The 521,634-nt window shown below is 42.1% G+C and overlaps 2 protein-coding genes, 4 long non-coding RNA genes and 2 pseudogenes across 25 annotated transcripts, besides 27 other annotated features; 4 read left to right on the top strand and 4 right to left on the bottom strand.

Moving 5' to 3' along the window:
- Positions 47,608-48,807: an enhancer, noted in NCBI's record as "BRD4-independent group 4 enhancer chr21:40055463-40056662 (GRCh37/hg19 assembly coordinates)". NCBI's record gives its function as "activates an origin of replication core promoter dependent on BRD2, P300/CBP, MED14 and CDK7 cofactors, and independent of BRD4, by STARR-seq in HCT116 cells {active_cell/tissue: HCT116}" and the evidence as "EXISTENCE:reporter gene assay evidence [ECO:0000049][PMID:35650434]".
- Positions 51,729-52,928: an enhancer, noted in NCBI's record as "P300/CBP strongly-dependent group 1 enhancer chr21:40051342-40052541 (GRCh37/hg19 assembly coordinates)". NCBI's record gives its function as "activates an origin of replication core promoter dependent on BRD2, BRD4, P300/CBP, MED14 and CDK7 cofactors, with strong dependence on P300/CBP, by STARR-seq in HCT116 cells {active_cell/tissue: HCT116}" and the evidence as "EXISTENCE:reporter gene assay evidence [ECO:0000049][PMID:35650434]".
- Positions 70,563-365,085, top strand: ERG (ETS transcription factor ERG). Of its 10 annotated transcripts, none has more exons than NM_001243432.2 (12): positions 70,566-70,688; positions 147,401-147,502; positions 156,599-156,684; positions 286,725-286,942; positions 308,785-308,936; positions 328,637-328,840; positions 329,709-329,789; positions 331,701-331,772; positions 339,902-339,970; positions 340,631-340,687; positions 341,304-341,351; positions 364,698-365,085. In NM_001243432.2, exons 3-12 carry the CDS (start codon positions 156,646-156,648, stop codon positions 364,709-364,711), a joined length of 954 nt encoding a protein of 317 aa, NP_001230361.1. In that variant the 5' UTR covers positions 70,566-70,688; positions 147,401-147,502; positions 156,599-156,645; the 3' UTR covers positions 364,712-365,085. The 10 variants fall into 10 exon arrangements, 9 of the variants coding, with proteins under 9 accessions (NP_001230361.1, NP_001129626.1, NP_004440.1 ...); NM_001136154.1 differs by lacking the exon at positions 364,698-365,085 and adding an exon at positions 348,423-352,319; NM_001243428.1 differs by lacking the exons at positions 70,566-70,688; positions 364,698-365,085 and adding exons at positions 71,679-71,824; positions 348,423-352,319.
- Positions 188,747-228,528, bottom strand: LOC105372802 (uncharacterized). Of its 3 annotated transcripts, XR_937712.3 has the most exons (4): positions 228,357-228,528; positions 193,075-193,184; positions 190,992-191,102; positions 188,747-189,421 (listed from the first exon to the last, which is right to left on the bottom strand). It is a non-coding gene; the product is annotated as an uncharacterized LOC105372802 (long non-coding RNA). The 3 variants fall into 3 exon arrangements; XR_937711.3 differs by lacking the exon at positions 190,992-191,102; XR_007067864.1 differs by lacking the exons at positions 188,747-189,421; positions 190,992-191,102; positions 193,075-193,184 and adding an exon at positions 223,172-223,565.
- Positions 209,390-277,555: a mitotic recombination region, noted in NCBI's record as "ERG recombination sub-region recombines with the TMPRSS2 recombination region. This represents the genomic range from 26 different ERG genomic breakpoints.". NCBI's record gives the evidence for it as "EXISTENCE:nucleotide sequencing assay evidence [ECO:0000219][PMID:23447416]".
- Positions 221,648-221,649: a mitotic recombination region, noted in NCBI's record as "case 24 ERG recombination sub-region, recombines with the case 24 TMPRSS2 recombination sub-region". NCBI's record gives the evidence for it as "EXISTENCE:nucleotide sequencing assay evidence [ECO:0000219][PMID:20601956]".
- Positions 221,716-221,878: a protein binding site, noted in NCBI's record as "region showing enrichment for dihydrotestosterone-dependent DNA topoisomerase II beta binding, near the case 24 TMPRSS2 recombination sub-region". NCBI's record gives the evidence for it as "EXISTENCE:chromatin immunoprecipitation evidence [ECO:0000226][PMID:20601956]".
- Positions 223,626-223,627: a mitotic recombination region, noted in NCBI's record as "case 16 ERG recombination sub-region, recombines with the case 16 TMPRSS2 recombination sub-region". NCBI's record gives the evidence for it as "EXISTENCE:nucleotide sequencing assay evidence [ECO:0000219][PMID:20601956, PMID:19363497]".
- Positions 223,826-223,827: a mitotic recombination region, noted in NCBI's record as "LuCap93 ERG recombination sub-region, recombines with the LuCap93 TMPRSS2 recombination sub-region". NCBI's record gives the evidence for it as "EXISTENCE:nucleotide sequencing assay evidence [ECO:0000219][PMID:20601956, PMID:19156837]".
- Positions 224,769-225,269: an enhancer, noted in NCBI's record as "NANOG-H3K4me1 hESC enhancer chr21:39879001-39879501 (GRCh37/hg19 assembly coordinates)". NCBI's record gives its function as "activates a minimal SCP1, AML or CMV promoter by ChIP-STARR-seq in naive H9 embryonic stem cells {active_cell/tissue: H9 hESC(naive)}" and the evidence as "EXISTENCE:reporter gene assay evidence [ECO:0000049][PMID:30033119]".
- Positions 224,874-224,875: a mitotic recombination region, noted in NCBI's record as "case 3 ERG recombination sub-region, recombines with the case 3 TMPRSS2 recombination sub-region". NCBI's record gives the evidence for it as "EXISTENCE:nucleotide sequencing assay evidence [ECO:0000219][PMID:20601956, PMID:19363497]".
- Positions 229,610-229,988, bottom strand: SNRPGP13 (small nuclear ribonucleoprotein polypeptide G pseudogene 13; annotated as a pseudogene).
- Positions 230,236-230,237: a mitotic recombination region, noted in NCBI's record as "case 31 ERG recombination sub-region, recombines with the case 31 TMPRSS2 recombination sub-region". NCBI's record gives the evidence for it as "EXISTENCE:nucleotide sequencing assay evidence [ECO:0000219][PMID:20601956, PMID:19363497]".
- Positions 236,021-236,022: a mitotic recombination region, noted in NCBI's record as "case 30 ERG recombination sub-region, recombines with the case 30 TMPRSS2 recombination sub-region". NCBI's record gives the evidence for it as "EXISTENCE:nucleotide sequencing assay evidence [ECO:0000219][PMID:20601956]".
- Positions 236,232-236,400: a protein binding site, noted in NCBI's record as "region showing enrichment for dihydrotestosterone-dependent DNA topoisomerase II beta binding, near the case 30 TMPRSS2 recombination sub-region". NCBI's record gives the evidence for it as "EXISTENCE:chromatin immunoprecipitation evidence [ECO:0000226][PMID:20601956]".
- Positions 237,216-237,217: a mitotic recombination region, noted in NCBI's record as "case 28 ERG recombination sub-region, recombines with the case 28 TMPRSS2 recombination sub-region". NCBI's record gives the evidence for it as "EXISTENCE:nucleotide sequencing assay evidence [ECO:0000219][PMID:20601956]".
- Positions 253,594-253,595: a mitotic recombination region, noted in NCBI's record as "case 17 ERG recombination sub-region, recombines with the case 17 TMPRSS2 recombination sub-region". NCBI's record gives the evidence for it as "EXISTENCE:nucleotide sequencing assay evidence [ECO:0000219][PMID:20601956, PMID:19363497]".
- Positions 255,606-255,900: an enhancer, noted in NCBI's record as "tiled region #14119; K562 Activating DNase unmatched - State 8:EnhW". NCBI's record gives its function as "activates a minimal TATA promoter and a strong SV40 promoter by Sharpr-MPRA in K562 cells {active_cell/tissue: K562}" and the evidence as "EXISTENCE:reporter gene assay evidence [ECO:0000049][PMID:27701403]".
- Positions 255,606-255,900: a silencer, noted in NCBI's record as "tiled region #14119; HepG2 Repressive non-DNase unmatched - State 21:Repr". NCBI's record gives its function as "weakly represses a minimal TATA promoter and a strong SV40 promoter by Sharpr-MPRA in HepG2 cells {active_cell/tissue: HepG2}" and the evidence as "EXISTENCE:reporter gene assay evidence [ECO:0000049][PMID:27701403]".
- Positions 283,259-283,935: an enhancer, noted in NCBI's record as "OCT4-NANOG hESC enhancer chr21:39820334-39821010 (GRCh37/hg19 assembly coordinates)". NCBI's record gives its function as "activates a minimal SCP1, AML or CMV promoter by ChIP-STARR-seq in naive H9 embryonic stem cells {active_cell/tissue: H9 hESC(naive)}" and the evidence as "EXISTENCE:reporter gene assay evidence [ECO:0000049][PMID:30033119]".
- Positions 292,831-293,330: an enhancer, noted in NCBI's record as "H3K4me1 hESC enhancer chr21:39810939-39811438 (GRCh37/hg19 assembly coordinates)". NCBI's record gives its function as "activates a minimal SCP1, AML or CMV promoter by ChIP-STARR-seq in naive H9 embryonic stem cells {active_cell/tissue: H9 hESC(naive)}" and the evidence as "EXISTENCE:reporter gene assay evidence [ECO:0000049][PMID:30033119]".
- Positions 376,412-380,239, bottom strand: LOC107985513 (uncharacterized). The gene is made up of 2 exons (XR_001755040.2): positions 379,477-380,239; positions 376,412-378,288 (listed from the first exon to the last, which is right to left on the bottom strand). It is a non-coding gene; the product is annotated as an uncharacterized LOC107985513 (long non-coding RNA).
- Positions 380,240-386,269: 6,030 nt separating this feature from the next.
- Positions 386,270-405,987, top strand: LINC01423 (long intergenic non-protein coding RNA 1423). Its single transcript, NR_110545.1, has 6 exons — positions 386,270-386,451; positions 398,970-399,030; positions 399,314-399,384; positions 399,869-399,920; positions 400,558-400,625; positions 405,801-405,987. It is a non-coding gene; the product is annotated as a long intergenic non-protein coding RNA 1423 (long non-coding RNA).
- Positions 397,171-397,340: an enhancer, noted in NCBI's record as "experimental_62068 CRE fragment used in MPRA reporter constructs". NCBI's record gives its function as "activates a minimal promoter by MPRAs in K562 erythroleukemia cells, with activity observed for both the introgressed and non-introgressed 21:39707013 variant alleles {active_cell/tissue: K562}" and the evidence as "EXISTENCE:reporter gene assay evidence [ECO:0000049][PMID:34662402]".
- Positions 398,443-399,642: an enhancer, noted in NCBI's record as "CDK7 strongly-dependent group 2 enhancer chr21:39704626-39705825 (GRCh37/hg19 assembly coordinates)". NCBI's record gives its function as "activates an origin of replication core promoter dependent on BRD2, BRD4, P300/CBP, MED14 and CDK7 cofactors, with strong dependence on CDK7, by STARR-seq in HCT116 cells {active_cell/tissue: HCT116}" and the evidence as "EXISTENCE:reporter gene assay evidence [ECO:0000049][PMID:35650434]".
- Positions 405,988-424,988: 19,001 nt separating the features above from the next.
- On the bottom strand, positions 424,989-502,420 carry KCNJ15 (potassium inwardly rectifying channel subfamily J member 15). Of its 8 annotated transcripts, none has more exons than NM_001276436.2 (5): positions 475,559-475,605; positions 475,161-475,300; positions 440,599-440,740; positions 435,323-435,420; positions 424,989-433,102 (listed from the first exon to the last, which is right to left on the bottom strand). In NM_001276436.2, exon 5 carries the CDS (start codon positions 433,082-433,084, stop codon positions 431,957-431,959), a length of 1,128 nt encoding a protein of 375 aa, NP_001263365.1. In that variant the 5' UTR covers positions 433,085-433,102; positions 435,323-435,420; positions 440,599-440,740; positions 475,161-475,300; positions 475,559-475,605; the 3' UTR covers positions 424,989-431,956. The 8 variants fall into 8 exon arrangements, with proteins under 8 accessions (NP_001263365.1, NP_001263364.1, NP_001263368.1 ...); NM_001276435.2 differs by lacking the exon at positions 440,599-440,740 and adding an exon at positions 434,064-434,202; NM_001276439.2 differs by lacking the exons at positions 440,599-440,740; positions 475,559-475,605 and adding an exon at positions 502,323-502,420.
- Positions 453,785-454,984: an enhancer, noted in NCBI's record as "MED14-independent group 3 enhancer chr21:39649284-39650483 (GRCh37/hg19 assembly coordinates)". NCBI's record gives its function as "activates an origin of replication core promoter dependent on BRD2, BRD4, P300/CBP and CDK7 cofactors, and independent of MED14, by STARR-seq in HCT116 cells {active_cell/tissue: HCT116}" and the evidence as "EXISTENCE:reporter gene assay evidence [ECO:0000049][PMID:35650434]".
- Positions 462,425-462,474: a silencer, noted in NCBI's record as "silent region_13311". NCBI's record gives its function as "represses an Ori minimal core promoter by ATAC-STARR-seq in GM12878 lymphoblastoid cells {active_cell/tissue: GM12878}" and the evidence as "EXISTENCE:reporter gene assay evidence [ECO:0000049][PMID:35858748]".
- Positions 463,905-463,974: a silencer, noted in NCBI's record as "silent region_13310". NCBI's record gives its function as "represses an Ori minimal core promoter by ATAC-STARR-seq in GM12878 lymphoblastoid cells {active_cell/tissue: GM12878}" and the evidence as "EXISTENCE:reporter gene assay evidence [ECO:0000049][PMID:35858748]".
- On the top strand, positions 476,692-480,155 carry LOC105372801 (uncharacterized). Of its 2 annotated transcripts, XR_937708.3 has the most exons (3): positions 476,692-476,975; positions 478,012-478,085; positions 478,484-480,155. It is a non-coding gene; the product is annotated as an uncharacterized LOC105372801 (long non-coding RNA). The 2 variants fall into 2 exon arrangements; XR_007067863.1 differs by having other exon boundaries at positions 478,012-480,155.
- Positions 487,012-487,061: an enhancer, noted in NCBI's record as "active region_18457". NCBI's record gives its function as "activates an Ori minimal core promoter by ATAC-STARR-seq in GM12878 lymphoblastoid cells {active_cell/tissue: GM12878}" and the evidence as "EXISTENCE:reporter gene assay evidence [ECO:0000049][PMID:35858748]".
- Positions 487,142-487,221: an enhancer, noted in NCBI's record as "active region_18456". NCBI's record gives its function as "activates an Ori minimal core promoter by ATAC-STARR-seq in GM12878 lymphoblastoid cells {active_cell/tissue: GM12878}" and the evidence as "EXISTENCE:reporter gene assay evidence [ECO:0000049][PMID:35858748]".
- On the top strand, positions 493,680-494,301 carry SPATA20P1 (spermatogenesis associated 20 pseudogene 1; annotated as a pseudogene).
- Positions 502,585-502,879: an enhancer, noted in NCBI's record as "tiled region #13169; HepG2 Activating non-DNase unmatched - State 24:Quies, and K562 Activating DNase matched - State 9:DNaseU". NCBI's record gives its function as "activates a minimal TATA promoter and a strong SV40 promoter by Sharpr-MPRA in HepG2 and K562 cells {active_cell/tissue: HepG2 | K562}" and the evidence as "EXISTENCE:reporter gene assay evidence [ECO:0000049][PMID:27701403]".
- Positions 507,885-508,179: an enhancer, noted in NCBI's record as "tiled region #5297; HepG2 Activating non-DNase unmatched - State 24:Quies, and K562 Activating DNase matched - State 9:DNaseU". NCBI's record gives its function as "activates a minimal TATA promoter and a strong SV40 promoter by Sharpr-MPRA in HepG2 and K562 cells {active_cell/tissue: HepG2 | K562}" and the evidence as "EXISTENCE:reporter gene assay evidence [ECO:0000049][PMID:27701403]".

The following is a 521,634-nucleotide window of genomic DNA, read 5'->3' as shown; positions in this document are numbered from 1 at the left end:
AGAGGACTGGAATTAGGACATGGGTTGGGTTTTGAAGCATTAACTATGATTTTTAAACAAAGTTGAAAATGTTTTTTGCAAGTTCTCCCAAAGCTTGAACAAATAATTTTCTAGTAGAAAAAATATTTTCTAGACAACAACCCACCAGTCTAAAGTTGTACCGAACTAAGGATGTTCTTAACATGGCCCCCAGTGCATTGCAAGGCAAAAAAAAAAAAAAAAAAAAAAAAGAATTGCATGCAGCTGGAATAGGGCCTGGCCTGCAGGTAATTTAGCAATTTAGCTAGGCTTTCTCTCTGGGTAGGGAGGTTGGGACGGGATTTGATTCAGAAGAAGGTTCTGGCCCTGCCTCTGTCAGTCTTATGATGCAGCCTAGGTAAGTCACTTCACATCTGTGAGGCTTTCTTCTTTGCTAAACAGATGACAAATGTGTACCGAGAATTGGCTGGGCATCAGATGCCGGTGGGGAATGGGGTTCTGAAGACAATATGTGAGCAGGAAACTGAGCTCATCTTAAAGTGTTTGCAGTTAAGTCTAACTTTCATTTCAACTAAAAAATTAAATGAAAGTTCGAAATAAGAGTATAAAGATTAAAAGGAAAAAAAATCTAAATATCTAAAAGATAACAAATTGTAGAGACCTCTCAAGCTCCGTAAAACCCTGCATTTAGTTACAGAAGTTTGCTGCTCTTTATGTAGTTGATCCTAACCAATTAAAAAAGAATTGGAGCCAGGCGCGGTGGCTCACGCCTGTAATCCCAGCACTTTGGGAGGCCAAGGCAGGTAGATCACCTGAGGTTGGGAGTTTGAGACCACCCTGACCAAAATGGAGAAACCCCGTCTGTACTAAAAATACATAAAAAATTAGCCTAGTGTGGTGGCACATGCCTGTAATCCCAGCTGCTCAGGAGGCTGAGGCAGGAGAATTGCTTGAACCCAGGAGGCAGAGGTTGCGGTGAGCCGTAGTTCACACCATTGCACTCCAGCCTGGGCAACAAGAGTGAAACTCCGTCTCAAAAAAAGAAAAAAAAAAGGGAATTGGAAACTTATGCATTATATCTATCTTTGAATATATCTGTTTCCAAAGTGGATGATGAAAACAGAATTAATGCATTATATCTGCAATGGACTGAATATTTATGTTCCCCTCAAAATGTATATGTTGAAACTCTAATCCCAAGATGATGGTACTTGGTACTGGGAGCTTTGGGAGGTCATGAGGGTGGAGCCCTCATAAATGGGATTAGCATCTTAATAAGAAGAGGCCAGAGAACTTGGTAGTTCTCTTTCTACCGTGCGAGGATGCAATGAGAAGTTGGCAGCCATCTGCAACCTGGAAGGGAGCCCTCACCAGAACCCAACCAACCATACCAGCAGCCTGATCTCCAACTTCCAGCCTCCGAGGCTGTGAGAAATAAAGTTCTGTTGTGTATGAGCCACCCAGTCTATGATACTTCATTATAGCAGCCTGAACGGACTAAGACAATCTCTACATTTAAATATATATATATATTTAAAGTAGATTGAAAAAAATAAAATTAATGATTCAAGGGCTAAGTTGCTATTCTTTTAAAAAAAGATTATTTTTGATAGACATTTGGAAAAAGAAATGAGAAACTCCAAGTTACAAAAGGAGAAGTGGGAATATTTTAATATGCAGCCCAGCTTTGGCATAGCAATACAAATTGTTCTTCCAGTGATAGCTTTGACTGCAATCCTAAAACAAGCTGTGGTCCCTCTGCTGTGGCTCAAATCACAATAGAGGACAGAAACCCCATCTTGTTTTAAGAAAAAGGCAAAAGACAATGACCTGAGTTTCTAGTTCACGTACGTCTTGCTGACAGCTGTCAACTTTATGTATTTATTTTTAATACGAGGTTTAAAAACAGAGGCTTTCCTTTGAACAGCCCGGGGCCAGGACATTTTATTGGTGTTGGATCTTGTCTGCCATGGATAGCAAATTCCTCATCACATGGGTCATTTGGTGACTGTGTGGGTGAGAGAAATTATAATTTGGCCATGATTTGGAAATGTTCCGGCAGGTTCCAAGAGGCGAAGTTTCTGGAATCGCTGAAGACATAGTATGCTGTGTTTGCTTTGCAAGAGAGTCTGTGGGTGGCCAGGGGCTGGGGTGGAGTTGGTGGGCGGAGAGGTGACATTTCAAGCTGTGGTATCTCTGCCAGTTGGGTGTCACTTGGTTCGTGTCTCTTTCTTCTGGTTTGGAGGAAACACAATTTGTTGTCCCTGCTTGGTTTTGTCACTAATCTCACATAAGTCACCCAGTTGGTCTAAGCCTTATTTTCTCGTCTGTAAGATCCATTTTGTGTATGCTGGGGAGGCAGCATGACTCAGCCAAACAACCTCTAGCAAGGGAGCACCGGGGTCTTCTCTACCACTGGGGGAATGCATATTGGTCAAATACTTTGGAAGCACCATTTGCAAGTATAAATCAAGCCCCATATCAGCCACAGGCATGCCCTCCGAATCAGCTGTTCTGTTACTAGGAATTGTCCTAATGAGTAATCCAGCAACAGACACAGAAATTTATGTACATGTTCATTTACTCCAAACCAAAACCTAAGACAAGCTAAATACTTAAGGGTAAGAACATTTCTAAATAAATTAAAAGACATGTTCACTGCACTATTGTGTAGGCATTTTAAATTCTATTTTCTAAGAATATTAACACAGCAAGTGTTTCCTGACACAATATTAAAATTGTAAAAAGTAAGACAAAATGTAAAAGTATATTGCGTGATACTAATTTTGCATCAAATATTTGACATACATACTTAGATGAAAAAAATTTGGAATAAAATCAACCACATATGAACAGCATTCCTAAGAGATTAATATTCTTCATTTTTTTTTCTTATTCACATTTCCTACAATGAACATGTATTGCTTTCACAATTGGAAAAAAAATTACCAAAAAGTAAAAATTCAAGCCCCCAAAAAAGAATGGAGTTTGTGGTCTGATCAGCTGTCTAGTGTAATTGTGGACACTTCTGGGACTCAGAAAGAAAATGGCAAAGACTGTGGACTCTAGAACCAAACTGCCTGGGTTCAAATTCTATCTCTCCTCTATCTTGGTTGTGTGGCTGGGGTAATCCACTTACCCCAGCTGAAACTGAGGCATCTCTGTGCCTCAGTTTCTTCAGCTGTGAAGTGAGGATAGCAGTAGTACTTGTCAAGAGAGTTAAAGGAGTCAAAACATAAATCCCTCAATAAGTGCCATTGTCATTAATATCTTTAAAAATATAAATCTGTGAAATAAAATCTGTAAAAAAATAAAATTTGTAAAAATATCTGAAGCAGGTAGTAGGGATGAGACACATTTTTTGATTCTGCATATATTTTCAAGGAAGCACCAAGTGAATTTGCTGATGAATGGGATGTGAGAAGTGAGAGAAAGAGAGAAATTAAGAAATATATTAATTCAACAAATGTTTATTGAGCACCTACTATGTGCCAGGCACTGTCCTAGGTGCTGGGAATGAAATGTACAGCAGTGATCAATGCAAGCAAATTCTCTGCTCTCACACAGGGACGTTTTAGTGGGGAAGACCACCAACAACAAATGAACAGGGTGAAAGTGTTAAGAAGAATAATGAGGCCAGGCGCGGTGGCTCATGCCTGTAATCCAGCAGAGGTGGGCGAATCACGAGGTCAAGATATTGAGACCATCCTGGCCAACATGCTGAAACCCTGTCTCTACTAAAAATACAAAATTAGTCGAGGGTGGTGGCACGTGCCTGTAATCCCAGCTACTCGGGAGGCTGAGGCAGGAGAATTGCTTGAACCTGTGAGGCAGAGGTGGTGGTGAGTGGTGATCGCACCATTGCACTCCAGCCTGGGCAACAAAAGCGAAACTGTGTCTCACAAAAAACAAAACAAAACAAAACAAAAGAATGAGAATAAGAATGAGGGAAAGTGTGCTTGCTGGGGAAGGCCTTGGATAAAGTAACATTTGAGTGGAGACCTGAGTGAGCATGGGAGTGAGCCATTCAGCTATATGGAAGAAAAGCATTAGGGGTAGAGTTAAAAGTCAGTGCATAGGCCCTGCAGTATACTTGGCATGTTTAGGAAACAGCAAGAAAGCTATATTGGATTGGGTTTTTCTCAAAGCAGACTCTGAGACAAGGATTTGAGTATAAGTAGAATACTTGGGAGGTGATCCCAGAAAGCCTGGTAGAGAAGGAAAGTGAGACAGGGAAGGGGAGAAGAAAATACTAGGTGCATTAATGAGCAAGCTGTCACCACGGGCACAAGTGGCTCAGTCCTGCTGAGGACCCAGGCCAGTGTGTCAAATAAGCTCTCAGTATTTTCCCACCCAAGGGATGAGGAAGCAGAGATATTGATTCTCCAAATCCAGTCTGACATCAGCTGAGGGCTGCTTTGCAGCACTGTGCCTTTCGTGAGCGCGGGTGCAGTATGCCAGAGAAAGTACTCAGGTCAAGAGCCACAGGTACTTATAGCAGGAAGGCACAAATGAGTTGAGAACCTGTGAGTATTGTGGGGATGTGGCCTTAGTCCTGACAGGGTCTACCACAAAAACTCGTGCAACTGCAGTAGAGCCAGCAAGGGTGACTGTGGTAAGAGCTGACGTCAAAGAGGTAAGGGGCGGAATCTAGATCTCTTAGGTCTCCGTGGGCCGTTGTAAGAAATCTTATTCTAAGTGATGGGGGGGAGGGGGTCGGTCATCGTAAGGTTGTGAGAAAAATAATGGCATGATCTGACTTCTTCTGGAAGAATACTGGCTCTCCTCTGGAAAATGAAGTGTAGGGGGGCACATGAGAAGCAGGAAGGTGTCAGGGGTGGCCAAAGGATGGCCAAAGTCAAGACCAAGGATGATTATGGCTTGAAGCAGGTAGTAGGGATGAGACACATTTTTTGATTCTGGATCTATTTTAAAGGAAGCACCAAGTGAATTTGCTGATGAATTGGATGTGAGAAGTGAGAGAAAGAGAGAAATCAAGGATGACTTTAAGGTTTCGACGTGAGCAACTGGTAGAATGAAGTTGCCATTTTTCAAGTTGGTGAAGACAGTGGGAAGCGGTGATGGTGGAAGGGTGGGAGTGGGAACAGGAAATTAGCTTTCATTACATTAAATACGAGGCATCTGTCAATACTCTATCTCATCTTATTTTTTACTAAGAATTAAAAAAAGTACAATGTTATAAGCCATCATTAAATATTATTTTCCCTCCCCTATTAATTCTCCTAAAGCTTTTTCCAGCTTACTTCTTGTATAGATGTCCTATGCTCACAAGAATGTTGTATCACAAGCAATCAGAAAGTGATATAGTTTGAATATTTGTCCCCTCCAAATCTCACGTTGAAATTTGATTCGTGGCCGGGTATGGTGGCATGAGTCTGTAGTCCCAGCTACTCGGGAGGCTGAGGTGGGAGGATGGCTTGAGCCTAGGAGGCAGAGGTCATGCCACCACACTCCACTCCAGCCTGGGTGACCAAGCCAGAACCTGTCGAAAGAAAGAAAGAGAGAGAGAGAGAGAAGGAAGGAAAGAGGGAAGGAAGGAAGGAAAGAAAAGAAAAAGAAAGAAAGAAGGAAGGAAAGAAGCAAGGAAGGAAGGAAAGAAAAGAAAAAGAAAGAAGGAAGGAAAGAAGCAAGGAAGGAAGGAAAGAAAAAGAAAGAAAGAAGGCAGGAAAGAAGGAAGGAAGGAGGGAAGGAAGAAAGGAAAGAAAGAAAGAAAAGAAAGAAAAAAGAAATTTGACTCCCAATGTTGGAGGTGGGGCTTGGTGAGTGGTGTTTGTGTCAGGGAAGGAAGGAAGGAAGGAAGGAAAGAAGGAGGAGGGAGGGAGATATTTGACCCTCAGTGTTGGAGATGGGGCCTGCTTAGTGACTTTTTTGTCTTGGGTGCATATTTCCCATAAAAGCCTTGGTCCCTTCCTTGCGGCAATAAGGGAATTCTTACTCTATTAGTGCACATGAGATTTGGTTGTTTAAAAGAGCCTGGCACCTTCTCTCCTTTCTCTTGCTCCCTCTCTTGCCATGTGATATGCTGGCTCTTCTCTCCCTTTCACTATGATTGGAAAGCTCCCTGAAGCCCTCACCAGAAGCAGATGCTAGCGCCATGCTTCTTGCACAGCCTGCAGAACTGTGAGCCAAATAAGCCTCTTTTCTTTATAAATTACCCAGCCTAAGGTTTCCTTTATAGCAACACAAATGGACTAACCCAGAAAAAACTCAACTTTATACAACAAAAAGCTTATTTATTTTGCATCATGTGTCTGGGGATAGATGATCTAATCTAGGCTCAACTTATTTGGCTTGGCTTTTCCAATCTTGCCTGGACTTGCTCATGCATCTATGAATTGGCGGGTCAGCTGATCTACACTGGGCTGATCTCCACTGCCTTGTGACTATTGCTTTCCTTATGTGACCAGCAAGCTCACCTGGACATGTTTTCCCATGAAGAAAGCAAGTGGAAACACATGAGACCTCAAAAGGGCTAGGCTCAGGCCTGATACACCAACAATTCCACATTGCTCTGTTGACCAAAGCAAGTCATATGGCATTCCTAAAGTCTAGAGGCAGTAATACATGCTCTGCTTTTGTGTGTGTGTGTGTGTGTGTATTGGGGGAGGAGAAAATGAATGTCTGAATAATAAGTTGATACAATCACCCTCTTATTAATAATATTAATCAAAATACGTTAACCTCAATAGGAAGATTCCAAAAGTTTCATCCAATCACGGTGTTAGACTCAAAGTTCAAGATCTCATGGTCTACATCAGGGCAAGATGTAACTCCTCTTCACTCCTTTCGAAGTAAAAGAACACATTGATTTCTCTCCTGTACACACACATTCAGAATAATATAGTAAAATGAGGACAGGATACTTATAGTAAGCACACCTAGGTAAAAGGGAGAAGAATGGGAGGCACATATTAGTCACTGGTCCATAGCAATTTTGAAATCTCACTTGGCAAATGTTGCCAGGCTCCCCTGCATTGATGACGTTGAGTGTTCTCTGATTAGCCCCAGGTTCAGGTCACTGAGTCTAGTTCCTCATTCTGTTGTTTGGCATAAGTCTTGGCTCTGTTCTCTGAGTTCCTCTCCCTTTTGTATCATCTCCTGGGGCACTTCTGAAAAAGATTTCAGAAAATGTGCTCTATTGGTGGCCCAGAAACTTTCCCAGTTGGCTTTCATTTTGAAGAACGTTGGGACTGTGATGGTTACTTTTGTGTGTTAAGTTAGCTAGACCATGGAATCCAGATATTTGGTCAATTTTTGGACGGGAATGATATTTAAACCAGTAGATTTTGAGTAATGCAGATGACCCTCTATAATGTGGGTGGGCCTCATCCAATCAGCTGAAGGCTGATAAAAGACTATTTCCTCTGGAGAAGAGAAAATTCTGTCTGTAAATTGCCTTTGGACTAGAGCTGCAACACTGACTCTTCCCTGGGTCACAAGCCTGCTGACCTTCCCTACAGATTTTGGACTTGCCAGCTTCCACAATTATATGATCCAATTCCTTAAAATTCCTTAAAATCAATCCTTCTCCATCCCTCCATATCTATCATCTCTCTCTCTCTCTATCATCTATCTATCTATCTGTCTATCTATCTATCTATCTATCTATCTATCTATCTGAACTCTTCAGAGTTCTGGAGAACTCAGATTTTGGACTTGCCAACTTCTACAATTATATGATCCAATTCCTTAAAATCAATCCTTCTCCATCCCCCATAGCTAGCTAGCTGTCTGTCTGTCTGTCTGTCTGTCTGTCTATCTATCTATCTATCTATCTATCTATCTATCTATCTATCTATCCATCTATCGAACTATTCAGAGTTCTGGAGAACTCAAATACAGGGGCCCAGGGATCCTTTTATATTTGGAACAGTTTCTGGCTCTCTCAGAAAAATTTGTGTATTTTATATATATTTGGTTTCCGTCTAGTCTATGTACCAAAAACCATATCCGTAATTCATTTAAAAATATTCCTTTCTCGATGTGCTTACTGGTATTATAGGTGGTGTATCAGACTGCTCTCACATCCCACCCTTAAGTTTTCTAAAAATCTTTTTGAACAATTGAAAGGATTACTAGACTCCACCTTAATTCTTATGAAGTTCTTAACAATGTATCTTGCAACTGTGTGTTTGATTTGGTCTTTACTCTGAGGTCAGGCCTTGCTGGAAGCACCCTGGGGTTGATTATTGCTCCCAGGCTGTATCCTAATTTGAAAATATTTTGCTGACTGGAAAGGCTGGAAATGAGAAACAGTTTTATTTTCTAACTCAGCACGTTCCAAATTCTTCATATTCCCTCCAAATTCTGCTTACAAACTGGCCAGTTCTTTTCTGAGCTCATCTCCTTTTTGAAGTCAAAAGCAACCAACCCACACTTTCAGTATTCTGCCTGGAGATGTCCATGCCTAGATTCATAAGTTAATTGGGTACATTTTCTATTTCAGACTCCTTAACATGAATCATTACTGTTCAGCATCCTCAAGTTATTTTCTCTCATCATCTTCTCAGCCTCTTTAGGTTTCTCTACTTCCTTCCACTGGTCCCCAAACCAATTCAACATATCTTGGGTTTTTGTTAGAGTAGCACTCCACTTCTGGTACCAATTTCTGTTCTGGTTTCTTATGGCCATAGTAATGCTGTGTAAGACACAACCGCACAAGCTCAGTGGCATACAACAGTAGGCATTTATGTAATTCATGCATCTGGGAGTCAGCAGGGGGTCAGCTAATCTAGGTTGGGTTGATTAATCCGGGTCTGCTGATTTTGGTAGGTTTGCTCACACATCTGGAGGTCAGCCAGCATTTGGCTGATGTATAGTGGGTTCAGCTGGACTGGTTCAACTCTGCCTATGTCTCTTATCCTCCTGTTAGAAGCAAGAGTCCAACCTGGTAGTCTAGTCTCATGTCCATGGCAGAGCAAAATAATTTGAGTGGAAACCCATGAAGCCTCTTAATCCTAGGCTTAGAATTGGCACATCCTCAATCGCCTCATTCCACTGGCTGAGGCAAGGCACATGGACAAACTTAAAGTCAAGGAATAGGAAAATACACTCTATCCTTCATGGGAGGATGGGAGGGTGAAGAATGAATATTTCCAATCAATAATCTAACCTATCCACTCCCCGATTATTCTAATGAGGCCATGTTTCCATAACAAACTTCTTCAGAATCTACAGCTGAAAGGTCCCCGTGTGGTTTTGAGTTAGAGCTAGCCCAAAGGGAAATTTGAGTGAGATTTTAAAAGCAGACGTGAAGCCGTGGCCGTTGCTGTCTGGAGGCCTTTTGATCAGCCAGATGTGGTGGTGGGTAGATGTAGCGGTCGCTCGGGGTTTTCAGCGGGCGTCCTCTGTCCTCTCTTCTGCCGAGCCCGTGATGCTGACTGCTGGTCTTCCTAGGTGTTTGGCTGTAGACCCTAAGAGGTGACACAGTGTCAGCGGCAACCCCCTTCCTGCCCTCTACCTCTGTGGCCTCATTTGGCAGCAAGGTGTGTTTGGCTTCTCAAAGTGACTGGCTGGTATCGCCACCAAGGATCCTCTCCTCGCACCCCCTGCCCCTGAGACTTTGGCTTCTTCAGCTCCCTCCACAACTATACAAGGTCTAATTTCTACAATAAAAGTTTTTTTCTCATAACACTCACAGTGACTCTGCTCCCCTGCTCAAGGGGCACCTGGCTGACACAGGCCCTGAGGCTGCCACAGCCCCATGTTCCCACCACCTCCAGGGCTCAGCCAGGAGCCCTGTGTCTGCAGCTACCTCCTGAGCTCAGCAGCTCAATGCCAAACTCTTTCATGCTTCTGGTGTTTCTGCAGACAACTCACGCATCAAAGCTTGTCTACCCAAGCCCCTTTCCCCAGGCTACTGCTCTCTGCTTCCCACAGTTTATCTAATCAAGATGATAAAAGATGGTGGACTAATTTTGTATTTTTAGTAGACGGGGTTTCTTCATGTTGGTCAGGCTCCCGACCTCAGGTGATCCACTCGTCTCGGCCTCCCAAAGTGCTGGGATTATAGGCGTGAAGCAAAATTAGCCAGGTGTGGTGGTGCATGCCTGTAATCCCAGCTACTCAGAAGGCTGAGGCAGGAGAATTGCTTGAACCTGGGAGGCAGAGGCTGTGGTAAGCCGAGATTGCGCCATTGCATTCCACCCTGGGCAGCAACAGTAAAACCCCGTCTGAAAAAAAAAAAACAAAACAGACGGTGGACTCCATAGGGTGATGGGTCATTTCCTCATCTCATGACATGTCCATATATTGGGGCAGGCCCTCTGATAACACCAGACCTAAGCAGTGAATCTAATGGTGTGTGATTCGGCTCTGTGACAGTTAGTAGGAAGCCATTTGGGATCAGTTGGGACCTTGTAGAATCCTCTGTGGTACAAGTGGCTTTGGTTCCTCTGAAGCTGAGCTGGAGCAGAACTTCATTCATTTTCACACTTCTTTGCCTAAATGAATTTTGTGCTTCCTGTGAAAAACAGTGGTTTTGTCATAAACAGGTGGAATTATAAAATCAAGGTACTTTAAAAATAAATGAATGTAACAGGGCTTAAATTTCTAAATAAAAATTGGCCTCTTCTGAGTAGCTGGCTTGTGAGCTTACACTCTTGCTCCTACGACAGCTTAAAGCATGTGGCAAACACCTTTTTTTCAGGCCTTGTTTAGAATATTAAAGAGTGGTGACAACACATTCCATCTAAGGGAGAGCTCACCCTTTTGTAACAACGAGAAGTCAGTTTGCGATTAATCCGACGAATAAAGTGAGTTGTCAAAGTCAGTGAAATTATCCTAGGACTAAAAAGGTGGGTCTGAAAAGCTGTGTCAGGGAGGTTCTTGAGAGAAGTTTTGATGTTAATCCTGGAAAAAGGTCAGAGCCTTTCAAACAGACAACTTGAAAGAAGGATACATTAACTTAGATGTCAGATCGTGGTTTTAAAATAAAAGAATGGTGGTTGAGGTTCCCACAAGCCTAAGACCTCCACTGCATTTTTATTAGTAGGTGTTATTGAGACAGCCAAGTAAAAAGGGCTCCCTGGAGAATCTGCAACCGACTTGCTCACTGGGAAGATGGGGCGGGGTCTTGGGAAGTTCCAGTTGTTTGCAGCGGGGAGGATCCTGGCCTCTCCTGTTCCTGGGTGGTAACCTGGGGTTTGGTCTGTGAGATGTGGGCCTGTTTACAGAAACCTCTCTCGCTTTGCTGTGTTTTTTTTTTTTTTCCTTTTCAAACAATAAAATTCCATTTTTCTCACCCTTCTGTGTGTCTGCGAGCCTAATCTTTCCTGGTCATGTGACAAGACCCTGGTTTTAGCTGAACTAAGGAGAAAATTCTACAACATTATGATTTAAAACCATTAATGCAAATTATTATAAATCAAACCAATATTTCCTTCACTTCTTAAATAACATGCTGCTCCTGACAACGTCTGCTTCATTTCCTAGCAGTTTTAACAAGGCCGATTTGTCCTGGAGGGAATTAAAGAGTATGATCAATAAATTAGCCCACGCTGAACTAAAAATGGGTAGTTTTTACTTCTTACTGGGGAATGACTTTCAGCTTTGCTGGCCAATCTTTCTAGCAGGGCCAATCTTTACAGCTAAGCTCAATTCCTTATCAATTGAAGTCCAACCAGCAAAACAAAAACTACTTACAATTATATGAAATTGCCTTTTCAGGTTAAAAAAAGTTCAGATATTGGTGATTTAATATGACTAACCTAATATTTCAACCACTTCCCTGCCAGTGCCTTCCACCAGCCAAACTCAGCCAGAAGGCAGTTGACAAGAGAGTTCGGGCACCCGGCTTGTAGCACTGAACTGGGAAGGGAAGGAAAGGCTCTCGGGACCCAGGGAACGAGGCTCCACTCAGAGGCAGGGAACTTAGAAGAAATGCCCAGGGTATGACAGCTAGATGAAGACTGGCTGAGCATTGACAAAGAGCTTCTCTTTTTGGACATAGGGTCATTACAGACATAATTACATTATGATGAGGTTGTACTGGGTTAGAGTAGGCCCTAAATCCAATGACCAGTGTTCTTATGAGAAGACAGAAATTTGGACATGGAGAGACATGCACACACAAGGAGAAGACCACGTGACAACACGGGCAGAGACCGGCGCGATATGTCTATACAGCAAGGGATATTCAAGGGTTGCTGGCAGCCACCAGAAGCTAAGGGTGAGGGAAAGACCTTAGCAGAGGCTTCAGAGAGACCAGGGCCCTGACAACGCCTTGATTTCAGACTTCAAGATTCCAGAACTGGGAGAGAATACATTTTGTTGTTATTATTGTTTTTTTGTGTGAGATGGAGTCTCGCTCTGTTAACCAGGCTGGAGTGCAGTGGTGCGATCTTGGCTCCTAGGTTCAAGTGATTCTCCTGCCTCAGCCTCCCGAGTAGCTGGGACTATAGGCACATGCCACCACATCCAGCTAATTTTTGTATTTTTAGTAGAGATGAGATATCACCCTGTTGACCAGTCAAGTGATCCACCCGCCTCGGCTTCCCAAAGTGCTGGGATTACAGGTGTAAGCCACCGGGCCCAGCCACATTTTGGTGTTTTTTTTGTTTGTTTGTTTGTTTTTCTTTTTCTGAGACGGAGTCTCATTCTGTTGCCCAGGGTGGAGTGCAATGGTGTGATATTGGCTCACTGCAACCTCCACCTCCCGAGTTCAAGCGATTCTCCTGCCTTAGCCTCCCGAGTAGCTGGGATTACAGGCGCGTGCCACTGTGCTCAGCTAATTTTTGTATTTTTAGTAGAAACGGGGTTTCACCCTGTTGGCCAGGCTGGTCTTGAACTCCTGACCTTGTGATCCGTCCACCTCAGCCTCCCAAAATCCTAGGATTACAGGCATAAGCCACCGAGCCCAGCCACATTTTGGTGTTTGAAGCCACTCAGCTTGTGGTCATTTGTCATGGCAGCCCCAGGAGGCTAATACAGGAAGTATCTTAAGAAATTCGCTAAGGTGGGCGCCTGAGAGAAGTGATGTATGGGTCACCCTGGGCCTGTCCCATCAGCTTCCCAGATTCTCCCCTCTGCATCCCTCCTTCAGGGTCACCTGCTTCTGAAACGCATGTTGATAATACGGCTTCTTCCACTCCAGAGTTCAAGTGGAAGGCTGATTAAAGGTTACAGGTGCTGAAAAATTCCACAGAGTATTTTAAAGCAAGAAAATAAAGTATTTTCTTCCCCCCATCCTTTCCATTTAAAAATCTCAACGTCTTTCTCCCTCACTGTCCTTCATTTGCTGACATGGGCATTAGCAGGACAGGCTTTAGGTAGCAGGTTGCTTGGCTCTTGTTTTGATCTTTGAACATTTACCGGCTTATGGTGTATGTGCTTTGGGGAGTAAAAAAGCACGTTGCAATCCCCTTTTCCTTCTTTTTGGAATGCGTCTCTGTTACTTCATGACAGAATGTTCTGACTGGGCTGAGCTGATTTTACGTTGCTTTCAACACTGTGCAAAAAAGTGTGAAGAATGGATGGGAATCTAGTCCAAGCTGTTGTGGATTGCTGGCTTTCTCTTTTCTTCTGAAAGCAATTGTTGGACATTTTTACAGAAAGGAATACCTAGATCTCCATATATCTCTGTCTCTCTGTCATCTACGAGTAGCACTTGAAGTTCTTTGGGCTAAGTGAAGAGGAATTCATTCCAACCCAGCTCACGGAGGAAGGAAATACATTGGTTAGTCTGATGCAATGGCCTAGGAGGAGAGCGGCTTGGTCTCAGCCAGTGTTTCTTAAGGAGGTGCTTCTGGCATGTTGGGTGAGATAAATCTTGGTACAGAATTATCCCAAATATTGTGGGTTGTTCAACATACCCAGCTCCAGCCAATAAATACTAGTAGAAGCCCCCAATTATAATGATAATTAAAATCCATGTCCCGTATCCCACCACTTCTGGCCCAGCTATTTATCTCTAAGAGGTGCTTGTGGCAGATGCTGTTGTCCTTGGACTTTCCTTCTATACACCAAAGGCTTTTTTTTTTTTTTGAGATGGAGTCTTGCTCAGTCGCCCAGGCTGGGGTGCAGTGGTGCGATCTTGGCTCACTGCAAGCTCCGCCTCCTGGGTCCACGCCATTCTCCTGCCTCAGCCTCCCATGTAGCTGGGACTACAGGCGTTTGCCACCACGCCCGGCTAATTTTTTTTGTATTTTTAGTGGAGATGGGGTTTCACCGTGTTAGCCAGGATGGTCTCAATCTCCTGACCTCGTGATCCACCCACCTCGGCCTCCCAAAGTGCTGGGATTACAGGCGTGAGCCACCGCGCCCGGCCACCAAAGGCTTCTTACTGCAAACACCTGAGACTTTCTGCCTGTGGGCTTGCTGTCTATCTATGAATACCACTCTGACAATATGGAAGTGCTAGATAGCGTGCCTGGAAACAACCCTCAACCACAGATGACTGTGGGCTGGGAGACGAATGCCCCAGCTTTCTCACCTGGGATTGAAGCCACTTTGAAGCATGCCCTGCACTGTCTGTCAGAGCTTCCCAGCGGGATGGAGCTCCAGCTGCCCATACAGTCACTGACTTGACAACACACTCATGTTAGTTTCCTATGGCTGCTGTGAAAGATTACCACAACCTAAGTGGATTAAAATATTCTTACTTTATGGTTATGAAGCTCAGAGGTCAGAAATGGGCTAAGATCAAGGTTTCAGCGAGGTGCATTCCTTTCTGGAGTCTGCAGGGAAGATTTTGTTTCCCTGTCTTTTCCATCTTTTGCTGGCCGCCTGCGTTCGTTGGCTTGTGACTCCGTCTTCCATCCTCAAAGCCAGTATTACAGCATCTTCAAATCTCTCTCTGACTCTGACCTCCCTCTTCCACCTTTAAGGAACTTGTGATTGCATTAGGCCCACCTCAATATTCCAGGAAATTCTCCCTATCAGAAGGTCAGATGATTAGCAAACTTAATTCCATCTGCAACATTAATTCACCTTTGACTTGTAACCTAACATAGTCACAGATTCCGGGGATTGGGATGCAGACATTTTTAGGGGCCAAAATTCTGCCTACCGCATCATCCCTTATTGGCTTCATTCCCTTCTCTGTCTCACAGCCCCACTTCCCTATTAGTTTTCTTGGGATCATCTCCCAAATCAGTTACTTGTACTAGAAATCTTGTCTCATTATCCGCTTGTGCAGAAGCCCAAACCAAAACACTGCCTGAAAGAGAATTCCTGCTTAGAATCATTGGTCTTGGGACGCCGGTGAGTCATCAGGATTTAGTTTCTCTCTGTCTCTTGGCTCTTCTTTCACTGACTTTACCACTGGTGGCAAAATGACTATGGCAACTCTAACTAAAGCCAACAACCTTCCAGATTCAATCTCACTGGGAAAGTGTAGCTCCTGCCGATGTCCTGAGATTTATTTTAACAGGACTCCTTTAGGTCATGCATCCATCCCTGACCTAATCATCAAGGTGGAGAATGCCAGTGCTTTCATTGGCCAAGCCTGAGTTACATTCTCCACTCCTAGAGCTGAGTTGAGACTCACCCAGGGTCACGGACTAAGAGTAGAAGAGGAAGAGGGGCGGCTTTGCAATAAAAACAAATCAGGCCTTATGACCCAAAGAGGCAGCAATGAATACTGAGCAGGCAAATAACAAATAGCTACATTATCTTTTCTTTCTTTTTCTCCCTCTCTCCCTCTCCAAGTCCCTGCCTTGTGTGCGCATCTGTGCATATGCATGTATAACATAGGATGCCTGAGTGGATCTTAGGGAACATCCAGTGAGTACATTACCATCATTTCACATATGGCAAAACTGAGGCCAAAACAAATGCAGGGAATTGCTGTTGGTCACAAACTGCCATTGCCAAAATCTGCCTAGCAGTACCCTTCTTCTGATTCTCGGCTCTGGGACCTGCCTACCACAGTCTCATATCTTCCAGACTGGGTAGGCTTTGTGTCTCAGATCTACTTTGTATTAACTGGTGCATCTAAGATGGTGGTGGGAGCAATATCTTCACTATTAGCAATTTTTCTTTTGCCTTATTCTTGCCAAATGCACTTTTGTTTCAGAACACACAGGAAGACGTGGTGCAGAAACAAACTGAAATGTGCATTCAGCAAACCACATTGAGGCTGATGTGCCTTGTGTTGTGGATACAATGGCCCATTTTGTATGGCATAAAACACTATTTCTGATGATAGACGTGTAAACTTTTTCTGGAATGAATAGAGTGATAAATGATGAGTATTTCAGATTTCATTGATCTTGGGAGAAGCTTTTATCTTTATACAGGGATAGAGCATGGGAATTTGAAAGCAGACAGAATTGTGTTTGAATCTGAGCTTTGCCATTCACTACTTCTGTGGATTCTTGGACTATTACTTAGCTGCCGTAAACCCAATTTCCTTATTTAGTTTTTGTGCTTGTCAGAAGTAGACTAGACCAAACAAGGGCATAAGTGAAATTCACATGAAACATCAGTTCCATTCTTCCCCTAGGCCTGTTTTGTCTTTTTGTGTAATGGAACTCAAATTTTCTGCCTCTGTACTGTTGTTTTTAACTACGACGTTAGTTATCATTGCTCATGAGTTACAAGGTTACCCATTGATGCCTTTAAAAATCCCAAATTTCAACAGTAAACATTTACTATATGAAAGTTTTTGTGGATCAGGAATTCAGAAGTGGCTTAGCTGAGTAGTTCTGGCTCAGGGCATCTCCTGGGATTTCAGTCACAATGGCCAGGGCTGCAGTCTTCTGAAAGTTTGACTGAGGTTGGAGGCTCAGCTTCTAAGATGGCTCATTCATATGGCCCTCTCGTCTGGTGGCAGGATACCACTAGTCCTGTCTTTGTGAACCTCTCTAAAGGGCTGTCTTTGCTTGAGTGTCCTGACAACATGGTGGCTTCGTTTCCCCAGAGTTAGTAATCCAGGAGAGAACAAAATGGAACCTGCAATATATTTTGTGAGCTAGACTTGGAAGTCATACACAGTTATTTCTACAATATCCTCTTGGCAATACCAGTCAGCCCTGTTCAGGTTGCATGTGAATACCAGGAGATAGAGATCACTAGGGTAGCTACTGAACACAGGTAAATCATCTCTGCAATTGACCTGTGGCATATAAAGTATGATGTCAATTACTATAGCTACTGTTACTTACAAGTTATGAACCGTGATGAAATCAATAACTCTGGTGTGTGACTGGTGCAATCAGTGTATTCCTTAGTTCATCTTGAATGAACTTGCTTATTTCTCTGTTGTGCAAATGCCAAACCACGTGATGTACACTGACAGGAGAGCCTGGGGAATGACTGTTCTCGTACTCAATGAATCTACAGTGGCCGGTTCAACAGATGTTGAAGAAAATACGTTCCCAAACACACCCTAAAAGCCAAAAATCCTACACAATTTAGGCTCTTGTTTGATGAAGGTAGAACATTTGTAGCAGCTGAGTGATCTGCTTAGGACCTCAGCCAGGAGAGTGTTCACAGCATCAAGCCCAACAATCCTGACCCGGAGAGACTTTGCTCCAGTAAGATCTAATTTGCCTTTAAGTAGAGCAGGCAATCAAGAAATGTTACTTTTATTATGACAATGATGATGATGAATAAGAAATGGCTTGAACAAGATAAATGCCTTCCAACCTCAGAAACACCAGTAACTTAGATATTAATGCACAGATAAAGAATCTCCTTTGCAACCCTTAGATGATCACATTCTTTTCCAAGAGTTAACACCAGGAAATATGGATCCCGTCTCTCATTGCATCATTTATAATATGCATTGCAAACTCATGAGATATAGTCATGGGAGGAGAGTTGTTCCTCCCTCTGAAATGCATTAGTTAGATCAGCTGTAAATCAACTCAGTATTTCTTGGGCTTAATTTCTGTATAGACTTTCCACCCCCTTTGAGAATAATGCTATGCTTGGTTATTTGGCATTTTCTGGTTTCCTTACTACTTGATTGGCCTCTTTAGGTCACCCATTGTGTTTTTTAATCTTAATTTTTGGTGAGAAGTTTAGCCAATTGCTTCCAAGAACTACCTTCTTTAAAATAAAGAATAAAAATAGAAACAAAAACAAAAACCAGAAACAGCTTTCTGTTCTAGTCTCTTCTACATAACCCTGAGGATGCCGGGGAGGGCAGTGGGAGAGTGTGAACTTGTCGGAACATATGCTTTTGGTTGACTGTGTGAATGTGCATGGAACACTTACAAGTGATGACTGGAAGTCAAAGTTTCTATAAACTTTTTCCCACTGCCCCTGCCTACACATGGCAAACACCACCATGGGTGGAAAGAATTTTGCATTGACAGCTGGCAGACAGAGATCTTGGGCTCTGGGCTATAACTCGGGCAGCAGTGGGAGGGGAGCACAATTGGCAAAGGGGGAGGATATTTTAGTTCAATCTTATTTTCTTTCTGTTTTATTATCTTTGTGTTAGTAGAATATTGAACACGTGAATGCACCATAGTATCGTTTTGTATTTACTCATTTCAAGGCCAATTCTAGTCCAATGCAGGGAGACAGAACACAGCCAAATTACATTGTTTAATGTAACATACCAATTAAAACTTGGGGGAGAGGCTCGGGGATCTCAGCCTCTTTGGGTTTGGGGGTTTTAGTCTCTAAAATTAGAAAGTTGCTCAGGGAATCACTAAAGTCATTTTCAGCTTTAGCCCTTTAGAATTCTGGAATGGGTCCCTGTTTGTATGATTCTCAGTATCTTCTGCCTTGGATGATGGCAGTGAGTGAATCAGCAAGAGCATGTCCAACAAATAGTCTCAAGGTGGCTCCTGGAGAGACAATGGAAACGGAACAACACCGTGCATAACTAGCACAGTGGCAGAGGGTGGACACTCCCACCTGTGTTCAATTGTTGCACATCAATCTGCATCTTTTTTGGTCACCCCTGAGAAGTAAATCACTGGTGGGTTTGAAATATAGATACTTTATCATGATAAATCCTCTTCCACATCTATAATTCATAAATATTGAAGAAGTGGGTGAAGGAATAAAGAATTTGGAAAGTGTAATGCTTTTATGAAGCAGACTTTGTTGAGTTTATTTAAAGATTATGCATATTTTGTTGGGTTTTTGTGCTGTTAAACTCTTCAGGGAAGAAAGTTTGAACGGTTAATTAAGAAATACCTGTCAGAATTCTATGGTACAATGGAGGAACCATTCAGAAATCAAGAGTGGTTCTTCTAGATGAGTTAAAATTGCAGGGACCAGGGAGTCGGTCATGTGTCTGGATTTTGGAACTTCTTTAAGGAGCCATGAGATATGAATGCGCCCCCCCCCCGCCCCCCCCTCCCCCCACCAAATAACTCAGAGTATGGATTACCGAAGACAAGGCCAAGGGCAGTCTCTACAGATACAAATTATTTGTCCTTGGAGGAGATGGGGGAAAGTAAACTGACCCACTAAAACTAGGGGCTTCTATAGCAAGGAGAAGGTACTTCATATCCCTGAACAGATGTGCTGCTGAGGGCGGGTGGCTGTGCCCTCCCAGCCCCAGGAGCTTTATCTCCGCCTTTAGAGCTTTTGTCTGGGAGAGATATGAAGGGAGTTCAAAGGACCCTAGAAAGGACAGCCTCATATTAGGAAACAGGGCTGACAACTAGGCAGGACAGGGGACAAGCTTAGTCAGTACCTAGGGGTTTGCATTCATTTTACTGCTTGCAGTAAAACAATTTGAAAGCAGATGATACATTCAATGTATCAATACATAGGCTTCTTGGTGGTGATGCTGTATATATTTGCAGCAGACACCATCAGCTGCCCATCCAATGTACATGTCGTCCCCTTTCTATCTAACAAAACCCTCATATGGTTTGTGGCCTCAACATGCCTAGTTAAAGAAAAATAACTCACCCAGGCAACTCTGCTGTTTCCAAAAGCCATACGACATAACAGGGCATTCAAAAGAAGCTGTAAATCGCAGGAAAGGGAGGCCCTCCAGAATAAAAAGGAATTGCTTTTCTGCCTTTGTTCTAGTTATCTTTTTCTTTCTCTTTCCTGCTGGATGGTGAGCCTGAGGACTGTGGTGCAGCAGCACCTTGTGACCTTAAGGCAAAAGCACAGACAAGCACCTCTTGCTAAGGATGAAAAGCTGGAAACAGCCAGATGGCACCAGAGAGTCTGTCCTGCCTGAGCTGAGTTCACCCTGTGTCTATAAGCCACTGTTGGCTTTCCTGTTCCTTGCAGCCAGAGGCAATCCAAATTGATTCAATGTGCTTCTGTCAAGAAAGCTTAAGGTTGAATTTCTAAAAGCAGCATTATTGAAAGAAACTTATCTATCTTCTCTAAGACAGATTTTGCAAACTCAAGTGTTTTTAATGTCATGACATGTAACGCCAGGGTTTAGTAAACCTTTTCTGCAAAGGGCCAGATAATAAATGTTTTTGGCTTTGTAAGCCAAACACAGTCTGTAGCAACTGCACAACTCTGGTGTTGTAGTATGAAACGGCCACAGACAATACATTCATTAATATATTCTTCTTTGTGTTTTGGGAGATATGCCACACCTTTTCTCACTCTCCAAAGCATTGCAGGACGGTTGAATGCTAACTCAAAGCTGAAACACTTTTGACATTTTATTTGAGAAAAAAATAGAAATATTTCCCCTTTTGATCTTTACTTTTAAAGCCCCTTCAATTATTTTCTAACAATATTCTTTTAAAAATGTGGTCCCATCTTTCCGATTAGAGTAATATACAGGCATTGCAGGAAAAAATGGAAAAATCTATTTATTCTACTACACAGAAATTCACTTACTGACACACAAGACATACACATTAAAACAACAGAAGCTCAAATCCATTGAAATGAATATCTCACTAGACTCCACCAGCTTTGGGGCTGGTTTAGTGGTTGTTATAGGAGTTTCGCAGGAGCAGCTGATATAAAAACAGACAGAAATACAGGGATACTGGAGGACACTTTTGTGATGCCCTTCTTCACCTTCCTCTGAGATTGGACTGCTTATCAGAGCTGTTTTCTGGAGGAAGTACTCAGAATACAATGCAGGTTGATTACTTCTGCCACAGCATAATGTCTAGCAGGCATAGCAAAGTCAACCCATTTTCTTACCAAAGAAGGGATCTCTTGATATAATTATTACTACATCTTTTAATTTACTTTTATTCTGATGTTTTCAAAGAAATGCATGCTCATTATACAGAATTTAGAAACATACAAATACCAAGTAGTAAAAAAATAATAATGATATTTTCTCTCTATTCCTGAGCCAACTCATTATACATTGGCATATTTCCTTCCACTTTTATTTCTGGACATTTTCCCCCCTATACATTGTTGATTTTTTTTATTTTTTTTCCTGAAAAATCGTATTTCAAACATTTTCCTGCTATTTAGATCTCTCGATAATCATGTTTGAAGAAGGATATAGAACCCCATCAGAGTGACCCCTTCCCTCATGTTGGACATTTAGGCCTTTGATATTTTATTGCTATAAATAGCTGGCCAGGCACGGTGTCGCATGCCTGTAATCCCAGCACTATAGGAGGCCGAGGCGGGTGGATCACCTGAGGTCAGGAGTTCAAGACCAGCCTGGCCAACATGGTGAAACCCTGTCTCTACTAAAAAATACAAAAATTAACCAGGCATGGTGGCGGGTGCCTGCAATCCCAGCTACTCGGGAGGCTGAGGCAGGAAATTACCTGAACCCGGGAGGGAGAGGTTCCAGTGAGCTGAGATCACACCATTGCACTCCAGCCTGGGCTACAAGAGTGCAACTCCGTCTCAAAAACAAAACAAAACAAAATAAAACAAAACAGCGTTGCCCACAGATTATTTTCTCAGGACAGATGACGAGAATGAAATTACCAAATCAGAATATACGAAAAATGGTAAAGTCAAATTTTTTTCCATAAAAGTTGCTTATTTAAAAAGTTGTGCTGCTACATCCCCCCACAGGAAATCTTGCTGCACTTTCCCCCACACTAAATCACATGGTTGTCACTGTGGCTCTGTTGTTTTCTGATTCCAAGTGTGATTAAATGTGACTTTTTTTTACATCTCTTGATTTCTTTTTCTCCTTCTATTTTTCCTCCTCTCCTCTTTTCTTCCTCTGTCTTCTCCTTTCTTTTTCTTTTAAAAATACTTAGACCTTCTGCTGCGGTCTGAATATTTCTGTCCTTTCCCGAAAATTTATATGTAGAAATCCTAAACTCCAAGTGGTGTGTGTGGAAGTGGGGCCTTTGGAGGGTGATTAGGTCATGAAGGTGGAGCCGTCATGGATGAGATTAATGCCCCTATAGAAGAGGCCCCAGAGAGCTTCCTCAGCTTCCTCTATGTGAGGATGTTACTGTAACACCAGGGGGTCTAGGCCCTGCAGCTTCAGGCACAGAAAGCAAATCACTGAGACAATGAGTATTTCCAAGGAAGAAGGCTTTAGTCGAGTTCTTCAGCCAAGGAGATGGGAGCTCACTCTCAAATCCATCTCCTCCCTGATCCACTAGAACTAGGTTTTTTTTTTTTTTTTTTTTTTTTTTTAGAGGGAGTCTTGCTTTGTCGCCCAGGCTGGAGTGCAGTGGCGCGATCTTGGCTCACTGCAAGCTCCGCCTCCTGGGTTCACGCCATTCTCCTGCCTCAGCCTCCCGAGTAGCTGGGACTACAGGTGCCTGCCACCACGCCCAGCTCATTTTTTTTTTTTTATTTTTAAATTTTTAAGTAGAGACGGGGCTTCACCGTGTTGGCCAGGATGGTCTCGATCTCCTGACATTGTGATCCACACGCCTCAGCCTCCCAAAGTGCTGGGATTACAGGCGTGAGCCACCGCACCTAGCCAAAACTAGAGGTTTCTATAGCAGGGAAGCAATGTAACAATATGTAAGAAAATAGGAACTAGGGAGGGGCAAGGAAACAATCATGATAAATGAGGGGTCCAGCATCTCATAGCCAGGATATGGTGATCTGGTGAGTTTCAGATCTGTGATACTTTTTTTTGAGAGGCATGAAGGTCATTCCCTGAGGAAGGAACTCAGATAAAACAATTGTAAGTTTCAAGATTTAAGATTAGAAGTGTCAATTTCTATGTTTATCAAACAAAATGAAACAAACAAACAAACCCCAAAAAACCTGTCTATGGGACAGTTGGGTCATTTTCAAGGACAGATGCAGAAGACATCTGTCTATAACCAGGAAGTGGGTCCTCATCAGACACTGAATCTACAGGCAACTTAATCTTGGACTTCCCAGCCTCCACAACTATGAAAAATAAATTTCTGCTGTTTATAAGCCACCTTGTCCATAGTATTTTGTCATAGCAGACTGAGCAGACAAAGACACCTTCCTTATTTCTCAAAAAATTTTAAAGTGCTTTTTCTCTTGAAAATTGTTTAATTAGCATTATTTTAAATCATGTCCGCTCTAAGCCTAGACCAGTCATTACTCATGCCCTGGGACAATTCAGGCTGTGTGGATAATATTGGGGTTTAGTTAGCAAGAAAGAGGAAGTAATGCTTGACGTTTTGCACCTAATAGTATTTGTCCTGAAACTGAATCCCATTTTATTACAGAAAACTTAGAATAAACTTAGAAAATAAGTAAATTAGTAACTTTTTTATATATACAAAATTATGTGTATATAGTACATTTTATTTTACAAATAGGATCATACCATATAATTCTGTATCTGTTGCTTACTATATTCAAATATAAATTGTGAACATCTTACCACAGTTTCCACAATGCCATTTTTAGTCAATGCATTATTTTCTATTTTGTGACTATATTGACGATTTCCACACTGTCAGGTATTTCTTCATATCACTAAATATTCTTCTAAAGCATCAGTTTCCCCTCTGTATAAATATATCATATTTTATTTACTTCATTGCAATCCTATATTGTTGGACATTAGGGTGGTTTTAATATTTAATGATTATAAATAAAGCAAAGAGAAATCACCATGCATACCCATAGTTTTTTCCTTTAACTTTAAACTTTTTCCTTAAACATCCTATTATTGCTGGGAAAAATGTATGCAAATTCTTGTGGTCATTGACACACATGGCCAACTTGCCCTCCAAAAAGGTTATATCAATTTATATTCTTGTAAGGAATGTCTACATGAGAATGTTTCATTCTCTATATTTTTATCAACATTAGGAGTTATGTGTTTATTGTCTTTGCCAATTGGATAAACCAAAACAAATTCCATTATTATCCTTGTTTGCATTTCTTTGATTATAAGTGAGTGAAATTTAACTTTTTTTTGTATGTCAATTGTCAATTTGTATTTCTCTTTCTGTGAAAAAATTTTACACATTTCTGTTCATATTCACATTGAATTGCTTGTCTTTTGTTTTGACAAAATTTATTAAGAATTATTTAAAAAGGATACTGAGTGTGTATTATCTTTGTTGGAGTACATTTTAATCAGGTTAGTTAACTGTTTTTTGTTTGTTTGTTTGTTTTGAGACTGAGTCTCGCTCTGTTACCCAGGCCGGAGTGCAACAGTGCAATCTCTGTTCACTGCAACCTCCACCTCCTGGATTCAAGTGATTCTCCTGCCTCAGTCTCCCAGATAGCTGGGATTACAGGCGTGTGCTGCCACACCTGGCTAATTTTGTAATTTTAGGAGAGATGGGGTTTCACCATGTTGGCCAGGCTGGTCTCGAACTCCTGACCTCAGGTGATCCACCCGCCTTGGCCTCCCAAAGTGCTGGAATTACAGGTGTGAGCCACTGCACCCAGCCAGGTTACTTAACTTTTGCTAACAATTTTGTGTATGGTATTTCTTGATAAGAAAAAGCTTAAATGACTATCAAGCCACGTCTGTTAATCATTTCTTTTATGGTTTCTGCCCTTGACGTCATTAGTGTTTTTTCATCAGTTTCCACGATAAATTTCTAAGTTTTTTTCTTATTGTAACAGATATTTCCCTACATTGTCATTTGCTTTTACACTTGCTTGTAGCCAAAAGGCCAATGTTATTTACTTCTAAGACACACACATATATATATATTTCAACAATACCAATGACAGTTTTTCTGCCAATCTCATAGCCTCTCACGCATGTGGGCAAAATGGCATATATATATATATATATATATATATATTTGTTATTTAGTCCAATCTGCTGACATATTTCTCTGTTATTCTTTTCCATGTTGTTTATGCTTAGAGACTCTTCGTATACGCAGAGATCAGTGAAGGGATCACCTAGCAGAGCCCTTCAGAGTCTGGGCTGCTAGGACTGAGTCCCGGCTCTGCTGTGACTGTGTGATGAGCTTCTCTTACCTCAGTCTCTTTGACTCAGTCAATTATATACTTGAAACTGAGTTTCCACTTCTTCAACTGTACAGTGGGCATAACTGCACATGGGTAATGGGTGGACTATTAGTTCTGTGCCTAGTACATACTAAGCTCTCAATGCTTTTCCTCCTAGATTAAAAACAAATAATTCACTTATTGTATTTGACTTCTGAATTTCTCTGGATTGTTTTTTGTTATAATTTAAAGTAACAATCCAAATTGATTTGGTTCTACAAATTTTTAAGCAGTCTTCGGCATACTATGAATGATTCTACCAGCAACTAAAATGACAGGTTACTGTTGTAACATTCTATAGTATCAGGTAAGATGTGTTCAAATAGATTCTAGTGTATATAAAAACAGAACTATACACAAGAAAGAAAATGCCACAAACCGATGGGGAAGGAATGAATTACTCAACAAGTAGTGATAGAAAAATTAACTGTACTTGGAAAAAAGATTTAACTAGATTCTCCCATATACATTGAAATAAATCCAGAAGAATAATGAGCTACATAAAAATATTAATGTATATCATCCTCATGTTACATATATATCACACACATATCAATAATCTAATAATGCTAACAAAAATTCAATATTAAGTATTGATCAGGTACCAGGCACTGAGCTAGGGCTTTATGCAAGTTATCTTATTTAATCTTCTCATAAATTATATGTTTTTGGTATTATTGATATTACCATATTTAACAAATGAGGATACTAAGACATAACTGAGGTTATATAACTGCCGTGGTTCCCCATGGGAAACAGCAAATCCGGGATTGGAACCCAGATAGTAGTTCTTCCCCAAACGCTGTGCTGCCTCACCATGAAAATAATGATAAATTTTACCTTAATTTTTTTAAAATAAAAAGATGCCTGTATTTCAAAGAACAGCCTTAATAAAATTAAGTAATATATAATCAGGAAAATATGAAAGTATTTCTATCCATTTATATAGTTGAAATTGAGTTTCCACTTCTTCAACAGTTGTACCATCAGGTATAATTGTAGATGAATTCAGATAAAATTTGGAGAGTGAGCTTGGGAGGGTCCAATAGAATATATAGGCTGTGTGGTATGTATGGTATTCACTCTTCAGGGCCCCAGAGGACAGAGTGCAACCAAAATAAAGATGTGATTTTCCCCCATCTGTATGACATGCAGAAATATAAGAAATTTTTCATGATGGCTTTCGTGAAGAAACATGCCAAATGCATTTAGGTGTCATGAACTGAGGAAGAAACTGGTTTCCCATCAGTATATGGGTCACATGGAGACTGCTGCTTTGAAAATGCAGACTTAGGCAAGTGATCCAGCTGCCTCTCATGTGGTCAACCTATGTAGTATGGACTAAGATAATCACCAGTAGTTTTATTTATTCAATAATAGCTAATGCTTCTCCAGGGACTGCCAGGGAGGCTGGCTGGTATTTTAAATATCACCACGAAAAAAACTTATGGTGAAGATGTGCAAATGACTAGACCATGACTGCTGAGTAACCCAACATCCATTTTCAAGCCCCCTTCACTCTTGCCCATCTCCATTATAGAGGCTGGAAAAACTAATAATCTTTTCCAGGCTCTTTTGTGGCTAGGGTAGACATGTTGCATAATTCTGGTCAATGGAACATAAGCAGAAATCTTTGTGAGGAGTGTGTGGGGGCAGATATGGCTGCCTTGTTCTTCCTCCCTTCTTTCTGGCTTGAATAAGGATGAGATGCTGGGTCTTCAGCAGCCATTTTGCCCACATGTGTGAGAGGCTATAAGATTGGCAGAAAAACTGTCATTGGCATTGCTGAGCTGCTGGACCAACCCTTAAAGCCAAATTCTTCAGACTTCTTAAAAAATTCTTTGTTTCTATCATTGGAAGTCATATTTTCTCTTACTTGCGGCTCAAAGTTTTCCTGACAAATACAATGTGCAAAATAAGAAACACAAATGGCTAATCAGATATTTAAAAAATAATTCCGCATCAATAATAATCAAATAAATGAAATTTGGCAAAGATTTTGAATAGATAATGACATTTAGTGCTTGGGAGGCTGCTGCAAGATAAGTATTCTCATTCCCTACTTATGGCATTTTAAATTGGTACAGATTTTCTCAAAAGATGCCGACGAATTTATGAAGAGCCTTCAAAGAGTTATTACTCTTTGATGGAGTTATTTCACTCTTGGGAACCATCCAAAGGAAATAGTTAATAACGGGAACAAAGATTCACATGTGTTGTGGTCCAAATTTTATAAGAAAGAAAAGCATGTATCTTCATAGATGTAGACTGGTAGAAAACAAAATAAAAACGTTAAGAATTGTTACCTCTTGTTTTGAGTGATATTTTTCTTTTTCTTTTTCAATTTTGCCTTTAGGAAAAATGTGTATTTATTTGTAAATTAGAAAAAAAACAAATGTTATTTAAAAGAGTAGTAACACTGAAGGCTCAAGACTCTATTCTTGGAATCTACTGCTTTTCTGCAAGTAACAGTAGGGCACCTTTATAGGTCTTTGCTTATAAGCCCTTCTTTTTATTTATTTTGAAATATGTTACTGTGAGACAGAATTTACTGGACAGAGTCATCATATAAAAGCCTGGGAATGATTGAATGCACACATACATTCACTTGAACTTCACAATGGTCCTGGGAGTCATGTGAGGTTGTTATTATGCCCATTTTTACTTCTAGGAAAGGGAAAGAAAGGAAAATTTAGCAAAAGAAAGGAACACTATCTTCCTGAAGTTCACTCACTGGTGTCAGGCAGAGTGAGAGCTGGACCCAGGTCAGCGAATTCTAAGCCCTGAGCTCTTGTTTCAACGCTGGGATTTCTACCATGCATGGGTGAAACACACATTCAATCAGAGCCCCAGTTAAAGTTCCCTGTAATTGCAAAAGAGACCAAAGAGAGAAGCTTGTGTTATGTCCAGACCGGAAAAGGGTGAGGAACAACTGCAAGCAGTAGAAATTATACACATTCTGAATGCTTATTTATACAAATCCCTCCACCCACATCTGTAACATAAGCAATGTGCAAAAAAGAAAATCTATTTTTGAGCTAAGTACCAAAGCAATTATTGTTAACAAAGAATAAACTACTAGTACAAAGTTGTGTAGATCTTCATCGGAGAATGAGAAGAGGGTGGGAGATGAAATTGTGTGTGATACAGAAGAGACATAGAATTGCATTTGTGTAAACTGATAGAACTGATTCAAGCTGCTGTGTTCCCACGAATTTCCATCTTTCCTTTTACATATGACGCCCTGGCCGAACTTTTAATTCTAGAAATTAACTTTTCTTCTTGAGACGGGTGTGATGAATGTTGTGAGTTAGAATATTCTCAAATAACAGCATGTATATGAAAGAGATGGTTCAGCTAAATGGGCAACACGGTGTTATCTAATTTTTTTTTTTTTTTTTTCCTGAGACAGTCTCACCCTGTAGCCCAGACTGGAGAGCAGTGGTGCTATCTCAGCTCACTGCAGCCTCCACTTCCTGGGTTCAAGTGATTCTCCTGCCTCAGCCTCCCAAGTAGCTGAGATTACAGGCGCCCTCCACCACGCCCAGCTAATTTTTGTATTTTTAGTAGAGACGGGGTTTCACCATGTTGGCTACGCTAGTCTCAAACTCCTGACCTCAGCTGATCCAACTGTCTCAGCCTCCAAAAGTGCTTGGATTACAGACATGAGCCACCACGTCCAGCCTCTAATTTTTAATAGGGATGAAAACAAATGGCAAAATGTAAAGCTGCAAAGATACAGTCATTGCTAATTATGACCTATCATTAAGAGAGAAGGTTCTGGCCGGGCGCGGTGGCTCATGCCTGTAGTCCCAGCACTTTGGGAGGCCAAGGCGGGCGGATCACGAGGTCAGGAGATCGAGACCACCCTGGCTAACACGGTGAAACACCATCTCTACTAAAAATACAAAATATATATATATATTAGCCACGCGTGGTGGTGGGCGCCTGTAGTCCCAGCTACTCGAGAGGCTGAGGCAGGAGAATGATGTGAACCCGGGGAGTGGAGCTTGCAGTGAGTGGAGATCGCGCCCCTGCTCTCCAGCCTGGGTGACAGAGCAAGACTCTGTCTCAAAAAAAAAAAAAAAAAAAAAAAAAAGAGAGAGAGAGAGAGAGAAGTTTCTTTAAAAATGTAGTATACATGCCAGAAAATCGACAAACCCTTTTTAAAAGTGACCAGACCCAATAAAAGAATCCTCTGTGTGTACAGTTTTCAATGTCCCTCAGCCACTTCCTGAAAAGCTCAGCCTGGCCAAGTCACACATGGTGGAGGAGCTTTGGCTTCAGGACATTGCTCCTCTCCTCCTGGCTGAGGGACCCTCTCATCCCTGAAAGTCCATGTAAAACAAACTCAGACCCATTAGAAGCAAGAGGGCAAAGATATTGCATTTCTTTATGGACTACTGCCTGATTTTCATTAAGCTTATTCAGATTTATTTTATACCCTGGACGCTTGAGTTAGTGCTTACTTTTAAGTTGTCAAGGGATCATTTCAGAAACGAAAATATATGGCTTCTCTCTTTATATAGACCTTTTAGTTCTCTGCTCACTTTCTCTATTTAAGTTCTATTCCCCCTGTTTTTAATTTATTACTTTTTAAGTGTTGTTTAAGTAGCAGATGTTTAGACACTTTTTAATCGGGGAAACTGCGAAGTGTAACTGCTGGGTTTGGCAGGCGGCAGGTCCCGGAGCGCCTGGCCAGCTGATAAACGTGTTCTGCTCACGACATCATTGTGCTGCAAAAGCGCAGAAGCAATGTGACCATAATATCACACTGCCAGACATCTTTCTGTGAGGATCAAGAAGAGTTCTTCAATTAATCAGTCAAATTGGCCAAAGCGGAAGGGCTGCCTAAGGAACATGTCAGTTCTCACTGTCAGATAGGTAAAATGTCTAAGGGCTGAGGCATGCACCTCAAATTAAAATAAGGTCAATTTGCAACCTGGGTGGAAGGAATTTAGTGAAAAAGTGTGTTTGTCTTTTGGCTTGATTGCAAAAGCAAAGTTGGAAACATTTAAGCTGCACCCAGTGATGTCTCTCAGCTGTGAAGCACCCTGGGTGTAGGTGAGCCTGCTCAGGCAGTGAAGGGAGAGTGTTGAGAAAATAAATGCCAACTCTCTCCTCTTCTGCCATTTGTCTATTCCCTCCAGAGTCTTAGTGAAGAGTGAATATTTCAAAATCAACACAGAAACCTACAAGCTTTCTTCTTTCAAAACAATTTTCCAAGGAGCAAAACGTCATGAGCCTGCAACACAGGAATGGACTGAGATGCATGCTGAAATTCTGATACTAGTTTGTGAAATCCTCTGGCTCACTCATTTTTGATGTTTTCTGTTACCCGCCTCTGCCCCAGATGGATACACAGCAACACGCCTGGATGTGGTCCTGCAGGAAAGCATTCACTCATTTATTCATTCATTTATACTATTGCCAGGTTACAGGTGACTGTGATATGGTTCCCACCAGCAAGAGGCGTGCGAGAGGGAGAAAAGGCTGGGGCCAGGGTAGGAGGACCTCTCTGTGCAGCTCTATTGCTGTGGAGCCTGGGACAAACCATTTAAGCCAGCTGGGTCCCCTTTCCTTGTCCATGTGATGGAAATAATGATGCTTCCCCTGGAATGATGCTTTCTACCTAAGAGTCTCGTAAGGGTGTTTGCTAAAAGTGCAAAGTCTAAAGCCAACCCTAACCTGTTGGATCACGTGCTCCAAGCATCTGCATTTTGAGTTTCCTCTGTAAGTGAATGTGATGAGAACCTCAGATGCCACGTTGGGATCCCTTCTGTATTTAAGGCCTCCAATTCTCGGCATGATTTATTATCTATGAGATTAGGGTGGAAGTAGATGAAACCATCTCTCACCTTCTGGGCTGGCCTTGCTCTACTGATTTCAGCCTGGGATGCTGCTATGGTTTGAATGTTTGCGTTCCCTCCAAAATTCTTGCTGAAACTTAATCCCCAGTGCAACAAGAAGAAGAGGTTCAGCCTTTAGGAGGTGATCGGGCGTTGAGAGCTCTGCTCTCATGAATGAGTTTGTACCTTATGAAAGGGCTAGAGGGGGTGATTTGTCCTTCCCACCACATGAGGACGCAACGTTTGTCCCCTCTGGAGGATGCAGCAACAGGAGTCATCTTGGAAGCAGAGAGCAGCCCTCACCAGACACTGAGCCTGCCAGCACGTTGATCTTGGACTTCCCAGCCTCCAGAGTTGTGAGGAATACATTTCTATGATTTATAAATTACCTGGTGTCAGGTATTTTGTTATAGCAGCAGGAATGGACTGAGATGCCTGCTGAAATTCTGATACTAGTTTGTGAAATCCTCTGGCTCCTTACAACCTGAATCCATTCATCGACCCATCTTGCTGGTGGCACAGAGACTGGGGAGTGTGTGGCATGAGGTTGGATTCAGAGGGAGGGGTTCAGGGGTGTCAGGGATGCCTTACAGAAGAGAAGGCACCTCACTGAGGCCTGTCTTATTTATTGTCTGATGAGCAGGGGAGTTTGGAGTGGAGTGGCTGAAGTTGTCCCTGGCACCTGTCAGCCTGGTCTTTGCCTCTTGCCGTCCTGGGAGTCAGGACACTGAGGCCCAGCTGAGCAGCACCTGCCTCTGTTTCTTTATCTATAAACAGGGGATAATAAGGCCTGGCCGTTTTGCCCAGTGGGGTGATTTGAGGCTCCAGGGAAACATGGCAGGCACATGAAAGGCTTTTGACAACCATCAGGTTTATCAGAAGCTCTTTCTCCACTTCCTGACCTGAATTATCTTTGCCCTCAACTCATTCCTCTTGACCCTACTTAGTGACGGATGATGAGTTTTTGTTAATAATGGATTATTGGTTTGGAAATGATGGATGAGAATGTAAATGCTTTTCCCCATCAACCTTCACTTCCAGGAAGAATTTTGGGGCCAGTGGCCTTCTGGGGGATCTACAGAAACCACCTCAAGCACCCCTAGCATGGAGCTCTCTTTACCTATTCCTGCAGGCAAATTAGCCGATGGCATCACTATTTTTCTTTCTAGTTTTGTATGGAGGTGATTTAGGAGATCATTTTTAGCTCTTCCAATCTGACTGCCTACCCTGCAGACTTCAAGCATAAGCACTAGACACAAAGAAAACAGGTTCACGGAGACTCTCTAACCAGCTCCCACAATTGCATAAAGTTAAGTCCCTAAAATAAATCTCTCATATCGTCTATCACTTCCTAGTGCTTCTGTTTCTCTGAACTAACCCCAGCTGATACAAGCAGGATTCTATTTGCAACACTGGACTGGGACTGGCTGAGCATTTTAAAAAATGGGGAGCCTCAGGTCCCACGCTTCAGCTGCCCCTTGGGTTTAATAGTTTTTACCATTACCTAACTATTCCGTCTGATTTGTGTAGCTTGAAGGCATCCTATTAAGGTTTCAGCAAGTTTCCTTCTCTCAATTATTTTCTGCCTGATGGAACTCTGGGTTCTTTCCTTACTTTTCTGTCTTTAGAGAGATCTAAGTGACACTGGAGTGGTGGCTACTGTCTGTCTCAGGCATTGGCCTTGTCTTACAGCTGTGCTGCCCCACGTGTGACCAAGCCCTGGGAAGAGCAGCACTCAGCCAAGTGACAGCAATGGCCTTGTGCTTGCAGCTGAGTTCCTTGTGGGATCGCTGTGGATCCTGCTGCATAGGCTCACCTGCCCTCCCCAAGGTGGTGATGCAGGCTTCCCTGCTGCTGCTCAGCTCCAGCCCATGGTTGTGCAAATTCTACTCTCCCAGACTTTCCTGGTGGTGGTCCCAGCACCTTTCCAGGAGGTCCCCTGAGCAGGCTTTAAGATCCACTGTCTCTCTCCTACGTGCCCACACCTGGTCCCTGGACAGCACCACCTCTTGGTGGAAGTGGACATCACACCCACTGTGTCCAGTGCTCCTCTCTTTGTTCTGCTGCCGCAAGCCCACAGCCCACAGCTCCTCATCAATGGGTTCTTTGCTCAGGTGGCAAACATAGTCCACCAGGCCTCCCAAAATCCAGGGCACATGGAGCAAGGTCACAATCAACCCTATAGAAGTCAGTCTCTTGGCTTGAGATGAAGGGGGGCACACACTTCCACCCACCCACTTCCCTCACCCACCCCCAGAAGGTGTCTCATAGTTTTCTCTAAAGAAATCCTTTTCACTAACCCTCTGCTTCTCAAGCCTGACCTCTTTATGCCCTTGATGTGGGTGAATTATCTAACTAGTTCTTTCTCTAAAGAAATCCTTTTCACTAACCCTCTGCTTCTCAAGCCTGACCTCTGTATGCCCTTGATGTGGGCGAATTATCTAACTAGTTCTTTATCACCTACTTTAAATGTTTGCATTACGGTCTGTTTTACAATTCACTTGTAGTCTAAAATCTATCACTTTCTTGATGCCCCAGAGAAAGCTTCTCATGTAATATCTTGTTCCATAGGATGGCAAAACTTTGACAACGCACCCCAGGGAGATGGTGTCACGTGCAGAATCGGGCACAGGAAAGTGTCAGGGATATCATGGTCCTAGGTGGATGACCACGCCATAAGATTCCCTTGGCTCACTCCAGTGGCTCTGGTTTCAAGATGGCTAACCTGCCTTTTCATGATAATTTGTCTTTTGGTGTATTTGTGCCTTCAGAGAGGGGGCAGTGGTAATCAGCTACCACATGGTTATATTTCTTGTTGTAAGTTAATTCATCAATATCATGCTAGGTTTGTAGGCTGACAAACCACTGGAAAGAGCTGGAAACGGAAGTTCCATGCCTTCGGAGGGGCTGCCTCCCAGCAGGAGGCTCCCTCCCTCTCCACCTGCAGCCATCCAGCCTCTAGTTTTACAACCTTGCCTCATCCTTTTCTGTTCATTTCTTGGGGTGTATTTCCTTCTCCTTTCCCTCAAAGCAGTCCTCGTTCACTAACAGTTTTATCATGTCTATGACTAAATTATAAGTGACTCAGTGACATACTGGGAGTTTTGTCAGATTCCATGAAGTTCTAGAACTGCCCAGAACTTGTACTGTGACTTTATCAACACCTGGTGAAAAGAATCAAATTGAATGTTTCCTACAGCTCTGAGAACAGGAATTACAGTACTCAGAGATATTCTTGGATGGTCAGGAAAACTAGAATGCAGTAGAGGACTTGGTTTAACAGATCTTTACAGCTGATATCTTCTCAACATCCTCTTTACCATAGAGGATCCGCCATCTTGGAGCCTATCTGAAGACTAGTCAGTGAGGTGCCAAAGAAGGGGGTGTCTTCACAGTGAGGCTCTGGAGTAGCTGGAGGGGCAGAGTGGAGTGCTGAAAAGAAAACAACCACTGAAAACATGTATTGAGCACGTATATTGCACCTGGCATGGTCTAAGCACCAACCATGAACTCTCTCACTCAAATGCTCATTAAGAACCTACCACAGATGGTGGGCTGGCAACCATCTTTCCCTGAGTCATACAGCTCTTAGTGGTGGGGCTGGATATGAACCAGGCGGTCCTACTCCTGAATGCACATTCAGAATCACTCTGTTTTTCCCCAGGGGCTTTTCAGCCTGGGAGGCAGCACTAGATGTCCTGGTCCTGCTACCTACTGTCTCTAGGGGTTTGGAGCAAGTTCTTTGATACAGCTGAATCTCAGTGATATGGTTTGGCTGTGTCCTCACCCAAATCTCATCTTGAACTGTAGCTCCCATAATCCTCATGTGTTGTGGGAGGGACACAGTGGGAGATAATTGAATCATGGGGGTGGAGCTTTCCCGTGCTGTTCTCCTGATAGTGAATAAGTCTCACAAGATCTGTTGATTTTATAAAGGGGAATTTCCCTGCACAAGCTCTCTTCTTTTGTCTGCCGCCATGTGAGATGTGTCTTTTACCTTCTACCATGATTGTGAGGCCTCCCCAGTCATGTGGAACTGCGAGTCCATTAAACCTCTTTCTTTTGTAAATTGCTCAGTCTTGGGTATGTCTTTATCAGCAGCATAAAAATGGACTAATACACTCAGTTTCTAAATTGAAGTCAGCATCTTAATACTTAGTGGGCTGTGAAGGTGAAGAGAGAGGATAGGATGTGGAGGACTGGCTTGTGCAGGGTGCCACTCTCCTTCCTCTCTGGAACACCTCTCCTCCCCTCTGCCCCACCACAGGCACAGATACTGTCTGGTATATTTTGGTAAAAGATAAAAGCCATACATGAATGAAGGTGGTGGTGGTAGGGTGTGTTTTCAGGAGGTGAGCATGATGTGGGGCTGAACCTTCCAGAAAAGGAGCAGCCATATGAAGAAGCCCTTTGTTGTGATGCCGGGGAAAGCCAGAAGGGGAGCTGTGTGTCCTTGGCTGGATGGCCCAGGTCTTGCTGCAGGGCTCGCTGCACTTCCCCCCACCCTTCACACCTACTACATCACGTTCATCTTTCATTTGCTGCCTCCCTGTTCACTGATGTCTACATGCTTTCCCCTTAAAAATAGCTTTCTATTGATTGTTCTTTTCTAGAAAATAATTTATGTTCACTGGGGAAATTTTAGAAAGCATAGGCAAGCAAAAGCAAAAAATTTAGAAGTCACCTACACATTAACCTTTTGTTTACCCATTATTTCTCATTCCTCCGATTGGAAGATGATTTTTTATTCTTTTATTGGTTACTATTTTGCTAAACATAGATCTAATTTCCTAGCCCCTTTCACGCTGGCAATGCAGGTGATTCATACTGGTCTTCACCCAGATCCTCCCAGCGAGGGCACAGCTGGATGCCCAGATGCATTCAACTGCACCTTGGGTGAAATGAAATTGGTTGCTTTGTTTATTCTGAAGCCATCTTCTGGAGTCCCCATGTGGCTCTACGACAGTCAGACCTGGGGAGACCACTGCTCTTCACTCTTCACACTTCTGTAATGATCAATGCACAGTCCCATCGATGCCACCTCCCGTGCATCTCTTCCTTCCTCCTCAGCTCTGCCATGTCCTAAGCAGGCACCATCACATCTATCAAGACAGTTGCAGAAGTTCCCCCAACTGCTCCCCTTGCTTCTTTCTCTTTCTCTCTCTACGCTTGAGCCTCTGATCCTTCCAGAATGCAAATCTGATCAGGTCACCCCTCATGTCAAAAAGAAAAAAAAAAAGCCACCTACAGTGCCCCTTTGCTTATAGAATGAAGTTCAGTGTCATGGTCTTGCCTCCCCAGACTTCACAACCTTGAGTCCCTCCTCTTGGGCCTACTTGTCAGCTGAAGCCACAGCTGCACTGAATAGCTTTCTCTGACCTTGGTGTGTCTGGTCTGCTCCCTTTGCTGAGAAAATCACCACTCCACCCACTCCATTCTTTATCAACACCCCAGGAAGAAGCCTCCTATTAAGCCAGAGCTTTGCCAAGAGGTTCTGAGCATTGACTGACAGCAGCTCCAGCTTCAGAGGTGGACCGAGCTTCCCAAATGACACTTTCCATGTGATCGAGACAGGTGGGCTAGACTGACAAGTGGTGGCAGAGGTAGCCCCAAGGGAGGGTGAACAGCTGTGCTCTCATTAGGGTGATGGCATGGGGGAATACAGCACTCTCTACCTTTGGTTACCAGTGAACAAAAATCTCCCCTGTCATACTCAATTCTCGTAAATAAGTGGCTTGCCAGAGGCGCACTGTAGTTAAACCAAGAGCCATCCTTTATAAAGATGCTAACTGGCATTTTGCAAGGCACCAGGGGTCTCTGAGGCTCATCTATGATCCTCTGTGGGGTACTCCAGGCTGTTTTAATTGCATTTGCCAAGAGGTCCAGCATCTACGATGGTCTGCCTTGTAAACCACACACACAAGTGCATGCACACGTGCACACACACACACACGAAAGGAGAACAATTTTGTAAATGCATTTCTGTGGAATTTTCACAAAACTACAGTGTCAGTGTTTTGTCTAATTTGGATTGTTCACTGTACTTCCTGGTTTAAAATTATGGGGAGTACATGGAAACGCAGTCTGTCTGTTTTTCCCAAAACTTGACTTTCCAAATGTTTAATGCTTAACTTTGCCAAATCCCTTGCACACCCAGAATTTATTTCCAGAACTGTGGAAGGATTTCTCTATTTTTCCCCTATTTGTCTGGGCATGGAAACCTAGCAAGTGGACCAGTGGATCTTGTTCATCCCAAGGAGAAAACTTTCTGTGTGAGCCACCACTGAGTGCCTGTCCAGAGACGCGTTTGAATAAATCAGGCCATTAACTTGTTGTTCATCGTCATTGACTCCCGAGAAACACCCATGATAGACATTGTGTGCTCCAAACAGAAGCAGGCAATAGCATGTTTGATCAAGAGATGTCAAAACTTTTTTTTATTTAGATGCTCCTTTACCAGCAGAATGTTGAATTAGATATATATTTTTTAAATTATGCTGAGCACAGAAAGAGGCATCTTTTCATGCTCATTTGTGATGGATTAGTTTGAGCAAATTCTGAGCTACCTGTGATTCTAGAAACTTTCCTCTTCTCCAAAGGAGTTTGGGAAATGCCTGAAGTTGTGCAGCCCACTCCACTGTGCCCATTCTAGATCATTAATACTTTCATTCACTCAACATTTATTTGACACAGTCTGTGCATAGGGCCTAGGCTTGTTGCTAAGGAAAAGAAGATGAACAGGGCAAAATCAAATGGAAACCCAGAGGAAACAGGATGGGTGCTTTTGAAGGCTGGACGATTTCGTAGAGAAGGTGACTTTTAAGTTGGATCTTGAAGGAGAAAGAGAGGCACAGCAGTGCCTGGAGTAGAGGCAGGTTGTTTGTTGGTTGCAGAGATATTTCACCCAGCTCTTTAAAGAGAAGAGCCATAATGGAGAACATTTCTCAAGTGGATAAAAGAGAATGACACAAGAGAAATACTTCGTACACTTCCCATATCATTTTTTAGAGAGTCAGTAAATATTAAAAACACATATTGAGTTTAACAGTACTGTGAGTCTTCACTTCTTAAGTCACATCCATTGCCCATTGTTACTGTTTTTCTTTAAAGATAACATATATGGTATTTGTTAATTAATATTATTTAGACAGGATATGTTCTATTTTATTTTTATTTTTCTCTCCAAACATTTTTTACCTATGAATTTTTAAGGGAATGGATATTTAACAGTGATGAATGAAAAAGTAAAAATGTGTCTTTATAGTGACCATGAAACCAATACGTATAGTTAGTTGTACTTTGGGTAGGGATTGCAAAACATTCTGGGGATGTCATTTGCCCTCTTGTGTTGGAGTAGCCCTAAGACATGTAGTTGGAGCAAGCTGCTGAGACTTGGGGAATGCTTGTTACCTGCCATGTCTTAGCTTTAGCTGATTAATACAATGAGGTGGAAGACTTAGCTGAAGAGATCACAAGAGGCCAAGTGATTCTATTCTAGGCATAATAGGTAGCCACTACAGGATTCTGAGCAGAGGAGGCACTTTTTTCTACTTACATTTTGAGAGGCTCACTCTGGCAGCTCTGTGGAGAACTGATTAAAGAGGAACAAGAACAGGGAATCAGACACGAGTAAGGAGGCTCTTTCAGTGGTCCAGATGGGAGGTGAGGTGCTGAGCCGGAGTCAGATTCAGGATGTGCCAGGCAAAGGTAGCAGGATTTGCTGACAGATTGCATCTGGAGCATGAGAGAAAGATAAGAACCAAGGACAATTCCTAGGTTTTGGCACCAAGCAGTGGAGCAAGTGATGTCATTTATGGAGATGAAGAGGATGGATGGATCATAGGCCAATTTAGGGGACAAGTCCATCAAGAGCATTGTTTTGGTTGTTAAGTGAGAAATGCCTCTCTTACATTGGGTTTCCTAGAAGAAGAGCCTGATATGGGGATTTTTGTGCAAGTAATTTATTGAGGGCAGTCTCTGAGGAGTGATGAGAGATGTGAAATAGGGCTGAGAATAAGCTGGGCAAAGACGTGGTTCCAGCTGAGGTCTCACTTCAGCCTACTCACACATGGACACTCGGGGCACTGTGGAGTTGTCCCTCCTTAGTGCATGGAAGCTGGGCTTTTGGGTTCCTGTATCAGTCAGTCATTGGGTAGGACACCTGCTCACCCCTTCGAGGGAATAATCTCCTAAACATTTCTGGTGAGTGGTCTTTTATCAGTAAAGGCATCTTTACTTTGATGTTGCTGGAAAAACCATGCAAGAGGGAAGAGATGAAATGCAGGTGGTTATAGGATAGAGTCAGAGAGAGAGGGAAAGGCTAGCTCATAAATGGCTTTGAATGCAATGTCAAAAAGCTGGGATTTTAGGCAATGGGACCAAATACCTGAAGAGTTTTTTTTTTTTTTTTCCTTTCTTTTTTTTGATATGGAGTCTTGCTCTGTCTCCCAGGCTGGAGTTCATGATCTCGGCTCACTGCAAGCTCTGCCTCCCAGGCTCATGCCATTCTCCTGCCTCAGCCTCCTGAGTAGCTGGGACTACAGGCGCCCGCCACCACACCCAGCTAATTTTTTGTATTTTTAGTAGAGATGGGGTTTCACCATGTTAGTCAGGATGGTCTTGATCTCCTGACCTCGTGATCCACCCACCTCGGCCTCCCAAAGTGCTGGGACCACAGGCATGAGCCACCACGCCCGGCCGAAGAGTTTTAAGAAGAGAACAAGTGTGGTAAGATCTGTATCTCTTTCTGGAAATATTTTATACCCTTGTATGTAGACTTGTGTGCCTATACTGTATGCTCTCTCTCTTTCTTTTTTTTTTTTATTTAATAGAGACAGGGTTTCACCATGTTGACCAGGCTGGTCTTGAACTCCTGACCTCAGGTGATCCGCCCACCTTGGCCTCCTGAAGTGCTGGGATAACGGACATGAGCCACCGCACCTGGCCTGCTCTTTTTGAATCTATGGGAAATCATTACAAGGATGTGTCTTTATCACTGAAGTTCCATTGCATTTTCCTGCAGCTTAGAAAAGATTTCACCTTTCCAAGTCTCCAGCCAGTTTGGATGTTCACTTTCAATTTCTTTCAACATTTTTAAAGCTAATGATGCTGGAAAATAATGCAGAAATCATTAAATTATTAACTTAGAAAGTTCTTAAAAAACGTATCCCCTGAGTTTAAAAAATCTTATCAGCATTTTCTTCCTGATGTATCTCAGGAAATTTTTCTTTGCAAAGTGGGATAAACATTGTTGTCAGATAGTCCTGTGAGTTAAACATGTACAATTTTACCCAGCTTTTGGCCAGCTGAGTTCAAAACAAGGACCATAATTTCCTGGAAACATCTGGTTCTCTAACCACCCTCTGGCATGATCTTGGTAATTCTTAACTGTTATTTTGTGCCATTTCATCAGCCTTTATTTAGTTTACATTATTCATTCATCTTGGAAAGGAGTCCTTAATGCTTATCAGAACCCACTTCTTCCTAGCCTCCTTCCTTTTAAAAACAGTGTAGCTAACTCTTATTTTTGTCCTAAGAAAGCAACAAAAATGTTTAATACTTAAGCTCTCAGGCCATGCTGACTTGGTATAGAAGGGGTTTCTTCAATATATGTTTATTGTCTGAGGAAGCATTACAGTTTCAATCATATTGGCTTTCTGATTGCTGGTGGGAATGTAAATCTTCACAACTGCCTTGAAAAGCTACTTGGCAGAACCGACTAAACCTGACAATCCACAAACCCTATGACTACCTGGCAATTCCATTTGTAGGTGCCAAACACAAATACATACATATGTTCACAAACAGACAAGTACAAGAATGTTTATAGTAGAACTATTTCTTTTTTTTTAATTTTATTATTATTATACTTTAAGTTTTAGGGTACATGTGCACAACGTGCAGGTTAGTTACATATGTATACATGTGCCATGTTGGTGTGCTGCACCCATTAACTCGTCATTTAGAATTAGGTATATCTCCTAATGCTATCCCTCCCCCCTCCCCCCACCCCACAACAGTCCCCGGTGTGTGATGTTCCCCTTCCTGTGTCCATGTGTTCTCATTGTTCAATTCCCACCTATGAGTGAGAACATGTGGTGTTTGTTTTTTTGTCCTTGCGATAGTTTGCTGAGAATGAGGAAACTATCCAAATGCATAACAACAGTGGAATGGGTAAATTGATTGTGGTATAACCACACAATGGAATACTATTCAGCAATAAGAATGAATAAACTACAACTGCATGCAACTATATGATTAAATGTCTTAAACATGATATTGAGCAAAAGAAGCTAGACATGAAAATGTATATACTACATGATTCCATGTATATAAAGTTCAAAAATAGGCAAAAATGGAATTAGAAATCAGGCTGGTGGTTACCCCAGGGGAATGTTAGTGACTGGAAGGATCTCAATGGTTTGTAGATGACAGTCATATTCCATTTTTTTTAAAATTATTTTATTTATTTTATTTTTACTTTTACTTTAGATTCAGTGGGTACATGTACTTGTTTGTTGCTTGGGTATTACATGTCTAATGATGGAGATTGAGATTCTATTCTACCCATTATCCAAATATTGAACATTGTACTCAATAGGTAATTTCTCAACCCTCACTCCCCTCCTACGCTCCCCCATTTTGCAATTCTCAGTGTCTATTATCCCCATCTTTATGTCCATGTATACTCATGTTTAGCTCCCATTTATAAGTGAGAAGTCATGTTTCATTTCTTGATCTGGGTGGTGGTTCCTCAGATGCTTCAACTCTATAAAAGTTTTTCAAGTTATACAGTTTTGATTTGTTTATTTTTCTATATATATGTTATACTTCAATTTAAAGGTTAAAAAAATCCAGAAAGCATAAAAAGAAATAAAACATCAGAAATAATTCTAAACATGTCAATAAAAGTAAATGAGATAAATTTATCCATAAAAGGAAAACACTCTTTAGAAAAACACAACAGATAATCATGTTTGTAGTCAGATAAAGTTGTACTTTCCTAGTGTCTTCATATCAACCCAAAGGGTATGAGATTTCACAGACCCAATTAAATTTACCTCACTCATTTAGGAGGGGAGAGAGAAGGATAAACAAAGAGAAAGAGAGACAGAGAGAGAAAGGGAGAAAGAAAGAAGGAAAGAAAGAAGGGAGGGAGGAAGAGAGGGAAGAAGGAAGGAAGGAAGGAAGGCAGGAAGGAAGGAGGAAGGAAGGAAGGAAGGGAGGGAGGGAGGGAAGGAAGGAGGGAAAGAAAGAGGAGACAGAGAGAGAAATAATTATTTCTTGAAGGACTTGAATTTCAGAGTTTACTATCGTTTGGTTTAGGAACAAAGCATAAACTATCCCATTCCCTTTTCCTCTTTGAAGTTGCTTTTTAAAAGCATAACAGAGAAGTGGTTCCATAACCTTTGAACATTGATCAGCTTTTGTCTCTTGCATGATGTCTTACAGACCTTCCCAGTTTCCATCAGTTGCCATCCTTTCCTTGACTTGCAGCATGCCAGGTTCACTCCTCACACCTGGCAGTTAACCAAGAATGCCCCCTCATATCCTTGCTTTGTGTCTGTACATCCCATTTGGCATCAGGAACTTCTGTCAGCTCAGCTCCCACACAAGAGGCAAAATCCTGGAGGCCAGAGTTACGGCTTCTTCATCTGTGTTTCTCTGGACCCCAGAGCCAAGTTCTTAATGAATGCATGATAAATGGCTATTGTGGATTTTCCTGGTTTATTTTTGAATGATATTCCCTGGGCATCTCCTGCATTGTGGATGATATTCTGTTGAATAGATCCCACCTCTTGGAAGCATCTTTCTGAAACAGAGTCTGTGCAGCCCGAATGCACAACACTTAAGAATTCCATCCACTGCACAAACATGGCAGTCACAGTTTTGGGGTTGGTTTTCTATTTGCATTTTCCAGAATTGTTCATTTTATTAACTTGAGACCTTAACACCAGGGAGAACTGTAGTTGTTGCTTAGACACCCTCAGCCCTCCTTATGCAAGACAGCTTTTCCTCAATCCCAGTTAGAGGGGTTGGATTTGATAAGGATTTATGCCCTTAATGGTCTTCCTTACAGAGGAGGAGAAGAGTACCGGGTCGGTTTTCTTTTTAACCATCAAACTCTCAATTACTCATGGCAAGAACGGCATGTTCTCAACTTCCACCCAAATTAGACCATCTCACTTTTTCTTGTTTCTTATTTTGGGCTTCATTTTCCTCCTACAACCCAGTTTTTCTGAATAATAGTACTTATAAGCCTACAGTGTGATACACAATTTGGCATTTTAATCTCATGGTTATTTAGTTCTCTGAAAGCTGAATAAAATTGAATTATTTTCTGATTTAGAAAAAGTATTTTTCTTTTTTTTTTCAATAGTGATACCTGATTTGACAGTCTTCCTTGCGACTGTCAGAGAGTACAGAGTTCACATTTGGCATGAGCATGCTTCATCCAGAGGAAAGAACTTTCCAGATGGTTTGCAAGGCTGAAGGGCAATATTTGGGAGACCAGGAAAAATTCTGAGCATATAATTGATTGGAAATGCCTGTTCAGTTCTTTTCACAAAATCCTCTTTTCCTTCTACCTTTGTCCTCTCCTGTGTTATCTGAAGCTTCTCTTCATGGGGCCTAGACCCCTACATCTTTTGGAGGTAATTTCAAGCAGTCTTTTGTGCTGGGGCACAGTATTCCTAAGACAGTTAGTTCATTAGATAGAATCATGAAACTGCCATGTTTGTAGGTTAAAAATGGTTAAATAGCAGCCATTTCATATGGCTCAACCTAAACATTGGTTCCTGTAATTGTATTCATCCATTCATCAAGTATTTGTTCAACACATATCATATGCTGAATACTGTGCGGGGCTGTGAGGACACAACAGGGAACACAAAACAGCCGTTGCCCTCCAGGAGTCTAACAGGGAGCAGCTGTACAAACGCAATTACATTGGAGTGTGCAAAAATAGCGCTGCGATATGGCATGACAGCTCATGGTGGGGCCACTTAAGCCAACAGTGGGGGATGGTTAGGGGAAACCCTGGCAGAGTGAGTGGGAGTTGGCCAACTGAAATGGGGGACAAGAGTTGTAAGAATAACACTCCAACCTGGAATGTTCCAACACCTGGGAAGGTAGAAAGAATCAGAACCTACTTGGCTATGGTAGAAACAGAGAGCAAAGATGGGGGCATTGGGGGACTCTAGAACTGGGAAGATGAGCGGGGCTTCCACACCAAGCTATGTTTTTGGAAATTACTCTCAGGGCAACAGGGAGGAGGGTTTTAAACCTAAGAGTGGTTAATGGTTAATGCCACTCCATGTATAATTTGAGGGATGAAAAAAGGGGCAAGGGGGAGGACCACCATGATGAAGCCTTGGGTTTACTCTTCCTTTGTTCTGCAGATGGTTTGTTTGTTCTACAGGAAGGGGGTTGCTGATATGGTGTGGCTGTGTCCCCACCCAAATCTCATCTTGGATTGTAGCTCCCATAATCCCCATGTGTCATGGGAGGGACCCGGTGGGAGGTAATTGAATCATGGAGGCAGGTTTTCCTGTGCTGTTCTCATGATAGTGAAGAAGTCTCATGAGATCTGATGGTTTTATAAAGAGCAGTTCCCCAGCACACACTCTCTTGCCTGCTGCCATGTAAGACATGACTTTGCTCCTACTTCACCTTCCACCATGATTGTGAGGCCTCCCCAGCCATGTGGAATTGTGAGTCCATTAAACCTCTTTCCTTTATAAATTACCCAGTCCTGGATACGTCCTTATAGCAGTGTGAGAACGGACTAACACAGTTGCTTTCTTCATTTTTGGTATGAAAACAGAAACAAAATTGGAGAAAATCTGATTATGTTCACCAGACAATTCAAGAAGAGAGTCGTTTTAGGGCCATGGCAGGTGAAAAAGGCAGAATGGACCCAGCACTTCAAGTGGACTAGCCCATTGCCTGTGCAGAGGCTGAAACTCTAGACCAGCCAGGGTGGCAGGAGGAAGGACCTCAGATGAGCAGTGCTGCCTCTTAGAGAAGTCATTGTCTTGGGCTTGGAAGGCACACAAAAGTACTGAGACACAGGCCAGCACCCACAGGGCAGAGTCCTTTTTAACTACTTAAAGGAGCCATAGGAGCACATACTTTTACGAGAAATGCAAATGGGAAACAACTATATATAGATGCAGCACACACCTTATTTTGGAAAGTTATTCCAATCTTTTGGAGGCAAAAGAGACCAGAACATAGGCAGAGAGCCCTGTTTAAACACAGCCTCAGCATTGCTTTCATTTATAATTTAATATTTAAATCCAAATCTCTAAAGCACATAAATTTATCTAATCTTGCACAGTGTTTTGGCTATGACCCCAGCCCCCTGTTATTTTTCCAAGCTGGTCTAAATTTTCCAGGTTGTTGGAAATGCTGGTGATTCTGTGGCCTTCAAGAACATCTTACATTAAAGCCAGTCACACTGAGTTACGGTTTTTCCATCAACTAAACCTTTTACCAAATTGCCCATGGCTGAAACTATTTTCTGATAGATAAATATTTTCAAAGTTCCACTGTCAAGCCCAGTTTAGAAATGTCAAATTTGTCATGACTCTACCCACCAGTGTCTTTTCCTCTACTTTTGCCACTTTTCATTTTCAGAGCAAGAAATCTGGGGAGGAAAAGTGGAGATCCACCGATTAAAATGATATTAAAGGAGAAAGAAACAATGACCTCTTTGATAATTTACAATTATCCAAAAAATAAATACCCTTTTTTTTTCAAGGGACAGGGTCTCTCCCCTTGTTGCCTAGGCTGGACTGCAGTGGTGCAATCATAGTTCACTGCAGCCTCAAACTCCTGGGCTCAAATGATCCTCCCGCCTCAGCCTCCCAAGTAGTAAGGACTACAGACACACACCACAATGCCTGGCTAATTTTAAAATATTCTGTAGAGATGAGGTCTTGCTATGTTGGTCTCACACTCCTGGCCTCAAGCGATCCTCCTGCCTCAGCCTCTGAAAGTTCTGGGATTACAAGTGTGAGTCGTAGTACCTGGCCTCGGAGAATAAATATCTTGATACTTTTTCATTTTACAATCATCCTCACTTTTCTGTTCAAATCCAGCTCAGGTACTTGTGGCTGTTATGACATGCCATGAACAACACACAGAAGCAAGAGGTATTGTTTAAATTCTGCAGATAAGGGAGGAGTACTCTGAAGAGTTTGAGGATATTACTTTTCTGAAAATTGAAAGATATTCATCTGTTTGGAAAAGCTTAAAGAAGGAACGGGAAAAGGGAGCTGCTACAGGCCAGATTATGTCAAAACCAAGGTAGCTGGGGACAGTGGCAAACGTGTGTAATCCTAACTACTCAGGAGGCTGAGGTGGGAGGATCACTTGAAGCCAGGAATTTGAGACCAACCTGGGCAATGTAGTGAGACCCCATCTCTAAAAAGAATGTGAAGTTGTGCACAAATGAAAACCAACTTGTTCTTATGGTGGGAAGTGCCACATTCTATTTTCTTCTGTCTTTCCATTTTATTTGTCTGACTTCTCCCTGAGCATGGTGGCTCCTTGCTCACCACTGTTATCCCTGCCTCTGGGAGCACACCTGGCCTTCGGTCACTCCAGTGGATAAGTATTAAGTCAAGGAACAATCGCGTGAATGAATGAATAGTGAAAGTGATCCAGGAGGGTGCTTTTGTCACATATCTGTTATGGACTTGGGGAGCCACACCCCAAGTTCTCATCCTAGGCAGTTTAGTACTCTGGTAGCAATAATGTTGAATACTATTAAGTTTTTTGGTTAGTCTAAGGAAGTCAGGAGTGAGCATGGGGGCTGCATTCAACAGCCAAAGTTCACGTTTCTCCAAAATTCTTATGCTGAAGCCCTAACCCTTAGCGTGGTGGTACTTGGAGATGGGGCCTCTAAGGAAGTTATTAAGGTTATTTATTTATTTATTTATTTATTTATTTATTTTGAGATGGAGTCTCATTCTGTCCCCCAGGCTGGAGTGCAGTGGCACGATCTTGGCTCACTGAAACCTCTGCCTCTCAGGTTCAAGTGATTCTTGTTCCTTAGCCTCCTGAGTAGCTGGGGTTACAGGCACGCGCCTCCATGCCCAGCTAATTTTTGTATTTTTAGTAGAGATGGGGTTTCAGCATGTTGGCCAGGCTGGTCTCAAACTCCTGACCTCAAGTGATTCTCCCGCCTCAGCCTCCCAAAGTGCTGGGATTACAGGCATGAGCCACCGCGCCCAGCCAAAAGTCATTAAGGTTAGATGAGGTGATAAGGGTAGAGTTCTGATCTGATAAAGGATATGTGGCCTTTAAAAAAGAGATACTAGGGCTCACTGTCCCCCCTCCCCACCATCTTTCTGCCAAGTGAGAACACAGCCAGAGAGCCCTGGCTGGGAACCCAACCCTGCCGGAAACTTAATCTTGGACTTCCAGCCTTCAGAACTGTGAGAAGATAAATGTCTGTTGTTTAAGCTGCCTAGTCTGTGGTGCTTTCAATGGCCACCCATGTGGACTAAGACATAACTTGGTGTTCAGCTGGAACGTGGGATCCAGAGTCAGTTACCGTGGCCCCGTCAGCTGCCTAGGCAGCCATGGTGAGAACTCTTCAGTTCATTTTATCCCTAAACCATGAGAAACTCCTCTTCACTGCAGCACTGCTGCTCCAGGTGGGAGGGTGGTGTTGCCAGGGACGTAGCTCCAACCTCTACCCCTAATGAGGTCAGATTCAGGACCAGGGAACTCAGGATGTTTTCTTGGCAAAACAACAACAACAAAAACAACAGCAAACAAAAAAAATCCCTATGATGTAATTCATGAAAACCAAAATTCCCTTCTCGTCCTTTGAATTAGAGCAATACCATTCCGCACAGCCCTTCTGGGGTGGCTGCACCCCAAGTTCACATCCTGATAGCGACAACAAGGAACGTTACTTAATCTTTTTAAATTAGTCTACAGAAGTCAGGGATGAGGGTGTGGGCTTTATTCTAGAGCCAAGGTGACAGGAACGATGACTACGGTCTTCGGATAAGAAGATCTTACCCCATGGCCAGCTCTGATTTATTTTGCCAGTCCATATGTTCCCTTTTTACAAAAGCCCCCCTTGATCTTTTTCTCCTTCTTTGGTAGAGAGGCTCTGTGACCCATGGTGACCTGTCTCATTCTCATTTGAGGAGTGCTGCTGGCTGAGATGACCCACACCGCCTGGAAGACTGGGGCATTGTTGGATTCCCACATGTCAATCAGCTTCCTGCCATCCCTTGCTTTTGTTCCTGTCTCTGCAGCCTAGCTTTTTGTGGTCCAGGGTTTTTGTGGTCCTTGCCTCATGGAGGTCAGAGCTTTAAAACCAGCTCTGCTTCAGCTCAGCTCCCAGCTTGTGTAAGGGGCAGAAGAGAGGACAGGCAGGCCCCAGGAGTAGCTTGATGCTGTGCAGGCTGGGAGAGGGAGGACAAAGCAACATCTGAAGGGTCTGGGCTGCTCTTGAACCTGTGACCTAGTGAAGAAAGTTGCTATCCAATTACAGCATCATCTAGAGGAGCTGGCATGAGCACACCGCTGAGCTGCGAGGCTGCCCACAAGCAATGCCAAGGTTTGCTGAGGACTCTGCTGTGCAGGGTCCCCCTGCAGCTGGAAGAGCTTGCTCCCTTCGAAGCATACCTGCCCCAGAGAGTCACCAAACTTCTTTCAGGTGCAAGGATAGCTGCCACCCTGTCTCACCACTCACCTCCATCCACAATCTGCACCAAGAGTTGCAGATCCTGGTACCATGGAGCAAGTTATTCAGCCAACAGCCCTGGTCCTGAAAGATTTTGCAATCCAAGGTGGAGATGAAGCAATGGTCTTGTGCTTGCCGGGTCTAAACTCAATCAGGCAGTGAATCTTTGTTTAGTCTTGGTACTTGATCCTTGGGAAAAACATCCCATGTAGACGTCTTCATTTTTCAAATACGGGTAAGCATAGGAGAATGATGAAAACATTAATTAGTACCTTGATTTGCAGTGACTGGGACAATGCCAATTTTGGCATCCACATTACATTTTTTAATGCTATTAGAGTTAAAATTCTCTGAAAAATGAGTTTCACAAAACTTCCTACCTCCTCTGAAAGGTGAACACCCTCTGATGTATACTCACTCAGGGTGCATATACCCCATTGTATTGGTCCGTTTCACACTGTTATAAAGAAATACCACAGACTGGATAATTTATAAAAGAAAGAGGTTTCATTGACTCACAGTTCTGCATGGCTGGGGAGGCCTCAGAAAAGCTACAATCATGGCGGAAGGCAAAGGGGAAGCAGGCACTTTCTTCATAAGCCGGCAGGGAAGAGAAGTGCAAGCACAGGAAAAACTGCTGCTTTTAAACTATCAGAGCTCAGGAGACTCTCTCACTCTCGCAAGAACAGCATGGGGGAAATCACCCCCATAGTCCCATCAGCTCCCCCTGGGTCCCTCCCGTGACACATGGGGATTACAATTTGAGATGAGATTTGGGTGGGGACACAGAGCCAAACCATATCACCAATTGTTGATTAATTAATTACTCGGATGAAAAATATGTCACCAGTAACAGAGTTCCTGGCATCCAAACCTGTACCATGATTTCATGCCTAAAATATTTTCGTAGTTGTTTTCCTTCATTTGGAGGATTGGATTTACCTGAAACACATAGTAGAGGGGAACTTCATGTTCAAGAAATGTTTTTGCAGTACAGAAATCCCATCATCCCAGGGGTTTTCAGCACTTGGCCAATGTTTAGGGAGGATTTACTGAGTACTGCCCAGTGCTCTACTAAGATGGCAAATAAGCAAGGTGATATTGAGCATGAAATGGCCAAAGAGGAATGCAAGGGTTGCTGCTTAAGGGAGGGAGGAGGAGGGAGAGAGGGGATGGAGAATGTTTAGTAGGAAGCATCATGGTGTTGATGTTTTTGCTCAATAGGAAAGCTGTTCTTAGCTCCTCTCAATGTAAAAAATTACCCTGACCACCACCAGAAGTTTTGGTTCTCACCACCACCCCACTGGCTAGAGGAAGCAAAGCAATCTTGATCCTAAAAAAGGCACTGATAAAGGGAAGCAAAGACTTGGAAAGCTCCTGTTGGAAAGATTGTGGTGGAGCCTCCCTATCTGGCATGCAGTTATTATCTGGTACAGTGGATTAGGATCAAGGCCTCTTGTGGAAATCAGTAGAGAAGGATTCAAGGCTGTGTTGGGAGAGCTGAGTAGTATGGATGGAAAGGGATAAATTAGGGCCTTCAAGGAAGAAACAGGCATAGTGTGCAGATGATGGCTCACCAGGAACAAACAGGGACAAAGCTCAGCAAACCTAAGGCATTGGCAAAATCCAACCACCATGTTTTTCAGTGGCCTATGAACTAAGAATGGTTTTACACATTTAAATGGTTGGAAAAGAATCATATTAGGAATATTTCAGTTTTACACTTTTAAATGGTTGGAAAATAATCAGATGCAGAATATTTTGTGACATATGAAAAATACATAGAAGTCAAATTTCAGTGTCCACAAATAAAGTTTACTGGAACACAGCCACGATCATTCATGCATGTGTTGCCTAAGGCTGCTTTCATGTTACAACGGCAGAGTTCAGAAGTTTCGGAGAGGCTGAATGTACTGCAAACCCTCAAATATCTACTGTCTGGCCCTTTCCTAGAGGTTTATTAGTCCGTTCTTGCACTGCTATAAAGAAATACCTGAGACCTGGGAATTTATAAAGAAAAGAGGTTTAATTGGCTCATGGTTCGGCAGGCTGTACAGAAAGCATGGTTCCAGCATCTGCTTGGCTTCTGGGGAGGCCTCAGGAAACTAACAATCATGGCAGAAGGTGAAGGGGAAACAGGCTTGTCTTACACGGCAGGAGCAGGATCGAGAGAAGGGGGGAGGTGCTACACACTTTTAAGCAATCAGATCCTATGAGAATGCAATCATGAGAATAGCACCAAAGGGGAAAATCTGCCCCCATGATCCAATGACCTCTCACCAGGTCTCACCTCCAACATTGAGAATTGCAATTCAACAAGATTTCGGCAGAGACACAGATTCAAACCATATCAAGAGGTTGGCAGACTCCTGCTTTAAACCATTGATGAGAAGAGCTGCAGACATCTCAACATATTATAAAATGGTGAAACAATTCATTTTATCATATGTTGTGTATATTAAATTATAAATAGCCCTCTGAGTGTTGTCTGTGATCTGTCTGAACTCTAGTGTTAGAAGCATCTGAGATGTTGTTAGGAAGAGCACCTAGACCAGAAGTTCTCTCAAAAATGGTGCCTCCAGCGGGCAGGTCCAGGGAGCAGCATCCTGTTCAGAATTTATGTTGGGTTTTCTCTCTCTGGGTGGGCTACATCTACACGGGGGATATGAGTGGAAGGCAGACTAGAGGTGTTAGGTAGATATTTAATACTATGAAAGCCTGATATGTGATAAAGTCACGATGCAATAAAAGAAACTCTTTTGTTGTTATGGGCCAATTGTGTCTCCCCCAGCAATCCCCACTTCAAATTCACATGTTGAAGTCCTAATCTCCATTGCCTCAGAATGTGACCCAATTTGGAGATAGGGTCTTTACAGAGGCAGTTAAGCTAAAATGAGGTCATCAGAGTGGGCACTAGTCCAATATGACTGGTGTCCTTAAAGGAAGAGAAAATTTGGACACAGAGACAGTCATAGGAGGAAGATGCCACGTGGAGACACAGAGAGAAAATGAACATCTACAGCCAAGGAGAGAGGTCTGGAGCAGCATCTATCTTCACAGTTCTTAGAAGAAACCAAGTCTGCCCACAACTTGATCTCGGACTTCCAGCCTCCAGAACTGTGAGAACATAAATTTCTGTTGTTTTAAGCTGCCCAGTCTGTGGTCCTTTGAAATGGATGCCCAAGCTGTTACTCTCCTTCATTCAATGCTGGAGTGAGATTGTACTTAATCTCCAAGCATTTCTTAGTAAATCATTTCACATTCCTTGTCTAATTATTCACAGATTTTGTATAAATGATACCACCATATTCGAATGGAAAGAAATAGCAGTGATAAAGAAGAGAAAGATTTTTGAAAAATCACCCTGGCTGGTTGCTGGAATATTTTGAGTAATTTACTACAGACACTGTGAAAGTTGGGCAGCTCTTTTGCTTTATAAATTAGTTTCTTCCATATGGAATGGGAACTTCCATAGAAGTGACCCTAAAAACATTATTCTTGTTCTTTGTGACAAGTTTTCCAAAAGAAGCTACAGAGATTATCATTATCTGGGGGAATTTATTTAATGGTTTCCTCCTCACTGGCTCAAGTCTTCCCATTTTTGTCTCCACCTCCACCTAACTTATTAGGCACTTGTTAAATAAAACACACGCCCAGGGTTGGATTTATGATTTTTATATGGACTGTTAAAAATAGCTCAACTGTGGGCAGAAGAATGACCACAGGAAGTGATTCACTTCCTCTGGTTAGCTTCTCTTACACCCACTGACCGCTGAGAAACAGCAATAATAGAAAAAGTTATACTTGGGAGTCCTGGTAGGACATCACTAGAGCAGACCTTGTCAATCAGGTCATCTAACAACCATACCGGGCAAGCAAAGACTTAGCAAAGTCATGGCTCAAGGTCATCCACTGAGGGTCTAGCCCGTCTCTTGGTTTCTATTTCTGCCAGTGTTTAACCCAAATGAAGATGTGTCTCTGCTGGTCACAAAGGGTATGCATTTTTGAATTCTGGGGTCATACCTAAGGTTCATTTTATAAGCACAATTCTTTAGTCTGACATTTATATGGACAGTTAATAAAAATGGACTCTAACTACAAGAGAGACACTTTCCTCAATTCTTCTTTTGGGGAGATATTAGGGGTTGTTGTTGGTGGCATAGATTCCCACTGGTGGTTCTTTGTATGCTCGGTCCAATTTCAGTAGCCCCTTCACAGTTGTTTAACTGTTTTACCTGGTCTTGGTCATAGACTATGCTTCCTTCCGTTAGATGGTAGTATGCCCAGACAAGAACAACTATGATGATCTTGAGCTTTGCCTCATGTTTTCTCCAATGTGATCTCATTAATGTGTACCAGCTCTGGAAGGTCTTTGGTGCCCTTCACTCAATATGATATCTGGGAGATGGAACAGCATTCAAAGTCCCACAGGCTGGCTGTGACCCTTCCCTGGGTACCTCCACACCCCAGCCTGGGAAATGGGGGAATACAATTTTACCCAGAATTTTAAAAGTAGAAATTCCTGCATGGTTGATGTGGGCCCTTGGAAGCCCTCCACTTCTCCCCTCCCCTCCCCTCCCCCTCCCCCTCCCCTCCCCTCCCCCTCCCCATCCCCTCCCCCTCCCCTCTCCTCCCCATTCCCCTCCCTTCCCCCTCCCCTGCCCTCCCCCTCCCCTCCCCCTCCCCTCCCCCTCCCCTTCCCCTCCCCTTCCCTTTCCTTTGTAAATGTTCTAGTGAATCTTCAAACCTTGAGTAAGAACCTGTTTGTGGGAAAGGCTTGGAATGTCAACCCAAGGGCTGGTACTTGGGGTGTCAAATTTTCCCCATTGTCACAAAGGCTACTCCACGCCAGGCATCTTACCTGCTATCACCTCTGATCTTCGGAAACCCTATGAGGAAGATATTGCTAGCTCCATTTTACAAATGAGGAGAGTAAAGTCCAGAGAGCTTAGGGAATTTGTGTAAAGTTGCACAGCTTCATGGTGGAAGCAAGGTTTTCTTTGGGGTCTTCCTGTGCCTGATAGAGGGGGCAATGGGCCTCTGAAATGACACCGTGTAGTCCTAAGACAGTTACCTCCCCAGAACCAAACCTGCCAGCTCTTACTTCCAGAGAGGGCTCTGTGCTGGGATATGAGGCTGGGAGGACTTGAGCACTCCCGGAGGCTTCAAGGGTCAATAAGCTCTGATAATCACTGTGGGTCGTAACCTCAATATCACTGCCACAGACCCACCTCCCCACACCACCAGACCTCCAGCCAGTAACAAAAACAGTTCCTCACTGGTGACTTAAACACCTGGGACCTAAGTTTGGGACAGAAGCCAGGGTTTTAGTAACTCATGTATAACTCCCAGATATCAAAATCTTCTGTAAACCTGACCCGTCTATTGCAAGGTCTTCCTGCAAACGTCTTTCTTGTCAACGATTTCAAACTTTCTTTGTAGGTCAATAGTGTCCACAAATTTTTAGAGAGGTGTAAGAAAATTGGAGAGAATTCAGAAAAGAGCAAAAGTAATGATTACGAGGATGGAAAACAGGGCTCTGGAAAGGGTAATTAAAGTAATTATTTGTTTCCTGGAGGGAAACTGGTGTGGTCACTAGAATCTTCCCCAGATTCCTACCACAGACAAGCTATTCCTTATCTCCGTGGAGAAACTGGAAGCATTTTGGTCAGATATGGATCCTTGCACTTTTTTTTGTTTTGTTTTGTTTTGCTTTTTTGTTTGTTTTTGAGACGGAGTCTGCCTCTGTCGCCCATGCTGGAGTGCAGTGGCGCGATCTCGGCTCACTGCAAGCTCTGCCTCCCGGGTTCAAGCAATTCTTCTGCCTCAGCCTCCCGAGTAGCTGGGATACAGGCGCCTGCCACCAGGACTGGCTAATTTTTTGTGTTTTTTTTTAGTAGAGATGGGTTTCACCGTGTTAGCCAGAATGATCTCGATCTCTTGACCTCGTGATCTGCCCGCCTCGGCCTCCCAAAGTGCTGGGATTACAGGCGTGCGCCACCGCGCCAGGCCGATCCTTGCACTTTTCAGAGCCCTTTGGTGCCTGCCTCTCCTTGGTTCTTAGAGTTGCCCTGTGAGGGAAGGAGGCTGCAGATAACCTCAGGCTCCCACTGATGAGACATTTCGGCCAAAGCTCGCGAACTTTCTGTGACTCCGTTTCTTCCCAAGCGAAATGGAGATAATAATAGTATCTATCTGATAGCATTGCTGGAACTGTTAACTGAATTAATCTATGCAAAATGCTTAGAAGAATTCTGGTCACATTGGCAACATGAGGAAAATATTAGCTATTGCTATTGTGGTTTCAATCAGAAGTACAGCCCCAGGGACATTCAGAGGCACGTACGAGGCTTATCCTAGCCTTACGTTGGTTAAATAATTAATTTACTATTTATTATTAAAGCATGTTCTGTATAGAATAAACTGGCCAGAGATTAAGTGTATGCACAATTTGAGGTATTTTGACTGAAGTGTACACCTGCTGCAGTTACCACCCCAAGATATCATTTTTAGTGGCTGCTTAGTGGTCTTTGGTGTGGTTCTTTGGTGGTCTTTGGTGGGATTGCCCCGCTGCGCTTAATAATCCTCACTGAAGGGCACATAGATGTTTCATGTCAGAAGGAGGCCCTTGTCTTTGATGTTTGCTGTACCTACTGCAATTCCCCCTGGGCCCCTGGCAGGATGATAGAGTCAGCCTTCAATCAGCCTTAGGGAAGTATTTCTAGATTCTTCCTCTTTCTGGTCCAAACCATCACCATCTATTGCTAGCAGAACAACAGTCTCTCCCTAAGTCTCCCCTTAGAGCCCCCACAGTCTCTGCTCTCCTGGCCAGGGAGCCTCCCCCAAGTTGAGCCAGGCCATGTCACCCACTCTGCCCACAGCTCCTGGCTCCTTCCCAGTGTTTACCCAGAGCCCATAGGAGCTGATCCCATTGACTTCACCACTCATGGCATCCAGCCTTCCTGGTATCCTGATGTTCCCAAACCTTCCATAGATGACCCCTTTTCAGGGCCCCAAATAGCTCCCTGGCCTCCTCTTTTACTTGCTTTGAGCTTCTGTTGGACAGTTTCTCTATCCCAGGCTTTCCCTGACCTCTACCTACCTCTCCAAGTCTGTCTGTCAGTCTCTCTGTCACCCACACAGCTAGCTGTGCTCTCTAACATCCATTAAGGTTGGGTTCTAAATTTCTCTCCTACCATTTTTTCTTCAGGAGAATCTCTCCAGCATCAAAGCCTGCACACACACCTCCTCTGCAGTCAGCTCCTGGCTACGGCCTCGTCCCTCCTTAGATTCCAGGAATGTTATGTGACTGAATGCTAATATCTGTGAAAAATGCTTTGAACTCCTGGAAAAAGACACTATATTAAAGGATTCTTAAAAAATCATTATCCTGCATAAAATGTAGACCTATGCTTGGCACGAAGTCTGTGATTGCATGAGCAGGCCATGCTAATGATTTAGAAGTTATCCTTGTAACTGCAAATCACCTCAAGCCATCAGTGAGATCCTAAAATATGTTGAGGACTTCATAGTCTTGATCTTACTCTTAGGCAAACTCTTTACCATAGAAATGTGTCTAACTTGATCTCATACGGAACCTACTTTAATATCTAAATATTCTTCACAGAATGTGACCATTTGCCAAATTGAGAATACATTTAAAACATCTTGGGGGGAGGATGAAAGGAATACCTATGCCCCTGAAAAAGGAAATCACATTGCAAAATGCGTGGAGTAAGAGATCCCGCATCCAGAATATACAACTGGTTCGGTTGCCACCGTCCAAAAGCGCCATCCTAGCATCTATTTTTCCAAGCAGTTGAGAGACGCGGTGTGTACATTTTTCATGTGTAATTAGGCAGCGTAAGGCGATCCCTGCTGCCGACGGGCTGCTGCTGCCCTTGCCGGGGTGAATGGCTTCCAGATTTCACCCCCATCTTTTCTGTCTAGACTCTACTTTGCTATTTTTTTCCTCCTTGCTTAAAACAGACTCCAACATAAAATGCCAAAAACAGAAGTTTTGTCCCTCTTTCTCATAAAGATGTGGGACAGAGCTCGCTCTGCCAGACGAGCAGGGCCCCAGACTTTCATAAGACACGTGTCGTCTGAAGCTGACATTAAAGATTGTCCAGGCGTTTCGGCGGGTCATGCAAACTTTTTTTTTTTTTTTTTTTTTTTAAATATGGTTTTCATTAAGAACGCGAGTATTTCTAGAGAGGTGTGGTTCAGTTCAGAGGAGGGGGAGGGCTGGGTAGGAAAGAAGGCAGAGAAAGAGTAAAGCTGCCTCCTGAGTTTTCAAACAAGGCTGTTATTTACGCTGATGTTGAAATGTGCATTGTCTTATAAAATGGCTTTTGAGGAGTGAAAAAAAATGTCACTCTACTACCAGGGGCATATCTTATTGACCTGTTAAAATATTCAGGTTAAAGAAGTCACCTTTACAAAAGAAAATGGAGAATTCTTACAGCACAAATGGCCTTTATTAATTTTAAGAATTACATATAGTATCCCATTATTAGGGGGTAAAGTCTCTATTGCTTCTCTCATTTAGAGTTTTAAAAAACATCATTTACAACGGAATTTATTTAACTTTCATCATAAGATGAGACTCTGGAAAGACGAGACAGCTGAAGGCCCACGTGGTTTGACCAACAAGGGCTGGGGTGGATTCATGTTTTGGTCTTTTGAAGCTGTCTTGTTTAATCTTCTCCAAAACGTCTGCAGTTTCTACAGAGCTGATGCTTGTTTTCTTCTGTTTAAAAGCTGATTCCATACGTGATTAACAAATACAAATTGTAATACAGGAAAGTAATTTTTAAAGAAAAGGATGAATAAGAAAGCTCTGTTTATTGAATATCAAAAACAGTACTTTGTCAGAGAAGATGGGTTTTAGTTTCTATCAAAGCAAAGCAAACAAAAGTAGTAAACATGAAATACAAAAATAAGTTTTAAATAAGTAAATGATAATAGAATTCAAATAATACTTGTGTACATTCCCCCCCACCCCACTCTATTTTAAAATATGTCCCGCAAAGTAGTACCCATGAGCCTGTTAACCAGAGATTTAAAACCTGAGAACCTAGTTGTCGTTTGCGTTATAAGCTCTTTAGGGGCTATTACATGCTTTCAACTAAAAATATACACAATCATTCTTATATAACTCAGGGACAAATTCTCAATTCTTCAGAATCAGTTAATTTACCCATACCTTTTCCTGAGTATCTACTTTGTACACTGGTACTATATAAACTGCAGAAAAATTGATGGTGTCTTAATTGTTTCAAAGGTGGCTTAGCAACAATAGAGCTGAAACAACTGATTCAACAGCCATTTTTAAATTCCTATATTTAATAGAGTTTCAGAGAATTTGAGGAATGAAAAGAGAAGAGGGAGAACTGACTCATGATTTTGAAAAGTCTTCAGTCTAAGCAAAACCAAGGCCGGGCATGGTGGCTCACGCTTGTAATCCCAGCACTTTGGGAGGCCGAGGCAAGAGTATCATGAGGTCAGGAGATCGAGACCATACTGGCTAAAATGGTGAAACCCCATCTCTACTAAAAATACAAAAAATTAGCCAGGCGTGGTAGCATGTGCCTGTAGTCCCAGTGACTCAGGAGGTGAGGCAGGAGAATCACTTGAACCCAGGAGGCAGATGTTGCAGTGAGCCGAGATTGTGCCACTGCACTCCAGCCTGGGCTATAGAGTGAGACTCTGTCTCAGAAACAAAACAAAACAAAACAAAACAAAACAAAACAAAACAAAACAAAAAACAACGGCAAGAGATTCTTTACAGGCGAGAAATGATTCATGCAAAGAGAGAATGAAATGTTGGCTTATGGGGCAGGGTAGGTAACGTGAGAAGGAGATTTCTGATGCCTTGAAATAATCTCAAGGAAATAAGAGACCTCTATGGGCTAAGATGGTCTGGGAGGGACCCACACACAATTTCTTTCGAATTTATACCCAATTTTCTTAATAGTCTTAGTCAACCCCTGGCACTTTATTCCTAAAAACATTATGAACTCTTTGGGAGGTGTTGCTGGCCTTTTACTAAAGATACGTGAAGTCAGTTTTACATTTTAAAACTTGGGTTGAATTCTTAGTTCTTGAATTGATATACACAACAACAAAAATCCAAATCTGTGCTAAATAAAGTGAGTCAACTACATTTTATTCTTTTGTTCCAACTTAAATTTGTATGTCTTGATTTTGTCTGATAAGAATCATAGTATTTCTAGGTGGTAGGGTTCAACTGTAATCTGGGAGATTCAATCCTGCAAATTCACACAGAGACCTTGTTTATAATGTTTGCATCCATGGAAGTCATGTGCTTCATTCAATTTTTGCTTGGACAGATAAATACTGCCTCGCTTCCTAGAAAGATGCAGTTTGAGTCTACTTAAAATGCAGTGGCTCTGCAGAAAGTCCTAAATCTTACCTCCATCTGTATTGCATCCAGGTATGAAGGAGTGAGTCTTGTGAACGGACAGTTTCTCTCTCTCATTGCACTTCTGACAGTTCTCTTAAAGGATACATTTGCATACTCGTCTCCCCCAGCAGATCATGAGTTTCTGGAGGACAGAAGTCCTCATCATCTTCTCTTCCTCAGTTCCTGGCATGATGCATACACTAGGTGCACCATACGTGTGTGCTGAATGCATAAATGAATGTGTGCTTGTGTCGGTGGTGCCTGATCCACTTATAGTAGAATGATGAGAACACAATGACAATAAATCCAAGTTTGAACCACTTACAAGAAGGTCACCTCGGTGCCCAACGTCAGAAAAAAATTGTTCTTGCAGCTAAACTTGTTAATAGTAATTCGCTCTATTTCTGTACCTACTTTCCCTTAGCTTACAAAATCTTTTTGTAGCTTCTTGTGTAGGTGCTCGTAAGAGTAGAAGAAGAATAGAAGCTCCTGGAAATCACAGTTTATCCCAGGCACAGCGCATCATACGTCATGGGTGCTTAGTAAAGGTCTCTGGACTCTCTCCTTTCTGTCTGTCTAAGGTGTCCCAAATGGACGGGAAAGCAGTTTGTCTATTTATGTGATTCTCTATACAGTGCTATTGGTCATGGCCCCAGAAGAAAGGAGATGTCTCTACAGTGGCTTGATTAAGCTTTATTTTTCTTTAGGAACTATCTAAATGCTTTACTCTTTCTTTTCATTTCAAACAACATTCACAGATTATTCTGAAAGTGAGGGAACATTTTGGTCTAACAGAGGAGGTTGGCTGCTTGCTAGCCTAAGCTCCTTGCTCCGTCTCTGATGTATCTGTTTAAAATGAAGAGAAATAAAATCCCAGGAAAATATGATGATAGATTCAACTATAAAGTAACTTAGAGATCAATCCACAAACAAAACTCAGCATCCCATAGGAACGCGTTGGCCAAAACAGTAACAGCAGTCTACGGTGCAAAACATGCCATCTGCATAGGCTCAAATTCTGCACATTGGTGCATAATTTTTTTTTTTCCTGTTCACATCAGAGAACACAGGGTTGGGGTTGTTTTCAAAAGACTTAGTAGCTCTCATTTAAATTATTCAACAGTTGTATTTGGCTGACTGTTGAGAGTTTCGTTCTTTTTTAAGCTGGGATCATTTCCAAGGATTGTTAAAAAAAAAAAAAGGCCCAGTAACTTTGGTAGTGAAAGAATGTAACTTACTTTGGTGATAGACTCACATAGAAACAGACAGCTAGCTCAACAGACGTGGTCTGGTCTGGGACGATGTGGCCTGTGGTGGGATTTGGGGGTTGATGGGGACCCGCTGGAACTCATGAAAAGGGGCTCAGTCCCAGGAATAGCCACAGAGCGGGTGAAAAATGAAGGGGATATTTCAGGGGGAAAGGTGTGGCTGTCATGGCTTATTCTGGGGGCTGGGGAGGATATCATAAAAAGTATGTAACTTTAATCGTAATTGCCAAGGGTAAATGGACAACACGGTCTACCTATTCATTAGCAATTTGGCACTCAATTGTGGGCCCAGAAGTAACACACAGGGGAAACCACTCCTTACAGTTTAACACTTTGGAGAAAAAGTTCACATTTTCTTTTCTTTGGAATTGGGCTGCAAGGCCCTGAGTTCTGGGGTTGTCTTTCTATGATGATGATTTAGAATCCTTTATTGAATATAGTTATAAATGAACAGAACACTGGACCTGACTGATTAATGGAATGAACACACATTGGTTTGCCTCAACTCAGACCAATTCAGAAGGAAGTGTGTGTGTACATATAAATTTATATTTATATTTCTTACAACTAAATATAAATATATATACATATAGAGAGAGAGAGACAGAACAACTCATACAAACTGCACTACGCTTTGTTTTTATCTCCAGTGTATTTTCATCTGAGCCAAAGTAGACCCAATTTAATTTATTGCAACCTAATTTGAAAAACATTTATTCAATATCTCCCATGTGCCAGGCTCTGAGAGTACTAAGATAAATAAGACAAACCTGCCATCAAGAAACACACGGGCTGGCAGGAGACAGAGACCAACATCATCAAGATTGTGTGCTGAGTTCCATAATGGAAGAGCGTGTGAAATAGCTCAGGAACAGAGTGCACCCTGCTTGTGCGAGAGGCTGCATGAGAAATACTGAACACTCCTATTTGCAGTGCTTTCTTTCCCTTTCTCTCCGACCTTCGCAGACAGACGGATGTGCACCTACAGGCTCAGTACTCGGTGGGGCCGCGTGCCTTGGGAGTTGTGCTCAGTCCTGGGTGGGGACTCGCTTTCCCCAACACCCTCAGTCTTCTGGCAGTTATAGTCACCAATGGGTGAGGCAGAGTTACATCATCTGTATTGTATCCTGACTTTTCTGTATTTCTTTGTACCATCTTTTCCTCTGCCTCCTTGGTTAAAGTGATTACTAAGGAGCTACAAAGGAGTGAAAAAAATCAGGTGGTGTGTAAGGGGTTAGGGCTGTCTCCTGTTTGTGCTGGTGGTGACAGCTGGAAAGATGAGGGCCTCTTGGATCACAGGGAGCTTTGGGTATTTTTAGGCAAAAGTGACAGAGTTGCCATCTTCTTTGACACTAGCTGCTTCATCAGTCAGGTTGCAAGAGGATGAGGCCTCTGAATCACTCAAGGCTCATTTCTCCACAGAGATGTGCTTCTAGCTCTTCTTGGCCATATCACCTGGCTGTTGGTCTCCTCCTGGATCAGGTCCACGGGCGCCTTCCACCTGGAAGCCAGTTTGGTTCTGCACCAATGCTGGAAGAATAAGAGTCTGGGCAAACATAGACAACAAAAAGCCCATTGGGATGGTGCCTTTTTTTGGTTTCCATTTAAAGAAGACTTGAGACAAGACTCTGGGTTCAGGTAGTTCACCTAGAAAGTGACCCCAGGAAGCAAAAGTGAGGGAGTGGAGAACAGGAACAAGGGAGGCTGGCCAATTAAGAGAAGCTCATTACTGCTTCAGTGGACAGTCGAGGCCTGATTGCATGGGAAGCCTCCGAGGAATCCTGTGGAATGAACTTCAGAGTTGTGCCTCTGGGGAGTGAGGAGCTGGGGCATTGATTCACCAACTGCTCTCCCTTATGGGTCGAGAGTTGGGTAGCCCATCCTCAGCCCTTCTGGGATGCTTTGCACAAAGGCTGAACAAGCTTCAGTGGCCCCAGCGAAAGCCTGTTTCAGAGAAGCCAGAGATGCTCATGCCAAGAACCTGTCAGTATGTGAGTGAATGGTCCACTGCAACTGTGGGTGAACTCAGAGAGGTGGACCAGTGGGATCTAGGGTGAGAGTCAATTATGTTGGTCATAGGTAGGTACTAGGAAGTGAGATGGGTCACAAACACTGTTGCCTGAGGCTCAGAATGTGATACCAAAGGCCAAGAAATCAATAGAGATTTGTTAAGATGGAGTATCTTTCTGATGCTGTGCCAGATGGGGCAAACATAAGAATGGTAGGTTGTGCATGGTCAGAAAGGATTCGGGAGAGAATTCTGGGCCTATGGAGATTCATGTAAGAAAGTGATGGGCGTTTAATTAGAAAGAAAACCTGGACCCAGATTGTGGCAGACCCAGATACCCACATATAGGAGTTACAAATCTTAATTCACACCACAACTTGTGTGTGCAGAGAAAGAGTCATTGTTTTAGTCAATCTGAGCTTCCTCCTGTGCCCCACCTGCTGGTTAGCAGGAAAAATGTTAGCTTTATTACCAGACCTGGTAAGCGCTTTAAGTCTGATCCAGTAAACAGTCTCTAGGCAGGGCCAGGTCTCCCTTGGATAAAATGCTCTGTAACTCTTTGCTTGAGTCTCTTTCTAAGATGGTGTTGGGGCCTGTGGGCTTGCTGTGGTTTACCGCAGCGCTTCTCAAACGTTCCACGATAAAAAACCAATTTGTTTGTTTGTTTGTTTGTTTTAAAATGTTCAGTATGGTGCTAATGGATATTTTGTGAAGTATGAGAAAAATAAGTTACTAGAAAAAACAAAATAAAAAAGACACACAAAATCCAAGCTCAAGTTTTATTAGGTTGAACAGACATGAAAATACTCGGTCAGATAGCTATAGACGTTTCTACATGCTTACCCTCAGTTTCTGGACTTATCTTGTTGAGACCGGTAACAAATTTCACAGACCGTTCCTGATCCACACTTGGAGTAGCACGGGTCTTCTGGAAGAATGGAGGTACTCAGACACAATGTCTTTGGGTTTCTGGGGAAAGTCCCTTATCCTCTGGGTTCCTCTTGCTGGGCTGGTCTACATGGCTGAAGCCCGTGGCTGGGGGAACTCATTGTCCAGGGCCTTCCTTGGCATCTCTTGGCCACTTGGCCTTCCCTCAGGGCCTGCCAGCTGTTTAACACCAGGCTCAGCCACACCCTTTACCCAGCCCACAAGACCAAAGGTTGATTTCCAAGGTTCACTGTGACCTTACCTCACTGCAGCAGATGCCTCGAATCTCCACTCAGAATCTACACCGCAGAGGAAGACCCAGGACCCCTCCGCCACCATAGGTTCTGGAGTGCAAGAGCTTCCATGGTCCTCATTAGGGACTGGGTGCAAAAACTCCCTCTGCCCTGAGCTTTGGCCTGACCTGGTCCCCGGCTCTGGGCAGAAGCCAGAGAAGGCAGTAGGGACCTAGACATTTTTATAACTCCTTCCTTTATCTCTCCCCACAATTCATGGGCTTCAGAAAGAGCAGGCTTTCCCCTGTGTTATTCTTTCCCCTTCCTGAATTCAAACTCTCCAGCTACATCTTAATGGCACACAGGATTCTCTTTTTGTGTACACTGTCAGCACACTCCCTGAGTGGATGCTCCAGGCCAGTGCAGTGCTGAGTGCACAGCCTTAAAGAAATACAGCTCCTGTTCTGCTCCATAATCCTACTTTGCACCTTGAATTTCTTCTGTAACAAATCCTAATCTCCCCTTCTCTCCCAGGCAGGTAGGCGGACATCAAAGCTTGTCCCTGGTGAAGAGCTTGCCTTCTGCAAGGCAAAAACAAAGAAGTATGCTCTAGTTTTCTAATTCTCATCCTGTGACACCCAGCAAGTACATCTGCAATCTACTCAGCAGGCAGGAGGCATTCCTGAAGGTTTCTAAGACTGTATGATGGTGTTTGCTGTAGCGCAGGTGCAGGGGGACTTGGTGCAGGCAGATACCAGTGACCAGGTGGGCAGTTAGGAGACAGCCTCAGTGGCCAGGTGTGAGGTTATAAAACCTTGAACGAGGCAAACTGGCCCTGGAAATAGACAAAACGGGGTGTTCACGGGAGCTGTGGGGAGTCAACATGGCCTGTGGTAACTATTTAGCAATGGGGCAAGTGAGGGTCAGGGTTCAAAGATCTGATTCTTTTTGAGTCACTGTTGTAAACAAAGTCAAGGGGAACTAAGGTTGCCTGAAGGAGCTGATGTGTAAAAGGGAAGCAAAAGATGCAGACAGTTCCCGTTCGTGGATAATGAAGTTAGGAGAAGTAAGTGCCGTCACAGAGGTGGGAAGGGGTGCCGGAGGGCAGGAATTAAATTAGGCACAGGGCTGGCAGGGAGGTACCCAGAAAAAGACCTTGAATAAGGGAGGGTGGTAAGCTGGCCATGCAGGGAAAGCCCCAAGGCCTGGGTTTGAGTCTTGACTCGCTTTCTAGTTGTGCAAACTTGGAGTTTCTACCTTGTCACCGCTGCGCAAGGTGACTGGTGGGCGTTTACAAAGCACTTACATGCATGTTTATCCCCAGGGGAAATACACATGTAAGTGCTTTTTAAATGGTAGATCCAAATGAATGACATCTGCTACGGTAAGGATGGGAAGGACATTCCAGGACAAGGGGACAAAATGAGGAAGGGATTCCCAGTATCCAGGACCTTGTAACTGCGTGAAGAATGACACTAGCAATGGAAGGAGTAGACTCCAGCTGTTTTGGGAGTAGGAAGTTTTTTTTAAAAATAGAGACAGGGTCTTGCTCTATTGCCTAGGCTGAGTGTAGTGGCACGATCACAGTTGCTCACTGCATCCTTGAGCTCATGGACTCAAGCTATCCTCCTGCCTCAGCCTTCTGAGTAGCTAGGACCACAGCTGTGCATCACTGTGCCTAATTTTTTTTTTTTTTTTTTTTTTTGAGACGGAGTCTCACTCTGTCGCCCAGGCTGGAGTGCAGTGGCGCGATCTCGGCTCACTGCAAGCTCCGCCTCCCGGGTTCACGCCATTCTCCTGCCTCAGCCTCCCGAGTAGCTGGGACTACAGGCGCCCGCTACCACGCCGGCTAATTTTTTGTATTTTTAGTAGAGACGGGGTTTCACCGTGTTAGCCAGGATGGTCTCGATCTCCTGACCTCGTGATCCGCCCGCCTCGGCCTCCCAAAGTGCTGGGATTACAGGCGTGAGCCACCGCGCCCGGCCCACTGTGCCTAATTTTGAAATTTTTTTGTATAGATGGGGTTTTGCCATGTTTCTCATATTGCTCTCGAACTCCTTCCACCTTGGCCTCCCAAAGCACTGGGATTACATGTTTGAGCCACTGTGCCTGGCCAGAGGTTCATTTTAAAAATGTGCTTTCCCAGAGATGTCTGATAAGATGAAGATTTCGGAATGCCTTCATCATTCACTTGATGGCCATAATGTCAAGCCCGCTATCCTGGAAGTCCATTGCAACTACCTGGGGAGTTTCAAATATACCTGCCAGTGCCATGGTGGTCTCCCTGTCCCCTGAGATTCTGATTCACTGGGTCTGAGATGGCACCCAGATGATGGCAATAGTTTTGAAGCTCCATCATCAAAGTGTATTTGATGTGGAGGCAGGCCCCAGAACGCTGCTGTGTAGACTATAGTTCTCCACCCATACAAGGTAGATATAGGATGCAAAGGTAACAGAACCCATCCCAGAAAGGCACACCTCTTGCTGCAGTGCTGCTGAAGAGAAGCAAGAAGTGTGTGCATAAGAGTTTATCAAAGAGAAGTAAATTCCCAAGAGGTTTCCCCTTAATCAATCAATTAGTCGCTACCCCAAAGAATAGAGATGAAGATGAATAACCCAAGTTCTTCACTGGAAGATCCTGTGTTTAGTATATTTGAGGTCATCCACCTCAACAGCTTCAGTTATTAAATAAGAAAATTGAAGCCTTAATCAAGTGGTTATGACTTGCCCAAGGTCATGTGGGTGCTAAGTGCTGGATACCTGGTCACATGCATTCCTAATAATTGCTGGTGCATTATATCTGCAGTGGAATTTTCACCCGTTTAAATTGCATCAGGTCATCCATAATCCTAACATAATGATTTACTATTTTAGGATACAAAAGAGAACTTAAGATATTGCTTTTATTTGCACTGATGTACTGTTATGCTAGTGTATCAGTCTGTTTTCACGCTGCTGATAAAGACATACCCCAGACTGGGAAGAAAAAGAGGTTGGATTGGACTTACAGTTCCACATGGCTGGAGAGGCCTCAGAATCATGGCGAGAGGCGAAAGGCATTTCTTACACGAAAGCAGCAAGAGAAAAATGAGGAAAAAGCAAAAGCGGAAACCCCTGATAAACCCATCAGATCTTGTGAGACTTATTCACTATCACGAGAATAGCACGGGAAAGACCGGCCCCCATGATTCAATTACCTCCCCTTGCGCCCCTCCCACAACATCTGGGAATTCTGGGAGATTTGGGTGGGGACACAGCCAAACCATATCAGCTAGTGACTTTATCGATACAAAAAAATCACTGAGAAGAAATTGTCTCAATTTTCTAAAATTGCAACTAGTTTTACACTCATGAGTAATCATGTTATGATAATGTACACAACAAAATTGTTCATGATAGATTTAGTGTCATAGTATACGAAGTTCAAAACTGAACCGTCTAATTGTCAGAAAAGCTGGAGCAAATCTCCTGTTGTACTCTATGTAATTCCACTTTAAAAATACAAATAGACTCTCCTGACTTATTTTGTATAACCTTTGTCACCAAAGCTCATTGACAGATGTACAATGTGTTTCATATCAACTTATTTTGTGTGTTATGCAAGTTGATAGGAATTAAGCATTATGCAATTTTACGGAGCAGTTTGTGGTCACCACGTGTTATTGAGAACTGCTGTGTGTACTAAAGACTTAAACTGCATCTGACGTAGATTAAAAAAGTGCTTCAGAGGGTGAGAGTGTTGCATGAAATTAGTTTGTCTGGAAGGATAAAGAACACCTAAAACTGACTTCTTAACAGCAAGTAATAAAAGATAATAGTGATGCTTGTGTACTAGGTTAAGAGACTCCCCTAAGAGAAGACACACATCTGTCCTCCTGTTCGCTAATAGTCAGTGATGGAAATCAGGGAATGAGTGAGGGTGGTGAGGGAGAGAGGGACCCAGGGATGCTCCACTTGGAACCCCCAACTGTTGTGTTCTGACATGTATTCCCATTGCTTCCATGTCTTGGTTGCTTGAGTGAGTGTGTTCTAATCATTTGCCATGAGGGAAAGCAGAACTAGGAATGGGACAGGACAGGGGCCTCCAATGACTCCTGAGCTTCCGAGCTGCCCGACCCATTTGCATGATGAAAAGAAGGTCCCAGGTGATTGGGTGGAGATTGTGGGGGTAGGGCTCAGGTGCCTGGCAGTGGCTGAAGCCTGAGAGCTATCTGCTTTCTCAAACCACGGCCATCCTCAGAATGGCTTCAAGCCAGATTTGAGCTCACCAAAGATGTGAATGGGTCAGTGTGAGGAACCTCACTCCAGTACCCCGTTTAAAACAGAATCTGAGACTTCCTCCCTTGTGAGCATTTACTGTAGAGGGATACGCTGCCCTTTCCATATTTAACACACGCACACGCAGACTGCTAAGCCATAAAGTAAGCTCAAAGACGCTCCGTGCAAGGACAACAAAAACCAGACCTTTCAAAATGATAACCAGGATTTTATAACTCATAACACCATGCATGTTATATTAAAAGTGGAAGACTTTTTGAACTGCAACCTTTACATCCCAATCCAATAGTTCTTTCAGCTTTGAAATATCCACAATCTGAATTTTATAGGGATTATTTTTATTATAGGTAAAGCAATTAAATCTCCATATTGAGGGATGAAAACCTTTTAAAGCCCTTCTCAGAATATCAAAAGAAAAGGAGGCTTATATTTAACAGGTGTGACAACCCAACACAGGACATTTCATTGAAAAGGAGCTTGACATTATCCAGTAACAAATACTTAAATTAATCCAAAACATCTTTTGGATAAAAGGGATTTTAAAATGAATTAGGTCGACCACAAAACTTTATATAAAAAGAAGACCATCTCATGTATGAAATACTTTAAAATACTAATTCTTATGGAATGTGTCAAGTGGTGTTTTTATAAAAACTTTCCTTTTAAATGACATTTTAATTAGAATTATGATGTTTGTCCTGCAATACAGAACGTGAAGTTGTCTCTTAGTTTTCTTTCGGCCTCTCAAGTTAACTGAAATGATTTAATTCATTGAAACTGATTTCCTCCTATTTGACCTAAATCATGGGTCAGACTGAAGGGAATGCTGCGGCCATAGGTAGGGATTAGATTAGACAGCAGAAAGAACATCCTAACTATAACTACAAGATGCAATCAGTTGGAGGAGATGATGTCATATGCAAAATTCTAGGATTTGGGATACTGAGATTCTTCAAGGTTAATGACCCACATTTTATGAATGGGATCGGTATGCGTCTTTCATGTTTTAAGAAATTATCTTTCTCTCTCTCTCTCTCTCTCCTTCTGCAGTGTCTTTTGGGGGAACTGGAGATGGTAGTGAGGGAGAGTCACAAACAACATTGTTTCAAATATTGGGTTTTTACTGAGCTCATTTTGAAATCATGTTCCTTCTACTATTAAAGTGCAGTTCATTATTCTTAAAACGTTAAATGTTATTTTGTTCATCAGCACGCATATTGTTTTTAGCACTGTTCTATATTGTGATAATATTCACCATATACTGATGATGATTGAGAAACGTTGGCAGCGTATTAAAAAACTTTTAGAGTATTAAAAAAGAGTCATTGGCCTGTGGGCTACTGATTTTATTGAATAGGTTCAGAACCTGTTTACTTTAAAGCATTCCCCTAAATGTTAAGGGTTCACTATGGTGAGACTTGAAAATTAGTGGCTAATTGGAAGATTTCAAAATCCAGTGAAATATCTTGGATCTGGAATATTTGGAGAATAATTAGAAAGAAAAGGAACCAAAATATGCATTTGGTAGTTAAGGAGATTCAGATCGAATCTTTTTGAAGGCCATGTGAACTGGAGTATGGGGACTTCTGTGTGATTTGTGAGCACATTCAATACTAAAGGAAATGCAATCGACTTTGCAAATGACGATTCGAGCACAGAGTGGATAAACTGACAAGACCCTATTACTAAATACCCACTTTGAAATATACATTCTGTTCTTTGTACCTCAGGGGACAAAAAGGGTGCATGCTTGTCAGAAATTTAATCTGTTTTCAATATTTATTTTTATTGGTATCTTCTCTTGGCCACCTATGGAGAGGTGGGCTTGTATCCCAACTACCATGGTGTGCCTGATTGTTCAAGAAATTTCCTAGGAATGCATTTGTAGTTTCACGAAGGCTGTCCATCTTAACAGGGGAAAAACTTCCTTGGCTGGAGTCTCACATTTTAATGAGCTCATTTTGGCATCTCTAGGGTTAAAGATCCTCTCAGAACCTATAGGTACTGGAAAAGGCGGTTTCTAAACTCAGCTGCTCAGGTCCATTTTATTTTTTTCCCCCAGCAAACAGGAAATGGAGCCCTGAAACTTTTTTTTTTTTTCCTAACTGGAAAGTGCGCGGGGAGGGGGCACACTCACCCTGCCCACATCCAACCCTGAGCCTGACCCAGACTTGGGGGTCTCCGTGTGTTTTTTCTTCCCTCTCTTTTTTTCTATTATTTTGGCAGACTTTTTGGAATGTCTGGGAGCTAAGGGCTTTGCTTCATGGAGCAGAATTCTGAAGCAAGAAAAAGAGAAAGTTATAGACTAAACCACAGAAATGTAAACACGTCTGCAGCTAAAATAACTCCACTTTCATTGAAAACACTCCTCCCTCACAATCAGACTTCTGTGTGCTATGGTCAATAAAACTGCATGTTAATAGCGACCAATTAATAGATTATGTTGCTCGGCCTTAAAAGTTGAGGGAGTTTTAATTATTATTTTTCAAATTAAAGGAGTGCTTATTCCCTCCCTTCCCTTGGGGTGGGGGGCGGGGGGAGACTTAGCTTTCTTTCTGGCTGTTTGCTGAAATTCTTGGCTGTTAAAGTTTGGAGAGGGAGGGACATGGGTAGTTTTCACTTGGTCGGAATGGGGAGAGTGTGCAAGAGATCGCTGCGGGACAGGTTCCTAGAGATCGCTCCGGGACGGTCGTGACGGCCCCCGAGGGACATGAGAGAAGAGGAGCGGCGCTCAGGTAAGCTGGATTTTGCGGTCGGAATTCGCGTAGAAACGAAAACTTCTGGAAGGGGCTTAGCCCCGAGCCCCGGAGGCGGACAAGCTGAGCCTCCTGGCTGCACCCTTTGGAGGCTGCTGGTTGCAGACGCCGTCGTCTCCCAAGGGCGGCTGTCACCGCGTGCGTCGGTCAGACCAGGCCGCGGTGCCCTCGGCATCCCCGCGTCCCGGCGGCTGTATCCGGCTCCTCCCCACGACCGAGGTCCCGGGCACCGCGCCTCTCCCTCCGGACGCTCTGCGCGACGTCGTCCCAGTTCTCATCAGCATCGAGGGCAGTCCGCGGTCATTTTATAAACGTCTTAGTGTCGCAACCGTTTTCACTTTTACTATTTTCAATGTTTGCAACGGTTTTCAATGAGGCTGGAAAAATATCACTTCTCGCTAAAAGCGACCCCGAGTTAGGAGGAGCGCGCACCCCCGCGGCTCCCCCTCCCACACTTTCCCTCCCCTGACCCCCTCTCCTCCCCTCTGGTCCTTCCCTTGCTCCTCGCCCCTCCAGTAGTCGCGTGCTGGGTTCCTTTCCTGCTGGGGCCGGACTCTCTCCTCCGGCCGTCCCAGCCTCTGCTCCTCCGCCTCCCTCCTCCTCTTCCTCCTCCTCCGCCTCCTCCTCTTCCTCCTCCTCTTCCTCCCGGAGCCGCCAGCCGCGTCCTAAACCCGAGCAGGGCGCGTAGTGTCCAAACCTGCCCGCGCGGCCCGCGCTCTTGGCCCCGAGGGCGCGCGCACGGACACGCGAGCACACCCACACCCACGCGCACACGGACACGCGCGCACTCGAAGACTCCCGCGCGCTCGCACCCACGCGCACCTGGCCACGCGCGTGCATTCCCGCCCACGCGTCCCTGCCCCGCCCCCGGCGCGCACTCCGGGTTCGCAAGTCGCGCGTCGGGGCGGCCGCCCTGCTCCGCGATTGGCGGGAGCCGGAGCCTCCCTGAACCCGGCGCCCACACCATGGGCTGAGCCCGTCGGCGCCGAGGGAGTTAGTGCGACCCGGCTCGGCGCGCACGGCCAAGGCACGCGCGCTGGCACACGCGGGCGCGGACACGCGCGGACACACACGTGCGGGACACGCCCTCCCCCGACGGCGGCGCTAACCTCTCGGTAAGTCCAGCGCCCCACGCGACCTGCCCGGCTCCCACGCTGGCTACAGCGGCTGCGGGGACGGGGAGGAAGGCAGCGGGGTGGCCCTAGGGGCTCACTCTGCAGGGCTCTTCCGACGGCGCCGGGACAGGTGGGGCGTCCAGCGCCGGGAGGGACGGCTCGCCAGTGCGGGGTCCCAGGGAGGCGCGTGCAGTCGGGTGCGGATGGAGAGGAGGGGGCACCCCGAAATTGACAAGGGCCAGGAGAGCACACCGCGGGGACTTCATCTGGGGCCCCGACCAAGAGGTTATTTGTCCTTGTCTGGAGTGGAAATCAGGGTTGAACTAAAAAAGCTGACGCTTGGCCTAAAGTAGGGACCAGGTTTGAGGCTGGGTTGTCACTGTCCGCTGGGTCCTGATGGTGGAATGACCCCCGACGGCGCCTTCCCGCACACCCCGCAACACCGGCTCTGGGACCAGCTCTCAGCGCCAGGAGCGGTCCCTTTCCTTTCCCACTCTCAGTCTCAGTCTTTTCACCTTTCCATTCTTCAGCCTGCAGCTGTTAAGTTTATTTGCCTCCAGTTTACCACCCTAATTGCAAAACTTGGCATGTTAAAAAAAATATAGTCTGTATTTTATCAGCTAGCCTTACCTGGTTTCTGTCTGAAATACATCGTCCGTTTATTGCTATGGTATGTTGCATAGATGCATAGAGGCATTAATTATCTTTTAAGTACAGGACAAATTCTGTTATTAATAGCAGACTACACTGCGCAATAAAATGGATAAACAATTTCAATGAGGATGTGGATTTAATACAACTCATCGTTAATCTAAAGATAGTTTCCTTTATCTTTCAAAATAACATATTCGTATGTGCTACAGGTTTCACTCTGTACATGTCTCTATAGCTTTTGTAGTTCAGAAAACTTTCAATGTGAGTAAAAATACATTTTATTCTTCCCTGGGTGACATACATAGGACACAGAGTTTATTTACCTTTGGGACTATTTTTGACTGTTTTCCATTCTCTCCAAGTAGTTTAGAGCCCCTGAAGGGAGAACTGTCACAGTCCCAAAGTTAACCCTTGCTCCGCTGGCATTGGCTGGTGCCCGCTCCCGGGGCAGGCCAGAGCTCATAGCCTTCATCCACAGGAGGATCAGGCAACAGACGTTGCGAAGAACCCAACCATGTAAATTAATTCACCATGTGTCAAATTATTAATAAGCTAATTACACCATTGAAATTATAATTCTAGCAGAAACGGTGAGCTATGTAAACTTGTGGCTAATATATCAAGTTTTACAATTCTCAAGAAAGGCTTTAGAAGAGCTACACACATCACAAATGCTATTTGCCATTTGGTAATCCTAGCTTCGGTTTGGGTCAATGGCTTTTGGAAAGTACACTGAATTAGCAAATGGGTAATCCGTCTCAAGATATTTGTTAAGGAATATATAATTCCAGTAGCACTTATAATTCCAGTTTCTTCTCTTTTGTAACATTTTATAATTACTTCATTCTATTTAAAAAAATTTAGAGTAGAATTGTAGTACATGATTTCACGTTTATCTGTTATTTCATGAGGAATTATTGGTGATTTAATCTTTAGCTAAAATTTAGAAAATTAGCATTTACCATTGAAGGGATTGTGTGAGGGGCTGCATTCACACCTGTATATAAACATTCCCCCCTCCACGTTCCACGTTTTGCTTTTATATTAAAGAAAAACCTTGTTGAGTTTTTAATCTTATAAAATCAGATATTTTATTTGTGGTAAGACCTAAGATCCCAATGGAATACCAGATACATAAGTAAGAAGGAAAGCATCTCTGAAAGACGTCAGAAGGAATGTGTAACTCACATACTATTCTACAATGTTATACGTTATGTATCTTTTAAATGCATCTCACATTGTAAGTAGGGTAATAGGAAACTTTCAACACTTTTTTTTTCTAAAAGTAATATTAGTTTTTATTTTTATCTTGCTATCTTTAAACAAAAAAGAAATAAAAGGGGGAATTTATTTCTTCTCAAAACAGAAGAGCTAATGTTTCTGGAATCGTTTCCTATTCCCAGGCAAAAACCGATAGCAAGTCAGTCCCGGTCATAGGATCTGGAGTGGTGGGAAGACATTGTCATAGTGAATAAATGTCTGATGCCTGTTATTTCATAGAACTCCATTGAGAAGGTGTCGACACAGAGCCACCTACGTTTCTAATGAGACTTATGGAGCCTGGGAAGCAGTTTGGTCAAGGTGGCAAAATCCCAGCTCTGTGAGGCATCAGGTCACTTCTCAGTTTAAGTTGACAGCTGATCTCTCTGAATGCAGGTCTCTTTTTGTCACCTCTTTGCTTCTTTACCCCTTGCGTCTGAGCAGTTTTCCAGAGAGCAGGAGTATGGCAAAGGAGTTCTTTTTTCCTTCCCCAGTGTGTAAGGTTACTTGGGCTTTCCCAGGGAGCATGGTCCTTCACAATACAGCTATTGTTTAATGTTCTACACCTTGAATTTGAACCTTAGCAGCAACATTTGTAAGAAAAATAGGCTGATGTAACAGGGACGTTCAGATCTTTGGGGCACAGTTTCCGATGATTATGGTACTTAGTGGCAGTGGTGTGAGTAGGGCTTTTTGAAAACTCTGAAAATCACTGCGGTATTTGGGGATGCTCATGCTTGGCAGTGACCAGCCACCCCTCCATATTGTTGCTGTTCCTTGCATGATAGCATTCTCCCTGGTATTTCCCACACTCTTATTAGGGGTCAGTTAATTAGTTGTCCATTATGCATTGTCAGTGTACGGACCTCTCACAATGATTGATTGAAAGCAGTTATTTTGTAAATAAACAACAGCGGGAGTTTTCCAATGGCTTTTCCAATGGCTGGGCTGTCACCCAAACCAGTTCTTCAACATAGCTAAAAAAGTTAAAAGTTAAAGTTAAAAGGGGCATCTTTCCCTTTTAACTTTATCTTTTATTTAAAACATTTTCATATTAGAAAGAGGCTTGAATGCTTCATGTTTGTAACATTGCAAAGTCTAGTGAAGGTAGTGAAGGAGGGTGAGCTAAAATTACTTTGCTAAATTTAAGTATAAGTAAAATGTAGACAAAACCAAGAAATTAAAGGGTGCATCTAAAAATGGAGCGCTGGATCTAAGTTTTAGATTTAAACTAACTTTTAAGTTCTCCTATTTTTAGGGTCGCATGTCATAATCTGGGAGACCCTGATTGCGTATGAGAAACAGTAATTTTACAATGAAAGTAAGGGGTTTGGCTATCTTGACTCAGTGCGTGTTCAGGAGAATGTGCAAAGGAAGTTTCATTATGTGACTCTGTCCTATTCAGAATGGCTATATGAGACAATGGAAATATCCTTCAAGTATGTAAAATAGGCCATTTGAATTAATTTATCACCTCTTTTTTTTTGTTATTATCCCAGAGAAATAGACATCAGATGTGATCTGGGACAAATCTTTAGTGTGTCTAAAGGTTTTTAAAACCTAGATTTGTAGTTGCTTCCTTTTAAAGCCTAACCTATGATTTTGAATTGTTTTAGTGGGAATGAGATTTTTGTACCTGCTTTTGTCTTATATGTGCTCCCTTTTAAGGATAACATTATTGCAGTAATTATTACCCCTGCAAAACATACTCGGGGGGGAAAAGCTGTCTCTCTAGGAAATAGGAAAGAAAACAGGCATATATAGAATGACTTTTAAAAAATAGGAAACCCTTATTTTCACTTGATGTCAGCATTCAGCAAAAGTTCCCACATGTTCATTTGAAAGTGTAGAAATGCATTTGAACCTCAGTTTTGAGAGTAGGGGAGCAAAGGAGCGAAGCCTTATTTAGTGAAGTACTATCGTCCTATTTCCATTAAGTGATTCTCTGTTATTGGTAGAAAGATTAATTTTCTCTCTAACTGGGTGGAAAGAGTGGCTATGCATTCTTGGGGCTCACTAAAGTACTTAAAGTTGGAAAGTAAAAGAAAGACTAAATTGGAGCGTGCACATTTTTCTGCACGCCTGGCAGGGAGGTTTGTGTGACTATCTTAAGGAAATATTAGCTTGTGCACCGTCAGAAGCTGCATCCTGGAATCAGATTAGCTGGTGTTGTGAATCTCCATCTGAACTAAGATGGACAGTAAGAGAATCCCAATATCTTAGTAAATCTGTTACTTACCTATTGCCTTAGTTTAATAAATTGATTGAAATTGGCAATGGGAACGTGCTGTTCCTTCTTGGTCTACAGATGTGAGTTCCTGAAATCCAGGCAGCCCTTGATGTCTCGATGGCCCAATGACATGGGACAAGCTCTGCAGTGTCCTTTCATGGGTCCTGTCACTGGAGCTTTCCATCTGTAGGGGCTGCTGCCAGCTTTGGAGCCTGAACCTCTCTGCCCTCCCTGGAACCCCCCTCCAGCCAGAAACCCCTTTGTAATATTCCTCTCTTTCTTCCACAGACCCTTGCCTGCTGCTGGGGCCTCTGCAGGGGCAGTGGTTTCTCATCACGTGTGGGTTGGCGGGGGGCGCGGTGAAGAGTAGGGGAGGGAGAGAGCCCTGGCCTCTGGGGACCTTAAAACTGTATTTCATGGAAAGCCTGTTTTCCAAGGCAGGCAGATTCTGCAGTACTACCTGCAATTCCTCCCATTTGGCCTGTTCACCAAATAATTTGAGGGGGCAGAGCTGGGTACCAGCCTTTACTTAGAGCTGTGCTTCTGTTGAAAAGTGGGGCCCAAGTTTGTATTAACTAATCTGGGAACTGGATGCTGAGGTAGAGTCTGTTGGTCATGTTGTTGTCCCCCAAAACTTCACTTCTTAAAACCATGACAGTTTCATGGTTACAGTGACAGTGCTGCTTACATTTTAAAAATCCACACTCAAGCCTCAATAAGCCTGAAGGGAATTTGGCCTGATTAAATGGTTCTTTTTAGTTGTTCGTAGTCAGATGTCACCCCTCACACACAATTAATTTGTTCGGAGCCAAGTGCGTTCCACACACATTGCTAAAGGGTGAGAAGAGGGGATAGCAGGTGAATCTCCTAGCAATCAAGCTAATTATCCATTTGCAATGTATGGTGGGAGATGCTGAATGCTAGTGCAATGCTAGCATTGCATTGTGTTCTTAAAATGAGGACTCTTGGGAGAATTGGGAAGCTTAGGCACAGGCAAAGCAGGAATTTCAGAAACACGGGATACCTCCCTGGACCCACCTCTGTGTGCAATGAAGGCTTGGAATTCTGCTTGACATGAGAGTGAACGGGGGTCTCAGGGTTCAGAGGAAGGACTGAAAGAAGCTATTATGAGGGCCCTGTGGGAGGAAGAGGGGGTGACTGTGGCACTACTTAGGAAGGGGAAACTTTAGACCTCAGCACTGAAGAAGGTGCATTTCAGGATTTTTGCATGGGAAATGCAGAGATCTAAGCAGAGTATAAATAATAAGTGAAGGATGTACTAGCAAAATGAAATGTTTTGAAACAGAAACCACTCACATTTACAATCTCAACATAAAACTTTTTAATTAAATGTATCAGAAAGCTGAGATTTCTTTTATTAGGAAATGAGGTAAAAACATTTTGAAAAGAAACCAAGTGCTAATTGAGAAACATTCTAAGATTTCATATGTTGAATGGATTCTCATTAAAATTATACCCAACCTCACAAAGCTGATGTGAGCCTGCTGCCAGATTTACAAATCTGGGTCTATAATTGCACAAAGTTTAAACTTGCCTTGTGCAAGGCTTGCTTTTTCTGCAGTTCAAGATACAGCAGCAAGAGGACAGAATAAGCAAAAGTGGAGGAAAAATTTGCTTCTTCAGTATTGAAAAGTACTTTCTAGTCTATTTGACCCCGACAGTAAAACTTACTTCACTACAGAGTTTTAAAATAGAAATAATGACAGTAAAAATCAAATCTAGGGAGTCTTCTGGAGAAGAGATGTTAGATCAGCATATTATTAGTATTTATCCCAAATTCTGAAACCTTACCTAAAGGCCCTGCCATTAGAACAGAGAGGGATATTATTGATTACTACTTGAGGTATCAAAGTAAAAGGATTTTATTTATGTATTTATTTATTTAGAGATGGAGCCTTGCTCTGTTGCCCAGGCTGGAGTGCAATGGCACATTCTTGGCTCACTGCAGCCTCCACCGCCTGGGTGCAAATGATTCTCCTGCCTCAGCCTCCCGAGTAGCTGGGATTACAGGCACCTGCCAACAGGCCTGGGTAATTTTTGTAGTAGAGACAGGATTTCGCCACATTGGCCAGGCTGGTCTCAAACTCCTGACCTCAGGTGATCTGCCCGCCTCGTCCTTCCAAAGTGCTGGGATTACAGGCGTGAGCCACTGCGCCCAGCCAGTAAAAGGATTTTATAGATGAAATAGTATCAGTTCTGAAGATCGAATATCTCTTAATGAAACTGAATATATTTTTACAGTTTTCTAAGGCTTGTAAATATAAGTGATTAGACAGAATGTCCCACAAGGGCAGTTTCTTCTAAGTACCCCATAGCCAAATTGTAAAACCAAAGGTAAGTCAATAAAATCATTTCATAAGTATGTGTAACCCACAGTAAGGGCTGTATTTGTTTGTACATTACGAGCACATTTGTAAATGCATTTAGCATCAATATAAACTTTTTCTTTGCAAAATTAAGCATTACATTGTATTAATTGTTCTTTATGGGTCTTAAGCAACGTGAAAATACATTTCTTAATTAAAATATATTGAGCATCTATTAAATGAGAGCACTGTCCCAAACAAGAGGTGGGAGCATAAGTCATACAGGGACTGTTAAGACACGGGACACGTCTAGAGATTAGACGAACAACTGCAAATTTAGTGGGAGAAGCCAGAACATTCCGCTATGGAGCCCGCCTATCCACCTGTCTGTCTGACTGCAGCAATTAGTGGCATGCTTGAATTTTTCTCTCTTCCATGAGTTGTGTTAACAGGTAAACAAAACTACCACCCTTTTTACTTTAAATAGCTAAGTTTAGCTGAAGAGAGGAGCATCCCCTCTTGCAAGGACACTCTAAATGCGGTGTCCTTAGGATAAATACCTACAGGTGGAAATTAATACAGGACAAGTGGAATGCCTGAGAATTCAGGGAATGCTGAGTAGGCAGAGATCAGCGGGCAGTCAGATTTGACTCAAGGTGAGAAGATACAGGACTCCATCCACAGAGGGGGTGCTCCGGATCCTGGGAAAGGCACGTGCAAAGGAAGGGAGGCTAGAAGCTACAGACTGTGTGGTGGAAGGCAAGCTGTCCATTTAGTCCATGTTTTTGCCTTATGTTCTGTGTAAGACTTCATGCAAGACACTATGCAGAAGACTTGCACAGTGCCTTCAGGGAGGCAAAATCCAGAAAGAGGATGAATCCGCATGCTATGGAATCTAGAAAGGGAGGTGAGCAAGAATGCCATGGAATTGGGGCAGACATTCACACCACAGAGTCTAGAAAGGAGGGGAACATTCACATCGTGGAATCTAGAAAGTGGGCGAATGTGCATGCCGTGGAATCTAGAATCTAGGCGGTGAATGCGAATGCCGTGCAATCTGGAAAGTGGGTGAACATACTTGCCATAGAATCTAGAAAAGGGGTGAATGCTTGTGTCATGAAATCTAGAACGGGGGTGAATGTGCACATCATGAAATCTCGAAGGAGATGAGTTCACACACCAACAAGAGTGGCATCCTCAGTGGGACCACCTGGTTGAACTGGGCCAGCATGGCAGTGAACAGGGCTCTAGACTGTATGGCAATGGAGGAGATGTTCCCGAGCAGGGAGACAGCCTCGTGCAATACACTGGGTTTGCTGTAGGGCCGTTCTTGGGCATGCTTGCTATCACACAGGTCCTTCTTTCTTATGGAATCATTGGAGGATTTCATTTTTAGCCTTAGCATCAGGAGTCATTGTCTGAGCATTTGGTTGGATTTCATTATTTGGAGACGTGTGAATGACCCAACTCCAGCAGATATGTGAGACCCTGAGGCCTGCCTGGCGGGCCATTGCATTCCTAGCTCGAGTTTATGTTCTTACCCTTGTTTCTCTTTAGCTTCATCTTTATTTTTTATTTTGCTTCTGAATTTTAAACAACCTTGTCATATTGCATATATCCTTGTAGACCACTTTGAGTCCCTTTTTGGGAACAAGGTAGAGTATAAATAACATAAAATAGAATCATGCAATCCAAAAGCAATCTACACCATTCCATAGGAAGATCAGAGGATCAGAGCATGCTACCCGGAGGCTGAGGCCCTTGAGCTGTGCCATGGCGTGTTGGATCTGGATTGGCGGGAATGGTAGAGATAGCAGTGGGCGGGAGGGTGGAGGAGTCAGGCCTGCTGGTGTGTTTGGAGGGTGGAAGTGTTACCTGGGAGTGGGTCACACAGTGTGGAAACTGACCAAATCCTCTGGAGTGTTGGAGGGATCAGACCAGACACCTACTTCAATATCTCAGGTGTAAAGTTAAGAGGTAGGGAAGAAAGCAGTCTTACATAAGGGAAGGGAGAGGTGTGATGTTGTGGAAGGTGGCAGGTGACATTCACTCACCAGATGGTATAGCCACAGGAGACACTTTGCCAGGACTGTCTTCACTGTGGCTCTTTGCAGGAGGTGCTCTAATTGTCCTCATTTTCCAGAATAGCAGTGAGGCTCAGGAGTGCTGAGCACCTTGCCTGGAGTCACACAGTAGTGGGAACCAGGGCAGCATCAGAACCAGGCAGGCGGATGCTGAGATCCACCCATGGGACTCTGCTGTGTGTAGTTATCTTGGTCAGAGTGGCGGGCCTGTTATGGAAGTGACCGGAAGGGAGCGAGTGACGTGGAGGCAGAGTCCGTGTAAGGTCCTGGCAGTGCTGGGCAAAGGAAATAGAACATGAACTTCAAGGGTAGTTTTAAATCTTCCAGTAGCCAAATTAAAAAAGACAGGGACAGGTGGAATTAATTTTAATAATGTAATTTATGTAACACATGCTGAAAATACTACCATTTCAAATGTAATCAGTGTAAAATATGGATGAGATATTTGACTTTATTTTTTTTCTATATGAAATCTTCAAAATCCATTGTGTAGTGTATATTTACAGCACGTCTCCATCTGGGCTGGTCACATTTCAAGGGCTCCATAGTCACATGTGGCTAGTGGCCACCATGCCGAATAGTGCAGGTCTAGAATGTTTAGCTTAGGAATTCAAATTTAATATAATGAGCAACCGCAACATCTATTATGTCTCTTGGCCACAGGAGTAGAAGTTTTGTGACCTTATGTCACTAAGGAACCAGATATGATAGCAATAGAAAATTGAATGCCAGCGTGACATGTTCGGTACTAGATCTGCAGTTTTTACATTGGAGGGAAAAATGTATGTATAATTTCCTGTTGAGTCACTTCATGCTTTTAAAGGGTAAAATAAAATACTGAATTTCAGGCCAAAACTCTGTGTGCCAGCTAACAAATAGTGCGGCTTTTGCCGGAATCATGCTGCGACAACTCCAGGCATAAAAATGCTATTTGAATATCCTCTATTTAAAGATAATTCCAGCTTGATGACAAATTTCTTATTTTGCATGTTTCTTGAGAATAATACAATTGATTATTTTGAAGAACGGCATTCTTAAAGTGCTAGAATCCCAGAGGAAGAAAGCACATCAACTAAATGTATTGCTATAGAATTAACCTTTACAAGGACATATTCACACTATTTGATCATGACAGGTTGCACATAACACAGGCTTTTCCCTTCGTTTGTGATACTGAAGCTTATGGAAAAGTCTTCTGAAGTCAATCCACAGTGCTTACATGCCATTTGTTATTATCAGTGTGCTATATGTGTACTATACGTGATGCGTCATTGAGTAACCTTCTACCCTTTTAACTATGCCACTCTTTTTTTTTTAATTTTTATTTCTTGAGACAGAGTCTTGCTCTGTTGCGCAGGCTGGAGTGCAGTGGTGCGATCTTGGCTCACTGCAACGTCCGCCTCCTGGGTTCAAGCGATTCTTGTGCTTCAGCCTCCTGAGTAGCAGGGACTACAGGTGCACACCACCATACCCGGCTAATTTTTTGTATTGTTAGTAGAGACAGGGTTTCGCCATGTTGCCCAGGCTGGTCTGGAACTCATGAGTTCAGGCAGTCCTCCTGCCTCAGCCTCCCAAAGTGTTGGGATTACAGGCTGAGCCACCGTGCCCAGCCTATGCTACTCTTAAAGTTAAGATTTCATTTAATTTTTTGTGCAAAGTAAGAAACTTCACTAGCAGATTCTTACTCATTCACATTTTCCTGAATAAGAAATTTGTTTTTAGTTCCAGTAGCTGGTCTCTAGGCAAATTTCTCGTCTGTGGTTCTTTGTAGATAAGTTTGTTTTCATTATCGCTAGTGCATAATAAGGGAATTTCACTCTTTTTATTTTGGTTTATTTTTCCCAGTGGGCAGTGCTTACTGTAAAAATAAAACAAAAACTGCTAAATAAAATAAGTGTGGCTTCTCTAGACTCTAATCACCATATTGAATTTTACACCTAAGGCAGCACAATTATTGGTAACCAAACAGTGAAGGAGAAGGAATATTGTGGTTTATTAAAACACCCAACCATACCCAAAACCTCTGACCAAGGAGCATGACTGTGTGTTCTCGCGTCTAGCATTATACGTCTCTGGTGTGTAGCGATGCTTCATTGTAGGGTCACGTAAGGACAAATGGAGAAGCAAGACTTTATCTTGTGTACTGCAGGCTCCCCAGCTTTCAAACGTAGGCAATGAGTTGGATTTTGTAGTTGAATCTTGTTTCGTCCTATAAGGAACGTGGGCCACTAGGTGTGAGCCCTTTAGGGGTAACTGAAATTCTATTCCAAGGCCTCCTGCATGTCCACTTGATGCCGTAAGCTGCATTCAAGCATTGCAGTTTCGTATCAGAGTACAAATTTAATTTAAAGTCTAAATTATATTTGAGCAGTCTGAAGCACATTAAGGCTTCTTAAATAATTCACTTGAGGTTACGTTCAGTGAACATGTGTAAATATGAGAACGTGCGAGGCAAGTGGTCTAAACACACAATGAATACGAGACCACATTGATGTAAGCCACAAGTGCTTAAAATCTTGTCGGAAAAAGCGTGTCATCCCCGGTAACCAGAACGTTTGACTGGCCATGTGGCTCGCAGGGAAGGGTTGGTGTCCAGGTGCCTCTGTGCTTGGTCCTTGCAGTTTGCCACATCATCAAGGGAGACCTTTGAGAGAAACGCTACGTCATCAGCTCATGGGTGTGGCTCTCAGCTGCAGCGCCACAGGGGAGACAGAAGCCCCCTGGGTGCTGCCTGCCGCAGCCCTCGGTGATGCCAAAACAGCCGTTTCCCATCAGCTTCTCAGGTTGGGTATCTGCGGGTGCGAAATGGCTGAAATGTACTCTTGGAAACTGTTGTGTTTAGTTAAACTTGGATTAATGAGAACCATCGAGTTTATTTTTTCCTTTGGGCTGAACAGTTTTCATATGTTATAGAGATGTGTGGGTGGATTCAGGGGCATGACAAGTGACTCCCAGTAGAGTCAGCTCATGAAGGCATCTAAGCATCGCTGAGCAATGCCCCTTCCTCACTGTCTCTGAGCTTCTAGACCTTCCTCCTGGGCACGTCCTTCCTTAAGTGTTTGGACTCACAGTTCTGAAGTGTCGTCGTTAGTGAGGTTTCTCCTGCAGTCAACACACCCAGGGACTAAAAGAAACAAGCCAGCGAGTCCAATGAAATCAGGCTGCAGATCTGAAGTGCTTTTGGAATATCCTGCCCCTGCTTTCTGTCCTCTGTCTGGTTTTCATGGAAATTTGTGTCTGGGAATGAGGGGGAATCGGAGTGGATTTGCTGGAGGCAGGTGCCTGTGTTCTTTGGCCCTTGCCATTAGGAGTCAGGACCAAGGAACCTCGGAGGAGGTGGAGGAGGAGGCAGAGGCCGTGGGAGATGCGATGAGCACGGTGCAATCTTTATAAGACAGTAGGGATTTCCACAGACTTCCTGATTTTTGAAAATTATTCATAAGCCTGCCCTCATCTGGGATTTTCAGGACAGAAAACATACCCCATTTACTGTCCACGCTCCATAAATTACCCTTTCAGATTGTTGCAAAGTTATTTTTTGCATTCTGTAATGCTGGCATACGTAAGCTCTGTGATTGTGAGTAAAATGCCTCCATTTCTTTCTCCAGCAAGGATCAGGACGGCACTGGTCAGGACAACATGCGGTAGCATCGCGGCCCCATTTGAAATACAGGCTACTTCTCCAAAAGGTTGGGAATAAATGCTGGCCCAACCCTGATTTAAAAAGATTAAGGAAGAAATGGAAATGAGGATCAGAATTAGTTACGTTTGCACTGGCAAAGGAAGCGAGATTAAATACTTGCTTTCAGTCTTTGCTCCAAGCAAGTAAAAAATTTAAAAAAAAGAATTGCATATTACATATTTGGGAAAGTTAAATGCATGCTTCCTTTCTGGAATGCACAAGCCTATTTGTAATGGGCTTTGCAAGGCAAAGATTGCTGCATTGGACACTTAACATGAAATAAGATGTCCTGAGAAATCTTTAGTTCATAGACATTAAAAAATAAGTTGCTGTTTTAAATAAACATAATCATCTGCTTCATCTGTGTCAGAGTGCCGAGTCTTTATTTCTTTCCTTTTTATTTTTTGCTTTTTCAGTGGTTTTATTTCTTGTGCTTTAATACCCATTGGCTTCTAAAATAGGAGGTGACGTGTATGTGACTTGTTAAAGAGTGAATGAGTGTAACATAACCCTTTCAATTCCCAACTTAGAGAAATCATTTTGGGGATACCTTAAGCATATCAGAATAAAAGAAAACTTAGTATTTCTGTGTCACCTGAGGCACTGGTGCCAAAACCAGCAAGAAGTAGTGACATTTTGTAATGTAGTTACATTTAGGCTTAAATTAGTGTTTTTCAACCTTTTTTTTCATGACCAACCTCCTGTTTTCATGATCAACCTCCTAAAAAGCATTTTCTGATTTTTTTTCCTAATTGTCCCTCCTCACATGAAAATTTAATACCACAGATATACTGTTTTAGTACTTTGCATTATACATATACGTATGTCTACATTTAGGTATATCTGTGCTTTATACAGAAAAGGAATAAGACGTTTTTCATCCTTCAAGAACTAATTTTAGCCTCCTTGAGGATGCATGGCTTAAATACGAAATGCCAATACTTGACTTTGCAAAGTATTCTGTTTAGGAAAAAAGACGGTGGATGCCCGTACGTGACCTTAGAAAGGACTGAAGGTGGTGAGGAGATTCAAAGTAAGCAAGGACTGGGACACCAGGGAATGATGTTCTGTTGGTTGTCGTCCTTGTTTAGAACGTGGCCTGAAAACTGATAATGAGAAAACAAAAGATGGATGACAGCTCCCCTTTGTATTGTTCAAGCACCATTAAACATGCCGAATCGCTGACCACATGTTTTCCACGTATGAGAAGGTGACACGGTACTTATCAAAGTTATGAGTGGACAAAAGCAGAAGGTTGCAAAAACCAGTAGCCTAGAGAGAGCAAGGCGGCATGGAGGCTGGCAGCCACCGGTGAGCTGATGGGAGAGGCTGCCTTTATGAACTTCTGGACCTGAGCACGCAGCCTTTTCCCTGCACGCTTTGGATGTAACAGTGCAGGTCATGTGGCGGGACTGACGTGCAGCAGCTGGATCACATTGACTCTGATCTTTCCCCTCCAGTAAAAATGGAAATGTAATAAAACAAACAACAACAACAAAGATGCTGAGCTTACCCCAAAACTCAATCAGAAGAGAAAAACACCTGGGCCATTGTCAAGAGAAACAAAACTGGGCCGGTATGAACATGATCAGCGAATAGTATTTCCATTAAAAGGCAACTGACTCAGAGATGGAGGGTGAGTGTTCTGTGAGGCAGAGCTGAATAACCCACCCACGCCCTGTAGCTGACAGGATCACTTAAGCAGAGTTACTAGAAATGACCCAGTGATACTGAAAACAGGAAAAAGTACATGAAGGGAAAAGCAGATTCTTAGGAAGGGAAAGAAGTGTGTGAAACCAGAGCAGATCGGTCAGAATCTAACATTCTGTTTGAGTCTCTCCTCATCACCTGCAGTCCTAACAAATCCTCCACTTCTCATCTTCAAGTGAGTAATGGTATGGCAATGCCCTGTCTTCTAGGAGAGATTAAATGGTAAAGGATGTTACCATGAGTGCAGAAGCGACTGTTTTGTTTTTGTTTGTTTTGCTTTTTTTTTTTTTTTTTTAGACAGAGACTCCCTCTGTCACCCAGGCTGGAGTGCAGTGGTGCCATCTTTGCTCACTGCAGCCTCCATCTTCCGGGTTCAAGCAATTCTTGTGCCGCAGTCTCCCAAGTAGGTGGGATTACAGGTGCATTTCACCATACCCAGCTGATTTTTTAATATTTTTAGTAGAGACAGGGTTTCGTCCTGTTGGCTAGGCTGGTCTCGAACTCCTGACCTCAAGTGATCCGCCCTCCTTGGCCTCTCAGAGTGTTGGGATTACAGGCGTGAGCCACCACACCCAGTCAAGACTAGGTTTCTAAGAGAATGGTTGCATCCAACTCAGAATGTGGGAAGTGTGGTGATGCTTTGTGCTGGTCGACGTCTTCCTGGGCCATCACTAGAGTATATGCTTCTATCTGGGGGCTGAGATCAGAGTGGTACCTGCATTAAACATCAACAAGTCGGCTATACAGAGCCCAGCTGTGCCTTTTGCTTATTGCTTTCTGGGCCTGTATTTGGAATGTAAAAGGGACATACATTTTCACTGATGCTTTTTGTCTTTGTTGTCTATGTTTTAAGTGGTGTTTAAATTCAAGCAAATACTGTTTAGTTGTAAAAGCTCACTCTTTCTCAAGTCTTTCCTCCCTTCTGTTTTTCCAAATTGTCTCTTTTGAATCATCTTACAGATAGAGTTAGTTTGAGTCAGTGGTGATCCACACATTGAATTTGGAGCCCAAGCCGCAGAACTGACCAAGTGCTTGTCATGGTCACGTGGAACCCAGATCTGAAGTCTGTGAATTCTTGCCCTTAAAAATCACTAAAAATACCTCTTTGAAATATGACTCGTTTCACAGTGGATTCCACAGTAGCAAAATCACATTGTGGTTTATTTGGTAGCAGGGTCAGATGAGATGATACATTGCAATGTATGCCTACACTCTTATGTATATGAAACCTATTTATATTACAAGCCATATATTTGTTTCTCTATAGCCATAGTTCACACTTAGGTTTTTCTTGCCTTTTCTGGGTAATTCCCTTTGAGCTTAGTAATTGGGGCCGTTAACTGTACAACAGTGTAGGAATTTATTATTTACTTATTTTTAAGGGTTTAAAATTTTTAAAATCGTTTATTTTTTTCTGAGACAGAGTCTCATTCTGTCACTGAGGCTGGAGTGTAGTGGTGTGACCACAGCTCACTGCAGCCTCCATCTCCCACACTCAAATGATCCTCCCACATCAGCCTCCCAAGTAGCTGGGACTACAAGTGCATGCTGCCATGCCCGGCTAAGTTTTAAAATATTTTTGTAGAGATGGGGTCTCGCTGTGTTGCCCAGGCTGCTCTCTAACTCCTGGGCTCAAGAGATGCTCCCTCCTTGGCCCCTCAAAATGCTAGGATTACAGGCATCAGCTGCCCAGTGTAGGATTCTAGAAACATTAATGATCCTTACCACCTGGGGTCAATGATGGCATGAAGATCACATCTGTATTCAGAAAAAGTGAATATCAAATACATGTTATTTCTAGGCCATTTCAGAGTTGTTTCACTGCTTGGCTCAATTTTAATATGATTTTTGTATGGCAATTTTTTCCCCCAAAATATTTAATTGATATAATCCTGATAAATAATCTTGTAAATATTGTGATAACCTTGTCTTAATAGAATTCAGCCTAAGTTAGTTCTTCCTTGGACTACATTGAAAGGAATCCAGGGAAGACCCCTGTCATACCAAATTTCACCCTTTGCTAATTCTCTAGGTAGAAAAAGACTGTGTTATACGTTGATCTCCTTATAAGGTGTTTCTACAGACCAAGATGTCTGCAGGCAATGTTTGGGAAGGCTCTTGTTTGCTAAGAAATCACACCCAAATGGAAACCTTCAGAAAACAAGTGGAAGCCAGGAAAAGTGTCCATCACTGGAAAGTTGAAATCTCCTTTAAGAAAATCAATTTATTAAAAGGAAAATGTCTTCCCATCTTGTTATAGTATGTTATAATATATCGAAAGTTCTTTTAAAAGGGATTCTTCTACTTAGTAACAATATCATCATGGTGGTTTGCAGACAGAATGTCATGCTACTAAATGGTGCCGCCTCTTCCATTGGATTTCAGAAGCCAGTGGCTGCCCTGCTCTGCACTTCTTCCTCTTCCTGGCTTGACCTCAATTCAGACCTGTGTGTCCTTCTGCACAGTAGGTCCCAGGCTACCACCTGGAGAGGGGAAAAAGTGGCTATGAAGGCCTCTAGGAAAAAAAGCCAACTCCACTAAAGTTTGTTGAGAGGGTGAGAAAGAAAGGAGGGGAGAGGGTGAGCAGAGGGGACTGTCCCTTGGGACCCCAGCTTCCCAAGTTCTGGCAGTGGATGGTGTCTGTGGGCACTTGGTTTTCAGTTACTCACTGCCTGGACAGTGTGTGTTCTTCCTGCCCCACGTGGCCAGCCAACATATGGCTCAAGCCCACAGTTCTTATTTTCCTGTGTTTACTTGAAATCTCTCTGAGCACGTGGAATTTACAGAAACATGCACTTCAATTATCCTTTACATTGACCCAAAATGGTACTGAGGAAATTTTCCAGTGGCCCTGCTAACCCTGAAAATGGCAACAGACAGGTGCAGACCGATGCATTCCCGGTGGGGCGGAATCCTCTTTGCAGCTTGTGAGTGTTGCCCCTGTGGTTTGGAAATACAGGGGAGGACTGAATTGAATGAGTTCTTTTGTTTTGCGGAACACCTGAGTTTGTGTGTGTAGCTTGAAGACCCATTCTACCACAAGAAACAAATTTGCCTCTTAAATAAAAGGAACAGGAAATAGCATGTTGTTGGCTTTGGTGTGCATCAAGGTTGGGAGAAGGAGGAGTTGTGACCTTACTCTGTCCCCTGCAGCCTCGGGCCTGTGTGTCCTATGAGCGAGTGTCATGGGGTGCACGTGGGCTCACTGGCTGTGTCCAGATAGACGTTTTTGTTCCCCTGCTTCAGGTTTTAGTCCTGAGACTACCAATTAAACCATCCCGTAAATCTTCCATTATAGGTAGTAAAACCTAATTTTGGATTTCCTGCGTGCTCTGGTATCCTGCCTGATTGCTACCAGGCTGGACCTGTGAAGCAGACAGTACGTGTATTGTGCCACGTGGGAAAGCCCTTTTCTTACATATTCGGGATTTAGTCTTAATTCCCTGACTGCTTTCATCTTAAGTTTTAAAACTCCTGAGGATAGCTATCTGGAACTCTGCAGTTGACTTAATTCTTTTCAGTGGATCACTTTGATGCAATGAGTAAGGGAAGGGGGCGCTAAGAAAAGAGTAGGCATAAAAGTGGGTGAAGTAAAACACCAAAGCCACTGTAGCTCTGCCATTCTTGCTGCGAAGGCACAGGGTGTGCCCTCTCTCAGTGTTTCATACTCCATCATCTGTAACTCAGCACTTTCCTCAAGCTGGGGAGTAACAGCTGCTTGGGAAAACACATACATATTTTGGAAGTATTTGAATCAATGCCTTGTTTCTACCCCTCTCCTCCTTCAGTGACCCAATACCTTTGACCAATGATGCTGAATGGTTTACCTGGGCTGGAATCTGGGGGATCAGGAGTGGTGCTGGTGACTTGGTCTTTGTCCCCCTCATCCCTTGCACATTTGTGAAGGTGAACTTGGAAGATCAGTGGGTGTAACAGTGTTGCAAGGATGTTCTGAGTTTGAGGCAGCCAGACTTTGTTACCTATTAATACAAAGGAAAGATGAAACCTATGCAAAAGTTGTTCTTCACGCTGGAGACTTGGCAGGATGTAGTGTGCTCTGAGAATCTGCAGGTGAGAGTTTGAGTGGGTCTGTGTATATGGATTTAGGGTGGGGTGTGAGGTGAAATCTATATGAACAGTACTAAAATGTTTAAAACTTACAAGTGATATATAACAGCATTTTTGAACTTTAGAAGATGGTGTCAATAATACTTTGTTTACCGTGAGCATACAGATGAACAAAAGTATTTAAATTAAATCTTTCTGCACTCAGACATAATGGCTATTGAAAAGTAATGCATTTCATTCCAGATAGTGGAATTTCTCTCTTATACACATGTTTTTCCCCAAAGGGGATCATATTATATATACACTTTTATATATATGTGCTGGCACCTGTTTTGTTCACTTACCAGCACATTAGAAGTATCTGCCCATGTTCATAGGTATGCTTAATGATATTTTTAATGCCACATTACTTTTAAACTGTCTAGTATTCCATCGTATGTCTCTGTCATTATAAATTTATCTACCTAGTCCTCTTCTGTTGAGTATTCAGGCTGTTTCTAGTTTTCTATATTATAAACCAGGAATTCCCAATCTTGAGTGCAGAATGCAGATGCCCAGGTCCTATCCCAGGCCAATTGAATCAGGCTGTCTTGGGGTGGGGCCCAGGAATCAGTATTCTCACATGCCTCCAAGATGAAAATTACTGTTTCAAACCATGCTGTAGTTTATCAGACTGAGATACGCTCTTGAAAGTGGAATTGTGTGATGAAAGATATGTATCTTTAATCTTTTGATATAGACTGACAAATTACCTTTCAGAAATTTGTTTTTTTTTTCACACTAATTTTCACTTTAAGCTTTAAGGCTTTTAAAAGGTAAATAATGAAAAAATTTGCATGTGCATTTGGAAGAGGTTTATGTCATACTAAATAATTATGTTGATCTGTTTGACATTGCTTAGTTTATTTTGTATTATAACATGACTGTGTTACTAACATAACAAAGGGGGACGTATTTGGTGCCTCTTTCCGGTTGCTTTAGTGAGACTGTGGTGGGAAGGGGCAGATGCAACAGCCCTGATGATGAGTGTCTTGGTTCATTCAGGCTGCTATAACAAAATACTGTACACTGGATGGTCATAAACAAGACTTTATTTCACATAGTTCTGGAGGCTGGGAAGTTCAATGTCAAGGCACTGGCAGGTTTGTTGTCTGTTGAGGGCCCATTTTCTGGTTCATAGATGGCATCTTCTTGCTGTGTCCTCAAATGGTAGAAGGGGTGAAGGGAGCTCTCTCTGGTCCCTTTTATAAGGGCATTGATCCCATTCATGAAGGGTCCATCCTCAACACCTAATCACCTCCCAAAGGCCCCCCAGCTCCTAATGCCATTACCTTGAGGGTTAGGATTTCAACATGTGAATTTTGGGAGGAAGCAAACTGGTGGTACATGCAATGAGCATGGGATGGCTCTGAAGAACTGGATTTTATGCCTTTTCTGGGTTCACAACTGACTCTCAGAAAACGGTTGCCTATCTATGTATGCGTTAGTTTATTCACTGTGAAATTTTCTACATGTTTTATCACTGTTCTATTCTAGTTGTTATATTTCTCATGCTAATACATAGTTGTAAAAGTCAAATAGTATTTCTGCGCTTATAATGAAAAATAGCAGTTCTCTGCCTTCCATTTTCCCAGAGAGCCCCCTTTCCTAGAGGTAACTGCTGTCCTCTTAGCTGTTTCTTCTGTCATTTACCTCCTTGTTGATACATCACTGCGTTTTCATGAGCTTTTCATTTGGACTTTGTATTAGTCCATTTTCACACCGCTGATAAAGATGTACCTGAGACTGGGTAGTTTATAAAGAAAAAGAGGCTTAGTGGACTCACAGTTCCACGTGGCTGGGGAGGCCTCACAATCATGGCAGAAGGTGAAAGGCACATCTTACATGGCGGCAGGCAAGACAGATCAGAGCCAAGTGAAAGGGGTTTCCCCTCATAAAACCATCAGATCTTGTGAGACTTATTCACTGCCACAAGAACAGTGTGGGAGACACCACCCCATGACTCAATCATCTCCCACCGGCTCCCTCCCACAACACGTTGAAGTTACGGGAGCTACAATTTAAGATGAGATTTGGGTGGAGACACAGGCAAACCATATCAGACATTATCAATTTTCTCCTAAGGTAGATGAGAATTTAGCTCATGCCCCCTTCCCCCATCTCCTGTTTCTCCATCCTTCCAATGTAGGTAAATCATAATGTTGGTTAAGTTGATATGCATTTGTAACATTATTATAACTATGTAAATGTTACTTAGAACTGAGTCATATAGTGTGCTGTAATGTTCGATTTTTTCAAAAACAATAACTTTTCATTGATTTTCAATTGATTTTTCATTGATTTTCAATGATTTTCAATTGATTTTTCATTGATTTTCAATGATTTTTTTATTGCCTTGGTTTTTCTAAGTACTTACAATAAGACTCCCTTAAACTCCTTGGCAGAACCAGTTCCTCTTTTCAGTGTGTTAGAATGAATTTGGTCATCTCTCAGGGTTTTTATTGTTTTGTTGTGGGGGAGGGTGCTTTAAGGAGCCCTGTGCTCACAGATGGAACCGGCTGTTTCCAGGCGTGGCTGTCCTGGCATCTCTGCCCTCTGGCACCCTAGGATTCTGTTGGTTTTCATGCTGGGTCCCCTGTCTCCAGGTTATCCTGTCAGCCTCATGGTTGGTGTAGTTCTTCACATTGATGGCTTGGCTGGGCCTTTGATTCCCTTTAAGAAACATTTCCCTCACGATTTGGAAAGTGAAAGTGATGCTTCATAGACTACCAGCTCTTATTGTTGTTATCAAGAAGCTTGGGATGCCATCCTGGTTCCCATTTCTCTTCTCTGAATGTTTTAGGTTTTTCTCTTTCATCTCAGTGTCCTGAAATGTCACAGAGATGTGCCTTGTTTAGGGTCTTCTTCCTTTTATTATGTGGGGTACTCAGTGGGCCTCTTCAGTTGTGGGAAATTTTTCTGTATGATTTCTTTGAGAATTTTCTCTTCCATTTTTAAATGTTTTCTCTTCTTGGAACTCTTGTTATTTAGATGTTGAACCTCCTCTCTGATCCTTTTTATTCAAGGCATCTTTAACTGTTTTTTTAATGGCTGTATTATTTGTTCTTATCTTTAGGATCTTAATGATAGTTTTTTTTTTTAAAGTTAAAACATCTCTTTTTGCTCCACATTTTTTCTTCGTGATTGTTAGATTTTGGTCATCATTTCTAATGCTTGGAAGTTTTTCACAAGTGTCTGGTGGACCTTGGATGCTCTTCACTAGGAAATAATTCAGAATAATTCACTAGGAAACTGTGTGCCCAGGTGGGGCTTGTTGGCTGGGGGTGTGTGCCGTGATGGGTATCAGCACCTGACTATGTCATTGGGGACCCATAAGTGACTGTCTAAGTAGCTCTTTCTCTTGGGTTGGTCAGCATCTCCTGGGGGAGAATACTGCTGTTGTCAGCTGTGGAAAGGGTGGTGGAATGAGGGTGGGGTTGTTAGAGCCTGGCTGCAGGGTTCTGAGGGTGAAGTAGAGGGAAGATCCTGGGGGAGGTACCTTGCCATTCACTTGGTCCCCCTTTTCAGTATGTTGCCTCATTCCCTCACTCTGCAGAGCCTGGAGTCCCTGATTTCTCTCTGGAGAGGAACCCTAAATTACCTGCTAGGCACAGGATGGTTACCTGGCTGCAGGGGATCAGAAAGGGGATGTGGGAGGAGGAGGGAGCACTTGAATTTCCCCTTTCTCCAACACTCATACACTCTCATGTTTTCAGCCCCATTCCTTGCCCTGCTCCCACCCTCTGAGTGACCTCAAATTTCCAAAGCTCTCAGGGTCGTATGTTGCAAATTGCCTTTCCCTTTACTGACTCCCCCCATCCTCTGGCAGGGAGGTCCCCTCACTCATCAACTGCCATTCTCTTATTTGCTTTCCATCTTCCAAATTTTGCAAACATCTTCCACAGGCTGTTGTCTCTTCTTTCTTCCCTTTGTCCATTTGAATTTCTACTTTTAGTGATATTATTCTAGAGGTAAGCCCACAAGTTCAATCTGCCCTTTTTTACCTGGACCTGTTACATTTTAGAGATGAAGTGAGTTGCAAGTCTTGTTGGATGAGTGCTGCATTCTACCACGGGGTGCAGTAGTTGTAAGTGAGGAGGGCCAGATGCACGCAAAGTGATAAGATGATCATGATGAAGCTCACGCTTATAGAATGCCGACTGTGCTGGGCTTTACCTGGATTAACTCCCCAAATCCTCACAACAACCCACTGGGAGGGGCTCTGTTATTCCCAACTCACAGAGCAGGAACCTGAGGCATGGAATCATGGAGTGACTTGCTCAAGGTCCCATGGGGACAAGTGGCTGAGCTGGACATTGCACCCGGACTGGCGCACCCAGATCGGAGGAGTTTCACAAACCAGGCCCCCCTACCAGATCTTCCCCTCAGCATTTCGAGTTGCATGTGCTGTGTTTCACACCTTACCTTAGATCTTCGTTTTCTCTGATATGCCCAATGCATTGTGCTCATAGGTTTGGCTGTGATGAGAACTCTCTTGCTCTTCAATCCACTCAGTTAACATTTGTGTAGTCCTGGATTTCTTACTTTTATTATCTAGACCCCAGCATAAACTTCTAATGGGCAAGTGGGAACCCCTGTTGGAACACACACTTGCATACATACACATGTGTACACACACACACACACACACGCAGAAAAAGAACTTGTGAAGAGACAGCATAAAACTAACAGATAAGAAAAAGACATGGATCACAAGACTAAGGACAAAGCAAGTGAACAGGCTACCACAGACAGTTGATATTACAGTAAGTTAAAAACGAGGAAATTATTTTAAAGTCTTTTATTATTATTAACAGTATTGATGATTAAAATTATAATTAATAACATTAACATAATTTTAGTTGCTCTTTCTTAGGATCCTGTAGACAGTAGCACAGTTGTCAGGACAATCTTGCATGATGGACATTTTTATCCTCATTTTATGTTGAGGAAATGGAAGCTCAGAAATGTTAGGTAACTTTCCAAGGACACACAATTAGTAGTACAGTGTCTAATTCCAACGTGATCACTCATTTCACCACAATAGCTTCCAAAATATTGAGCCCAAGTAAGTAGAAAGACTATTTTGAACACCCAGATTAGTAAGAAATCCACTGGATTGTTTCTTAAGCTCTGAATCAAGGAGTTTTTATTCAGTCAGGTTCCGTTTGCCAATTCGCAGGTGGGTCATTTTCTCTGGCAAGTTTCAACAGAAAGGCTGGCAGAAACACAAAATGACACACATATGGGATGCACACACACACACACATTTCAGGAGACTGAAGTCTGGGAAAGCAATGGTTTTGAGATGCTTTTTACACTGACTAGAAAGCAAAGAGAGGCTAGTGGCTGAGCAGAAGGATGCTGTCCAGATCTTCATCTAGACTAGATTATCACCAGCCAGACCAGCGTGCGGTTCCAAGCCTGCCTCCCACTGGGCAGCATTTCCACAACATCTTTCCCCTCCTTGGGGCTTTATTTCCATCCCCATTTAAAGTCTCCCATTTGTTAAGAATCCATGGTTCATGTTTGTAAACTGTAACAGTGTTCGCCTCTTCCTTTTTGACAGTTTGTTGTATTACCTAATAAATATTTTTGAATAAACATTTGCTTCCTTCTAAGCAGGGGGACAGCCAGGCAGTGTCCAGCCCTCTATTAGAGTACAGGGCCCCGGAATCCAGGTTGAGAGAGTTCTTTTTCCTGTCAGGCTGTGGGCCGCAGGGTTGGGAACGGAGCTTTTTGGGTGACATCCTGCAGAGCTGCTGCAGCCAGCCCAGGTGGGAGAGGAGAGGTTGGATGGGTTTCCAGGGGCCAGAGTACATTCTTCCTGATAATCTCCTTAGAAATGAGAAAAAGCTTCCCTCCGGCTTTTATAGTTCCAGCTTTCATCTGCTCTTCACCCACAGGTGCTTCATTCCTTGGCTTGAGTAAATACCTTCAGGGAAAAGGAACCAGATGCCACTATTTTTAAAGCTGAGGAATTCTTTGTTCAAATAAAATTTTGCATAAAAGCCCAATAAGTAGCCCTTCCCCCAGAGGGTGAACTCTTTTGGTGGGAGCCGGACCCTCCTTGCCCTCCTGCTCCTCCTAGCTTCTCTTCTCCTGGAGACGGGTGTGAAAACTGCTAGCTGACCTCTTCTGTGCATTTATTGTGTATTAGTTCATTCTTAGGCTCCTATAAGTACATAACTGAGAATGGGTAATTTATGAAGGAAAGACGTTTAATTGACTCACAGTTCCAACATGGCTGGGGAGGCCTCAGGAAACTTTCAATCATGGCAGAAGGGGAAGCAAACATGTCCTTCTTCACATGGCAGCAGGAAGGAGAAATGCTGATCAATAGGGGGAAAAGCCCCAGATAAAATCATTAGATCTCATGAGAACTCACTCACTATCTTGAGAACAGCAAGAGGGTACCACCCCCATGATTCAGTTACCTGCCCTGGTCCCTCCCATGACACATGGAGATTATGGGAACTACAATTCAATATGAGATTTGGATGGGGACACAGCCAAACCATATCATCTTGTATGGGAAAATAGAGACCTAGAAGAATCACCTCCCCCAAATTGTGGAACTAGTGATTGCAAGAGCTGGGACCCTAGCCCAAGGCCTCATTTCCTGAATATTATTCAACCTGAGTCATGCTAGGGTCAGCTATGTTTGGACATAGGTGGTAATAGTGGCGGACTGCTGCCACCATGACCTCAAATGTCAATGGCCCAGCTCTCAACTCTGCAGTCAACCTTACCTAAACACAGAAAAGGTTATTGCAAAGTTATATGCCTTCCAGATTGTATTTTATGCTCAATAATTGTGCTTTAAAAATATCACATTGAATCCTTTTGTAACAGTTTTTGGATTTTAGAAATGAGAAGTTTATTATTATTATGCTTATTTCTTTGTTTCCTTAAAGGAATCATGCCTGTGAAGTTTCCTCTTGGTTACTTTTTCATTTATCGAATTACTCACTATTTCTTTATTTATGCATATATCTGGTGTTTTTTGGTATCTCAGAGTAGTTTGATTGTTTTTGCTTTTTAGTGTGTTATATTTGTTACAATTGATAAATCTAGGTTGGCACATCATTATCACCTAAAGTCTATAGTTTACATTAGGGCCTGCTCTTGGTGTTGTATGTTTTATGGGTTTTGACAAATGTGAGCCTACTATTACAGTAGGCTATACTATTATAGTAGGCTCACATTTTTCAGAAAGGATTCAGTATGGGTCTATGTTAAAAACAGATCCTACTATGATAGTACCATATGGAAAAGTTTCACTGCCCTAAAAATGCCCCGGGCTCTCCCTATTCATCCTTCTCTTCCTCCTCACTAACCCATAGAAACCACTGATCTTTTTACTGTCTCCTTTTCTAGAATATCATGTAGTTGGAGTCATATAGTATGTAGGCTTTTCATATTGACTTTTCCCTTAGCAATATGCACTCAGGATTCCTCCGTGTTTTTTCGTGGTTTGGCGGCTCATTTCCTTTCATTGCTAAATAATATTCCATTGTCTTGATGTGCCACACTTTGTTTATCCATTCACCTATATAAGGAACCTTGGTTGCTTCCAAGTTTTAGCAGTTATCTTCATGTTCTTTTCAAAGCTTCAGTGAAACCCTGTAGGCAAGGATTCTACAGTATACCTTCCAGGTGACATGCTGTGCCATTGTAATCATTATTGAGATTCTAAAAATGGATCATCAATCTGCATCCATGCAAAGGGAGCTGACTATTTTTAATAGAATAAGTGTTACAGATTCATTATAGGTCTGTGTTAAAAACAATGGAATATTGGGTCTTCGTGCAGGCAACATGGAAGTCAGTAGTGAAGATTTTCTTAGCATTCTGTCCTGAAGTCACCCTGAGAATACAGATGTTCTCTCCACTTGATGTGCCTTAAAACTGGACTCGAAGAGTTTTTGGTTGGAGGAGAGGTTGATTGTTATCTACACCAGATATTTGGGGTCTAGTTAGAAGTTTCTTCTTGGCATTCTTAATGCTCACATTTTCTCCTCCTGCATATTCCCAGGGACAGGGAACTTACTCCCTCATAAAATAGCCATTCCCGTTATGCACAGCTGTGTTTGTGAGCGTGAACTTTCTCATATCGACCTCAAATATGCCTCCATCATCGTATCTACTTTTCCCTCCTCGAATAACACAGTGAAGTGGCGACTTTTGCTCATAATGGGGACTAGGAACACCTAGAATGGTACCTAGAAATCTTACAGTGAATAGTGGCTGAATAATTTCAGAACTGAATAAATGAATGAATATTTGACTTATCTTCATTTATTTCAAAGCAGTATTTCCTTAAACTTCTCTTTTGCAGATAAAATACAACTACTTATTTTAACCTGATTTCCTACAATATGTATTTTAGAGTTATCATATTGGTTTTATTTTTGTGGACGTATTATTTTTTATCAATGTTCTTCTTAGAGAATTATATACAGAACAGGCCCTAGGAAATCTGAGACCATTATATTTTGTGATCTGAACCTTATGGTTCTTTTGAGGCAGCAGCTTTAGGGCAGCCCATCACACTGCCTTTGGAAACAACCTGATTTTTTTTTTTTTCATATCAACTGCTGCCAATCTACATCCCTCTCATTCAGTAAAAAGAAGGACCTTTAAAACCCAAAACAAATGAAATAATTCGGCACTTCAAATTGTATCTTATGAAATTGAAGGAGATGCAGATGATGGTTTTCTCAGACATTTATTTTCTACTTTTTATTTTCATCCTGGTAAGGAATAATTAAAAAATAGATGTGTAAAGCTTCTAAAACAGGCCTCAGAAAACACAGAAAATTGAGAAGGCAAAAATAAATAAGAAAACAAAACTCCATACAAACAAATAAAAAGGCACCCAACCAAACATAAAATAATTCATGTGTGCTGATATAGCATGGAGCAGGGTATGTGAATTCGTTGATAACGATGACATTTGAGAAATGCTCGCTCGTGCCATCCAGTGTTGTATGCTTTACACACATGAACTGATATAATCCATACAAAAGCTCTATGAAGAGTCACTTTTTAAATGATTTTTTTTCTATTATGGTAAAAAGAAATGCATAACATGAAAGTTACCATCTTAATCATATTTAAGTGTAGAGTTCAGTAGTGTTAAGTATTTTCACATTGTTCTGAAACAAAACTGAAGAAATTTTCCATCTTGCAAATCTGAAACTCTACACTCAGCAAACAATAACTCCCCTCTCCCTACTTTCTCCAGCCTGTGGTAACCCATTCTATTTTCTGTTTCCATGAATTTCACTCCCTTAGATACATTATATAACTAGAATCATACCATATTTATCTTTTTTTTGTGGCTGGCTTATTTCTTAGCTTAATGTCCTCAAGGTTCATTCATGTTGTAACATGGGACAGGACTTTCTTACTTTTTAAGGCTGAATAATATTCCATGGTATGTATATTCTAAATTTCATTTATTCATCCATCCATGGACATTTGGGTTGCTTCTACTTCTTGGCTATTGTGATTAGTCCTTCCAAGAATGTGGGTATGCAAATATCTATCTCAGTTAGTTTGGATATATGGACACGGAAGTGGGATTTCTGGACCACACAGCATTTCTGGTTTTAATTTTTGAGGACCCTCCATACTGTTTTCCAGAGGGGCTACACCATTTTACAATCCCACTGTATTAGTCTGTTTTTATGCTGCCAATAAAGACATACTCAAGACTGGGTAATTTATAAAGGAAAGAGGTTTAATTGACTCATGGTTCCACATGGCTGGGGAGGCCTCACAATCATGGTGGAAGGCAAAGGAGGAGGAAAGTCACATCTTACATGGCAGCAGGCGAGAGAGAGAGAGCATGTGCAGGGGAACTCCCCTTTATAAAACTATCAAATCTCGTGAGACTTATTCACTATCACGAGAACAACACAGGAAAGACCTGCTCTCATGATTCAATTACCTCCCACTGGGTCCCTCCACAACACGTGGGGATTATTACAATTCAAGGTGAGACTTGGGTGGAGACACAGATCCAAACCCTATCACCCATCAACAGTGCATAAGGGTTCTACCTCCTCTACATCCTGACCAACACTTGTTTTTAATTTTTAAAAAATTATAGTGTTCATCCTAATGGGTGTGAGGTGACATCTCTTTGTGTTTTCAATCTGCATTTTTCTGATGATTAGTGACATTGAGCATCTTTTCATATGCTTGTAGACCATTTTTTTAATGAGGATGCACTTTTACTGTGCCCATTTTATAGATAAGAATGTAGAGGCAAAGAAAGGTTAGTCAGCTTATCCAAAGTTATATTCAGGCGAAGTGATGGAATCAGAATTTGCATCTGGATGGTTGGCTACAGAGTCCTGCTTTGCAATCACTATGTTATACCCTTCTTAGGGGAGCCATGTTACAAGATGGGAGGATGTCCTCAGATGCCGTTCCTTCAAGATGGGTAATAAATATTAAATATAAGGGAAGGTTTCAAGTGCTTTAGACCTTGAGCAACGACTTTCTGGAATGATGATGTTAATGGAGTGATGATTCAAGCAGAAGCCAGTTAAACTGGGTTTCCAAAGTCAAGCACACCCTCTAGAACTGTCTGTGGGATTCGGTTTGCAGGTCTCAGGGCTGACGTGCTTCCTGACTTGAGCCACAAACCTGGCAGGAGAGAGGAGATGCCAGGAGGGTTGAGCTGGGATGAGGGTCACGGCTACCAAGAGGTCAGGATAGGGGTGTGGGAACTTTTTGCCTTTATGCATAGATTGCTGCCAAAATGAGGGGTGAAAACGGTACGGAAATCAGGTGTGCACACAGTAATGCAGAGATGTTCTAGTGTTACAGAGGATTACATGGATTTTATCCAAAGGAAAGGAAAGTAGTAAAAGGGAGGTCAAAATTGGGACCACGCCATCCCTTAAAGGACGGGAAGGCTATAAAAATCTTCCCAGGCTGTTAGTTATTTCATCTCTGCTGAAAATGACATATATAGCAGCAACAGAATGTTCAGTTACCACTAAAAGCAAAATTTCCCCCAATGTGCTTTAAAGAGACGAGACGTGTGGGCGTTTAGTGTTACTGATTCTTCCTGATTCCTTTTTTTTTCAACCAAATTTTCTGTGACTCATAGAACTCCTATTCTCTCTCTTAACCATGTGAGTATGTGAAACCATGTACTTGGCCCGCAACATTTTTAACCAAGACAACCTTAATGGGAAATGAAGTGTGGGGAATGGTGTGTTCTGAAGGTGCCAAATCTTTTTTCTCAAGGGCAAGATGCAGTCCGAGTTGAAGGAATTGGAAGAGGGTGTGTGGTCAACTCCCCGGAAAAAGCAAATATTTGTTACCCACCTGAAACATTAGGAATGAGCCAGTGGTCACATCCTGGTTTCTGCCAAGGCTGAATGCAGCCCAGATTGTCAGAGCTTTATGCTTTCCATTCCAGGGGTTTCAAATTCTACAAAATGCATAGGATGAGGCATTAAGAAAGTGACCCTTTATCTTCATTTTTGTTCTTCTTCATTTATTTTTTCTTTGTAGTGCTTCTCAGTTTAGCTCTACTTCTTCCTGAGGGTATATGGTGAATAACTATGTAGCTCACATCCCTATGAGGTCTGAATTCCTCTTATGTTGCAAAGTGAGCTTAACAAAGAAGAAAGTCCTCAGAACCATTTCTTAAAGCTTCTTCTTTTTGACTGTGATCCTAGGAAAACATAAAGGTGTGCAGTCCTGTGCTAAAAAACATTTGCACTCAAGGTGATTTTCAACTTATGCAGGATTGGTTGTTGTTTTCAGTACTTGTTTGTCTCTTCTTCCTCAATGTTAGCTGAAAAGATGGGTGCCCAGAACAAAGTCAACATTGCCCAGCTTCCCTTGAAGCCATGTGCAACTATGTGACCAAGTTCTGACCAATAGAATGGAAGGACTGTGTGCCACTTCCAGAAAGTATCCCTCAAGGGAAGGTTGAACTTCCAGGTAGAGGAGTGCCCTTGTCCTTCCTCCTCCCACCTCCCTGTTGCATGGCTGAGATGATGACTGGAGTTGGAGCAGCCATGTTGGATCATAAAGAGGAAGCCCTGTGTTGAGGTGGCTGAATGGATGGAACCTGGGTCCCTGATAATCATACCAGGCCTATCTGCTTGTTTTCCTATGGTTTAAGCCACCATTATTAACAAGAAATCTACTGTGGTAAAACATACATAATATAAATTTTATCATTTATCTATTTTTAAGAATATAATTCAGGGGTATCGAGCACATTTGCAATATTGTACAAGCATCACCACATCATTTCCAGAACTTTAAAAATCATCATCCCCCAAAAAACTCTTTACCTGTTGAACACTAATTCCCCCTTCCCCCTTTCCATAGCCCCTGGTAACCTGGATTCTCCTTTCTGTCCCTGTGAACTTACCTAATCTAGGTAGCTCATGTAAGTGGAGTCATATGATATTTGTTCTTTTGTGACTGACTTACTTCACTTTGCATAATGTTTTCAAGGGCCATCCATTTTGTAACATGGATTATAATTTCATTTCTTTTTTAAGGCTGAGTAATATGCCCGTGTATGTATAGACTACATTTTGTTTACCTGTTCATCTGTTGATCATGAATAGGTTGTTTCCACATTTTGTTTATTGTGATTAATACTGTTATGAACATTGATGTACAAGTATCTGTGTGAATTCCTGCTTTTGATTCTTTTGTGTATATACCCAGAAGTATAATTGCTGGATCACATGGTAATTCTATATTTAATCTTTTAAGAACTGTCATACTGTTTTCCACAGCAGCTGTACTATTTCATGCTCCCACCAGCATGGAACAAGGGTTCCAATTTCTCCATATCCTCAACAACACTTGATATATTTTTTTTCTACTGGCCATCCTCATGAGTGTGAAGTGGTATCTCATTGATGTTGAGTATTTTTCTATGTGCTCATTGGCCATAGAATGGTCTTTGGAGAAATGTCTGTTCATGTCCTTTGCCCATTTTTGAGTTGGGTTGTTTGTTTTTAAGCCACCATTGTTTTTAAAAAATCAATGTTATCTTCTGTCACTTGCAACTAAAATGGATTTTAACTAATACACTGCCCTGCTGCTTTGGTTGTGATGAGAATCCATTGAGTGTGGAAAGGTTTGCACCTTTCATAGAGACCTAGTGTATCAATGCTGGAAGCCACTTAAAATTGCCTCTGGTTTAGGAGCAGAGAGAATGGGCAATCTGCCTTAGTTTACTTCCCTGGAGAAAGAACCAGGGATGGAGGAGCTTATGTCTCCTGGCCTCTCATCCAGGTGTTTCCATCTCACTGCCTCCCACAGGGGAACTCTGCAAGCAGGCAGCTGGGAGCCTGTGTTCCCTTGTCCAGGGGCTGCAGGACTCTGTAAATAGTACAGTCTGTGCAGGAAACTCTGCTATTGAATTGTAAATGTTATTGCCTAAAACAGGTCATCTCTTGGCTTTAACAGTACTAGTATACTGATAACGGCACCAATGATAATGATAATTTGTTTAGAAAGGTTTGGAGGAAAGGGTTACTGGGGAGGCCCTAGTCCTCTAAAGCTGTGTACTGCTGCTTTATCTCTTGACAAAAGAGAAAAAAGTTTTAATGCAGATCTCATGAACAGGGATGGTTTAATGAGAAATGGTGTGAAGATTTAGTCTGTTTGTTGCCCACCACAAACTCAGCCTTGTTGACTCTGGAGCACGAAAGGTGTGATTCTGAGAGCTTGTAGCTTCTGGAGGGAAGGGACAGGGAAGTTCCATGAGAGAAGTGGGGGCATGAGAGTGCAGGTGTGGTATGCTCACTGTGGGGAGGGAGCCACCAGGTTCCAGACAGCAGGTCTCTGTTGTGCTTCACAGTTTCCCCCAGGAGGGGGACTGCAGCCAGCTCTCTCTTTTCTCCACGCAGTAGCTGTGGGTGTGCAGGTGGCTATTGAGCAGGGACATTTTGTGTTTTAGATCGACCCCTCCCTCGGTCCTTAGATCATCATGTCTTTCATTGATGTGTTAGTCATTCTGGGTAGTGTATGGAGCCCATCAGTCATTAATGCTCATGTGGTCCCTTAGATGGGCAAAGCTCTTGACAATGTTTTTTAAATGGTTGAACTTGTGTGACCCTTTTATGACTCTGTGGTCTTTGTTTCTAATGACATAGGCAGCATTCAGGGTAGAAAAACAACTATAAATACAGAGAAGCAAAAGAAAGAAAAAGCAGGCTGTGTATGGTGGCTCACACCTCTGATTCCAGCACTCTGAGAGGCTGAGGCGAGTGGATTCTGTGAGCTCAGGAATTTGAGACTAGCCTGGGCAACATCGCAAAACCCTGTCTCTACAAAAATATACAACAATTAGCCAGCTGTGGTGGCATGCACCTGTAGCCCCAGCTACTCAGGAGGCTGAGGTGGGAGGTGTGCATGAGCCCAGGAGGTTGGGGCTGCAGTGAGCCAAGATCACACCACTGCACTCCAGACTCCAACCTGGATGACAGAGCAAAACCCTGTTTCACAAAAAAAAAAAAAAGAAGAGAAAACTCCTTGTCATTTCTCTCCAGAGTTAGCCACTCTTATTATTTTGTTTTGTATATTCCCAGACTCTTCTATGCATGGTTATATAAAGATATACATCAAAAAATTACCACATCCCTTTCTTGCATAGGAGTATTAAGATATTTTCAAATACTGAGGATGTCAGACAGATAAGAAAGTCTGGCTGTCTAATTCACATCTTTAAAAACATGGGACAAAACTCGTTTCCTACCAGAACGCTAAGAGTTCATTTCCCATTTCAAACATTCTTGTCAGAATCTTTCCCCATAACAGCCATCAAGCCTTGCATGCTTCTACGGTTCTTTATGTTCATCTTCTATAATATCACATAATAAATGTAAAAACCTTGAATTTAATGCATTAGTTTTTATATACTATGTCTCTAAGCATGTTGTTCAGCTGATTTTTTTTTTCCTCCTGGCAAGACTTTCTGAAGAAAAGAAGCAGGTTGTTGATTTATTTTCATTGTTATCTGAATAATGATTTCACAGTATTTTCCTGTCATTACAGCTATGCTATCAGCCCATTCTTAAAAACACTGATTTGTGATATTATTAAAAAGTGGTACTCAAGCTTCCTTTTTTTGGGTTACAGATTCACCGAACATTTCCAAGTAGACTTCTTTAATGTAGTTTTACATTAATGTCTTGGCAATTTTATGATTTTTGTTTGATTGTTCATTTTGTTTGTTTTTGGTTTTAGTAATGTAAGTGCTGCTTTACAGGAAGCCTTAAGACATTCATTTTTAGACATGAAATATTCAACATCTACTTTTGTTGTCTTTTTAATAATACTCTTTTTTGCAAATTTTTTTTTATTCTCGGTATTTAAAAAATTTTTTTATGTAAATGCTACTCAAGTTTTGATAGTTTCATTGTTTTGTTTGCCAATACATTTGTTCAAGTGACCTACAGTGTTTTTAGCACTTTGCTATCAATTATGGCTGCAAAACTGTAGTTTATGGCTACATAAACTATAAAAATTTGTATATGAGGGATTATACTTTCAAGTAAAATGAATACAAAATTTTTTGGCTTTCATTTCTTCAATGTCAACTTCTTTGTCATCATTTGGTTACTGTGATTGTCACATTCAAAAAAGATATATGTTTTTCTGACCAAAAAGAGGCCATCAATCAATCAATAAAGGTTATAAATACATAATACTAATTTGACTTCCCTTATTTAGCCAGTAATGTTAAACTATAAATTTTAAAAAGCCATAAACATTTAATTAATTAAATTTTAATTATTTTCATAACGTGCTTCCCTTTTCTCAGATTATGAAAATAAGTTATGAAAATAAGTGCTTCCCTTTTCTCAGATTTTCATATAATTTGATTTATCCTTGACAAACTGACCTTAAAAGGTCACATGTTGTAATGTGGCCCTACCAATGAGTGCCCAAATGTGAGTAATGCTGCAGTGTCTGAAGTGGTCGGCACCTTATTTAGAGGAACTGGAGCACTGAGCTCATACTGATGTCACAGTGATGTCAACTTGCTCTAAAATTTTACAAGCCCTTCTTACTTTCCGTACTTCTCTCATCATGGTCAGTCAACATTTTGCAAAATGGCACTGGTCTATGGATTACACTCAGTACCACTGCTACAGACTGTATCATGGTTTGCAGGTGACTCAGAATTCAGTCCTTCCACACTGAATATTATTATCATGACATTTTGGGAAAAGTGAGTGTTGGCCAAACGTGGCTCACGCCTGTAATCCCAGCACTTTGGGAGACCAAGGTGACTGGATCACCTGAGGTCAGGAGTTTGAGACCAGCCTGGCCAACATAGTGAAACCCTGTCTCTACTAAAAATACAAAAATTAGCTGGAAATGGTAGCAGGCGCCTGTAGGCCCAGCTACTCAGGAGTTTGAGGCAGGAGAATCGCTTGAACTGGGAGGCAGAGGTTGTAGTGAGCCGAGATCACGCCACTGCACTCCAGCCTGGGCAACAGAGTGAGGCTTGGTCTCAAAAAAAAAAAAAAAAAAAAAAAAAGAGCTTCAAGTATTATTTTTATTGTAATGGGCTTTTTAAAGCTGCTTCAATGAGTTTCATCTCAGATTATTCTAAATACGCACCATATCGCCAATCATATTAATTAGTAAGTATCTAAGTAATTGAGAATGCTTTGCCTTCAATAAAAAAGCTGGTGTTGTATCCTGGAACCTGTTCAAAAATAAAGTCTTGATGTGAAAATGAATATAGGTTGAGATCTTGAGATCAACTGTCAGAAGTCAGGCTGGCTTGGGACTTCCTGGAAGCAGCACCAGGCTCTGCGTTCAAGTTTGAGGAGCGTTCTGCCTTCTGCTGTTGTGGCTTCCTGCAATTTAAGGCTCGCTGCTTCACACTCCTGGTCTAGCACCTTGACAGAAAATGTTCCCTAAGGGATGTTTCAGCCTCTCTCCTGGAGAACAAGGCCATGAATAAAAGAGGAGGCCAAGTGGGTAGCATTTTAAAGATCAAGGATTCTTAAAAACTAATGGTACAATGAATACCTGTTTAACAAACCTGCGTGTTCTGCACATGTATCCCAAAATTTAAAGTAAAATTAAAAAAAAACAAACTAATGGTGCAAGTAGACCAAATAACTCTGTTCTTCAAACCTTTACCTCTAAGAGGTGAATTTATATATTTTTAAAATTTTGTATTCTTCCATCACAAGCCTGTAATGCTGAAGATGAGTATTCTGTATCTAAGGATGAAATGAGTCAGCACTTTTTTGAAGTGTACCTTTATCTTTAAAAACTACAGCTTTATGCCATATGGTTTGGATAGAGTCTATTTCTGCTCTAAAAAAAAATTCTCAAAGGATGAAGGTGGGTTGATGTGTGAAATAATGTACTTCTTCCTCAAGCAGTGATGACAGCACATTGTCTTTTGGGACAGGATAGCAGGAATTTAATATTAATATATATTTTTAATTTCATACATTTATTCATTCATTCAACATTCTGAACAAAAAATTTTCTATGTGCCAGGTTATTTGCTAAATACTGGGGATATTAAAATAATAAGGCATATTCTTTTTAAAATGCTTATAGTCTAGTGGGGGAGATAGCCACATAAACAGAAAACTTTAATACATTGTGATAAGGGCTGTGATGTTTCAAGTATTATTCTAGGTGCTTTACATTTATTAAAATATCTATTCCCTACCACATTTGCCTCAAGTGAGTGCTTATATTATCCCAGTTTTACAGACAAGAACATTGAGATACAGGAAGGTTAAGTGTCCAAGGTCATATAGCCAGTGAGCGGTGCTGAGATTCAAATCCAGGTCGTCCCATCACAGAACCTTTTTCCCAGCCCTACGCTGTGAACGGAGGTGGACAGGAGCTCTATGGAGACCACAGAAGGGGTGTCTCCCAGCAGAGCTGGTGCATGAACTGTGTCTAAGGGGCAGGCAGGAGTTCGCCGGGATGAGTAGGGAGGAGAGTTTTTTTATTTTTTGTTTTACTTTAAGTTCTGGGATGCATGTGCAGAATGTGCAGGTTTGTTACATAGGTATACATGTGCCATGGTGGTTTGCTGTACCTATCACCCCGTCATCTCGGTTTTAAGCCCTGCATGCATTAGGTATTTGTCCTAATGCTCTCCCTCCCCTTGTCCCCCACCCACCCCCGACAGGCCCCAGTATGTGATGTTCCCAGGGAGGAGAGTTTAAGTGGCGTATGCCAGAGCATGCAGCCAGGTGCTTGGTGTAATGTGGAGACAGCCAGGGCTTTGCCGAGGCTGGATCATGGGATGGGTGGTGGAGCATGGCCAGGGATGATCTAGAAAGTAGGAGTGGGGGCTGCCAAGTCATGTGGTTAGGCTCACGAGGAGGTTTTCTTGAAGGCTTCACATATAGCCTGAAGGATGAAGGCCGAGATGCTTTAATAAATAATTTCACTATTCCAAATGGAAAACATCTCAGGAATGTTCTTATTTGATATGTGATTACTGTAACTCTGGGATCTTTAAAAAAATTATTGTAAAACATTAGCTTGGGAGGAAATTATGAACTTCAATTTTGTTTCATCAAAGAAATTGCAGAGATGGCCTTGAAGAAATCTAATGGCTGTTAGGTATTGCCTTGTTTATTTATGGAATGATGCTCCCCATGGGTCAAAGGCAAGGGGCCCACATGCACAGATTCATTTTAAGTTCGACCCCTGCTGGGCTGGTGGCAACCTTTGCCTTACTTACATGTTTGCTGTCAGTGCTGAGCAACTTAGGTGTTTCATTTCTGGAGGGAGGAACTCACTCTGAGTCTAGGACCTCACGCTCTGCTACCAGGACGCCTGCAACAAACTAACACACACATGAGCTCTGATGTACGGTGTGACTGGAAAATATACTGTGTTATTCCAGTGGCAAAACCCCCAACACTGCCGGATGGGGCAAAAAGTGAAATTGTGTTTTGAATTTGATGAAGATTTCAGAGGTAAATTATAAAAATCTTAAATTTGGCCAGTCTGCTCCATGTTTCAATCCAATATGCAGGGCAAGAGAGATGAATCTTGGTGTTCATTTCCTTTATGTTTATTTCATGCAAATTTTATGTGTATGTGTATTGTGTGTGCAGTGTGTGTGTGTGTGTGTGTGTGGTGCGTATGTGGTGTGTGGTGTGTGGGTGGAGTGTTGAGTATGTGATGTGTGTGGGTTATGTGTGTGCTCTGTGGTGTGTATGCATGGTGTCTGTGTGTGTGTGATGTGTGTTATTTATGAGCATGTGGTGTGTATTTAGTGTGTATGTAATGTGTGTGTGTGTGGCATGTATATGTGATGTGTGTGGTGTGTGTGCATGATGTGCGTGTGAGTGTATGGTGCATATATAATGTGTGTGGTGTGTATGTGGGGTTTATGTATGATGTGTGTGTGTGGTCTTGTGTGTATGTGGTGTGTGTGGTGTGTGCATGCTTTGTGTGTGTGTGGTGTGTATGTAAAATGTGTGTGACGTGTGTGTGTGCTGATGTGTGTGTGTGTGTGTGTGTGTGGTGTGGTATGGCTGAGCATGTGGTGTATGTATGGTGTGTGTGGTATATATGATCATGTAGTATGTGTGGTGTGGGTGTGTGGAATGTATGAGCACATGGTGTGTATGTGTGGTGTATATGTGATTGTGTGTGTTTGTGGTATGGTGTGTATGTGATGTGTGTGTGGTGTGTGTGGTATGTATGAGCATGTGGTGTGTGTGGTGTGGTATTTATGAGCATGTGGTGTGTGTGGTGTGTATGTGTGTGGTATGGTGTGTATGTAATGTGTGGTGTGTATGTGACGTGTGATGTGTATGTGTGTGATATGGTGTGTATGTGACGTGTGTGTGTGATTGTGTGTGGTGTGTGTGGTACATATGAGCATGTGTGCGTGGTGTGTATGTGCGTGGTATGGTGTGTATGTGATGTGTGGTGTGTGTGTGGTGTGTGTGGTATGTATGAGCATGTGTGTGTGGCATGTATGTGTATGGTGTGGTGTGTATGTCATGTGTGGGGGGTGTGTGTGTGTGTGTGATATGTATGAGCATGTAGTGTGTGTGGTGTGTGGTGTGTGCTGTGAGTGTGTGTGTTACCTACTGATGTTGAAAGAGACCTGGGACCCATTCCCTCGGCGCGGCAGAGCCCTGCTTTCCTAGCTGTGAGCCGGCCTTCAGTCCTCTCCACTGACTTGGCCCGGAAAGCAGCAGGGGCCCTGTTTGGTGAGTTACGTTTACACGTGGAGCATGAGAAGGCCCACATTTGGCTAAAAAGAGTACAAATCTAGTCCCCTGCTGAATGAAGGCCTGTGTGGTTGTGCACTGCACAGTGGTGCCTGAGCTGCTATCTGACAGCACGTGGTCACCTTTCCTCCCGTGCATGTCCTGGGACAGCTGGGGCTGCACCTGACCATCTGGGTAGGACTCAGGCTCCTGCAGGCTCCTGGATCAGGCTGCCTTCCTGAGCAGCTGCGTGTGTTTACCTGGAGATCCGAGAGAGCCTCTGTCTCCTGTAACTTCGCACCTTGTGTACTCAGAGTCATCTCGATGTCAGCCATTTTTTCTTCGGAGCAGGTTTTCATTGCTGGAAAGGCATGAGTGGGGACTCAGGGGAGCATCTAAGTAGACTCTGGAAATTCCAGTGGTAAACTCGGAGCATTTTTGTATATTGCCTTGGGCTGAACTTGCATAGCCATCTGGAACTCTCTTAGGCTTGGTGGCCTGATATCTATGAGGGAGACTAACCCTCCTTTCTGGGGGGATCTGCCAGAAGAGATGGGTTTTATTTTTGTATTAGTCAGCTTTTGCTGCAGTAGCAAATGATGGCCTCCAAAAGTCTCAGTAATTTGTAACAGCAACCACTTGTTTGTCACTCAGAGGACTTCAGGTCCCTGGAGCTCTGTCGGACTCAGCTGGGCCTAATGGAGGTCCCTGTGTCTTTTATTCTGGGTCCCAGGTTGAAGGGACAGCAGCTCTCTGAGGCATGCTGCTCTCATGGCAGCGGGGAGATGGCAAGGGGCAAGCAGAAATGCATGATTCCTCTTCAAGTTGCCACCTGGAACGGACACACTTTCACTTTTGCTCACTTTTACTGGTCAAAGCAAGACACCTGGCCAAGCCCAAGGTTCCTGGAGAGGAAAGTGCGCTCTCTACTGCCAGGCAAGCACAAGTCACAAGATGACATGTGGAGCTGCATGAAAGGAGGTAGGACATAAGAGTTGGGGACAATAATCTACACTAATCTGCTGGAATTTATTTATCACAGAAGGGGGTAGTCTGTTGCTTCCTAAGTGATCTCATCCCATCCCATGGCTTCCAATCCCACCTACACCGATGACTCCCAGATAGTTGCATTCCTGGGCTTCCCTTCACACTCAAATTCCTGTATCCAAAATTTTACTTGACGTCTTACTTGGATACCCAATAAGCATCTTTGAAATCCTCCAGTAGTTCGAGTTCTCTCAATAAATGCTGAAAACTGATGGCATCATCCTTCACTTTTTTTCTGGGAAGCCATGAGTAAAGTATGTCTAAGGTCCTTCTTACTGAACAAGGCTGTGCTTGACAGAATGTCTAGAAGGAGCTTCCAAACAGATTCTACTTTCCAAGATTTTTAGACCTGTCTTGTTTTAGGACTAAATTTACCAGCCTGCTGCTGCGGAACCACTCTGCTCCCCACCACACTTGTGTACTGGGAAACTTGATTTAGCCTGGTGGAGAGAAAGCCTGTCCTTGGGCAATAGTGAATGATAGAGTCCACGTTTAGGCCTGCATCTTTCTTTCTCCAAAATCCATGCTTTTCCCACTACACAAATGTCATTGATAATACCAGCTACTCATGGCATCCTTAAAATCTTGGTGATGGGGATATTTTATTGGTTAGGAATCTCTATTTTTAAATGTATTAAAAATTCCATTCCTTACCTGTGAGACAATGTAACCTGTAAAAGTAAGTAAGACCATTGTTCTTTTTTATTGGTCATGTTCAAATTACACTATTGCTCCTTCCTAAGCAGACGAGCTGGCTGCGGGCCTGCAGAGTGTGCTGGGGATTTTGCAGTTAGAAGCCAGAAGTCAGGTTTGGCCGTCATACATGAGTAGGAGGGTTGAATTGGCATTGTTTTTACGTCCTGGGAGATGTGAGCAAGAGCAAAAGAATAAGTCATCGCCTTTCTGTTGCATAACCTCTTCATCCCCACAAACGAACCAAACCAAACCCACACCAGCCATATCAAACCAGATCAGAACAAAGAGCCAAACAGCAGAAGACACTTGCTGAAGGCACTAGCTTATGCTGAAGAAATGCAATAATGATTTATGGACTCTCTGTATCTAACACTTTAAATGTTGATTTACGGAGGAGTCAGAGCCCAGATATTCCAACCAAGTGCAGCACTTTAGCTTGGCTGGCGTTCTGTGGCGTTTCAATGGGATTTTCACTGCATACTTTCCCATTCAAGTGTGCAAAGCATTTCGAGTCTGAATAATACTAAGCACATTCAAGATTCATTCAAAGACTGCAGACTTTGTCAAGTATCTTCTTTTCTTCTGGGATTGATTCAGGCAATTAGACCATAACCTACATGTTTTCTTCCTCTTTTGTTTATGTTGGTATTCTCATAATAACCATGACGAATTATCTTCCAGGATAAAATGAATGCTCCAGGTACTGGAAAGTGATGACAATGATGCTACATTAAGCCACAATGCCATAAATTCACAGATGTGACAGTATACTGAGGTGTGGCAATAGCTGACTAGCTAATTTATGAAGCCGTAAGGCTGGTAATAAATTCTGGCCCTATAAACAGTGTCAGGCAAGGTAGGCTGAAATAGAATAGATTCACCAATACATTGTGTAGGGCCTCCTGAGCTATCCCTGTTAGAATCTCAGAAAAGTGATGCTTTTATGATTGCTAGATCTCCTGTGCCATTTTTTTGGGGTCTTTAAATAAATGACTAAGGGCCACAGTTTTAATTAGCTGCAAGGCCAGAGAGTGAAGCAGGCTAGGATCACAGTGAGATTAAATGGGGGAGCAGGAGGGAAGAGACAGGGGAGGGAGTAAGAGGAATAGAGAGGAGGAGGATGAGGGGAGGGAGCAAGAGGAATAGAGAGGAGGAGGATGAGGAAATGTCTCAGAGAAACACATCCCATGTCTTGGAGAAATATGTGCCCAAGGCTCTTCTCTGGCTCTCTGGATACCAGGTGTGTGGGCTGTAATTCTAGACTCCATTGACTTATGAAGCTGAAGCTCTGAAGTACATTCAGCTTAGTATCTGGACTGGCTGGAGCATGGGGAAGGAAGTCGGTCTACAGGTAGAGTGTGTCATTGACACCATCTTGGAGAAGTCAGGGAAGTGGATGGTGGTAGGTCACAATGACTGTTGGCTTAATGTGAGGTGTCTGACAGACTCAGTGGTCTTCCCACTGAACCCGGCTTTGCATGACCCTGGTTGAATTGCATCTACTTCATGTTTCAGGTCCTTATCCAGGGACTAACTTTGACTTATTGAGTACTTGCTAAATTTTCAGGATTGGGTTCTGCCCTTTAACGCTTAGTTTTCCTAGCAACCCTGGTGGGTAAGTCTAATTTTATTCTCATTTGATAGTTGATGAAACAGAGGCACAAAGTTGTCACTTGAGCAATGTCACACTGCTAGTGAGTGGTAGAGGGGAGCTAGAACCCACATGGATGTGACTAACCTCTGCTCACTCTGTCTCCTGCCCCACAGAGGGTGATGCTGAGAGGTCTGTGTTGTAAAGGAGGCAGTGCTGTTGCTGATGCTATTGACAGAATGGCTACATTACCTACAAACCATTGCCTTTCTCTAGAAGAATCCTATTCTCAAGGAGTTAGTATTAGCCATTTTGTTAAGTTCTGTTTTAAAGTTGTTCCCCCCCAACCTCCCCGCCAAATGAGAGAGCTTGCCTGCTCTTGTCCACTTAGGGACCTTATAGTTAAGGTGTCTTAAGATGTCACCAACCAAACCTTTTGCTTTTGGGGCCAGAAAAGGTCTATTAGAGTCAATCTGCTCCACGTTACTTTGTGATTCTCACTCTGTGCCACTTTATCCTTGTCAGTTGTTATTTTAGGGGCATGCATTGTTTTACCGGTTAATGATCCTGATCTTCCTGTTTTCATTTTTATCTTTCCTGAATGCACCTGTTCGTTCCGAGATGATCATCTGCCCTGTTTCATGACAAGGCTGTTTTCACCACTCAGTGCCTCTTAACAGGATGGTCTTGCTCCTTGCTTGGCTGTCAACTTCTCACTGGGGCTGCATTCTTCCAGATTATTCTGGCTTAGTCTTGCTTTTCCAGACTCTTCTACTTTCTGATCCTACTGTTGATGGTCTGGAAGGCTCTGCTCTCCCCATTCCCATTGTCAAGTGGGCAAAGTTGTAAATGGTACTCCATGACACGTGTGGGCTTGGGCCTACCCCTTATTCATTCTTTTAAGCCTCGTCCTGCCAGGTGCTGCTCCAGGCTGGCCTTGTCCTGCCTGTGGTCTCTTCCTTCTGTCATCTGTTGTCTGGGTCGGTGCCACTGTGGGGGAAAACAAAGGCCTTCCCTACCTTCCTGCCCAGAGACAGATTCCATTTAGTTCTTCTTCAGCAGTGGACTCTAAACAAACCCTTTGGGAAACAAAGACAACAGATATGAACATGACATATCAAATATCAACAATGGGATGGGGATGGTACAGAAACAGCAGGACATCTCTGTACCATCTAAATGAAATAGAAACCTTTCCAGTGACTTGAGTTAGTACTTGGAATAGAAATGAGTTCAGGACTTGTCCTGTTTTATGTTCAGTGAATGTTATATGAAGAGATGAAGGGGTGAGGAAGAAAGGTTAAGCAAGCAGAATGCCTACTATATTTATTTATGCTTTAAACACATCCATTAAGACCCTTGACAATGAAAGCATGGATATAATTTTAAAGAACATTTTGCATTTATTAAACAAAATGTTCTCCTAAATGTCAGTGATGGACTTTAGTGTGTGAAGAATTCCCAACCTTGGGCAGGTCATCCGCCTGCCCTTTCCATGTGGTTAAGGGAGAGGCTGAACACATGGGCTCATTTCAGGATCCTCCTGGAAGTCCATTTTGGATCTGTTATGGTTGGAGGAAGGGCTGGAAAAGAAAATGTGCCTCATGCCTGAGGTGTGTTTCCCCATGAGCAGCTCTTTCCAGAAGGATTTTTTCATTAAATTGTTAAAAATTGAAGTCATATTTATGGTGCCATCAAATCTTAGAATTGGAAGAAACTTGATGTCATCTCTGTCAAAATTCATGAGGGAATAAATGACATTTACCAAGACACAGCCGCATTATTATGTTATCCCTTCGTGGAGGTCATTCAGAGGTTGGGTTTGGAGAGGCAGCATATGATGTAACTCCCTAGGTCTCTCTGCTAGAAATTCAGGCAGGTAATTTTAGAAGATGTCATATCCCTCAATATATTTTCATGCATAGATTAATTGTAGGTAAGAGTTATATCACATTATTTACTTTGGGAATCTCCAGGGAATTTCTTGATGTTCTGAGTAGTAGCATTGTTGGAATCCCTTGGCTCCAAGAAAATTTCAGCAATCAAAACTGAACTGTATTTAAAATAAAGAGCAAGCCCCATGGACGAAGGGGCATCTTAGATGGTTTCCACCATGGGACTTGGAGGGCATTTCCTCCAGGCAGTGCTTAGGATAAAAATGAGGTGGGGGAGGGTAGACTTCCCTCCCTCTTAGAGGTTGAATGTTTTCTGAGCAGACTTATGGTCAGTTTCTTTCTGCATCCTTGTCCAATCCAATCCAATCCAGTCCAGTCCAGTTCAGTCCAGTCCAGTCCAAACCAGAAGTCATTTACAGGCCATATATCTTATACCTGGAATAGTGCTAGGTGTTGGGAAGGCACTGTCTCGGTGTTCATGGTCAAGTATAAGCAACAGTCCATGCTCTAATGTCCCTCTTATCTATTCTTATTCATGAAAACATTTTTTTCTGAGTCTCAGTTCAAAGGTATGCAAAATTATTGAGACAAAAATAGCTTTGTGTGTTAATAATAACCCATCATTCATAAATCATTCATTCACTAGGTGCTTTGCCGTACACAGAGGAATCCCAATGATCAAGACGGGTATATTAGTCCATTCTCATGCTCCTATAAAGAAATACCCAAGACTGTGTAATTTATAAAGGAAAGAGGTTTAATTGACTCACAGCTATGCATGGCTGGGGAGGCCTCAGGAAACTTACAATCATGGTGGAAGGGGAAGCAGGCACCTTCTTCACAAGGCGGCAGGAGAGAGGAGAGTGTGTGAAGGAGGAACTGTCAAACATATAAAATCATCTGATCTCATGAGAACTTACTATCATGAGAACAGCATGGGGGAACTGCCCCCATGATCTAATCACCTCCCTTTCTTGACACGTGGGGTTTACAGGTCCCTCCCTTGACACGTGGGGATTACAAATTGAGATGAGATTTGGGTGGGGACACAGAACCAAACCATGTCAATAGGTGTGACTACAGTGCCTGAACCAGAGAGAAGCTGTTGCTGACTCTTGGCAGCTCCTGAGAGCTGACTGTATGCATCTCTTCTCAACTCTGCATTCAGTGACATCCCATTGGTAGCTTGAAGTTGACTGTAATGGAAGTGTTCACACCATGGAAATTGGCAGTCAGTACAAACCAGGGCTTCCTCCCCAAACAAATGATTTTTCAAAAACCCTTTTGTCAGCACACCACTGCCAGACACTCTAAATAATAATCACTCTAATAATTGTCAGCTATCATTTATTCTATGCTTCTACATACTAGATGCTTTACAGACTTCATCTCAAAATCTTTATAGCTACCTCTGAGATGGTGTCTACTAATTAGAAAAAGGTCACAAAACTAGTACATGTCAGAGCCAGAACCAGAACTAACTCTGAACTGAAGAAAGCTCATGATTCTACCCTTTTTGCTTTACTGCCTCCTTTACTTGAAGACTTTTTCAAAGCCCCATGCTTGCATTTTTTGAGATGCCTTCCCACCTTCACCTAAGGGAATGGGACTCAAGAAATTTTAGGCTCCATGACAAGTCAGTTCACATGACATTTTGTTCAGATAACCATTTTATTCAGTGAGGTAATTCCGCATCTCCCCATTTATTTTATATCATCTCATGTGACATTTTATCTATTGGTGAGGCAGCAGTGAGTTTTGAGGGCAGCACTGGTATTGCCAGTTTAATTCTAAAGGCAGTTTATTTGCTTTAGTAAGGTGAGGAATTAACTGGACATCCATGGTTTTATGGTGACTTTCTGATTCTTGTTGTACTGAATAATAGTGTCTCTAAGAATCAATTTGCACTGGCCTTTTCATAATAAGATTGTTATTATTATGAGATCAGTTGTTAGGAAATTGCTTGGGATGGGATTTGGGTATCTCAGGCAGTGATGTAATCTTTGCCTTAATAATAATTAAATACCTAAGACTTCTGATACTTCACCTCTGATACACACTTACACATTTGTGCTGAGTAGAGCCGGACAATCTTGGGCTTCCCCCAGAGGGAGAGCCTGTCCCAGGAATCTCATCCAATGGCCAACCAGAATAATACCTTGGCCTTGGGACAGGATATTTCCCCAAAGGAGGGACTCCCTGCTGAGGCCACGCTGACCATGCTGTGTCTTTTCTTCCCAACTCACCGATCAGATAAATTGGCCTTCCTCCCCACATGTGTGTTTGTCTTGCCTAAGGAGAGACCTGGACTTGAGCAATCATGGACCAGTCCAGGGCTCAAGGAAGCCGTTCGTCCCCAACCCAGTCCCCTTCTAGCCACTGCCTGCCACCTTTGCAGGTAGTTTCATCTGCATGGTCCCAGGGTGGCTGCTCAAGGAAGCCATTCATCCATCCCAGTCGCCTTCTAGCCACTGCCTGCCAACTTTGCAGGTGGTTTCATCTGCGTGGTCCCAAGGATGGAAGAGGTAGGAGGGTGTCCCTAAGAGGAAGAGCAGGGCAGGATTTCCCAGAAACCCAGAGTAGATGTCTACATACATCTCCTAGGCCACAACTCCCTCTCATGGCCACATCTTATAAGGAAGCCTGGGAATGTAATTTGTACCTGAAGATATTGTGGCCCTGAACAACATTGGGATTCATTGTAAGAACAAGGGGAGAATGTGTATTGACTAGACATTAATGCTATCCAACGTTCTCCCATACTTTGACATCACATTTCTTCTATGGGCTCATGGAAACAACTGTTTCTCCTACATATAAGTTATATGTAGGAGGAAGGTGCTAGAAAGGTCCCTGGTCTTTGGCTCTGAGTCAAAGCGCTTAGCTTTTAGCTGGTGCCCTTCCATTGCATATGAAGCCTGAGGGAAGAATCCCGTTTGCTGAACCTTGGCTTCCCCCACTGTTCAACGAGTGGAGTGGGATGATCTCCAGGGTTCCATGCAGCTCTAGAAGCCCATGGTGCTGTATTTCTGAAAGACTTTAACTCAGAAGGTGGGATGCAAGGGATGAGGCCACTGAAGTCCTGAACTGACCTTGTGTCCTGAGGAGGCTTGGTCAGCAGGACCTGGGCAGGGGCCGGCTGAAGAGGGGGGGCCCAGCCTGTGGTTGGTATTGGGGGGGTCCCCTTCTAGGTGGGAGATTTCCTTGTCTTTTGGAAGCTAACTGCACATGGACATGAAGTCCCTTCTTTACCCATCGTGATGAGGACGAATGGAGCAACTTCAGGCCCTCTGTCCCCCTCACTCTTACCCGGACAGCAGTCTGTCCACTGTCAGTGGTGTTGATTGGAATGGATCAGAGGAGAAAGGGGGAAAAAACTGAGGCAGAAGCCTGCTTGCCTTCACAGTGAGCGGCGAGCACCAGTCTGCAGGCGTTACCTGCTGTCATTTGCTGATGTCTGCATTTTGGGGACTGAGCTATTTGGGAGAGGGCCCTTATGTTCTCATGAAAACGATGAACAACCTACTGCAAACAAAGGAAAAGAACGTCATGATTTCTATAAGGACTGCTTTTCACAGTAGTTACGATGTGGTCAGGGGGCGTGCTTTAGTGACTAGCTCTGAATTAACTCTGATGAGAGTGTTAGAGGTTTCATAGTCTAGTCACTTAGAAGACACATGTCAACTGTAGACTGGAAAGGGGCCGCGTGTGCTAACTTTCGTTCAGAAAACTATGTCTGACTAAAGATCAGTGATTTCTTTTTTTAAACTCACAGCAGTGAAACTGCTTGGTCTATTTGTGATTTTACTAAACAGTCTTGACTAAGTTTATGATGTCCGTTCACTGCTTCCTCAGATGAACACCTTCTTCCTATGCGGTGCTTAAAATGTAGTTTAAGAGTGAACATTTTATTTAAACTGATAAGAATCAGCAAACAAATGGAGAAGAGTTAGGATTTCAATGGGCCCCGCCTGTTAGTAATATACATCTACAGATCGTTAACATGGTTTGCAAATATCTACTGCTTAGAAATGTCAAAGAAAGGGCCGGGCATGGTGGCTTGTGCCTGTAATCCCAGCACTTTGGGAGGCCAAGGTGGGTGGATCACGAGGTCAGGAGATCGAGACCATTCTGGCTAACACGGTGAAACCCCATCTCTACTAAAAATACAAAATTAGCCAGGCATGGTGGCAGGCGCCTGTAGTCCCAGCTACTTGGGAGGCTGAGGCAGGAGAATCGCCTGAACCCAGGAGGCGGAGGTTGCAGTGAGCCGAGATTGCACCACTGCACTCCAGCCTGCGTGACAGAGCGAGACTCTGTCTCCAAAAAAAAAAAAAAAAAGGAAATGTCAAAGAAAATAATTCTAATGGTTCCTAGTTAGTTACTGTGTTTCATTTTTTCCTCTGTTTTTCATGAAGACTTACAATGCTTCAGATAAAATGCAGGATAGAGAAAGGTGAGGGGGTATTTTTCAAGACACATTTAGGATTTAATATGTACAGATGCTCTTGATATAAAATAAATTTGTTGATCACACATAATTTCAGCCTTTCAAAACATAAACATGGCATACAGGACCCACTATAATGATGGAAACTGGAACATGTTTTGAAATCAAATAAAATGTCAAAATTTTATTAATATGCTTTAATCAAAAAGCTAATCCTATTACTTTATTTCTAAAATAAGAAAGAAAAAGGGGAAAAAAAGAAGAAAGGTAAAATTAATGTAAACCAGTAACAGTTTTAGAAAGCTATTTTTGAGGAAAATGTGAAGGTCCATTTCAATGGGATGGTAAAGGTTTGTAAACATTTTGTGACTCCTCTTTTGTGAACTGGAACGCGTCACATTCAGGACGTCGCTGGATCTTCAGGACATTCTGTGTGTTTTTCACTTGGCCGACATTTGCTGCAGTCTTGGGAATGTCACCCGCATTCTTCCTCCTATTTATGAGCTAGAGCACATATAACTGACTTGAGAAAAATGATTTAAAAGGTCTCCAACTAAATTTAGTTTATTTTAAATCACCATGTTGACTCAGGAAAGGAGCTTCACATGAACCCCCCGCTTTTTTTCCTCCTGCCCAGCACTAAGTTTATAAACCAGAAAACAAAGATCTGCCTTCACCTCCCTTCTCTTTTGTCATTTACTTTTAGAATTCCATTAACAAACACCTATTGCCTGCCCACTCCGTGCCCACCCCTGTCCTGGGTGCCGAGGATGCAGCGGGGAGCCAAACAGATGAATGTCCCCATCCTCAGGCAGGAGACAGACAGACAATAAGACAAATGAGCAAAGGCCTGCTGTGGTGGAAATAAATGCTAAGGAGAGAAAAATGAGGCAGAGGCAGCAAATGGAGAGTGTTGGGGGTTAGGATTTTATAGAGTGACAGTCATGGAAAGACTGACACTGGAGTGAGGGCCTGTGGGAGGCGAAGGGGGAGCCGGGAGCTATCTGGGGAAGAACATTCCAGACACATGGAACAGCCAGTTGCCTTGCCAGTTGCCTTCTGAGCTTGAGGAGCAGCAGGGAGGTCAGGGCGGCCAGATGGAGAGAGGGGAGGAGTGGAGATGAGGTCACAGAAAGAGGGGCCACGTGATGAAGGGGTGCTGCCAGGTTCCCTAAGGGCCGTGGGTCTGTGTGATGGGAAGCCCAGCATTGGCGGGTTGTGAGCAGCGGGAGTGATGTGATCTGATGGATGTTTTCGGGAGATCTTGCTGGTTGCCTTGTGGACAGTAGTTTCAAGGTTTGAAGCAGGGAACATGGGAAGCTAACATAATAATCCAGTTGAGGGGTGACAGTGGCCTGGACCAGGGACGTTGCAGTGGAGGTGGGGAGGTGGGCGGTGATGAGGGCATGCGTGTTATTCTGCATAGGGTTTGGATGCGTGGCACGAGGAGAAGAAGTGAGCCAAGGGTGAAGCCCTTGTGTTGGGTCTGAGCCCCTGGAAGGGATTACCTCTGTGTTCCACCTTCTGCCAGTCCTGCTGGTTTGTGGATAGCAGGGATTGCTTCCCTCCAAGGCAGTTATGGTGAGAGCACATGGGAAGTGATGAGGGCTCTTTTAATCTAAAACTTCTTTTCTCCTCTGTGTGAAACACTTTCTTCCTCTTTTTCAATCTCCCCTCAAGCCTATTCTTGTTGTCCTTGGCCAGTGCGGTGAAGCAGTTCCTTGCATTGTGTGTAGGACCTCGCCAAGGACAGAGAGAGACACAGCGTGGGTTGGTGTTGCATTGCATTAGAGGTGGCCAAGATGCACAGTCCAGCCCATGTGGTCACAGGAAGGAGGGGTATTACTCCGTAGGTTTCCTTTCTCACACCACAGCACAGAATGATTGCTCAGATCAAACATTCATTGTCTTTAAGCACTGGTACAATTGCAGTTCAATCTCCCCTGCTTCAGTCTACACTGAGTTTTCATTGAGACTTTGAGGAATTCAAGCCCCTCTTGCTAAACACACACACACACACACACACACGCGCGTGCGCGCACGTGGACTACTAGTATCAGGTTTACTAATGAAAGAGCTGAATGCAGAGAAGTGGATGGATTTGGGCCCAGTTGATCTGTGGAAGAGGGAGACTGAGTCTGGGCTCTTTACTTTCTTGGATGGTGAATGTTGCCGTTTGCATAGAAGCCCGCATGGCAGTGAACTAACAGTAACCTTGAAGATGTGTTTCATCCACCACCCTTGAACCCATTATGGCTCAAGCTTGGGTATTGCTTTTAGGAATCTAGCATTGTTTCAGGAAAACATTTTAGTTCTTATTGTTTTCTGGGAAGCCTTACTTTGCACAAGGGCAGTGGAAGAAACCGAAGTGCATATTAAGTGCCATCCATTACTTGCTGTGTGTTTGAATAGTGATCGCAGCGTTGCTATGTTAAATTGCAAAGAACCTGTGAACCTGAATCTCCCTCCATCCTTCCCTTGTGGCCTCTCATCTCTCGCCACTCTAAAGGCACCAGCCAGGTGCTCAGAGGAGCAGAAGCCGTGTTAAAAATGGCTTGGAGCATTTAAGTAACTTTTCTCCTTTAATTCTATTTATTTGAAATATACAAAAGTCCAGTCATAATAAAACGAAAAACGCCTTTGACCAAATTCAACACACGCTAATGCTTGGTTGTATTGTCTTCTGAGTCTTTTTGAAGAAACACAGCTTACAAACAGAGTGCATGATTCATTTGATCCTTTTCTTGCCCAGTCTCTTCCTCTTCCATTTGGTATCCAGAAATGGGTGTGTTTTCTTCCTGTTCACGTGACTCTGCTTTCTCTTTGCCTGTATACAGCACAGATTTCACACATATGCATGTGCACCTGCACACATGTGTATTCTATAAATGTGTTTATAATTTTGCACATATGGTGTTATTCTATACATATCCTTTTGCAAGTGGTTTTTTCATTCAAGGTTATGTTGTTGAGATTATCCATATGAATACAAGTAGATTGAGTTCACGTACTGATTTTTGTGGTGGTTTAGTTCTTTCATAATTTTCTTTGATTGCCTCATAATTGTTTTTATTTTTTTAAGTTTAAGTCTTTTTTTTTGAGATACCTTTGTTTTTTTCCAGTGTCGAGTTATTGTGGTGAGGGAGCGTGTTGTGTGGATCTTCATTCTTTGAAATTTGTGGATACTTTCTTTGGGATTTACTATGTCGTTTTTAGAAATCTTCCACATGGGCGTGAAAATAGTATGTATTTTCAGTTTGGTTCAGGTTCCCTTAATGCCTGCTAGATCTAGCTGGATTGTTGTGTTTTCAGATCTTTGTATAAGTGGTGCATTCAGCAAATTTTCTTCCCCTTTGCCTTCATCCACGTTTGGACAGATCTCTCTTTTACATCCCTTGTTACTGTCTGGAGTAGATTCAAGAGCTTTCCAGTCTCCTTTAATCACTTAAAAGTCTGATCTGGTCTAATAAAATCTCTTACATGGATTGTAGGTTCTTTTACCATCCCCTTGTCCCCAAGAAAGACACTGACAATGGGAGATGATGGGTATGTTAATCTGTTTGACTGTAGTATCACTGTGTAGTAATCATTGTGCTGTGTCTATGTATATCCAGATGAGTATTTCAAAACATCCTGTTGTATACTTTCAATAAATATATGCAATTTTAAAACCCATGGAAGATCTTACGTGATTCTACCCTTCTTCCTCCCTAAACCGCCTCCCAAGACATGGGGGATGGGCTGTGGGAATCTGGAGGGTGAGGTCTGTTCCATTGTTTGTACCCACCCCTTTGCTCCCACCCCACTGGTTCTGGTGCCCCTGTATGTGGGGTGCATAGAGGGTGAAAGAAATTGTCTGACTTTTCTTTCAGACAATTCAGAATGTGGGGTCCCAGACACCTCCAAACCCTCAGCTTTAGGTCCTGGCCACTAAATGTCAGGCAACAGGTGAAGTCTCACAAAGCATCCTCTGAGAATCATTGTACTAATTGCTTGTCTACTTAATCTAGCTGTTTAGGTGAGAGCGACAACCTCTCTCTATAATGAAGGATTTTCTATTTCTGTTTATAATTCTGTTGATTTTTGCATATGTATTTTGAGGCTGTGTTGTTTGGTGCCCACAGCTTCTGGAGTTTTATATCTTCTTGATGAATTATTGCTCCTTATTACCAAGCTTTGCTCATCTTTATCCCTAATAAATAATTTTATCCTAAAGTCTAACTTGTCCTGATAGTAAAGTGGCTATTCCAGCTTTCTTTTTGTTGATAGCTGAACTTCTTTTTTGGTATGTTATATCAGGTATATCTTTTTCAGTAAATGTATGTTAAACTTTTCTGTTTATTTATGGTTTAGATACATCTCTCATAAACAGAGTATAACTGGATTTTTAAAAATCATCCAGGCTGAGAATATTTATGTTTTGACAAGTGAGATTAATTTATATATTGTGTAAATTACAATATATACAAAATATATTTGTAGTTGTTACTGTCAACTTATTTTGTGACTTTCATTTTTCCTGACTTTATCAAATTTATTTATGCTGCCTATCCCAATCTCCTGTTTTGGGAATGTTATACACTCTAATTTTAGTCTGGTTAGACTCTTCTTACGATTGTCTAATTATCCCTCACCTAACAAAGTCTGACATCAAGCATTGTTTCTACCCACTTTCCAAACGATCCAAGGCCCTCTGACTCTGCTCCCCTACTTCCAGCTCTCAGGTTACTGTTACCTAGTTCTTTAGTTCTGCTTTGTTTTAGTAATGATTTCTAAAGTTAATCATTACTATTATCTCTTTAATTGTATCAATGCTTATCTTGATTTATCAACTCATAATTTTCTTTTAAAATTGAATTTAAGATGCATATATATCCACTCATAATTGTCTTTGTTTACCTTTGTATTTTTTTTTTGAGACGGAGTCTGGCTCTGTCGCCCAGGCTGGAGTGCAGTGGTGCAGCGCAATCTGGGCTCACTGCAAGCTCAGCCTCCCGGGTTCATGCCATTCTCCTGCCTCAGCCTCTCAGGAGTAGCTGGGACTACAGGTGCCCGCCACCATGCCCGGCTAATTTTTTGTATTTTTAGTAGAGACGGGGTTTCACCATGTTGGCCAGGATGGTCTCGATCTTCTGACCTCATGATCCGACTGCCTCAGGAGGCGCTGGGATTACAGGCGTGAGCCACCACGCCCAGCCTGTTTACCTTTGTATTTTGAATTTCATTTTTTTCCTTTCTGGGTTTAATTTTCTTCTTATTGAAGATATACTCTAATAGCTCTTTAATTAAGTGTCTGTAAGTAGTAAAATCTTTTGGTCTTTCCCTCAACATTTCTTCAATTTATACTCACTCTTGAATGTTAGTTTTGCCTGACGTAGAATTTTAGGTTGCCAGTTATTTTCCAGCAGCACTTTGAAGGCATTATTTTATTCCCTTCTGGCGTCTGTTGTTGCTGATGAGAAATCTTGTATCCATCAGGTTGTTTCCTTTGTAGATAATCTTTATTCTATTCTCTGGTCACTTTTAATACTTTGTCTTTGTCTTTGATGTTTTATCATGATATGACTAGATGTGGATTTAATTATGTTTATTTTGCTCAGGACTCCTTTTTTAAAAAAAAATCTGAAGTCTCATTTCTTTCTCTAAAATCTGGTTATTATTTATCTCCAAATATATCTTCTGAATAATTTTTATCCCTCATTTTCACTGTTCACTTGGACATCTCATGCTAGCCTCCACACTCCTTAACATCTCTGTTTTTCCTTCTTTCTAGGTAGTTCAGTAATTTCTCTTACCATTTTTGAATAACTAATTTTAAGATAGTCTATTAAATTTTTATTTCTGGAATTTGTCTTCAGTTATTTCAGCTCTGTCTGTTATTGATTTATACTCTGCTGCTTTTTATTATGGTTTAAATTTCTGTTTTTAAAAAGTCATTTTAAATTAACTTTATAGATGCTTTTGTTTGATCTTTTATCCATGCTGTTTGGGGTGCTAATCCTCAATCTTTTTGTATCTACTACATCTACTAAAATCTACTTATTTTGGTTTTTTTCTTCATGTACTTTACAAAATTTTCTTGTGAGCTTATCTTCAGTGAGGATTGTTCTTTCTTTGTGAATTCTCTATAATGTAAGCTATGAAAGTGTCTCTATAAAGTAGTTTTATTTTTGCTTCTGCCAGAGCCCTAGGGGTGTTGAATCAGTTGGTCATGAATCAGTTTATCTATCTATCTGTCTATCATCTTTCTATCAACCATCTATCTATACATCTAATCATCTATCAGTCACCTATCTACCTACCTATCTTCTATCAATTATCTATCTGCCTATCTTCTGTGTATCATCTATCTACCTATCTACTATCTATCAGTCATCAGTCTACTTACCTACCTACTTTCCTGTCTTCCATCAATCATTTATCTATCTATCTACCTATCTACCTATCTTCTATCAATCATTTATCTACCTAGCTATCATCTCTCTCTCTATCATTTATCAATCATTTATCATTTATCATCTATCAATCATCTGTCTAATGACCTACTTATCAATCATCTATGTATCTAGTACCTACCTACCTATCTACCTACCTACTTCTATCAATCATCTACCTATTTACCTACGTACCTATCTCCTATCTATCTATCTATTATTTATCTATTATCTATCTATCATTTATCTATCTAGCTATTATCTATCTATCTTTCTATCATCTATCTATCATCTATCTGGGCTGCAACACACCATACAAGTAACAGAAATGTGGTTTTTATTTCTCACAGATGACTGTTTTTGCTGCACGTAGCCTTAGGCACACAGCTACTTTTGCTAGGAAAGGTTCCAGTCTTTGCTCTCCTGCTTCTCTTGGGTCATAAGCTGTGTCCTTTGTCCCTGCTTGGGCCTTGGAACCCCACCCGCAGTGCTTAGGACTTGCACTTGTGACCCAAATCCCTATGGGTTCCTGTGGATTCAGCTAGCACTTGCTAACTGAATTTCTTTCTTTGACTCTGGACCTTGGGGCTTTCTGTTTTCTTTCTCTTGTTCTTGGCCATGTGTGTAATGTATGTAAATTCTTTCTTGGGGGCAGGGTGGATGTTGGTGGTGGTTAGATTTTCTCTAGCATTTCAACGTGCTTGTAATTGGAATAAGGCCTGATTGTCTCAGGCGAGTCTACCATGTGGTGATTTCAGACTGTTCTTTATGAAGATTATTTATTGTACTTCTAGTGAAGTCCAGGAACAGCATGGGCATTCAGTGAGGGAAACCATTTTTTAAAAACAGTGATTTTTGTGACCCCGTGACAATGGTTACTGTGCCACTCCAAGATCACATTTTTAATATAATTTTGTATTATTGGTGTTGAAAGCATTTGGGGTAGTATAGATAGCTTTTTGATGGTTTAAAAAGTGGACAGAAGTGGGGAAGGAGAGAACAAAAATAGCCGGTATTTTGGTAGGAAAAACTGAAAATTCAGCAAGAGAGTAAGTCTACAACTGTGTGGAAGCTGGAAGAGAGGACAGATGGAGAAAAATATTTCATCTAGGAAACACTGAAGATTGTTTTAAGGGGAACGAGAGCAGAATCTTCAGTTAGAAAGAAGCAAGCAAGAAAAGAAATAATACGCCCTATAATAAGTACACTTTCTGGTTAACATTTCACACTCCCAACAAGAGCAAATGGCTTGTAGATCTTGCAGCAGCATGAGTGAGGCTAATAGAAATTGCATGGAGATTTTTAAGTTGCTTCTATTCAAGCTGACATTATCAGAGAACGGTCCTTGAGTAAGGCTGAGGCCATTCTTCAGGACCTAATGTGGATATGCCAGTTGAGTTCGTACTTAGACAGGACACAATCAGTAATACTAACAATGTACACATTATACTGGTAATAGAAGAGCTAACATTTATTTGACTATTTTTGGAAAGGCATACTGTAATATCTGTAGAGATAAATGTTTATGCTTTGGTAGGTAATTTAAAAAGTCTATTATAAATCTGTTATAATAACATTCACATGAAATTTCTTTTAATTAAAAAGTAATGCTTTAAGGACATTAAACAATTATTTAAAAACTCAAAATTGCCTCAATTATACCACCCTTGTGTAACTATCTTCATTTTACATTTGTGTATTATTTTTTCTTATTGTAATCATACTGTACATAATATTTTACATTTTCTCCTATTTATTCCATAATAGATGTTTTCATGTATATAATAAAATTCTCATAATTTTGTAGACATTTTAGAATGGAGATTTGCTATTAAGACATAAAACTAGTACTTTTTTTTTTTTTTTTTTGACGGAGTCTCGCTCTGTCGCCCAGGCTGGAGTGCAGTGGTGCGATCTCGGCTCACTGCAAGCTCCGCCTCCCGGGTTCACGCCATTCTCCTGCCTCAGCCTCCCGAATAGCTGGGAACCACAGGCGCCCGCTACCATGCCCAGCTAATTTTTTTTTTTTTATTTTTAGTAGAGACGGGGTTTCACCGTGTTAGCCAGGATGGTCTCGAACTCCTGACCTCATGATCCGCCCGCCTCGGCCCCCTGAAGGGCTGGGATTACAGGCGTGAGCCACCGCGCCCGGCCAAAACTAGTACATTTTTTAAAAGGAGGAAATCAAGATGCCAATACGTGAAGGCATTAACAAAGGAGGAAAACCTCTATTCTCTAATTTCATCAGCATTTCAGCAAATAAAGGACACTTTAACCTCCACCCCCAAAAATCTGAGGACATAGTTTCAAAAGAATGTGACTTCAGTTATGTTAATTTCGCCTAAGAGTACTGTTCTTCCGCTTTCCTCCTATTTTTCTAAGGATGATTGAAAACCTTATCGGGGGCCCTTCTTGATCCAAGAGCAAAGTTGGGGATTCCCTGCCTTGGGTGATATCTCGAGAGACTTACTTAAGGGGAATGCTGTTGGTGATTTTTCTTGCAAAATAGCAGACTCAGTGAGAAGGCTGGCATTTCCAATGATGGGCCCCAGATTCGCCACTTCTTTTCACAGGTGGAAGTCCTTCATGCAGCCCCAGAGCAAGGAACTGCAAAGAATGACTACAGGGTGCGCACCACCACGCCTAGCTAATTTTTGTATTTTTAGTAGAGACAGGGTTTCACCATGTTGACCAGGATGGTCTCGATCTCTTGACCTTGTGATCTGCCCACCTCGGCCTCCCAAAATGCTGGGATTACAGGCGTGAGCCACCGTGCCTGGCCCCAATCTGTTTGTTTTAATCGGATTTTATCTGAAAGTCCTAAAACATGTTCAAATATGGCCACTGCTAGAGACCTTGATGTCTTTGCCATTCACATTTTCATTAACAAAGGACTTGCTCTGGATGTAAGCTGCGTTTCGGGTCTCTTCATGTGGCAGAGGTGTCTTTAGGGGTCTAAAGACAAGTTCTTGAGGAGACCCAGCTATGAGCTACAAGTTTAGCAATTTGGAACTGGCTCCATTTGATGTCATTGAGTATTCATAGTACCTGGGGGCTGGACAGGATTTTGAACATTACCTTGCCTGTGCTCCTGCTTGAAATCTGTCTGAGCTCACCCTGCCTTTCTGGCAGATTTTGTTCTTGCCTGGACCCTGGCTAGGTTAACTTTCTGAGTTGAGGCATGAAGCTCAACTTTTTCAATGTGGTTTGCCCTTCACTTCTCAGAAGGAAATTCATTCCCACTGGAATCGTCGTTTTTTTCTTGAGGACTCCACCAGCTCTTGGCGTTCTAGGAGTAAAAGGCTCATGTGTTTCCTTCAGGAAACTTCTAGCTGCTTAAAGGAGCTTAATGTGAAGCATCAAGCCACTGAGACGTGTTCAAAGATTTTCTTCAAAATGGCTTGAGAGGGAAAAAAATCACAAAGCCCACAAATGAATGTATTGTTAAGCATGACTTCTCCAGTGTGGTTGCTCTGTGCTGCTATTTACAAAATGGAGCAGTGTTTTTTAATGATGAGGGAGGATTAATTGCTGTAAATGCACCAGTTGCTGCATTTCCCTTCCTTATCCCCTGCCCCGTTAAAGTCCACATTTATCAAGTCATTTGATGTTTGAATATCTGGTGTTTGTACAACTGTTTTGGTTTACTTATTTATTTATGTATTTATTTATTTTTGAGACAGAGTCCCGCTCTGTCACCCAGGCTGGAGTGCAGTGGCACAATCTTGGCTCACTGCAACCTCTGCCTCCCAGGTTCAAGGGATTCTTCTGTCTCAGCCTCCTTAGTAGCTGGGACTACAGGCACCCATCGCCATGCCCAGCTAATTTTTTTGTATTTTTAGTAGAGACGGGGTTTCACCATGTTAGCCAGGATGATCTTGATCTGCTGACCTCGTGATCCACCTGCCACAGCCTCCCAAAGTGCTGGGATTACAGGCGTGAGCCACCATGCCTGGCTGTGGTTTCTTTATTTTAAAAATTCCTATGTTTGCAGTGAAAGAGCCAAAAGTTAAAAACTGAGATGCATTAGAGAAGCAGGAGTTTATGCCACATGCAAAGAGCAGGTAAAAAGCACTCAGGAAGACAACAGAAGTGACTCAGAAGTGTTCTTTATGAAATATGCTTCTTTAAGGATTGCTTGAATCTGGGAGGTGGAGGTTGCAGTGAGCTGAGATCACACCACTGCACTCCAGCCTGGGCAACAGAGGGAGACACCATCTCAAAATAAAAATAAAAATAAAAATAAAGTAAAATATGCTCCTTTAAAAAAGTGCTGGTTAAGCTTTGACTACACCTCATTTAAAATTTTTTAATGTCAATAAATTTATTTTAAGTTGCTTCTAGGAGAAAACTGTTACTATTTTAAAGTTACTATGTAGGAGAAAACTGTTATCCTCTCTACTTAAATCAAGATAGTGACTGGAAATGCTGGCACATGGAAATAGGAGGGTGAGTGCTTGGAGTGTAACACTCATGGGTGCCTGTCAAAGGAATGAGAAACTCGGGGAGTCAAGTAATCTAAGAATTCAAACAGGGAAAATTCTCCTTATACAGGAACAATATTTAGTTGTGATTCCAATCTTCACCTTGTATCTCCCCTGTTTCTCTGGCTAGCCTTTGGCAGTGAAACCTCAAAATAAATATTTATTCATTTATCTCTCTATTTTTCTATTTCTCTGTATGATTTTTTTTTTCTTAGTGAGCATGTCTATGACAATAATATGGTGTTGGATTGCTTCAAAGTTAACTCACCACATTGCCTTTGCCACCAAAGAGATCTGCCTTTTCTTTAGGTTTTGTAAAACGTTGTAGGTATTTTGGGCCCACAGTGTACAACTGAGCCTTCAGTTGGGATTCAGTGGGGATTCCTATCAGTGGTGTTATTCAGACATTAGGTGGGATTCCTGCCTGATCTGGCTGCCGCGTTGTGGACTCTGTCATCTGAGTTGTTGGGGGAAGGCGTCCTACTGACCGTTCCATCCTGTCAATCCTGGAATCCAGTGATCCCCTTGACATCTGTCAGTCCCGGCAATAAAAGCTGGTGAACTCTGTGTCCACTGGTGGAGGTGATAACCCTGGGTGGTGTTTCTTCCTTGTAAACCTGATTGTAATGCCCAGAGAGAAAGGAAATCTAATAGTGGCAGCCATCACCATTAGACTCTTGGAGCCAGAGATTTCCAGGGGGGGTTAGATGCATGGATAGGTTGCAATCCCAGGCTTGCCTTTTTCAAGGAGCGATAGCAGAGTTTTGAAATCATCTGAAGTCTCAAGGGATGTCTCTGTGGCTCTTATAGAAGATGCTCTGAATGTGTGTTTAGTGGTTGTCCAAAAAAAACATAAAGAATACAAACAAAAACCTCTTGGCATCTTTAAGCCAGAAATGTGCCTTAATTGTTTAATTCTACATTCAACTGGTTCTGTGATTCCATGCTTATTACGATTTCTTACTTTTGCAGCTATTGGTCAAATAAAACGGAGCCCCTTGTCCCTGCCCTTTATCCATCTTAAGAGCAAGGAGGTGTGGTCAGTGTTATCAATGAGGTCCATGTGATGTTGGATTCTACAGTTCTGCCATGATGGGAGTCGCCACATGGGATGGGGTCCCTTTACTGTCCCCTCTGGGCCCCTTCATTGCACTCTGGAGGGTCTTTCTCCTGTGGAGCAAACAGGGACCGGGAGACACTAGGCTGGAGCTGTCCTGAGTCTTGTCCTTCAGGGGACGTTTTCTGTCTTACCCATCCCACCTTGAAGGAAAATGGGACCCCAGCTACAGAAATCTACGTAGAGCTGGACATTTCTCCCAGCTACTGGCCTGCAGGCAAATACTTCCTGATTCTGAGGTTGTCAAAACTGCCTTGATGCCCAGCCATTCTCAAACCTGGGTGTTTTCACTTAATACCTTCGCCAGCCCCAGGGTAGCCAAAGCCGGGGCGGGGTTGGGTGGGGATTGCGGGTAGGTTTGGATCTCCTTGTATCTGTAGACTCTTCTGCCTCTTGGTGTTTGTCTATCTGATATGCTCGCTCTTGTAAACTTCCTGGCCCTGTCACCAACCTCGTGCCTTATAGATCACTTCTTTTGCCTCCTCTTGTTTCCTCAGCTCTTTCAGAGACCCAGTGGGCTGTTGCTCACTCTTGGCCTGATTGGTTTTGACACTATCCTATTTCCATGTGGCTTTGCTACAGGTTTACCTGGCAGGGCCACCCACCCAACATATGAGAAACTGGGCTTCTTTGTTTTCTGAATGAGCTGTTCTCAGTAGGTTATGATGTAGGTGCAACTTTACTTCCTCCAAACTCATGCCTCAAGTCTGATAGCTCCTTCCTGTCCCTGTTCCGAGTCTCCTCAGGCACCAGACTTTCCCTGTCACTTCTAGATACAGTGAACAGTCTAATTTCCAAGTATTGAGAGGTCCAGGGAAGTTGAATTTTTAAAAGCCTATTGTTCGTCCTGTTTCAAGATTCTTTGCATCCGGAGCTGGTGTTAGCATCGGAAACGCCTCTGGGGCCATGGCCGGCTCCCAGCCTCAGAGGCTTGCACACCCACTCCTCTCCTTACCACTGACCTCTGCCTCTGGTTCTCCAGGGTTGGAGCAGGAAGACAGGACAACAAGGGCTATTAATGGGGTTACTTGGCCATGCATCATAATTTGGTGTCGGATTCCCCTCTGTGAAGCAAAGGTCTAAAAGCTGCCCCTTGTTCATGGAATGCATGGGAGGGTGCGGAAGGGCTCTTGCAGTGACATTGCCCCACAGCTCTCCATGGCAGGGTGACATCCCTGTGTGTGTCTGCTGATGGTACCCTTCCCCTAGCTTCACCCTGGTACACCTCCAGCCTCTTTCTGTCAGGGCTGGCTCACCCCTGCAAGTCCAGCCACCTGCCATGGGTCCCTGGGTACAAGGATATACCCAGGCCCTCTCACCTCACCATGGATGGAAGCTCAGTGTGCCCCCCCATGGCCTCTCCTTCTTACCTGTCCCCAGGCAGCCTCTGCAAACTTCTCTACCTGGAAGGCAGTCACTAGCCCCTGTGCCCTGGTAGCTCAGAACCCTAGGGGAACCCTTGGAGGCAGCCTAAATGGTTTTTTTGAAGCTTCCCTCACTGGCCTTGAGGTTGGTGCATCTGCACATGGATGTGAAATTTCCCTGCCTATGTCCCCCTTTCCTTTCTTTCCCTGGGGTGGAGAGAGGTGCTGCACAGCCTCTGAAACTTTCTCTGAAGGAATGCCAGGTCTCTGGTCTCTTCTATCAGTGCCGGTGCACAAGAGCTAATTGTGCAGATGTCTCCCAACTCCTCCTTTGGTTGATTGAAATTGTGGGAGGATTTATACTGTGCAGAAACCAGAAAACTCTACACATCCACCCTGCTCCCCTCTGCGACTGTGGGAGCTGTATACTCAGCATTGACCAGTTTCTGACATATATACCCTTGAGGCCGGGAAGGCAGAGGGGCAGGGACTTGCTGTTGTTATTTAGGTCACTCCTTAGAGAGTTGTGCATGGATGTGCGGGCATCCTTTTTTAGAGAGTGCACCGCTGCTGTGCTCTGTGTGCTATTCTGAGCCTCAGCCGATGGCAGGAAATGTCCCATTTTGCACTCAGTTACTTATGTGGCATTTGTGATACATTAGTGCTGTGCCTGGTGTTTCTTTCATGATATTATTCCCTGTTTTCCAGGTTAGGAAACTAAAACTCTGAGAAGGTGGACTTGTTCAGGGCCAGGTGGATGGTCACTGCTAGCCTCTGTGCCTGCACTCTGCTGCCTGCGCTTCCATGCCTGTGACCCTGTCTGTGGGGTTCACTGAGCCAGTCTCATAGTCCGGCTGCTGACTCCAGGAATGGGGCATGGGGCCCAGGAATGCCTCAGCGATTCTGATGCAGGTGGCATCAGATGGTTGGAAATCACCTCTGCAGCCTGACAGGGACTGGAGTCTTGGGGTTCTGGGAGAAAATGGGTGGTTTTTAGAGGGAAGCCCTCCTCCTTCCTGTGCTAGAGCAAGGTCGGGCTTACAGTCCTTGCTATGTGTAAAGGACGTGGCTGGTCCAAGATCAGGGCTTTCCTTAACTCCATCTAGGGAGCCCAGTGACTCTGGTTTGCTGAGATTGACCTCCACACAACCTGAGCACCTAATGCTGTCAATTTCTGCTGGATTGTTTTGTGCTTATTAACGAACTCTCAGTTATTTCCCACATAATCGACTTTAAGTCAACGGATTGCAAATGTTAATTACATCACGTAATTTCTAAATTATATGATTTTATAATTTCTAAATTATATGATTTTATAATTCTGAGTTTTATTGGCAGTTTTGGTAATTTACTCTGTGCACATTCAATTTGCCCAGTTGGTGTGGGCTCTGTGATGTGCTGTCTGGGTTCCCTTCAGGAAGGAAGGACTTATTCCCTCAGATGCTGGGAGTATGGTTGGAAGATGCCTCAGCTGTCAGCCCTCTTTGGGAAGTGCCTGCTGATGATGACAGCCCTGTCCAAGCTCATGCCTCGTTCCCAGGACATCCTACAACCAATGACTCATCAATGCAGGAGTGTCAGCCAGGGTGCTCCAGAAAGATCCAACAGGATGGATGTAGATAGATCTTTCTCCCTCTCTCTCTTTCTCTGTGTGCGTGTGTGTGTGTGTGTGTGTGTGTGTGTAGATATATATAGATATCTCTCTATATTTCAAGTTCCTTAAAATAAATCTTATTACACCCATCTTTATGTCCATACATAAATGTACACACACGTGTGTTTATATGTATATAGATATAGAGATAAAATGAGATATCTATGTATGGATGTATATGTATGTAAATATATATAGACAGATAAACCAATTTCTTAAAAATACATCTCATTATATTGATCCATATTTATAACTGTGTACATATGTGTATATACATATGTATGCATCTAGATTCAGATGGATGATAGATATAATGAGATGTATTTTAAGGAATTAGTTTACACAATTGTAGACTGGCAAGTCTGAAATTGGGAAGGCAGGCCAGCAATGATCTTTCCTTTTCTCCAGAGTGGGCCACAGCCCGGTGCTGCAGGAAGAAGAAGATATTACCATTAAAAAGAACAGCCAAGCTCTCCTGGATAAAAGGAAGCCCTGGGAAGTTGGTGTCTGCTCAGATTACCTACACAAGAGTCTCAGTGCTTTTTGGGGAGACTGCCTTTTGTTTTCAGAAAATGTAGGTGGATGTGACTGAGTTGAAGGTGGGTGGTGTGATGTCTGAGTCTTCCTGGTGTTGGTCCACCCCATGCCTTAAACACCACTGTGGGGAACCTCTCCTGGGAGGTAAACCACTTCCAGCTCAGCCTGAAACCAACCATGTTCTTCAGTCTTCTCAAGAAGGCCATCTTGGCTGGGTGAGATTTTCAGAGGTTAATTCAGAGACTCGTTGCCAAAACTTTGCATTTCAGAGATGTCCAGGAAACTAAGGAATTCTCCAGAGAAACTGGGAGGCATTACAACAGATATTAGCTTGCATGTACCTGTGTAGTTGAATTTCTGTCATCAGGACAGAAGGATTAGTTCTGTCAAGTAATCAAGTGTCACACGGTTTGGCTCACAAAGGTTAATCTTTCCACTCTTCCTGGGCTTTGACTGTGAACAAGTATCGCTGGATCACAAAAGAGAGGGCCCTGTGGTGGAGATGACTCACAGAAAGTGCCTCCTGTTTGCTTTCTCTGCTGTTGAACCAGGATGTGCCTTTCTCTACACTTAGCAGACAGTATGGTCCTCAGGAATACACAGAGGCTGGTTTTGAATTCCGAGTTTGAATTTGTGTTCATTTGCTTACCCTACCTGTGATCTTCACATGCCTCAGTTTTCTGAGAAATGAGAACAGGAATAATCACCTTTCAAGCTCTCTCAATAAATGGACCTAGTGATTAAAACTATGAAAGGCTCTGCCTGCACCTTGCACTGCTGAAGAAAGCTGTTACCACGACACAGAAGAAGGGCAGTAGCCTTGCTGGGTTAACTGGGTTCGTGATGAGCTTATTTTTTACAAAATATTAAGATGTTCTAGCTATTATAAAAAGAGACCCCCCCCCCCCAATCCCACACCAATTTTTATATAGAGAGGATCTGGTCCTGGGATTGCAAAACCTGTTCAGATTCCAGAAGGCTAGGCCAGCAAAGAAAATTCTGGTACTTAATTGTGCCTTTCTCAGCAAAAGAAAAAAAATGCTGAATAAACCTCATAATGCACCTCATGAATGCTACAAATTGAAAACTCAATGACATTTCAAGCAAGAAAAGAACCCCCTAGTGATATGTTGGTTCACCAGGCAGGTGTGTGGGAAGCCAGATGGCCAGCGAGGTTCTGCCCTCCAGGAAGGGTTTGCCCTCCAGGTGCGGACCCTCTCCCCATGTCACTGAGAAGCTCTTTCCATCTCTCTCCATTCTTCATCACAGTCTCCATCTTAAAGGCTACACACTGCCTCTGGAAAGTCTTGCTGTTCTTTAAGGGCAGAACACTTCAGAGCCAGCCTCCACCGCTCCCGCCCTGCTTCTGCTCTGAGGTGGCCCCAGCAGGAGTACCAGTCCTAGACCCTGACTGAGCAGAGCTCCCGGGCTTCCATTGACCAACCTCACAGGCCCCGGGGTTCAAGGATGCACATGCTCATTCTTGGGGCTGAAACAGAACTCCCCATCTTCACTGAGACCCACATTTCCTGGCTTTCCATCCTGCTCTCCTCTCTTCCCTGCACCTTCTCTGCTTAATTGGCCACCAGGCTCTGACATGTCTTCTCATCTCCACCCTGTCTCTTGCATTCCGAGGCTTCCCCACCTTCATTACCTTGGGCTGGATCGTGGCAGCCATCCTGGAACTGGCCTCTCTGCCTCTGGCCTTCCCTCCCTGTAGTCTCCTGCCTCATGAATCTTCCCAACAGCCTCTTTGGGAAACTTTGCTCGGCAGGTGCTCCAAAATCTTCAGCTATTTTCACAACAAGGTTCGGACTTCCTAGCCTAAAAGTCTAGACTCTCCCCACGTCTTGGCCCTTTGAGATCCACACAAACCCTCATCGTCCAACCAATGTGCCTGCCATTTCCCTCTTGCCTCGGGCTCTCCTGCTTCTTCATTTTTCTGGAACTTCTGCCTGAGAGACTTGTCTGATTTCTCTCCAGCCTCTCTGTTCCAGGCCATTGTGCAAAACCCCTCAACTCTTTTTTTGCTTGGCAAATCCCTTCTCAGCCATCTCAGGAGATGGCCAAGATGGCAAAATCATTTTTACAGTTTCGACAGGGGGCTTCTATTAAATGGTCTCATTGACTCCTCACGTAAAGTAGCTGTGTTGGCTCCCTGTACAGAGTCTTCTGCAAGCTGCATTTGATTTCTGTTTTGCCTAAGTTATTATTGTTGTCTGGATTGCCTTCCTCTCTGACGTCCATATAAGTTCTTCCTATTTTTCATGATCTGGGTTCTGCTATTCAAGGCTGAAATGCCCTATTTTCCTCTCCTTCAGATGATTCCAGTTCTTCTTACTGGAGCAGCTATGTGGCCCCTTCATCTGCATCACAAAACCTGGGTCCACAGCCTTCCTCTCCTGCAAGGCATGTGGGCTCTTTGGGAGTGAGAGACACACCTTGCAACTTTTCTGTCCCATATGGCCCCGTCCACAGCTCTGTGCATGGGGTGAGTGCTCAGTTCATACTTGTTAAAGGATGCTTTGATGATGGAGTCCATGGAAAATTCTATATAGATGCAGTGCATACCTATGAGGCTTCATGGGTTAACGGGGAGGCATGTTGTCAACCTCAGGTCCTGAGTGTCGGGGAAGCATGTTTGTGGCGGGGTTCATGATTTCTATTTTAAATATGAAGGATGATTTTTAAATTTTTATTTCCCAATTGTGTCCAGTACAAATGAGGTGATCTTTGTGCAATCCTTGTAAACCAGTCAAAACTCAGTGGAAATGGAAAAGCTGGTTTCATTGCTCCTGGTGGCTCAGTACCCATCACTGAAATCCCAAAGTGTTTTTGGCAAAGCCGATGGGTATAGAACTATTTTCATGATGAGTTCAAGGTTCTTTGAAATTCCCCACCCTTAAAGAGCACAAGGAAACCTTTTCCTGTTGGTATTCTCTAATTTTTTTTTTGTCAACAATGTGATATACGAATTGGGAATCTGAAATATTTTTTCTTCTTTTTTCTTTATGCTTTTAATGCTGCTTGATTTTTCTTAGGAAAGGTTCTCACCTCTATCTGCCTCTCTATACTATATCTGCCTCCTACAAGTATCAAAGTGATGCTGAAAGAATAAATTTTATCTAAAAAATGATAACTTGTAATAAAGTCTCTTATATGTAATCTCTCTTTAATATGACTTGCCATTTTTGTTCTATTATAGATTATTTTGTACTTGGGAGTTTTGCTTTATCTAAAATATTGAGATGCTAATATGATATTAGCTAATTGCCAATTGGGTATTTTATATATAACCTCAGAAGTAATTATGTATTTTTTTTCTGTCCAGTATTGTTCATTTGCAAATATAAAACAGATCTCATTGCAAAGATGGTTGTCTATGCATTTGCTTCTTTAAGATTTGACCTTGTAATTATATCGAGACAAAATTCATTTTGAAGGTCAAATTTGCCTCTAAAACAGACTTCAAGATTGTGTTCTCAAAGATATATTGTGTTTGATGAACTTTCTTAGAAATACATAATGCTTGTTTAATCTGTGGCTTGCTTTTCAGTTGTCTGCTCTTGTAAAATGACTAAATATTTGTTTTTCCAGTTGAGCTTAAGGAAAAAATCCCTGGTAAATGTGTTTTCTTGAACAGAAGGCTCAGTGTAAAGCAGGAGAGAAGTCATATTTATAGTTGCTTTTACTTTCTTGATGTCATCCGCCTTTCAAATGCTGTCTGTTTTCCTTCAGATCTCTCGTTTTTACAGGGGGGCCCCAGGCAGACCCTGGTTCCCACACTGAGGGACATGGCGCTGTTTTGCTGCTGTGTGTTTTGTTCTGGTGGAAGCTGGCAGCCACCTCAACTCTGAGATCAGCTCAAATGCTTTACATGCAAAACGGCAAGGCTGAGAAAGAACTGAAAGTTTCCTTGGGTCCAAGAACGTCTTGGGCTTTACAAACTGGTGCCCACAGGCACATTAATACCTGTGTTTATTTTTCTATCTCCTGACACACACATAAAAAATGGGAAGACGCACTGGGGAGAAAGGTTGATTGAATGTCATGAATGAAAGAAAGGTTGACCCTCCAAAGCAACATGAAATGAAACCAAACCACAATAACAACCAAATGAAATAAGACTGACAAGAAGTATGCGGTCATGGCCAATACATGGCTCAGACATGATTCATGGAGACCCTTGAAATTTTCTTCCAGCAAAACTGCACTTTAAAGGTTTAAATGTTCAACATTTCTCTGTGACTTAGAGTAAAAGGGGACCCTTTAGGGAATTGTATAAGAGTCTAAGGATTGCCTTACTGAGTTCTAAAGTATAGCAGAGTTAGTGGTGCAGCAGTTTACATAGGAAAAGCACACACACACACACACACACACACACACACACACAGTGAAGGGAGATGACAATAAGCAGCCCACATTTTGGGCTATTAACCAGGTTTAGAAAGCAAAATTGCTCAAGTGGGAGTAACTGAAGAGCACTCAAGCCTGCCACTTTTCCAGATTTGGAACTCCGCCTCCCTGGTTTCTCCTCTCATCACAGGGTCTCAGCGCCTAGGAGAGCAGCTGGCTATGCTGGCTTCACAGCTTTCCTCTGAACACTCTTTTCTTATCAACAGTTCCAGGCTTCTTGGTCTCTCTTTGGCTTCTGGAGCCCATGTGTGCTAGAGCTGGCTCCTCCCAACTCGCTAGAGCCGGCAATGATGCGTTAGAGCACATCTTTTCCCAACTCTGCATTCAGGGACTCCCCTGGGTTCCTTGCAGTTGCCCATGATGGAAATATTGACTCCATAGAAATGACCAAGTGCTTCAAATCAGGAGTTTTCCTGTGAGAGCCTGTTGTTAGCCATCTGGCAGCACACCCCTTCTGAGACAGTGGGGTCCCACCTTCCTGCCAGAACTGACCCCACCATTGTGCTGTGAAACATGGCATTTCCTCTACCTCTTCCCCAGACAGTAACGTCCTTAAGTGCCCTGGCTCTAGAATCTCTATCTCCTCTACTCCACTGGCTCCCTTTATCCTGTCTATAAACATACCTGCTTTTCTCATCCTTCAAACAGACTGAGCAAATAAGATAAACCTTCTTTTCATTGGTTTGTAAATGCCTTGAGGGCAGGGCTGAGTCTTGTGCACTAGTGCATCCCTAGCTACTAGTAATTTCTGAAGTACAGTAAGTGCCCAGCAAATGTTGGGTGGGTGAAGCCAGTTAGTGCTTTTCATTTTTGTTTTCATTGTTTTTTTGGTTTTGTTTGTTTGTTGGTTGGTTTGTTTTGAGGAGTCTCACTCTGTCCCCCAGGCTGGAGTGCAGTGGTGCAATCTCAGCTTGCTGCAACCTCTGCCTCCTGGATTCAAGTGATTCTCTTGCCTCAGCCTTCTGAGTAGCTGGGATTGCAGGTGTCCACCACCATGCCCGGCTAATTTTTGTATTTTTAGTAGAGATAAGGTTTCACCATGTTGGCCAGGCTGGTCTTGAACTCCTGACTTAAAGTGCTGGGATTACATGCATGAGCCACTGCACCCTGTGGCATTAGTGCTTTTCTTTGAACTGCCACTCCCTCCCTAACTTTGTTGCTCAACTTCTTCTATGAGTAGCCTACATTGCCCTTTGCATATCCTCCCTGTTTTTAACTACTGAGCCATTTGGCTTAATGCTGTCAGGCTCCTACAACATTTTTAGAGGACAGCAAGAGGTTTTAAGTTGCCAAATCCAGGACCTGTTCTCAATGCGTATGGTTGGTTGAATGACTTTCTCCTGGACATGAATCTCTCTGCAGTTGCGACACTGAACTTTCCATCTTACTGAATGTCCTTCCTTGGCTTCCATGACTTAGATCTTTCCTAGTTTCCTCCTTATGCTCTGACTGCTCCTCCTTGTGTTCTTGGCTGTTTTCCTTTTCCTTCTCAGTCTGAAAATATTTCAGACACTGCCTTCAATCCTCTTCTGCCTCCCTAACTCCCACTTAGACTCTTTTGCCCCTTTCACCCCTGGACTTTCCAATAAAGAAAAAAGAGGAAGGATTGCAGAATTTCTGTTTTTAAAAAGCTCTCCAGCTGATTGTCATGCTCAACCAAGCTACACTCTGGCATTAAGGATCAAGCAAGGCAATGGGGGAGTTGGCATTTGTGATTTTTTTCTTTACAACTCTGTCTCTCTCACTAGGCTCTGAACTCATTGGCAAAGCCCAACCCTAGTTAGTGTTTAGCTCAGTGCTTGGCACATGGAGGGAACTCAGTGCGTATGGATGGATGGATAGATGGATGGATGAATACATGGATGGATGGGTGGATGGATGGATGAATACATGGATGATGGATGGATGAATACATGGATGGATAGATGAATGAATACATGAATACATGGATGGATGGATGGATGGATGGATGGATGGATGAACAATTGTATGAATGAATGGATTTGAAGGGCAGGTTGAATTTAGATCATGGAAGAAGACAACATTATCAGTGAAATCATCCCTTAATTATAGAGACAAATCATTCAACATTTCTGAGTTCATACTCTGTGCCTTGTGGGACATACAGGTGAAAGACTCTTTCCCTGCAGCGTGCTTCCTTGGAGAACACTTCCCTTCTTTCCTCTCCTCATCTATTTCCTCCACCTTTCCTGCTCTCCTCCCCATTCCCACTTACTGAAATGCTAAGTGCCCATCAACTGCTCTGTTGCTGCATCTTTGGTACCTCTCTTGTGACCCTCACCACATTATGCCTCCACTCAGTAATTTAATTTAAAGTATAACCTCTCATCATAGCCTTTGTTTATTGAGGGGAGGTTCCATGCCACCTCCAGTACCTGGACACTCAACATGTGGATAGACTGAGATAGGCCACTTATCATGGTAATAGTTATTTACTAATTCTTAGATACGGTGTTGTAAGTATGGAGATCTATGAGCTGAGCTAATTTCCAGCAGATCATTTTATTTTAAAATTAGAACTGAAGAGCATACTCAGCGTGTCTGCGTGACTATGGATACAGATGGTAAAAGAGCTGAAAGCGACTTTTTTGAACATGGCTACTAGAGTGTATGGGATACTTTTGCTGCCAGTAATAACAATAACAACAAAAATGACCCCAATTCAAAATGGTTTAGTTAACAAGGAAAATGCATTTGATGTGCCTAGCTGCCCTGCCATGAGATGCCTTCAGAGTTGGTTTATACTCTTCCCTACCATAGGTAGAAACACAAGGACTTCCCTCCTTTCCCCCAGATATCCACAGCACATTGGTTTTATCCTCAGGTGACCTCTTCTCATGGTCCTGGGATGGCTCTCACAGTTCCAAGTGCCACACAGACAGGACTACTACTCTATGGCCTTTCTTCATCAGCCAACACTTTTCCTAGAAGTCCTCTAGCTCGCTTCCCCGAGTGTTAGACTGACCAGAATTATATCATGTGCCCTTCCCTAAACCAATCCGTGGTGAGAAGAGATGGTGCCCAGTGATAGGATTTACACTGGTGTTGGGGCTGGTCATCCTCCGTGGGTCATGTGGGGGCAGGCAGAACACCCAAGCAAAATTATGTTTCCTTCCATAAGGGAGGAAGGGCAGCCAGTTACGTCTGCTGCCATTGCCACCTGTGTGTGGCTATACATGGAAAAAGCAGGCTGCTCTGTGGCTGTGTTCACCATAACTGTGGGGATGGACGGCTGCTGCTGCTCTGTCCTTGGCATTGCTGGTGGGAGTGGAGCCTTCTCCCCAGGCTGCTGTCACGCACGTGGGGTCCAGGCTACTTCTTGGAGTGAGGGTAGCTTTTCTGGAGTTTTCTTTCTTCACAGTAGCCAGTTCCACCTATGGAATATTCACTGCTGCTTACACGTGGTGGCCAGGGAGATCTGTGCGTAGAGAATGGTTCTCTTGTCTAGTGTTTTGGGGAACAAGGTGGTCATTCATTCCTGAATTTAACAATGCCTTTGCTGGGCATGGTAGCTCACCCCTCTAATCCAAGCACTTTGGGAGGCTGAGAGAGGAGGATTGCTTGAGGCCAGGAGTTCGAGATTGGCCTGGACAAAATAGTGAGATCTCATGTCTCCAAAATTTTTTTTTTAAAAATTAGCCAGGCATGGTGGTGCATGACTCTTTTTCCTATAGTCTGAGCTAGTTGGGTGGCTGAGGTGGGAGGATCACTTGAGCCAGGGAGGGTCCAGGCTGCAGTGAGCTATTGACACCACTGCACACCAGCCTGGATGACAGAGAGAATCCTGTATCAAAACAAAGACAAAAACAGAAAGCAGTGCTTTGCATCTGTCCATCTGGACCATCAGCAACCCCTTCTCATTGAACTTGCACCACCTCTCTGGAGTCAGAGCCTCTTACTCACAGTTTTCAGATGAGCAAACTGAGGCTGAGGGAGGTTTTGTTGGCTGCTAGTGGGTCAGCATAAACTTGGGGCCCCAAGCTCAAGGTTCTTTCTGCCTCACCATGGCTGCTTTGACACCTTAAGCTTACCCTTCAGGTACTCAGATGTGTTCAGCTTTGGCCATTTCCAGTCCAGATTTCCTGATGATCTGGTGCCTTCTTCTACCTCCCCATACAGAACACAGAACCTGACTGAATACTGAATCCCAGGGGTCATGTGGTTTGTCCCACTGGCCAGGGGCAGGGCTTGGAGGGTGGTGGTGGTGGTGGGGGGTGTCTCTTCAGGTCATGTGACTCCTTGACCTTGGCTTTCTGCCGTTGCTGGACCAGGGGTGATTGAGCTGGGGTGAGCAGTTTGCACTCTTACCAATGTTCTCAAACGACTGTATTTTTGAGTTCTTGAGTCTGGTTTACATAATTTTCTGACTTTTTTGCTTTGATGAGGCCAGCTCACGCGGCTGGTAGTGTGCCTTTCTCTGGCAAAGCTTCTCTTCGTGGACTTCGTGACATCTTTTTGGATCCTTTGTGGCTTCTCAGCTGTGTTACACATAATTTACGTTGTCAGGTAAATGCTCTCAGGATAAATGAAATATTAATAACGCCATAATGCTAATTTAAAAATACCCATTGCACATATTTAAGAGAATCCTCTCTGGGCTTGACTCTGGGCTTTAAATCAGGCCCAACAATGTCTCAACCATAAATCAAATTATCCTTTCAGCCTAGTAGAGGTTTTGGCATAAAAACCTACTATAGAATAGCATAGTATAGGAAATCTTAGTTCACGCTTTTAAAACTTTTATTCCCTTTGCAGAAATTGGAAACCAAATACTCCTTTAACCACTTATCCATGCAAAACAGTTAACCAAGCAATAGTCAATATTGGCTTTTGGATTTGGGGAACATGTTTATTAACTCAAGATTTGCACAGCTTTGGCCGGGCGCCGTGGCTCACGCCTGTAATCCCAGCACTTTGGCCGAGGCGGGTGGATCACGAGGTCAGGAGATTGAGACCGTCCTGGCTAACACGATGAAACCCCGTCTCTACTAAAATACAAAAATTAGCCGGGTGTGGTGGCGGGCGCCTGTAATCCCAGCTACTCGGGAGGCTGAGGCAGGAGAATGGTGTGAACCTGGGAGGCGGAGGTTGCAGTGAGCCAAGATCGTGCCACTGCACTCCAGCCTGGGCGACAGAGCGAGACTCCGTCTCAAAAAAAAAAAAAAAAGATTTGCACAGCTTTGCAAAGCATGATCTACTGCACCGTCCCCCTCCCCCATCCCCTTGAACATCAGGCTGCCGAGCAGGGAAGGCCAGCTCCTTGGGCCCATGTATGACTGGATGGGAAAAGAATACATTACAGTGAAATAAATGCTTTAAAAGCATGTTTAGGATTATAAAATGATTATTCCTTAGTTTTCTCCCCTGATTATAAAGATGAATATTTTTGGTTTAGAAAATTTGGAAAATACACAAAACTATAAAGAAGGAAATAGGAGTTCAACTTTTCAGATGCTATGTATAAGTGAGAGGATGCAGTATGTGTCTTTCTGTGCCTGGCTTATTTCATTTAGCATAAAGTTCTCCAGGTTTGTTCATGTTGTCACAAATGACAGGATTTCTCTTCTAAATGCTGAATAGTGTTCCATTGTGTATGTGCACCACTTTTCTTTATGGGCGTTTATGTTGATGGACACTTAGGTTGATGCCATACCTTGTCTGTTGTGAATAATGCTGTAATGAATTTGGGAGGGCTGGTACCTCTTTGACATACCGATTTCATTTTCCATTTTCTTTGGATCTATCTCCAGAGTGGGATTGCCAGCAATCATGTAGTATTTTGATTTGTAATACATACCAAATTGAGTTGTAGTACATTTGTAAAACATATAGTATTTTGTTTTGTAATTGATCTTTGTGTTTTTGAGGAACCTCCATCCTGTTTTCCATAATGACTGTACTGATCTACGTTCCCACCAACGGTGGGCAAGAGTTCCCTTTTTCCACATCCCCACCAACACTTGTCTTTTTGATAATGGCCATTCTAACAGGTGTGAGATGACACTCATCATGATTTCGATTTGCATTTCCTTGATGATTAGTGATGTTGAGCGTAGGGGAACTGGGGAGATGTTGGTCAAAGGACACAAAATTTCAGTTAGACAGGAGGAGTAATTTCAAGAGATCTGTGACTTGAACTTGAATAGACCTATGATCTATTGACTGTAGTTAATAACAATGCATTATATTCTTGAAAATCACTAAGAGTAGATTTCAAGTGTTCGCACCACAAAAAAATAAGTATGTGAGGTAATGCAGATGTTAATTAGCTTACTTTAGCCATTCCAACATGTATATATATATATATATATATATATATATATATATATATATATATATATATATATATATTTCAAAACATAATGTTGTACACGGTAAATATATATTACTTTTATTAGTTGGTTTAAAAAATAAATAATTTTAAAAATATTTTAAAAAGAGGAAAATAAGAACTCCTATTTCACACTGGAAAGCCAAAGACCATGACTGTTAACCATTTTGATAACTTTTCTCAGGTCATCCTCTTTCCTTTCCTGCCTTCCCTCTTTTATTTCATCCACTTATTTTTTTTTCTTTGTGCAATATTGGGATGATATTATGTACGTGGTTTAGTACCCTGATTTTTTTCCCCCAGTAATGTGTTTTATTTTCTGTATCACAACAAATGCTTTTCTGTGACATCTGGGCAATTTGCCTCTATGCATAGGTTTCGAAGACTTCAGGTGGAGTTGGCTGGGGGCTTCCTAAGTAGAGTGGGAATGTCAACTGGCCTGTGGAACCATTTAGAAATAATTCTGCCCATTACAAATATTGATTTGATGCAGTGCTTAAGATGTTTTCTAATTTAAAAATATTTTCAACGGAAACAGATGCCATTTACAATTTCTCATGTTGTAAGGATTCTACTAAATATATTATTTGGGGATTGAATATTTTACTTGGAAAGTTGTGTAAGAAATTCCTGTATCTAAAAAAAAAAAAAAAAAAAAAAAAAAGAAGAGAGAGAGGGACTGGATTTTGGAGCCGTGCTACAGGCATATTGTAAGAAAGATTTTTTTCTTTCTATCTTTTTAGCTAGTTAGTGTTCTAAGATTTTAAAAAATACAGATCCTCCTAGCATTTACAAAGTAAAAGGGTTGTTTCTTTTCTGGGACTATGACAATTGCTTAATTACAGTTCTCGGGATGTTTTCTAAATTCTAAATCCCACTACCCTGTTCTGAGCAGCAGAAAGTGCTAACAGAATGATCTAGGGAAGCCATTATTACCAAAGCTGGGGGCTATAAGGAAAAGAAAACATTTTCAAAATATTTTCTGTGCAAAAGCATCTGTGTGCTTCAGCATGCCAGTTAGGCTTGGCCTTGCTTTCACTCCCGATTTTTGCTTCATAATGCTGGGCTTCCCTCAGAGGAGAGGAATGTTGTCCCCTCTTTTTTTAAGGGGAAGGATTTAAGTTCTTTCCCCTTTTAGGATATTTTAAAATAATGTTTAAGAAATAGGTTTTGTCGGTACATGTACAGTTGATCCCTGGTATTAATATTTGAAAACAAAATAAGGTTTAATATTCTTCAACTTATATTCAGGTTATTCCAGGATCTTTGGAGACCCGAGGAAAGCCGTGTTGACCAAAAGCAAGACAAATGACTCACAGAGAAAAAAGATGGCAGAACCAAGGGCAACTAAAGGTAAAATGAACAGAACCCAAATAATCTTATGCTGCCTAGTCAGGACCCCTTTTAAAAAATGTGGATATGTAAATATTTTGTATCTTTCCTATTTGATTTTCATGGTTCCAAACCTCCACAGACCATTTCTGGATTCTTTGCTGTACTTGGATGAATTATGTTGGTTCTACATGACACCCTTGACTTCCCTGAGATAAGATGCCCCATTGCCCAGCACTGCCTGTTCCTGGCCCTACAGTGTGGAGATTTTAGAATTACTGCCTTCTCAGTTCTATAGTCTTCACAGCCCCTCTTTTCTCCATCACTGTCTACTCTCTTCTCCCTTTTCCAGAGGAACCAGAAGCTAGGTGTCTACAGACTGGTGCTTTTACGATATTTCCATTTTTCTATCATACTACTACATTTGGCTTACAGTCATTTTGTGGTTATTTCACCTGAATGCAATTGAAACCTTCTTTCAAGGGGCACACCCAGGCAGTGAATCTTTGTATTCACAAAACATGCCAAAAAATAAAAATAAAATCCAGTTGAAGAAGGAGAGGGTCAGCTCCCTCTCTCTAAGGCATGCCCATGAGGCCAGCTGGAATGCTAGGGCTCCCCTGGAGAAGCACCGCAGGGATCAAGGTTATGGGGGTGCTCACATGACACTCATGCAGGCCGCAGAATGTATGAGTCCCTCCCTTGCCAGAATGAAGCCAGGGTCGATCAGTGGAAGGAATAGTAGTCCATGGAGCCTGAGACATGCCTTGACCAGGGTCAGAGTTCAGTGAGAAATGGTACAATTAAAATGGATGTGGCTCTTGAGGCCATGCCCTGACTGTGAGGCCTCTAATCTGCATTAGTTAAGTGACTTTCGTAAGTCCCTCCATAGAGGTGATTTCCTTTCCCAGTGCTGTTGTAACAAACTGCCATGAACTGGGTAGCTTAAAACAACAGAAATTCATCATCTCACCGTTCCGGAGGCTGGATGTCCAAGATCAAGGTGTCAGCCCAAGTGGTTCCCTCTGAGGGCTTTGAGGAAAATCTGTTCCAGGCCTCTTTTGTCTTTTCCCTGTGTCTTCACACCATCGTCCTTCTATACAGGTCTGTCTTTAAATCTTGTCCCTTTTTTTGTAAGTGGATCAGTCACATTGGGTTAGGTCACTAATGACCTCACTTTAATTTGATTGCCTCTGTAAAGGCCCTACCTCTCTATCATCACATCCCGAGGGACCGGGGGTTAGTACTCCAGTGCATGAACTGGGGGAGAGAATTGATACAATTCAACCCATAGCTATAAGTATTTTTATTCATTTGGAAAGATGAGCCATTTCCTACTGAAGAAGTCCATTTTCTTATTTTTAGATAAATGTGGGAGATGCATTCAGTTTCTCATGCTGTCTTCTGTCTCCCGCTGGTATTCCCTGCTTAGCTTTGGAGTGCAGGAGCCAGGGCTGGACTGGGTTAAGGTGACTGGGGCACAGGATTTCGGGCGGTGCTCCCCTTTAGGTACTGATCCTGCACTTGCATGAGCCTGAGAGGGAGAGCCTCCTTAAATCATGGGCCCTATGTTTCTCCCTGCCTCCTTCTTCCTGCCCCATAAGGGAGGCCTCTGCCCCAGTCAGGGGCCTGGTGTGCTTGGCAGGAATCAGGCCTGTGCAGTTCTTATGGCAGGGTTTGCTGGTGAAAGACTGATTTGCCTAATATCTGCTCATCCAGGACAAGTGCACCCAGCGACCAATGCTTTCAAGGAATGGATTCATTCCTATGAATACTAAATTGCTTAGAGCCATTTTGCCTACAATGTTTTCACTTAATGACTAGTTATCTTAAAACTAAAAAATACATTTCTAAATTAAGGATGTTTTTAGTCAGTTGACAAAGGGCTCTTATGAAAATTAGCAATTTATTTATTGAGGATTATTTTTCCTAAAAAGTTGCAACATTTTAATTAGCCAGCCATGGTAGCACGTGCCTGTAATCCCAGCTGCTCGGGAGGCTGAGGCAGGAGAATCAGTGGAACCCGGGAGGTGGAGGTTGCAGTGAGCCAAGATTGCGCCACTGCGCTCCAGCCTGGGCGACAGAGCAAGACTCCGTCTCAAAAAAAAAAAAGTTGCAACATTTTATACAGTATCAAAATCGTCCATTTGAAATATTTTTACTTTCTTAATTATAATGATTACCACTTGTTTAGTGTTGATTATGTGCCTAGCCTTGAGAGAGTTTTCTTTCTGAGGCATAATTTAGTTTAATCCTCACAAAAGCCTGATGGTGTAGACAGAGGAGATAATCAAACAATGGTTCAACTTGCATACTGACCAGTTAGAATAGATACAGGCCAACTCTTGCACTGACACCTTTGTGAATTGCTGAACATCGTTTGGAGGTTTTACAAATTTTTTATTCATGTTTCCCAACACCAAATACATCATGTCTTCGCCAGTACCAACCAGTCATTCAACACTGATACCAACTGGGTGTCCAACAGTTCAATTCAGTTCTGACACTGACTACCGGAAGTTAGCACATGGGTTTAAGGGCTGAGCTCCCCAACACCGTCCTCACTTCAGATGCCAGTTACAAGTATTGGGTCCCCAGGTTACCTACACTCTGTCTGACATGGCTACAACATTGGGGGTTCCCACAACCCCCCTTTTAGGTGCAACAACTTGCTAGAACTCAGGAAAACGCTATGCTCTTATGATTACAGTTTATTATTAAGCATATGAATGAACAACCAGATGAAGAGGTGCACAGGGCAAGGTCTGGAAGGATTCCAAGTACAGGAGCCTCTGCCCTTTTTTTTTTTTTTTTTTTTTTGTGAGATGGAGTCTCGCTCTGTTGCCCAGGCTGGAGTGCAGTGGCACGATCTCGGCTCACTGCAACCTCCTCCTCCCGGGTTCACGCCATTCTCCTGCCTCAGCCTCCTGAGCAGCTGGGACTACAGGCGTCCACCACCACGCCCGGCTAATCTTTTGTATTTTCAGTAGAGATGGGGTTTCACCGTGTTAACCAGGATGGTCTCGATCTCCTGACCTCGTGATCCACCCTCCTCGGCCTCCCAAGGTGCTGGGATTACAGGCGTGAGCCACCGCGCCTGGCCGCCTCTGTCCCTTTAGCATTGGGTTGCACCACACTCTTCATACCAATATGCTCACCAGCCCAGAAGCTGTCCTAACCCCGTCAGGGTATTTTATGGAGATTTTGTTACATAGGCAGGATTGATTAAATCACTGGCCACTGGGGATCAACTCAATTTCTAGCTCCTCTCCTCTCCTGAGAGGTTGGGAAATGGGGCTGAAGGTTCTGAGCATCTAATCAAGACTCACTCTTTCTTGCAATTAGCCCCCATCCTGAAGCTATCTAGGGACTCACCAACCTGCTGCCTTCTTAGAACAAAAGATGCTCCCATCACTTGGGAAATTCCCAGAGTTTTAGGAGCTCCATGCCAGAAACGAGAGACAAGGGCAAATGGAGTTCTTATTATACTACAGTAATATTATCCTCATTGTGCAAATGTGTAACTAAGGCTCTTGGAGGATAAAGTGATCATTTATAGGTTTCCAAGGAGTAAGTGGCAGATCTGATTTCCATCCCTCATCTGGCTCTGCACTGTGCTCATATCGAGCACTGCCCCCAGCCCAGCGTCCTGCCTATGCCTTCTAGGCCCCATTCCTGCCCTCCCCAGCTGAACCCATCCCCATTCCAGGACATGCCCCAGGTGCTGGGGCACCCAGAGTGCCTTTCCAAACTTGACTGAGCATCTTTTGGGCTGCACCAGCCTGTTTCCTGGAGTTCATCTTCTTGGGAAGATCTTGTGTGTGTTTCCCTGGGTCTGAAAGATGAGCAGGGAGCATTGCTGAATGGAGTGTGGCCATGTGGATCGGGATGTCCACGTGACTATATGCATCCCCTAACCCGCAGAACACAATTGGGTTTGAGAAGAGAGGAGGGGTAGGGTCGAGGGGTCTCAAACTTCCATCTATTTTCTTGCACCAGCCCTGCAAATATTTAGGCCTTCTCTTAACCATTTTGCAATACTGCCTCCATAATTACAAAATGCTTATTTTCCCTTCTACCTTGGGTACCAGTCCATCTTTTTTATGTGGTTAGAGCTTACGTAATTCAAATCAAGTTTGTTTCTATTTAGTAAGACATTGGCATTTTGAAAACAAAAACAAAGAAGTGACACAAGTAGAATTCTGTTATTGTTAAGGCCTTTTTTGTTTCTTTAAGATACCCAATAATAAAATATAGCTGGGTCATGAAACACAAAATCATATGGAAGTATATACCTTAGCAAATGAGTTTATTGCAAGAAACAAGTATTAAAGAAATGATTTTCAATCAACATAGAGTGAAGTTCTGCAAGGGTTCAAAGGCAGGTAAAATAGAAAATAAAAAGGTTCCTACAGTGACATGAAACTATCACCAACTACTAAAAATTTTTAGTATGGTTTTAGTTTGTTTGGTTACCAACTACTACATATTTGAGAAATGACCATTAGGAACACAAAAGTAAATTAGAAGTACTCTTTAAAAAATCCATAAAATACCTCTGAAATGGTAAAAAAGAACAGGCACTCAAATGGCTGCAAAAAGAGTCAGAGAGGGCCAGGTGTGGTGGCTCACGCCTGTAATCCCAGCACTTTGGGAGGCCAACGTGGGTGGATCACGAGGTCAGGAGATCGAGACCATCTGGCCGACACGGTGAAACCCCGTCTCTACTAAAAATACAAAAAATTAGCCGGGCGTGGTGGCTCACGCCTGTAATCCCAGTGCTTTGGGAGGCCGAGGCGGGTGGATCAAGAGGTCAGGAGATCGATACCATCCTGGCTAACACGGTGAAATCCCGTCTCTACTAAAAATACAAAAAATTAGCCAGGCGTGGTGGTGGGCGGCTGTAGTCCCAGCTACTTGGGAGGCTGAGGCAGGAGAATGGTGTGAACCCGGGAGGCAGAGGTTGCAGTGAGCCGAGATCGTACCACTGCACTCCAGCCTGGGCAACAGAGAGAGACTCCGTCTCAAAAAAAAAAAAAGAGTCAGAGATCCGTGTGGGTTGAGGAGGCAGGGGAGGGTGGTTGAGCTTTTATTCTCCTGGTCTTTAGGTCCGTTGGGTTTTCGCTGAGCTGGTGTGGAGGGTGGCAGTGCCATCACGCTGCGTGCTGAGTGAATCCCTTTGGTGTGTGATCACTCTGGTGGTGGCGGTGTGAGAAGCTCATACGCCCTTGGTCTCTAATGTGGCAGAGCTGGGAGAAACTTAGGTTCCCTGCTTCATGCCTTTCACCCTCTTTCCTCCAGTCCTCATGCTTCTTGTTCATCAAGGCTCCTTGGTGGCACCCTCTTGTCTCTGCATGAATCAGCTCTCTCTTTCCTCTAGGTATATCCACACGCCTCACTGGGCACCTCCACTAACTGCCTGCTCTCAGGACTGACCGCTTCATATCTGTATGAAACAGATCTGTTTCCCATCTCGATCCCTCAAGGATCAGGACTGTGTTGCATCTGGAATCTCTATCTATTCCCTTCCCTGTCATTTTATACTTGATGCAACCTGAGTACTCAAAACTTCCCCATAAGAAACAAGAGACTCAAACAGTTGCTCATTTAGTTTATGTCTTGGTTGGTTACAGACCGAGTGGCTGCTGTAACTTCTATGATGTTGCTGCGGTCTTGGATATCCAAGGATGTTTTGATTTTTGGAATCCAGGGGAGGCTGGCAGGGCATCATGTGAAGTGAGAATTCAGTTGCTCCTGGGAAGGGCTCTGGGAATCCCATGGAGGCTTCTGGTGGAGGTTTCTTGGTTATCCTTCAGTTTCCAAACCCATTTTGAGGGCAGGATTAGGGTTTGAGATCATGTCTCGTAGGTGAGTGGAAATATTATGTCTCTGTGTTGGGATGAAGTGGCTTCCTTTGAAATGCCCTGTTTGAGTCTCCTTTTATCACTGGCTAGAAAAATTTTAACGAAGATCTCGGTAATCTGATTGTACATTGCAAAGTGTATGTCAGTAATCTATTGTCACAAAAATGCTGTGTAACAAATTCCCCAAATTTCAGTGGCTTCAAGCAGTAAGCACTTATTCAGCCATGAGCCTGTGGGTTGGCCATTCTGGTTGGACTTGGCTAGCGGCTGGTCTGGTTGCCTCCCTCCCATGTCTGGGGTTTTGGTTGTCTATGGGATGATCAAACGTAGTCTTGGTGGGGTGATTGGGGTGGGTGACTCTGCCTCAGGTACCTCTCATCCTCCCGCATGCATCTGGCCATGTTCCCATGCTGGTGGAAAGTTACAGAAAAGCAAAGGGGAACATGTCCTGCCTCCTGAGGCTTCAGCTAGGATCTGTCATACTTGTCTTTCTGCTACTGCCTGTTGGCTGAAGCAGATCATATAGGCCGCCCAAAAATAAGGGTTGGGAAGTAATTCTACCTCTTTAATGGGAAGAATCACAAAGTTATGTGGCAAAAAGCATGGGTACAGGAGGAGTTGAGTGTTGGAACCATCTTTGTACTTATCCATAGTGACAGTGAAACAAGCTATTTACCCTCTATCTTCTCCGTGCCTCTAGAGCACTTACAGGGTGTTTCAATGACCTGTGTGTGTAATAAACTACCCCAAATCCTAGCAGCTTAGTACAACAACCCATTTATTATTGGTCATGATTCTGTGGGCTGACTGGACTCAGCTGGAAGCTGCCTCCCTGATGTCGGCAGGGGCCGTGGTCATCTGAGAGTCAGTTCTCTGGACTGTCCAGGACAACTCCCTCCCGGGCCTGGCGTTGGTGCTGGCTGCCCCACTGGGCACTCGGTCCTCTGCCATGTGCTGTGCTGCTGAGGGTATGGGGACTTGGTTTCAGGAGGCAGGAAGGGGAAGCTCCCACTTCCATAAAGGCCTGAGCCTGGGACTCCTGAAACCTTCCCTCTGCTGTGTTCTGCAGGTCAGAGGCAGCCACAGGTCAGCCTGGGTTTGAGGGGAGGGGGACGAGCTTCAGTCCCTGGTGTGAGCGTCAGCATGTGTGTGCAGGCAGGGAGGAACTGTGCGGAGTGAACTAGTCCAGAGAGAATGTCCAGACATACGGAAATAGCCATGTGCTCCCCAGAGCAGGGTTGTGCAGTGGGACGCCCTCCCTTTGTGAGGATGGCTTGCAGACGCTCCCCTTCCGGGCTGAATGACCCCAGGAGCAGAGTGGTGTTTTCCTGTGGCACCTGCTGCTCTTAGGATAAGGGGAGTTGAGGATTCCTATGCTCCCAGAAACCTTCAGCCAGGCCCCATCCTCTCCCAGCCTCTTCTCCCACGAGAGCACCAGGAGCCTGGTCACCTTCATCTGCTTCCCGGTTCAATTTCAGGACTGCACTTCACTCCCTCTGTACTTTCAGTAACTCTCATCCCCCAGAGGGACTTTAGGCCTGGGGGTGGGGGTGGGGGGAAGTACATATTTTCCAAGACCTAGAAATTTGGTTATAGAAAAAAAATGCCTAAGGTTCCCAGCATGTCATCTTCTTGGTGAGCCAAGCTCCGCCAATCTTGGGAGGCCTCCAGGGAGACTGAAGACAGATGTGGAGCATGCAGATCTGGAGGTAGATGCTCTTCATGAGAGGCAATTGGGTTGGAATGGGTGTGCCTGTACCGTGAGAGGTCAGAAAGGACAGATGTGAATGTGGGGAGGACTCCTGTGAATGCTTTCACTTGTCACTACAGTAATGCGCTCAGTAGCAAATTTGAAAGACAGCCTTCGAAAATGTCTCAAGTTCTGTAATCATATTGTTTATTTTTATTTTGCATTTGTTACTGCAAAGAGCCATTGTAAAGGAGAAAACAAACAAAAAACTACAGGTGATAAAAAGCAAGTGATGGCTTCTAAAAATGTAAACTAAAAAAGGCATTTTTAGTGCCAAAAAAGAACTGATGGCTTGGCTGAGATCTGCAGAGCACCAGAGACTGGCTGGGGACCAGGTACTGGAGGCTGGAGCCTGGAAGGAGGGGCCCCATGACGGGAGAGGTCCCCCTAGAATCCAGCTGCAGTCAGAACCATAACCAAGCGCCCAGGGAGGTTGGGCGGCAGGTGTCGGTGGTGGGAAGGTGAGGGGAAGAGATACCCCTCTCCTCTCACCCCTGCTCTCCAGAGGGGGCCACGTCAACCAACCCTGACAGGTGGCCAGGAGGCAAGGCACCCTGCTGAGCCCATCTGTAGAGGTCAGCCCTGGGGCCTGTGACAGCAAAGGGAGGTTGGAGACTGGCTCGGTGGAAGGGGAGGGCACAGACAGTGGTCAGAACATGCTGCTTTATAATTTGAATAAAGGAATATATTGGATGAAGTATTTATTTCTGGAAAATTCCTGGATTATAGGCATCTTTAAATTTAATTTATTTAAGCGGTGTTTTAAAATGTCCCTTCAAAATGTGGGTTGATACCTGCTAATTAAGTCAAACCAAATTTTTTTTGGGCTCTGGAGTCAGATAGCCTAATCTGATTTGAAGTTTGGTTCTGTCGCTTATTAACCAGGTGATCCTGGACAAATCAGTAACCTTTATGAGTCTTGACGTCCACAGCTGGACAATGGGAATGACAGCTCTCAGAGTCGTGGTTGGAATGAAATGAGAAAATGTGTGTGGAGCCCTTAGCGCTCAAGGAACTGGCGCTGAAGTACTCAATGAATGGTAGCTGTGCTGTTTACTAAGAACTTAATAACAAAGCTGAAAAGGATGTGCAGATCGCATGAGTTTTGGTGGGATTTCAAAGTCCTGTTTTCTCAGTATGATAGAGAAGTATGCCCTGTTTTAGTCCCACGTCTTCCTTTAATGGATCCCTCATTAGATGCTGCCCACGTGGAAGGATGTGTGGATGCTGCATGTGATGTGGGTTAGCTTGAGCTAGATTCTTCTGTCCTGTCGGACTAGGGTTCTCTTGGGCTCATTGTAAGTGATTTTCCCAATGGAAGGGAAGTGAGTTATCTAGTCACCTCATGGACCACACGTACCTAGAGGATGCCTTTAGGCAAACATGTTTAATGTAAAGCTATGATTCTTTTGCCATTGGTGAATTGTGTCCTGTCCTGCTAGAACATAAAACACAGAAATGCAGTTGTTTATTATTATGTATGTTGTTCCTTTTGTCTTCTAGCCGTCAGGTTCTGAACAGCTGGTAGATGGGCTGGCTTACTGAAGGACATGATTCAGACTGTCCCGGACCCAGCAGCTCATATCAAGGTAAGTCCCGTCTTGGCTGGGAAGCCAGCTCTGCCTTCCTCTGTGCCTAGGTTTTCATGGATAGCAGCCCACATATCAGTTAATTAGGGGTCAGTCAACACAGCCCAGGAGCTAAGAAAATGGTTTTTACTTTTTTAAATGGTTGAAAAATCAAAAGAAGCATATTTCGTAACACATGTAAATTGCATGAAATTTACATTTCAGTGTCCATAAAGAAAGCTTTATTGGAACACAGCCCCATGCATTCATTTCTATATCATCTGTGGCTGCCTTCACTCCATAATGGCACAGTTGAGTAGGTTCGACAAAGACCATATGGCCTGCCAGCTGAAAATATTTACTGTCTGGACCTTTTCAGAAAAAATTTTGCTGAGTTAATATATGAAATCACATCCAAATTCTTCTAACTCCTGTTATAATTCCATCTCCTTTATACTTGCCTGGGGTTAGCGAGCAGGAGACAAGTAGGTGAATGATTGGATTTCCGATGTTGGAACGTTGTTTTATCTGGGCTCGCCGACACTCAGCGCTCCATCACCTCACACCTGCCCTGGCTGCTTTCTGACCTGCACTTCCTGAGGCTCTGGAGGTGAGAGGGTGAGGAAGTGCGACTTGTGCCAAGGGAGGTCCCTGAGAGGACTCTGGCCATTTATTTTGACACTACACATACATGTGGGTAATAGCTACAGGGAGGAAATGAGATGGTAGTTTTCATATATTTGACAAAAATAAAGACTGCAGAAAAAATTGGGGCTTAAGCTACCTTATCCAAACAGGCTGTCTACACCTGTGCTGGTTAGTTCAACTATATCTATGCTGGCCAAAGTAATTGACTGCATGGCCAGTTCTTCACTTTCCCCATACTAATTCATTTTCCCTAAGTGGTGTGGTTGGTTTTACTAATGTATATTCCTTGCCTAAAACATTAATTGAAAATGGGAAGGGCTTATAATTGAAAGCAAAGTTTGTGATATTGAAAAGTGTACCTTTTTGAATAAAATATAAAAAGCCTTTCAAAATCCCACACATACAATTACACATGGACGTACACACATTTTAAAACAATACATTTGGTGAGGCATTCTGGACCATGTGCAGCTCACATACACACACATTTACTTTTTTTGAAAATGGAATTGGAAGTAATAAGAGTTTCAATGCATTCCTTGAGCTTTGTGGGTGCTCCTTCACTTTCAGAGATTGTGGTAACTCTAGGGATGTCGAGGATTCTAAATTTTGCCCAAGGCCATAGAGGAGCAGATGCTTATGGGGACACTATAATTTGATTTCTGTGTGATGTTTTGTTGGGCTATGATGGTTGTGTTTATCAAAAAAAGTGCAAGTAGGAAATCTCTTGTGGATGTGATAAGGTTTCTTCGGAAGTGCTGGGAACATATTTGATCAGTGTGTCTGTGCTACACAAGTAAAGTGGGAGAAAGACTTTCTTTAATTTTTAGTGTCTGCTGACCATGAAGCTGCATGATGCAAAGAAAAGCTCATAGGGAAGTTGAGACAATAAATATCTTCTATAGTTCAGATTGTGAGGGACGGCAACTGAAATTCATTTTATTAGCATTCCACACCACCCCTCCAGGCAACCAGAAGGAAATGATGAAGTCAGCAAGAAAGTATTACAGGTTTTAAAAAGCTAATTCATAAAGGTGAAACAATCCCATACAAACCTGAAAACACCATCTTTGAAAATGTGTGTTGGTAGAAACGTTCTATATTTGATTTCAGGAATGAACTATGTTTTCGGCTCTGATTTATCTTATTATCTGAAGGGGTGACCTTCCCCTCCACAACTGTGGGTATTTCTAGTCAGGTGGGACGAGAGACTGAGAAAAGAAATAAGACACAGAGACAAAGTATAGAGAAACAACAGTGGGCTCAGGGGACCGGCGCTCAGCATACCAAGGACCTGCACCGGCACCGGCCTCTGAGTTCCCTCAGTTTTAATTGATTATTATTTTCATTATTTTAGCAAAAAGGAATGTAGTAGGAGAGCAGGGTGATAATAAGGAGAAGGTCAGCAAAAAACATGTGAGCAAAAGAATCTATGTCATAATTAAGTTCAAGGGAAGGTACTATGCCTGGATGTGCACATAGGCCAGATGTATGTTTCTCTCCACCCAAACATCTCAGCGGAGTAAAGAATAACAAAGCAGCATTGCTGTAAACATGTCTCACCTTCCACCATAGGGCGGTTTTTCTCTCATCTCAGAATTGAACAAATGTACAATTGGGTTTTATACTGAGACATTCAGTTCCCAGGGGCAGACAGGAGACAGTGGCCTTCCTCTATCTCAACTGCAAGAGGCTTTCCTCTTTTACTAATCCACCTCAGCACAGACCCTTTACGGGTGTCGGGCTGGGGGACAGTCAGGTCTTTCTCATCCCACGAGGCCATATTTCAGACTATCACATGGGAGAAACCTTGGACAATACCCCGCTTTCAAGGGCAGAGGTCCCTGCGGCTTTCCGCAGTGCATTGTGCCCCTGGTTTATTGAGGCTAGAGAATGGCGATGACTTTTACCAAGTATACTGCTTGTAAACATGTTAACAAGGCACGTCCTGCACAGCCCTAGATCCCTTACACATTGATTTTATACAACACATGTTTTTGTGAGCTCCAGGTTGGGTCAAAGTGGCTAGGGCAAAGTGGTTGGGGCAAAGCTACAAATTAACAACATCTCAGCAAAGCAATTGTTTAAAGTACAGGTCTTTTTCAAAATGGAGTCTCTTATGTCTTTCCTTTCTACATAGACACAGTAACAGTCAGATCTCTCTTTCTTTTCCCTACAATTATCATCATATTGGTTGATCGTATTGGTTAATGTCAATATATAATATCATCATCATATTGGTTGATGTCAATATATGAAATATAATTTTGAGAAATCATAACTGAGAGTTTTTAAAAAATAAATTTCAACTCACATGGCTTCTGTGTGTTTGGAGAGATGAACTGGCAATAAGAAGTGTGGTTGCTAATAGCTGATGTTGGCTGCGAGGTAGAATTGTGTTAAAGATATTTATTTCCTTTATAAACCTATCAAAATCCCACCAATTAGAATTCGAATAATTATTTTTGTAATTCTTTTTTCTGCATATGAAATTGGGGTTCTTGACAACAAAGTTGGGAGGATAATTTTCTTCCACTGATTCATTAAAATGCCTGATATGGGAGTTTTTGAAGTAAAATTTCATGTGCGAGAAGTTTCTTCTGGCTTTGGGCTGAGGAACGCTGCTATGATTTCTGGGAAGGAAGTTCTTTTTTTTTTTTTTTTTTTTTGATGGAGTCTCGCTTTGTTGCCCAGGCTGGAGTGCAGTGGCGCGATCTTGGCTTGCTGCAACCTCTGCCTCCTGGGTTCCCGCCATTCTCCTGCCTCAGCCTCCTGAGTAGCTGGGACTACAGGCACCTGCCACCACGCCTGGCTAATTTTTTGCATTTTTTTTTTTTTTTTTAGTAGAGACGGGGTTTCACCGTGTTAGCCAGGATGGTCTCAATCTCCTGACCTCGTGATCCACCTGCCTTGGCCTCCCAAAGTGCTGGGATTACAGGCGTGAGCCACCGCACCTGGCCGGAAGGAAGTTCTTATAAATGGCACATGAATGGTTCCTTTTGATGTATTAACATATATAGTGGAAGATTTTGTTTTTGGTTCATTGCTACTAAAATGTTTTTGTTATCTGAGAAGGACTTGAGTTTTCCACAGAAGTGGCTTAACACTGCAGGTGTGATTCCCGTGAAGACTCTGTGTCATCACAGTCCTGTCCGTAGGCTGTCCTGGAGGAGAGGAACATTCCTTTCATCTTAGAGAAATTCACTCTGCAAAATTTATGATGACTCTTTTCTGCCAGAACAAATGGCTTTTATCCTTTTATATGTTTAAGGAGCTGGAAACAATAAAAAAAGGAGGGGTGGTTGAAAACTATGGAATATAAAATATTCTTGATTTAAATAGTGCAAGAATTGTGGCAATTCATTTACAAACAAAATGAGCAGGCTGTTTATTTTAGCTGCTTCTCTGTCAGTGATAATAGTGACTGTCTTGAAGCATAATTTGATTTCCCTTTCTTTGCAGGCCGTTCCAGGTACCTTTTTTAAAAATTTTTTATTTATTATTTATTTTTATTTATTTTTTTTAAGACATAGTCTTGCTCTGTTGCCCAGGCTGGAGTGCAGTGGTATGATTATGGCTCACTGCAGCCTCTGCCTCCCAGGCTCAAGCGATCTTCCTGCCTCAACCTCCTGAGTAGCTGGGACTACAGGTGTGCACCGCTACACCCAGCTAATTTTTATTTTTTTTGTAGAGACAAGGTCTCACTATCTTGCCCAGGCTGGTCTCAAACTCTGGGCTCAAGCAATCCTCCCACCTCAGCCTCCCAAAATGCTGGGATTACAGGCATGACCAAGTACTTTTTTTATTACAGAAATTATACTAACTACCATATCATGCACATCTACTCTTAGCATGTTAGGTGTGTATGAAGATACAACTCTCTGAAGGGGTGGAGCTGTCACAACCAAAGATGCACCCAGATGATTATCATCAGCCGACAAAAAAAATAGCAAATCCATTTTCTTAGGATCCTATAAATATTTTTGTCATTAATTCTATTTCTGATAAAGCATTTTTAAATTCACATGATTGCATTTCCTAAAAAGAGTTCTGTCTCTATAATATTTTCATTTACTAACATTTGCTGAAGAGGACTAACTAATTGCCTTTGTTGTTCACCAGCTAATCATATAGAATAATACACATTTTGGAGCCGATGGAATGAGGACTGGACTGAGAGGGGAACCATCTGTATATTAGTTCTGCTCCGTGGTCGCCAGCTGTGAATCCCAGAGATGCTAGTCATGAAAATTCTCTGAGCTTTGCATTCTTATCCAGTTTCATGTCGTGGATAAGAACACATTCTGGCTCAATTCAAATCCTGCTCTGATGTTTACTAACTTGGTGATTTTGTACAAGTTCCTTAGTTTCTTTGTGCCTTGGTCTCATTTTATATGAAACGGAAGCATCTGTTTTGCAGGGTTCGTGGGAGATTAAACGAGTTAGTACATTTAGACCCCACTGAGTACTAAACAATTGTGAGCTATCACTGTGATCTATAAAATGAGGGTGGCGTACCCATCTTAAAGATAAAACATCATCCTGTCTCTGATACCTATGGAGCAACATGAGCATGTTTTACAAAACACTGAGTGGAGTGAAAAATACAGAAAACAGAACGCGCTTTGTAGCACATGCTACTTACATACATAAAAAAGTTATATACTCCTCAAGCAACATCACAGGGTTTTCCAGGGTACATACATACCTAACCATATAGATCACATTGGAGTGGGTGCTTGCCTGTGTGGCACATGCTGGCTAGTTGCTTTGAGAAGTGGTTGGGGATAAGGGAAAAAATAATCATATGCAAATAAAACAAGTTAATAACAGTGATGTTTTTATGTGGCACAGTGGGTCCTCCATGCTGGCAGGAGCATGAGTTTGTACAAGCACTTTTGTATTGGCTTGGTGTTACCTAGTAAAGCTGAAGATGTGCCTAGCCTGTGATCCAGCAGTCTCACCCTGGGTCTGTATTCCCTTGTACCTGAGCACCAGGAGGTATGTATGAGCAAAAACAGAACAACCCAAGTGTCCATCTACAGAAAAGTGGATACATAAACCTATTGTACTCCACCAATGGAGTACTATACAGCAGTGAAAAATAAACTCCAAGTGTCTATCTGTAGCCATGTATCAGTGTGGATGGTTCTCATATGTGAGTAGAAAAAAGTCACAGATTACATACAATATGATTCCACAAATAAAGATTAAAAAGAGGCAACATTAAAAAGCATATTATTCAGAGAAACGTAATATGTGTTGAAAAGAAAAATAAGGAAAAAAAACCACATAACTCAGCATTGGAATTACCTTGTCAGGGAGGGGAGAGTTTTAGGGGAAAGGCATAAGGGGCTTCTGAGGTCCTGGGGCTGACTGTTGTGGACTAGGGAGTACCTGCAAAGGTGTTTGCTTCTTATTCTTTAAATTGCACAAATAGATTATATATCCTGTTTTGTGTGTACTATTTGCAACAAAAATACCAAAAGAAGAGAGAGGAAAAATTAGGTGGCTCATAGTGAAGTCAGTCTTGAGAGGAAGGTACTTTCTAGTTGTAAAACTCATTGTACTTTAGCAAATCATCACATTAGAGATCACTTGGTCTGATGCTGTTCTAGCTGCAAGGAAAGGTGGGAGCTACTGCTGGTCAAGTGACTTCCTTGAAGCTCAGGCTGTGCCTGTTCCAAAGCTGGGCACGGGCCGTTTCCAAGTTGAGTGTGTCCTCCTGCCTTGGCTTTGTGAGTTTTTCCACCGCACCCTTTTGCGATGAGGAATGATTTGGAGACTGCTTCTGACTTGGGCTCGTTTATTCATTCAACAAACATTTAGCAAACCTTCCATGTACCCCACTGGGGGTGGGGGGGGAGGGAGAGAAGGGATCAAAAAGACACAGCATCTGCCACTCAGGGCATGGGTCACCTGTTCTCAAACACTTCGGGCACAGCGAAGCTGCTAGAGAGGGACAGGGGAGCTGCTGCTGGGGTCTGGGCAGGATCTCAGGGGGGCTGCCTGTAGTCTGCACCTTCACCTGCTCCACTGGCTCACCCCCTATCACCCCTGTGTCCTGCCGACAGCATCTATGTTCAGCAGCCGCTGCTTCTGCCTGTAAGCCTCCTGGCAGAGGATCTTCCTGGGATCACACCTTGCTGTCTCTTCCAGGTGAAGCAGGCAGGTGACCCTCGGGTGCTTGATGAGGCTGGGGGTTCATAGGTCCACTCACCTGTAGCAGGCGAGTACAGATGCCTGAAGTTGGACCCTCCATCGACACGTCCTCTGTCCTCCAGCTCATGAAGGGTGTCCAGGCTCAATTCAGCTAAGCTAATCACTAGATACTGCTCCGTAAGATTTTGTGTGAGGATCAGGCACCAACAATGGATGACAGGGGAAACAAAGTCACTGTTCAGGTTTCTAGTTGCTGTTCACATGTGGGGAAGGACTAAAAACCCAGCTTACCCAGGATTTGTTTGTAATTAGGATTTTCACCCCTTGGCTTCCTTTTCCCTTTGGCTTTTATACTTTTGCTCATTTTTATGAGTGTGCTGGGGCCAGATGATCTCAGTGTGAAGCTTGGCTCCACCTGTTACTAGCTGCCTCAGTTTCCTCAGCTGTAAAATGGGAATGAAATAGTGCATCTACCCCATAGAATCACGAGGAATAAATTAGCTAATGAGTTTAGAGCATTCAAAGCGGTGCCTGGCACTCAGTGAGACTTATTATCACATCACATTACGTATTGTCAATATAATAATATGCACACCATGTTAATTATATAACATTAATATTTTTAAACAATATAGCATATTATTAATCTATAATGTTGTATACTAGCATACTGGTGCATATAGCAGTGGAAGGGGAGATACTGTTACATATAGCAGTGGAAGGGGAGATACTGTTACATATAGCAGTGGAAGGAGAAAAGTAAGAAGGGGAAATCTTACGGAAAAAATTAAATTGACCCAGGGTCAGTACTTCCCAAGAAGTGAACTGAAGCACTTCTTTCCCACATTGTTCCACGGCTGCCGCTCTGGAAGTAACGCTAAATATTTCTGACCATAAAAGACGCTAAACTTAAACTCTGTGTCTGTTTCATAGACGGAAGAGTCTAAAACAGTTTCAGAAGTAGCAGCGTTCTGTGCGAGGTCACTGTGAAGCCTGAGAGCCCAGCAGATGAGCCGAGCTCTTTTCAATAACACGAAGCAGATGCAGAAAGCGCCCGAATCTGCCTTGCGAGGAAGGGATTAGGCGATGTCTCGGGGCTGGTGATGATTTATCCCATCGCTATGGCGAAGGGTGGATTTCACGATGGAGCCCCCACTGGCTGACAAAAGACTCATTGAGTTGTAAGCATTTCTCACAGTTTGCAAATCTGATTTATAGTAACTGTGCTTCACAGGAAGGTGAAAGTTTATCCTTTTGAGAATATACTCAAAAGAGACAGAGTTCCCCCGCCCCCAAAGTCTGTCTACTATGAAGCTGATGTAAGTCTTTGATATGCTGCCTATTTTTTCTCAATAAATCAGCTTTGATCAGTTTCCAGCCTGGTTAGCACATCCCGATGAGCCCTGTGACTTTGTGGCCGTGTATAGCTGCTTTTTCGTTTTTTGTACTTTCATTTTTCTGCAGGATGATGGCACAATTAAAATTTCTACAATGAGTACTTTTATAATCAGAAAAATAATATTGCTTTAAAATATCAAGATATTTAATATGGCACAATAATAGAGACCCTGCCTACAGATTTCTTTATGTGCGTGGTCTCGAGCTGGACTGTACCTTCTGTTTCTCCTTCTCACTGGGTTCCTGCACCCCTCAGGGTCGCCATGCTGGGCACCCTCCAGGGCCAGATTCCAATGCGGTGCTCAGTTCCTGTAGCCTTTGGAACGGTGTTCAGCATGTGTGCAGCAGGGTTTAGTGAAGTAGTGAAGTGTTCCCCAGACATGCTGCACAATCCCCCCCCCAGTCTGGCGATTCCTCGTTAAGATTCAGTGAGGCTGACATTCAGTAGGGGGCACCAACTTAATCAGGAAGTGTAAGAGGGGTTTGGAGGAGATTCACAATCACTTCCCAGGAGAATGGGTGGAAGTTGCGCATGGTTAGCCTAGACCCCCTCTGGGGCAGTTTCCCTGAGGAGTTGGTTAAAATGCAGATTCCTGGTATCTAAAGCTTCTTCTCCAGTAAGTTTGGGTTGGAGCCCAGGATGCTGCAGTTCAAGCACCTGAAGTGTTTCTGCGTATCTTGCTCAGATAATTGATAGTTATCAACAATTAACCTAGCCTTAGATAATCGATAAATATTTATAAAAGGAACCATGTTTTTTGTTTCTTTGTTTCTTCATTGAAGGCTGCTGTCTTTTGCGTGGCTTCTGTGAATATCCTAGTCACACCTCTAAGGGTTTAGAGAGCATTATTTGGCCTTGGGTTTCAAAACATCAGCAAGTCTCTTCGGCTCCACTATTTGGTGTCATAGAGCCCAGAAGAGAAGTGACACTTGTTGCTTCTTCCACCTTATAGGAAATTAACTTAGGAATCGGAGTCAATAATTTTGCTTAGGGTTAGCCCCCAGTAGTTGAGTGTTTTAGAGACATCAGCAAGGTTGGCATCACTGTCTCTGACTTAGCCCTGTCTGTGCAATTGGGGGTTGAGGATCATTATCCTCGTTGTAGGACTCAGTGTGGGGCCACTGTTGTGGGGGAAGCAGGAATTGGAGGGTACAGTGGTTCAGGACACTAAATTAGCATTTTCCCATGGGGACACCCAACTCTTTCTTACTAATGAATAGGAAGAAGTCCTACTTATTATGGGTTTTTGCTGGTTTAATCTTCACCTTCTTTTCCTTCTGTGTCTTCTTTACCTTCTGATCGCAAAATCCCATGGTGTATTGGTATGAAAGAATGATCATTGATACCAGATCACCCAATTCTGCCCATCTATACTTCTCCAGGAAGTATCTGAGAGCACTATTTTATCACATTCTATTGTGGTTTTTAATCTTTGCTGATTTGATGGGTGACAATGGAGTTTTATAGATGTTAGCACTTGGAAACTTGTGAGCTTGATCATCTCTTCATACTCTTCACACACTTATCAACAAGTTACGTTATCTCATTTGTGATATTTTTGGATCCAATTTCAATCTAATCATTCAGAATTGCTGGGCTACAGCATGAACTGAACAGATGATGTCCCCGCCTGCATGAAGCTTCCATTCCCGTGGCTGAGATAGAATGTGCTCAAGGGAATAGTTACAAATCAGGTGGTGCTGGTTGGTATTCTCCAGAACAAAGCAGGAGAAGCAAGAGACTGAGGAAGGGAGAGGTAGAATTTTACACGAAAGGTTAGGGAAGGTCATAGGGAGGAGGTGACATTCAAGCTGAGACCCGAAGGGAGTGGGAGCATGAGCCGTATGATCACACGGGGAAGAGTATTGCAGAGAGAGGGAACAGCATGTGCAAAGGCCCTTTGGCAGGAGCTCTCCTGGCACTTTCAAGTAACGGCAAGGAGACTGGGGGCTGGCGTGGAGTGAGGTTAAAGCTGCAGGATGTGAGTTGGAGGCATGCTGGTGAGGCTGTGTTGTAGACTTCTGTTAAGCAAGGATAAGGGCATTTCCATTTTATTTGGCACACTGCGGGAGGAGAACCATTGGAAGGTTCATAGCAGATGTGATCTGATTGAATTTTTTAAAGCTTTCTTGAAGTATAATTTACATTGGTTGAAGTTCTAAAAGAACCATGTTGGCTGTTGTGTGGGGAACAGTCTAGAGGGGGACCAAGAGTTGAAACAGGGAAGACCAATTAGGAGGCCATTGCCAGGCACCAGGCAGCGAAAGGGGAGGTAGTGAGAAATGATCAGACTGGGGATCTACTTTGAAGGTGGAAAAGACAGCATTTGCTGATGGATTAGATATGCAGTGTAGGAGAGTCAAGGATGACTTTAAAGATTTTGTTTGTAACTGGGTATATGATGGTGCCACCTACTCTAAAAGGGACATCTGCAAGAGGGGACAGTTGCAATGAGCAGGAAGTCAAAAGTGGGGTTTGGCTGTGTTGAGTTGGAGATGCCTGTTGGATATCCAAATTGTGATGTTGAGAGGTTGATATGAGTCTAGAGGTCATGTGAGAGATATATTTGTGATTCCTAAGCCTAAGGCTATCTGAGGCTGGGTGACTAGGTGAGATCACCTAGGGACCAAGATGCAGAAGAGCATTAGGGTTGAGCTTTGGGCCCCTCCAATGCATACAGGTTGGAAAGAGGAGGGGGAACTACAGAGGAGCTGAGAAGAGAAGCCAGTGGAGGTAGGAGAAGGGCTAAGAAACTGCTGTCTCGGTGAGATGAGGACTGAGGATTAGCCACAGGCTTTGGCCACCTGGACATCATTGTGACCTTCATATGAGTGATTTGCATGGGTGGACAAAAGCCACCTTGCAGTGAATATGAACAAAAAAAAAGAGAGAGAGAGAAGAAGTGCAGACAGCTTATATGCAAACAACTCTTTTGACATGATTTAGAAGGTGTAGTGAGTTTCTCAGCAATTTGTATACATTATATTTTAATGATAGTTCCCCTCAGCTATGTAATATTTGTTGTGCAGATTGTTTTTGATGATTATTCTACCTATTAATTTTTATGATGTTCCTTTTCCAACACCCCATGAGATAAACATTTTTCTTTGATCACATCAATTGATAATTCTTTTTATTTTTCCCTTAGCTTTTAACTTAGAAAATTTTATCTATTTTATTCTTCTTTTTACTTCTGTGTATTTACCAGTATTCTGTATAGCTTGTTTAATAGATATAAAAGAAAGTACATCTTATCGTAAAACCCACCGACAAAGTCATTCAGCATTCACAGGAGATAAGGCTTGTGGCATCCAATTCAGTTTCCTTCATCAGGATTTCTGGGTTCTGTGCAAAATGAACACAGCATCACTTTGCAGCAGTTTTTTTTTTTCTCTTAGTCCCCTCTGCAGGGTTGATAATAAAAATAGTTGATAATTAGCATGGACACAGTAATTGGAAAGGGGCATAAACCAATCAGAAAAGATTACAATTGGGAGCAACAGGTGTCCCTGTCACGTTGTACACCACTCTCTCCCGATACCTTACTCGCGAGTGAATTGGATTTCTGGCTCCATGCCTTTCTGGCCTTCTGAATTTTGCCTCTCTGTCCTCGGATCCTTGCTATTTGTCTCCTTGCCATTTTGGGGAAAAAGGAGGCATTTACTATGTAAGGATTATCTGTGTGCCTGTTTTATATGTTTGCTAGATTATAAATTACTTGAAGTGATCACATAATCATTTTTGCATCCTGCATTATACGTTATGTATGTAGCACATGCTTCACATATACGAGTTGACTGAATTGAATAAGCAATGGCAACAATGAAACAAGAGTGATTCAGGGACTTTGTTGTATTCTGGGGCAGAATTGAACATGTCGGTATTCACTTACTCTTTATTTTCTCTCCTTTCTAGGTATGATTGTAACCATACAACCAATTTATAGCAGAGAGGACGTGCTCTCACGGACCATGTGTCTGCGCTTTCATAGATACCTACAGACTTTATTTTTTAGAGCAGTTTTAGGTTCACAACAGACTTGAGCATATACCACAAGTGTTCTCATATAATTCCTGCCCCTATACATACATAGCTTCCACCACTATCAACATTTTCCCACATGGGTGGCTGACGTGTAACAAGGGCTGAACCTACATCAACACATCATTATCACCCAAAGTCCAGAGTTCTCATTAGGGTTATACTTTAATATAAACACCGTATACCCTTGGTGTTATATGTTCTGTGGGTTTGGACAAACAGGTGATGACACGGATCCACCATTATAATATCATACAGATTAGTTTCACTGCCCCTCAAATTCACTGAGCTGTGTCTGTTCATCCCTCCCGACCTCCTAGGCCCTGACAACCACTGATCTTTTTACATCTCCATAGTTTTGCCATTTCCAGACTGTCATATGGTTGGAATCATACACTATGTAGCCTTTTCAGATTTTCTTATCTGGTATAGTAATGTGCATTTAAGCTTCCTCCTCGTCTTTTCATGGCTTAGTAGCTCTTCTTAACTTTTTAAACCATAAAACTCTTTTAAAATTAGGTGAATACTATATATTTTCTCCCAGGAATAAGAACAAACACGCACACTTTTATATGCTCATGGATCTATTGCAGTCAATTCAGTACCTCCCCTCAACCCACCTCCCACACTCTCGGTCCTGCAGGAGCTGGGATACCAGGTCAGCCAGTCCCTGCAACCTCTTGAAGCAGTTGATGAAATTGAAAGTGAATTTTTCTTTGCACCTATCTTGCTAGAAACTGTGTTGCTCCTTGAGCTCAGTAGGATAGAAGTTCTTTGAACAAAGACAGTTTAAGAGGTGCATTATCGATTTAAATGTAGTTCAGATCACAGATACTCATTCTGTACTTTTGCATGCAGGAGGACGGCTTCTCAAACTTTAATACATCCATAAGTCACCTGGGGACCTTGCTAAGAGCAGATCCTAGTTCAGTAGGTCTAGGGCAGGCCTTGAGATTGTGCGCCACAAACTACCCCCAGGTGCTGCTGGTTCTGCTGGCCTGAGGACCAGCCTCTTTAAAGCCAGGCTGGAAAGCCCTGTTTTCCAAACTACAGGTCATGACCCATTTGTCTAAGTGAGTCAAGGCCAGTATTAACAAAAGGAAATGGGATGGAGTAAAGTGGAAACTATCAGGGCACATCACATACAGAAAGAAAAAGTATTATTTTTGAAGATTTTGTTTTAGTTATATATGTGCGTGTATGTATGCATGTGTATATATATATAATATCTACACACTGAGTTTTATAATAATCTACATTAGTTTGTACTCTGGATACATTCTGTGTAGCAAGAAACAAGGGTAGATGCACTACGTTGGTTTCGTTCTAAATAATAGTGAGCTTGCAGGCATAAAATTGCACATGTGTCTCCGTGGATTTTGCTGCTCAGATTCTGGTATCCAGATGTTGGGATTTTAACCAAGGCTGTAAATAGCAGAGAAAGTTTTTTTATTATTTTAAAGATCAAATTCCAAAATTCTGGTTGTGTTTTACTTAATTGAGAGTACATGTTACTTCTGAGAATGTACTTTAAAAAGTAAACAAATTTAACTGAAGCATGGCTATTAGTTAGTGATTCTTTGTAGATTTTCTGGAAAGTCTTGTTTGTTTGTATTAAACATTAACTCTGCTGTATGCTGTAAATACACTGCTAAGATCAATATTGAAAAACGAACAATAATACCAATTCATATGGACCTTCAAATTAGTCTTATAAAATTTTATGATATGGTATTATCCAGCCAACTGACTTTGAGACTGACAAAATATCTAACTTTAACCAGGTGATTCTTGCATTCTTTGTTTTAAAACCTCAAGTTTAAAATATCTTTATATTTACATTTAATTGTCATTAATCAAAAATATATGCCTAAAGTAACAGTCAAAAACAAGTCAATTTTTTCTGACTTGTGTTGTTTGAAAAAGCCCCCAGTTCAAATATTTACTTTCTGTTATTGTTTGAAAAAAAAAAAAAAAGGATTGTGTAGAATTTACCCATTTCATTGTGTGTTACAAAAGTGACCTAGAGCCTGCAGGTGTGACAAGGGGTGTTGGGTCATCTCCTTACCTGTCCAATTTCACCTTCAGGGCACAATGTCCTGCAAGAATTATATATAAAATAGACAATGTTGGCAATGAGCAAAGACATCAGGAAAGAAAACAGACCAAGAGGGAGAAGATATTTTTACCTGTGAATCATTTAAACAATATGCTGCTGTTCCTGTTCCTCAGTCTTTTATGATAATGGAAAACTAACATATATCCAATAAAAGGATTTAGAAAGACCTGTTACTTGATTCCTCAAACCTGAAATTAAAAACAAACGAACAACATAACCCTTAGGTTAGGTAAAACATACCATGTGAAGAAATGTGGCTCTGAATAAGAAAAAAAAGACATTAAAAAAAACCCCACATTTTATAGTATTAAAAAGTATGTGTTAGAAAACCTTTTGATTGATATTAATGCATGACATAAATCAACTGAAGGACTTATTATTCTTGCATCAATTAAAAGCATTTAGACTTACCTGAAAATCTGAAAGTAGCATGTTACATACAACCCTAATTATTGTGTGCCCTCATGTAAACAGCAACATTTGATGATCAGTTCACTCCATGAGGACCACAATTTGGGAAGCTTTCTCATTTCCTTTGAAATGGCTAAATAGCGTCATGGGTAATTGGAATTATATTAAATTTTATTTTCCAGAAAATGAGTCTTCATGTAGGGGCTTGGAAAGTCACTTTTTGCTGGTATTGGTTTTAGGAGTATTGTGTTAGTTAGGTTCCCTGGGAAGCAGATGTTGAGACGGAATTAGGAATGTTAGTGTTTTATTGGAGGGGGAAGGGGGCTGTGCCTGTGAAGGATAAAATGAGGATGAAGCAAGACTGGGCAGGGAGAGCCTCAGACCAGGTACAGATTTGATAGTTTGACCAACCCAACGGGGAGGTCTGGAGCAGAGCTTGCCTTTGGAGGGGCCCCGGGTTGGGCAGAAATGACCAGGCTCTAGTACCCTGCTGTGTCAGTGATTGGCTCAGGGCTGTCTGGGATGAGGCAGGGCCTGAGGTGTGAACAGCTGGAGGTTGTTCAGATGCATGCTAGATTCTTTCTTGAAGGGAGATCCTAGTGGGACACCTCTGGGGCTGCCATAGCATCTGTAGAAGCAGGAAAGGGATGTAGCTGGTTCCTTCTGAAGCTCCAGCAGGGTTATCATTTGCTTGACATTGTCACCCTCCTTGTCCTTTTTTGTTGTTGTTGCAAATTTCCCTTTTGCAAGACTACTTTCTGCTCAGAACTAAATGCCCTTCACTCACAAAATCTGTATAATTTTCATGACCTAAAATGGCTTCTGTCCTGAGTGCTTAGATGGGGTCATTTGCTGTTGGACAGTCCCACTACTGTCAAGTGCCACCATGATGGGAAATTGTAATGTTAAAGAAAAGATGAGGCCGGGTGTGGTGTCTCACGCCTATAATCCCAGCACTTTGGGAGACCAAGGTGGGTGGATCACCTGAGGTCAGGAGTTCGAGGCCAGCCTGACCAACATGGTGAAACCCCATCTCTACTAAAAATACAAAAAAATTAGCTGGGCGTGGTGGCGCATGCCTGTAATCCCAGCTACTTGGGAGACTGAGGCAGGAAATCACTTGAACCCGGGAGGCAGGGGGTGCAGTGAGCCAAGACCGTGCCATGGCACTCCAGCCTGGGCAACAAGAGCGAAACTCTGTCTCAAGAAAAAAAAATGATTATTAAAAAATTTGTTTTAGATTAATTTTATTGTTGGATGTTTCTTGGGCTTAGACCTTTAGATAAACCATTTTGACTCTATTTGTTATATTACCTGCCTCTACTGTTATTTAAGGTTGACGTTAAATTTCTTTCAGTGATTTTGTTAAAGTCTGTCATCAGTTAGTTAGACCTGAAATCTAAATGACTAAATCGTGCTGGCCATTATATCAACCTTTGTCCTCTAAAAATTTGGGTCCCAGAGTTGGTCTTTAATTCTGCCTGGGGCTCCATCTCAAAAAAAAAAAAAAAAAAAAAAAGGGAAATGGGATCCATGGAGAAGGATCTATTATTTTTTTTACCAAGTCCATTGCTGCCAAGTGGAAAGAACCCCCTCAGAATGGGTCATCAGCAGGCAGGTGTGTTCCAGGCTCTGCAATTCTCCCACTCCAACCTCCTGCTTCTGACAGATTTAAGGATTTTTGGACCAGAAAAAAAAGTACTTTGGGAGGATCCTCCTATGGATTTCCTTGTTCTGCTCCTGATCTCTCTGTGCCAGCCCATCAGCTAGGATTCATGGAGCAAGGTCTGTGGCTTCAATGCTGGGTGCTCTTTTGCTTTCATTGTGGGGTACTCACAGACACCCTCCAGCCTGAGGCACCGGTTCTGCCCTGTGCATGCAAAAGAGACTGTGTCTCCATATCGCCATCACTTCCCCTCTCCTTTCTTGCTATTGTTCTCTTTATATTCAAATTATGTAGTTGGTACTTTTAATGTTATTTTACATTTCCTTGCACCTTGATGAAAGACATTGTGTATTTCTCACCTTTTTCTGTGCTGATTTTTTATCTGCTCACAAATATTGCCTTTATGACTCCATTTCTCTTAAATGTGGCTTTTAAGTGTTTTTGGTTCATTTGTGGAAATCATTTACTCTTCCCTCAATTTGCGCTGTAACTGTCACCTCCGTGTGTTAAGTAAATCGGGGAGATTTCTTTATTTCTACATTTGGCTTTCCTTATTGATACGTGATAGGAAAGAAAGTAATTCCCAAGGAAGACTATCCCAGTATTGTAGGAATGTTGTGGCAACATTAAGCCCCACTCCATCTTGCATTTCCATACTTTTGCCATTTACTATTCAAAGATTTGGAGACTGATGGAAAACTATTTCTTGTTTGAGGCACACACACTAATGTTTGACTTTGGATGAGAAATTTTTGAATGTCCTTGGAAAAGTAGAATGCTGACAAGGACCTTGAGAGAAGGGACTGTGATTCACCCTGTCTTAAAGAATGAAACTTAAAACTATTACCAATATAATTTGTACCAATAATAGTACTCATCTTCTTATTACTTTAATCTCCTATTCAGTTTAAAGTTTCTTGCTAACCCCAGTGTTGACCTGTTTCAGGCTGGGAAATCTCAGTTTGGACAGAAGGTGTGGTTGGTCCCCTTTCTCCATGGTACATGTCCATTTCTCCTGCTGTCATCTCCTTGCCTCTTCTGTGCCCTTGAAATCAATGATGAGTTGAGTGAGGTTCACCAGACCAGGTTTGGGGCCACCCTCAGCAGATTCTGCCTTAATAGTCTGGTACCTCTTTTTTAGAATGAGGTCTCTGCCAAAACTGTAGGACCCCCCCCCAAAACTTAGCATCCTGATTTAGATCAAAGAAAAAAAGCAAAAGATGATAAAATTAAATATAAAATGCCAGTTGCCATAGGATATATAAAATGATAAAATAGTTCCAAATCATAAGTAATTTTTAAAAAGTTTTGTTCATTAGTTGAAGTGCAGGGAGAACACTTTGTACATCTTCCTAATCTCAGCTAATTCTGCATCTTTAGGAGCAAGAAGAAGGGTTAATATGCAGGTGATGCTGGGGTGCCCATCTTCATAGAACAGATGCCCCCAAAGTCATACCCAGAACATTCTAAGAGTCTTTTGAGAAATCCAGGGAAATCATCCACAGAACACATGGTTTTCCCCATGTGGTTAGGATTTTATCTTTACCTTTAAGAGGTTTTACATCTAAATTGTCACTCTTATTCTCATTGGTTAACGTTCTCAGAGTATAATGCCAAGACGTCTAAATTGTTAAAAACTTAACCTTTTAAAAAAACATACACATATATTAGTTTTTTTTCAAGCTAATATATGTTTGATCATTGATCCTCAGAGATTCCTACAAACCTCAGGTTGGTCCCAGAAGTCCGGGGGATGTCTTCTAAAAGTGGGTGACACAAAGACTTATGACTTGCAGCCTAGAGAAGCACTGTCTGAGTGAAGCCCAGGGGCCAACTGTGTAGCTTCTCAGCTGCTCTATGTCCTGGATCTTTCCATTTTATTCTAAAATAGTATATTGCAATATTGAAATTCAATATGGAAATATTTCCTTGTGGCTTTAAATAAACTTTTCAGGAATGCATATTAGCAACTAAAAATAGAGAAAGTCTCAAATTTCTCCACTTTTCCAAAGCTATTCTGGAGATTTAACACTTTTCTTAGCACTCTGAAGGATAGAACCCATGATATCAGTGGCACAAGGTCACAGAAACATTTAGAACTTTCTCTTCCTGAGTACACATAGCTTTGGAGTAGCTGAATACATGTGCTTTGTGAGTTCAGTGGAGAGTCCCACAAAACACGGTGGAGGTGGCAGAACCTGGAAGACCCAGTAACTCTATGTGACGGCTACTCTAGTGGAAGCCTGAGTTCTCTATTGGGTAACCTTGGATGATTGGGTTAGGCTCTGCTGAGGGTGCTGGGCAGATGTGAGGGGCTACCCCAGCGTTAATCAGGGTAGGCTAATAGCTCTAACTCTCAAATTTCAGTGGTCTAAACAAAGTTTATTTCTCACTCCTGTAACAGTCCAGTATGGGGGTCTGGGTGCGGTGGGTCTCCTCAGTAGCTCTCTGATGAGAGGAGCAAGAGAACCCTGCTTTCTTCCCATCCAGCCTCTACCTAGCCTTCCCCCCACTCTGTGTCCTCAGAAGCCTTTCTTTTCAGCCAGTGGGTGGGAGAAGAATGGAAGATTGCATGTAGACCTGTTTCCTAGGCCAGGCTTCCATCTACCTTTCATTGACCAGGAATGAGTCACATGACCACACCTGGCTGCAAAGGAGGCTGGTAAATATAGTCTGTCTGGGTACCAAGGAGGAAAAGGGATATTGGAAAGGCTTGGCCCACCCCTTTTGTATCCACAAAAGGCTGCAGAAATGTGATTGGCTCATATGCCCTATCTCCTCCTATCTCCAGAGATGTGACTTCTTCTCTCCTTGGGTGACTACAAAATAATAATCTTCTTCATTTTTTCTCCCATGACAAATCTTGATGTCACTGTGAACAACAATCTAAAAAAGTAAAGATTATATATAATAATTATATGTAATCTCACCAACCCAGATACAATTAACATTTTAATCGTTATATTTCCAGTCTATTTTTCCATGAACAATATTACATATAATTATTTTTGCCAAAAGAGGTCATAGTAACTGCTATTTTTTCAATTTTTTGAAACTGCCCTTTTATCATCCCAAAATATTGCATTTCTGCAATATGGCATTTTTTTTTCCATGTCCCTAGAAACTGTTTAGTGACCTATGCAATTTCATCCTATGTATATTCTATACATTTTAAGCTAAATATTTTTTGTTGGCTTCAGATTCTTGGCTGTTATATACAGGGCTATGTTGAATATCCTGTAACTATCTTTGATTAAATCTATGATAACTTCCTTAGGTTCTAATCATATAAGTAGAATTTCTAGAACAAAGAATATGCAACTGTCCAAAATTTTTACATATATTTCCAATTTCCTTTCTGAAGACTTTTACCAGTTTAAGCACATACCAGTATATGACATTACTTGTTTCCCCAATATCTGCCAATATTTGTTATTGTATTTTTATAATTTGACAGTACAAATAGCAAGACCTTGATAGGTCACATTTATTTGCATTTCTTTGATTATTAACTTTATTAGAAGTGTACTGATGATTTATACTTTTTCATGTCCTTAGTCCATTTTTCCATGTGGACTTGAATTTTTCTTCTTTATTTCCTCAAATGTGTTGCCAGTGTCAGACATAGTGCATATTTCAATATAGATACTCAATAAAAACTTGTTAACTGAACAAAGAAAATTATGTTAAGGATGTAACATATAAGTTACATCCTTTATGTTAAGGATGTTAAAACTCTGTCAAATGTGTTTCATATATTTTCTCCAGAAATTGTTGAAATTTTTCTATTAAATAATAATATTGAAAATAGAAAATTTTTGACAATGGATATATTATTTTTTTACTGAGAAAAAAACCAAAACTATTTTTTATAGTCTTTCAATATATAGTTTCTTAATTTTTTTTTTTTGAGACAGAGTCTCCCTCTGTCAGCCAGGCTGGAGTGCAGTGGCATGATCTCAGCTCACTGCAGCCTCCGTCTCCCGGGCTCAAGCAATTCTCCTGCCTCAGCCTCCTGAGTAGCTGGGATTACAGGCGTGTGCCACCATGCCTGGATAATTTTTGTACTTTCAGTAGAGACGAGGTTTCACTATGTTGGCCAGGCTGGTCTCAAACTCCTGACCTCAGGTAATCCGCCCGCCTCAGCATCCCAAAGTGCTGGGATTACAGGTGTGAACCACTACCCCTGGCCAGATTTTTAACATGTCATTTAATTTGTTAACATTTTTTTTTGTGAATTCTTTAGTTCATCCTGACAGAGGCTGTTCTCATCCTAAATTATATAACTATTCATCTGTATTTTCTTTCTGTGTTTTATGGTTTAATTTTTAATTAAATCTAATCTATTTGGATTTTTTAGATGTATAATGTGAGATAGGGATTTAGTTTTTTTTTTTTCCTTTCTAACTTTTATTTTAGGTTCGGGGGTACACGTGTACGTTTGTTACGTGGGTAAATTGCATGCCATGAGAGTTTGGTGTGCAGATTATTTCATAAACCATGTAATAAGCATAGTGCCCAATTGGTAGTTTTTCAATCTTCACCCTTCGTCTACCCTCCACCCTCAAGCAGCCCCTGGTGTCTATCATTCCATTCTTTGTGTCCATGTGTGCTCAGTGTTTAGCTCCCACTTATAAGTGAAAACATGTGGTATTTGGTTTTCCGCTCCTGTGTTAACTCCCTTAGGATAATGGCCTCCAGCTCCATTCATGTTACTGCAAAGGACATGATTTCATTCTATTTTATGGCTGTGTAGTATTCTGTAATGTTTGTGTACCACATTTTTTTCTTTATCCAGTCCACCACTGATGGACTTCTAGATTGGTTCTATGTCTTTGCTATTGTGAATAATGCTGTGAATAATGCAGGTGTCTTTACAGTAGAACAATTTATATTCCTTTATATACCCAGTGATGGGATTATTGGGTTGAATGGTAGTTCTATTTTAAGTTCTTTGGGAAATCTCCAAACTGCTTTCCACAGTGTCTGAACTAATTTACATTCACACACGCAGCATATAACTGTTCCTTTTTCTCTGCAGCCTCACCAACATGTGTTATTTTTTGACTTTTAAAATTGCCGTTCTGACTGGTGTGTCATGATATCTCATGGTGGTTTTGGTTTGCTTTTCTCTAGTGATTAGTGATGTTGAGCGTTTTTTCATATGCTTGTTGGTCACACATGTCTTCTTTTGAGAAGTGTCTTTTCATGTTTTTTTGGCCCATTTTTTTTAAAGAAGTTGTTTTTTGCTTGTTAATTTGCTTAAGTTTTTTTTTATAGATTCTGCATATTAGACCTTTGTTGGATGCATAATTTGCAAATATTTTCTCCTATTCTGTACATTGTCTGTATACTCTATTGATAGTTTCTTTTGCTGTGCAGAAGCTCTTTAGTTTAATTAGGTCCCATTTGTCAATTTCTGTTTTTGTTGCCATTGCTTTTGGAGTCTGTCATGAAATCTTTGCCAGGGCCTATGTCCAGAATGGTATGTTCTAGGTTTTCTTCTAGGTTTTTATAGTTGTATGATTTACATTTAAGTCTTTAATCCATCTTGAGTTGATTTTTGTATATGGTAAAATGAAAGAGTCTAGTTTCAATCTTCTGCATATGGCTAGCTAGTTATCCAAGCACTATTTATTGAATAGGGAATCCTTTCCACATTGCTTGTTTTGTCTACTTTGTTGAAGATTAGATGACTATAGATGTGTGACATTACTTCTGGGTTCTCTAATCTAGTCCATTGGTTTATGTGTCTGTTTTTGTACTAGTTCTATGCTGTCTTGGTTACTGTGGCCTTATGGCATAGTTTGAAGCTAGGTAGTGTGATACTTCAGCTTTTTGGTTTCCTAGAATTGCTTTGGCTATTTAGGCTCTTCTGTGGTTCCATATGAATTTCCAAATAGTTTTTTCTAATTCTGTGAAAATGTAATTAGTAATATGATAGAAATAGCATTGAATCTATAAGTTGCTTTGGGAAGTATGGCCATTTTAACAATATTGATTCTTCCTATCCATGGGCATGGAATGTTTTTCCATTTCTTTGTGTCATCTCTGATTTCTTTGATCTTTGTTTTGTAATACTTGTCATAGAGATTTTCACTCCCCAGTTATCTGTACCCTTAAGTATTGTATTTTTTTTGTTGCTATTTTGAATGGAATTGCATTCTTGATATGGCTCTCAGCTTGGACATTGTTGATGTTTAGAAATGCTACTGATTTTTGTACATTGATTTTGTATCCTAAAACGTTGTGAAATTGTTTTTCAGATCCAGGAGTTTTTAGACAGATACAATGAGGTTTTCCAGACATAAATCACGTCCTCTGTGAAGAGAGATAGTTTGACTTCCTCTCTTCCCATTTGGATGTATTTTGTTTCTTTTTTTTTTTTTTCTCTTGCTTGATTGCTCTGGCTAGGACTTCCAGTACTATATTGACTAAGAGTGGTGAGAGTGGGCATCCTTAGCTTGTTTCAATTCTCATGGGGAATGCTTCCAGCTTTTCCTGTTCAGTACAGTGTTGCTGTGGGTTTGTCATAGATGGCTGTTAGTATTTTGAGGTATGTTCTTTCAATGCCTAGTTTGTCAGTGTTTTAAACATGAAAGGATGTTGAATTTTATTGGAAGTCTTTTCTGCAGCTATTGAGATGATCATGTGGTTTTTGTGTTTAGTTCTGTTTATGGGATGAATCACATTTATTGATCTGCATATGTTGAGCCAACCTTGCATCCCAGGAATAATGTGTAGTTAATCATGGTGGATTAGCTTTTTGATGTGGTACTGGATTTGGTTTACTGGTATTTTGTTGAGGATTTCCAAATCCCTGTTCATCATGAATATTGGCCTGAAGTTTCTTTTCTTATTGTGTCTCTGCCAGGTTTCTGTATCAAAATGATACTGGCCTCATAAAATGAGGTTAAGGAGGAGTCTTTCCTCCTAAATCTTTTGTAATAGTTTCAGTAGGATTGGTAGTAGCTCTTTGTTATACATCTGGTAGAATTTGGTTGTGAATCTCTCTGGTCTAGGGCTTTTTCTGGTTGGTAGTCTTTATATTACTGATTTAATTTTGTAATTCGTTATTGGTCTGTTCAGCGTTTCAATTTCAGACTTTAAACCAACAATGATCAAAAAAGACAAAGAAGGGCATTATATAATGATAAAGGGTCCAATTCAACAAGAAGACTTAACTGTTCTAGATATGTATGCACCCAATGCTGGAGCACTCAGATTCATAAATCAAGTTTTAGGGACCTAGTGAGAGACTTAGATAACCATACAATAATAGTGGGAGATTTCAACATCTCACTGACAGTATTAGATAGATCATCAAGGCAGAAAACTAACTTAACATATTTGAGACCTAAACTTGACACTTGACCAAATGGACCTAACAGACATCTCCAGAACACTGCACCCAACAACGACACAATATGCATTCTTTTCACCTACACGTGGCACATACTTCAAAATTGACTACGCACTTGGCTATAAAACAATTTGCAACAAATGAAAAAAAACCCTGAAATCATACTAGCCGTACTTTCAGACCACAGCACGGTAAAAATAAAATCAATGCTAAGAATATCTCTCAAAATCATGGAAATTGAACAACCTGCTCCTGAATGACTTTTGGGTAAACAATGAAACTAAGACAGAAATCAATAAATTATTTGAAACAAATGAAAACAAAGATACACCATACCAGAATCTCTGGGATACAGTTAAAGCAATGTTAACAGGAAAGTTTATAGCACTAAACACTGATATCAAAAAGTTGGAAAGATCTTAAATTAACAGCCTAATGTCACACCTGGAGGAACTAGAAAAAACAAGAGCAAACCAAACTTACTGCTAGCAGAAGAAAAGAAATAACCAAAATCGGGGCTGAACTGAATGAAATTGAGATACAAAAAAACCATGCAAAAGACCAACAAAAATAAAAGTTGGTTTTTTGAAAGAATAAATAAGATTGATAGACAACTAGCTAGACTGATAAAGAAAAAAGAGAGAAGATCCAAATAAGCATAATCAGAAATGACAAAGGGGACATTACCACTGAACCCACAGAAATAAAAAAAAAACCTCAGAGACTATTAAAAAACATTTCTGTGCACAAAAATTAGAAAACCCAGAAAAAAAGGGATAAATTTATGGAAACATACAACACCCCAAGATTGAACCAGGAAAGAAATAGTTATTTTTCCTCAATAAATGATTGTTCTGTTGCTATTGAATAACTTACTTTCCAACTGATATGAAAATGTTACTTTTATCACCTCCTGAATTCTTTTGTGTACAAAGGTTTGCTTTTAAATTATCTATTCTGTTTCCTCAATCCATTAATCGTCTGTCAATTCCTGACTGCTACCCTTGCTGATTTATCTGCCTTATGTTTTTTTGTGTGTGTGTCACAAACCTTGTGTGAACCCGAGTCCCATTTGCAATGATCCCATCTCTGGCTGGTTGTAGTTATAGTCTCTGTTTTCTCAATTATCTCAAAGCCACCTGCTCATACATAATAGGCTGTCTTAGCTTGGGCTGCTGTAACAAAGTGCTATACATTGAGTGGCATATAAACAACAGAAACTTATTTCTCACAGTTCTAAAGGCTGGAAGTCTGAGATCAGAGTGTAGCAGGGTTGGGTTCTGGTGAGGGCTCTCTTCCTGATTCATAGATGTCCATCTTCTTGCTGGGTCTTCACACTGTGACAAAAGGGTGAGGGAATCTCCCTGGGGTCCCTTTTGTAAAGGTACTAATGCAATTCATGAGACCTCCATCCTTATGACCTAGTCACCTTCCAAAGGCCCCTCCTCCTCATACTGCTACCTTGGGGGTAAGGATTTAAACCCATGAATTTTGGGGGCACACACACATTGCAGTTGACAAACACACTATGTGTCTGAACACATCTCATGGGCCTCCATCTATTACTCCAGGACCCTCAGCTCCTGCTTGGTCTCAGTGGCCACCCCAGCAGATTGACTCCTTCTGGGTGTGAGGGCTTCCACAGCTCAGGGCCAGCCTGTTACCTGTCCCAGGAGGGCTGGCCCTTCTTTCCTGTGACTCAGCAACCAGGTCAAAAGGTTTCCGGATCCTCTTGGCATTTCTGTACTTGGATGAAGCACCCCACCACCGGGCGTAGAACCTGACTTTTGGAGTGGTCACCTTGGGAGCAGGTGACAACCCAGACATGCAGGGTGACTCTGACCAATGAGGAAGGGGATGCAGGAAGAATGTAGGCAACTAAGTTCCTATTTTTCCTCCACCCCATGGGCTGCTGTGAGGTAGAATTTTTCCGTGTAACCTATCAGAGGCATCTGCATGGCCAAGGGAAGGCAGGGGCTCAGTGACTGGCTGTCTCCATGTCCCCAGAAGCTAGTGTAGTGACAATCTCACTCGCTTCCCCTCACTCTCACCGCCCCAGGTTTGCACCTCTCCAATGGAGCAATAGTATTTAATTTTTGTGTCAGTCTGTGTTCAAAGAAATCTAGGTTAAAAAAAACACTGTGTCCTAGACAAGGAAGATATTCATTTCTGTATTACTGCTGTTTTTTCTTTTCTTTGTACTTTCTCTTTTTTTCATAGAAAATTAATATTTGCACCCAAAGAAGCCTCTGTTTCAAAAGACTCAGCTCCCATGACTTTGGCATGTTACATACCTAAGAAGCGTAAATGCAAAACAAATAATAAACCCCAACAATCAGGACATTGTGCATTACTGTATATGTGTGTTTTACTTTGCCAAATTGCAGAAAAGTAGATTGAACATCTAGATTAGGGAAGCCAAAGCTATAACACGTGGATAGACATCTTTAGTTGTAGATTTCGGTGAAGTAAGATAACTAGCTGTTTAGATCTCTCCCTGTCCAGGGTGCACAGCTACAGCTAGTTAGTGTCAGGATGTGCAATAGTTTGGGGTCCTTATTCTGAACTTCTCTATACTCTAGGAGCCTTCAGATGATGCCTTTAGTATGATGATTTATCACCCTGGATGCAGGAAACATCTAGGAAGATGTTTATAAAAACATTATACCTGTGCCCCAATCCCGGAGATTTCACTGGTCAGGGGTGGGCTTGGGCATGGCTTTTTTGTTTTGTTTTGTTTTGTTGTTTTGTTTTGTTTTTTGAGACAGAGTCTTGCTCTGTTGCCCAGGCTGGAGTGCGGTGGTGCGATCTTGGCTCACTGCAAGCTCCGCCTCCTGGGTTCACGCCATTCTCCTGCCTCAGCCTCCCAAGTAGCTGGGACTACAGGCGCCCACCACCATGCCTGGCTAATTTTTTTGTATTTTTTTAGTAGAGGCGGGGTTTCACCATGTTAGCCAGGATGGTCTCGATCTCCCGACCTCGTGATCTGCCCGCCTCAGCCTCCCAAAGTGCTGGGATTACAGGCGTGAGCCACTGTGCCCGTCCCAAAGTCATGCTTTGCAGAGTTTCTACAAATAACTGTTCAGTTTCTCTTTAGAAATCATATGACTGGCCAGGCACGGTGGCTCACGCCTGTAATCTCAGCACTTTGGGAGGTTAAGGCTGGCAGATCATGAGGTCAGGAGATCGAGACCATCCTGGCTAACACGGTCAAACGTGGTCTTTACTAAAAATGCAAAAAAAAAAAAAAAAAAAAAAATTAGCCGGGCGTGGTGGCGGGTGCCTCTAGTCCCAGCTACTTGGGAGGCTGAGGCAGGAGAATGGCGTGAACCCAGGAGGCAGAGCTTGCAGTGAGCAGAGATCGCACCACTGCACTCCAGCCTGGGCAACAGAGTGAGCTTCCGTCTCAAAAAAAAAAAAAAATCATATGATAATGGTCTCTGTTTAAGAGAGGAAAACTATAAGGATCTTGGAATCGTTGCCTACATTGACTTAGAAAGCTTTATTTTTAGAACATAATTTTAAATTTTGAACTAATTATGAACTATTAACTTATATATGATGACACAATAAAATAAAAGCTGTTTTGATTTCTTGGTGGTACTTGGTGGAAAGCCAGTTTATTGGGGCAATATACTGTCCTCACCCTCAAGTGATCACAGATTGCTCAGGGGACATAAGAGGTGGGGTTGGGGAGCTGCAATTTTTGCTGTCATTGAACAGCACAGGGGTACAATTTGCATCTTTTCAGGTATTCCTCTTTGCTAGACCTTACGGGCTAGAAGAAATTAAAGAGAATGAAATGGTAGAGAATTTTTTTTGGAGAAAAATATCATCACACATATTACCAATGTAGAACAATTATGATTATACCGTTTTAAGGATCTCAGATATTTTCCTGCTTAGAGTCTATGTATTTTCATTTAATTATTAAAAAGTACAGGATTATGTAATTTTTTTTGCATTTTATGCCTTGTGGTTAGACCCTAAGTATTAAAAATTGCCTCTACTTAACAGTGGTGCAGTCTTAAAAATTCTGGCTATGGTAGCAAAGGTTCTGGTGTTGGAATATTGTTGGCCTATTAGATTCAGGGAACTATTTTGATGGTTAAGAGTATTTCTGACTGGGCTAAGGGCATCATTTTATCTTTCTTTCATACCTATATGTGGTTATAAATGCCTAGTTATTTTGTCTATGAAAATCAAATCAGTTTCTACAACATAAACAGCAAAACAAAAAGCATCCATGAATCAGCAAACTTTGAAGTGGAATTTTAGCACTAATAAAAGCCCTTGCCTATGATCGAGTCGCCCTCTTTAATGATTTGCAGGTCACTGTTCATCTTTTCCTTTCCTTGCTTTACCATTAAATAAATCTCTCCCAGGTGTCCCAGAGAGACTCCTTAGAGGCAGCGTTCCCTCTTGTCTTGTGAGAATAAGTCTAAGACACTCTTCATTTTGGTGAGTTGATGGTGGGGTTTGTAAATATCCATATGGTCAAACACGCATTGGTTGAGGCCATGCAGATCTTGTTGAGCAACACAGAATGCATCTTCGTACCTTCTTCCCTCTCCAGCCCAATCCCCAATATTTTGGCAAGAATAAATCCATAGCTGCAACATGGGAAGCTAGATATTCATGCCAAATCACGACATTTGAGATCAACAAGTTAGAAAAAAAATCCATGACTTTTCATGTAGCACTTTAGGGTGACCTGGCTCAGAAGTTATCTAGGGCAGACCAGGCCAATGGCTATGGGACATTCCCTGAGACATCTTTTGGACTCTTCCTTCTTCCAACACCCTGGCTCATATTCCCACTCAAAGGAAATGGCAGGAAGTGACCTACAGACAGGCAGACTGTCTGCAGAGAGCAAAAATCTCCTTTGAGGACCACTTCATACACCCACCCACAAACATGAAATAAGTCATAACTGATTCATCCTGCCAGCCACCAGGGATAGTTGGATTAATTGAACACTGTTCTTAAGAAATATTCAGCTGAGGGAGGTCAACGAGGAGATCAACAACCAGGTACAATGGGAAGCTCAGCTTTGGTATTCTGTGCTGCACACTCCACGTTTACCCAGAAGATGTGTAATTGCTTCTGAGAAGCTGAGGCCAGGAGCAGATACCTCTAACAAGCGTGTTCTGAGTGTTCTCTATGAGACCTGGGAGCTGGACCAGGTTGTTTCTTAGCGCTACCTCCAGCTCTCCCTCATTGTTCTTCTTTTGATATAGACATCGTGATTTGGAGGAGGAATGCCTTGGCAGCCAGAGTGGAGCAGTCGAAAACTGTGTATCATAAAAATGAAAATGCATTCTCTTAGGTTTGTGGGCGCTTGTGTCAAGGCCTGAAGAATGAGCTCATATCACAATATTGTGGAAATATTGTGATTGTGGAAAACGTATTGCATAGTAAGTGTTGCCTGTGATAGTATCACATGAGCATACACCCGCACAAGAAGGGTGTGCTGGAGTGGGCGTGCTAGAGTGGCACTGAAGGAAGCACAGTACTATCTTTTCGTATGGCATGTTGGCTTTGTGTTTGACAGTAAAGGGAATAAAATAAGGTCCTCATAATTGGAGCACTTCTGTGTGAGTAGAGGAAGATAAAAAGAAGTAAAAAAAGAAGATAGAAAAAAGTAAAAACTTCAATGGGATTTTAGGGGGAGTTTGCACTTATATCCAGCATATAGGAAAGGCTTTGCAGACAGTGGGACAAGATGTGGGCTCTGGGAGATGGACCAGGGCAATGACAGTAAGTGCTGCATACAGAGGAGACACCTAAACAGCTGACTGGGTCTTGGGAGTCTGGGTATGGAAAGAGTTAAAGATGACTCTAGGCTCAAGCCTGGAAGCCTAAAAGGTGCAGACACCATTTCTAGGAATAAGAAGTTTCATGGAGAAGGATGGAGTTGGACCCAAAGGAGAAGAGAGGAGAAGTCTGTAGATTTGGTTCGCAATCTTTGACTTTGAAGAGCTGAGAAGAGATGTTTAGTAGGAAATGAGTTGGAGTTAATGAGACACTGTGGAGTTGGAGGGTTTTGAAGACCACTGGGCAAGGGGACAGTTTCTTTGGGATTGGATGTGGTCATGTCATGAAAGCTTTTTCAGTGGAGCTCAGTAGAAGCCAAGTTGCAAGTAATTGAAGAGAAAGCAGGCAAAATGCCAAGGCATGTTGATGGTCTCTATCATGTTTATCGTTGTGTCTGAGAATTGTAGCACCGTACTGACTCAATTAACTTTTGTTAATACAAGGGAAAGTGAGATATTGAATGTTAGCTTAAGTGGAGTCAAGAGATGTTTTGGATTATTTATTTTAGGGCAGAAGAAATTTCTCTTGCACAGGGAAAATATCCGTCACAGAGAAAGGGAGGAGATGCAGGAGGGAGAAGACAGCAAGCTGGGAAATCATGGCAGTGTCTGTCTCAGGGGCGCAGATGCAGGGATTAAATTTGGAAAGGAGCAATTATCAACCCTACGTTGCTAAAGGATTTGGGAGCAAGGGAGCGTTTACCTCTGAGTCAAGAGTGAAGGGGGAGAATACAGGTGAAGCTATTGAGAAATCCCAAGAGTGGGAGGTCCAGGTTGAAAGAACTTACATTTTATGGCTTCGTTACTCTAAAAAAGTATATAGAAAACAAGGTCAACCTTTGTGAGTAATGTGAGAGTAGTTTTGGGGTAAGAGGCAGCAGAAAGGAAGGTTTTCAGCAGCTGTGTAGAGAATTATATAGGAAGTGAATTAGGAGTGAATGAAAAGAAGTTAAGGAGTGAATGTAAATTCCAAATGGATTTTAAAAATTATGAGATTTGTGGTAGAGACAGACAGTATTAGCCGCATGCTTTTTCTCCATCAGTGCTTAGTTCTTTGGCACTGGGGTGGAGAAAGAAGACCAAGAGCGGGTAGAAGCTTCCTGGTTAGTAAGAGGATGAGCAATTTCAGGGAACTAGTCAGAGCACAGTGAGCTGACTGTGGGGAGGGGAGAAGAGCCCTGAGTTGATAAAGGTCCTGGGAAAATAGGATGAGTCAAAGAAGGAGAGAGCTTCATGAGCATCCAGGAAGGCTTCAGAAAGAGCAAGGGTGAGGCAGAGATGGAAGGAGAGAAGGCTGTGGTTAGAGAGAGGAATTTTCACTAGAGATTTTTTTTCCCTCATCAGTTCAAATCCAGCCTGGGCTGTGTACCTTATATAATCATTTTCATCATGTTGGTTGGCTTGATTTTACGGTTTCTGTGTTCATTAGAATAAGATATCCTGGGAAAGGAAATGTAAAGTCGCCTCTCTTCTGCCACAGTAGGATCACGTTTGAAGAGTCATGTTTAGTTCCAGACATTTCCTTTAACTATGTATTCTCTGCAGATCCCACTGGTACCACCTGAGAAATACTGAAAAGAGTCACTCCCCAGCTCCACTGCTCTCTTTCTGGTCCAAGTCACCGTGATCCTGTGCGTGGATCATGACTCTGCTTTCCTAATTGTCCTCGCTTCTCTGCAAGCGAGGGTCTGTTCTTCACAGGGAGCCGGGATGACTGCTAGACATTGTCAGTCCATGTGGCTCCAGCGCTGCCAGCCTTCCTCCAGGGCCTGAGGGCCCTAACCACCTGATCCCGGTTACTTCTTCAGCCTCATCTCCTAATGCTTTACCCTTGGTTCTTTCTGCTCTGCCCACACAAACATTCTTGGTATTCCTCACCCCAGGGCCTTTGCACTTGCTGCTCCCGCAATCCGGAATGTTCTACCCATCATTTATGACTTAGTTCCTCACTTTCTTTGGGTCTTCATCACCTTCACAGTAAAGCCTTCCCTGACCACACTATTCAATAGTGTTCCCCAGGCCGGGCTTGGCAGCTCATTGCTGTAGTCCCAGCACTTTCGGAGGTCAAGGCAGGCAGATCACTTGAGGTCAGAAGTTTGAGACGACCAGCCTGGCCAACATGGTGAAATCCTGTCTCTACTAAAAATATAAAAATTAGCTAGGCATGGTGGTGCATGCCTGAAGTCCCAGCTACTTGGGAGGCTGAGGCAGGAGAACTGCTTGAAACCAGGAGGTGGAGGTTGCAGTGAGCTGAGATCGAGCCACTGCCCTCCAGCCTGGGCAACAGAGTGAGACTTCATCTGAAAAAAAAAAAAAAAAAGTGTTTCTCACACATCACCCTGTCTTCCTTCCCACTTTTATATCCCCTTCTCACAGGCTATTAACTTTACTCTTTTATTTTTTTCTTTACTGTACGTCTCTTCCAATGAGAAGGGAACTCCACAAGAGCAGGGGTTTTTATTTTGCTTGTTTGTGGCTCCATCCTCACTTCCCAGCCCATAGTGGATGCTCAATGATGTTCACTGAATGAATGAATATTGAATTACCTGGCTATAAAAGTCATATATGCCCATTGTAGATAACTGGGAAAGCACAGAAAACTATATAATATAAAGATATGTGTATATACACATATACATAGCTCTATGTGGAAATAACCTCTGCTAAAATTACAGTGGAATTGCTTTTTTTTTAAAAAAAAACACACATATACATATGTAGTTTATGCATCAGTAGGGATATTGGTAAATAGAATGAGATTGTGGGTATATGACCAAGGGGATAAAGATTTAAAATCATATTATCTGATGGACTGTTTTTGAGAGATACTTAACCTGGAGATGACCAGGATTTGGAGAGCATAATATACATTTTAGATATTTGAAGAATTATGGTGTCTAAGATGAAGTATACTTATTCTGCATAATTCTGGACTAGAGCAGAATCCACACTACTGGGGAAAGATCCAGAAAGGGTAGTGTTGGCTGCATAGTGAGATTAATTCTCTCCGGTGGGCCACCCATCTGTAGGGCTAAATTTTGAAGAACAGAGCTTGACATCCATAGAAGTTCAAATAGAAACACAATGGCCTCCTGCGAGGTATTTGCTGCTTGATGGCTGTCGTCTAAAGAATCTATGGTAGAAAAGACACATTTAAAAAACCTTTAAGGCAGTTTTAAACAGCTAACAGTAAATTTGATAGCAACCACAGGACATTGCTTATATGTCTGTGGGTATTTTCCCTTTTCTATAAAATATCTTTTCTATCTATTACAGAGTAGTAACTCACATGGAGTATCTATTTACTGTTTATTTTGTCTCTTATCACCCCATTGGTCCTCACAGTTTTAAGTGTCGTATTATCACGGAAGAGAGTGAAAATGCATTTCGTTAGCCATGCATAAGACAGATTAGACCAACAATTCATTTTCTTTTAACCAATCTATTTCTCTATTTTTAGAAATACATTACTCCAGAAACATCAGGAACACATTAAGCTCCATAATAACTGAGATTTTAAAGCCATGTTTTGAAGACCCTCTAAACCCAACTGATATAAACACATTTAAGCCTGACATGGTCATGATGTCATTTGTCCTGTAAACATCTTTTAGCCTTTGGAGAAATTGTAGCAGACATATCAGCAGGATTCATAAACAAGCCAGTGGAAAATACACACAGAGAAGTTCATAATTTGAGTAATTTGTGTTGAAAAATCACAGGACATCTTGATGGATTTATAACTGTCGTGATAAAATTAACAGTGCATAGGCCAGGCGCGGTGACTCACGCCTGTAATCCCAGCACTTTGGGAGGCTGAGGCGGGTGGATCACGAGGTCAGGAGTTCGAGACCAGCCTGGCCAACACAGTGAAACCCCATCATCTCTACCAAAAATGTAAAAAAATTAGCTGGGCATGGTGGCACGGCCAAGTCAGGAGAATCACTTGAACCCAGGAGGCAGAGGTTGTGGTAAGCTGAGAACACGCCACTGCACTCCAGCCTGGGCAACAGAGCGAGACTCCATCTCAAAAAAGAAAAACAAAAACGAAAATAAACAAACAAACAAAAACAGTGTAGAGTATTTTTACTTTGAAGCTATTGGTACTTTCCAAATATCTGCTTTTTAAAAATTTAATTTAATTTTACGTTCCAGGATATATGTGCCGGATGTGCAGGTTTGTTACACAGGTAAACATGTGCCATGGTGGTTCCCTGCACCTATCAACCCATCACCTAGATATTAGGCCACACATGCATTAGCTATTTATCCTGATGGATATTTTCAGGATATCTGTTTTTAAGAAGAATAATGTGCATTCATTTGAATTGCTGAAGTTTCGTTAAATTCACTACAAATTATTTATCCTACATATATTTTAAGTCAGTTTTAAGTAAGACTGTTTTTGAAATAAATTTGAGGTATTTTAGCATAAATCACTCACAAAATAATTTTTAAATTCTGTAAAATTCTATTTGTTTGACTTTATTGCCTTAAGATTCCTGTTATGATTGTTTTTTGAGATAAATTTAGCAGTACATCAGTCATTTAAGGTTTATTTTACACTTGAGCAAGTGGCAATGTGTGGCATAAAACAAGCCCTCCCTATTGTTATAAATGAAGTGTAATCAAGTAGATTATAATAATGCAAGGTGAAATGGGAGACAAAGCAGTTCTTAGCCAGTGCTATCCAGGCAACTCACCTTTGTACTCCGAATTTATCTGGATTACCAAGATAATTGAGGGGATTTTTGCTCAGGTAATTGTAGTTGGGTAATCTGGACTTCTCTTCCAATTTGATTTGAATGAAGCCTCTTAAGCAGAAACATATGGGCATGGAAGAGCAAGCATCGGAACTCTTAAAGGGCAATAAAAAGTATCCTAAGGATTTATAATTGGATGGCGTCTTCCATCCAGATGGATTCCACAGCATTTTAAGGCTTGTAAAGGAAGGCCAGATAGACGTACCACAGTGCCCTTTCCACTCCAAGTTGTGGTCAAGTGTAGTGAAATTTGCAGCACACGAATTCCTGCTTCCTTCCCTTCCACCCCAGTGCCTCCCCAGCCACCCAAGCGCTCAAAGGCAGAGCTAAAGCAAGGAGCTCCACCCAGAGCCAAAGCTTTCCTGATGGATTCTGCTGCATTGCTGGGTTGTGCTGGTCCTCCTCTGGTACCTTCTTAATCTTTGCTAAAGATGTATGCCCACCATTGTCACCCCCAAAATGTCCATATACTTTGAGCTTGGGGTTGACCAGTCAGCTGACAGGTGGCACATACTTTATGGAGGCAGATGGAAAAATTTTACATTCAGCAGAAGAGCCTAATTCCTAGCAAGGATTGGATTGAGAAACAAGGAGCATTAGAAAGCTCCAGAAGGCGGGGTCTCAGGCCTGCACATCTGTCAATATATGATGAGTGATCGGGCCTATGCCTGAGTGTAACCCTCCTTGAGGAGGGGGTTTCATTCCACTGGAGCAAGAGAGGGAGGTGGATGTTCTTATCATCTCATGGCCTCACAGGGGAATCATTTGATGTCAGGATTTTAAGAGATATTAAGTAATTCACTTGCCAGGGGTTTGCAGTTTACTAATAATTTTATTTAACTTTTAGGTTATAACTGTCAGGGTGAGTCAGTTGTGTGCAAAGCATAGGACTAGGAAGAGGGGTGATGTGGAGTGACTGCCTTCTGAGCACGTGGTTTCCTTTTGGGGTGACAAAAATGTTTGGAACTAGACAGAGGTGTTGGTTGGACAACATTGTTAATTAAATGCTACTGAATTGTTCACTTTAAAACTGTTAGTTTCATGTTATGTGAACTTCACCTCAATAAGAAACCAAATATGTTTGAATATTTTTTTTCTTTTAACTGGCACAGTGGCTCAGCCTGTAATCCCAGCACTTTGGGAGGCCAAGATGGGTGGATCACTTGAGGTCGGGAGTTTGAGACCAGCCTGGCCAACATTGTGAAACCCCGTATCTACTAAAATACAAAAATTAGCCAGGCGTGGTGGTGTGTGCCTGTAATTTCAGCTACTTGGGAGGCTGAGGTAGGAGAATTGATTGAACCTGGGAGTTGGAGGTTGCAGTGAGCCAAGATCGTGCCACTGTACTCCAGCCTGGGCGACAGAGCAAGACTCTGTCTCAAAAAAAAAAAAAAAAAAAAATCACGTGTTGGAGACGCTGTTTTATACCTCTGTGATGAGTCAAAGAAGGACTGGGAAAATGCTTCACCCTCCAAGACGCCAACCTGGGGTCAGAGCATGGGTATACGTGCTGTGCTGACTATGCTTACGGTCAGTCCCTGAGAGCCGCTCCTCGTCTATGCACATATAGGAGCATGACCCATTAGCAAAACAAGGTGGGCAGAGGAGCCAGACAGGCAGGGGCTTCAATGGTAAGGAATATGCTCAAAATGACCTCTTAAAAAATACAACAATGATTTGTAAGTATCTTTAATCTTTAGCTTTTTCACTTTATTCGTCGATTTCTGTCTTCTCATGCTTAAAAATAACTCAAAGTTATATTTATATGTCTAGAACAGTGAACATAGGATGTGAATCATGTAATTTTACATTTTCTAGTAACTACCTACACTAATTTCCATCATGTATTTTCTTTTAATACAATCTCCCAGGATATATCTGAAGAGTCCAGCATAGCCAAAATGGAATCTTTTTAATATGTAATCAATATAAAAATGACTAATGAGATACTTTTTTCATAGAACATCTTCCAAATCCAGCATATATTTTGCACCTACAGCACATCTTAATTTGGACTACTCACTTTTCAAGTGATCAGTTGTCACAGGGGCTAGTGGTTGCCATTTAGACTGTGCAGTTCTAGGAGTTGTGATTTTTGTTGCGTCCTCTCTGGTGTCAGGAGATGCTCAGTAACTAAAACATAGGTGAAGAATGATAAACATCACATTATGCATTAGTTTACAGCCTCAGCATCGTTAAAGTGCCTTCAGCTCACAATATGGTGAATGACATAAAAGAAATAGTATTCTTTTCCATTTTATGAGTGAGAAAACTGAGATTCTGAGAGCTGACATCTGCTCATTTATTCCTGCCCAGGAATGGCTTAACTGCTGCTCTGGTTTCCTAGTTGTCTTGGACAGGCCCTGGGCAGTCTCTGTTCCTGGAGGAAAAGATTTATGCACTGTGAAAGAAACTCAGTCATTTTTTACAGAAGAGAAAATGAGTCTCGGAGAAGTACAGTAGCTCTCTTGGTGGTCATGTGCTAGTCAACCATGGAGCTTGAACAAGAACCATGCCAAGAGCTCTTTTCAATTCCAGGTAACAAGCACAAGCCCACATGTCTTCTGTCCCCCAGCCTGCTGGCCAGTCATGTTTGGCCATATAGTTGAAAGCAAAGGGTATGTAATGGAATTACATGACTCCATTTAAAACAGAGAAGCTGACAGACTAGTTCACTGCCTTAGCCACTTAGCCCTGGGACAAATTCTGGCTAGATACCAATTCTAGAAACCTGGAATTTCCCCTGACAATGCCTCTCCCAGTGCAGCTCAGTCATAAAGCAGGGAGTGGCTAGATGGAAGCCCATTACTCCGTAGGTCACTTGGTCACTTTGGACACAATTCTATCTCCTTGATCCAAGAACTAAGAAGGAGGGAGAACCAACTAGACCCAGGAATCTTCTTTTTTTTTTAATGAGAAGAACCATGTTTGATTTTTATGACTTTTTGTTATAGTAAAATATACATAAAATTTATCATCCTAACCATTTTTTAGTGTACAGTTGAGTGGTATTAAATACATTCACATTGTGGTGCAAAACTCACCATCATCCATCTCCAGAACTTTTTTCATTTTCTTACACTGACACTCCAACCCATTAAACAATAGCTTTCCATTCTACCCTTCTCTCAGCCCCTGGAAACCATCATTTTACTTTCTGTTTCTGTGAATTTGACTGCCCTAGGTAACTCACACAAGTGGAATCGTACAGCATTTGTCCTTTTGTGGATGGCTTATTTCTCTTAGCGTAAGATAAATAAGACAATCTCTTAACTTTCCAAAGGTCCATCTGTGTTATAGCATATGTCAGAATTTCTCTCCTTTTCTAAGGCTGAAGATATCCCATGATATGTGTATATCACATTTTGTTTATCCACTCATCTGTGGATGGACACTTGGGTTGCCTCCACCTTTTGGTTATTGTAAATAATGCTGCTATGAACATGGATGTGCAAATATCAGTTCAATTTCCTGCTATCTTCATGCGGAATTGGTGAATCATATGTTAATTCTATTTTTAATTTTTGAATCACTAGACTGTTTTTTATAGTGACTTTCCCATTTTACTCTCCCACCACCAGTGCATAAGATTTGCAACTTTTCCATATCTCCACCAGCACTTGTAATTTTCTGATTTTTTGGTAATAGTCATACTAATGGCTACGAAGTATTTCATTGTGGATTTGAGTTGCATTTTCCCAATGATTAGTGATGTTGAGCATAATTTCATGTACTTATTGGCCATTAGTGTTATCTTTGGAAAAAATTCTGTTCAAGTCCTTTGCCCATTTTTAAATTGGGTTGTTTTTGTTGTTGTTGTTGAGTTGTAGGTTATATACATATATATATATATTTTTTTTTCTGGATATTAATCCCTTATTAGATAAATTATTTTCAGATATTTTCTCTTATTTTATAGGATGTCTTTTGACTTTGTTGATAGCTTGTTTGACTCACAAAAGTGTTTAATTTTAGTGCAGGCAAATTTGTCTCTTTTATTTATGTTGCCTGTGCTTTTGGTGTCATATTCAAGACAGGCTTGTGAAATCCAGTGTTATGAAGTTATTCCCTAAGCATTTTAGAGTTTTCTCATAAGAATTTTAGAGTTTTAGCTTTTATTTTTTGGTCTTTGTTCTATTTTGAGTTAATTTTTGTATATAGTATAAGGTAAGAGCCCAACTTTTTTCTTTTGCATATGTATACCCAGTTTTCCCAACACCAGTTGTTGAAAAGACTCCTTTTTTTCTCATTAAATGATCTTTGAACCACTTTCAAAAGTTATCAGACCATATATGCAATAGTTTATTTCTGAAGTCTCTATTCTATTCCATTGGCCTGTATATCTTAGACCCCAGAACTTTCAAGGACACATTGAATTTTACTTTCCTCTCACACACTAAATCTTGAGATTTTGTCAGCCATAAATTTATCTATTTAGTTCATTGATACGTTCTTTTCTGTTTTGGTTATGCGAAGACTTAACTTGCAAAAAGAAATTTCAGTGTTGAAATATTTTTAGCCAAATCAATTTAGCATTTTAAAGTACAGCTTGATTAGAGATTTGCACAATTTTCACTTTGCATTTTGAAATGTAAATACTGATGACAGACTTCCATTGTCTTGTTTGCTCATGCATTCATTCTTCCCTTCAACATGCACTGAATACCCACTAGGTCTCGGGCTCTGTGTTGGGTTCTACACATTCAAAACCATGGTCTGTTGCCTCTAAGTTTAGTGGTGGATACAGCTGTGCAAACAGTTGCTTTAACAGAGGATGCATAAAATGCTAGGGGATGCAGAGGAGACGCTGACGTCCCAGAGGAGGGCTTCACTTAGAAGATGAGGCTGGATCTGGTATGGAAGGATAGATAGGAGTCCTCAAGGTAGATAAAGAGGAGAAGAGTATTTTAAACCTGGGATGGAATGACTCTTCTTGAAACCACAGTTCTTTTCATGTGGGCTGTTTTCCCAAATGGCTTGTTCTTTGTGTTACTACTGACCAGCTTTCCAGTATAGAGCCTAGGTGGAGATATGGCTTGATGACTCTGGTGGGCTTCCAAAGCCCCTAAGTATAAGTCAGGTTTGGTTGGAGATTACCTCAGTGTCTACCTGGAGAGTCCATTAATCGATTTTTAGGGGTAACTTACCAGCAAGATATTTAATCTGAGTCTGATGGAAATCATCACATGTACTCCATCCCTAGGAGTAGAGAGGGGGCTAATTGCTCATGGTCCATGGCCCACATAACACTTGCCGTCAGATGTAATAACCCAAGATTGGGTCCAGAAATGGTTGCTTAGGCAGGGTAAAGGAGGAAAGAGGATGAGATGTGAAAAAAGCACCAAGAAGATAGTGTTGATTAAAAAAAATTGTGTTTTCTTATTGGTTGAAAATATGAATTTAATAAGAAGTTCTTTCTCCCCCTGAAATCCCATAGCGTTTTATCTGTATTCCTCTTATGAAAGAAGCAGCTGTATGATAATCAAGCACGTTAACTTTTAAACACAAGTGAATTTGTGGGATCAACATGGCAAAATATTAGAAATTGCAATTGAATTGAAAAATCTAGGAAGTATAGCAGTTTTCAGCAGTGAACATATTTTACTTTATATTACTGATATTTATGTCCTTGCAAGGCTTTAAATATAGGGTACTTCCCTAATTCGTCTTTGGGTCTTCCAGGCTGCCCAGCACATAACCTAACACATTGTGGGTTATACATGAAGGAATGAACAAATAAGGGAAAAAAATAAAGGTGTTTTGAAAATCATAAAATATTCACGAGTGTAAGATGTACAGTGGGTTTGGTAAGTGATAGGTGCTATAAAATCTTTTATTTTTTAATTTAATCTTTATTTTTGGTTGTGGCAAACACATAAAACATAAAATCTGTAGTCACAACCACTTTACAGTTCAGTAGTGTTAAGTATATTCACATTGTTGGTGCAGCAAATCTCTGGAACTTCTTTACCTTGCAAAACAGAAACTTGATGTCAATCAACACTCCCCGTGTTCTGCATGCTCCCACCTTTTGGCAACCATTATTACTACTTTCTGAACTTGGACTACTCTAGGTACCTCACATAAGTAGAATCATACACTGTTTGTCTTTTTGTGACTGGTTTATTTCACGCAGCATAATGTCCTTAAGATTCATCTATGGTGTATGTTGGGGGATGGTGGGGGTGGGAGAGCCTTAGGGAAAATAGCTAATACATACTGGGCTTAATACCTAGGTGATGGGTTGATAGGTGCAGCAAACCACCATGGCACACGTTTACCTATGTAACACACCTGCACATCCTGCACATGTCCCTCGGAACTTTAAAATAAAACGATTAAAAAAACCACTTTAATTTAAAAAAAGATTCATCTATATTGTACAATGTGTCCAAATTTTCTTCTTTTTAAAGACTGAATGACATTTTATTGTATGCCACATTTTGTTTATTCATTCATCTGTGGATGGACGATTGGGTTGCTTTGACCTTTTGGCTATTGTGAGTAATGCTGCCATGAACATGGCTGTACAAAGAACTCTTTGAGATCCTGCTTTAAATTTTTTTGAATATATACCCAGAAGTAGAATTGCTGGATCATATGGTAATTCTATTTTTAATTTTTTGAGGAGCCACCATACTGTTTTCCATAGAGGCTGTATCATTTGATATTCCCACCAGCAGTGCACAAGGGTTCTAATTTCTTCATATTTTTGCCACCATTGTTATTTTTAATTTTTTTTATATTTCATAGTAGCCATCCTAATAGGTGTGAAGTGTAAAAATTATTTTCTAAGACTAAAGAATGAAGCTATTGAGTGTCACTTGCTTATCTTCAAGCAGTCAATGCTTTTTTAAAATAATTCTTCAAAGCAGACTATATGTTGAAGTCAGAAGCTTCTGATGTGTGACTTTCAGGGACTCTGAAACAGGTGTTCATTTGGCAATAGAAACTGATGAAACATTCAAAACAACTTTCTCTCCCAAACCTTAAAAAGAAAAATTGTGACATTAAAAAAAATCACAAATTGTTTTTTTCTTGTCAGTAATGACTTACTGGTTCATGCAGAGGTGAATATTGGTAGGTAAATAATCCCAGGACTGTATGCTGAGAATGAAGCTCAGAGCAGACCCTTATCAGAGTGTCTGTCTTCGGAAATACTTGAGTCAAGGAGCTGTCCAGCAGGAGAGAGGGGAGTTATAAAGGCTTTATTTGCATGTATTTGCAACTCTTTGTTGCAGTGTAAGTATAAGTGAAGTGTTTAGTATAAGTGAAGTGAAGTGTGCTTCTGTGTATGGGGAGGGAGAGAAGGGAGGAGGGTGAGAGCACTTGTTCCTTGTATAAGAAAAAAAATGGCTCTATTTACATCGTAACTCCCCATGATTAGTGCATGAAGGAAACTATATATTTTCTGAAGGCAGGCTATTTTAAGAGGATAAAAACTGTGACATCATCCAGGAGAGCTAAATATCAGTTGAGCAGCTAGTATAAGAGGTATATGCAATGAGTTATGAGGCTCTGAAACTTTCCACGTTAGTTTACGCCCTTTGCGGCATGATATGAAGACTTTTGTGTAGCCTAAGTGTTGGTTTTAATGAGGTATTGCAATGTACACTCAAATGAAAAACACATGATATACCCCAGGCAAGAGAGAAGCAATAACTGTACATATTTTTGAAGAAGACTAGTCATACCACAGGCTACCATTATAACAGAAAAAACAACAAGAATTTTAATACAGTTGTCTGGCCAAATATATTAATTTAAACTGAATGCCTTTTAAAAAATATTATAGCTGTAAGGCACAACGTTCCATTGGCAAGCATCTTCAAAACCTTCATTTTAGAGGATTGAAGGAAAAAGTGCAAGCAGGCCTTCCCGGCATGTACGTTTGGAAGATCCACCAAAAAGTCTTTGATCATTTATGTGAGGCTTCTTTGAGTTTGACACAAAGAAGCTAAAATAAAAATAAATGAATTTTTAAACCAGTTGTCGTCTTTGTATTTACATAAGAGAATGACTGAGATGCCTTCTGGAATTCTATGGTAAGAACACTGGGTTGTGCATCAGAGGTCAGCTGGTGCTTTGCTCTGTCTGTGTGTTGACCTGAGTTCAAATAACTGAGACAGATTTTCATTTACCTGTGACCTCATTTGGGTGTTAGCCCTGGGTTCTAATAATTCTTGTGCAAATAAAGTACCGTATGTTGTGTGTTCCTTAATTTAGAAATCTGAAATCTCAAAGTGCTTTACTTCATTTTAATTCAATAGTGATTTTACTGACTTCCTGCTTCAAGGAACACAGAGGTGAAAAAGAGCTAGTGCCCTCAGATGGCTTATTACAAGTAGATCATTTTTGACCAAATGTCTCTAAAATCGGTTGAGAACTGATACAGCACTGGGAAGCTTGTTGGGTCAATGGACATAATTTTTATTAAGGGATTTCGTTGTATTTCTTTTGAGTCCACTTCACGTATAAATCACCGATGAGAACATCAGGGTGGCAGTTACTTCTACTATCCATAGAGATCATTGAATTGCAGGTATGTGGAGTTGGAAGGCAGCTGAAAATCCATGTCAGACTTTGATCAGTGTCACTAAAGCCCCATTCTCTTGAAAATATTGCAAATGATGGGGATGATCTCTTTTTACCTTGAACACATCCAGACCTGTGATTATAATCAGAAATCTTAGCTTTTGGCTGTTCTCATTCCAGTTCCTTAAAGCTCCTTCTGACACACCAGCCTTTCACATACGGCACCTTCTTTAGAATCCCCTGCCAAGAATCAAGTGTTTCCAAACTAGAATTGCTTTAGATGATGGGATAACACAAGGTGTCAAGGCTTCTTTTAGTTTTGTGAAGTAACTTTCGTAGTGACTTCAGAAATGATTTTCCATCATTTGAAATGGAAGCCTACAATCACATTTCCCCCTAACCACAGTCTTCCAGCTGTTAACTATTGTGTCTTGTTATGTGGGTGGGTGGGGGTGGGGAATCGGTATATATTTTCCTTGCAACTCAAAAGAATCCAGAAATTAGCACCCTGGACTCACATAACAGTTTATCTTGTTGAAACCCCCATGTGCCCAATTATTATTGGTTGTCTGTTTGCTCCTGTGAGTAACGGAATGAGGGTCTCACCCTTTGTTACCTTGGATCGTCTGGCTGAGAACTGAACTTTCTTGTTCTTATTCTCTTTGTGATCTACTATTATTCTGGAAGCAGCCAAGGAAATACTGAATCTTGATTTATACACCAACACAATTTGACTTTGTTTTGAGAGGCAAAATATAATAATATTTTTCTTTCTTCTGTCAGTTTTATTTTTTTCTTGAAATGAACCAAATTGTCTACACAATTGCCTCAGTTGAAAGAAAGACTCTGTGAAGCTTTTCCTGGCCTGGGTTCTGTGTAACGCACTGCACTTGGGTTCTGTCTGAATTTGACTCCTGGAGCTCGCCAAGCCCTGATGTGTAATTGGAAACATGCACACTCACTCACAGCAGCGCTTGACTCTGCAGAATGCTGCGGACATTTTTCCCATCTTTGTTCATTCTTATTTTGTCCCTGTGCCATGATTTTTTAAATTGAATTCAAATTTGCAGCTTCTAAAAGAAAACCACAAGAACATGATTTTTAATCTCTTGAGATTTGCTTGCCGCTGTTCTACATATAAAATAGCAATTTCCTTAATATATCTAAGCCAGATTTATGAAACAATTAAAAATGGCATCTTATTTTTTTTTAAAGTCTTTTACCAGTTAAGGAAGAGCGTGTACTACCAAAGCAAAACAGGTTTTGCCTCTGGCGAGTCTGAGAAGTAGGAATGGCTATTTACACAGACCCTTCTTCAAAGTGTGAAGGAGGGCTCAAACACTGTAAATGGTGATTTTAGCCTTCAGCCAGATTCCAAACTTGGAAGGAAAGAAAAGTCCTCACAAAACCATGTCGCCTCATGTGAAGTGATGTCATCATGTTGGGGAGAGGTTACCTAGAGAAGATGAAGCATCTTACAGATTACTTTATTTGTGAGCTGTTTCTGATTATTCCAATGGAGGGAAGGTCACTTTGAATAATGACGCCTTGTCATTCCTTCTGTGGGGAATCTACACTACTAGTCACCAGATGTGCTGGGTCAGGCACTTCAGGCTTCCTGACCATAAGCTCCACGTGTTCAGGTCCCCTTTGTGTGTGTGCCCTTGCTGGAGGAAGGCCAACCTGAAGCCTGCTCTCCCTGCCCACCACCCCAATTAAGGAAAGCTGTGGTTTGTGATGATTTATCATCAATATCTGTGTCTACAGGCCCAGTCATCTTCTCCGAGTATGAAGGTTTGGCCTGACTGTAGTTCAGCAGCTTCCCATGTAGAACTTTATTCGTCCTTTTGAGCTAACTATTAAATACTATTGAGCCTTTTCTGAAATGGGAATTTTCCTCTTTAGACATCATTACAAAATCCTGTGACTCGACGGGACTTTGAAGATCAGTTGCTCTTGCAGATCTTTACATTTTCAACGTTTTAAAGACTCTTAAAAGGTATAAAATGAGTCCTATTGAAATCAAATTCACTATGTAGCACAAACTTGCTCATCTTGATAGTAAGTGAGCCTTCATGTGTTGGAATTTTCAGGAAATGAAGATGTCGCCTAATGATGTAGATGGTAGATTGAGAGGGATTTACAGTTATTATACTTGCCAATTCTACACCGAATTGAGGACTCTCCTGTGCAGAATTCTGCCAGACAGTTTTGAGACCTTTTCTTGACTTTCTTCCCCTGGAGAAGGCTTTCTGGCCTCTCTGTAAAGTTCACCCAATGGTCTTAGATCCACCCTCTGCAACTTACTAGAACCATAGGAATAAGTAAATCCCTTTTTCAAATGGAACCTTTCAACTATTTGAAGAGAACACAATCATGCCTCCCTTCAAACCTCATTCTTGCTGGACGCAGTGGCTCACTTCTGCAATCCCGGCACTTTGGGAGGCCGAGGCGGGTGGATCACTTGAGGTCAGGAGTTTGAGGACAGCCTGGCCAACACGATGAAACCCTCTCTCTACTAAAAATGCAAAAATTAGCTGGGCATGGTGGTGTGCGCCTATAGTCTCAGCTACTCAGGAGGCAAAGGTGGGAGAATCACTTGAATACAGGAGGCGGAGGTTGCAGTGAGCTGAGTTCGCACCATTGCACTCCAGCTCAGGCAACAGAGCAAGACTCTGTCTCAAAAACAAAAACAAAACTAAAAAACCAAAAGTCCTCGTGTCTTCTGTTCCAGGACAAGTCCCCAGTTTCCTCAATTGTTCTTTCCCATGGTTTTTGTTTATTTTTATTTTTGAGACGGAGTTTCGCTCTTGTCACCCAGGCTGGAGTGCAATGGCGTGATCTCGGTTCACTGCAACTTCTGCCTCCTGGGTTCAAGTGATTCTCCTACCTCAGCCTCCTGAGTAGCTGGAACTACAGGTGCCCACCACCATGCCTGGCTAATATTTTGTATTTTTAATACAGACGGGGTAACACCACGTTGGCCAGGCTGGTCTCAAACTCCTGACCTCAGGTGATCGGCCTGCCTCAGCCTCCCAAAGTGCTGGGATTACAGGCATGAGCCACCGCGCCTGGCCAGCCATGTGTATCTTAATGGAAAAAATAAAGACACAAATCAGAACATTAGATATTTTATTCTAATTTGATACTCTGTTGAGCCTCCTATAGGTAACGTGGCTTCTCTCTAAGAAAATAACTCATCACTGCTCCCCAAGGCTACTCCTTCCCTAGCATTACCCATCTTAGTATTAATAATAGGATAACCATTTACTCAGGGGTTTGTTTAAGCCCAAATGCCTAGCATCATTCTTTAATCCTCTTTCCCTCATAGCCATCCACCAACAAGTTCTGTAGGCTCCCTCTTCAAAATAGATCCCAGTGTCCAGTTCTCCACCTCACTTCCTCCACCACCAGCACCTTAATTCACATCACTAGCTCATTCTCCTGGAGACTGAAGTCACCCCTCCCTCATCTCCCTGCCTCTCCTCTTGGCTTCCTATAGACTGTTCTCCACACAGAAGTCAGAGTGTTTTCCTCAAAGTACAGATCAGATGAGATTTATGCCCTGCTAAACACCACCTCATACTTCCCTCGGCAATGTGGATAAAATCCAAGCTCCTGTTCATGTTGCCAAGGCCCTTCAAGATCTCACCTGCCTCCAGCACCACTGGCTCACTCTGCTGTGGCCACACTGGCTTCTTGGTGGTTCTAGAATATTCCTTATTCATTTCTACCTCAGGGCCCGTGTGCTCCCTGCTCCTGTAATATAATTTAAAAGGTTGACAATGACATCCTCATTTAATTTCTACCTGAATCATTGCTGTGAATTTTATATTGGAAATGCAGACATAGTATCTTTTTAAAAAATTAATAGACCATTCTATTATTAATGCTAATATTGTGGTTCTCTCAATGAAGCTTAAAAAACTGGCTAAATCTTGCCAGAAAGGATATTTAAATATTAATTATACCAAATTTTAATAAATAGTTATGTTTACAAAAGTTTGCTATGGGCCGGGCGCGGTGGCTCACGCCTGTAATCCCAGCACTTTGGGAGGCCGAGGCGGGTGGATCATGAGGTCAGGAGATCGAGACCATCCTGGCTAACAAGGTGAAACCCCGTCTCTACTAAAAATACAAAAAAATTAGCCGGGCGTAGTGGCGGGTGCCTGTAGTCCCAGCTACTTGGGAGGCTGAGGCAGGAGAATGGCGTGAACCCGGGAGGCGGAGCTTGCAGTGAGCCGAGATCCCGCCACTGCACTCCAGCCTGGGCGACAGAGCGAGACTCCGTCTCAAAAAAAAAAAAAAAAAAAAAAAAAAAAAAAAGTTTGCTATGGCTTCCTAATGTATAATACTAAACAACCTAATATGGGTTGAATCGTGTCAGTAATTGTGAAGTTCTAATCCAGGTTCAAGTGATTCTCCTGAGTAGCTGGAACTACAGGTGCCCACCACCATGCCTGGCTAATGTTTTGTATTTAGCTGGTCCCTCAAAATGTGACCTTATTTGGAAATAGGGTTATTGCAGATGTAGTAGGGTGGGCCCCTAATCCAGTGCTTGGTGTCCTTATGAGAAGAGGAAATTTGGAGACAGACAGGTATATGAGGAGAAGGCCATGTGAACGCAAAAGCAGAGATTGGGATGATGCTTCTATAAGCCAAGGAACACCAAAGACTGCAGCAGCCCCCAGAAGCTGGGGGAGAGAGAGCCTAGAACAGATCCTCCCTCACAGCCTCAAAAGGAACCAGCCCTGCTGACACCTTGATCTTGGACTTTCGACCTCAGAGCTGTGAGAAAATACATTTCGGTGGCGGAAGCCGCCCAGGGTGTGGCACTTTGTTATGGCACCCCTGGGAAACGCATACAATCTTATCAGACCAAACTCACGGAACAATCTGAGATCCACAGTTGTGCCTAAATCATTGCTGTTTTGAAGACAGCCACATACAGTCACATGTTATCATTGTCACGTTAGGGTTTTAACCAGGGTAGTTGTTCAGTAACCTCTGGCTTCAAAGCTTCTCAGGGCAAGGCCACTCATACAATTTTGGGTTGCCCTTTGCTGTTTAACAGGTCCTGCTCTCCTGGAGAATTCCAGCTTTTTCTTTGGCCTCCGTGTAAGAGAGTTGGGGGGTGGGGCTCCATGCCTGAGGATCAGAGGCAGAAAACTGCAATCAACGCCTCCTCTTCAGACCCTTCCTGGTGGTCACAGCCCTGTTCATCATCAGCTGCGGTCAAAACTCTGGCTGAGAAATTGATCCGCTCAGGAATCATTCAGGGATTATTTAACCCGTCATTCCTCAGCGTTCACTAAGCATTCTCTCTGTCCTCAGCCAGCAGGAAGTTACCAACCACAGGGTTTTAAAAACACAGATTCCTGGTCCACCTCAGAGATTCTGATTCCACAGGTCCAGGACGTAGCACATACGTTTCCATTTCCAAGCCCCCAGCTGCAGCTGAGGCTGCTGGTCTGAGACCACACTTGGAATAGCGCTGGCCTTCAAGGACTAGAACACATTCTTGCCGCACTCCATGTCGAATCTTCTTCTCACTGTTTCAGTCTAATATTATGCCCTTGAATTTCACCAAGGGCTAGTGTGGGATAGGCCATGTTTGCAGTGCCTGATTGTTTTAGAGAGGTCAGAGAGGTCATCTCAGAGACTTCACTCATTATGGTGCTCAGTATGCGTCGTGGAAAATTACTCTCAGATCTGAGGATGCAGACGTATTCAGTCCCTTCTTAGGAATTGGTGAACATCTTAGTAGATGGTGAAAGTTCTGGAAGTCATCATCTTTCTCCCATTACTTGCAGAACTGGGATTTTTCTTAATTGCTACAGCGTTTCTTAGACAGAATTCTCAACATAGTTTTTTCAGTTCTTAATATAATTTCCTCCTTTTGCTGCTTGATTTTGTACTTTCGTATGTTCTAATAATACCTTCATACCGGTGTATTTTATTCATTTTATTTTAAACGGTAACATTTTTATTATAACGTTAATCCAGGTGGACATTTTAGTAAATAGAGTTAGTACAAAGAAAATTAAAACCTTCCTGACCCTCCTCACTCAGAAATAACATCTATGGACATTTTGGGGGATTAGCCTTCTAGTTAATATATGCATGTATTTTAATTAAATTATGTGCATTTATATATAAATCTTTAAGTTTACTTGAAAATTAGAATGAAGATAATTTTGCTAAAATTAAAGACATCTTACTCACAGTTTTATTCATTGCCATATGTGTTTATCAGTTAAATCATGAGTATCGTTCTCTATCATGATGCAGTCCGCTGTGACATAGTGTAGACTACAATATAGTCTTACAGTCCTGCTCTGACTCTTTTAGGTAGTTTCCAGTTGTTACTACTTCAGACAAAATTATGATTAATATTATAGCAGATACATTTAATTGATTTAGTATAAAATTATAGAAACGGACTACTTAGGGGAGAGAGGGAGAGGTGCAAATTAGAGTTTACATTTTTATCCTAATCCCTACTGGATTTGAGTTCCTGTTTCTAAAGAATTTAGTCCACTCATGGATTATTTACTCCTTGATGGGCAATCCCTGTCCTTCAGCCATACCCGAGAAGGACAGAGCATCCCTCATCCTCCAGTGGTCCTCAGTGCTTCCCTCACACACAGCACCTGCACATGTAACAGACCACGCCATCACATTTCTTAGTCCCTCTCTTCTTCAAGGCCTCCTTTACAATATCATGTCTTTGAGTTCATACTCCCCATAAAGGAGTTATTCTTCCCCAACAATAGTCAGAAAAAGTATTATTATTATTTTTTTTAAACGGATTCTTAATGGACCACTGTTAATCGTATTGCCTTAAAGAAAAACAAGCTTAATGTTTTGTTCAGAGCTCTCATTGGCCCATTTGGCTTTCAGTCCGTCTCTGCATTTCCACAGACCCACATCTCCACCGAAGGTGTGGTTGGTAGAAGGACTGGCAAAGACTTTGCGACTTGGGCTTGCTTTCTTCCTCTTTTCTGCACATTGCAGTAACTTGGCAGGAGATGTCTAGAGGTTGGTGCTCCCACAGATATGCAGGTGCCTCTCCTCCCCCATAAAAAGCTGACGTGGTTGAAGTCACGTAACAGCATTTAGGAGGTAACGTGAGCAGGATCTCGCAGGAAGGTTGGGTGGGGGATGAGGTAGAGAAATGACTCACAAGCAACTCTGTGTCTTGGCTCGGTAACTGAGAGAGTGGAAGAAGTGTTGGAGGGAAAGCACTGAGGCTCAGGAGAGCTTTGCGCGTGCTTCTGGTCATGTGCTCTGAGAGCATCTGGAAGAGATGTCTGGCAGGCTTTTGGATGTACAGGTCCGAATCCAGAAGAGGGTTAAAGCTTGAGTGACTGTGGAAGGCATCGTCTGTTAGAGGCAGGAAAGAGCATGGGCATTAACATGGCCTTTCATGGAGAACATGGGCAGGGATACAGAACCCGAGAGAGGGTGAATGCCAAAAAGAGGTGGCAGGAGGGGCGCGGGGAAGATGTGAGGGGTGTCAGCTACACCACGTGTGATCTTCACACCACACCAGTAGGGAGGGGCTTGAGAATCCTGTTAGGTTGACTCTGCTCATTTCCTTGGATTATCTGAAATAAATTTCTCTTTTAGTTTTAAAAATTAATTTTCTTGTCTCTTTCTGTAGTCACAAATGATCTTAATTCTGCATCTACCCCTACTCTTTCCAATAGTTGCTTGATGTGGAAGCAGCACCCGCTTCTAAGATGGACTCTCAATTTGCGACTGTTGGTCTCTTTGTTTGGAATTAACATGAGCTCTTGTGTTTTGCCCACTTTTGTGTTTGCTTTAGGAAGTATTTCAAACAGAGAAGGCTGGAGAATTCTCTTTCAAGAGCATTTCAGAAGTTATTTGCTCACCAATGCTCAGGATGAACTGGGTGATCTCTGCTTACAGGCTTTTAAACATTTCCAGAATAAAGGACACTGTTACTGTTTCTGGCTCTAAAAATCCTTGGATTTCTTTCTTTCTTTCTTTTTTTAAACAGTTAACCACTTTCTGTCTTTTTCACCCCAGTAAAGAAAATCTAATATCTTATCACTGCTCCTGTCTCTTGGAGTTTTAAATTACAGAATGTTTAATTACCAAAGGTCCTTTTGCTTATTATATTTTAAACATGCAATGATGTTTCCAAAAATACTCTAAATTGAAGCAGGGAAAGTCAGCAACAGCTTTATTCAGGTTTCATTGGTGAACAGCTACTGGTTTGGATGTCTGAGGCTGAGTAATTTCAGTGCAGATAGATAATTTAGCTTTATGATGATTCTGTTGACTAATAGTCCGAAAAGATCAGAAAAGAGTCACATATAGGAAGATGTTGACTTTTTCCACAGTGAGCCATGGTTGCATAACGATTCCTAGTCCAGTGGTCAACAAGTTGCTGCCACTTTGTGACAGATTTGAATTTATTCTTTGTTTATAGAAATTCAAGCCAGAAAGGCTCATAGTGTTGGCAGCTGATTAAAGCAATTTAAGTTTGATTTTTGACACTGTAATTAAATGTGAGCTCAAGTCAAATAGTGCATTCCATACCCCTTCCAGGTGGGCAGGGCTCTGGAGCTGGCAGTGTGTCACTGTCTAGCTTGGGTTTGGTCTCAGGGATTCCAAAGAAAGCTTTGATTTGTAAATGGGTGGGTTGAAGGGTGCCTTCCAAAATATATCTTTTAGAGGTATGAACTAACAAAATAAATGCAAGAAAATTGGATTAATTTTAATAATTCTGCTGCTTTGATTCCAAATCCTTGAACACCTACAAAAACAAAGTGTCTCTTAAATCGCAGTCTTGCCTTTGGATCCCGGAACTCTCTGTTTCTGTTTATGAGCAGGAAGAGCCAGACATGTATTCTGAGATGGATGGAGACATACGGAGGAGAGTGGAGGCACCTGAGAAGCCCATTCAGGGTACCGATGGGCCATCACTGGGCTTTTGCAGCCTTCAGAATGAATTCCTTTCAAATTATGTTTTCGAAACCAGATCCAGGTTCTTTCTGTTAGTGATTGTTTTCATATGAAATAACATTGAAATCCAGTAGCAAATTGGGCTAGATGTAGATGAGAATTCCGTGTGGGTAACTGGGGTTTTACGGAGAATTACAATAATGAGTGGGGTGAAACTCAGATATTGAACATTCATCAGGGGTGGGAGCTTAGAGAAGTAGATCAGGGTGACCACCGGCTTCCTGGCCAAAGAGATTTTTGTCCAACCCTGGCCCCCGCCTCTTACTCACTGACTTTGGATAAAGGATTGAGTCTGTTTTTTCTAAATATTTTTCGGGGAGATGTTGGTGATGAATACTCATTGGAATCCTCATTTGGAAAATGGACTTGGTGTTATATAAGATATATCAGCAAGAATGTTACTTTCTGGATTCTACAAAAAGTTACAGGAATAACAAAATAGATGGCTTATTTGTGATAGACAACCAACTATTTGATGGTTCATTTAAAAAAGTCGAAAGCTCAGGCAGGGGCTACTTAGAAAACACAGGCAGGATAGAAACATTAACCCACGTTATTTTTAGTGTGCCCTTTTTGCTACCTAAGTGTGTTTTTTAAGAATGATAGGGCATATTTCAGAGAGCAAACCTGGAAGCATTCAATCCAATGGCATTTAATAAAATGATTTTGACTAGAAAACTGGCCTCACCCAGACACAATGCCTCCTTTGAGAAACCATTTTTCAGAGTCTGAGTTGCTCCCACTTTGAGAAGTAACTACCCTAGTCCATATGGAACAATGCATTTCTTCCCCAAACATATTTTATGTCCAAGAGAAATAATTTCGTACAGCTTATACCTACTTTGTTTTTGTTATTCTGTCTCCATCATATGGTATTTAAAAAGATTGTCAGAGCAACGTCGTTGTTCAGCTTTCTACTGAAAATTCACATGAGAGTAACAACTCTGTCTTTGGAACTGGCTTGAAAAATTCTGAAGTAAACAAGAATTTGCTTTTTCCTTTTATCTAATCTGAAATTGATTTATGAGACAGGACCTCTACTGAACTGTGTTAAATACCTTGGAAATATTTTGAACCAAACTTTCATACTGTCATAGGAACAGCAGAAATATATTTGCTTGATTAAAATAAAATATTTAGATATGCTTGATCTACTACACTGTAAGTTGATTAAAAATAGTTAAAGTGTTTTAACCTTGCTAGGAAAGCAGTTATGGCAATATCCATTTTATGACTTTCAAATAGCTTTTATTGATTATAACTTTACACAATCATTTGTCATATTGCAAATAAAAGAATATGGTTAATATATGGATTTTTAATTTATGGTATCCTCTTCTTGCAATACCAATATAATCAATCTTTTCAAATGTTAGTAAATCAAGATAGAATCTTTTATTAGTAAATTTATAGATATGATAAGAAAAAGGAACAAAAATGCATATTTTATAAAGACCATTATTTCAGAAGTAAATCTTTTTTTTTACATTTGAGAAAAAGTACAAATCTCATTTTATATCTTGTAATTTAAGTAGCCAGATCTTGTCAAAACTTATATATGAAACAGCTTACTTACAGCATTTCTTAAAAGCAATTTATTTTTCCTGGGGGCTTACTCATAGGAAGGGGACCACTTACGAAAAATTATTGATGCTACTTTAGGTTTAGATTAAAGCAACTCTTTCTATAATAGAAAATTCTCAATTTTTGTATGATACAGCTTGTAGTTATTGTATATGACATCAGTTATAACCCTTCATACTGAGAACTTTAGCTGATGGGAGGAATAATTATAAAATTTACCAAGAGATATCTGAATTTCATTCATATCATGTTTTTAATGTGCAAGCCATAAGTTGCAAATTTTTGGTGAAGAATTTCACAACTAAGAGTGTCTGAATCTGCAAATGTACCCAAGACACCCTTTAATACTTATCTGATCAAACTTACGGTGATCTTAATTGCTAAGTTAAGTCCATTCAGTTAGAGTTGCAAGTAGTATAGTTCCTGTCTCCTCAGGGGAGCTTTGTCACCATTGTGTCTAAGTTGGCCTGAAAATTTCTTTAGCTGATTACTATTTTAGTTTCCAAACTTCCACACTTGAATTATGTTTTTTTGCAAGCAAATTCAATGAACTTCACTTGTACCAGGTTCCTCTCTCATTTTATTCACCTGGTGATGAACCGATTATATTTGTATGGAGGCTATTTTTCCCAATCACCCTGAATATTGTTCTAAATTTAAGCTCTATGCTTCTCTCTTTGCTTTCATGAGCTTCTTTTGTCCTAGAGTAACCCCCACATTTTTTGGAGGTGGCGTCACATAGTGTTTTAGATGTGAAATAAGGAGTTAGAAAGACTTTGGTCTGAGGTCTGTTTGCTTGCTGTGACTGTGGGCAAGAGACGTAACTTCTCTGTGCCTGCCTACCTTTAGCTATAAAATGCAGCTAATAATCGACATATCTAGTAAGGTTTTGTGATAACTGGACCAGGGCTTGGCTCCGTGTGTAGTAGCCGCACTTTGAGATGCTGAATGTTGCTTGAGAAAATGAAGGGAACTGTGTGGCTGGTCTTACTTTAAGTTGTGTCCATGAATCTCTGATGCACACTCACTGAAGCCCGGAAATCCTCCTCCTCGACTCTGTGCTGTCGGCTGGCTCTTCTGTCCCTGCTGGGCTTCTAAGTGATGGGCAGGCTGAAGGTTCAGCTTTAATCTTGGCTTTTATTTGTTATCTCACTTCTCCCCACTAAGAAATGAGATCCAATCACATGGCTTAAAAACCATCTATAAACTGGTGATTCCCAGTCTCGAATCCTGATATATCCAGCTCCCAACTGATATCTCAACATGTATATCTATGAGCACGTCTGATATAAAGTACAAATCCCGATCTGCTCTCCCCAATCTTGTATTCTTCAAGTCTTCTTCTCTGTAAAGTAAAAACACTATTTTCGCAGTTGTTAAGCCTTAACATTACACAACAACCACAAACCACAGATCATCTCTGATTGTTCTTTTTTCGTGCTCTCTGCCTCCAGTCAATCACCAGTCCTGATAGGTCTTCCTGCAGAAACTCCTGGAATGAGTCACCCGTCCCCTAGAATGATGCGGTAGCGTCTTAGCTTGGTTATCCCAGCTTTCCTTTGTGCATGTTGACAAACCTTTTCTGTACACAAAACCTTCAGAACGTGTCAAGGAGATCAGACAATCCCTAATTCATCTTTGGCCCCAATGGCTTCCCGCCATGTTTGGGATTAAGTTCAAACTCCTCAGTAGGATCTGGCTCTTGCCCACCTCATGGACACAGATGAGATTGTTCAGCCCTGGCTTGTGTCTGTTCCTCGGATGCCCCTGAACTTGTGAGTTCAAAATCAAAAAGGATATTTGAGGAGCTGATCCTTCAGTCTAGAGGGCTACTTCTCTGGATCTTTAAGTAGCTGGTTCCTATTTGTTGTGCAGGTTCTAATTTGATGCCACTTCTCAGTGAAGGCCATCCCCTCCAGCTCCTGGCTCTTCCCAAGGGACAAGAAGGGTCTTGGGAAGAACTCCTGATGCTTCATATCTAAGCTCTGTGTTCCTTCCTTGCAGTGAATTGATAGATGACTGCAAGGCAAGGTTATCCCTTCTCCCCCGTTTCATCTGCCTCCTTGCAAAAGTATTTCACACGTGAAAAGTTTTGACCTGCTAACTGAGGAGAAAAGTAACCCTGGAAGTTTTTTTTGTTTTTGTTGTGTGTGTGTGTATGTGTGTGTGTCTGTATGTGTGTGTGTGTGGTGACATGGGGATATCATACAAACAGTATTTTATACAAAATGCTTTCAGTGTCCAAGCTGAGTTTCCCTTGTTTGGAAGCATATCAGATGGCAAAGGGCTTCTCAACTGCATCTTTCTCCCTGCTTCTACATGTGTGGTTAGGGTCTCAGTCCTAATCTAGTTGTGCAGCCAGATATAGCATTTAACTGAGAGAATAATACTGCAGTGGACATTCTTGTAGGTGACTTCTGGTGCACATATACACACATCTCTATTGTACATGTATTAAATAGTGGAATTACACAGTCTTTGATGACAGTAGATGTGCCGACTTTCTTTGTTTACTTCTCTAATTCATTCTCCATCCTTCTCTGCTCCTCTTGTCCTGGGAGTTTGACTTCTGTCGACTACATCAAATGGGCTCCTTTGTCCTCTATCTTCTGTTGGGTTAAGCAAATGAGAGTCACCACAAGGAAGCCTGAGAGTAGGAGGAGAGAGCTTGGGGAGTTTTTTTCTCCAGCTTTCTCTCTTTGGTCATGGGTTGGCAGTGACTTTTTCCCTCCATGGAAGGCCACAGCTCCTATTGTTTATCCTCTCCTGTGTTCACAGCTACCGGTGCTGCGTGACTGCTACCTCCCTTGCCCTTGTAGGCCTGAGGGTAGTAATGGCTTCCTGTTCTTGCTAGCCTGGGGGACTTCCTCACCCTTTGGTTTTTACTAAATTCTACCTTTACCGTTGTAAATTCTTTCATTAAATTTTGTTCACTTACCTATTTGAATATGCTATATGCCTCTTATTACAGCCCTGATGGATAAATAAGGATGTTTTTTAAACTCCAGCTGTGTGTGAGAGTTCTTATTGCTCCACATCTTCACCAACATTGTTAGTCTTTGTTTTAGACATTCTGATGTATCTGTGGTGTTATTTCATTCAGGTTTTAATTTGTACTTCCTGCTTTACTAATGAAGTAGAAGACCTTTTAATGAGCAGTTGGATATCCTCTTTTATGACTGCCTGTGCAGTTTCTTCCCTGTTTTTCCTTGTGTGTATTCTGACTTGTGTGTATTCTTATTGATTGATGGGGGTTCTTTACATATTCTGGATATGAATAGTAGATTAGATGTGTTAAAGATATCATCTTCCACTCCATGCATTGCCTTTTGATTCTCTTAATAGTGTCTTTTGATGAAAATTTAAGTTCCTAATTTTTTTCTTATTTTAATGCAGTTCAATTTATTAGTCTTTCCTTTACTCTTAGTGTTTCTGTGCCTTGTTTTTAAAATCTTTCCCTTCCCAAGTCAGGAATATAGTTTTCTATATTATGTTCCAGAAACTTCATAGTTTTTGCTTGTCATATTTAGATTTATAGTTTATCTGACATCAATTTTTGTGATGTTATGAGTTACTTCTCAAGTTTCTGTTTCTCATGTGGATTTCTCATTTTCCAGCATCATTTACCAACAGTTTCTCCCTTTTTTAACTACTCTGCCCCTTTGTAAAAAAAAATCAACTGCCACCTTCGTCAAAAATCAAGTGTGTCCATATATGTGTGAATCTGTTTCTGAACTTTCCTTTCTTTTCCATTGTCTGATTTGTTTCTACCTGCATGAACACTATTCTGACCTAATTGCTGTGCCTTTATAAAAATGTTTAGTAGAGCAGGTTGTCCTACCTCACTCTTTTTTTTAAGATTTGCCTTTTAAAAATGGATACTATAAATAGATAGATAGATAGATAGATAGATAGATAGATAGATAGATAGATAGATAGATACACACACACACATAGTTATGGGGTACATGTGATAGTTTGTTACATGCATAGAATGTGTAATGATCAAGTCAGGGTTTTGGGGTGTCTGTCACCTTGGGTATTTCTCATTTCTATGTGTCAGGAACATTGCAAGTCCTCTTTTCTAGCTGATTTGAACTATACAATACATTTTTGTTAAGTATAGTCAGCTACTCTGCTATACAACATCAGAACTTATTCCTTCTATCTAACTGTATGTTTGTACCCATTATCCAAACTCTCTTCCTCTCCACTCCCACTCTCTGCTCAGCCTCTGGTAACCATCATTCCACTCTCTATCTCCATGACATTAACATTTTTAGCTCCCACATAGGAGTGAGAACATGTGGTATTTGTCCTTTGTGCTTGGCTTATTTTACTTGACATAATGACCTCCGGTTCCATCCATGTTGCTGCAAGTGACATGATTTCCTTATTTTTATGGCCAAATAGTATTCCATTGTGTATATGTACCACATTTTGTTTACCATTTCATCTGTGGATGGACATTTAGGTTGATTTCATGTCTTTGCTATGGTAAATAGTGCTGCGGTAAACATGTGGGTGCAAGTATCTTTTTGATATACTGATTTCTTTTTCATTAGATAAATACCCAGTAGTGAGATATCTGGATTATATTGAGTCTTATTTTTAGTTTTTTGAGAAATCTCTACTGTTTTCTATAGTGGCTGTACTAATTTACATTCCCACTCACAGTGTAGAAGAGTTCCCTTTTCTCTGCATTCTGGCCAGCATCTGTTATTTTTTGTCTTTTTAATAATTGCCATTCTAACTAAGGTATGATGATATCTCATTGTGGTTTTGATTTGCATTTCCCTGATGATTAGTGATATTGAGTATTTTTTTTCATATGCTTGATGGCCATTCCTGTGTCTTCTTTTGAGAAATGTCTATTGACGTTCTTTGCCCACTTTGTAAAAGTTTTCTTTTTAATTGTTGAGTTGTTTGAGTTTTGTGTATATTCTGGATTTTCTCTTACTAGATGAACAGTTTACAAATATTTTATCCCATTCAACAGGTTGTCTCTTCACTCTGCTGGTTGTTTTCTTTCCTTTGCTGTGCAGAAGTGTTTTAGTTTAATATAGTCTCATTTGTCTGTTTTCTCTTGCCTGTGCTTTTGAGGTCTTAGCCATCAAATCTTTGCTTAGATCAATGTCCTGAAATGTTTTCTCTATTTTCTTTTAATAGTTTTATAATTTGGGGTCTTAAGTTTAAGTCTTTCATCTACCTTGAGTTGATTTTTATATATGGCAAGAGATAGAGGTCCAGTTTTATTCTTTCGCATATGGATATCCAATTATTCCAGCACCATTTATTGAAGAGGGTGTCTTTTTCCCAATGTATGTTACTGATGCCTTTGTTGAAAGTCGGTTGGCTGTGAATATGTGGATTTATTTCTGGGTTATCAATTCTGTTCCATTGGTCTATGCGTCTGTTTTTATACTAGTATCATGCTCTTTTGGTTACTAGAGCCTTGTAATATATTTTGAAGTCAGGTTATGTGATGCTCCCAGTTTTGTTGTTTTTGTTCAGGGTTCCTTTAGCTATTCAGGCTCCTTTTTGCTTTCATATAAATTTTAGGATTGTTTTTTTCTATTCTTGTGAAAAATGACGTTAATATTTTAACAGGGATTGCATTGAATCTGTAGATTTATTTGGGTGGTGTGGTCATTTTAATGATATTAGTTCTTCTGATCCATGACCATGCAGTGTCTTTTCATTTGTTTGTGTCCTTTTCCATTTCTTTCATTAGTGTTTTGTAGTTTTTTTGTAGAGATTTTTCGCTTCCTTGGTTAATTTTTTTCCTAGATATTTTTTCCTTATACCTATTGTAAATGGGATTTTCTTCTTGATTTCTTTCTCAGCCAGTGCATTATTGGGTATATAAATGCTACTGATTTTTTTGTATCCTGCAACTTTACTGAATTTTTTAATTAAACCTAAGAGTTTTTTGGTGGAGTCTGTAGGTTTTTCTAGATGTAAGATCATGTCATCTCCAAAGAGGGACAATTTGACTTCTTTTCCAGTTTGGATGACCTTTATTGCTTTCTCTTGCCTGATTGCTCTGGCTAAGACTTCCAGTCCTATATTGAATAGAAGTGATAAAAATGAGAATCCTTGTCTTGTTCCAGTTCTTAGAGGAGAGACTTTCCGCCTTTCCCCGTTCAGTATAATGTTAGCTGTGGGTTAATCATGTATGGACTTTAATATATTGAGGTATGTTTCTTCTGTACCTAGTTTGTTGAGAGCTTTTACTATGAAACAATGTTAAGTTTTATCAGATGCCTTTTCTGCATTTATTGATATGATCATATGGTTTTTGTTTTTTTCTATTGATGTGATGTATCATATTTATTGATTTGTGTATGTTGAACCATCCTTGCATCTCTGGGATACATCCCACTTGACCATGGTGCATTATCTTTTTGATGTGCTGTTGGTTTCAGGCTACTAATATTTTGTTGATAGCTTTTGCTGAACAAAATACTAGAAAACTTATATTCACCAGAAATATTGGCCTGTATCCATGCTGAACTGAAGTGATGTTCATCAGGAATATCAGCCTGTAGTTTTCTTTTTTGTTGTGTTCTTGTCTGATTTTGTTATGAGGGTAATGTTGGCCTCATAGAATGAATTAGGAAGAATTCTCTCCTCTTTAATTTTTTGAAATGGCTTGGTGAGGATTGGTATTAGTTCTTCTTTCTAAGTTTGGTAGAATTAGTAGTGAAACCATCTGGTCCTTGACTTTTCTTTGTTGGGAGATTTTTTTTCCTATCCAATCTTATTACTTGTTATTGGTCTGTTTAAGTTTTCAGTTTCTTTCTGATTCAATCTTGGCAGGTTGTATGTGTTCAGAAATGTATCCATTTCCTCTAGGTTTTCCAGTTTGTAATAGTCTCTGATAATCTTTTGTATTTCTCACTCTTCTTTAAGAGCATCTTGTCTGTTTTTGACTCTGCATTTCCATACATATTTTAGAATCACTCAAGTTTCACAAAAACTTTGTTGAAATATTGAATGCATCTGCATTGAATCTATTGATCAATTTGAAGAAAATTCTACCTTTGATTATTAAGTTTTTCAATCCATGAATATATCTATCCATTTATTTTGGTCTTCTTTTAATAATATTTTGTAGTTTTTGGTGTAGAGGTTCTGCACGTATTATGTTAGATTTATGTCCATATTGTAAGGTATTTTTAATGCTAATGAAAACAGTATCACTTAAAAATTTTGATTTCTATTGATGTTTATGCTGATATATAAAACTAAAATTCTATATTGACCTTGTATCTAGCAAACTTTTAAAACTCATTTATTAATTCTAATGACTTATTTCCAAATTCTCTTGGAAATTCTGTGTAAAAAAATGATGTCATCTGTAAATAAAGTTTTATTTACTTTTTCCCAATCCTTTAACATTGCATTTCATTTCCTTGCCTTCTTTACTAACTAAGACTGCCAATTCAATTTCAGACAAATGCGGTAATATGTGGGGCTTCTTTGTCTTTTCCCCCAACTTCAAATGATTAAATTTTAAAGTTTTGACATGAAAATGTGTGGTTTACTGTAGGTTTCGGTAGATTCCTTTTATCAATTTGTAGGATTTATAAACTTCCTCTTTATTTCTAATTTACTAAGAATTTTTAATATGAATGTTGAATGTTATTAAGTGCTTTTCTTCTTTTGTTTAAAGTTATATAAATTTTCTTTACAATGTAAATTTGATTATTTGATTGAAACAAGCTTTCATTCTTAAAATAAATCCAGTTTGTTCACAATATATATTATTGTCGTATATACTGTTGGGTTTTGTTTTCTAGAATTTTATTTAGGATTTTGCATCTATGTTTATGTATGAAATTGACCCATAATTTTCCTTTTTAAATAATTTTCTAGCTACATTTTGGTATCAAGCTTTCTTTTCTTTTATCTGAAAAGCTTATGTAAGAGTGGCATCCTTTTTTTTTTAAATGCATGTTAGAATTTGCTGATAAATCCGTCTGGCCTGGAACTTTCTTTCTTTTTTTTATTTTTTTATTTTTGGAGTTGTCCTTTAAGAGGTCTGAGATTTTTCAATCAATGTCTTTAATAATTATAGGAGTTCAGGTTTTGTGTTTTTTCTTTTGACAGTTTTGGTAAATTATATTTTCCAATTATGTATTTCAACTAATTTTTCACATTTATTGATAGGAAATTGATCATAATATTCTATTATCCTTCCAATGTCTACAGCATCTGTAGTAATAGCCCCCTTTTTATTGTTGACTTTGGTTATTTTAACCTTCCCTCTTTTCTCTCTGTAATCACCAGTGACTTACACATAACTAATCTTTTCAGAGAACCAGATTTGGTTTTGTTTATCTTCTCTACCATATTATTTACAATTTTCTCAATTTTGTTCTCATTTGTTATTTTTCTTCTTCTTTCTTTGGGTTTTTCTAACTTTTTGAGATTGATGCCTTTGCCTCTTTCCTATGGAAGCTCACCCACAGAAACAGTAACATTATTATGTGCTCCACTTCATATTTACTCTTCTGTTTTATTTGCAGAACCAAGCCTTGTTCAAGTTAGTATTAAAATATAAATGACTCCCACAGCCATCTCTTTATGCAGTGCCATAAAATGTGCTCTAATCAGAAGGATTTTATATTACGTGTTTTTAATTATTCTTGTGAATCCTCAATGCCCAAAATGAATTGGCAACAAATATTTGTCTGTAGATGTCAAGATATTTCCTCATACTGATATACTTCTCAGCATAACCTCCCATTTAGTTTCTTTGCTCCTTGCTCCTTTCATGCTGAAACAAATCCTTTACCCAATTTCCCCTACAATCTGAATATTCCCTGTTTTTGGGGAACTCAACTCAAATTTCTTTTGTCCTAGTTTCTTTTTTTTTAACAAGTTTCACTTGTTATCTTACTAACAGTGTATTTAATAAAGTCGATGCTCAATAAATACTCTTGTCTCAATGAATAAGCTTCAACCTCTTTGTAGCTATATTAATATATTTATGTATTCTATAAAGTCTAATTGGTAGCCTATTATTATTATTTTTTTTTTTGAGACGGAGTCTTACTCTGTTGTCAGGCTCGAGTGCAGTGGCATGATCTTGGCTCACGGCACCCTCCGACTCCCTGGTTCAAGCGATTCTCCTGCCTCAGCCTCCTGAGTAGCTGGGATTACAGGCACACGCCACCATGCCCAGCTAATTTTTGTATTTTTAGTAGAGACAGGGTTTCACCATGTTGCCCAGGGTGGTCTCAATCTCCTGACCTCATGATCCGCCTGCCTCGGCCTCCCAAAGTGCTGGGATTACAGGCGTGAGCCACTGCGCCTGGCCCGTAGGTTTTAATTAATATATTTAAATTTTCTTGGCATTTCAGTATTTCTATATTATAATGTGAATTATTTTAAAATACTTTATCTGATTACAAAGGTAGCACACACTTGTTTTATCCTAAATTTTCTCAACTGTTTGACTTGAAAAGGGGGCAGTTACTCCATGATCCAAACCTCAAAACTGAAATTTGTATTTTAAGATGTTTTCTCTGCATATGCTAATATACATATGTGATAATTTTCTAAAACTTATTATACTTTGAATATTTTCTATGCAGTACATTAATATCTATCTCATTCTTAATACTGTGTAGTATAATTATTCAATATCTGATTGAAAGACGTACAGTGTATTTTCATATTTTACTGTTACTGAGCAGTGTAATAGCAGACATCCTTTGTACTTATAACTGTCTATTGTGAGTATTTCTAAAAAATAGATTTCTAGAATATCAATTGCGGAGACAAAGGATAAATTATTTTATTCCCATTATACACGAATGTCAATGCTTTTTCCTCCACATTCTTGCCAATACTTCAAAATATTACATTTTTTCATTGTTGTTATCTGGCTAGGCCCAAATATTGTGTGGTGGTTTATTTATTTTTATTTTCTTTAATCTGTTTTCACTTTTCTTGGATGGTTTACACTTATGGATAGTAAACTCCTGTGATGGTGACTCGTGGTCATCCAGGTTCTTTTGCATTGTGTGGGTTAGGATGGGCAGGACACACTCTTGTATATGTACCAGCTGTTGGTTTATGTGATTTTTTCAGGTCAATCTATCCCATCTGACAATATACCTTCCATTAGGCTGACAGTCTGTCATGCACACAGTGCACACACACAATTATATTACAAGGCTGATAAAACCGAATTGCTCTGTTCCAGTGGTTCTCAACTGGGACAGTTTTTGGTTGCACCTTTAGGGACAGTTGGCCATGTCTAAAGACAGTTTTGGTTGTCATAATTGGAGTCTGCGAGGTGTTACTGGCATCTAGTGGGTAGAGGCCAGGAATGCTAGCAAACATCCTGCCATGCACAGGGCAGCCCCCACAACAGATAATTAACCAACCCAAAATGTTGATGCTGCCAAGGTTGAGAAACCCTGTGGTCTATTGCTGTGACATTTTAGTGCTTCTGTTGTATCACAAGTGTACCAATTTGTGTTAATTTTAACACATTTATTCTTGCTTAAAAATTGGGATGTATCTTAAAATTGATTGATTAGAAAGTATTACGGTGAATTTTCATTGGCAGAATTGTTTTTTCTTTCCTAGTGATACTTTAAATCATGATGTGCTTTACATCTTACCACCCAAAGTCTTAGATTTGAGGAAATATGATATGATTGTGTCTTATCTTTTATCCCTACATATGTGCAGTCTAATTTCAGTGTAGGAATAGGAAGTCTCGTGTAGCATGACAGTGTAATTGCTGTATTTGTAGGTATTAAACATCAATCAATGCCTAGCTTTGTACCCATAGGCATTCCACTTTGTGCCTGCTCTAAGGCAAAACACAATATTCAATGCTGGAAATAATTTCATATTTAGTTTTATGTTAAAGTAGTTCCTCTTAGATTTAGTAAATAGACAAAATATTGATTGAATGTTCAAATGTAGGGTGGAATGATTGATTTATTCATTTGGGAGGTTGTGAATCATTCCTATATCTATTGATTTTGTTCTTCATTTATATTCATTACCTTTAAATTCAGGAAGGTTATTGAAAATTCAGGGGGAAACATTTGTTAGGTTGCTAACTCCTTCACACTAAACCTTCTATGTTTTCTTACATTTACAAGCAGTCTAATAATCCAGTGAATCCCTTACATACTGAATGTTGGGAAAAGGTCATGACAGGAATATCTAGTTTTCAAATCTTGGTTTGTTAAAGATCAGAAATCTTCCTTCCAGATCTTGGTTTGTTAAAGGTGATGATCACCTAAACTAAAGCATACTCAGATGATGGCTGCTTGATATAATGGAGTGAGCTTTTATTCCTGGCTCTTATAGGAGAAAATCTGTAAGTGGTCAGGGGAAAATCGATTTCAATGTGTACTGTCAATTCCTTTTTTTGCATTTGTAAGTGAGAAAAAAATTAGGTGGTTAAAAGGTGGCAGTTTTGAGTTATTAAGAATGATATGGATTAGCCTCAACTTCCATGGGTCACTACGAGGTAGCCGCTGATACTTCACATCTGGTTTTGGTTTGCAGTAACTGACAAAGAAGCACAAGGTATGTATAGCCCTATTGTTAGTGTCGTTCCACTCTTTTAAAGACAAAAAGCTCCCCACTCCAAAAGTACTGAAATATTTTCAACTCCAATTTACAGATTAGGCAAAACCTCTTGAGTTAAGGGTCACTAAAGGCAGCTGAAAAATTTCTTTGCAAACTTCTCAGTGTTCTGGCTGTTAAAGAAAAATAGTAAAATAAAAAGAGCTCCCCAGTGTAAGAATTCCATGAAACAGAGAGTGACGTGTGAGACGCATTAATGCTTTCCATTCCTGATGAAAAGCTCGAACAGCTTTAAGTAATGTGGAATCCAGTATCTCAAATCCTAGCTCCGTCTGGGAGGTGAGTTTTGGGTGTCCTAGCTCCCTGGGATTGGAAGAGCAACACGTTGTCTATAGGCATTCCATATGTGAGTTTAATTATGATAACTTGACTTCTTTAAAGAAGCTTTTTAGATGTTTGGGGAGAATCCCACTCAGGACTGTGGTTTTTCTTTCTCCTGCTTTCTTTGGGGAAGGAGCACACAGGACCATGGTTCCCAGAAACGGAGACACACTCTGTGAACCTGTGCACGTCCCTGTGCCCACAGCGAAGGCCCCTCCAGTGATCAGCCAGGCCCACCATTGCAGCCTTCCAGATGGCTCTCATTAGAGTCAAAATTGACTGAGGGAAGCCCCTGGGGCGTCCTGGAAGCCTTAGAGACCATGCTAGGGACAGAGCCTCTGATTTCTAGGAGCTAATGTTTCAGAGAAAATAATAACAGCACCTTCTAAACACTAGAGCTTTTCTCTTTAGTAACTCAAGGTAATGAATCCCCACCCTCTCCCTCTGCTTCTCATTTACCACCCCTATTTCTCTGCAAGTCACAAAGGGGAAAATTGAAGTTTTCTCACATCTCCTTGGGAAAGTAATCTGAGGTTGATGGGCTGAGATGTTTCCAGAGAATGGGAATGGGGTGCCAACAGCATGGAGGAGCCTGGGGAGCTGCTGGTATCAGGCATAGAGTGAAGACCAAAGTTAGGGATGGGAGAGGAGGGTATCTACTCTCATGGGGCAAAGTGACCCTGAGGCACCTCTACATTTAATGAGCCTAGAAAGAAAAAGGGTGGAAAAGAATAGGAAGGAACTGTTGATGTTCCCTTCTTATGTCCTTTCTGTTGGGTCAAAATACTGTTGTAATTTTGGCATATTTTTCTCTCTATCCAATATGCAAGTTGTTTGTTTGGCTGAATACTGCTTCACTTCTTTTCTGCACCTCCAGTGACCGACAATGCTTAGCACATAGGCAATGCCAATCAAGATTGATGAATGGATGAATGATCATACAGAAGGAATATTTTCTGCTGTAGCAACGTTGCAAAAGTTTCTTCTTAAGGAATCTTCTGATGGTATGCCGATGCCCGGTTGCTATATAACAACTCACTGCAGGACTCAGTGGCTTAAAATCACAATGATCACTTTATTATTTAGAATCTCTCATGGTTCCAGGGCTTGATTGGGCTGAGATAGATATTATTTGCTTGGAGTCTCTTATAGGTTTGCAGTCAAGTGCCGGTTGGGGCTGGAGTGATCTTGGTTTCTTCATTTATACCTCTGGGGGTTAATGCTGGCTGTGGGCTGGGACTGATGACTGGAACACCTACAAATGGCCTCGTCACATGGCTTGGGCTTTCTCCCCGTATGGTGGCTGAGGTTTAAGAGTGGCTGTTCCCAAGAAAATCAGGTGGAAGCTCTATCACCTTTCCAAGGTAGCCTTGGAAGCCACATAGCTGAACTTCTGCTGTAGTCACAGCCCAACTCAGATTCAAGGAGTGGGAACGTGGACCTCACTTTCTGATGGAAGCAAAGTCAATGTCACTTTATAGAAGGTTATGCATGATGGGACATCCTACTGGGCCATCTTGGGAAATACAGTTGCCATGGTGGTATGGCAAATGTCTAGAAATGCAATCAATATACCATTCTAATGGTTTCTGATAAGTACGTGTGAAACCAACCCAGTTGCCTAAATAGTTTGGCTGGAAATAATTTTAATCAGAGTTACTTTGGAAAATTACAAGGACTAAGTTGTATACAAATGGGAGCTCTTATTTTATATTGAAATCCAGATAAATCTGCTGTAAAATAATCATGATGCCAGCAAAATAGAGGATGTATACTCATCCACTCATCCACTCATTCATTCATTCGTTCTTACAGCCGGTATTTTTTTTTTATTGACTATCCACTTGCTTACAGGTACTATTAGCTCAATTATTGAGACGGAAATCCCATAAGATACAGATTTGGGAGGCTTCTTAGAGAAAATTTACCTTCCTCACTGCCCAATGACTCAATCTAAGAAGACAGCTTAAAAAAGCCACTTCCACAGCTCACAGGGCCTGCAGCTAGACTTGGGAGAGAGGTGGTGACAGTGGGGAGAAGAGGGGTGGGGAGCAGATGACCTCCTGCTCTGTCTCTCTCTCTCATCTGTTCATAGATATCGATACCATCCATTGTGTGTCTGTGTTTGCCTGTGTGTCTGTGTGTATATATGTGTGTGCATGTGTGTATATGTGTGTTTATATGTGTCTGTCTTTGTGTGCATGTGTGTTTGTGTGTCTCTGTGTGTGTGCATGTGTGTGTGTCTGTGTGTCTCTGTGTGTGTGCATGTGCGTGTGTGTGAGAGAGAGTGATGGGGGAGCCACTGGTTCCTCACAACTTAAGTCCCAGCTGTCATCTTAACTTTGTGGATGGTCAGCAGGCAGTTTAAAAACAAATGAAGGCACTGATGCTGGGCACGTTCTGTTCAGAACTGAGGGACTGGCTGGTGCTTTGGCCACAGCTGGGCCTGGCCACATTCCTAAAGAGGAGCCACAGCTGGCTGGACTGAATGAAACTGGCTGGGCCTGTCCCAGTTCCCTCCTGTCAACTGCTGTTGAGAGAACCTCACCCATCCCAGGGGAGTCCCAAGTTCAAGTCGAACTCTGGGCTCTTGAAGGGCTCTCCTGGACTAGCCACTGACACAGCCAGTATTGCTCTCCCCTGATACTCCTGGGCTCTGTGGCCGGCTTCATTCATTCATTCATTCATTCATTCACTCATTCAGTAAGTGCTTGTTGAGGGCCATCACTGACACAGTCATGAGGGAATCCTGGGGTTCCCCTCCCAGTGTCAGCACTGGGGCTCCGGGAAGATGGCTGCCTTCCATCTCCAATGCATTTTAATTTCTTCTTTGAACAAACCTGCAAAGTTACTGGTTGATTGAAAAAGGAATATTGGCACAAATGAATTAAATGACGCATCGGGGTCACCGAGCAGTTGGGGATGAAGCCAAGGTCCCTGTTATCAGGATGCTGCATGGACTCTTCCCTTCGGAGAAATATCACGAAGGCTCCCCGCCTCCAGCGCGCGCCAGTGGACCCCTCCTGTGAAGCAGAGGTTAGCCCTGCACTCAGGGTCCTCAGTTCCTACCTAAGCCAGCTCATCATTAGCAATTCGTATTGTGCATGCTGGCAATGCAGAGCCCAGGGGCGCTTTTTGTCGAGCCAGCGTCTTTTATCTGCAGTTGCACCCCAGCGAAGCTGGGACCGGAATGTACGACTGTTACAGGGTCCGGGCCTCCTCCCATCTAGTTTGCAATGCCTCTCACATGCAAAGGTTATGTTTGTTTCCTTTTAAAAATAGCAGACGAGCAGGTGACACACTGCCTTAATTATCCTTCTGTAGAACACATTGAAAACTAGCCTCCCTGTTCTACTGGCAGAGCGAGAGGAAAATGTATCCTAAACCGCAGTGGGTGAAGCCTCTTCAGATGTCGGTCAGAGCCTTACCCACACCCAGCCCCGCCCGACAGCCGTGAACACAGACAAACAACTGTCACCCATTGACCTCACGATTCCTTGGTATATGAACCAAAGTGGAAGCGGCGAGAAAAGGAAATACTGCAGATATTTTTAAGTAGAAGCAAAGGCAGGAAGAGGAAAGTTGCAAAATTGGTTATATTTCTTTTTGCTTAAGTGCATAATGTTTGGATGACCAAAAAGTCAGTGTAAATGTATAATAAGATTATTTTCAAGGAAATCTGTATATTAAGTTTTAAGGCCTATTTTACTTCATATATACATAAAGTACCATTTTTAGAAGTGCTATACTCCATGCATATTCCAAAATACTACACGTTTTTTTTGAGAAAGGAAGGGACCGTGAGGCTTTTTTCACATCTGATATATTACAGTATAATCCATATTCCTCCTATAACACTTAGTTCTGGAAAAGGATCTACTGGTGTCTGAGTTTAGGCAGGCACTAGCACTGACGTCAGTATTGTGTACAGAGAAAACAAACATACTCTACATTTACCGAATTTGATGCAACTCACATTTGGGAACATATTGAACAATCTAAAATTATTGTAAAGTGGTAAATTTTTCAGGCTTTAAAATCATTAACAGTGGCATAAAACAATTATACAATTTCCATGGACAAATCTCACCCCCCCAGATTTATGCCTTTAATCTTATATTCAGATCTGTGTAATTCATGTTTGCTCCTAAAACGTGTATTTCTTTATGTTCTATAATAATGAACAATCCAAATTTTTCAAAAAAAAACACCATTTCTGCATTATAAATGTTAGATCTTAATTTTAACAAGTAAAAAATGAGACCACTTTGTAAAATAATGTCAATTCAAGGAATTTAAATCAAGAATTAGGCACACTAGTATTCTCTCTAAAGGCCTTTTTGAGGGGCATTTAGCACCCTCTAGTGACAACAATTCAAGCCGTTCAAAGGGAACTTCCCTGCACGACTCATGTCTGGTTTCTAGCTGGCAAGTCAACAATGCAGTGTAGTTCTTTAGGCAGGAGGTGGTTGCTTCCTAAAATCCTTGAGGCAGGATTATTTTTGTAGCTGTAAATAAAGGCTGGAATAATCTCCACCAGGCAACCGCGCAGTGGGAAAACCATGATTTATCCCTATCGGCTATAATATTCTTTGGCTTATCATGGCCAGTCCACTCAGAAAGAACATTTCTAGTACTCCTTGAACACTGCAGCCTTTCCCAAAACATGTGCTGAGATCTGTGTGGGCATCAGATGACAACAACAAATTTACTGATATCATCATTTCAGTTCAGGTCGGTGCATTTAACGGGATTTAACACATTTTCATAAGAGTGAATTGGAAAAGAACTGGCCTGCCTTCACTTCAGCTGCACCTCTGTGTCCTCTGCGTTGCTTGCAGTGGGAGATAATACAGTGTGGAGAGGGTGAGGTGTGGAGAGGGGGCGAGGGATGAGGAGGGCTCAGGTGGAGAGGATACCATGTGGAGCGTACCATGTAGCAGTTACTGCGCTGAGACAGACTCCCAGTGTCCTGTGCTCCTGACTTCAGGCACGGGTATAGGGCTTCATTGCATCCGCAGGTAGCCTGGTGATACTCATGCAAATATAAATGAATTTGTGGCAAAGATTTTTTGCCTTCGCTTCATTTCTGATTCCATTTGTGATGGAAATAAATTAGTAAATAAATCATCAAATGAGGTGATGCTGAATTAAAGCCCACCTCAACCGAAAACTAAAAGCCAACTTTAGAAAGCAGCAGGAAAAATTATTAATGCAGGCTTCTACATCAATTTCTATCAATTGAATGCTATTATAGTGCCACTTATGATCTTTCTTTAAGAAGTAATCTGTATTTTCTTTAAAAATAATTCATAAAATAGTGACAGATTAAGACAAAAATAAGTGATGCTGTTTAGTATCTTATAGGTGAGATTGACACACTTCTTAAAAAATCATTTAAAACTCTGACTAGAATCAAAATCAAAATTAATTTCAACAACCTGGGATAAATTCTCAATTTGGCCAAGGATGGTGACAGGGGACAGTACCTGGGAAAGGATACTTTGGATCTGAGTCGGGGGTAGAGTGGGATGCCAGTCAGATGCTTTTGTGAATCTTAATTATATGCCCTGTGGGCATACGAAGCCTTATGGGCACCAATGGCAACGTGATGTCTGTAGCATCTATGCTCAGATATACCCAGTTATACGGACAAAGAAGTTGAAACTCATTTAATGGTTTCCAAATTATATGGAGAAGCCTAATAATTGGAACAATACATTTAAAAGTTATTTTAAGCTAAATAATGGTGACAAAATAATTACTCTCCTCTTAGGTTTCTTTCTTAAAACCACAGATAATACATTGACCTATTTGGAGTCCTTGATAATGGTTTTAATATTCCTGCATTTTTAAAGTCATATGGAGTTGAGTAAGAGCAAAATTGGCCTAAACTTGAGAACGTGTGGGATGCTTATGAAATTGTGTTTATTGAAATCATTGCTCCATGGGAGCTTATAGAACTGAACTGACGTGTGCTTCAGTATTAAGGAAATTGCAACTTGGTGTTGAGAAGTTGAGGATTTGGTATGTGATAACAGTTTCCTTGGTTTCTATTAGTTCAGATCAACCAAGAGACTGAAGAATACATTCACCACTTAGAGAAAGTGTTGAAACAATGGTTATTTAAATTGTAATTGGATTATTTCTTAATGTGCTGCTGGGGGATATGGCACTCCCCTACCCCCCCACACACACACCCTCATACACACACTCACACACTCATACACACATACTCACATAGTTGTATCCAATGGAGTGAAGCTGTAATCATGAAGTATGCTGTGAACAGAAAAACCGTCCTTAAACAGCGCTGACTGGGTGCCCTTGAGGGCTGAGAGTGTCTTCATGCCGCGTATGTTCTCAGGCAAATCCTCCGACTGCTGCAGATGGAAAAGTTCCATGGAGTGCTGGAGTTTTCCATTGTGCGGCAGCCCCAGATGCTTGATTCTTATCTACAATCTCAGGCATGTTCCTGGCAAAAACCCCTGGGACATCGTTCTTGCGGGGCTCTCATGAATAATCCAAACACTATGCATTTTAAATTCATGTGTCATCTTAAGGACAATATACAGCACTTTTGTCCTATTGTTTTGTCCTTAAAAACCTGCGTTTCATGGGTCGCTCCCAGGCTCTGAAGTTTTATGTGTGCAGAATTTGAGGAGACTGAGATAGGCTTCCCGAATGCCGAGACATGCGGTGACTGGATAGAGCCCTGTAATCCTGGCTTCCTGAGTGCCCACTGGAGTTCCTGGCAGGAAAAGGCCATTAATATCACCTGAATGGATTAATGCCGCATAGATGGCCTCCACGAAACTCTTGAGCGTTTCTGGGTTTTCTTAATAAAATGAAAAAAAAAAAGAGCTCTATGCTTGCTGTAGACATTTAAAAAAGAACAGGCATTTGGGCATGCTAAAAGGTTTGACACCTACAAGTATTGTGGGCTGCACTTTTTACAGAACATGCCTGTATTTTTCAGATATTTACAAAAATGAACAACATTGCATGTTACTTACATATTTTTATATTAGGATATAATTTATGTTTATTACAAATTTATGTTTTGAAAATATAAGTGAACCAAAGAAGAAGAGGGGAAAAAACAAAAAGCTTCTCTGCCATTGGTATTATAAGATATAGCTGTCAATATTTTTACTTTGCCTTTTTATTTATTTTTTATTTTTTGACTATTACAAAAGGTTATTGGCCGGGCGTGGTGGCTCACGCCTGTAATCCCAGCACTTTGGGAGGCTGAGGCGAGTGGATCACAAGGTCAAGAGATCGAGACCATCCTGGCCAACATGGTGAAAACCTGTCTCTACTAAAAATACAAAAAATTAGCCAGGGTGGTGGCGGGCACCTGTAGTCCCAGCTACTCAGGAGGCTGAGGCAGGAGAATGGCATGAGCCCAGGAGGCGGAGCTTGCAGTGAGCTGAGATCACGCCACTGCACTCCAGCCTGGGCGACAGAGTGAGACTCAAAAAAAAAAAAAAAAAAGGTTATTTAACAAAAAGTCTAATATGAAAACATACATGACCTAATTTTTACATATAGTGAAACAGGCCCTTTGGAGAGGGGACATGGGTTTTTCTGTTGAACAGCCATTATTTATACTCATTCCAAAGTTTCTAATATGATGATACTATTTCCTTGTATTACCACCGTTCCAATACTGTTCTGCTGCCAACTAGTTGACATCTCCACACATTCATCTATGACAAGATTCATAAAGGGATCGAGTCCCCATAATATTCCTTGGACATGTCTGCCACCATTGCATTTCATTTTTCAACTCGGGAAGGTTAGCTTCGCTCATGGTGTCTATTCCTCAGGTTCACAGATGCTTTGGAACAGAATGCACGGCCATCCCCAACTGCCTTTTTATTTTTAACAAAATGAGTCTATGGATATAATTCTCCTATATACTGTGATTTTTTAACTAACCAGGTAAAATATCAGAGCAGTTTTCCATATTGCTAAGTGTTCATCTACGACATCATTTTCCTGCAATGTTTTTGAGGAGGAAGGGCGTTCCATTGTAGGGATGTATAGGGCAGGGATAAAGACGTGAATGAGTCATGAGTGAATCTTCTGTTGTGTCCCCACAGATGTGGAGGTTCAGACGGATCTCCTCTCTTTGCTCTGCGCATGTATTACATTGAGAACCATGTGGCTGTCATTCAGAGTGTTCTTAGCTCCTAACCTTCCTCCCCATATTCCATACAGAGAAGTTAGTAAGGGAACAAGAATGAGAACTTGTTCGATCTTTAGAAAATGGGAAGAAATGATTTTAGGATAAATAAATACTAGTGTTTCTTTTATTGTGACAGTGAATTTATGGTATATTTATGTTATATTATTTTGTTTCTTTCTTTGGAGTAAAATGTGAGGAGACTAGTGGAAGGTTTTGGCAGATTCACAGGGGATGGGTTTGTGGCAGAGAAGCATGCAAGGGAAATGTGTGCTTTATTCATAGGTTCTGCTGTCCACAGCTACTGTATGGGCTGTGCTGGTCTAGTGTGGTGATTACTGCATCTCAAGGAGAGTGAAAAAGGACCCTGCCCTGATAGGCTCATGGCAGGACGGGCCTCAGGTAGGGGCCGTGTGCCAGATTGCCCCCTAACTTGGTCCGCGTGGTGGCTTGGAGGGCATATTTCCCTAGGGAGAGGAGGTATCAGGTGGGAAAGGCAGCCTGGTTCTTAGGCTGCTGGGTGGTGTAGGGATGAGGCCATTTAATAACATAGACTTGGGGTACAAGTGAGGAAAGCTAGAGTGATATCTATATCTTCAGATAATTTCCCCATAGGATAATATTTGGGAAACGGTTTCTGCACTGCTATATTCTAGTTAATAGATGTGCCTTGGCCGGGCGTGGTGGTTCACGTCTTTAATCCCAGCACTTTGGGAGGCTGAGGCGGGTGGATCATGAAGTCAGGAGATCGAGACCATCCTGGCTAATATGGTGAAACCCCGTCTCTACTAAAAATACAAAAAAAATTAGCCAGGTGTGGTGGCGGGCGCCTGCAGTCCCAGCTACTCGGGAGGCTGAGGCAGGAGAATGGCGTGAAGCTGGGAGGCGGAGCTTGCAGTGAGCCGAGATCGCGCCACTGCACTCCAGCCTGGGCGACAGCAAGATTCCGTCCCAAAAAAAAAAAAAAAAAAAAAAAAGATGTGCCTTGTCCTATCAAGAGCCAAAGATTTTTTTAAAACACTTTACATTAAATAGTCAGAGATTACCAGGCTTGGATGCTATGATGCCATTTGAAACATCAAGAATTATTCTCTTTGAAGACAACAGGAATCAATCAAACATTTTGTCATTAGAAATGAGGAGGAGTTTCCTTTGTAAAATTTTGGAACAGAATTTACCACTCAGTATCCCCAAATTAACTTTTTATTAGATCACTTTTTATGTTTGTATGCATTTCCAAAATTAGACGCAGTAAAACTTATGGATCGAATATTGATCAAATAATAGCATCTGTTTTTCTCTTTTTTAGTATCCAATAAATAAATTTGTCTCTTATAAAACAATATTTTTATTAGTTAGAAAATGATGGATATATGCATGCATGTATGTTATACATAAATAAATATGGGAGAGAGAGACAGAGATTGAGAGAGAGAGAGCATGTGTGAGAGAAAGCAGAGAAAATGATGTACATTGGCACCAGTAGACAATCAGAGTTAACCAGGCAAAGGGTATTAGGAGTTTGGTGTATTATCTTGTGGCTTTTCTGTAAGTTGGAAATTATTTCAAAATAGAGAGGTAAGAAATCCCACTCTTCACAGTTTGATTTGCATTAGGCAAGAACCAGGGAGTTAAGGCCAAATCATCACTGAAGCATTAGGTCCCAGTAGAAATGCTGATCTTTCCTGCTGCAGGGAACAACTGAGGGCTGGATTAGCAACCACGAGGCGTGGGTGAGGCGGGACCACACAGGATTTTCTTCCGTGGCTATTTCATTAGCAAAGCGTTCATCTTATTTAAAGCTGGTGTTTGGTAAAGGCATAATCAGGTGCCATGTGTTGTGGAGGCCACAGTTAACATTTTACATTGATGCTTCTTAGGAGAGAACAAAAAGCAAGGACACTCAGGGAAGCTGAGAGAGCTTTTCTCCTCCGCACTCCAGAATTCTAGTGGAAGCTGCCCAGATAAAACAGCTCAGGACTTTGAAATTTTCGGGGAAACAGAATTTTAATCAGCCTGCCATCTTATTCATTGTTCAGAGATGAAAAGAGCGGAAATCAACACCCCCTCATAATGTAGGTGCTGAGAACTTAGGTTCTGATTTCCACAGAATGATTTTCTTACAATATACTCTCTTTCTTTTCTTTTCCTTCTTTCTTTCCCTCCCTCCCTCCCTTTCTCCTTCCTTCCTCCCTCCTTCCTCCCATCCTCCTTCCTTTCTCTCTCTCTTCTGTCCTTCCTTTCTCCTTCTCCATTTTTTCTCGCCCTCTTCCCTCCCTCCTCCTCCTCCTCTCCTTCCTCTCCCTTTCCCCCCTTATCTTTCTCCTTCTCCTCCTTCTTTTGTCCTAACATGAGGTGATAAATCAGAGGTATATAATAAAAGCCAGAATGACCTGGGCTGGTGGACAGAACTCTGACACATGCCGGCCTAAAGTCTGAGTGAAATCCATTTACTGAACGTCCAGCTCTGCAACCAGGAATTGTCAGATGACTCAGGATTTAGTCTATTGTGTTCTTGGGGTCGCCTATTGAGACCACACCTCTTTATGGGTCCTGCGTTCCTGTAGCTAGATTCAAAGCAAAATGTTTCTTCCAAGCAATTTCCTGAAAATGAGTAATTAAAGTCCTGAAACCCTCTAAGGAATGTTCAGGCCTGCATTCGCTGTACTTCCTTCGAGGAGAAAACAGACCTGTGACCCTGAACTTATAGCTTGGATTTTAGACATGTAATGGGGCCCTCACATGGCATCTCTGGGTAGCCAAAAGTTCTATGAGGATCTGTTGTCTGCAACATGGATGTCTGTCAGAGTGAGACCAGCTCACTGATATTCCGGGACATTTGTAGTCACTTCAGTTATTTGGGTTTTAATAAATACTTGAAAACAAGACTTAGGAAGGTTTATTTTTCCTCTTTATTTTTTGTGTTTACTGTAAGCCTAGAGTCCTTGCGTTTTCAACAACTTTGTTGTAGAGCAAATAAAAAGTGCAGGTATTTGGAAGGAGAAAATGAAACTGTTCTGGAACACTTATATGAAATGTTGAATAAATATAGGTTGTTAAAAATCAGCCAGGCAATGGCTGTTACTGAACATGGCCATCTATTAACATGAAATAAACTCCACCTGCAAAGTTTCCTTTTAGGAGAAAGGAGCTCAAGTCCTCTGTCCTAGTAATTCTGCGAAGAATTGGGCTGCGAAGGGCTGACACCCAGGGCAGTGGGGTGCCCTCAACGCCTTGGCTCCAAGGTGCTTGCAGCCCGTGTGAAGCCATGCGGAGTCCCATCACATCTGCATCCTGCCTTGGTCTCAGTGCAGTGTGTCACACGGCGGCACACCGGTCACACCTGCTGTGGCAGTCCCCATCCCAATTGATGCCTTTTCTTTTTTTAATTAAAAAAAAAAAATCTCCTGGCTGCATATCATCAAGAAAAACAACATTGTTTTCAGGGTCTCTTATCTCTCCACTCCCAAATATCCTGTTTCTTTGGGCTGGACAGCCAGGACCAATAGAAACCTCTTCCTGCCATTGGCTGACTTCATTTCCCAGACTTAGCACAATCTCATCCGCTCTAAACAACCTCATCAAAACTACTTTCTGGTCAGAGAGAAGCAATAATTATTATTAACATTTATTAACGATCAATAAACTTGATCGCATTATGGCCAGCACTATTAAGGTAAGGAAAGGGTTCCTTTTAATTTGACAAAATCTTGTTCTTGTTACTCTTTTCTTTGGTTTCCTTTATCAAGGCAGATAAGTTAGGGTTGGGCAACACCCCCACTGCCACAATAGAGGACAACAAGATTTCCTTTGCACTGCCTAGTAAATTTCCTTTTTCCTACTCCAACCATCCGCAAGGCTTAAAAACTTCAAACTCAGAAAAAAATTGGGGTTTCTAAATTCACTGTTGAGTGCTGTGGATTACTTTTGGAAAGGCTTTTCGGAGCGCTTCTGAATTTTCAGATTCTCTAACTATCCCTAACGGTGCCTGGATGTGTGTCTGAGAAAAGGCAGCAGACTCGGAGAGGTTGAAGGGTCGGGTCAAAGCAAAAGATGCGTTTGTGAATGTCAGACATTTGGAGGCTCTTCAGTGGCTCCTTAGCATCAGGGATGCCAGGCAGTCCCAGTGGAAGCGAAGAGATACTCGGCAAGTGGCTGCTGGTAATGGGACGCAAATGTTGACTTGATTTGTGGGACATCCACGCTGAGAACTGAGTGCTCACGTAACTCAAATGGGGGTAATTTGGTTTGTTCCACTATATGTTTATCTTCAATAAAATACCTACTGTCTGTGCACTGTGAGTAAGATTTCTTCCAGCAATGGTTAGGTTTGCGGAGATTGGAAAGCAATGGCCGGTCGGTTCTCTGTGCTGTGGGGTGTTTGGTCTGATGCATTTCCTTGCCTAAGTTTTTAGTAGATAGCATGTAGAGATTAATGTGGAGGTAAATCTGCACAGGTACAATCCTAAATATGGCCTGATTCCTGGAAATGAAGCCAATTTAATGGTGACTACAAGTCAAGGGGCATGCAGTCTTGAATGGGGGTCCGTTCAGTTGTTTTAAAGGCCACCATGCCTTCGTGACATTTGTAGAAATGTGAAAAATCAGCAACAAAAGCAGATGCTGAGTGGAGGGAAAAGAAAATTGTGTTTGTTGCATGTCTTTAGTTTTGCTGCACGGAGGTGAGAAGCATTTGGTGGTGTTTTCATAAGGCTTTTAGTTTGTTGGAAAGTGCATAAGAAAATGGAAGTTTGCCCAGAATTGGGCCAAGCCATTTTCAAAAATACTCTTTGGTTTGGTATTTTCATAATTTGAAATGTTTGTATTAGAAGATTTGACTCATATGTACCATAGAAACTGTGTTTGAGAAGTTCAGCTTTTATTTCTCAAGGTGTGTTCAATAATATATTAAAAATCTGTGTACCAAGAACTTTCACCTTATACTTTTCTTTCTTTGGCTTCAAGGATTGGAATCTGCTGAAATATGGCTCCTATAGACAGGAATTATAAAATTGAGAGTTAATGTGCCCTACTTATAGCTACATGAATAGAAATTACTTGATTTTGTGACCCAAAATGTTATTTTTTTGTTCTTATTTTCATCCTTATTCATATGCATGTTAAATCAAATATTCTGTGTAAATCTTGAATAGCTTGGGTACGATCTTATGTGGTTTTTTTTCCCAAAAAACTCAGTGCATTAAAAAGGACATTGAAATAACAGACCATCCTTTAGAAGGTAGGTACATTTTGCAAAACATCCAAATGTGTTATACTGTTTAATTTGAAGTATACATTTATGAATACATGAAGCTATTTTGAAAGTTTGAATATTTTGTGATTTTCTGAACACTTTTTTGGAAATAATAGTTTACACTTGTCTAAGGTACTATGCTTGATTTAACATTTTATTACATTGCATTATGTGTTTATTGTATGTACCCAAGTGAACCCTTAGAATGACTACAGGTGAATTTTTTTTTAATCTTCTGTTAAAATAGGCCCTCTTTATAGGTGACTTCCTTTAAGACATGTTTCTGTTAGATTTCCTGGGTAAAGTAATGAGATGATTTTACAGCCTTGTTTATAGAGTGGAAAAAGGAGGTCCTGAGTCTGTTGACTACAGTTTCAATTACGTTAGCGCAAAGCCCAAGTTAGCATAGGGAAAATGATGGCTGTCCACTGGAATTAGGAAACAGCCCCCCATAGAGGCAATTTCCAGTCTCAATGCACTCTGTTTTTTTGTTGTTTCAGTAAATAAATCAATTAGTCGATTAGGTATCAGATGCTCTGAATTTTTTAAGTTGGTTTTCTGCATTTGAGTGGAGTTTTTATTTTTTTGCATTAACATTTGTAAGACCCTATGAGACACTATGAAAAGCTAAATATTCGTATCCAGTCTTTGTGATTCTTACCATCATTTTCCCTTGGTAACTTGAAATTGGGAACAAAATGTTTCAATTGGAAGAAGTAAAGGAATTTTGGGAACTTATGTGAGAGTGTTCATTTATCTCTAAGTGTCTGTGAATTTTAAGATCAGCTTAAGAGTTCTAGTAAAGACTTGGAAGCAACAAAGCTGATGGTTTGCAGACAATTCACTGATTGGTTTTGGTGCTTCCCTTGGGCATTGGTGACATCTGACAATATTGAGAGGTGCTGAACCTCACCGGCCCCACTGTCCCCACAAACATCTCAGTGTTTGCTACAGACTGCAGGGATCCTGCTGTTGCACTGAAAACTCGATTGTGCTTCAGTTAGGAGTTTTAGCCTAATTTCCCAAAGACTTTCCTGATTCCTTTTTTTTTAATGCCATCTGCAATTTGGGAAGTCTAGTGAAGCCTACAGTCCTTTCTCAGAATAATACTTTCTGGTGCCTAAAAAGAAATACATAGAATTACAACAGAAATACAGTCCTCTCCCCGGACCTTTTAAGGAGAACATGAACCCCAGGTTGCAAGTTCTGATCCTAGAAAGATACTTAATGTGTAAAAAGGGAATGTGGGGGATTTTCCATCATCACAGAGATCTGACATTGAAGGATGTGGAGAGAGCCAGCAGCCGGCAGCAGCATCAGGGGAAAGCATCTTAAAAATCAGACAGGACATGGAAAGTTACTAACAAGGCTTGGTGGAGACCTGAGGGCACCCTAGTGCTATTTCCATGACTTGCCTAAAGAAGTTACTTTTTTTTGAATTAACAGAGGTTGGAAGGTTTGATGGTAATTGAAACACGACCTGATAGGACTCAATTTTATTAATTTAAAGACATAAAGCTTGCATTATATACGCCACGTCTGCACATTTGCACTTCTTGAACGTTTGCTATCACATGTGAGGGAAACTTAATTAAGACTAAGAGTTATATGAAGAAAGTTAACTCCTCACAGAATTTTGATGGATGTGATTAATGAGTTTAATAGCTACAGATTTATGATTTTTCATCAACCTGTTGGCTAAGTGAAATACGAATTGCGTCAGTCCTTGTTACTTTAGGGGGATTCCGGGAGAATGGAAGGAAGGCCAGGGGCAAAATGCCGCTGCCCTGCTGTGCATAAGTCATTTCAGAGCATGCTCTGAGTGTTTGTCCTTGCCGAAAAGTGGCTTTACAGGCAACTACTTTAAAACAACTTGCTGCTTCCGTTCTTGGTCAGCTCTGTGATCCAGGCTGCCCTCTGTGGACACAGCACAGTTCTCCCTGGCCCTCTGCCTGTGTGTGCATGCACCCATGCATGCCAGGCACCCTGACTCAGTGACCCTGGAAAGCAGGATTGAGAATGGCTCCATCTGTGGGCTTTTCTTCCCCCATGAAATACAGTGCAGGACTGCAATGCTCTCAGACAATGTGCTGAGCCTGAACCATTTCTTAATTATCTACGTTTATAAGTGATTATCTCATAAAGTTTTTGTTTTGCAAAACAGATCTTTATTTAAACACAAACACAGGTTAACAACTCTTGAAAAAGCATACATAAAAATAAGTAAATGAAACAACCATTTCTGTTGTCTTCAGGAAAATATGACTGATACATTTAGAACTTTAGAATAAGATTCCCTCTGTGGGAGTGGAGACCCAAAGCCATTATAGGCATCCCAACAATTTGGCGGATTTATTGGTTTAACAGCTGATACATAAGAGAATCACAGAGTAAGGGCCATGGGGAAGCCAGACGGATGAGAGTTTCTCTGAAATGAGAAACCTCAGAGAAGAGACAGGGACAGTCTCCAGGCTGTTCCAGCGTTTGGTAGCACACTGTGCTCTGGCGGGGTCTTTTCTTTGGAGCTACCTCAAGGAGAGCCTTCTTGTCCCCTCCTTTGACCCCACAGGATAGAGGACAACTGCTCCCTGGCCTGGGGATTCTGTCAGACCACCCCTGATAGCGCTTCTCTCACCTTACGTGGCCGCAGACACACTTGCATTTGCTTCCTTCCTGTTGTGACCCTGGGCAAGGTAGCTAGCCTGTCTGATCTCAGTTTCGTCACCTGTAAAATGGGATCATAATGGCTACCCTGTCTCGCACCCATCCTCAATAAATGGCAGATGCCATCAGACGCCCCCCCGCGGATGTAACCTTTTCTACCGTATTGTCTTTCAGGCTCTGCACTCACTCGTCTCAACATTTCCCACGGCCCAGCTTCAGCTGTGAAGCCCACAGCCATAGACTGCTCTGATGTGCGGCCTCCCACACCCAGGCAGGGTACATCTGGGTCTGGGCAGCCACAGGACAGGGAAGGAAGGAGGAGGGAGCTTGCAGGGGTGCTTGTTAAAGGTGTAGCAGGGCAGGTACCACACACAGGGGCAGGTGGAGCGTCCAGGGGTCGCCCGAGGTGGTGCTGGTCAGAGAGGGTTGGCTTCGTCCTGTTCTGAGCCGAGGCTGCTGGAGGAGGGCAGAGGCCTATGACTGCATCGTGCTCCTGGTTAGGGCAGGAACAGCACCCTGGAATACCCCACTCTCCTCTTTACTCCTGAATTACAAAAAATACATCTTGTTCTTTAGCATAAATTATAAACATAAAAAATTCTTATGGTAGAGAAAACGTTTAAAAGTCATCACAAAGTCAATATAAATTGTTCAGATCCTAACCAACCACAGCAAATTCCTAACAATTGGGATATGTCTCTCCACCGTGTGTATCTGTTTGGCCTTGTATCTACCTACCTGTCCTGCTCTTCTCAGTTAGCATTGTTTTACAAGCATTTTCCCATGTTACTAACATTTTTTGATAAGCAAAATTTTTGTTTCATTATATTCTATCTAAAATATGTATTACCATTTTATAACCAATATCCTAGTGTATAAAGTGATGCTGCTTGCGATGTTTCACTCATTATATTGCAGTACACCATCTATTTAATTTTTTGAATACTTTTTATTAGTATTGGTGCCTAGAAAGGAATTATTGAGCCAATGGGTATATATATTTTTTAAGTCTTTGCCAAATTTAAATATTTGCCAATTTAAAAAATAATTACCAGATTATTCTCTGGAAGGATTATACCAGTTCTCCCTTTTTCTAGCCACATATGAGACCAGTTCCACACTACACCCATAACAACTCTGAATATTTTACTCTTTGAATCTTTGCCATTCTGACAGATAAGAACAGAATCTCATTTTTATTTGTACTTCTTTAATTTTAGTATTTCATTACATTTTTTTGTTTGTTTGCTGTGAACCCATTTTGGCTAGTGGTCCACTGTGACCTCTGGATTTTTTTTCTTATTTATACTTTTATTCTCTGTTTGGTCTAGCTTACTTTCCACATATTTCCCCTACTGAGCTTGGCCAAGACATGTTTTATAAAATTTCACATCGATTCCCATCTGTCCACTCTCCCACTCTTCATTTTCTTTCCTGTCAGCACATTCTCCCAGCTTTGCTTGTGTTTGTTGTTGAGTGTGAATAATTTATGTATACCCACTGATATCGCAGAAGCTGTTTTTAGTGATATCTTATCCATTTCTTCTGTGTCCTCAACAGTGACTGGCAAAGAGTAGAGGTTCAATAAGCACTTGTTGAAAACATAAACTTAAATTTTAATTATTTGAAATCATAAAGAGGAAGTTAAGATATCAGAGTAATGTAATTATCATTGTAGACTTCAAATAGAATTCTTATGTTTTTAGAGACATTTCTCCTAGTAAAATAACGTTAATTAAAATTGACTTAAATTGATGTTTAAGAAAGTATAAAAAATGTAGCTGTAGTATCTTGAATTCATAATCCAAACTAACATCATCCTAATAACTGCTTGTTATGTGCCAAGTCCTGTGCTAAACTCTCATAATGTCTCATGTGATCCTCACAGCAGCCTGGGTACTGCTGCTTTCTTACAGATAAGGACAAAGGATTAGAGAGGCGAAGTATCTTATACAAGTCACACAAATCTGTCTCCCTTCTCTTTATCATCTGATCTCTTTTTTCCTGCTATTCACCCTAGCTGTACATAGTGAATTACTGTGCAGAGAAACATGATGTATTAAGTGTTATGGAGACACATGAAATAATTGGATAATGAAAATTATTATCGCTGGTTACTTTATGTTATCTACTCTTCTGGGAAAAATCCCATAGGCAGCAATTCTTATACTCTAGGTGGCTAATCAAAACAAAGTTCTAGAAAATTCAAGAGGTAAAACTCTAGCACTGAATTCTATATTTGCTCAGTGACAAGAATTCTTTCCATATTTGGCGAGATCCAAGGGGCAGTGCTTCCAGATTCCAGATCAGCTGCTGATTTAAATTTCCTCATCCCAAGTATCAACTTCCTTGCACTCGTCTTGGGCGTCAATAATGAACACGCAGGTCAGAGTTTTCCATAAGGCCTTAACAAGTCTTTCAGCAGGGTGTTCATGGAATTAAACTCTGGGAAGAACGGTAATCTGCTGTTGTACACAGATAAGTACAGAGACATTTTGAAAAGAAATGCTAAGGCCAAGCAAAATGATTTATTTTTAAAGTGCCACATCAGAATCCAATCATAACATTAACCTCAGGGCTGTTACTTTAAACACGTTTGGTAAAAACAATGCTTGTCGAATTTTTGAAAATATAATAACTTTATGCAAAGATCCCGCACTCTTGCATTTAACACATTCCACTTTTTAAATCCTTCTGCCTTGATGATTTAAAATCTCCCTTGCTGGTTTTTTTGTTTTTTAAATTTACCAAGTATTGATACAGAATCAGCACTGAAGACAGGACCCTTCTGCTACCTCCACATTCACATTCCCCCCAAGGCCATTCATTCAGATCGTCAGCCAGCAGTGAGTTTCTCATCTCCATGCTCTTTGGGTTTCATCGGGTTTTATTGGGTCTTTTTTTTTTTTTTTTTAATTTTGACAGTGTGCACATGATGCTCACCTTTGAGGAAGAAGAAACTGTTGAAACAACACTTTAGAATCTGTCAACACAATTAGTTTGTGTCTCAATTTGAGGTAGATGTCCCAAGACATTGCTCCAAGTTAAAAAGAAAAAAAAAGTATGTGGTTTTGCATTGCGTAGTCCTCTTTGGATCCATACGATATGTGTGCCTTCCCTGACCTTCCAGAGAGCATCAAAAACATGAAGGTTGAATCCAGAGAGCACAGCCCACTTTTATCTTTGGCCCAGGGAGGCACTTGGTACTCTGTATTTCTTCGTGGCATCCTTAAAATAGCCTCTGTGGAAAAGGGATTGGCCTTATCTTCCGTGCAACGGATGGGAGGCATAGATATAGCTGCTGGCAAGGGGAAGTGGAAAGAGGCCCATCTGGGAGAGGGTGGCCCGGAGCTTTAGTTTGATGCTGCAGGACTTCCCCAGGTGAACGCACCTCTCCTGGCCCTAGCTCCCTTATAGGAAAATGGAGGTGGTCAGCTCCGCCTTCTCCACAGTGACCATCTGCTGACTGTGCTGCTGCCAGGACGCAGGGGGAGCTAACAGCAGTGCCCCTATCGGATCTTCAAACCGGGGAGGGGTCTCGTGCAGTGGGCAGGGGAAATGGGCTCCCACCTGGCTTTTGGGGTTCACTCCCTGGCTGTTCTACTTCCTGGCCATTTCACCTTTGGCAAGCCACAGCCTCACAGGAGATAGGCTTTTCCATCGGTGAAATGGGTAGAGTGATAGTTCCTACTTCACAGGGTTATAGTGAGATTCACCAAGTCGCAAGAGCCCAGAACTGTATATGGCACACATAAGCTCCTCAATCAAAGTTAGTTAATTTTACTATTCATTCAAGCCAAATACATTTTTCTTCTAAGACTAAAATCAGGGAATCTATGAAAAGCATTTCCCCCTACCTTTTTTTTTTCAATTTCTACAACAGTTTGTGAATTGAATTTTGTTTTCAATTAGCCAATTTGTCCATTTTCCTGTGATGAACATGTTTTTATCTCTTCATTATAAAGTAAGAACTCTGACAGACACAGTGAGCTCCCAATTATTCACGAGCACCTGATCTGCATTGGAGATTGCTTAAAACAGGGCTGGGAAATGCTTGCTGGTGAGTTCACCGGACACTGCACAGCAGGTCCTGGAAGGAGACATTCAGGGCGTTGTTAACTTCTGTGTCTCCCTATTCTTCTTATTCTCCTTCCATACTCTTTCTCTCTCATTGCAATCGCTATCCACCTGGAAGGCGGCTTGAAAAACACAAAAGACAACAAGGATGATGAGGGGGACCCCTCCTGAGCCTCTTAAATGCTGAGGGATCCTTCCTGGACCTGTTTTTATTCATTCCAAGCTGCCTCTCCTAGACAATCACTTCTCTTACCCCAGGAAATCTGGGACGGTGCAGGTTTGCAAGCTTGATCTGGAATAAAGAAACAAAGGAAAAGACGGACCAGGAGGCTTGGCCTACGCCAGGCAAAAGTCAGCAAAAGCAGCCACTACACATCTCCTTTTGAGTTCTAACTTTTCACTTTGTCTTGTGTGAACTCCTAAACTGGAAGCATATTTATAGTCACGTAAAAATAAGAATATTGTCCAAGGCCAAATGTAAGTGACTTTTATGAGTTATTGGACTTTGTGAATTACTCATTCTACCAACCTGAATTAACATAGATAGTTTTGTTGACTTTACCTTCTTTGTAAGCCAAACAGTATGAACTCGGTTAAGCCGGTCTTAGGAGAAAAGACATAAAATGTGTGTTGCTAGGATAGCATTCTAGTGAAGGAAGCCACTTCTTTGTTTCTTGTGCATCCCTGTGAGGGTACCTCTGTCCATCCCAAGAGCTGTTTTCATGGACTCACTGTTGAAAGCCCAAGCCTATTGTAACCAATTTTGATAAGCTGGTTACAAAATAAGCACATGTATACATTTTTTAAAGCCTTGTTCTTCTGGAGATGGAAAACATCTTTTTTTAGATCACATGTTTACTGCTTTGGTAAACAGTAAAATGCTGCTACAGCAATTACCTTGAGGATAAAGGGTTTGTAGACAGATACTTCCTGCGTTCACTTCCTACACAGATAGCCAGCCCAACCAGAGACGCACTGATGCAGGAAGGGCTCCCAGTGGAAACTTCCTCTCTCCGAATGCGTGGTCCATTATTCGTTATCTCCTCTCCAAGGGGAATAAGCTTGTTGCTCCAGATTTTCTAGGAGAATTCTGTCTTGAAACAGGTAAAAATATAAAGTTTCTAAAGTAATGATTACAGTACCTCGTTCTCATCCTCGGTGTCATCTACTCGGTGATTTTTAAGGGGACGTGATTAGACTAGAATAGACTTGTCTATGAGTAACATGCCCCGTAGGCACCTCTGTCTCCTTTGAATCATGGAAAATGATGCATAATTCGAATGTTTTTATATTTGGTAGAAAAATAAGTCTCTTTGAGATTCAATGGAAGGCCTTTTCTATGGTTAGTTGAAAGGTCATTTTAGATTTTGCTTTCTTTAGTCAAGCAGAGATTACCAGATTTGGGTACAAAAAATATCAGCTCACAGATTGTTCTCTGTGCTGATTTTACAGCAGTTACTAAATTCCAACGAATGCATTGTTTAGGCCCTTTGAACCGAAGCAAATAAAACCACAGTGCACACACACTAAACAATAGGGCATCATCAATTAGCCATCTACAGGATGTGTCCTTGCAGACTGGCCCCTTTGTAGGAGAAAAAAAAATAGATCAAGTCAACAAACAATAACACTGAACAATAAACTAAACAAAATAAATAGCACCTGGGAGCCCCTTAAGCACTGGCGAAGCACCAAAGGGTGATGTTTACACACTGTACACACGGAAACCCACAGCTCCACCCAGATCTCCTGCAGGTCCCTAAAATACTCAAAGAACTCAGCAGCCAATCATTGCTGGGTCACCTCATGTTGAAGGGTACCCCCTTTGGCGATCAGAAAATGCTGAGCCTCTTAAATGCTGTTTTCATTCACTCCAAGCTAGCTCTCATAGACAATCACTTCTCTCACCCCAGGAAGTCTGGGACAGTGCATTGCGAAGGGAAGAAGGCAGTATCTAACAGAGCCTTCTGCCTGGCCTATTCCATAAGTGCCGATGACTGCCAGGTGGGGGGCAGAGATTGCATTTGACCCCGAGAGACTGCCAGACATGGTGAGATGCTGTCATGTCTCACGTAGATGTTATTGCACGAATATATTCTAGTGATTTTATCCACATATTCAATATATGTATTTTGTATTTAACATGAAATTGAATTGAAGTGAAATTGCCCAAAGAGATATTTTCCTTTAGGGACTCATTTCTTCACATACTTTTGCTTATCTTGTTGGAAGACACACTATGTCAATCTCAGTATCCTGTTTGAATGAAGACTGCTTTCCTCCTATGTATCTGTTGCCCCTAGACAGTCATTGTGCAGCTTGTTACCTTTCTGTGAAACTCCATGAGACAGCTCCAGCATTCATCCTTACAGGTGCTACCTCCTGACACTTCTGCTTCTTTGCAAAATGACTTCCCTGATCTCCTGAGTCTGTATTGTTTCCAGTGCTGCCTGAACCACATTTGGGTGATGCTACAGGACCAGACAGCAGACAGATTTGTCATGGATGCCTGATGGGATAGGACCCTGTTGGCATCCTCTCTGAAAATCTCCCTTGCCTGGCTAGGGATTGTTTTATTTTATTTTCTTTAGCCTGTAGCAAATACAGGTTCAGTATCTCCATTGAATAATATATTGTAGAAAGAAAGGCAGTAATAAAAACTTCGTTCTTTTTCCCCATTTGAAAAACAATTATTATAGGAGTTTAGAAAATAAAAATTTTAAAAACAAAATTAAAATAATTGATGTTACACCATCAAGGGTCTTTGAATACTCGATTCTTTTTTGATTTTTTTTGTCTTTACTCCTGTACCAATGTATCCTTTTTAAAGAATAATAAAATTTGAGAAATTAAACTCATTGTTATTAGTACCTTTCTATCCACTTCTTTTTTTTTTCCAGGATAGTGAAAAAAAAAAAAAAAAGAGGAGTGAGGGCTGAACTTGTTACGATTTAGAAATTAAGGCCCATTTTCCTTCTTAAGAACCCAGTTTCTCTATATGAAGCAGATCCAGACCGCAGGTCCCTGTCCCACCACGCCTTTCACTTCCCTGTGCCTCGTTTCCTCATCTGTAGAAGAGAGTCAGTCATGATAATAACTCCTACTTCTTGGTAGTGTTGCAAGGATTAAGCAGCTTAATACTTGTATGTGCTTTGAACAGTAACGTGCTGTAGTGTACAAAAGATGTAAATTGCAGACCAGGCATGCTGGCAGCTGCCTGTAGTTTCAGCTTCTCGGGAAGCCAAAGCAAAGGATCTCTTGAGCCTCAGTATCTGAGGTCAGCCTGGGCAACCTGGCAAAATACCTCATCTCATAATAATAACAACAATAATAATAATGTTAGCTGTTATGGGCTGTTATTGGTTACTTATCCTAGTCACAGTCTTCTTATTTAATTTACTCTCATATCTCAATTGTTTTTTTGAAGTAATCAATTATCTTCCTTGATTGTGTTTGTTTCCAGTATTTGTCTTTGGAAAGGAATCCTGCATTTATACCTGGTTATTTATAGCTTCTTCTAAAGGGGTGAAAGTATTTCCCTACACAGTCATGCATCACCATGCCCGGTCAGTTCTGAGAAATGAGTTGTTAGATGATTTCATCGTGCAAACATCACAAAGAGCACTTACACAAATGTACATGGCATAGCCGGCTGCACACGTAGGCTACAGGCTATAAGTGTAGCCTGTGCTCCTAGGCTACAAACCTGTGCAGCATGTGACCAGGCTGAATACTGTAGGCAATTGTGACACTTAACACAATGGTTTTTATGTATCAAAATGTGGGAAAGGTATAGTAATAATGCAGTAGAGGCCAGGTGCGGTGGCTCACACCTGTAATCCCAGCACTTTGGGAGGCTGAGGCGGGCAGATCACGAGGTCAGGAGATGGAGACCATCCTGGCTAACACAGTGAAATCCCGTCTCTACTAAAAATATAAAAAATTAGCCAGGCATGGTGGCACGCACCTGTAGTCCCAGCTACTCAGGAGGCTGAGGCAGGAGAATTGCTTGAACCTGGGAGGCAAAGGTTGCTGTGAGCTGAGATCATGCCTCTGCACTCCAGCCTGGGCTACAGAGCGAGACCCCATCTCAAAATAATAATAATTATTATTATTAAGAAGGGAAAAAAATGATACACCTGTACACCTGTATAAGGCACTTACCATGAATGGAGCTTGCAGGATGGAAAGTGGCTGTGGATCTGGGTGAATCAGTGAGTGGTTAGTGAATGTGAAAGCCTAGGACATCACTATCTACTACTGTAGACTTATAAACACTGTATATTGGCCAGGCGCGGTGGCTCATGCCTGTAATCCCAGCACTTTGGGAGGCCGAGGTGGGCGGATCACGAGGTCAGGAGATCGAGACCATCCTGGCCAACATAGTGAAACCCCATCTCTACTAAAAATACAAAAATTAGCCGGGCATGGTGGCGCATGCCTGTAATCCCAGCTACTTGGGAGGCGGAGGGAGGAGAATCCCTTGAACCAGGGAGTTGGAGGTTGCAGTGAGCTGAGATTGCGCCACAGCACTCTAGTCTGGTGACACAGCGAGACTCCATCTCAAAAAAAAAAAAAAAAAGACTGTATATTTACACTAAATTTATTAAAACATTTCTTCAATAGTAAATTCATATTAGATTACTATAACTTTTTTTACTTATTAATTTTTTAAACTTTTTGACTCTTTTGTACTCACTTAGCTTGAAACACAAATATGTGGTTCAGTTGTACAGAAATATTTTCATTCTTTATATCCTTACTCAATAAGCTTTGTTCTATTTTTTTTTTAACTTTCTAAACTTTTTATTAAAAACTAAGACACAAACACATACATTAGCGTAGGTCTACACAGGGTCAGGATCATCAATATCACTGTTTTTCATCTCTACATCTTGTCCCTGTGCCACTGGAAGGTCTGCAGGGACAATAATCTGTGTGGAGCTGTCATCTCCTACGATAACAGTGCCTTATTTTGGAATCCTTCTTGAAGGACCTGCCTGAGGCTGTTTTACAATTAACTTTTTTTTTTTTTGGAAATAGAAAAAGTACACTCTAAAATAATGATGAAAAGTATGGTATAGTAAATATGTAAACCAATAACATAGTCAACTATTATCATTATCAACTATTATGTACTGTACAGAATTGTATGTGCTATACTTTATACAACTGGCAACACAGTAGGTTTGTACACCAGCACCACCAAAAACATGTGAGAAATGCATTGTGCTACAGTGTTACTACAGCTGTATGTCACTAGGCCATAGAGATTTTTCAGCTCCATTATAATCTTATGGTACCCTCGTCCTATCTGCAGTCTGTCATTGTCCAAAACATCATTATGCAACTCCTGAATGTATGCTAATTGCTTTGTTCTCATGCTATTCCTTTGAGGACAGTAGAGAAAACATAAGAGAGTTACAACTGTTATTCCATTTGGTGGCTCAACTGACATGTTAACCAAACTTTCAACAGCTGAACTCAACTGCATTTTTGTGAGCCCAGAAAATCAGTAGTTTTGATAATTTAAAGTTGGAGAAATGAAGGACGTTCATTGTTTCCTCCCATTCTTATGCTTTGGGTGATGCTGTTAAATAAATGAATGTGTTTGTGCAATGGGGAGAGACCACTGTTCTCTGGAGTGGATCTAGAGGTTAAAAAGTCAAGCTATTTTGAACCAACTACTTAGAGTGGCACATTCTTTAGGGGAGGTGAGCAGGGATCTATTGAATTATCATATTGCTGGTTAATCATGATTAAGAATCTATAGAACCCCGACCGGGCGCGGTGGCTCACACATGTAATTGCAGCACTTTGGGAGGTTGAGGCGGGTGGATTGTCTGAGCTCAGGAGTTCACGACCAGCCTGGGCAACACAGTGAAACCCCATCTCTACTAAAATACAAAAAATTAGCCAGGCGTCAAGACCAGTAACTCAAAACGTGTGTTGTTAAAGTTCTATGCCTTAAGTTCTGTGGCTGTTGTCATGTAACCTTTCAGTCATGCTGATGGTGCCTATTAAAAAGCAGGCTATCAGTAAATGTCCATTTCATAAATGAATAAATAACTTCCTGCATGACAAATGCATGAGTGAGTGCATGAATCAGTGATGTGGCTGGCACCCTATATTAAAATCACAAAGAATTGCTGTTTTTTAAAAATTTTTTATTTTTTTGAGACAGAGTCTCACTCTGTCGCCCAGGCTGGAATGCTGTGGTGCAATCTTGGCTCACTGCAACCTCCACCCTCTCCCGGGGTTCAAGAGATTCCCCTGCCTCAGCCTCCCGAGTAGCTGGGACTACAGACGTGTGCCACCATGCCCGGCTATTTTTTGTTTGTTTGTTTGTTTGTATTTTTAGTAGAGACGGGGTTTCACCGTGTTAGCCAGGATGGTCTCAATCTCCTGACCTCGTGATCCACCTGCCTCAGCCTCCCAAAGTGCTGGGATTATAGGCGTGAGCCACCATGCCTGGCCGAGAATTGCTTTTTATATCATGAAAGATGGAGTCCATTTTCCCCAGATGCATATACAATTGTTATATACCACTTATATTAACAAATCCATACTTTTCCAAAAGAGTGGTTTGAACTATGACTTTTTGATTTATTTTTTAAAAGTTTTATTTTATATATTTAAGGTGTACAACATGATGTTTTGATATACATGAAGATGGTGATAAGGTTCTGATAGTGAAGGCAAATTAACATATCCATCATCTTACATGGTTACACATTCTTTTTTTGTGGGGCAAGAGCACCTAAAATCTACTCTTAAAGCAAAAATCCCAAGTACAGCACAGCACGGTATTATTAAGCATATCCCTTATGGTGTACGTTAGATCTCTAGACTTGTTCACCCTGCATATTTGCTACTTTATATTCTTTGACCTACATCTCCCCATTTCCCCATTGAGTCTTTGTTTGTTTGTTTGTTATAGATTTTACATATAAGTGAGATCATGCAGTATTTGTCTTTCTGTGTGTGGCTTATTTCACTTAGCATAACGTCCTCCAGATTCATCCATAATGTGGCAATTGGCAGAATCTCTTTTTGAAAGCTAAATGGGCCGGGCATGGTGGCTACGCTTGTAATCCCAACACTTTGTGAGGCCACGGTAGGTGGATCACTTGAGGCCAGGAGTTCGAGACCAGCCTGGCCAACATGGTGAAAGCCCGTCTCTACTAAAAATTTAATAATTAGTGGGGTGTGGTCGTGGGTGCCTGTAATCCTAGCTATGTGGGAGGCTAAGACAGGAGAATCACTTGAACCTGGGAGGCAGAGGTTGCAGTCAGTCGAGATCATGCCACTGCACTCCAGCCTGGGCAACAGACTGAGATTCCATCTCAAAAAAAAAAAAGGCTAAATGATATTCCGTTGTATATATCCACCACAATTTATTTTATGTATTCATCCATTGATGGACACTTTGGTTCCTTTCATATCTTGGCTATTGTGAGTAATGCTGCAATGAATATGGCACTGCGGGTATCTTTACGAGATAGTGATTACATTTCTTTGGGAAAGTACCCAGAAAAGGGATTGCTGGGTCATATGGTAGGTCTATTTTTAATTTCTTTAGGAACCTCCATACTTTTTTCCACAGTGTCTGCAACATTCCATGTTCCCACCAACAGTCTGCAAGGATTCCCTTTTCTCACATTCTCGCCAACACTTACTATTTCTTGTCTTTTTGACCATAGCCATCTGAACAGGCGTGAGGTGATACCTCATTGTGTCTTTGATTTGCATTTTCCTGATGATTAGTGATATTGGGCACCTTGTCGTATACCCATTGTTCATTATTATGTCTTTTTGGGAAAATGTCTATCCACGTCCTTTCCCTATGTTTGGGAAGGTCAGATGACCGGGGGCTGCCCAGAATCTAATGAGTGCTGCCGAGTACATGATGGTCCCTTCCAGGCCATGGATGGGAATGTTTCACTTGTAAATTAAAAGCAGGAATACAGTTTCCAGGCAACCCATAGCCTGCATTTTGCTACATGACACTTGCCTTGATGAGCAAAACCAAACACCACTTTCATTTTTATTGAGCAGCAACACCTACCAGCATTTATCCAGGATTTGCATTGGGTCATTGAAATATTCAACTTTGACAATCTATTATATAATAAGTCTTTCTGGACATGAACTAGTGACAAGTTGTATTAATGTGCTATGATAGGGACTATTCATTTTTCTTCTTTTGTTACTACAGTCACCTCTTTGAAATGTCAGTGAAACTGTAGCAATCTTTTAAATATGTCTGCTGGTGTCTAGTATATTGATTCACACTGAGGGTTTCTGTATTCATTGGAATCAGGCAAATTACAACACAGTACTTATTATATAAATAACATCTCTAATGGATATGAGATAGCATAACATTTTCAATAATAGCTACGTTTGTTTTTGTATTCAGTTTCAAGATGATCTGCTTTATAATAAAGATTAATTTTAGCAAGTAACTACCAGCTTATCTAAGCCAAATAGTAAAACTGAAAACCCTTCTGTAAATTTAAGATTATCCAGCATATTATTTAACTTAGTGAGCCTTACTGGTTAAAACATTATATATAGGCCAATGAAAATGTAATCTTTCATAAAATCTGAAGTATTCTATTATCTTGATAAGATTTTTAGTGGACTGTTTCTTTAATCATTTAAGAATTCATATCACCATTGTTTCCACAGCGTCCGCATGTAAAGTGCTACTCTGTTTCCTGAATGAATGAATGCATGAATAAATGATGCATATTGAAATCTTTCCCTGAGTAAAGCATGCATTTGGCAATGTATGTGATTAAAAGAAATCTGACTTGGTTCCTCTCCTAGAAGAACTATAATCTAGTTTTTAAGGAGTCAAATAAAAGGAAATGACCTTTATTTGAGAATTAAAATGTTGGAAAAAACTTGATTGGTCATTTAGGAGTTCATTGTTTCTCAACCTAATTATATTTTGGCTCAGTATACTCTTAACTGTTTTTAGGATAATTAAAAGGAACTCCTAAGAGAGCTAGGATGCTGTTGGAGGAGTAAGTATGCATGAAACAATCATAATTTAACTAATTTGCCCACAAATGTTAGCAGGAAAATATACCAAAAATTAGATTTTGTTTTCCATTCGTTATTTTTCTTAATTTCTAACATAATTTTTAAACAAAACTGAGAGATGTTTGTCAAAACACCTCCCAAGTGATGATTTCCATTAGAATATGAACTAGACACTTTTCCTCCAGTGGGATAAGAGCCAGATTTTCCTAATCACAAAAATTAGGGCATGGTCAGGCAAAGGAGTTTACATGAAAAGTTTTGCAAAATTAGTATTACTTTGAAAATTTCAGGCTATTTGGCCACTGCAACCAGGGAGTCACTTAATTCTTGGCATAAACTCCAGCACTTTTGGAAATTGACCTAACTCTATAAGGCAAAAAAAAAAAAAAAAAAAAAAAGGCCATATAGTGCCCTAAAGTGGCAAAATTTTTGTTAAAAACAGCATCCACAAGTACTGTTACCAGTTTCTCAGGATAGCTGTGACAAATTATTACAACCTAGTGGCTTAAAGCAAGAGAAATTTATTCTGTTATAGCTTGGGAGTCCAGAAATCCAAAATCGAGGTGTTGGCTGGGTTGGTCCCTTCTGGAGGCTGTGAGGAAGGATGCATCTGGTGCCTCCTCCAGCTCCGGGGGTTGCCTGCAAGCCCTGTGTTCCTTGGCTTGGACAGTAGTCCTCTCTTATCCGCGATTCCACTTTCCATGGTTTCTGGCAGTTTCATCTGCTGTCTGAAGATATTAGATGGCCATTTCTAGAAATAAATGAATCATACGTCTTAAATTGTTCACCATGCTAAGTAGCATGATGAAGTCTTGTACCATCCTGCCCTGCTCCACCCAGGACATGAATTCCCCTTTTGTCCACCGTATCCATGCTACAGATGCTACCTGCCTGTTAGTCACCGAGTAGCCCTCTTGGTTATGGGATCGACTGTCACGGTATCACAGTGCTTATGTGTAGGTAGCCCTTCTTTTATTCAGTAGTAGCCCCAAGGCACAAGAGGACTGATCCTGGCAATTCCGGGTATGTTAAAGAGAAGCCGTAAAGTGCTTTCTTTCAGTGAAAAGGTGAAAGTTCTGTACTTACAAGGAAAAAGATCATATGCTGTGGTTGCTAAGATGTACAGTAAGAATGAATCTTCTGTCTTTGAAGTTTGAAGAAATAAAAAGAAATCTGTGCTTGTTTTGCCGTTGCACCTCAAACTGCAAAACTGATGACCACAGTGGATAGTAAGTGCTTAGTTAAGATGGAAAAGGTATTGCATTTGTGGATGGAACAGAAAGTGTTCCAGTTAATGGCAGTTGGGTTCAGTCCTGTCTGAGGTTTCAGACATCCCCTGGGGGTCTTGTAGTGTGTCCCCCGTGGATAAGGGGAGACTGCTGTAGATGCATCCCTTCCGTCTCTGCTTTTGTCATCCCACGACCTTCTTCTTTATGTTTCTGTGTGTCCTGCTCAGCCTCTTATGAGGATGCTCTCACTGGATTTAGAACCTACCCTAATCTATGATCTCATTTTAATCATTAATTACATCTGCAAAGATCCTACTTCTAAATAAGGTCATATTCTGAGGTTCCAGGTGGACGTGAATTGTGGGGAGACACTACTTAGCCAGCTACAGGTGGGAAGGAGACCAGGCAGGTCTCAAGGGTGGCAGCTTCACCAACAAACAACGGTTGCCCATTGGAAGAGCCAGGCTCCATTCACTGATATCTCCCAACAGACCAGGTCCTGATGGCAAGATTGTTACACTCATACTTAAGTATAAATCATTTATGTGCAAACAACATTTTGAAAGTGCCAATGCAATTAGTTTTGTTGATGAAAAAATAAAACTTTATAGCATGGATATTAACCATTATATTGTTAAATCCAGCATAATAGTCAAAATAAAATCACTGTAAGGCAAAGTGTTTACTCTGCAACCATTTCAGTTTCACAAGATACTGAGTATGATGTTGTGGTTTTCCTTATCTCATCATTTTACTTGGTAAGTGTCGAGACATGCAAAAGCTTAGGGCAGCCCACACAGTTCGTCAGAAGCACACGTGGGGAGTTTGTTACTTAGGCAGCCAGTCACCCCCATTCTATGTGTCAAGCCTGGACTAATGGATGACAGTGGTGATTACATCCTATGAAAAATGATTCATGTGGCTGTCTTCAGGAAAGTCTTCACGTTGCACCTACACAGTCCTAAGACTGAACTCATAAAACGGCATCCTATACTAATATTATTGTCAAACACTATGATTTCTTTTTGTCTTCTGTCTTTGATATCTGCACCTAAATATTCAGGTGTTACTCATTCTTATGAAATGGGTCAGATTCCAAATAAAAATTGAAGTTCCTCTTATCACTGACCATGAGGGCTCTGCAAGATTGTCTTGGGAAAGAAGATTTACATTAGGAGCTAGGTCATGGATTCTTGTCATGTCTGTGTGTGCCCTTGTCTACGTCCAATGCACACAGGATGAAAAACTGGTCAGCTCACGTGCCCATAGCCCATCTTCACCTCACCTCAAGCTAAGACACCAAGAAACTCCCAGTGTTCCTGGGAGAACCAGGCCAGTGGAATCCTGGGCTTGCATCTAATTTGGCTGCAAAAATGGAGATGGTGCATATCCCTGCAATGTGAGAGTCAGTCCCACTTGCTCTATTTTCACAGTTCCTTCTCTGTACAGTAAGGATTTTCTTAGTCTTACAAAGGCAGGAAAAGGAACAGTTAAGCATGTAAATGCAAACCATGAAAACAAGACCTGTTGCCAGGATATCTTGTCCCAGGGTACAGTAGTACTTCCCATGTAACACACATCCTCTACCATGCCACTCTCCAAAACTGTTATTGGGGCCGGTCTGGAGTCCAGCATGAGTGAGATATGTCATCCTTATAAGTGAGATAGGCTCAGCCTCGTTGTGTGCAAACACGTCTCTGAGGCCTGGAGTATTATGACTTACCTACTGGAAAAAGAGAAACTGGGTTCAAGGGAGAGATAAGATCGAATGTTAGGATGGACTATTTTGATAGCTATCTCAGGTCATCATGAAGATTGCACTAAAACCTTGGGGAGATAAATTTGTTTAGGACATGCTAAATATATGTTTTCCTTTTTTCTTTCTATTTAAAAAAATCTGAGTTGCAGTCACATTAACAGGTCAGTAACATAGAGGTTTGGTTCCCTCATATGACTTTCTGCATGTACTTTACATTTTTTTCTTGTTTAAATGCTAGGCATATTGTGTACCCCACATTGGTTTGTAGCCAGCTCTATGTCATAGGGCCCTTACCCTTTACCTATTTATTGTTAGTATCATGTCCATAAACAAGCCAATGGCTCAGCATGAACTGATGCTAAAGAAAGCTCATGCCTGAGTGATAAATTAAGTGACCTCAGCTATTTCTCTTCAGTGTTGTGAAAGTTATTTTTAACAGTAGGTTTCCTGGTAGATTCTCTAACCACTCGGTATTTCACATGGCCCAACTTGGTTAACTCGACTGGTTACGGCAAATGCTGATAAAGGCAAGATCACAGGTTTGCTCCCCATGAAAACCAATAACTTCTCGGAGATTAAAAAAAAAATCTCCCTTCTGTGACCACAAGCAGCATCACTCATGCAAATGTCGGAAGAGAGGAATTGGGAGTGAGTGAGAGTCTAGCCCAGTGCAAATATTTCTACTGTTGAAAAAAGAAGTCCAGGCGCAGTGACTCACGCCTGTCATCCCAACATTTTGGGAGGCCAAGGTGGGTGGATCGCTTGAGCGAGACCAACCTAGCCAACATGGTGAAACCTTGTCTCTACAAAAAACAGAAAAATTAGTGGGGCATGGTGGCCTTCGCCTGCGGTCCCAGCTACTTGGGAGGTGGAGGTAGGAGGATTACCTGAGCCTGGGGAGGTCAAGGTTGCAGTGAGCCATGAGCGCACCAGTGCAATCCAGCCTGGGCGACAGAGTGAGACTCTGTCTCAAAAAAAAAAAAAAAAAAAAAAAGGAAAGAAAGAAAAGAAAAAAGAATCTCTCAAGCATCAAGTTGTGTTCCTATAGGACACATGGGTTTCTGCATGAAAGCAACTATGTCCAGTCCCCTAAACCTGGTGATTTTATTGGAAATACCTCCAGTTAATTTTTACGCTAATAACCTCAGCCCACTCACACCAAGGCCAAAAGTTACCAGAGTTATGAACAGAGCCATTGCCCACCTTTTCCCCCTAAACGTTGTTGTTGGTGCACATCTGCAGAAAGAGGCCGTTTACGTGGAATTTCAAATCTGGTTGTTTAGTCTACAAGGAGGGGGGAAGGATTCTGTCTCTTTAATGTTTATAACGGTTGGACAGAGCTTGTCGGGTGAAGGTTAATTGCTCTCCAGTTTAAGCAGTTCTGTGCCCAGATGGGTTATCAGGGCTGAACACTCGTTACAAGACTAATCTCATTTCCGACAAGACTTCCCTTTCCTTCAACTGATTTTTGCATGGCCATTGGAGCCGTCATCAGCCGTTAAGAGGAGGGTGGATTACTCTGGGATATTAATGCTGGTATGTGGTGAAACAATGCGGAGTGGTGTTGTATCTCAGGGAACATCTTTAGGAGAACATGTTTCGCTGGTGTTACGAAGAGCCAGGCTCCTAAACCTAAACGTGGAGACAATGGGACCCCTGAAGCGAGGCACTTGGTGAAAGGTGTAGGGGCGATTGCAGCCCGCCTCTCTCTGAGGAGGACCCTGCCCTGATAATACACAGCGACACTTAGGGCTTTGTTTGCTTTTGAAGATTTTTTTTTTTAACGTACTACGTTCAGATTTTCATTCCTAAGGACTACACCTAAGCAGCGAGGAGTTCTGTTTGCTGCTGCCACACGGAGCCCTGTGGCAGGGAGCACCTGTGATGCAGCAACTTCATTTAATTCCTGTGAAACGTCAGGCTTCTCTTTAATTTCAGAGATTTCATAGATGTCATCATGACATATTTGCCTGAAAATAGTAGGCAGATTTTTAAAAATTTAATAACAAGTAGCTTCCTTTCTTTAGTTTGTCTCAAAAAATTCTTCCAAGAAATGGCAGAAAGGCAATGTCTTTTTATCCCTTTGGGATTTGGTGTGTGGAAATTGACTCATTCATTTACTCACTAAGGATTTACTGGGCACCCACTAGGCTCATGGGTGCTGAGGGGCATGAGCAGCAGGACAGCTGGGCTCACTCAGTGCTGTCAATCAGGGGGATGCAGATGGGGGAGACTGACAAATAGATCACAGCTCAACGAAGACAGAGTGTGGCAGGAAGTCAGGAGCCTTAGGAGGGAAGGTAGGGAACATGATAGAGCCAGGTGGCCGGGGGGCGGGACCTCTAGTTTAGAGAACATGATCAGGCAAGGCCTGTCAGACAGAGACCCAAAGAAAAGGTGAGAACAAGGTTTGCAAATGCCTCGGAGGAGTGATGCGGACCAGGGGAATGGCAAAGGCAAGGACCCCAAGGCGGGGACAGGCAGAGGGTGTCTGAGAGCAGCACATCCTCTTATAATCTAGTTTCACAGAGGAGGCTGTCAGAAGAACAGCCCTACCCTAAGGAAGGGTCCATCTGCTTTGATTGTAATCGGGCACAGTCCTGGACACCGAGTCCCTTTCTGTCAGGTGCGAAAAGCTTGGGGAATGCATCTTGGTCATGGGTTGCTACTAAAATGAGCGTGTCATCTTCAGGGGACAGGAATTAAAGGCACAGAGAAAAACTGAAATTATTTAGCTTCCCTTCCCTTCTCCCTTCTTCCCATCTCCCATCCCTTGCCACTGATTATGGTGGGGCTGGCTTTATATATTCTCTAGTTTCTCATATGTTGACTTATTTTTGCAGTCGTTTCAGTTCTAGGCCATTTGGTGCATTATGTTCCGCGTTTATGGGCATGCGCTTTGGAACCAGGCAGCTGGCTTAGAATTCTGGTGCATTAACTGGCAAGATGCTCTAGGCAACTTATTTAATTTTTGGAGTCTCAGTTTTCCTCATCTTTAAAATGGGCATAATGGTAGCTAGTGTGCAGGTTAGATGCATTAATTCACATGTGCATGTCTTTTAGAGCCGCCACGCTGTGATCACGTTATTAAATGTTAGATGTTATCAGGAAGGTCCTATATTGTCTACGATGCTTCACTTTCTTTGATTCATCTGTTTCACTGAGAAAAGTGAGATAAATTATCATTAATCTAGAGACATTTTTGTAGGCTAAAGGCTTCTTATCACAACGTTTTCTCCAAAAAATAACGAACAGACAAAAAAAAAAAAATGGAGCCAAGTCTTTCACCGTATTTGTTTGTTTATACAAGGGCTATATAGTCACCACCTTCCATACAGGTAGGAGTCTCATGACTTTTTGGTGACCCTTTCAGAGCAAGGGTTATTTCTGCCCCACAGGCATCATTTGACTTAGTGAGATTTTCAACACACCCTCAAAGCACATGTTTTTTAGGGCAAAGAGTTGAGGAGAAGAGAGGCAGGGTGAAAGTCTGAGCCTTTGGTGCAGCACCTCTGCTGGCTTCTGAGACTCTGTGTCACCCAGGGGTGGGAGGACAGTTCTCTCCAGGGCACTCATCAGGACCCTGCTGCCTGTGGTCATGAGACAAGGAGATCATGTGTCACAAAGGCACTCAACATGCAGAGGCGGTGTCGCCTGTCACCTGGAGGGGCTGCACGCAATGAACTTCCAGTCTCCATGTGACCTCCCACTTCTTGGCTTTCCTACTGAGGAATTTGCCATTTCCTGTCGAGAAGTCCAGGGTATACAGGAGCAGTAAATGCCGTGGAGAGGGTGGGGGCGGGAGAACCACAGGAAGTCCTCAGATATGACCATTTGGGTTGGTGGAGTCGGGACCAACAATGGGTTTTACCTCTCACAGTTAAACTCCATTGATGATGCACAGTTGACAAGAATTGCCCCTCCAAGATCTCATTGCTGTTTCTGGGAAGTAAACGCTCCTTAAAAGATTTACTTGTGAGTAAACTTCTAACCACTCTTCTTTAGCTGTCTAAGGAAAAAAAAGTCAGTTGGCTCATGTTTTCCAACTTACTTCCTATTATATACACACATACATATACACACACATACACACATATACAACACTTACACACACATACGCTCACACATACACATGCATACATACGCAAACATGTACACATACACATGCATACGTACGCAAACATGTACACATACACACACACACACATATATATATTTATGCCTGTTTAGATCCAAAATCACACACTTTATATAGATAAAACTTAAGTGAACTTTAATATCTGTACCATACATTTAACTTCATTTCACAAAATAGTAATATGTCCAAACCACGTCTTTCAAAAAAAATTTTCCCTCTCTCAATTATTTTCTCTGAGATTACAAAGGATATCTTCTCCTAGGATTTGTAAATGCATCTTAATTTTTGATGCTCCCAGATTTGAGTCAATTTCCCCTACGTGAAGTGAGGATTAAGTTTGAATCATTATTATTTCACCACTCTCTGGTATCTAAAATAATTATTTTTTTCTTATTTAAAATTGTCTTTAAAAAACAGCTTTGTATATATATATATATGTATATATATAATTGAATGCAAGGTCATATTAAGATTTAAAACCATGGGCTCAGTTTCTGAAAGAGCAATGAAAAGCTGGACAAGATAAAGGAAAGAATTCACTAAAGACAGAGGATCCCACGGAAGCTTCGCCTGCCTAGGCAGAGTGTGGGTAATATCCAGATGAGGCTGAAGTGATGTGAGTCAAATTTGGGAATTTATTTGACCTGGCTGAGCTCCTGTGCCCTTTTGACGTGTCTCTAAGCCTTTTTTTTTTTTTTTTTTTTGAGCGCATCCTCCATTTCATTTTGAAGTATGTATTTGTAGACGGTTTTATGCTGTGAAAATGAAAACTTGCTACACCTCAGAACTACGTCTCAGAAGGCAGCGGACTGGTCTTGCAGGTCCCGGAAGTTCTGCCCCGCAGTGCCTGCTGCCTGCCTCATGCCGGGTCTGCAGGCGGGGAGCCGAGGTCAGCCGAGGAGCCAAGCTCAAGGGCCGAGATGGGCTGCAAAACTCATTTCCTCCAGGCCCTGCTGGGGCTCCTTGAAATGGAAAAATAAAAAAGTCAGGCCCAGCATGCACCAAGACAGGGCAGACAAACGACAAGACTGCAGGTCTGAGCTCCAAGCGCACGAATTGCCCACGTGCAGCCATTTTCTGCTTTGAGCGTCATGGAAAAGAGAAACTTAGTAGCTGAGACACGTTTCTTCCCCTTCTCCTGTGATTTGGGAATGCCCTTTTCCAAACGTTCATTTTCTTTTTTCTCCCTCCTGACTCTCAGGGCTTCATGTTCCTTATCGTAGAGTGTAGCTGCCCTGTGGAGGCCTGCGCAATGTGATGAGCTCAGCGGGGGTAACCAATATTGCCACCTCACGTGGGAGCCTCACCACTCTTAGGACGTGTTTTCAGGGGAGAGTTAGAGTTTTAGAAGTTACAAATACCACACTCGCAAGCAAACTTTGGGGACACAACCTCTGTCTTTATCTCTAAACTGGTGATCCTAAAATATGTCCCGTATACTATGTGGAGTGGCATGGAGGAGCAAATGAGACGGTAATTGAAGGGTGTTTATTAAATTATAAAGTGCCCAGCGTATAATCCCGTCATTGACTTTACATAATGGCTAGTGTAACACCCATTGCATAGAGTGCTGGCATGCAGTATTTTCTATGAGTGACTTAAGGTGGCATACAATAATAGTGCACCGTTTCATGCCTTCCTTCCTTCCTTCCTTTCTTTCATTCTTTCTTTCTTTCTTTCTACAATGATTTTACATCTGGTATGTGCCAGGAGTTGTTCTAGGTTCTGGGAAAACAGTCTCTGCCCTCCTGGGTTTTACATTCTGGTGTATCTTTTGTTTCAGGTAATACTCAAATCAACAAATGCCCGCATTCAGGCTCATCATACACGCTATACGATCAAATGAAGCAGCATATGGAATAGAGATCAACAGGGGAGGGGGAAGCTTTTGGAGGGAGGATCCAGTGATCTCATAAAGATCTTGTCTGAGCCTGTTAGTTCTGAGGTGTGTTTTGGACATTGAAAAACCTGAAAGTAATTAACCTTCCCAATCTAAACCGTATTTTCCACAAATAGGTTTGTTGGATACTAGTATTTTCACGTGTAATTAGAAAAGGAATTACTTTCCATTATTAACAAATAGATGTGACTTTGACTCATGTTCATTTTTTTTGGCCACAAATTCTCAGACTTTTGATCTTAATGGTCAAGTGCAGGTAAGAGGAAATGAAACAAAATTAAGCAATGATTTGAATACATTTTCTCCCTTGTAGAAGACTAATTATAGTTTGGTCATTGAGTAATTTTCTCAGCTGCTTAGGATCTTTAATTAGGTTTGATATTCACTATGAATGTGTGGCAGGGTTTCTTGGGAAAGTAGAGACGGGATAAAACATAAATGATTTATGTAACTGGATATGTCCCAGAGTGAATGAGACTTTGGTCTCAAGAACTGTTCCAGTGGTTTGTCGTTCTTTGATGAGCTCCGTAAGTGTTGCTCTTCTCAACAGAAGGTTGAATTTTAGGTGAACAGCCTTTCCTGATTGTGTAGATCTGGACCACAGTTTGAAGGTGCCCCTCCCTCTCCCTCTGATTGCCAGAGAACCCCTGCATTATCACAGCAACCCAAGTCACCCCACGTATTCCCAAACACCCATCTGCTCAGGACAGAAGAGGCATTGCCTCTAGTTGAGAACCAAGAAGTGGTCATTTCCTTAAAAGCTTTGTCTTGTCTTATTTTAATATTTAAATCAAATGACAGAACTGTTTATCTATTTTTATCACTAAACTCCATAGTCCAATTTTCGTCTTCATACAAATTAACATGTTTTTACAAAATCTCTAATCTTATGCACTGCTCACTGGCAACCTCTGTGGTGAACTAAACCGTAATGAATAATAGGCCAGAGAGCCAATGCAGCCTAGGTTGCCTAGAGGACAGAGAAACCCAGTGGCAATTTCTGCAGCTTTGCCAACAGCCCTGAGTCACCTCGACCCTCCCCTGGCTCCTGGTCCAGTCTGATGAAACAGTTTACAAGATGTCTTCCAGGTTAGCTTTTCTTGTTAGTATCTGCTTTCAACTCAAAATGCACACACTCAATTAAATCTTCTACTTCTGTATGACAATGTTAATAGACTCTTGGAAAAAATAAATGAAACAGAATTTAATGGTGCCAAAGTTGATTATACTTTTAGTTTTCCATGGTCGGAAAGCTGGGTCAATTTTATTTGGTTCCTGGTCCAGGACTTCGCCTGTGAAGCAGTTTGACAAATGTAATTATAAAATGTAAATATGGAAGAAAAGAGATACCAGTGCAGAGTGAACTAGACTTTACTCATTTCTGTGGCCCCTCTGCTATCCACTGTGTAGATGGTCAATATGTATTTGGTAAGGTAAATGCAATTATGACAGAAAAAGCAGCACATGGAATCTTTACAAGTAAATAATTTTTACTAGCTTAACAGAAGTATTTTGAAAAGAGAAAAATCTTACGACTTAGCTTGGCAGATTAGACAAAGCTAGGATCAGCATATAAGATCCCTGATATTCCTTTCTTTCTGCCGTTTATTCATCACCTTCCCCCAAATGAGTTAGGTCATCTTTTTGAACTTTAATTCAATTAACTCCAGATAATTATAACAATAATAATAATAATAATAATAATAGAAAACACTCATAGAGTGCTTATTATATGCTAGACATTGTATTAAGTGTTTTGCTTAATACAATTGGGACAGAGAAGACAGGTTCCTGCAATCATTATAGCCATTTCACAGATGAGGAAACTGAAGGACACAGAGGTTAAGTAACTAGATGTGTATCCATTCAGCAGCTGTGCAGTGGGTTCCGGAGATACAGAAATGAATCAGATACATCCCTGCCCTCCAGGAGCTTACAGTTTAATGGCCTGAGGTAGATGCATAAACCATAGGAGTACATAGCTGCATATACAAACTGCAGACATCTGTTTGCAATATAGATTATACAATTAAGAAGACAAATTGCTGGGGAAATCGTTGTAATAAATATGGCAAGTGTTAATACCCATAATTTATGCAGATCATGTTACAACTGAATGAGATCACATGTGTAAACATATTCTGTGAGCTGTAAACAGGAGGGAATGTAAAAGGTTATAATGACTACTCCAACACAGCTTTATTAACATAGACAATAAACCTGTGAATTTGTTACTTTTCCAAGTAACAGCAAGACTTGTTTAAGAGCTGCCTAGAAGTTCTGGGTTTTTTGTTTTTTTACTTCTCCATGTATTTGATAGTAAAAAATGAAAGATAATTTATTATATCATAAAATGTGTTTGTTACAAATTAATATTGCCTGAAAGGAAAGAAGGAGAATAGCCCAAAGCAGTTAATACAATGATTCCGCAGGAATCAAGGTGCAGCTAATTATATTTATATGTACTCATCGATTTTTCTAAGAAAGTAGGATATTCCAAAGCACTAGAGCCCAGCCCATGTGATGGTGTTCGTGAGCATTTGTGGCAGAGTTTCTGTGAAGTTTGCATCCAAACAGATGGGAATTTTTCAGGTAATGGCATACAAGTAACAGGTAGGTAGACTACTCATGTCTTGTAAGAGGCGTTTAAATTTTATCACGGGGAGAGATAGACTAGTCAGTCACTCAGTGTTTGCTAAGTGCGTTAATGAGTCACAGATGGATAGACATGGCATTAAAAACAAGCATGCCCAGAGTTCTGAGGATGAGGCTGGACTTTAGCATAAGTTGCTTGGATTCTCTGACTGAAACCATTCTTCTTAGAAGCCCTTCTATAATGTAAATAGATAAGGGGACCCCCAGTGGCATGTCAAGGCCATCAGGGGTCTCGGGGGCTATGGTTTTTTTTTGGACAAAGGGCTAGAGTTCTGGTCTTGAAGCCACATTTTCTTTTTTTTTTTTCTTTTTTTTTTTTTTTTTTTGAGACAGAGTCTGGCTGTCTCCCAGGCTGGAGTGCAGTGGCGCGATCTTGGTTCACTGCAAGCTCCGCCTCCCGGGTTCACGCTATTCTCCTACCTCAGCCTCCCTAGTAGCTGGGACTACAGGCGCCCACCACCACGCCCGGCTAATTTTTTGTATTTTTAGTGGAGACAGGGTTTCACCGTGTTAGCCAAGATAGTCTCGATCTCCTGACCTCGTGATCCGCCTGCCTCGGCCTCCCAAAGTGCTGGGATTACAGGCGTGAGCCACCGCACCCGGCAGAAGCCACATTTTCATAGTGAGCATGGTCTTTTCACCGACATGGCAGGTTTGTTGGGGTGGCTTGATGAGGTATATGGTGAAGGCTCCCCTGGCATTCCAGTTGCCAGAGGGGACTTTAGAATGTTCAATTCTTTCCTCTGCTGTCACATGGGTTTTAGCATCATCAACTGTGGTGAATGGAGCATCCAGATCTTCCAATTCATCCCATGATTCTTGTCAAGGAAAAAAATCTTTAGGATTTGAGGCCAGCACTATGGGAAATTTGAAAAGCTTTGCTCCTTTCAAGTTTAATTTTTGCTTTCAGAAAACAAATAAGTTTACAGTATGCATTCCATGTGAACTCCAATTTCCCTCTCTATATTCAGAGAAATACATATCTATTTTCTATTGCACAGAGCTACGGAATAGTTTACCAGGCCTGGTAGCAGCCCAACAGGAGAGAGAAAGGAGTGAGACAGGCTGTGGCAGCTGGGAGATAAGTGCAATTGATGAGCTGACCTGCCGGGTGGGGAGGAAGGTGCCGACCTATAGGAACCACAGTCTCATTCCACCTAAGGGCTTTCTCTGGCTCTCCACCACAGCCCTTTCACTTGAAGCACTAACACGTCACCTTGTGGACTAAGAGGAGTTTTCACCTTTTCTCCTTTTCTGCACCCAGCTTCAATCATTGGTTGATGACCAGTGAAATGTTTTAAGAAGGCAGGAAGCTGGAGGGAGAAAGACAAAGGCTTACATATCTCCCAGAATGGGTAACAGGCTACAGCATGCATGGCCATGAGTTGGATGTGCACATGACCTGTGTACATAAATGACACCCTCATGCACACATGCCGTAAGTGTGCATATACATTTTGTTAGGTCAATTTCTACATCATATTCCAGAAAGTCACATAATCAGTTTTCTTTTTTGGTATTCACAATTCACTTGGAATTCACCAATTTATTATGTGACTTGAATATGTATGGCCTTTCTGCTGAGTGGATCCTGAAATACAAATACTTACTGTTACTGGAAGCCCCAAAGTCAAGATGCAAATTAATAGATTTCTATATGGCCTCAGATCTGAGTCCTCTGAAACTGGCGATTTAACAAGAGCACATGTACAGTTACAGAACCTCCGCGGGTGTGTCTTTCAGGGTTCCTGTTTCTTATTTCCATGTCTCTGTACCCAACACACTTCCTCCTGACCCTTCTTTCTCTCCTCCTCCTCCACACCCGCAGAAGCACCTAGCCCCACCACACATAACTTGCTAGTATAATGCATTTGTTCTTGGAAAATGTGTGTTTTTGCACACTTTGGTTTCCACCTGCTTTTTTGGGAAGATGTACTATATGATGCATAAAAGATCCGGAGCTAGCTAGGAGGAGGGAGGTTTGTTTGAGGCAACAGTGCAAGAATATCAGGTCATTCTTTCAATTGCACACTTCAGAGTATGGATACTTCCCTTGAAACATTTGCAGCACAAGACTTTTGCATTGACAAGCCTCTTGCTTTTGAATTTGAGCTGTCAAATGTTGTTTCTGCTTTCATTTGTTGGATGTTTCTGCTTGAACTACAAGGTAGGACCTCATATAGATAAAAAACCAAGTCTTTAACCCATGACTTGAGGGCCGAGATTGGATTCTGATTCTCAGCACATCCAAACATGTCTTGAATTTGTAGCCACTCCTTGCCAAATTAACTACCTCTGTGACTTTAAGAGTAGCTAATAAGAGTAACAAGCTCTAGTCCCTCTTTGCAGGATGTAAGGGTTTCTAGGGGCCAGAACATGTTGGGCTTCTTACGCCAGGTGAAAGATGTTGGATTTCATTTTGGGGAAAAGTGTAACATGGTAGGATTATCATTCCAGTAGAGAAACCCTGTTTTTCAGTTTGTATATGACCTCACATGACTTCACAGTTTGGGGCTCCCACCCTGTTGTAAGTTGTCCACATTTGGAAGAAACTGTAGTTCCAACCAACTGAATCAATTATCTGTAAAGTTGGTTCATGCAAATCAGTGCATACATGAGACTGTGCCTGTTTGGTTTGTCATAACTATTTTATCATATGAAGAACTGACCATCCATAAGAATAATTTCCCAGACCTGTCATTCTTTAAATTCCTTTTATTTTTGCTTCCAACATAGACCCCCCCTCACTTTGGGAGTATATCTTCCAGGATCATGAGCCCACGAGAGGCCATCTTAGTACACTGTGTAGGAATTAAACCACTCCTGCAAATGTGAAACAAACTGTACTTTTCAATTAATTAAAATCATATTCCAGTGTGCCTACCTAAATAAGAGTGATATTGTTTTGAGCAAGATGAGATGATTTATATATATATAAATCATATATACATCATATATATCATACATATCTATATCACACACACACACACACACACACACACACACACCCCAGACCATCAGACAGCCTAAACTGTTTTAATGTATGGACCATTATTGTAGTGATGGATTTTCTTCTTGGTTCTAGTTTCATTCATACAAGAATGCTGATACATGGACAACAACAAGACAAGAATATAACTATTTGCAGCCTATTATGTATTATTTCAATATAACATTAAAGTCTCTAGTACTGGGGACAAATTTAAACGTAGCTTTAAAATTATATAAATAATAATGAGCATTTATCACTAGTCCCCAGAAATACAAAGTCTAGCACTCATCTCTCCAACACCGTGCTAACTGCAGACAGTTTCACACCCAGCATCAGAATCCCACAGGAGTCCTTAGCTCCTCCCCATTCCAGCCCAGGCACCTCCTCTGAAAGGCACAAGGCGGTCAGGGAGGGCCATCTCATCTCCTTATTTCAATCTCTAGTTTTGATGGGGATGGGATCAAGGAGGATGAGATATTCACAGTGACATATTCAGTATCGGAGAACCAAAGTAAAGTGGTTAGGGCCGTCATTGCACGTGTGGCAAAACTTATAAATTAATTGGAATACTTCATTTTTTAAAAAATAGACTTTATTTCTCAGAGCAATTTTAGTACGCAGCAAACCCGAGAGGAAGATAGAGTGATTTCCATACACCTGCTGCCCCTACACTTGCGTAGCCTTGCCCACATTATCAACATTCCCCATCGGAGTGCATTTGCTACAGTTGATGAACCTATATTGACAGGTCATTATCACCCAGTGCCTGTAGTTTACATTAGCGTTCATTTGTGGTGCTGGACATTCTGTGGGTTTGGACAAATGTATATTTACATGTATCCAACATTATAGGATTATACGGAATAGTTTCACTGCCCTAAAAACCCTCAGTGCTCCACCTGTTCACCCCTCCCTCCCTCTAATCTTTGGCAAACACTGATCTTTCAGTATCTCTGTAGTCTTGCCTTTTCCAGAATGTCATATAATTGGAATCATATAATATGTAGTCTTTTCAGATCGGCTTTTCTCTTGGGATGCTTAATTTTTCAAAAAGTCTCTGTGCCCATCTCTTTTCATGGGGAACTTGATTGGCACATTTAAAGTACAATTCAACTAACAAAAACCTACTTACATAGAACACTTCAGAAACACAATTACAGACAGCAGGGTACACTTGTAACATCCCACAGGCAAAAACAGGACAAATTATTTGGAGTCTAGCCTCTTACAGAGGAAGAATCCATGTTGCACTGGGGCTTGCATTCCTTGGAGGTGGAGAAGATCATTCCTAGGACTAGGGAGCAAATTGAGATTTTAAAACATGAACCCAGAACCAACTCAAATGCTCATCAACAATAGACTGGATAAAGAAAATGTGGCACATATACACCATGGAATACCATGCAGCCATAAAAAAGGATGAGTTCATGTCCTTTGCAGGGACATGGATGATGCTGGAAACCATCATTCTCAGCAAACTAACACAGGAACAGAAAACCAAACACCACATGTTCTCACTAATAAGTGGGAGATGATCAAGAGAATACATGGACACAAGGAGGGGAACATCACACACCAGGGCCTCTCGGGGGGTAGGAGGGTAGGTGAGGGATAGCATTAGGAGAAATACCTAATGTAGATGATGGGTTGATGGGTGCAGCAAACTACCATGGCACGTATATAACTATGTAACAAACCTGCATGTTCTGCACATGTACCCCAGAACTTAAAGTATATGAAAAATAGCATTATCTAAAAATGAACATATCCTGTAGAATAAAGGCAACTTCAAAGAATTCGTCGATATGATAGGTTAGCAGTTGGAATTTAGACAATAAAATAAATGCAGTTAATTATGAATTGTATTAATGAAATGAAATTGCTTTCCACAGTGTGTCTGATGTTTTAGGACTTCTTGTCCACAAATAGTTTGAAGCACTGCTGTTACTCTCTGGGTACTAGGCAGAAAAGCCTTTGGGACTACGGATGGATGTGTGAGGCTTTTATTTCTGGGCTTTGGAAGTAAGAAATATGACCTATTCCCCAGGAAAAACACGGAAACCAGAAGGCATGGTAATTCAGGGTTCAACCACAAGAAAACAAAAAGTTCAGTTACACATAATTACACTTTTCTAAGATAGAATCCAATAGTAACATATTAACAAATAGTTGTTTAATATTTAATTTGGTTTGCCAAGGGAATTCTTAATAAGTTCTGAATTATTTCATAAAAAAAAAACATGAACCCATCCCCAGTGCTCATCCTAGTGTTCGGAGTTTTTACCATTTCTGAATCACACCTTGGAATCAATGGAGAAAATCCTGCTTTGATGCACCCTTGCTGCTTAGACGACAGGACTTCTTAACCCATGACCCCAGTAGCATCATAGATAAAAAGGGTGTGTGAAAAAGGAGTGAGGGGATACGGGAAGTGGGAATACAAAGCCTGGATTACGTGCAGACTGAAAGTCAAACTCTGGACGGGGCATCCCAGGCCTGTGGAAACCAGAACCAGGCTATGGATCCAATGGGAATTTCCTCAGTTTCAGCTTCCCCCCAACCAGCACACATACCCTGGGCCCTCCCCAGCTCACGAGGGGTGGCCCCACTTCTATGCTTTTCCTTGCAGTTTCTCCATCTGGAAATGCTCCCCACCATTTTGATTTACCCAGTACACCCCATTCTTCAAGGCTCAGGCCAGTGCACACCAGTTCCTTTAATCCCTCCTTCCTTCTTCTGTCATCCAGTCGACACACTTAGCATGACATTTGGCACCTGCATACCAGGAGCTCATGCAACAAATACGCACTGCATGTGCATGATATGTGGACACTTACAGGCTCTGAAAAAGAGAAAAAATAGAAAAAAGTCTCTGCCCTCATGGAGCCAGTATTCCCCCAGCCCTGACGAATCTCCTGCTCCTTTCTCCCAGTGTATTTCTTCCCCTCTGTTAAAGTAGTTCCTAGAGTCAACCACATGCAGAATGAGCCTTCACCACCATCAGGCTCCTGCTCTGCACATGATGGATGCCCAGCCACTTGATCTTAGTATTAAATGCCTTTGAGACTCTGTTTTATAATAAAATGAGACACCCAAGCACAGACCCCAGCAAGCAGGTAAACAGGGAGGACCTTTCAGTGTCCAAGTATGGGATACACATTTAAAAATTAAAATAATCTGGTTATATTTAAAACAAGTGGCCCTTAACATTAATTGGGGAGTGCCACTTGCCAATCCAGAGATGCACCAGGTGTACCAAGATGGACACACTGGGAGATAGGCAGGGAGTCTGTGCCCGGGCTCTGCAGTCCCTCAGCCCCAGGGACCAGTGTCTCAAGCTGCCTCTGATCCAGAAAAGCACAGTTAGCTTGGCAACAGGTTGGTGGTATGCAGTTGCTGCTCATTTCCTGGTCCGCTTTACAGGCCTGCCCCTTGATTTTGCCATAAGACAGGCCACTTGCAAGAAGGTTCATCTAGAAGCAGATGTGTGCTGTGTAGCTGATGGGTGGGGGTCATGATGGGCAGCCTGCTTCTTTAGTAGACTGTGTGCAGTGTTAGAGAGCCCTGGGGCAGCACTCGTCAGTTAGGATGCACAAAAATGCCAACCCCCGACTCTCAGTTTTTTAAGTTGCATAAATTCCAAATTTAACATATCACCATGTGCAGTCTTGGAAGGCTCAATATTGGCTTTAAAAAATTATTTTCCTAAGGACTCTCTGTTGTCAACTTGAGGAAATGGCTAACAAGCTTCCTTTTCTATGACACTTAGCTACTGAAAATATGTTCTTCATAAAGTGTCTTATTACTGTCATACTGTGGGTTACTTCAGTAAGTACAGACTGTGTCCTAGCCAAGCTTAAAACCTCGACGGCAGTGATTCTTAATCTTTTGGTCTCAGGACCCCTTTACGTTCTTAAGATTGGTTGAGGATTCTTAAAAAAAAATTGTGTATATGCATTATATCTATTGGTAGAAACAAAAACAGAAATTTTGAAACATTTACTTATAAATTCATTTAAAAATAACAATAACAAGGCCAGGTGCAGTGGCTCATGACTGTAATCCCAGCACTTTGGGAGGCCAAAGCAGGCAGATCACCTGAGGTCAGGAGTTCAAGACCAGCCTAGCCAATATCATGAAACCCTGTTTCTACTAAAAATACAAAAAAATTAGCCAGGCGTGGTGGCGGGTACCTGTAGTCCCAGCTACTCAGGAGGCTGAGGCAGGAGAAGGCATGAACCCAGGAGGCAGAGTTTGCAGTGAGCCAAGATCGCGCCACTGCATTCCAGCCTGGGCAACAGGGCGAGACTCCGTCTCAAAAAAGAAAAAGAAAAAGAAAAAAAAATTAGCCAGGCATGGTGGGACACGCCTGTAATCCCAGCTATTCAGGAGGCTGAGGCAGGAGAATCACTTGAACCCAGGAGGCGGAGGTTGCAGTGAGCCGAGATCACACCATTGCATTCCAGCCTGGGTGACAAGAGTGAAACTTCATCTCAAAAAATAAAAATAAATAAATAAACTCATTGCATGTTAACACAAATGAGATATTTTTATGAAAAGTAACTCTATTTTCCAAGAAAATGTTAATGAGAAGTGGCATTGTTTTGCATTTTTTGCAATCTCTTTAATGTCTGGGCTAATTGGAGGCAGCTGGATTCTCAGATCTGCTTATGCCTGCCCTTAGAGGGGTCTGGGGACCCCAGGGGGTTCCTGGACAACACTTTGAGAATGACTGACCTACAGAGCTCCGGAGAATCACTGACCTACAGAGCATAGTGTGGTACCTGGCACTGTGCTAGGCAGGGAGATACAGCAGTGAAGAAGAGGGACACATTCTCTGCCTTCCTGGAGGATGGTATGGGTTGAATAGTGTTCCCTGAGTTATGTTGAAGTCCTAACCCCCAGGACCTCAGAGTGGGACCTTATTTGGAGGTAGGGCCTTTACAGAGGTAATCCAATTAAAATGAGGCCCTTAGGGTGGTCCTTAATTCAGTGGGACTGATGTCCTTATAAAAAGAGGTAATTTGGACTCAGAAACAGGCATGCATAGAGGGAGGATGATATGAAGAGACAGGGAGAAGATGACCATCCACAAGCTAAGGAGGGAGTCCTCAGGAGGAATCAACCCCGCTGCTACTTTGCTCTCTGACTTCCAGCTTCCAGAGCCATGAGAGAATAAATGTCTGTTGCTTAAGCCCCTCAGTCCGTGGTACATTGTCTTGGCAACCCTAGCAAATGAATACACAGACTATGTATCGAATATTGAAATTGGGTTTTAAGGCAGTAATAAGGCCCATGCTGCTTCCTTGAGGAAAATTCAGCCGCAAAAGAGGATTCACTGCTTATTAATATGGAGACACGTTCTACCAGATAGAGCTCTGGGAATCCAGGTTCTCCATAGGCAAGCACAGCAGTGAACAGTTTTTCCAAACGTCTCCTTCCTAAGCAGAAAGGAAGTGACACCATTGTCTGCCATTTGCCATTCAGAGCTCGTTAAAACCTACAGCCTCACACCCATCACCGGTCCACAGGTAAACAGAGATTTCAGGGCAGGGGAATACTTTGGTGCCGTTATTCCTTTCAGTTGCCACAAGTCAGTTTCCCTAAAGGCTGCCCTATTAGTGGATGGGTGGGTGGGAGCCTCAGTGAGGTATTTCCTGTGTGAGTCAAAGCCTTTCAAAATGGCCGTGACCCCTTGCAGACTCTGAATGAAAAGTACAGATTCTCAGTTCCCAGAGTTTCTGCATGTGATGATGAATGGAAGTTCCCGTTGCATGTGGGACAAAGGATGGCTGTAACATTTTATTAGGTGTGGCTTTTGGTGTACACATGGCATATGCAATATATGCATTCTCATCACATTTAGTTTTGAAAATAATAAAACTTTAAAGATAGAAAGAATTTTCTTTGCAGAACCCTTATGAGATGGAAAATATTAGTGCAACACAGAAGAAGACAATTCCCGGGCTTTTAGCCAAGACGGCTAGAGAGACTCCACTTCTCTCTGAGTCAACACCCAGGTTCCTGCCATGGCCTGCAAGGCTCTACCACCCCCAGCCTTTCCTGGTTCACCTCCTGGTTCTTTCTTTCGCTCCTTTCCAGTAACCCCTCCTCCCTGGCTGTTCTTGGTCCCATTGTTCCTCGTGCAGCCCCCGCAGTCCACTCTGGCCTTGTTCTAGCTGTTGCCAAGGCTGGAAGGCCTATTCTTCATGAATGCATGGGGGCTCACACCCTCCCCTCCTTCGCGTTTTCTCAGGACCACCCTGGCCACTCTAAATGAAAAGCAGCAGTTTACCTCTCTTTTCCTGAGTCTCTAGTTCTGCCTTCTGTTTCTTCATACTTATCACTTACCACCTTCTAACCCTGAGATCAGGCTTGAAAAACAAGGTTATAAATTTACCCTATCAATTATTGGTTGATTAATTGATTTTCAAAAATTATCTGTGGCTTGTAGTGCTAGAATACAAGCCTTATGCAGATAGGTGTCTTTGTGGTTTTGGGTCATGGATGTAATCTAGAAGCAGCTAGACAAGTTTCTAAGTAGAAAAGGTGTTCAGTACATATTTGTTGAACTTATGACTAAGAGAATATTCTTATTCCTGGAAGATATGTGTGATTTCTAGTGGAGACTAGAAATGGCCTTTCTCTGAGGCAAACTTCTAAATCCTCTGAATAAAGGTATCTCTAGCCCATCTGACTCAGTCCCACACCCCTGGGCTGTGGAATAACCAGTTTAGGGGGTGATTAAAATGGCTACATAGGTACAGAAATGTTAACTTCAGGTTGTCAGTGTAGCAGAAGCAAAGATGTTTGTCGTGTTGTCTGTGAAGACGTGCTATAAAATCGTCCCCCAAAGTAAATTGTAATGGCAACCATGCCCTCAGATTGTTCTGGAGGATATAGACAGGGAATCAGACACTACTTTCAAAACTGTTACATAATAAATCTTACATTGGAAAACTGTCTTAGACCTGTTTAGAAATCTTGCATTCTCTGTCTTAGAACTTTCCCTCTTGAGCTGATAATTATCATCCAGTAATGACACTTATGTGGCCTTGGGAAACAAGTTATTAAGCATGCACCTGCCATCCCTCCAAGGCAGTTTCACCCTTCAAATTAAATGCGCTGCGCTTCCTGGCAGCGCTGAGGCCATTGGAGTGGCTCCTGAGTGATGGCTTGGAAGAAATGATAGCCTAGTAGAGAAGTGGCCCAGGAGAGTGCACAGAGGAAAGCTGACATTTAGAGAATGAGGAGAGAAAAAGGAGGGCATAAAGAGATGGGGGATGGAATTGTCAACCAAATAGGAGGAATAGCAGGAATATGGAAGCCAAAGAAAAGAGGGTTAAAAAAGGGGAGAGTGGCCAACAGTATGAACTGCTCTTGAGTAGGTAACAAAGAGACCAGCTGGGAGTGAATGTTTGAGGGAACCCCAAAAAGCTCACTCCTAATCGTGGCAGGACAGTGTCAGAACCAGACGGCAAGGTTGGAGAAGAGAAGAGAGCAGGAGATGAGAATCTGTTAAAGAGCTGTGAAATATTTAAGTAAGTAAGTATGGCCAATTTTTGGTTCCTTGCATCACCAGCTACCACCCCCACCTTCGGACACCCAGACCAACACACGACTCTTGCTTGAAAGCAAAGTATGAAGGTTAGAGACACTGACGTGAGTGAAACTAGACTGAACGTTTGCGAGATCCTGGATAAATAAATATTGGATATTTTTGTTGGATAAATATTGCTTGGATAAATATTGCGAAAGTGCATTGTGATTGCAGAAATACTGAATTGGCATCAGATTCATTAATAAAAATTCTGCCTGACATCTCACGTGTCAAGGCCCATGGGAGCCTGACTGGCCACTACTTGGTGCATTCTTTTTTTTTTTTTTTTTTTTGAGCCAGAGTCTCACTCTGTCACCCAGGCTGGAGTGCAGTGGCGCAACCTCAGCTCACTGCAACCTCCACCTCCCAGGTTCAAGCTATTCTCCAGCCTCGGCCTACCGAGTAGCTGGGATTACAGGCACACGCCACCACACCTGGCTAATATTTGTATTTTTAGTAGAGACAGAGTTTCACCATGTTGGCCAGGCTGGTCTCGAACTCCTGACCTCGTGATCTGCCCGTCTTGGCCTCCAAAAGTGCTGGGATTACAGGCACGAGCCACCATGCCTGGCCAGTGTGCTCTTTTACAGGGCCCAGGGAGCTCAGTGCTCCAGTCGGCTGGTTTTCCAGTTCAGGAGCTTAAGGCTTCAGATTCAGCAGTGGCAGAAGTGGTTTCCCAACTTCCAGCTGCCCTGTTCTTTGCACTTTTTTTTATTTTTAAGTCAATCTAAAATGAGTCTGTGTTCACAAATAAATAGCGACAAGTGCAAGTCTGCTAGAGTGGAAGAGAGCAAGTGCAAATTCTCTTTCCCTTTAGCTAAGTTGCTCTTTGAAGTAGGCGTAGCCCCATGACGCTCCCATAAGGCTTACTGTGCAGGTTGGATGAGTAGGCAACTTGGAAGGCCCCACCTGCTCTGCAAGGAGGTAGTCCTGCACAGCGCCTGGTGGTCAGATGTCCACTACTCACCTACCCGCCCACCCCACAGGTGGCTCTGTGCTGCTCAGAACCTGCACAGTGGTGCATAGCATTTCCCAGCTCTTGAAGCTTCCTTTTCTTCCTGGGAAAGATAGATGTGAACATCCATGACCTCACTTCCTCCACAAGGATGAATCTTAATAAGTAAAGAGGTCCAGTAAGGAGGCAATCTAAAGACCGAGGTTTAGACTCTGTGTACACGTCAAGATTTCAAGTCACCAGGCTGTTGGGCAGGCCTTGATGGTTTGGATATGAATGACTCTGCACACTTTTAAAGAGTATTTGTGACTTTTTTTTTTTTTTTTGAGACAGAGTCTTGCTCTTTCGCCCAGGCCAGAGTGCAGTGGCATGATCTCGGCTCACTGCAACCTCTGTCCCCCAGGTTCAAGCGATTCTCCTGCCTCAGCCTCCTGAGTAGCTGGGACTACAGGCATGTGCCACCACGCCCAGCTAATTTTTTGTATTTTTAGTAGAGATGGGGTTTCACCATGTTAGCCAGGATGTTTTCCATCTCCTGACCTCGTGGTCTGCCTGCCTCCACCTCCCAAAGTGCTGGGATTACAGGTGTGAGCCACCCCGCCCAGGCTTGTGACTTTCAAAGTAGACATATTTATAGAGGGGCTCAAGCCAGATGGCAAAAGAGCCCTATTGGATGTGATGTAAGTATGTGTAGTTTGAAATTGTTGGAGGGATTGCTCTCCTAGTTCAAATGTATTAGGTTTTGAGGTCAGCACTCCCAGAGTCATAAAAATCAAGTCTCACTGGCAACCAACTTGTTAGTGCATGAAAAGTGTTACCAGGACGGGGTCTACCCAGTGCTCATCTATGTCATAGGAAAAGCATGAGCTCAGCGTATAACATTAGCAAAGGGCTCTGATGACCTGGCTACTTAGTCCCCTTTCCATGCAGCAACCAGGATATATTTATGTGCTGGAAAAATCTTCTGAAAAGCACAGGCTTAGCATCCCAGCCCCAGGGAGTCAGACATCATCACTTACCAAGCTGAAGAAAGACCTTGGCAGGGATTGGACCCTCACAGTGGGTGAAGACTAACTCTTTCTACGTAAGTCAGCGTCTAAGAAAAAGAAAACGTCTGTGTTCATGTCTGCGTTATACAGTGTGTGGCCCATGCCAACAATGATGGGGATGGGGATAGAAAGCAAAAGAAGGAGACCCCTGGACCATCATGTGAATAGTGGAGACTTATTCATGTGCTCCTCTGTCTGCCAGAACCCCAGTTTCTACAAGACTTTCTGTTGGTATTACCATGTTGCCATGTGTTTTTTATTTTTTAAATTTTTTTATTTATTATTATTATTGAAGTGCTTTATGTGTAGAACAGATGCCATATTCCCATGCAAGAGAGTAGATCCTTTCCACACTTAAAAACATAACACTAGCTCTCAGGGTGCTGACTAGCTTCTTACCATTAGCACAGAAGGAGATACCTACAAGATTGAGGAAAATTAAAGTCTGGGGGCAGCAGGGAAAGACCCTGCAGTTAGCATCTAACCTGGATGCATAGGAACTTTTTAGCAACTCCATACATGGTAGATTTCTACCTTATCTGCATGTCTGCTCAGAGATGGAGGAGGTAGAGACTGCAGCCTGGCTATGGCTGAAAGAGGATGTTACTAGTTAAACAAATCGATCTCATTTTGGTGCAAAATGGAGTCTTAGAAAACATCAGTAGACCAGACCCTCATTTTAGACGAGGAGCTTGAAGACTTGGTACATGAGGGGCACGGAGTGGTGGAGCCCCATGGCCAGTGGCCCTGTGGTCTTGCGGCTTCTTCTTAAAGTGCCCATCCTGCATCCTGGCACGTGCATGTTGAACCTGGTGTGACACACCTGTCTGTGGGGAGGGGGGGGACCGTACCAATTATTTAAAAAATTAAGGCTGTTTTGACACCCCCACCCCCTCACCCCCGTCTTATGGGAAATTTTGAATTGAGTGTTTGAAGGCATGAGAGTGACACCTGATGAAAATTAGCTAAAAGCAGAGACAGAGTTGTGGGTGGAGGCCAGGACATCTGCTGCCCCTATCTTTTGCTTGCCAGGGTTTTCCATTGTGCCAGAATTTTCTCATGAATAAAATTCCTGGAATTTTATCGAAAACAATGAATCCATGTGTCAGAGATTCACAGATGAGACACATTCCAGATGCGTAGCACACTGTATTTTTAGCCTTTGTGTGTTTTGAAAGGGCCAAGCATAAAACTGCCGATTTTTCACGGAGCTCCTTCTGAAGAGGAGAGAGGTGGTGCACCACCCCTTCCCTGGTGTTCAGAGAAGGACCATGCCAATAGAAAAAAAGTGCAAGCAACTTTGCTACTCCTTGAGCTTGGCCTTTGTGTTTCTCAAGCCTTGAATCACCTGAGTTTCAACCTGGGCTTGTAAGTTTCAAAAATCACCAGGACAGAATGATGGTGTGAACCTCTTAGCCAGACTGCCATGGAAACACTTCCTCATAGAAGTTTATGAAAAATTCAACAATTTTTAGGGAAAGTTAACATAGAAAGCATTATGGATTCCACATCCTGGAAGAAAAGACTTTTCTTCAGAAGTTTGAGGGCTATCAACTTTGTGCCTTGTGCTATTCTAGGTAAAAAAAAAAAAAAAGAAAGAAAGAAAGAAAGAAAGAAAAAGAACATTATGTTATAAGACCATGGTATATCTATTAATTTATTATCTTGTTATGTAGAGAATACCAACAGCACGCTGGGGAGTGTACCAGGATTCATTCCTTCCTGCACAAAGCTTTGATTTAATTGACATTAAACAAACTAATGTAGAATTTGAATGGAAAACCCACAAAAGAACTGGACCAGGGACCAAAAAGGCTATAAATCAAAGTGACAGACGTGCTCTTGAAGTAAAAGATGCTAGATCTCCCTTCCCCTCTGTTAGGTAGATACTTGGTTTGAAAATCCAGTACTTACAAAAAATAAGTGATAATTTGCACACAAGAGACTGTGATTTTCCTTGCATCTGGCTTGTTAGAATAATATGACTAGAATGGATAATTCTGATGGTTCACATGCAGAGGTTTGGAGTCAGTCACATCACCCTTCTATCATATGATAATTTAAATACAATATTAAGATTTATGAAACCTGTTACACACACTAGATTATTTGGCCCATTTAACTGTCCTGGGAGAGAGCTGCTCGGCAGCTGGTTGCCATCAGTACCACCTTTATAGTTGAAGAAATTGAGAGTCAAAAAAGGATAATGCAGCACTTGTTGAAGTGAGCAGGCACCCAGCTCACCTGGGGAAGTTGTTACAAAGCAGATTCTGACTCAGCAGGGCTGGAGACTCGGAATCTGCATTTCTGGCAAGCTCTCAGCTCACACTTGGGGCAGGAAAGGGTTAAAGGATTTACCCAGGTGATTCCCAGAGCAAGGGCAGAGCCCAGCTTGAAACTCACATCTTCCATCTTCAGATCCCTATCCCTGGCTCCCGTGCTCTACCAGACGGTCTCCTATCCATTGGTACAGCTTCATGTTCATCCTCCACTGAGTGATTAAAAAAAGCAAAGAAAAACTTCTTTTTATCTCAAATGAATTATTTAAAACTAGATAAAAAATAAGGAAAAGGGTTTTGATGAATATTCGTGAGTAACGTATAACAGTGATTAGAGAAACAAAAACAAGTATTGAGTGTCAAGAGTAGAAACAGCCCTCTTAGAAGGATGTAAAGGAATAGTGAGTGTATTTTTTGCACCCATTCCAATGTAAAACATACAAACAGGAGGTTTCCACAGATGTTTTTATACTTTTTGCTCATCTCCAAAGAAGGAAAGAAGCCTACTGGGAAGAAAAAGTGATTCTTCTTCTTCTTTTTTTTTTTTTTTTGATGGAGTTTTTCTCTTGTTGCCCAGGCTAGAGTGCCGTGGCGCGATCTCAGCTCACTGCAGCCTCCCCCTCCCGGGTTCAAGCGATTCTCTTGTCTCAGCCTCCTGAGTAGCTGAGATTGCAGGTGCACACCACCACACCCAGCTAACTTTTTGTATTTTTAGTAGAGACAGGGTTTCATCATGTTGGCCAGCCTGCTCTCCAACTCCTGACCTCAGGTGATCCACCTGCCTCGGCCTGCCAAAATGCTGGGATTACTGGAGTGAGCCACTGCACCCAGCCAAAAAAGCGATTCTTTAAAGAAGAAAATAAGAAGCTATTCACATCACAGGCATGTTGTTTCTTAAACAGTTAAATGGCATTTGCCAGGGCAAAGAGTCCCAGTTCATTGTCCTTTCAAATGCATTCGAGGTTTATTCTGCATGGCACTGAGAAAACAGAGTTGTTTTAAAATGATGTTGGTTGACATTCTTGATCTCCCAAGGCTCATTTAAATCTAATTTTCATTATGTGGACATAACTATTCTTTCTTTAACATTTTTCTACCATGCTCCAATCTTTCACAATATTTCTAGAGTTTCTGCTTTCCAGATTGAATGCTCCCTCCTTCTTTTGCAAACGTTCATTTTCCAGTAAGTCTTATTTTGTTCATAGGTTGCTTAGCTATAGGAAGTCCCTATTTAAGCCTATGTGGATTGAAGGTGAAACTCTGCAATAATACGCTCTTTGGTAGTATGACTGCAGACATATTGCCAATGGCAATTATTTTCCAAACTCCCTGGAACTCCTGGGCGTTGGCTACACAATCCATTCATCTCACAAAAACACGTCTCTTCATTTGGATGTAATAGAAGTTTGTGGATCCCATTTATAGCATTATGATGGGGCTGTAATATCACCTGATGTCTTAGTCCTAGGGCTAATATGAACACCAACAAGCATTTGAGGTTAAGAAATTATCTTATTTCTAGAGGCAGACATACAGAGGAGCCAGCCCTGAAAATGCTTATATTTGAATAAAGGCAAGGCCAGGGGAGAAGTATGTGGGCAAAGAGAATTGCTGGCACCAGCCAGGCCTTCTCAGAGCCCTGAGAAAGTCTGTGAGTCCAGAGCCGGGAAAATTGGCTGAAGGACATGGAGGGGATGGATCCCCAGCTAAGTCTGTTCTGAAGGGATGTGCTGAGCATAGGGAAAAGCACCTTCTAGGATGAGAGAGGAAGGAGCAGAGGTGAAATGGGAAGAAGCCAGGTTCTCTGTATCTTTTAGGCAACATTTGCCCTAGTGGATATGATTAAAGATAAAGAATATCTGAAAGTCCTCTAAAGCGTTCTATTAATAAAGATAATAAGGATAAAGATTTTCATCTCTCCTTATTATCTTAGTATGTATTTAGTAATATGTATACATATGTATGATATTTTTGTATATACATTATGTATTGTATATCTGCATGTATTTCTGTAGGTATCTATTTGCATATATGCATACACTTATATATGTATTTGTGTATATGCATGTGCGTATCTGTATATATGTGTGTGTATGTATATATGTATTTGCGCATGTATGTATTTGCATGCATGCACACATGTATATGTGTACATATGTAAGCATGTGTATGTGTTTGTATATCTGTATGTGCAAATGTATCTGGACACTAGTTCTGGGTCTCATTTCTTAGCACTGGACTAGTGTTGTGAGTGGTGAAATTATTTGACACTGAAGTGATACCATATTGGAGAAATACTCTCTTTAGATGGACTTCATTTGCCTACATACATTTTTCCTTTGAGGTTAATCCAAGATTTTTTTTATAGTTTTGAAGGACTAAAATTGCAATGTGTTAAATTAGAAAAACGTGAACACAAAGCTAGATGCTGCATTTAATATACGATGTTAATACTTCCTTCTCTGAAGAATTAAGAAGAAAAGAAAATCATATCAAGAAGGGGCAAAAATGATCATACCCAGCTTTGTGAAGCTTCTTTCACTTACCACGTTTCGCTTTTTTGTGTGTTGTAAATAAAAGACACACTGGTCAGATGAAGATTCTTGTTTAATGAGATACTGGTGGCATCAGAATTGCAAAAGTGCACACATTTAGAATAAAAACTCCTGAAGGACTGGAGTATCTTTGTCAGGCTTATGGTGGGAGAGCAGAGCTTTCTCTAAGTGCATTGTCTATTTTGTTTGTGTTGTTTTTTCCTCCTCCAAATACAATTAGATACTAGACCTTTTAGAAGCATCTACTGCATATGTGCTGCCTTGAAGAGAAACTATAAACAATAGAGCCTGCGACAGCCTAATAGATAGATTTCCAATATCCTTAGGTCTGCAGACATCCACTAAAGGCCGCCCAAAGTGGCATAGGCTCCAGCATATTTATAAATGGTACTCCTACCTGTCCTAGTTTTCCTGCATAGTACTCATTAAGAGAAGGCAGGCATCCACCTGCAATGAACACATCCCAACACCTGGCCATGTCTTTGTGTCTGAATAATCTGATTAATCAAAGAAAAGAACAAGGTTGTTGATTTAAGCCATTGCAAAAGAAATGATTAACTGTATGCAGGGCCCATTGCTACACATCCCCTAGGCTCATAGAAGAGCATGGTATACCTAGAGAAGTCCTTACTGGTTCCCAGCACTCTCCGTTTACCATCCAGATCCTTTATTCCATCCCAGATCCAGGGATTCTGGACACTTATCCCTTCATCTTTCTTCTGTCTCTTCCCTCTACCAGCCTCTCTCTCTCTGTCTCTCTCTAGGTGATTCCATCTCTCATGGCAAGAGCAGGCACCAAAACACTCCACCGTGTGACTTTTCTTAATCCAACTTCTTCCTTCCAGTAACAGCCAGGTAGTGGCCAGTCTACAGCCTTGGGGAATGATTCCATTCACAGACACAAACCCTGTTTCTGCCTCATCCTCACTGTTGATGTTACTTCTCTAATCGCACTTTCTGATGGGTGGGCAAGAATCACAGCTGACCTTATAGGACAATTGTAAGGATTAAATGATCATTTTTCATAAAATGTAAGATGTCATTGGATATAAAATGTCCCATTATTTTATCTGCCATCAGAGAAGAAGAAATGCTGCCTGATACCTAGGATAAGCCTTTCATTTTCATATTTCAGAGCTGATAAAATGTGACAAGTGGTGTATCTTGTAATCAACAAAATAGAATTTAAGAGGATATTGCATGAAAGTGCTTAAGGTAACCTGGTTTATTTGGTGGATAAGCTATTTATGAAAGTGGTTAAAAGATGGCAATATAGGGAGTTAAGTGATGTACCAAATTCTGCGTGGTTATATGTGAGGGAAATTTAAGGAAGGGTTTTGTATTGGATTGTAATGGGATTAAAACTGACAGAAAAAGTAGGCTATTGATTGAAGATGATGCTGGCTTCCTAAGTGAATGATCTCCACACTGTGTTGTGATAGCAGCAAGGACTTCTTTAAGATTTTTTTATTTTTTATTTCTTATTTTATTTTATTTTTTTGAGATGGAGTCTCACTCTGTCACCTCGGCTGGAGTGCAGTCGCGTGATCCCGGCTCACTGCAACCTCCGCTTCCCGGGTTCAAGCAATTCTCCTGCCTCACCCTCTTGAGTAGCTGGGACTACAGGCGCCCACCATCACGCCTGGCTATTTTTTTTTCTTTGTTTTTTTTTTGGATTTTTGTATGGTCTCGATCTCCTGAACTCATGACCCACCCACCTTGGCCTCTCAAAGTGCTTGGATTACAGGGGTGAGCCACCATGCCCGAACCAAGATTTTTTTTTTTTTAAGCATGATCATGATCATACAATTCTTGTTCCACTTAGTTGTTCCATTTGTTTTTCATAATTATCAAATAATTATAGCATATAAGACTTGAAAACATTGAAGGTGGGTTTGATAATCCAATTCTCGAGAGGCCTAGTTCTGGCCATCTTCCTAATTTTTGAAAACCACGAAAGGACCATGGATGCCTTTGCTTACTCCAGATGTGAAATTCACCTGACCATTCTTAAAGATTTTCTCAGTTTCAACACTTTACCACTCCCAAATTTTCAAAAGAGGTTAAGTATGATGGATTCTCTGTATTAACAATGTAATATTTTTATGAGCTATAAGGATCACAAATTAGAATCAATTTTGGGCCTTTATTTTCTAATACTTTGGTTGAGAAATAGGCATCTTGCAAAGTATTCATCTGTTATAGAAAGGCATCAGGATTCCTGAAATACTTTGCTGAAAATGTCAGTATGCATTCAACTTTGTTAGTTTTCTTTTTCAGTGTTCTAATGTATTTTGGATCCTTTTTTGTACTCTAGTTACTTGAAAATAGATGCATATTTTAGAGTTATAATATGAAATATAACCTGGTGGGACCTCCCTTCATTTCTGGAACTGTTATCCCATGACCAAAATCCAAAGGAATGGTCCTCATGTGTTATTGGTATATTCCGTATTGAAATGAAATAATCAATACTACAGTACTAACACAGTAGTACCTTTTGTTTGGGGGTAATTTGCTTAGAATTATGTGTTTCTCGTAAGTTATTTAAAAATGAGCTTGGTAGCCTGCCATTTGCCTGATGGGAATATCCCAACTTTCCTGGAGCTACAGAAAAAAACACCCCACACATTGGCAAACACCAATCTAAAGTTCAGGTCTTTTTATAGTAACATAGAAGCAGGCATATGAAATGATTATGCCACATATCTGCCAGATTTTGACGTTTAAAATATTCTCTGTTATAAAGCCACTGAAGCAGATCCCAAGCCTTGTGGCTGGCCAGAGTTTCTGCAATAACAATCTATACATGCTAACTAAGGCAGCTGCCTACCTTGGCCGGCAGGTAGGCAGGCAGGTAAGTAGGTAGGTGAGATCTGCTAGTTATAAAGAGGAGGAGCCAGGCTGCAGGGAAGGAGAGACATGTCAGTCAAGGCCAGGAAGTCTCTCCCAGAGCTGGAGTTAAAGAACTCATGTGGTCCTGATTAGCAGCCTGTGTTCAGCACTCTTTTTCTGGTTTTAATCCTACTGGGCTAGATCCTCTCTCCCCTTTGAAGTCACAGGGCTGCCAGGCAGGGAGGGCCCTATGCAGCAGCGTGTGTCCATTCAAGCTTTAACCGAAGGGATGATGAAACCTGCCAACAGCCAAGTCAAGTGGGAGGACAAAGATGTGGCAGGGCTGTGCCTTGGTTTGCTTCTGAAGAGCAGCACTTAACTTTAGTGACCGCTGTTGTGGGAATGGGTCTGTGAAAACCCCTCAGCTTCTTCTTACTCCCAAAATGTGTATGTGAGAGAGATTTTCTTTATTCATTTGTTTCCTTTTCCTGAGCTGTACTTCATCCTAGGTGTTCAGCAGCCTTTGTTGAGTGACAATCAACAAAGTCTTTGGGGCATAGTTTGGGTTGCTCTGTCTTTTCAAAATGTGGACTGTATTTCACCTCTTTTGAAGTGTTTATCCTGAAGCTTCCTTATTTTCAGAATTTTTCCCTTCTAATGAACAAAAGCAACTGAGGGGTTGCTTTCAATATTCTGAATTATATTCCCTTCCTCATTTTTGTGCAATATTAGCTGTGAGAAGAATTTTAAGATGCAAAAAAAGGAGGCATGCCTCCCCCATCTCTAGCATTTCTGAGGGTTTTTTCCTTCCTAAATCGATCTCAATTAACTTTGATTTCTTTCTTTAGAAAACCATGTGCTGAAATAATGCTTTGCCAGATGTGAGAATGGATTCCTTCCCCTACAAACACACACTTAAGCTTCATTTTAGTTCTAATATTTTGGTCTTTTTTTTATTATTCAAACTTACACTACATTTTTGTGGCTATTGGCTTTGTTTGCAGAAGTAAGCTTACTTTATCTTGGAGAAATACTAATACTTTAAAGTTATTGCTTGTTTGTTATTGTTGCAGCCATTTCCTTTTTAGTTTGTAATTTTAAATTTAGCCTGTTTCTTATATATATAACCTGTTTTCGCCAATTTCTGATATAAATCACACATTTGTTCATGTTTCTCATCATGGGTGAGCCAAAGCTAACATTACATAGTGTGTTATTCCCCTGCGAGCCTTGGTCGAGTCTCAGGCCCAGGAAGGAGAGAGGCAGCAGCCATCAGCTCTGTTTCCTGTTCTGAGCCTGTAAAACACACTAGCCAGTGCCACCATGGGAAGGGAGTATCTGTTTTGCAAAAATTTTTTAATAAGGTCTAATTTTTGTCTTAATTAGCATGACTAAGTCTATGGTGCTGATTTTACTTTGAAACCCACATCTATGTGTTTAGATTCCTTGTTTTGGCCACTCAATTGTGACTGGAAGAGAAAGCCATGAATTTCAGGTTCCCTAACATCTAGGATGCCGTTTCTGTACTGTCAACTTCTGTGTCACTGCCTCGTATCATTTTTGGTTGTTGATGAGTTTGATTTTGCTGTCTATTCAAGATGACTTTTTTCCCTTGTGCCTGATTCTGGTTCTCTGTCTGGCCTACCTGACTCTTTGGTACATTTTGCATTACTGTTTGGACAGCAGGCTTAGTCTTTCCCAGGGTGTCACAGGGCTGTAATTCTACAGATACTTATGGAGTCCAGGATGGGGGCTTTTGCTTTAGCACAGACACCTGACCACCACTTTGAGAGACAGAGGTTTGAGTTTGTTTTGATTCTTCCTCCTTGCTGATTCTCAGTGCCGTGTGTCTGGCAAAGAAGTTTGTGCACTTGGGAAGCTAAGGAAAAAACTTGGTCCTGGGACAGGTGGAGGATCGAGCGACAGAGTAGATGTGGAGTTGGGGGTGATTGTTTCCTAAAAATTCTGATCCTTCTGGGTGGAGAGGAAGCTCTCCATCTCAGAAGGGCTGCTTCTAGGGTGTGATTACTGATGGGAAGCACCCTTATTTATGTAAAGGTCATCTCAGAGAAGGGGAAGAGGGTGCTAATTTAAACACATGTCCCAAAGGAAAAAAATGTCACAAAGGGCATCATAGGGCTGTGGGGGCAAGGAGAAGGCAGATGGTAATACACAAGTCATTCCCATCACTAATCCCCTGGTTGATCATGGCCAGCTCATTCAAGATTAGCTCTAGACCTTTCTGGGTCTCAGATTTCTCATTTGGAGATGACAAGTTTGGACTGGAAGGGTCTGCGCAGCCCACACTCCCCTGCCTCCCCTGCTCTGCCTCCAAAGTTCTTTTCTTTTTCTTTTTTTTTAAATAAAAATGTGTGGCCCAACTAGCCTTTGCTTCTCACTAGTTGATGTCAATACTGAGGATGCCAAAGGACTAATATAAAAATGAGCATTCATGTGGAATTCTTTTTGTCTGTTATAAGAACCAAAATTGGATTGTATCACAACAGCTCTGTGTCATTGCAGCACAAGCCATCATTTAAGTCGTTGAAATTTCCCAAACTTGCCGTTGCTCATTGGCTGTAGAATATAAACATAGCCATTGGCTAACCACTTGTTTGACTTAAAACCACGAAAAATGATTGATCCAACAATGACAAATTGCTATTTCTTCTCACCAAATCATGCAAAAGAGCGAAGATATTAATTGAAAGTAAGGGGAAAAAAGAGCTTGTCAGTGATCCAGATATTTTAAACATCCTGCTGTTTGGAAGCATCTGGATACTTCACAGCTTTTTTTTTTTTTTTTTTTTTTTTTTTGGTTCATTTATCATCCAGATGCTCACCATCATGGAAGCACCACTTGAAACTGTACTTCGGCTAATAACTTAGAGTGGAAACGTTTGTATCTTTGGTTGGTTGCCCTTTGGTGCTCCATTGATCCCTCTGTCTTCCTCTAAGTCCCTCTTCCGCAAAATCCCCAGGAATGTGGCAATTTTGCCAGATGCTTAGGTGTTGGCCTTCAGATTTCTTTTTTTTAATCCTCATGACCGCTCTGTACCCTGTCTGCTTGAATTATAGATTGCATTTGTCAAATAGTGACACATGCAATTGGATGTCTTCTAAGACCTTTGAAATTCAACTTCCTTAAGTTGAGATTAAAGTGGATATTCTGCTGCCCTGCCACAGTCAAGCCTGGGATGCTTCGAGACCTGCATAAAAGTTTTTCTAGGCTGGCATTTCTAACTCTTACTGTCCCGAGGAAAGAAAAACAAGCTACTTTTTTCTTCTGAAAGGTAGAAATGGAGACCATAAAAACGATCTAAAATGTGGTCCCAGTTAGAAAGGACTCTGAAATCAACAACTTTTTGAAACATGACTGTCTGTTGGAGTGTCTTGAATTATGTGTTTCTTTGGGCATTCAGGAAGCCTTATCAGTTGTGAGTGAGGACCAGTCGTTGTTTGAGTGTGCCTACGGAACGCCACACCTGGCTAAGACAGAGATGACCGCGTCCTCCTCCAGCGACTATGGACAGACTTCCAAGATGAGCCCACGCGTCCCTCAGCAGGATTGGCTGTCTCAACCCCCAGCCAGGGTCACCATCAAAATGGAATGTAACCCTAGCCAGGTGAATGGCTCAAGGTAAGGAGACTTCCGCCCCTTTCTCTCCCTGACCTCCCATTTTCCTATCCTTTGCAAAGGCAAAGTGGAAGTCAGTCATGCTTCTCTAAAGATTGACTTAGAAAGCAAGGCCACTGTGCCTGTAATCCCAGCTACTCGGGAGCCTGAGGCAGGAGAATCACTTGAATCCAGGAGGCAGAGGTTGCAGTGAGCCGGGATCATGCCACTGCACTCCAGCCTGGGCGACAGAGCAAGACTCTGGCTAACAAAAAAAAAAAAAAAAAAAGAAGAAGAAAGAAAGAAAGAAAGGCCATTGAACGGTGACGTTGGACAGCGCTGGGAAAATGTGTTCTCCAGTGGTTTGTGTAGAGGATGGAGTTTGTAAAATTAGTAGTATATTTACCAAGAACTCTCTTTGAAGATGTGTTCAATTCTATTTCCCAGGCACGAGGGCTCTGTGGGAGGGGAGCCTTGCCCACATATGGCAGAATTCATCTGAGGTTTGATTGCCTGGAAAATAATGCCGTCTTATGTTTTCACAAAGGGAGAGTGTCAGCTAGTGGCCAGGCAGTGCGGCGTATGTCCAAGCCACTTGAATTTGCTAGTGGATCTCCATTGTCTGCCCTCCACCCTCACCCCACCCTCTGATCTCTGCGGTCCTCTTCTCTTAATGCCTGCTGTTTGTTTTTTTTTTTTTTCCTCCTCTTAGCTTACACATAAAGCCCTCTCCAGTGTCTCCCATAATTATTAGCTTCCCTGAGTTTGTCATGAACATACAACTGTCACGTAAAATGTATTACCAAATGCAGAACTGTCCCTGGCCCTCAAAAAGTGTTGAATTCTGTGTAGTTTTGAAAAGTAAAATTAATTTCAATTATGATCTAATACCCCATATATATTCAGGAAAAAGAATATCAAATCTTAGGATAAAGAACAGATTATTTCTTCGAAATGTTGCATAATCTACCATCAGGTCATAAGAACAGCTCACATTTTCGGAAACTTTACTGTGTACAAAGCCCTTTTATATCCAGTAGCCCCTCAGTCCTCCGAGCAGCCCCTCATGAAGTATACTTGACCCCATTTGATGGATGAAGAAACCTGTGATCAGGCATTTCCAGTCTGACCCCAAATCACCACTTAAATGGAATCAGAGTTTGGATTTAAACCAGGAGTGTTTGACTCCACACCCTGAGCATTTTCCACTCTGTTGAAGCTGTAATGGGGCCTTTTTGTTACATATATGTTTTAACGCTAAAAAGGTTTATTATAAGTGTCATAGTTTATAAGTCTGGAAACGGTTGCGTCAATTCCTAGTGTGGTGTTAATGAAGGTGCCAAGTCACAGTGTCCTAGAGGGAATGTCAACGGCAAGGCTGGACGTGCCAGATGGGGAGATGGGAGATGCCAGAACACTCCTCCACTCTGAGAAGTCAGTTTGCGTCTGTGCATCTGCTTCTTGAAAGTGCACTGGCTCTGATGCTACATATTGCCACCGCACTGGTCCTTTAAGTGGAACTCGAGGCAGGCCCATCTTGAATCTCATCAGGAGATTCATTCCTGGAGTTACAGAAGGACCTGGGTAGAAAATGCAATGATGGGTCCAGGACACCAAAGTTGTGGGAAATTAATGATTACATGTAAATATTTTTGAATCTCATCAAGAGATTCATTCCTGGAGTTACAGAAGGACCTGGATAGAAAATGCAATGATGGGTCCAGGACACCAAAGTTGTGGGAAATTAATGATTACATGTAAATATTTTTTACCCATAAATCCTATGCATTTGATACAATGTTTCTGTTGATCATTAACTATATATATTTCTGAAACACAGAAGAATGCAGGGTAATCATGTTCTAAAGAATGCAGCAGTGTTTATGCAGTAGATCAGTTGGTGGAACACAGCCTGGAAACACTGAATGAATTCTGTTTTGGGTGGGGTCATATGATCCCATATATGCCAGCGTGATCACGGCGGAGACACTAAGACCGGGACACATTTCTAAAGCTTTTCTTCTGCAGAGGCTAATTTCTACCTATGAGCAATTCACCTGCAGGGAGGAGGGGGATGTTGGAAGGTGGGGAGAGAGGAAGGAAACATCTCAGACAAAAGGGCACTGAGATGATTTCCGATGGACAACAGGCAGAGTGAGCCATGTCCTGGCCCTTGTTTGAGAGTCTGGCCTGGGGCCAGTCTGGATTCAGCAAGCCTCCGAAGGGAGACTGAGTGAGGAGGCGAGAACAGTGCTCCAGAAATGAAAGTTTCTATTGTTCTCACTGTGTTACTCCCGAATTTAAAATAAAATAAGCATTCTGGCCGGGCGCAGTGGCTCACGCCTGTAATCCCAGCACTCTGGGAGGCCAAGGCGGGTGGATCACGAGGTCAAGAGATCGAGACCATCCTGGCTAACATGGTGAAACCCTGTCTCTACTAAAAATACAAAAAATTAGCCGGGCGTGGTGGTGGGCACCTGTAGTCCCAGCTACTCGGGAGGCTGAGGCAGGAGAATGGCATGAACCCGGGAGGCGGAGCTTGCAGTGAGCCGAGATCGCGCCACTGCACTCCAGCCTGGGCGACAGAGAGAAACTCCATCTCAAAAAAATAAAAATAAAAAATAAAAAAATAAGCATTCTGTTTGTGGGAGAAGTGCAAACACTGTTTTCCTTAGTGTGAGCCTGTGATGCCCCTTGGTAGCTGATGTCTCCTCTCCCTCCTGGCCAGGCATGGGGAAGCTTTTCCAGCCTGTGTTGTGACCCCAGGGGTACAGGTTGGGAGTTTGGGGTAACCCTGAGCCCCAGGCAAGGGGCTACAGTCTATAAGAAAGAAAGACACCAGGAGCTTCAGTCCATAAGAAAGACACCAGGGCAGTTCCGCCCCAGGGCCCTCAGCGCAGCAGACTGGGGAAAGCTCTTGGGTGGTTTTTCTGTCAGGCAAGTGAAAGGCTGGTGCTGCGCTGAGGGTCTCTTTCCGGGAAACATCTTTTTCAGGGGAACTGGACATTTTCTTTCTTTTTTATTTTTCTTTTAGATGGAGTTTTGCTCTTTTTTACCCAGGCTGCAGGGAAGTGGCACGATCTCAGCTTACTGCAACCTCCACCCCCCGGGGTTCAAGCGACTCCCCTGCCTCAGCCTCCTGAGTAGCTGGGATTACAGGCATCCGCCACCATGCCTGGCTAAATTTTGTATTTTTAGTAGAGATGGGGTTTCACCATGTTGGCCAGGCTGGTCTCGAACTCAATCCACCCATCTTGGCCTCTCAGATTGCTGGGATTACAGGTGTTAGCCACCGCGCCCGGCCTTGACATTTTCTTTCAAGGAAACAATGGGAACTTTAAGAGTTCCTCTCTCAGGGCTCATAGAATTCTAACATTGCCCAGATTGCTGCCGTCATAAACTTTCAATGCTGTTCCAGCTCCTAAAGCATCGGTGATGTGTTTTGGTGGGTGGATACCGAGTGAAGACCATCATGTCATCCTCTTCATCCTCCGGGTCCTCCGGTGGGTTCGGTGATGTCGGTTTGGCAGGTGCTGTTCATGAAGGGAACAAGGTGGACCTCATCTGCCTTCAATCCAGGCCTACGTGCCTCCTTTGAGGAAAAGGGCAGCTGGGTTGTAATAGGCAGGGGAGGAACACTGGCTGCAGAGGCTGCCTCCGCTTTGAGGCATCTAGCAATGTACAGATGTCAACCAGTCACCAAGTGTCATCGTCCCCTACCCACAAGGATGTTCCAGGGGGAGGGAGAGGAGTGGCTGACACTAATCCCCTTTGTAGAAGAGAAAGATACAGAGCTCATGCCCGTCTCCCCCAGAGCTCAGTGTGTCTCCTGGCATTGTGTCTGGGTGCTGGCCTGGTGTATCAGTTGGGATTCTCTAGAGAAATAGAACTTATAGGATATTTTTACATTTTAAGATATTTATTTGAAGGAATTGGCTAATGCAGTTGTGGGAGTGGGCAGGTCTGAGATCTGCAGGGGAGGCTGGCAGGCTGGAAAGTAGGCAGAATTTCTTCTGCTCTGGAAACCGCAGGCTTTGTTCTTAAGGCCTTCAACTGATTAGACAAGGCCCACTCACATTATCTGACATCATCTCCTTTAGTCAAGTTCAACTGACTAGCTACCTGTGCAAATGCCTTCCCAGTACAACCTCAGTTAGCATTTGATTAAGTCACTGGGTGCTACGGCCTGGCCAAGTTGACACAGGAAACTGACCCCCACACCTGACTTCCAGGGATGCTGCACTCATCAGTGACTGGTGACCCATTGTACTTTTTAGATCTCCAAACCAGTGTGCTCTGGGGGGCCAGTTCACCGCTGCTGCTGGAGCTCAGCCTGACTGGACAGCGGGTGGTAAAGGGGGTGGCGTGTCAGGTCAGAGGTTCACTAGGGGGCTGCTCAAGCTCAGTGATCTGAAAGAATTGAAACATAAGTGGTGAGTCAGTGTTCTGCTATTAACAATCCAACGGGCTTCCTGAAGGGGAATGGGGGAAAAGAAAGCTGAACAGTTATCAGTGGAGCTAAGACTCATCTCAGCCAGAGGTTGGAGGCAGCCTTGGGGCAGACAAAGGACTGCCTGGGATCCCATCCGCAGGCTTTGCTGACTCACTGTGGGCTTTTTTTTTTTTTTTTTTTTTTTTTTGAGACAGTTTTGCTCTTGTCACCCAGGCTGGAATGCAATGGCACAATCTCGGCTCACTGCAACCTCTGCCTCCCGAGTTCAAGCGATTCTCCTGCCTCAGCCTCCCGAGTGGCTAGTTTTCATATTTTTAGCGGAGATGGGGCTTCACCATGTTGTCCAGGCTGGTCTCGAACTCCTTACCTCAGGTGATCCACCCGCCTCAGCCTCCCAAAGTGCTGGGATTACAAGCGTGAGCCACCATGCCCGGCCTCACTATGGGCTCTTTACGAATGTCAGGTGCAGCTCCATAAAAGGGAACATGGGCGTGATTCACTCTGCTTTATTTTGGACACCGTGAACCAGCACCGGGCTGTGTCAGCCCAGCTCGAGGGGCCAGGGCAGAGGCAGGGTTCACGGAGACGCAGATTCTGCCACGGAGGGGCTCACAGATGAGATGCTGCAGAGCAGTGTGTGGCTGCCTGCCTCTGGAGGAGCCCCGCCAGGAGTGCAGCTCCTCAACGCTCCACTACCTGCACCTGCATCCTTCCAGACTCGGAAGCCCCAGGCCAGCTGTGCCAGGGAGTTAGCCCATCTCCTGGCCCCTGGCCCAATAGCTTCTTCTAATTGTCCCTCCTCTTAGCTTATGCATAATGGGCTTTCCTGTAGTGCACATGCCACTTGAAGTCAAGTCCAAGGGGAAGTTACGTAAGTCAAATATTACTCTTTGGCTAGAACTTGTGGGCTGTTACCTTTGTGGCCCCTGACTATCTTGCAGACACCTCCACGGGAGAAGTGCACTCTCTGCAGCTTAGGTCTTTCCAGAACATGGCCCACCTCCTTCTGCCTAGAATACCCAGCTTGGGAATAGTGCCCTCTGTCCATCCCTATCCATCCAGTACCCACGGAGAAAAAGGCCATGTGCTTTGAGAGAAAGGAAGGACTTAGTTCCCAACCGAATAGTGGAATTCTACAAAACCTCAGTCCTAACGTGCTTACAAGCTCCTGAAATGAAATACAAGTGGTGAAACGAGATCTGTTGCCATTATAATAGAGTTTCTGTAAAGCATAATAAAAGAAAAACAGGAGAGAAAGGAACCACTGCTTTGCGAGCCAACTGGGATGTCCTTGTGGGTTTGGCTTGGCCACTGCCAGATCAAACAGCAGCATTCTTGCAGACAGTAATCTAATTGCACGTTGTGTAGACACAGGACATCATTTTTCAGCTTCGGTGGTCCACAGCCACCCTCTCCCTTTCTTCACTCTAGCCTCACGCACCAGAAAGCCCCAAGTGTTCACACAATGGAGAACTGTCAGTGTGTGGCCAAACTAAAACCAGCTGTTTTCCTGTGCCATCCACACCAAGGGCCTGGCTGGGAGTTTCAGCGCCTGCTCAGCCTCTCGTGAGCTCCCTACCAATGCCCTGAATTTGCTGTGAGGTCCCCAAAGCTCAAGTCATGATAGACTAGCAGGATAAGCCAAGAGGTAACACCTGCTCACTCATGGTCCACAAGCAAACTGTCTTCTCGTGAGCAGGCTGGCAGGTCTGTGCAGAGCAGGCTGCTTTTCCTCCATCTGAGCATCCCCAGCTCAGGCCAGCCAGATCACAGGCAGCTTACACTAAGTGGCACCTTCCCCTTTCCACAGGCGATGGCGATTTCGTGAAGCCCACCTGGAGGCTCACTGCAGGTGGAACTCAGTCAATTTATGTGCCATGCTGTGAGTCCCCCCTCAGCCCAGTCTGCAGGCCACCTGGAGCCATTGCCATGTTTGATTCTGTTGAGTGAGGGTTCCCCCGGTGTGGTGATTCTCAGCGTGGGCTCCGGGACCAGCAGCATCACCTCCACCTGGGAGCTTGTTTGAGATGCGGCTTCTTAGGCCCTGCCCTAGAATCGGAAGAGACCTGGGTGGCAGCCCAGCACGCTGTGTTTGAAGGAGCCCTCTGCGGGATTCCGATGCCTGGTAGTCTGAGAACCACTGCTCTGTTGCACGATCCAAGGAGATGAAAAATGAGAAAGCCCAGCAGCTGGGTAAAGGTGACCCACCCAGCGAATGATCTGGGAGGATCTACGCGGAGGTGGGGTTGTTCCCCAGAAGTCCTTGCCTGAGTTGAGAAATACCTCCTTCCCTCCCGCCACATTGGCGCTTTGCCCAGCTGGGCCTGTGCAGCGAGAGACAATGCTATCTGGGCCTTGCCTCTCTCTGGGATAGATTCATTGCATGCCATGAATAACTCCAGCCTCGGGTCAGATAGCAGGATGTTTTATAGATGTTATTTAAAAAACATGCCATTTGTCATGTGATGGAGATGAGAAAAAGTAGGGAGTATCTGCTGGGTCCATCAGGGCCTTAGACATACTGTTTATGCGTGGAGTCATTCATTCATTCAATGAATATTTATTGAGCACCTACTTTCCTAGTCTCTTGGGATAGAGTGATAAAATATACAAAAAAGTTTTGCCTCACTAAGTTCACTTTCTAGCAGTGAAGATGGTCATGACATCAGACCACTTATGAAAACACAGCAGGTTAGATCATGGTAAATGCTAAGGAGAAAAATAAAGACGTGAAGCGGATGGCAGCTCTAAAGAAGGTGGCTGGAGAAGATCACAAAAAAGTGATGTTTGAGTAAAGCTGCAAAGGCAGTTGAGGGAGAATGCCCGTGATTAAACAGCAGAAAATATTCCAAGAGGAGGGAATGCTAAATGCAAAGGCCCTGAGGTCAGCTTGAGGTGTTCGAGGACAACAAGCAGGCCATCGTGGCTGCTGTTTAGTGTCCAAGAAGAAGAGTAATAGATGATGAGTTTGGAGAGCCCGTGGGGCCATTGCCGGACTTTGACTTTCACTTTCTGGTGAGTTCAGAAATCATTAGGGGACTTGAGGCAAAGGAGGGATATAGTGTTACTTAGATTTTGCAGGGCCTCTCTGGCTCCTGTGTTGAAGTCTTCCTGAGAAAATGTGGGTGTAGGATGGGAGACATCTGCGTGAGAGTGGGTGAGAGTGGTAGCAAGGGAGGGTGGGAGAGGCAGTCGCATCCTGGGTATAGTTGGAAGGTGGAATTAACGTGCTTTGCTGATGGGTTGGACATATGGCATGAGGAAAAGAGGAAGCGAGGATGGGCCAAGGCTTGGGGAATGTACCCCAAACAAGGTACGGACAAACCATAACTAGGAATCCTCATGAGCATAGAGGCCCCTTTAAGGGCCCCTTTTAAGCATCACCCCAGACACTGGGGACAGGAACTTCTCTCTAATAAACACCAGGTAAAACAAGAGGCTCTTGCCTCCTTGCCTGAGCTCAGTGGATCTTAATTCATTAGCCCAGTGGTTCTCAACCATCGTGATGTGGCCCCCAGAGGCATTTGCCAATGCTCGTGTTTCTGCTGGTCACAGCTGGGAGGTGTTACTGGTGTCTGGTGGGTAGAGGCCGGGGACATCCTGCAGTACACAGGGCAGCGCCCCTGCAGCCCCCACCCCCACCTGTCCAAAGAGTGACCTGGCTCCGAGTGGCACTAGTGTCGAAGTTGACAAATGCTGCAGGAAACCAACGTGTATTTAGTGTTTAATCTGCATCATGGACTGTGTTAGCTTCGATGGAGATGGATTAAGAATTAAGTGAAGCTGGCCGGGTGCAGGTGGCTCACACTTGTAATCCCAGCACTTTGGGAGGCTGAGGTGGGCAGATCACTTGAGGTCAGGAGTTCAAGACCAGCCTGGCCAACATGGTGAAACCCCCATCTCTACAAAAAATACAGAAGTTAGCTGGGCATGGTGGCAGGTGCCTGTAGTCCCAGCTACTCAGGAGGCTGAGACAGGAGAATCACTTGAACCTGGGAGGCAGAGGTTGCAATGAGCTGAGATCACGGCACTGCACTCCAGTGACAGAGCAAGACTCTGTCTCAAAAAAAAAAAAGAGAGAAAGAAAAAAAAAAGGAACTAAGAGGAGCTCATGGTCTACCAAAGGTGAAAAAGATTCTGTGAGATCATAAGACACATTCAGTACAGAGCGATGTTCAGGGCCCAGCAATAACAGATATGAGGGTACCATCAACTCTACCTGGGCAGGAGAAAAAGACCCTGAAAGGGATAATATTAACCCATATTTCTAAAACCCACATGATTTATTAATAGATTTTGGTATACAACATATTGTCCAGTTTTCTCAAACATCTATGAGATGACATTATTATGATTATTCACATTTACGGATGACCACTGAGTTTCCAAAAGTTTTCGTCACTTGCTCAAGTGAAAGTTAGTGAAAGTGAAAGTTGGCCATTTGACCACAGGCCTGGACTCTTCTTCACTCCCTCAGGGCTTCTTAGAAGAAGCTGAACGTCTTTCCTGCATTGAGAGGGATAGCAAGGTTCTCTCCACGTGTCAGACAAGCAGTGACAAGATGCACCAAATCCAAGTGCCAACTGCATTTTGATTTTTTGTATATGTTACACATTTTAGAAACATTTATTACTATCTTACTTTATCACATCAGGTCAGTTCACCTGCACTCACCTTTACATTAACCTCACCAGGTGTTTCCAAAACAATCACATTTTAAAAATAATAGGTGGGTCAGGAGTTCGAGACCAGCCTGGCCAACATGGTGAAACCCCATCTCTACTAAAAATATATATTAAAAAAAAAATTAGCCAGGTGCCTATAATCCCGGAGGCTGAGGCGGGAGAATCGCTTGAACCCAGTGGGGGCGGAGGTTGCAGTGAGCTGAGATCGCGCCATTGCACTCCAGCCTAGGCAACAAGAGCAAAACTCCGTCTCAAAAAAAAAAAAAAAAGAAAAAAAGAAAGTAAAATTGTTTTGGTTACCAGGATTCACCTGGCCTGTTATAAAAACATGAAGCACCATACTGGCTATTGGGCTCAATCCTTTCTTCTCTGAAAAAGGAGTCTTTCAGACAAATTAAAAGACGTGCACAAGATAGAAAAGATGTCACATCTGATCTTTGTCATGTAACTGCTTGTAGAGATCTTATGCTACAGAACATTTTGTTTTCAAATGATGAATCCCAAAATGGTGCATTTCCCTCCAGTTTTCAAGATCTAAAAGCAACACGGTCTTGCTGGCATTCGTTTTTGGCTGTAAAGAGAAATATAAACTTAAATAATGAAACTTTCTCAGGGAAACATCGAGCCCCTTTAAGGGGACAAAGAACTAACTGTTGGTGAGCTGGTGGTGACTTTTTAATTAATTTTGTCTTCAACTGCTTCAGGGAAGGGGGAGGGAACAGGACTGTTGGGAAGAGGCTGAAATTCCAGGTGTAAGAGAGAATATTTAGTAAGGGTAAAAATAACACACAGCTGTGAAGACAAACATCTACGGTTTCAGTTTGAGCCCGGAGTTCTACATGAATCACTGCTGAGCTCCACCCGCTGCTCCAGCCATGGGGTCTGAAACAGCTTTTCCACTGCCTCTGATTCAGAAATAAAACAGACCCACAAATTACCCTGCAGCGCTCCAGACAATCCCCTCCTTGTCTGGGGTCCTAAAAATACCTTTTGTGGTGACTGACCTCGATTCACACTATGAAACTTGATTAGGAGCTTGCTCAGTCGATTAGGACTAAGTATATGCTTTTAGGATCCTTATGAAGAAAACCACCTGAGAAGGGATTTATTTGTATTCAGACTTGAGACAGGCCTGGAATGCTTGTCCCGGGCCAGCCTCCTTGTGGGGGTTCTCTCGCAGAACTGACCCCTTTGCCCTCTTAGGGTAGAGCTGCCAAAGAAAGCCTTTCCATTTCTTCCATGTGGCTTCCTCACCAAGTTCTTCTTAATGTGAACTAACCTAATAAACCAAAAGGAACATTCAGAAAGACAGTGACATTCCAAAAAGCAGTTGCATGCTGAACACTGCACAATAGTAAACCTTAGCTTCCTGACCTACCTAAGAGTTCACCGAGGTACAGTTATGAACAGTTGCCAAGAACAAAAAGCCTCACATTTACACCCACATACACGCATGCACAGCCATGCACATGCAGTATGTTGCTGTGTTAATCTGTATAGTGCTTCACAGTTTGCAGACTTTCTTCACAGGCATCATCTCAGGGATGTCCTCACAGCAACCTCAAGAAAGCATCCATTCATTTTTATGAATGAAGGAGTTGAGCCTCGAAAGGTTAGGTGACCCATCTAAGGTCAACCAAGGTCAGCAATGGTTTTCTGACTGCAACACGAGGGGCTTTCTCTTGCACTGCAGGTATGAGATAAGGAACTCAATATTTAAATGGAAGATTCATTCATAAATGTACTCACTCATCCTGCAGACACTTACTGAGAAAATACAGAGAATGGTGCAATTGGAAGGGAGACATTCCTCTCTGGCGGCCCAGGAAAGGCTTGTAGAGAACCTAGAGGTGAGCATGGACAGGTGAATAGAGCAGGTACCAGGTGGTGAACAGGTGAATAGGGCAGGTATCAGGTGGTCATAGGCCTTGAAGGCAGAGGGAGTAGCAAAAGTGAAGGCCTGAAGGGAAGAGACTAGGGGGTGATGTGGAATGTGGTCTTTGAGCACAGAGCACATGGAGTTGGGGAGAGGGGCTTTGGCTACTCAAATGCCAGCCCCATGTTAATAGAGACACTGATATAACTCCAGTACCTGGGGCAGTGCTTGGCCTAGAAAGATGCTCCACAGATATTTGCTAAACAAATGAGTGAATTGAGGGGCTCCAGAGCCAGATCACTGAGGAGAATCTAGGGAGGGGCTCTGGGCCATGATGGGGGTTAGGTTGGACATGGGCAGCTTGCATTTCTGTTTGGGGGAGAGCACTCTGGTAGCAGGAGGGAGAAAGCTTTGGAAGAGTTCGGGGACATTTCACCAGCATGTGATGGAGAACAAGGGGTTGGAAAGTCGTGTCCAGGTGCAAGAGGAATTCAGAGGATTAGGAAGGAGGATGGCTCTAGAAGAATAGGTAGATTTTCGACAGGATTAGCGGGTTTGCCTCCACTGACTCAAAGAAGAAGACATATTGATTTCCGCAATTACATTCTGACTTGCCTTGGACTTTCTCCAAGGAGTGGGCCCCTGCTAAGTGTTCTGAAGTGAGGGTGAATCAGATTTAATGTGGCCAGCGAGCTTGGGGCTGCCCCTCTGGGATGTATTCAGTGCCGTTCTTGGATAAATGAGGCCCATTCACACTCACAAGGGCTGAGGCTCCATGCTTGTCAAGCTAATGGCCACGGCTGTGCCATTTCATTGCGGGTTCTTTCCATGACGGAAATTGCCTCGCTGTAAGTAGACTCTGATGTGAGAAAACCAAAGTCAGATGCCAAGTTTATTTTGTTTTTCAAAGACTAAAGACCAAATTTTACATTTCTCAGTATGTTTTTTCAGTAATATTAGTCCCCACCACCAACCCCGCTTTTTTTTTGTTTAAGGGGTATTATGTATGGACGACAGCTCAAGGAGGCTTTCATCTTGGACTTATTTTATTTAATCTTAAAAAATTAGATTGACTGCTTCCCCAGTGGTCCAGCTCCTGTCCTGGTCCTCACCTCCATCTTTTTGGGCCTGCAGTCAGAGTCAGATGCACTCCCACTCGGCTGTCTCGTCATGGGGACTTTTTGTCTGGTTTCCTTTTGCACTTAAGAATGTTTGCCCATCATCTGTGTAAAACATGCACCCTGCTGGGCACAGCAATGAAGTTTTGGGGAGAAGCATAGAACGCTTAACTGCAAATTGAGATGACTATTTCTTTTAGACCAAACTTATCAAAACCTATTTATATCTCTACATAAACATTGCCACCTTCCAAGTCTCCCACGGGGCCCTGCCTTGCTCCTTCGTGGCTGCCCTGCTCAGCTCACGTCTGTAACCCTCATCCATGACTGTCTTCAGGGCCACTCTGAAGATGTTCTTTTAGAATACTTAATAGTGATGAAATTAAGTTTTCTGAGGATCCATTCAATGGTGCTTTAGGTCTATGAAAGACTCCTCACACGGATTTACCAAGCAAGGGCATAGAGTGGGGCGGTGAAGTACTTGGAGTCGAGACCATGACTATCTAGGTTCAAATCCCAATTCTTCCACTACTGGCTGTGTGATCTTGGGCAAGTTATCCAACCTCTCTGTGCTTCATCTGTAACAAGGCTCCTGCTTTCGAGTATTTCTGTCATGGAGATGTGCAGATGAAATGAACTAACAGCAATAGCTGACACCTGGCGTGGTCATGTGCCAGGCACCATGTTAAATGCTTTATCCATATGTTTATTATAACATAAACACGTGGAAAGAGTCTGGAGCCATGCTCATCATTAGTCAACAGTGAAATACTGGTTGGAAGATTAACCAACTGAGGCCTGGAAAGAGTTGTTTACCCACAGTGCATTTGGTGCTCTTGGGAGACATAAACATGACCCTATTTAGTGTTGGTAAATTTGAATTTAAAATCTAGAAATTAGGGGTTTCAGTGCAGCAGCTCATGCCTGCAATCCCAGTTCTTGGGGAGGCTGAGGTGGGAGGATTGCTTGAGGACAGGAGTTAGAGGCCAGCCTGGGCAACATAGTGAGACCCCATCTATACAAATAATTAAAAAACAGCTGGGTGTGGTGGCACGTGCCTGTAGTCCCAACTACTTGGGAGGCTGAGGCAAGAGGATCGCTTGAGCCCAGGAGTTTGAGACTGCAGTGAGCTATAATCATACCTCTGTACTCCAGCCTGGGTGACAGAGCAAGACCCTGTCTCTTAAAAAACAATAAAATCAAATCAAATCTAGAAATTTGGGAGTTATGAAACTAGAGGCATGTATAACACTGCATCTCTCAAGGTTTTCTCCTTTTTTAATTACACGTTTTTTTCATGTTTTTGCATTGACTTCTCTGACAGGTCTGATCTTTCCAATGGCAGCCAGTAAGGAGGAGAGGCTGGGGACATGCCGTCTCTCATCCTCTGTGGCTGCAGCATGTGAGCACTGTGTGCAGGGAGCGTCCTGCTCTGCCACCAGCTACGCCTGGCACGGTGCGGGATGGTCTTAGATGTATTATGAGATGTTGGGAACGATATTGTTTACTGCATAATCCAGTTTTCTTCATGAGAAGCCCCGAGAAAAACTCTCAAAGCTTAACCCAGGGAGAGCTTTATTTCTGCTGAATAACTGGTTTGTATGTAGCTTATTAATACCTCAAACCTTGTCATCAGATGCACTTGTGTCTTTGCTTTGGCTAGTAGAAAGCTCAGAGTTGAATTGGTATCCTACCTCAGCAGGATAAATAGTAAGCTTACTCAGTGGGCTGCTTTCATCTCTTAATTCCTTTTTGGCCCTTGTTTCCTCATTTTTATTCTGTTAATTATTTATGTTATCATTTTGTCTTATATGTATTTTTATAAGCCACCCCAAACTTCACATAGCTTGCACACAGGTAGGGGAATAATGGCTATTTAAAACCACTATACATATTTATAAATAGAACTCTGGAGTTGCAGAGGAAAATTACGAAGCCCCTCCCTAAAAAACTGTTAACGAAGCTAAACTCTTGTTCATCCAAGTGGTTTCCAGACAGTCATGTCTGGGGGCTTGAAAATGGGGCTTCTTCCAGCCCTCTGATTCAGTAACCCTATGAGAACCCAACTGGGCTTAGCAACGTGTCTGCCTTCTCTCCTTAACTCAAATTTAACAAAATTTCCAATGTATTTGATATTCTTTGCCGTGTCCTTTTCTCATTAATTCAGAATACTAGTATGTTTTAAGAAGTCAGTGCTCATGATTTTAAATGATTAGAACTTAATTCTCCAACTGCTGTTTAAGGGAGATTATTGTTTGAAGCTCAACAAGCCAGTTTCATTGGGCACGTCTCCAGTTACTAGAAGAAGGACACCAGCATTCTGGTTTTTTTTATTTCCATCATGAATGTTTGGTTGTCTTCCTACACTATTTCTGTGTTCCTGTGAGTGACCACAGTTATGACCAAATGCCATGGAAAAGTGTGAGATTGCTGCAGAGGTTACACTCCTCAAGGAGTGTGGCCTGTAGTCCCAGCTATTCATAGGGAGGCTGAACCAAGGAGGATTGCTTGAGCTCAGGAGTTTGAGGCTGTGTGGCCCCAAGGGTGTTGCTAGGGAGTTGTGAGGTGTTATGGCTGGCTTTTTAATATCCCAGCCATTGGGCTATTGTTCAGTTCTTTCTCAGAATTCTGAACCAGCCCCCCACCTCTTGGGGCCCCCTGGCTAATGTGGAATTTCTGCTGCTGTGAGCAGAGGGAAGTATCTGTCTTCCCAGCTCCTGTTTACTCTTGTTGATGCCACATATTGCATAGGACTGTCAAGACTAATGTCTGTGGGTGACAAATAGAACCTGGAACTGAAAATGTAAATTTGAGAATAACAGTTCATGACCAAGAATCCAAAAGCAAATGCAACAAAAACAAAGATAAATAGATGGGACTTAGTTAAACCAAAAACTTTCTTCACAGCAAAAGAAATAATCAGCAAACAGACAACCCACAGAGTGGAAGAAAATATTTGCAAACTATGCATTTGACAAAGGACTAATATCCAGAATCGACAACTCAAACAAATCAGCAAGAAAAAAATAAATAATTTCATCAAAAAATGGGTTAAGGACATGAATAGACAATTCTCAAAAGAAGAAATACAAATGGCCAACAAACATGAAAAAACACTCAACATCACTTGTTATCAGGGAAATGCAAATCAAGACCACAGGGTGATACCATTTTACTCCTGCAAGAATGGCCATCATTAAAAATAAAAAAAAAATAGATGTTGGCATGGATATGGTGAAAAGGGAACACTTTTACACTGCCAATGGGAATGTAAACTAGTACAACCACTATGGAAAACAGCATGGAAACTAGTACAACCACTATGGAACTAGTACAACCACTGTGGAAAACAGTATGGAAAATTAGAAGTAAAACTACCATTTGATCCAGCAATCCCACCACTGGTTATCTACCCAGAGGAAATGAAAAAGACACTTGCGCATGCATGTTTATAGCAGCACAATTCGCAATTGCAAAAATGTGGAACCAGCCTAAATGCCCATCAACCAATGAGTGGATAAAGAAAATGTGGTGTGTGTGTGTGTGTGTATATATATATACACACATATATATAGACATATATGCACACACATATACATGTATACACACATATATACATATATACACATATATGTATATATGTACATGTGTATACATGTATATATACACATATGTATATATGTACATGTGTATACATGTACATATACACATATGTATATATGTACATGTGTATACATGTACATATACACATATGTATATATGTACATGTGCATACATGTATATACACATATGTATATATGTACATGTGCATACATGTATATACACATATGTGTATATGTACATGTGTACACGTGTATACATGTATACACACATGTTTATATGTGCGTATGTACATGTGTATATGTGTACATATATATGTATATGTGTACATATTATATATGTATATGTGTGCATATGTAGATATACATATATGTGTATATGTACATATATACATATGTATATGTGTGGGTATATGTGTATATATGCGTGTGTGTATATACACACACACACCATGGAATACTATGCACCCATGAAAAGGAAGAAAATGGCATTTGCAGCAACTTGGATGGAGTTGGAGACCATTATTCTAACCGAAGTAACTCAGGAATGGAAAACCAAATATTGTGTGTTCTCACTTATAACTAGAAGCTAAGCTATGAGGACACAAAAGCATAAGAATGATACAGTGGACTTTGGGGACTCTGGGGGAAGCATGGGAGTGGGTGAGGGAGAAAAGATTGCACACTGGGTACAGTGTTTACTGCTTGGGTGATGGGTGCAACAAAATCTCAGAAATCACCACTAAAGAACTTATTCGTGTAACCAGACACCACCTGTTCCCCCAAAACTATTTAAATTAAATAAAAAGACAAAATGATTTTTGTTTGTCCTCAAAGGAGTCTGTGAGAGCAATATCTTGAACCACGCTTATTTGCAATAAAGAAATTTCCACCCCAAACAAAAAGACAGATACATTTAATATTTACTAAATGATTATCTGTTTGACAGGCACCTGCTGAATAGCCTGAGAATATTCTCAGGAACTGCTGCAACACACATATGCAAGTATGTGTATGTTTAAAAGTATGTGTATGTTTAAAAGGTAACTAGTCTTCATTTCAGGAAGGCATCAGGGACTCCCTGACCCATACACTACTCTGGTTTAAAGTGTACATTGCAGCACTCATCCTGACACACTGTCCTACTTCAGGACTGTTCATTCCCTGCACAGCATACTCTTTGTCATGTGCACAATAAAACAATGCATTGAACGTCCAAATCCTTATCATGTGAGAATGGAGAACACGTGGTCCTCTATGCTGGGCAGCGCTTGGTGCAGGTGACATACCAAGCTGTTTGCGGGAACTTTTTCCCGGCGATGTGTGAGCCTCGGAATGCCTGGTGAAGGTGGGGTTGCAGTGGAGTAATCAAGACACACATTTGTGCAGTGTGGATCTTTTCTTGGGCACAGAGCTAGAAATGTATTTATAGTGAGACTTTCAAATGAACACTTTTCAGTTCTCTGAATTGTGATAAAATTTCCTTTTCTTTTTTTCTCTCTTTTGTTTTTTTTTTGAGACACGGTTTTGCTCTGTTGTCCAGGCTGCAGTGCAGTAGCATGATCTCAGCTCACTGCAGTCTCAACCTCCCCAGGCTCAGGTGATCCTCCCACCTGAGCCTCCTGAGTAGCTGGGACTACAGGTGCACACCATGCCCGACTAATTTTTGTATTTTTTGTAAACACATTTTTCATGTTGTCCAGGCTGGTCTTGAACTCCTGAGCTAAAACAATTCACCTATCTTGGCCTCCCAAAATGCTGGGATTATATGCGTGAGCCACTGTGCCTGGCGTCCTTTTCTTAAGTAAAGCAGATATCTCTGAAAATTCTTTTCTTCTCCAGGAATCACTCCTCTTTCTTATTTGCATCTTGTATATGTGCCCTGTTTGTGTCATGCACATGCTTTTCAGGGAATGAACAGTCCCAGGGTAGGAGAGTATGTCAGGATGAGTGCTTTAGTGTACACCTTAAACCAGAGTAGTGTATGGGTCAGGGAGTCCCTGATGCCTTCCTGAAATGAAGATCTAGTTACCTTTGAAAAGACATTGTCTTGCCTTTACTTTGTGGAGTCATTCTGTTCAGGGTTAAGAAGCAGGGATGGAGAGTTCGGGCCACCCGCACTGAAGTCTCATTCTACCTCCTCCTGGCTGTGAGTCCTGGAGCCAGCCCCTTGTGTTTTGAGTACTCAGTTCACACCTCTGGAAAGTGGAGACAATGCCAGCAACACAGTTCGCTGTGGTGAAGACTGATAACTATTAAGCTCCCAAAACAGATCCCAAACATGTTAAGGCTACTCTTTTGCTGTTAAAATTTGCAAGAGAAACCTGGGTGAAGTGGCTCACGCCTGTAATCCCAGCACCTTGGGAAGCCAAGGCAGAAGGATCACCTTAGGTCAGGAGTTCGAGACCAGCCTGGCCAACATGGTGAAACCCCGTCTCTACTAAAAATACAAAAATCAGCCAGGCGTGGTGGCAGGCGCCTGTAATGCCAGCTACTTGGGAGGCCAGGCTGGTCTCGAACACTTAGCCTCAAGTGATCTGCCTGCCTCAGCCTCCCAAAGTGCTGAGATTACAGGCATGAGCTGCCGCAACCAGCCTGAAGGATCTACTTTAATGTCACAGAGAAACTCTTGTGATCTATGCCTAGAGTTCTTGTCCTCGGATATGAAAATTAAACTAGAAAGAACTAAAAGAAAATGAAAAAGGGGTTGGTCTGAAGGGTTCAAAATCCTCAATGTCCCCTGTTTCTATAATTCTTTTTTTTTTTGACATGGAGTCTTGCTCTTGTTGCCCAGGCTGGGGTGCAATGGCGTGGTCTTGGCTCACCGCAACCTCCGCCTCCCTGGTTCAAGCGATTCTCCTGCCTCAGCCTCCCGAGTAGCTGGGATTACGGGCATGCACCACCACGCCCGGCTAATTTTTTTTTTTAAGTAGAGACAGGGTTTTTCCATGTTGGTCAGGCTGGTCTCAAACTCCCGACCTCAGGTGATCCGCCCAGCTCGGCCTCCCAAAGTGCTGGGATTACAGGCGTGAGTCACCACACCTGGCCTGTTTCTATAATTTTATACATCTCTTTGATCTTTTACTTTTCAAATTGTTAACTGCGTTGTTGGAGAAGAAAGAATTGATGGGACCTGGTATACGGCCGGCACTTGATAACAGCTGTCTAAATGGATGAGTGAATGATTGAATCTGAACAAAGGTTGTCTAGATTTTATAGTTGTTACTTGAGTTACTCACATCATCTGGGCAAAGTCTTTTTCCTAAAGAACCTAATCCCTCTAACTTCTCTTCCCTGGTAACTTCTCTCCTTGAGACAAATATACCAAAACATATACACTCTACTCAACTGATGGAATTTTCCAGAGGAATAGGAAACTCAGTCTAAGTGAAGACACTCTGTGTTTTCATATTAGGATGGGTCTTTTAGAGATAAATGTGTGAAGCCAGGAAAAATAGCATCAAGAGGAAATAATGCATGTGTAGGCAGCGGTGGAAATATTCAGGATCTACTTCATGGGAACTCAGACCATTATTATTTTAAAATTTCCTTCATGTTAGCACAGCTGTGAGGATGCCATCAGGCAGGGCTGTGCATTCCAGGCCCATGTTAGGGCCTGAGTCCTGCGTGACCCTGACTGTAACCTCCATCCGCAGATGGCAGTGTACCCTCTTCACTGCCAACACCTAAGATCCCTCCATAGGCTTCAGACACATTTGTAAGTGATGCTGAGAACAAACCTATATTTTCAAGTTCCCACATGCTGAACAAACACTTTCCCTTCCTGTCCACATCCCAGCTATGGCTTTCAGGTGTGGAATGACCTTCTCCATCTCACCCCACTCAGAAAGTGCGCTCCTGCCTCAGATGGTTTTGACCTCCTTAGACTTGAAGTTCACATCCATGCCAAGCCCATAGTTTTTTGATTGTCCAAGTTCTCTGCAGAACTCCAACTAACAAGAAGTGGAGGAGATAAATGAGGCTTCATTGGCGTGGATCCCACAACCAGAAACACTGGGATAGAAATCTAAAATCTAGAGAAAGCGAAGGTTCCCAGATTCCAAGGAATATGAAAAAAATGTATGCATTGGATAGAGCCTGAGAGGCATTTCTGGAAATCCGCCTTAGACAACAGACCCTAAATATTAATACTTCTCAGCTACAGTGACCCTGGGTTTACCATCTACGTGTTAACCATCTAAGAAGGCACTGACATGTATTTTCTGTTTTCTGCTTAAGCTGGATTTTCTCTCTCTTTTCTTTCTCTCTCTTTCTCTCTCTCTTTCTTTCTTTCTTTCCTTTCTTCTTTTTTTGATGGAGTTTCACTCATGTTGCCCAGGCTGGAGTGCAATGGCGCCATCTCAGCTCACCACGACCTCAACCTCCCAGGTTCAAGGGATTCTCCTGCCTCAGCCTCCCGAGTAGCTGAGATTAAAGGCATGCACCACCACTTGCCCAGCTAATTTTGTATTTTTAGTAAAGACTGGGTTTCTCCATGTTGATCAGGCTGGTCTTGAACTCCTGACCTCAGGTGATCTGCCCACCTCGGCCTCCCAAAATGCTGGGATTACAGGTGTGAGCCACCACTCCTGGCCCTAAGCTGGATTTTCTTTTTAGCATTTCCCTATCAGATGCGATTTCACCAATGTCCTGTAGCTTTCACAACTCACTGTTTAAAATGTTTTCCTTTTCTTTTTCCAGAAAGGTAGGTTTGACTTTATCCAAATGACAGTGACTGCCTTACTAACAGCAGCCCTGTGACCTGTTGCCCACGGTCAGTAGTCAGTAGCTGACCCCTCTCTGCATCCACACAGTTCCTTCCCTATCCCTTTCCCAAGGGTCCTCTAGGACTGCTGGAGTCCACTCCCCATGAGGCCTCCCCTAGCGTCAGTCCTCACCCTTCCCTGCCCTTCCTGTCTACACCTAAGCCTGGAACACTGTGAGTCTTCAAAGCTCCATATGTAAAGATTGGCTGCAGGGATTTGAAATTGAGCAGGAGGATTTCATTCTGAGGTTTTGAGAAGGAACGTCGTTCCAGGATAAACCTCACTGAGCAGCGAGTGTCCCTGGTGCCGCCCCACAGCATCTGTCTACTCTGCCTGTTTGCTGTCACACCGCGAGAACAAAGAGCAGTTCACTGTTCCCTGCAAGTGTCCCCAATCAGTTGTCACAGATGGAGTTTTGACATGACAGTTTCAGGAGGAGCTGCTTAAGAAACAGAAGCCAGGTGGTAGTTCCGCCTCCCTTGTGCGTGTTCTGTGCATCTAGCCAGTATGGGCACTGTCCTAGCCTGTGCAGGCTGCCTTCACAGAGCCCCACAGACTGGCTGGCTGAAACAATGGGACTCGAGCTTGCATACTTCTGGAGGTTGGAAGTCTAAAATCAGACACCAGCAGGGCCAGTCTCTGGTGAGGTCTCTGTCCTTGGGTTGCAGATGGCCTGGCCACCTTCTTGCTCTGCCCTTACATGGCAGAGAGAGAGAGAGAGAGAGAGAGAGAGAGAGAGAGAGCTCGAGCTCTGGTCTCTTTCTTTTCTAATAAGGGCACTAATCCCATCGTGGGACTCTACCCTCATGACCTCATCAAACTGAAATTACCTCCCAAAGGCTCTCTCTCCTAATATCATCACATTGGGAGTTAGGGCTTCAAAATATGCATTTCGGGAGGACAGAAGGCAAGGCCTGTTTTCGGCATTTCTTTTCTTTTCTTTTCTTTTTTGTTTTGAGATGGAATCTTACTCTGTCGCCAGTCTGGAGTGCAGTGGCATGATCTCAGCTCACTGCAACCTCCACCTCCCGGATTCAAGCAATTTTCCTGCCTCAGCCTCCTGAGTAGCTGGGACTACAGGCATGCCCAGCTAATTTTTGTATTTTTAGTAGAGACGGGGTTTCACCATGTTGGCCAGGATGGTCTGGATCTCTTGACCTCATGATCCGCCCACCTCGGCATCCCAAAGTGTTGGGACTACAGGCATGAGCCACGGCACCCCGCCTGTATTTGGCTTTTCACACTTGTCCTTTCTCCCCCAGTCTCTTCCGCCTTGCCCTTCTTTGGTTCTCTCTGTGTATTGTGAGAAGTCGATGGAGACATGCTCTTTGATTGCTGTTATAATGGAAGAATATTTCTTCTCCTCCAGGAACTCTCCTGATGAATGCAGTGTGGCCAAAGGCGGGAAGATGGTGGGCAGCCCAGACACCGTTGGGATGAACTACGGCAGCTACATGGAGGAGAAGCACATGCCACCCCCAAACATGACCACGAACGAGCGCAGAGTTATCGTGCCAGCAGGTCAGGTGCCCACAGCTTCACTGCCCTCGGCAGATCGCAACTTCCCCAAGGCTAGGCTGAGCCTCAGGGAGCTCTTCTCCCCCACCTGTGGCATTGATCACATCTCCTTTGTCCAGAGCAGGGCTTGTAAATGGGAGCTGGCAGAGGTCTATGCATGAGGACATGTTCACGGATCGACAGCAAAGCAAGAAAAATACACCTGTATTTAAAAATACAAATATTTAAAAAATATGTGAGACAGCAGTATGTAGCCCCAGCTCTTTATTTTGCCACATAGAGAAAAATACACACACACACACACACACACACACACACACACACACACTACGTATGGAGAGAGACAGAGAGAAAGAGGATGTCCAGGCAAACATGCAGCCTTGCTTGTGTGCACACACATATGCACACGTGTGTATATGTCTATGAAAGGTGACCTTTCTAGGGAGGAATTGCCACTTCTTGGAGATTATTGTTCCAAATATCCTGTCCTTCATGAGGTACTATTTATGATAGATGATAGACTTGTTTGTTTTTAAAATTCTCTTATCTGGAAAAATAAACATGTGGGAGCCATATATTATATGGCTGTCTTACGTGTTCCCTTAAGCATCTAAAATTCCAGCTATCACTGGCCTGTAATACAGATTCTAATAACCAGAGTAACTCTTTACCACAAACATAATTCAAAACCAACCCAAAGGAATAGCTCTTGAACTTGAAAGACGTGACAAGAACTTATTTATTTAGCCAAACTAAAGGTAATAGAAAAAATGACTTAAAGCTCCTCAGAGGATACATGCTACCTAAAGCCAGAAATATAAGAACAACAGCAACAGTCACCAGTCAGTGAACCTTTACCCTACAGGAGGCATTTGGATAAATGCTTTAGAAACGTGATCTCAAGCAATCTTTGCAAATGGACATCTTTCTCATGATTTCCCTGATGAGGAAGATGAAGTTCAGAGAGGTCCACCAACTTTTCCAAGGGCATTAGGCTAATAAGAGGCCAAGTTAGGACTCAGGCAGGTCTGCCTTACTCCTTTAGTCTCTGCCTGTTGGCATTGGATTAAATCTCAGCTGCTTACAGCAATTTCTGTGGGTTCCCTCCTGTTACTTGTTTCAGCCATCTGGTCACCCTGCGGTCCTGCCTCAGGGATTTGAATTTGGCGTCAGCTCAGCCTGAAACCCTTAATTCCAGGTAGTTCCATATCATTTTCCTTCACCAAGTATCCGTGCCAATGTCATGGCCTCAGGGAGGCCAGTCCTGAGCACTTCCGTCTGGAATTGCTCTCGTCTCCACCTGTGACTGCCAGTCTCCTGTTGGCCTGATTTTTCTTGATTTCATTCATTCCCTTCTGCCATTATATTGCATGTTTATGTAAAAGTTTTCTTACTGGCCAGCCATGGTGGCTCACACCTGTAATCCCAGCACTTTGGGAGGCTGAGGCAGGAGAATCGCTTGAACCAGAGAGGCAGAGGTTGCAGTGAGCCAAAATTGTGCCATTGCACTCCAGCCTGGGCGACAAGAGCAAGACTCCGTCTCAAAATAATAAAAATAAAAAAATAAAAAGTTTTCTTATTATCCTCTTCCCTGAATGGAACATAAGCCCCACAAAGGCCCTATCTCCAGGGCCAGTTGCAGTGCCTGGTAAGTGGGAGGTGCTCAGTGAATATTAAGGGAGGTGGAGAATGGATGAACGGACACCTCACCACTGAGCTGCACTGTACAAGTTACTCCTTGTTGGCAAAGTAGCCAAGGGCATGCATGGGTGAAATCTGCACAAACTCAATTCTCCCTTGCTCCTGGGGTCACCTAAATTAATATCTGCGAAGTGTGATGGCAAACAGGTTAGATTCCCTCCATGGTGTGACTTTCCCTTTACCTGAGTTGGATCATGCCCAGTGGGCTTCTGTCACCTTCTAGACAGAAGAGTTCAGGAGTGCAGGGTACTTTGCAAAACATCTGGCCTGGATTTGAATCCCAGGTTTCAGCTTAGATCTGTCACCATGTGACTTTCAGCAAACACGTAAAGCTGGTTCGATGCAGTGGGGTGTGAAAGGGACCATCCTTTGGGGTTGTGCCTGATTTCAAAGCATTTTTTAAGACTTACAGGAGACACTGATGGTAGATTACGAAAGGGAGAAAACCGTCCTTAGTATTTACTGAAAGGCAGTTGACAGGTACAGAGGCCATGCATTTGGTTTGATCTTGACAATGCACCTGAATGCCTGAGACTGCCTCACTTGCTGCTGTGCCTCAGAACAGGGGGCTGTTCCTGTTGGATGGGAAAAATAGAAACACAAATGTCCCAGGTGCCCACTCCAGATGTGTGGCACATAAGAAAAACTCGAAGGCTAGGATGTGCCTGGAGGAGAGGCAGGAGGGCAGTGGTGTGTTGCCCAGACACTCTCTGGGCATGAACAAAGTGAAGTAGACACCCAAAGGAAGCCCCCTAACCCATCTCACCCTTTGCCCTCCTCCTTAAGAATGTAATTTCTTCAAAGGAGACAAAACAAAGTGTTTAGATCTCAAAGATGAGAGAATCCATCTGAGGGGGCCTGCACTGAAGATTCCTTGCTTGGTTCCTCATTGAATCACAGATGTAAGAGGTAATGCCTGGTACCATCTTCTAACTGGTGAGGCTGTATTTCCATGAGGCCATCAATATGCTTTGATGTCATAAATATCCTTTTCAGTAGGGCCAGACTTGAGTCTTTCTACACTAAGGAAAGTATTTAGAAAATAAGAGAGATATTTGTGTGGGGAAGAGAACAGAGAATCAACTGAAGTCAGAGCACCCAGGATTTTTTATACATAGTAGCTGCTCATCAAATATTAGCTGGATGGATGCAAGGATAGCTCTGCAAATTGGCTTATAGTAAGCTTTGATGTGAAGGCTGTTTCCTTTCTTTGGAGCAAAGTACTCTTCTCTTCAGCTCTTCCCTCCTTCAGTTGCTTCACGCCAGTGTAGGCAGTTATTCAGTTAATAGTGTTTGTAAGAGAGCTAGTTGTGGCTGATTTTGCAAGTTGTGAGTCTTTCAGTTATTGGTCAAGCTTCATGTATGTGTGCTCATACACACACAGAGATGAACACACACACACACACACGCACACACACACACAGCTTCATTGCACAATCTGGACAATTTTCCAATGTGGCCATGAGGTTGCAGGACCTCAGGCAGCTGTACCAGCTGCTGTATCCATCCCCATGGTATCCAGGCACCTCACTAAGGCAGATTTGGGGCACGGAGTACCCCATGTGTGCAAAAAGAATTCTCCAGACCTGGTCCTGAGTGGTTCACATAGACCTTACTACTTAGAGACATTGCTTGGCACTAATGCAAATCACACGGATAGCTGAGTGAAAAAAAAAAAAACCATCAGTTATTCCTAAACATTTGTACCATCATCAATACATGCCGATGTTTACACACTAGAGATAGCAGTGGCCCTAATAAACACTGATGAGGAAATTTGTACTGTACGGAGACTGAGAGATAAAACCACAGAGGAGCTGGGGGGCTTTGTCCGTGTTCAGATTGGGTTCTGGTACCTGGAACCCACTTTTGAGAAGCGATTCCCTCAACCCTGGTTTTGATACTCATGATCTTGAGTTAATAAAGAAGCCCATAAAAAAAGTGTCAAAAAAAAGCCCATAAGAAAGTGTCAACTAGAAAATGTCCCTGAAGGATAAATGTAGACTGTCACTTGATATATTTACACTGCCTCCTATTTCAGAACAGATTTAAGAAAGCTCACATAGATACATATGAAAGAGCACGGTAGAATCCACTTTTTAAAAATAAAGGAATGTGGAGAATGGACTAAAGTAAAAATTGAACAGAGAGAGTAAAACCAGGAGTGAGGTTTACACGCACGTGTGTGTGTGTGTATGTGTATTTTTAATTGCAACATTTAAATATTGCAGAATTGCAAAAGGTAGGTGTTATTTGGCTTCGAGGTATCATCAGGCAGTATGAAAGGGATAATTCAGTGCCTACAGGATAAAAAGAAAGCAAATGTGAAAAGATGGTCCAGCTATTAATTCTGAGTCTGGAGGAAGATGTGTTCCTCTGTTTGTCCTAAGGAAGATAAGGGGAGTCATGAGCAAAGCATTCAACCAGTAGCGCCACCAGGCATTCTGGGCAGCCCTGGTTTGTGCCTGTTGTTCTGGCAAGACTGTTGATTGTGCCTTCCCAAAGGGTACTGGTTAGGCCATAATTCCCATCTCTGGTTTTTATCTATGTATTTGGTGCGAGTATCTGTAAATCTAGGAGGATCTCTCATAGGGCAGGGCAGTCTCTTACACTGTCGTAAACCCAAGTGTCATTCAGTGAAACCAGTTGTAATAAGAGGGGCCTGACAAGTGTGACATCCCCCATGCTGGTTACATGGCTCTTTTTTGGCCGAGCTTAATTTGGAGGTTGACTAGAAAGTGTTTTTCTTTTTCTTTCTTTCTTTTTTTTTTTTTTTTTTTTTTTGAGACAAAGTCTCGCTCTTGTTCCCCAGACTGAATTGCAATGGCAGGATCTCAGCTCACTGCAACCTCTGCCTCCCAGGTTCAAGTGATTCTCCTGCCTCAGCCTCCTGAGTAGCTGGGATTACAGGCGCCCGCCACCACGCCAGGCTAATTTTTGTATTTTTAGTAGAGATGGGGTTTCGCCATGTTTGCCAGGCTGGTCTCAAACTCCTGACCTCAGGTGATCCGCCCACCTCGGCCTCCCAAAGTGCTGGGATTACAGGCATGAACCACCACGCCTGGCCTAGAAAGTGTTTTTCAAAGTATGGTCAGAACCACTTGTATCAAGATTACCTGGAAAATTTATGATTAAAAATACACATTTCCTGCCAGTCACAGTGGCTTACACCTGTAATCCCAGCACTTTGGGAGGCCAAGGAGTTCAAGACCAGCCTGGACAACATAGTGGGACCCCATTTCTACAAAAAATTTTAACATTAGCCAGGTGTAGTGGTGGTTCCTGTAGTCCCAGCTACTTGGGAGACTGAGGCGGGAGGATTCTTTGAGCCCAGAAGTTTGAGGCTGCAGTGAACCATGATTGCACCACTTCACTCCCACCAGGAAGCCAGAGTGAGACCCTTTCCCAGACACACACACACACACACACACACACACACACTTCCAAATGTTCCAAACCTGGGTGTGGGGTTGGAAATTTTACATTATTAACATGCTTATTGTGTATGTAATTTTCATGTACAATAAGGTTGAAAAGTTCTAATCTAGATAGAAGATATAAATTTTACTTTAATAGACTTGAATTATTTTTAATAAAGATATGGTTTATCACTTTTAGAAAAGGCAAGTAGACAAAAAGGAAAGATAGAAATGATTAACAGTATCACATTAACATTCCAAAAAAAAATGAAGAATCACTCATTGCAGTAGTTACTGTTACTCTTTAGGTGTTGGCTGTGAACATGGAGATGTGCTAACCAAGTGGCTAACAAAGAGGAAGGCACAGGCTCCATTCACTTCTTAAAAGTTGCAAAATGCTGACCAAAATGCAATAGGACCTCTCGCTTTAGCAGCTTATAGCATTTTGAAAGATTTCTCTTTTTCTGTTTTTTTATTATTATTTTTTATTTATTTATTTATTTTGAGATGGAGCCTCGCTCTGTTGCCCAGGCTGGAGTGCAATGGCGCGGTCACGGCTTACTGCAACCTCTGTCTCCTGGGTTCAAGCAATTCTCCTGCCTCAGCCTCCTGAGTAGCTGGGATCTCAGGCGCCTGCCACCACAGCCAGCTAATTTTTGTATTTGTAGTAGAGACGGGGTTTCACCATGTTGGCAAGGCTGGTCTCAAACTCCTGACCTCAGATGATCCACCCACCTCGGTCACCCAAAGTGCTGGGATTACAGGCGTGAGCCACCGGGCCTGGCCTCTTTTTCTGTTTTAATTCCTTAAAATAGGTGCTAAAGTGTTGAGTTTTTCAAATGCCTCTGCTTCTATTTTTAAAATAATTCACTTTCAGCATAGACCCTTGCAATAATCAGTAATCTCAGAGATAAGAGTAGCCACATTCTTCTCTTCACTGTATCTCTTCACTTTCTTCATTATTAATTCATTCATTAAACTCTTACTGTGTTCCATTCACCGTGAATAAAAGCTCTAATGAGATTTAAAATCACCTTTTCTTGCCCACCAAACATGTGTGGCTGAAGCTACATGACTTGTGTCTTACTCAGACCCCTGTGCTAGGACCTTTCTATTCCGTTAGAAAGTGTTCATGGAGTTCCCATTACTCTTAATCACTGAGGAGATGACCGAAGGCTGTCAGAAGTAGCTAAGACCCACCCATGTGGGGTAAGTAGTTTTTGACAGACAGGAGAAGGTGTGATTGAGAGCTCAAATGAATGACTCAGACCAGTATTTCAGAGCATGTGAGGAATGGAGATTGCTATGACAGGACGAATCAAGAACAGCTTCATTTATACCCACGATGATGTGATTTCGAAAGCCCTTTGCAGCCTCTGCCGTTTTCCTCTGCCACATCCCCAACTCACGCGCTGCATTTTCACCACCCGGTGTCCTTGTCCCTGCGGTTCCCTCTCTGGAATGCTCTTGCTCATTCTTCCAGACATCTTCAAAATCTGCCCTGTCAAGGGAGCCATGCTTGATCCTCTGGCAAATTAATCACTCCTCTTATGACATCTTACCAATTATTTTGTTATCATACTTTATTTTGTTTCATATTGTATTCTCAAATGCATGTATATACTTACTTAAATGTGGATATTCTGCAAAGGATTTGAGGTGCCGTGTGAACTAAACTACTGATGGGCTTATACCCAATTGACTTATCAAATGGAAATTAGGAATCAGTGCTAAGGCAGTTAAAAATACAAATGAGAAGCCAAGAGCATGTGAGGGAAGAATGCAGCCATTTTGACCACAAGCTTGCCCAAGATGCTGTACTTAAGTTTCTAGTATGGCTTTGAGCTTCCTGGCAGCCAAAATGAAAAGAGTTATTTGGGGAAATAATTTTTCCTTTCAAAAAAGAAGTTTCACAGGGAAGGCAATGTTTATCATAGTGTAGAATCCTAAAAGAAGGATCCCTTTTGGGGCCACTGGGGCCATAGACCTGACCATCGACCGTCTTCCTGCCACAGTTGCAGCACTGCATTTCAACAGCTTATTTCTTGTGACATCTTCTGTGAGCGCTGAGTTACATTAGAGAATAGCTCAGCACAGGTAGAGGACAGACACCCAGCATGAGTCTTTGGCAGTCTGATTTCATGTAAAGAAGGGATCTTGAGTTCTCAGAGTGTTAGAGGACTGCATAGTTTCCACATGATCCTCCCTAAATATTGACATTCCCCCACTGGGCTTTGAAAGCCAGTGAATAACAAGTAATAGAACATACCCTCCGACCAAGCCCTGATGGCTGATATATTATGTTTCCAATCCTCTTAGCGTGAGTTATTTATAAGCCTGTCTGTTCTATTAGATTGTAAGTTTAGTGAGGTGATGATCATGTCTTTTGTGTTCTCAATCGCCAGACAACACAGCCAGCACTTGGATTCTGTGTGGAGGAGAGTAAATGTGATTTATCAAGTTAACAGTAATCTAGATCTAACTAGCAGGAATCGCAGACTCGCAGGGGTTGCAGGATTCTTGGTGGTCTAAGTTCAGTCTTCCTTTAAACATGAGAAAACCAAGACTGAGAGAGGTGAAATGACTTTCCCGGGAACACTTGCACAACTGGGTGAGACCAGAGCCTATTCTCAGGCCCAGAACCTGCTGGTGAAATGACTTGTGTCTTCATCTTTCTTTGTTACGTCCCTGAACACACCCGAGGATCTCTTCCACTCTGTCGATATGATGGGACATGCTTCTTTAATCTTCTGTTTAAATTCCTGCTATGCTCAAACAACTAAATAACAAAACCCACTAAAATAGAAATGCTAACATCAAAGTTTATTATGTGTATTTTAAAGTTATCAGCTGAATAGCGGTTGAGGAAACCACCATTGGGTTAAATGTGAGGCTAAAATCAAGTCATTTTTCTAAAAAGCAACGACAGCTACTATCTATTGATATGCACTGTTGTCAGGCACTTGGACATGCACTTTGTAGAAAAGGCATTATCTCATTTAAATCATGCGACCACCCTATGATGTAGGTACTCATTATCATTCTCACTCGACAGTAAAGAAACTAAAACTAGGAACGCTAAGAGAGTTGCCAAATATGTCACAGCCAATCATTTGAAGAGCCAGGATTCGAACCCAGTTCTTTCTGACTCCACAGTCTGGGTTCTTCTTCCTAAGCTGTGCTGACAAAAATACCCAGGGGAGAACACAGGAATGGGATGAGAGAATGTGTTTGTTAAATTGTTGTAGACATTCTGCAACAGCCTTTTCAAATAAGACTTAAGTAAACAAAGGAGGTGGAGAGGGAATTTTGTAAAATAATCTACTGTGTTGCCCAGGGCTAATTTTTACATTTCTACAGTGCTAATGATGTTATCTGTTTTTCTTGAAAGTCAAAGAGAAGAATGGAATTGAAGACAGCTTAGATTTAGCATGAGCAGCTGGGTAGGTGTTAATGAATATACAAAAAAAAAATGTTTAAAATAGGTGATTTCAGTTTGGTTCATCCTGTGTTTAAGATGCTTCTGGGACACCTGTCAGGCAGTGTGGTGGGCCTAGAGCTCAGGATGGAAAGTCCTTGATCGGGAGTCACAGCACTTGAGTTCTAAACTCTGCCATGTACTAACTGTGGGATCTGGGAAGCTACTTAATCTTGCTGTTTCTCAGGTTTTTCATCACCAAAATATGGATGATAATAATTCCTACTTCATGTGGTGCTATATGGATTAAATATAGCAATATGTGTGACATGCTTAAACAGTACCTGGGATAAAAAGTGCAGTTCTTCTGTTTATATTTGGGTCTGGCATCTGTGAGAGTGCCCTGGGGACTCAAGATATAGACTGGCAGAAACAGCTGCCTGTTACAGGTTAAAAAATTGTGCCTCCCTCACAAGATATGCTGAAGTCCTAACCCCCAGTTCCTTAGAATGTGACCTTATGTGGAAATAGAGGTTTTGCAGATTTAATCAAGTTAAGATGAGGTCATTAGGGTGAGCCTAATAAAATGACTGGTGTCCTTACACAAAGGAGAAATTTGGACATAGACACACACAGAGGGAAGATGATATGGAAACACAGAGGGAGAACTCCATGTGAAGACAGGCAGAGGTTGGACTGATGCAACTGCAAGCAATGGAACATTCAATTGCTGGACAGCACCAGAAGCTAGAAGAGCCAAGGACAGATTTTATCCACAGTCTCGGATGGAGCAAGGCCTTGCTGATACCTTGATTTCAGACTTTGATCCTCCAGAACTATGAGACGATGAATTTCTGTTGTTTCTAAGCCACACATTTTGTGGTACTTGGTTACGGCAGCCCTAGGAAAATAATACAGCATGCATGTTATAGTTCAAACATGAGAGCAAATAAGAATGCCCAAAGATACATATGGAGAGAGGAGAGGGGTAGACCAAGGATGAAACTCTGGGGATAGCAACATTTAAAGAGAAGACAAAGAAAGAAAACCCAGGCAGGGAGAAACCTTTATGTGGAACAAGCCATTGCATTTCTAAAACATGATGAGCACACACAATGTTGTCATGGAATAACAGGAGGCAACAACAACAAAAGAAAACAAAGAACAATAACGATCATTATCCAAAAACAAGATGATTACTTGAGAATGGTTTCATCCAGAGAAATAAATCAGTGTGTCAGAATGACAAAGCTATGTTTAGAGCCTAACAAAAATAATTTAGTCATGTATTTTTAAATAAAATACACAGAATTGTAGATTCTCAAACAAGTAGAGGACAGGCACTCTTTCTTGCCATTTTTGAATCTTTCATAGAGGATTATACAATTCATATAAGTAATTTTTGACAATTGATTAATTAATAAATGAATGAAGTAAAGCATAACATGAGTTAGGATGATGGCTGCATTAAAAATGAAAACTATTCAAAGTAAATAGGTAAAAAGTATGCAGAGAGGGCTCTTGGTTCTAGTAAAATAGAGAGGTTACTATAAAAGGACCTGAGAAACATTCCTTTTGCAAAACACCTGGAATTGCTGCATGGAGTTTAACATCCTTTTAAATGCACAGCTGAACTGGGAAGAAAGGCAATGAACTCCTTAGGGACTAAAATAAGGAAAAAAGTGAGAATAGAGCAGAGCAGCACATTCTTATGTTGACACCTGGTTGTCCTAGGTTGCTATAATGCAGAGATTTGGGTTTTAAAGGTCAACTAGGGGCAAGGAATGAAATCTTGAGCTTCCACAAAGCAGAGAATTGGAACTGAGCCTGTCATTACCCGAGTCCCCACCCCATACACACAACAGTGTGTGCCAGGAACTCTAAGGCTGAGAAATTAATACAGAAAAATGGTCATGGGCTAGTGATAATCTGGGAAACCTGGCAGAAGTAAATACGAAATCTTCATGGAGAGACATGTCTTCAACCTACGCTGTACAGAATTCCTGCAGATAGAGACCCGCTAAAGATGACTCTGCCACCCGCAAATTACAAAAAAATAGCTGAAGAGAGATCTCCCCCAACCAAGATTTAACAGAAACAATGAACATGATTAAGCAGAAGGTTAAATAATTAAAGTATTGGATAAAGAGTATAAAATAAATAAACTTTTTAAATATTAAGGAAGAACATAAAAGAAGGAGTTAAAAAGAGAGTTTGTTGCTAATTGAACCTCACTTCAGATAATAACAAAAGATTTAATTTAAAAAATGGATCCTAGAAGAAGGGAGTGAGATACAGGAAGGAAATGGGAGCAATGAAATTGATTAAGGTGAGGGTAGATCTAGAAAGAAATGGCTGTAAAATGACAACCACAGCCTCCCTAAGTAGGGAGTAGAAAATTCAGTGGAGTAAAAATATGAGGGAACATTGTCATGTAAAATCAGAGATGGATGATTCAAGTATAAGCTTTCTAAATTACTGGTAATTAAACTTAGATTTTGTTTAAAGATTAACAGGAAAGAGAACTAGAATGTCAAAGAGCAAAACCAATACAGAAACAAAGAAAAAAAAGTGAATGAAGAAAAGTAGATCAATCTGATTAGACACTTGGCAAGGAGAAATAGAGAATGGACTAAGAAAGTTTAACATAAAGCACAAAATAAGATGGTAAAAATCAGATAGATCAGTGATAATAAGTGTAGATAGACCAAATTTGCCATTAAAGACAGAGAGTGATAGACTAGACTAAAAAATACTCCACAATCAGTTATGGGTTGTTTACAAAAAAATCTTGCACAAACAAAGATTGAGAGTTGACAGAATAAGATACGCTAGTGAAAATTGAATTTTTAAAAAGCTGACAAAAATAGAAATAGAAAGCAGACTAAATATACTTTCAGGCAGAAAGCATAACTGGAGATAATTGAGGGTCATTACATAGTGAAAAAAGGCTAAATTCATGACAAATATATAATAATGATAAACTTACATGTACCTAATAACATAGCCTTGAAATATGTAATGAACTGCAAAAAGAAATAGTCAAGTCCAATTTAGTGAGATATTTTAATTTGCATTTCTCAGTAATTGATAGGTCAGTGACATTAAAATTAAATACACCTTACCAAGAGTTTTTTTTCTAGAACTCTGTACTCCCAAATTAGAGAATATGCATTTCTTAAGCAATCAAGGAACATTTATAAAAACTGACCATGCACTAGGCCGCCAAAAGAGTAACAAACCGGAACTTTTTAAAAAGCTAATTTCAGCTGGGCATGGTGGCTCACGCCTGCAATCCCAGCACTTTGGGAGGCCGAGGTGGGTGGATCACCTAAGGTCAGGAGTTCCAGATCAGCCTGGACAACATGGTGAAACCCCATCTCTATTAAAAATACAAAAATTAGCCACGATGGTGGTGGGTGCCTGTAATCCCACCTATTCGGGAGGCTGAGGCAGTTGAACCTGGGAGGCAGAGGTTGCAGTGAGCCCAGATCATGCCACTGCTCTCCAGCCTAGGTGACAGAGCGAGACACTATCTCAAAAAAATAAAATAAAATAAAATGTTAATTTCATACAGACTCTATTCACTGGCCAACGTGCAATAAAATTAGAAATCAATACCAAAACAATAAATGAACTCTACATATAAGTTAGAAATTTAAAAGGCTCAGAAACAGTCTTGAGGTAGGCTCTTTATTTGAGATCAAATTTCCATTTGTGATGGAGTGAATCATTGCTCAAATTTAAGCCAGTTCTCTCTATTGGGCCTGCTTTATAAATGTAACTTCTGTCCTCCTGAGGATGCAAGATGTTAAATCTTATTTTTGCAGGCTTATGAGTGTCTTGGACAGCAGATTGGCTGACTTGCCCAGGGCCTGGATTTATAAACAAACACCTCACTAGGCTTGTGATATGGCTTAGAGGTACATTTTAGTTTTTATTTTTTGATGTTTTTTTCATAACCAAGAGTAATTTTTTTCTTTTGGGAAGCCAATATTTTACGTTGATATTATTTAAGAAAAATAACATTCAGGACTTTCATTATCACCAGTTTGGCTTTTATTTAATCTTACTTTATTCATTTCTCTAGAGGGGCCTCTGAAAGAAGATGTTTGCCTGTGTGAGGCATTTTGTTTCACAAAGGCACAGTTTGTCTTTGGCGATGCAGTGCCCCTTTGCCTGATTTAAATATCTACTCAATATTTTCCTGGCAACAGGGGAACTCTACTAGGTCAGAATCCTGTTTCATGGAAATATTTTTTTTAAATGTCAGCCTTCCTCCCTCCCTCCCACTGCTTATACCCCCACTCCCACTCCACATACAGAGTACATTAACAGTACAACTCCAGAACTCTGTGTGTAATGGTTTACTTTTATTTGTTTTTTAAATTCCAATTTACCAAAGTAGATTTCATAATAACCATGTAACTTAAGATACAAATAAGAGGCTTCAGAGAGTGATGGCTTCTGTTTAGCCTGTGCCATGACAGTTTACCATTTTGGTGTCCATGACATGTAGAATGATGACACAGATGTTTTCAAAACAATTGGAATGGAAGGCTGAAAATGAACAACTTATCTTCAATGGCTTATGATTCATCTGACAGAAGCATCTCCAAAAGTTTCTTAAAATAAAATTATAAATTGGACTTTTGTGTCTTAAGGAGGAGGCTGCCCCTGTGATAACAGATTTTGTTCTTATTCCATTTTAGCAGAGTTTGCAATGCAAAATCGAGTGTGTGGATGCATTCTTTTTTTGCAGTATGTTATTGTTGGCAAAGTGCTTTCACATCCATTATCTCATTTACTTTTCTATTCCCCTAACATTTCATTTAATTACCCACAGAAAAATATAAAACAAATTCCAGAGAGGTTGACGTTTACGTCCAGTAAATGGTTGAATAAGAATCCCAATGTGGGTATTTGGATTCCCAATAAAGCCTTTTATTTTCATCACCAAGTTTTCTGTGATTGGTGTTATTTAAGATTTTTAAAAATTTCTTAGAAATTTTCAATTACTCTGAAATCTCTAAAAATGAAAATCCAACCTTGTTAGCAAGACTCAAGGACCTTGTTGATCTGAGCCCAGCTTTCATCCCCATCCTCGTATGTTGCTGTGCTCTCTCTGAAATCCTCCACTGCAGCCACACCAAATTTCTCCCTTTTTCTTAAACATGTCAGATATTTCATGCCCATGTCGGATGAGGCTGGGCTAAGTGGTTCCCCTAAACCAAAGAGCTTCTCTCTACTTCTGTCAAAATCCTCGCTGTTAATCCAAGTTCACTCTCCTGGTAAGCCTTTCCCATTTTTCCTGGTTGGTGCTACCTCTCTGCACTTCCACTTCCTCCTTGGATCACGGAGTCTTTTTTTTTTTTTTTTTTTTTTTATGAGACGGAGTTTCGCTCTTGTTGCCCAGGCTTCTGGAGTGCAATGGCGCAATCTCGGCTTATCGCAACCTCTGCCTCCTGGATTCAAGCAATTCTCCTGCCTCAGCCTCCTGAGTAGCTGGCATTACAGGCATGCGCCACCACACCCGGCTAATTTTGTATTTTTAGTAGAGATGAGGTTTCTCCATGTTGGTCAGGCTGGTCTCAAACCCTTCACCTCAGGTGATCCACCCGCCTTGGCCTCCCAAAGTGCTGGGATTACAGGTATGAGCCACCACGCCCAGCCTGATCACAGAGACTTAGTTCTGCTTTGTGGTTGTGGTCATAAGCTGCCTCTCTCAGTGGGTCCTTAGTGTTTCTCTTGGTCTTGGACACTTTGGAATCTCCATAGTACTGGTGCATATAGCCATATGCATAATGCTTAATGACTTTTACTTGAATTAAATCTATCTTAGTTCTTATCCTATTCGAGTCATTTCTCAGGTCCTGAAATTCTCCACATTGTTTTACAGAAGAGAAAAATGAGGTCCAGTTATAAAATTAAATGACAGGTTCCAAACACACTGCTACCTGGAGACAAGAGGTGTTCCTACCTAGGGCAGAAGGTCGCACCTAAACATAGGCAAAGGTGATGCCTCGGCTGGGGCTTATGCTGTAGTCCCCTCCCCTTCCTCCTACACATGTGTGGTTGGGGTCAAGAAAGGAGGAAGACAGGCCTGCTGAATCTCATAGGAACTCATGAGCCCCTTTCTTTGATTCCTGGTGTGACAGAAGCCATAAAGCTTTGCTGAGATACCATGGAGTGTGGAGGAGACTAGAGAGACTACTGGGGCTCTTCATGGAGTTAAAAGGTTAGGACCAAAACCTGACAGCCTGGACCCAGTGCACTGACCTGAACTCTAAAAACCATCATCTACAGCTGCAGCATCATTGCCTGGCCAAAGTAGTGGAGGTGGAGTTCAGTGTGAGCAGAGACTAGGTCTTCAGTCTTGTTATCACTTCACTGCCCAGAGATTTGTTAAGTGTTTCCTCTGTGAGAACATCTAGGACAGATGCCCAAAGGAGGTCGTGAGTGTAGGTGAGGGCACAAGAAGGTGCTAGTCCTTCACGCTGTGGGTGGCATGTGGCACAGGCATGGAGGCATTGGCTCAGGAAATGTAGGGTGGAGGGGGAATGGTTGGGAATGACACCCATGGAACAAAGGACTGTGTGCTTCATGCTGGGGAATCTGGGTTTTTCCCCTGCAAACTGTCCTCTATTGCAACACCTCCGGAGTGGGTCTGGGAGAGTGGTGCGAGTGCTCAGGAGAAAAGGAATGCCCTCATTTCTTCTACCGAGTGGCCATGTTTTGTTTTCACCATTGTTTGCTTAGAAATTTATAGGGCAGAGGTGTGGAGATCAAATGCTAAAAGGATGTGGGAGTGTTCTGACTTCATGTAATTTTACTCTTTTCAGATGAAGCAGTCTATATTAACAAAATATAAAAGAAACTGAAACTTAACTTTTTATACTCTTGACAGCAATTTTATAAAAATACTTTCACATATATACTATATATAGGTAGTATATATAGCATATATGTAAGTATATATTCTATATATATTATATATTTTATTATTTTATAAAAATATTTTTATAAAGTATTTTAGTAGTTTTATTTTTTATACTTTTTATAAAATGCTTTGCATAGTTTCATTTTTTTAACTTTTCTTTTTGTTTTTTTACTTTTATTTTTTATACTTTTAAAAAATACTTTTTATAAAGTATTTAAAGTATTTTATAAAAATACTTTCACATATATTATATATAGGTGATATATAGTATACATATAATATACATTAAATATATATATACCTTTTGTAAGACCATGTTTTGGCTTTGAAAAATAGAGAATACATTTTGTATAAATAATTTGTAACCCAAGTATTCCATATTTATTATAGAAAAATGAGAAAATATAGTTTAGTGAAAATGACAAATCTAAAATTCCCCATCTCCTTTCCCTCAGTGACAACAGTTCACGTTTTGCTGTATCTCCCTCTGAATTTCTTTCTGTGCAGATATTTATATATCTTTGCAAAATACAATGATATCATAATAATATTTTGAAACTTTAAAATGCAATCTACTTTGAACATTTTATCATATCAATAAATATATTTCAACAGTGTAATTTTTAGTCTCTAAATATCACAGGAACATTCCTAAATGCATTACAAAACTGCTTCTCTTTTGCTGGACATTTAGGGTGTTTCCAATGTTTTGCTATTATAAACAACACTACAAAGAACATCCTTGACAATAAATCATTGCGCACATCCTCTATTATTTCCTTAGGATAAATTTCTAGAAATGGAATTTTTAAGCCAGGGAATCTGCACATATTTAAAGACGTTTGATTGTATTGTTGTGTTGTATTGTTGTATTATTGTGTTGTTCATCAGAAAGGCTGTAGTAATTTATACTCATATTGGCAGAACTCCGGAACTCCAGAACAGCCTTTTACCAACTCAAAGTGAGACTTGTAGAGATAAGTACAATACAGGTTGAGGACTTTGTCTCTGGGGTCTTGCACCTGATTCCCTTAAAGGAAAACTGAATGGGCCAGGATAACCCTTGTCTTGATGAGCGAAACCAATTAAGGGGCACACCAAGGGATAATAGAGAGATTAAACTTCTCCTTTCACCATTTTAACACGAACCTAGTGGCTTTCAGACAATATGTTTATGTGTCATTTTGAGAATATCCGGTTCCACCATTTAGAGAAGAAAGTCTGTTCCCAGAATGAACTTATTTCTAGGAAGTACAGTTGTTACATTAAAAAAAAAATAGTCCTCCCATTTTGTTAAAAGCAAAGCAAAACAAAACAAAAAGGTGGGTTTCGCTAACATCAAAGGATGGAACTTACAGGGAATGACTTGGGTAGGATGGGGGGTCTTCTCTCTGTGAGGGCTGAACAAACTATCCTCTGCACAGAACCAAAGGTAAAGAGAACTTGCCCTAAGACCTCAGTATGATCCATTTTTGTAGAAAGAGGAATTCTGACATGTCATGAAAAAAGAAACATTTTATCTCTGAAAGCCAAATTCTCAGCCAATGACGAAGAGTCATCTGAACTTCAGTGAACTGGATAACATTAACCTTCCATATCTACATTCAGTTTTCACAGACTAACAACATGTTTCCAAGTGTTTGGATGACAAATAAATATGTACACTTTTCTGTCATCACTGCCGTTGGAGTTTTTGTTGATATTCTCTCTGTAGCAAAACCAGAGTTCCCTTTAGTTTTCAGGTTCTGCGCACTGATGATTTTTTTTTTTTTTTTTTTTTGAGATGGAGTCTCGCTCTGTCGCTCAGGCTGGAGTGCAGTGGCCTGATCTTGGCTCACTGCAAGCTCCACCTCCCGGGTTCATGCCATTTTCCTGCCTCAGCCTCCCAAGTAGCTGAGACTACAGGCACCCGCCACCATGCCCGACTAATTTTTTTTTGTATTTTTAGTAGAGACAAGGTTTCACTGTGTTAGCCAGGATGGTCTCGATCTCCTGACCTCGTGATCCACCCGCCTCGGCCTCCCAAAGTGCTGGGATTACAGGCGTGAGCCACCGCGCCTGGCCTGTGCACTGATTTTTAAGTGAGAATGTGGGTGTTTAAATATTGGTAGACATCCAATGCTAGCTGGTCAAGTTGAAGATGGATGTGCCCTGTAACTCAGAAATCCCGTATCTAGGTACTCAGCCAAGGCCAGCGTGTCCCCAGGTTTCATGTGAAAATGTAGATTCTGGTTCAGCAGGTCTGGGTGGGGCCTGAGACTCAGCATTTCTAATTAGCTCCCAGGTGATGCTGATGCTTCCGCGGTTGGAGGACCACGCTTGGAATAGTGAGGCCCAGGGAAGATGATCTGAACCTTGGCTGCTCATTAGAGTCACCTGGGGGAGCTGTTATCAACTGTGATGCCCAACTGCCCTCCAGCCTAATTGAAGCAGACTCTCCCAGGGGAGACCAGGCATCACTAGTTTTTCAGTCTCCCCAGATGATTCCAGAAAGGACCCCAGGCCCTGGACCAATGCGGACTCATTCACGCGTATGCATGGAGATGGACAGGGGACATTCACTAAATAAATTGAGATTATTCACATGGGGGAGGCCTAAGAGCTGCTTAATGATTGAGTATATCTTTGTGAATTCATTTGGCTACATCTTGAAATTATAACATTGAGTGCCAATAGCAAATCATATATCGTTTATGTTAACTTTAAAAACACAAAACAATATATGTAGTTTAAATGGTAAAAATATTAAAATATGTATAGGAGTGATACACGTACTAACTTCAGGATAGTGGTTACTTCTAACCACTAGCTACTAACTTCAGGATAGGTGTTTGCAGTAGGAGAATGGAATGGGAAAGGTAGATTCTACTGGACCTGCAATAATTTCTTTCTTCTATGTAGCTGAAGGGAAGAAAGGGAGGGAGAAGCGAAGGAAGGAAGAGGGAAGGAGGGAGAGGAAGAGAACTCTGGGTGTATGACTGGCTGGCTGTTTCTCACTATTATTACGGTTTACCTCTGCAAACCTAAAAATGTATTGCAGCAGCATACTACATGCTCCATTCTTGAGTAGCCTAAAATATTAGTGGGACCAAACAAACAAGGATCTGAAAGTATTAGCTAAAATGTGACTCCCACACCTGACTTTCATTCAAGAGGACTGGAACATCCTGGCATGCCTGACCCCTAAGGGCTTGTCCCGGGAACTGAGATCAGTGCTCTTAGTTTACAGGTGGGACAGACACAGAAAGGAGAAATAGCTGCCCACAGCAAGGTCCAGAAAGTGGAGAAATGGTGAGATTAGAACTCAGGGCTCCAACTCCCTGCCCATGTGTCTCTCAGGGCTCGGGGCCCAAGGGAGCAGCCGCCCCATTTACCACACTCTGAAGACCCTACCACTGAGGGTGTTTACCACAGGACATCCCGGCTGGCGTTTCTGTTGGAGATCACCTGCTCCTTCTCCCCCGGGCCCTGCTCTCCCTGTCCCATAGGTAGCACTGGAGTGTGACGACGTGGCCTGCATCCTGTGGGGTGTTTGTGCTCGCCATGGCCAGCTGTGGAATGCAAAAACCACTCACCAACCCCACTCCTGCAGGTGCTGGTTAATTGCAAAACCAAACACCCTGCAGGAAAAGTCTGGAACTGACAGCTCTCTATGAGGAACGCTGGCTCATAGGAGGGGCTAGAGTCTTGGTGTATCTATATTTCATTTCCGATTCTGTGGTCAGTATTTTTCAGTATTTTGCATAAATACTGTTATTATTATTTTTGTTGTTGTTGTGATCTGTAATTAGCACCTTCCTGATATGTGTGGCTTACTCTTATTTCCATATAAATATATATAAATATACCAGTAGTTTTCTAAGGAAAAGAAGTTTCCTCTTATTCTTACTCATTTTAAAATAAATAAATAAAATTGAACATAAATGAGAAAAAAGAATTTTTAAAATCTTATGCCTACAGGAAACTTTAGATTGAGCAAAAACAAGGGCATGTGATGTGAATAATCCCAAGATTCCAGAACTATTCACTTTAAAGACAATGATCTATGGATGTGAGGCAGCTTTTGTCTTTCCCCCAAAATGTTCTCCTGGGTAGCCAGGGAGGCTGGCTGGAGGCTGTGCTTGTGGAAGGCAGCTGGTCAGAAATCCCACGTGGATGGGGATCTACCCCAAGATGAAGATCCCTGGCTTCAGGAATTGACTGAATGTGTTCCCACCCCTTTCAGATCCTACGCTATGGAGTACAGACCATGTGCGGCAGTGGCTGGAGTGGGCGGTGAAAGAATATGGCCTTCCAGACGTCAACATCTTGTTATTCCAGAACATCGATGGGAAGGAACTGTGCAAGATGACCAAGGACGACTTCCAGAGGCTCACCCCCAGCTACAACGCCGACATCCTTCTCTCACATCTCCACTACCTCAGAGAGAGTAAGCTCCCCCTTCCTCCAAGGATAGATGGCTGTGGCTATGGTTCTTATGACCTGAGCTTCAGAGGGTTCAACCAGGTGTGTCGACAGCATCCTCCTGCCCTCGCCCAGTTCCCACTGGGGATCCGAGGGAGCCACATGCTTGGTATGTGATGACTTAGGGGAGCAACACCCTGGCCACATCACCTGATGAGAAGTAGTCAGCGCTCTCAGGAGAAGCCAAAATTCACTTCAACACTCAGCTGCCTCCTCCAGGGTCCTGCGACCAAGAAGATGGAATGTCAAAGGGGAAAGGAAGCGTTAACTGGTCACACATTAGTTAAGTCTCCATGATACCCCGAATCGAAATAGAATCATTAAGGCTTCTCTTTCGTAGGAATTAGGGGGATTATTCTCCCTAAAGCTACATGAAGCCCCACTTTATATTCTAACCTGAGCACAGAACAAGGGAAGTTTTCACTTTGTATCATGTGATTCGGCTTAACCTGACAGAAAGGGATGGCATGTTGGCATGAATCCAGAATGTTTGCTGCATGCTTTAATTTCTACAACGTCCAGCATGGTGAGAAGGAAGTAGTGTGACAGACAGTGAGGTGGATAAATTCTCCTCCATTGCTTTGCCTGGCATCCCAACCACTTCTTCCCTGAATTAAAGACGGGCCCCCATGTAGGTTTTAACATGCTAACAAGTAGCAGGTTGCTGGAAATAGTTATAAGCTTCCCATGATGTTAGTGTGGGAGTGGGGGAACGGTTTTCTTTCTTTCTTTTTCTTTCTTTTTTTTTTTTTTTTTTTGTAAGAAAGGTAATTCTCTTTCTCTCTCTCTCTTTTTTTTTTCATTTTGATGTCGCTTTTTGTTTTGTTTTGTAGCTCCTCTTCCACATTTGACTTCAGATGATGTTGATAAAGCCTTACAAAACTCTCCACGGTTAATGCATGCTAGAAACACAGGTAATGCTGGCCCCGCCCCTGCCTCCCAGCAAGAGCGTAGGGTCTTACGTACAGGTTGCATGCTTTCATGGGAAACCAGTCAGCGCGTGCCAGGAAGACAGAACGCAGGTAGATGATTCAGAATACTTTCGGATACTTAGGAATGTACCACAGCCTAAAGGAAGGTGAAGCCCTTTGGTTTTCTGAGCGCTTCCCAAGCACCCCACTTTGATTATCAAAGGGTTCCTTTTTAACCAGGAGACGTGCAGAATTTGCCTTTAGCCATAACTTAGCTCACATTTGCCGGATTACAGTCTTCTTCTGTTGGTCCCAATATATTCGCTGTGCTGACTCTGTAGACACTAAAAGCATGTTCGATATAAAAGGGCCCTTAGCAACCTCCTTTAATTTTTTCCATTTTTATTCTTAAAGAAATATTTGCTAGGATAAGTTGGAATTTTCTTTTTCCTTTCCAATAAACTTTTAGGCTATTTGATTTGTTTTCCTACAGACTTTGTATGTTTGCAAAAGGCAGGAGGGAATTTCTGTAACATTTTGAGAGCTTTTGTTCAGAGGGAACCTCTGCTATAATTTTGGAGAATATGAAATTAGTCACTAACCAAATGCCTGTTTTCTATCTCTAACCGTTGCCTCTACATTTGACTTAGTTATGTATTTATTTTGCCTGAGCCTAAGTAGGGTTTAACACCGTGCCTCATCCTGGCTAACCTTCCTCCCTCGCCCCCCGCTCACAGCAGAGGCTGGGTTTTCTGTGGATGAATGTGTTCCTGGTTCACATCCATCTGCTCCTTCCTGATGGAGAGAGTTCCGGAAGCATGGCCACCGGCTGCTCACCCCACTCTGTTAGCTGCAGGGACCCTCCACAATCACTCGGGCTAGGGAGGGAGACGGGAAGTGCCAGAAAGCCTTGCAAGTCAGCCAGTTAACTCACGATCAGCCCTCACATAGAAATACGCAATTTTCCCAATATTTACCATTTTATTTTAAAATATAAAATGTGAGTGAGTCCCGGTTTGAGTATTACAATGAAATTGCTCATTTATCATGGTCTTCTATATTCAACACATTGTCTTTTTAATCTGAAGTTTTAAAAAACCTGCTTCGAGTTGGTAGTACACTTTTTCAATAATTTTGGTTGCACACATCAGCCTATTAGTGACCTTGTGGCCAGAAATAACAGATAACTTAGAGGAAGTTACTTCCCCTTCTTAGGAAACACCTTTGAGCTATGCACATTTTCTGATAATTTCACATTTATTTATGAGTTCTTTAACCATTGAGTGAAAGTTTCAAAAAAGCTCCAAATATATTAAATTTTGCTATTGTTAAACACGGAAGAAACCAATGAACAAGACAACAAATTCCAAATGGACTGAACTATGAAAAGGGAATTTTCTCAGCTAACAGCATGAGTTTTGGTCAAAAGAGAGAGAGGGAAAATGCATTTGAATAGAGATGTGGATTAATTATTAATAAAATCCATATACTCTTAGGCTAAATACTTATAATTGCTTGATACTACTTTCCAAAAGCTCTGTAAAATATATTATGGGTTTTTATACAAGTTGAAAAATAAAACATGTACCATATAATTTTTTAATAAAACGAGATTGCCCAGTGGGAAGTGGGATTGAGGGGGACACAGATAGGGCTTCATCAAGAAGTTATAAAATCAAAACACAAAACGCTTTATAGCAAACGGGGCACAGGAGTACACCAAGGCTCCAAGTTTCACTTCCATCTTGAGAATCTGACAGGTGCACCTGTCTGTTTCTCCGGAGCTCTGTTAAGGCAGGTTTGAGGAGGTCTCTTCCCTTTGTTGTCATAGGGAAAAGTAGATTTGGCGCTGATGTTGAGATCGACAACCACAACAAAAGACCTTCACATGTTTGTCTTTCCTTTTGTCTGCAGGGGGTGCAGCTTTTATTTTCCCAAATACTTCAGTATATCCTGAAGCTACGCAAAGAATTACAACTAGGCCAGGTACGAAAACACCCCTGTGTGATCTCTTCATTGAGAGACATCCCAGATGTCCTGCTGAGATCCGTGCCCTAAGTCACGTGATACAAAGAGAGCTGATCCCGGAGCTGAAGCCAGTCCCAGACAGTCTTATTCTGCCTCTGTTGATTTGGAGACTAAATCCACTCAAACCATTTCATTCAAAGACCACACTAAAGGAATTAAGAGCAGATTAGCCCTTTAACTAGCTTTTCAGAAAGACAGATGGGCAAAGAAGGCATCCTGGATGCCTGGCAGTTAGGAATAGGCCGACTTTTGAACTAACAGAAGGATCTGTCCCTCCTCGGGGGAAGAGCACAAAACAAGGACACTCCCCAGATTCACAGTGACCGATTATCAGTATGTCACAAGAAGCCAGTCTTGCAGAGCAGAAGCATGCAACCAGTAGTATTTACATCTGAATCTTACTGCCTGTCCTCCAAATGATTTAATTAGGTAATAAATTTACATGCCATTCATGCAAAAATAAACATCTATCAAGTGCCCATTAGTGCCAAGCGTGGTGTTAGACTCTGGGAATATATAGATGAACCAGGCTTCAGTAAGCTTCCTGTCTTCAGAAAGTTTACTTCTTCATTCAGCTTGGTTTGTTCATTTGCTGAGTGCCTCCTCTGTGCCAGCCACGGATGGTATGATGGTGAACAAACCGAAATGTTTTGCCTCCAGTTCTAGATGTTTCAGTAGAGTGACCTAGAGCCAGAGAGACACATATGTACACATAAATGTTTTCCCTAATGTGATAGATTTTATGGTAGAGGAACCACTTCTAGCAATACAGGGCGTAGGAGCAGGGGTGGGGAGGAACTCAATCCCCCATGAAAGGCATAAAGATGCTTTCCAGAGGAATGGCCACATGGCAAAGGGGAATTAGATGTTTGCCAGACGAATAATGAGCAGGGAGAGAGGGCATTTCCCAGAAGGGTATAGCTTGCCTTTAGCATTTGTCCTCTCCCTGGGACTTACATCAGCCCGATAAGCTAGGTATCATTGTACCAGCCTCACAGCTGATGACATTGTGTTCAGGGTGGTGGGATGGTTTCTCCATATTCATACATGCTTCCAGAATTCATGTTAAACTCTATCACATATCCGGAATACACAAGTCTCAGTTCGAACTGGTTCAAGATCTAGGCTTGGCAACTACTCTTTCTTTCTAATGAGAAAGACTGGGGGCCCAGGGAGCTAAAGAGAATGAATGAGGAAGCTTCTCAGGCTGTTCAAATACTGACACTGCCCTGGTTACTGCCTAGTGACTTCAGGCTGGCAATTTTCTCTTCTCTAACGTCAGAGAAAAAGTTTACTGTCTTGCTCCTGGGAAGCATGATGGAAAGGCTTAGCAGCTAAGGGGTACTAAGAGGTAGTAAGTCATCTCTGTCATGTAAAAGATTTCACAGGCCATTGAAACATGGGCAAGACCCAGTGCCTAGAGTCTGCAAGATTGGTCCTAAAGACATCCACCACGTGTATTGCGAGTGGAAAATAGAAATTCATGTTTGACTCAAGCTTTAGAGATTTTGTAATTCTGTGAGCATTTAAAAAATATTTCCATATAAACTAAAAAAATAAAAACTATTTCCAAAACATTTGGCTAGGGTTTTAAAAATTTTTTTACTTTTTAATTTTGTATTTGTTTGTTTATGTTAAGACATCTCATAGGTGCCTCTGACTGAGTTGCAAAGCCAGGGGTTGTGAGCTAGTATTATAAACTGTGTTAAAAGATCACAACACTGGCCAAATTCATTGGCACAATCTCTCTGTCAGACAAGCCAGCTGACTGATGCTACCTGGTTAAGACAGTGGGTCCTGGAGCTGCTTTGTTTTCACATTTTAGGATATGGTGGATTTGGAAGGTATGGCCCATCCAGGTGGATGGAGAAGAGGGTGACTGTGAGGATGTTGGTTGGGACTCCCTCTCTGCCCAACCCAGGGAAGGCAAGGGTGGCAAACTCAGACACCTCCCATGCCGCTCTGATGGTGGTCTTCCATGGGCCCATAATTTGAGCGTGACCTGGGAGAGAGCACACTTCCACAGCTCCACTACTAGTCAAGTATGTTTTCGCGACTCAGTTTGTACCTGAAATAACCTGTTTTGACCACTGCTACTGTGATTATGAGAACCAATACAAATATTGGTATCTGACCTGTAAAGAATTTAAAGCAGACTGAACAAGCCAGAGGACTATTTACTGTAGGCCCTATTCAGGGACTTGAACTTGGAGATAAGAACTAGTTATACACCTCGGGTCATCCATTGCTAAGCGATCAACCTTAAAGGACTGCTCCTGTGGAGATAAAAGCTGTGAACCTGCAACTGGAGAATGAACGTCGTGATGGCTGAGGGGGAAGAGCTTTTGCATCACTAACTTTCAGAGCTGAACGAGCTCCAGAGGGAGGTCACTGGGAATCTGACGATATCCCTGTGGTCAGTGGGTACCTGACTACTTTCAGAAAGGTGATTGTTGACTGTTTCTTTGAAGGTCCTTGGGGATACAGACCCAAATCCCTGTCTCCTCCACTCTTGGTTTGCTGTGCCATGATCTTCATTTCCATACCCTTTGTCTAATCCCACATCCGAGGGAACCGAACTCTGGTCAGCGTTATTGTGCTGACCATGAAGCAAGCCAGGCTCCTAGGTAACAACTCTACTTAGACCAGAATCTGTCTCTTCTCTGCATGGTGGCCGTTTCATTATAGAGTCCCTGATAGAGGAGACAGTGGTGTTCAGGGTTTACTGGTTAAATTAGACAGCATTCCGCACCCTTTCTGCAGAGACTCCTACACATGTGTGTTGTCCTGCTGCATCCACCTTCCCAGCACTTCCTCACCACCCTTCCCTCCTTCCCTTCCCACTGTGAGTCACCCATCCCTGGGTTACTGCCCCAACCTACCTTTTCTTTTCTTTTATCTTCTTTTCTCTTCTTTTTTTTTTTTTTTTTTTTTTGAGATGGAGTCTCACTCTGTTGCCAGGCTGAAGTGCAGTGGTGCAATCTCGGCTCACCACAACCTCTGCCTCCCGAGTTCAAGTGATTCTTCTGCCTCAGCCTCCCGAGTAGCTGGGGCTACAGGCGCATGCCATCATGCCCAGCTAATTTTTGTATTTTTAGTAGAGATAGGGTTTCACCATATTGGTCAGGATGGTCTTGATCTCTTGACCTCGTGATCCGCCCACCTCTGCCTCCCAAAGTGCTGGGATTACAGGCGTGAACCACCATGCCCAGCCCCCAATCTACCTTTTCTTCTGTTCATGGCCCACCTTCCCAAGTGGATCATTTATTCCAGAGCCCCCTGACTGCTTCCCTGTCAGGTCAGTCTCGCTGCTGCTGTGTCAGTTCAGTCTCCCTGCACAATTGGCCGAGGCCGTTCACTGACCTCACAGGGGACCACATGTGAACATGCCCTGCCACCACCACTACCTGCCATTTGTCCAAACCTCATCCCTTTTCCTTGCATGCCCGTACCTAGTATTTTCCCACGTTTTCCTGATTCAAGATTTACCTTCTTTCACAACCCCTTTGTTGAATTAGCATTGAGACAGTCTTCTCTACTCTCATAAAGTATCAACCCATAGGCATATCATTTTACATTCTGTGGTTTTATGATTTTTTAAATATATATATATTTTATTATACTTTATTTTATGATGTTTCACGTGTTTCTCACGTTGTTGCAGTTACTACGACCAGAATCCCTTTCTGTACCTCCTCTACAAACACCCTTCTTTTTTGCTGAATCCACTTCTTTTGGAGCCATAGCCCTTTGAGGTCTCAGGGGAAAAAGTGGCAAAAACAGATCCACAGAATCTTGCAAGCCCCTATTAACTACACAGTGCACCACCCTGCCTGTCCTCTTAGGAGCAGGTCATGCAAAAGCTCAGTTCTATCCCAAGGATGATGTTCTGCAACCCCATCCTTTCCTCTTCCATCCCCATGACAACCCATATATTATGATATGCCTCTGGGGTGTTATCAAAAGAGATTAGAGAGTTAAGCCTGCAAATGCAGCCTTTGCTTCTACTTTGAAGCTGCTGCTCTTCAGGGGTTTCTTGGAATCTTAAATTATTCCTCCATTGGAGCTCACAGCCTAGTGCTTTTCAGCACAGCTAGGCATAGTGAGACAATACAACTACTGCATAGCATCTCTCAGTTAGGTGTTATGTAAAGCCTGTATCTTAGCAAATGGCTAAAATTGCATTCTTTGCTTCCGCTTAGTTCTTATATAACCACAGGGATATGCAAACCTAGGCAAGAAGGGAATGCAAAATGTTTCCAAAACTCCATGCTCAAACTTTGATGTAGAATTTTAAGAAGATCTGGAGGAAAATAGAGAGCAACTTAATTATGTTAAGGTTGACTCAAACTTTTTTTTTCATTTCACAGACACTTCTAGATTGGTTCTTAGCAGCAGCTCTTGCTCTTCCTAATTTGTGTTCCCCATTAGCATCTAATTTCAAGAGCAGGCAAATCTCATCTGTTCCCATCCAGCCCAGCCAGGGAACCTCCAGAGTTGCTTTGCAGATATGGTGTGGATCCTGCAGAATGAGGATGAGCTCTTCCACGATCCACATTCTTGCCCTTTAAAAAATAAAGCGGGTAGGCAGCGGGGTGGCGGTGTGGGGTGTGTGGGGCAAGAGCTAGAGCGTTCCTCCTCAGTGAGTTTGATGAAGGGAGAATGTAAAACTTGGCTGAACTTAGCCCTCCAGGAAAGGGTAGCCAGAATGTTGTATTAATTTAGTGATGTCTTCAAAAGGGTGTGGTGGAGGAGGAGTCTCATTCAGAATGAGAAGCTGATCCCAGCTCCCAGGAAATCGACACAGTTGCTGGTGTGTAGTGGTCAGCACTAGCCGAGTCCCTATTTGTAGCTTCATGCTGTTTTTTATACTGTTGTGATGTAATGTACATCTGTGTTCACCCAAGCTGCCTATGCAATGACTTCTATAAAGCTCAGTTTTTAAACACAGTCTCTTACAGATAAAACAACAGAACCAGTGCCAGAAAGCAGCCTTCCCTTACATGGGCACTTCTGCCAAGCATATGAGTTCATTGCCTTGAAGATCAAAGTCAAAGAGAAATGGAGAGGGTGTTGAAATGATCAGCGAAAATTAAATGTAAAATATATTCTTATTGGAAGTCTGATGCTCTATTATCAATAAAGGACACATAGCAAAGATACATAGAGGAGTGATTTTTCAAGCAGTCAAGAGCAGAACTACGAAGGTTTTGAGATGGTGTAGCTGCCAAAGAAGTCACCCCTGGCTGTCCCCCATCTCAGTGAGCCTGAGTTGAATGTTTCCCAATGTCATATCCCACAGGGGGATACTTAGTGCCCACAGCATGTGATCGGTAGCCGATAAGGAAGCATTGGACCAGAATGTCATGGAAGAAAACAAAAGCCCACTTATCTTCCGCGGCAATATGTTTATGAACATGTGAATCATTGTTCATATAACTGTCTCAAATACTTGGCTGAAAAGTAGACTGTTTGGTGTTAAGTTTCGACTTATTTTCGAGGGAGGATGGGATATGGTTATACACCATATGAAGGATTTTGTGAATAAAGAGTTTCAAAATATTTTGGGAATAGTAGTTCGGCATTTATTTTTTTTCCCAGTCACATTTCATGAGCAACAATTTTATGTTTAAGGTAGTATCTGACTAACCTACTGATGCTGTCTATTCATTCCATTAGCATACTTATGCCATGGGTAAAAGCAATCCATCTAGAACTCTTTCAACCATTTTTTAGTTTGTCTTTGCACACTCTAGATAGCATTTCTGAAATCATCTGCAGGAACAGAGTTCCTGAAAAGAGCAATGGTCTAGAGCAGGCTTTCTCAGACTTCAGTGTGCACCAGAGTCACCCAGGATCTTGTTAAAATGCTGATTCTGAGGCCAGGCGCGGTGGCTCACGCCTGTAATCCCAGCACTTTAGGAGGCTGAGGCGGGCGGATCACGGGGTCAGGAGAGCGAGACCATCCTGGCTAACAGCATGAGACCCTGTCTCTACTAAAAATACGAAAAATTAGCCAGGCATGGTGGCAGGCACCTGTAGTCCCAGCTACTCAGGAGGCTGAGGCAGGAGAATGGTGTGAACCTGGGAGGTGGAGCTTGCAGTGAGCCGAGATCGCGCCACTGCACTCCAGCCTGGGGGACAGAGCGAGACTCCACCTCCAAAAAAAAAAAAAGATAATAAACAAAATGCTGATTTTGATGCAGTAGGTCTGGGGTAAGATTCTGCATTTCTAGCAAGCTACCAGGTATTGTTGATGTTGCTGGTCCACAGACCACCCTTTGAGAAACAGAGATCTAGAACATATTTCTGTATTTCTGTATTATCTTGCTTTTTTTCATTTGGTAAATAGAAGGCCTTAGTTAATGTGCTTTTCTGCTCCTAAATTAGGTTAGATGTGGCTAGGATTGCCTTGTGAGTAGGTTTTTCTTTCTGAGACAATTTGCAAATTGAAACTCTGGCTGTCCAGTTTATTTTAGACAAAATGCAACTGACTGAGAACCCATGTGCAGAGTGTTCCCAGAGACTTAAGTTGAAGTTCAGTTGTAAATTGTTAGGGGCTGCAGATATAATTCCTATGTGTAACCCCAACACAAGAGATGTGAAAATCTGAGGATCTGGGTGGGAAAAGATTTACGTCCAAAAATGCAAAAATGCCAGCTGAGAGAGAGGAGTAACATCAGTTTAAAAAGAAAAATTATCTAATTCTCCAAAGCTCTGAAGGGTAGGATTTCATAGACCACACTAGTAGCAAAGATGCTTGCAGCCAAACAGACCAAATACATTAAGGAGATTCTGTGTTGACTTTCACGTTGCGCATCATTTCTATTCTCTTTGGGATATGAAAATAGGAAGAGACACATCTTCTGCAACACAGTCAAGCTCTTTGAAGATTGACCCATCAAATTGCTGGTTTTAAACAAAATTAAAATATTTGTTTAAAGAGAAGCTTAAAAACAATTGCATTGTCCTACCCTCCAAGTGAAATTTTGTACACATCTCCTGGTGTCTGGCAGCAAAGTACCTGCTGAGATATTTGGCCATGGCCTTCACTTGGCCCAGAATGACACATGACATTGAACTGAGACCAAGCAATCCAAGAAGACATAATTTTGAAACAGTTATGTAATAAGATTGCATGTAGAAATAGCCTTAGCTATGCACTCTTAGCAAGAGTATTATAATAAGGTTTCTGTAATATATTTTTGAAACAAACTTGAAATGACATAGAGCTTTGATAATCATTAATAGAACTCACACTGAGGATGCAGAAGTATAGTTATTAAATTTGCATATGAAAAGTAAATGAAGGTTTATAGGACAAGTGATACGACTTTATAAATACAAAGAAATGTTTGGCATATGCTTAAGCTCAGAAGGTCATCATTAATGGGCTGTGGGAGCAATACTATTTCAGTCCTGTAATTCATTTCATGCAGGTCATTTTAGAGAAATTCTAAATTTATTTAGAACATTAGAAATGGGAGACATTTGCCTATGAAAATCACTAGATCAGATAAGACTGATTTAATATAAATTGATGAGATTATAAAGGGAAAATGGGAGTTGGCTAAGAGAGGCAGCTGGCAAATAAAAAGATAAGGCAGCGATCACTTCCCAGGAGATGCAAGAAGAAAAAGAAGCTGAATGTCATTTGATTGATTTAGGAACAGACCTCAAACAAAAATGGGCTGGTTCATCCAAGTTGTAGACTCTGCTTTGGATGAGTCATGAAGATAATAAAGAGACAGATGTAGATCAGTCCCAGTGGAAGCAGGATGAACTAGATTGTAAGAAACTTTTATTGGGGTCTTGACTTATGGTTGTAGGAAATTAGAAGAGTTGGAAAGCTCTGGGAGAATCTGCCAATGGAAGTTTTCAGACAAACGGGTGAGAATTTTAGACCACTATAATATATGAAATTTTAATTTGTAAATAAAACTCAAATCTAGTGGGATATTTCTTTGGATTACCAGATTTTTTTGCACAAAGTTTATTCTAATAAATACAAAATCAAATAAAAAACCAAAGCATCTCTTATAAAAATTACATGATTGATCTTTTAGTCAATTTATTTGTCTTTACAGATTTACCATATGAGCCCCCCAGGAGATCAGCCTGGACCGGTCACGGCCACCCCACGCCCCAGTCGAAAGGTACAGTGTTGGCTCCCATGACCCTGAGTTTCATGTCACAGGCAGTGGATGACTGTTGATGGAGTATATAATAATTTCTGTGGTTAATCTGTGATTTTGCAACATGTGATGGGTTTGTTCCATTGACGACAAGAGTACAATTGATCTTTCACTGCAGTGATTCTTTCTCCATTTGGGTCATCAGGACTTTCATAACAAAAATAAAGGAATGATGTAGTGTATGTCAACCTTCACAAATGCATGTTTCATGGGATGTTTGAGTACACATTAAATAATCGGTGTTTTCCTGAATCTTGGCCATGCTTAAAAGTATCCCTGGCTTTACTTTATTTGACTGGTGGTTTCCCTTTATGTGTTTATCTTAGACTATGATTTATTGTAATCTGTTTGGTAAGCCATTCCAAATTCTTTTTTTTTTTTACTTTTGGAAAAAGTGGGAGGTATCCATTTTTTAAATAATTGGAAATGTCCTCTTTTTTTGTTACAGTGTTTACATTTGATTTCATCAGAAAGGAAAATTTTTCCTTACCGTGAGATGCTTCTGAGTTAGACTATTATGTTAATAACTAAATTAACTGATAGAATGATTATGCAACAACATCAAAGACTAGTGACCAAATCTGTTATAGCTAATTGCCTTTTGTATTTCTGGATTTTCAGCTGCTCAACCATCTCCTTCCACAGTGCCCAAAACTGAAGACCAGCGTCCTCAGTTAGGTATGTTTCAGGGGCCGTCTGGATAACCATAAGAGAAGATTCAGGCTCAGCAGCACATTTCTAAAATGCTTCACTTTTTAATGGAAATTAACATGATTGTTTGCCTCTTTTCGACAGCTCCATACATAAGATAGGGCCCAAGTCATCAGCCTACTCATGCGAGGTGACTTGAGATGGTGCTAAAACACGTCCCCAACTATGCAATAAATAGGGAAAAAAATTCTACGTGCACACAGGCTGCTTCTTTGTGATCCATTAATTTTTTAGATTTTACTTTCCATGCCTAAACAACACAGCCTGCACGGCCCTGGATTGATGGGGCTTGGCACATGTTTGCCCTCTTTATATCATTGGTTGGTGTGAGCCTTGAGCTATATGTCAGGATCCTGGGGTTGAATCCAAGCCCTGCCACCAATTAGGAGTCCCCTAGCAAGACATCTGAGATGCCGTGTGACATCTTCTCTCATAGAGGAGGTGGAGGCAGTTGATTTGGAGTTGGAGGACATTTTCGGCTCTGAAATCTGAAAAAACAATTAAGTCAGGCATTATGTCTGAAGTCACATCATACTATGTTACAACTATGTCTAGGATTTGACTTTGTTTCTTTTTGCTGTAGATCCTTATCAGATTCTTGGACCAACAAGTAGCCGCCTTGCAAATCCAGGTGAGAAACTGCTGATGATTTTCTTCTTACAAAATTACTTTTTGGCAGTGGTTATTTTGAAAAGTAAATTGGTATTGGTGAGAAATTCCTTCAACTGAACAGATTTTAGTTTTAGGTCTCACTGAATTATTTGCCTTAATGGAAAGATGGGTTGGGTTATAAATTAAGATTTCAGCTTCAGCAAAGAACATTATAACCTAATCCAAGCTGTAATAGTTTTCTAGGGCTGCTGTAACAAAGTACCACGGATTAGGTGGCTTAAACAACAACAGTTTATTGTCTCGCAGTTCTGGAGGCTGGAAGTCTGAAATCAGAGTGTCATGGTGGCAGGTTTCGTTCCTTCTCAGGGCTGTGAGGGAGGGATCTGTCCTGGGGGCTCTCCCTGGCTTACAGATAGCCATCATCTCCTCGTGTCTCTTCTCATCATCATCTCTCTGTGTGTGTCAGTCTCTGTGTCCAAATGCCTCTTTTGCATAAGGACATTGGTCAGGTTGGAATACCTACCCCATAACCTTACTATAACTTGATTACCTCATTTAGGATCTTATCTCCAAAAAAGGTCACATTCTTAGATACTGCGGGTTAAGATTTCAACATAGGGAATTGAGGGAACACAATTCAACCCATTATACAAGCAGATAAAATAACTAGTATTTTTTAAAAGAGAGCCTTGATACAACCACAAGACTTCAAATTCAGGCTCATCTTCGATGGTCTGTTTCTGAACTTCGATGCTAGAAGAAAGTGCAGATTCTTAATTAGCCCATTTGTAACCAGTGCATTGCCAAGGTTTGTCACCTGTCCTAGTGTTTCAGTGCCAACCACATAGTTTTATTTGTTTGTATTCAGATCAGAACCAGCTGTGCTGGCACCAGCTTCAGAAATTCATAGCCTATGCTGCATATTCCCAACTGCAAATTCAAATGCCAAGATGTTACAGGCATATTGCAAGCACAAGATGGAATGTGTATTTCCTAAACGTTGAGGCCAAAATAAGGTTCGAAATGGAATAATTAAGATTTAATCAGTGTACATCCCTGCAAGAGAATCTACACATTGAAAACACGAAATGTTATCATTATTGAACATCTGTATTTTTGAAGTTAAATTTTGGTTAATGTTAATGAATTCAATGAATTTTTTTTACACAGCTGAAAATCTAAAGAAAACTAGTTAGCCTGGGGCCTAGACTAGGTGCTCAATAATTATTTGTTGCATACATGAATGCCAAGGATAATGAGATATAGTCCTTTAGCTCAGGGTGCTTTTGGTCCGTGGAGAGATGGACACAGGTAGTTACAACATTGTCCCAAACACAGAGCCACAGGCCCTTTTTGCTCATGCTGGCTTTCATCTAGTAGCCCAGGCTCCTGAGGCTGTGGTCTCTTCTCAGCCTTCTGCTCAGCTTTTCATTTGCAACTCTGCCATATAACCATTCAAATAAAAATAATGACTATGTTTTGAGATGATTATTATCAGTCATGCTTCAGGAAGACTGATCTGGCAGCAATGTTCAGGATAGATTAGAAAAAAGAAAATGACGGAAGCTGAAACACTCTGGGAATGTTAATACAATCATGTGAAATAACAATCAAACAGCTCCCATCCCGCAGAATGCCCCCCATAGAATGTCTGTGGTCCCTTCTGTGTCTCATAACAGCCCTGGGAGGTTACTATCTCCATCCTACAGAAAAGGAATTAGAAGTCCAGAGAAGTTAAGTAACTTTTCCTGTGTCACACAGCCAATGATAAGGGAGGTCAGGTTAGAAACCTGACTCTGTCTGCAAAGTCTACTTTTGTTTTCTTGCCCTACTCTGCCACTGACTAAGTATGAAGGGAAGAGGAGGTCTTACAAAATGCGGACTGTGAGAATAGAAAGCAAGGATTTCCTTTCAGGGTCATAACTGCTTAGGTGCAGGCGATGAATCTGAGGTCAGGAAGGAAGAGGAGGAAAGAGTCAAGCTGCACCAAAGAAGACCAAACTGGCCTTTGCACTCACACATTGGCCAAATGAAACATATATGTCCATGACCACGTTGTCACAGCCCAAAGGTACTGCTTGGCTTGTTTGTAGAATAGGGCCTGAGTCACTTGCTCCTAAGCAAAGTGCCAGCTTTCACAAGGGAACACTGCATATGCCCTGGGCCCAGCAGCCCGGGGATGCCCTTTGTAGATAGAGGGACCTGAGCTCAGAGCAAGGAGACCGGAAACTCATCACAGGCCTGGGGAAGGAGGACTGTGCTTCATACCATTAAGACTGTTCTTAATGGGCCTGGAGAAAATGGCAACATCCCATCTTTGATTTGCAGGCAAGTGACTTTAAGATAAAGATTTATTTCATTTAGTTTCTGATGAATTTGACTTTCTCTCCATCTATCTTTAGGTTTGTGTCTGTTGTGCTCATGTGAACTTTTCCCCTGAAACCAGAATGTCTTTTATCTTTGTATTAATGACAATGCTTCTTCCTGTTTGATTCTATTTTTCTATTCTCTGATAAATAAATCTTTCATCACTTAAAAATTGCTGTCTTTGCTCTTCATACAATACAAATTCCTTTTCATCATTTTAAGTGGAAAGATTGCATCATATAGTATGAATGCACAGGATGATGTCAGCATCCCAACATCTCTATCCCAAATATTCACTTGATGTGTACTTTGGACATCACTTTTCCTGCTGAGAACAGTGTGTCCCTGCATTCTGATATCATGGATCGGTTATAAGCAACACAGCTCCTTTACATCCCATCAGAGCAGCTGAGAATCTATCTAACATGGTTCCTCTAATGAAAGAGCTTTGGTGGGTTATGTTCAGAGGCTTCCTTGATGCTAACTGGATACTCTTCAATGGTGCACATGAAAATACATCCTGCCTCTTGCAGAACGACAGACCAGGCTAGGGATGTTTTCCCATTTGTTAGGAGGTGGCAGTGTGCAGTCTTCCAGTGGGAGTCCCCCAGGGAGGGGACAACATGGAAAGGACCTGAGGAGGCTACAGAGGTGTGCATAAACCAGGCCTGAAAGCAAGTTTGCGCAGTGATTAAGCATGGCAGCCTAGAGTCTGGATTTCAACCCTTGCCAACGCTAAGCAAAATAAGTCAGTCTACCTCTCTAAGCTCCAATTTCGTCACTTCTCCAATGGACTAATCACATGATTCCTGTGGGGATTAAATAAACCAATACATGTAAAGCGTTTAGAATGGTGCATGGCACACAGTAAGCTTTCAGAGGATATCAGTCAGCCCAAGAATAGCACCGTTTCAAGCTTCTTCATGGTTCAATAGGCCAATTGAACAGTATTTCTCTTTCTTTAGGCATTTCCTGGCTATAGGAGAGGAGTGTTATCTTTCCTTAAACTCTGATTTTCAGCCCAAAGAAATTCTGACAAGACCATTCAAGTACTGAGTTCATCCTTACCATGATCTTGCAAGATAGTACTATTACCATCACCCCCACTTTACAGATGACGATACTGAGGCAGAGAGAGCTGCGAGAGTTGCCAAACGTCCCACAAAGGGCAGAGGCAGGATTCAGCTGAAGCAGTGGCAACTCCAAAGTTGGTGCTCCCTACCACCATGCTTTCCTGCCCCTCCAGTAAGTGGTGCCTGAGCCTCACTGAGCCTCGGGGCAGAGACTTCCATTCAGGACACACCTGCTGGACACACCTGCTGCCTTGCAGAGGGTCCAGGCCATGCACACGGGATCTTCTGCACCACCCCTGGCTTCTAGAGAAAGTGGCCCCAAACCACTGCCACATGGTACTGGTGGGGCCCCTCACGGCTGTATTTACTGCCCTTGTTCATCAGCTGACGGCTGCAGGGCTTTGCACCAGGATGCTGTTTCCACCAGACACAGCTGCTGACTCACTCTGCAGCTCTCTGCTTTGCTCTGTGGTTTGTAAACCGTTTAGTTTTTTTTTCCCCCTTTTTTGCTCAGTCTGTACCCCTTTGCTACCCTGTTTCTCTCCCTTTCTTTTAACAATATTAGGAGATTACTTTCCTCTGTAAAATTAAAGGAGTGCCTCTGTCTTCTTAAAAGCCACAGCCGCTCCCTTTCACCCACAGGGTTCTCTGTAGGTGGACAATGCTGCTTGCCACTGTTTTTTACCTCCAAATATGTTTTATTTTGGTAATTACCCTAAGAAAAAATTAGTTCCTCCTTACTGACATCGCAAGGATGTTATTAAGAGAGAGTAAAAAAAAAAAATAGATCTGAAGGGTTTACCCAAGAAAGGTGAGTCCTAAGGTAGAGGTGGTGATGCTACTCAATGAAAGCTCTTGTCTTTCAAGAACTTCTCTTTGTAAATCCTGGTTTGGCCCATGAGTGACCCAAGCCACTTTTAGGCTTTCCTAAACCCTAAGCATTCTTGTTTGGAAATCTCTATTCTATATTCTAAAATGCACCTCGTCACACATTAAATGTTATTGTTTTGGAAGTAAAATAAGAATTTAAAAATTGCTCTTAAAATTTTATGACTGAGAATAATTCCTTTACCACTGACAATTTTTTAACAACCATTGTTCATTTTTGAGAATTCTTGCAGTGAGAAATTTTGTTCTACACACTGCAAAATGCAGCGAATTTTGTTACAAATATTAAATTTAACAATTAATGAGTTTGACATGATGTTACTCTTTCTACCATTTACTTAAACATTCATTGATTTTGCATTTCCAGGTTTCTTTCAAGGTTTGAAAGCTGATGAATTTTGCTTACAGTTCTCTTATTTCTATAGACCCTCCCTTGAAATTCTCACAGTCCTGAGCCCTATGTCTTTATGGCTACTGGGTAAAATAGTCAAGTGAGAAATTAGCTCATCCATCCTTTGGGCATAGAGTTTGCTGCCACAAATTTAGGTCCCCTGCTTTCTAACTCTTCAGAAATAGGAGAGACATGAGATCACTTTTGTCCACTGATTCTGTCCTACACACGTTTATAAGAGAAATGGGTGAGGGACAAATTGCTAAGAGGCAATGCCAAGGTTTGAGTAGATTCCAAGTGTGATTTCGGCAGGTCTGTGGAGTTGCTTTCTCTATGGGAGAAAGTTGACGCTGAATATTTATTTTCAAACAACCGTATGTGTTTATATTGAAGCATCTGTTAGACTGTTAAATCAAAAATCCATGCCTTTTCCTATTCCCAGGTCATATACGGAATTTTTTCAAGTTGTAATTTTTTGGTTACAATATATATACTAAGACCATATGGTTTTCTCATACCATTCTTTGTATTTTCTAAATGCATATTAATAAAATGTTGGAGGCAACAAAACTTGATTGGGAACAGTTTGTATATGTGGTTCTGAAAAAGCAAAGGCTTCCACTTCAATGAGCTACAAGCTGTTAATACATTTCAAATGTGTTGCTAGACTGAAAATGAGCACTTTCCAGCATAGATTCAGAAAAAGCTGACCTTTCTCACAGTGCTATTGTATGGATAAATTCACAAAAATATCCATGTCCATGTAGCCAACATGCAAAGCAGAGTTTATAAGTTGGGTGATATGTACAGGAGGCTAGCGAGGATTTAGAAGAAAATGAACGTAAAATTGATTTTTACAGTATATTACTTCCCTGAGTAGATGTCAGTTAAAGTTACTTTAATCATTTTATCACATCGATTGATATTACTTACACTATAATAAAAGGTAATCTTTTGGTAATAAGTCTAAGGCAGTGCTGTAACTGGAATTTGGGAGGAAAGACCCACCTCCCATCTGTTCTTAAGCTTCTGAAATATGTTCAGCACAGCTTAGCTTCTCTTGGTACGGATACTGCTGTCAATATTTACATGCTGCTGTCTTCTAGGGAGCCATAAACTATCTTCAAGTATTGTAACATAGCAGCTAGAATGATGTGCCTAGATTTTTCTTTGAATTTCATAAAACAAAGCTGTATCTGTATGATTTCAATGAAATCAAGAAAATTCTGACTTTGTCCACCCAGCTAAATGTGATCTCTTTGACAAAGGAAGAGTCTCATTCAGCTTCCCAAGGGGACTTGCAATCACTCATTGTTGGGGTTTTTCTTCTGGAAATGCTGCTTAACACAATTGGCGTTGCAGCACACAGGCAAGGCACTGGTTTCCGTTACGATGCGCTTGCCCAAATACTGGAACTGGGTGATCTGGTTTGAAAAAGAGCCAGCTTTTTTTTTTTTTTTCCTAAACTTCCTCATTTTGAGTGGGTTAATTCTGTTCTAGGAAAAGTTTTCACAGAATTGCTTTCTGAGCGCCAGCAAAATGTTATGTTAGAAATAATGGTGTTTACTTCCATTCTCGATTTTTTTCCATAAACTTTTAGAAGTTCATTTCCTAAATCTAACTTTTATTATCTTACTTGACCTAGCCAATATAAATGGCATTAAGTCATTATTGCCATCCACATAACAGTACTTTGTGCTTCACAAAATAGGAAAAAAAAATATATAGCTCTTTCATCCCCTAAACACCAGGTTGATCTGGCTGTTCTTTTAAGGACGTCAGAAATGGATGGAAGCAGCCTGAACTTTGCCCCATATGAATTCGCTGCATTCCATCTAGGTCTTGAATCTGTTAGATCATCGTCCTAGGTCGGGTTCCCTTGATGCAGAGCTTGGGGTAAGCCTGCTTGTGCAGGTGACTGATTAACGGCATGTTCTCAGGAGAGAGAGAATGGGAAGTGCTGCAGGGGCAGCGCTAAGGAAGTTTCTGGCCTCCTCCAAGCCTCCTTGCAGCTGGACGCTGTTTCAGCCCAATCCCACGGGAGCCCTGAAGCCTGAATAGCGTCATGGAGTTGGTCTTTCCTTGAGGCAAGGGGGCCGGCCCGTGGTACCCCGTTCAGTCCACCCAGCTGTGGGATACCTGGGGGTGGGCGAGGCGGCGGCTCTGTTCAGGCAAGGGCAGTTCTCTGGAGAAGTGGGTGGCCATGGAACGAGAGCAGTCCGCACCCCTGCAGCTGAGGGATGGACGGACAGGCCTGGTGAAGGGAATGTGGGCGGCACACCAATAGCACCTCCTTCCGTCATCACAGAGAGCCTCTTTCCCCTGGAACCTGTGCTCACTGGAGTTTTCCTTCCTCTCCTGACCTCATTAGGCAGTGGCCAGATCCAGCTTTGGCAGTTCCTCCTGGAGCTCCTGTCGGACAGCTCCAACTCCAGCTGCATCACCTGGGAAGGCACCAACGGGGAGTTCAAGATGACGGATCCCGACGAGGTGGCCCGGCGCTGGGGAGAGCGGAAGAGCAAACCCAACATGAACTACGATAAGCTCAGCCGCGCCCTCCGTTACTACTATGACAAGAACATCATGACCAAGGTCCATGGGAAGCGCTACGCCTACAAGTTCGACTTCCACGGGATCGCCCAGGCCCTCCAGCCCCACCCCCCGGAGTCATCTCTGTACAAGTACCCCTCAGACCTCCCGTACATGGGCTCCTATCACGCCCACCCACAGAAGATGAACTTTGTGGCGCCCCACCCTCCAGCCCTCCCCGTGACATCTTCCAGTTTTTTTGCTGCCCCAAACCCATACTGGAATTCACCAACTGGGGGTATATACCCCAACACTAGGCTCCCCACCAGCCATATGCCTTCTCATCTGGGCACTTACTACTAAAGACCTGGCGGAGGCTTTTCCCATCAGCGTGCATTCACCAGCCCATCGCCACAAACTCTATCGGAGAACATGAATCAAAAGTGCCTCAAGAGGAATGAAAAAAGCTTTACTGGGGCTGGGGAAGGAAGCCGGGGAAGAGATCCAAAGACTCTTGGGAGGGAGTTACTGAAGTCTTACTACAGAAATGAGGAGGATGCTAAAAATGTCACGAATATGGACATATCATCTGTGGACTGACCTTGTAAAAGACAGTGTATGTAGAAGCATGAAGTCTTAAGGACAAAGTGCCAAAGAAAGTGGTCTTAAGAAATGTATAAACTTTAGAGTAGAGTTTGGAATCCCACTAATGCAAACTGGGATGAAACTAAAGCAATAGAAACAACACAGTTTTGACCTAACATACCGTTTATAATGCCATTTTAAGGAAAACTACCTGTATTTAAAAATAGAAACATATCAAAAACAAGAGAAAAGACACGAGAGAGACTGTGGCCCATCAACAGACGTTGATATGCAACTGCATGGCATGTGCTGTTTTGGTTGAAATCAAATACATTCCGTTTGATGGACAGCTGTCAGCTTTCTCAAACTGTGAAGATGACCCAAAGTTTCCAACTCCTTTACAGTATTACCGGGACTATGAACTAAAAGGTGGGACTGAGGATGTGTATAGAGTGAGCGTGTGATTGTAGACAGAGGGGTGAAGAAGGAGGAGGAAGAGGCAGAGAAGGAGGAGACCAGGGCTGGGAAAGAAACTTCTCAAGCAATGAAGACTGGACTCAGGACATTTGGGGACTGTGTACAATGAGTTATGGAGACTCGAGGGTTCATGCAGTCAGTGTTATACCAAACCCAGTGTTAGGAGAAAGGACACAGCGTAATGGAGAAAGGGGAAGTAGTAGAATTCAGAAACAAAAATGCGCATCTCTTTCTTTGTTTGTCAAATGAAAATTTTAACTGGAATTGTCTGATATTTAAGAGAAACATTCAGGACCTCATCATTATGTGGGGGCTTTGTTCTCCACAGGGTCAGGTAAGAGATGGCCTTCTTGGCTGCCACAATCAGAAATCACGCAGGCATTTTGGGTAGGCGGCCTCCAGTTTTCCTTTGAGTCGCGAACGCTGTGCGTTTGTCAGAATGAAGTATACAAGTCAATGTTTTTCCCCCTTTTTATATAATAATTATATAACTTATGCATTTATACACTACGAGTTGATCTCGGCCAGCCAAAGACACACGACAAAAGAGACAATCGATATAATGTGGCCTTGAATTTTAACTCTGTATGCTTAATGTTTACAATATGAAGTTATTAGTTCTTAGAATGCAGAATGTATGTAATAAAATAAGCTTGGCCTAGCATGGCAAATCAGATTTATACAGGAGTCTGCATTTGCACTTTTTTTAGTGACTAAAGTTGCTTAATGAAAACATGTGCTGAATGTTGTGGATTTTGTGTTATAATTTACTTTGTCCAGGAACTTGTGCAAGGGAGAGCCAAGGAAATAGGATGTTTGGCACCCAAATGGCGTCAGCCTCTCCAGGTCCTTCTTGCCTCCCCTCCTGTCTTTTATTTCTAGCCCCTTTTGGAACAGAAGGACCCCGGGTTTCACATTGGAGCCTCCATATTTATGCCTGGAATGGAAAGAGGCCTATGAAGCTGGGGTTGTCATTGAGAAATTCTAGTTCAGCACCTGGTCACAAATCACCCTTAATTCCTGCTATGATTAAAATACATTTGTTGAACAGTGAACAAGCTACCACTCGTAAGGCAAACTGTATTATTACTGGCAAATAAAGCGTCATGGATAGCTGCAATTTCTCACTTTACAGAAACAAGGGATAACGTCTAGATTTGCTGCGGGGTTTCTCTTTCAGGAGCTCTCACTAGGTAGACAGCTTTAGTCCTGCTACATCAGAGTTACCTGGGCACTGTGGCTTGGGATTCACTAGCCCTGAGCCTGATGTTGCTGGCTATCCCTTGAAGACAATGTTTATTTCCATAATCTAGAGTCAGTTTCCCTGGGCATCTTTTCTTTGAATCACAAATGCTGCCAACCTTGGTCCAGGTGAAGGCAACTCAAAAGGTGAAAATACAAGGTGACCGTGCGAAGGCGCTAGCCGAAACATCTTAGCTGAATAGGTTTCTGAACTGGCCCTTTTCATAGCTGTTTCAGGGCCTGTTTTTTTCACGTTGCAGTCCTTTTGCTATGATTATGTGAAGTTGCCAAACCTCTGTGCTGTGGATGTTTTGGCAGTGGGCTTTGAAGTCGGCAGGACACGATTACCAATGCTCCTGACACCCCGTGTCATTTGGATTAGACGGAGCCCAACCATCCATCATTTTGCAGCAGCCTGGGAAGGCCCACAAAGTGCCCGTATCTCCTTAGGGAAAATAAATAAATACAATCATGAAAGCTGGCAGTTAGGCTGACCCAAACTGTGCTAATGGAAAAGATCAGTCATTTTTATTTTGGAATGCAAAGTCAAGACACACCTACATTCTTCATAGAAATACACATTTACTTGGATAATCACTCAGTTCTCTCTTCAAGACTGTCTCATGAGCAAGATCATAAAAACAAGACATGATTATCATATTCAATTTTAACAGATGTTTTCCATTAGATCCCTCAACCCTCCACCCCCAGTCCAGGTTATTAGCAAGTCTTATGAGCAACTGGGATAATTTTGGATAACATGATAATACTGAGTTCCTTCAAATACATAATTCTTAAATTGTTTCAAAATGGCATTAACTCTCTGTTACTGTTGTAATCTAATTCCAAAGCCCCCTCCAGGTCATATTCATAATTGCATGAACCTTTTCTCTCTGTTTGTCCCTGTCTCTTGGCTTGCCCTGATGTATACTCAGACTCCTGTACAATCTTACTCCTGCTGGCAAGAGATTTGTCTTCTTTTCTTGTCTTCAATTGGCTTTCGGGCCTTGTATGTGGTAAAATCACCAAATCACAGTCAAGACTGTGTTTTTGTTCCTAGTTTGATGCCCTTATGTCCCGGAGGGGTTCACAAAGTGCTTTGTCAGGACTGCTGCAGTTAGAAGGCTCACTGCTTCTCCTAAGCCTTCTGCACAGATGTGGCACCTGCAACCCAGGAGCAGGAGCCGGAGGAGCTGCCCTCTGACAGCAGGTGCAGCAGAGATGGCTACAGCTCAGGAGCTGGGAAGGTGATGGGGCACAGGGAAAGCACAGATGTTCTGCAGCGCCCCAAAGTGACCCATTGCCTGGAGAAAGAGAAGAAAATATTTTTTAAAAAGCTAGTTTATTTAGCTTCTCATTAATTCATTCAAATAAAGTCGTGAGGTGACTAATTAGAGAATAAAAATTACTTTGGACTACTCAAAAATACACCAAATTCTGTGCCTTCTTTTTATCTTTTAACCTTGGTTTAAAGAAATCTTGTTGACTCACACCTGTAATCCCAACACTTTGAAGGACAGAGGCGGGTGGATCGCTTGAGCCCGGGACCAGCCTGGGCAACATGAGAGTACCCAGTCTCTACAAAAAAATAAATAAATACAAAAAGCCGGGCATGGTGGTGCACAACTGCAGTCCCAGGAGTTCAAGGCTGCAGTGAGCTGTGATCACGCCACTAGCCTGGGTGACAGAGTGACACCCTGATTCAAAAATAAAATAAATTTTTGACAAAGCAGCCCAGATTAATGCTATATAGAAACAACTAGATAAACTTTTCTAACTTGTAATTTTAAACTCATTTTACTGAGTAAAACATCATTATCTTCTCACAAAAAAATGTTAAACTATTATTCTGTTGGAGAAAGTCATAATATTACCTGATTATAATTAGTGCTAGAATATGTGAATTACAAACTTCTGCAGGAAGCATGTTATATGTAGAAACTTTATGGAAAAAAAAAATGGTTTTTTCATGTTCTGTAGCCACATGGCATGTTTCCTAAAGAAGATAATACAGAAATAGTAGGTAGGCAGAATTTCATCCTGATATGACTTCATAAAACAATCTGGAGATGTTACAAGTTTATGACTCATGACTCATTGAATAAGCACAGCCAAACAGTACTAATTAAAAAATGGATGCTCGTCTAGAAGGGAGGTCGCAGGATTAAACCCCAGGCTGCGGCCCTTGAACTTACTTGGTCATACTTTACTCAGATGAGGATACAGAAGCTATCCTGATCTCAGCTCCAAATGCCATGGGGCTGAGATGACAATAGGTTATGTGACACATCCAGGATGCCAAAGAACAGGCTGAGGTGACGGGTTAGATCTTGAAGGTGTTAGGACCTCCATCCAGTCCTCCCCAAAACATCTGGGAGTTTGATGGAGCAGCAGCACATGTGAAAAGACTTCAGCGTTTTGGAGATGACAGCAATGAGATGTAGAATAGCAGCTTTTAATGAGCCATGACTAGGTCAGGTGCTGTATACACACTGCCTCATTACTCCTTCCAACTGCCCCTACGGTACACTTAAAAAAATGTCTTGACAGATTGAACAATTTGCCCAGCTCTGCAGCGTAAGAGGTGCAACAAATGCTTGTTCCAGGGCTAGTTAATTCCAAAAGCTTTTTCTTAATCTTAAGCTATTTTGCCTCATATGGACAGAAAATTAAACGGGAAGGTGACATGACTGCCCAATCTTAGGTTGCATTTTCTGAAACAGGTCACAAACGAGGACTTATTTGTTATACATTAGACTGCAACATCAATTCTGGGCCTACACTTAAAGAGGGACATAGGACAGTTAGTGCAGGTTCAGTGGGGAGAGACAAGGGGAATGAGAGAACCCAGGACCATGTCAAGTAGGGGCTGTCAGTGTCTCTGCTGAAAGTGGGATTACCCTTATCACCCATTGATTCAGGACCCAGCACAGTGCCTAGCAATATCAAGCTGTTGGAAAACGTTTGCAGCTATATGCATGAATGAACATCCAGAAAGGTAACATCTGGACTAAAGGTGGGCTCAGCAGGGATGCCCATTGGCCAAATTCAAGAGAAAGCTTTTTAGAAGTTGGAGGAGGTCCAGATGGAATGGTCAGCCTTTGTCCAGGAGTTCCTGGATATGAGGTGTGCTTATTTAACAACCATGCAACTATTTGCCAGGTGTTTGGCAGCACATGGACTACATGGCTATTTAGGTCTTCTTCGGTCCAGTGCAACTTGGGTTCTGTGAAATATTAAGTGTTGTCCATACATAGAAAGTCAGGGGTGAGAGTCTGAAATCAGTGATGGCTTAGTGGCCTCACTCTTGATCAGTGCCAGTTTGTCCTAAGAGTCAGCAGTACATTAGGGCTTTAGACATTACAGAGACAGTGGAATCACCCCAAATTGAATTATGTTGTGGCTCTGTGTCTCTAAATTGATTGGAGTCCAGTCTGCTTGGAGATTAAAATACATCCTATTTTCTCAGCACTGCAGGGCCCAGGTGAATGGTGAGAAGCAGCCAACTGATGGGATAAATGAACTTTGCTTTCATGTTTTCTCACTTATGAGGAAGACCACCCCCTACAGCACACTTGCATAAAAACATGTCCTGAGGGTGGTTGGTCACAGCCTGCTCAGCATTAGACATGCATCAGCTGAAAGAGTGTCAGTCTGCCTCAGGGGCCCTCAATCCCACTCCAGACTAACAATTTCCACCTCCAAGTCGTCGTGGGATGCCAGGAGCCAGGGCTGATCTCCATTTGCACTCATGAGGTTGAGGCTAAGGAAGGGGTGGGGTGTAGACAAAATATACAAGAAAGAATTTGGTGTAGAAGTCACGAACCATTCTGTAAAGTCTCTTAACTGGAAAGCCAGGATGTATCAAGATGTTAACAACTTTTTATTTTAAGTAAGTTCTCTTATTAATTTTTGGTTTTTCTACTCGGCAAGAATATAACTGAAACTTGTTTGAAAGGTTTGGAGGTGGGTGGATGTGTAACTTGCCCAACCTTTTTAAATTAAGGGTGAAGAGAAAGGAAAAGGCTAGCTGTCCTCTTCTTTTCTATGGCATCAGGGCAATGGTTTCTAAGCTGTCTCATCAGAATTGGCAGCAGGCTGCTGGCAGGAGGCGGAGGCTGGCATTCCAGTTCTAAGTAATTCCAGATATTAAGCTTTCAGGTCCAAAGAGGAGCCTCCCAATGGATATCATTTTCTCCTTTAAACAATAATACTAATTGCTACTACTTTTGATAATAATAATAGCTTAGTGCCAAACAATGTGCATACACTATCTTTTTCATTTAACTTGCACAATACCGCTTTGAGATAGTTTTATCCATATTTTACAGATGTGAAGCTTTGAGAGGTTAAACTATGTTATAAATCACTCTAAGTCACAGAAAAATCTTACAGCTTTCAGGACTTGAAATTGGAATGGCCTTCCTAAGCCATCGCTTGGACAGTCTTCAGGGCATGTCAAATGGAGTGCCCTCCCCTTATCTAGCTATGCTGGGCAGAAGCCCGGTTGTTGGTAGTTATCAGACAGGAAGCAAAGCGCAGCCCTCCCATTTCCTTGCTGCGCCCTTTGGTTTTAGGGCGGGAGTGCTGCTTGCTGGGGACGCAGGCGGACTCCAGGCCGCTTTGATGGAGAACACAGGATACGTGCTGCAGGTGCTCTTCTGGACGGAGTCCCAGCTGCTGGGCCATAACCTGGTGGAGGCGAGTGGGGCTGGGCCCCATGGCTGTGAAGAGACCCACCATACAGCGGCCTCAGGATTTTCTGTCTCCATCCGCTCTGATGCTTAGGGTCAGAGGAAAGGCCCTCTCAAGTCCGGCAGGGCCTGCCTCCAGGAGAATAAATGGCTGTTCCTTTCTTCCATCTTTGCAACCAACTCGGGAGTCAGGTGGATGAAAATGGAAACGTCCCTTTCCTAGTAGGAAGAACATGGGTTAAGCCTGCAGTGGGCAGACCAGCACTTCCACCCTTTCACTGATGTGGTTGGGAAGGTGCAGGACAGGAAGCGACTCCCATTGGACAGAGACCAGAACCGGTTTCCATCAGGGTAGGACCCGCCTCTTCCTGTGAAAGAGAGCGGAAGTGGTGGGAGAGAGCGAGAGTAACAACTGAGTGTCCGTCCCATGGAAACATGCATAGCGAGAAACGAACAACAGGCCCAGATTCACATCCGACAATTCCACAGTTCTCTTTAGAAGAAACCCCTCCCCTCATCATATTTTCTAACCTGAGACCCTGGGCCTGTCTGTGCCTCTGTGCATTCACACTAATGTGACATAGGGCATTTTAAAGTGGAACTATGCAATGGTCACTGGATTTTAAACCAACACTGTCAGGTCCATGTTCACTAAGCCACCCTACCCCAATTAAAAAGAAAATACTAACAGAGGGTCTATAGCTTTCATTCAAGGAAGGCTGAGTACTTGTTAAGATCATAGGATGGGCAACCACAATAGGATGAGCAAACAAACAAATGATTATTCATATGATGCTAGGAAGTTAATTAAGGCAGGAAGAAACTAGATAGAAGGGGTAAGACAGTTGGAAGGAGGCTGAATTGTTAAGTTAGTGTGTGATGTCCAGTTGTGTTGGGGGTGCAGGAGGATAATGAGCAAGACAGTGGGACTATGACTACCCGGGGCCCACAACAGACCAGAGATGCCTATAAAAGGACCCTGTGACTCCTGTGGAGTGTTATACACACCAAGTAAACAAGTGATGCGCAATCAAGCCAAATGAACCCAGGCTATAGAACGTTCAGCTTCAGTTGAGTGAACACTATGTTTTGAGGTCTGTTTACAGGTTGTGATTTCACCAAAGTGTTTCCTTTTCTCAATCCAGTTCTTCAATCCAATTCTCAGTTTTTGTTCCACGGTGTGTCGGGCTCTGTGGGAATGGTTTTTGGAAATAAGGTTACTGTATTATTAGCATCCAAGATAAAATCAGTGGGGAGCAAGAATGTCTGCTCTCATTTACTTAACAAGCATTTGCTAAGAATCTTTGATGTCACAATGATGTAAGAGGTACAGAAAGGTGTTAGGGAGTTCTTGCCCTTGGAGAGATTATAATCTAGAAAGGGAAAATGTACATAAAAATCTCTAATGCAAGACAAGACATGCATGCACCTATCGTGGTTCCCCATCCTAGGAGCCTGACTCTCATAACATAGAGGTCGGGTTTTAAGTCAGGTCTTTCTCAGAGGTAAAACAGCACAGTGGCTCCTCATGGTGGGTTTGGAACCAAACAGAACCTGATCCAAATCCTGCCCTTGCTGCTTTAACAGCTAAGTGAACTTAGAAAAAATGATCTTAACAAGTACTCAGCCTTCCTTGAATGAAAGCTATAGATGCTGTGTTAGTATTTTCTTCTTAATTGGAGTAGGGCAGCTTAGCATGTGTGAGCTGCTTCTGAGTATGAGGATACTCATACTCATATAGTGGGCTGAGCAGGAAAGGCTTATTGAAGGAGGTGATATTTCAGAAAGGGAAGGGTTTTGATGAATAGAATGCATTCCAGGCAGGGAATTTTTTCTTTTCTTGAGCAAAGGCATGGGGTCAGAAAACAATCTTCAGGAGCAAAACATACTAGTGATGGAAACAAAACAAAACAAAACCCAAGCAGTCTGTGGTTTAAAAAACAATATAAGGCCAAGTACAACGTTCATTTTTTGTATTTAATGAACCAAAAAATACTGAGGAGTGGGGCTTGGGGCATCTTGCTACACCTGTGGACCATGTCTGAAAAGTCTTGGCACTTCTGGGTCTGACCTACCATAGTCTGTTGTAGGGGTTCAATCAGGCTGGTGGGAAAAATATTAAAGATGGTTATAGTAACAGCCACAGACTCTCTTGGAAGGCCTGAGAGTTTGCATAACTTCGGTAATAGATCTGGCTGAAGGTGGCCTGGTCCCTTTACCTTTAGTTAAATATATTAAAGTAGTAACAAAGGAATGTGGAGAGTTTTTCTAGCTAGCTTGTTTACTCATGTGGTCTTAAGACTAACCTTTGATTTACCACAGGTGCTTAATTGCTTTCTACTCGGGAAGTCCACATTGTCAATTACCCTGTAGTGGTGTTGACTCGAGCCTTTGTCAATTAATCTTTACCAAATAAATGTAAGTCTCACTAGCTGGTCGACAACTGTTTACAGTACTCTCCAGGGAGTCTGTAAGCAGCTGAGACACTTAGCTGGACTGGCAAAGCAGAATATCTGTGTGTCAGTGTACATTATTCATCTGTCATTGGGTCAGGGTCTGTGGGGCAGACGCCCACAGCCTGTGGTATGAAGAAGGGTTGGAGCACAAGAGAGCGAAAAATTGGCTGCACACATTTTAAAATATAAGCCATTCAAATAATAAGCAGTTTTGGGAGATGTCCCTAAGACTTTTTTTCAAGTGGCTTCTATCTCTTCCTTGGGTAGAGATTATATTAAACAATTGCTGAAAAATATGTAAATATTGGGGGATGATCTAAACATTTGAGGATGAGGGATGTAAAAGCATATTTGAGGATATCTCACATTGCTGTGAAATATAATAGAAAGGTGACAATAACAATATACATTTTTCATGTGCTTAAAAAAAAATAGTTTACAAAGAGCTTACTCATGTGCTGTCTCAGTTCATCATAGCAAAAAATCTTGAAGACAGAAATTTATTTATTCTTTCATTCACAACAAAGATTTGATCTACAATAGTAGATGTGGAATTAGGCCCAAGGAATACAAAAAGAAATAGAACACAGGCCCTGACTTTGTAGACCTCAGAGTCTTGCAGAATTCCTGTCCCCATTTGAAGATGAGAAGTAGAGACTCCAAGATGGTAATATACATCTTAAAACATGTAGCTAGTGAAAAGCAGAGCTTGAACTCAGACCCAGGACTTGGATGCTAGCCAGGTACATTTTCAACCTCCCAGTGCTACTTTCTCAATGGTACTACAAGAACGTGATACAGAAAAAAACAGGAAGCCAGGCAGTTGGTTTGTATATTTACAGAGGTACTGACCTTTCTGTGGAGGGAAATATGCCTATTGTAGGCATTATTACCAGATCTTACGTCTCAGCATCTCATTCCTCCACCCTCAAGCCCAAGGTAGAGTAGTTTAAATTGAACTTCTCAAAGTTCTTGGGGAAATTTTTGAAAACAAAATGTAAAAGGAAACAATAAGAAGAGTAGCAAAACGAGAGAGATGTTGGGAGAAGTTATCCCATTAATGGGAAAAGATTAGAGTCTATAGGATTCACAAGCAATGGGGACCTAGACCATTATGAATGTTTAAGTCCTGGATACTTACAGGAATTCAGAGTGTGGCTCTGCCAGGGAGCTGAAGCCTTGGTTATGCAGATTCTAGCCCCATCAGGGATCCCTGTACCTTTACTTGACACTGAAACCACAACCTATAGGGTTTGGAGCAAAGAGTGTGCACTGAGGACCAGAAGACTTTTGCTTCCAGGATCTATGGATAGAGCAGAACTCACAATGATGATGACATTAAAATATTCAAAATTCTCACCAATTCTTGGTGGAGTCAATTTCATTTTGATTTTATAACAAGAAGAAAATAATTTCTTGCACTACATTCATACCTACTTTTTAATATAGTTGTGTGAGCTATTGATAAAACAGGTGAAAAAAAAAACAAGAAATGGAAGATTAACAAACTTGACTTAATGGGGTTAGAGTACTGCTCCCAACAACTAAAAAATACAAATTCTTACACATGAATCATTTTTACAAATTTACCATGAATAGGTTTATAAAGAAAATCACAACACATTTAAATGACTAAAATAATATAATACCTACTCAGACCTAAAGTAATTATGCTAGATGTCAATTAAAAGTTAAGTAGAAAAATTTACTTAGGAAATATACTAACGTTTCAAAAAAGAAATTACAATGTAATTTAGACAATATGATTTAATATAATAAAATACATATAAAATTTGTGGTATACAGCTAAAACAGCAAATAGAAATTTATAGTCCTAAATATTTATATTGAAATAGAAAAAAAAGGATGATAATTAGTAAACTAAGCATCCATTTTAAAAAGTTGGCAAAAAGGCAGCAAAACAAACAAAAAACAAATAAAAACAATTAGGAAGTGGGATATTATAAAGATAACAGAAATTAACAAATTGAACAACTGAAAATACAGAGAATCAACAAAGATAAAAATTGGAGTTTTTTAAAAGATTAATAAAATGGACAAATCTTGTCTTTAGTGAGAGTACTTTAAAAAAGAAAAGACAGATAATATTAAGAATAAAAATGGGGATAAGTCTATGGTTGCTAAAGACTTTCAAATGATTAGAAGATGTTGTGAACTACTTTATGCCTATTTGTTTGAAAAGTATATTAAATGAATAAATTTGTGTAGAAAACAAACCTAGCAAAACTGACACAAGAAGAAACAGAAAACCTGAATGATCTTACAGCCATTAAAGAAACTGAATTCATAGTCATAGCTTTTCCCACAAAGAAAGCTAAAGTCAGATGGCTTCATCAGTTAGGTCAATCAAATATTTAAGGTCCAAAATTTCCCAAAATATGGTGGAGAATATAAAAAAGAATAATACTCCCCAATAAAATTTTTAAAATTTGTAGGCTAACATAACTTTGATGCCAAAAACAATAACAGTACAAAAAAAGGCCAATTATTCTTATGAATGCAAGATGCAAAAATTTTAACCAAATATTCATAAGGAGAATTCAGCCATGTATAAAAAAGAAATTATATCATGATCAAGGTGGGTTGATCAAAATAGTGCAAAGTTGGGTTAATATCGGGAAATCAATTAATGTATCCCCCACATGAAAACATTATAGGAAAAAAGTATGATTATCTGAATACATATAGAAAGTAAAATTAAGCATCTATATCTTATTAACTACTAGCAAACTAAGAAAAGAATATGACTTCTTTAACTTGATAATAGTGTCTATAGAAAATGTATAGCAAATATTTCACATAAAGCTATATAATTAAAAGCATTTTCTTTGCTGTCAAGAACAAGAAAAAGATGCTTACTATTCAACATAGGTTTGGAGGCTCACCAGAATACTATGGTAAGGAAAAAAGAAATAAAAATGGTAAGTATTGGAATGAAACAAATCTATTATTATTCATAGAAAATATGGCTGTGCATGTATAAAATTCTAATTAATCATTAGGTTAATTTTTGAATTTTATTTAAGAGTTTTAGCAAAATTGTTGGAATCAAAATTCAATTGCATTTTTACATACTAACATATACATTGAGAAGGTTAAATTTAAAAATATATCATTTTCAATAGCATAAAAATGTAATACCTAAGAATAATTCTATAAAGATATGCAAGAGCTTTATGGGAAAACAATAAACCTTCATTTAAAAACATTAAAGACAACGTAAGCAAATGAAGTGATGGATCATGTACATGGATTTAATAATTCCATATTATAAAGATGTCTATTGTTTGCAAGATAATCTAGAAACCCACTGCAATTCCTCTGAAAAAAAAAATCCGGCAGTACATTTTTTTTTTTACAAGCTGTTTTTAAAATTACACAGAGGGCCAGATTGCACAGGCCCAGCTATGCTTGAAAGCACAGCACATGTGTTGTGTTTTTTGTTCCCCTAGGAACTAAATCTTATTATAAAGTTATTGTAATTAAGAATAACAGTATGGATGGCTCAAAAGAGACACAACAATGGAATAGGAAAGTCCATAAACTAATCTAACAGATATGCATACTTGATATAATCAGAAATAGTACTAAACATCAACTCAGAAAGAGTGGATTTTTCAATAAATGAGGCCAAACAACTAGAAATCTTTATAATGGGGAAAATTAATTGGACCCCTACATAATACCACATGTAAAAATCAGTCACACATATATGATTAAGGATTTAAATGTAAAATTTAAACTTATAAAGCATTTTAGAAGGTATTACAGGAGAATATGACCTTGAGGTGCAAAACGGTTTTATAAAACAAGACATAAAAACTACAACCTGTAAAAGAAATATTGATAGATATTACTATATTAACATTAAGGGTGTTTAAATTAAAATATATCATTAAAGAGAGTGAAAAGATAAACTACCTGCTGGGAGAAAGTTTTGTAACTCATATCACCTGCAAAACACTAGTAACCAAAATGTTTAACTATTGTAAATCAACAAGTAAAAACGGTGGGAAATATGCAAAAGAATTGAATAGATCACTTTTCAAGAGTGGAAACATGATGAACAATTAATTATAAACAATGCTCAAGCTCATGGTAACTAAGGGTATATAAATTAAAATCAAAATAATATCTATTTTGCACCCACCATATTGTCAAACATTAAAAAGTCTGATATGAAAAAGCCCGAATAGCCAAGACAGTCCTAAGCAAAAAGAACAAAGCTGAAGGCATCACACTACCCAACTTTAAACTATAATACAGGGCTACAGTAACCAAAACAGCATGGTACTGGTACAAAAAACAGACACATAGACCAATGGAACAGAATAGAGAACCCAGAAATAAGACTGCACACTTACAACCATCTGATCTTGGACAAAAGTGACAAAAACAAGCAATGGGGAAAGGATTCCCTGTTCAATAAATGGTGCTAGGATAAGTGGTAAGTCATATGCAGAATATTGAAACTAGACCCCCTCTTTACACCATATACAAAAATTAAAGCAAGATGGATTAAAGACTTAAATGTAAAACCCAAAACTATAAAAATCATGGAAGACAACCTAGGCAATATCATTCAGGACATAGGCACAGGCAAAGGTTTCATGATGAAGATGCCAAAAGCAACTGAACAAAAGCAAAAATTGACAAATAGGATCTAATTAACAAGCTTCTGCACAGCAAAATAAACTATCAACAGAGTAAACAGACAATCTACAGAATGGGAGAAAAATTTTGCAAACTATACATCTAACAAAGGTCTAATATCCAGCATCTATAAGGAACTTAAATTTATTAATTTCTTTACAAAGAAAAGAAACAACCCTTGTAAAAAGTGAGCAAAGGTCATGAACAGACACTTTTCAGAAGAAAACATACATGTGGCCAACAATTATTTGAAAAAACAGCTCAACATGACTGATCATTAGAGAAATGCAAATCAAAACCACAATAAGATACCATCTAACACCAGTCAGAATGGCTATTATTAAAAAGTCAAAAAATAACAGATGCTGGCAAGGTTGTGAATAAAAAGGAATGCTTATACACTGTTGGTGGGAGTGTGAATTAGTTCAGCCATTGTGGAAGACAGGGTGGTGATTCCTCAAAGACCTAAAGACAGAAATACCATTCGATTTAGCAATCCCATTACTGGGTATATACACAAAGGAGTATAAAACATTCTATTATAAAGACATGTTCACCTCAGTGTTCTCTGCAGCACTATTCACAATAGCAAAGGCATGAAATCAGCCTAAATGCCCATCAATGATAGACTGGATAAAGAAAATATGGTACATGTACACCAAGAAATTCTATGTAACCATAAAAAGAATGAGATCATGTCCTTTGCAGGGACATGGATGGAGCTGGAGGTCATTATCCTTCACAGACTCACACAGGAACAGAAAACCAAATACCGTATGTTCTCACTTATAAGTGGGAGCTAAATGATGAGAATACATGGACGCATAGAGGGGAACAACACACACTGGGGCCTTTCAGAGCGGGGAGGGTGGGAGGAGGGAGAAGATCTGGAAAAATAACTTATGGGTACTAGGCTTAATACCTGAGTGATGAAATAGTCTGGACAACAAACACCCATGACACAAGTTTATCTATGTAATAAACCTGCACTTGTACCCCTGAACTCAAAATTAAAGTTAATAAAAAAAAGTCTGATACAGTTTGGATCTATGTCCCTGCTCAAATCTCATGTTCAGTTGTAATCCCCAGTGTTGGAGTTGGGGCCTGGTGGGAGGTGATTGGGTCATGCATATAGAAAAAAGAAATTTTTTCATGAGCATTCATCAACCAAGAATCCATCAACATTAGATTGGATTAGCCAATGCAGGTATATCCACATAATGGAGTTTATACAGCAATTAATGAAACTAACAAACTCACTGTCGCACCAAAGGGGCATGTAGCAGGACAACATATATGATATGGTTCCATTTATTTACATTTTGAAAGCAGAGAAAGATAATATATTATTTAGGGGTCATGCAATGGTAGTGAAAAAAGCAAAACAAACAAACAAAAAAACGAGGAAAAGCAAGGGAATGATTATTCCAAAGCCAAGATAGTGATTACCTCTCAACGGGAAGAAGAGGGATGGGGTTAAGAAGGGAGAATCAGATCTTTTAAGAGCCTGGCAATGTTCTAATTCTCTTTGTGGTAGTGTTTTCTTTATTGGTTATACATGTTCATTTCAAACACTGTTCTGTATATACAATGTCCCTTTGACTTTAGTTATTTTTTAAATAATATGGAAAAAGAACCCTTCCCATCACGGGTCCAGAGGCCTAGGATGGAAGCTGAGCCCCAGTTTTGCTTCCACCAGGAGCATGCCCCTGTTGGAGCAGTGTTCAGCAATGTTGTGAAATGTGCTGCACTCTAATTGTTCTCTGCAGAGGATGTTTCATGTCCTCCTGGGAGGTGGCTGAGAGTTCACTCTCTGTACCGTAGGTTTCGTTATTCCACAGAAGGTTTGCTTCCTCTGCCAAATGCCCTCTGTTGGTTAGTTATTGTTGATGAAAGTCTGTGCAGAATTCTGTCTTGTTCTAATATGGGTCGCCTATGATTTTCCTCTTTTCAAGAGTGGAGCTTAATTTCCCCACCCTTTTTGTATAGGTTGGACCCAATGATCTGCTTTTAATGAATAGAATATAGCAGATGTGACAGTGTGTGACTTCTGGGACTGGGTCATAGAAGGCAGCGTGGCCTTCTCTTTGCATCACTTATTCTGGGGGAAGAGACTGCCATGTCATGAAGACTTGCAGCCCTACAGAGAAGTGTATGGGATGAGGAAATGAAGCCTCCTGTCAAAAGCCAATTCTCCAGCCCCAGTCAAGCCTTCGTGTAACCTCAGTCTTGGTCAACATCTTAACTGAAACCTCATGAGAGACCCTGAGCCACCAGCCACCCACGTGAGCTGCTTCTGAATGCCTGATCCACCAAAACTGTGAGATAATAAATGTTTATGGAGAAATTTGTTACACAGCAATAAATAGTTACACAGTGACTGATGCATCTTGTTTTCTCTGGACTTCGGCCTGTGACTTCTGTCTAACCTAGTACATCGCGTTAGACCTGAAGAATGGCTAAGCTGAGATAGCCTTGGTAGACCTTAGATCTGCAAAGTGCTCTCTCTGCTTCTGAAATACCTTTGGCTGGCTCTTCTCTCATTCCATTGTGAAAGTATATGACGACGCTCAGATTTTCTGAAGCCAAAGACTATTGCTTAAGGAAATATTCCCCCCACGCCTAGATGTAAAAGGGCTGTTGTAGAAGCATAAGTGGGACCCTGAAATTCTGGATTTTGTAGTTCAAATAGTGTGGGCTTTCAAACCCCACAGGCGTGCATTTATTCCTACCACTTGCTGGTTGCGTGATCTTGGGTATGTCATTTAGTTCCTCAGAAGTTCTCTTTCCTTATCTGTTGAGCAAATAATAGTCACCCAATAAATATACATTACTTAGGATTAAGTTTGCTATGAGAGAAGAAAAACAATGGCTTCATTGAGGTAGAAGTTTGCATCTTTTCTGTGTAAAAATCCAGAGGTGTATGGCCAAGGGCTATTGTGGATCCGCAGGGTAAGAAGATCCAGGATCTTTGTTATCTTGTTGCTCCCCTGTGCATAGTTATGCTGGTCAAACATAGATGCTCTAATTCCAACATATTCATGGAAAAGCAAGTCCAAGTTGGACTTGCACTAGGTATCAGAGTTCTACCAGAAAAACAGAACCAGTAAGATATATATTTATTTATTTCAAGGAATTGGGGGTCTGGCTGGGAAAGCCTGAAATCCTTAGGCTAGCAGGCTGGAAACTGTGGTGGGAGCTGACATTGTCATCTACAAGCAGCATTTCTTCTTTCTCAGTGTGGCTCTTAATGTCTTTCAACATGGCCCACCCACCCAGGCTAAAAAGGATAATCTTCTTTACTCAAAGCAAACTGATTGTTGATGCTAACCACATCTACAGAATACCTTCACAGAGCAACTCTGAGACTTGTGTTGGAACAACTGACCAACACAGGCTACAAGTCTTTTTCAAGACTGATTTCCCACAAGTTGGTGTCTGAGTTGGTACAGCTGAGTGCTCGAGGTGGCAAATCAGGTCCCATCTGCCATGTCATGGAAACTGAGACTGCAAGGTTTGGACTTCAAACCCTGGTTCACCAAGGGATGGAATGAGTGTTCCTCAGCCATGAATCTGAGCTGATGGAATTAAACCAGAGACAGGTCCCGCTGCCTCTTACTGCTGTTGGATCCAAACTCCTAGTCTTTCTAGGAGACATAAGTTTAAAACCCTCCTAAGGGTTAAGTCCCTCTCCCACAGTCAGATGCCAGGCCCTGTAAGCCCTCTGTGCACTGCTGCAGAACCATTATGTCCAACAGGTGATCCACATGCTCACTTCTGCTCCTGACTCCTGGAGTTTTCTCCAACAAGTGCTTCCCCAGCAGGCCCCGTGTGCGTTTCATCAGGGCATGTGTCTTTGGTTGAATAACATCTGCAGTCCAGCTAGCACTAATGAGGAAAGGATAAAGAACAGGGACAAAAAGCATGTGACAGATGTCCCTTAGGGAAGTCCCTATAAGCTGCTGCATGGCATGTGTGATTACTCCCCATTGATCAGATGGTAGGCAGTGCCTGCATCTGACAGCAAGGGGCCAGAAGAATGCTGTCATTGCTCTGTGACTATGGAGAAGGCATGAGAAGAGAGATTGGGGCACACTACAGCTTCCACCAGTGGGGCTACCACCCAGCACAGAGGACCCCTTTGTGTAAATAAGTAAAGGCACTTGCTCAGGGCAGACAAACCCTCTGGGCAAATAATTCATAACAATGTGCCCCTCCCTGGGGTTACACACACTCAAGGCAAGTGCAAGACTGGGTGATGGGAGCTTGGGCTCCATGTGAGCCTTCATTTGCCCCTCAGCTCTGCACCTCTCTGTAGTGCCTGGTCTGCACAGAACCATTTGTTCTCTTTCAGGACTCAGCAATTTCGTGGTGTCAAAATCGTTTTATTTTTATTTTATTTTATTTTTTAATTTTTTTAAATTTTACTTTAAGTTCTGAGATACGTGTGCAGAACGTGCAGGTTTGTTACCTAGGTATACATGTGCCATGGTGCTTTGCTGCACCTATCAACCCGTCATCTAGGTTTTAAGCCTTGCATGCATTAGGTATTTGTCCTAATGCTCTCCCTCCCATTGCCCCCCACCTCCCGACAGGCCCTGGTGTATGATGTTCCCCTCCATGTGTCCATGTGTTCTCATTGTTCAATTGTCACTTATGAGTGAGAACATGCAGTGTTTGGTTTTCTGTTCCTGTGTTAGTTTGCTGAGAATGATGGCTTCCATCTTCACCCATGTCCCTGCAAAGGACATGAACTCATTCCTTTTTATGGCTGCATAGTATTCCATGGTGTATATGTGCCACATTTTCTTTATCCAGTCTATTATTGATGGGTATTTGCGTTGGTTCCAAGTCTTTACTATTATAAATAGTGTGGCAATAAACATATGTGTGCATGCATCTTTATAACAGAATGATTTATAATCTTTTGGGTATATATCCAGTAATGGGACTGCTTGGTCAAATGGTATTTCTGGCTCTAGATCCTTGAGAAATTGCCACACTGCCTTCCACAGTGGTTGAATTAACTTACATTCCCAGCAACAGTGTAAAAGCGTTTCTATTTCTCCACAGCCTTGCCAGCATCTAGGAGTCAAAGTCCTTCAATACCAAAAGTCTGTCTCATGCCCCCAGCCAGGAAATAAAATGCCATCTGAAGGCAGAATCCTGCATGTTTTCTCTTTACAGATCAGAAATGCTCTCTTCTATACTAGTACCTACATAGCAATCCTAGAGGGGTTCTGAACTTGAGATTTTGTGAAGACACTGCAAGGATTTGATGACTGTGACTGCAGCCACACTCTTTCAGGAGCACCAAATATCATGTACTTTACATTTTCATACATCATAGACCACAATATATGCACACGGAGGATGTTCTGTTGTTGATTTCCAGTTTCCTCCTCATCTGAATTAGCCTCTGTATGCAATCCGCCATTCCCAGTTCTATTTTCTTTATTTATCTGTGTTATTTGTTTCTCATTAACATCGTTGCTGGTATAACTCAATGAAAGTAAGAGTCCTGGCACCTGGCAGCCACCTAACGAACATGTGTTGTTGAATCAACAGAAGGCTGAATCAGGAAGCAATTACTTGTAAATGATACAGTTTTGTAAAGTCCAGGGCTCAACTTCAGACAGAGATGCATCCCAGATCTCAAAGGACATCTTCATGACTTGCCCTTCCTCCATCTCTCAGCTTTATCTCCTTTCAGTTGGCCTCAGTCTTGGGCAGGCTCATTTTATGCAACACCAAAATAGTTGCTCAAACTCTAAGCTTACAGAAGCGTTTCTCAACCTCTGCATTATTGGCATTTGTGGCAGAATAATTCTTTGTTGGGGATGGTTGTCCCATGCATTTGTAGGAGGTTCAACTGCATCCCTGGTTTCTACCCAATACATGTCAGTAGCACATCCCTAGAAGTGACAACCAAAAATGTCTCCAGGTGTTCCCAAATGTCCCATGGGAGGTGAAATCACCACTGGTTGAGAATCCCTGGCTTACATCATGGCCTCTCAACCACTCCAACAGAAATAGCATTGTTTTTCCCAGTAGTCTCAAGAGAGTCCTGGAATTGAGTCTCACTCACTGACTTTGGTCACATATCCATCCCCAAACCCATCACTGTAGCCAAATAAATGGGAGGTTTCAACTGACCAGACCTAAGTTTTTGGAGTTAGGGTTTGGTTCAACACATGCAAACTGCAGATGGTTAGAGAGGAGTTGTTACACAAAGAGGAAAAAGGCACTTGTGACCATAGGGAAGAAGTGTCGTGCTGGCCTGAAGGAAGTCTCTTCTCACACATGTAGTCTGCACTGGGCCCATTTCATGCCCATGTCATCGTAGCTTTCAGGCACTAAGAAAATGCATATTGGGGCCGGGTATGGTGGCTCATGCCTGTAATCCCAGAACTTTGGGAGGCCGAAGTGGGTGGATCACTTGAGGCCAGGAGTTCAAGACCAGCCTGGCCAATATGGTGAAACCCTGTCTCTACTAAAAATACAAAAATTAGCTGGGCGTGTTGGCACGTGCTTGTAATCCCAGCTACACGGGAGGCTGAGCCATGAGAATCACTTGAACCCAAGATGCAGAGGCTGCAGTGAGCCAAGATCGTGCCATTGCACTCCAGCCTGTGCAACAGAGCAAGACTCCATCTCAAAATAAATAAATAAATAAATAAATGCATATTATTTTAGTTATTTTAGAATTTTAATCAATAGATCAGAGATTCTTAGCTAGGGCTGGGTACCCTCTAAATTGCATAGAAAAAAATGTTTGTATGTGTGAATTTTTATGATGAGATGGCCCATCGTTTTCATCAAATCCCCAAAGTTTACCATTACTCCAAAATAATAAATGCAACTTCTCTAGAGATTTGCTTCCTAGTTTCAAATTTTTCAGTGGTGAATCAAATACCGACCTAGGAAGAGCCGTTTGTGCTTATTGAATAATATCCTAATTAAATACCCTAAAACTGTTGGTTTGGGCCCACAATTCTTTTACATTAAACTATGTATTTATACATGAAGGATATACTAGTTTATGTAAACCCAAATGTTCTCTGTGGGTATGTCATTCCAAGTTCTCAGATTTTTCTAATGAAGCCAAGAAATTAAGACCAGGTGACACCCACCTTGATGTTTATGGCTCTCTTCCTCCCAGGAGATGTAATTTCATGCAGGAAGGTAATGAGCGCTTGTGGTCTTGCTCCTATTCCAAATGGCTAAAGAAATCCAGGTAGTGAGTGGTCATATTCAGTATAGGAACCAGGTCAACAAAACTTCCTTTCAAGAAACAGCCTCGTGGCACCTTTCTCGAGATGAAGGTCATGGTGGGATCAGATACCAGCATGCCATTGGTTTGCATTAAGGTTTCAGAACCCATGTCCCACTTGGACCTGCTCTGTGATACCTTTGGTGTCTCCTGGTGTGCTTTACACAAGGACATGGCTGGGTCTGTAGGGCATGGGGGTGGCAGCGTGAGTGGACTGGGGTAAAGTCAAAGTCAACACTTGTCCTTTAACTGGTCACTGGCTAACTGGTCACTGGCTAGGCTAATTCTATGCCTCCTCTGAGGAAAACCTCTGGCATTCTCTTTCCTGGGAAGGCTAGCTTTGCTATGATGATCACCACAATATCTGTGTATGTCTGAGGACTTGAATTCAAGGGCATTAAGTCATCTTCCCAATACTTTTGTGACTTTGCAGTTATTCCAAAATCCCTGTCTCTGGATGGTGTGGCTTTGTTTCTTCTTGCCCAGCTGCCCAAGGTATTCCCTTCTCTTGTTTCTCCCCTCTTTCCTCAATCCCCAACTCCATTCCCTTTCTGGTTCCTCTCCAGTCCCAGAAAAAATTGTCAGGGATAGAGTAGAGATATGTGAACTTACAGAGTTTCTTCCCTGCTCAATAAATCCAAGAGCAGGCAGATAAACTGTCCAAAATATTTCTTGAGAGTTCCAGACATCATGGCATGGATGGAAGTATCCAGGGACTTGAGGTCCCTGTGAGGCTGAAAGCAGCCATGGTGGAATTACCAGGCGGGAGTGTGGCAGGGGAGGGAGTGAAGGGCCACCTTCCTGTTTTCCAGGGATTGCTCTGATGGGTTGAGGGAGAATGATCTGGGTGGGAGGAGTGACTTGCTGTAGGGTGACCTGAGCAGCTCATAATTCTGCAGGCTGATAACTCTTAGAGTGCTGGAGGGAAGTGGAGCCAACAGCCATTAGGGAAGACTGGAGATCATGCTGGGGGAGCATGGTGAACTTGAGGGCAGGGAAGGTGGACATAGAGAGAGAAGAGCCCCAAACAAATCTTATGCCTTTCACAGTAAAATAAAACCTATGGTGACAAAAATCATCTCCTAAAAATTGGTACTGGGGCAAGGCTGGGCCACAAGAAATTGTAATTGGGGAAGATGGGTTACCTTTACGTCAGAAGTGGGGGAAAGTGACAAAGGGGTTGAGTTAGGAGAGGGAAAGGTTGTGTGTCATGGGTGCTAGAAATTTAAGTCGTGGGATTAATGAGAACAAACTGGTCCACAAACCGTGAGTCCAGAGAGGTGCTGCCAAGCAGAGGACAGTGACTGAGGGTGTGCATAATGACAGGGAAGGCTCCTGGATAGAGAAGGGCCACAGTGCTGGGCATGAGCCCAGGCAGGCTGGAGAGTTTGTCCTCTGCCCCCTTCTTGAAGGTGTCATGCTCTCTCACTGTATTAGTCCGTTTTCATGCTGCTGATAAAGACACCCAAGACTGGGTAATTTATAAAAGGAAAAGAGGTTTAATGGATTCACAGTTCCAAGTGGCTGGGGAGGCTTCACAATTATGATGGAAGGCAAAAGGCACATCTTACCTGGCAGCCAGCAAAGACAGAACGAGAGCCAAGCAAAAGGAGTTTCCCCTTATAAAACCAGTAGATCTCGCGAGACTTATTCACCACCACGAGAACTGCCCCCATGATTCAAGTATGTCCCACCTGCCCTCTCCCACAACATGTGGGAATTATGGGAGCTACAATTCAAGATGAGATTTTGGTGGGGACACAGCCAAACCATGTCACTCACCTTCCTTGTATTTGCACACAGGTTCTCTCTCCCTGACATGCACCTGCCTATGCCACCACCAGGTCAGTGCTCACTCGCCCTTTGAGATCTCCATTCTGCACATGCTGGAGTGCCCCAGGTCCTAAGAAGACACCTCTTTCTACACCCTCTCTCTGGTTGATCACGTATAGCCTCATGACTTTTCATACCATTTGCATATATTGAGTTTGCAAATGTGAGACGATGACTCCAAGTTGTACCTGTAGTTGACATTTTCCAGGAACTCCAGCCTCTACCTAGATGTCTAATGAGTATCTCGAACTTAACATATCCCTAAACCAAATCAAACTCTCCCTAATGCCATACATCAAACTCCAATTTGGGTAGCTCTGCTGTTCAGAAAACATTACAAAGTCAACTCACCTCACACCGTTCCAGCAGTGCCTCTGTAGTCTGGTACCCCAAGGGCCCCTGTGTCGGTCAGCACTCTCCACATCTCCAAGGCTTACGACGACAGCCATCTCATTCTCACTCCCACCTCTGTCATGGCTGTGTGCCACGGTGGCAGCCCTGCTCCATAGGCTTTCCCATTCTAGGACCTGGACTGGAGGGTACCCCCTGTTGGAAATGCCTCTTCTCAGAGCAGAGGGAAAAAAGCAAGAGCCAACCAGGCAATGGCCCTCAAAACTTCTGCTCAGATGTGGCCTTTGCTCATGTCCCTCGAGGCAAAGCAAGTCACATGGCCAAATGCGCAGTCAATAAGGTTGGAGGGGTACACTCTGTCCCTGGGAGAGGCAGGCAAGGCCCATGGTAAAGGCAGAGGATGCAGAATCCTGTGACGGCCAAGGAGCAACTCAATCTCCCATCAGTCCTAACTTGTCCCCCTACTTCTACTCTCTCCTCCCTCACCAATTCCATTCTCTACACATCAACTAGAATAATTAAATACATGATTTAAAAACTTCATCTGACCATATCACTCTTCCCTCAGACCCTCCAATGGTTTCAAGTCCACTTGGGGTAAGAGAAAAAGTTGTAATCCTCCTAGTGGCCAACAATGCCCTGCAGAACCTGACTGCACACCAGCCTCTGACGGGTTCTGAGACTCTGTAGCCTCCATGTCCTACCTCATCCACTCCACTCCCAGTACACCGACTGCCCTGCAGACCCGCAAAATCCACTCCTGTCCCAGCACCTTTGCACTTGCTGCTTTCCCTGTCTGGATACTCCACAGCTCACTCCCTCACCCATCACCACCTCAGCCCCACCCTGCTGAGACCTGCAACCCCACCTGGCCCCCAGTGTATCTCCTGCTTCCTCATTTCCTCCATGGCACCCAACCCACCACCACCTTCCCGTGCTTGCAGGTTCACTGCCTCACCAGAAGGAGAGTTCGTCTACAGGTCTGGTGGGGCAGCACTCAGTCTTGATTACATCTGCACCCTCAGAGCTCAGAGCAGGTCTTGCCGCACATCCCTCCCTTGGGTCTTCACTCTCCCATCCCCATGTGATTTGGGTTTCTCCAGGTCTTTGGATATCCCTTCATGCTGATTTCCAGTACACAATTCTCCTCTCACATTATGGTCCCCATCCATCACCTGTGGCTGTTGGCAGTGGCAGACGGAAGGTGTGGATGGCACTGGAGACCTCAGGGTAGCAAAGCCAGGGCAGAGAACAGCTCGAAGTGAGTTGTGGCTCAGCTCACAAAGGTTCTACAGGCCAGAGGCCTCTGCCAATGCCCTCCACACAAGAAGAGCAAACAGGGCAGCCTCAGGGTTATGCAAGAAGCAGGGACCTGGCTCTGCTACTCCAGTACCAGGACCATCCCCTCAAAACAGAGCACAGAGAAATTCCCCTGGGAGGACGTGGGCTGTGTAGATGCTGGCTGGACCCAGGCTCTGCTCAGGCCACAGCAATTTCTGTCCCCCTGCCTAGCACCAGGTGTGATCCACTTCTGAGAGGGCCATGGGAAGACAGTGGAGATGTGTCCCGGCCCTTGCTTTATTCTCTTTCTTAACCCTTTTTACATTCAATTTTTGAATGAATGACATGTTCTCATAATTCAAAAATTTGAAAATATGATATATTATCTCTTGCCTTCCCAGACCCCCTATAATGACTACTAGACCATTCTTTGTGTATCTTTTTAGAGTTTTTTAAATGTATATCCAAGAAAACATGAATATAAACTGCCTTTATTCACATTTTTTGTAATATAGAACGTGCACACTACCATTATGTCTTGCTTTTTCCACTTAATGCTATACATTGGAGACTTTCCACATCTGTTCATAGAAAGCTTCCTGATTCATTTTTCAGAGCTGCATAGTATTCCATTGCTGAATGAACTACATTTTATTTAATTTTCCCCCCATTGATGGACTTTCTGGTTGGCTCCAATCTTTTTATTATACAAATGATACTGCAACAAGGTACCATGGGCATATGTAAGAGAATTAGCAGAAGCCATAAGTGGTCCATTGGTCCATTGGTTCATATTTTTTAACAGGGAACAGTTAAAAAAATTTACTTACAAGTGATTTCCACCCTAAATGCATGTAAATCCTCCTCAGAGCTTCTAAAATCTACAGATGCTCAGACACACCTGAGATAGGGCCCAGGGATTGGTCCTTTTCAAAAGCTCTTCAGGGCATCTAATGCATGGCCGGGGCCAGGCACTGAGAGTGTGAGGAGGAACTGAATTTTAGGAGGAGAGGTGAGGCTGGAGAGAGAGGAAGGGGTTGGGGCTGTCTCTGCTGTGAGGCACTTTCGAAAGATAAGTGGGCAAAGAGTTTCTTTTTTAGTAAATTTAGCTGTGATGTGACAGGGTGCTTTCTCCCCACCTCCCTTCAAGTGGCAATTAATCAAGGCCTGCATTACTTGGTAAGGGGTGTGGACCTACTCTGAGGTCTTTCAGCTGTATAACTCTGTGGGACAGGCCTAAAGGGGCACCCATATTTATTTCCTCGGGTAAACACATGTTGTCGACTTATGGGGTCTCCACACAGGTGTGTGAGGCCTATGCTGTTAGAAGCTTTATTCTGTAGATGGAGATGCCAGGGCACAGAGGGTTTAAGTAGCCTGCCTAGGGTCACACAGCTCAGCAGTGCAAGACTGACATGCAGGCCTAAAAGGTGAGGTTTCCCGCCAGCTGATGTCCTTCCCTGTGACTATCAGGACTTGCAGACTTTGGGCACTTTGTAAGTGTCGTTTGTCTGTTGCCTTCATCTTTCTAAATCCTTTTCTATCCCTGGCCCCCTGGAACTTCTTTCACATCAGCTTTCCCGAGGGTAAACCATGTCTAGGGTGAAGTGTTTTCATGGCATCCTTTTCTTTTTCTGGGAAAGGTGCAGGGAGCACTTCAGGATGCACCGTCAAAACCCTCCCCCCGCCGCCATTCCACCAACCCCCACCAGGAAGGCCTCAGAAGCCTGGTGTGCAGCAGCCCCCGCTAGGAACACAGGAGGGTGCAACCCGAACCAGCGCCTCCCAGATAAGGGCCTGGCAGGCAGGGACTGGGCAAGTAACCATCCTACCTCATATAGAGGCATCCTGGGGGCTTCCATTGTTCGCTCTCCTGGGAACGCCCAGGGCTGCAGCCTTATCTGCTGCTGGCACAAGAGGCATCTTTTCTTATTGAATCGGGAACAGGATCTTGATAAGGCAGCCTTGGCCATCAGGGATCATCAGTTTTAACGTTCCTTTCTCACTCTGGAATAGAGCAAGATTTGTGGAGGCTGTGTGCTATGAGCAGGCAGGGAGGCTCAGCTTCCCCAACCCACCCAGGAGCCTGGAGAGAGGTCTCAAGACTGAGCCTGTGGGTGCACCCTTCCCTTGTTGAATATCACTGTATGTATGTGTGTGTGTGTGTGACCATGTGTCTGCCTGTCCGTGTGTGTGTGTATCTCTGGTGTGAGTCCCTGTGTGTAAATGTTTCTATGTGCATCTCTGTGTATGTGTTTGTGGCCCTGTGTCTGCCTGTCCGTGTGTGTCTGTGTATGTATCTCTGGTGTGTGTCCCTGTGTGTATATGTTTCTGTGTGTATCTCTGTGTATGTGTTTGTGGCCCTGTGTCTGCCTGTCCGTGTGTGTGTGTGTGTGTATCTCTGGTGTGTGTCCCTGTGTGTCTATGTTTCTATGTGCATCTCTGTGTATATGCTATTGTGTGTTTTGTGGGTTGCAGTCTCAGAGCTCTAATTCCTTTGAAACAGCCTTTCAATCCCTTTAGGTGGGGAAAAGTTTGGAGTTGTTAACCCCGTTTTACCGGAGAAGGTCCACTAAAGAAGAACCAACGTCAGAAGCTTTTCTAAAAAGACACCCTGAGCCCAAAGAGTTCCTGGCTCCAGAGGAACTCCCGCCCAGGAGGAGATGGGCACGAATCCCACGGCCCACGAGGTGGCGCTAGAGCCTCACGCACCTGCCCCTGCGGAGGGAGCACGGAGTCCGCACTCATTACCTCTCTGGTATTTTACTGCCAAGGCTGCGTTTATCACTCTAGAGTAACTCAGAGGCCAATTGTGGCACCGCACGGAACTCCCCAAGGGCCATAGCCTCGTTTTGTGGACGCTGAGACTCAGGACCTGCTAGGGTCTGGGCAAAGGGGGCTCAGTACATTGGTTGCGATGACCAAAAATAAGCAGAACCGTGATCACTTTGATGACAATATATTCTAGAGTTTCTTAAAAAGTATTTTTAATATTGTTTTGCTTTCCACAAGTTGGGTGCAGTACAATTGAAGAAGGGGATTCTGAGGCCTTTCATCTGTCAGAGTTAGCGTAGGGCTGGCTGTGGAGCTGGAAGTGGGGCATCTGTCACAGAACCCCCCGAAAGCTGTTGAGACTTGGGAAGAAGATTGGGACAAATGAGTTTCATGGGCTCCTGCTGCTGGCTGGAGCCTGTGTCCCCAGGTCCAGGCCTAAGGAGGAGAGGACTTCAGAACTGACCACCTTCAAGTCTCCTGCTGGCGGGAGCTTCCATGTCTCTCTCGGGGACCCAGTGTCCCCACAGGCTGGCCTGGCACAGGCCTCATGGCTGTGGGCTGGTGCTGGCACCCACTCCTGCCTGCCTCGCTCCTGCTTTTCACCTGTCCCCATGCCCATGAAAGGGTCAGCATCCACAGCTGCAGCCACCAAGCCCAACCTCTGGGACAAAGACGTGTCTTGGTTTTGGCCTTTGGGGCTGGGCAGCCCAGGTGTTGTCACTCAGACTGTTCAAGGACCTCTAGGGCTCCCCTTTCCCACTGTGGCCAAGAAGACCTACATTTCAGGGCCCAGCACAGCAGACACTTTCACCTTCTAAGCCTCTCATAACCAGCTTCAGCCAAAATGACCCCTGTCCACCCCAGCCTCCTCTTCTGCATTTTCCAACTTGCCTGGCATCTCCAGGACCCGGGAACCTTAGCACATCTCTACCTGCCTGCCTACAACGTCCCCAAGATGCGGGACAGTGGCCCCTTGCCACCCCTTAAATTCTCTCTTGCCCCCAAGGCACCTGGGACAAACCTTGTTCTTAAGAAGAGTAGAACAAATATTCATAAAATGAATTAATGTCCAAGCTCTTTCTTTCCCTATAGAGTCCTTGCTTCTCTGCCTCTCTCCCTTCTTCTCTCTCTCTTTCTGTCTCTGTCTGTTTCTCTCACCCTCCATCCTTATCTAAAGCTGGCAGAAAAAGAGACTTTATTTAAACCCAGGGGCAGGAACTTGATAAGGCAGCTTTAACCATCAAGGATCATTACTTTTAATATTTCTCCCACACTCCGCAGTAGATCTGAGCCAAAAGATGGAGAAAGGATTCCCCTGCTCTGGAATATGGGAAGATTTGGGGAAGCCAGTGTGCAGAGGACAGGCTTCCACCACGAACCTGGACAGGGCCTGGAAAGAGATCTTGGGACTAAATGTGTAGGTACACACTTCTCCTGTTAAATGCTTCTGGGAGAGTGTGTGTGTGTGTGTGTGTTTTGTTTGCTGCAATATCATATTGCAGTTCATATTGATGGGAGAAGTTTGCAGTTGGTCCCCCACTTAACTGGAGAGTGACCTCCAAAGAAGAGCCACTGTGAGAGACTTTGGAGCAGCAGATCTACAGATGGCCCTTGGGGTGTGGGGACACCACAGTTATTGAAACACAGAGCCTCCTGCAGACTGCACCGGCTGCGCCCTCCAGGGCCCAGGCTTGGTCCCTCTTCCCATGGTGCATGGGAATCTCTCCACACACAGGGCTGTGCTGCTCTACTGAGTCAGCGTAGAGTGCTTGATGGCACGAGGAGAGCGGGGCCGGCCAACGTCATTGGATGAAGGCTTCAGTCGTGTTTCCACAAAACATAGACGTGTTCTCCTTTGTCGATCCTCAGTAAGGGCACACCAATGTGATTTCTGTTATTAATATATGCTCTTCAGTTATTCACAAAAGGTGATGTGTCCCAGCACTATTACCATCTGTGAAGGCTTGTTTTGCTTTCTATCTCTTAATCAGATGTCCTCAAGTTCAAAGAAGCAGTTTATTATACATGTTTGGTCATTGATGCAACCACCGAAGACATCATTGCTTTCTAGTGAAGGGAAGCGTCATTCCTTTTTAGTGAAAAATCATTAAATTTGGAGTCAGAGTCCCCACCGCTCTCACTAAGAACCTGTTTCCATGTGTTTGTGTGTGAGACACTCATTGATTACTTCAGCTCCTTCTCAGATAGAGTTCAGAAAAGCACCTCAGATTTAATGAGGAAAATGCAGGCATATGAACTCCTAATGGAGTAAGGAGAAGATGAGAGACCATTGTGCTTCTCAGGTGACCAGAAACTCCTGTTATTTTAGTGTAATACTGTCAGCCTCCCATTTGTTCACTCCAAGATCATTTATTAAAGAAGATGGAGAAGGAAAGCAACTTGAGCTGAGCACTTTCAAGGGGGCGGGTGCTTGCTGCATGCAGGCTGGGGTCTGAGATGGATGGAGCTAGTCCCTGCCCCCTAGGAGCACAAAACTGAGTGCAGCAGCTCTAAAAATCAGGCCCCCAGACCACCTGCATCTGAATCACGGGGTTTGTGTGCTAACAATGTGCATTTGTGAGTGTGGCCTAGATTTATGCTGCCTTTACTGCCCATGCTACAGAAACACCGCCTGGTGGGTAACCTGGACAAGTCAAGTGAAATCCTAGCCCAGCGTCGTAAGTGGTGTGTAAGGGAACAGCCACTGAAAACCAAGATGATGGCAAACACTTGCTCATGATCTGTCACAGGCCTGCACCGAGTGCTGCAGGTGTGAACTCCTGTAATGCTGCAACAACCATTCTAGGTGGTGTCTGCTGTCAGCCTCATTTTGTGGGTGGGGAAACTGAGGCACAGAGAGGTCAAGTAACTTTCCAAGGTCACACAGTTGGAAGGCTGAGGGGATGCTAAACACAGTGGTCTAGCTTCAGAGTCCAGGATCTTGAGTGCTAGGCTACCCGGCCTCTGCTGGGGTGTTAGAAGGAAGACCCTCTGTGTTAGAAGGATAACTAACCACTTAGAAAATTCAGTCTTTGAAGGTTTGGCTTGAGTTGTAGATTTACAAACTGGGACTGAAATTTGGAAATACTGGACCCGATGAAATTAGAGAGAAAGAATGGTTTGATTGGAAGAGAGACAAACAAAGGTATGCAGGACCTTTATAAGGAAATAAGTAAGAATGTTTCCCTTGGAAGAAGCCCTGGGGTTCCAGTCTGAAACTACAGTTGAAAGAAGGAGAGGACCAGCTGAACCTACCTGGGGCCCCATGGATGCTTCTTCAGCCCAAGGAAACAATTTCATGCTCCTCCAAGAGATGGCGCTGGCGTTTCTGAAACCAGAATGGGCATCTCTCATTCCAAAGCTCCGCAGAAGTCTTTGGGCTCCTATTTTGTTTGTATGATTGCTTCAAACTTGGAAAACCTTTACCTCTGTTCCACCATAGTAGGGAAAATACACTCCTCTGCTGGTATTAGGTTGACCAGGCAACTGGCCATAATCAAAGCTTTTAAAGCTAAGTGTCTATAGATCTGTAGGCAGGAACTGAGAAAGAGAACTCATTCCGGTTGAGTATCCACCAGGTGAGGAGTTGCACAAACCCCTAATCTTCTCGACCATGATTCTGTTGAATAGGTTATTATTTTTTTAATCCTGAAATCAAGGCTCTGAGTGGTGAGACTGCTTGCCAAGCGACATGGCCCATGCATGCTGGAGCTGGGATGGAAACCCGGGCAGATCTGATGCCTCTGCCAACTCCGTTTCCACCACACCACTCTGCCTTAGAGGATTGTAAAGATGTCTGTGCCTATGAGACGAGCCATCAGTTATCATGTACTCTGAATATAATGCGCCCCCACACCAAAAAAGGGAAGTTGTTAAATTCCAGGTGCTAATTTGTTTTCTTAGTATTTGCTTTTCTCCTGAAGGTGGAAGCCAATCCGATTAATTGAGGGCTTCAATTAGTTGCGTGCAGGCTAGCTCTAGGGTTTCGTGTGCTTCCTGCTCCAAATTGCTGTGTGACGAATCACTCACAATCCACACAGCTTAATATCCCTTACAGGAACAGTCAGTGAGGACTTCCTTTTTAGGAAATGAAAAGCAAACAGAAAGGTCTTTTATTTCAAGGTTCTTGAATTTCTCACCCTCTGGTCCTACTTTACATCTTCAAAGCTTAAGTGTGAAACAAAGGAAAAGTAGAAGAAAAGATGTGTAACAGGAGGACCAGAGTTAAGAGACTCACAGAATCATTCTCTCTCCCTCCCTCTGTCCCTCTCCCATTCTCTTTCTTTCATTCCTCTCTCCTAACCTCCTGTTCTTCCTTCCTTTCTCTTTCTCCTTCCCTCCCTTCCTCCCTTCCTTCCTTCCTTCTTTCCTTTCCTGCCTTCCTTCCTTCCCTTTCTCTCTCTCTCTCTCCCCCTGTCCTTCCTTCTCCTTTCTCTTCCCTTCCTTTCCCTCCCTTCCCTTCTTTCTTTTCCCTCAGTATGGGGTGAGGAAGGATTAGTTACAGCCAGCAGAGGCTATGGAAGCCAAAGCTTCTCCGATTTATACGTGCACATGCGATCACTCCAGGATCTGGAAAAGATACAGACTCTGAGTCGTGGGTCTGAGGTGAGCCTGAGCTTCAGCATTTCCAGCAAGCCTGGGACATGCTGGGCAGCAAGCCTCATGGAGGCGTCAAGGAATACAGCGCCGAGCATCAGCCGAGCCTGGTCTTGCTCTGATGAGGCCCAACGGGGGCTGGTGACGGCAATGAGGAGGCCCGGCCCTTGCGAGCAGCCAGCAGCGCCAGGACCAGCTGTCCTGAAATCTGCAGGCTTGCATCTTGGCTCTTGGGGATCTTTTGAGCTCAACAGGCTCCCATGAAGTCCAGGGAAAGGGACTGAGGAGGTGGAGAGGGAGAGATGAAGACACGGAGGGCATCGTGTTGGGCGTCCCTGTGAATGGTGGAGGAGAGAGAGGTGATGGGATGTGCCCCTTTCAGGCTGGACCCACCCAGCCCCTCTGAGCTTCAGAATCCTCCAAACAGAGAATCAGAAAACACCCCAGATGTGAGATTAGGGTTTTCCAAAGTGTGGTGCAGCTACAAAGGCAGCCCAGTCTGAGTTTCCAGGGATGGGACCGCTTGCTATGCTGCCCAGGCAATTCTGACCCACAGCAAAGTTAGATAACCACATCACCACAGCGCTCTCCAGCCTTGAAGGCTTCTCCTTCCCAGTGAGCTGAACTCTCTTCCCTACAGATGTCTCAATAGGCTTGGGGGAGGGGCTGCTGTACCCAGTCCTTCTCTCTCTCCAGAGGAACTGGAGGCCACTTAAACCTGGTCCCATAGCTGCCAAGAGTGGGGCCAGGACAGAGTCCAGATGGGTGGCCTGCCCCCTCTGCACAGCCACCTCCTTCTCCTCTTGCCCTCGGCAATGCCCTGCTCAGCAACCTACTGCTTCCCTCTCAGGCATTTGCTCAAGTCTGTATCTCTTGCCTCCTATCCCAGTATTTCCAACCCACCTGTGTAATGCATTCCTCACCTGACAGCACACTGAACTTTCCGATCAGATCCCTGACTGCCTCTGCCTCCACGCACACATTTTCTTTGGTTCCCAGCTACTACAGAGAAAAGCCCCACTCGTTACTTCTGAAGAAACTCGGCAATTTGTCAGTGGCTTACTTGCCACCACTCCGCTCCGCATTTCCCAAGCTTCAGCCATGCTGACCACCCCATTTTCCTCATTTCCAGCTTCCTCAGTTTGCTTATACTTGGAAACTCATCTTTCTAGAGCTCCTTAGCCCTCTGCTTCTCCCTGCCAAAATCTTTCCCATCCTTGTAGGCCCTGCATAAATACTCTTTTTCTCTAGTGACTTCTGTGAAGTAACCACTCCCTCCTTGGACTGCCTGTGACATTACAAATGCCACTGTGTAGCTGGAAAGCTCTTTGCGTCATTCAGAAGTGGGGTCTTATTCATCTTGAAATGCCCAGAGCCTAGCCCAGTGCCGGGCACTTTGCAGATGTGCAACACTTATTGACTGGCTGAGAGAGTGAATGAATTATTGAATGAATGACTGTGTACACATGGCCCACCCTAACCATTTGAGCTCCATGATCCCCAGGAATTTAGGATCTTCTACTGATTGATGAAGGCAATTAAGCAGAATTTTTGTGTCTTTAGCCCAAAAGGTATAAACAAATATTGTTTGCCCTCTGTTTATCTTTCCCTGAATAGATAGTTGGTAGCAGAAACGTGACATCATAAAGGCTAACCACAAAGATACACCGGAGAAAAACTGATTCTGTTGGTCAAACAACTAAAATTGTCTGTGTCTTAGAATTTGTGAATATTATTTATTGGATTTATTCAAAGATAATGGAAACTGTTTGTGCTCTTATACTATGAACTGTGATTCTAAAACCATTTTCAAAGTCAAGTCAAGTAGTTTAGATTTTGGTTGACTGACCTTATTAAAAGAGTATGAAAATAAATCTTTTGAGATTCACTAGGATAGACGTCAGAGAGACCTGAGATGCGTTAGTCTCTAGGGAGTGTGGGCAACAAATTAGATGAAGTAGGTTATCTTATTTCATCTTGGAGTCTAGCCAGGCTCCCGAAATAAGATCGTCCCCACCTTCCACTTAAGTAACTAAACACATGCTCCAGCCATGGAATTACCCAGATCACTGATGCAGTGATGTTTTCTTGGCTCCAGCCTTTTAGATCAGTTGTCCACTCTGCCCGTGTTCCCCAGGTAATTCGCAAACACTGTTCCACTTTGCTTCCTGTAACTATAGCCAGAGACATGTGGAACAGTCAAGAGAGTCACTATTTCCATCACTGTTCATGAGCAATTTTCTTACTTAAACCACATCGCTCCAACCCTCCCCTCAGAAAACAACCCAAACCGAGAATATGTTTTCTTAAGAAACCTCAGTCAAATATCTCGGCTAGTTTTCCATTTTCTTTTAGCAGATTCCAGGAAACGGGGGTGTAGGGGTGCCTTAGGAAGCCCCAACTTCTGAGATTCCAGACAGGACCCTCCCATCCCCATCCTGAGAAAGGTTAGCTAGGGGTCAGGTGTGTGTGTTTTGTTGCGTTTTCTCTTTCTCCTAGTACAAGCAAAAGGATAAGTTCAGGTTTTTCTGCTTTATTCTCTCAAGAAATGATTGCTTAAAAAAAAAGATGGTCACACGTGAGGTTTTCCTTTCTCTTAGGTACAGATGGTGACAATTACTGGGACACTTAGCTACTTGTTTCTATGCAGTGCTGGAACCTCAGTGAATCTTAGCAAAGACCCTGCACTCTTTCCTGTGAGCAGCTGCTGCCAGGGACTAGAGAGAAATGAGGCGAGACCTGTCTGTTTCACAGAGTCTCCATTCCCCAGGAAATCCTTCCCCAAATCACTCATGATTGTGCTCGCCAAGGCTTCATAAACAAAGACATTTTCCCTACCAAGACCTGCAGTATGTAGGAATCCCTCTTTCCTTCAAACCGTCAGACCTCTCCCACCCTCAAGGTGAGAAGTCTCCAGTGTCCTGGGAAGCAACGAAATGTGTGACTCAGTTGCCTGCCTTGTAACCATCCCGTGAGGGGCCACAACCCATGGGACCTGCACCTTCTGAGGCAGGTTGACTTTCTGGAGGTCTCAGCAGAGAAAACGAAATGGAGGCAAGCCACAACTGCCACCTCTTTTGCCAGAGGAGACTCCAAGAATCACAGTAGGCCAGGTGATAGGCTTTCCCCCTTGGAACAAGCTTTAAGGAAAGATAAGGGCTTATTGCAAAAGGAGTCGCTTCATCCATCATCTGTGTAAAACAGTTACCTTTCACTTTCTGAGACTCTCTTCAAACAAACTTCTTTCCTTATTCTCTAAACTGCTGCTCTCACTAACCAAATGCCATAGACGAGCCTTCCTTTACAAGCAACGGAGCAAATGACAACCATTCTTGTGGCTGAACAGTGGCAAAACATCTTCCAGATCATAAGCCAAGCCATCCTGTCTAGGAAGATGTGTAGAAACTGCCCTCATGGCTCATGACCGCTGTTCTGGCAAGAGAGGCCCCCGGCATCCGAAAAGCAAGAACAGGAGGTAACTGGAAGGGATTCCTCCAGTTCCAGAGACTCGAGCTGTGAAACAAACAACAATCCAAGAGTGTTCATGTGCTGCGATTTCCACTAGGGATAATAACTGCTACCATCGCTTGGCTATTGCCTGCCAGGCTCTGGGCTTTCTCTTAGGTATATCATCTCATTGCAGCCTCTCAAGAACCATATTTTACAGATAGAAAAACTGAGGTTTAGACAGATTAATAAATTGGGCAAAGACATAATCTCACAACTCATAAATCGTAGGGCTTGGAGTCGGGCTCAGAAATCTCTTCTCTTAACCAGCCCTCATGCTCAACTGCCCTCTCCTTGCATAGCAGGGACTGTCCTGCTTCCCGTGATGATTTCGCATGAGGATGTGCTGGGCTGAGGAGGGGTGAGGACACTCTTGCTTCTGGAAGGGGACTTTAAGGGAGACAGTGGCTCCTTTCCTGTGTGCACAGGAGCCAGATTATATTAAACAGGTGACTATTCCAGATGGATCGTAGTCAAACAGAAAGAGCCAGAATATTGTAGGAGGATAAAACCAGGTATCCTTAAAAGAATACAACACTACGAAATATGTCACCGGGACATCTCAAATCTCTGCAAGTCCCAGTGGACTCATGCTGTCCCCGACCTCCTGTCCGTCCTGATACTGCAACCCTGGTTTTCTTCTGGACCCCTATATCTCAGTGTCTCTCACTGCCACCCCATCACTCTCCCAAAAACCATCTCCCCACATCCCTGTGGCCAAAGTGTAACTGAGTTCTGACTTTTCTTTTGATCTCCTACACGCTTGAAAATCCATCCACTTCTTTCCAATTCCACTGCTGTCACTCAAATTTGGATTACTAAAATAGCTGTCCATCTGGTCTACCCACCATGTAGTATTGTGTAGTTACCTGTATGGCTTTGCAGCCAGACAGCTTGGTTGGCATCATGTTTGTTTGTTCTCTGTGTATTTTCATGTCTTCATCTTTAAAATGGGGATCTTAATAGTACCTTTTTTTTTTTGAGACAGACTCCCACTCTGTCACCCAGGCTGGAGTTCAATGGCACTATCTCGACTCACTGCAACCTCTGCCTCCCAGGTTCAAGTGATTCTCCTTCCTACGCCTCCTGAGTAGCTGGGATTACAGGCGCCAGCCACCATGCCTGGCTAATTTTTGTATTTTAGTAGAGACAGGGTTTCACCATATTGGCCAGGCTGGTCTTGAACTCCTGACCTCAGGCAATCCACCCACCTTGGCCTCCCAAAGTGCTGGGATTACAAGCGTGAGCCACTGCACCCGGCCAATAGTACCTATTTTATTGGGTGCCTGTGCTTCATTTAAACACTTAGAACTGTGTCAAGCACGTAGTAAATCAACCAATGCTCATGGTTGTTAATGCTACCCACTCTGACCTCCCTGCCATCCATCCTTCCCTCTGCAGCTGGTATAACCATCTGCCTGCTGCTTAAGGCCCTTCCACAACTCCCCGTTGTATTCAGGATAAAGCTAATAGTCTTTGACCTGCCAGGACTTGCTCAACTTGGCCCTCATCCTCTCCCCAGCCCGTTTTCAGCTCTTGCCTCCCAACTTCTCCCAGCTTCACCCTCGTGTTCCAGGCCTTCTGCTCTCTGCTCCCCTGACCATGAGGACTTCTTGGGACTCATATTCATCTCAGATTGCAATCACCTTCCCTTCCTCCTTTGTCGACATACCTCCTTCTCGTCATTCAGTTCTCATTTCAAGTGTGACTTCCTCAGGGAGGCCTTCTGTAACTCCTGTTACTTGGCTTATTCCCTGTGGGAGGTTTTTATTTGTTTGCAGGTTTAGTTAATTTCCATCTCCCTATGTGTGTGGACTGGCCTGGAGTTTAACACATAGGTAGCAGGTGTTCAATATGATCTATGGGTGAGAGTTTAATGAGATAGTACCCTCCCCTCTCCCATGACTTCTAGCAGCTAACTCCTCCCTGCAAGGACTTCCTCAGCCTGGGGATTGAAGCTCAGGGTGGAAATGGCTGCCTTTCTGGCTGCCATTTTCAAGGTCCTGCTGTCTTTCCAAGCTTTGGCTGGAGAAGGGGGAAATGTCACTAGCAGATGGGGTGTTACCATCTCCCGTGCACACTGGCATCCACGGTCGTAGGAGATCCTCATGATGACTCAAATGTCAGGTAGGATCATTATTGTCCTTGTTTCTTAACTTGCAAAAAGAGGCCCTGAGACATTGACTTATCCATGACCACACAGCTCGTGAGTGACAAAACTAAGGTGAGAAAGAGGTCCCAGGAACCTAACACATGTTTCTTTGTCACTGTGCTCCAGTGCCTTGCTGAAGCAGACACCCAGACAAGGAATGGCAATGACAGCACAAAGAAGATGAGTGTGTCCCCTGCCTTCTTCATTCTCCTCTTAGTCTTTGAGAATTTCCATTGGCTACATTTCCTAGTGGTCACAGTCGTGTTCTCTGGAGGCAGATTCTGAGATGCATTTTAAGGGATAGGATATTTGTTAATGGATTTTAAGGGATAGGATATTTGGTGCCCTTGAGATCGACACCAGTGGAAGTGAGGACAAGAAAAGTTTGAGTGGACAGAGGTGGGAGCTGAGCAGTGATGCAGAGGAGACAGCCTCAGCGGATGCCAGGGAAGCTCAGGAGCTAAAATGGCTTAGCAGCATTGTTCAGCATTGGGTTAAAATGACCCAGTGGTACCTTTATACACCTGCCTGGATCTGTCAGTTGTGGGATGCCCTAGTCAGGCATCTCTCTGCAACTGCAGCCACTTCTGAAGGGTATAATGGCCCTCCTGGCAGCTGCGGCCATCTGTCCATAGAGAGGGGATCTGGGCAGGTGCCATTGTACCTGCCACGCTAATTTTGTCTTCCTGCGTTCGCTTCTCATTTTCTGATTCTGCCCTTTCCCCTATTCCTTCCCTCACTTATTCAATCACCAATTAATCAATCTGGAAAGAGTTTTTCTGAATGAATTTCTAGTATTATGTGGCCTGGTGGTGCAGGGGTGGCGATGTGCCTGGGTATATAGGATTCTTGGCCTGGGATACCTGACACTGAGGGGATTATGTGGCTTAAGTAGTTAACAATAAAGAATGAAGATAAAAGGAATTTAGCCTTTTCCATTGGAGTTTTTATTTTCCAGCCCCTCCAGTTCCAATTCTTGTGAGCAAACTTCCTACCAAACTGAGTGACTATGTAATATTTATCCTTGCAAAATGCCCAGCAGCAATAGGACCCATGTCCTGCAGACCTTGCTTCTGTTCAGCAATTTTTTCTTTGTCAAGGGCTTCAATGCATGCTTGATTTCTCCTATCAAGGGAGGCACAGTGGATAGCACCTCCCTCCTCAAACTGAGAGGATATGGAGAGGTTGGTCCCATGCCTGAGGCCATGGTGCCCACTCATGGTAGAGCAGGAGGAAATGGGGGTCGTTCAACACTCAAGTCTGTTCACTCTCCAGGCTTTTAGGAAGAAGGAGGCCAGGCAGGGGTATAACACCCTTCTGTGTGACGGTTTAATTTTTGTGCAAATATCTGGACTCCTCTTAGTATCCAATTAGATTATTTATGCTGTAAAACTTGAGATAATTGGCTATCCTTTTGGTCTCAGAAGGGTTTCCTTTTAGAGTCAGAAGGTTTGTTGGAACCTCTAGGGAGGCAGAAAGTGCAGGCACCAGCAGAAGAAGTCAGCAAAAAGCTCCAAGGAGGTTTATTTAATGTCTCATCATCATCATCGTCATCACAATTATTATTATTCATTTTTTGCCTCTCTGGAAAGACGGGGCTCCAGTTTCCATTGAGTGAAGCTTTAAGCTGGCTCATAACCCACTTACTCTCTGCTCTTCTGCACTCCAATCTGCTGAGATGTCTGTAAATCTGTGCCACCAACTATGGTGTTCAGACAGTCTGAAGATTATTTCAACCAGACCAGAGATTGATTTTAGTTTCCCACAAGTAGAAACAAGCTCAAGTCAGCTCAGCAACTTACTTGACTTGGAGCCACTCTTTTTTGTTTATTCCTCTTCTTTCCCGTTGCAAACTCCTAATCTCTCTTGGCATCAGGACTTGGTCTTTTGCTGTAGGAGCCACACCAATGGATACCACTCAACCAAAGTGACCCTGGGACAGAGCCAGTATAAACACGGTCCCTCGTGAGTCAAGCGTCTGGGATAAGTGAACAAACACTGGGCTGAAAACCTGGGACTGGCTGGTTGTTTAAGAGCTATCACCTGCTCCTTCGTTCTCATTGTAGCCCAGGGCTGGCTGGGTCAGGGGGTGCATGTCTCATCCAGAACCACACAGAGGCCAACATTTTATCAACGCTCACCAACCAAGTAAACATTTGACCAGCTTACTTTTTCCTTGCTTTGCTCAACTTGATAACAGAGAAAGTGTTCTGGAGAGAGAAGGGATGGCAGTGTTAGCAGAAATAACTGCTCTAATCTCAGCAGTGGGAGGATTCGCTGCTTGGCCTTCCTCACGGGTGGGAAAGAACATTTTTCACCCAAATCAAGAGTGGTCTTTTTCACCCAGTGAAGCTGCTGTGTTTGACTTTGTTGAGGATGTGGAAGGAACTATTTAATTACTATAATGTGGGAAAGACTGAGCAAAAATATTGTTTAACAGCCCAAACGATTGAGGTGGTCCAATTAAAGAGCTGACCCTTCAGTCTTCTCGTGATTCCTGCCATTCCTGGAAGATCTACTTTCCTTGCTTGCAGGACATTTATGAGGCCAGCACCTCCTGAGGAAATGCTGGAGTTTAGCTTATAACTAAACTCCTTAGTTAGAAATAGGATTATAAATATATTGGTAACAAGGGATCCAGAGAGTATTATAGTAGACAGACTGGGTGCTCAATCAAAAACTGTGCTTCTGTTTCATTAGAGTCTTTGGGAAGTGGGAATGTTGAGATGGGAAAGATACAAAAAAATTAGAGAAGATGTTTGTGCAGGAGATTTTCCCTCCCAGCCAGGTCATAAACTCCTGGGTTGAATGTCTCCATAAATTCCTATTTGCTTTAGGAGATCAACTGGGGATGTAACATGTCAGAAGGAATCCAACCCATATTTCACAAGCAGGCGAGAGAGAGTGAAGTGGCTAATGACCAACATCTTTAGAGACAACTTGAGTAATACAGAGCTGATAATTTTTTCCTGGGGTGAAAGACCTGCCAACAGCTGCTCTTGGAGATATTCCAAGGCTGGCCCATCAGAGTGCAAAGAGCAAGTCAAGGAAAGAAACTGAGGGTAATAAATATACCTTGGTCTTTTCAGGATCCTTATAGAAACAGGTTCACCTGCCAAAACATGACACCTTCCAATCTTATTGTACTTGTCTGTGATTAGAAGAAGGTCACCAATTTGATGCATTGGCGAACATGAGAGTATATGATCAAAAGGAGAACAAGTGAGTGGGATGAGGGTAGCCTTCCTGTCTTGCCCAGGTGGCAACGATGACCTGCTAGGAAATATCTACAAGCTCTGAGAAATTAGAGCAGAAGAAATAAAAATCAAGGGCTTATGGTGTTTGGTGGACTAAAAAGTTCAATAAATGCCCTTTCAAGTCAGAATGATCATTCATGCCATCAATATTTATTTAATTCTTCTTAGTATTAAATAAATTATTTAATACTAAGTATTAGCCAGCAGCAACCTAAGCATTAGGGATAAAATAAGAAGAGAGGGTGTCTTTGCAGTCACTGAGCTAAAATGTTGCTCTATGGATAGGGGCTAATTGAAGACATGGCTACCACAATGGTGTGCATTTTTTCAAGAGTTTTACCAGGCTTCAAACCTTTTGGTGGAGAGCGTACAAGGTTTAAGAGGAAGACGTCTAATGCTCAACTACTTGGATAACTTCAAGTGCAAAGGCCCCAACTTCAGAAATGTCCCTTTAAGCCTCCTGACCTCTTCATGGCTAAGGTTCTTAATTTTGCTATATCCAGAGGAATGGGACCACTTGGTCACTCATGGGGCAATGCAGGCTCTCCCAGGTGGGTGCCTGGAGCAGCAGTGACTATCTATGACTTCACATCTCTGCCCTCACTTGGGGCCTGTTGCCTTTGGCCCTTGGTCTAAGCCCTGCCCATATATGTCCTCTGGCTCAAGCTCTGATGATCACATGAGACACTTTTCCTTAGACCCAAAAACAGGATTGTTGGTCAGCTAGCAGAATGGGCTGGTGGCCCCCTGGCAAGGATGCCGGCTGTGACTCAAAGGCACCAGGATTGGGCAAGGGAAAACCCCTTTAGGGAAACCAATGAAGGTCCTTGGGGGAAAAGAACGGAGACTTGTGGTGGGGAATTGGCGACTCTGGACAAAAATAGACCTGGAAGAAAAGCAAAGGCGTCACTACCAGGAACCAGGTCTGCTGGGAAGTGCTGGGGGAAGGCCAACCAGGAGCGCCTGGTCAGGAAGCCAAGGGCACTGCAGCCTCTGTGCTCTGAAGCCATTGTAGGCTGGGTAAGAAGGTGTGTGATTACTGGGACTCTGTGTTCTATACCCTTTCCCCAAAGAGAACAAGGTATCTGACAGTCCTACGTGATCTTCTGAGGATGGCAGATCAGAGTATTGGAATTTGAGGTCTACCCAGATAATCTGGAAGGTGTGGGTATCCTGTTGGAGAGGAGGTGGTGCTTCTCCCCCACCCCATGTGAAGGGATGTCATTATATATTTTTGTTGTCTCTTTGCTTCTTCTTTTCTCTTATTTATTAATTGCTTGAAAACATGGGCAGGCAGGAGGATATTAGTTTCTCCATTGATCTTTGTACTTTATTTTCCACATACACCTTAAGAGAATAAGGAAAAATCTATCTATCACTGTGTATTTTTGTAAGCTACCGTCCAAATGTTTTCATAAGTTTTAGAAAGTTCATTTCTTGGTAAAAAAAAAAATAAATAAGACAAATATGCAATACTCTATATGATGAAATAAAAGAATGATTGGTGACAATTAAATAAATGTTATGTGATTTGATAAAACAAGTTTATTGAATGAAACACACCAACTCTAAAAGGAATCTCTTAAGATTATCTGCACATTTTATGTAACGTGTTTTAAAGAATTTGGTAGTCCCACAAAGCATTTTATTCACATTTATGAGAACAAATGACACTAATCTAAATGGCTTTGGCTGTTCTACATTCAGAATATCACAAAACAGGTCTAAACATTATTTTTAACACCAAGCTTCACCATTAGCAGAAGTATCCCTCAGTTAGGGAAAGGCTGGAGGCCCTATGGCTCAGTGGGCCTTGATTAATTATGAAGATAGTCTTTTGAGACAATACTTCGATTCCTTTTGTAGAATGCCAGGTGTGTATTTCAACTAGGGTAATAAGCCACAGAAATATTTAAAGTAGATGAGGGGCACCAGTGTTCTACAGTGGGGAAAGTATATTCTGAATGCAGGCTCATTCTCAGATCAGTTTTAGAAAGGTTACTGTCTTATCATAGGTCCTTTGAAAGCAGACTCTGAGAGCTGAGTGCTGACGTTTATTGGGGAGTGTTCTTGGGAGATACACATGTAAGGGAGTGAGGATGGCAGAACTGGGCAGAGAGAGAAGCTGACCTGTGATGGTGCTATGACTGAGACCTCAGTTGCTTCCACAGGAGCTCCATAACCGGAATGATCCATCAGAGTTTTCCCAAATTGAAGAAAAGGGGCTGGACCTACATACCCATGCAGAAGCCAGTCATTGGCGACACTCGTCCCCTGGGAGGGGGCACGCACTTGGGCTAGACAGGTCTCTGTGTCATTGTTGGCCTCTGCTGCTGATGGGTTGGACATGCAGCAGCAGCCAAAGCTAGATCAGCCTTGATGAGAGGGAGCCCTTGCTGTTAGGTCCAGGCACAACCTGAATCTCCTTCTCTGTCACCTTAGCTACTCTGTGAGCTCCTTGTGCCAGAATTGAGATGGCTGATCATAGCTGGCTGAGTCATTCTGTCTATCTGTGCCATGGTGCCTCTTACAGACTAAATTTTGTCCCTCCGCTTTCAAATGCATGGGTTGAAGCCTTAACCTCCAATATGACCGTATTTGAAGATAGGGCCTTTAAAGAGGTAATTAAGATTAAATGAGGTTATAAGAGTAGCACACTAATCCAGTATGACTGATGTCCTTATAAGGAGGGGGAGATGCACCAAGGATGTGTGCACACGAAGGAAAGACCAGGTAAGGAAACAGTGAAAAGGTGGCTGTCTGCAAGTCAAGGAAAGAGGCCTCAGGAGAAATCTATATCAGTCCTACATGAAGGGGAACTACTTCTGGTCTTTTTTGCTGATACATAGGGCAAAGTACACATTTCCAGGTCAAGGGCAGCACCCCTGTGCACACCATGTTCTAAAGGCTGTGTTAATCTCTCTTTGCCACGTATGGCACACTTGCTACAATGGATGCTACTACTTGCTTGAGTTTGTGATAGCCCGTTGTCATCTCCATGACCCTCTGATTTCTGTAGTGGCCAGACTGATGGATTTGTTGCTGGAAAATAGGGTCCCAATCCAGATCTCAAAAGAGGATTCTTGTATCTCATGCAGGAAAGAATTCAAGGCAAGTCACAGAGCACAGTGAAAGAAGCAAGTTTATTAGAAACTACTCCATTACATTCCTCAGGAAGCAAGCAGAGGAATGTATCATCTTTATTTTAAGTTTAATTTTTTATATAGGGGTCTTGTCTATGTAGAGACTAAACCAAGTTGTGCCCACATACGGGTGGGCTGACAGCATGACAAAATTATTCTATTGATTTAAATAAAACTATCCTTGACATTTTAGTGTGTAAGTACATCAAAGCGTAACTATAATTATCTTGGAAACATATATGAGTATTGGGACATCTGGACTTTTTGTTGTTGTAGGAGTGTGTCCTTGTAGCATCACTAAGCTGCTTCCTTAGCTGTAAACATCTCAGGACCATGGGTCGTGACTGGCAAGAAATATGCCTTGCCAGTTTTAAGATGGAATTGATTTAAAAATGGTGTCACTTTGGCTCGCCTGGGCTCCTGCTTCCCTAACAGATTAAATTGGGATATGGCAATGATACCACCCTTGCCTTCTTCAAATTTTTGCTGGTACCACTAAGCTCCATTGTTCTCCTGGGGATGCATTTTGTTTTTTTAAAAATTATTTTGACCAAGGACAGGGGTTGGGTTTCTATTTGGCTTTCCCCGGTATTAAAACTCTTATGCTACAGGTCAAGGTTCCAATGTGAGACTTTTGACAACCACCAAGCATTTTCATTCCAACTCTCTATTGAGTGATTAGGAAAACAACCACTCAGTGGTCTATGAGTCAAACAAATCCACTGTAAGCTAGACCTGGGCCAGGACTCCATGTATTACCTGGCTCCCGTATGTCCCCAGCTATCAATGTCAATTCAGACTCTATGACCAACAATCCTACAAGGTCTGGGCATTCTCCTTATTCCAATGCATGCTTACTTGAGCTCATGGCCCTAGGCTTCAGAGTCCCCACTGGGACTGAGCCCCATGCGCCTGCAGCAGTAGCCCACTGACTAGCGTGTCCTCTACTGATCCCCTCCCCTTCCCAGCACTTGTTCCCCTCTCCCTCACTGTGCTTCCTGGATCCCTGCCCAAGAAACTGCTTGCATAGAAAATCTTTGTCCAAAGGTCCACTTTCAGGGGATCCCAAAGTAAGATACGCAGAGTCTTCTGCAAAGTTGGGACAATAGTATCCATTCAATTGCAGCAATGCCAGACTTAGCTCTTACGTCCAAGTTAAAGCATTTGCCACAAAGTCATATTCCTCACTCTCCTTATTCCTTGCCACCACAGGACACTTGTTTCCCTTGATGGGAGGACGTTCCCACCCTTCTTTGGAAAAGGTGACCCATCCATATACACTTCTTAGCAGATCTAGGGAGGGAGAAAGAACCTGGATGAGAGTAAAGAGCGCAGGCATGTGAGTGCACAGGGAGGTCTGGAGCACCAAGCTTGGGAATGCCTTTGGGCTTTCTTTGCTTTGACCGAGCGCCTTGCTGTATATAACAGGTAAGGGCAGGCCACATACTTTAGTTTTCCTCCAGGTGCCTTGCACAACGCTTCGCCTATAGAAGGCACCTACTGACTATTTGTCTTATAACTGAGCAAGAGCTTTGGGATTTGCCCTGTGCCCACTTGGCACAGCAGTGGGCCTCTGTGGGAGGGACTGAAAATCACCTGGAGATTTCCTTTAAAAAATAAAAAACAAAAACACAATCATGCCCCTCCCAGGATCTGTACCTTCCTGCCTGGGGAAAAGGCACCTGTGGGGGCCAGTAGGCATGAATCAGTCCACATCCCGAGGTGTGTACAAAAGAGAAATCTGTGTTTTTTATTTACTTAAATTTTATTTCAAGAGAACCATTTCTTCACCAAGCTGGATCATTTCCTGAAAGTTCCTCTTTGTAAAGGGCTGAATTCGGACTCCTAAAATTCTTCTGTTGAAGTTCTAACTTCCAGTACCTCCGAATGTGATGGTATTTGGAGACAGGACCACTAAAGAGGCAATTAAGTTACTATGAGATCATTAGAGTGGGCCCTAAATCCATATGATCAGTGTTGTAATGAGGATATTAGGACACAGACAGGCACAGAGAGAAGCCCATGTGAAGACACAGGCAGAAGACAGTCATCCACAAGCCAAGGAGAGAGGCCTCAGAAATAGCCAAGTGACACCTTGATCTTGGACTTCTGACCTCTAGAAGTGCTACAAAAAAAAAAGTCTGTTGTTGAAGCCACCCAGTCTGTGGAATTGTTGGGGCAGCCCTAGCAAACCAAGGCACTTTCCTTACTCTGTGACCAGATCATGGTCTCAGGGACATATGTAGGTTGTGGAACTGCTGAGTGGGGTGGGGGCAGGAGTGGATCCTCTGGTCCTCATTGGGCCTCATCATCAGTCTATATACATTACAGTCCATTGACTGGCCCTTGGGGCAATTAGGCCTGAGGTTCAAAGCCCCATTTGGGGTGAAGATACCTTTCTCAAGTACCTAAGAGGACCAGGCAGCTGCCGCCTTCCTGGGACCTTGCTGAGCTATCCCAGTCTCCTCCCCACACCCCAGGAGAATATCTCCCTGACCTGGGGAAAATTGCCTGATCTGGGGAAATGTTCCTTCTGTTTATTGGTCCAGTATTTTTTGTTTCTACTCTGATCTGATTTGGTTCTGTGTCCCCATCCAAATCTCATGTTGAGTTGTAATCTCCAGTGTTGAGAGAGGGACCTGGTGGGAGGTGATTGGCTCATGGGGGGTGGACTTCCCCTTTTGTTGTTCTCGTGATAGTGAGTTCTCATGAGATCTGATCATTTAAAAGTGTGTGGCACTTTCCCCTTGTCTCTCTCTCCCTCCTGCTCCACTATGGTAAAACGTGCTTCCCCTTCACCTTCCGCCATGATTGTAAGTTTCTTGAGGCCTCCCAGTCATGCTTCCTGTTAAGCCTGCAGAACTGAATCAATTAAACCTCTTTTCTTAATCAATTACCCAGTTTCAGGTAGTTCTTTATAGCAATAATGGGCTAATACATACCCCTAAGCCCTTTTATTTTGCCAGCTCAGTAGATTCTCTGAAATCCCCCAGGGGCTTAGACTTCCAGAAGACCAAAGCTGGGCAATTTCTGCCTTTATTTCTACTGCATCCCACCAGGGGACAGTGAACACAGAGCCCACTCACTTTTTAAATAAGGGACAGGAATAGGACGATGAAAACCTCTGGCATCCACACCTAACTGACTTTTCCCAGGTGATTGGAGAATGCCTCTCTGTCTCTCCATCTAGAGCTCTAGGGAGAGGGGTACCCCAGCATGGGAACTTCACACGGGAAATGCTCAGTGAGTGTTGGATGGCTCACCTCATACTGGTTGGCAGAGCATGAGAGTGGAACACACTGGTTTGGATTTGGGGCATGGGCAGGTGGACTCAGATGAGACCAGGGCTCTCATGAGGATGCAGCTGTGCAAATTAAGCACTTCCCCAGGCCTCAGCAGCCTTGGGGTGCAAATAGGTCACAGCATGTTAAAAAAAAATCAGGCTCAGCCCCTACTGACTCTTCCAGGACCTCTTTCATGTGCCTCCATCTCTCCCAGAGACCTCTTGGTGTCCTCCGGTTGGGCTCTCATGCTCATTACCAAGGGCATCCAAGTCAAGTTGCGATGTGGTTCTGTATTCTCCTCCCCACTCAGGTCTGGCTCATGGAGGGCACTTTTTACCATGAACACTGGCAAAGCCACCACCATGACTGATACTTGTTATTAGGGGCTGCTGTTGCCTATGACGTATGCCAGTGGCTAAGAAGCTGGGTAGTGGGTTGAATGGTGACCCCCAAAAGATACGTCCGAGTCCTAATCCCGAGTACCTGTGAATGTGACTTCATCTGGAAAAAAAACATCTTTTCAGATATAATTAAGGGAAGGATCTGCAGATGAGATCATCCTGGATTGATTAGGTGGGCCCCAAATCCAATGACAGGAGTCTTCAGAAGAGACAAAAGAGAAAACACAGACAGAAAGAAGAGATTGGAGTGACACAGCCGCAAGCCAGTGGATGCCTGGAGAGACCAGAAGCTGGAGGCGGCAAATGGCAGATTCTCCTCTTGAGTCTCCAGAGGGTGCCATGGCCCTGTGGACCCTTTGACTTCAGATTGCTGGCCTCTAGAACTGTGAGACAATACATTTCTGTTGTTTTAAGTCACCCTATTTGTGTTAATTTGTTGCTGCAGCCACCACCGTCCCAAGGGAAGGTGCCGATGTTGTCTGGGAAGCTGTTTCTGCCCCAAGGCTGCGGCAGACTCTGACTCTCCACTCACCCTCATGGCTCCATTCCAAGTGGAGTGGGGAGAATATTCCCCATATGGGGAATTGAACTCCTCCACTGCAACCAATGCTCCTAGTACTGGATGTATCTGTAGATTCTTCCGCTTCTTTGACCCAGCTTTTCTCCAGCCACAGCCCTGCAGCAGGTCTGGGTGGAAGGTCAGCTGGGGCACGTGATGACTAGCATGGACTCCAGATGGCTCTTGGCCACTGTCAGGGCCTGATGTCCCCGACGATGACCTAATGGCATGACAAGTCACCAGTTCAGCGGCCACAGGGGCCGGCGGGTTCTGTGAAGGAGGAATGGGGGTGGTGTGGCAGAGGGGACAGGGAATCCCAGCTGCAGGGGCAGCGGCAGCTCCTCCCCTCCATGGAGCCATGAGATCATGTAGGTCCAAAGCTGTCAAGTCTCCAGGATCCAGACAACAGTGTGAACTTTCTCAATGTTTAGACGTTGGCTCAAAACATTTAAAGAAAACATATGCCCTCTACAAGGGACCTTTGCACAAAGGATCTCAGTGGGAATCTTTATATTCTTAGGGACCCACAGATGGTCTCAGGTCGCTAGAAATCTCTAAAGGACACACAGACCTAAGAAATGTTTTGTGGTTTTTTTTTTTTTTTTCTGAGGAGGATCTCTGTAGACTACATCAGTGTTCAGAGAATCCAAAATATTAGGTGTCCCTGACTTATGATGAGATATTTTGTTTGTTCATTTTCTAAAAGGCTTCTTGAGCCTATGCACAAATCTCTCCTGGAAATTCTTCCCTTTGTTGGGTCTGAACTTGTGTGCATGTTGCTTAGGTTCAAGCCCCTGGCTGCCTGTGGTTTTTCTAAGTGTGGGCCAGAGAAGGTTCTAGAATAATCAGTGAGATTAATGCCATACATCGGTGCTTTTGAACTGGGGCCTATGTTCCCCCAGGGCAGCTACAGGAGAACTGTGGGTACAGCTTTCTGGGGCACCATTTTTTTCAGGTTTCGGGCAATTATTAATGCTACATTTAATATAAAATAGACATGGGTATAGCATGGAAAGAAATGTAAAATTCTCATGAATTATTAAGATAAATACAAGACTTCAAAAACATTCCATGCAAGTTATGGGGCTGCTTCGGGTTATCCCTCCAGACCCCCGGTGCTCATTTGCCCTACTCCACAGCTAGAGGGACCCAGTAGAACATTCTGAGAAGCTCTTCCCTACATAGCACCAAGGACTTGGCAAAACTTTGTCTACTCTTAATGGTCCATGGTTTACCCATGTTCCTTTACAAAAGGAGCTGAGGAGGCGACAGGCATTTGGGGCTTTGTAGAAATTTAAAGTATGGTGCAAAGATTCACAGCCTCAAGGACTCCTGGAGTCACCTGGAGATCTCTTGGCAGGACCTTCGTCTCTAGGATCATTTATGTTATGTGGGAGATCAGATCAAGTACACCCTGGCATGGACTTCCCCTGACGCTGTGCTGGAGCCTGGCCTCTGTGTCTGTCCTGGCATCTGCCCAGCGGCCTTCAACACAGTAAGGGCCTAAATTGGACCTTCACACTTGACACTGGCCAATGTGCCTGCCTTGTTGTTATCCTAACTGAGTCCTGAGATGAAGCATGTTCTATGCTAAGCACATCATCTAAGATACATTCTCTGTTTCAGACAGAAAATGCAGCCCCAGAAGAATATACTGCATTAAGATCTGCATTCACAGATACCTCTAAGTATTGGAAACTGTATAACTTGGTGTTGCTTGCCAAGTGTATTTAAGCTCCCAGGACTGTAGAAGATTGGCATTGACTCAGGGATCTTACCATAACAACTCATAGTTTGGTGGGAGGAAATAAAACTCAGTGATTTAACTAAACTACTCTCTTTTAAACAGGACCCTCCACTTTTCCACCAGTTTGTCCACCGGTGAAAAGGAGAAGCCAGCCAAGAACCAGGTTTGTGCTGATATTTCCTTGAGCCATTTTGCTAGAAGTTAACAGAGGCTGGGCTCCTGGCTCCACTGCTTCTCTTCCTGGCTGTGGAACCTCAGGCAATATTCCTATTACCTGCCCTCAGCTTCCATTTCCGCATCTGTAAAGTGGAGATGATAGAAATCCAATAGCGATAATAGTTGCAAGAATTAATTAAACTGGCATACATAAATTTCTTATCAGGGTGCCCAGCACATTAGAAGTGATTAATAATTCTGAGATTTTATTTTTTCACTTGATCATACAGCAGCTTCTGGCTACCTTGATCAGAAGGTTGATGAAGGCAATGAAACAAAGATGGAAAAACACATCACACAGGTAATTGCCTGTGCTCTTCCGCCTCCAGAGTGACACAGGTGCCTGGAAGGCATGTTAGGTTGGGGTGGAGCCAGGGGAGGGGTCCAGCCAGAAAGAGGATCTGGGATGAAAGGCTGTTGCTGCCTTCAGAAAGCTCAGTGACTGGGGAGACAAACATGTTTCAAACAAGGGGCCATAGTGGCATTTGGCATATTGTAAACTAGAGGCTTATAGAAGATGCTAAGAGAGGTTTGGAGAGTGCTGTGGTTTGAATGTCCCCTCCAAAATTCATGTTAAAATTTAATTGCCAGTGTGACAGTATTTAGAGGTGATGAGGCCACGAGGGCTCCACCCTCAAGAATTGAATAATGTTGTTACTGCCGGAGTGGGTTAGTTTTATGAGAGTAGGCTGCTTGTACTAGTGAATTTGACCCCCTCTTGCTCTCTTGCTCTCTCATGCTGTCTTGCCTTCCACCTTCTGCCATGGGGGTGACACACCACAAAGGCCCTTACCAGATGCCAGCATCTTGATATTGGACTTCCCAGCCTTCAGAACTGTGAGCATATATTTCTTTTCTTTATAAATTACCCAACCTGTGTTTATAGAAACACAAAATGGTTAGAAAGTTGGTACTGAGAATTGAGGCTGTTACTATAACAAATACCTGAAAATGTGAAAGTAGCTTTGGAACTGGGCAATCGATAGAGGTTGAAAAAATTTGGAAGAGTAGGCTAGAAAAAGCCTACATTTCCATAAACAGAGTAGTAAGGACAATTTTGGAGAGGGCTCAGAAGAAGAGGAGAGCTGTAGGGAGAGTATGAAACTTCTTACAGATTACTTGAGTGGCCATGATCAGAATGTTGTTAGAAATGCTGAGTGTAAAGGCCATTCTGATGAGGTCTCAGGTGGAAAAAGAGGGTATCTTTTTGGACACTGGAGTAAAGAGCATCCTTGTTATGAAATGGCAAAGAGCGTGGTCAAATTGTGTCCATGCTCAAGGGATTTACAGAAGGTGGAATTTAAGAGTGCCCGACTAGAATATCCAGTAGAAGAAACTTCTAAGCAAAATATTGGAGGAGTTGTGCAGCTACTTTTAACTGCATATAGTAAGATCCAAGAGGGGAAAAATGACTTAAAGATGGAATTTATAATTTAAAACAAAAGCAGAACAGAAAAATTTTTTAAATTTTCAGCCTGACCATTTACAGAATGAAAATGTGTTCACATGAGGAAACCAAGGGTGTGGCCAACAAACCGTTGGGTAAGGAGACTCGTACAGATGGAAGGGCTCATCAAGACAGTGGAAGAATGACCCCAAAGGCATTTCAGAGATCTTCAAAGCTGCCCTCAATGACAGGTCCAGAGCTCTCAGAGGACAGAATGGTTTTTGGGGATGGGCCTGGATGCCCTCTACAGGCTCACTGTCCAGGGCCACATTGGGTCTCTGTTTTTACATCCTGGTGCAGTGATTCTCCACTGCTCCAGCTGTGGTTCAAGTGGCCCCAGTTGTGGCTCAATCTACTGCTCCAAAAGGTGTAAGCTGTAGACATTGGCAGCATCTACATGGTGCTAATTCTGCAGGCATGTAGAATGCAAGAGCTGTGGGGCACAGTGACCTCCACCTAGATTTTAAAGGCTGTCACAGTCTACCTGGGGGCCCAGGCAAAGACTTGTCATGGAGGCAGAGCCATCACAGGGAGCTCTATTCGGGCAATGCTGAGTCTAAATGTGGAGTTGGAGCTGCTGCAGGGGCTGTGCTGTGCCTAGCGGAGCCAGGGTCATTTCTGAGACCCCAGAACTGTAGAGCTACCAGCTTGAAATATTAACCTGGGAGAGCTGCTGGTGCCACACTCCAACCCGTGAGACCTGCTAGGTAGACTGAACTCAGCAAAGCCATAGGAGCAAGGATGCCTGAGTTCCTGGGAACCCAACTCCTGCCCCAGAGTGCCCAGGACATGGAGTCAAAGCAGATTATCTCTTTCTTCTTGCTTATTCTTCCCTTTTGGAATGGGAATGTCTATCTTATGTCTGTCCCACCATTGTATTTTGGAAGCATGTAGCTTGTTAATTTCACAGTTTATAGCTGGAGAGGAATTTGCCTCAGCATGAATCATGCCTTGAGTCTCCCCGATTTCTAATTCAGATGGGACTCTGGGCTTTGGACTTTTGAGTTGATGCTGAAATGAGTTAAGACTTCTGGGGCATCAAGATAGAATGAATGCATTTTGTATGTCAGAAAAACATTAGTTTTGGGGGGGCCGTGGTTGGAATGCTGTGGTTTGAATGTCCCCCTCCTGCCTTACTCTGTTTTCTGTTGCTAAAATTGAATAACTGAGACTGGATAATTTATAAAGAAAATAAATTCATTTCTTACAGTTCTGAGGAAATCCAAGGTTGAGTGGCCACATCTGGCGAAGGCCTTCTTGCTGGTGGGGACTCTCTGGAGAATCCCAGTATGGCTCAAGACATCACATGGCAAGGGTGTGAAAATGAGAGCCACGCTGGCTTTTAAACAGACTCATTCCTGTGATAGCCCATTAATCCATTAATTCATGTATGGATTAATCTCATGAAGGCAGAACCCGCATGACTCACTGACCTCTTAAAGGCCCCACCTATTAATACTGCTACATTGAGACTTTTCAACATACTTTTTGAAGGGGACAAATAATCAAAACACTGCACTTCCAAAACTTGTGTTGAAATGTAATGGCCATTGTGATGGTATTAAGAGGTGGGACCATTAAGAGGTGATTAAGCCATGAAGGCTTCACCATCATGAATAGAATAATGTCATTATTGCAGGAGTAGGTTAGTTATCATGAGAGTGGGTTTGTTATAAAAGCAAGTTTGGCCATCTCCTTCTCTTTTGCTCTCTTGTCCTCTGCCTGGGGATGACACAGCATGAAGGCACTCACCAGATGCCAGCACCTTGACATTGGACTTCCTAGACTTCAGAGCTGTGAGAATAAATTTTATAAATATCTTTTCTTTATGAATTACCTACTGTATGGTAGTCACGCAACACAAAATCGATTGAGAGGAATTGAGGGTACAATCTGGAAGGAAAGAACGTGAACTTCAGCAACATGGAGAGCAAAGCACAGGACTGGGGGGCAAGAGTGTGGGGAGACCCAGTGGAGAGAGTACAGGGAGAAGAAGGGGAAGAGGTATGTGAAGGCAAGACTGGCCTTGGAAGGAAGTAGAGCTCATCGCAGGTTTTGAGCTTCTTCACAAGTGGAAGGAGGGGAATAAAACATCTGGCACAGGCAGCTGACAGAAGTACAGGCAGGCAGATGAGATGAACTGGGTCAGGACAAACTTTAAGCCTGTCCCAGGGCTGGAGCACAGTGCTGGATCAAGGGAATTAATGGATTCTAGTCCTGGGGGTTATCATAACATACATCATCCTGAGACCAAGGCCCCCAAGTGGCTCCAGTCCTGAAGTATATGAACCTTTGCATCCTGCTTTGAATGAAATCCTCAAAAAGCCCCAGATTTCTTCCATATACCTGTCTTTCTGTACATCCAGTTCCCTCTGACTAGGCTAGACCGTGGGCCTTTGAGGGTGACATTGTGATTGACAGTGACATCCATTAGACCTGGAGAAGGAGGGTCTGAGTCACTGGCTAAGCCCAGGAATTAGAATTTCATGAATATGCTGCTGGATGTAAGGACAGTCTGACTGTAGGAAAGAGCTTCCATGAGTATAACGAGAAGGTTGGGGCATACTATTAGTGCAAATCCACCAGCTAGAAGGCTGAACTAGCAGGAAACAGACCCAGAGGGTCCCACAGTCTTGCTTCTCAAAGTGTGATCTGAGCACCAGCAGCACAGACATACCCTAAAAGATTTCATAAATGCAGTCTTAGGCCCACGGCAGACTTTTTGAATCAGAAATTGAATTTAAACACAATTGCCAGGTAATTCATCTGTATTGTCAAAAGTTTTGAGGAGCTCTGTGTTGGAGAGCCTCTGTGAAAGTAGGCTGAGAGAATAATGAAATAATAATAGCTAACAGTCAATTGTGAGCTAGAAAATATTATACAATCTTTATAAATATTTAAGCTTTACAGCAGGGGTCCCCAACCACTCCCCCCTGCCGGGCCACAGATGGGTACCAGTCCTGGACTCTTAGTAACCGGGCCACACAGGAGGAGGTGAATGATGGGTGAGCGAGGGAAGCTTTATCTCTATTTACAGTCGTCCCCCACCCCCTTGCTCACATTACTGCCTGAGCTCCACCTGCTGTCAAATCAGTGGCGGCATTAGATTCTCATAGCAAACTCTATTTAGAACTGCACATGGAAGGGGTCTAGGTTGCATGCTGCTTATGAGAATCTTATGCCTTAGGATCTGTCACTGTCTCCCATCACCCCCAGGTGTGACTGACTAGTTGTAGGAAAACAAGCTCAGGGCTCCCACTGATTCTACATTTTGGTGAGTTGTATAATTATTTCATTATATATTACAATGTAATAATAGGAATAAAGTGAACAATAAAAGTAATGCACTTGAGTCATCCTGAAACCTTCCCCCACCCCCACACCCCTGGTCCATGGGAAAATTGTCTTCCACGAAACCAGTCCCTGGTTCCAAAAAGGTTGGGGAGCACTACTTTACAGCACCTCTGTAAAAATATATGCCCATTTTCCAAAAAAGGAAACTGAGACAGAGAAAAGTTTCTTGCCCTGGGTCTGGTTGCTAGTGAGTGACATTTCTGGGTATTCACCCACTGCCTAACTCTAGTGACTGCTGCTCAGAGGAGGGTGTTTGGCTGCAAAGAGAAAACATGACTAACAGTGGTTTAAACTTGGATTAATTGTTACTGAAATGAGGAGTCAGGAAGGGCAGTTTGGGGGTTGATTTAGCAGCCACATGAGGCTGAGTTGCTGTGTCCGCATCTCTGAACTTTCCCTCATGGCTAAAAGACACCTCTGGTTTCAAGCCTCAGGTCCTTCACTGGCTCTTATAGGAGGTAGAGGTTGGAGAGGATGGTGAGAGAGCTCTTTCGCCATGCTTTCTTTCTTTCTTTCTTTCTTTTTTTTAAATTTTATTTATTTATTTATTTATTTTATTTTTATCTTATTTTATTTTTTTTTTGAGACGGAGTCTCGCTCTCTCGCCCAGGCTGGAGTGTAGTGGCGTGATCTCTGCTCACTGCAAGCTCTGCCTCCTGGGTTCACACCATTCTCCTGCCTCAGCCTCCCGAGTAGCTGGGACAACAGGTGCCTGCCACCACACCCAGCGAATTTTTTTATATTTTTAGTAGAGATGGGGTTTCACCATGTTAGCCAGGATGGTCTCAATCTTCTGACCTGGTGATCCGCCCGCCTTGGCCTCCCAAAGTGCTGGGATTACAGGCGTGAGCCACCGCGCCCGGCCATTCTTTCTTTCTATCAGGGAGGAAACACTGCTCCCAGACTCCTCCTGGCAGATTCCCTCTTGGCACAAAGCCTGGAACGGGTCACATGGTCAGCCTAACTGCAAAGGGTGCTGAGGAAGAGAGTTTCTCCTTTCTTCCACTTGAGAGTGGGAGGTGTGCATGGGAGGAGGAAGTTGGGAAAGGGTTTAGGGAAGGGATCCAAGCAGGTTCTGCCCTAACCAACTTTGTGACCTTGGGGAGGCCACTTTACTTTCTTTAACCATAAAATGAAGGTTTTGGACTGAAAGAGATCTAAAGCCTCTTTTCTGTGTAAAGGAATTTATTCCAGAACATCAAGTCCCTTTGACATACCCAACATCCACATGCAAAAGGATGACTGACTGGTGCCGTCTCTGACCTTGGGAATTTGAAGCACCTGGGAAATGGTTGATCTGCTTGGATGGTTTCTCTTCCTCCAGGCTGTAGAATCAAAAGTGTGTCCCGAGCAGCTGGGCTTGTAAGCACTTCAGGGACCACTGATTAAAGTGTGAGGCAGAGCTGCTGCTGTTAATGGTCACTGAGGTGGCTTTATTAACCCAGCTGCCTTGCGGAAGGTAGCGGTGGGACTCAGGAGGTCACATGGTGGACAGAACAAAAGACTGTGTGTGTTTAAGTTGAGCTCTCTGGTTATTTGGGGTAGGGTGTTCCCCCCTTGTCCTTCTTTTTTCTTGATTCATGTCTAAGATGGGTTGTTACATCTACCTGTCCACAGTTGCTTATGAGGTCAGACTCTGAGAGTAACAAACCTGGCTTTGAATACCAGCTCAGCCACTTGCCAGCTAGCAAACACTGGGCAATTTGCTTGGCCTCATTTAAGCCTCAATTTCATGATCTGTAAAAAGGCTTAATGATATTTCATAGGAGTGTTGCGATGATGAAATAATACGATGTGTGTGTCATGTAAAGGCTGAAATTGAGGCGTGGTATAGTGTGCTGCCTTCAAATCTGGTCAAATCAGCAGTACCTCTACTGACCTACCCACAAGAGCCTCTCTCCATTCTACTCTTGCAGATAAGGCTCCAGTCAAGCAACCCACCTTATCAAGTGGACCAGGCACAGCTCCTACTTATCCCTGAGTAGTGGGTATCAGTTTCCTGCTAACCTCGGAATTGTTCAAAGCCCATCACATTCTCCTGCAGGAACCAGGGAGCACCTCACCCTCTTGTTGCTACAAAGCTTGCCACCCACAGCCCCTGCCTGTTCACCCTGCTCCTGAGGGCAACCCCTGTATGGCCAGCATCCCATGCTGTGTTCACCTCTCCCAAGCTGCGAGTGTATGTGAATAATAACTGCCGTCAATCGCATCTGTTAAGCATCGAGTGTAATGTGTTTGGTCATCCTCATAATTCTAGTGTGGAATGTCTCCCTCACCAATGGGGTGAACAGGAGGGAATGAAAACAATGTGTAAAATATTTAGACACCGCAAGATACATATTTAGAGCCTGGCAAATGTTAGTTAAGGCCATTATTGCTATTATTTTGCAAAAGGATAATAATTTGGTTTTCTTTTAACAAAATTTGTTTGGGCAGAATGCTTAGCTCATAGTGTTATTCTTAGGTTCCTCCAAACAGCTTTTCTGGAATTTTGTTTCCCTCATTAGCAATTACAAAGATATGCTAATGCTCTGCACCAAGTGGCAGCTACATGCTTGAGACCAACACTGAAAATCAGTCATGGAATCACTGCATATCTGAACAAGGGCCACGAGAGGAGGCACAGATGGGTCAACTGACTTGAGCAGAGCCACCCAGCAAATTCAGCGTCGGAGTATGGTAACTAGATCTCCTGATCCAACCATCCTTCCCTGCACCCTCCCATCTAGGCTAATGAGGAGAAATGTAATCACGGTGGTAATTGCAGGCAAAGATGAGCATCACTTGGTAAAGCAATATGTGTACTTGAGTTGGCCATATGGAAAATCCAGTGCAGGATATGGGGGTGAATGGTCAGTTGCTGTGTGTCATTGGTGGGATGGAATCTATGGCCTTCTTGGCTATTCTTTACATGAAACATTTCCTGGGGGTGATGGTCCAGTTAAAAGTCCTCTTAAAGATAAAATAAAACTAACTCAAACCAGTATGTCATGCTTCACCAGCTGGTGTTTCAACCAGGGAAGCCCATGCCAAGATGAGAAAGAAGTCTACCCTTCCCATTGCTGAGCTGTGGCTCCTCCTTATCAGTTCCTAGTAGGAGAAGCTATGTTCCCCCTAGGCTAGAGGACTTCACATTCTGGACACTGGCGGCTCAGGGGAGCTCTGTTGTACCACCACTGTGGCCCCAGAACCTGCTGTTGCTGTCCAAATCCGGGGAGTCTAAGGAAATGTCCCATTCTCACTGCTGCTAATAGTGATTAGCAAGCTAATGCAATATGTCCAGCTTTACCACACTCTCCCACTGTCCCCAGTGGCTGCTTTTTATGGCTATGCAAGTAAACACCATCAGCCTGAGAAGGAGTGGCATAAACTGAGCCTTTATCTCTGGTCCTTTCCCTGCCCCATGGTGCAGATCCCACTTTGGGCTCAGCCAAGAGTGGGTCATATCATAATTGGATTAGATCCCAATGTTATTGTTTCATAGGAACTCACACAACCATTTCCTCAGGGTGCAAGGCTGCCATCAGTATGGCTGGGCTGGTGAATTTTCTGGCATCAGGAACCTATGAGACCTAGAACTCCTGTCACCCTCTTATGCCACCACACCTTCTTCCATGGTAAATGCTAGCTCATTCAATTAATTAAAAAATACCAGCAAGGTGCTTTTTATTTAGTGCACACTTATATAGGCACTATGAATATAGGAGGAAAGATGAAAAATTCCAGCCTTCACAAAGCCAATATTTCCAGTGTTACTGCCATTCCCTGCCATGGGCTAAGATCAAGATCAGCTTCATTTGCACAGGTTTTATGCAAAGGGAAGAATTTCTCTTTCTGTAGGATCTATCTTATCCTCCTCTGCAAACTCCCAGGGTTTCTATCAGCAATTAGCACACTATGTAGCGCCAGGCAAGCTGGGAGGTTGGGAGGAGGGGGCTATGTCAGAGGACAATGCCGGAACTCACCTCCCTATACAGCCAGGGCAAGCCTGGTTACGGCACAATGTCCTGTTTCATGAGAGTTCATTTCCTCTGCATCATGTCTATGCACAGAGGTAAGCAACCAGGAATTTCTCTGTGCTCCCTGTAGAAAATCCCCATCTCAAATTACCTTGGCATCTCCATATGCAGATGCTTGTCAGGGGCCCAGTCCAGGCTGCTTGAATAGAATTGGCTGGGTTCCCTTCATCCGCTGTTGCGATTAAGGAATAATGTAAGATAGGAGCAGTCACACCATTACACTCTATTAGCCTGATTTATGTTGGGTCACTGAACCCCCCACCTTAGGTGCCACCCACCATTCTACCCCCTTAGCTACCTACAAACCCACTCTGGGGTAATGGGGTGTACCCACTCTGGGGTAGTTTAAAATCTGTTCACAAATTCTTTGAAACCCTCTTGAAAAGCTGTAACCTATTCTCCTCTTCTTGAGTGTGGCTAGACTGAGTGACTTACTGTTAATGAATAGGTGGGGGAGGAAGCAACATGAGATACTAGGCAATAAAAGATTCTGTGGTTTCCTGTTTGCTTTCTCTCTTGGATTACTCTGTCTGAATGATGCTAGCTTCCCTTGCCTGAGAATCGTTACAAAGAGGAGCATCTGATGAGGAAATGAGAACTCCAGCCAGAAACCAGCAATAAATTGAGGGCTCCTATATGAGCAATGCATTCTCCAGCCCCAATCAAGCCTTTGGATAACTGCAGCTCCTGCCAGCATTTTGACTGCACTTCATGAAACACTTTGAGTCAGAGCCACCTACCTAAGCCACTCCAAAATTCCTGACCGTCAAAAACTTTGAGATAATAAATGCTTGTTGTTTTAAACTACTACCTCTTAAGGTAGTTTTTAATATAGCAGTAGATTACTAATATAAGGCACTACTATATTCTCAAAAACTTCTGAGAATCTTACCCCAAACCACCAGCTTTATTACTATCAGGGTATCATAATGACAGGTTGTAAGTTTACAACCTGTATTAGTCTAGTTAACGCTTGTGTTAATCAGGCTAGTTAACACTAGCCACTGTAACAAACAAGACCCCCCACCCTCGCCCCCGCCAAATCACAGTGGTTTTACAGAGTAAAAGCTCAGTTCTCCTTTGTGAGAAGTCCAGTTTAGCTAAAACATCTGGGCAAATTGTAGACCAAGATCTCTGAGGAGGGGAGGGAGGAATGGAAGAATTGACTATCTTGGTCAGAAAATGCCACACATCATTCATGCCCACACCCTGTTGGCCCAGATCAATCACTGCCACCAACCTAACTACCTGGAAGGCTGCTGGGAAATGTGGGGGAGTCCCAGGAATATTTGACAACTCCTATTGTCACTGCCACACAACCCTACTTGGGTTTTCTAATTTAAAAGCCAGAAAATACATGGCTTTAAAGAGATATGTAATCCATGTTTGTGCTTCCTGCACCAGCCTGGGGATTTAAATGAGAAGCATATTCATCGTAATAAACATTATTCTTCAGATTGTATCAATAATTATTATTGCTCCCTGTCAAATCCCCATCTTAAATTGCTTTTCTGGGAATCCCCAGGGAATGTCTCCTGGGCATTTGAGACAAACGTAATCAGATACCACAAGGAGTTGCCTTTTCCTTCTTCTCTCCTTTTGGGCAGTGTCCATTGCTGCACTCTCTGCCAATGACACTATGAGCAGAAGTCTGCCTGTCGGTGATGAGCAAGCACTGTGCTTCCAGCACAATACAAACAGACTGAGCTCCCTGAGAGATGGGATGACTGCGTCTCTCCCGCTTGTGTCTTACTTGGTCCTCTGGAACCGAAAGCTAAGCTTTAAGTAGAAACAGCTCTTCAGGGCTCACACATAAGTCTGTGGTCAGAGTCATTCTCTAAAACAAAGATGGCGCTGGGCACTCACTCCACCGCCTGCTCCCACCCACCCTCTGTGGTGCATTTCTTCCACCCTCTCCTCTTGCCATCCCTCCACTCATGAGCATCCTATAAGCACCTTTATCACAAGTCTTATAAAGAGAAAAGACATCTGAAGAATGGTGGAGTTCATGCTGGTGGATGATACAAGAATGCTATAGTTCTGCGTCATTAGATTTATGGCTGCTAGGAATACACTGCCTGGCTATTAGAGATGAGAAGCTATTTTAAATTATGTTGTATTTTTCAGCCTTTCCTCAAGCTTGTCCTTATTGAACTTTCCCACCTTTCCCCTCACTTTTCAAGAGATTTTCAAATATACTCGTTGAGCACATTGTGACTGCACACCTAACATGTGCGTAATTCTGGGACATAGAACTCCCTAAAAGTGTGAACTTCCACCTGAACCCACCTTCTCTTTTGTAGGATTTTCCAAACTTCCCCATTGTTTCCTTTCCTAAATAAAATAGTTTGGAAAAAAAAGTTATAAATATTTCTCAGACTTCCTGGAAATTTTATTTAGCATTTTGATAAGTGAAGTGTAAAGAAGTTGAAATATGCAGATCAAATTTCCGTTAAAATACACGAACCCTCATATGAATGAGAGGAAACGTGCTTTGCAAAACCATGGTTTTGGTTTTTCTGAACCAAAGATACTTGAAAAAAATAGTTTGAGACATTCAGCAATTCCACAGTGTGGCTGGGCTCACCCATCCCTAATTTCAAGGGACATTAAATCCATCTGTTTCTCATTCATTGATTCTCAGCTCACCAAAATGCTATTTGGCAAATGTGATGGGACGTCCAGGAAGCTGTGCAGGCTGTTTTTAAGCCATGTTGTTCTCAACTGCGAAGTGGGCTTGGCCAACGTTCCCTTGGATCAGCTTCTTTATCTTCGATATGGTACTTGCAAAGTCCTATCGGATTTGAAACTCTCTGAAGTCAACTTATAGATATATAAGGGCTCTGGCAGCTCAATGGGTCCAGTCCCCTGCCTCAGGGTGGATTTATATCCGAGTTGTTGTGACTCCAGTTTAGTTTTGTCTTCATTGCTCACCTGTTCTTGTGATCAACAACTTTCCTGCTCAGGAAACTCCTCCTTATATCTCTCCTGAAAGGCTCCTGTACTGTAGTGGACACTGTTAATGCATCATGCAGCTCTCCTAGGAGAGCCTTTGCTGGGTCTCTGTCCCCATCACTCAACTTCTGCAAGACTTGCTGCAACAAGCTAGCACATGGAGCTCACAACTCTGAAGCCCTGGGTTATGTTATCCTTATTCCAGGAGAGGGGTCAGGAGTCTCTCACTCCCACTTGGTCAAGGAGATGGAAATGTTGACAGGTGATATGGTTTGGATTCCTGTCCTTGCCCAAATCTCGTGTGGAATTGTAATCCCCAGTGTTGGAGGAGAGGCCTGGTGGGAGTGACTGGATCACAGGGGCAGGTTTCCCCCTTGCTGTTCTCATGATAGCGAGTGAGTTCTCACTAGACCTGGTTGTTTAAAAGAGTGTAGCCCTTCTCTTTTCGATCTCTTCCTCCTGCTCCAGCCATGTAGGACGTGCCTACTTCCCCTTCACCTTCTGCCATGATTGAAATTTTCCTGAGGCCTCCCAGCCATGCTACCTGTCCAGCCTGCAGAACTGTGAGCCAATTAAACTTCTTTTCTTTATAAATTACCCAGTCTCAGGTAATTCTTTATAGCAGCATGAGAATGGAATAATACGACAGGCCTGCACGAAGGAGCTCCAGATTCAGCTCTACCTTTCATCTCACTGACAGCTGTCATGCTTTAGTTTAAATGAATTTCCTCGAGTTGCAGGGATATCTGAACAACGCTCCATATTTCTGATAGTCAGAGATCACAAAAGCACAACAAAACCCTAGATGCTCATAGCCTGGTTGTCTCATAGCTCTGGCTCTGACACTAGGGAAACGTATGAGGCTGCTTCTGCTCACCTGTGACTCCCCCAGTGGGAGAATGGAGGGAGGTGGCAAAGTAATGACAGTCAGCATTCTTGGCAAACAACCCACAGAGTGGGCACTGCCAATGCTGGGTTAGTAGGCAAAGGATTATATGTGTTTTCAGGGAAGTATGCACAGAGCAGACCACCAACTCCTGGGTAAATCCCTGACACATGGCAAGTGCTCAATCAACAATGTTTGATGTTGAACCAGTAAAGCCCTCCATAAAGTGTGGCAAAGCAGGAAGATTTCCTCACTCAGAGGATTATAATTCCTCCAAGGAGAAGCCACAGAGCACAGTGCTTAAGAGTTTGGGATGCTTAGGTTTGAATCCACCTCATCTGCTCATCAGCTGGGTGACCTTGGGCAAGTCCCATAAACTTTCTGGGCTTTTGTTTTGACATTTGTCAATATGAGATAGTAATAGTACCTGCTTTTGTATCAAGGATTAAATGTGTAAATTCATGTACAGCTGTAAGAACGGTACCCAACACTTAGTGTGTGCTTTGTAAATGCCAGATGTGATTGTTATTAGCAACCTCACAGAGTATTAATGTCGCGTCAGGGGAAGTTCCGGGACATGACACAGCTCTAAAAGCATGAGAGAGGTAATGTTAATCACACCCGAGAAGAGAATTCATAAAATGCTCCTCGGCTTCATCATTTGGGGATTGAATAATCGTAGTCTGAAGCTTCTCTTAAGTGTGGAACTCAGACCATCAGCATGGGTATCACTTGGCAGCTTGTAATACATGTGGAAACTTAGGAAACTCCCAAATCTAATGGATCAGAATTCCATTTCAACTAGCTCCCTAGTGATTAGCATGCACATTAATTTTAAAATCCAATTTATTGTGGTAAAAGTAAGATAAAGATCTATTTAAACTGTCCTGGTTGATGTGCTTTGAGTGATGTATAAACCTGTGAATCGTCGTTGCAACTAAGATTCAGAACATTTTCATTGCTCCCAGAGTTTGCTCAAGGTCCTTTCAGTCCATTTCTCCCTCCACTCCTGACCCCAAGCAACTTCTGATTAACTTTCTGTGCATGAAATCATACAGTATGTACTTCTGGCTCATTTTGCTCAGCAGAATGGCTTTGATGTTCATCATATTGTTTTTCTCATCAGTAGATCATTGATTTTTCTTGTATTCCATTGTATGGGCAGACCATATTTTTTTATCCATTTACCGATTGATAGATGTATGTGTGTGTGTATATATATATATATATATATATATTTTTTTTTTTTTTTTTTTTTTTGAGACAGAGTCTTGCTGTGTCCCCCAGGTTGGAGTGCAGTGGCGCGATCTCGGCTCACCGCAACCTCTGCTTCCCGGATTCAAGCATTTTTCCTGCCTCAGCCTCCCCAGTAGCTGGGATTACAGATGCTCGCCACTATGCCCGGCTGTTTTTTTTGTATTTTTAGTAGAGATGGGGTTTCACCGTGTTGGTCAGGCTGTTCTTGAACTCCTTACCTCATGATCTGCCCACCTTGGCCTCCCAAAGTTCTGGGATTACAGGCATGAGCCACCGTGCCCGGCCACCAATAGATAAATATTTAGGTGGTTTACAGATATTTTGGCTATTATGAAGAAGGCTTCCATGAACAATATTGTACAGTTGGCCCTCTGTGTCTGTGGGTTCAACCAACCATGGATCAAAAATATAAATAGCAAAACAATACAAACTAGAATACAACAATAAAAATAATAGGTTTCAAAATCAAATATAGTAAACAACTATTTACATAGCATTTACATTGTATTATGATTATAAATAATCTAGAGATGGTATATAAGAGAATAGATGTAGGTTATATGCAAATGTTATACAATTTGATATAAGGAATTTGAGTATCCTTGGATTTTGGTATCTGAAGGAGATCCTGGAACCAATCCCCTTCAGATGCCAAGGGATGACTGCCCAACCAAGTCCTTGAGTGGACAGATGTTCTCTTTTCACTTGGGTAGTGCTTAAGAATGGAATGTCTGAGTCTTACAATATGTGTGTTTAACTTTTTAAGAAATTGTCAGTCTTCCTTAGTGGTTGTGCTATTTTGTATTCTGTTTAGCAGTATACGAGAGTTCCGTTTGCTCCATGTACCCATTAACAATTGGGCTAGTCTTTTTATTTTCTGTTCATGGATTTATCGTGACATCTCATTGTGGTTTTAATTTGCATTTCTACAACGAATCATGTAGAATAATGTATTCATATGTTTATTGGCCATTCATATATCTTCTTTTTGTGAAGAATCTGTTCAAATCTTCTGCCAATGGAGATCAAGGCCATCTTGGCTAACACGGTGAAACCCTGTCTCTACTAAAAATACAAAAAATAAGCCGGGCATGGTGGCGGGCGTCTGTAGTCCCAGCTACTCGGGAGGCTGAGGCAGGAGAATGGCGTGAACCCGGGAGGCGGAGCTTGCAGTGAGCCGAGATGGCGCCACTGCACTCCAGCCTGGGCGACAGAGCAAGACTCCGTCTCAGAAAAAAAAAAAAAAAAGTCTTCAGCCTACAATTTAATTGACTTTTTTGTCTTCTTATTCAGTTGCAGGACTTCTTTATATATTCTGGATACAAGTGCTTTGTCATATATATATATAGTTTTGCCGAATGTTGTGGTTTGTGTTTATTAGCTTAATTGTTTCCCTTAGGAAATTTTAAAAAATTTTGATAAAATCCAATGATCATCTTTCTCCTTGTTTATACTAGTTACGTCCTGTTTAAGAAATGTTTGCCTACCCCAAAGTCACAAAAATGTGTTTGTATGTTTTCCCAAGAAGTTTTGTACTTCTAGCTTATACCTAATAACAAAACATAATTGAAGTTTTGTATTTCTAGCTTATACATTTAGGTCTACAATCCCTTTTAAAATTTGTGTGTGATGTGAGGTTCTCTGTAGTGTTTTTTTCTTCCGTATGAAGATTTGGTTATTCTAGCACCATTGCTGGAAAGGCTCTCCTTTCCCCATTGAATTTTTTTCAGGCATGTTCACCAAAATTCAATTGGCATTATATGTGTAGGTCTACTTCTGGACTCTATTCTGATCCATTGATAAATGTCTACCCTTTTGTAATTACATACCATCTTGATTACTACACCTTCACAATAAATGTTGACATAATTAGTACAAATCCTCTAAAATGATTCTTTTAAAAAAAATCTTAGGCTATTCTGAGTCTTTTGTATTGTGACATCCATTTTAGAATCTGTTTGATAATTTCTCCAAAACAGCTGGTTGAAATTTTGGTTGGGATTGTAATAAATCTATTAATCAATTTGGGGAAATTGACATTTTAACCACATTGAGTCTTCCAACCTATGAGCATGGTTTATCTCTCCATGTATTTAGGTGCTCTTTAGTTTCTCTCTGTAATGTTGTGTATTTTTCAGTTGTAAGTTGTAGATATATCTTGTCAAATATATTCCTAAATATTTTATTTTTGAAGCTATCATAAATAAATTTTTAGCTTTTATTTTCCAAATTTGTGCTGCTGGTATTTAAAAATACAATTGATTATAATAATCTTTTACCATGTGACTTTATTAAACTAATTTATCAGTTCTAGTGGTTTTCTCTGAAGATCCCATGCTCATTCTTAACTTTTCAGTCTAGTTCGAGTTAAACTGTATCATTTTATATGAATGTAAGAATCTTACAAGTGTGTATATCCATTCACTACCCCACTGTCTTTATGCTATTATGTGTGTATACATACATATATGTATAATCCACATACATATAGATGTATAATCCACAAGATACTTTTAGAATTATAAATATATCCATATGTGTTTTAAATAAATTAAGAGAAAACAGGTTTTTCCCTAGATATTTACCATTTCTGACGCTTTTTCTTCCTGCTTGAAGATGAAAGTTACCATCTGACATTTTATTTCCCTTCAGCCTGAAAATCTTCCTTTAATATTTTTTGTGCTGTGGGTCTGTAGAGACAATTTTTCTTAGTTTTCTGTTATTTGGAAAATGTCTTCATTTTGTCTTCATTCTTGAAATATATATATATATATTTCAGAAGAATATATGAAATATATATAGAAATATATATATATTTCATATATATATATATCTGGAAACAAACATATATATCTGGAAATAGAATCTAAATTGACAAGTTTTTTTTTCCCCTTAACATTTTAAAATATTGTTCTACTATCTTCTACACCCCATGGTCTCTTTTCAGATTCTGTGATCATTAGAATCATTGTTCTCCTGCATGTAATGTAGAATTTTTTTCTTGCTCTCTTCAAAGGTTTCTCTTTATTGTTGGTTTGTAGCAGTTTGATTTGATTATTTTTAAAATGGTCTTCTGCATATATAATCTATATATATTGATATAATACAACATCTCCTGTTTGGGGTCCTCTGAGTTTCTGGAATCTGTGCATCTTTCTCTTTCACCAAATGAGGGTTATTTTCTGTCATTATTTTGCAAATATTTTTTTCTGCCCCATTCTCTTTCTGGGATTTTTTTGCCAGTACATTTAACATTATACCGCAGATTCCTGGTGTTTGACAAACTTTTTTTAGTCTTTTTTTCTTTCTTGTCTTTAGTTTGGATAATTCTATTGATTTATATTAAAACTTACCTATCCTTTCCTCTTTCACCTCCATTATGCTGTTCAGTTCATCCAGTAAAAGTTTTATTTCAAGTATTTTATTTTCCAGTTCTAAAATTTTAATTTGGTTCTTTTCATGTTTCTATGTATTTAGTGAGATTTCTTAAGTTTTCATTTATTGCATATTTTCTTTAAATCACTGAGCATAGTTTTAACAGCTATTTTACAACCTTTATGTAATAATTCCAACATCAGGATCACCCCAGGGTTAGGCTCTCTTGACTACCTTTTCTCTTGAGAGTAAGCCACATTTTCCTGGTTCTTCATAGGTCTTTTAATTTTGAATTGTATCCTGAACATTGTCAAAGATATGTTGTAGAGATTCTGAATTCCATTCTCTTTTTACAAAGTATGTGGATGTTCACTTAGAGGGCTAGTTAGAGTTAAACTTTGTTAGAGTTAAACTTCAAGCTTGGTCTTGCCAGTGGTTACATAGTATTTATGATCTTAGTTTGGACTGGTGCAGTCTGCCCTCTCTATGCACGGTTCGGTGGTCACCCACTGACTTGTCCAGAGTTTATGCACAAAGTTAGGGATTCCCATTTCATGTGCTCTTCTTTCTTGGATTTCTTCCACCCTCCAGTAGCCCTGATTGCCCTTGGGACCTTCTCTTTTTTTTCATGAGCCAGAAAAATGGTGAGCTATTTACAGGAGCTTTAGTTGACCTCTGACACAAGCCAGCTGCATCTATCCTTAGGGTAAAGCTGAAAAAAATGAGAATTTCCCCCATGCTGGCTGCTTCCTGTGAACTTCAACTCTCCTGTGAAGTGTGCTTGCTTTGGTTCACTCTCTAGGGTCCTTGGTTAGTTGGTTTTATGTATTTTTCCAGCACTTATAGTTGTTATCTGTGGGAGGATAATTTTTTTTTGCTGGAAACAGAACTCTTGTTAGTGTATTTCCTATTTCCTTGATTTCTTCCTTCTATTTTGGGTTCAATTTATTCTTCTTTTTCTGACTCTTTAAGGCTGGAGAAGAAACCTTTTTTTTCTTCTCAAACACCCGAAACTATAAATATTCCTTTAAGCACTCTTACTGATCCATTAAAATAGAATCTTGATTACTGAGTTTTTCAGCAACCCACAAATATTGTCCCTGAGGCAAGTGTCTCCCTATCTCACTCACCACACCCCGGTCTTATCAGAAGAACCAGTGGGGAGCCACTTACCAGAGTGGGCAAGGGCCTGGGAGCAGCCCAGTTGGAAGGCCTGGCTCCAGAGATGGAATGCTACCCAGAGGCATGGCAGGCTAGGTCATGATGTCAGGACAGCCTTCTGAGAGGTGGATGTGAAACCGGAGAAGTTCCCTTATCCCCCTTGCAGGGCATGTAACAGGGGTGTTGCTCGCTTCTTTGGAACCCCACTGTTCAGCCCCATAGTGGGAGCATGCAGATGAGCAGGTGCAGAGGTTGCGGGGAGCATGTTTGGGTTCCAACCCCATGGCAGTACCTAGGGGTGAGTGTTTACAACTCCCCATTACAAGGACAGAGGGCTTTCTGTATCCCGGGTTCTTGCCCTACTGTACTGGAAGAATCAGATCACACGTGGGCTTAGATGAGTGCAAGCTTTTATTGAGTGGTGGAGGTAGCTCTCAGCGAGATGGATGGGGAGTCAGAAGGGGGATGGAGTGGGAAAGCGATCTTCCCCTGGAGTCTGGCCATCCAGCGGCTGGACTCTTCTCTGACCACCCCTGACTGAATTCTCTTCGTGTCTATGTCATTCTACTGTCACTGGCCTGCCAGTGTCTGCTGGTGTTTGCCAGTGTGTTCTTCTGCTCCTCTCAACGTCTAGCCACTTGTGTCTGTGCCTGCTACAGTCCTAGATTTTTATAGGCATAGGATGGGGGAAGGGGTGTGGCAGGCCAAAAGGCAACTTTTTGAACTCAAAACCAGAAATGCCTATCCTCATTTAGGTCCGTGGGCACAGGCCAGAGGGTATAGCCCTCACCAGGGACTCTGCTCTTCTTTGCCCGGCACTTCCCTGCCCCCCATCCCATATCAGGTCCTGTGCACCATGGGGAAGTCAACAGAGTGGCAGGATCCCTTCCTCTAGAATCACATAGGCACTGTCAAGAAAGCCATTCAGACAGACAGCCAGCAGACCAAGCAGGAGTTGGCCAGGGTTGGGGTGGTAGCATCCCAGAAAGGAGAAGCATAACCAATATCCCAGAGGCTGCAGGAGGAGGAAAAACCTTCAGCACTGGGGGATTGCAAAGAGTTCAGGATGTTTGAAAGTAGAGCGCAAGGGAAAGAGATGACAAGGGAGGAGGTTACCAGGAGCAAGATCAAGGAGAGGCATGAGTCCAATGTCTGGACACTTGCCCTTTATCTGGAGGTTGGGTTTTGAGTGAAAGAGTAATATGATCGGACTTCTATTTTAGAATGACCACACTGGGTACAGTGTGGAGAATAGATTGGGAAGGAGAAAGACTAGAAACAGGGTAGCCAGTGTGAAATGTGCCTTTTTAAAAACATATATTGTGATGATGATGATGATGGTGGCCAGAACTAAGCACCGGGAGATTAGAATGGAAGAGAAGAAACTGACTTGAGAGCAATGCCAGGGGTAGCGTGGACGGGGATTTGTGATGAATTAGATACAGGTGATGAGGGAGTGGGAGAAAGCAAGGGTAGCTCTCACGTTTCCGGCACTGGATGAGGAGAGGTTTGGGGAGAAATGCAACACATAAGAGCATTATTCTCAAAACAATGGGGTGCGACTTGACTCAGCAAAGCAAAGCAAGTGTGGGGACCTCAGCTGGTGGTCCAGTGATGGATGCAGAATCACCTTGAGGCAACATACCTGAGTTGCTGGCTTGCCAAGCAAGGGTTTTCCCTAACCTTTATAGTAGGAGACACAAAATGACGACAATGGCAGAGCCAGAATTATGAAAGGCATCTAGAAATCAATTATTTTCAAGTATCTCAGTGCTATTGAGAAATCAGCAAGCTTTGTGAGAGCAGTTGAGAGAGGAAGCCCAGTATATGATTAACTTGGAGAGGGCACAATTAGTCTCTGGCTGTTTGAAAACCAGGTTTGAAAAGTCCTCTCCTGTTTACAAAATAGTGGAGGCAATTTCCAAGGAAGAATGTTCTTTGCTCTCTGCACTAAGAACCAGAAACTGTCTCCAAAGGAATGTCCACTGGCATAACTTCCCATGTGGCTATGGTCAAACTATAATAGAATGTCTGCTAGAAGTCAGCTTTTTCTGTCCATTCTGCAGAAATAGGAAATTCAGGACAGTTACAGTAACCCAGAGAAAGCTTCTGTCTCTTCCAAAGCAAAGAATCTTATTCTGGTTTATTTATATGAGTATGATTCTGATTAGAAGGAAGGTTGAAGGTAGATCAATTGGTGATGAAATGGATGGGAAAGAATAGTGTTATGGGTTGAATTGTATCCTCCCAAAAAGATATGTTGAAACCCTAACCCCCTAGTACCTCAGAATGTGACCTTATTTGGAAATAGGATCTTTAGAAAGGTAGTCAAATTAAAATGAGGTCATTAGGGTGGTCCCTAATCCAACATGACTGGAGTCCTTATAAAAAGGGGGCAATTTGGACACAGAGACAGGCACAAAGGGAAGCTGATGTGAGAACACCATGTGCACATGAAGACAGAGATTAGAATTATAGAATTATGCTCCTACAAACCAAGGAGCTCCTGAGCCTACTAGAAGCTGGGAGAGACCAGCGAAAATACCTCAGAGGGAGCATGGTCCTCCTTCAGACTTTTGACCTCCAGAAATGTGATACAATGAATTGTTCTAAACCACCGTTTGCAGTTATTATGGCAGCCCTCGAAAAATACAAATAACATAGCTCTTTTAGGAATCTGCTTTTATTTCCTAGTACAATGTCCATCGCTAAATAAATATTAATGTGGAGACCACAACACTCCACGGACCTGTCTCAGAGATCAGGTGGTTGTTAAAGTGACTGGGTAAATAATAAATGATGCGAGAAACCGCTTCATCTGATGATGAAATATGCACTTCAGGCTGTGATGATGTGCTTGCCTTCTGGCTGCCAATTCTTGCCCTGGGAAGCACTGAAATAGAAATTGTGGTTTCCGGCTCTGATTCCTACTGAGGAGAGATGAAGATGTTACGAGCCATTGACTCCTTAACAAGTGTACCTTGTCCAGGTCCAGCTTGCCACAAATCCTTCTTTCCAATGAGGAAGCCCCAGTATTTTACCCAGTTCCTTTCCTGTGTTGGCCAGCCTCTTTGCACTTGAGTTCCAGCCTTCATTTTTCTGTCCCTGCAGTAGGATTTTTGTCTTGCTTCCCTTCTTCCTGACTCCTATTAAGGACAGAGTCCTGCCCTTGATTTGAAGGCCCTGGGTCTGGGTCTCTGCTCCTGAAGCTCTACTTCCTTGATCTCCGTCATGTGTTGTGGGTTCATACTCCACTCCTCTCCTATTTGCCCCTCTTTATTTATCTGCTTGTGAAATGGAGAGATTTGTAGGCAGGTCTTCCCTAGTGCCAAGAGCAATCTGTCAGAACATCTTTCTAGAGTCAGCTTCTAAGACCCCTTGTTCTCTTGCCCTGTGTTTCTAGCTTTTCTTGGTGTCTGGGTCTTGAGCCTTCCTTCCCCGGGCCTGGTCACTGTAATTGCAGTGACTGCTTGTGCTGGGACCACTCACCTGCTCCCTTTAGGCCCTGTAAGCTCAGTATCGGATTCCAGCCAGCTGCACTGATTCTGCAGTGTTTGCTTGTCTCTACAAAGCTCTCTTTGCCGCTTGACTCAATCAGCCAAGACCTTAAAATAATTACCTACCCTAAAGCCTCTCTGAGAAGCCCAGTATAAATCCTTACAAATCAGGTTTTTAGAACTCAGCAAAACATTCAGTTGAAAGCTCACTGCTCTATTCACAATGGGAGGCACACTGGCACAATCCCTTATTATTTGCATTGCATGAATTCAACGCCCGCAAGTCGTCTGTGGTGACACCGCAATTCAACCATGGCTTTGTTTTCACTTGATGGAAACACTTGAGCACAAAGCAAATGCTGCTTTGGCTCCAAGAGCATCAACCACCAAATCACCTATGCTTTTTTGGATGCACCCTGTAATGGCCCACCTGGGAGGCAGGACAAAACATGGAGAGGAAGCCAGGCTTTTATGTTGGCCACTCCTGGCTTTACGCCTTGGTAGATGGGTAACTGGACAAATTACTCAACTTTTCTGAGCCTCATATGATGCAATCATAATGAATGTGAGGACTTGAGAACTGAATGCTTGTTCATCTTGACTTTTCTGTAGGATTTCTTAATCTTAGTCACCCCATGTCTAGTCTTTGGTCAACCGTTTGTCTCTGCTTAGATGAACAGCAGGGATGTGGATTCTGTTTCTGTCTTGATGAATGGCATTCTTACTCCTCTGCCTTTTCCTTTTCAATTGATCACTTCATATCTTCTCTACCTTCGGGATATTTATCTCATGTTGCCAGCCTCTAAATAACAGACCTTTTGAAGCATGTTAGGCCTTTAGGCAATTTATCCAGACTCCCAGTCTCATGCTTTCACCTGGGTTATCTATTCTGCTATCACTTTTGCCCTAATTTTGATCCATCTCACATGGAAATCTGCTCCACCATGAGATTTCCATGTTGTAAATTTTGGAGATAAAACACTAGGCCAGAAGGAAAAAATCCAGACTGAGCATAGTGGCTCACACCTGTAATCCCAACACTTTGGGAGGCCAAGGTGTGAAGATCGCTTGAGCTCAGGAGTTCGCCATCAGCCTGAGCAATAAGCTGAGACCTCATCTCTACAAAAAAATTAAAAAATTATCCGGGTATCGTGGCGCACACCTGCAGTCCCAGTTACTCAGGAGGATGAAGCGGGAGGATTGCTTGAGCCTGGGAAGTTGTTACAGTGACCCGTGATCACGCCACTGCACTCCAGCCCAGGTGACAGAGTGAGATCCTGTCTCAACAAAAAAAAAAAGAAAAGAAAAGAAGGAAAAGACCCAGATTGCCACCAATGGCTCACTGGGCCACTCTGGAAGTGATGTCAGTGGGCTACAGGGTCTTCTGCAAAGTGTAGATAACTGCATATGTCCTTCCTCTACCCTTTCATGGGGTATAACATGGACTATTGAATATTTGAAGTTGTTTTTAGCATTCAGAGCCCTACAAATATGAATATTTCTTGCTCTCTGGATATCTAAGATGTGACCAGATGTCATGAGACTTGTGTGTTTGGGGGGTGTGGGGCTTGTATGAGCAGAAGAGGCACGCGGGCAATAGAACATGCCACAACATATTTGAACATGTAGCAGGTCAGCCAGACTTACTGTGGGGGTAGGGGTAAGGAGAAGCACACTGTTCTGGGCTGCTGTGAGGCTGTGAGTCTGTTGGTCATAGTGGACTTATTCATTGCAGATCTTTAAATCACATGCTGAGTGGGCACGTTAAACAGAGTTTACAGAGAGGTACACTGTCAAGAGAAAGTACAACTGCTAATAGAGTGGGTTTTAAATGCTCTCACTACAAAAAAGAAAATACGTGAGGAGATGGATATATCATTAGCTTGATATAATTATTCTAAAATGTGTATTAAAATATCACATTGTAATCCCTAACTATATATAGTTATTATTTGTTAATTAAAAATATGTGTGGGCTGGGCATGGTGGCTCACACCTGTAATCCCAGCACTTTGGGAGGCTGAGGTGGGCATATCACCTGAGGTCAGGTGTTCGAGACCAGCCTCACCAACATGGCGAAACCCCGTCTCTACTAAAAATACAAAAATTAACTGGGTGTGGTGGTGGGAGCCTCTGATACCAGCTACTTAGGAGGCTGTGGCTGGAGAATTGCTTGAACCCAAGAGGCGGAGGTTGCGGTGAGCTGGGATTGCGCCACTGCACTCCAGCCTGGGCAACAAGAGGGATACTTCGTCTCAAAAAATAAAAAAATAAAATAAAAACGTGAACAAAATCTTAAAAAGAGTAAGAGTTTCTGGCAGACTCAATAGAGGCAAACTAAGAAAGATGCAGAAAGCAGCCCTTAGGACGGGTGAAAACACATTTAGATCACTCAAATACCTTATCAGCTAAGATTATTATGCAAGTGTTAAATTCCAGTAAAGGAATAGACTAATTTAGAACATAATCACTTGAACAATGTAAGAGTTTCTGGGAAGAATATGGACTTTTGCATGAAAAATTAAACCATAAAAGTTGTTTGTCTAACATTTATGAAGACAGGATTTCTGAGAAGGGAAATTATGCCTGCCGGGATGTTGCGTATCCAGCCCAGAACCAAAGCTTCCCATGTTGCTATGACAAATTCCCTTATTCTCTGCTCCAAGGACATGGTGTGGTGAAAGCAATGCTGCCTTATGGCTTGGATGTGGTTAGCTCAGTTCTCAGCCAAGGTCATCCTGGAAGGACAATTGACGTTTGAGATAACGGGGTAGAAAATAACATGTGTCTGAAAACTTCCATGCAAATTAAAATTAATAAAATGTGTCCCACCGGCTAGCTTCATGACTGTGTTTCAGATGACTGTGCACTTTCTAGAAAACATTTTGCCTTTTTGTTCAAACAGTATCCTCAAAGATGACTTCCTACTATCTGCATCAGCCTTGTTTATTTCCAGCTGTCACATGCTCCCTCCAAGAACAAAGCTTGGCCACCCCTGAGAATGTTACAAAGAATGAGCCAAGGCTCCAAAGGAGAGGGCTCTAAGAGAGACACTCTGGAATGTTCAGAGCTGTGGCAACTATCTTGTTGCATGTGTGTGTAGTTTTCCCAGGAAACTGCTTGGAGGATAACTACTGCCATTTGGATGCACTCCTTGGCTACGTGGGTTTTAATTAGGTGTGCGGCTTTAGGGTGACACCCATACTAATGCCTGTAGGACTTATGTAGTTAAGTGTTTTCTTTCTTTTAATCCATCCAAGTAAAGGAGCAATAGCACAAAAGGCACTTTGGTAAGGGTTGCAGTGCTGAAAGGATGTTTGTTATTAAACGGTTGCTTGATTTTTAATCATTGACTAAAATGAAATAAGCATTCTGGAGCAGGAGAGCATCAGGCAGAAAAAGAGAGATGAGGCTGGGCGCCGTGGCTCATGCCTGTAATCACAGCTACTCAGGAGGCTAAGGCGGGCAGATCACTTGAGGTCAGGAGTTTGAGACCCACTTGGCCAACATGGTGAAACCCTATCTGTACTAAAAATAAAAAAATTAGCTGGGCGTGGTGGCACACACCTGTAATCCCAGCTACTTGGGAGGCTGAGGCAGGAGAATCATTTGAATCCTGGAGGTGGAGATTGCAGTGAGCCACTGCTCTCCAGCCTGAGGGATGGAGTGAGACTCTGTCTTAAAAAAAAAAAAAAAAAGGAGCGATGAGGCAGGGATTTCATTTTCTATTCAGTGATTGGAAAGAAGCAAAATACATTTCTTTACGTACTGATATACAGTAACACCTTGATAAGTTTTTAGGACCTAGTCATTCCCACATTATTGTGATTGCCATCACTGGAAAAGGTTATTTCAAATAAGTTCCCCTCTGAACTTTCTAAGGACATATTAGATTTTTTGTCTGTCAGAGCACCACTGTAACACCATTACCATTCCAGTGAAACAAAAAGAAACTCAAGACTGTAAAATTAGCTTTATAGTGTTTGCCATTGTTTCACAAGTTACAGTAATTCCATTTATCCGGAGAGAAAAAAAAGGTGATGGAGACACATATGGAAATAAAGGATTTGACAAGTAAACGGATGAATTCATAGCATACAAAAGTAGGTATTTAAAGCTGTCTGGTCATTGTATGATTGGGTTCAGTGATGACAGAGTATCCACAGTTAGTGTGAGATTTCCGACATGCACCAAATAGTAGCTCAGCCTTGAGAAACACAAACCACCATTCTGCTGGAGCAAATCCAAGCTTAAGACTCACTTAAGAACCATGGGAAAGCAAGGACATATATCTTGCAACACTGTATAAGGATCAGATGTGGTTCTATATATAGCAAGAGACCTAAGTGTGATCAAGATTTTGGTAAGTACACACTGCCAGGAGTTACAAGCAGTGGGATTGTTTGCATATAAAATCTACATGTCATTTGGGATTTCCATCACCATAACATTCCCATGAATTTCATTAAGTAGCATTTTGGAGTCCGTCCTTCTGGAATGGAGATTCTGTTTACAAAAGCCTTATTTTTGTAACTTACAATTCCATGACACCTTACAGAAATAATTCCTCAAAAATGGATCCAAGTCGGCTGCTATCCTTCCTCTCCTGGCTGCTACGTAACACTTCGTGTCAGTACACAAACACAGCTTCCTTTTGTGATCTGGAGGTTTGTTTTTGTAAAAAGCCGCTGATACAGTCATACTTCCTGTAATGATTTGATGTAATACGACATCCTTAATCCTGAGATTTGATTGCAGATGAAAGAATACAGCTAAAACTACAGTGAATGAAAAAAATCTTCCCTTTGAACTTCCCTCCAATCACCTTCTTGGAAGCTCTTTACTCTTCTATAATATTAAGTAAATTTGCATAAAGTAAGTCAGCTGAGAGATCACGCATTTCCTAGCTCAGAGTCAACAACTTATGGTTTTTTTTTTTTAAGGAAATAGATACTCTATAATCAACTATAGTAATTCCCTTGGAGTCTAATTTTGAGTAGATCTAACTTTTATTTACTGAAATATTTTTGAGGGTGAAATTTGAAATTTTAAGTAGGTGGGAAGGCATGGACACCAGATAAGATTTGGCCTTGAATAAAAATAAAATTATAGCTAAGTACTACATCATGTGGCAAGGGTTGCTAACCAAACAAAACTTAGTGATGGACTTTTAGGAGGACTCTTTTGTAAAACCATCAGCCTAATTCTGCAACTGGGGCTTGAGAATCTGGGCTCCTGTGCACCCACGTGGAGGGCGACTTTGAGCCCATCCTTCTAGGGTGATGCCCCAGGGAAGACCATTCCTCACTATGGAGACTCAGACAGTGCACGCTGCTCCACACTGCACACAGGAGTGTCAAAGACTGGGTTCCCCGTGTTCAGCTGAAATTTTCCCTTGATAATTGGGCAAGCCAGGGAAATATGTTTCTGGAATACTCCCTGACTCTACTACTAGTTGTATGAATATCATAAACTCCAAATAAAGAGGCATGTATTTCTCTTGTAGAAATGGGCATAGTTTGGGATTATGTGAACACTCTTTGTAAATTTGTCAGATTTGGCAAATAACTATTCAGGACAGGAGTTTCAGTTAAGTTTGAAGATTTGTCTAATTTCCAAGGCAATTTTGTAATATATGGGGAAAAAAAGGTTGCATGTAAGACATTTAAGGTATCCTAAAAAAGTCTACACAAATAAAAAATTACTCCATATAGGACATATTCTGCACATACAGAGTGCCTGGCAGCCCTAGCTCTCTGGCATTATATTCAGATTACAAAGACTTTGCCTACATATATGACATCGTTGGCTTTTATACTCGTGTATCAGTTCTGTCCTTTGACTTCCACCATCCTTTCTTGTAATTTTTATTAGCTATTAAGTATCAACTCCAATCAACCGCCTTCTCTTGGTCTTCTATTTTTACACACTGCCAACATACCAATTGAAAAGTAAAAATTCCTGCCCTCAAATATGTGGATATCTGAATGTCCATAAATTCCTAATTTGAATTTGAATTGATTATTTTTTAACCCACCAATCTATTTGACTTTATAGAATGAACAGCAAATATGAAGAAACAGTCAACCAAGCATGTATGATGTTGAAAAGAAATTGGGTGCAAGATAAGGAGGGCCATAGGGTTAAGTGAAGTGAAGTGTCTGAAGGTCTAGTTTTGCCACGTTTATTTTCTTTTCTTTTCTTTTTCTTTTTCTTTTTTTTTTTTTTTTTGAGACGGAGTTTTACTTTTGTTGCCCAGGCTGGAGTGCAGTGGCGCGATCTTAGCTCACTGCAACGTCCACCTCCCGGGTTCAAGCGAATCTCCTGCCTCAGTCTCCTGAGTAGCTGGGATTACAGGCACGCACCACCACACCTGGCTTGTAGGCGGGCAGATCACGAGGTCATGAGATCGAGACCATCCTGGTTAACACGGTGAAACCCCGTCTCTACTAAAAACACAAAAACAAAATTAGCCGGGCATGGTGGCGAGCGCCTGTAGTCCCAGCTACTCGGGAGGCTGAGGGAGAGAATGGCGTGAACCTGGAAGCGGACTTGCAGTGAGCCGAAATCGCGCCACTGCACTCTAGCAGCCTGGGCGACAGAGCGAGACCCAGTATCAAAAAAAAAAAAAAAAAAAAAAAAAAAAAAAGATAAATTGAAGTTTACAAAGGGTAAAGTGTATGCAGTTAACCATTTAGAAGTGAATGTTAAGCTTTTGACCTTTAAGTGTAAGTAAGTCCTCCTGGGAGGAAGAAAATTAAGAGCCTCTTGTACCTACCCAGAGTTTAACAATCAGAGACTAGATTTCGAGTGCACACCACAAAACTTGGAAATCAAGACTGGAAATGTTAGTACCTTTCGCTTAAAAAATTACATCATGGAAAGCTATGATAAAACTAGTTATTGGATGAAACTGGAAACCATCATTCTCAGCAAACTATCTCAAGGACAGAAAACCAAACACCGCATGTTCTCACTCATAGGTGGAAATTGAACAATGAGAACACATGGACACAGGAAGGGGAACATCACACACCGGGGACTGTTGTGGGGTGGGGGGAGGGGGGAGGGATAGCATTAGGAGATATACCTAATGCTAAATGACGAGTTAATGGGTGCAGCACACCAACATGGCACATGTATACATATGTAACAAACCTGCACGTTGTGCACATGTACCCTAAAACTTAAAGTATAATAATAATAAAATTAAAAAAAATAAAAAGCTGATTTTCAAGTTCAAAAAAAAAAAACTAGTTATTTCAGAAATTTAATAGAAGAAAAGTCTAGCAAGAATGAAAGCCAAAATTGAGAGCGTGAGAGTATTCACTGTGCCATGTGGTCAAATGTCTGACATTTTGAACATCATGACAGCATATAGAACCAAACCTAGTCAAAGGCCTAGTGCTTTCATTTTTCTCTTCTTCTCCCTCCAGCTGGGCATATATATTGAAGACTCAAATAAGGGAGACAGAATAATGCTAGAGTGCAAATGCCACTATTTTTTTCATGCTGGAGTAGAAATGCCACCTTAAAAATATATCTTTGTTTACATTTCGATAATATTGAAATCACAGTCTATTAAAAATTGGGAAATTTAATTCAAATAAAAATCCAACAAAATAGTTGTTTTGATTTATTAAACATCTGGTTCATTCATTCATGGCATTTTTTTCACCTTAAACCAGCTCTTTAGATTTCTGGACACTCTGCGTTGTGTTGTAATTTCCCCAGGATGAAAAAGGGAGCCAATGCATGACTCCCAACCCCATCCCAAAGGAGTGGGGTTGGGTGACTCAGTGCTTTGCTGTCCAGAGCCACTGTCTGCCAGGCACCATGTGAGCACTATTTTATTGCTGAATAAGACGTGGCTTGTGGGGCACACTGATTTACTGCTGTTGACTCTGGTTTCTCAAATGGAACACAACGTTTTTTAATGGTCTCATTGAGAAAACCTAACACATTAGAAATGTTTCAAAATTCAAAAGCCTTTTTGGGTCAGGAATACTCCACTACTTTGGCTCCTCCTTAGTTGGGTGTTGAGTGTGAATCTGTTTCAAGCAGAAGACCGACCAGATATAATAAATTAAGTTGGCTACCTAAATCCTTTGTTAGCATAGTAACATGAAAGTATTACGTACAAAGTAATAATAGTTAAGGTTCCAGGAAAATGGTAAGTTTCAAATCAGATACAACTTCAGAGCTATTTATTGAATATTATATGATTTGTTGACTTATACATATATTGGTTTTTAAGACACTCTTAAAAACGAGACACTCTTAAGGCACTCTTAAGACCAGATATTTAGATAAATTGAAACAACTATTTTGTTTGATTTTTATTTGAATTAAATTTCCAATTTTAATAGACTGTGATTTCAATATTATCTAAATATAAAATAAGATATTTTTAAGGTGATATTTCTGCTGCAATATTTGTTTTGAGTGTGTAGAGCAAAAGATAAGATGATCAAGTCTTCCAAATTTGGCTGAAATTGATATGCTAAATGACAATACAAAATTTTTTTTGGATCTTATGCTACGTCCTTGTACCATATACAATATAAATGAACAAGATTTTTAATTGGCATCACATTCAAATTAGCATTGATATGAATACTGTGAAAAGAATTTAATAGTGCAACAGAAAAGGTGTAAACATGCCCGTGGCATTATTTTTTGTTGATTATACCACACTATACAGTAAAAATAGCAAGTATAATAACTAAAAGAGATAATATCTAACTACACTGACATGTAATATTTTTTTAAGGAATGGAGATCTAAAGCAACCTTCCATAAAATTATCAACAGACAAGGAAAAAAAAACCTTCTAAATAATTAAAGACAACATCCTCCCTCTCGTTCATGGATTGAGGGCATTCTTTAAACTTTCACAAACTTTCCTCCCACTATTCTTACACCTGCCTTAAACTAGTTCAGTTCCAGGCCAGGGATTTTAGCCACATTTTCTGTTTAATGGGAGGACATTTGCAAATGCAGTAACATCAATATATATCCAGATTTGCTGTAATCTATACCATCATTTCACTGATAACCTGAATCCACTTTATTTTCCCCATTTTCTCTGAGTCCCAATGTTCATATTTTTATAGAACTAGAACCAAATAGACATGAACATATTTGTCAAGGACTTGCTGTCTTAACCTCAAATGTCTTTCACTGATGACTACCATGATTATGCTTGAAGAGCCAGGGCCTGTGCAAGTGTGTGCGTGTGTGCATGTGTGCGCGTGTGTGCATGTGTGCATGTGTTTACGTGTGCGTATGTGTGTGTGCATGTGTGCGTGTGTGCACGCGCGTGTGTGCATGTGTGTGTGTGTGCGTGTGTGACTGTGTGTGTGCTTGGTGGGGGGAATCATGCGTACATCTTTGTATGTATGCAGGGGCTGAATATTCATGGCCACATTCTGCTTGAGTGAATGCGCAAATCTGTCTTTGTTTGAATGAAATGAGAATTCACCTTTTGGACATTTAACCAGTCATAGCCCATTTATTTTTTGCCTCAAAGGAATGCAGGGCACTAGACCCCTGAATTTGGCCCGGGGCAAAATGTTACCTCTTGGTATGAGCTTTATTTAAATAGCAGGGGTATTCTTTACAGGCTTGAGATTTTCAAATCTTGTTCATGCATCAAAGAGTCATCTTGTTTATGAGTTTCTTACCTTCAGCTCCTCTTCTTCCTCATGGCCCCACCGGACCTTACAAACATCAGCATCTGAGAACATTTCCTGTATTGTCAGGCAGCTGAATTTTTCTTTTGTGCTAACTGTAATCAGCAAGCATGACTGAGACAACAATTACTCTCAAGAGCTTTATTTTGCTCTTGGAATGTCAGGGGATAATCCTATGCAGTTCCTTTATGGGCAAGCCATTTTAATAGATAAGAAATGAAATGGCTGAAAGAAATATTGGCCAATAATAATGAAATGAAGAGAGGCCAGGTCTGGATGCCACAGGGATACGGGACCCACACAGAGTCAGTTTTCCACACGGCTTCAGAAAGTTGCTTTGAGAACACTGTCCAGAGCACAGCTTTCGAACTTTCATTTGTACACAAATCATCTGGGGTTCTTGTTAAGATACAGACCCCAATTCTGTAAGTCTGGCTGGGACATGAGAATCTACACATTACTAATAAGCTCTCGGATGGTGCTGATGTGGCGGGTCTGTGAACCACATTTTGAATGGAAATATTTTGAATGGAAAGAGATAGTGGATTCAAAAATAAATAAAATAAAATAGAGGAAACAATGGCATCAGCCCCATTTGTGTAGGTTTCCACAGTTGTGAATTACAGATCTGATCAATTTCCTTCCATACAATTCAGTCCACTGAAGAAAGGTAAAAATGAAATTACTATATTTTGTGAACATAGAGTCTCTCTACCTCTTTTTAGGTATTACCACATAGACATAATTAGATATAATATTTTTCCTGCTTGAACAAAAAGAGCATGTTTTAAAGCAGTGAGATCAATGAATACTGAACCACAATTCAACTCTCAGCCATAAGGTCATTGGTTAAATAAATATCTTGTATTACAGCTAATAATCTTGTATAGAAATACATTTCCTTTTAATGTCAGGATTGCTAAATGTCTGTTTATCTAACAGGACATTATTCCAATTGCCCTACACCAAGCTCTTAGAAATGTAGCTTTATTTTATACAATTTGAATTATGAGAGTTCACTTTCAGACGAAGCACCTAACAGGAAATCTCTCAAACACAGAAATGCTGGTTTAGCCACAAGATCAAAGGAAAAGATTGATTTTGTATGTCCGTGCAGTTTTTGAGAGTGCGTCTACACATTTTCGTTTTCACAGCAATCTTTGTGTTTGAAGGGAGTTCTGATGTGGAAACAGCTTGCAGGGTTAAACCTGGATGGCGCCCCTGTGATCAGACATTGCTCTGTTGTAATAAAAGTGTCCTCAGTTCTCTTTCCCTCTGATCCTCCTGCCTGTACTTCTCCTCGAGTTGCTGTTTCTCAGAATCTGCACAGTAAAATGTGCAATCTGGGCTTTTCCGAATCTGTTCAAACTGACTGAAATCAGCCACATATTTTCCATTTTTGGAGAGAGATACCACAGGCACAAACTCAAAACCCCAGTAGATTTCCTCTGGGATATAAGATGTTCGGCTCTGGCAGACAGCGCTGGTGGATTCCACAGTGGCATTGAGGAGGACCACAAGCTCAAACTCCTTCTCCTTTAGGTTTTGGGGTGTGAGGTCTCTCAGGGGGCTCGTCTCATCCAGCACATGGTAGAATGTCATGGGCAGAATGAGGAAGGGGCTCTCAGAGGAGGAGTCCACGTGGAATTTGACAGTGGCTTGGTTGAGGAGAATCCGCTCCCCCTCCTTGGTGACGTGGGTCTGCAGGAGCTTGCCAGAGAGCTGGCACTGAATCAAGAGGCTCTTCCTCATATTGGCTACCTGAATCACCAAGCACAGCTTCCCATTCTGCTTGGTGATGACTGCACAGTGGCTGAACTTGATGGTCTCAGCCCGCTTTTTGGGTCTGGCGATTTTGGCCAGGAAGGTTCCGGTGATGAAGATCTCAATCAAGGTCGTGATGACCAACTGAGCAACCAACAGGAAGATGGCATGAGGACATTCCTCTGTGATGGAACGGACTCCATAGCCAATGGTTGTCTGGGATTCCAGGGAAAAGAGAAACGCCCCAGTGAGAGAGTCCACTTTCATGATGCAGGGGGTATGATTTGAAATGGGCTCACCGGGTTCTAAGTCCCCATGAATAAACGCGATGGCATAGTAGATGACTCCAAAAAGGAACCAGGTCATCACAAAAGTGGCAGCGAACAGGGTGAGTTTGTATCTCCACTTCATGTCGATAACTGTGGTCCACAGGTCTTGCAGGTAGAGTAGGTATATGCCATCCACTTTGTCAATTCTCACGTTGCTGTGCCCACTCTTGGACATGACGCGGGGTCTGTTGGCCTTGAGCCCAGCCCCAGCAGTGTGCTTCACCAGGGGGGTGCTGGACATGCCGATGTGAATGGCATCCATTGCCAGGCTCTGGAAACACTTAGAGAAATGACAAAGATGTTTCATTATCGCCATATGTGGTGGAACTTCCAGAAAATAGAATCATCATGTGAAGTAAGTATGAATGTACATGGAAGTACACAAGAAAGGAGAATTCTGAAGGCAAGATTAACTGATCTATACTTAGGTGGTCGGTAGGGTAGAGTGAGGAGCAGAGGCTTTGCAGAAAAGCAGACCGGGGTTAAATGCTGACTCTGCAATTCATCAGCTGTGTGACCTGCAGAAAGCTATTTAACCTCTCTGGACCTTTGCTCTCCAGTGTTTAAAATGGCAATACAACCTATTCCTCAGGGGTTTTGTTACTATTAAACAAGGTAAAGTGTTAAAACAGAGCCTTGTGTTTCAAAAAAATAATGTTATGCTGTTTTTTGTGATAACAAACTCTTATGCATTTATTTCATAGAGTAATATGTTTGCTTATATTCAGCTACCATGTATTCCCAATTATAGAAAATTTAAAATTATTTGACTGAGTGTAAGTCCAGTACTGCTATAACTAAAATCTACCATCCATGAAACAGTTCTTGATATGGAGAATGTTAGTATACATTTTTAAAACTCAGTAGTAATGCATTTTTTAAAACCTATTTTTTGCATGATATTCTTTGTAATAGCAATTCGTTTTCCCCCTAATCTAATGAATAATTAAGAATCTACAGCCTCTCCTAGTTTTGTTATGACTTTGGAAAAAACTCAGTTTGAAACAACCAAAAACATTCTTAAAGCAAATAATTAGGCTTTATTAATGGCTTGATCAATATGCTGGTTATTCTTGGAAAAGTGCTACCAATGTCATTTTAGACGTGATATTTAGGTATGGCACCAAAATTCTACCTTACTCCTTAGAACTAAGCAGAACCAGCAGAAGAAATCTATTTTAAAGAGCAAATGAAAAAGTCAATAAGTGTAGGCATCTAATATTATAGTAGGAAAGACCTACCTATAAGAAGTGCTGGGCTCCCATGCTCAGCCCCAGGGAACGCTCTGCTCCATGTTAACAGCCGGGAACAAGCTGTCTGTGAGGCCCCTAGCATCTTCTAGTACCTGCCTGATGACTGACATAAATTTCCCCCACATTCCTTGAAAAAGATAATGCGGGTGATTACAGAGTAACTTTACCTGGGTGGCATGTTTTTCTTCACCTCATTGGTATTTTAGGAACTAAAAAAATCTTCCCTTTTATTAAGGAACTGATATACAGATTCATGCATTGCTCTTTCTGTTAGAGCAGTATTATCTCAATAGAAGTTGTGAAAGTAATCCTCTGGGCAAATCCCTTCAAGGAAATGGAAACTGTATCCATTAGCAGCAAACACCTGTTCAGGAGGCAATGGGTCTGCTGGGCATTTTAATTTTCCTGTTACTTTATTAAGAGTGTGTTATTTACTAAATGCCCCCTTGTAATTGACTTTTCTTTAGAAAGTCACGTTTTCATTTTTGTTGAAAAGAAGGGCCATAAATTATTCAAAATTTGTTTACCTTGAAGCAAATTCCACTGTTCTTGGGATCAAGTTAGAAGAAAAGTACAGGATATAATTGATGAACTAGGGCCTTACTATACCCTCAGCAACACTTCTCAGTGTAACGAAGAGGAAAGTGACCACAATAAAGGTTTGGAAATGAAACGCCATTCTGGCATGCCCAAATGCACAGACAAACTTGTAACATGAGCACCAGCAGAGACAAATGCAGCCTGTCTGCAAGTGACTGCATGCATTTTTTTTAAGCTGCTGAGGAAACTGCATGCCATTCAATCCACTGAAATAAAAACAGAGGATTAAGTTTTCCAGTGTGAGTGATACACAAGTGTCCTGCGGGCACTCAGCCCTCTGCCAGATTCTGGAAAGCTTGGCCCTGTTTTTATGAAGGCAGCACCATGAAGCTTCTGTTTGAAACTCTCTTTCAAAGGGGCAGCAAGCCAGGCTTGGGATGAACTGTATCTGTTTCCTCTTTCTGCTGAGAGCGCTTTTGCTGCAGTCCTGTGTATATAGTGCTGGAGTTAATGGCATCTATCATACCTCCTATCAAGTCTTGGTGGACAGAAATCACAGGACAAGACCTAGAGCCTCTGGGTGTGTTGGGGGCAGCATTTCTCAGTGGGAAAGAGAGCAGCTGGCACTCAGCAGTCAAAGGGTGCCATGGCCCTCTCTGTCCTCCTCCCTCCCTCAAGTGTGTGATGCCCTCAGAACCGTCTACTACCTGGTCACTCACTCCGCAGGTCAGGTGTCTTCTTCAAGGCAGGTAGAACGTCCTCGCTCCCCTTCACCCACCTGGCTACCATGGGATTCTGCTACTGCCTGAAAGAAAGAGGGACACATGGATTCATAGATGGTTACCAAGTGCACCCCAGTAAAACTGACCCCCGATGATTTTCTAAGAGTTACGCAGTGGCATTTACCTTCCAATCCCTGGAAATCGGCACAGTGCACAGAATAGGGTAAAGGTTCAAGGAACGATTTAAGAAGGAAGCTGAACCCCAACCACAGCCCTCACCACACAGTTCCCAGCCCCTGGAGGGAGCTCCGTAGCAAAACACCCTGGAAAGAGAGGGTTAACCCACCCTCATTGAGGCCCGCTATGAACTGACCGGCACACGGGGAGGCAGGAAGGGGAAGTGCAGAGGAAGTAAACAGTGAGCGCTGGAAGGGAAGAGTCTAGAATATTTTTACCGCCTGTGGAAATGCATTGCTACTGTTGAGTCATAGGACATTAGAGTGGAAAAGATTGTCAGAACCATCCCACTTGACACAGCTGGGTCCTGGCAGAAAGAACAAGGTCCAAAGTCTTTGGAAGCTAGCCCAGGGTTCCTGTCAGTCCACCACAAAATCCCCTTAAACATCCACAGTTTCATGTAATCTCCTTTAAATTCAAGAGGTTCTTTTGCATGTACTTTTTGAAAATAATTCTTCCTAAGCTATCTGCCTATCTATTATCTATCTTCTATCAATCTATTATCTATCAATTATCTCTCTAATCTATCATTTATTATATATCACCAATCAATCTATTATCTATCAATTATCTATCTATTTATTACCGGTCTAAATATCTACCTGCATATTATCTATCATCTGTCAATTATTGATCTATTACCTATCAATTATCTATGATCTGTATCTATCTATCAATCATCCATCTGTCTACATCCATATATTTTTATGTCTCTCACACACACACAGGCACACTTATACTTCCTACGTTTCTTCTGATCTGCCAATTATTTACAGTTATTACTCTCTTATAGTTAAAGTATTCCCAATTAACCTGTGCATCCTCTTACAGGCTGGATCCTGCCAGTGTGGCCACAGCATGTTTGGCAAATGACCTCTTTGTCATTGCTCTATTAAGACCCAGAATCTTCTTTGTGCCCATCAATCTTACCCATAGGCTTTATGAATTGCACTTCATCATAGGCTCTTAATTTATAGAATTTTATTCCTCAGCAGACTTCTTTCATGAAGTTTGAATCAGTGTTGATACATACTCTTATTTCATATAATTTTATGTTACTGCCTTAGGTTATATTCCCTTAGTGATTCTTCAATAGACCTGGCTTAACTTCTAACATGGTAAGCAACAATAACAGTTTTCCAAAAGATAAAAACACAAAGAATGAGAGAAGAATAGTTTCTTCTAATTTCCCCTATCTTAACCTTTTTCCCATTAAAAAAAAAAGTGCAGCTTGCCACCAGTACTCACTTAATTTTACATAAACATGCTTTTCGAGGCTGAAGCAAATCTGATTGATTTTCAATGTGAAAGTAAAACATAAAAATTGTTCTTGGAGTTATTTCTAAACAGAACTAACATCAGAATCATCTGAATCATCAGAATTGTCTATTTCGGAAAAATTGGATTCATCAAATGAATCTCTGGCCAACAACTGTTGGAGACCAATGTTAACACCATGTGTAGGAATGCTGTGTTTTCCAGGATTTGACATTTTCAGCGATCAAGAATTACTATATTTTGTAAATAAAAATACCACTACTAAAAGCAGAATGCTCTAAATAGAATGTTGTCTTTTGTTTCCAAAGTTGATATACTAGAGTGATATGAAAATAATAATAAAAGTAATATACTGTGTGGCAAAATCATCTCCAGGTAAATATTGCAGCCTCAAGTGCTGCCAGTGAGTATTCTCAGGGCAAATGAGAAAAGGGTTAATCCTCCCAGCTAAGCAATATTTCATATAAACCATTAACAGTTTTCTTTAATTTCTGGAAATAATGTTTATTTCTGCAGTTTTTGTTATATCGTTTCAGTTTGTGGGTTGGGGTTGCAATTTTTAGAATGGCGATATCTACCTAAGTGAAGTTCTTACAACTATTGAATGGATAGGTCAGTATTACTTTCTCCTACTTCAAACCAGTAAAAGATTAATGGTCTGAGGTCACTGAGTGCTTATGCTGTGAGCATTAGTTTTCTGAAGTTAAAGGAAAGAAAATAAACACACTCTGAAACAGAATGGAACAGAAGGCACATTGAAAAAGGTACTTAGCTATATGGAGAACTACACTTCCAGTGTTGGGGACACAGCAAGGATAATGGGAAATGGAAGGGTAGTACCCATTGCCATGTTGATGATGGCAATGTTTAAAGACATTGATGTCTTTAAAACTTAGAGCTCTGTTAGGCCAGATTTTGAAGATTTTCAATTTGCCCATCTCGAGAAAACTTCATTCTGCGTTTCACAGTGAACTAACAAAGCAAAGGCCCCTTAGAAAAAACATTTCTCACTTACAGAAAAATGGGGAGACAGTGGCTCCCCAGAACCGGGGTTCCTCAACTAGGCCTTCAGCGAGCTCATTCCACGTCTTTTAACCAGGGTGATGAGGCATAAAGAGTGAAATCTAAATCAAATAGTAACTTTGGATTTCTAGACTAAAATTAACTTGTGGTGGATCTCACTTTTAAGCTCTGAAAAAACATAGCTTCCTGTTTGTAAGAAAAGTTACTTAAAAAGCTTTTTGCTTTTTTGCGTGTCATATATTTCTGACAAATTAATTTTTCAATGATCTCTTTGTCCAGAAATAAAAAATGCCTGGATTAAATTTGACTTTAAGTATCACCGTTTTAAATATTAAGTAGAAAAAAAATGCTTGACAAGAATCTACTTGGGGTTCACTGAGCTCAGGAGGCTTAAAACAATTGAGAATAAAGGCTTAGCTCTCCTCCCTGGGCTCCCTCGACTGTGGTCACAGGAGCACATGCACCATGACCTTTGGCCTTGGCCTTGGGCCATTTTCCTCCCTACACTACGCAGCAGTGAAGGATCCGCTTTAAAGGCTGGTCTGACTGTACAAAGTCCAGCTTTTAACTCATCCATACCAGCCAAGGGCACAGATAGCTTTGCCAAGTGGCCTCAGAAACAGACATGTTCATTGAAAACAAGCAAGGTGGACAAAGTGGATTCTCAGCAGATTCCAGAGGGCAATCCTTCGGTTTGTATCTCCTGAGGAAATTCTACTTTCCTTCTGCAAAAGCACTTTTTCCTTAGACTACTGAGGACTGAAGGATGGCCCAGAAAGAATGACAGCTCCTTGGAGGCTGAAGAATCACTCATTCTCCTCCAGGGGAATTATCAGGATTTCAGGGGAAGCACCAGTTGAGATTACAGCACACTTGGAAGCTAGTTTCCTCTCAGTGACCTGTGTTTGGAAGATGTGTTTGAACTTGGAAACTATTGGTAGAGCTGTGACAATTTGGGAGGTTGTGGTTGATGTATGTTGCTCCCAACTATTTGCTGTGCCTCTCGGCTGGGTCCTTCCACAAAGGATCCTTCACTGGGACTTTCCCTGCCCGGGCGTAGCGGGGGTGGGGTGTGTGTTTCCTACTCCCTTGTGTCAGGTGTGGCCCTGTCACCTGCTTTGGCCAATGGAGTGTGAACAGCAGTAACCCACACCATGCCTGAAGAGAGGTGTCGGGATCATCACATGGCTTGCCTTGCATGTGGGTGGGTCATGGATTGGGCTGTTCCTTCCTTCTGGTAAGTGGGAAGAAGGAAACTTGGAACTGAGCCATAATTCAACTACAGCTGACTTGAAACACAGGTGAGAAAAAATTCTTGTTGCTGTAAGCCACACAGTTCTTAGAGTTGTTAACAAGGCAAAACCTAGTGAAACCTGACCACAGAGACATTTTCACGATTAATACATATTTTTTTATCTTAGGATTATATGCCTGACCTAAAAGGTACTGCATTTAAAGGAAAGATATAAAGTTCTGAAATATTCCTTTTTTTTTTTTTTTTTGAGACAGCATCTCACTCTGTCACGCAGGCTGGAGTGCAGTGGCACAATCTTGGCTCACTGCAATCTCTGCCTCCTGGGTTCAAGCGACTCTCCTGCCTCAGCCTTCCAAGCAGCTGGGATTACAGGCACCCGCCATTACGCCTGGCTAATTTTTGTATTTTTAGTAGAGATGGGGTTTCACCATGTTGGCCAGCTTGGTCTGGAACTCCTGACCTCAGGTGATCTGCTCACCTCAGCCTCCCAAAGTGCCGGGATTACAGTTGAGAGCCACTGCACCCAACTGAGTTGTGAAATAGTCTTAATGTAAACTCTGAATGTTGGTCTATGACTCAACACTGAATACAAAAAGAACCCAAATTCAACAAGATTGTAATGGCAAGAATGGCTTGCCTTATCCCTAAGAACAACATAGAAAAGGTGACTAATTATCTTTTGATTACTTCTGAGTCAATATTTACATTTATCATGACAAGATAGCTTTTTAGGGAAAGTTGTAAGGGTATCATATCCTATCATTCTAATATTTTGTGGAGCAAGAAGCCCAAGTTTAAGGACCTAGTGGCCTCAGGATCTGTAATCACATAGACACACTGGGCCGCCCAGGTACCACTGTCATTAGGTCATTGATAGCTTTCATTTGGGAAGGGACAACTTAAAAGGGTCCAGGCACTTTTCAAAGCAGTTATAGATATTATCTTATTGAATCCCTCTCTTTACCTTGGGGAGAAATTATTTTCTCTATTTTCTAGGTGACGAAACTAAGCTTAGAGAAATTAAATAATTTACATGCATTCACAAAGCTAATACATGGAGCACCTGGTGAGCAAACCAGCTCTGTCTGCTCCCACGGCTGCACTCCTATCTAACCACCATCATCAGCATTAGCTTGCAAAGGAGTCTCGTGGTGCAGTGTGACAAAGCTAAGTTCCTGCTCACTACGCGTCAGCATCCATTATAGATTAAGCAGCTGTAATTAATTGACTCATTGCTCACCCTGTGCCAGGCCTGATATTAGGTATTATATATTAATTTAATTCTCACATAGACTCTGAAGTAAGTACTAATATTATTCCCATATTTCAGACAAAGGAACTGTGATATAGCACAAGGTATGTTGGAATCCATAGTCCATGCTTCTGATCTCAACACTGTGTCTCTAACTTCAGTGTGCTTTAGAATCACCTGGAGGGGTTGATAAAAATGCAAATGACTGGGTCCTACCTCAGAATTTCCGATTCAGCAGGTTTGGGGTGCAGCCAGAGGGTCTGTAGTTCTGATAATTTCCCAGATATCCCCGATGCTGTTAGACCTTAGACTACACTTGGAAAACCACGATTTATACTCTTCACCACTTAAAAGTTATCTGGAATATGGAGAAAATGAATAAGCCAAGAAATTAGATTGTCTAAAATTTAGTCTCATTACTTTCAAACAAAGGAATGGAGAAAGTCATTGGGATTAAATATATAAGTACTGCAGTGGCCAGGTGGAGTTTTTAGTTAGAAAATGTTTCCTTGGGGATAGAAATTCGGGTGTAATGTCTTGGCAAAAAGTTGAGAATTGCTGGAAAAAAGCAAACAGGTAGTAGAAAATTGCTCTCAGGTTTCTTCCTTGGATAATGGGTATCATTAAGGGAAGCTTTTAGCATTGGCCTGGCTGGGAACATTGGAGGACTGTGGGGAGAACCTAGATTCTAGGATGGGAAAGTTAAGGCTGGAGGACATTAGGGGTTCTCTTGCTGAAGTGTGTGATTCAGGTGTTCCATACACATAAAGGAATTTGTGGTTAAATACTTTTGGAAGGATTTGCCTACTGGAGCTGAAGCTGAGCCCCCAGACACCCCATTGTTTTCACTCTTTGGAGAGCCACATTGCACATTTGTTTATTACAGTTTCTGAGACGTCCTACAGTTATAAAACCTGCTTAACTGTAGCTATATATACGTGTGTGTGTGTGTGTGTGTGTGTGTGTGTTTAGCCTTTTTATGACATTTGAGAACACTGAGGAGTGCTGATCTGGTCTAAACTCTACACTTTATATCTAGGGAGATAAAAGGATCAAAAAGTTTGAGTAACTTGTTCAAGGTTACTGAGCCAGTAACAAGGTTAGAGCTGGAAACAAGCTTTTGTGAATCTTAGTCCATTTTACGGGTAGGTATCTCTCTTCGTGGTCACACTCTATGTTGAGATGAGTTATCCATCTCACTGGCTACTGGAAACAGGGTGGTATAGAATAGTGTGACCCTTCTCCCCTCATCCAACCGCAGCATCTCCATCGTCAGAAATGCAGGCTCTCAGGCTCCACACCTGAGCTACTTAACCAGAAGTTCTTGGGGTACAGTTCCCAAGAACCTGTCTTCAAAAGAACTCAATTTCCCCAAGCAATTCGGTAGCTGGAGTTTGCTAGTGATGCCTTGGCAAATTGGAGAGGTGCTCCTCTCACCCTACTATACATTAGAAAAGCAAAAAGTGTTCCTTTACAGACCAATCCACATTTGCATTGCATGTGAGCATGTAATAATGCAATTTGCCTCTGTGGTCAGATATGTAGCTTTTTTCCTATGTTTCTGTTCCATTATTATTGTTTGAAATTCCATAAGTACTAAAAAAAATTCTTTTCCATCTCTAAATGTGGTTTGCATCGTTGTTCCCTTTACTCCTCGATGCGAATTCTTTAAAAACTTTTTTTTAATCTCATAGAACATCAACCCTTCTGTACTCGACAAAGACAAGTTTAAACAGATTCCGGGCCCAACAGGGGACTCATTTGCCATTTTCCATGGCAAAGAATCTGAGCACTGGAATAAGCCAGAGGTATCATTTACTGAATATTTTCATAAAGACAGTTTAATTTCAGGCCCTTTATTTGTGAGAGAGCTGGCTAACCCAAATAAAACATTACACATCTGTCTGTTGTTACGAGTGACCAACCTCCGCTGAACATTATTACCTAATAACAACTAACTTCCCTATAGAGTGAGAGTGCCGCAGCGGAGGGCAAATGGAAATTTCCTGTGGTTTACCACCCTTGGCCTCTCCCTGCTCCAACATGCGAAGAACTTGGGTAATAAGCATATTCTCCCTCTAATCACAGCGTGGCTTGGACATGCATTGTTGTGAGATGACTGGCAAAACAGGAACACTGATGTCTGGAAGTGAGTGTGGAGGGGGTGAGGAGGCGAATTGTACTGTGTCAGCCTCCGTAATGCACTGCTCAATTTTCTTTTTTTCTTTTTTGAGATGGAGTCTGTCTCTGTCGCCCAGGCTGGAGTGGAGTGGCACAATCTCAGCTCCCTGCAACCCCTGCCTCCCAGATTCAAGCGATTCTCCTTCCTTAGCTTCCTAAGTAGCTGGGATTACAGGTGTGCACCACCACACCCAGCTAATTTTTGTATTTTTAGTAGAGATGGGGTTTCACCATGTTGGCCAGGCTGGTCTTGAACTCCTGACCTCAAGTGATCCACCTGCCTCGACCTCCCAAAGTGCTGGGATTACAGGTGTGAGCCACTGCTCCTGGTCCCAATTTTCTCCTTAGGAAAGAGATTTCTTCAACAGGCTAGTGGAATCTCACTCACTATTTTTGTCTGGATTAGTCCAAACCTACAACAGAGGAGAAGATGGCTCAAAACAGTACCATTTGGTTAAGGAGAAGGAAATCCACAGCGTTTGGGTTTGTCTGACTGTGGTATAAATCAGAGTGGAAGGCTTCTGTTTTTGCAGATAATACTGGTAGAGAAGCAAGTATTTGACCTTTTTTTTTTTTTTTTTTTTTTGAGACAGTCTTGCTCTGTTGCCGAGGCTGGAGAGTGCAATGGTGCGATCTCAGCTCACTGCAACCTCAGCCTCCTGGGTTCAAATGATTCTCGTGCCTCAACCTCCCGAGGAGCTGGGATTATAGGCATGCACCACCATACCCGGCTAATTTATGTATTTTTAATAGAGATGGGGTTTAACCATGTTGGCCAGGCTCTCGAACTCCTGACCTCAAGTGATCTGCCTGCCTCCGCCTCCCAAAGTGATGAGATTACAGGCGTGAGCCACCGCGCCCGGCTTAATGTGTTTTATTTAATGAAACTTCAAAGTGGACATGGTTGGAGCATTCACAGGAGATGACACGTGGGAAGTAAGCAGTGATGCTGGTTTTCTTAACTCCTGTTTCTGTGAGACATAAGAAGATGCTTGAGACTGGATCATGCCTTTTTATGCCATATCATTATATAATTTACAATACTTCCAAACTGACTTTCCCTTAAGTAAATCTATCTCTCTCACTAAGATGTTGAGTCTGCCAATTTTTACCACTCACATTTATCTTTCTTTGCCTCACATTTATAATATTTTGCACTACGATGAAGGCACGGAAACATAGAAAGTATGTTTTATAAATATGGGTAACAATTTCAGGCTGGCTTGTTTTCTGGCCTCATGCTGACTACTACATTTTCTTTTATTTGAAATAAATGTGGAGTTGTCAGTCTCTACAAATTGATGACTAATGGGCTCTGATGTAATTCACCTGCATGCAAAGGTAAAATTCTTATCTTCATTGGCATTCATATTAGTTATTAGCATGAATCTCATCCCAGGCAATGGAAATTACGACTTGTGCTTGATTTAAAACCAAATTATGGCTGGGCGCGGTGGCTCATGCCTGTAATCCCAGCACTTTGGGACGCCGAGGCAGGCGGATCACAAGGTCAGGAGATCGAGACCATCCTGGCTAACACGGTGAAACCCTGTCTCTACTAAAAAATACAGAAAATTAGCCGGGCGTGGTGGCAGGTGCCTGTAGTCCCAGCTGCTCGGGAGGCTGAGGCAGGAGAATGGCGTGAACCCGGGAAGTGGAGCTTGCAGTGAGCTGAGATAGCACCACTGCACTCCAGCCTGGGCAACAGAGTGAGACTCCATCTCAAAAAAAAAAAAAAAAAAAAAAAAAAAACAAAGAAAAAAACAAGTTATTTAACAATGGGACAAATGTCAAAAAGTTTTGAAATTCTGTCTCACTATCAGTCTACATTTTGACCACATTTCTCTGATATAGAAACTGTATCGCAGTGGAACACAGTTTATACCAAAATTTGCTTTAAAGACTGGTAGTATTTCTCAGTTGTTTGCTTGTCCCAAAGTTGAAAGCAGACTCTGTGATCACTGAATGATAATACAAAATTTCAAACTTAAAAATATCTTCACATTCAATCAAAAATTAAGACATTTGGCAGTTAACTAATTTCCATCACTGTACAGTGTAAGAAAACACATTCTAACCATCTGTAGTTAATTAGCCGGAGGACTATTGGCCCAAATTTGGTGTTTTTAGAGTTGCCAGATAAAATACAAGATGCCCAGTTGAATTTGAATTTCAGATGGACAGCAAATAATTTAGTATAAGCCTGTCACATGCTATATTTGCTATATGCTTATACTAAAATTATTCATTGTTTATTTGAAATTCAGAGATACATATGTACTATTTACATATATGTATCTATAGATTTGCATAGTACAGAGTGGCCTTACATTTGTATTTGCTAAATCTGCTAAATCTGGCATCCCTAGGGAAAAGCAAACTTATGCTCAAGAGTCATTCCTAAGGCCAAGAAACTTAAAGACAGGGTTTAACGTAAAGCCATCCTTCTTAGAAGAAAAAAAACAATCCAGATTTTCCCAGTACTAAAAACTCTGAAAACAAATCTAACCACTGCGGGATGGGGGTGCAGCCTTTTCATGCATGGCTTACCAGAGGTGTCAGAAAAGCTAAGAAGTTTGTCTCATTTTTAAGATATTAGCTCAGGGGCTCTTAACATTTTATGTTATGGTCTTTTTTGGTGGACTAGTGAGACACATGCCTGCCTTCTCAGAATAAAGTGTTTAAACAGATAAAAGTAAAGTCACAAAGATTACAGAAGACACCAATGATATTAAAATGCACCTATTACAGTACTGAAAAAACAAAATTATACTTTTCCAAGCATTAAATCAGAGCTAATGTTTTGAAGGTGTGGTGAGCAGCAATGTTATTTCAAGGTCTCTGAAATGACTGGAATGTGATATTGAAATGTCTGTGATTTCCACTATGACAAAGTCACAGTTGCAGCTAGTACATCTGTGGTTTGCTGCACACACTCAATACAAATTTTAGTTAGAGGCCATCTAAAATAAACTGCTGTTCTTTTCTCCTCATGTGAGATCGTGGATTCTCCTGAGTTCTACCCATATATTCTCCAGGCTTCATAGCCCTGGGATTAAATCTGACTGTGGATGAAGTTTCTAAATGCTGTAGATATTACCAGTAATTCTGGTAATATCACAGAATCAGACCAACCTATAGAGTCTTCCTTGATTTATTCCCCTCGTACACAATCTCTTGACATGTTTAACAGCCATCTCAGATACTGTGTCTTTTATGAAAATTGGCTGGACACTTAACAAAATCACAGCTAATTCCCTTTCCAGTAGGATATTCTTGCAGGCACTAATGTTAGTAATGAACATTACATTGGTGCTCACGTGATTGGAACAGTAAGACCAATGAGGAGACATTCCAACATCTTCTACTCTAGAAGTAATGGTACAGTTTCTTCTGACATAAAAACAGAGGGGGAAATAACAGAAAACAGCTCAGATACATACATAATGCTTGGTCTTCATAGCCTTACTGTAGCACTTCTCGGAAGTAGGAAGGTGGATTTTTGTTTGTTTGTTTGTTTTTGTTTTTGTTTTTTTGTTTGAGACGGAGTCTCGCTCTGTCACCTGGGCTGGAGTGCAGTGGCATGATCTCAGCTCACTACAAGCTCCGCCTCCCAGGTTCATGCCATTCTTCTGCCTCAGCCTCCCAAGTAGCTGGGACTACAGGCACCCGCCACCACGCCCAGCTAATATTTTGTATTTTTAGTAGAGACGAGGTTTCACCGTGTTAGCCAGGATGGTCTCAATCTCCTGACCTCGTGATCCGCCCGCCTCGGCCTCCCAAAGTGCTGGGATTACAGGCATGAACCACCGCGCCCAGCCAGGAAGGTGGATTTTTACAGTTAATATACCACTCAGTCACATGCAACTTTATATTGCCATGGTTTCAAGATAATTCTTACCAGGAAAGACAAAGCTTACTCATCTAGAGTACTAATTGAGACAATACTCCCTTTCATAAATCCTCCGGTATCTCCCACTGCTGACAAGACAAATCCTGAACAACTTGGAAAACCAAAAAGACCCTTAAGCCCTGGCTCTCGCTCCCTCTCTGGCTTTATTCACCTCAGAACAGAGCCTGGGTATATACTTGCCCCTTCCTGAGCAGCTGGGTGCCCTCTCAGCCCACATCTGGCACATGAATTCCTTCCTGAAGGTTCTTCATTTTCTCCCTTTCTTGGTTAACTCCCACCTGTCCTTCAAAAGTCAGGTTGAACATTATCTCTTCTGTACTTAAAAAAAATTAAACAATTCTTCAGAGGCAGTATAGCGTAAAGATTAAGAGCACAGGACCCTGCTTCTGTTAACACCAGCTGTGTGACTTTGGACAACTTTCTTAACCCCTTTGAGACTCGGTTTCCTCATATGCAGAATGGCGATGATGATCATTTCTATGCCTCATAGGGTCACGTGAAATAAAAACATATAAAGCACCATAAAACTCTGCCTGCTCGTATGATTAGTATAATGATTAGTATTAATCATTACACAAGTGTTAACTGTTATTGTCATATGCATACGACAAATAAAACATAAAATACGACTTATCAAAAGGAATCACATTTACCACGGATGAACAGCAGAGGGTTCATATAAAGTTTTCACAAATCAACAAGAGCCTTCATTCTCGTAAGTGGGCAACGTGTGTAGAAACGCAATTCAAAAAATGTTGAAAAGGTGAAAAGACATTTCAACACTTTAACATTTATTTATTGGTTTGTGTGGCAAGAATTTATTGAGCACCAACTATGTGCTAAGCATGGCACAGGATGCTGCTGATGAAGCATTAAGAGTGACTTGGTTTTTGCTCTTGGGTAGTTTGCAAGAAAACAGGGAAAAGAGGCATTAAATACATCATTAGATGAGTGATTTAAAGACATTTGTGGGAAGAACTGGGGAGAAAGTCAAGGATAGATGAGAGACTAGCACATGGGGTATATAACATGTCCTAGTCTGGAGTTGGAGCATGGAGCTTGGCACCTTCCAGGAAACGAGGAGGATATTGAGTAGGCGAGAGGGAAGCAGTGTCAGGTAGGAGCAAGGGCAGAGCCATGCCATGCCCCTGCATGTGGCTTTGTGGGCTCCTTGAGGACCGTCACCCCCATCCTTGGAGCACAAGGAGTATCTTGGGGTTTTATTCAAGGAAGAGAAAGGATCAAACTTGCTTTTGAAAGTGATCATGTTAAACGCAGCATAGGGAATGTATTGGAAAGAGTCAAACATAGATGCTGAGAGTCTGTTTAATCGGCACTTTCAGTAATCTGAGTTGAAATTACTGATGCATGGACAAGGGCGGTGTTTGTAGCTTGAGAGCTACTAGCCAGGAGCTCTGAGTGACAGGTCCCAGACAGAGTCAACAGGCGTCTCCAACAGGTGGATGTTAAGAAGACAAGGCAGAGAGAAGAGGAGGTCTCACCGATGACTCCAGGCTTCCTGGCATGGAAATGAGGTGTGTTGGGGTGGGCGGAGGCTATCTTACTGATTCAGAGGACACTGGATCTTCCTCTGTAATTTTAACATTATGCACATGTTATGGGACACCCAGATTGAATGTTTGGGTGTTATACCAGCATGGAGCTCACGCTTGTGCAGAATCCCGATGCAGAAGGAGGATCTCACCTCTGGGGTGCAGGTTTGAAGGTGTGCACTGGAGGCTGCCTGGAGACACCTAAAGAGAAGTAAGCACTAGGGTCTGTGCAGATGGGCCTGGCCTTCAACAGAGACACCTGGACAGGAGGGATGCCTTTAGCACATAAGCCAACGAGTGGAATTTGAGCCATGAAAGTGCAGGAGCTTCCCCCTTAGACAGTAGTGTGGAAGCAGCAACCCAGACTGAGCCTGAGTAGCCTTAAGACCAGGCAGAGTCAGAGATACAGGCAAAGGAGACTGAGGAGGGACCATCAGTCCAAGAAACACAAAGGCACCAGGAATTCACTTTTCACTTATCAAATTACCGAAAATTTTAAAAGACATGTGAACATTCTACATTGACGAGTTTGCAGAAATGAAGAGCTTCCTGCATGGTGTCCGATAGAGTAATCTAGCATAACTTTTTTGAGGGAGGCAGTAATTTGACAATGTATACTCAAAGTTTTAAACTATTTATGTTAGACTGCTTGAGTCAGTAAGTCTACTTTTAAGACTTAATAGGAAATGTATGATAGGATAATGTACAAGAGTGTTCTCTATATTTATTATGATATTAAAACATTAGAAGCAATCTGAGTCACCAACAATATAGGAATGGTTTTAAATTTATAAAACACTCATAGGCTGAAATATTATGCAGTGTTTAAAAATCATGAAAAAATGCTAAATATGTTTTTTAAAAGGCAATTGATACAGCTAAATATGCAGGGTAATCTCTCTGTTTCTCTCTCTAGGTAAGATCAAAATAAAACACCTCTAAAATATTAACAGCAGTTATCTCTCTAAAGGAAAACAAAATTAGGAAGGTTTTTCAACCAGATTTTCCATTTTTATGCAGTTAATCTGAAAATTCAGTTTCCCTAGCACAGACCATTTCCAAGTATTCCAGATTTTACTGTAAATGAGAAGTACTTTCTGTATTATATTACACAAAGAAACTTTCCACACAGTGTTGTGGCCAAACATTATGAAATCATTTACTCTCAGAGATATTTCCAAATATCTATTGCACAAATCCAAGAACCTAGTTTTCAGTCATCTTAAGGCTTCATTTCATTGACTGAATTAGAAGAGTTTGCACTTCACCCAGAGATACTGCTGATAAAGCAGATATCCTGCCCTATACCTTTGCTTAGGCTGACCCCTTTATTCCATATTTCTTCTTTGCTCTATGCCTGGTAAACTCCTACGCATCCCTCGAGGCCCCGCTCAAATGTCATCTCCTCCAGCATGCAGGTAGCGTTCACCTTGTTCCTCTCTTCTGCCTTCTCATTGTCCACACCTCATGATAATACTTACTGTGCTGCTGTAATGATCAGTCTTGGAGTTTAGCTTTCCCCATAGACTGGGCACAGTAGTTCATCCTGAGTGGCAAACACAAGGCCTGGCATGTGGTAGGAACTTAATGTTTAAGGGAGGCACACGGTGGGCAGAGATGCCATTCAAGGGGACTCAGCGTCCGATTTAGTAAGAATGTCACTTGCCTAAGGTTATGATGCCCAACGTTCTAGGTCAGAGAGGAATCCCAGAGAGGAATCCAGTCCACAGCTAGGCACATTGTTCGGGTGAAGAATATTTCACTGATTTGAACAATTCAATTAGAAATAAAGATTTCGTCTTCCTATTCTGATTCGTAGCACAAAGAATATGCCACAATGTTCTATCTTGAAGAGAAAATTAGTTGTACATCTCTCAAAATGACAAAACCGATAAAAACTATGGGCAAACATAAGTATATTCAATTTCATCCAACAAATTACTTCCTCTGTGTATTTCATGTTCCCCAGTACACTGACCATCATAGACAAAGAGTTCTAAGATTCCTTTCGGCTCTGTTTGCTTCTTTACACCAGATGTCTCCAATGTGGGGTACACCAGTAACCCAAGCAGGGACAGTGACAAAATGATAGAAGTATTCAATTGTAGCTTCCACTTTATCCTTTTAAGTGTTTATATCTTATACATATTTTAAAATGAATCCATGGTGAACTTGAATAAATCAACAAGCAAAAAACATATTGCTCCATTTAAAAAAAATGGGCAAAGGAAATGAACCGACACTTCTCAAAAGAAGATATACAAACAGTCAACAAACTTGAAAAAATGCTCAGCATCACTAATCACTAGAGAAATGCATATCAAAACCACGAAGAGTTATCATCTCACACCAGTCAGAATGGCTATTACTAAAAAGTCAAAAAATAGTTGCTGGCCAAGGCTGCAAAGAAAGGGAAAGTTTCTACACTATTGATGGAAATGTAAATTAGTCCAGCCACTGTGGAAAGCAGTCTGGAGATTTCTAAAAGAACTTAAAACAGAGCTGTCATTTGACCCAGCAATCCCATTACTGGGTGTATTCCCAAAGGAAACTATATCATTCTACCAAAAGACACATGCATTTGTATGTTCACCTCTGCACTATTCACTAGAGCAAATACATGGCATCAAGCCAGGTGCCCATAAATGTAGAATGGATAAAGAAAATTTTGTACAAATATACCGCAGAATACTATGCAGCCATAAAAAAGAATTAAATCATGTTCTTTGCAGCAACATGGATGGAGCTGGAGACCATTATCCTAAGCAAATTAATGCAGGAACAGAAAACCAAATACCATATGTTCTCACTTATAATAGAAGGAGCTAAACACTGAGCACACATGGAGATAAATATGGGAACAATAGACACTGCAGACTACTAGAGGGCTGTGGGGTGGTTTTAAAAACTACCTGTCAGGTACTGTGCTCACTACCTGCACGACAGGATTTATACACCAAACCTCGGCATCATGCAATATTCTTGTTTAATAAACCTGCACATGTACCCCATACCTATAATAAAAGTTGAAAAAAATAAATAAAATATATGTAATTTGTTAGAGCAAGACGAAAAATGTATATATTGTGCATGTATGTCCCTAAGTATCCTTGTGTGTGCTGCGAGAGGCTATAATTTTTGAATCCATTGCTTCACACCAATACTGATTAAACTTGCATACGAATTCCCTGAGGGCTCATTTAAATGCAAATTATTATTCAAAAGGTCTGCAGTAGGTCTGAGAATTTGCATTTCTAACCAGCTCCCAGGCGAGGCTGAGGCTGGAGGTGAAAGCTCACACTCTGCATAGCAAACGGCCTTTTGCAGCCACTGTTCCTCATCTGGACAACACGGTACTGAACCCAGAAAATGGTTTGAGTGACTGTGTTCTCATTTCTTCCATGGATGGTTATAGCAAGCATCACTCTAGACATATACAATAGAAGGTAATTTATTCCATCAGTGAATGCCGTGGGGCTTAATTGAGGCTGGCTTCTCTCACATGACTGTTGAGAAAGGAGCCACTGAGGAGCTTGCTGGACTTATAACTTCACCTATGGGGAGAAAGTTCAAAGCCACTAGATGACTTCATTCTTTAAAAAAACACAGCTTATAAATCACCCATACAGTATTACAAAATGATCCTGTAGTCAGCAATTTTGTTTAAGCATTTGGCTTATATCTGGAAACTTCATTTATGGGAAACATAGCTGGAAACCAAGATTTTGACCACACCTAGTCATCAAAGATTCGGTAGTGCTAACAGTAACAGAGTGCTAAGTCAGGCGTCGCTTATATTCTCACTAATAACAGCTACCTCTATATACCCTCACCCTGACGTGCCCCTGATGTTGGGAGTGAGTGGCTTACAAATGCTGTTTTCCCAAAGAAAGCGAACACACACCCACACACTATTGCCTGAATACAATGAATCTCTTAATTTACAAGGTCTGCTCAACAATTCATGTATGTGTGCCCTATTATGACTTCCAAAAGACTACTTTGGTCCCATTTGAACTATATATATGCCTTAATTTCTGAGACAGCTTGCACTGTGCAACAGTGGCTGCAAATAAAATTTCAAATATTTATGTCTTCTATACTGTGTAACTGGTGTTCATCCTAAGTGATCCCTGGTTAAGTTAGACAGGTGCTTCCTCTGAAACTAGTCCGCAGTCCACAGAAACACAATGTGGCCCACCAGGACTCAGTCTTCCAACCACTTTGACATGTTCAAGAGGGATTAAAGCCAATGAGGCAGGATGAAGACCCTTAAAATTGCCACTTGAGGGGAGTTGTTCCCCAGTTTAAACCTAGTTGGCCAATTCCCAGTGGTCTTCCTTGGATCTATCTTCAGCCCTGTTTTCAGCCAAGACATTGAACTTTCAGGAAGTAAAATTGAGAGTGGGACCCCAGTTGAAAGACCTTGGCAATGGCCTTCTGTCTGCTCTGTGTGCCATGTCCTATTTCATTCATTGGTAATAAAACCCATGGAGTTAAAGAGATCAAAATGCTTGTCTTGGGGTTGAGAGGAGAGACAATGAGTTTGTCTAAATAGAATGGCTTTCACTAAAAGCCAAGCTTTGGGGAGCAGAGTCAATGATATGGAGAAGAGCTTTAAAAAGGACAGAAGCGATACTTTGCTTCCACTTCCTTGAGGGCTGGGTGATTACTCTTCAACCAAGAGAGTAACCTCTCAGCTCACCACTCCACTTGGTCAGAGTTACTTACAACTCAGCTGGCAAATACATTTCATTCCTTATCTTCCTTGATATTTCCATAGCATTTCAGTCTGCTGCTACTCTCTTCTCTCAACTTGACCTCTACTTTTCTGATGCCTTCTCAGTTCCATCTGTAGGTTCTTCCTCTTCTGCCAATCTTGAAGTGGCATTTTCTCCAAGGCTCCATGCTCCAACTATTTTATTTTCACTAAAGACACACTCCTGCATCTACTCCCATGGTTTCAGATGTTACCTTTGTAGTTCATGAAGCCTAGACTTTTTGTGTTCCAGATTGCTCTTGCAAGACTGCCAGAACAACAGTCAACTGTGTGTGGTTCCTCCCTTTGATTGCCCACAAACACCCCAAATTAGACCCAGCCTAGCTTCATTATCCATTACCCAGGGCAACTCCCTTCCTCCCGTAGACCCTCAGGCACTGAAAAATACTCAGCACCCCGAGTCTACCCCAACATCCCTTGAAGCTGTCCATTTTCTCCCTTCCCACTGTCACTGCGTTGGTTTAGATCCACACATTTTCTTTCTTGGGTGACACTGCCTTGGTTTAGATCCACATACTTTATTTCTTGCATGACAGCACAGGCTCATAATTGAGGTCCCCATCTCAAGTTGTCCTCTCTCTATAGCATCCTTCATAGTCCCTCCTCAGTGGTGTCCCTAAAGCACTCTGCCGCCCAGCTTAGTGGCCCCATTGTCTACAAACCAAAGCCTCAGCTCCTGAAACTGACCCTTCAGAAACTGGCCCCACCTGCCTTAGTGCCAGCCACTCCTTAGGTTGTTACCTGGTCAGGTCATGCAGAATGACTTGCAGTTGCCCAGATGGATTAGTCCTCTATTGATTGACTTGATGCCATGCCATCTGCCCGAAAGCCCACCTCCTGTCTTGGCCAGCGTTCTCATGTCTATCCTTTGGGGTGTTACCCTTTCTAGGTAGGTGCTTTCTCCACCTGTTCCCATGGGTTTGGGGCTTTCTCTACATGATTGCCTATGCTTCTGTCTCCCAGAATATTTATCTCAGTGTACTAGAGATATCTGTTTTGCTTGTGTATATTTAATTATAATAATGATCCAACCAACAACTGCCACTAGTTGAGAATGAATATGTAACTAGTACTGTGTCGGCAGCTCATGTATGTATAACTCCACACTTCAGAGTAATGCTGGTAAAAATAAGTAAATGGAGGCTAGATAAGTTAAAGCATTTGCCTAGGGTCACACAACTAGCTAGTAGTGGCGACAATGTTTAAGATTGTAGTCTGACTCAAAAGCCAGCTCTTCATCCATCACACCCCACCACCTTCCACTGGAATGCAAGCTGCCATATCTCATCTTGTACATGCCAATGCCTAGGTTCTAGCAGGGCCTTAATGTCTGCTGAATGCATAAATGGAAGCAAAGGAAACTTGGAATCTTCCAGTTATAGAAAGCACCGCTGGGTCTCAAAAAGCAAGCTCCTACACATTGGTTGTGGTGATGAGCTGAGCAGAGGGAACGTCATTGTGTCTCAATACCCTACAGTACACATAGCTGTTTACTGATGCGTGATGCAGACGGAATCATGCCTGCAAAGTCAGTGTTCCCTAGAAGTTCTTTGAGGGCAGGGGTTGGGCCATGTCCACCTTTGTACCCTAAGTAGCACAGTTGCTGGCATGTGGTAGATGCTCCAGAAAAGTTTTAATGACTCATGACTATAAATGAGTCAATGACTTAATCCGTGGATTAATAATCTATAAAGAATGAATGAAGGTCAAAAACACAACCCAAAACATGTGAGTGCTCTCCATGCATTTATCATTACCTGCGTAGTTGTCTAAATTGCTTTTTGAGAGTGATTTATAGTGCACATTTTTCTATCTCTGTGGGAAATGAGCTTCCCCAGTGTTGAAATCTTCTGAGTTAAGAAGAACTTCCTTTTATCTGTTCTGACTCAGACCCTCTTGGAAGCTGCACTCGCTCTTGCAGATGACTTGGTAGATGACTCTTATGCCGTGAATCACCCGTATCCTCCAAGAGCACGTGGAAGTTCAGATACAGCTTTTCTCCCTGAGAGTGGTTTGCTTCTTAGTTATGATTAATTATTTCTGCAGTTACTTGTAGGATTAGGATTTCTACTGGAGGAGAGTAATTACTTTCACATGAACATCAGCTCCTCATTCATTTAATTTGACTCGCCCCTAAACGCACGTGCACAAAATTAGCCTGGAAATTACTGCGGGTCCTACTTGTTTATATTCATCTGGTGACCATTTTAGCAGCTTCATCAACAACATCTTTAAGAGGTCCAAGGATTTAACTTGAGAATCATGGCAAAGTCAAGTGCTCCCCTAATCCTCCTCAATTCTTCCCATCAGCCATCAAATGTTCACATTCGATCTCCAGGATATGTTTACAAAAATCAAAGATGCCGAGTCTTAATTTGGAAAGACCATTGTCAACTTCTTAGTCATGAAAAATAGGACCTAGTTTCTTTCCTTTTTTTTTTCTTTTTTGGTGCTACTATTGATGTATTGATTTTCCTGTGATAATTTTACACACACACACACACACACAATTTTTTAATCTAAACACTCTCAGACCATAGTAATTGTCAATTACCAGAAGGTGGGAGTCTCTTTTTACTAAAATTAAGTGGTCATTTTTAGATATTATATTGAAATATCTTAAAATCTTCCTAAAATATGTATGCAGTTGATAAATCTAGAATGCATACTGAAATGATTGCTTTTGTCTCCTAGGATGTAAATGCCTTGATCAAACTTCAAGTTTTAAAAAATATTTTTAAAGTATGAATTCAGATGTTTTCTTTGAGAAATAATATCCTACTTTTTGAATATATTCTAAAATATAATTTTTTAAACTTTTATTTTAGGTTCGGGGTACCAAAAAAAGGGTATGAAGGTTTGTCACATTGATAAACTTGTGTCATGGGGGTTAGTTGTAAAGGTTATTTCAACACCCAGGTATTAAGCCCAGTGCCCAATAGTTCTCTTTTCTGCTTCTCCTTCCTCTCACCCTCCACCCTCAAGTAGACCCCAATGTCTGTTGCTCCCTTCTTTTTGTTAATGAGTACAGGACCCAGTTTCTAACATGCTATTCCTATTACCATTTTAAATAAAACATAGAATGGGTGATTGAGAGAAACTGTAAAACACACATAATTTAGTACTGAAATTATGACATAGTTCTGTGAACTCCATGGGGACACGCCCAGCCCTACCCCAAGAATGGAACTATGGTACCATTTCCTAAGAGCTGCCATTATTCCCCAGTGACTCCTAATTACCAAAACATCATTCATTTGCTCATTTATTCAGCAAACATTTTATACTACTGTGGTCTTTGAAATACGTAAAGGTGAGAGATGCATGATCTTAGCCCTCGAAAGTATACCATTTGATATAAGAGATGACATATACATAAATTGTTATCATGCCAAGCAGAATAGGCTCCTTCATGCCTTAACAGTATCCCATGGACACTTCTATCATAAAAGTTGATACTCACTAGTTCATGTGTAACCAGTGAGCTGGCAAGACTGTAAGCTGCTTAAAGACAAGGACCTTGTCTTATTTCTCTCCATTTTGTCCATATCTAACACAAGGTCTGCCTAGATCACATGAATGAATATGATATATTAAAAGGTATTAAGGATTTCCAGGAGGAGGACTGATTCCTTCTAACTGGAAAAATCAAAGAAGTTATCATGTGTTTTCTGTAGGAAAAAAAAATAGGAGAAAGAAGATTACAGACAAGGGGAATTGCCCAGGCAAAACTATGGGGTGGCAAAGTATGTTTCAAGTACTCCCAATTGATTGGGCCATAGGGTTTATCAATTATCAGCGACTTTCAACCATGGCTGCCTATGAGATTCACCTAGGGGGATTTTAAAATGAACTAATGCCTTGGCTCTGACACAGGACAATAAAATCAGAATATTTTGGTGGGGCACAGGGATGTGAGTAAGAGCCTGAGCTCTGCTCTTTTAAAAAGGGAGCCTCTGATCTTTTCAAAAAAAAGTTTCCCATTTGCTTTTTGCTTTTTTTTTTTTTTTTTTTTTTGACGGAGTTTCGGTCTGTCGCCCAGGCTGGAGTGCAGTGGAGTGATCTTGGCTCACTGCAACCTCTGCCTCCCCGGTTCAAGCAATTCTCATGCCTCAGCCTCCCAAGTAGCTGGGATTACTTTCTTCAGATACACTGGGGTATCTGAAGTTAGTATGAGGCCATATTGGGAACTACACTGGCAATGAATTTTAAAAGGTGATGCGGGTTAAACTGAAAAGTTTGATCTTTCTGCAGGAAAAAAGAAGCCAGGCTCATCTAGCAAGACAGATGGAGAGGGAGGAGAGCAGCTAGAAGGAGATCATTTAGGAGGCTGTTGAATTTGTCTAAGTAATACATGAATTCAAGAGAATCACCACGTTGGTTTGCCACCAGGTAAAATTCACACACCTGTCATATGTGAAGTAGAAAGGTTGAACAGGAGTGGAAAGGACTCTGGAGTTTGCTGCCTGGATGGAAAGGAAGATTTGGATGAAAAGCAGAGTGTATTGAGGTGACATGGTGGTGTTGGCTCCAAGCATGTCCATATCTAGGAATTAAATTTGGGGCTGGAGGTGGAAATTGAAGAATCATTGTACCTAGAGGTAAAAGTTGACCAGATATGAGTCAATGAGAACTGCAAAAAAAAGAAAAATACCAAGGGAAGAAAGCAACTGAAGGGGCAATCTTAGAGGCTGCCTGTATTAAAGAGAAGAGGAGAGGATTTTCCAGCAAAAGAACTGGAGAAAGGCCAGCCAGATGGCTGGACACCTATGTAAATTAATAAAAGCAGACAATTAAGAAGGCAAGATTTCAAGAAGGAGGACGTGATTCAGAGGTCAATATTGGAGGAGGGACAAAGAAGTACTGATGTTATTAGGGAGGTAAGACAGAAAAGAAAGGGACATTTGTTTCCCTAAGATAGGAAGGAAAGATGAAAGGATATATTTATTGCACATGTATTTACCCATCACCTACTATTTTTGACTATACTAGACACAGGGGAGATAACAGTCCAGACAAGGCATTTGCTCTCATGAGGCTTATATTCTAGTTGTGGGGAAGTGGAAGGAAGACAAGTTATAGAAAACGTGTGCAAGAGCTCCACGTGCATTTTCCACAGACAGCATCTTCCTGTTTATTGAGGAGTAGAGGAGGACAGAAATTGGAGAAGTGTGATCTTACTAAAGGGGATGATGGTATGGCACTTTGGTGTAAGAGGAACAAGCTGAAGGATGTGGAACAAACTTGGCTAGCTTTTGAGTCACATGTAGGAGAGGCAACAAGAGATGAAGAAAGGATTCAGCCAGCAGGCAGGTCTCTGTGAGGTTTTCAAGCATGAACACTAGTTCACGTCTTTGCTTACACCTAACATGACTTTGCCCAGGCGGAACAGCCTGCAAGCACTGCTGCATATGGAAGAGGTGGGCTGCCCAGAGTTGGGATTGGCAAAGCCTCAGTGGTAAAGGTTACTGGGGCCCAGGTTTACAAATACCACATTAGAAACATAAACATTTGAAAACCACAGAATGTAAATGCTCAAGGTCACAGCACGCTCATCAACTCGTGGAATCCATACAGTAATTGAGCACATGAAGAAGCCTACTGACGCTGCTGTCTAGTTTTAGAAGAGCTATAATTTAGTATTGCTAGCTATCAATTAGTCCTGTTTTCCTCATCTGTAAAATGAGAGGGTTGGATGAAATGACCTCAAAGTCTTCTTCCAGCATGGTCAATGGTGAATGCTAGAGCACACGTGAAATTCTGAAAGTTAATTTACTTCTTTAACATTTATGTTGATCGTTTAACTATTGATGTTCAAAAATGCAGCTGCAGAGCTACTACAAATCTTTTAGGTCTGTGCACACAAAGCTATTAGTTTTATGGACCATTCTGATTTTAAAATAAATTGCCCTGTGAAAATATGCAACCTAAATTCTGGTGGGAGAAATCTCAAGTGACATGGGTAATTGAATAGGGTAATTGATAGGTCATTGACAGGACATGGAAATAGACCAAGTAGAAAAGTATTAGACATGAATAGGTTTTAATATTTGCAAGTTTGGAAAATGACTTTCTGAACATTGGGAGAAAAGGAGCTTTTCAAATACTAGGATGACAGTAGCTAGGGATACAAAATAAAGTTATTCAAATATGACTTGTCTTCCTGCACTAAGATTAATTTAGAGTAATATGCATAGGACCTCTTTCATCCCTTTCAAACATTGCCAGTAAGAGTTAACCAGGCCTTGGTTGGATCCTGAAAAATTAAGGTATAATGTGACCAACTAGACAATCTGTAAAGGTAACTAGAGTATTAGCTAGCTACTGTTGTTTCATATTGCAAAAATCTTGTCACTTTTCATATACAATAAGACTTTTGAATAATACTATATATAATCTTGAAAGAAACCTCAGTATGTGTACTTTTTCTAACCGCTGCATTTACACATCTTGTCACTGAAATCAAAGTCTTTGAGGCTTAAAACTTAGTGCTAACTCTGAAAGTTACTTATTTGTATATCTAACCTAAATGAATAGTTTATTGCTATTTTCAAAAGCATGTTTGGTGCATTACTATTGAAAGCAGTCTTTGGCATAACCAACTACATTTTACTTTTATACCCAAAGCCTCTGTTTATGCAGATAAATTGAGGTTCCAGTCTTTAGAGTGTAGGGTATAAGTATTAATCAGTTGATTTCCTGCCAAGGTTAATATATTTTTATTTGCAATCTCATAGAGTAGGGCTCAATCATTGTTAAGCGCTGGTAGTTTCAGAAGCAGAAGTCTTCTTCAGATCAGTAAGATTTATACTACTTGAAATTAAAAACAGCAGATAATGGGGAAAAGTCATGCCTGAGGTTAAGGTGAATCACTTTGATTGGATCTTCCAGAAATCTCCTTTAAGGTCTGGGTGGCTTTTTCCCCTCTTCCTTTGCACTACCCTGATTGATCAGCTACAAGCATCCTAAGGGGCCTTACCTTGAGTCCAGGTGCTGGGGCCCAATCTCAGCTGAAGATCCCAGAGATCTGGGGAAGTGATGAAGAGATCTGGGGAACTGACTCAGCAGGGGGAAGCCTGTGTACAACCCACACCTGCAGGCTACGTGCTCCTGTGCTGGCTGAGCCGGTAGGCAGGAACACACTCTCCACCCCAGCTTGCAGAAGCTGAGCATTCAGGCAGAGCCTCGGTCCCACCGCCCAGCTGCCCTCATCCGTGTCCAAGGACAGAGCCCTTGAGCCACGAGGGCTTCTGGCACATGGCTTCAGTTTTTATGGGTGAAAGACAGTCCTCTGGCATCATTAAGGTATTTATATCTGAGATAGCTCCAGATTTCTTAAAAGCTATTTGACAACAAAAACTGCCAAGCAGAATTAACTACCACAGAGGCCTGGAAAGCAGCACAAGTAAGTTTTTTAATTCTTCAGAGGTGGTAGAAGTCACCAGAAATTCTCCCTCTTGAATTCTCTCTAAAGGGCTCTGGATCCTTGGAAAAATGATCTGGTCAAGCCTCATACTTTAGTAATTCTTAAAACTGTCATGGTCCCATGCTTTCTGTCTCAATTGTGGCACCGGATCGCAGGTTTTGGCCGTTTCTTTTTAAAGCAGCCTCTAACGGTGGAGAAATTATTATAAACAAATGGGAGCATGCTAGCAGCTTCCCATGACAGTGGGTGGATCTCACCTGCCTTCGGTTTAGACAAGCACCATGTGAATTTCTATGGGCGTTTTCTTCCCTGTGCCATGTGTTCCTATAGTGACCTTCTGCACAGGATGGGCATGATCTGCATGGAACAATGATGGCGACGTCTGGCAGCCCAGGCTTGGGGGATCGTGTGGCCTAAGCAGTGTAGCACACAAGCTCATTGCCTTCCATTGAGAAGAATACTCAAATACACCCAGCTCAGTCTCCAGGACTTCCCCTTATAGGACCACATTAGCAATGAGAGAGCTCCAGGAAAGACATATAAACACATTTCAACTGCTTAGGAAAAGCAGGAATCGCATGCCTCTTTTAAACTGCAAGTGTTTCACTGATTTTCACTTTCCACTCACTCCTCTGATCTCTGTTGCCAAACGATAAACCAGTTTAATTATGTTGCTTCCGCCTGAGTTTGGCTTCATCTTTTCCTCTTTAGTTTCCACCTGGGATAGGAGGAGGCCTGGTGAAGAGTTCTAGGCCACATTAGGAGAACAAGCTCTTCTGTGTCCTGCAAAACCTCCGGCAAATGACCCAGCCCCTCCGAGCTTCAGTTTTCTCAATGATACTGGGAGATGGGGTCAGACTAGCTTCTCTGAAACCTCTTTAAGTTTTAGCTTTCTATGAAGGGAAATTTAAAGAAAAGCACAGAGAGACGGACTAGACTCTATTCGGGGCTTATTTAAGCAGCTACACCAACTTTACAAGAGCATCTTTTCTTGAAGATGCCCAACCAGGTTTTGTCCCTGAGAGGATTTGGAAAGGTCCACTTAGCAGAAACCCTGCTGGCCTGGGGCTCCCCAATGTCCAGATGGACTCAGCTTCACCAGATCAGTGTTGTTGCCACTCAGAAATGCCTTTGGCTGTTGGAGAAACCAGGCTGTATGCCTATCTGCTGCATATGAAATTCCTGATGATGCATGCAACGTATAGGGAATTCTACATTGACCCAGGTAGAACAGTTACACACTCCCTTAAATATGAATACACTTATGAACCTTTTCAGTCTGTTACTATAATGCAAAGAATGCAGAATCAAGTTTTGCCTTGGTCTTGCCATAAATACACTGCTCTGGTCAAATTTGCTGATTTTTTTTTATGTTCTCTTAGTTTTGACAAAACGGGATGATCACAAGTTCATTTGATATTATGCCATGTTCAACTTCGTGTTGGGCATTTTGGTGATAGGGAGGCAATATGCTATAGTGGGAAAGGTACAGGGTAGGAGCCAGACAGACTTGGGTTCAAATCTCAGATCTTCAGGTTATGACCTTCTAGGAGGAGTTAAAGTGTGAAAGCCTAGCCCCTGGGGTCATCCTGAAGATGGAGTGAGATGCCTTCTGAAAGGCAACTGGGCTAGTGACTTTGGACAAGTCACACTGTCTCCCTGATCTTCAGTTTCCTCATTTGTAAAAAGAGAGATAATAAATTTCACATTGCATTAGGCTAGGATTACAAATGCTGAGCTGCATGCACTCAGCTCAGGGTGCAAAAGGGAGCTGATTCTAGCTCAGCCAAGTCCAACGTGCTGTCAGCCCTCCAGGGGCTCGTAATCTGATTGGAGATATGGGATACACCAACACCGAATGAATCAGGACACAGCATCTGATTAGTCCTTAGTAGCAAAGAGACACACTAGGTTTTGTTCAGCCTGGAGAAGATAACATTTAGAAAGTGTAGAAGAGGTAAGGCCCCATCGGGAAGGGAAAGCTGAGTCTTGACAGGCCTTGAAGGGCTTCGAAGCTACATAATGAGATTCTAATAGAAAAGGGAAAGAATGCTTTCCAGGAATTGGAGCTGCAAAGGCAATGGCAGTGAAGTGGGGAAGCATACAGGAGCAATTGAACAGGGCGGGGGGCCTTGCTGGGGAGCGGTGGGAAGAAGTGTGGGTGAAGCAGAGTCAGGCCATAGGGTTCCTGCATGATACAAGTAGGGGCATCCCACAGAGAACCCCAGGGTGCAACAGTGGTGTTTTACAGTGGTCACTTTCAATAGATCCAGTTAAGCCTGCTAAGAATTACCAGCAGCTCTGTCTCCCAGGGACACTTTGTGCTCTCCTCGTGCAAAACTTGCTCTCTGTCCCCTCCTCTCTGGTTTCAGAGAGTATTGTGGTTTCTCTCCACACCAGCTTAAGCACTGTGTAGTCAATTTATAGTTTACAGGGATTTCCCACACACCCATATATGTTTTCCACTGAGGTCGGTGCTTTTTCCTAGACCCACCCAAATTCCAGAGCAAGGCTCACTTGCATGCCAAGTTGATTTTCTTTTTCTTTATCCCTTCTTCTCCTTATAAAACAGAGGAGATAGTTACTTTTTTAATGTTTCTGTGTATTTTTAACAGAAATGAAAGAAGCAACCCCAGAAAAAAACAATGACAAGGGTAATTTCGGATTCAATTTGCATTGACAACAATAGTTGTTCATAGAGGCAAACCCAGCAAGTGAGTTTTTTCACATTGCAACTCTTGTTTATACAAGTTTGAGTGGCTATAGGGTATAACGCCTTTTATAAGTTTAAAAAAAAAGCTTGAAAGTTTTTAACGGACAGACTCTGGCTCTGGAATTCAGGCTTTCTTTACAAAGTAAGTTTTGTTTTGTTTTGTTTTTAGAACAAAAAGAACGTATGAAAAGGGAATCAGGTCCTTAGAAAGGAAATTAGGAATCATTCTGGTCATTTTGAGAATGCTCATTCCCTACTGATTCATAAGATAGAAGACAGAAGTGCTTTCCACAACACTTTCACAAAAAATCATGTCATTTAACTTCCTTGTTGTCCTGTGGCAGGAATTTCCCTGCCTTTTGTAGGTGAGAAACTAAGAAGTTGAATCACTTGTGGAGGATCCCTCAGCCCATAGGTGGGGACTCCAGTCCAGGGCTTCTACCACCAAGTCGAACCTTTCCTTCACCAGCTGCCTTAGGGACAAGCCTTGAGCTCAGCCTGGTCCTGGGGAAGAAGGAAGGTGGGGAACAGTGGGAGGGTGGCATCCTGGAGTGGAGAGAGAAGTAGCCCACCTCTGTCTCTTTCCCATATGCCCCATAATGTACTAAGAAATTGAAGCTCAGAACATTAGTGCACCTTTCCCAAGAGTATTGCTGCCAGGAGTCTGCACACCTGGAATTCACATCCAGGAAGGTCAGATTCCAAAGGCCAAAGTCTCTTTCCATGAGACCAGGCCGCCTCTCTCATTAGAATGACCTTCCATTTGTCAGGTTTCCACCATTACCTGTCAGGGGCTTTTTCTCACTCTCCTCCCACTTTCTTTTTTTTTTTTTTTTTTTTTTTTTTTCAGATTTTAAGTACTCTTGTCAGATATTTGTTTTCTCCTCTCCAAATGTTTCCAAACTGTGTGTTGTTACTCATTTGACTTTTGCTAAGAAAATTTAGGCTGTAATATTTTTTTTAAAAAATCCACCTACATAACTTTCAATACTGCTACAATGCAGCACTTCCTTTTTTGCTGAAGTTTGGCTTAATCACAGTACAGCACTGAAAAACCAGAATATAGTCCCAGCCAAAGAAACTTGAAACTGTAGGTAGGTTAGAAGTCAGTGGCAACCGATTGTTCTGAAGAAAACTGGCATTGTTTCCTTGTTCTCCCGCTTTCATTATTACTATCTTTGTCAGATCCTGTTTGTGTTCAAAAGGCTGCTGGTCTTATGAAAGGATAAACTTGAAACATCTTGCTTTAATCATTGCAGCAATTAGCAAATAACTGCATTATCTTTCCTTTTTTATTATAAACATATTCAAGAATAGACTTGTTTAGTTGTAGTTACTCAGAGCTTCTCAGAAAACTGAAGCGGGTTGCTCATAAAAACCAGGTATTCAACCTGTTCAGAAGGCGCCTGAGTTGCTGGAATCTTCCTTCATGTCTCCAGTAATTATGTGACTACAAGAACAGATGTAACCCCCTCTCCAAGCTAAGCATATACTTTTTAAGTCATGATAGATTTAACTGAGTGAATAACTCAGTTGACTTTGAGGAGGAAGGGGAATAGGTTTGTCAAATTTAGCAAAAAAGAGCATGAGAAACATTAACCATTAATAGGCTTGAAGACAGCCAGCTTCCAGGACCCTGAGAACTCTGCTCTGCCAGCCAAATGATAATCTCTCAGTTTCTCTCAGGCTTTTCATCTGAACTGAGTTGGCAAGGTGCTACCAAGCCTTCCTATTCCACTGTTTCTTCCCTTCAACTCCCTCCATCTCCTCTTCTCTGATATATGAGTCAAGGGTGGCGCCATTAACTGTGTCTTCCTCAGAAAGTTCCTACTGTTGGTTACCAGTGGGTCAGCAGACTCATTGCTCATCTATCTGCCTCTCTGAGAGTTCACTCTCCTGCAGCGTGGTGGGTTTTTCTTCTTCCCCATCCTTTGTAATTATATTCCCCAAGGTCTTGTGCTCATCCTCCTTTATTATATCTTTCTATTCTCTCTTGGCATCCTCTGAGTTACCCTACTGCCTATTCAGAGTCCCATGGTGTTAATCAATGCTCACTAACAGCATCTCCTCAGGGATCCAGTCTCTGTTTCCAACATCTCCTGGAATGAGAGCAGTCCAGAACTGACTCATCCAAAACTGAAGGCATATTATTCTCCCTAAATCCAGCTACATCTCCTGATTTTTGTTTCCTAACAATGGCGTCCTCATTCTCTCACCTCTCCCTCTTTAAGCAACTGTACTCCTGTATCCAATCAGTGCAAGCCCCAGATTCCACCTGCTGAATCTCCCTTGCACCGGTGTCTCTCCTGCCCCTTCCCACAGCCACCATGCTGGTCCAGGTCTTCATTCCTTTCACTCAGTCTCTCAAAATACCCTTTGAATTAGTCACTTGATCATCACTGCCAGACTGGTATTTCTAAAGTGCAGCTCAGGACCCAGAAAACCAAAATATTCAATGACTTCTCATTGCCTATGTTTAACTCCCACCTCCTGCAGCAGAGGCTTAAGGGTGTGGCTTCTAGAGATGGACAACCTAGCTTCAAAGGCCAGCTTCACCCCTCTCTGAAGCCTGTGTCCTCAGCGTGTTACTTAACCTCTGCACCCTGCTTTCCTCATCTCTAAAGAGGTTAGCAAGAAAGCCTGCCTGTGTGAGGATTAAGAAATACTTAGAGCCATGGAAGGATCTAGAACCAGAAATACCATTTGACCCAGCAATCCCATTACTGGGTATATACCCAAAGGATTATAAATCACTCTACTATAAAGACACATGCACACATATGCTTATTGCAGCACTGTTCACAATAGCAACGACTTGGAACCAACACAAATGCCCTGGAATCAACCCTAATGCCCATCAATGATAGACTGGATAAACAAAATGTGGCACATATACACCATGGAATACTATGCAGCCATAAAAAAAATAAGTTCATGTCCTTTGCAGGGACATGGATGAAGCTGGAAACCATCATTCTCAGCAAACTAACACAAGAACAGAAAACCAAACACCGCATATTCTCATTCATAAGTGGGAATTGAACAATGAGAATACATGGGCATAGGGAGGGGAACATCACACACTGGGTACTGTCAGCAGGGTGGGAAGCTAGAGGAGGGAGAGCATTAGGAGAAATACCTAATGTAGATGACGGGTTGATGGGTGCAGCAAATCACCATGGCGCGTGTATACCTATGTGACAAACCTCCACATTCTGCACATGTATCCCAGAACTTAAAGTATAATAAACAAACAAACAAACAAAAAGAAATACTTAGAGCCCTGCCTGGCCTTTCAGGAGTGCTCAGCACTGTTGGCTGCCAGCTTTGTCCTGACTGTGGCCCTCACTCTCCCATTCTTTCCCTGCAGTAAGCTCAGCCCCTGTGCACACTGCCGACCTCCCGCACCCTCCTGCTGGTGCATGGTAACTCCTCCTGCTCTGAAGGCTTCTCCCCGTCCTGACCCTGGAAGTCGTCTTGTTCTGCAAGGCACATCTCAAATGTCCCAGTGCCTCTTACAGTCATCCCAAAGGGATCTGGTCTTTCCCTCTCTGACTTTCCCTGGAACTTTGTCAGGGCCTCTCATGTCAATGTCATCACATTCTGCTGGACACTGCAGCCTTTCTTGTGCTTTGGGTGTTTTTCTTTACTGTTTCTCTACCTCCATGTCTTCCTATCCACACCTCTGTCCAGCAGCAGCCTGGAGGCTCCTTGAGTCCTTGATGTCACTTATATCTTCTAAATCGACATAAGACGGACCACCCAGCCTCCTGCAGAGTAAGCCCTTGGCAAGAATATACTTGGTGAAGATCACTGAGGGTTAAAGCCTGACTATTCAAAATCTGAGTGAGAGTTGATTTAAAAACCCATCAAATATACATTTCTACCAACCACAGGGCTAGCAAGTCAGACCATTTCTTCAGATACTGAAAACTAAGCAAAGTGCTGTGCAGAAAGTATCATTTAGGGAACATTCCCAGGATATTGGACTAGACATGTTAATATCCATAATTATACAATTCATGTTTAAATGTACATATCCTTATGCAGCCCTAGACTCTGAAATGCCATATACTGGCATAGGCTGCTCCCAGCTGCAATGAAATTCGCTTGATTGTAATCACAGAAAAGTGGCCCTTACAAGTTTTAGTCCTATAATATTTCATCTTTAAAATGGGTAAATGTTAGAAAATTCTCTTCAATTTAAAATTTAAAACACATTCAGAGCCAAATACCTTTATTGCCACAGGTATGCTAACACAAGCCAGATCTAGACATAGCGTTTGAAGGAGACTGAAATGATGCTAATTTTGTTGTTTTCTGCATTTGCTGCTCCATGGATCAAATCACCCCTTTCTAGCCTGGGATTGCAGTATATTCTTTCTTTTATTTTTTCCCCTTGTTTTCTTCCTCAGAATCAGACTTCCAGCCCACACTCCCATGCTGAACCCTGCTGGCTCCGTATTTACTTTTCTGTTTTATTTCAAGTGTCTTCATTTTCTTCTTTCCAAAATAACCTGCATGTTTTCTATTTCTCCTCTGTTGGGTTTACACAACTTCTATATCTTAAGCACATGGTTCCCTGTTTCTTGTCACTCCTTAATAAGATGTCTCCCTCCTTAATAACCCCACTTACGCAATTCTAGCAGCCAATCTATCACTTTGTAATATTCACCAAGGGAGAGAACACACCAGTTAGCCATTTTCACATACACATATTTTCAAAAGACTTCAGATAAAAAGGTCTCTGCTGTGCGTTTGCAGGATGAGGTAGATGTAAGTTCATGGTGAAAGTAAAGATGTAATTATAGCAAAAATTATGCCTTTCATGTCAGTGCCTGTGGATTCAATACATATTGCTTGAAGAATACCTTGGGCCATGCCCTGAAAGCACAAAGAAATAACTACATAAAATCTCCATTGTCAAAGAGTTTGCAGCCCTGTAGGGAAAAGGGACAAGTAAGCAGGCCATTGTAAAGTGGGGCCAAGCAGGGCGAACCAGCTATCTCCGGGAATGGGGAGGGAATCCCACAGAGGGTTCCCAGCCCAGGCCTGATGGACCAGAGATTAGTCCCTTAGGCTAGTGCCAGACCTGAGTCTAAGCCAATGAAGAAAGTTTACAATCTCAGTATAAACAAATTATACATAAAGGGGTGTAAAAGGTGAAATAAAATTTAAAAGATCCACAGAGGAAAATGGACATTGTCTTTCAAAAGAATTGTAAAATACAGTGCGTGTAAAACTACATTCAGTGAGTGCCCAGTTGATTCCCAGGTTCAAATAGGAAGCTAAGTTAAGTTCAGATGTAGTTAAGATCTATATTTAATGTTGAGCTCAAAAGTAAGATTCTGGCACTGTGGATCTGTGTGCACTCAACTGTGATTTTTAAAAATAGTTCAAATTTATGTAAGTAAATGATTTAATCAAATGGCCTTTTTGACATTTACTCTTATTTTCCTCCTCTTTTATTTCATGGTGTGTGTGTGTGTGTGTATGTATCTTTGTAAATTCACTTAAATTCTTTTAGGAATAAGGTGGACATAAAGAAACAGAAAGAAAGTAAAAAAAAATTCTTTGGGGCTGACTGTAAGCAGCCACTTCGCAATCCCGAAGGCTGGCCAGTCACATGCAGAGGTAGTCAGGCCCCAGTAGTACAACTTACACCTAAATGGAGCCTGGACATCACACATGTTCTTTGGATCGCACGATGCCTTGCCACTCCACACCCATCACAGTTGGCCAAAGCATCCCCCGTGGGGTTGTGTGAAACGTTAGTCAGAGGAGGGAATCATAGTTGTGGTCAGGGAGGAGGTGGTGGACAGTTCTGCGGTCCAAAATGGATGTACAACTTGGATTCAAAGTTAAAGAACGTCTTTGCTGCAGAACTTCTTGGGGTTTTTAAAATGTTAATGATTGCTGTGAAGATTCAAGAGGGGCCTAAACTAGGAAAGGTTTTCTGAACCTATTTGAGTGCAGACCTTCTTATTTCTTGCAGGGATAGGGTTACCAGGACCCTCACAGGACTCCGCTCACCAGCAGAACTTCCCAGGATAGACAGTGCTTTGCTGTCAAATTCAATTGTGTTTCAGGACACTCCCTCCTGCCTTCTGACCAGCAGAATCACCCCTGTCCCCTGACTCCAGAGACAGGAAGTATAGGGTCAGCCTCTGAGAGTTCTCCCCCAGTTCCTAGGCAGGTGTGTCCTGCTGGCAATGGAGTGGAGACTTCACCTCCCCTTCCCTCCTCAAAGCAGCTTTGGCCTGTCTGGGAGAAGCTAGCCTTCTTCTGTCCCTAGGGCCTAGGAACCAAGACCCTGAGTCTTCCGTAATCAGATTATCACAGCATTCCTGTTGACAAGAATCAAGTCGTTTGACATTATATCCAACTCGTTTTAAGGAGTGACGTTAAGATATCAATGTCGGCCAGGCACGGTAGCTCAGGCCTGTAATCCCAGCACTTTGGGAGGTTGAGGTGGGAGGATCACCTGAGGTCACGAGTTCAAGACCAGCCTGGCCAACATGGTGAAACCCCATCTCTACTGAAAATACAAAAATTAGGCAGGTGTGGTGGCAGGTGCCTGTAATTCCAGCTATTTGGGAGACTAAGGCAGGAGAATCTTTGAACCCGGGAGGTGGAGGTTGCAGTGAACCAAGATCACATCACTGCACCCCAGCCTGGGTGACAGACCAAGACTCCATCTCAAAAAAAAAAAAAGATGTCAGATGTCAATGTCACTATGACATCACTTTTTAAAAATACTGTTTAAAGGGTAATTGTTTTGTGTGCACTTAATGTTTAATTTTGACTGTAAGTCAAAATTATAGATTTGAAATATATTAAACAAGACGTTCAAAATACAGTACCATTGTATTCTGATGTTGTTGACATTGGGATAGCCTCTCTATACCTACACAGTCAGTTTTGTTATTAATGTCCTAGCTAAATACACACCCACACTGCTTTTGTCACTTGTATGTTTGTGTCTGTATGTAATACAGCTCACTGTCCATATATAAATTCTTTCCACAAACTTCTGACAATATAAAAAAGACAGGGCAGGTTTCTTATTTCTTAGTATTTAGAGCATGCTAGTCACAGCAGCCAGGTGCTCCAGGATTCATTATATTTTCTTTACCTCCTAGCAGATATGTGAGAATGGCGTTGGTAGGAAGAGTACAAATGATGACAAATTTCATAAACTTTCAAAGCAGAGGATAAACTTTTCAAATTTGTCCTTTAAAGGTTGGAATAGACATGAAGGATAACTCAGGAAATAAGAAAGCAAGATTCAGGGAGCTGACCTTGTATTTTTTGGCAAAGAGGTCTAAGATGAAGCAAGATATCAATCTGCAAATATTTGAAAATGTAAACATCATTGAGTGAGAACATTATTTGGCTTGGTAGGCATGGGTTTAGCCAGCATTTCTACCAAGAAATGACACAATTAACTGCTATTGAAAATTGGAAACAGCGTTAATAGAAACTAAGGAAAAAAGAGGAAGGCTTCTCACCAAAGACACAGATATTCCACTGGGGCAAGCCCTCAAGTCTGCTCAGGAAGATGCTTATTATTCATGCATTCAATACCATTCTAGGGTCTAGTGGCACAACTAGCATAACGTTCTTTAGGTTTTAAGTTGGGGGCTTTTCAGGTGGAAAAAGCGCACAGTTAATTTCAGTACTCACATATTCTACCATAGGAAAAGCAGCTTTGATAGCATCTTACCCTTGAGCTGAGATATGACCTAAAGGTTCAACTACAGTACAAGGACCTACCTTTCATGGCAAGGTGCCAATGAAACAAGAAACATTCTAGATAGCATTAAGATTGGTTTTCCATATATCACTGATCACTAGATATGGATAAACATGATAGGTATTTTTTGCTTATCATTTTTCAGAGTTATTGAGAGAGCAGCCAGCAGCTAAAATTTACATAAGTTAATTCAACCATTCATTCAAGAGACAAGTATCAGGGCTTTACTATGTATGACACAGAGTGGATTTATCAAGAAGTTAATGAAACTTCAGCTTCAGGGTTCCTCACTTGCCCAGGTCCTATCCAAATCCTTGTACTTAATAGTACAGTCCTAATTTTGCATTTGTTTTCTCTAAAGAAAGCCCCCAAATTGTGCAATCTTAAGGGTCCATAAAATCTTCATCAGCCTCCAGTGTAGACACTAAAGAAAATGCACATGAGTTCCATAGCCATCCGCCCAACACCAGGGCAGCTCCGACTGAAGCAGGATGTGAATGAAACCCAAACCCAGGCACCTGGGTCCTCAGAGCACCCTAAGAATTGCATTCCTCCCCTGCAGTGTTCCCTCTCTGCGTCACCCTCTTTTTTCTTTGATGGCCCAGCGGTGACTCTGAGGATTCGTGTTATCTGTAATCTCAGGGACATGGGCAGGCTCAGGATGTCTGAACTCTGAATGAGGGAATGAGTGGCCTACACAGCCTCTGTGACTTCTGGTCAGGCTACTACGAGAGGCCCTGCTTGGCTGGTTCTATGCGGATCCCTGCACATTAAGACTGCTCTGAATTGGAGCTGCAGGGTGGGAGAGACAGAATCAAACAGAACCTGGCTTATTCTGTTGCTAATTCTTTCCAGTGTTCCCTCTGTAGGTCCTCAGTCCTAAGGTAGTGCAGACATGACCTTCCACTCAACTGCTCCCTACTGGAAACGAATCGGGTGGCTGGCACATGCGTGTTTTGTACCAAAATGCAAAACTTTGTCCTTCTCCTGCATCTTCTGACGTGAGCATGATCACGTGACCCTGATTCATCTTTGTATAGTGGCTAAAATATCTGGAATTGTGTGCTTGTGCTTTAGAATTTTTCATCTAGAAGCACAAACTGTATTCTGGAATTAGGTTGTGTGAACTTCTGGATTCAAATTGGATAGTGGCGGCTATTGGCTTATTGATCTCTTCTCTAGTTGAGGCACAATGCCCATCAAAAGAAATGCAGACACATGAACTACTCATGGAGTTCTGACCTTTCCCTTGTGAAAACAGCACAGATGTTTCTGACTGAAATTCTCCCTGGGCATGTGACAGAATTCACTATGTGTATTCCAGCTGCATTACGATGAGTGGAGATCCCCCTACTATCATCTGAATTCATCCAGAGACGTGTTCCAGAGGCTACACCTGTCAAGTTCAACTTTCTCGCCTGGCCTTTTTATCAGAAATATCTACCCCCTCATTTTTTTCTTTCATTTCAACAGAGTAATATTTAGCAAATAAAACTTCTTAAATGGAGAATCACGGGCATAGAGGGAGAGAAACTAAGTCAGAACTTATAAATAAAGGATCCAAGAAAGAAGTTGCATTTCCTAAATGTTTATAAACCTTTATTTATAAATTATAACTTAGTTTCTCTCCCTCTCTGCCCTTAGTTCTCCTTTTAAAGGTAGGAGCAGGCTCCTTGTGTTCTTTTAGGGAAGATTTAGCACTTCTTAGATTGCTTGTCTCTGGAGCTACTACCGGGTCACACTGCTCCTTCACCTGTCTGCAAAACTGGCACCAGGAAGTTACCTGAGCCAGGTGTGTTCAGTCAGACCTGTCTCCTTCCAGGGCACTGCATCCTTGAGGGGCATAGAATAAGGCTCACCCTTGGTTCACTTTGTTCTAGATCCAGACTTCCCCGGCCTTATCCCACCATCAGCTGCACCAAAAGCCCCACTCCTGAGGTGGCTTTTATGAGATAAAGGTAAAGGACAGAAGAGAGAGAAGGTAGACAATAACCTCTGTCTGACTTGCCTCTTGTATTTGCCCATGAATAAGCAACAAACTCATCTTTGCAGACATAAAAGTTAATATTAACTCATGTAATGGCTTTCTGACAATTTTCGGTGTGGAATTATTTTTACTTGAAAGAATTAAAACAACATATTTAGAGATACATGATTTAATCCGGGGTGCAATGCTTGAATTGCTGCAGGGAAAAAAATAACGGTAGCTGTATCACTTACATATTAAAGACTGAAGAAAATGATTAGGGAGGTGTATATGCCTTCAACAAGCATTCCCACGGGCCAGTCATTGACAGCTTTATCATGCTTACAGCTCAGTCTCTGGACTCTTATGTTGGCTCTAAGACTCTGACGCATCCACCACACAAATACATTTCATAAGCAATCCTGGACTCTGAGGCAAAGTATGCAAAAAACTTCGTGGGCTGCTTTGAGTCTCTAAACAGATGAGAGGGGATTGCACAGGAAAGGATATTCCAAAGATTTGACATGTACTGATTAAATCCGAATAACTTTGCCTCTCTATTCCGTGCCTAAAGCCACATATTGGTGAGTTTTCTTATAACGAGTATGTCATTGTTATTCAGGTATATAATTGCACACACCACACACACGCGCACACACACACACACACACGCCCCAAGAAAGCACAGCCCTTTCGAGATTTCCTCGATGCAGAAGCAGAGTGAGGTTGTGCTGAGCCTTATGGGAAAGAGCCCAGAGACCTGCTTTTGTTGGCTTCTCAGGTTTGCTGGCATGTGCAGCCTGGGGTCTCGCTCTCTTTCCCCCCAAAACACTGGCTGTCTGCACTGGTGAGAAGTGTGAGGAGAGGAAATTGGGGAAATAAGACTTTCTGTAAAATGACCACAACTGTTGGTGGGAGGAAGGAGTGGAAACATGGAGAGAGGACGTTTTAGAAAAATGTGTTTTCCTTAAGCAACCAGAATCACAAAGTTCAACTAAGGCAATTTCTGTAAAACCCCCAGACTATTTATACATTTATTTAATTCAGTGAAGAAAGGTCTGTTCCGTTATTTGATGAGCGTTTCTGACATGCTGCTACCAGGAATTTGGTTAAACTCTTCTAATCTTCAGTATTTTGGGAAGACTTGCCTTGTGGCCTCTGGGCCATTCCCTGGATGGTCACTTATTATATTAACAGAGAAGGAGAAAAACTGCTAAAAAGTAAAACCCTAGAAGGTATGGGAAGAAAGAACAGCGCCCGGGGAAGCTGTGTGTGAGGTAAGTGCTTACTTACCTAATTAATCGGCTGGAAGTGTCTCTGATACTGTATTTAGTTTTCACAAAATGATGATATTTAAAAATGTATTATAGCTTTATGGGACACTTTTCTTTTGATTTTTAGGACAATTTTAAATAGGAGAGAATTTGTCACCTAAGGCTATTACTACCGATTGTTTCATATTTGTTTAAACATTCACAAGAGGACAAAAGAAGATAGGATTGGGGATAACAGTTGATTGTGCATGAGTGTGAGTGTGTGCTTGTGATCTTGAGGTTGCAAAAAATGAATTTTAAGAATCACTTGGATTTTTTTTTTTTCAAAATCCCTCTTACAGGTAAAGGGGAAAAAGATAAATCTAAACATTTGAATTAATGGTACACATTTTTGGTCTTTAGTTTTCCACAGTCAAATACTACATTCGTTGTAAGTTTTCTAACCTGTGGGTTAAAAGAAATTATGAGGTCAAGAAATGTCTATTGAACAATAAATTCTTATTTCCTTCAAGTGACTAAATGCGGAAGTACAGAGGAGACAAACGTTGGCGTTACAGGAGCAATGTGGAAATTTCACCCAGTATAACATTTATTAGCTGAGGATAGTCTAAACTCTCATGAAATTATACACAGATTAAAAAACATATTAATCATGGGTCATGAACAAAGTTCATAATATTTCCAAACTCAGGATCGTTTACATTCCTTACACCTACCACAGAAAACTTACATAACTTTTCTCAAAAGGATAGGTAACAGATTTTAAAATATTCCGGCGAGGTTTCGCCTTACGGCAATCTAAACTGATTTCCCCATTGACAAAGGAAAGTAACTGCTTCAGAATTAGCCAAAGAACTATGTAATCGCTGAAAATCAACAAACTTGCTCTGACAGACCCTTGCAAAGAGAAGTCGGAGTAATTCTTGTCCCGCAAGCTAGACCCCCGTACACCCACCGCAAACAAGACGACATCTGGATATTGTTTCACGAGCAAGAATAAAACACTTTTTTTTGTCCCATCATTAAGTAAAATCCCGTTTTCCACATGCAAACAGCACTTGTAAATTCCCCCAGATAAGCACGGGCGTCTTAAATGATTTAAATAAGCTTTAAAAGAATCACAACGCTTTCATTACCTTTAGAAGTAAAGTTTTTCAAAAATACCTCCAGCGTGCCACATGCCCCAGAGTTAACATAAGCGCCGTGTACCTCTTACCTGCAAAGACTGAAGAGTGCAGACTCCTGGCTGGATGGGAAGTTATGTCAAGTCAGAGAAATGCTCAGTCCAGACAGGTTGCCTTGGGAAAGATAGGTGTTTAGGGTTCCTCAAAATGAAGAAAACTCTCTCACTGTTCACTGTCAGTCAAAAACAAGTTGGTACAAGTTTGAGTAAGAATTACCTGGAGGAACTGAAGAGAGAAAGGAAAGAGATTGGGAGACATTGGGCAGAGGAGGGAGGGATAGGGAAGGAGGGAGGGAGGGAGGGAGGGAGGAAAGGAGAGAAAGTGAGAGACAGAGAGAGAGAGTGGGGGAGAAAGAGAAAAAGAGAGAAGGAATCTGAGAAAGGAGACCATGATGTCAGCATGTCTTAAGGTCTTAAGGAAATCTACAAACCAGCACAGGATTCTAGTGGGCATCCAGTCCGGGCTCTCCAAACACCTGTGCAAAAGAAAACTGATGCCTTTTTAAAGAATGCCAGTTAATCTTTGAAGAAACTTTGGCCATTCTTATCAAAGCATTTTAAGGTCCCTTTGGCTAAGTAAACTATAAATAAATAACCAGATTACCTTTTCTAACAATCTCTCCTTTATCCCATGTTTTCTTTTTCTCTTTCCTCTCTCCTCCCCAAATGAATATTAACAAAATCTCTTGCCTCCTGGTGGAATCAGAATGAATCCATACAGACTATACCTATGTCAAACATACCTAAGCAAAATGCCACAGAGGAAAACTCATGTTTTTAGCTCAACCCCTTTATTGAGCTGATTTTTTTCTATTGCCCTGCTTTCCCTGATAAATATTATATATATATATATATATAAGCTGAATAGACATGGGCAAAATTTGGTTCTTCTGGATCATGGAAATTGGGCTTCGGGATACATGTTGGAATCTGAGTTCCAGCATTCTTGCATAGTCTGGCATCTTTATGAGAAATGGTCAGAATTCCATCCTTGAAGAAGGCTTCTAATGGAAGATCTCTGGAAGCAGAGGCAGTAAGCTTCTTTCGGGAATGGGGTTATATGTCCATCCTATGCAAAGTGACTCTTGCAGCCACCACATCAAGGGAGGCCCGTCCAAGGCTCATGTGCTCTCCTGGCCTTCTCACGGCCAGACTGCATGGGGATCGTGGTCAATCCTAAGAGATGGAATGGGTTTTTCAAAAGCACTTCCCCTAGAGAGAGCCCTCTACACTGGTCCAAAGGCAATGCCAAGAGACGCAAACGGTCTGTTTCCCATGGGAGACGATGATATACCCACACGTCCCCTGCCCAGGCATGTCGGTGGGGCCAGACCACGGCATCTGGTTTGACATAGAGCAGACAGGGTGAGGAACACTTTGCTTCTGTTGGAAATGAATGATACTTCCTCTCCCCAGAGTACTGGGCTCTGCAATTCACCCCAAGTGCAGCTGCTGCTGTTCTGGGTGCTTGAACTAAGTGGGAGCTGGAAGGGATGGGGTGTCATTCTGTCTTTAGGAAGGAAGGGCTGAGACTTCCTTATTTTCTCCCCCCTCTCCCTGCTGACTCAAAGCTCAGGGCATAAATCATTCCATTTCTGTTTTCCCAGTGGAGATGGTATGCCTCAGTCTCCTTCTCTTTTGCTCTTTCTTTCCCTGGAAGCAAGGGACTCCTTTTCAGCCTGGGAGTATAAATGGTGGCCCTGGAAAGAAGACACTGGGCTCCCAGGGGTTCAGGGCAGGAGGATGAAGAAGCTACACGAGATTTGGACTTCTTAGAGCTGGTACTCCCGGAGTCTAGAATCAGATAGACCTCCCGCGAGGATATGCTAAAAGTCCCATAGAAAACAGGTAAGCACAGAGGTGCAGAACGATGAAAGAGGGAAAACTGAGAATTAAAGGATCTGAGTATATACCAGCTGCTCAGGTGGGATGATTTGCAGGGGCTGTTTCCTCGGCCTGGAATGGTCCCCTCTGGCCTTCATTCACTGAGCTGACTCATTGTTCAGGTCCTAGCCTGAATGGCACCTCCTCTGGGAGGTCCTTATCTGATCTGGTCCTGATCCAAGTCCGTGCCCCAAGACTCCTTTTGTTGTGTATCTCACTTATCACTGTCTGAAGTTGCCCTCAAGCTTTTCCATTTACCATCTGTGTTCCAGTCTAGAGCTCAATGGTACCTGTCTTATTCACCAAACATCTTTCCAGCAATATCTGGCACATCATAGTCCCTCAAAAAATATGCATATTTGTCAAGTGGGTTGACAAAAGATTACATATGGAAGACATGATTTGTTACCGTGGAACTTTAATTATCTCCTTATATTTAATCTGTATTTCCAGCCTAAGCTTTACTTAATAAACTAACATTTGAACACCTTTTTTTCAATTTGTAAAACACTGCCAGAAATGTTGTTAAGTCCATGCTCAGATCAAAATGTAGGCATGATTAGTTGTATTTTAAGGGCAAGGAGATGGAAGCCAAAGAAGATAAGTGATTTGTGCAAAGTCACACAGCTACAGAGCGATGAATTGAAGCTCAAAACAGCTCTTTTCACTTTCAATCCATGCATTTTTCATTATCGTACATTTTTCTTAAATTCTTATATTTTGAGCATACATATGCATATGTAGCTTCTTCTCAGCATCGAGTTACATACTGCATGAATTTTAACCACAGTTTAATACTCTGGGAAGTTTTAGTTCTTGCAGGACCATACACAGTGGAGCAGATACTCATTTATAACAATTTTAAAGATGATGGAAGGAAAAAATGAGTCCAGAGTAGTAGAAATACATTTTAAAGTTTAAATGCTAAGACAATGTTCTTCATTTTGGTGATGTTTACCTGTTTTTGTTACTTTTCATTTGGTGATATGTCAACAATTAGATTTTGAGGCTGCAGATCTGACAGTTTACCAAAGGAGATGAGACATTATAAATGTATGACTGCAGGGTTGAGAGGTGAGTGGGGAAATTCTAAAATGCGCGTCTATGTGACTTCTGTCATAGAGGCCAGGCTTTGTTAAGCATGCTTTAACAACTGAATGATCTAAGTATTTCTGGAAATTTCTGAAACTAACTAAGGGAAATAGGACAAACTGTTAATCCTGACAAAATAATATTTTCTGCCATGCAATCTCTCTCTCATCCAATGAGTAAAATTTGTTTCACAATTCTGGTTCTAAGGAGTAAAGTGGGAAATCTAGTGTATAAGATTACATGAAATAACATAGCTAATCATTTCATAATTGAACATGGTTAATTTTACTGACCTTTTAGCCGAAGATAAAAACAAATATAAATGACTATTCAGTAAGTTGTGTTTACTTCTTTCTGCTCCCCAACCCCCACCTCCACAGTTAACGGAAAGACTCTTAGTTGTGTCAAATTTGCATAGAAAATACATAGAAGTCTGGATTTTTCTATGAAGATCTGAAATGACATCTGAATACTGGGCAGAAGAGTTCACAAGAACCAAATTTTTCAAGAGAACTGTTTCCCAAGAATAATTTCCAAAAAAGAAAAAAAAATGCTATAATGTTTCCAATCCTCATCTTGGCTTGAATCAAGACATAAAAAACCTTAAAGTGTGATGAGAGGGAAAAAATATTTTTACCTTGGAATAAATTCTATTTAAGTTGGGTTAGATATGGAGCTATTTATGGAAGCTTACAACAGTTCTTAAAACTTCCTCAGAATCTTCCATGAATCTAGCAGCTTAAAGAGCCCTCCACAGGTGCATCATGATATGGCCAGCTGTCTCCAGTTTGTTCTCACCATCCTTATCCTAGAGGCATTGAAAATGATTCCTTGGAATATAGGTGAGTCTTGGAGCATAATGTGTACCCATTTCCAGACCTCACAGGCCAGAGGTGAGGACCTACTTGCCTTTGGGTCTTTCTAGCAAGAAGCTTGTCCTGGGAAGCCACAAAATTAAAATCTTGTCTGGAGGTAGATTATATGGAAATAGACGTTGAGACAAAAATGCGCAGGCAATTTATTAAAGTAGTACTCCCAGGAGGAACCCAAAGTGGTGTGGGGAAAGCAAGTCAGGAAGGGAAGAAGCCAGGGTACAATTTTAGGACAAGGACAAGACCCAGTCCCTGCCTAATCCTGGGGAGGGAGTTCTGGAGTGAAAATAGCATCCTAGGTAAGAGAGCTGGGCTTTCATGATGCTGCCCATCAGTCTTTGACTGAGAGTAGAAAGGGTGATGGGAGCATGCAATTTCCCAAGGGCTCTGGCTTCCTGCATCTGCAATGGAAATGGAAGTGGCTCCCATAGCCCAAGGGCAATCTTATGAAGATGGTGGTAGGGGCAGCAGGCTGTTAAAATTAATACACACAGAGAAGCACAGGAATGGGCTCTCAGAAGCAGTGCAGAACATTCACAGGGCTTGGGGAAGACTCCCAGCAGCACTGGCTATGATGGTTAATCCTGTGAGTGATAGAATGCTTTGCAATCCATGGTGCAGGTGCTATTACTACCCCTAATCATTGCTCCTCAATCCCTCAATATTCCCATCCTCCTCCACTTTGTCAGTTTCCCAATTAAAATAAAATCGTGAATTTCAGCACTAAAATGTGGAATTCCATTTAAGATGCACGAGATTTTATTATGCATATAGTCTTTTCCTCAAAATGCCAGGAGAATCCTAGCAGGGCTTTCTTGTTACTAATAGAAACCTTTGTTATTGGTATCATGTCAATTTAGTTTGATTAGTAACTAAATCAGATGTCTTCTTTTTGCTGAGTTCCAAAGACCCTCCAGTTCCTAAACTGGAGTAAATTATAGTTCAGCAGAAAGATGGACAAATAGCTAACCATGATATTGTGTGATAAGTGTTATAGGACCATAATATTCTAGAAGCCCACAGGAAGGGGAATTTACTCTACCTGGGAGTTTGAAGGTAGCCTTCCAGAGGTGGGAACAATTGAGTGCAGCCCACAAGATTTCCATAGGTGGAGACAAAGTAGGGTTGTTGACATTCCAGGAAAAATGAAGAGCAAATAATTAAAGATTATTTAAGTAAAGATTAAAAGAGCCAAGTGATCTGATCTCTGGGACAGTTTAGCAATGTAACTCTAGCCTTAGCCTCATGGAGTTTAGACAGCAAGAAATCACAAGAAAAATGGCTTTGGTTATAGAATCGCCTGTCTCCCCTTGTCCTTTAGCTTTCCCTTGGGAGAAGTAAATGGAGCTGAAAGCAACCTCTAGCCTCCCACTGGAGGCTTCCCCATCTTCCCACCACCCACCATCCTCAACACAAAGCGTTCCTCCTCAGGAAGACATGGAAGCTATTTTATCCACATTCTTCTTAAATGAGATGGTTCAAAAATTATCCAAAAATGCAAAACTTACTTAATAAAAATGTTACCTCCAAGTCATTCCTTTGTAAGGTGACCAATAATCCTGATTTTCCACTGACTGCCCTGGTTTTTAACACTTAAAGTCCCACATCCTAAGAAATCCCCTACTCGCTGGCAAATTGCGATGATGGGTCACGCTATTCCTCTGTGTGTCCTCAGCTCTTTTGAAGTCAGCTGTTAAATGCAATAAAAAATAATTGGAAAATGAAAGCATTAATACAGGCCTGATATCCTAATTTGTTAGCACTGAGTGCACATTTGCCACGGCATCTGTAAAATCTAACTTTGTCAGGTGGGAATGTATATACTTAAAAGTTGGGTGCATGAAGTGCCCGCCTCTCTCTATAGGGGCTCCGTATGGAAGTGTCCTTTAAACTTCTACTGGAGTTAGTTGGTGATTCTAGGTCCCTATCAGCAGCATGGCTTCAGAATTGAGAAACTGTGAAACAACCACTGACATGAACCCAACGGTGATCCGGTTTCCTCTTGCCTTATTCAAATTGAACTTTATTCCTTTATTGTTGGTGCAACCTTACACCACATGTTAAATACACACCGTTTGTTCCTGGTTCACCTCAGACAGGCTTTTACCAAGTGAACTATTTTGTGGCAATTCCCGTCAAAGAAGGGATATGATAATGACTGTTTTCCACTGTTGACAGTGTGGGCTGGCAAATAGAAAAGCAATATCTGCTAAGTACAGTTACCTTCTCCAGCCCACTGCAACCAGAGTAATCCCGCCTTGCTTTGAAAGCCTCGCCGGATCATTCATCAATGTGTGGCATGCTGGCTTGTATTACCCCCCACCTCTTCTATTGTTGTCTTATTGTGGTTTAACTCTGAATCAACTGTACAGGGAGGCTCCTAGGCCAGACTGTGAGGTATGTGTGCCGTGGACCCTATCTCTACCAGATGGCCAGACACGTCTTACCTACAACAGACTGACTTTGAACCCAACACTCCAAGACCCACTTTACAATATTTGAAATAGAATATTACAGAAAATGCGATTATCACCCTGAATAATTTCAAAGATCAACTGGAGAAGACAAAAGTAGTGATTCATTCTACATTTCCTTCCATTTTCATATTTTAGCAATTGGTCAATTGGTGCTTGACTGATGATCAATCACACATTTCAGCTTTAAAAACAAATCACCAAGCCAATGGGATATCTGTCTTTCAAGTTGGCAATATCAATGGACAGGCCAGGTGTTTGATTCTACCTGCTGTATTCCGGCACGTCCTTCATCACCAAGTTCCATCAAACTGTCTGAAGCATGTGAACCTCCAGATCTCTTCTGTACTGATATTTCTTGCTATGACATTTCAATTCCTGAGCATAGATCAGGCCCCTTTCACCCTTTTCCAAGTTTAGTTCTTGGCCTCTGGAAGAGCTAGCTGGGTACACACTGCATGTTTTATGGCCCTTTATTTGCTCCAGCATGTAGTGATATTATTAGGCTATAACGTCCTCATTTGTAACATACTGAACCACCTCCCTATCAATCCATACAGTTTATCCCTCTAATATCCACAGAGAAGAATGTCATTCAAACCCTGATTCTGCACTAATACCCCTCCTTCTACCTGGCATCAATGCAAGAGGGCCTAGGAGAAGTCCCAGGTCTCATCTTGGGTATTTATTATTAGCAGAACTGGGTAAACAACTAGGTTTTTCACTTTGGGAGCTTTCCCATTGCAAAATTGTGCCCTTTTGCCAAATATTCTAGTTATTGTGGAAAAACTGAGCAATGCGAATTGGCTAAGTTACGTAAAGTGAAAGATCTCAGCCCAGTTGTCATAAAAATCTAAGGGACTTCACACTGAAGGACTAGCAGGAGTATAGAAAGAGGGTGTTGTGAACTCAAACTCTTGACTATTCCTTATCAGCCCTAGCAATGCACAGGGGCTAATTCAGCAAACATTTCCTAGAGAAGCCACAACAAATACATTAAGCTAAAAATGAATTCAAAGAGAAAGCTGTCCAAGATCATCTTATTCTATCATTGCACTTCAGCTTATCAAATGTGCACGTAGAGATGATGGAGACTCCAGCTGAAAAAGAGATGATAAAGAATGCCTAATAATAGGGTACTGGTTTTTCTTATTTTTCTTCTCCTTGACTGTCTGACCTGAAGAATAAAAGCTAGAGAATTATGACTGAGCCAAAGTCAGGCTTCTGAAATTAAAGTCAAACATACAGTCTTTAGTTTCCTTGGTGTTTGACCACACCTATACAGACTAGACATGCAGTGACTGTGTTTTCTTTACTTCTTCATTAAGAAAAATTCCTGGAGTTGTTTCACCTCCATGCATTTATTCCTGATCACATGCTGGAGAATATTTCCTATCTGTCATCCATTCTGTTCCACTGGCTTTGGTTTGCCATTGTGGTCACCCTAACTCAGAGTGATAGTTGAGTTATGACTGAAAACTCACCTCTGCTTACTTCCCTTCTGAAATCTGTGTGTACTTAGTAGGCAGCAGTAATTCTAAAGGTGCAGCCTTACCATTTATCAATCAGTAAATAACATATATCACCTAGTACGCACATCAGAAAAAGTACTTGGGTTATCAATTTAAACAATCATTGCAATCTCTTGGGCAAAAGTCATTATGTTTTGTTTTTCAAATTGCTCAGTGGTATGTCTTATCTTGCCAGTCAAATCTCATTTTACAGTGTGGACACCAACAGCAAAATTGAACCGAAGCTGTAATTCTTGCCTTGGGACACTAAATGGTTATATTCTTTCTTTCTGGCAAGGAGTAAAGTCCATTGGGGGTGCAAGGGAGAAATGTAGGTTTGGTCTTAGCTATAGATTCAAATTCTAGAGCTGCTACTTACTAACTCAATGATCTGAGGCAAGCGGATTGACTTATCTGAGATGGTTTTGCACTAGTGAACTGAGAAAAACAGTTTACCTCCCAGGGTCCTTATGCAGTTTGGAGAAGGGAAGGCATGGGAATTGTCCTGCACCACGTGTGTTCTGTCAGAAGACATCAGGGAATGCAGCTCCATGGTGAGGGGCAAAGGTGGCCAGCATCAAGGTCCTCTTCCTGCTGGTTGCACTCAGACAGGGAGCTCCCTCTGTTTTGCCTGAAAACTCACCTCTAGGAACAATCATGTGCAAAGCCATCTTATAATACAGGAGTTCTCATCTCCTCTCATGTTTGAATTGTGGGACACAGAAGCCGTGCACTCCAGTTCCTTCAAGATCTGCTGTTTTCACTAGAATGTATGCAGAGATCCTGAGCTGCCTTAAAATATCTTAAACAATTTGCATGCCCTCAAAGTGCTGCTGCACCTCCCAGGGAGAGCAATGTAGGTACTAGGCTTTTCTGAGTCTTATTCTAGTTCTTTTATTGTCCAACCACTTGAATAGTTAAATAGTTTAGATTACTTGAATAAATATAATTTAATTAGCTTGTTCCTAGGAAACCAAGCTTTATCATGCCAGTTTTCCTGAAGTGCCTTGCATTGTACTGATAAGCTATAAAGTTTGTGCCACTTAGTTAACTTTCTAACTTTCTTGGCTTTTATAGGATGTGTGTATTCCCAGCAATCAAGTGTGAGAATCTATCTCTTATCTTGGTTACAGAACTTAACGAAATATTTGTCGCTGCTCAGTTACCCCTTCTGTTCTTCATTTGTTGATGAAGTGCTTATACCACCTGACACTGAATCAAGTACCAGATATAATTTCTGTGCTGCTGTGTGAAGGCGCAAAGATATGTCTGCTATTTGCTGTTCCTTGTGATGTGGTGTGCTCTTACTAGCAATAAGTTTACAGTGAAAATGTTTACTTGAATTGTAGAAATGCACCTGGATGGAGTGAACATAGCCCAAGTTTGGAAGCAATAACACTTGTCAGTTCACTGAGTCCTAGAGATGGAATTTTAGTTTAGTTAACAGGAAGCCCACGCCAGCAAGGTGCTTTCTAGTGTTTGTTTGGTGTTGGATTTCTTCCTCAGATTGCAGTGAGTGGGGTGAGATTGGGAGGCACAGGTGATGGGAAGCTTCTTTCATAGTTGCACACTGGACCATGTGAATGTTTATGGGGAACATATGAGAACATGTAACCTAGGCACAAGCTGAAATAAAAATGACAATACTGATGCCAATCTTTCATCATAAGGCTAACCTTACATGTGGCCATGAAGAACATATGGGCATACAGAGTAACAGAGGATTCTATTAACTTCAGCATTTTATTCAATCAATCCATCCATCTACCTACATATCCATTCATCCATTTATCTACCTATGCATGCATGCATCTTTCCATCCATCCATCCATCCATCCATCCATCCATCCATCCATCCATCCACCTATGCATCTATCCAACCATCCATTTATCCATCTATCCATCCGTTTATCCATACATCCATTCATCCATACATCCATCCACCTATGCATCTATCCAACCATCCATTTATCCATCTATCCATCCGTTTATCCATACATCCATTCATCCATCCATCCATCCATCCATCCATCCACCTATGCATCTATCCATCCATCCATTTACCCATCGATCCATCCATCCACCTATGCATCTATCCATCTATCCATTTAGCCATACATCCATTTATCCATCCATCCATCCATCCATCCATCAATCCATTTATCCATCCATCCATCTACCTATGCATCCATCCATCCATCTGTCCATCCATCCATATACCTATACATCCATGCATCCATCCATCCATCCATCCATGCATCCATCCATCCATCCATCCATCCATGCATCCATCCATCCATCCATCCATCCATCCATCCATCCATCCATTCACCCATCCATCCATCCATCCACTTATGCATCCATCCATCTACCTATGCATCCATCCATCCATCCATCCTTCATTTTTTAGTTTTATTAAATGACTTTTCCTCTCTCTTAAAATTCAAGCTCAGTGTAACTTCTAACTTTGAAAGTTTCCTGTCAGAAGGGCTAAGTTCAAGTGTGGTTCTCAATATGCATTTATTCTATTATGAACAGTAAATCCCTGATGTTAAATTTGCAGAGTGAGATTGGTATTACCAGTCTGATAGATAAGCAGGTAAATAACAGCTCCCTTTAACCCACACACACACTCCTCATACCAGCCAGGTGCAAGTATTGTGGTAATAATGCAGACTAATGTAAAACATAATTTACCATCTAAAGATTATGTTGAAATTCTGCTTCCTTTGTAATATGTTCCTCTTTTTTAAAAATTAAAATCAAGCATTGGAGAGATTCAGACTTTGTCTGTGTTTTTAACACTAATCTTAACTAGCATTTTTAAAATGTTACCTCCAGGTCACTGTAACTCATCTCTTGAAGACCCCAAGCAGATAGTAGGGAATATAGAAATATTTGCATCCTTCACATTAGCTGCAACGAACTCAAAGCAAATCAAAAGCAGCCTCAGAATTCTTTTGGCCTGCATTCCACAGAAAGATTCTTCCAAAAGTTAATCTTCATCATATAGGCCAACAGTAACCAATACTCCTGGATCTGATTGAAATTGGCAACACGCAAAAAACTCTAGTGAGCTTAGAGCTTTAAGAAAAATCAAGACTTCTTCAGTGGGCATTATTCTTATTCCTAAGCCATTATCCAAAACAGCAAAGAAACCAGACCCTAGCCTAGATACATGATTCGTTTTAGCTCTGATGATAACAGCTGCTATTTGTTGAAGGTTTGCTGTGGATCAGGAATTAGATTTAAATGCCTTATGTCTACCGTGTCATTTAATTATTAATTTATTCTTATAGCATATTGACTATCATATCAACAAATCAGAGTATGTAAGACAGGTATTATTCTTCTTACTTTATAAATGATAAAACTAAGTCTTGAATTAAGTCACTTGCCCAAGGTCAAATAGTTGGTGAACTGAGAAGCAGAAATTCAAATCTTGATCTCACTTCACAGGCCTCACCTTGAATCACTGTACTGGACAGCCACCTCTGAATTCAGTCTTTGTGGGTGGTCTCAGGGTTAACTGGGCTGAACTAATGGTTCACACCACAAAAAAGGCAAAAATGGCCAAAAATGAACATGTGTCAGGCAAAGTTCTGTTTGATTTCCAGCTGTAAACACCTTTCATTCTCTTTCTCCTTCCTTCCTTTCTCTTTCTCTCTCTTTCTTTCTTTCCTTTCCTTCTTTCTTTCTTCCCTTTCCTTCTTTCTTTCTTCTTTCCTTTCTCTGTCTCTCTTTCCCTTCCCTTCCTTCCTCTCTCCTTCCTTCCCTCCTTTCTTTCTTTCTCTCTCTCTCTTTCTTTCTTTCTTTTCTTTCTTTGTTATTATAAATGGAATTACTTATAAGGATCTCGTATCCTGGTTTCAGATACAGTCTTATGAAGAGGTTCCCAGCTGAAGAGATTGGAAGGCAGATGGTAGCCCTCCTTTTTTCTTTCCAGTAGTATTTTTAGTGTCATGATGTAATGAAGTAAAGCAGTGGCCTCAACCCTGACCACATATTAGAATCACCCAGAAAGAATCACTCATTTTTTTTTTTAATGTCCAAGAGATTCTGATTTCATTGGTCTGGGGTGGGGCCTGGACATCAATGTTGTTTGTAAGATCCTGAGATGACTGGAATGAAGCCAGGCTGAGAATCAGGCATATGGCCACACAGAGAGGACTTTGGGAATAGAACCAGGATGCGGTAAACTCCGACGTAGAATCCAGGTCTCCAGCCCCGCCTTGCCTTCCCCTGAGCCTCTCTCTCTGACTTCCTTCTGTTTGTAGACCCTGTGATGACGGCGCCTGTAGAAACCTTCTGTGGTCATGGAGGTGTCTGTGCCATTTCCTGCACATCATGAATGAGTCACTAGCCCCTAAAGAGCATCTTAGACCGACAATACCCATGTGTTAACTAGCTCAGGATGTGTCCAATTCCTTTAGCTGATCCTTTGGTCAGCTCCAAGGCCACAATCTGGTTCGTTGATTACATCTTATTAGAAAGAAAAGAGATTCAGAGTACCTGCTGGTAGTCATTCATTCTGCAGATAATACTGTAAAAATTACAAGACTAACTACCAGCATCTCATTAGCAGCAGTTCTCCCCTCCCAGGGCTTGGGAGGAGACAAGGTTTTCCAGGGGTGAAAAGATGTTCCCCTCCCCAACTTACTTGAGTCCTTGAATCCTAGGGTGTGCAGGGACTAAGATGGAACCAGAGATAATGATGTTTTTGGCATGGTTAGGACTTGCTCAGTTCTGCCGGAGGAGGCAGTTGGAGACTGGAGGTACTCTTAGTGTCCTCTCCTGTCAGGCACTTCAATAGCTCTCCCAGAGATAAACCCACTCCAGATCAGATAAGGGCACTGCCTGGATGAAATAGAAAGCACTCCCAGGAGATGCGGAAGTTAGTTTGGTAACAGCCAGGTGAGGAAAGACAATAGATCTATATTCTGATCTTAAGGTCCAATTCAGGTCAGGTTTCTGCACCAAGCCTGGGATGTGTCGTGGTCCCTGCTTCCCTGGTATTTTTAGAGCTTGAACTAAGACACCAAAGTCCACCTCTTGGTCCTAAGTTGTATACAGACCTGGGAGAGAGAGAAGGAGGTACAATCTGGCTTACGTTACACAAAACACATCAAATCTGGTACAATTCTTTCTTTCCCTCTTCTAGACTTTGGTGGGTTCGAAACCAGTTTAACCACAAAAAGCAGTCACTAGCGGCTTTGTCTCAGGTTCAGTTTGTATAAACAAGATAGTCACAAAGACAAAAAAAAAATTAATAGGAGAAATAAAAAGACGGTTACATTTCTTAAGTGGGTCAAGCCTTATATAATCTAAAAATGAAATAAAGACCCAAGCTTGAGGGTCACTTAGCAAATCTTTATTCATATAACAAATGGCCAACAATAGAAATGAAACTTAAATGATCTCATGTAACTTACTCAGAAACACAGTGGAAACAAAGAGTTCGTTTTTAGAAAATGGTTATTTTATGACAATAACCGTCTAGTGCTGGGCCAGCAAACTATAGCTCCCAGGTCAAATGCAGCCTGTCATTTGTTTTTTGCAAATAAAGTTTCATTTCAAGACAGCCATGCCCATTTGTTCACAAATTGTTTATGGCTGTTTTCAGGCTAAAATGGCAGAGTTGCAGAGTTGTGATAAAGAAATATAGGCTGGGCATGGTGGCTCACGCCTATAATCCCAGCACTTTGGAAGGCCGAGGCGGGCAGATCACCTGAGGTCAGGAGCTCGAGACCAGCCTGGCCAACATGACAAAACCCCGTCTTTACTAAAAATACAAAAATTAGCAGGGCATGGTGGCAGGCTCCTGTAATCCCAGCTACTTGGGAGGCTGAGGCAGGAGAATAGCTTGAACCTGGGAGGTGGGGGTTGCAGTGAGCCGAGATCACGCCACTGCATTCCAGCCTGGGTGATACTCCATCTCAAAAAGTATGGCCGCGAAACTCAAAATATTTACTGCCTGGACTTCTTTCAGAAAAAGTTTGCCAACCCTCGATCTAGCAGATCAAATACTATAAAATACACCTTTTGAAACAGGCTTTCTGGGGAAAAAACAAAACAGGTTATTTCCAACAAATGATTATTGAGCACCTGAGTGTAAGTGTTGTCCTGTGAATTTCAGGAAATAAACAGATGCATCTTTAATAATCCTGCCCTTAAGAAAATTACAGCCCAGCAGGAAAAAAAAAATCAGAAAAGAAGATAAACAATTTTAAAGTGTCAAAGCTCAAAAAGCCACACAAAATCTTAACTTTCTAAAAACGTGGCCCAAATCTCAGTAATTATAATGATAAGAAGATTAAAAGCAAGAGAAGTTCAATAACTGAGCTGAAGTCACACAGCCAGGTAGAGAGGCAGGGCTTGAATCCCTATCTTTGTTTCTTCCTTGCATACTACACCATTTGATTTAATCATTTTATTTGTTCAACATTTACCAGGTTTTAATTTAGCATCTACAGTGGGCCCGGCACCCTTCCATAGGATATGGAGACTGCAGTAAACAAAACAGACTTCCTACCCAGACGAGCTTACTGTCTCTTTCCCTTAAGCTTATAAGTGAGCATACAAATAGTTTGTGTAATGAAGATGTGGGCTGGGGGAACACAGAGCAGGTGGCAGGAGGGGAAGGTGTCCCTGATGAGGCTGCTGTTAGATAGAGCCTCCTGGGGATGGAGGAGTCAGCCAAGAAGTTGCACAGAAAGAGCTTTAGCAGGGAAGGCCTCCAGAAGAGAGATGCTGGGCGTGTGTCAGGAGAGGCACGAGGGCAAGGGCTTAGGGAAAGACGTCCTATCGATCTTCATAGGCCATCTGAAGAACTTGAAATGGAGCTACTTGGGGAATTTAAAATGGTTCCAATGTTGGATAAAGCCCCACCTCTTTAAACTCTTTGCCTCTGAGTGCTGGTTTGGTTGGGTCTCAAAGAGTATGTGTGTGAGTGTGTGGCAGGCACCATGGGGTCGGAGTTTCCACATATAGCCCCGTGTGCAATCTTGGTTCACAGTAACCCCAGCTCACTATCACTGGGGCAGAACCTGCATCAGAGAAGCAGCAGTGGAAACAGCGTGCATTTAGGATCAACTTCAAGTTGATTTGGGAAGTGCATAACTACCATATTGCTGGTTCCCTGGTTACATTTTCTGTTTGGGTAAACAATCAAGAGATGGTATGAAAATTGCACATCCAAGTCTTGCCTGCACAAAACAAAATGACCAATTATCACAACGTGGATTAGAGGTGACTAGAGCCCAGAAGTGTGGCCGTGGGCTCCAGGATCATCAGCCTGTTAAGAATAATCCTCTCTGGACAGTGGAAAGCCGCTTTTCAAACACCGACTCTGGGACCATGTGGACAGAGGGCAAAAAGGGAGCAAGGGAGAAAGCCATTTTTTTTTTTTTTTTTTTTTTAGATGGAGTCTTGCTCTGTCACCCAGGCTGAAGGGCAGTGGCATAATCTTGGCTCACTGCAACTTCCACCTCCCTGGTTCAAGCGATTCTCCTGCCTCAGTCTTCCAAGTAGCTGGGATTACAGGTGCCCATCACAATGTCCAGCTAATTTTTTTTGTATTTTAGTAGAGACGGGGTTTCACCATGTTGCCCAGACTGGTCTCAAACTCCTGAGCTCAAGCAATCCGCCCTCCTTGGCCTCCCAAAGTGCTATGATTACAGGCATGAGCCTCCATGCCCAGCCGTGAGCAAGTCATTCTTAAACAATTTAGACTAAAATGTGAGATAATTCATGAAGGGTGGAAATCCCAGATTGCTTCGATAGTATATTTTGCCCAGATTTATTTAGGTAGTTGCCTCAGCATTTCACACTGTAACAAATTCACTGTTGGTAGCAGAGGACCTGGATCTAAGAGGCCAAGTTCATTTGCACGAGATGAAAATTCCACCGTGCTGTCCCAGGCCTCTGCCATTCGCCGGCAGACTGGGAGTGTCCAGCAGGCCCCGTCACAGAGACTGTGGGCTCACCCTGCCCACTTGTGTTTTGAACTCTAATATCCCAACCTTTGCTGAGAAATCTAGAACAAAATCAATACTCCACTGCAGAGGGAGGGTGGCTTGGATGTTTTGCACTTGGAGAAACTGCAAACCTGAAAATTATCAGGAAGAAAAAGAAAAATCTTACCAAAGCGCAAACCAGACACTTGGCACCCACCCTGTGTGACACAGGGCTCCCCGCCTGGCAGGAAAACCACAGTAAAGAACTGATTATGCTGTTAGAACGCATTCCATGGGCTGTCCAGGGCTATTTTTATTTTACAATAAAGTACAATATGTTCCATGATGTTCTCTATCCTGGGCATTCTTCCTTGTATTTGCATACTCATTAATCCTGGTAAATCACAGAGAATCTGTCAATAATTTGAACAAATTAACCAGATTTGGGTGTGTTTATTAACTTCAAGAGCAATATTAATACACATGTATCATTTTTATTATAAGCAGAACACCAGTGGCTGGTACCACCTGTTGAGTATGAAAGCCCTGAATGCGAGATGTGCATTTCAAGAAACTGAGCTCCAGGAAGACAGACTAAATGCCAAGGTTTTACAGACTAAATGCCAAAGTATGATGCTCATCAGCAAAAGGAACCATATTTTTAAATCTTTTTGTTTTTTAAAGAGAGATCAATTTTGAAAATAATGTTTGGTCAAGTGTTATTTGGTCAAAAAATGTACTAAATCCATGTAATAGAGCATTCCAGGAACTTTACCCATAAGAAAATAAATGTTCCTGTTTTAACTTAGACTCCATAAAAATTAAAACTGTTTTGGAAGAAGGAATGGCTTCCCTGTAACATAATGGATATTCAACAACTCAGATGCATTTTGAGAACAACTTTCCATCCACCTCTGAAAGGAAAACAGACAACTGGTGTAAAATTACTCCTAAAGCCCAGACCATGTATTAATACTTGAACTGAAGAAAAACTTCCTTGCTAATGCTTAACTTGTTATCTTAACCACTTTTGCTTTTTCAGAACTTCCTAGCTACTTTTTAACCATTTCCAATCAGGAAAACTGGCCAGAGTGGCTTCAAATATAATCATTAGGCCTCTAAGGAAGGTCTAGACTTGATGAACTTTGCAAATTCCTCCTTGTTTTTATTCTTTGCAGACTTAGAAAAGTCTAGAGGTCAAGATGGGGTTAGCCACCTGCAATGCTACGATGGGAGTCTATATTTCTTGATGGCCATTAAAAAAATAACAGGAAAGCAGCAATCACTGTAATAAAATGTGCTGGTACTTGGAGAAATAAAGGTAGAAAGAGGTAGAAAGAACCCATAAATTTAAGTACAACTATCAAACTATTCATGGAGAAAAAATAGGGCATACACTCCAAAACTAGAGGCTAAGAGGCTGCAATAAAAACAAAGCTCATATATGCAAATTTACACCTTGTAAGAAAACGTAAATAAACCACAATTCTTGTTCTAATGTTTTAACGTCAACTTTGCTGACAAGATCAGGAAACTTGAGCCAAACATCTGCATCAAATGATAAATTCATGGCAAAAATGTCCTGTTTCCACTGTAGGGCAGTCACGGCAAAGCAGACATAAAATAAATGTTTTCTACTTTACTTAAAGTTGGGATATGGGCCCAAGCTGACTTCTCCACACTAGGAGTGGTGGCACTTGTATTTTGTTTGTAACTCAATTTTTTACTTTAAGATAAGGTTGGCAGACCTACGATTTCTCGTATCTTTGGTTTGCTCACTGGCCTGCAAAGATCTTGTGCATCTATGCCATACCTTGTTCTCTGTATATTATTTCTAATTAGTTTTCCTAGGGTACCAAAAATGTGGTTGAAATTAAGTACCTTTTCGGCCTTGCCAGCTGCAATGGAATTTTTTTTTGAAGCTCATCAAGAGAATAAAGGGGAGAAAGTGAAAAAATAAAAATAAATCAGGACCCCAGAAGAGGCTTCGCAGAACGCATGTGCTCAGATTCTCTGCCAAGGGAGTCCTCTAGACTGCTAGTTTTTGGGGAGGTGGGGTCCCTGAGCCGAGAGCCATAACTAGCTATTGAATTGAACATATTTTATGGCTTCGTGGCTTTGTGACCTTGTCGTGGTCAAACAGCAACCTGTGGGAACTGAGCAGTGGTCACAAACATCAAAGTTGTAAAATAAATGTCAAATCAAAGAGATTTCTGGTTGAATCCTTAGAGGTAAGTGTCAACATGCCTTTAGGGACACCTGCCTCACTGAAATATTAAACACAAAAGCAGCTAGTTCTGAATGCTTCTCCATCAGCACCATAAACATAGATCTTTTCTTCCTCCTCTAATAGCAAGCCAATAACCACCTTCTCAATGGAAAATGGTGCTTCTGCAAGTCACCCTTCATCACCACCCAGACATTTATTGTCATATTTGAAAACTATTGGTAGGGCTTTAACTTGCAGATCTTCCCAAGTGACTTGCTTTTCAACTGCAGAATTATTTTTAAGCAGGGAGCAACATCTGAGTACAAAAATGTGAGAGAGAGAGAAAGGTTAAAGAGAGAACTGAAAGGGAGAATCATTTTTTACTATACTTTTGTTTTTCTACACCACGCTCTGGACAATAACATATTGGAAAGCACTTTTATCTAATCATTCTGACTCTTCTCCCCTCTTTTCCTTCCAGTGGGGAAAACAACTTCCTCTTCTGAACAATCTTTCAGAGGACATTCCTCCTAGAGTTTAAAACATTACAGTCTCCAGAGCCCAGCGCCAATTCCGTGTCAGCCCACAACCCGCTCTGGTTGCACAGCTTCACGAGTCACAAGGACTGGATGGACAAGTGTGTGTGCCTAGTGACTGCCTTCTCCCAGCACATGCACCATGTCCCGGTGGCATTGCCGGAGATGGTCCGTGCCCTCTCAGCCCAGCAGCAGACCCTCAGGCAGATCACCATCTGTGGAGACCGCCAGGCCAAGGACACCAAAGTTCTGGTGCAGTGCGTCCACCCTGTCTACATTCCTAACATGGTGCTGATTCTGGCTGATGGGGACCCCTCGAGTTTCCTGTCCCACTGGCTGCCTTTCCTGAGTACCCTCCGAAGGCAGGAAGACCAGGCCACTGCGTATGTGTGTGAGAATCAAGCCTGCTCAATGCTCATCATGGATCCCTGTGAATTACGAAAACTGCTACATCCGTGACTGCCCCAACCCTCTTGGGCTGGGGCAGAAGGTAGAGCTTCCCAACTGACTAAAGACTCAGGTCCTGCAGGGCCGTGTAGAACTTGTGGCCATCCCTGAGCACCCTGCCACCAGGTGACTTCAGCCATACTCACTGCCTCCCTTGGGCACCCACTCACCCTAGAATAAACTTAACAGTATCCTACGGTGGGGAAAAAATTACAGTCTCCAGCCTAGAGGACAGAATTAGGCTGTTTTGCTTTCTATCGTTATTGTTACTGTTGTTCTTGTTGTTGTTTTTAGCTTGTGTGTTCCCTTTGTCTTTGCAATTAACAGAAGGACATACCATTGCGATGGATCTTTAGGATGCCCATATTTATAGCTGAACACACTCACTGGGCCCTGCTGTGTCCCAAAGGGTAGCTCTCTTCTTCCTTCTCATGGTTTTCCTCTTGCTCCTTCAAGCTTTGGAAAAGGCTACATTACTGTAGTTCACTGGACTTGGTTATGTAACAAAAGTGAGCCAGGTACCTCAACACCATTGATCCTTGTGGACAGCCAAGGTCACTTTTCATCTTTGAATGGAGGTCAGCAGGAAAGACGAGATGGCTGGGCTGGCAGAGTCTGCTGCCTGCCCCCCCGCTCACCTCCATCCTGCACTCCTGTGCTAACAGCCCTCCATTGTGGCCACTAAAACACCACATTTCTCAGCCTGCTGTAAGATGCCAGGAGAAGGGTATTGAGACAGTGCAATAAAGAGTCTGACTACATTTCTGATGTCTGGCTGCATTCAAATCTCATTACTCCCTCTTCTCCTTTTGTTCCATATCCAGGAAGCTGAAAAGAAGGCCCAGGTGCTCCCTCCTTTGGAATTGGTGGGAAATTTAAACCCCACAAGCCTCTACCCCTGTGCAAAAGCCTTCACCCCAGCCTCATCTCTACCCACAATAAACGCCAAGCCAGTCTCTCTTCTCTGGATTCTAAAGCTATTTTTGGATCATTATGTAAGCAATAAACCTTTCCATACTTTCTTAGTGGATTCATATATGGTATCATCAGTCTCAACATCTGAACCAAATTTTGGGTGAGAAGTTCGTCCTGCCTCTGGGAAATCTCTTTAGAAGAGTTTGCCAATAGACATGTCATCTTTGCCCATTGCCCCTTTCCCTTCCTCTTGCTGCTGGTGGACCAAACAGCCCTCTTGTAACACAGAGTACCACGCCTGTGCCAAGGATGACTGAGTAGAAATGAAAAGGAACTGGGTCCCTGGTGACATTGTGAGTTACCCTCCCACCCATAGACTGTCTGCTTCTGGACCCTTCAGTCAGGAAGAACAAGCTGAATGTGTGCAGCCGCTTATAGTTGAAGATAATCCCAAACATAAGGCTTATGATTGAATAATCTTTTATGACTTCAGGAGCAGAAATCAGTATTTTTCCTGGGATGTGAACAGGCAACAAACATAATACTTGTACCACACATAGGAGTAAGCCATTCTCAGTGGAGGGCCCCTGTAGCTAAGGGACACTGGAATTTCCAGGGCTAACCTCATTTTGGGTGAAACGTTAGGGGAAACAAGGCTGCATAAATTCACAGGGAGAGCCTGTTTCCATCACTGGAAAATGGTCTGAAAATCAGTCTACAGTAGATTTTAAAGATAGTTTCAGAACAAAGCATCTGACTTGGGAATCCACCCATATGTGTCTATCTCATGCTGTTAATGGGCTTAAGAAAATGAAAGTGTCAGGAAGAAACGGCATGTTTATGGAGCACCAAGTCAGCCACTAGCAAAGTACTAGATATGCAGACAGAGGAGAATACAGGCTTCCTCCCCTACCCCCTGGTGGAGGGTATTTGTGCAGTAATACTCTAAAAAGTCATTAAGAGAATGACATCAGGTGCCTTCTAATAGAATTAGAATTTGATTTCATTTGTCCAAAGCTTTTGTTATGTTTATATTTTTCTATATGGATACAAATACCAGCCAGAGCAAGTGACGGTGAAGAAAATCATGTCAGCCAGGTACAGGAAACTGAAAGCTAGACTCACCATCCCTGCCTCAATAAGCCCAATGGCATTTCTCATCCTGACCTGGCAGGTAAGACAGAAAACAGAGGGGTTGGGATGCAGAGCCTCCTGGGCCTCCATATAAGCATTGGGATGAAACAATATAATATTTATTTTTTGAAGAAATGCATGAATAAAAAGTCTATGGGCAAAAGGAAATAATACAATTGTGGAACAGAAATATTAACACAATCTAAACCATTTATCATTAGAAAAATGATATATTCTGGAAAAAAACATTTCTAATTGAAGCTCATCAAAGATCCAAATGTTTTATCTTTATATTTCACTTAGTTGTCAGTAAAAATTGCAAACAACTTCTAGAGTGCTTTACAGATGAACAGATGTTGATATCTTTAAGCGGTATTTTATAAGTAACTTTAAGTACTCAGTATCTTAGTAATTTTGCTAGTCCACATTTCAAAGACAAAATTTGAAACATTCATATTATTGATAGAGTAAATGTGCAATCAAAACAAAGAAAAAAACAGGAGGACAAATTATACTCACTGAGCTCTTGCTGTGGCACTCCCTATGGTAGCAATCGAGGGTATCTACACTTGATTTTCAAGGAATAATAAATAAGCTCAAATTCCAGCTCAACTTTTTTTGTTTGTTTTTTTGCTTGAGATGAAGTCTTGCTCTGTTGCCTGGGCTGGAGTGCAGTGGCACGACTTTGGCTCACTGCAACCTCCACCTCCCAGGTTCAAGCCATTCTCCTGACTCAGCCTCCTGAGTAGCTGGGATTACAGGCGCGTGCCACGACGCCCAGCTAATTTTCGTATGTTTAGTAGAGACGAGGATTCACCATGTTGGCCAGGCTGGTCTGAAACTCCTGACCTCATTTGATCCACCAACCTCGGCCTCCCAAAGTGCTGGGATCACAGGAGTGAGCCACCATGCCCAGTCCCAGCTCAACTTTAAAAAAAAAAAAATAAGAAATTTAGTTAAATCTCAAAGCAGTTTGTGAAATGATTTTCTGACAAAAAAAGAAATGGAAAGAAACGTCTGCTTCAAGAAAGAACCTTCAAAAAAGAGTGCAACGTTTCTGTGTCCAAAGAGTGATTATAGCTACTCTTCAATGAGTACACTGATTTTATTTTTCCTGAAAGTTAAGGTCTCAGTGGAACTCCCAGTATTTCTTGATTTTAGCATGAAATACCTTATGTGGGTGTCGAGACATCATATCTGTGTTTGAGCATGGAGAAAGTGATCTAGCAACACACCCAACCTGCCTGACAGGTATTGTCTGTACCTGAATGGCTTACTCATGAGTCACAAAACATCTCTGTTGCCAGATTTGCGTTTGATTTCATTCTTACTTGTCTGACTCGGGATGCTGAACAAATTTTAAAATTCAAAAATATAAAACATTGTAAAAAAGGATTTGCTCATTATTCAGCTTCTGAAAAAAGATGTCTTTATGCATAAACTCATATTTGTTGAAGTGTTTATATAAGAAAAAGAGCTCTCTAGTAATTCTAACTGCAATATTCATGTTGGTTCTCTATAACCATAGGAATATCAGACATTGAAGCAGTTGTGATAGTTTCAGTGCATTGCTGTCCTGTTCATAAAAGGCTCCAGAGTTGTGAAACTCTCGTTAATAACTTGGAAAGTTCCTTTAGGCTTAGCCTTGGGCAGTCTTTTGAACAGATCACAAAGTTACAAAGTCTCTTAATTACCATTGTTAATTCTTGCTAGAAGGAAGTTGTTTCTATTGGGTGTTTCTCTTTAGTCGGCCAGGAACCCAGGGCTGCAGTAAGTAATCATTTTTCTATATTGTGTAGAATAATTGGACACAAGGGTGTCCAATCTTTTGGCTTCCCTAGGCCACATTGGAAGAAGAAGAATTGTCTTGGGCCACATAAAATACACTAACACTAAAAATAGCTCATGAGAAAAAAAGAAACCCTCAATGTCTTAAGAAAGTTTATGAATTTGTGTTGGGCCACATTCAAAGCCATCCTGGGCTACATGTGGTCCCCAGGCCGCAGGTTGGACAAGCTTGGTGTAGACCTTTCACTCAAAATATAATCTAGGGCTTATAACAAAGATAAAATCTAACATATTTATCAAAAAGAGCCCAAAGGAGGTGAAAGGGAGTGGAGCTGTGTTGGAGGAAGCTGACAACTGTTGGTAACCTGAATGCACAGGAAATAAATGAAGAGACTCAGAAAGGATAAATAAGAAGATTAATGAAAGAAATTCTACAAATACGTATTTCTCTCCTTTCTTCTCTCAGCTTCTTTAAAAGACATAAAACTATATAAAGTAATAATTATAACAATATATTTTTAGGTTCGTTACATATATATAGGTAATATGTATAATAACAATATTAAAAAAGAGGAAGAGAGAATAGAGCTATGTAAGAGTAAAGTGTCTATATTTTACTTGCATTAAGGTAGTACACATCATTCTGATAAGTTAATATATAAACTGTTCATACTATTCCCTTATAATAATTTTTATTTCTGTAAAATTAGTGATGATATTCCCTCTTTAATTCTTGATTTTAATAATTTGAGTCTTCTCTCTTTTTTCTTAGTCAGTCTACACAGCCCTAGGGCAACCACTAAGAAAACAGCTAAAAATATACTAAAAATCACTAAAAATTAAAATATTATACTTCAAACATTAATTTAATACAAAAGAAAGTAATAAAGGTGGAACAGAGGAACAAAATGTGATATGAGACATATAGAAAGCAAAGAGTAAAATGGCAGACATATATCCAATCACAGTAATAATTATGCAATGTGAATGGATTAAACAGTCAAATCAAAAGGCATAAGTTGTTAAATTGGATAAAAAAACAAGATTCAGCTATATATTGTCCACAGAGGATAAGTTGAAAGTAAAAGAATGAAAAAAGATATGTCGTGCCACTAGCAACTTTAGAGAGCCAGAGTGGTTATGCTAATATCAGACAAAATCAACTTTAAGACCAGAAAATATTAGTGGAGATAAGGAAGACACATAATAATGATAAAAGGGCCAATCTATGAGAAAAAGGTAATAATTATAATCATATAAATACCTAACAACAGTGTCCCAAAATACATAAAGCAAAAACTTATGGAATTGAAGGAAGAAACAGACAATTCAACAATAATAGTTAGGGACTACAAAATCTCACTTTCAATAATGTATAGAATGGGAAGAAGGTTATAAAGGATATATAATTATAAACAAACAACACTATAACAAACTAGAACTAACAAACATCTATAGACCATCCGCCCACAAACAGTAGAATATACATCTTCTTTTCAAGTGTACATGGAGCTTTTTTCAGGACAGTCCATATGCTAGGCCATAAAACAAGCCTCAGTAAATTTAAAAGGTTTGAATAATGCAAAGTATATTCTCCAATGACATTGGAATCAAATCAGAAATTAATAATAGAATAAAATTTTAAAAATGTATAAATATTTGGAAATTAAATAACACATTCATAAATAAAACCAGTGATTCAAAGAAGAAGTCATATGGGAAATTCAGAAATCCTTTGAGATAAATTAAAACAAAAACACACCAAACTAAAATGAATTGGATGCAGTTAAAGCAATGTTTAGAAGAAAATGTATAGCCATAAATATCTACATTATAAAAGAAGAAAGACCTCAAATCAATTACCCAAACTTCCACCTTAAGACACTGCAAAAATAAGAGAAAATGAAACCTAAAGTAAGCATAAGAAAGTAATACATAAAAAATAGAGCACTAATTAATGCAATAAAGATTAGAAAAGTTATATCAAAACTTAATAACCAAAAGTTGATTCCTTGGTCAAACCAACACAGTTGACCAAATTTCAGCTTGATTGACTAAGAAAAAAAGAGAGAAGACTCAAATTATTAAAATCGAGAATTAAAGAGGGAATATTATTACTAACCTTACAGAAATAAAACATATTATAAGGGAATGGTATGAAAGATTGTATGCCATGGACATAAATGAAATGGACAAATTTCTAAAAACACATAAACCACTGCAACTGACTCAAGAGGAAATAGAAAATCTTAAAAAAAAAAAAACCTCTAATGAATGAGTAATTTTAAAACTTCCCAGAAGAAAAGCCCAGACCCAGATAATTTCACTAGTGCATTCTACCAATTATTTAAAGAATCATTATTTATTCAAATGATTATTACAATTATTCAAAAACTCTTTGAAAAAATAGAAAACAATTCCTAGCTCATTTTATGAGGTTGGTTATATGGACACAAAAACAAAAGATATCACAAGAAAACCAGACCTACATCTATTACGAATATAAACACAAAAGTTCTCAACAAAATACAAGCAAATTAAATATGGATACATACAAAAAGGATTACACACTCACTATGACAAAGTGGGATATATCTCAGAAATATAATGCTGGTCTAACATCCAAAAAACCAGTCGATATAATGCCCCATATCAATAGAAAGAAGAACAAAAAAACACGTGGTCATTTCAATAGAGCATAAAAAGCATGTAACAAAATCCAAAATCCATTTATGATAAAAAAAAAACTATTCAATAAACTAGGAATAGAGGAAAACTTCTTCAGCTTGATGAAGGGTATCTACAAAAACAAAACAAACAATACAAAATCTCAGCTCATATCATACTTAATGGTGAAAGACTGAATGCTTTTCCCCAAAGCTCAAGTACAGCATAAGTGTGTCCACTCTCACTACTTCTATTTAACAATATATTGGAGGTTCTAGCCTGGGAAATTGGGTAAACAAGATAAATCTTAAAAATTAAGATTGCAAAAACATAAGGAAAAGTTCTTATATTTACATACGACATAATTTGGTATGTAGAAATTTTAAGTAATCTACTATTAATAATTAGAATAAATTAATTTAGAAAGGTTGCATTATACAAGATAAATATACACAAATTAATTGCATTGTTATAGGCTAGCAATGAAGAATCTGAAAAGAAATTAAGAAAGCAATTTTATTTATAACATCCAAAAAGAATAAGATACTTGGGAACAAATTTAATGAAAAATTATAAGACTTTCACAGTGAATACTATGATGCTGTAATGTAACACTTTGTACAACTACAAAACGTTGTTGAAAGAAATTTTAAAAGACCAAAATAAAGGGAAAGACATCCCATGTTCATGGATTGGAAGAGTTGTTATTGTTAAAATAGCAACACTCATCAAATTGATCTATACATTCAATGCAATACCTATCAAAATTCCAAATGGCTATTTTGTAGAAACTGACATGGTGATTCTAGAATGTATATGGGAATTCAAAGGAACTAGAGTAGCCAAAAGAATCTTGAAAAAGAACTAAATTGAAGATCTCACACTGATTTCAAAACTTATTTCAAAGCTACAATAAACAAAACAGTATGGTATTGACATAAGGATAAACATATAGATCAATAGAATAAAATTGAAAGCCCAAAAGTAAACTACTTAATTTCAATAAGTAGTGCCAAGATAATTCACTAAGGACATTATATTAACTTGAGGTAGGTCATAAACCTAAATAGAAGAGCTAAATCTATGAAATTCTTGAGAGGAAACATGAAAGCAAACTTTGTGAACTGCTGTTAGAGATGACAATAAAAACAAACAAAAAAAAACTGACAAGAGAGAAAAATAGATAATTTGGACAATAGTATAATTAAACATTTTTGTGCTGCAAATAATACAATCAGGAAAGTGAAAAGAAGACAATCCACAGAAGGGGAGAAAATATTTGCAAATCATATATCTGATAATGGGCTCATATCCAGACTGCATGAAGAATTTTTAACAACTTAACAATAAAAATATAAATAGCTGAGTTTAAAAAACAATAATGGATCTAAATAGACATTTACCCAAAGAAGAGAAACAACTTGTCAATAAAAACATGAAAAGATGTTCAACATCTTTAGCCACTAGGGAAATGCAAATCAAAACCACAATGAGATACTACTTCAAAACCACAAGGATAGTTATAATGAAAAAGACAGATAATAACATGTGTTGGCAAGGATGCAAAGAAATTGGAATGTTCAAACGTTATGGGTGGTAACATTAAAAAAAAGAAAAATTTTGGCAATTTCTCAAAATATTAAATACAGAGTTATTATATGATCCAATCATTCTATTCTTAGTTATATACCCAAGAGAAATAAAAACATACCTCCACATAAAAATTTGTGCATGAATGTTCACAGTAACACTCTTCAGAACAGCCAAAAAGTGGATGCAACCCAAATGCCCATCAGCTGCTGAATGTATAAACAAAATGTGGTATTGAAGCAAAAGTTAAAAAGAGGAAAAACAAATTTTTCTCCTTTAGGCAACTCGAGACCCCGACCCCCCACCCAACCCCGTGTGCTATTGTATCCTGGGAAGTTTTGTAAGTTTGCAAATTCCTGTTTTCTGTGGCTGGTTTCTGTAAGTTCCTGCTTTCCATCCGGGTGACACAGTGAAGGACACAAGATAAGCTTGAGCAAGCCTAGATTACAGCCACCTGGGCCGCATAGCAGGAGTCACATGACATGCTTAAACAAGCCTGAGTTACAGGCCTGCCACTGTTTGATAAACTGCCTTTGTTACCTGCTTTCACGCCACTGCGTTTTGCACCACTGTAAGCTTGTTTCAAACTAGCCAACCCCCTTTCAGAAGTGTGTATAAAAATCAAGCCCTGCCTTTGTTCAGGACTCAGCCTTTGGTTGTTAATCTGCTGGGCCTGAGCACACTCAATAAAATCCTCCTGTTCCACCCAGTAGTCTCTCCAGTCTCCTCATTCCTGCAATATTTTGGTGAACCAGCCAGGAGTGGAGATGACAGGTTTGCTGTCTCCTTTGCCTGTGGGTCTGGGGCCCTGAGCTGGGGGAGACCTGTGACCTCAGGCATGCCATCGGGGAACTTAAACCCAGAGAAGGGATTGGTTCTTCCGTGATCCAGTACCCCTCCCTGACAGCGCAACAGAATCCAAGGGATTACAGGATGATTTCAGGGATAGTGCGCCACAGGACTGTGGTAAGGTTTGGGGCCCAAGACAGGACCCATCCCATAAGGACAGAAGGGGAGCCTGATCAACTCCTAGGGGTGCACTGAGTAGTCTGACCCAGGATGTGGGAGTGGCTCACAAAGTCGGATGAAACCTACACCCCACCCAGAGAAAAGGAATGGGGAGCAGGGAAGTGTGTGAATGCATGTGAAAGAGGCAGTTCTAAAAGGAGTCAATGTGGGGAGTGAAGTGTGTGGGGCCACAGGTCTCTTAGCATAGACCATACGCCCCTAGCAAAGTGTGGGACCAACCAGGACTAGTGGCAAACGTCCTCCGGGGCTACCACATATGGCTTAGGGAGGCACCCCACAATTCAGTGATTGTGGTGGTCCAGGTTTGGGACTCATATGAACCCTCCATTAAAGCTAAGCAGCATCTGAAAGTTCCCATGAGGGAGATGGTCTAATCAGTCTGAAGAGAAAGTAAAAGAGTGAATAAGTTGTGTCATAACTGGGAGGAAATGGGAAGGAAGCTGTCAAAACCCACCCCATTACAATGTATGTTAAAGAACTTCAAGAAAAGTTATGCAGAGTGTTGTGGGATCAAGTTGACCCCCCAGAGGTTGAGAACTCTCTGTGAAATAGAATGGACCTCTTTTGGTGTGAGATGGCTGGTCGAAGGAACTATAGATAGGGAAACAATTGGCCATGTATTTAAGGTGGTGACTGGGTTGGGAGGACAGCCAGGGCATCCAGACCAATTTCCTTATATTGACTCATGGCTACATATAGTCCAAAACTGACCTGCGTGGTTGCAGCTCTGCCTGACAGCTTATGGCAAAACACTCGTGGCTCAAGCCAAGCTTAAAGTGAAAGAAAAATCAGCTTCGCTGTCAGCTACAGAAACAAAGGGAAAGCCACAGGAAAAACCAGTTCTGCAGGAATCACCAGAGGAGATAGGAATCCTCCCTACAGTCCAATCTACCCGCCTTTACTAAGGCCAGCCCCCGAGGAGTCAAATTCAAATGGTAACGAACCCTGGGCCTTGCCTCAAAAAGAAAAATCAAAACCACTGCCCCAGGTCAAGGAGGAAAGTCAGGATGATCAAGCCTGCTGCCTCCAGTCTGGCCATGCCTGGGCTTTGCAGATGCCTCCCCGGGAAACTCAGGGACCCCTCTATTATACTGAACATGGCCAGATTCAAGGGGAGAGAAAAGGAACCCCTCCTCTGGGAGGCTGACCAGGAGAAAGCATTTAAAAAAATCAAAGAAGCCTTAACACAGGCCCCAGTCTTAGGACTGCCTGACATAACTGAGCCTTTCTTTCTATATGTCCATGAACAAAAAGGAATGGCTGTAGGAGTCCTGACTCAATTCATAGGATTGTGGCATCGCCTGGTGGCATACTTATCCAAGCAACTAGACTCAGTGGCACTAAGGTAGCCTCCTTGCTTTAAGACACTAGCTGTCACTGCCCTACTGGCACAAGAAGCTAACAAACTGACTCTAGGGCAGCAGCTGACCATCCAGTTACCACATTCAGTTATAACTCTAATGAACCAGAGAGGGCATCACTGGTTATCAAATCCAGGAATGACTCAGTACCAGGGACTCCTATGCAAAAATCCCCACATAGCTTTAGAAACAGTAAACACCCTTAACCCAGCCACCTTGCTCCTGATTGAACTGGGAACCCCACTCCATGACTGTGTGAAAATGGTAGATGAAGTATTCTTGAGTAGGGGAGACCTTACAGACCAACCCCTCAGGGACCCAGTTGTTAAGTAGTTCACAGATGGGAGCAGTTTCATACTGGAAGGGGTCCGTTGGGCAGGTTATGCGGTGGTAACGTTGGACTCAGTGATAGAGGCTCAGCCTCTGCCCACCGGAGCATCAGCCCAGAAGGCAGAGCTAATGGCCCTAACAAGGGCTCTTTTGCTGATGAGAGACAAAAAGGTCAATATTTACACTGATTCCAAATCACAAAGACAAAAGTGTGTCTTTGCCACATTGCATGTTCATGAAGCTATATACAAGGAGAGAGGACTCTTAACTGCTGGGAAAAAAAGAAATAAAATACAAAGAGGAGATTTTACAGCTCTTAGGTACTGTATAGGCCCCAAAGAAGGTAGCTGTTATGCACTGCAGAGGGCACCAAAAAGCAAGAACACTAGAGGCCAAAGGAAACAGAAAGGCAGACAGGGAGGCAAAACGGACAGCAATGATTACTCCACACTTTGAAAAGGAATCCTTAGCTATGCTTCTCCTCCCAGAACCTTCCCTCCCCGAGATCCCAAGTTACTCTCCAAATGAGAAGGCCTGGTTTGCCCAAGAAACTGGAAAATGCACTGAAGGAGGATGGTGGAAATTCTCTGATGGGAGACTAGCCATCCCTGAAATGGTGGCCCCTAAGTTTGTAAAACAATTCCACCAAGAGACTCACATGGGGAAAACGGCACTACAAACGCTACTGGGATGCCACCTCTATGTGCCACGGCTCAATGCCCTCACCCAAGCTGTGTGCAGGCAATGTCTAACATGTGCTCAGAATGACCCATAATAACCTACTCGGCCCCTGGGAATTTAGGAAATTGGAGCCACACCCTGTGAAAACCTGCTTATGGACTTCACAAAGCTGCCCTGAGCAGGGGGCTATTAGTACATGCTAGTACTCTTCTGCACCTTGTCAGGATGAGTCAAAGCTTTCCCCACCCAAACAGAAAAAGCACGGGAGGTAACCAAAGTAATGTTAAGAGACATTATCCCAAGATTTGGACTGCCCCAACTCTTGGGTCAGACAATGGACCAGCACTTGTAGCTGAAATAGTTCAAGAACTGGTATGGCTATTAAAAATAAAATGGAAATTACACACAGCCTACCAGCTGCAGAGCTCAAAAAACATAGAGTGCATGAACTGGACACTCAAACGCTACTAAAAAAAATATTGTCAAGAGACCCATCTAAGATGGGATCAGGTCTTGCCCATGGTCCTCCTCTGAGTAAGGTGCACCCCCACCAAACAAACCAGGTATTCACCCTATGAAATCTTGTTCGGCCGGCAACCCCAATTATAGGTCAAGTTAAGGGTGATCTCCATGAACTAGGGGAACTAACTTTAAGAAGGCAAATGCAGGCTTTAGGGATAGCCATGCAGTGTGTCTATGGCTGGGTATGGGAAAGAATGCCCATAAGCCTGACAGACCTGGCACACCCCTTCAAACCCGGGGATGCTATTTGGGTCAAAAAATGGAATCCAACCACTTTGAGACCCATATGGGATAGGCCCCATACTGTAATCTTGCCCACTCACTCTGCCGTTACAGTTGCAGTAATTGTACCATGGATCCACCACAGTCAGCTGAAGCCAGCGGCCTGAGATGAATGGACCAGCCAACAGGATCCAGACCATCTGTGCTGGCCAATCCTACGACGGGACCAAATTGCCATTGAAGACAATGACAGCCCTGCTCTGGTCACTCCAGAAGCTGACCAGTCAACGCACGGCCGAAGCTTGAGGAGGCAACAGCCCTGCTCTAGTCACCCTGGAAGCTGACTAGTTTACACATGGCCGAAGCTCGAGTCATCATCAGGGAAGTCAATATGGTTAGAAATCTTAAGTCCAGTAGCTTTCCTTATAATATTAGTGTTTTACTGCTGTTTTGCCACTTTGCTCAGCCACCTCCCCAGGGTAAAGACCTCTTTTGCCCTTGCTGGGTATAAATATGCTACTCTCGGTACCAACTTGAAGCTCCAAATGCCTGACAGGCACCCTCCGGCCTCTATTGAATTTGTGGACTGTGGGCATATCGGCAACTGCCAGTTAAATGGCCAAGGGCCTGTGTACTAGGAACAATTAGACCGTCTTTCTTTCTAATCCCTTTAAAACAAGGAGAAGCCTTAGGGTACCCTGTCTATGATGAAACTAAAAGGAGAAATAAAAGGGGCATAACCATAGGGAAATGCAAGGACGATTAATGGCCCCCTGAAAGAATAATCCAATATTATGGCCCAGCCACCTGGGCAGAAGGTGGAATGTAGGGAATACCACACAACTCTTTACATGCTCAACCACATCATAAGGTTACAAGCAGTACTTAAAATTATGACAAATGATACAGTAAAGGCCTTAAATCTGCTAGCCCAGCAAGCCACAAAAATAAGGAATGCTATTTATTAAAATAGATTAGCCCTAAACTACCTTCTAGCTGAGGAAGGAGGGGTATGTGGAAAGTTCAGTTTAACTAACTGCTGCCTAGAGATTGATGACAATGGAAAGGTCATCAAGAATATAACTGCAAAAATCCAAAAATTAGCCCATGTTCCATTCCAGGCTTGGAAAAGATGGTCTTCAGATTCCCTCTTTGGGGGCTGGTTTTTATCCCTCAGAGGATTTAAAACCTTAGTAGGAATAGTTTTAGCCATACTAGGAGTCTGCCTCATACTCCCTTGTCTCCTACCTCTCCTTGTTAAGAACATCCAAACAGCTACAGAGGCTCTTGTAGAGAAACAAACTGCCACTCAACTAATGGCTCTAACTAAATATTAACCCTTGCCAAATAAAGAGCTAACTACCTTCACATGAAGAATTAAATAATAATGATTCTTTCTATTAAACCTCATTTATAAAAAGCATCAAAGGGGGTAATGAAGCAGAAGTTAAAAAGAGGAAAAACAATTTTTTTTTCTTTTAGGCAGCTGAAGCCCTGCCCCCCATCACCCCCCAACCTGCCCCGGCCCCATGTGCTGCTATACCCTGGCAAGTTTTGTAAGTTTGCAAATTCCTGTTTTCTGTGGCTGGTTTCTGTAAGTTCCTGCTTTCCATCCAGGCAGCACAGCAAAGGACACAAGATAAGCTTGGGCAAGCCTAGATAACAGCCACCTGGGCCACATAGCAGGAGTCACATGATGTGTTTAAACAAGCCTGAGTTACAGGCCTGTCACTGTTTCATAAACTGCCTTTGTTACCTGCTTTTGTGTCACTGCATTTTGCGCCACTATAAGCTTGTTTCAAACTATCCAGCCCCTTTTCAGAAGTGTGTATAAAAGTCAAGCCCTGCCTTTGTTAAGGGCTCAGCCTTTGGATGTTAATCCGCCGGGTCTGAGTGCACTCAATAAAATCCTCCTTTTCCATCCAGTGGTCTCTCCATTCTCCTGATTTCTGCAGCAGTATCGTTATAAATCCCATTATTCGGCAATAAAATGGAATGAAATACTGATACAGACAACATGGATGAACTTTGAAAACATTATGCTAGAACAAGATGCAAAAGGCCACATACTGTATAATTTCATCAATGTGAAATGTACAGAATAGGCAGAACTATAGAGATAGAAAGTAGATGAATGGTTGCTAAGGCTTACGGTGGGAAGCAGAGGGAGGATGGAGAGATGATGACTAAAATGTACTAGTTGTCTTTTTGGGGTGATTAAAATATAGAACGTAATGTGGCAATTGCACAATTCTGTAAACAAACTTAAACCATTGTATTACATACTTCAATTGTTGAATTGTTTGGTATGTGAATTATATCTTAACAAAGCTCTTAAAAACTTCTAATCCCCATAAATTAGTCATGTGATATAAATTTTAATCTCTTAGTACTTTTAGAAAAACAGTTCAATGTAGCAGCATTTATCAGTGTTGTTGCTGTTGATATTTTGGGTCAAATCATTATTTGTTGGGTGGAGCAAGAGGCTGTTTTGTGTATTTCAGAATGCTACACCCTTGGCCTTTACCAACTAGATTTCACAGCATCCCTTCCCTCAGCTGTTATCACCAAACTGTTTCTAGACTTTGACAAATGTCCCTTGGGGGTCAAAATCACCCCTAGTTGAGAACCATTGTATGCAATGTTTAACAGCAGTAATTGGGTTAAATCTGAAGCCTTCAGCTTCTATTAAGACTTTGTGAAAGGAAGATATCTTGGGCCCCTTCAAGCTGGGAACTGCTCAGGGCAAATCTGATTCTCATTCTATTTCAAAGTCATCCTTCTGCTCACTGAGATAGATGCAGATTCTGATTGCCTCCTTTTGGAAAGGCCTATCAGAAACTCAAAAGAATGCAACCTTTTGCCTCTCACCTACCTGTGACTTGGAAGTCCCCTCCCTGCTTTGAGTTGTCCCCACCTTTCTGGACAGAACCAGTGTACTTCCTTACATTTATTGATTAATGTCTCATGTCTCCCTAAAATGTATTAAACCAAGCTGTGCCCCAACCACCTTGGGCGCATGTCGTCAGGACTTCCTGAGGCTGTGTTGCGGACACACATCCTTAACTTTGGTGAATAAATCTCATAAAATGACTGAGACTTGTCTCATCACGTTCCTCAGTTGACATCCGGTAACCACAAAGGGATCCTGAGTGAAGGTGACCTGGCCTGCAGCAGCTTGCCTATTGGTGCCTGGTGCTGGCTTGGGCACCTTGTAGCCTAAACCAATAGGACGATTGCTGAAGTCCAGGACCTCTTTCCTCCAGGAATCCCTGATCTTCCAGCGTTTTTCAGTTGGGGGCTGAGGTTTAGTTGCTGCTTAAAAACCTCCTTTTTCAGGGGAGTTTCCACTCACTTCGATCAAAAAAGGTGAGCCTGTCTGCTTCTGCATCAGCAGAGAGCAGTTTTTCAGTTTGGGCCCTATCACTAGTAAGAAAGCTGGTTTGGGATTCTGTCTTGCAAATTATTTTTAAATGACCAAAGTTAGCATTAAAAACCTGGACAACTTTATATTTCTAGGAGCTTAAACATTTGCCCTTATTTTTCACATTAAATCTAAAGAGTAGATTATTACTATTACTTTCAGCTTGTATCCTGGAACTAAAGGAGAGCCCAGTTAGGAAAATGGTCTAAGTACAATTGTAACTGTCCACAGATGGGGTCTCCTCTGGGTCTCCATTTAACTATCATACTCAGCACTGCAATTTTAGTGAGTGTTCAATAGAATATTAAAATTACTCACTGCACATTTAGTAGGTTTTCCTAAATAGAAGTATTCAGAAAAATGAAAGTGCATTTATCTTTTATCAATGGTAGACTGGAAATAGAATAAGTATTATTAATACCTATGCAAAGAAAAAGAAACCCAAACAAGACTTAATGGAATTAAAACAAAAATGTTTTACCTGAATTTAGTTGATTTTGGTAACTTAGCCATTACATTTCTCAATCTGTATTCAAGGACCTAAACAAAAATTCTATTGACTGGAAGATGCAAAAGTTAATTTTCAAGCAAAGCAAGAAGGTGTGTGATTTATTCTACCACTATTTAAAACAAAGGTGAAAAAGGAGCAAATGAAAAAAATTAACCATGTTGAAACCCCAGGAGAAAACTGAATTAGAACTGTGAGTCCAGAAATGAGAAAAATGTGACAAACTGGACAAGAGGGTGTTGAATCAGTAACTCATAAAGGGAAATGCATCACTTTCACAAAGAGTTGCAGCAATAAGAGGGAGTAAGGAAAACCACATTCAATATAATGATTAAAAAACTCAGTTTTACACATGCATATTCATAAAAACATATTACTCATCATTGAGTAGTAATACTCATTGTCATACGCTCTTTTCATATTATGAAAACTGGACATCTCACAGCAATGAACTTTTCCTCTGCAACAAAATGATGAATCCTTTCTATCACTGAGCCTACATGCTAATGAAGTATCCCCTGTGTCCTCAGGAACATCTCCAGGGATCAACATACAGTCTCTTACTTTGTATTGTGCCTTTCCACATTCTCCCAGATTAACCTGCACTTGCCCCACCCAATGCTTATTTTTCTTTTCCAACCTGCCCAATTCAAAGAAATGGTCATCATCAAAGTCATCACACCCTGATCTGTACACTTTTTTCTATTTTTTTCTCTCTTCTGGTACTAAACTCTACACTGGACTTTTTCATCTTGACATCCTGCCCTGTGTGTCATGTAGCACCCCTCATCCCAAAAGCCAGATGACCTGGGCCATGAGTGAAGGAGACCAGGATATTCCTAGACACAGAGCTATCTGTTGTGCAAATCCATTCTGAACCCTCTGTGCTTCAACATTGACCACTCAGACTGGCTCCCGTTTTTTTTCCTCTGGGAAATCCCAGGATGCTGGTGCTGAGGGAAGGAGAGACTGAAGCAGCCCTCCATGTAGTGCATGTGGGCACCTGAGGGCATGTGTGCTCCTGTGCCTGGGTGCCTCTCTGTTGCTATGTGGAGCATGTGAGGTAGGATGAGACCCTTGATAACTGAGGTAGCCAAACCATAAAGTTTTTTAAACTTTTATTTTAGGTTTAGGGGTACATGTGAAGGTTTGTTACTTAGGTGAACTCATGTCACGGGGATTTCTTGTACAAATTATTTCATCACTCAGGTTGTTGTGGGAATTAAGGGACAGGAGAGACCAATGGGTGGAACAGGAAGATTTTATTTAGGTGGCCACTGGCCCAGCAGATTAACATCCAAAGGCTGAGCCCTGAACAAAGACAGGGCTTGACTTTTATACATGCAACTGAAGGGAGTTGGCCAGCTAGTGGCGTGAAACCTGCAGGGCGGGCAAGCAAGCTTCACAGAAGCAGAACAAAGGCAGTTTACCAAACAGCGACATGTTTTACAACTCAGGCTTGTCTTGTGACCTTCACCATATGGCACAGCTGGAAAACAAGAACTTACAAAATCCTTGCAAACTTGCAGAAATAGTTACAAAAGTAGTTGTGAGAGCAGATCAAAGGATAATGGTATAGGGAAAGAATTTCAAAGGGGGAAACTGATACGAAGAAACAGTTTTTCTTATACTTGCTTGGGGGAGGAGGTGTTGGGAGAGTCTCTGGAGCTCATTCCTTTGGGCTCTGGCTTTTCAGATAGTGTTATCAAGGCCCCACTAGGGCCCTGCCTACTGCTAGCCTTGGAGTGAGTCAGCCAAGTAAGTACAGGAAAACTCGTTTTTCTCTTTTTAACTTCTGCTTCAAGGTATTAAAAGCCCAATACTCAATTGTTGTCTTTTGTGCTCCGCTCCCTCCTCCCTCCCTGTGCCCTCAAGTAGACCCCAGTGTCTGTTGTTCCCTTGTGTTCATGAGTTCTCATCATTTAGCTCACACTTATAACTGAAAACGTGGTATTTGGATTTCTGTTCCTGGTTAGTTTGCTAAGGATAATGGTCTCCAGCTTCATCCATGTTCATGCAAAGGATATGATCTTATTCATTTGTTATGGCTGCACAGTATTCCATGGTATACATGGACCACATTTTATTTATCTGAGCTGTCACTGATGGGCATTTAGGTTGATTCCATGTCTTTGCTATTGTGAATAAGGCTGCAATGAACATTCCCTTGCACGTGTCTTTGTGGTAGAATTATTTATCAAACCACTCTTGTCTCACAAGGAATTTCTACAAGTCCTTGGAGTCGACAGGATTTAGACAAGCCTGTCTTACCATACCCCAGAACAGTGGGGAAAGTAGGGATGCACTCTCACCCGCTCAGAGTTGCAGTTGAAGGTTCAGAAGGGGCTGGAGTTCCTTTCACAACGAGGAAAGTCCATGGTAACTCCATGCAAAGGCAAAGTTGGCAGGGCATGGTAAATGTTGTGTTTATTTTGTGTTTGGAGGGGTAATTTTTATTCAGAGTGGCAAGCAAATGAAAGGTGCTTCACCTTCAAAGAAAGACCTGCCTGCTTAAAATGTTTTATTAATATAACCTGCAGACTTCTGTCCCTGCCTTTGGATATTTTCCTTGTTTTTCCTCCTGTCCCACTGTTGATACAATCACTTCTTTTTTTCTTTTGAGGAAATTAAAACAGTAAACAGAGTTGGGTTGGCAAAAGATATTTTCATGTGTTACTTGGAACAGATTAACACATATCAGCTTCCCTGAATATCTCAAATTTCACACAGCTCAAGTCCGTCCTCAAACTCTCCTTTAAATAATAAACGACTTCCTCCTTTCCTATCTCAGGAGCGCTGGGCCCTTCCCTCGGGGATGGTTATACTTACGCCATCTGCTGGTTGTTAATGGGACTGCACTTGCTGCTGTAAGCCGCAGTACCATGGTTCTGTGCCCAAGTCCTCCTAGAAAACGGAGGCCTTGGTATTGGTGGACTAATTGAAGAAATACAGATATGCCATTCATCATTTAGAACACCAAGAGGGCCACCTGAGGTGTTAACTTTACTTTTAGGAGTATTTCTTAGAAGAGGATATATTTCATATTTTGGCTCTCCAATTCTTTATGCTGAATCTAAGGAAATATTCTTGAGTTCAGCTTCAAAAACAGCCCAGGTGGCCGGGCGCGGTGGCTCACGCCTGTAATCCCAGCACTTTGGGAGGCCGAGGCGGGCGGATCACGAGGTCAGGAGATCGAGACCATCCCGGCTAAAACGGTGAAACCCCGTCTCTACTAAAAATACAAAAAAAATTAGCCGGGCGTAGTGGCGGGCGCCTGTAGTCCCAGCTACTTGGGAGGCTGAGGCAGGAGAATGGCGTGAACCCGGGAGGCGGAGCTTGCAGTGAGCCGAGATCCCGCCACTGCACTCCAGCCTGGGCGACAGAGCGAGACTCCGTCTCAAAAAAAAAAAAAAAAAAAAAAAAAAAAAAAAAAAAAAAAAAAAAAAAAAAAACAGCCCAGGTGAGGTTATAAATGCTGATGTGGAAATGTCAGAGTATGTGGTCAGTGTGACAACAATCTGGATAACCTGAAAATGTTCATGCTGCAAATGTTTAGAAAGGCTGTATAGCATTAAAAAAAAATGCTTTCAATCGAGGTGCCAGAAACATGTGACCTAATGCTTGCAGGTGGGAATGGAGTGGATTTTGGCTTTGGAAACATATAAGACTAATTTTTATTTCTTTTTTTATAGAGACAGGGTCTCTCCCTGTTTCCCAGGCTGAATCATAGCTCATTGCAGCCTCAAACTCCTGAGCTCAATAAATACTCCTGCCTCGGCCTCCAGAGTAGCTGAGACTACAGGCATATGCCACTGTGCTCAGCTAATTTCTTTAAATTTTTTGTAGCAATGGGGTCTTTCTTTGTTGCCCAGCTGGTCTCAAACTCCTGGCCTCAAGCAATCCTCCTTCCTTGTCCTCTCAAAGTAGTGGGATTACCTCCCGAAGCATGGAGCCAACATGCCAGCCAGAAACCTAAATTTTCAATGTCCATACATGGACAGAAGTTGAGGTCTCGGAACCATACAAAGCAAGAGTGGGAAGTGAGATTTCCTCCATTAGGACAGAACTCTGAAGGTAAGACCAGAAAATTACCTGCATATTAGCACAGGATTGCAACAGGGAAGTCTATCCCTTTCTGCCTGGTTTAGGTGTGAAGGTAGGAATCTCCTAATCCATTAGTGCAGCCCTTTTCCAAACACAAAGTTGGGGCTCAGATTTTCACTTCCTTCTTTGTTCAGGAATTCCCTAGCTAAGAAATTAGCTTGCAGATTTTCCCAGACAAACATGCCTCTTTGGAATCTTAGCAGAAGCAAATATAAAACCTGGTATATAAAAATATACCAGGACACAATATACTCCACTTAAGGGTCAGCGGGAACAAAATAAATAGAATTAGAACCTCAGTAATCTGGGTTAATAAGAAGCCAATCTGAAAGAGAATATAAAATAAATGTTTAACATGATGAAAGACGTTAAGTAAAAAAGAGCGTGACTTCCCGAGAATGAGTCCTTCCAGTAAACCTAAGAGTGTTTCAAGTAAAGAGAGCTCACCTGAAGTGAGGGCATCACATTCCAACTTGTCCCCTTGAACACAAATCTAACCCACTGATCTGGGATTGTGTTTCCTAATATTTGGACAACAGTAAGCACATAGTGGCATATTAGATTCCTAAGCCTAATCTCTGTTGTTTAATGTCTTGCTGATCAAACCTGTTTTAGTAATGCCCTGGGGCAGTGAGAACACCCCCACTCTTCTCCTCACAATCAGGAGATTGAGCTGTGGTCCTGTGGCATCAAAGGCTGTCCACTGTGGCATCAGTACAGGCGTGATGCTGGAAAGAGCCAGTGGCTTTATCAACTGGTCCTTTCTGGGAAAGACTTTGAATGAGAGTATGCAACATTCTCGGACACAAAAAGTAAACATCATGGGAAATAGACTAGATACCTTACGATAGGTGATACATTTCAGCTTCCGCTGAGGGCTAATAGTCATATTCCTTTTGAGTTTCCTCTGAGGTGACAAGTAAATAATTCTTGTAAAAACACATAATTTTTATAAATTATGGCACCCCATGGATATTTGCTGTTATCACTATTATCATTCTCATAGATGAAGATATTTCTATAGGAAGTGAGCCCTTGGATCATTCAGTATTTGAATTTAAACCTTTTATTGGTCATGACCTAGAGGCAAAGTCTAAAAATATTTCCAGAGAATGAGTATAATTCATTTCTAAGCTCAGAAGTAATAACACAAATTATTAAGAAGTGTTTAATAAAAGCCACATCACAGAGAAACCTGATGACATTAGACTCTGCAAGACCATTTGGGGCCTGCCTGTCAATTTTCTAGCTTGTTGCTTTGCATCCCAGCTCAGCATCTGGGTTAAGCTTTAAATTCTTTATGGCCTTGCTGTGATTTGCTCCTTCTACCGGATCCCTATGGGTCACTGAGTAGGTGCTGGGCCACTCAAGGGGCTGTGGGAAGACTGATGAGAGGCATTGCTCAGCCTCTCAGAGCAAAGTGGAGCTACAGGCATGGCCATAGGCAAGCATGCTGTCCCCAGCCACTAAGGGACAGAGCAGCAAGCCTCAGACAGACCTGAGAAGAGGGGGCATGATGGGCTGAATCGTGACCCCCAAAAGATGTTGAAGCCCTAATCTCCAGTACCTGTGAATAAGATCTTGTTTGGAAATAGTCTTTGCAAATGATCAATTTAAGATAAGACCATTAGGGTGGGATCTAATCCAATATTACCACTATCCTTACAAAAAGAGGAAATTTGGACACAGAGCCAGACACATGGAGGGAAGATGATTTCAAGACATAGGAAGAAGATGACCACCTTCAAGCCAAGGAATGCCCAAGGCTACCAGAAGCCAGAAAAGAGGCCAGGAACAGATTCTTCTTCATTGCTGTCAGAAGGAACCAACCCTGCTAGCACCTTGATCTTGGACTTCCAGCCTCAGAAAAGAGGCCAGGAACAGATTCTTCTTCATTGCTGTCAGAAGGAACCAACCCTGCTAGCACCTTGATCTTGGACTTCCAGCCTCAGAAAAGAGGCCAGGAACAGATTCTTCTTCATTGCTGTCAGAAGGAACCAACCCTGCTAGCACCTTGATCTTGGACTTCCAGCCTCAGAACTGTGTGACAATGAATGTCCATTATCTGAGACACTCTCTCAGTGTCCTTTGTCACAGCAACCCCAGGGAACTCATACAGGAGGCAAGTGGCTTCCCCCACCATAGCTCTGTGGTCTCCTGGGTGGGACCTGCTGTGTTGCTCTCAGAGGCTGCTTAAAAACAGCTGGCCCTGGGCCACTCTGCTGGGGCTCCTGCTTGAAGGAAGGACAGAACTTCAGGGTGAGTGGATAGATTTAATTTGTGCCATGTAAATCCCTTCGTAGATAATCAGAAGGGGACACAAATATCTAAATATTTGTTTTTCTCTTTCTACAGTGTATTTATATGAAATATACAATTACTATACCCTCTCCAAGAAAGCACTTAATAGATGACCACTCCAGAAAAAGTGAGGTTTGTCCTGTGCTTTGTCCAGATTCCTCTTTCTGTCTGTTAGTGATGGTCACTGAATTCGCCCCAGAGATTAGTAAGCAACTCCTCTGTTCTCAAGGAAGGATTCGTAAGTACATTCACTTCAGAGTATAAATGATTGGTTCTCAAATTCTAATGTTCACAGGAATTTCCTGGAATGTTTGCTAAAATGAAGACTCCCAGAGGCCTCCACAGATCTACAGAATAAGAATCTCTCATGATGGGACTCAGAAATCTCCAATCAATCATCCACCCTCCTCCTCCCTACCCCAGGATACTGATGCAGACAGCCTGGCCACCCCTTTTGGAGAAACACGATTGCAGATGACTGATTAAATTGTATGGCTTTACCTCTCTTATATATGCATTTTGGGAAGCAATACAATTTCTGCAGGTTAAAGCCAAAGGAATGATGATCTAGCTGTGAAATGTTAGACTTCGTTGAGTTGGGTGGTGGAGACACCTCCTCAACTAGCTCTTCAGCCTAGGCTGGGCTCGTTCCTCCAGTAAATGGTAAGTTACTGGGTCAGGGATGCTTCTCTGTCTTTCAACCTATGGGCCTTTATCATGCCTAAGTATATGGTATGGTCCCCTACAGCGGTGACTGTCAGTCTGGATCAGGTGGCAAAATGGGAAGCCATGACACTCTGTGAAGTATGATATAAAATATTGATATATTTAACTCCACTTAGAAAGCCATGCTGGGAGAAAATATGACTTTATTATTATATGTATGCAATGTAAAATAACAACCAAGAGAATATATGGAAAACAAGCTGTCATGTCAAACATGAGTGACTATTTCTGAACAGATCTATGGCTCATCTTTTGCACATGGTGACTCATTTTCTTACAGGCCAACAAGGAACAACAGGTGCCCAAACTGTATGAAATTTAAGGAAGGAAATTTTACAGTGAAAAATTGAGACCCATCGATTTTGTTTTTCTGTACATTGATAAATTTATATCTAGTGAAAGGACATCTCATACCTATTCCAGACTTGGAAAGGAGGTTAGTTTTGCTTGAGTAAACCTACTTCTTCAAGACTTGAAATTTTGTCCAAGGAGTCCCTAAATGGATGTTGTTCTTCTGCGTGTGGGTGTGTGTGCATGTGGGGTTGTATATAAAAAATTGCCATCAAGTTTTTTCCAGTGACATAGAATATTTTAAGGTTGCTATTTCAAGTTGGGCAAAGAAATTCTTACGCATGTGGTAAGCAGATATGTTTAAATGGTATGAAATTAAAATTTTAAAGAGGACATAGCATCTTTCATTTATGTACAGCTTCATACATTTCATTAATATTATTTTGATATGCTTTATATATTATAATTTTGTAGTTTATATTTTATGTCTATATGTACATAATATTTACTTATCTACAATGCAGTTTACATTTTATATTTATATGCTACATATTTGATAGTAAAACAAATGTGGGTATGTTTTGGAGTGGATTGCAAGATTCAAATAAATGTTTCAGATAAAACTCTAGATCTTAAAGAAAAACAATGTTTGCAATACGTGTCCTAGGGAGATAGCCGTTCACATACTACAATATAAAGATATGATTAAATTAAGCATAAAGCAAAAAGCAACAGGACAAATATGAATAGGGCATAAATACAATTTTTTAGAAAAATAATATATATACATCAGAAAATGATTTTGTGGTATAATTGTATAATTTTAATTTTCTTCTACATGCCATATTTTTATGTCCATATTTTCCACAAAGAACATGTGTATTACTTATATAATCAGGAAAAAAATATGATTCCCTGCCAAATTTTCCATGCAGTTTCATGTTACTGTGTTTAATTACATTTGTACATCCATTTTCTACATGATGTTAGAAGCTCCTGGTAAAACCATAAACAGAGCTTTTCAGGTTTCAACAACTCCTCCTGCTAAGGGAAAGCCATATTTTTTTTATCTTCAAGTCTGTTATTACATTCCTGCTTAGAATCTGGCTCTCAAATTCTGTTCCCATTATTACTACCAAACACTCCTCAGCTAAAAGAACAATCGTATATGCATGACTCTTTCATTATATAGTAAGTGCTTGATGTTAATTCCAAAGAACTTTTCAAGACAGTCTTGGAAGTATTTGCTCTAGTGTTTTGAAATAACAAAATGATCCTTCTTAAGCCTTTCACATTGAGACAGGACAGCAGAATTCAAGGAGATGTGTCTCTTGGCAAGGTTTGAAATGCAAGCTCACCAAAAGGATAAAGAGTAGTTAGTAAATTAAAATCCCCCAAAATCCTGGTGCCTGCTTGTCTTGCAGGTGCCAGTTCCCAATTCTCTGCACCCAGGGAACTTGCTAGAAGCTGTAGCAGTGGCCACATTTGACTGAACTGTTATAAGGAAGGTGCAAACAAGAATAGCCCCCTATTTTAGGAAAGATTGTTAAAAGAAACTGGAAAAACAAATTCTTTTTTACTTCCTCTTGGGACTTTCATTAAAAGTGTTTATTCTTGGATGAAGGGGATTACGGGAAAAGGTATTTCAGATGTTGGTTCACGGCTGGATCCTGAGATGCTGGCTCTCAACGTGTGATGAAATAGTTGTATAACGCGCACTTTTGTAAGAGCTGTTTAATCTCCCCTAGTTGGAGATTTTGCTAACTGAAAACAGCCTTCCTTATTGGTATTCTTGAGTATTGTTTTGACAGTCTTTGCTTAACATTTTCTCTCTCTAAATTATTTTAGCATGATTGTTCTCAGCAGTGCTTTACAGGATGAGAGAGATGACATGAGTTTCTCTTGTTCAGAGAGCATGAATTCAAGCACAAAACGGGGGTGAGTTTCCAGGAGGTGAAGAGCTGGAGACCAAGCATTGTCCTACTTTGCAGCAGAGGACAGACCACCCCTTTATCTCTGGGCACTGATTCATACAGTACCCCTGCATGACCTCTCCATTGCAATATGGCTAGATGGTATGCTGCCACATTGGCCTGAAGTTTACAGCAATGTCAGCACTGCCACTGCGATCTAGGACTGATCCTTCGACAAAATTAGAATCTCCCAAGAAGGTGTGGAGAGGGAGCCAACTACCACTGAATAACATGAGAGGCGTCACACAGGGTACATAATCTACATCATTTCTTCAATCCTCTCAACTTGACTTTGAGGTTCACACTACAGGTTGTATTAGTGCATTCTTATACTGATATGAAAATACTACCTGAGACTGGGTAATTTATAAAGAAAAGAAGTTTAATTGACTCACAGTTCCACATGGCTGGGGAGGCCTCAGGAAAATTACAATCATGGCAGAAAGCAAAGGGGAAGCAAGGCACATCTCACAATGCAGCAGGAGAGAGAGAGAATGAGAGAGCAAGGAAGTGCCGCACTTTTAAAACTATCAGATCTCATGAGAACACACTCACTATCATGAGAACAGCAAAGGGGAAATCTGCCTCCATGATCCAATCATGTCCCACCAGGTCCCTCCCTGGACATGTGGGGATTATAATTTAAGATGAGATTTGGGTGGGGACACAGAGCCAAACAATATCACAGGTGAATAAACAGAGGCTCAGAGAGGTTAAGGAAATTACCCAAGTTCATCAGGTTAGTAGGTGGCAGAAATGGAATTCAGCCTAGGATGTCTTGCTGTAAGGGCTGAGCTATTTTCCACTACTATGCTATCTTATTGTTTTTTTTTTTAACTTGCCTTTTAAATAGAAATAGAAGGAAACTGAGAAAAAAACAGATGAGAAAAAAAACAGATGAGAAAGTCGCTCCTTGGGCAAAATGGTTAGTTGGTTTTGTTCCATGTAAAGATCTACTTCTGATGTGTTCTCTTTGTGCTTTTAGAGATAAGAGTCTTACAATGGTATGAACAAATTAATCATGCCTGTGCCCAAACTATGAGCCAGTCCAAGAACAAAAGCAGTATGATTGTCTCCTCGTCTGTCTGTAATGCTGGCAGGATGATCTGCCCAATCCATACTTCATAGAGTACTGAAAAGCTCTCCTGAGACTTAGCACGAAAGCAGAGCTTTGTCGATTACCAAGTTCCAGACTTATTGCTATCATCACTATTTTTTCATAAAGTCTGGCCTTCATAAAGATGCAATGAGAAAGGCAGCCAGAATTTCTTCACAACTTTAAAGTGAAGGAAATCATTAAATTGTTTCCTTTAGGCAAGTGGTCCTAATTGATCAGGACTCAAAACATACAGCCTGGATTTTTTCAGTTGATCAAATATGCAAGTAATTAATTTTTCTTTATCTTAGAGCCAAAATAACTAGAATAGGGTTGAACAGAAAAATTCAGTGGTTCTGAGTTACTTGACAAGCCACAGTCCTCCATGAGAATTGGAGAGTCTGTGAGCAGGATCTTGACTTACTCTTTAGGACCGTACCTCAGTCCCAGCAAATCTTTCCTCTGTAGGATCTTGGGTAGAATCCACATATGAGACACATCATATGTTTAACAGGTGTGGGTCCTGGGAGCCAAGGAAGGGTATGGAAGGATACCGCCTGTCTCTGTGAGATACAGAATAAAGAAAAAGGAAGTTGAACAGGAGACAGAGAGAAGAGAATTCTAAGTTGTGGGTGGAGAGAAGGAGCCCTATTCAAAGGGAAAATTTGGAATCCAGGAGAAATAAAACCAAGCTAGGGGTTTTCAAATAATCCAGAGAAACTCCATGGAAATTGATTGAGGCAGTGAAGACTGGTGTAGTGGGTTGGATAATGGCCCCCAAAAGTTCATGTTCATCTGGAATCTCAGAATATGACCTTATTTGGAAATAGGTCTTTGCAGATGCAATTAGTTAAGGATGAAGATG

The sequence above is a fragment of the Homo sapiens genome, chromosome 21 (genome assembly GCF_000001405.40).
Source record: "Homo sapiens chromosome 21, GRCh38.p14 Primary Assembly".
NCBI lineage: Eukaryota > Metazoa > Chordata > Mammalia > Primates > Hominidae > Homo > Homo sapiens.
Note: the sequence above shows the minus strand (reverse complement) of the source record. Positions and strands in the feature narration are given on the sequence as shown.

Coding starts and splice junctions, on each gene's coding strand:
- ERG (NM_001136154.1), top strand. CDS start 156,646: ATGATTCAGACTGTCCCGGACCCAGCAGCTCATATCAAG. Junction 156,685..286,724: donor ACCCAGCAGCTCATATCAAG/GTAAGTCCCGTC, acceptor TTGGGCATTCAG/GAAGCCTTATCAGTTGTGAG. Junction 286,943..308,784: donor AGCCAGGTGAATGGCTCAAG/GTAAGGAGACTT, acceptor CTTCTCCTCCAG/GAACTCTCCTGATGAATGCA.
- KCNJ15 (NM_001276439.2), bottom strand. CDS start 433,084: ATGGATGCCATTCACATCGGCATGTCCAGCACCCCCCTGGTGAAGCAC.